A 562,181-nucleotide genomic window follows, 5' to 3' on the forward strand; every position below is an offset into this window, starting at 1 on the left:
AGTCCGTTACTGTGGGAAGGGGCCTTAATTTCTCTGCAAAACAAGGACAATTCCTACTTCAGAGTTGAGGATTAACTAACGCAAATAAAACCCTTGACACGTGATCAGCCGACAATAAGTGGAGCTATCAGTATTATCTTCTCGGCCTTACGACGGAAAGCCGGAGGCAACACCTAAGTTTTAGTCTTGGCGACCCCCCCAGACCAGCAAAACTTTAAGCCCTCAAACTGTCGTTCTGGAAGTTTTAATAGTGGTGAACCTGCTGACTCGCTATCCAGCCAAACCGCGTAGTAGGCTGACCCTTCGGATTGCCTCGTGGATATTTCACCGCACTTGAAGTCCAGCGCGAAGCTGCGGAAAGGATTTAAAACAGGACATCTGGGACTTAACAGCGTAAATATCCGGACCGCACAACACCCGGCAGGACTCAGAACCACACGCCGAAGGGCGTGACCTTAGGAGAACACGCCGGAGGGGCGTGGCTCTGCCCGCGAGGGCGCGCGCGCTCCGGGGTGGGTGCTTCTCGGCACGCACCAAGGGGCGGATCCCCCTCACGCGCTGCGTGGACTCCGGCTCCTACAGCTGGCCTCGTCACTTTGCGCATGTGTAACTTTTGGGGGGCGGGCGGGTCGTAGAACGCGGAATTTCTGGGAAAAGGGGGCGAATGGGATGGGGAGAGCCGAGAAATGCCTGCGGGAGGGCGGGACAGAAGGCGGAAGAGTTGAAATCAGCTGACCGGGTCTCGTGACAGCCTGGGCGGTGGCGACGCAGGCGTATTGGAGCACGGTCGCTGAAAGCCTGAGTGAAGATGGCGGCCTCCAGAGTGAGCCTCTGAGAGGCAGAGGGAGGAGGCGGAGGGGGCGGGGAGGCCGCGCCGCCGCGGCACCAGGAACCCGCGGCAGCGGAGCTACAGGGCCCCGACCGGGGAAAGGGGAAGTGGTGAGGCGGAGGAGGCTGGGGTGCACCTCATCTCACTCCGAACGCGGAGCCGGCGGCGGGAGGAGCTAGGGCTGGAGCCTCTCCAGCCTTCCGCGAAGGTAAACCGCTCTGGGCACCGGCCTCTGGGGGCTCTTTCTTACCCCCTTCTCACGCCACGGATACTTGAGGGGCCGAGGACAGGAAAAAGAGGGGTGGTGTCTTGGCCTTCAGCTGTTAAGGAAAGCAGATTACCCTCCCCCAAGGCTGCTGGTCGGGTTCCTCCCGTCGGATCCCCGGTGTCTAAGTGACAGTCTCCCAGGGTGCTGCCTTGTTCAACCCCACCCCTCTTTTTTGGCTTGTTTTTTCGTTTTCTACCCACCGTGGCCCCCCAGATCCGCTCTTTACAGCCTTACCCCCACACACCCCTGACTCCCCTCTGGACTCCGCCCTCGGGATTCCCTTCCAGCCCTCTAGTCTGAACACACTTTCTGCTGGATGCCGGCAACTCTCGTTTCCTGGGGTCAGCGACCCCCTTTTCCCCCCACGTCCGGTATAGACTTTTGGACTTTCTTTGCTTAGCTTTGTTTCGTTTTGTTAGGAGATGGGGAGCACCCGCGTTTTGTTTTTTTTTTCTCCAGTCTCTCCTTTTTCCAAAATCAAGTTTATCCTCTAAGGTTTTTCCTTTTCCTGCAGGGAAGCTTATTTTCAGTGGTCTTTTCCTTCACTGCCGTGGTTTTTGCCTTTGAATGTGGCCTTTGGATTAGGTGAAGTAGGACTGAAACGCTCAGTGAACTAGCAGTTGAACGCAAATTTGACTACCCTGAAGAGTGTCTTCCCTTAAACTGCGTTGTTGTAGGGTGTTCAGTTAACCACTCTTGTGTTGAGATTGTTTTATCAGTTGATGTCTTGAGATTGTATCCTTTATCAGTTGTTGGGGCGGGGGGACAGTAAAAAAATCTCCCCCTAATGTGGCCATGGTTTCCCAAAGTGATAATTTCCCTTCTCTGCTTTCCCTTTTACCCTGCCGTGATTCCCCTAAAAAAGGAGGGTCTCTCTGCCTGATGTTTTTACGTTCTCTATTAAGGACTTTACACTATATAGGGTTATTTTGAGCCTCTTGGAGTGTAATGTCTTCGGGGGAAAAAATTCAGAATATTTCTTCAGGATCTACCCTAGTGATTGTCTCACTGTATTTTTTTTTTTTTTTTTTTACTTTATAGGGCTGATGGATTTCTAGGTTTGAAAATACTGTCTGCAGAGTTTGAGGAAATTACAGTGGTTAGGTTTTGTAGTATATTATCAGTACTCTGAGTCTATAGGGATATGAAATAGGACTTGCCCTAAAAAAATTTATTTATTTATTTATGTATTTAGAAAACTGCTTGTCAGAAACTCCGTATCTGAAAACGACTTGATTCGTGTTTCTTTGGTTTCTGGAAAGTGCTTTAGTGTTTAAACTGAATGTAGTATATAACCTAAAACCTTGTTAACATTTTAAATGTAATATGAAACAGTATTTAAACAGCTGTATCTCAAACTTGGCTTTTGCTATTAATATTACAATGGGACATAAGTCCTGTTTAGAAAATGTTACACTGTATTTCTAGCTTGAAAACAGGAAATAGAACATATTAAGGGAGGAAAAGAGGAGTCAGAGGGTTATTAAGAGATAGGAATGTCAAGAACCTTAAACTTATAGTCCGGTTCATGGAAAATACCAGCATTTCTATTCCACTGGGAGGCAATGGATATTCCTCTTTTTCTAAAGTGGCAGTAGTAAATAGTCTATAAAATATATGAGCACTTTCAGTGCAAAAGTTATGGAATGATGGAAAGCAGGAGTTATTTGTAAGAATTTAACTTTACCCACAAATAAATTGAAGCTGGTTGCTAAGTTGGATGTAACAATGCTGGCTTTATTAAATTTGTAGAAAGGTTGATAGTTGAATCTGGTTCTCAATAGATACTAAATTACAGTTGAAAAGAAAAGGACCTGTTTTAACTTAATTTGGCTCAGTTCCTTAACCAGTTCTGTTTACACAGGTTTTTTTGAGATTTCCATTGCACTTTTCCCCTGCTTCTCTGATTGAGGTACTTAAAATGAGTAAATTAGATGCAAGACTGTGCAGATAAACTGTAACAAAAATTTGGTTGCTAATAGTTTTAGGCCTAAATGTTGACTGTAATGTCTAGCAGGGGTTAAAGGGGAGGTGTTTTGAAAGAAATCCTTTAAGATAGTGTTTCTCAATTTCATTAAACCTAATAAAGACTCCCTTTTTATTCCAAATAATTTTTAACACCTGCTTTATTGTCCCAAGATAGTTTTTAAATAATACAGCCACCTCTGGTTTTGGTCCTGGGATAAAAAGAAGCTTTGCTCTCACTGTTGCACCAGAAAAGAATGGGACTAACTTTAAATTCATGACTTTTTTTTTTTTTTTTTTGGAAATCTGTTAAAAAACTGAGGTCACAGAGCAGACTACTAGCCCAGAATTTAAGGAGACAGAGTAGATCTTCATTGGACACTGCTGGGTATTGGCAAGAAGCGTTGAGCTAGAAGAGCTGACAAATTGATGAAAGCTGAGTATACCTTTTTCCACGCTTTTTCTCCACAAACTCACTGGGCATTCCTAGAAAAGATTGGAAAGAACCTTGGGGAATGTCTGTTGTTGGTGCTGACTTAGAGGAGGAAAATAGCAGTTTTCAGGAGGGGCACAAAGCTCTGATTCTTTCTCTTTGCTTCTTTTATGGAGCAAAAACCTTAATCTGTGGAGGGAAGGATATCTCTGCTGGTGAGATATCTTGTTGGTGAGCATTCATTGAGCTGGGGGAAGACCAGAAAAGGGGAAAGAATCTTCTCAGGGAGGGGTACTGAGCTTAAAATTGCTGCCAGCATGAATAAGATCATACCCCTGAGATCCAGAGATCTAGTGTATGCCTAAGACTGAACCTTAATTGAACCACAAAGACTATCTCCAACCCCCTACCATCATAAGAAGTTTTGAGTAACAAGTAAATGCAGAGTATTATTAGGTGAGGAACTAGATTATGCAAAGAGTACAGCACAAAGGATCAAATAGACATTGCTTTAGTAAACTGTCCTCACCATGGGCACCAGCTATTCTGCACATTTGAAGCCTGTCGAACACTGAGAATAACCACAGCAACAGCACATCAAACCCAGCCTAACTTCTAAACAGGTCACAAACACTGCACTAAAGACCTAGCAAAGACAAGCCCATTTTCAGTTACCAAATTTATTTGCCTCAGTCTCTCTTGTTCTATACATGTTCAGCTTCCAACCAGAAATTATGAGGCATGCTAAATGGACAAATTTTTTTCTCAAGAGAAAGCAATTATCAGAAGTACACTTAGATTAACATAGATGCTATTATCTGATAGGCAGTGTAAAATGACTATAATGTTAAATGTTGAACAGAAAAGTGGACAGTGTGCAAGATGAGATGGGATGGGTGGTTTCACCTGATAGAAACTATAAGAAAGAATCAAAAGAAATACTAGAAGCATTAATACACAGTAAAGAAATGAAGAATGCTTTGGGGCTTATCAGAATTGACATAGCCAAGGAAGGAGTCTGTAAACTTACAGATGATAGAAGAAATTACCCAACTGAAACATGAAGTTAAAAAAAAACAACCACCCAAGAGCTTGGGGATAGTATCGAACATTTTAATGTATAATGACTGAAATCACAGAAGAAGAGAGAACAGAGCAGAAGAAATACTGAAATGTTTGAGGAAATAATAGAAAATTTTCCAAAATTAATGTCAGACATCAAACCACAGATCCGGAATCTTAGAGAACACCAAGAAAAATACCCATGCCCCCCAAAAACTTAAAATACTCCTTGACATCATATTTAAATTGATGTAAACAAAGGAGAAAGAAAATCTTGAAGGTAGCCCAAGAGAGACCTGTACAGAGAAACAAAGAGTTAAAATAGAGAGACCATGATGCAATCAAAAAGACAATTGAGTGACAACTTTACTGGAAGAAAAAAAGCAAAAATATTTTTCAACAATGAAGACAAAATACAGACATTCTGAAACAAAAGCCAAGAGGACTCAAAGTATAATCTTTCCATTTACATGATAGTTGCATTCCTAGAAAATTATACTCATATTAAACTCTGCAAAATGTACTTTGTGATTTATATTTAATACAGAATTAAAATTGGCATTAGTTATAAGTAGGTTTTTATGGATGTGAATGCCCACTTGGATATTTGAAAGTCAACTAAGGGTAGTTCTTCAACCCATAGGACTGTCTTATACATTGAGGGGTATCTAGCTCCATTCACTGAATCATAGTACCGTAGTTCCCCCATCCCCCTTTATTCACTTTTCACAGTTTGAATTACACAAGGTCAATAGCAGTCCAGAATCAGATGATCCTCCTGATGTCAGAAGGTCAGTAATAGCTAATGCTGTGTTACAGTGCCTGTGTCATTCCCCTCATGTAATCTCATCACATAGGTATTTTATCTCAAATCAGGAGGAGGCTGACAGTACAGTAAGATATTTTGAGGGACCATAGTCCCATAACTTATTGCAGCATGTTGTTATAATTGTTCTGTCTTATTATTAGTTATTGTTGTTAATCTGTTACTGTGCCTAACTTCTAAATTAAACTTTATTATAGGTAAATATGTATAAAGACATAGTCTATATAGGATTGGATACTATGTAGTTTCAGGCATCTACTAGGGGTCTTGGAACACATTTCCTATGGGTAAGGGGCAGGGGGACTACTGTAGTGTTTCTAATCATAGTGTCTCATGGGGCAGCATCCTGCCCCAACCATTACTGTAAAATTGTAGCCAGTAGTTTTCAATACATTTTTCTGCTTCAGCAGTTTTCACATGCTCAGCACATGCCAATCAGTAACATCTCTTGCAGTATGGAATGATTCCTAATTGTGGATACTCCTTTGAGAGTCAGTGACTTAGGGATATTTTTGTAGTAAGTAACTTAAGCGAGCATGGTTGTGATCATCTTTGCTAACTTAGACACAGTTACATTTGCAAAGTACAGTTAAGTATGGTTCACTAAGATGTTTATCAATAAAGATAAACATAATTTGCTAGTAGCTCTTTTCACATGCTCCTAACTTTATTCAACAGCCTGCATATTTGAGTTTTACTTGTACTTTTATGAACTGCTTATAAAGAAGAGTGATCTCTAAAACAACAAAGTTAATTCATTGGGATTTTATAGTTGAAGCATTATAAGTTGCCCTTAGAAGTGACCACACTGCCTAAGCAGTGTTCACATATTTAGCACATGGTCGTTGGTAATACCTCTGTGCAGTTGATGAGTAAAAATGTGATACATATTTTTTAAATTTATTTTGAGAGAGCGAGCATGAGTACGTATAGGCACCAGCAGGGGAGGGGATAGAGAGAGAAGGAGAGAATCCTAAGCAGGCTTTGCACTGTTAGCACGGAGCCTGATGTGGAGCTCACAATCATAGACCGTGAGATCATGACCTGAGCTGAAATCCAGAGTCGACTACCTAAAGAACTGAGCCACCCATGTACCCCAAAATTTGATATTTTGATGAACAGATCAAAAATAAAATCCCAAAGCAATCTAAAATAATTACTTATATGTTTTGATTTTGTCAAGAAAGTTGCCAGAACACAATGGAAGGATTGATAAGGTTATGAATATAGGAGATTCCCCCATTAGATTCCCTCCTATGTTATAATATTTACATTTTTTTACATGTTTTTCAGACATGTATTCCTTAGTCATCTAGTGCTAGGTTTTTCTTTCCCTCAAACTTCTACTTGAGATGCAGAATGTATTTTGGATGTTTATCAAATCTGAGAGTAGTTAAAGCCATTCCCTCGCCCCCAGCGTTAGATCTGCTGGGTTTAATTTTAAAAGTGGAATTTTCCTTTTTTTTTTTTTCTTTTTTTTTAGTTCACTGATAGATTTGGGAGTGTTCTGTAAAATGTGTAGAACTATGGGAGAGTTAGGAATAATAGGGAAATTTCAGAAAGAGCTAAAAAAAAGACCTAAATGTTGTTGCTATTTTGTGTTGGGTGAAAGGGAAATTACAGCAGCCTAAATGTGTCTTTTTTTTTTTTTAAGTTTGTATATTTATTTTGTGAGAGAGGGAGAGCACAAGCAGGAATGGGGCAGAGGGAATCCCAAGCAGGCTCTGCACTGTCAGTGCAGAGCCCAATGCAAGGCTCAATTTCACCAACCAAGAGATCATGACCTGAGCCACCCAGGTGCCCCAACTCCTTGTCTTTTAATAGTGTATTTGCATATTAGGATGCTTACTATTAAACTTTCTCTAAGATGTATTTGTAATATGCTTAGGTAATTAAACCCCTATTATGCATTTACTGTAGTGATAGAAAAAACAGCAACAAGTTAAACATGGCAATTGAAAGTCTCTTTTACCCATTAGGGTCTACTTAGTGTAACAGCAAGACTATTAAGTACCTGTTTGTGAGCTGAAGAAGAGCTTATTGAACTAGTATGTTTTGTTCTTGCAAAAGCCAGGTTAGCTTCAAAGATAGAAATTATGTCTAAAAATTTTCAAGAATGTGTACAAACTAAAAATCTGTAAATGATCAGTGACATTGATTTCACAGTATTTGCTTAAGTGGACATGTTTGCAGTTTTTAGGTGAATATTCAGGGCATTTTTAAGTTTTGGAAAGGAGAGTCATAATCATGTGTCTTTCTTGGAAAAAAACTTTTTTTGTTACAACAGATAGAGGTCTGTTTTGTGAAAAGTAAGAATTATTCGCTCAGATGAAATCAGCATACATGTGATTAAAATATAGACAGCAATTTTTTTCAATGTTTGATTTATATTGAATAGGAAAGGCCAACAAAATTAACTGCTGTAATATTTATGCTTGCCCTTCCCCTGATTAAGATAATATTAAAAGTGTTCTTTTAGATTTAGTGTTTGCTTTTGAGTTTCCCTTGCCCTTTTATTTCATGAGTATATGTCTGATTTCTAATTGGAAAGGAATGGGTTTTTTTAAAAATGGGTAGGTGGATCTTAGATTATTTTGGAAGTATTTAAAAGCTCGTTTTGATACATCAGTGCAAAGGTTTCAGTATTGTAACTTTGGGGCAATTATTTGGAGATCTGTTGGTCAGCTGAAATTTGATAATACCACTGGCTTTCTTTGCTAACCACATTTATCTCTGGAGTTAGTGGGTTCTTCAAGTTTAGAAAGCTGAGGTAGGATGTATTCAAACCTTATTTTGTGATCTGTTTAATAAAGATCCCTATACAGTAGGTATTATATAAGTTACATTTACTGCTTTGTTGTTTATTTACAAGGAAATGCTTTTACTTATACTTGTGTTCTGTATTAAAACATGAAGCTGAAAATTAAAGATTCAAGTTCATATCTGTTTTCCCCCATACACAGAACATTCTAAGACAATCTAGTTGTAGCTTTTTAATCTGGGTAAAAATTAATGTTCTGTTAACTATATTTTGTGTTTGCTTTGGCAGCACATCTACTAAAATTGGAATGTTAAACATTTTTACCTTTTTTTGAAACTGAACTAGCCACTCATATTTTGAATTCAGTTACAAATAAAACTAGGCCTTTAAGAAGCTAGTATTAAGGGGTTCTCTTTTTGGTTATTACTCAAGATTATTAGCTTTTGCCTTAGCAGTGGTTCTCCTTCCCCCTGCATTTTTAATAGGATATAGCTGTATGAGGAAATATTAAGTTGATAAATTAGTTCCTATCATGTGACTATATACCATATTTTCTGGTGTAGTGTTACAATGTAGCAGAAAAATATTTCTCTTATAGGAGAATTTGGTCAGAAAATAAAGGTAAATGCAGTTCCCCCCCCAAATAAATTTTTCATCTATAGCCAAGTTGAAAGAACTTTACATTACGTATTCATATACTTGTCTCCCAAGATTTTCACATTAACATTACTGTACTTTATCATATTTCTATCCATCTTATTTTTTAATGCATTTCAAACAAACTCGTGTTTTTAATTCATTACTTGAAAGCAGAGTTAATTCTTCATTTTACACACTCGAAGTGGAAAAATTAGTATCTTACCAGCTCTCTCCCAAGTTGTAATTGCGTAAAAATTACTCTGTTGGTCATGCAAAATGTGTGCTTTAAAGGCAGATAGCCTTTATTAAAGCCATTTCCTTAATTTATTCACTAGTGTATCAATAAGAATCCCCAACTTAACAATAGTTTGACCTAAAATTTTTCAACTTTATGATGGCGTGAAAGTGGTATACCTTCAGTTGAAATCATACTTTGAATTTTGGTACTTTCTTCAGGCTAGCACTATGTGGTAGCATAGTCTCATGATGCTGGGCAGTGGCAGTGAGCCACAGCTCCCAGTCAGCCACACAGTCACTGGGTGAACAACTGATACGCTTACAACCATTCTGTTCTTCATTTTCAGTATGGTATTCAATAAATTACATTGAGATATTCAACACTTAATATAAAATAGGTTTTGTATTAGATGATTTTGCCCAACTGTAGGCTAATACAAGTGTTCTGAGTACATGTAAGGTAGGCTAGGCTAAGCTATGATGTTCGGTAAGTTAGCTGTATTAAATGCATTTTCAGCAGATTATGGGCTTATCAGGATGTAACTCCATATGAAGTCAAGGCACAACTATTTTTCTGACTATACTCATACATGTCTGGCTAAGTGAAGGCTCTGTTTTTACTTAAGACTTGCACATAAACGTTTAATTTTGCTATGTGTGCAAATTCTTTTGCTTCTAGCTTGGCTGTAATCTGTCTGCTTGGGTGCTGTGGTATCCAGGCGGTTTAACCTGCTCTTTGTTCTTAGTATCAATTTGATGTAAGCTCCTGCTCAGTGTAGACTCTCAGATCCTGTGGTTTTGTGTCACAATTGTATCTTCTGAATGATCTTATTTTATTCATAAATGATCTTAAATGGATTGCCAGTTTTTGCTGCCAGTAATAAATTAGAGAATGTTAAGAACATTAAATGTTGTTGGAAAGCATGAAGCAAGGGAACTCATGAATAGGGTGAATCTAGCCAAAATGCCTGTGTTGTCCTGAATTTGACTTTTTAACCCCTGGAAGAACACTTCTTTCAAAATAACAAAATGCAAAGTTGCAAAAAAGCTCTGTTGGTGGTGTAATATTAAGATTTGGAATGAAAACAGGTGAAGCCAACTTGCAAACATTGGAGACGCTTCCAATGTGATTAAGTTACAAAGGAAATGGAAGCTTGTGTTTTCTCATCAAAAAAAGGGTAGGTCTTTAAGAATTTGAAGAGGGACGCTATTGCAGGAATGAAGGAGATGAAATTTAAGCAATAATTAGTTTGAACAATATATTATTGCTAACTTGAGTAGCATCTCAGCAACTGGCAGGGTAGCAAGTGCTGATGATGCAGCTGCTACCAAGATCTCATCTAACAATTTTTTACATGTTCTTAGTTGGATACCTCAATGCTATTTAGAGAATGTGCTTATAAGTGACTGTTACTGCTATTACCTGGTTGATGCTTGAGGGACTTGATATTAGAAATGTTGCAGATTATGGGGGGCTTGGGTGATTCAGTCAGTTAAGCATCTGGCTTTGGCTCAGGTCATGATCTCACCTTTGTGAGTTTGAGCCTGCATCTGGCTCTCTTCTCAGCACAGAGTCCACTTCTGATCTTGTGTCGCCCTCTCTCTGTCCCTCCCATGCACGCTCTGTCTCTCAAAAGTAAATAAACAAAAATTGTTGCAGATTTTCATGACTATTAATGGGAATTATGGTTGCTTATGAGTTTTTGCCTGTGAGCAATAATTTTAGAACCACTTTTAGAGCTTATTAAAGAATCTGTAAATATTAATGGAGAAATATGTAAATATTAAATGCAGCATAAATTATTTTTAGGGAGTGAAGTTCTTTTTTCCAAAAGTTTCTTAAATCATAGTTAACTTGTAAGTATCAAACATAAATTTATTTTTTTTTAAGTTTTTATTCATTTTGAGTGATGGTGGGGGGAGGGAAGGGGAGGGGTAGAGGAGAGAGGGACAGAGAATCCCAAACAGGCTCTGTAGGGAATCTGATGTGGGACTCGAACCCATGAACCCATGAGATCATGACCTGAGCTGAAATCAAGAGTTGGTTAAATGTCGGACTTTGGCTTGGGTCACGATTTCGTGGTTTGTGAGTTCGAGCCTCGCATTAGGCTCTCTGCTGTCAGTGTAGAGCCTGCTTTGGATCCTCTTGTCTCCCTCTCTGCCCTTCCCCTACGCGTGTGCGCTCTCTCTTTCTCTCTCTCTCTCTAAAAATAAATATTTAAAAAATAGTTTAAAAATAAAAATATTATGTTGGTTTCATCTAAAATTTCTAACCAGTGAAATTCCAAATACCTAAGTAGGAGGGGGTATTTATAATGTAATAAGTATCATTGACTTGCAAAATGGTAGTATTTTATAGGACTAAAGTTGCAATAAAGAAAAGCTAAATGTTACGTTATAGATGACTTAGTAATTTTTAAAAATTTCATCTATTGTGGGGTGCATGTCTCACTTAAGTGTTGACTTCAGCTCATGTCATGATCTTTTGGTTGGTGGGTTCGAGCCCATCCACCCCCCATCTGTGTCTCCCTCTCTCTCTGCCCCTCCCCTGCTCATACCCTGTCTCTCAAAAATAAATTTTTAAAAAAAGTTAAAAAAAAAATTCATCTATCATGATTATCTGGACCTGTCATATATTTTTTTCTTTTTTAAAAACCCTTTTAGGTAAGATAAATTGGAAGAGTAAAATAACAATGGATAATAAAATGACACCCTCATACTCCATCCAGATTAAGAAATATATATTCCTTAAAAAACAATTTTTTTTTTAAATTTGCGAACGAGAGCATGTGTGCACATGTGCAAATGGAGGAGGGACAGAAGAAGAGAGAGAATCTTATGCAGGCTCCAGGCTCAGTGCTGAGGCCCACAAAGGGCTCCATCCCATCTCCCTGGGATCATGACTTGAGCCAAAGTCAAGAGTCAGATGCTCAACTGACTGAGCCACCCAGGTGTCCCTGTTGCTGTAGTTAATTTTGAATGGGCGGGTGAATACTAATTGATTAAGACAGTAAAACACTGTACTTTTGAAAATAACAATTCCAACTGATATTTGTTGGTAATATACATTAAATAGTACAAGGATTGAAATTAATAGAGAAAAGACTTAGGATCAAGTAATTTAATAACACCTTAAGAGATACAGGACCCTGGAAGCCTGAAAGAGAATTCTAGAAAGATAAATATTTCATATCTAGTACAGTACAGTACTATTATTTAAAGTGCAGTAATAACTATTATGATTGCAGTTAATATTTTTGAGTGCTTATTCTGAGCCAACCATCACATTCTCCCCTTTATTTGAGTTATCTAATTTAGTCTGCACCAAAGCTCTTCATTAACGATGCTTTTCTCTCCCTTTCATAGATGAACCTTGATTCCCAGAAGTTAGGAAGCTTTTTTCAAAGTTATGCAGCCTGTAAATGGCAGTTACTACTAATATGTCTTTAGCTATAAGTAGTATTTTAAAAATTCACCACCCTTACTTACCTTGGTGATAGATTAAGTATTAAAACTAGTGTGTATACAGGGGTGCCTGGGTGGCTCAGTCTGTTAAACCTTCAGCTTTTTGGCTCAGGTCATGATCTTGCAGTTCGTCGACTCGAGTCCCCTCTCAGGCTCTGTGCTGGCAGCTCAGAGCCTGGAGCCTGCTTCTGATTCTGTGTCTCCCTTTCTTTCTGCCCCACCCCTGCTCATGCGTGCACAGTGCACACTCTATCTCTCTCAAAAATAAATATTAAAAAACATTAAAAAAGAAAACTAGTGTGTATATTAATGTAGCTTCTTGTGCTAGCCATTAGTTATGTTGATTGTGGTCTGGTATCTGTGCTACAGGGAAGTATTTGAAGTTTGTGTTACCAGATTAAATCATCACTTGAACACTGTACTCGGAAGACCCCAAGACTTGCACTCACTCATTTTCTAGTGGTTCTCTTGAAGGTGTTCCAAGTCTCACTTTGAATGATACATAATACAGAATTTCTTATCCTGTTTCTTCTGCATTTTCCTGATATTTGTGTATTGCCATTGTCTACTAATGAGTTATCTGTGTGTCTAGAAGTATCCTCATGGTCTGAAAGAGTGCTGTTTCCAGACCAGTTGCCTTCATTAGATGAAATGACTGTGTCACAAAGTGATTGAGGCTTTATGGAGAATATAAAATAGATTGACTTGAAAATTTGGAGATTAATATTATGCTGTTGGAAAGTAGGTCCTAGCCTCAGATCTCATTAATCTGGCTATGTTTTTTTTAATGTTTATTTATTTTAGAGAGAGAGAGAGAGAGAGCGTGAGTGGGGGAGGGCCAGAGAGAGGGAGACACAGAATCCGAAGCAGGCTCCAGACTCTGAGCTGTCAGCACAGAGCCCAACACGGGGCTCAAACCAAGAACCATGAGAATATGACCTGAGCTGAAGTCAGACGCCCAACCGGCTGAGCCACCCAGGTGCCCCTAATCTGGCTATTTTAAAAGTTCAGTGTTAAAGAATATTTTTGAGCTCCTTAACGACTATTGTGGAATCATATATTGGTAGCAGATTTCTGTCATCTTATGTTCGTCTTGAACCCTTTGTTAAAAAAGTGTTTTTAAAGCTTATCTATAGGCAGAAATTTTTGAAAGTTTATTTTTAGATGGTAGAGTATTTCAGCCTTGGAGCCTTCCTTTTTCTTTTGTTTATTTTGTCCTGTGTTGAGTATGGTAATTTGCTTTATTGTTTGAAATTGTGTGAAGATAATAATTGGAACTCGTTCTAAGTTAATCCTGGAATGTGCTGTCAAATGATAAATCTGTAATTACATGGTCAGAATGAATTTATTTTGATTTCCTAAACTTGAGGGAAGGTATTATTATTGAGGTTAAATACATGGAGTGTAGAGTTAAGCAGATTGAGTCCAAAGTCTGGCCTAACTACTTATTTACCAGCTGTGTGACCTTGGGGAAGTGATATAAATTCTCTAACTCAGTTTTCTTGTCAATAAAATGGGGATCATCCTACCTGTACCATGGTAGAGGACAAAATGAGGTAGATAAATGCATAGGGCCTGGCTCACTAAAGCATAAGGAATACACAGTAAACCCAGGTTTTGCATAATTTCAGGACGTGTTCTAAATCTTTTTTTTTTTTTTTTTAATTTTTTTTTCAACGTTTTTTATTTATTTTTGGGACAGAGAGAGACAGAGCATGAACGGGGGAGGGGCAGAGAGAGAGGGAGACACAGAATCGGAAACAGGCTCCAGGCTCCGAGCCATCAGCCCAGAGCCTGATGCGGGGCTCGAACTCACGGACCGCGAGATCGTGACCTGGCTGAAGTCGGACGCTTAACCGACTGCGCCACCCAGGCGCCCCCTAAATCTTTTTATTAGGGTCACCATGCCTCCCCAATTTCAGTATAATCTTTACTGAGGGCTCAGAAAAGCATTATCCTGATTTCCATTATGAGGCTATGCAGACACTAGTAATAAATAGCATTGAATTATTCCATTATTTCTGGGGTTGACTTGGCTACTTAGGTGAGTGTCTCCTCCCTCTCTTACCTCTCAGATATACCTCTGCCTATATATATTTAACATGGCTAAAGCAAGCTTTTTAGAGAGAAAGAGTAATTATCTTTTATAAAGGGCACTTCATTTTACTAGCCTTTTTTGGTGGTTGTTACTCAGGATTAAAGCAGTTATCACTTATTGCTTCCTAAAATATTAGAGATAATGGTCAGGTGTGCTGATTTTGGCCATAGGAACTTCTGACGTCCAGAGAGATGAGTACTTTTAAAATCTTACATTGTATTTTTCTGTCAGCATAGTTATCTACATCAGTATTTCTTCTGTCAGGTCAGGTGATCAGTAGTTTAAAATTTTCTTAAATTTTATCGTGGTAAGAACACTTAACATGAGATCTGTCCTCATAACAGATTTGTAAGTGTATGGTACATGTTAACTGTAGGCACCATGCTGTACAGCAGATCTCTAGAATTTAATCATCTCGCATAACTGAAACTTTATACCCATTGATCAGCACCTCCCCATTTCTCCCACACTCCATTTCCTGGTTGTGTCTAAGAATTTGACTAGTTTAGATAACTCATGATACTGCGTGGAGTCATGCAGTATTTGTCCTGCTGTGACTGACTTCACTTAGCATAATGTCCCCCAGAATTCACTCATGTCATATATTGCAGGATTTCCTTCTTTTTCAAGGCTGAATAATATCCCATTGTTTGTGTATGCCACATTTTCTTAATCCATTCACCTGTTGATAGACTTAAGGTTGTTTCCACATCTTGGCTTTTACAAGTAATGCTACAATGAACATGGGAGTGTTGGCTCTTCAAGATGCTAATTTTAATTTCAGTTCTTTTGGATAAATACCTGGAAGTTTGAATCATGGATCCTTTGGTAGTTCTATTTTTAATTTTTTAGAAACTTCCATACTATTTTTCATACTGCCTACACCATTTTACATTTCCACCAACAGTGTATAAAAGTTCAGTTTCTTTACATCCTTGCTAAAATTGTCTTTGGAGTTTGTTCTGATAATAGCCATTGTAACAGGTGTGAGTTGAAATCTCATACTTTTGAGTTGCATTTCTCGGATAGTGACATTGAACATCTTTTCATATACCTGTTGGCCATTTGTATATCTTCCAGTAGTTTACTTTTATATTAATATGTTAGGTCTTCTCTCCCTTTTTCCTTTCATCTATCCTAACCTAAGAACTCTCTGGATTGAGGTGACTACTTAGGTATCTCATCACTTTCATCACTATCAAGTTCATATGTCTCCAGAAAGTTGTAGATAAACCTTCTTGATGTAAACTTGTTTTAATTCCTCTCCTAAAAGATCTGTTTGAGTTACATATTCCCCCCAAGTCAGCAATACTTATGAAATCATTCTTAAGGTTTTTTTTGTTGCTTTTTTTTTTTTTTTTCTGGGTCATGCTCTGAGTTTTTTTTTGGGGGGGGGGCTGTCATTTTTTTTTTATTAAATTAAAAACTTTTATGTTTTTATTTATTTTTGAGAGACAGAGCACGAGTGGGGGAGGCACAGAGAGAGAGACATACACAGAATCCAAAGCAGGCTCTAGGCTCTAGGCTCTATCTAGGCCCCAAGCTGTCAGCACAGGCCCACGTGGGGCTCAAACTTCATGAGCCATGAGATTATGACTTCAGCCAAAGTTGGATGCTCAACTTACTGAGCCACCTAGGCACCCCTTTCATTAAAATTTTTTTAGTGTTTATTTTTGAGAGAGAAAGAAAGAATGAGTGGGGGAGGGGCAGAGAGTGAGGGAGACACAGAATCCGAAGCAGGCTCCAGGCTTCAGGCTCCAAGCTGTCAGCACAGAGCCCGATGCAAGGTTCGAATTCACAAATCATGAGATCTTGACTTGAGCCAAAGTTGGATGCTTAACCAACTGAGCCACCCAGGCATTGGGGGTTATCATTTTAAAGTCTATTATTTTTCTCTCACTTCCATTTTAAATTTAAAGTCCCTTAATCATATCAGTCACCCTTCACTCAAATACATTTTCTTTTGTCACTTTTCCTAAGGTAGGCCCTTGGTACAGAGTCTGACATTCAGATATCTTAACTTAGGACTCTAGGAATCCAAACTCCACTCTTTAATATCAGCCATCATCTTTTCTGTCTTCTTTTTTATTTCCTTATTCCAGTCTTCAGTCGTAGTGTATAAGGGAAAGAGAATATCTCTAGACCTGTATTTTTCACTATTTTGGTACTTTATCTGAGATCCTATCTGAATTTCTTTTCATCAGTATCATTTACTGCAAATGATTTAGAAGGCTGAGGAAATGTTTGCTGGTTTACTAAGTCTTCGTTGGCTGTTTCATCCCAGATACACGATGCAGGAAAAAACCAACAAAACACACCAACTGTCAGGACTATATTTAGCTGTCTCCATACACACTAGTAGGAAGATGTCAGTTGACTGTAATTTCCTCTCTGGTAACAGTAAAGGTTTCCCTAACCTTGCTGTTACTTGTGATTCTCTGATTCCTCAGAGCATGAGTTGATGCTTTTGCAGGTTTGGCAAAACTTTATTTAGGAGTACTTGTTAGAACATCAACTTGAAATGGATATCAGAGTTTCCCACTGGGTTGCTATATGTCATTCATTGACTCAAATACTTAATGAGAACCTGTTTTGTGTCAGGCACTCTTATAGGCTCTGAGGTTTTTTTATATATATATATACACACACATATATACACACACATATATAGACATACATATATACACACACACATATGTGTATGTGTGTATATGTGTGTGTGTATAATGAGCTTAACACACGAAAACGCTTCTGTCTGGATATGGTAGCAGGATTAAATAATAAATTTAATAAGTTGCATATTAGACTATTAAAGTTGCCATAGAGGAAAAATGAACAGGAATCAGAAGGATTTAAAGTGTGAAATGAGGAGAATGGTTATAATTTATAACAGGATGGTTAGGGTAGGCTTTATTACAGAATTGACATCTGGGGCGCCTGGGTGGCTCAGTCAGTTGAGCATCCAACTCTTGATTTCCATTCCGGTCATGATCCTCATGGTCATGAGATAGAGCCCTGTGCTGGGTGTGGAGCTTACTTGAGATTTTTCTCTCTGTCTCTCCCTTCCTCTCCTTCTGCCTCTGCCCTGCTTGCATGCAGGTGTGCACACCCTCTCTCTCTTTAAAAAAAAAAAAAAAGGCAAAACAAAACTGACATTAGCACACAGATTGGAAGGAGGTGTGAGCCATATAGGTATCTAGAGGCAGAGTGTCCTACATAGAACGTAGAGGACCTTGCCAGTTTGCTAATACAAAAGCAAGTAGTAGGAGTGAAGAAAGCAGTTTCAAAATAGAGGTGTCTTTTAAAATGTTTTTGCCCTGCAGGTATACGTACTCAAGAGAAATAACTGTTCACACAAATGTTCATAGCAGCATGATTCATAATAGTCAAAAAGTAGAAACAACACAACTGTCCATCATCTGATGAATAAACAAAATGTGGTATATCTCTACAATAGAAGGAAACTAATCCATGCCAGAATGTGGATGAACTTTGAAAATGTCATGCTAGATGAAAGAAGGCAGTCACAGAGACTGCATTTTGTATGGTTACATTTATATGAGATGTTTAAAATAGGCAAAGTCATAGTGACAAAAGGTAGATTAGTGGTTGCCAGGTGCTGGGAGTGAGTGGAAATGAGAAGTGACTGCTAACTGCTAACAGGGTTTCTTTTTGGGGTGATAAAAATGTTCTAAAAACAGCCTTGGTTGTAGAACTCTGAATATACTAAAAACCCCTGACTTGTACACTTAAAAAGGGTGAATTTTATGGTGTGTGAATTATATCTCAAAAAGCTATTGCAAAAATGTTTTTGAATGAAAACGGTTTTGTTAAAATTATGAAAATAATACTTGCTGATTAAAAAAAAAAAACACATTAGACCAGTGTATAAAGATATAAAGAGAGTTGAAGTGAACCATGATTCTAATGATTCAGTGTGCATTGACACTTTGGTATGTATCCAGTATTTTTAATTTGTTTAAAAATGTGTTTCTAATTAAAGGTAAGGAGAGATAGTCAAGTCACAAAAGATGAAATAAATGACCATATTCATTTTTTTAAAAGTTTATTTATTTATTTTGAGAGAGAGCAAGCAGAGGGGAGCAGAGAGAGAGGGAGGGAGAATCCTACAGGCTCCCCACTGTCAGCTCAGAGCCCGACATGGAGCTCAAACCCACAAACTGTGAGATCATGACCAGAGCCGAAATCAAGAGCCAGACGCTTAACTGACCAAGCCATCGAGGTGCCTGACCATGTTCATTTTTAACTTTTATGCAATATGAAGCAAATTATGTAGCATTTTCAAAATTTATCAGCCTTTCATTAGTTAACAATTCTACTGACTTATCCTGTACAATTAGCTAAATTTAAATTTTCTCATGAAATAAGTAGAGTCTGGATTTTATATACTTCTGGCTTATGGTCAATAAACTAATTTTTAAATATTGCATGTAACATGGTCCCTGTGCATATGGCTGGTAGGAAGCTATTACCGTGTGGTTTATCACACAAGTTTGAGAGTCCTGAACTGTTTGGTCTATGTAACTCTTCAGCCAGAGGAGTCCACACACCAAATTGCTATAAAAGTTTCTAAACCCTTAACTGTCAGTTTCTGTAATTGGCTTGATGTTTGCGGTTACACTTTGAGTAGCATTGTTATACTAAATTCATACAATGGAATAGCATGTAGACTTTAAAAATTTTAATTCCATAGAAGAAGGTTAATATTGTGTGAAAACAGGCTTAAGCAGTACAATTGACAATCACAATTTTGTTTAAAAAACCCTATTCTAATTAGAAGGGAGGCTAGGATGATTAGCTTTGGATGCTAGGATTTACTTTGTGAGCACTTTAGGTTTTTTTTTGTTTTTGTTTTTACTATGGACATGGATTACTTCTTTAATGAAAATGTTATTTTTAACTTAAATAGTATTTAGAGTGGGTCTCCTTTAAAGTGACAATGATAGCAGAATGGCTGGCACTTAGCTCAGCAAAAACTTTTTGGAATTGATTGGACACCTGGCACACATTTTTAGGTGCTTGTATTGTGCCAAGGCATTGTTTGGTAATGTGAGATTTAAAGATTCATGTACTTTAACATTTTTTATTAGATTCTCTATTCTTGGGATGTTGAGGGCAATTTTTGTCCTTAAGAAACCCAGTGTAGTGGAGGGGAGCAGACAGTCACAATATGGTGTGCTAAAGTGTGTGACAGAGAGGGGAACAGACCAGTACCTGTCCCTTTAAACCTTATAGACTTGTAGAATAAGTTGTGCCTTAAAATTAGTACCATATGGCAGGCTTTGACAGTTATGGTATGTGAGATTCAGGAAAAACTCGAGGGATAACCGTACTAAATTCAGCCATATTTTTATCTTCTAGGTTTCAGCACAAAATGAACATGATTAGGGAAAATAAGGATTTGGCATGTTTCTACACAACAAAACATTCATGGAGAGGAAAGTAAGTATTTCTTTTGGTTTTATTTTTCTGTGCATCTATGAAGTATCATTTTAAACATAACTTTCAATATCTTGAGTAGTACCACACAGCTCAGTTATGCCATTTAGTCCTTCTCTTCTGAAAAATATATGTGCATATTTTAAATGCAAATGCTACACTTAGAATACATTATTGTTCTTTTTTTCTCTTGACATATCTGGTTTTCTGCTTCTGTGTTGGGAAGAAATTGGTAAGAATTAAAAGTACCAGTTAAAAGGAAAACAGACCATCTATCTACCTCCTTAGATGCTGTCAGTTAATTATATGGTAGTGGCAGAGTATTAACTTCACAACTTTATAGCCTGTGTGTGATCGCTCTATTTTTGTGTCCATTTGACTGTCAAGAGAGAATATGCTAGTAGTGCTTTTTGTAACCTTTCTTTAGGCCTATAATGAATTTTGAAAATTGGATTTGATCTTACCTTTTCCTTGAGAGAGGCAGTGACATTTTTTAGTAGCTTGCCTGGTCAAACCAAGATGTTGATGTTTCTGTTTCTTTTTTGTGAAATGAGTGGTAATTCCTACCCCTCACATTGCTGTAAGGATTAAATGAAGTGACATGGAGGGTGTGAAGGTTTTAAAATTATGACTTAAATAAATTGAGTATTCAGTGAATGGCACCTGTTGACCATCACCAAAAAAGTTTCCTTTCTAGCCCTTTTAAGTAGTAATAAGTATAATGAGTGTCCCACACTGTGACGAATAGGTGACCACGTTATTTCAAATCAGGCCTCATAAAACGTGCCATGTCCACAAAGCCAATACCTTTAGTTCTTTTTCTGAACTTTTCATTTTTTAGGTAATAGTGTAGTAACTTAGAGTGGTGCAACATGTGATTCTGTAGTGTTTCTGGTTTGCATTAGCAAACTGACTAATTTTGAAAGATTAGAATGTTTAATTTTGTTTCCTTTTAGTAGTTCAATTGTAGGAACTCCTAAATTAGGGAGCATAACGGTTACACTTGTAGAATATCTGTCTTGAAATTTTCTCTTCATTTAATTTCATTGAGCAAAGGTAGAAAATTGAGATATCCAAGGTAGTGTGAGTCTCTTTAATTCTTTGAATTAGCCTTAAAAAAATTGTATATTGGGATGACTTTTATTTTTTCCTCAAGTGGTAGATTGCTCTGGTCATCATAATATAACTTCTATTTTTAATACAATTATACCATACTGATGTATTCTAAAGAACAAGCTTACTGTAATACTTCTTGCTTTGCTTGTCAGTAAATGTGATCATCTGGAAAAAACTTTTTTTGATGTTCTAGGAAAGTTGTGACTAAGTCTTAAGATATTTTTTTTCTTTTGTAATAATTTGGAGAACTGTTTATGTGTTGTCAGTACGTTTCCTTGCTTCCATCATTAACACCTTGAAACTTTGTTTTTATAACAGTTTTATTAAGATATAATTTACATAACATAAAATTCACCTTTTTAAAGTGTACCCATTCAGGGGTACCTGGGTGGCTCAGTCGGTTAAGCATCCAGTCATGATCTCATGGTTTGTGGGATATCTCTCCCCTTCTCTCCCTCTCCCTCAACCTCTGTCCCTCCCTCCCTCTGTCCCTCCGTCTGTGCTCTCTTGTGTGCTCTCTCATTCTCTCTCTCTCTCTCTCTCTCTCTCTCAAAAATAAATAATAAAAAAAAAGTGTACCACTCCACGGTTTTTAGTATATTTAATAGAGTTGTGAACCATCACCACTAACCATTTTTAGAACACTTTCATCACCTCCCCAAAAATCTTCTGTAATAGCAGTTGCTCCTCTTTTCCCATCTTTCCAGCATCTGGCAGCCACTAATCTACTTTCTGTCATAGGATTTGCTTATTTGGCATGTGTTGTATGAATAGCATCATAAATTATGTGGTCTTTTGTGATGGTCTTCTTTTACTTAGCATAATATTTTCTTTTGTTTTTCACTTAGCATAATATTTTCAAGGTTCATCCATATTGTAACTTGTGTGAGTAGTTCATTCCTTTTTTTTTGTGCCAATTGTATGGATTTATCACATTTTGTTTATCCATTCATCAATTGATGGACATTTGTTTCTACTTTTTTACTGTTATGAATAATGCTGCTATAAATGTTTATGTGTAACCTTATGGGTGAATGTGTACTTCCTGTTCTCTTGGGTACATACCTAGGAGTGGAATTGGTGTTGTATGGAGTTATATAAAGCTATATGGTAATTCTGTACTTAACTTTTTGAGGACCAGCCAAGCTTTTCCAAAGTGGCTGAAACATTTTACAATTTTATCAGTGTATAAGGAATCCAGTTTCTCCACTTCCTCACCGACATTCGTCATTGTCTTTTTTTTATTTTAGCAATCCTAATGGAGAACTGGTGTCTTGTTGTGGTTTTATTTTTTTAATTTACTTTTTAAGGTTTTTAATTTTTATTTTAGAGAGAGGAAAGCGTGTGTGCATGCATGCATGTGCACAAAGGAGGAGTAGAGGAGGGGGAAAGAGAAAATCTTAAGCAGGCTCCATGCTTAGCATGGAACCCGACACAGGGCTTGATCCCCTGACCCTAGGATCATGATCTGAGCCAAAATCAAGAGTCTCAGACGCTCAACCAGCTGAGCCACCCAGGTGCCCCTCTTGTTAGGGTTTTAATTTGCATTTCCCTGATGACTAAAGTATTGAATACCTTTTTTGCATGTTTGTTGGCCATTTGTATATCTTTCATAAGATGTCTTTTCAAATCATTTACCCATTTTAATTGGGTTATAAATGCTCATTATGTGTTCTGAGTACAAGTTGCTATCAGATACATGATTTGCAGGTATTTTCTCTCATTTTGTGGGTTGTCTTTTCACTTTCTTGATAGTCATCCACTGAAGCACAGGGTTTTGATTTTGATGAGATCCAGTTTATCTTTTTTCTTTTGCTGTTTGTGCTTTTGTTGTCCTAAGAAGCCATTATTTAACCCATGTCTCAAAGACATATCCTATATCCTAAGAATTTTATAGCATTGATTTTGGGTTAATTTTTGTATATAGTGTGAAAAAGGGATCCAACTTCATTCTTTTGCATGTAGATATCCAGTGGTCCCAGCATCATTTGTTGAAGAGATTATTCTTTCCTCATTGAATTGTTTTGGCACTCTTGTCAAAAATAATTGGCCATAAATGTAAAGGTTTATTTATGAATTGCCAATTTTGTTCCATTGATCTATATGCTTGTCCTTATGCCAACACTATACTGTCTTGATTACCGTGGCTTTGTATTAAGTTTTAAAACTAGGAAGTTTGAGGTCCCAACTTTTTTCACTTACAACATTTGGCTATTCTGGGTCTCTTGCATTTCCATATGAATTTTAGAGTCAGCTAGTCACTTTTACAAAAAAGGCAGCTGTAAGCAGTAAAGATGAATAAATATTTTTCTTTCTTAAGATATGCCTAAATTACCATCTTTACCTCTTATCATATTTCCCTTGTTCCCGTTTCATGTTACCTTTGTAATAGTTTTCATGTGTTTCATTTTGCAGCCACTACTCATGTTGTTACCACTTCAGGTCTGTTCACTCAGTATAGTCTCCCTGGCTAGCAAAGTAACCTTTTCTCCTACACTTGTCATTTTCCCACTTGGAAAGTACATAATTCTATGCTTGCTCTGGAAGGAGCAGGAAGAGGGAGTAGCTTTCAGGAGTAACAAGCACTTTCATGAAAGAGCAAAGTTTCCTTTTTGGCCTAAGCACATCATTTCCGATAGGAAGGAAGATGCATATGTTTCAGTTAAAGCAGAAGTGCGATTTCACTTTGGGAAACTTGAGGGTGATATTCAGAATATGGTTCTTTGTTTTTTCTGGATGGAAATCACAAGTAAACGTGGGCATTTACTTCTGGGTCACTTTGATATTTGCATATATTAATTGTAGCAAATGCTCTGAATTTAAGGGTGGCATTTTAGTATCTGAAAGGGATTTTAATACATTGGGATATATGGTAATCAGGCCATGAGATTAAATGGCAGATCCTTATGACATTCATATACAGTCAGTGCAGTGACTAGATACAGGAAATAGGAAAGGCGACTCAAAGTGAAGATTGCAAATTTCTGATACCTTATGTGTAGAAATTGGAATCCTAGAAAAGAAGAGGTACTCTTTAGCTGCCTGGTATTAACACACGTCACCAACTCTGATAATCCTAGAAATCTCGAGGGTTTTTTCCCTTGATTTATTGATCCTGGCTCTTGACGCTGCCAGTCTCTAAACGTCAGATGAGTTCATCCTGAACACTTTTTGTGTATTCTTCATATAATTCTTTGTGCTTAATATTAGTCTGGGATTTGAACATTTTTCACCCAGAAGTGCAAATAGGAATGTATCTGCTTTATAAGATTTTCATATTTTACACACAGTGTTGCATTAAAAGCTAGCTTCAAGGAGCAGAAGATAGTCTTTTTAACAAATGATGCTGTTCATGTGGACATGAACATGCAAAAAGGAGGCGGAGGGGAAGGATCTAAGTACACACTTTATACGTCTCACAAAAATTAACCCAAAATGTATCACTGACCTAAATGTGAAACACAGAACTCTTAGAAGATAACATGGGAGAAAATCTAGATGACTCTTGTGTTTGATGATGACTTTTTAGATACAGCACCAAAGATGTGACAATACATTCAAAAAAATGAGTTGATAAGCTGGGCTTCATTAAAATTAAAAGTTTCTGCTTTGTGAAAAACCCTGTCAAGAGAATGTGAAGACAAGCTGGGAGAAAATATTTGTAGAAGACATTTAAAAAAGGACTATTATCCAAAGTACACAAAGAATCCTTAAAATTCAACAATAAGAAAACAACCTAATTAAAAAAAATGAACCAAAGACTTAATAGGGATCTCACCAAAGAGATATACAGTTGGCAGATAAACATACGAAAAAATGCTTCATATCATAAGTCATCAGGGAAATGCAAATGTAGAGATACCACTATAAAACTATTGGATTGGCCAAAATCCAGAGCACTGAACACCAAATGCTGATGAGGATATGAAGCAAAGGGAACTCTCATCCAGTGCTGGTGGGAATGCAAAATGGTGCAGCCACTTTGGAAGATGGTTTGGTGGTTTCTTAAAAAACTCCAAATCCTCTTTGGGAGGTTCTCGGGCCACATGGGGAGAAGCGGTGCCACTGCTGGAAGGACATTTGGTAGAGGCTGTAAGGCCACCTGGGCCCAGCAGACCCCAGAGAACGGCCACATTCGCTGGTGCTGGAACAAGGTTGTTGGGGGTGAAACCAGATGTGTGTTGTGATTTTCATAATCCCTGAGACGCTGCTGCTACAGTCTTGTGAACTTTTTCTGGGGCGGGCTGGCACCCGGTGGTTGCTCAGTGAGACCCTTCACAGAGGGGTGGAGCGGGTCAAAGCCACAGTCCCTCAGAAGTGGGGGGCTGGGGAAGGCAGCTGCATCTGAGACAAAACTCGGGAGGGAGGTGCTGCCTGGGGCCTGGTCATGGACGGCGAGGAAACGGCGAGTGGACGGAAGCTGAAGACGAAGGATAGGTGCGTGATTGCTAATCGGGGAGAACAGAGTTCCGATACTAGAGACTGGGTATCTGGGTGACCCCATTTTCACCGCTCCTGAGCATGCATATACGCACCTACAAGTGCCACAACAATCCACCCCCATAGGCTAGCAGCGCTATCTAGTGGAGAATGGAGCCTTTACACTAAGCCCTGCCTAACTGAGCCAACCTCCCTCTTCAAGAGCACAAGTCTCACCACTTGCTTAACTTATGGATTATAAAGCGCTTCATAGTTTGACTTTTAGGGGAAAACGAAGTAATTTCAGTTGTATTTCAGTCTATTACCTGGTCCAACTATTCAATTTTCTTTCTTTCCTTTTTTTTTTTTTTTTTTGCTCTTTTTTGTTTTCTTTTTCTTGAATACAGAGAGAGAAAAACTTCATTTTTATTTTAAATTTTTATTAAAAATATTTTTAATTTTTTTCTTTATTTTTTACTTTTGTGTAAATGTTTTCAAATTGTTTTACTTCCATCATTTCATTTTCGTCTACTTCAGTGTATTCATTTTTTCAAATTTTCAGATGATTTCCTTTTTTTTTCTTTTTTCCCCCTTTTTTTCTCTAATCTGTCAAGCCACTTTCAACACCCAGACCAAAACACACCTAGGATCTAACATCATTTATTCGATTATTTTGTGTGTGTGTGTGTGTGTTTAATTTTTAAATTTTAATATTTTTTTAATTTTAATTTTTTTAATTTTAATATTTCCTACCTTATTAATTCCTTTTCTCCCTTCAAAATGACGAAACGAAGGAATTCATCCCAAAAGAACAGGAAGAAACGACAGCCAGGGACTTAACCAACACAGATACAAGCAAGATGTCTGAACCAGAATTTAGAATCACGATAATAAGAATACTAGCTGGAGTCGAAAATAGATTAGAATCTCTTTCTGTGGAGATAAAAGAAGTAAAAGCTAGTCAGGATGAAATAAAAAATGCTATAAGTGAGCTGCAATCTCAAATGGGTGCTGCGGCCACAAGGATGGCTGAGGCAGAACAGAGAATCAGCGATATAGAGGACAAACTTAGAATAATGAAGCAGAAAAAAAGAGGGAGATTAAGGCAAAAGAGCACGATTTAAGAATTTGAGAAATCAGTGACTCGTTAAAAAGAACATCAGAATTATAGGGGTCCCAGAAGAGTAAGAGAGAGAAATAGGGGTAGAACAGTTATGTGAACAAATCATAGCGGAAAGCTTTCCTAATCTGGGGAAAGACACAGACCTCAAAATCCAGGAAGCACAGAGGACTCCCATTAGATTCAACAAAAACCGACCATCAACAAGGCATATCACAAAATACTCAGGCAAGGAGAGAATCATGAAAGCAGCAAGGGAAATGAAGTCCTTAACCTACAAGGGAATACAGATCAGGTTTGCAGCAGACCTATCCACAGAAAGTTGGCAGGCCAGAAAAGAGTGGCAGGATATATTCAGTGTGTTGAATCAGAGAAATATGCAGCCAAGAATTCTTTATCCAGCAAGGCTGTCATTGAAAACAGAAGGAGAGATAAAAAGTTGCCCAGACAAACAAAAATTAAAGGAGTTTGTGACCACTAAACCAGCCCTGCAAGAAATTTGAAGGGGAACTCTCTGAGGGGAGAAAAGATGAATGAATGAATGAATGAATGAATACATGAATGAATATCAAAAGCAACAAAGATTAGAAAGGACCAGAGAACACCACCAGAAACTCCAACTCTACAAGCAACATGATGGCAATAAATTCATATCTTTCAGTACTCACTCTAAAGTCAGTGGAGTAAATGCTCCAAAAAACTCCGCATCCTCTTACCATATGATTCAGCAATCACACTCTGTAGTTATTTACTCAAAAGAGTTGAAAACATGTCCACACAAAAGCCTGCACACAGATGTTCCTAGCAATTTTATTCATAATTATCAGAAATTGGAAATAACCAAGATGTCCTTCGGTAAGTGAAAGGATGGATAAACTGTAGTATATGCAGACAATGAATATTACTCAGTGTGAAAATGAAATAAGCCATCAAGCCAGGAAAGACATGAAGAAACTTAAGTGAAAGAAGCCAGTCTGAAAAGGTTGTCTACTGTTTAATTCTAACTGTATGACATTGCAGTAAAGGCAGAATTTTGGAGACAGTAAAAAGATGAGTGGCTGTTAAGGTTTAGGGGGTAAGGAGGGATAAAAGGTGGAGCACAGGAGGTTTTTAGGGCCGTGAAACTACTCTATGATGCTGTAATGGTGGATACGTGTCATATACATTCATCAGACCCGTAGAATGTACAAACCAAGAGGGAACCCTAATGTAAACTGGACTTCGGTTGATAATGATGTTTCAGTGTAGGTTCAGCAATTGTAACAAATATACCTACTCCTGTGGGTGGAGGATGTTGATAACAAGGGAGGCTGTGCATGGGTAGGGACAGGAAGTATTTGGGAAATCTCTGTACATTCTGCTTAATCTTTCTGTGAACCTAAAACTGCTCTAAAAATTAAAGTATTTTAAAAAAATAGCTCTATCTGAAATGGAAAAAATACCTTGCATGATGAAACGGAAATCTTTACATTTCATGGGATGCTCTTTATTTCCTCTGAAAGAAATGCGATGGTTTCTTAGTTATTGGGATAGGTTTTGCAGAGACATTCCCTCTCGCTCTTTTCTGAGGAGTACAGCTTCTGATATGAATGAGCCATCTCATGTGAACTTAATCCTACAGGTGGAGTTTGACCAGAATCGGAGTATACTGGTAATATAGGCATAGGAATGATCACTTTGCCTGTTATTTTTGTTCTATGTATTATGAATTTAGCAGTCATGGTTACTGGAAACATAATGATACTAATTATAACTAATTCAGTGACTCTACTGGAGTTTTGAGCCCCTCCTCCCTGTTATTTTAACAGAATAATACCAATAAGAATAGCTAACATTGGGGCACCTGGGTGGCTTCATCGGTTAAATGTCTGAACTTGGCTCAGTTCATGATCTCTGTTTACGAGTTTGAGCCCTGCATTGGGCTCTGTGCTGACAGTTCAGAGCCTGGAGCCTGCTTCAGATTCTGGGTCTCCCCCTCTCTCTGCCCCTCCCCTGCTCATGCTGTATCTTTCTCTCTCTCAAGAATAAACGTTAAAATAGCTAATATTTATCAATTATAAATAGCAAGTGACAAGTACTCCACACGGATTATTTCTTTTACTTCTCATATTATGAGATAGGTATATATACTGTCCACATCTTTCAGATAGAGAAACTGAAGCTTAGGTTAAGCAGATTATCAGAGGATACATAGAAAGTGAATAATCCAGACAGTGTTCGAACTCAGGCAGTTGTGGCTCCAGAATTGGTGGGCTTTAACTGTTAAGCTGTAGTTCCTCCTTTAGCAGTGCTTAACATTGATCTCCTAACTCTTTGAGAAACATTGTATTTCAGTTATCCTTAGTTTCACTATTTGATGAACTAAAATTCTAATTCAATTAACTGGATTTTCAAGCTTTTAATAATAAAAGGAAAAACCCTATGTTCTGTGTGTGTCCTAATGGCTTCCTAGAAATTGGTAGCCAAAACTTATTTTAAAATGGTCGAAGGAACTAGGGTGTTCAGCTTAGGAAGAGGATTCAAAGTGAAAGTCTGGTTGGCACAAAAATTATTATACCTTTGTGAAGCTGAAAGACAGAACTTGGACCAGAGGGTGAAATTTGTGGGGAAGTCTATATTGGCTTAATTCTAAGGAACAATGGGCAGTATCTGCAGTACTGGAAAATAAATAGAATTACTTTTTTTTTTTTCCAACGTTTATTTATTTTTGGGACAGAGAGAGACAGAGCATGAACGGGCGAGGGGCAGAGAGAGAGGGAGACACAGAATCGGAAACAGGCTCCAGGCTCTGAGCCATCAGCCCAGAGCCCGACGCGGGGCTCGAACTCACGGACCGCGAGATCGTGACCTGGCTGAAGTCGGACGCTTAACCGACTGCGCCACCCAGGCGCCCCATTTTTCTTTTTTTTTTTTAAGTAGGCTCCATGCCCAGCGTGGAACACAATGCTGGGCTTGAACTCATGACCCTGAGATCAAGACCTGAGCTGAGATCAAGAGTCAGCCACTTAACAGACTGAGTCACACAGGCACCGCGAAATAGAATTACTTTTAAGGAAGGTTAGTTAGTTCCCTTGCACGAGTAATGAACAATTAAAACTAGCCAACTTTGCCCAGAGTACTGTAAATGTTCAAGCTGTATGTTATGGTGACTAGGCTCCAAAACATAAATCCTGTCTTCCAAATCTGATTAGATCTGTTTGGCTTATTTGAGGCACATTGCATAGGCTATCTACTGAAAGGATTGAAGATCTTAACTTTATTTATTTATGTTTGTTTGTTTATTTCTGAGACAGAGACAGAGAATGAGTGGGGGAGGGGCAGAGAGCGAGGTTCAAACCCACAAACCATGAGATCATGACCTGAGCTGAAGTTGGTCGCTCAGCTGACTGAGCCACGCAGGTGCCCTGAAGATCTTAACTTTAAAAGTAACACACAAAGGTTTTATGACCTTGAGAAATTTGACAACCATTATTTTATAGTAAACATAAGCTTTTTCTCTACTAAAACAAAGTACTGTTGAATTTTCTCTAGTTTGAGATAGTTGAATGATAATCAATTTTTGTGCAGAAGAGTATTATGATGGTGGCCAGTATTTTTGCAGTCTCTTTCTGTTGACACTATTGTATATGCCTAATTTTTACACAGTTTGCCTAAAATGCCTAAATTTTACACAAAAGTGATACATGCCAGTTAGGAGTATTCAAGTCTGGAATTAACTTTGAAACAATGACTGACAAGTATCTTAGCTCTTAACTACTTTGCAGTTCATTTCAGATGTCTGAATTAGTTAATAATACATAAAATATTGGGAGGAAAGTGGGTCTTTGAGGGGCTGACTCCCTCATTCACTGCCATGTCCTTGTACACAGCACTGATTTGTGCTCATTTAATATTTGGTCAGTCCATGTGAATACTTAATACAGTATCTGATCTAACAGGTTTTTTTGCTAAGAAAAAACTTGCCCTAAGGAAAAAATCATGTTATAAAAAGTTATTCAAAGAGGAAAACAATATTTATAAGGACTAGAATGTTTAAGAATGGAATAACATTTTAATCTGCAGGAATTAAGTAATACAGGAGTGTTTATTTTAATGTAAGTTAATATAAGTTTAGTCTGTTAAAAAAACCTGAACATCACCTGTCCAATCCAAAACCAGATTACATCCCTAACTTTTGCTTCGGTGGTCTTTCTTTGTTACAAATTATCTTTCTTATCTCCAGTCAGCACGGTCATTAGCACCTTTTTACTTGTTCTTATTTTTATCACCAACAGTTATGGGAGCAAAAAGAACCATAGATAAGGCAGTTGCCTCAAACATGTTTTTATTTATTTGAATAGCATCAGTTTCTTGATTCTAAATAACATTAGAGTTAATGGGTAATGTAAATTATATTTATTATTAAGCTGTCCTATTAGAATAAATGAGTTATGAAAACTTGAGGGGAAAAAATGCCTATTCCCTATAGACATTTAATCATGTGTATACCTTCACTTCCTGAATAAAATGGAAACAAGTGCAGTAAATAAAATCAATAATGAATATTAATTTCTCAATTGGGGGGAAAGATGTTTGCTTTCGCATTTCTTCATATACATATGGCATCTTTCATAAATTTCTCATACCTTTTATTTTAGTCTTTATTCCTTTTTTTATTTGATTTTATATAACTTTTTATAGGAGCTTTATAATAATTTTAAGGAATTAGCCAACAAATTCATCTTAAACCCATAAGAATAGCAAATTAAGTTATAATTTATAAATGGTATTTTTTGCAGATTGCAAATAAAATGGGAATATTTTCTTTCATAAAAATAAAGACCTTAGTCATTTCCTGATATCATAGTGATTATGAAATGAGTAAAACCTGGTGTGAAAGTAGTTGCTATTCTGTTTTAAAGGCAAGAGTAAATTAGGTCATAGATTTGAATGCATGTTTATGTATTATTAGATGGATTGGCCTATTTAGCTATTTGGTAAACACTGAGCATGTGCTGTATGCAGTCCTGGGTCTTATGTGAGAAGTTAGTTTCAAAGACAATGAAGACCTGTACCTCCCTGAACTTAGGGAATCTTTGTCTATTCTTCATGACTTAGGGTACTAATGACTTAGTAAAAGATAGGAAAAAAATCTTAAGTTTGCAAGTACTGTGACTAACATACCTACATGTGAGATCATTCAGATTTTAATTTCTAAATCTGGTATCAATGGAGGCTTTATAGGTAATCTTTGAAGGTTTAGGGCTGCTTATTAAGGTGTTTTTAATGACCTAGAAGTATTTGTTCTATACTTAAAGGAAGTGCAGCAGCCATTCTAGAGGACTGAAACAGGGGGAGTGCTCATGGAATAAGAGAAGGGGGAAGAGAGAAGAATGAAAGAGAAATCTGTTTCCTTGTAACTTTTTTCTTATGGAGGCTGTAGAGATCAGTATTTATCTGAAAGATAGCTCTGAGTTTGCTAGTCATAACAGTGCTTTGGGCCTAATGACACTTAACTCTAGGATCCTTTTGCTGAAGTATCTAGAATGTGCTCTCTGCCATATGGCAGTCACTAACCACCTGTGGCTGTTTAAATTTAATCACATATAAATGTAAAATTCATTTGCATTAGCCACATTTCAGGTGCTTAATAGCTACATGTGGCTCATGATTGCCTCATTAGACAGCGTAGATAAAGAACGTTTCCATTTTCTTGGAAAGTTCTTTCGCATGGCACTAATCTAGACAACAAAGTTAATGAGAAAGATGTCAAAAGGGGTTTGGTTGTGTGGAGGAAATTAGTACATGATTGAAAAGAATATCTTCCTAGCTGGTGTTGAATGTGACAACACGAGTTGACATTGGAAACATTTCAGGCATTTAATTCTTCTTTAATTCTTTCTTTTGCTCCCAAAGTAAAATAAAGAAATTCTGTAGTTTCACTTCAAGACTATAAAAATTGACATGTTTGGCTCTCAAGATGATTCTGAAAGTTAGAATTGTGAATTCACATTTCTATCATACATTTGATTTCATTGGGTAATCTTTTAAGGCAGATAGTGGTTTAATAAGATCTTATTTGTTCTTGTAAATTGTTAAAGCCTCTGAAGTTTTGAGACTTTTTCACTGTTTAGGTTAATCCTTATATACTTTGCCAATCTCTCAATCCTCACTCAGCTTTAGAAAGCAGCAAATGAATGTTTTTATATTAGGAGGTAGTCTCTCTTTGGATCATTTCCCACTCCCTTTTATTTTATTTTTTAAGTTTATTTATTTATTTTGAGAGAGAGGGAGAGAGAGCATGGGTGAGGGAGGGGCAGCAAGAGAGGGAGAGAGAGAATCCCAAGCAGGCTCCGCACTATTAGCACGGAGCCAGATGTGGAGCCCAAACTCAAGAATTGTGAGGTCATGACCTGAGGTGAAATCAAGAGTTGGACACTTAACTGACTGAGCCACCCAGGTGCCCATCCCACTCCATTTTAGACATGTGAAATTAGGGAAAAGATATTTGTAACATGGCAATACTTTGTAAATAAATACATGGTAAAGATCAATAAAATCTTTTTCTTTTTTTCCCAAATGGAAATAACTATCATTTTTATTATATAATATACTAATTAGAAAAAAAAAAACAGGCAATAGAAAAATTGTGAAAGCCCTCTCTATCTCAATGGAAATCCTTCTAGTGTTTTACTGTCCAGTCTGATAATGGCTGCTGTTTAAGGTATGTATGTCTTTTTACTGTATTAGTAGCTTAAAGCAGAAAACTGTGATCTCCATAAATATCAAAAAAGCATTTGATTGTATTTAACATCCATTTTTAGTAATTTAAAAATCTCTTAACTAAAATACTAATAGATAAAATATGACCGATCATATTAATAGATTTTTCTTACATTGAAATCTGTTTTCCTAACATGAACCTTCTTTGGTCATAGTATACTGCTATTTTAATATGTTACTTGATTCTTCTTTCTAATACTTGTTTATTTTTTTAATGTTTATTTTTGAGATCATGCGCATGAGCTGGGGAGGGGCAGAGAGAGAGGGAGACAGAGGATCTGAAGCAGGCTCTATGCTGACAGCAGAGAGCCGGATGCGAGAGGCTTGCACTCACAACCTGTGAGATCAATCATGACCTAAGCCGAAGTCGAGTGCTTCAACCAACTGAGCTACCCAGGCACCCCTATTGTTAATATTTATTTTAAAAATAGATTGGTGTATCTTTTTTTTTTTTTAATGTGTGTGTTGTCTTACCAGATTTTAGTATCCCTAAAAGAATTTAGAAACTGTCCTTAGTCTGTTTCCTGGAACAGTTTAAGAAGCATGGTATTTATCTGTTCCTTTAAAGCATTCACCTCCTTGTTGGAGCCATGGTTATTTTGTAGGTTGTAATTGTTTACAGCTATCTTAAACTCTTCTATATAGGGGTTGGTTTATTCATAATTTTCAAAGTTATCTGCATAGAGTTACACACATCTTTATGTCTTCTGTATGATTATGAATTCTTACATTCTTAATTTTGTTTTTTTAGACTAGCTAATGTTTTATGTATTTTATTTTTAACATTTTTATTTTTGGAGACAGAGTGCAAGCGGGGGAGGGCAGAGAGGGAGGGAGACACAGAATCTGAAGCAGGCTCCAGGCTCTGAATTGTCAGCACAGAGCCTGACGTGGGGCTTGAACCCACAAACGATGAGATAATGACCTGAGCTTAAGTTGGACGTCTAACCGACTGAGCCACCCAGGCGCCCCTGTATTTATTTTATTTTTAAAGAACTAATTCTTTATTTTTGAGTAAGTTTTTCTATTCAGGTTCTTTATCATTATGAATTCCTCTCTATCCTAAAGGATTATTGATATCCAAGTGATTTTTTTCCTTAGATATGGTACTTTAAGTGAAGGAAGTAAAGTGGGAAGTGAAACTTGGGGGCTTGTCTGTGTATAAGCTTCCTACTTCTATAGAGTTGCAACACTTAACTATAATAGGTAGTTGCTTAAATAGAAATTATTAAGATTCCAGAATATTGTTGTGACTGATCAGTTACAGGCCATAGCTTTTCCTTCCTTTGCGTCATGGTTTTGTTGAAAGGGTATTTTGAAAGAATTAGTAGTGTGCAGTGTTGTTGTTGTTTAATAAAATTTCCCATTTAGAATCTTGGTATCCTCGGGTGGTATCTTTTAAACTTCATGTATAGTAAGTCAACACAAGCTTGCTTGCATAGGTCATATTTCTCTACTTAAGGATCTCCCTGGTTCACGTAAACTGAGTCGTAGGTGGGTTTTTTTTTTTTTAATCTTTATTTTTGAGAGAGAGAGATGAAGTGCAAACAGGGGAGGGGCAGAGAGAGAGGGAGACACAGAATCTGAAGCAGGCTTCAGTCTCTGAGCTGTCAGCACAGAGCCCCCATATGTGGCTCGAACTCACAAACTGTGAGATCATGACCTGAGCCAAATTCACTCTAGTGACTGAGTCACCCAGGTACCCTGGTCGGTGGGTTTTAATACCAATAATACTTTCTTTTTTTGGTCATTTTGTTTTATACTAGGTTATTTAGGAGTTCCATTTTCAGTCCTGAGTAGATTTTATGTTTTTCTCATATGCTTCTTCACTCATTAATTCATCCAGTTCTGAGGATTACTGAGTTATCTTGACCAGCTAACCATCTTCTTGATAAAATTTGTTCAAGTTCTGGATTTTCTTCAAGAGTTCATTAATTTCAGTTATTTCTCCTGGTAGAGGAGAATAGAGCTCTAGCAGCTTTCGCACATTTCATCTTGCTTGTTTAGTTTTGTCCCAGCTTCAGACAGACTACAGTAAACATCTCCCTAAGTTTCCCATACAAAATTGTTGATTCCACTGTCCCAGTACCCTTTTCAGTTGTTACCCATTCATGTCTGTCTATGGACTTATGCATGGAGAGCAAAGCAGAGCCTGTGAACAGTATCCAGACGGCACCCACCCTCCCCGATAACACTTTAGAACATCAAAAAATGTGGGAATATAAAACTAAGCTCTATTTAGTTAGTATTAATTGTTAAATTTTTATGTTTATTGAAATATTCTTTTTGTGTTAGTATCATATTTTATTATAAAATGTTTCTTTTATTTAAGACTAAATTTAAGTACTTGTCTTTCTTTGTAGGTATAAGCGTGTCTTTTCAGTTGGAACCCATGCGATTACTACATATAATCCCAATACCTTAGAAGTAACAAATCAGGTAATCATGTTAGAAGCTGTTAGGCATGTTTTGAACTCCATTTGAATTTTAAAAGCCAGGATATGACCCATGATTTCCCTTTCTTGAAATCTGTACTTTAGGTTAGAAATGTCAACTTTGAAGGAGATTGATATGCTTATATAATGCTTGGTACTCAGTACCAAAAATAAATAAATAAAAGCGGGTGGTGAAGATTGTGTTTATTTCTAGGCTCTAAGGAGTATAACTTTTTGATATGTTACTTTTGATTGCCATCTCTTTTATGTGAAATTGGTACGTTCATTATAGTTCTAAAGGCGGTATTAATATTGTAATAAAGGTATACAGAAGTTGCAGTGCAGTAAATGGAAAATACTTGTCATGGAAGTAGGATTACTGTTTATAAAGGCAAGACTAGCTTGAATATGGATAAGTAAAAATATTTATAATCTAGTTTATTTTTAATTCTTAATTAGACATGTTTTACAGATTCCTTTTTGTTGTTTTAGCAGATCTGCAGGTAATCATAAAATTTTATTCCTCACTTCTTTTCACTTGTATGTATTTTAATTGCTTTGGATTAATGTTCAGTAATCATTAAAGTTGAAACACAGATGGGATTTTTTAATTGTTGTCCCTGATAACCGAAAACCTTAAAAAGAATTTGTGTTACAGAATTACTATAAGGTGTGACACCTTCTAGACCTCTGTGTTATTTTGTAATTTAATTGGTTATTGTGAAATTAAAGCAGGAAAAACAATATTGTATTTCACCATATTATAGCATCATTTGAGAGAATTTCTTTTTGTTAGTGGCCTTATGGAGACATTTGCAGCATCAGTCCCGTTGGGAAAGGACAAGGAACAGAATTCAATCTCACATTTCGTAAAGGCAGTGGAAAGAAGTCAGAAACTTTAAAATTTTCTACAGAGCACAGAACAGAACTTCTTACAGAAGCATTGGTAAGAACAGTTCCGTGTTAATAAGCTAAATTTCTCCTCTTTTTTTTTTTTTTTAAATTAAACAGTTACGTTACAGTACAGATATTAATGTTTTGAGTCTCTGTGACCACAGTGTTTTTTCTTATTGACTGTTAACTTGATTCTGTGAAACTCTCATTTTCTCTAATGGAAAGTCTGGAAAATCCAGATATGTTTGATAGTGTTTAGTCTTTTTAAGCACATATATAGAGCAAAGCAGTCGTGTGTTTCATCTATCTTGTTTTTCAGTGAAGTTCCTCACATTTTGTATTGAACAGCCTTAAACTATATCTTCAGTAACATTTTTTTAATATCAAGGTTATCAAGTTGGGGTTTTACATGTTTTGGATAGAAGGAACTGAACTGCAAATCTTCCTTACTAGTCTGTTGTCATAAGTTGTGATTATGTTTTCTCTTTCAGAGATTTAGAACTGATTTTTCAGAAGGAAAAATCACAGGAAGGGCAAGTATTTAGCATTTATTAATATCTATTTTTATTTGTTCTAATGTTGCCCATTATTATATAGAAATGCTTCTGTGGTCTGTGTGTTCCTTTTGTGGCAAAGCTGAAGGGAAAAAAGGAATCATCATTAAATGTTGTCTGGCACTATGTGATGGATGAATGTAGTTTACCAGGAAACTCAGATATGAGGAATTAGATTTATGACTTAATGCTTATGACAGGGAAAAAAGTCTTCAGGCAGAACTATGGAGCAATAAAAACAATGCTGTTACCACTCAGGTACTTTTTATTCAGTATTCTAAACAGCAATCGTAAGCAACACTGTGGATGATACCTGTTGGAACCTGCAGCAGTTGTTTTGTGTAGGATTTTTCTATTTCAGAAGCATTAAGGTTTTAAGAAGTTTGGGGTATATCAGAACTGTCTTATTATATGTGCCTGCACTGGATCTGGCTGCTAGTTAGGCTTTGCATGGTGCACTGACAGCTTTGGGGAAGTCATGGTTGCTTATTAGAATCTTCCTAACTTTCTCACGCATTCTGTAATCATGTTACAACAGCGTTTAAACTAAATTGGAGACTTCTGAGGGGGGAAAATGGGAGTCCGTGCTTTTTTTTCACTCCCTTGAAATACTGAATTTCTTTCCATGAGAAGGTATTGGATTTATAACGGGCAAGGGGGCAGAATGATGCCTAAACTGATAGCACTGTTCAGAACTCTGGCTCTTCTGGTAAAAGGCAGGAATTGAATTCTGAGAAGCTGGCAGCACCGTCTCCCTGCCTTTTAAGCCCTCATTCTTTCTGTGGATGTTCTGCTAGTTTTAGCCTCCCAGAAGCTTCACTGATCTCAAGTCAAGCAAGTGACTGCTCAGGAGCCATTTAAAATAGATTAATGGCTGTTGGCAAGCTGCTTGTTTCTTGTTCCTCATGAGCCACAGTCACATTTCTATAAATTACAATTTCTTTCATGTTGGCAGTTGAGTTTTCCATATTCCTCATCTGTTTGGAAAACTGCTTCCAAAAGCATACTTTAGATTTTGTTTATAAGTTTCCCTTTATATCAGTTAACTTCAGCAACTTAGTATGTTTCAGAACTTTGAGGTAGAAACAGTGTCTCTAAAGACAGTCCACTTAATTTTATATCAGGAATAAATGGTACCTTCTCCTCCCCCAGATTCTCTGCTGCTGAACACTCTTGCATAAATTGAATTTGACACTCAGGCCTCTTCAATTGAGATATACCTAAATTAGGTCTCTGAGTCTCTCTCAGCCTCTGCAATCCTGAGGGATAATGATGTGTTTCCATCAGCACATCTCATTATGGCCATTGATTATCACCTGGGAGGAATAGAGACTGTCCTGCAGAGTGGGTTGGGGCACATGAACAAGTATAGTTTGGAAAAGCACCACCATTTTCGTGGCTTCCCTTCTGGAGAGGAGTGGCACTGCTCCATCCTTTAGTTCAGAGTCAAGGTTCTAAGCATATTCTTGGGTTAATGCAGGCCCTTTGTTCTGCAGAATTCCTTTTATGGAACTATATAATGTGCATTATGTCATCGATCAGTAGTAGTGCTAAGGGGACTTGATGTCATATGATCCTGAGCCAAACTGAGGCTCATTGCTAGGTTCAGTGTTTGGGGTGTTGTAGAGGTGTTTATTAATGCCCTTCTCGCTTTTCTAAACACCTACAAGAGAATTTCTCTCATTTCAGTATTAGAAATAGTTGTACTGTTTTCTTTTTAAATTTTTTTTAATGTTTATTTATTTTTGAGAGAGAGACAGAGTGTGAGTGGGGGAGGGGCAGGTAGGGAGACAGAATCTGAAGCAGGTTCCAGGCTCCGAGCTGTCAGCACAGAGCCTGACACGGGGCTCGAACTCATGATCTGAGAGACCGTGACCTGAGCCGAAGTCAGATGCTTAGCTGACTAAGCCACCCAGGCACCCGAGAAATAGTTGTATTCTTGAGCATCCAATTTACTTTTACCTTCAGAGTCATGTAACTGACTGTGTGTTCCTCTTTATATTGTCGGGTAGAGAAGTGGGTGGGTGAGGGGAGATTCATTTCACATCTGACACTTGATTATTTTTATTTTCTCTTGCCTCATTTTGTCTTTATTTTGAATTATTTTCTCTTATATCATTTTGGTTAGCAGCCTCACTGAAGCCCTTTTTCTTTTTAAGAATAAAACTGGGTAGTAAATGGATGTTAACCATTCTAATCACTTTTTAAATTTTTTTGAAAAATGTTTATTTAGAGAGAGAGTACATGCACATGCTAGTGGGGGAGGGGCAGAGAGAGAGAGGGGGTTGGAGAGAATCCTAAGCAGGATCCCTGCTGTCAGTGCAGAGTGGAATTCAGGGCTTGATCTCTCAAACCTTGAGATGGCTTGAGCTGAAATCAGGAGTCGAACACTTAACTTCTGGACCCATCCAGGCACCCCTCTAATCATTGTGATAGTAGGTACTTTATAAAGGAATGTCATTATCTAAATGGAATTTTACTTACTAATGTGATCAGATTTATACCTTTGGTGTGATTAGAAAACTGTAAGGTCAGACTGAGGCTTCAGCATTTTTTGTGTGTATAGGAAGAAAATCTGTATTAGTGTACTGAACCAGCTCAGGTTGTTTACATTGAATACTGTAACTTCCCCAAAATGTGACTTAGCTTTTTTCCATATGTAAGTTGGATTAAAAGAATCCATCAACAAAAGTTGAAATCTTTTTTTCCCCGGCAAAAATTTCAGAGTATTCTTTTAGGATTTCCTTTTTTTAAAAAATAGATTTGCATAAGACTGACTTAAAATTGTTTCACAAAATATTGTAACCCGAACTTTTGTTAATTTAAAAAAAGGACATCGTTTCTTCAGTTTGAGTGAACATTCTTACTTAAATACAAATCTCCAAATAGTTAAAATTAATATGTTTAACAATTTGACTAGTAGGGGTTCCTGGGTGTCTGAGTCGGTTAAGTGTCCGACTCTTCTTTTCACCTCAGGTCATGATCTAACAGTTCATGGATCAAGCCCCAAGTAGGGCTCTGAGCTGAGTGTGGAGCCTACTTAAGATATATTCATTCATTCTCTCCCTCTCCCTCCCCCTCTCTCTCCCCCTCTCCCTCTTTCTCTCCCCCTCCCTCTCTGACGCCCCCTCCCCCACTCCTGCTCACACACTGGCTCTCACTCTCAGTAAACAAAACCGATTGGATAGTAGCTGTAAATAATTATAATATTTGGATTTCTGGTTGTTTTAGCAGTGACTGATAGATTAAATGTGATTTTATTTTATGGTAAGCTTAAATATGAACCTAAAAGTAATACTGTTTGTCTCTCTATAGAGGTATAACTGCTATAAGCACCACTGGAGTGATACAAGAAAACCTGTTGTTTTAGAAGTCACTCCTGGAGGCTTTGACCAAATTAATCCTGCAACCAACAAAGTCCTCTGTTCCTATGACTATAGAAATATTGAAGGCTTTGTAGATCTCTCCGATTATCAAGGGGGATTTTGTATACTTTATGGAGGATTTAGTAGATTGGTAAGTAGTATTTTTAAAAAGTCATTTAAAAAGAGACATAACCATTTGAAGGAAAGCGGGGTTTTTTTACACTTCTATTTCACATTTCACATTTGTCTTGTGGAAGGAAGTATGGTATTAAAGAGTACGTGCTTTGTTATCAAAGAGACCTGAGCTTGAATCTCAACGTGGAGCTCTCTAAAGTGACAAGAGTAATATGTATGTCATAGGTTTTTGTTTTAGGGTTCTATGAGATAATTTATGTGAAATGCTTAGCATAATATGTGTCTTAGTATTCAGTAAATGGGGGTTACAGTTGTTATTTTCATTATATCAGTGTCTTAACTGAAAGATTCTAAGCTTTCTTTGAAAAAGTAATTTAAGATCTTTTATTTTTATAGTCTTTCCTCCTTTCCCCAGCTGTTTGTAATCTGAAGTCTGAGTATTCATTGAAACTTCAAATTTGGAGTTCATTGCATGTTTTTATCTTGAAATTCTGAATTATATGTGAATTGTGAGGTATAGCAAAAGCCACTTAAGATGCTCAGACCATTTGTTAATTGGTAATAGAAGCTGAACTCTAAATAATGACCATCTTTTTTTATAAGAAACATTTTGCCTTCCTTAATGAAATCTCACCTCTTCAAGATGAGCACTGGAGAGTTTCCACAAGGAAAGGCTCAGTTGAGCTTACTCTCAAGTTTCCTTTCTCTTGAGAATTTTAATTTCTGTAGATATCTTAGTGGCCTGGGAACTGCTACTTTATGATTTAGTGTTCTATGGATAAATTATCCTTCTCTTGGTAGTAGAGCCAGGGCAAGCCTGGAACTTTTCGATAACACAAGAGGATAGGGTAGCAGAAGGGAATGATGATGGGGGAGGGGTGCTGAACTATTTGATTTACAAAATATGGAGTTAGAGGCCTTTTTCCGTCTTGGATTTCACCTTTGCCTTGGTGATGGGTACAATTCTGGTGTCCCTCCTCTAGGAACACATATCTAGACATTTTGTTACCTTTGAGTCTAGACCCAAAAGATCTAGGCCCAAAGAGAAAATTAGGTTCCTTCCCCACCCTAGAGCAGCCTAAAGCCTGTTGTTGAAGTGCCATCCAAAGGCTTATCTTATCTCTTCCATGGACAGTGGAAATTTGTAATGATTAACCCCTTGGTGGAAACCATACCTAATTACAGGAGTGCAGCCTTGCAGACCTTAACGGGACAACTATATCACAGTAATTCAACTAAGCCTTACAGTGCCTGAGGTAAACGTTAAGGATGAGAATTATCTGATACTCCTCAGTTACCAACAGTTTTTATTGCTTTCATGGCATCAAGTAGTTATAATTTTAATCATCCATTTTCTAAGCATACTGTGCCTTTTAAAAGATGCTAGCTAAAATGAGTCAATTCACTGCAAATATGATACCATGACAGATTCATTTAGCAAACCTTTATCTGGTACCTTCTGCATATACAGCAACTGTTATAAGCAGCTGGGAATAAAATCAGGTTTTAAGATTTTATTTGTTTGTTTATTTTAAGTAATCTCTGCACCCAGTGTGGGACTTGAACTCACAACCCCGAGATCAAGAGTTGCCCACTCAACCGACTGAGCCAACCAGGTGCCCCTAAAATCAGGTTTTAAAACGTGATCTCAATCAGTGTTACTCAGCCAGCAGGGGAGGTATTGGCATATGGACAGGACAGTTCTTATTATTGCATGGCACTCTCCTGCCCTGTCCTTTGCAGCCCGTTTAGCATTTTTGGCTTCCAGGACTCAAATGCAGATAGCAGTACCTTATCCTTACCTTTGTAAAGTACACTCTTGGAGGTTGATTTGTAATATCCATCAGCCAATGACTTGTAAACATAAACATTCCTCAAGGTGATCTTGCAAGAAAGCCCACTATATAAAAACATTAAATCAGAGCTACTTTCGTTGAAACTGGGAATCCTACCCACGTAGTACCCACTACCCCTACTGGACTTGGCTGGGGTCCCGGGGACCATTTTGGGAAGCCCCAGCATTCTGTTTTCCACATGATGATGGGAACCAGACCCTGAGAAGTTATGAAATAATTTCCATTCAGTTAGTTATTTGCAAGGTTCTATATCCCAGACTTTGGGATTTTAATTTAGTGGTTCAAATATAACACACTGCTTATTTACCTTTGATAAGATCCACTATCTTTTTTTTTCTTTAGAATTGCTACTTCAGTCTCTTTCTTGTGAATTGATTTAAAATGGTCACATTTTAGTTGTTTCAATCCTGATTTTTCAAATTTTAAAATCTGTGCAGCATTTATTTGCTTCAGAGCAAAGAGAAGAAATTATCAAAAGTGCAATAGATCATGCTGGCAACTACATAGGTATTTCATTGCGCATCAGAAAAGAACCTTTAGAATTTGAGCAGTATTTGAATCTTCGCTTTGGAAAATACAGCACTGATGAATCCATCACATCGTTAGCAGAGTTTATAGTCCAAAAAATATCACCTAGACATTCGGTAAGACTCTATATTAAAAATGATAATTTGTTCATCTGATTTTGACGTATTTTTTAATAACTTTTTAATATGTTTAAATTTTGTTTGAAGGAGCCTGTAAAACGAGTTCTAGCGCTTACAGAAACATGTTTAGTAGAACGTGATCCAGCGACATACAATATTGCAACTTTGAAGCCTTTAGGAGAAGTAAGTTTGACATTATTAGCTTTAATGAGGTTTATTCCTGTTGATAATATAGGATAATATTCTATTTTAGTAATTTTTCATGTCCCAACAAATGGAAAATAAGGAGAATCTATTTAATTCTTCACATTATTATATTTATTGTACTTAGAACAGTGACTGTTACAAAATTTGTTTTCCAAGTATACAACGAGTGAAACTTTTTATTCAGTAATGGTATGACAATTTGAGACTTTAAAGCAGCTCTTAAATTCTGATCCTGTAAACAATTTTTAAATACTGACTTTTGTAAGCTAAAAGGGTAGTCTATAGTTCTAAGGAAATGTCATAAAACTAAATATCATTTGTTGAACTTGTTTTTTGTTTTCACTAGGTATTTGCATTGGTTTGTGATTCAGAAAATCCACAACTTTTTACCATTGAATTTATAAAAGGGCAAATACGGAAATATTCTTCAACAGAGAGGTATTTTTTTTTAATTCATCCAGCTTTTAATATCCTAGTATGTGCAAGGCAAAATGTTCCATCAAAGGAAAAACAAAGTTATGATCTAGATCTTTAAAATCCTATAACTTAGGAAAGGCAGCATTATTTTGGTGCAGATTTAAAATGACCATTCACGATAAAGAAATTGTGGTTTATATACACAATGGAGTACTACGTGGCAATGAGAAAGAATGAAATATGGCCCTTTGTAGCAACGTGGATGGAACTGGAGAGTGTGATGCTAAGTGAAATAAGCCATACAGAGAAAGACGGATACCATATGTTTTCACTCTTATGTGGAGCCTGAGAAACTTAACAGAAACCCATGGGGGAGGAGAAGGAAAAAAAAAAAAAAGGTTAGAGTGGGAGAAAGCCAAAGCATAAGAGACTGTTAAAAACTGAGAACAAACTGAGGGTTGATGGGGGGTGGGAGGGAGGGGAGGGTGGGTGATGGGTATGGAGGAGGGCACCTTTTGGGATGAGCACTGGGTGTTGTATGGAAACCAATTTGACAATTTCATATATTGAAAAAAAATAATAAAAATAAAAAATAAAATAAAATGACCATTCACTGGGGTGCCTGGGTGGCTCAGTCGGTTAAGTGTCCGACTTTGGCTCAGGTCATGATCTCATGGTTCGTGAGTTCAAGCCCCATGTCGGGCTCTGTGCTGACAGCTCAGAGCCTGGAGCCTGTTTCAGATTCTCTGTCTCCCCCTCTCTCTGCCCCTCCCCCACTCATTCTCTGTCTCTCTTCATCTCTCAAAAATGAATAAATGTTAAAAAAATAAAGATCCCGTTTTCAGATTTCTAAAAAATAAAAATGGTGATTTGATTTTAAATGAAATGATGAAAATAAGGTGTGTTTCTGTAACTTATGCTTTTAAATAAAGCATTTTAAAATAGCACCTTTCACTTTTCATTGTTAACTTGTTTGAATAACAGCAGCAAGTTACTTTAGATATACTTTTAAGTTAGGTTTTTATAAGTTAGTTTCATTAGTCTAGTTACTAATTTTCCAGTGGAATGAGCCTGATTATTTTTATATCACTGTGACTTGACTGTTGATGTGAAAAGCTGTGAGATGCTATAGCTCATCAACTCCTGTGAGGTAAAGAACTTGAATGCTATCCTGTGAATGACTAGAACTCTCTTCATATACTAAGCCATTGTCATGGTATTGGCAGCTTTTACATTCCAGGCAGTTCTTCTGTGCTGTTTAAAAAGATTGAGACTGAATCTGTTTTTAAAGCATAGTTGAAATGGTTCTGGCACATTTTGCCACTGTTCAGAATGCAGCCTTATTGAAGTCCTGTCACTTCCTGTAGTATGACCAGTAACTCTTTCTTACCTTGGAAAGCTTTTGATCTAAGTTCAACAAAAATGACATTTTAAGCAAAAAGGTGGTATTTTTTCCTGTCCTGAATTCAAGGAAGAGAACTTCTGGGGGGGAAAAAAACTGCACATGTTCTAATCAGGGGAGGGATCTCAACAGTTACAGTTTGTCATGTGCTTTATGTACATACATTGTTTGATCTTGATCCCTAGGAAGAAGATGCCATTATTCCCAATCAAGTTTATATGCAAAAAGTAAAACAGTTTCTTTGTGACTTTGGATTAGGACAAGGTTTCTTTCTTTCTGTTATTTCTAAATGTTTATTTTGAGAGTGAGAGGGCGTAAGTGCAAGTGCATGCAAATGGGGGAGGGGCACAGAGAGATGAGAGAGAAAATCCCAACCAGGCTCCATGCTGTCAGCACAGAGCCCAATACAGGTCTCAGTCTTATGAATCATGAGATCATGACCTGAGCTGAAACCAAGAGTCTGATGCTTAACCAACTGAACCATCCAGGTGCTCTAGGAAAAGGTTTTTAGATATAGTTCCAAATACATAATTCATGAAAGTCTGATTAATTAGACTTTGTTAAAATTTAAAACTTTGACCCCATTAAGAAAAGGACAAGACAAGCCACAGACAGCAAGAATATATTTGGAAAACACATATAGGTAGTAAAAGACTTGCTTTTAGAATATATAAAGAACTCTTTTAACTCAATAGTAAAAAAATTAAAAACCCAAAAAATAAGTAGGCAAAATATCCAGATAGACATCTCACCAGGGAAAATATGTGAATGGTAAATAAACACATAAAAAGACCGTGATTCATTAAGGAAAAGTAAAACCACTACATATACAGTAAAATGGGTAATATCGAAAAAACTGGCAATGCCGATTGTTGGCAAGCATGTGGATTCTCCTACATTGCTGGTGGGAGAACATAAAGTCATAAACTTTTGAAAAATAGTTTGGCAGTTTCTTAAACATAAAGTTATCATATGACCCAATGATTCTATTCTTAGGTGTCTACCTCAAGAGAAATGAAAACATATGCCTGCATAAAAACTTGTATGTGAATGTTTACAATAACATTACTCCTAACAGCTAAGACTAGAAACAATTGATATATATATTACCTGGTGAATGAATAGGCAAACATGTTGAGTATCCACATGGTGAAAAACTATTCATCAATAGAAAGGACTGAACCTTAAAAATTTATGTAAAATAAGCAAGACACATAAGACTACATATTCTGTTTATTTGCATTTTTAAGAGACTATTTTTTAGAGCACTTTGAGGTTTATAGCAAAATTGAGCAGAAGGTACAGAGATTTCTCATATACTTCCTGGCAGAGCCTCCCCCATTACCAGCATCCCCTACCAGAAAGATACATACGTTAAAATTGACTAACCTACAATTGTATAATTGGAACAAATGTATAATGACATTTATCTACTGTTATAGTATCATACAGACTTTTCACCACCCTAAAAATGTCCACAGATCCTCTCTAGCAGTAAAAATACTTTGGATGAGGAAATTCTAATCCTAATGCTCCACTAATTTCATCTCTCCCTCCCTTCTAAATCTTGACAGCCACTCATCGTTTTACTGTGTCCAAAGTTTTGCTTTTTCCATAGTGTCATAGTTGGAATTGTGCAGTATGTAGTCTTTTCAGATTGGCTTCTTTCATTTTCTCCATGTCTTTTCATTCCTGGATAGCTCATTTCTTTTTAACACTTAATAATCCATTGTCTGGACATACCATGGTTTATTTATCCATTTGCTTACTGAAGGACCTCTTGTTGCTTCCATTAAAGCTGTTGTAAAAATCCGAGTGCTGGTTTTGTGTGAACGTAAGTTTTCATCCTTTGTGTAAATACTAAGGAGTATGATCACTGCGTCATAGGATAAGAAGATGTTGAGTTTTGTAAGAAACTGCCAAACTGTCTTTCAAAAGTGGCTGTGAATTTTATATTCCAATCAGCAGTGAATGAGAGTTCCTGTTGCTCCATATCCTCACCAGCATTTGGTATTGTCAGTGTTCAGTTTTGGCCATTCTAGTAAGTGCCTGGTGGTATCTCGCTGTTTGAGTTTGCATTTCCCTGATGACATATGTGTTGAGTATCTTTTCATATATTTATTTGCCATCTGTGTATTGTTTTTGGTGGGGTACGTGTCTGTTAAGGACTTTGGATCATTTTTTAATTGAGTTCTTGGTCTTATTGTTGACTTTTAAGAGGTCTTTGTATATTTTGGATAATGGACCTTTATCAGATAGGGCTTTTATAAATATTTTTTCCCAGCCTGTGGCTTTCCTTTTCATTCTCTTGATGAAGTTATTTGAAAAGTCAAAACTACAGAGATAGAAAATAAGGAGTTGCCTGATGCTGAGGAGTCTTTTGCAGATGGGTACATGAAAACTTTTTGGGGTGATGGAAGTATGCCACAGATGGATAGTTGCACAATTGAAAAAACTTGCTAAGATTTTATTTATTTATTTATTTATTTATTTATTTTTTTATTTTTTTTAATTTTTTTTTTTTTTCAACGTTTATTTATTTTTGGGACAGAGAGAGACAGAGCATGAACGGGGGAGGGGCAGAGAGAGGGAGACACAGAATCGGAAACAGGCTCCAGGCTCCGAGCTATCAGCCCAGAGCCTGACGCGGGGCTCGAACTCACGGACCGCGAGATCGTGACCTGGCTGAAGTCGGACGCTTAACCGACTGCGCCACCCAGGCGCCCCATATTTATTTATTTATTTTGAGAGAAAGGGCACAAGTGAGCAAGGGGCAGAGAAAGAGAATCCCACAAGGGACAGAGAGAGAGAGAAGTGGGGCTTGTGTTTTACTCAAAGCAGGACTCCTGTTTTACCCAAAGTGGGGCTTTACTCACTTAGAATGGGCTTGAGCTCACCTGATGCTGGTCTTGAACTCATGAACTGTGAGATCATGACCTGAGCCAAAGTCAGGTGCTTAACGACTGAGCCACCCAGGTGCCCTTTACTGAGAATTCTTAAACTGTACATTGTAATTGGGTGAATTTTTGATTTGTAAGTTGTATCTCAGTGAAACTGTTTTTAAAAATCTTAAAACAGAACAAAAATGTTACATTTACAGCGCTTTAGTAACTTGTACAAGGTATGTGACCGCAAAGTGCAGAGCTAGCACTGGCACTCTAGGCTCTTTCGTAAAGCCCCATTTCTTTCGTGCTTCTTCTTCTACTTGAGTGCCCTCCCTGAACAGGTTACCTGCTGAAGGGCCTATGCTGTGTTCTGAGTCAAAATTCCCCTTAATTATCAGTCCTAACATCTTTTTATTTTTTACCTTGCTTAGAGATTCCTTATTAGCAAGTTTGTTGGATGGAGTAAGAGCCTCTGGTAACAGAGATGTTTGTGTAAAAATGACACCAACTCATAAAGGTCAGCGATGGGGGTTACTCAGCATGCCTGTCGATGAGGAAGTAGAGAGCCTTCATCTCAGATTTTTGGCCACACCTCCGAGTAAGTATTGATTTAAGTGTAATTGCATTTCCATCCATCTGCTTAATAATTTAAAAGTTAAGAATGCAAACCTCTAAATCTTTTTGAACCTTTTCATCTTACAGATGGCAACTTTGCAGATGCTGTATTCAGGTTCAACGCTAATATTTCATATAGTGGAGTTCTGCATGCAGTAACACAGGATGTAAGATGAATTGTATTTTAATTTGTTCATAGTCACTAACTTTTGGTATGGAAACTTTTTTGAAACATTCTTCCTTTACCTAGGGTCTCTTCTCAGAAAACAAAGAAAAACTGATCAATAATGCCATAACAGCATTATTGTCTCAAGAGGGAGATGTTGTTGCTTCAAATGCAGAACTTGAGAGTCAGTTCCAGGCTGTGAGGAGGCTTGTAGCTTCCAAAGCTGGTTTTCTGGCCTTCACTCAGCTTCCAAAGTAAGTTGCTTTGAACTTCTTATAGAGTATACGGACAAGTCAAAATAGCAAATGATCAAGTTTGTGTCTTTATATCTGTCTAAACCTGAAACTTTTTCATATGATGATATGGGAGTTTTTAATCATGAGAAATTAAAAAGGAAAGGGGAGTGGTACTAAAGGGGGTGGATATTGTCCTCATACATACCTGTAATATTACTGACTCTTATTTTAGTGAATTTGAACAGGAAGTGAAATCCATTTTAGTTTTAATTAGTTAAAAAATCTTCCCCCCGCAAAGAACAAAACTTACGGGAGTGGATGTGTTCTGGAAGTGGAATTTAAAATAAGTACTTAGGGCACCTGGGTGGTTTAGCTGGTTAAGCATCCAACTCTTGATTTAGGCTCAGGCCTTGATCTGGTGGTTTGTAAGTTTAAGCCCTGCATTGGACTATGTGCTGACAGTGCAGAGCCTACTTGAGATTCTCTCTCTCCCTCTCTCTCTGCCCCTCCCCCGCTCACACTCTCTCTCAAAATAAATAAATAAACTTAAAGAAATAAATATATACTTGCTGGGGTGCCTGGGTGGCTCAGTTGGTTGAGCATCTGACTCTTGAGCTTGGCTCAGGTCATGATTTCATGGTTAGTGGGATCAATCCCTGCATCAGGCTCTGTGCTAACATCACGGAGCCTGCATGGGATACTCTCCCTGCCCCTTCCCCACTCTGTCTCTTTCTCTCTCAAAATATGTACTTGCTGAATGCAATAGAAACTTACAAAGACTTATTATGTCACATTTTAATGATAAAATAATGCTCTGATATTGCTATTATATGCTTGGGAGTTTTTTGTTGTTGTTCCACAAGGTTTCGGGAACGTCTAGGAGTGAAGGTAGTAAAAGCACTCAAGAGGAGCAACAATGGAGTAATCCATGCAGCTGTTGATATGCTCTGTGCCCTCATGTGTGTAAGTAGTATTTTTTAAAATCCGTCTACTTAATGTCATTTTACTGGTTTTTCTTAAGTTGATTGATGGTTTAAATTTCCACAAACCTAGATTTCCTAGATTGTTCTCATAGCCCTCTATTTATTCAAATAAATGTGATTTTTTTGTGTGGGTTGTGTGTGTGTGTGTGTGTGTGTGTGTGTGTGGTTTTTTTGTTTTGTTTTTTTTTTTTAGCATATCTTATAAACTGGCACTGTGCTATCTACTAGAAATAGAATTCCTTCCTTTCTTGAAATGGCTAACAGTCTAGTAAGGTAAGCTTGTATGTATAGTCTAAAGTAGTAGAGGTTACCTGATCCCTAAAAAGCAGCACTCAGTTTTGGTTTTGTGGTGAGGAAAACATAAAAGATTCTAGGCCAATCTTTCTGGAAGGTGTTACACTTGAACTCAATCTTAAAGGATAGACAGGTATTTTCCCTCTGTGAGCGGCTTTCCTGAGAAACGGGATAGCATATACAAAGGCATGTTTAGGATGAAGCACATAATTGAAATGGCTGGGTCATAAAGCATGTATGGAGGTGTGTGGAATTAGGAGTTAAAGTTAGAGATGTATTGCAGAGACAGTTATCAAAAAGCCTTTTATATCAAAGAAGCTAGATTTATATTCTTTAGTAAGGAACAACCTGAAAGGTTTTTCAGCAAGGGAGTATAACATTAGGTTTGGACCTCTGAAAGCTGATTGATGGTATGTGGAGACTGTATTAGAGGTAAGGTTAGAGGCAGACTAAATATGTAAGAAATAAGATGGAGTAGATTGGGGCTAAAGAAGGCACATTTGAAGGCTGAGCGCAAAGGTCTAACTTGGTGACGGTTTCTTTGGGAGGAGAAGCAATGAATTGTTCAGTGTAACTTGAAGTTCCTGATTAACTTCAATGTTGTATATAGCAGTGGGACTTTTATGTTTCATATAAAGTGCTGTAGGCAAGCTCAGTGGTATAGAATAAACCTAAGTAATCACTTACATAAAGTCTTACATTTATTCTCCAAAGTGAATTTTACTATCTTTACTACTCCGGATAACTCCATTAAAAGAGTTAGTGGGATACCTAGAAAATAAACTGTGGTAGTGTGAAACACCTTGAGCCTTCATTACATATTAGGTTTTGGCTGTGTATCTTACATGAATTATCTCATTTAAGCTTCATAGTAGTCCTGTGAGCTGAGTCCCATTAATCCTACTTGATGGCTGAGGAAAGGGAAACTTGGAGTTACAGCAATTAACCTTGCCTAAGGTCAGCTGTAGTCAGTAGCAAAGTTAGGATTGGATCTTTACTCCTAACCTCATGTTAGAATCCGTTTTCCATTCTCCTTTATTCCACCAGTCAAAGGGACAAAGAAGTATTTGCTGCTCTTTTAGTACCTGCTTTTAAATGCTGTTTAAAAATATAGGTAAATAAATGCTAAGTTTTACCATTTCAAATTTAAATTATAAAATTGGGGGAGAAGAAATGGATGTCATATGCCTTTAAGGAGGAGACCTGGACTTTTGAGAGAGTGCCTTATATAGTACTCGCTACAGATACTCGGATTCATTATCTGCACAGCCTCATCAGACCCTGGGGGAAATCATCACTTTTGCCTGTTTGTCTTATCACGAGTTTCCTTTCTGCCTTCAACCTTAAAGGCTATGGTTTTTAATTTTTTTTAGTATTTAATGAATACTCTCTGTAAATGACTTCCGTGTGATGCTGGCATATGGGGTTGCTCATGAATTATCACTGTTTTTAATCAATAGCCCATGCATGATGACTATGACTTAAGGCAAGAACAGCTGAACAAAGCTTCTCTTCTCTCTTCAAAGAAGTTTCTGGAAAACTTACTGGAGAAATTTAATTCCCATGTGGTAAGTTGTAATTAAATTTGTCTTAATGAGAAATACCATACCTTATTGAAAGGTGTTCCAGAAGTGCAGTTTGGACAGTTTTTTGTTTTTTTTTTAATTTTTTTTATTTTGAGAGAGAGGGAGAGAGAGTGCATGCATGGGAGTGGCAGAGAGGGAGAGAGAGAGAGGATCCCAAGCAGGGGGCTTGAACCCATGAACCGTGAGATCATGACCTGAGCCGAATCACGAGTCGTACGCTTAACTGATTCAGCCACCCAGGTGACCTGGACAGTTTTTATTTAATTGGAGCTCCCAGCTTTGGTCAGTTGGTCATACACAGTTTGGTCAGCTTGGTCACTCACTAATAGTAAAATACTCTGTTTTAGGACTGCATCCATTCATCCTAAAAGAGTAAGTTGGAAAGACTTTAGATTTTTGCAGTCATATTCCAGGGTTTTTTTGTTGTTCTTTAATAATGTCATTATGAAATAAGCTGCTCTTAAAAATTAGTGACATCCTTACTCTTCAGTCACTGGTAACAGTTTTGGAGATGGGCAGTCTGTAACATTTCGAAGGAACAAATTTTCAGAGTTTTATAAATTTTGTCAAAGATTACTTTTTATATGAATTCTATACATGTTAACCTTTATTATACGTGTTTGAGGAGTCTTGGTTATTCTGTTGAAATTTGACCAAGTTTTAATTATTTTCCTTTTGAAATATGGTAAGCAGTGGATTTATTGCATTAGTAAAACAAATACTCCTTAGTCAAACTTTAAACCTCATGTTGAGGAATACTTTTTTTTTTTTTTTTTTTAAATTTTTTTTTTTCAACGTTTATTTATTTTTGGGACAGAGAGAGACAGCATGAACGGGGGAGGGGCAGCGAGAGAGGGAGACACAGAATCTGAAACAGGCTTCAGGCTCTGAGCCATCAGCCCAGAGCCTGACGCGGGGCTCGAACTCCTGGACCGCGAGATCGTGACCTGGCTGAAGTCGGACGCTTAACCGACTGCGCCACCCAGGCGCCCCAGAGGAATACTTTTAACATATAGACTAGCAGAAGCATGTTACTGCTGTTTTGCTTGAAATTCTGCCCTAAGTCATGGTAATATGTTACTTGTTTCAGGATCATGGGACTGGTGCCCTAGTTATTAGTTCACTCTTGGACTTCCTTACTTTTGCCCTCTGTGCTCCATATAGTGAGACAACAGAAGGACAGCAGTTTGATATGCTCTTAGAGATGGTAGCATCCAATGGAAGAACCCTCTTCAAACTCTTTCAGGTGAGAGAGTTTGTTATCTTCTTTATCAGCTAACAGCTACTCTAAGAGAACCACTTAGAGTTTGGTTTTAAAATAATGGATGTGTGCTTCTGTAATCATGTTGATAAGCAAACACAGCCTAGTATGTTATCCTATTAAGGATATTTAAATTCTACAGATTTCTTGGTGTTTGATGTAGAGCTCTATCAATGGCTTTTGACCACTGTTTTGACCCTGTTGCCCATCTTCTCCATCTCAGGAGTGAGAAGTGCATTTTTTTTCTATGATAGGCCCAGAGTACCCTTTTCTTTATAAATTACCAAATGATAGGATGAGTTTTAGTAGAGCTGTTCATAAATAGCTGAAAACATTGTTATTTCATATAATATTACAGTATTACGTATATGTGATGTGTTTCTATATACTTATATTTTTATTTCATATTAATTTGTATAATGTCAGTGTGTATCATTACATTTGATATTTATTCAAATAAGTATAATTATTCAAATAAGTACCAGCTGTTTCCTGCTGATGCTTTGATTTTCTTTAAAGCTATGTTGTAAGGATACCTAAAATTTTTAACCAAACTGTGATCTGACTTTCAGATGTATCCTTTACTAATTTTATGACTTATACCTTGAATAAAATTGTATATCCTCCTTAAAAGCAACAGCTAGCCATGTTGGAATGAAATTCTTTCATTCTGTGATTCTTTTTTCTCCCCATGTTAAAGCATCCTTCCATGGCAATTATCAAGGGAGCTGGATTGGTTATGAAGGCAATAATAGAGGTGAGAACAGCTTGGAAATTTGAAACTTACTTGAATGTTGATTGGCTGTTTTCATTGAAGCTGACAAAATTACCTTTCAGCCTGTTATGGGAAACATGCACTTTTTCTGGGTAAGAAAAGTAATTTTAAATCTTTATTCAGAAGTTAGTTTTAAACTACAGAAACAATCCTCAATATTAAACTAAGAGTTTGAAAGTTCTGAGGTAAGTGGGTTTAGGGCAAATAAATCTTTCTTGTTCCTATATTATTTGTGTTGTGTGTGTTTAAGAGAATTAAAAGTTAGCATTCTTCCTCTCTTGCTCTTTTTTTGGGGGGGCATGGGAGATGATGGTATTGATGCTACTGAAATCTTTAGGTACTGAGGTTACATGGAAATCTGTTAATGGAGTTAGTTCATAGCAGAGTGGTGTTAAATAAGAATGGTAACAAAAATAAGTTCCTCAGGCTAAAGTGCATTTGTAAGTGAGCTCTAGAGATTAGTATATGTTATTGGACAGACACAAGATATTGTTTCCCCAAGATAATTTCTTTAGCTTTCTGTGTTTTTTAGTAAACAAAATCATGGCTATGAATATCAACTTGCATACTGATGTTTACAATAACATCAGTATAAGTGGCTTTGAATTCTTACTTTTTTGTCGTCATAGTAGTGGTTTGGATAAAATGTAAGAGTGCCCCTTTTATCAAAAACTCTCAGTGATTGTAACTCATAAATATAACATGTTGCTAGATAAAATACACATAATTAGTATACCTCTAAGTAGATGTTAAAAAATTCTATATAGGTGTTATACATCAAAGGTTGTTTTCATTTTTAGTGGGTATATAAAGGCTGATTTTCTTCCTCTAGTTAATGGGTTGTTTCCAAAGTAAGTATCTCTCACAGAGCTGACAATAGCCAAGGACGGTTAAGAACATGAGACCAAACAATCATCCACCAATATGTTGCCATTCATTCGGAAATACTTACTGAGGGCCATGTATAACCAAAATGTGGACTTAGGGCTTCAATATAAGCTACACATGTCCGTTTCATAGTCAGTGACTGGAGCTGGAGGTATCTATAACACCTTCTTTATTTACACTGAAATCCTGGCAAGTATCTTAAATTATTTTTTCTGATTGTAAAGCAATATATGATTTTTGAAGAAACATTGGAGTTAATAGAAAAAAATTCAAGGAACAAATAGTTTCTATTTTTATCATCCTGAGGTAACTACTCTTAGCATTTTGGTAAGTTTTCTCTCAGACTGTAGTATTCAGAATTATATGTGTACATATACAAACCATGTACTGTATATATTTGTATTGAAAGTGCTGTCAGAATGATACATGTACATATATATTCACACTATGTGAATATTTGTATACATACTACATACTCAGTTGTACTATATACTTGTACTTTTTTTCACTAACATTGTGAGCATTCATGCTTTTCAACAGATTGTCTTAAATATCACACTGCTTACTTAATTCATAGTTCTGTGATTACCTTTGGTCAATAGTCCTGTCCTGTCATACTCTGTTGCCAAAATGAGCCCATATAAGCAAAGTAAAATCTAAGAATAAAAAGAACTACCCCAATTATCAATCATTCTTTAAAAAAAAATAACTGTGTTCACCATGAAAATGTATGTATTGTTAATAATAAAAGCAAGCCTGGTTTGTAGACCAGGAATTGCTGATTTCCCTGAGTTGCATTTCCCTTTCATTGGCTGATAAATACTCAGAGAATGAACCTAACTTTAATATTAAATTAAGCAAAGCATAATTCATTGGATAAATGTACTTGTAAACATTTAAAACCTCACACCACAGTCAAATAATATTTTTTAAATTACTTGTATCACCTGTGTTGTTTTTGGGTAAAGTTGCATTTAAAATTTTTATTACATTGTATACTGTATAATTTTACTTAGAGATGTAAAATTAGTTTTATAAAATTAGGATAGCTTATTCTAGATTGCTGCTTTAGGGATCATCTTACCCTTTTTCCAAAGGAAGGTGACAAAGAAATTGCTACAAAAATGCAGGAGCTTGCCCTAAGTGAAGGTGCCTTACCTCGACACTTGCATACTGCGATGTTTACAATAAGCTCAGATCAGAGGATGCTTACAAATAGGTAGGTTAAATTTAATTTGCTGTAAATTAACTGCTGCTTAGAAAATGGATTCAGATATTACATAAAACAGACTGAATAAGTATTTGGATTACATGAATGATTCATTTTCTTTTGATTCACCTAGTTCTCCTTTTCCTTCCCTTCTAGAAAGATTGTGCCCAGATGATCATTGTCCCTGCCCCTGGATAACTTGGGAGGGACCCATAGTCAAGGGCCCATAGTCAAGGGAGTAGAATATGAAAAATAGTGCCTAGAAGCTTATGGAACTAGAACCACATATCCAGGCCTTTTCTCTTTGTATTTCCTTCTGGCCATGATGTCAATTTGTAAATATCTTTGGTTAGGTACTCTACTTTAAGAATAAAGAAAACAGTGGGGCTCCTGGGTGGCTCCTTCAGTTAGGTATCTGACTTTAGCTCAGGTCATGATCTCACGGTTCTCCTTTGTATTCTGTGTCTCCCTCTCTCTCTGCCCCTCCCCTGGCTCACAGTCTGTCTGTCTGTTTCTTTCTTTCTCTCTCTCTCTCTCTCTCTGTCAAAAATAAACATTAAAAAATGTTTTTTAAAGAAAACATTATCTAATCAGCCTAATGTAGGCCTATCCTAAATCTGTTGGAGTTAAACAGTTTCCACTTTGGCAAATTCTTTTTTTATAATAATCATTTAAATATAAGGAAGCATATAAACCTATTCATTTATTCCAGGCCATGTGAATTCCATCCCTTTTAATCTTTCTTTATGATTCCTGATGTGTGACTCTTCAGATAACCTTAGCATACTATATTATGACTCATGATTCATTAGTTTAAAAAAAGATGTTTTTGATTATGTTCTTTTTGACTTTTTAAATGATAGCATAAATTTTCACTTAGGTTTACTTTATGATACCATAAATTTCCCTTTTTTGTCACCTATATTCAGTTATTGGATGCTTTGATATGCTGCCTTGCCAGTAGTTTTCTGCTGTTGGTATTATAAGAAGCTGTCTGCATCCCTCAACTTACAAATGTTAGCCCCAAAAGTAGTCTTTTATGTTGCCTGAGAGGACAAAAAGATCTAAAAGAAAGATTATTTCCTTGGCATACTGCCTTTTTAGCGATGCTAGATACCATCTTTCATTAAAATAGACACTATTTGATGTCTTATTCTATTAAACCCCTGTGTTAATGTTTGCTTCTTGTGTTCCTCTTATTAATCAATTACATTCCCTACTGTGATCAGTTACACTAATGAAAAGCTATCAATTTATAATATAGGTACCACTTGTTATTTGCATTACTTTATTTTTTATTATATCTTTGCTATTATAAAATGTTATCCTGTTTATCCCTGATTAAAGCCTTCTTTAAGGAATCACTGATAATGATACCTACCCGATGCAAGTGAAGGAAAAAATAAGTGTAATTACTTCATTAGTAATTTCCAAATAGGCACAGAAATGAACAGGTTTGTTTGTTTTTTTTTAAGTTTATTTCTTTTTGAGAGAGCATGAACAGGGAAGGGGCAGAAAGAAAGGGAGAGAGAGAGAGAATCCCAAGCAGGCTCCACACTGTCAGCACAGAGCCTGACATGACTCGATCCCATGATCACAAGATCATGCGTGACCTGAGCTGAAACAAAATGTCAGACACTTAACTAACTGAGCCCACAGGTGCCCCAGAAATGAACGTTTTAGTGGTGTTCATTTCTTTTGGTAACGTAACAAAGTGCAGTTTGGGTTTTTAAGCTTTTTTCTTCTGGGAATGTAACCTATTATAAATATATATGTCTATAGGTTTGGTTATTTCACTCACAGGTTTCATGCCTATTCTTTTTTTTTTTTTTTTTTTTTTTAATTTTTTTTAACATTTATTTATTTTTGAGACAGAGAGAGACAGAGCATGAACAGGGGAGGGGCAGAGAGAGAGGGAGACACAGAATCTGAAACAGGCTGCAGGCTCTGAGCTGTCAGCACAGAGCCCGACGCGGGGCTCGAACTCACGGACCGTGAGATCATGACCTGAGCTGAAGTCGGACGCTTAACCGACCAAGCCACCCAGGCGCCCTTCATGCCTATTCTTGAAGCACATGGCAACTTGAATCCCTACGGAAGCACAGAAGGGTCAACAATGAAATATATTTTCTGCTTATGAGGAGCTTATTAGCCTAGGAGACAGATGTTATCACGAGGGTTAAGATTAATAAATGATTAAGTCATAAGTCAACATGGATCTTAGATTTCCACTTTGAACCAAAATATGTTTTTACCTCGAAGGTGGCATGATTAAGGGTGCCTGGGTGGCTCAGTCAGTTAAGTGTCTGACTTTGGCTCAGGTCCTGAGCTCACAGCTTGTGAGTTTGAGCCCCATGTCGGGCTCTGTGCTGATGACAAATCAGAGGCTGGAGCCTGCTTGGATTCTGTGTCTGTCCGTCTCTGCCCCTCCCCCACTTGCGCTCTGTGTCTCTCTCAAAAATAAACGTAAAAAAATTAAAGTGGCAAGAGTAGAATAATTTGCTCTAAGTGCTTTGAGTCTTTGTCTAGGCTCCAAAACTGAAAATATTTTCTATCCCTGACCTTGCTAAAAAGGTTATATTAGAAAATAGTTACTGACTTTTGCTCATGTTGAGATTTCCAAGGAATGCCAGAATGCTATATGATCACTGTTTTGAGACTGATTATACAAACTAATTGTATCATCCAGTCTAATTGCTTTATTTATTGTCCCTGTCTTTAAATGAGGTAAGAACCTACTTCATGTTCAGGTCCATTGAAAATCAGGGAGTTGATCAGGGAAGCATTTTGATTGGAGAAAATTCTAAAACATTAGCAACATTTTGAATTACTATCTGATTCACCTCTCCGCATTGAAGTACTAACTTTAAATATTAACGTCAGAATGATTTTTTTTCCTGTAGCCATATTGCTTATATGATATTTTGTTCTTAAAAATTCCTTTCTATTCTAGCTGAGATAAAGCAGCAAACCTTTCTCAACGTCTGCTTTTTTCAGACAGCTAAGTAGACATTTAGTGGGACTCTGGACAGCTGATAACGTAACTGCGACAAACCTGTTGAAACGCATTTTGGTAAGTCTGTTGAATGACCAAGAAGATTTATGCATTCTTGTCCAATAAAATTTAATTGAGTAAGTTTATTTATACTGTTAAAGGATTTTTTTAGTTTGTTTTTTATTTAAAAGATGTTTATTGTAGAAGTTGTCACATAATAAATGCTAACCTCAATAGCTTAAGTCATAGTATTTATTTGAGTTTGGAAGCTAAATTTTCTTCTGTGCGGTTGTTTTGCAAATGGATTTTATGTTTTGTTTTTGTTTACTTTTAGCCGCCAGGCTTGCTGGCATACTTGGACAGCTCAGATCCAGTTCCTGAGAAGGATGCTGATCGCATGCATGTTAGAGATAATGTGAAAATAGCAATGGTAAATATGATTGTCCTAAGTGTCTTTTCAGGTTGAAAAGAACACTCTTCTCTGAACCACAATAAAATTTTTAGAGATAAACTAAGAATTCACGGAATTGAATAATAGTACTCTTTTTGTATCATTAAAACCACTTTATTGAGGTAAAATTTACATCCCATAATATTCTCTTGTTATAAGTATACAATTCAGTAATTTTTTTTATATTTATAGAGTTGTAAAACTGTCACCGTAGTCTAATGTTACGAATAGTAGTAATCTTGTATGTTTTGTTTCCCTTCACTCAGCTTATTGCCACATTCAGGAATGGATTTTTTTTAAAGTTTCAAATGTATAATGTGATATTTTGCACGTAATATGTGATTGATAAATGTTGTTGGTGAAAGGGGCCAACAGTGAAAAAATTAACTTAGGTAGGACTTTTTTCTTACAAAAGCTATCTTTATTATTAAGGTTGGGCTATCTCTGAGAAAATTTACTTAAACATCTTTCAAGATACACTGTTGTAATAATGTCTTGTATGTGTTCTTTTCCTTTCCTCATCCCATTTTTCTATTTGCACCCATCTCCCATTCACATCCCACCACCCCTCACATAGGAATCATCTTGAAACTTAAGCAGAAAAGTTAAGATTTCTTGGACAAAAGTGTAATTTATTGTAGAAATTTTCACTTTGTTTCTTCACTGAGCCCCCAACATCCAGTATGTATTTTATCATGTAAAACAAATAGTGTGACTCAGCTTTACTTGGATTTTAAAAATAAGTTTACAAACAGGACTGTAATGGATTTTAACATTATTTTACAGGATCAGTATGGAAAATTTAATAAAGTTCCAGAATGGCAAAGACTAGCTGGGAAAGCTGCTAAGGAAGTTGAAAAATTTGCCAAAGAAAAAGTAGATCTTGTGTTGATGCACTGGAGGGATAGAATGGGCATTGCACAAAAAGAGGTAAAAATAAAATCTGCATCCAAACTTCTAGCACTTCTGTATATCCCAGGCTTACTTTCATTGTTCCTGTTCACAGAGATGGTAGTCCAGTATTTCTGATTGAACATACGAAGAAGTGTCACCTAGTTGATTCATATTTTTATATAAGTTTTTCTTAATTCATAGTTTTAAGAATCTGTGATTAGGTTTTTACTTAGGTATTTTATATTAAATTGAATGTAAAATTTCACTCTTAAGTTTTCTTCCATGATTTTCAGTTCCTATACTTCTTTATCCATATGTATCTCTTTTTCTTCCTTCTCTGAATTTTACTTTTATTTTAACTTAATTTATTTTTTGAGGGAGAGCACATGCGTGCAATTGTGTGAGGGACAGAGAGAGAGAATCCCAGGAGGGGCAGAGAAAGAAGGAGAGAAGTAGGGCTCATTTGTACCCAAAGTGGGGCTTGAGCTCACAAACTGTGAGATCATGACCTGAGCCAAAGTCAGATGCTTAACAACTGAGTGACCCAGGCACCCCTCTGAAATTTTATTTTATGGCTATAAAAGTAAAGGTGCTCTTCTTGTTTAGCATTTTTATTCAGAGCTAGCCAGACCAGTGTTTTGGTAATAAGTTTCACGAATATATATATATATATTCACATATAAATATATATATTTACTTATTTATTAAAAAACATTTTTTTAGGGGCACCTGGGTGGCGCAGTCGGTTAAGCCTCCGACTTCAGCCAGGTCACGATCTCGTGGTCTGTGAGTTCGAGCCCCACATCAGGCTCTGGGCTGATGGCTCAGAGCCTGGAGCCTGTTTCCGATTCTGTGTCTCCCTCTGTCTCTGCCCCTCCCCCGTTCATGCTCTGTCTCTCTCTGTCCCAAAAATAAATAAACGTTGAAAAAAAAATTAAAAAAAACAAAACATTTTTTTAAAGTTTATTTATTTTTGAGAGAGACTGATTTGAGAGAGACTGAGAGAGAGGGAGACACAGAATCTGAAGCAGGCTCCGGGCTCCAAACTGACAGCACACAGCCTGATGCAGAGCTCAAACCCACAAGCTGTGAGATCATGACCTGAGCCAAAGTCAGTTGCTCAACCGACTGAGCCACACAGGCACCCCATAAGTTTCATATTTTTAAATTAAACTTACTGTATGCACTTAAATTTCAATATTAGCTCCTCAAATCAGGTCAGGTCTGATTCTTCAGCATGTAGTATATATAATCAGTAGAACCTAATTTCAGTAATACACTCTTCTCTCTAGGATGTAATGTGCAGTGGTTAAGTCAACTATAAAAGTTGACTTGGTCTCACAGTTTTTGTTAACCACACTGAGATTCTTTGCTTTTGAGCATCTTTTCGCTTATGGTAGCTATTTCTTTATACAGAGAAAATAATATAAATATCTTGCTAAACAGGTTTCTTATGAATTTCCAGAACTTCCAAACATAAGGCATCAGGTGTAGCAGAACATAACAGTCTTGTGTGTCTATGTGAAAATGAGACCAAAATTCAGTTCTTTAGAGCTTGAGCATAAATGCGTTTGTGCTGATTTGTATGAGTGGCATATGCAATATAAAGAATCACTAGATAGGCTTTCTGAATGGCTACGATAGTGAAAATACTGAAGGTTGAACTGTTTAACCTACATCTGAGCCTAGTTTTATTTTGTTTTAAGTTTATTCATTTATTTTGGGCATGGGGGGAGAGACTGTGGAAAGGACAGAGAGAGGGAGAGAGAGAGAGAGACAATATGAATATCCTAAGCAGGCTCCACACTGTCAGTGCAGAGCCCCCTGTGGGGCTCAAACTCACAAACTGTGAGTGAAATCATGTGAAATCATGACCTGAGCTAAAATCAAGAATCAAATACTTAACTGACTGAGCCACCCAAGCACCCCTAGTTTTATCATTTATTAACCCCAAACATAAGTTACGGGTTTTCAGAACATTACTTTCCTCTTTCATAAAATCAGAATAACAGTATCTCCCTTCTCTGTTCTGTAGTGTTGCTTTGCTTTTTTATTATAACAAAGTAACAATAGAAACACTATACATATCTGGTCATGATAATATTGCTGTTACATTTGGAAAGTCAAAAATCTATAAATAGGGATATGAATGATTTTCAGTTAATAAAAAATTAGGAGCTGACTTCACGTAGTTAAGCCCATTTCTAAAATAATAGTTACTCAAGCTGTTGGATATAATTATCTAACTGAAAATAAGTTATTGGAATCAGCTTTCTTACGTAACATTTATCCAGCATAAGTTTTAGCACAAAGTTACTTTATTTTAGTTCTAAATGTGGATAGCATTTGTTATTTAAAAAAATTTTTTTTAACATTTATTTATTATTGAGAGACAGAGCATGAGCATGAGCATGGGAGGGTCAGAGAGAGGAGGAGACACAGAATCCGAAGCAGGCTCCAGACTCAGAGCTGTATGCACAGAGCCCACGCAGGGCTCGAACTCACGAGATCATGACCTGAGCTGAGGTCAGATGCTTAACCGACTGAGCCACCCAGGTGCCCTGAAGCATTTGTTATTTAAAGAGAACAATTCAGAAGGAAAATAATATATTTTTTAACATAAATAATGTTTTATTGGTCTATTGGTTTCATTTACGAGTGTTATCTGAAATGTTGAGCAAAAAATGATGCCCAGTATATATGCTGGTCAAGAAACTGTTTTGGTAGCAAATGGATTATTTTTGCCATGGTACTATTTTTAACATTAATTTCTTTAGAAAACAGTGAATAATCTTTGTGACTATTTTCTTTGTAGAAATATTAACACCCATATATGGAATGATCATGTGCTTTAGCTAGTCTGAAAACTAACCATTGTCAAGATTAACTGGCTAACCTTGAAATGAACTGCATTTCTTATATAATCAGAACGTTTAGTAAGTCAATTTCATTTGTAGCTAATGTTCTGTGTCCAATTAATAATCTTTGGCTAATGTATAAAATTTAATGTATAAAATTACTTCTATTTAAAATTTTTTTTTTTTTTTTTTTTTTAGTTGAGGAATTTGTTTAGCTAGTTAAGGGTTTTAGCCTAAGTTTCTGAGTCCATGAGCTCTGTTTATGGAGAGCTGGTTGTATTTTTTATGTATAGCATTTACGTTTTCACTACTCTAGACCCCCAGCTTTTTGTCCTGAGAGCAGGGGAAATTGAAGAAAGTGCTCCTTAATTCTCTAATTAGAGAAAGGTTTAATTCTCTAATTTAGAGAAAGGTTTATCAATAAACTAAATTTTTGAATTATTTATTGCTTTATTCAAGTCACTTTACGTGAGTTTTCATGAGAGTGCACAGAATTACAACTTTGTAGGAGACATTTCCTTATATAACCAATAGATTTTATTTTTCAAACAGCATTTACTTTTTAAAATTCATTACTCATTTAGCCTTTATTCTTTTTATGTCATCTGGTCTGTTTTCTTGCTTTATTTTAGGTAATTTGCCACTTTAATGAAGTTACAGACTTTCATGTTTTAATTTATAATACTTTCTACTTTTTGGTTCTGTCACATTAAGGACTAGAATTTTAACATCTGCCGTATCTACAGGTTTTACTTGGAGCAGAGATACCTAACTGCCAGCCCATATATAGACTTTAAGAAATCCTTGAAATCTTACCCTCCAGTTATAAACCTTATGTATGTCTTTCTCTGGAATAGGAGGCCATTGCTTTCTTTGAATTCTCAAATGGGTTTATGACTGCCTAAAATCTGAGTCACAGACTTAGAGAAGCAGGTGTCTTAAGGTGGAGGTAATTTGTATTGGTGACATCCTCATGGAATTTGTGTGATAGATACAGCTTAACTCACGCTCACTCTGTTATTTTTATTTTCTTTAAAACTTTTATTTTTTCCTTTTTACAATTAAATTCAGGACAGAAACAATATGGTGAGTTTAAGTCCCTGCTACATGTGTGAAATGCATTAAACTGCCTGGCATGTGGAGTTGTCTTTGAGATTCTTTGTCTAATAAATTAAATTCAAGTCTCACCTCACGTGTCTGAATGTAGATTCTTATTTCTTGTCTGTTAGCTATTTCAATTTTATACTTGCGCATTATGGCTTTGGTGGCAGTTTAATAACCTATAATCTTTTGCATTTATTATTTTCCCATGACTTGTGTATTAACTGCATGTAAATGTTTAAAACAAGTCACTGTTTTTGACTCATAAATTTTATCAGTCATCACTGTAAACTGTAACAGTTTGGTGTTGGAACAACTAGGCTACAATGGAAAATATTTCAACAACACTGTGGAAATACCTGCTAGCACAATAGTATTTTGTGAAATAATCTAATATTTTATCTTCATATTTTATAGATTTTGCTTCATTAACTTGTTTCTGCCAAAATTTGATGTAGGAAATGTCTCTCATCACTTAAAAAGTGATGATTTTCTGACTGAGCCTATTTGCTAGTCCCAGATTGAGCACTATGAAGTTTTTTGTTTTTGTTTTTGTTTTTCCAGAATATAAATCAAAAGCCAGTTGTTCTTCGAAAGAGAAGACAAAGAATAAAAATAGAAGCAAATTGGGATCTCTTCTATTACAGGTAAACTTAAAGCCTCTCTTCCAACAGATAAAGTTTGGCATTGCCATTAGAGGAATCATCATAGGTTTTTCATGCATGAAATTAGTACTTATGCGATGAGTACTTTTACAGCATTAAGTTAAAAAACTGTAACTGTTAAGATCGGTATGATTAATGATGCTTCCATAAAATTAATGTCTTTTATAGAGTGTTGGTTGTCTGAGGAGCTAAAGTCACTTTTAAAATTTTATTAAGGCTTTGAGGTAATCAGTTTAAGCATTACAACCTTTAAGCCTTGTTAGAAATGGGGTCTTAAAAGAGGTAGATGGATGAAAACATGAGACTTGAGGTAAATGGGTATCCAGCTTAGCTGGCCTTTTTATACTTGTCCAGCCTTTCTGATCTATTGACCCCTTCTCTCCATCCACTGCTCCTGCCTCCTGTTCCTCCACCCCAAACACACACAGATATATACACATTGAAAGACTTAGGAACATTTTGGGGATTTGCTAAACTTTTGGGGATAACTTACTGTACTTATTCTGGAAGCTGACATTGATTATACCTTGGCTAATAAAGGAAAATACTGTTTTGCTTTGGAAACTTCCCACATATACTTTTATATATAATATACTTCCCAAAATATACTTTTAAAGCATATAGTATAGATACAGTATATAGTATGGCCTTAAGAATATTGGTTTCTTCCTCAGGAATTCTTTTATGTTGTCTTCCCTAGAACTGTCTTGGAATTCTGACATTAGACTTTCTAGAAGGGTTGCAGAATGAAAGTGAAAAGGATATGATGCCCCTCTACCTCCAGTTCAGACCTGGGTCCAAGTTTATCACAAGTTAAATTATTCCAGGAACAAAAGGAAGATATTTTGTAAATACCAATCTGAGTTTGGCAGTTTAGTCATATTCTTCCTTAGGTAGTTTGTAACGTTCTTATCTAGAATGTTGCTCATCCTACACACTTCACACTCCATAGTTCAGAAATTCTTATCTCCAACGTGAAATTTGATTTTTGATTATAATTATTTTATGACTGGAATTTATACCAGTAATAAATACTGAAATTGAAATAACAGTTCCTTGGTTTGAAATCTACACAGATTTGTTTTACAGTTTAGGTTCATTTTTTTCCGCTAGCATTTTATTATGAAAGCTTGAAAAGATACAAAAAAGGTCAAAGAATTTTACAGTGTGTATCTGATACCTGTCACCAAGACTCTATATTGTACTGTACTTTACAGAGATTTTATTTTCTTCATTATACTTTTTGGAGTTTATTAATTCCACTGTTTTTTTTACTATAAAATGTAATAAGGGATATTTATAGATTTTTAAAAAGTTTATCGTTTACTACTATTTTCTGATTATATGCATAGGTTTGGTCAGGATCATGCCAAGTCAAACCTAATTTGGAATTTCAAAACACGAGAAGAACTGAGAGATAGTCTTGAATCTGAAATGAGAGCATTTAATATTGATAGAGAGCTTGGTAGTGCTAATGTGATCTCTTGGAACCACCATGAATTTGAGGTAAAGTTTAACTTTGTAATATTAATTTTTTTTTTAAAGCACATGTTATTTTTGGAGGTTTTTTTTTTTTTAAGATTTGTGGTTATATAACATTTTTTACCTTCTTAATTTTGTGGGGAAAATATGTTAAAGAAATGTTAAAATGTTAAAAGAAAATTTTAACATTTGCCTGAGACAAAAACTTAAAATTACTTACGTTAAGTAACTCAGCTTTGTGCCTGAAAACCGTGTAGAGGGTTAATGAATTGGATCCTATACTTTCCAGATCTGTTCTTTGCTTGTTTTTTTTCTCCTTAGATTTTTTTTTTCTCCATTAAAACATAGCCTGTTCTCCCTTTTTTCTTCTATTTGTACCTTGTTTAATTTTTTTGTGGTAGTTTTGTGAATGTGGCCATATTTTGCTTTTCTATTAAAATATTGATGTGAAGAACAACAAAACAAGATCAAGAAACATGTTGGTAAAAAAAAAAAAAGGTGGTGGTAGATAATCTTATTTGTGTGTATAATGTAAACTCTCATAACAGCTGTAAATATGAACCTACTCATGACCCCACAGGCTTTGATCTTGAATTCAACTGCATTTCCAAAATAAAACAATTTGTGCTCATTCTCTCCTCCTTGAAAAACTTCCTTTACTTGGTTTTGGGACCCTGTGTTCTCCTGGATTTTCTCCTCCTTCACGGTGCATTCCTCCTTCTTTGTTCATTTGTCTTATTTCCCCAACTGCTAAATTGTCCCAGAGGACCAGTGCTTGGACCTCTTACTTATATTCATTGTCTCAGTGATCTTCACCATTCTCGTGGCTTCCAGTATTTTTTATTTGCTGGTGGCTTCCATATTTTTAGCTCAGGTTTTCTTTTTCTTGACCTCATACTTTTATCTTTAGAAACAATTTTTTAATATTCTTGAGAGAGAGAGGGAGAGAGAGACCACAAGCCAGGGAGGAGCAGAGAGAGAGAGGGACACAGAATCAGAAGCAGGCTCCAGGCTCTGAACTGTCACACAGAGCCGGACGTGGAGCTCGAACCCACAAGCCGTGAGATCATGACCTGAGCCTAAGTTGGATGCTCTACCGACTGAGCCACCCAGACGCCCCAACCTCATACTTTTATCTTCTAATTGGATATCCAGTAAGCTTCTAGAGTATAGCTCTTAAACTGTGCTCTTATTCTTTCCCTAAACCTACTTTCCTTGTAGTCTTTTTGATCTTAGATAATGGCTCCTCCTTATTTTCTTTTTTAAAAAAAATTTTTTTTTTTCAACGTTTATTTATTTTTGGGACAGAGAGAGACAGAGCATGAACGGGAGAGGGGCAGAGAGAGAGGGAGACACAGAATCGGAAACAGGCTCCAGGCTCCGAGCCATCAGCCCAGAGCCTGACGCGGGGCTCGAACTCCCGGACCGCGAGATCGTGACCTGGCTGAAGTCGGACGCCTAACCGACTGCGCCACCCAGGCGCCCCGGCTCCTCCTTATTTTCTAGTCAAAACCCTTGAAGTCCTCTTTTCTCTTATACCCCAAACCTAATTTATCAGCAAATCCTATTCAGTGCATCCTCCAAATTGATCCAGAACCCAACCATTTTCTCTCTATGGGATTATATCAGTATATCTGCTTCCACTCTTGCCTCCCTGTAATGTTATCAACATAGCAGCATTATGATCTTGTTAAAATGTAAGTAGATCATGTCTCTCCTGTGCTCACCAGAGCCCTCTGGTGCTTCTGTCACTGTCATTTCCCATCTTACTTTGTCAAAGCCTGGGTCCTTGAAATGACTTACAGGATCTATGCACCCCCCGACCCGCAGCATTGTTTCTTTGTTCTCATGTTCTACTACTGAGCCTTTCACTTTTGCTCCAGCAACACTGACTTCCCTGGAAACACCAAATTCATGTTCTTGACTCAAGGTCTTTCTACTTGGTATTCCTGCTTAACTAAAATATTATTTTTCCTGGATAGCCTCAACTTGTTTTCTCCTTCAGGTCTTTTCCTGCATATCATCATCTGAATAAACCCTTCCTGGCCAGTCTGTTTAAACATGCAGCCCTCTTTGTACATGGATATCCCTCCCCCTGCCCCCCCCCCCGCATAAGCACACACACTGTCCTTTTTCCCTGCCTTATTTCACCATAGCACTGTCACCCAACTGTTAATTATACTTTACTTTTTAAAATATTTATTTATTTTGAGAGCATATATACATGTGCACAATGAGAGGGGCACAGAGAGAAGAGAGCGAATTCCAGGCAGGCTCTGGCACTGTTAGCAAGCCTGACAGGGGGCTTGATCTCACAAACCATGAGATCATGACCTGAGCCGAAACCAAGAGTCAGACACTTAACCGACTGAGCTACCCAGGTGCCCCCATATTTTACTTTTTTATCTGCTGCTTCTATAAGGACAGTAATTTTTATGTTTGTTTATTGCTGTATCCCTGACGACTAGAACAGTGCATGGCACACACAGTATTATATGCTTAATAGATAGAAGTCGAATGAATTGAATGCTCAGAATTTACAGAAAGTGAAATGTGTGTGTGTGCATGCATGATTTTATATAATTTATATTTTTAGAAATCAGTTATTTTCGGCTTTGGAAAAAGAATTTAATAATCTGGTCAAGGAATTCCTTTTTGTAATAGTCTGAGTACAAGGGTTATGGTGCTGCCTTAGCTCCTGATCATGGGCTCCTCCTTCATGTATCACCTCTTTTGTAATCTGGGGTAATTTGACATACAGAGAATGAGTAAATAAAAATATACAATAGGGTCGTCTGGGTGGCTCAGTCACTTGATTGTTTGGCTCTTGATTTCAGCTCAGGTTATGATTCCAGGGTCCTAGGATCAAGCCCCACTTTGGGCTCTGCACTGAGTATGGACCCTGCTTGGGATTCTCTCTCTCCCTTTCCTCTGTTCATATTCTCTCTCTCTCTCTCTCTCTCTCTCTCAAACAAAACAAAACAAAAATTACACCATAAAATGTAGTTGATATGTTGGGAGATGAGGGAAACCTGAGGTTCCTTGTGTGAATTGCACAAGCCGTGTATGATGCCGGATCATTTACTCTGTAGTTGGTCATGGCAAACTGAGAAGGGAATGAAGCAGATAATCTGTTAACAGTGTTTTGAGTTTTCCTTCCCTTAAACCTCATTAATACCATATAGTCCTGTGGAAGTTTTTATCAGCAAGTTTCATATTCATAAAATTGGTATGTAATTCCTGCTCTTTAACACTTAAATAAAATAGTAGGTCATATTTATCATAATTACCAGATATTTTAAGAAATGATGACTTTTTTTTTCTGTTAAAGGTGATCTTAACAAGAAAAGAAAAAAGCTCTGAACAGAATTTGAGAAATGATTATGTGGAAACTGTCAAAAACTTCCTGTAAACTAAAATAATCTAATTTGCATTTATTAATAAAGGTTAAATATGAGTGCCTCGCAGAGGAAATCAAAATAGGAGACTATTACCTGAGGTTACTATTGGAGGAAGATGAGAATGAAGAAAGTGGATCAATTAAGAGATCGTAAGCTACTCTTCATATCTTGTTGTATTTGTTTTCACTAGTAGTTTCATGGCTAATTCTATTGTGAACTTTTTTTTTTTAATCTAGGTATGAGTTTTTCAATGAGCTCTATCATCGTTTCCTTCTCACCCCAAAAGTAAACATGAAGTGTTTATGTTTACAAGCCCTTGCTATTGTTTATGGCAGATGTCATGAAGAAATAGGACCCTTTACAGATACGAGATATATCATTGGAATGTTAGAGAGGGTAAGGATATCATTTAAGGAAATTGCTGTGTGGTAGTGCATTTGGGGTACTTGTTACATTTTTAAAACTAAATTCTGTTTGATTACATTGTTACCATAACTTTCTGCATGAATTTTTGTGTAATTTACTTAATACTCACTTAAATATAAGTTAGATGAATAGGAAAATGACTAATAAATGGGTTAGTGTTTGTCCATGTCAGTGAAGTATGGATGAGCTGGACAGGTGTGTAAAAGAAATAGTGACTCTTAGATTTGTGTGTATATTTGGTTTTCCACTTTGGAGACAGTCTTAAATGATGCTAGCATACTAAATTTCTAAGTGTGAAGATAGTAAAACTTTTTAGAACTACAGTGGTAACCAAAAAAAGGGAACCTTGAGTTAGCACATTTTAGAAAGTTTGTCATTTGACACTTGAGTTTGGCTGGGGGAAAGAACATACTGATCCATTCATCTAGTGCAGCCCAAATTTGAGTGTTACCTACTTATTGCAGTATATACACTTTGCTCTTTCATTTGTGCTTCTGTTTCTTTTACATTTAACCATTTAAATTTCAGTGAACTGCCTTTGCACCATTTTACCAATTTTTATTTAAAAATTTTTAATGTTTATTCATTTTTTGAGAGAGAATGAGAGAGCATAAATTGGGGAGGGGCAGAGAGAGAGGGAGGCGCAGAATCTGAAATAGGCTCCAGGCTCTGAGCTGTCAGCACAGAGCCTGATGTGGGGCTCAAACCCATGAACTGTGAAATCATGACCTGAGTGGAAGTCAGACGTTTAGCCGCCCGCGTGCCCCTATTTCACCAATTTTTAAATGGTTTTTATAATCAGTGCTTGTTATAGTTACCTTATGTGTCAGTCATGCTTTGTACATTAAGAAACTGATTCTGGGTAAGGTTACAAAATGTACCTAGGAAATAACATAACCAGATGAAAAATCTTTCTTTGCTGTTATACCAGTTTGTACTATTGAATTCCAATTCACTGTTACTCCAGTGAACCTGAGTATTTGTGGCATACCATTTGTAATTTTTAGGTAGATATATTTTTCCTTCTTGTTTTGTGTTCATCATGATGTGATTTATGTGAAACATCATTAATCATTCTTTAGAATATTTACTTGAGAAGTATCATTTGGGCCAATTCTTTTTTTTTTTTTTTAGTTTACATCCAAACTAGTTAGCATATAGTGAAACAATGATTTCAGGAGTAGATTCCTTACTGCCCTTACCCATTTAGCCCATCCCCTCCCTCCCACAACCCCTCCAGTAACCCTCAGTTCTCCATATTTATGAGTGTCATATTTTGTACCCCTCCCTGTTTTTATATTATTTTTGTGTCCCCTCCCTTATGTTCATCTGTTTTGTCTCTTAAAGTCCTCACATGAGTGAAGTCATATACTTGTCTTTCTCTAATTTCACTTAGCGTAATACCCTTTAGTTCCATCCATGTAGTTGCAAATGGCAAGATTTCATTCTTTTTGATTGCCAAGTAATATCTATTGTATATATACCACATCTTCTTTATCCATTTATTCATTGATGGACATTTGGGCTCTTTCCATACTTTGGCTATTGTTGATTGTGCTGCTATAAACATTGGGGTGCATGTGTCCCTTCGAAACAGCACACCTGTATCCCGTGGATAAATGCCCCAGTAGTGCAATTGCTGGGTCGTAGGGTAGTTCTATTTTTAGTTTTTTGAGGAACCTCCATACTGTTTTCCAGAGTGGCTGCACCAGTTTGCATTCACATCATTTGGGCCAATTCTTTTATTTATTTCATTTTTATATACATTCTTAAAGCTATATATCTGTTTTTGACTTTTAAAATAAATGCCTTCCATGCTCGCTTCGGCAGCACATCTACTAAAATTGGAACGATACAGAGAAGATTAGCATGGCCCCTGTGCAAGGATGACACGCAAACTCGTGAAGTGTTCCATATTTTTTAAAAACTGAGAACAAACTGAGGGTTGATGGGGGGGAGGGAGGGGAGGGTGGGTGATGGGTATTGAGGAGGGCACCTTTTGGGATGAGCACTGGGTGTCGTATGGAAACTAATTTGACAATAAACTTCATATATTGAAAAAATAAAATAAATGCCTTCCTAGGGAAATTGGATAAGTTATATAAAATTGCAGAGAATGCAAGTCATTGATGAATTACAGTCTTCTCTCATTTTCTTGATGTTTAAAAGATCTTATTTTGGGGCACCTGGGTTGCTCAGTTAGCCAAAGCATCTTGATCTCAGCTTAGGCTTTGATCTCAGGATCATGATTTAAAGCCCTGCGTTGGGCTCCATGCTACGTGTAGAACCTACTTTAAAAAAAAAAAAAAAAAAGACACTATTTCTTATTGACTGTTGTTGATTTTGTCCAGTGATGATGATAATCTTCATTTGTGTTTCTCTCACTTCTGACTAAATTCTCATTTATTTCATTAGTGCACAGACAAACTTGAACGAGATCGGTTGATCCTCTTCCTTAACAAGTTGATCCTTAATAAGGTGCAGTATCTTTGCCTAAATAAGCAATTGTTTTCAAATAAATCACATAAGTATATAACAAAAAATAAATTATTACAGTTTGGGTTAATTATCCAGATGTGATTCTTTTCTTATTTTCTCCTTTTAGTTGAAAGGAGTGTGCTCTACCTGAGTGAAAATTTTTTGTCAGATATTCTCTGCACATTCTGTCCTACTCTTACAGATACTAAATAAATTAAGACTAATCAAATTCTGAATGAAGAATAATGAGGGATGAAATCATTATCCGATTATTCTTTAGGGACTCTTTAAGATTGGACTTTTAGTAAGACAAATGTTTGACATAAAATGGAAAGTTTCTAATTTATTCAGTGTATATTTTGATGATAATTAATTTGAAGACATAAACTGAAGACTCCGTTTAGCTCTTCACATTTTCTTTTTAAGACATTTTAATAGGCTCATACTGTTTCCAACAAGAATTTATAGTTGTAAATATAGCATCAGTTCACAATTATATGGTGTTGCAATGAAATCTGAGCAGATCTTTATATTTTAATTTGTTTAGTTTCAGTCTCATCTTTAGAAGATGATGCACGTTTTAAAATGAAGTATAATTAATAAGTCTTAAGGAAATTTAAATTGTATATTTCTAACTTATAAGAAATTACCAGTTTTGCCTTAAGTTTACAAAAACAAACTGGAACGTTAAAAGGTTTTTTAATATACCATATTTTATTTCCGATTATAATCTGTTTATTAACAAAAATAACCTAGGAAAATGCAGGATACTTGGAGAACCAGAGAGTTTATCGTGGGTGTTATTCCTGCTAGGCTTTATTTTTATTTTAATTTTCTCAGAATATGTTTAAGTAAAAATTCTTATGCGATCTCTTGGCTATTTTCACATTTATCTAAATTCATGTTCCTCGAATTCATGTTCCTTGAATACTAAGTAATATCAGTTGTAGGTCAGTCTTTCCAACGAGATTCTAAATATTTTCTTCTTTGGGAGTCTTGTAGGTAATAGTACCTATTTGGAAGAAACATTTTCAATTATGTAAAGGTGTCTTTGTCTTCCAGAGAAATGTTAAGGATCTCATGGATTCAAATGGAATTAGGATCCTTGTGGACTTGCTTACCCTTGCACATCTCCACGTAAGCCGAGCTACAGTACCACTGCAAGTATGTATGCTTATCTAGATTTTACAAGTTTAATGGTCTTTGAGTACAATTTAGGATCAAAAGAATCATAAAAATTTGGCATGAAAACATGTCAGTATACATGGCCATGAATATAGCCAATAATTAAGATATCCAATAATTATGATAGAACTAATGCCTAAGAGATTAGGTCACACACAAAAAGTTAAAATAACCATAAGAGCAGTCTAAAATGGACAGTGTTGATCCAGTTTTATTTTTCTTGTGTCTCTTGTCTTTTAAAGTAACGGTATTTCTAATGTGGCTTATTTTGAGGCAATGTGATCTTTAAGATTTAAACTGACTATCAGTTATGGAACTAGAACTTTTAGTTCTAGCCACTGAGAATATACTTTGTCTTTAGCAATCTGGAGCCCTTATTGAAACCAGCCAGTAAGAGGGTAGAGCTGCAAGTCTTTACTAAAAGGTCTTTTCTGACACCTAACTTGTACAAGAGACCTATACCTAGCTTGGTGATTTTTGTGGTGGTTTGTTTTTGTTTAATCTGGTTTGAGATATTCTTAGTTTTTGGCTGAATTGTGTACAAAAGTGCTATTTGATGAATATTTAGAATATGGCATTTTCTATTATCAGGGATAAATGCTAGTAATTGTAATGCATGTATAGCATTACAGTATACCAGGTACTATTCTTGTATACGTGATATATCAACTCTTAAAAAAAATTTTTAATGTTTATTTTTGAGAGAGCACGAGCAGGGGACAGGCAGAGAGAGAGGGAGACACAGAATTCAAAGCAGGCTCCAGGCTCTGAGCTGTCAGCACAGAGCCCGTTGCGGGGCTCGAACCCCCAGACCGTGAGATCATGACCTGATCCGAAGTTGGATGCTCAACCGACTGAGCCACCCAGGCGCCCCAATGATGTATCAACTCTTTAAATTCCATGACAGCCCTCCCATTTTACAGATGAAGAAATTGTGGGACAGAGAAGCCAAGTGTATTGTCCAAAGTCATGCATTAAGAAACAGAGCCAGAGTTAGAATCTAGAAGTCTTTGCTCTTGACCACTTTGCTGTGCCTCTCTATATGAATCAAACCAAAAGTTAATAGGGTAGTTAAAACCTTGTTTTAATAAAATACACTAACTACATAAAATTTTTCTCTTAGGTTCTCATAAACATTGACCTATAAAATTATAAGTATCTGTAGTGAGGGTAGTAAATTGAAAGTGTTTAATAGTATTAAAAATTTTTGGTATTTTAACTCTTTGATCTTGGATGCTTATTGAAACTTTTAGTTGGATGAGTTTTTTCCCTCAAAAGAATTTAAGGATTTTCAGCATTGTGGTTTAAGGTTAACGTGTTTATTTATATAGTTATTTGTAATATTCTTTGCTACTAAAATGTTATTGTACTAAGAATTTATTAATGACCATAGGGAATGTAAATGTCTTTGAATTTAACTTCGATTGCCAAGTGAATTTAGGAAATAGGAAACCATTTATTTCAAATGCATATTAATAAGGAAATAGCTTTTTTGAACTACTAGGTCAGACATTTGATTCTTAACTCTGAAAAAGTCATGTGAAAGGTGATTTTCTAAAGGAATGTAAACCCAGGAAATTAGTACTGTGTTACTTTTTATGATATCTGGCCCCTTAGATTTCTGCCTTGGAAAATAACTAAATCTTTTTAAAACTTAGAGCAATGTAATTGAAGCTGCTCCAGATATGAAAAGAGAGAGTGAAAAGGAATGGTACTTTGGCAATGCAGACAAAGAGAGGAGCGGCCCATATGGATTTCATGAGGTTTGTGTCTTAGAAGAACTTTTTGTGATGGTCTTAGTCTTTCTTATGCCCTGCTGCTTAGCAAACGTAGGGGTGTTGAAGATTGTTAAACTATGGTTTGAATTACTATCATTAGCTCCAACGGCTCTGCCATTCATTTTCCATATGAAGGATTAGATGGCTTGCAGTTCTAAAGAACCACACATACACATACACACAGACATGCAGACACAGTTGTGTCTTCAAACCTTACTGTTTATGGGCCCTTGTTATGGAGGTAGCATTCAGATTTTTAATGAATTTTAAAATAATAATAGTTGCTACCTTAATAGTTATAAGGTATTATATAATCTTACAAGTATTAATAAGCTTTTTAAACTGTAACACTTCTATTATGGAATGAACAGGTAAACTTTAATATGAAGTCTGAAATTATTGAAAGTTGCCTGTGCAATCCAGGTATAATTTCCATCTTAACGTTTGCTGATACTTGATCTTGCCCTCCCAGGCTCAGTTGGAATTTAGCCAAACATAGTTTTATAGAAGACCAAGCCTTTAGCTTGTTTATATCTTGATCATTTTACCATCTGCCTACTGTTTGCATTCTTTCCAATGTTCTTTATGCTCTGCAGGTTGGCCAACTGTATGGTAATTTTCCTACATCAGTAACCTAATTCAGGTTCCTGAAGGCTTGTCAACAAAAGTTTGTTACTGTTTTTTTGATTGTACACTTGCATGTAAATTCCCATAGTTCATGTATTTATCACAGAATACAAGACATTAGCAAACTTCATTTTGCTTCATTCATGTTTGTAATAATGGTGCCTTCCATTCATTTAGATGCAAGAATTGTGGACCAAAGGAATGTTAAATGCAAAAACCAGATGCTGGGCTCAAGGCATGGATGGATGGCGACCACTTCAGGCAATACCTCAGCTTAAGTGGTGTCTGTTAGCCAGTGGACAGGCTGTACTAAATGAAACTGACCTTGCTACCCTTATATTGAACATGTTGATCACAATGTGTGGATATTTTCCAAGCAGGTAAAATGTAATTGAACATTTCCATGGTTAAGAGGTACTCTGAAATATCTTGTTCTCTCCCAATGGGTGCTTCCTCAGTAACAACATGGGATTGGTCTGGTGATTTAGAGCAAAGATATTCCTTTTGTGACCTTGAGAGAATGCTGCTGAGTTTTGGAGCTTTTGAAACAGAAGAAATAACTTGCAAATTATATTGATAAAGTAGCTAGAAGGTAACTTTCTCTGGGAGACTTCTCTGAAGCTACCAAATTGAGGCTTACTAGCTACACTCTGGCAACAGTAACAATTGTCACATTCATAGGAAGCAGGCATGAACATTTGAAATAAATACACTGTAGTCCTAGACAGCGGTGAGTGCCACCAGCAGCTCTTCATCTGTCACGTTAGCCACTCCTGGTATAGAACTTGAGCCTAAGCCCACATCTTGCCCCAGGTCTTGTTCCACTTTATCAGTAAAGGTGAGAGTTTGTTATACAGTGATAATTATAACTGTTGCAGGGAATTTTTCTATCTTTATAAAATATTTGCATATGCATCATTTTGTTTATTACTGTACTAAAGATATTTTGTGATGGAAACTACAGAGGGACTATCAATTTTATAACACTTGAAGCTTTCATGGTTCCAATTCTCTTTAAAATTCAGATCACACTTGAAAGCGTACAATTAGCATTTAGAAAAAATGTAGCATTAAAATTAAAGCTATACGTGGAAAATACTGAGAGTAGTTAAACTAAAGTTTAAATTTATGTAACAACGTTTGATATGCCCTTTGGGGGGAAATATCCTCTGACAGTGTGTTGGACAACACCAAGTTTAATCAATTAAATAATAAATAAGAGTCTTTGGCTCTTCTAGGGTACTGTTTTTCAAGGAAATCTTATGGAAGGAAATGAAGTCATATTAAGCAGCCAAATAGATTTAAACCAAAATACCTAATCATGTTCCCAGCTGTATGAGAGCTTAGTCTTCATTAACAAAAAAGTAAGGTAACATGCTTCATGCCTAGTAGAATGTCCTATGCTCTGCACATACAAATTTTAATAGATATATTAAATGCCGACCTTAGAAAATATTTTCTAGGGATCAAGATAATGCCATCATTCGGCCTCTACCCAGAGTGAAAAGACTGCTATCAGACAGCGCTTGCCTACCCCATATCATTCAGGTGAGTTACCTTTATGTTATCAAATTAGAAACAGTATTTTAAGAATCATTCTCCCTTGTTCAATTTTATTATGAACCCTAGTCTTTTTTTTTTTTATTGTAGTCTATTCCATTTCCAAAAAGCCTCAACTTTGATTTACATTTAGTTTACTTCTAATTGAGTTGATATTCTGAATAAACTGTGGAAGATTGTGTATCCAAGAGCCTAAACATGGGAAGCCCCCAGACTCCAGAATTATTTTCAAAAGGTTTTCTTTATTCATTCTTTTTTTTTTTTTAATTTTTTTTTTTTTCAACGTTTATTTATTTTTGGGACAGAGAGAGACAGAGAATGAACGGGGGAGGGGCAGAGAGAGAGGGAGACACAGAATCGGAAACAGGCTCCAGGCTCTGAGCCATCAGCCCAGAGCCCGACGCGGGGCTCGAACTCCCGGACCGCGAGATCGTGACCTGGCTGAAGTCGGACGCTTAACCGACTGCGCCACCCAGGCGCCCCAAGTTTTCTTTATTCATTCTTAAAATCACACCATTGAAGTTAGGACTCTTGGGAAGCACACTAGTGGGCCAGAAATGGACATGTGCTGGGCTGTGTCTCAAGAAATAATCACAGCTGTCTTGCCAGTTTGCCTCAGTGTTTTGACTCTTTTCAGTTAAATGTTTCCATGGACAGCAGCTGATCCGGTACGTTCAGTTGGAATTATGCAGGATATACTAAAGTATCTTTTCTTCTTTTTTTTTCCCCCTCATTATTCTGCTGTTCTGGAATTAAGGTATCTCCAGATTAGCATTAAATCCAAATAAGTCAGGGGCGCCTGGGTGGCGCAGTCGGTTAAGCGTCCGACTTCAGCCAGGTCACGATCTCGCGGTCCGTGAGTTCGAGCCCCGCATCGGGCTCTGTGCTGACAGCTCAGAGCCTGGAGCCTGTTTCCGATTCTGTGTCTCCCTCTCTCTCTGCCCCTCCCCTGTTCATGCTCTGTCTCTCTCTGTCCCAAAAATAAATAAACGTTGAAAAAAAAAAAAAATTTAAATCCAAATAAGTCAGGTCCCAGAGATTTCAGGTCAGTGCTTCCCTCCTGTCTATGGAGTGTCCTATTGTTAAATCTCATTTTTTATATTAGTATATGTGCTGCTGAAGCGAGCACAATCATTTTTTATATTAACCACACATGATGTGACTTTAAAGTATATATATGCCAGTAACTTTGCTGTTTGTACATATCACTTAAACATTGATGTGAAATGGGAAAGGAGAATTACTTAGTTTGTATATTTTTACATTCATGGATAGGTAAGTAAGTGCCTATGCAAGTCACTGATAATGAAAAAGAGTTCTGAAATACAGTGCTAGTACCCTATTGACTACCCACCCCACCCCCCACTGACTTCTGTTACTTAAGCGTATATCAGCATTGCAAAATTTGTATGCTTTTCTGTTGTGGACCGTTCTGTTTCAGTGCTTACATCAAAGAACACTGCAGTTCTTTCTTGTAACCTGCCACCCACCCCAGCCTAGAGCACTGTGTGGCTGCTTATGTGAGGTAGAATGAAAAGAGGGATTTGCCTTCTCTTCTGGACATGTAGATAAAGGCCTAGAAAATCTACCTCTCCCAAGCATTATTTTCAAGAATCAGGGAGCTGGAAAGAAAGAAGTGAATGCGAACATTGTTGAATTTCAGGCCAGGAAAGAATGACTGGGAAAAAAAAAAAAGATGTGGTTGGCATAACATGAAGCTTTCGAGGGGAAGAGTCCGTTTAAATTAACTAAAAAATCTCTAGTAATAGCTGAACAATTAAAATGACTCAGGAGAAGAATTTAATTTTTAACTCTAACTGCTCTTAATAGTGTATATATTTTGTATATACTGAGTTCAAAAAATACTTTTAGAACATATTTTATTTTTCTTTAATTTCCTGTATTCTGGGAGACCTTACTCTTGCTAAACACAGGCAGCTATAGTAGTTTTCAGGAACACATTATCTACATCGGTTGGTACAGATTTCTGTACTTCGTTTGACTTTAAGAGCACACCGGTTTTACCTTTTGATACAGCTTTGGAATTTTTAGAGTGTGTCTAAGATACAGTGAGTGAATGTCCTAGGTTTTCTGGTATAGTCATAATTTCAAATATTCTGAGTTTTTGCCTGCTTATTCCCATATTTTAATTAAAATGATGTCAAGTCTTGAGCTACGACTGCTACTAACACTAGGGAAAATCCTGTTACTGTATCTGTTTTTCCTTTGTAAAATATCTCATAGTACTAAATACTACATCAAAATACCTTGAGGAACAGATAAGACACCAGAACACAGAGAAATCTAGTTTACTAAAAGGCAAGACATACACCAGTTTAGTCTCCTGAGTCTGGAACTTTGACCTCCTAGTGTGAGCTAGTATTTACTCTTGTTATTTTTTTGTACTAGTGGCATTTGACCCAACACTGGGGATTCTTTGGAAATGTTTATAGAAAAGTGAAGTGCCACTTGTGTTAAGATAAGACTTAGAAAATTTCTTGATCAAATGTTTATTCATAGCAACTCTATATGATTTTCAAAAGCCCAGACTCCTTTTGGTGGCCCCGGATATTCCCTTAAGTATTACTAGCTCAAATTTTTTTTTAGAGATCACGTCTCTTAGTACTTTCGGCCAGCAGTAAACGTACCACTAGTATTTGGTCACCCACGTTCCTTCTACTTGTACTTGTAGATTCATTTTTTAGTACTGTTAGTGTGCACTGATAGTTTTTCTCTGCTCCTTGAGTTCTCAAGTAGTCTCCAGGGAATTCTTCACATCCTGAAACTAACCCAAAGCATACCTACCTTTTTCTTTTTTATTTTGTCATTAACAAAGGCCACCTAAGAAGATTCCTGCATAAGAAACGTTTTTTTTTTTGTTTTTTTTATTTTTTATTTTTTTATTTTTATTTTTTTTAGAAATGGTTTTATCTGTAATCATGACAGCATAGTTTCAGGCATCTTTGGGTCTTTTCTGAATAAGTTTTGAACAGTTCTCAATATTTTACTATCTCTGCATTAAATGTTGTTAAATGAATTAATTTTCAAATCTGATGAGTCTGGTAGACAGTAGCTTACTAAATCCCACAGATTTTTATTTTGTAACTTATTACATATAAGAAAGTGTAACCTCAGCACATGAAGTACATAAGCGTGAAGTAAATGATGTTATTGCAAGTTTTTTTATAATCCAGTAACAAAAACATTTTATTTTTTTAGCTACTGCTGACCTTTGACCCTATACTTGTTGAGAAGGTTGCGATTTTGTTATACCATATCATGCAAGATAACCCACAGTTACCTCGTCTTTATCTTAGTGGAGTATTTTTCTTTATCATGATGTATACAGGTTCCAATGTGCTTCCTGTTGCTCGGTAAGAACTTTAATGGTAATCTATTTAAAATTATTTCAAATGTACATGGACAGCTGTTTAACTATATGTCTGAGAATTTGGAAATTAGAGTGGGGAAAATAATTATACCACTTTACCACATCTAACGTGAGAATTTATCACCATCTTTTATACAGTTTTAATATGTATTTAACATCACTATGTTCATATTGCACGTACAGTTTGACATTTTGCTTTTTTCTTCAAATTAGGTAATTTTTCGTATTATATATTCTTAATATGACCATCATTTAAAAATCTTTCTAATTCATTTAAGTTCTTGCCTTAATTAGAAATTAAACAATTTGGGAGTATGTATTTTTACAAGTTGCCTTTCATGGCTTTTATTTAAGTATAAAAAAATCTGATCTTTAGAAAACTAAGATTACTTAATTTAAATCAGTTCCTATGTCTGACAGGTAATTTCTTTTTCTAGATTTTTGAAGTATACACATACCAAACAGGCTTTCAAGTCTGAGGAGGTAAGCCAGATTAATTCATGTAACTTGACTCTGCATAAGCTGTTTGGCACTAAACTGTCCTGAGCTGTGTATGTTTATTAGATTATAAGCACTTGAGGGCAGGTACTGTTTTACTCCTCTTTCACATTCCTTGTGGTACCTTGTACAGATAAAGTCTAAGCTAATATTTTTTAATGAAAATAAATGTAGCCCATTAGAAATTGCAGATAGGAATTATAACATGACCCTGCTGTGAATATAACTTGTTCCCGTTGTGTAAAACCTGGATTAATAACTTCCATAAATACCTCAGTATATATCTGAATCTCACACTCAGCTAAAATTCAGTAAAGACTTCATCCTTCTTTTTGTTCAGATCCTTAGGTGGCAGAAGTGCCAATTTCTTTTTTGAAGCTATTTAATTCTTCAGGTGCTCTCAAGTATCCTTGCCATTTAACTGGGGAAGAAAAATAGGAATCCAAAAAAAGCTAAGGTTCATCCAGATAGCTTTGACAACCTGAAACTTTATACCTATATTTTACAGAGGTATTTATTATCAAAATATAACTGAAAGATGATTCAAATTTTGTTAGAGTTTTCACGGAGCATTGATTTTCAGATTTTATTGTGAGCAGAATAATAAACCGACAGCAGTCCACTGCTGAGGACACTAACCAAGGAATGTTACACGTCTTTGACAATGTGGTATAATGTCATGTTTTCTAGAGCATCCAGGGAGGGCCTGGAAAATAATAATATTAAAGTGATGCCCATGGCAGTATAATTTCTGCAGCTTTATACAAATAGAAAATGAGAATATAAAAAGAGTTTTAAAAAAATTAATGCGACCACCACAGTATAACATTAGGCATTTTTTGGCATTTCTTTTTTTCCCCTTTTTTTCTGTGCAGTTATGCATATGGAATCTTTTTTTCAAATTTTTATAACAAAAATGATATATCATTTCACCTAACAGTATTTTGAATAATTACAGCAAAACTGTGTTTGTAACAGAACTCTAGATGCAAAAACTAACCAAATAATGGTTTATTTTATTTTATTTTATTTTTAATGTTTATTTTTGAGACAGACTGAACACGAGCAGGGGAGGGGCAGAGATAGAGGGACACACAGAATATGAAGTAGGCTCCAGGCTCTGAACTGTCAGCATAGAGCTCGACATGGGGCTCAAACCCATGAACCTAAGCCAAAGTTAGATGCTTAACCAACTGAGCCACCCGGCGCCCCCCAAATAATGGTATTCTAAAGAACAAAACCACCAATTCTTTGTCCCAAAATTTAACGGATAGTGAATTTAGCAAAAAAGCCTGAAAGTATTTATCATCTAATTTGTCTTGGCACTACGTGGTAAAACCGTGTCTGGGTTTTTTCTTCTGTCTCTTTGTCAGATCCTAGAGGAATAAAACATTCTCACTTTGCCTAGAAGGAAAAAAGAAAAGTATTTATAGTCCTTAGGATTTTATTTCCATCAGGTAAAGAAATGAGTTTTAAAATTTAGTATGATAAAGTATGATCATTCTCCTGACTCCCATTTGCCAGCCAGAGAATATGAAGTTCTTAATACAGTTAATTATAATTACCATGAATAGATACTTTCCATCTAAATAGCCACACTTCCTGAGGACAGGCTTTTTAAGATGTTGATTTTCTGGACTTAACTTGTTTTTGAAAACAGAAGCAGTTCTAGGTGAAAACTGCAACCAACAATGTAACACAGGAAAATTGATATAAGTCTTGGTGGCATCTCTCCTTGTGCTGTCCTTTACTATTACATGTGGTCCAAGCAGATCATCCTAAATAATGTCGGCAGCCCCTGACATCTGACGAACTTAAGACTCTGCTGGAGGCCCAGATAGTGTTAATTCTACCTTGAACCTCATGCCAAAGCCAGTTAATACCAGACATCTTCCCCTTCACAGAACATAAAAGCAATTTGTTCTGGTTGTTTTCTTAAAATATTCCCTAACCCTCATTCATTTATTAGAAAATTGAAGGGTAACTTTAGTGTTTTTGTGTTTTGTTTTAAAGACAAAAGGACAAGATATTTTTCAGAGAAGTATACTTGGACACATCCTACCAGAAGCAATGGTTTGTTACTTAGAAAATTATGAGCCTGAAAAGTTTTCTGAGATTTTTCTGGGAGAATTTGATACTCCAGAAGCAATCTGGAGCAGTGAAATGAGGTAAATAGCCAACTGATTGTATTGTATTGTATACTCAGAATCCTTGCCTCTTGCCACCTGGTTTGACTTCTGTTAAAAGAACTGTTTTCACTAGTTACACAATCCAAGCTACAGTAATCATTGGTGCCAAATCAAGGGATGAGTTTGACGAGGCCATGAGCTTTTTTCTAATCTAACATGATTTGACAGAGTTACTGTTACCTTAATAGAGCTTTACATAAGGTTGATCCTATTACCACTGGTGATGCTTAAGTCAGTCTATGGAACTGGTAGAATTTTAGGCAGTGTATGTAAGGAATATATAGGGATAAAATCAAGACACGCCTCCTTGGTATTTGGAAACAGAGCTGTCCCCCCACTAAAGACTGTGCCCACATAGAATGGATCATACCAGAGATACCCCAATTCATTTTAGAATGAGGCCCTTAGCACATTTTGACCTTAATGTGGAAATTAGCTTTCCTAAAGAATGCCCTTGAGGAGGAAAAGCCTTGGAAAACAAGAGAAAGTAGAGGCACAGAAGCAGACGTCAGCATCCAGACAGACTGTGTCTAGAAAAAGACTGCACACTTCATAGGTCCAGTGTCAAGGCCACCACTATTGTGGAGAACCCCTCAGTCCTCTTAGTTGGATGGCGGTTGATCTGAGTCTGTTATTCCCTCCCTTGGCTGACTTCACACTCACAGTGCCACTTGCTGATTATCATTTGGCTTGTCAGGTAGGTTGACCCGTAGACTTGGCATGTGCTAGCCAACAATGTATTCTGTGTGACAAACATGCTTTTCATTGGGAACAAATGTATAGGAATATAAAGAAGTTTACAACACAACTTTTCTATGGAATATTTTTCTCCTGAGATTGGTTAATATAAGTCCCTGTCTAAAAGATATAGTTGTCTGTATACTAATCCGATCAAATTTCTGCTGAACTGAGGGCCAGACACCAGATTGTTAATTATAATAAATACTGTGTAGTGAGCTTCTTTGAGGTGCTAGTAAATTTAGTCCCCTGGTTATGCCCTCATGTGTTGCATGAAGTATGCAAATTCAATACCATTTGACCTTCTAATGACTGATTTTTGGAAGGACTGGGAATATCAGCCTTTTGCTCTATGCTTGTCCTTATAGATAAGTATTATAAATAAGTTTATATCCATTGAGACTTTTTACATAACAAGTATGGAATATTCTCAGTAACATTCTTATAAACACACATTTTAGGCCAATAATTGAGTTACTCTAAAGAAGATCCACGTAAATATTGTGCATGATTACCTGTCTTAACCTTTTTTTTTTTTTAATAAAATAATCCTTTCATAATGCTCGGAGAGTTTTCTAATTGTAGACGCCTCATGATAGAGAAGATTGCTGCCCATCTTGCTGATTTCACACCACGTCTTCAGAGTAACACAAGAGCACTTTATCAATATTGTCCCATCCCAGTAATCAACTATCCACAACTAGAAAATGAACTATTTTGTAATATTTATTACCTCAAACAACTTTGCGATACACTCCGGTTTCCAGATTGGCCCATTAAAGATCCGGTAAGTCAGTAGGTTAATTTGTGCCTTCTCAAACTGTAAAAATAGCTTCTAATCACTCTTGGGTATTTATTTCTTCTCTGATAAGGATAATAGCTTCCTTAAATGTTCCCTCTTATTTAAGGACTGTGTACCTCTGAGTGTAATGTAATATATTTGGATAAATCCCAAATATAGAAGCTTGTCTTTATAGCATATTGAGTAAGCTCGCAGATATTGGAATTAGGCAGTCTGGGATTGAGTCTCAGTTTGGCCATTAGTAGGTGTATTTAACATTGCTTGATTTCTCTAAGCCTCCGTTACAGTAACAGTACTACTACTACTAATAGCAACTATCTCATGTGGTTGGGAAGATTGAGAATTCATATGAAAAATAGCATGATTCCTGGCACACATAGGAGGCAGTAAATGGGACCTACTATTTTATATAGTAGCCTGTCCACAGTGCCCTTGGGAACCCTCCAACTTGAGCCCTTGGATATCTGCTGGAAGCCTGGAATAAAGTGGGCCTGGGTGCCCCTGTTGGTTTTTTGGTATAGCAGTGGTTATACCATTATCCTTATCATCAAAAGATTTCAGAACAGTTGCCGTCTTAGGCATTGCCTCTTTATTGTGACCAGATAAAGACCGCTATCTCTGCTACCTGTTATGGATTCAGCATGCAATAGAAAAGTATGGGCTTTTTAGTCAGACTTAGGTTTGAATCCAGTTCTACCACTTACTAAGTGGGAAACATGGTGCTATCTCAAAGAATCTGAATGGTTTCATGTATTAACGAAATTTTGTACAAGAATTAAGTCTGCTACAGTCTGTAAAGCATCTAGCTCCTTGGCATAAATGCATGCAGTAAATATTGGCTTTCTTCTTCTGACCTGCTACCCAGACTCTCTTGGTTTTACTTACTGTCTCTTAGATTTGTTTGAATGTCAGCTTACTGGTAATTACATTAGATCACTTTGAGAAGCATGTAACCATATACTGCTTTCTTTCCTACTGCAATGTATCCACTAATTTCAAAATTTTCGGTGCTTTCTGAACATTTCTTTAACAATTAAAAGTAAAGACAGAAATTGTCAGAGAATAAAAATACCACATAAGAAAAAGAGAGGAATGTAGCCCTGTAGCAGATACCCTGCTACTTATTTAGCAGTGACTTTGGTTATGTGTATTTCAGAAAACTGTAATAGTTGGATAGCCCAGAAATGTCAGTTTAAATACAGCACAAGAATTCTGTAATTTATAATTACATTCTGAAATCGTTTTACTTTCATAAAAGATATAAATTTTACTCCTCTGTCTTTAAGGTTAAGCTTCTAAAAGATACTCTTGATGCCTGGAAGAAGGAAGTTGAAAAGAAGCCTCCTACAATGTCAATAGATGATGCTTATGAAGTGCTTAATCTCCCTCAAGGACAGGGCCCGTGAGTTATTTTCAGTATTGTAATACTAAAAGTTTGCCTTGCCTTAGAATATTTTTTTTTAATTTTTTTTTTAACGTTTTATTTTATTTTTGAGACAGAGAGAGACAGAGTATGAACAGGGGAGGGGCAGAGAGAGAGGGAGACACAGAATCTGAAATGGGCTCCAGGCTCTGAGCTGTCAGCACAGAGCCCGACACGGGGCTCGAACTCACGGACCGTGAGATCATGACCTGAGCCGAAGTCGGATGCTTAACCGACTGAGCCACCCAGGCGCCCCTACTTGCCTTAGAATATTAATATCAAAGACTGAGTTATTAAACAACGGCTTTTACATTTTTTTTTTGCCTATTCTTTGATATGTATACACCTGTGGGAATAACCATATGGAACTGTATCCGTGTGATTATCATTTATTACAAATTTGTTAGAATTAACATTTTTCTGTCTTGCTGGTACAGGTTTTGCTCTCTATTAACTGAAATAATGTAAAACACCTGGCACTGTACCTGCCACATGGTCGTCACTCATATACTCACCTTCCCCCTTCCTCCTACTATTTGTGTTACATGTGAGGAATAGATTTGGTAGCAACATATCTAGGACGCTAAGATGTATAGGAAAGAGTGTGCATTTACTTCGTTAATATATAAGTGAAGTTTTTATAGTAGAATAGATAATATTAGAGAAAAGTGGTTTAAAAGACATTTTCTTAAGTCTGATTTTATACATTTTATACATTTTTGGCAAGGCTGATAGTCAATATTACTTAAAATTACAGAGTTTGAAGTGACAGTTTGAAAAATTGGAAACAAATTTTCTTAGTTCTTCAAATACAGTTTTGTGATTTGAAGTGAATGATAACCTTCCATAGGGAACATTGAGGTTTTATCTTTTGTATGTAAAGAATACTCTTCGGGCGTCTTGGTGGCTCAGTCAGTTGAATGTCCAGTTTCAGCTCAGGTTGTGATCTTGCGGTTCATGAGTTCAAGCCCCTCATTGGGCTCCCTGCTGTCAGCACAGAGCCCACTTTGGATCTTCTGCCTCTTCGTTCTCCCCCTCCACTTTTTGCGCACACGTGCTGTCCCTCTTCCTCTCTCCCCAAAATAAATAAACATTAAAAAAAAATTCTTACTTGAATCTTACTGGGTTTAATTTGATGCCTAATATGTGATCATATATAATAAAAGTAAGATTCTTACAGTATCATTTTAAATGATTATATAAATTTTTTTCTTGTACCTTACTCTGTTCATAAAATAATTTTGCTATTTAACAGGCATGATGAGAGCAAGATTAGAAAAGCTTACTTCAGACTTGCACAGAAGTACCACCCTGATAAGAATCCAGAAGGGAGGGTATGTACTACCTTTGGAATTAGGACTTTTGGGTTGACTTCCTTTTGCTCTATTAATGTTTTAGGTGGAGAAAAGGTATATTCACTCTCTGTGCTCGTGCCCGCCTCGTAATGCCCAGTGTATGTTACATTAACCTGTGGCCCATATGCCCCTGGTTTGTGCATGAATGGTCCTCCCTCAGTTTACCAGAAGGACTGCCCTTATAGTAGTAACTAGTGGATATTTTTTCCTGTCTAAGAATTAAGTCTAATGGGCAGTCACATGAATAATTGAATGTTAAGAATGTGGATGAATGTAATTAATTTGTAGGTGAAGTTATGGCCATCTGAATTGCTTTGGGGGATTTTTTTTTTCTAATGACATTCAACTTCATATTGTTCTAACTGAAAAAATAGAAAATTTGGATCAGACTTAAAAGTTACCTGGTGGTGGTATTCCCTGATCCTGCCTCTTCAGCTTCCTACTAAAATGCCAAGAAAGATTATATAAAAGATGAAATCACACAATATGACTTCTATAACTACGACTGATAGCTTATTGATAGAAACTTGGAGTAATTTCCACTGATTTCAAGGTTAACATTTTTTTAATTAAAGACAGACATTACTCCTGAATGGGAAGACTTGGTATTGAAAAGATACTGCTGGGATGCCTGGGTGGCTCAGTCGGTTGAGCATCTGACTTCAGCTCGGGTCATGATCTCACGGTTCATGGGTTCAAGCCTCCCATCAGGCTCTGTGCTGGCAGCTCGGAGCCTGAGCCTGCTTCTAATTCTGTGTCTACCTCTCTGGTTCCCCCTCCCCTGCTCACACTCTGTGTTTGTCTGTCTGTCTGTCTGTCTCTCTCTCTCTCTCTCTTGCTCTCAAAAATAAACAAACATTTAAAAAAAATTTTTTTTAAAAGAAAAGATACTGCTTTTATATGTTTAAGACATTTTAAATCAAAAGCCTGGGATGTTTTGAGAAATGTGTAGCAATTCAGATTCATCTGGGAGAGAAAACAGTCAAGGTAGGAAGAAATTTTTACATCAGTATTAAATTGCTAGACTTAATACCAGATGTTGAAATACTCTATAAAGCTATGGTAGTAAAACAATATGACACACAAGAATCAGCATGTAGATCAAGGAACATAATATGGTGTTGTAATTAAGACATGGATTTAGGAGTCAGACCTGGGTGTAAGTCTTAGCCCATCACCAGTTGACTTTGTGACCCTAGATGAGGATATAACTGTTCACACTTCATATGGACGTTTGGAGGATTAAATGAGATAATGTTTGTAATGCATATTTAGTACAATGCCTGCTGCAGTACTCCATAAACAGCTCTTACTATTTTTATAATAGCTCAGAAACTGTCTTTATGAGTTCAATATGATATATATGGTATAAACCAAGTGAAGAAAAATTTTTTAGTAATGGTATTAAGGTCAGTAAACAGCTATTTGGCGGCGGGGCGGGGCGGGTAGGTTTCACCTTGAGTGTACCAGCTAGATTACAATTGGAATGAATTCCTTAATGTAAAAAACAAAATAATAACTAAGAAGTTTTTGGTAAAATACAGACCAGCTGTTTGGTTTGAGATCTTCCACACTAAAAGTTAATTACGTTTGGTCATATACAGGATATGTTTGAAAAAGTAAATAAAGCATATGAATTTTTATGTACCAAATCAGCAAAAATAGTGGATGGGCCAGATCCAGAGAACATAATTTTAATTTTGAAAACACAGAGCATCCTCTTCAACCGTCATAAAGAAGGTAAGGCATGTGTTATTTTCAAATTCTAATTTACCTTCCAGCTGATATCTACCATGTTACTTGTTTCTACAGTATATTTTAATAGATTTAGAGTTATTATTGCATAAGATTCTTAGAATTGCATTTTAGAGTAAAAGAGCAGTTTTCTATTGGAAGGGCCAAAATGTTGTTTGTTTTTATACTTTCCACTTCTTACCTATGTTTTTTAGTATTTTGCATTTCCAGCAAGTTTTTGTTACTCCTTCTGGAAGGACGTTAGCTTTTTGTGCCTGTTCATAACTTTAAAAGCTTCTAAAGAATGGTCTGGTGTTTAAAACCAATAGAAACTTTTCATGTGATCATATACTTTTCTCATACTTCTCATTTCCTATGGTAGCTCTCAAAACCCTCTGATCCTATGGGATAGTTTGCAAACCATGATTGTAGAAGAAATAGGTATGATTTCATAGTACAAGGTTATTGGGAATTTCCAGCATGTTTGCAGTGCCATTTGCTGTTAACCATAACCAGAAACCCAGGAAAGTGAAAACTTTAAAGGCTTTGTTGGGGATGGGAAGTTAGTTTCAAGACTGCAGGTGTCCTTTGGCTTTGGAACTGAACTTGGCTTGAAGCCAAGAGTAAGAGACCCATTTGCTCTGTAGGATGATGTTGGGAGAGAAGGAAGAGAGGACAGTGGGGATTTGAGATAAGCAGGACTGTTGGGTAATTGAAGACAAGTGGGATTGCAGTTTTAGTATTACACGGGACAGCATGGGGATCTAGCAGTTTGAGAGCAGTGACTAATTGATTCACTTTTGCATATGAATTGAACAGAACACATTTGTAAAGCATTTAGTTATATGGCATTTACCACTAATCAAAATGACTTTAAACAAGTCTTTTTCAAACCATTGGTTACATTTTAATGGCTAATAACTATATTAGAGTCGCACTTGTGGCTCACCATTGGTTTATTATCAAGGTCATAATGTTTTTTCAGGCTGCACCTCCCACTTTTCCCAAAGGGGATTTATAAATAAGTTCTGGTGTGGGGTCCTGATCTGTCTGTGTTGTCTGCGGTCACATGAAAAGTTACAAAGATTCCGTGGACAATGCAGAAAGTAGATATTTTGCAAAGGATCAAAACCACTACATACTTAAGTTTAGTAAAGTTTAATCTACCAGAAAATAATCTTTTTGGGGGCAGAAAAATTTTAGAGAAATCAGCCAAACAAGTATGCTAGAAAAGGAAAGATCCAAGGGATTTATACTAGGTTTAATTTCTTTTTATGAACTAGAATTAGGAGACCTTTAAGATGTTAAATATTTTGTCATTTTTTTTAAGGGAACACAATTGAACATAGTGTCAGAATTAACTTAAAACCATGACAATCAATTTTTGTTTTGCTTACTGTTTTCCCAACACTAACTTTTGATTATTTCAGATTTACAGCCTTATAAATATGCAGGATACCCCATGCTAATTAGGACTATAACAATGGAAACTTCAGATGACCTCCTGTTCTCAAAAGAATCACCATTGTTGCCTGCTGCTACAGAGCTAGCTTTCCATACTGTCAACTGCTCGGCCCTCAATGCTGAAGAGCTCAGGAGGGAGAATGGAATTGAGGTAATATGGGATGACCTCTGTCCTTCTTTCTCTTCAAGCTAGTTGAGGCACATTGCATGACTTTTGGCAGTAGAGAATTCACCAAGTACAATTGATGGAATTTCTTACCTTAATTTATTCCACCAAATAACATGTTATATTCTCCATATTCTAGCATTAAAATTAAAGGTAGAAATGGAGCTTTATTTCATAATGTGAAATGGAAAGTATTTGATTCAAAATTGATAACCTTAACTGCTCACAAAATAGCTTATTGGGAATGTTAAAAAAAAACAAAAAACTTCTAGGGATCTTTTACTTGTTTAACAAATGTTAATTGAGCAAACATTTATTTACCAAGTATCTAACATTAAAAGGTCAATATTTTATTCCTACCAGAAAAGACTTTTCAGACTTCAAGTCAAAATGGGGGATTAATGGATAACTTCTTTCTCTTCAGGTGTTACAGGAGGCATTTAGTCGCTGTGTGGCTGTCTTGAATCGTTCTAGTAAACCAAGTGACATGTCAGTACAGGTGAGGCTAAAATGTGTGGTTCCAAGACAGTTACACTAGACCAGTAGTAATTGAAACTTGAACTTCTATGAGAATCACTTGGAGGGCTCATGAAAACGTGGGTGGCTGACCCCTACTTGGGCTGCTGCCCATAGTTTCTGATTCATTGGTTCTGGGGTAGAGGACTGAATATGCTTTTAACAAATTCTCAGGTGATACTGAGGCTATTGGTTTCTTTATCACACTTAAGTACTACACTAAATCACGTGGAATCTAGTGCTTGATTTTTTTTTCCTTAGAGAATAGTATGATGAACTCTTATATCCCCACCATCCACTTACAAACATTTGTCATTTTGCCATTCTTTTTTCACTTATCATCTGCTCCTTCCGTAATTTCCTTCTCTACCTCCCTCTCCCATCTCTAGTCATGTTTTTCCAGTTGTATTGAGAAGCAGTTGGCATACATCATTGTATTAATTTAAGGCATATTGCATGATGCTTTGATTTACATATACTATGAAATGATTACCACAGGTTCACCTAACATTTGTCATCTTAGATATAACAATCCATCACTATAGTTTTTGTTTTTTTGTTTTTTTCTGTTAAGGTTATAATTGAACTTATTGAGAGAAAAATCCATCAGGAATTCATTAAGATCATTGTAGAATGCATCTTTTTGTGTGGTCCTTTTTATGCTAGCAAATTTTAGAATATAAAACAAACAAGTACAGGGTGCCTGGGTGGTGGCTCAGTTGATTAAGCGTCTGACTTCGGCTCAGGTCATGATCTCGTGGTTGGTGGGTTTGAGCCCCATGTTGGGCTCTGTGCTGACAGCTCAGACCCCAGAGCCTGCTTCAGATTCTGTGTCCCCTTCTCTCTCAGCCCCTCCCCCATTCACATCTGATTCTCTCTCTCTCTCTCTCTCTCTCTCTCTCTCAAAAATAAATATAAACACTTAAATGAGTACAAGCTTTTTAGTTTCATACTTTATTTTGAAGTGTGGTAAATAAGTAGAATTGTTAGTTCTGCAATGTTAATAAGTTGGACAAAAATACCTTAACCGGAGGTTGGCAGACATCTTTTTATAAAGGGCCAGAGAGTAAATAAATATTTTTGTCAGGCTATTTACAGTCTCTCTTGCATGTGTGTGTGTGTTAACAACCTTTAAAAATGTAAAACTGGGGTGCCTGGGTGGCTCAGTCAGTTATGCATCCAGCTCTTGGTTTTGGTTCAGGTCATAATCTCATGGTTCATGAGTTCAAGCCCCATATCGGGCTCTGTGCCGACATGGCAGTGCAGAGCCTGATTGGGGGTTCTCTCTCTCCCCTCTTTATCTGCCCCTACCCCACTTATACTCTTTTTTTTTTTTTTTTTTTTAGAAAAAGTAAAAACCATTCTTAGCTCCCTGGCCATACAAAAATGAACCAGGGCCAATTTGGCCCATGCACTGCAGTAGCCATGGTTTGCCCACCCTGCATATAGAGGAAATCTTAGCCAGAATTACTAGTGATTCAGTAGAAATGTTCTTTTTAAATTTGGAGCATCATACATAGGATTAAGCATTATTCATGAATCTCTGCTGACTTGATTTCTGGTGTCTGAAGTAAGGAATGTGCATGTGAACCTTTTTCTGGTTTTTGTTTTTGCTCTGTTGTGTTGCATGCAGGTGTGTGGACACATAAGCAAATGCTACAGTGTGGCTGCTCAGTTTGAAGAATGCCGAGAGAAGATCACGGAAATGCCTGGCATCATCAAGGATCTCTGTCGGGTGCTATATTTTGGCAAGGTAGAGTTCATCTTTAATGCTTTCTAGATGCAGTAGGCAATGGGTGTTCTTGTCACATAGCCAGTCCCCAATTTACACATAAGCTGTTTTCCCAAAATTGTTTTTATGTGCATTATTTGGATCTCTAAAATCATTTTTCACAGAACCCTTGGTGTAAATGGAGGCTTTAGTTCCTATGGTGGCCCATAAGAAATAAGACTGAAGTGACATGTAAAGGGAAGTGGGTCTCATCTGAACATTGGAAGAGAGGCAGAGAAGAAATGAGAGACTAGAGTAAATGAATCTAATGCAAGTAAAGGACCATGTGAAACCTGTAACAATCAAGTCACTGGTGGGCAGGGCTTTGGGTTGCTGAGAAGTTAATATTTCCTCCAAATCCTGTACTGCTGAGGCAAATTAGCCTCAAACTGGGGTAGGTGGAGTAGGTGACTGGGAAGGAGAGAGAGCTTTCTTAGATAACTGGATGGAGTGAGTTCTGTTGGAATTGAATAGGATTGGGGTGCCGATCCTGGACTAAGTTATCTAGAGTTAATAAATCTGATGAAAATCTCTTAAGTATATTTACATGATGTCCTTCGAAGTGTTTAATGAGAATACAAACTCTGATATAAAGAAGGAGATCCATACACCTGCACTAAAGATATTTCTGATACAGTTAAGACCCTAGCATGTGAGTTGTAATGCCTTATGACTATTTTTAAAAATTAGAATACAAAAATGGAGAAAACTATATTTCCGAATCTTTGAGCACTAGCCTCAAAAACAATTCAGTGTCTTATCACAGGGTCACTTTTAATTTTAGACTTTAAAGGATATTGGATTCAGATTTAAATTGAATTGAAAATACAAGAGAGGTGAACATTTTGCGCAGTAAGATTGCTAGCTTGACGTACATTCATAACCAATTTCTCTTGGGAGCTTTTTTTTTTTTTTTTTAATTTCATTATTCTTAATCTCTCAGAGTATTCCACGGGTGGCCGCTCTTGGAGTAGAATGTGTCAGTTCCTTTGCTGTTGATTTCTGGCTACAGACACACCTATTTCAGGCTGGAATTTTGTGGCATCTGCTTGGTTATCTATTTAATTATGACTACACGCTAGAAGAGAGTGGCATTCAGAAAAGCGAAGAAACAAATCAGCAGGTAACCTTCACACTGCTTTACTCTTGAATTTAAACCCAAACCATAGGTTAATGCTGAATAATGTAAAGCAAAGGTCTAGCTATACAGAGCCCCAGACATGAACTGTTTTTCTGGATAACTAAATTTATAGCTCTTTAAGTCCCAGAACTTATTTTATCTTAACCATTTATGCTATGAGGATTCAAGGGGAGGGAATTTATAGTAGCATATACTGCACATAACTTAATATTTTCTATTACCTAGAATCATTTTTATGATTGCAAAATTATGGTTGTGTATCACAGAGAAATACAATGGTGCTGTTGGGGCTAGCTCCCTCAGGCACTTGAATACTTAACCTCATTTCCTTGAATATTTTTTCTGTCTCCTTTTTTAGTCACTCACCTTCATTACTCACGTTGTTAGTGTGTTCCTCTAGCAGGCAAGTCTGCCTGCCTCTACTGTACTCCCCACCCTACCCCCAAATGTACTTCTTCCAGTTATCTATAAGATGGTGTAATGGTTATAACTGAGTATGTATATTCTGATGTTCTTTTGTGTAAATGGAAGAGTACATTCTAATGCATGAACTCTCTGACATCAGTGTTGGGAACTTCCTTTCTGCGCCTTAAATACGGTCCATACAGTTTTGATTTTATAAAGGCACCGTGTTACCTATGTAAGATGACATACCTACTTCAATGTGTTAATATTTTTTGTAACAGGAAGTAGCCAACAGCCTTGCTAAATTGAGTGTCCGTGCTCTGAGTCGCCTTGGAGGATACCTGCCTGAAGAACAAGCGACCCCAGAAAATCCAACCATAAGAAAAAGTTTAGCTGGCATGCTGACACCCTATGTTGCTAGAAAACTTGCTGTAGTTAGTGCTACTGAGGTATGTGCTTCAGAGATAGCCTGGGTTTTGATGAATATTGCAAGGTCCTTTAAATAGGAGGGGAACACAGCAATGTTTATTGCTGTAGGAAACCTAAAAATTGAAACTGTTCACCTTTGTTCTCTCAGCCAGGAAATTCAGTTTATTGCGGATTGATGGTAACGGTTCTACAAGTCCACCCTTTCTGCAAGGGTAGATTAACTTCAGGTTTCTCTGCTCTGGAGCCCACCATAATTCTTCCCAACCTTGAGTCATGAAGAGACAGGACAAGGGCGTGAACTTGGAATGGTGTTTCACACTGGGCACAGAACTGGGAGTTAGGAGACCCAGAGTCTGGTTTTACAAGCTCTAACTTATTTACACTCAGAGTTGAAATCCTAAAAGCTAATACATACACATACATGGATTCATGACAAAAGTCAAGCATGACTTTGACAGCTCTCCCAACCTCTTTGGCCTCTTTGGCCTCTTTTGTGAGGATCATTGAGAAACAATCTAAGAATGTAGCATTAAAGAATTAAAGTATAAAAACCCACTGAGTAGGATACTATGAAACCTGAAAGGTATATTTAAAGACATTAAAACATGCTTAGGGGCACCTGGGTGGCTCAGCTGGTTGAGCGTCTGACTTCGGCTCTGGTCATGATCTCATTGTTTGTTAGTTCGTGCCCCACGTCAGGCTCTGTGCTGATAGCTTGGAGCCTGGAGCCTGCTTCGGATTCTGTGTCTCCTTCTCTCTCTACCCCTCCCCAACTTGTGCTCTGACTCTCTATGTGTCTCAAAAAATAAATAAATATAAAAAAAATTAAAAAAAAAAGATGTTTAAAGTATTTTAAGTGAAAAGGCTAAAAATCCCATTTTTGGTATTAAATGGGTGGATGTTAACTGTACTTCTCCCTGAATGGCTGAATTATAGTCTATTTTTATGTTTTCTCTGATGATCATCCAGTACTTTTGTAAGGGAAAAAGTCCTCAGTGTTCCAAATGTAAAGTATTCTTAGAATTTATTAAACATTTGTTTTTTAATTCAACCTGATTCTTTTTTTAGTGTAGACCATTGCTAGGTGCCCTCTGAGCAAGAGGGAAGAGCTTTAGATACTGCTCCCGATGTTTGTACTTTCTCTATGCAAAGTATACATGATGCATTTTGCTGATTGAAAACATTCTTTTCAGAAATGCTGACAGGTTGTTGATAAACTGTCGGGTGGGGTGGTGGGGGGAGAAAAGTAGCATTTCAGAATCTTGGCCTAAACTCCATGTGGATTTTTCAAAATGCTTATTTTAAACTGCCATTTCTCAAAGTTTTATAATTTTCCTAAGAATGTATTTTTTCAATCATTTTATTTAACTAGTAGTTATAACGTTTTAAAAACATGTTAGATGGCTTTGTATAAGAGGAAGGTTATAGCCTGCTACTCTCCTCCTAGTATAGAGCTCTGTAAATGTAGAATTAAGAAGTTTGTATTAGAGAGTCTCAAGTCTTTCTATAACACTGCTAATCGAGGAGAGCTAAATAAACAGTGGGAAAGCACACTGGATGGCTAAGCAGTCAGAAGCTGTGTCTTCAAAACTGCTTCATGCAGCCTTGAGTCCGGGTTTCGCCAAGGAAATCTAAAGTGACTCTCTGCTCCTCAGTTTTATTTCCCTTCATAGCAGTATGCTTCAGAAAGACAGATTTTGTTTTCTGATTTGTTTATGTAAAGGCAGTATGGTATGATTCTTTTTAAGCTTATGTTTACTGTTTACTAAATGTTTCAACACAACTATCTCATGTAATTTTCACCATAGCAGAGCAGATGTTACGATGTGAAGTCATACCGACTCCAATTTGTGTCCTAGTTTCCCCACTTAAGGCCTGTGTGACCTGGGACAAATCCCTGGATTACTCTCAGCTTTGATTTTTCTCAGTTGCAAAATGGATGATATCAGCAAACTTGTTAGAATTATTGAGGTCCATTGTATCTAAGGCACTTGTTACAGTGCTTGGCATGTGATCAGCAGTTTCAGTAAATGATAAGTTGAATTATTTTTTTCCAAATGTTACAAAATAGTAATATTCTGTGCCCTAGATTCTGAAGATGCTTAACAGCAACACAGAGAGCCCCTATTTGATATGGAACAATTCTACAAGAGCAGAACTACTTGAGTTTCTTGAATCCCAACAAGAAAACATGATTAAAAAAGTATGTTATTGTTTCATAAATTTTTTGGGTAACTTTTATAAATATTCTCTGGAAACATAACTTAGTACTGACAAAACAGAAACGTATTTATTGTGTCTCCATTTGGTGTTAATTAAGCCTATAGGTTTTTGCCATCTAATATGTGGTCCATGTAAGAACAGTGTTCTTGTATTTAATGATACATTTGTATTTGTGGTTGTTACTGTTTAGTTTACATGTAGCTGCTTCCCATTGTAACGAATTTTTCTACCTAAAAGCACTCTTCAGCCTCTTTTTTTAGTATATCAGAGTTGCTTTCTGGTATCAGAATTGAATGATTTCTCTTGTCTTGCCATCTTCTGGTGGAGAATCTGTTAAGCTATGAAAAAACAAACAAAAAACCCCAAAAGCTTGTACTGTGCCCAATAAGGATAAGGCTTGTATAATCCACATACTAGATCGTTGAGACTTGATGAGTTAGCAGACAGTTATGTTTGTGTGTTTAGAAGTTATTATGCAATAAACACCACTGTTATGTCCTGAACTATTTAACTCATTTCATGATAGTCACTCAGAACTCTACATAGATAGAAGTCTTGAAAATTGCAGAGCTGGGGAGAATAGATCTCACGTTTTTATACATCTCTCCTTTTACCAGAAGGGACATAATAGCATCTTCTCTTTGTTTAATACTTCACAATTTATTGTATACTTTTACATATGATTTCAGTCCAACTTAAATTCTGTGTAATTTCAACTTGAATCTTCATTGGGACTGTTTCTCTCCCATTCCTCTTTTCTGTCTTTTTCCTTTTCCTTAAGTGGAAACTCTTCTGTTTGGCAATCTCTGTAACAGTACCCTGTCTTTTTTTTTATTCAGAGACTCTGTTTTCCAGCACTTTCATTCAGCGTGTTACTTTTTAAAGGCCAGTCCAAATGTGTTCATTTCTGAGCTCCATCACTCTATAGCTGACTAGGCCAAATGTTTGCTGAGTGGAATGAGAAGAACCAAGTGTCGTATACTTGCTTTATAAACACTAGCTCTAAGACGCTTCATTGGCTGACTTCTGTGATCTTTTGAAATCTTAAAATGGGTTATAGTATTAATCTTTGAACTGAAAAATAACATAACTCCATGCCTATTTCAGAGTTCATATTATTATAAACATTAATATTGTATTGAGTGCTATGATTGGTTTCCTACCCTGTTTTTCCTCTAGAAAAGGAATGGATCTTTTAAGCTATTTATCTGTTATTAAATTGAATATGGTTAGATTTGTAAACCAGACAGTAATGATTTTGATTTACAACTAACAGCTTGTTTTCTTTTTTAAAAAGGGTGATTGTGACAAAACTTATGGATCAGAATTTGTCTATAGCGATCATGCCAAAGAACTTATTGTAGGGGAGATTTTTGTTAGGGTGTATAATGAAGTCCCTACTTTCCAACTAGAGGTAAGCTCTGTGCTTTTAGTTTCGTGTGATACCTTCAGTCATTTGTTATTGAAAGCTGCTAGTTTATTCACTTCTCGGTGTGGTATTCAGAAATAATAAATACCTGTCCCTTGCCTAATGCTTCATACTAACCTGGGTATGTGACGGGGTACCATTACAGGCCTCTTTATTTTGCATGTTGAAGAATTTGATTTTGTGGATTCATGAATAAGAAGTTATTCCTCGCCCAGCTATTTTTTATATTTTATGCATAATGCTTCCCAGCTGTGTCATGTGCATATGCCTTCAACTTACTAGTTTTGCCTGGAAGTGCAAGGTCATTTACACATTCACTCCATCATCCACCAGATAGAAGTACTTCTCTGGCCAATTATTAGAGGACAATAAGGAAATACCCGTGGAAAGCAAAGAGATTTTTTAGAAAATGAGGTCAAACCATGTCATTTCTTGTGGTGATCCCTAATCACTTTGAGAAGCAAGTGAGTGTCACAATGACAGCACAAGTTACGTTCTTGGAAAGTGACAAGGAGGATTTTGTGGTTGGTTGCCATGTAAGGAGGGAAGAAGGGAGACTGTTTTAAAGTTTGTGCTTGGAAAAAAAAGGAATTTACTAAACCATAATATATATTATTTATCATGATAATATATATAAATAGCTGTTAAGCAGAATTAGTTCATTTATTTGTGAAGTCTCTTTGAAAACTGTCCCTTGAATTGATACTCTAAGTATATATTTTTTAAAATATAAAAATATAACCAAACTATAGAAGTTACATATTGTACTATCAATTACTTTGATTTGTAAAGGGAAGAGATACTCTAATTCAGAATTGTTATACTAAGGTCCTAATGGGAGTATATTAGATCTCTAATGTATTAGGACAAAAGTTAAAGGACACTTTTTTTTTTTAAGTTTGTTTATTTTGAGAAAAGAGTGTGCACACTGCAAGCGGGAGAGGAGCAGAGAGGGATGGAGAGAGAATCCCAAGCAGGCTCCTTGCTATCATTGCGGAGCCTGATGCGGGGCTTGATCTCATGAATTTTAAGATCATGACCTGAGCTGAAATCAGGAGTCAGATGCTTAACTGCCTGAGCCACCCAGGTGCCCTGAAACACTTTCTAATGCAACTGGGTGTTGTCCCCACAACCCCCAATTCATAGATGTTCATGTGTATGTATAATTTAATCATTCCATAGGTTGAAGGTTTTGCCGGAGGGTGGGTGGGAGAAGGTGTTGCTCTGGAGTTTTTTAATGATTATTTCTGGGGGCACACATGTTTGTAAACATTTCTCCACTCAATTTAGGTTCCAAAAGCATTTGCCGCAAGTCTTTTGGATTATATAGGCTCCCAGGCCCAGTACCTCCACACATTCATGGCTATCACACATGCTGCAAAAGTGGAGTCAGAGCAACACGGAGACCGCTTGCCAAGAGTGGAAATGGCTTTGGAGGCTCTGAGAAATGTCATAAAATATAATCCAGGTGTGTGACTGTACCCTTGATCAGTAAGATCCTTAAAATAGAAGGGCCTTAAAAAATTCCCAATTTTATCGGAGAAACTCAAAGAAAATAGTATACTTGGTTATAACGTTTACTTGGTATAACATAACAAGAATTGAGCTCATATTTTTACCTATAAACAGTAGGATGGAAAGAGAGGTCAAGGCATCATGTTTAGAAGTATTCATATCTCTAAGAGAAAATAAGTCTTAATGAGTTGAAAAGGTAGAATAACTTTGATGGTGTAAAATTTCACATTGATGACATAAGTTGACATATAAGTGCTTAAATTAGATTTATTAATTAGGTGATCTAATTTGCCTTCTCTGCTACCTGACACATAGTTTTGAGAAACTGACTGAAGCTTTTGGTATATAAAAATTGAAATAAAAAAGTGAGAGTTTTCATTTTTAAATGACCTTAAGAGGACATTTCCAAAAATGTCTTGCCTGACTCCAGGGAGATGCATGCGTGAAAATCTGAAAGTATCAAAGTTTTCTAACTTTGATAACAGATATGGAATATAAAACCTAAAACAATACAGATTCAACGTAAGTTACTTGAAGACCCCAAATCCTTTTTATTAATTTTTATTAACTTTCAGGTACTCTTTTGCTCTTTTCAGTATATATTGTGATGATATAGTGATTTGAAAATGAATTTAAAAGCAACCTATGAATGGAATATTTTCAGACTCTTTTAATTCAAGGAGTCTTAGTGAATTTTCTTCTGAAGTCTCAAAAAATTACAGATTACACCATATGTGTTCTTACTACCATATAGTAAAAGGAAAAATACACTGAACAAAATTTTAATGTTTAATGTTTTCTGTTAACAACAAGATGGTAGTAAGTATATGGGGTTGGGGTTTGAGGTGGGTGAGAAATGAAAGAAATACTATTCAGTTTTATGTATTTTCGCAAGTAGTCCTTTGTATATGCATGCAGGTGTCTATGATGTAGTCCTCAACCAGCAGTTCCAATTCAGTCTAAAAACTAAAAGGCAAATGATGTCACATACTCCCAAAATATAATTAGGCAGAGGGGGTAGCTGTAAGATCTAGAGGTAAAGAGTAAAAATACCACCTTACACCCTTATTTTTAAACTTGTATTTGGAGTGTGTATTTGATACATTGTTTTTAGCCTGAGGGCTAGGGGTGTGGATGGAAATGAAAACAAAACAAACCTAAGAAATTCTGTCTTATTCTTTGCCTCTTAAGATTTACTTCTGTTTAGAGGAACTTCACTCACTTAATGATAGAAATGTTGAGGAAAGATGATCAGAGACTTAGAATTGCCAGTAAACAACAGTGTGTGTTGGTCTTCTGAAGGTCTGCCATTTAGAACATTGCTTAGAAATAAAAGATAAACATTTTTATTCTTATTCCCTAGGCTCTGAAAGTGAATGCATTGGGCACTTTAAGTTAATATTTTCTCTTCTCCGAGTCCATGGAGCTGGTCAAGTGCAGCAGTTGGCTTTAGAGGTAAAAGAATTTTATATTAAAGCATGTTGCCTTTCCTACCAGTACCGTATGTGGTTTAGGCCTTAATTAATCACCATCTGAATTTGGAAGTTTCCATGTGTGTTATGTTTTTATTTTTTCATTTTGCTTATTGAGCCAAGTAAATATGGTCTTAAAATTTGAATTAGCGTATTCATTTTGAAGAGCAAACTGCACAGTGTTACTCAAGGTGCTTCCCTGTGTGGTCATTGTCTGTCATGCATCAGAACTTGGGATGCATTGTATAGTGTCATGCAGTGTGGGTTAGGGATTGGGCTTTACTGGAGAAGCTTGGAAGACACAGATGACAAGAATAGGGGGTAGGGTTTCCTTGATCTCCCAGTGTCCCCAGAGACCAGGGCATATTGCTGGCTACACACTGTAGGTTTGTGTTCAGAGGACAGATTCCCCCCCCCCCCCCGCCCCTTCCCTTCAGTTGCTATCCCTTTTTGTGGATTAGTACAAAAGCAGCCTTTTCAGTGAGGGTTACAGACAGACAACTGGGGTGTTAACACTCTTTACAGGAGCTGGCTAGGAAAGCCAGTTGCCCAGAACCTATGAGCCTTGGAGGTCCAAGAGAACTTGGAAACCCCTCCTTTAGGAGATCAAAGCACTGGTCCCATGGGAAGCCTGGTGCAGCCTTTTCCTCTGGGAGAAGCAGGAAGTCCCTAGCTGTAGGGGGCTTATGGTCTAGGCAACCCAGAGTAAGCTCCCAGGATCATTTTGTAACACAACTTGTAAAGAACACTGCTGTAACAGGTTTATGAGCAGTTTCTAAATTATTTGTAAAACGTGTTCTTAGATTGCATTTTGGTTTAAAGATTTTTAATAAAATAATACAAGTTGAATTGGTCAAAAAATCTTAAGCATGTTCCTCTACTTAATTCCTCCATGTACCTTGTAACTTTTTAAATGAACATTATTAAATCTAAGATCTGTTGGTTGACCACATGGTTCAAGTGAAGCAAAATTGATCTTTACTATAAAAGTTAGACTTGAGAGTTCATCCTTTTTTTTTTTAATTTTTTTTAATGTTTATTTAGTGAGGATTGTTATCTTTCTAACCACTCCCCTCCCCAGTTTTGTGATTGGAAAACATTGCATGAACCAGTATAGCATCAAAGACTTCTTAATAACCTCAAGATTTTGAATTGGTGCTAAAATATTTCTTTTGTTCAATATTTATTTCTAAATAGGAAGCTAAAGTACATAATATATATACGAGCATTAACATTTTAAGTTATTTCTCAAAAGATCAAAGTAATAAAGACATTCTTTTAAAATCAAACTGTTAAAAAATATTTTGCGGGTTACCTGGGTGGCTCAGTCGGTTAAGGCTCCGACTTTTGATTTCAGCTCAGCTCAGGTCATTTTCTCAGTTTGTGAGTTCAAGCCCTGCATTGGGCTTTGCACTGACATTGCAGAGCCTGCTTGGGATTCATTCCCTCTCTCTCTCTCTCTCTCTCTCTCTCTCTCTGCCCCTCCCCTGCTTGTGCTCTCTCTCTCTTCTTCAAAATAAATAACCAGGAAAAGAAAATTAACTATTTTGTCCTCTAAACATTTTTTTCACTTTTGTGAAGCCTCAAATTTATTTAGGTCTGACTTCATTTGATTTAGGTCCAAAATTATTTCCCAAACTCTTAATATCCTGTTGATTTAATTTTCAGGTTGTGAATATAGTGACATCTAACCAAGATTGTGTCAACAATATTGCTGAATCAATGGTTTTGTCCAATTTATTGGCTCTTCTACATTCATTGCCATCAAGTATGTATATATATTCATGAATGGAATTTTGAAAACCACAGCATGGCCAACCTGTAGAGGGAGCAGTTACATAGATAATATAAAACTTCTGACAAAACACAGCCATGTTTACTTTGGAATCTCTTAAGTGGTATTTTTTATATTAAAGTTGTCTTCCTAACTATGTTATACATAAATAATAAAACTGTTTTGTATTTTCCATTTCGAAAGTTGGAAGCGAGAGAGGTCAAAAAGTAAAGAAAAATAACTGGGTTTTTCAGTTTTCTGAGGATGATATATATGTAAGTAATTGAGAATTGACGCATGGTTTATAAAGAAACATCATAGGTCTTGGATGACAGGAAAAAAGTGCTTAAGATGAACATTACCTTGTTTTCAGCTTAGAGTTCAGTCCTGCATTCCTGTATGAGATTAGTTTTTAAAAATATACCTATCTTATTTCTTCAACACAGCCTGCACTAATATAGGCTCCTCTTAAATTGTGCCGTTGTCTAACATTGTGTGTATTTGTGCTTGAATCAACCTTGAGACTGCTTTTCAAAGACCATTGCACTATGACTCCAACATCACCACTAACAGAACATTACTCAGTTCTTTGCCAGCCTCTTGGAACCCATGTCACTCTTGGCTCATACCTGTCTTCCTCTGTGAGAGCAAGAACCTGTCTCATTCATTTAATGGATGCCTTGGTATCTTGCACACTTTAGGTGTTTCTTTTATGTTCAGTGACTTGAATGGAGTCGAATTTCGATTGAATAATTTTGTTTTAATAAGTGACATTTGAAATAGTTCTCTAAAATGACAGCTTTTGAAAGTCATTTGTAGGTTATTTGTAGTCGGTTTTTCTTTTTTTTATTGCTTTTTGACTCTAGGGGCTATTAGATTTCACTCTCTAGAGTCAAATAGCAATGATAGACAGGTGCCCAAAGGGGCGTAAAGAGCTGGCAAGGAGGGTGGAGGCTGCAAAGGGTGAGGCTGACACTGAAGCAACAATAAAAGCTGGTCACTGGGCTGGGCTGTGTTCACATACAGGAGAACAAACATTCAGAAGGGGGTTCCTAAGAGAAGCAACAATACATCATTGAAAATGCACCCCTGTTTAAACATAGTTTCAAAGGAAAACAAGTCTTTGGAGGGGACAGAGGGAGGCTAAGTAAACATTTCATGTATTTAAAGTCCCTTAGTAAACAGTGGAAGACAGATAATTAAGTCCAAAATAGAAATGACAGCAGAGTAGGCTGAGATTTCTAGGTGTCAGCTACTTTAACTGTAAGATTAAATGAGATAAAAATATAAAATTACACTTTCAAACTATGAATTCTGTAACAGTCTTTATTCATTGTAATTTTACATTGTGTGAAGTCGCTGATTATTGTGGAGCTTTAAGTATGATACCCTCTGTAGAACACTTGGGTCAGTGCCTGGCACAGAATTGATGCCCAGTAAAGGTCAGCTAATGTGATGATAATGCATTCCTTGAAATGTCTCTTACCCTGCAGGTCGTCAGCTTGTTCTGGAAACTCTTTATGCTTTGACCTCAAGTACAAAAATAATCAAAGAAGCAATGGCAAAAGGTACTGTATGAGGGCTTTCTCATCTAGTCCTGCTCAGTGATGATGAAGCTTATTTTGAACTGTTATGTGTAGTCTGATAAACTAGAAGAATGCTTTGGAGGGCTTACAATTAAAAAAAAAAAATCAAACTGCATTAAGTTGAAATGAAGTTGAAAATGAATTCAACTAATCAGACAAGTCCTATTCTTTATAGTATAAATGCTAATCCTTTTTTTTTCCTTCATAGGAGCTTTGATTTACTTATTAGATATGTTCTGCAATTCAACACATCCACAGGTTCGAGCCCAAACAGCAGAACTTTTTGCTAAAATGACCGCAGACAAACTAATAGGTCCAAAGGTGAGCACAAAATGGGTCTTTAGAAAGAAATTGATTGTTAAATCTGTTACGTTGATACCGATTTCATGAAGTTTACCAAAGTATGACGTTGAAGATGAGGATATGATTTGATATGAAAGTTGGAGGATTGGCATACTTGGAATTGTTGCTCTGTATTACTACTTTGAGAAGAGTTACAGTTGGAGAAGTCTGAATTGGAAATGAGAAGTCTTAAGAGTGTGTTGGATTATGGTGATAAACTGTTTAACTTCCTTGAAGATAAGATAATTAAGTTAGACTTTGACACTGTCAGGATTGGTCTGTGTAGCAGTAGCTAGTGAAGGGGAGATGGTGATCTGTGTTCTTACCCACTCCACCACATCTGTGTTAGTAAGGATACACAGCCCTCGGGAAGTAAGTCCATACAGGCATGTGAGTGTAACAGCCTCTCCACTCTGCAGGGAGATCTTTTCATCCACAGTCTGGAGGTGACTAGATGATTTTTGGAATCATGGTCCAGTTTGTGGAGCAGGAACCTGTTAAAACAGTACTTCTAAATAGAATTTGTCCAGACATAGGTGTAGTCAGTCTTCTTCTATTATTAACTTAGTTTGAAAAGAAGTAGTGCTCACTGAAGCGTTGTCTGTGCCGGCCCATGAAGCAGCACCTCAGTGAAATGTGTCTTGAAATAAAGGCTCCTGAGCCCTCACTTCCGGAGTCTGATTTTGCATCAGTGAAGTAATCTGGATTTAGTGTGTGTGTGTGTGTGTGTGTGTGTGTGGTGTCTCCTCTCTAGATGTTGAGAATGTGTCACAGGGCCTGAAACAGCTTTACTTTGGGAATAAAGTTAATAGTCTGTCATCACAAGGGTTGATGAACTGAGGGGGATTACATTTGGATGTCTATTGAAAGGGCCCACAAAAGTATGAGTATTGATAGTTAATTTGTTTTGAGAGAGAAAGAGCATGCTCACGGGGGGAGGAGTGGAGGGAGAGAGAGAATCTTTTTTTAGTGTTTATTTACTTTTGAGAGAGGGCGCACAAGCAGGGGCAAGGAGGGGCAGAGAAAGAGGGAGACAGAGAATCCCAAGCAGGCTTCTTGCCATCAGCACAGAGCCCAATGTGGGGCTCAAACTCACAAACCAAACTGTGAGGTCATGACCTGAGCTGAAATCAAGAGTCGGACACTTAAATGACTGAGCCACCAAGGCACCCTCTTTTTAAATTAATTAATTAATTTTAAGATTTTATTTTTAAGTAATCTCTGTACCCAAGATGGGGCTTACCCTGAGATCAGTAGATGCATGCTCCACCTACTGAGCCAGCCAGGCGCCCCTAATACTTGAGCTTTCTTAAAGCTAGAGTTGTGTAGTACAGTGTTTTAGATAACATTTTAGGTGTTTAAAATAAATACTGAAGTTGACTTTGAGCTGTTCAGTATCTTTTGACCTTTGAAATACATGAGGGACAGGGGCTCCTGCGTGGCTTGATCCGTTGAACACCCAACTTTGGCTCAGGTCATGATCTCATAGTTCATGGGTTTGAGCCCTCACCTCTGTCTCTCTCAAAAATGAACAAACATTAAAAAAAAAAATTCAACTATATGAGGGACAAATTTTATCAAGTGAATATATTTATACTTAAACTTTTTTGTATGGGAACAATACAAGTAACAGCTCCTTAATTGAATGATTTGCAGGAAGATATTTTAGAACTGGGGTCAGTAAATTTTTTTCCCTTTTGGTTAGCAGCTTTATTGAGATAGAATTGATATACCATACAGTTCACCCATGTAAAGTGTACAATTCAATGGTTGTATTATATTTACAGATTGGGTAACCACAGTCAGTTTTCATTAACCCAGGAAGAAAACCTGTTGCCTTTAGCAGTCACTCTTCCTAGCACCTGGCAACTGCTAACTTACATTCTAGATTTGTCTATTCTGAGCATTTGCATCTCATGTAAATGAAATCTGACAATATGTGTTCTTCCGTGACTGGGTTCTATCACTTAGCATGTTTTCAAATTTATAACATTATTGCAAGTATCAGTACTTTATTGCCAAATAATATTCCATCGTATAGGTATACCACTTTGCTTTTCCATGTATCACTTGATAGACGTGAATTGTTCCTACCTTTTGGTTGTTCTGAATAAAGTGACTGTGAACATTTGTGTAGGAGTGTTCATGTGGGTATGTATTTTTATGTCTCTGAGAGTGGAATTTGTGGATCAAAGGGTAACATTTATTTAATTTTTCGATGAATTGTCAAACTGTTTTCCAAAATGGCTGCACCATTTTACATTCCCACCAGCAGTTATGAGGGTTCTCATTTCTCTACATCTTATCTAACATTTGTTTTTAGATACCTTTTTTGATTACAGCCATCCTAGTGGGTGTGAAATGGTATGTCATGATTTTGTTTTGCATTTCTCTGGTGACTAATGATGTTGAGTATCTTTTCATGTGCTTATTGGCTGTTTGTACATCTTTTTTAGAGAAATGTCTGTTGGTTCACATCTTTTGCTTATCCCTTAATTGGGTCATTTGTCTTTTTACTATTGAGTTATAATTGTTCTTTATATATTGTGGATGTAGTCCTTACCAGATATATGATATGCAAATATCCTCTCATTCCATGAATGTCATTCTGTTTTTCTTCATGGTGCCTTTTGTTGAAGTACAAAAGTTTTCAATTTTGGTAAAGTCCAGTCTCTCTCTTTTTTTTTAAGTGTATTTATTTTGAGAGAGAAGAGGGTGTGTGAGCAAGTGGGAAAAGAGCAGAGACAGAGGGAGAGAGAAGAGAATCTCAAGGAGGCTCCGCGCTGCCAGCACAGAGCCTGACACAGGGCTCAAACTCACAAACCATGAATGAGATCATGACCTGAATGGAAATCAGGACTCAGTTGCTTAACCAGCTGAGCCATCCATGTGCCCCCTGTAGCTTGTGCTTTTGATCTTATATCTAAGAAATCATTGCCTATTCCAAAGTTATAAATATTTATGGCTGTGTTTCCTCCTACTAGAGTTTTATAGTTTTAGTTCTTGGATTTATATCCTAGATCCATTTGAATTAATTTTTGTACATGGTGTGAGGTAGGGGTGGGACCAGTAAACTTTTCTATAAAGGACCACGTAAAAAATATTTTATCCTTTTTGGGTCATCCGATTTCTTTCACAAATACTCAGCTGTGCCCTTGTAACAGGAAAGCAGCCATAGATAGTAACTGTGTAAATGGCTGTGTCAGTGTTTCAGTAAACCTTTACATATAAAAACAGTGGCAGGCCAAATTTGGCTTTTGTGTGCCAACCCTAATTTGTGTGCCAAATAACTAAGTAACTTGGACATAACTTTGAAGGCTTATAGTCAAAGAATTTGCATTACGGAAATTGTTTTACTTACATGTTTAATATCAGTGAGTGGTTGCTTTCTAATTGAATTCTGTCATGATCAAGAAGAGTGAAATATGGCACAAAAACAGACACTCAGATCAATGGAACAGAATAGAGAACCCAGAAATGGACCCACAAACTTATGGCCAGTTAATCTTTGACAAAGCAGGAAAGAATATCCAATGCAATAAAGACAGTCTCTTCAGTCAATGGTGTTGGAAAAACTGCACAGTGACATGCAGAAGAATGAACCTGGACCACTTTTTTACACCATACACAAAAATAAACTCAAAATGCATGAAAGACCTAAACGTAAGACAGGAAGCCATCAAAATCCTCGAGGAGAAAGCAGGCAAAAACCTCTCTGACCTTGGCTGCAGCAGCTTCTTACTCAACACATCTCTGGAGGCAAGGGAAACCAAAGCAAAAATGAACTATTGGGACCTCATCAAAATAAAAATCTTCTGCACAGTGAAAGAAATAATCAGCAAAACTAAAAAGGCAACCAACGGAAGAAGAAGATATTTGCAAACAACATATCAGATAAAGGGTTAGTATCCAAAATCTATAAAGAACGTATCAAACTTAACACCCAAAAAACAGATAATCCAGTAAAGAAATGAGCAGAAGACATGAATAGACACTTTTCCAAAGAAGACATCCAGATGGCCAACAGACACATGAAACGATGCTCAATGTCACTCTTCATCAGGGAAATACAAACCAAAGCCACACTTACATACCACCTCACACTGGTCAGAGTGGCTAAAATGAACAAATCAGGAGACTATGTATGCTGGAGAGGATGTAGAGAAACGGGTACCCTCTTGCACTGCCGGTGGGATTGCAAACTGGTACAGCCACTCTGGAAAACAGCATGGAAGTTCTCAAAAAATTAAAAATAAAACTACTCTATGACCCAGCAATTGCACTACTAGGTATTTATCCAAGGGATACAGTTGTGCTGTTTTGAAGGAACTCATGCACTCCAGTATTTTATAGCAGCGCCATTGACAGTAGCCAAATTATTGAAAGAGCCCAGATGTCCAACGATGGATGAATAGATAAAGAAGGTGTGGTATGTATGTATAACGTGTGTGTGTGCGCGTATATATATATATATATATATATATGTGCACACACACACAATGGAGTATGACTCGGCAATCAAAAAGAATGAAATCTTGCCTTGCAACTATGTGGATGGAACTGGAGGGTATTATGCTAAGCGAAATTAGTCAGAGAAAGACAAATAGCGTATAACTTCACTCATATGAGGACTTTAAGGTACAAAACAGATGAACATAAGGGAAAGGAAGAAAAAGTCATATAAAAACGGGACAAAACATAAGAGACTCTTAAATGTAGAGAACAAACAGGGTTGCTGTAGGGATTGTGGGAGGGGGGGATGGGCTAAATGGGTAAGGGGCGTTAAGGAATCTACTCTGGAATAATTCTTACCATATGCTGACTAACTTGGTTGTAAATTATAAAAAAATAAATTATAGAAAGTAAAATAAATAAAAGACATTGAAGGACAATTAGTATCCTGCATTGCCAAGACATTTGGTTCTATAGATACTTCTTAAAATTTAGTAAGTTGAAAATCTACTTTTTATTTTTTTTTTAAAAATAAACTTATTCATTAAAAAAAAAAAAAGAAAAGTGAAATAATTCCTGGTGGATGTTCTCTAATATGTAACTGATAGTTTCCTTTAGTTCTTGGGTGCCTAGTAAGTTCAGAACTAAATTTGTAGTATAAATTTACTACACTGAATGTGTAGTATATCACTGTCAATTATAGAAAATTATTTTATTTCCTTTGTGGCTGGCTTTATATTAGTCTTCATTTAAATAAGTTTTTGACTCTCATGCCAGGGCCTGAGAATACAAGCAATGAATGAGACAGACCAGGTCAGGGAAACTTTCCAGAGGATGAGTTTGAGCACAGGCTTGAGTGATATAAAGGAGAGAAAACCAAGTGAAGACCTCAGCAGAAAACTTCCCAACCTTCCTTTTCCCTCTATTATAATGCCTCAGTGTAATTTTCAGTTTGTGTGTGTGTGTGTGTGTGTTTTGGATGTATTATTTTTACTGCTTTTTTTAACGTAATCACTACACCCAATGTGAGACTCGAACTTATGACCCTGAGATCAACAGGTGCATGCTCTACGAACTGAGCCAGCCAGGCACCCCTGTATTATTTTTAAAGCTGCATTTTAAGTCCTTTTCGGAAAAAAGGCACAGTATAATATAAAAACATAGTATATAGCAAAATAAATACACTAAAAAAGACTTGAAAGACACAAAGGCCACTTTGTGAGAAAAATGTGTTTGCAAAGGCAGGGAGCATGGGGCAGGGTTGGGGGGACAGGCCTGGAATACCAGAATAAGGGTATTCTGGGAAGAAGGAACAGTATGTACAAGGCATGATCCAGCAAGGTGTGCCCTAGACACTACATGCGTCAGCAGTATTGAATTTCTTCAGGTATCTCAAATGTGAGACCGAGATGAGTGAAACTGGATAGGTAAGTAGGAAGTCTTGTTAAAGTTACCCTTGCATAAACTAGGGTGGATCCCTTCTCCCACTCTAGAACTTTGGATAATAGTTACGGCTCAGATCAGCCACACCACAAAATACAACAGTTATCACATCCTAGAGAAATACAGAACACACCCGACACCAGTAGATCTCTTTTCTCTCTCAACTCCCCTGCTGTAGGTCCGCATTACGCTAATGAAATTTCTACCAAGCGTTTTCATGGATGCCATGAGAGACAACCCTGAAGCTGCTGTACATATTTTTGAAGGAACTCATGAAAATCCTGAGTTAATTTGGAATGATAGCTCCAGAGATAAAGTGTCTACAACAGTTAGAGAAATGATGCTAGAGTAAGTAACGCCTTCAGGTAAATCGCCAAAAAGGACAAATGTTTCCTATTTGTCCATCACCTCTCTAATATTTATTCTAACAATTGATGAATGTGCATTTTGTGACTGAAGTTTGATATTCTACCCTCTCACTTTTTTTTTTCCCCAAGGCACTTTAAAAATCAGCGAGATAACCCTGATGTAAATTGGAAGGTAAAATATACTTTTATTCAGAGGAAGGAATTCTACATTTTATTGTATTTTTAGTTTGCTGTTTGCTGTTGTTTTTTAATTCCTACTGCGTCAGTTTGATAACTGTTAGACACTTTGTCATTAAGACACTTAAGAATTCCCCTGGGAAGTCACGTTTTAAATTTAGGAATATTCACTTTTTAAGTAAGTAATCAAAGTACCTTTTTTGAAATTTATTAAGGGATTATATAAAAGTATATAATTTGATTATATTAATGACTATTTAATGGGATTTGCATTTTTTTGTGTCATGTGTGACTAAGGTGACTTGATTATGATTCTTTCTTTCTTTAAAGTTGCCTGAAGATTTTGCTGTGGTGTTTGGAGAAGCAGAGGGTGAACTTGCTGTTGGAGGAGTTTTCTTGAGAATCTTTATTGCACAGCCAGCGTGGGTTCTAAGAAAGCCTAGAGAATTCCTTATTGCACTATTAGAAAAATTAACTGAGCTCCTGGAGAAGAACAATCCTCATGTAAGCTTCAGCCATCAGCAAAACATTTCCAGTAGTTTGCTAAATATACTGATGGGGTTTCTGTTAAAACACCATCCTCATGGCCCATACATTAAGAACTGGTTACTTTTTTCAATACAGCAGCCAGGTTCAAATTCAGATATGCCCATTCATCTTATTTTTGGAGCATGTTCAAAAGTGAACATGGTTATTTCTGAACCAAAGTTGGAGATGTCTATATTGACAAATTGCTATCTCTGGCAAGTATAGAGGCTCTAAAAGAAAGTATCTGCAACTTCATCTCCAATGGTTATATTATAGTTTAAGGAAAAACACAAACATTCGGTGCTCCCCTAGAAGTGTGTCCTGCTAGTGTACTTCACTCAGCTTTCCATATGTGACCCTTGTGAAAGACATTGATAGGAGAGTGATAGGAGAGTGAACCTAGTATCTGTGTTCAAAGGCAGAGGCTACAAGGTAAGCAGGAGTGAGAAAGTACCCTTATACTATATAAGGTTTTGTTATTTAAACCTTTAGAGTAAAAATAATTGAGGTACGTGACTGTTGGCTGTATTAAACAGGCTGATTATGGAACAAGGTGATAAAGAGCCCAAGCTGTGTTATTAGATGGTCCTGGATCCCAGTACCAGCTTCACCACTGACTGGCTCTGTAACCTTGAACAGTACTTCGTGGTCTGCCTCATTTATGGAAGGATCATGACACCTGTCCCTAAGGCTGAGGTTTTAGTGAGTTTTGACATGGAGAGTACTTAGAATAATGTCTGGCACATGTCAAGTACCTAGAAATTACTAGTTACTATCATTAGCTTAGCACAACTTAAAAAAAAAGTATTATTATTTTGCCAAATATTTACGTACATAACTTTTCAGTCTCATTTTCTGTTTACTAGGATTTTTGCTACATAAATAGATTCCTAAAAAAAAAAATCTTCAAAAAGCAGAAACTTAGGGGAAAACACAGCATTTTCCTCCCCTATCACCTTGGCTTTGGGGCCCATCCCAATTTCCATGTTTGTTCCAGATGCTGTGGGTGTACACGTCTGATAAAATGGGATAAGTTACAGGTTTTTTGCAATCCACAATAGATAGGGGCACTTGTACCCCAATGTTCATAGCAGCACTCTCAACAATAGCCAAATTATGGAAAGAGCCTAAATGTCCATCAACTGATGAATGGATAAAGAAATTGTGGTATATATACACAATGGAATACTACGTGGCAATGAGAAAGAATGAAATATGGCCTTTTGTAGCAACGTGGATGGAACTGGAGAGTGTGATGCTAAGTGAAATAAGCCATACAGAGAAAGACAGATACCATATGGTTTCACTCTTATGTGGATCCTGAGAAACTTAACAGGAACCCATGGGGGAGGGGAAGGAAAAAAAAAAAAAAGAGGTTAGAGTGGGAGAGAGCCAAAGCATAAGAGACTCTTAAAAACTGAGAACAAACTGAGGGTTGATGGGGGGTGGGAGGGAGGGGAGGGTGGGTGATGGGTATTGAGGAGGGCACCTTTTGGGATGAGCACTGGGTGTTGTATGGAAACCAATTTGTCAATAAATTTCATATATATAAAAAAAAAAAAAAAAGAAAAAGAAAGTGCATTATGGCAGCCAAACCGGTTCAATAGGATTTTTTTTCAATAGAATTTTTAATAGAACTAGGATACCCATTTCATGACTTCTGCATTCTCATGAACTATTGATGTTCCCTGATACTGACATTTTTATAACACTGACTAAAACTTTCTGGTAATAACTTTTGGGAGATTCTCTCTTAAACCTGCAACAGAAATGAGATGTGACCTGGCCCAGTGAAAGACTGCTTAGATTAATTAAGAGATCACATTCTTGGGTCGCCTGGGTGGCTCAGTCAGTTAAGCATCTGACTTCAGCTCAGGTCATGATCTCACGGTTTGTGGGTTTGAGCCCTGTGTGGGGTTCTGTCCTGACAGCTCGGAGACTGGAGGTTGCTTTAGATTCTGTGTCTCCCTCTCTCTCTCTCTGCCCCTCTCCTGCACGCGCGCTCGCTCTCTCTCTCTCTCTCTCTCTCTCTCTCAAAAATAAATAAACAAAAAAAGATCACATTCTTAAAGTCCTTTGACTTTGAATTCATGCCTTTTTTCAAGATGGGAAGATAGTTGTTTTCTTAGGATTTGTGAATCAGTTTTAAAAAACCAGCACGTAGAACTTGTAGATCTCTAGGGTAGAACACCAAATAGTTTCCAAGGATGTTTAGGACTTAACTTTGTCAGTATTTTATAGTTTGTTTCTTTGTTTTATACCCTCTAGGGAGAAACTTTGGAAACTTTGACAATGGCAACAGTATGTCTCTTCAGTGCACAGCCTCAGCTGGCTGACCAGGTCCCACCATTGGGCCACCTCCCCAAAGTGATCCAGGCAATGAATCATAGGAACAATGCCATTCCTAAGAGTGCCATCCGCATTATCCATGCCCTGTCTGAAAATGAGGTAGTGATAAATCCAGTTAGTAGCTTATAAATTTGGAATTTATTTATGTTTCCTCTTTGTGATTAATATACATTGCAGTACACATCCGCTTCCTACCATGTGCCTTTCTGCATGTGAACCAGTGGTATTGTAGCAACTCTTAAACTAGTTTAAATGATGTAATTAACAGGAGACTGAATTTGAATTCATTATTAAACTTGAGCTGAATGTAGGTTTTTCATATATTTTATTATTGTATTTACTGTGTTTATTGTATTTACTTCTTTTTTCGGACACTTAGCTGTGTGTTCGAGCCATGGCATCTTTGGACACCATTGGCCCACTGATGAATGGGATGAAAAAACGACCAGATACTGTTGGTTTAGCCTGTGAAGCAATTAATCGAATGTTTCAGAAGGAGCAGAATGAATTAGTAGCACAAGTAAGTGACTTTCTAGATTCAGTACTATTTCAGGAAAACAAACATACCAGGCAAATAGATTTTCACTTGTTTAGCACTGATTTGGTTTCTCTGACATAGATTTGGTAAAGAGATCATTTGTGGGTTAATGCATGCATGATTTTATATTTTATATACAAACAGGCACATGCCTATATATATATGCATGCATGCCTACACACACACACACACACACACACACAGTGAGAAAGGTGGGCCAGCTGTCAGGAATCTTAACCAACTTCAGAGTACTTTTGTGATATTTAAGTTTTGAATTTTGGTTTTCTGCTAAGCATTTATTCTTAGCTTGCTTTGTCAAATTTGTTTCATTATCTTTGTAAAGATTCACTTTGTTTAGTGGTTCCTTGATTCTGAAGTCATGTTTAAGAACATGCCAAGATTTCTACTGTTTTTTTGTTTTTTTTTTTTTTTTTTTCTCAGAGACTACCCACCTAATGAAAATAAGACTTGGTGGGTACGAATGTAGTGTAGACAGACACTGAAGGAACAAAAACTATCACAAAAGTGATCTTCCTAAAATATAACTCTAACTGGGTTACTGTTCATTTTAAAAACCCTTCGTTGGTTTCCCATTACCACCAGATAACAAAGTGACAGCTGACACCCTTAGCCTCAGTACAAGGCCGTGCATTTTTGTATCTGGTCCTCCTATTCTCCCAGCCCCTTTTCCTCCCCCGTCTCCTATTCCCATCCCTCATTTAGGCAGTTCAGAAGTACTGGGTACATCTCAAGGAGGTATTTGGATGCCCTGAAGTTCAGACTTATAATTGGCTGGGGAGAGGAGTTGTATTAGAAACAGCTTGAGCTAGTGCTACCACTTGATGGCTCTGTGACCTCAGGCATGACTCACAAACTTCCATTCAGATTCTTCATCTGGGAAGTAAAATTCTAACTCCCTCACAGGGTTGTTAGGAGAACGGTATCTATAAAGGGAGGTATACTCACTAAATGTTAGTTACTTCCATCTCTTCCCTCTGAGTTTTAGCGTGGGTATTGAAAATTGTGCGATACCAGAATGTTAACTAGCCTTTTTAAGACTGACAGGAAATGTATGGTAAATGCAAAAGTTGATGTTTTAAAAAAATGTGAAAAAAATATTAAGATACTTTAAATTTTGTGCCCATTACTATAGTGTCATAGAAGAGACAGCCCAGTATAGTGGCTAAAAGCTCATGTTCTGCACTTTGTAGTTCCAGATAGAGATTGCATTGCTGCCTGTTACCTGTCAACAGGTTTCACCCTCTGTGCATTGATTTTTCCATCAGTAATAATAGTAGTGCCTATGTCATTACATGTTGTGATGTGTAATGACAACAACTAGATGTTTCTAGTCTGTAACATTTAGAACAGTTGATGGCATGAAATAAAATCTCCTTAAATAAGAGTGTCATTGGGGCACCTGGGTGGCTCAGTCGGTTGAGCATCTGACTTCGGCTCATGTCATGATCTCGCGTCTGTGAGTTCGAACCCCACGTCAGGTTCTGTGCTGACAGCTCAGAGCCTGGAGCCTGCTTGGGATTCTGAGTCTCCCTCTGTCTCTGCCCCTCCCCTCCTCATGCTCTGTCTCTCTCTCTCTGTCAAAAATAAATAAACATTAAAAAAAAAAGTTAAAAAAGAAAGTGTCATTATTATTAGATCTGTAAAAGAAATCTTCATCTATGTTAAAATGAAAGACAGGAGGTTGTCTTCCAGGTATGGTTCTGGGAGTGAAATTGTTTCTTCAGTGTATGGTTTACATTTTTTTCGGCATGTTTATGGTATGCTTTATATTTTCTTCTAGGCCCTGAAAGTAGATCTGGTCCCATACCTCTTAAAATTACTCGAAGGCATTGGTCTTGAAAATCTTGACAGCCCAGCAGCCACTAAAGCTCAGATTGTTAAAGCTCTCAAGGCCATGACTCGAAGCCTGCAGCATGGAGAACAGGTGAGTCTACACAGGGGTGACTTTGATTTGCTGGCTATGACAGGGTATTCTCCAAACCAAGGGTCTTGGCCATGGGTGATCTCTGCACCTCTCCTCATAGACTCAAGTAGTGACTTGGGGGGATTCTTTTTTTGAATGCTGATGGTATGTCATACATTTCAGGAAGAAAAATGCTGAAATTCTTAAGCATAGAAGAATATTCAATGAGCATTTAAAGCTGGTTAAGGTTAATGTTCAGTTCTAGCATGTGTTGCTGGATAGTGATAACCACATTTATTAACAATCCCATTATGCCATTTTGGAACATTGTTTTAGTTTTATCACCTTTATTTATTAACACTTAACAATGTGTGTCAGCTACATACGTATGCTGATTTCAAGACAGCCCAGTAATTCAATTTTCCTCTTTGGTTTTATTCTTGTTGCTTCTGAGGAGTTCCTCATTCATTGTTACTGTCCAGCATTATCTAATGCTCTCTTGCTCTGTGTTTATTTAATTAAGGTGAAATTTACACAACATAAAATTAACCATTTTAAAGTGAACGATTAATTTGTGTTTAGTATATTAACAATGTCGTGCAACCACCACCTTATCTGTTCCAAAACATTTTTATCACCCCAGAAGAAACCTCGGTACCCATTAATCAATTACTTCCCATTTGTCCCTTTCCTCAGCCTCTGGCAGCCACCACTTTGTTGTCTGTGAATTCACTTATTCTGAATATTTCATATAAATGGAATCATACAATACATGACCTTTTGTGTCTGGCTTCTGTCACTTAGCATGTTTTCGAGGTTCATCATGTTAGAGCATGTATCAGTGCTTCATTCCTTTTTATGGCTGAAGTATTCCTGTATGTATATGCCACAATTTATATATTCATTCAGTGATAGACACTTGGAGTGTTACTACCTACTCATGTTCGTTCATAGGTTTAAATTGACTTAAAGTTTTCTTTTAGTGATTCCATTGTCTTTGTGTAAAGTCTAACTAAAGAAACATTTTTATGCCATTGCCCATTCTATGAGTACCACCATTTGAACAATTTAATATTATTGAGATTTGAAGTATTGAGGATTATTGAGGATATTTGAAGCATTTGGGGGCTTTTCTGTGGGTGTTCTGAACTTGCCAAGCAGAGGTACTCTAGGCAGGCAGTTGTCTTATCCTCAACCTGCTTCAGGATTCCTCTTGATGAAATTAGGCAAGTAACCCTGACATCCATCTTCCGATTTCAAGGGGAGGAAACAGGTGTGATAGTTTCCAAACTAGCAGATCCCCCACCACCTTCACAAGTAATTACTTCCAGTAGTGATTCCAAGGTTACAACAGGGAGCCTCCTGGGCTTGTGTGGCCCCACATGTATCTTTAATGCCTGCCACCAAATTATCTGGCAGTGTCTTCCCCTGCTAGACTAGACTGTGAGCGCTTCAGAGACAGAGACCATCTCACATCTTTGTGTCCCATTATGCCTCCACATGAGGTACCCAGTCAATATTTGATCTGAATGTTGATATGTGAAAGCCTCTAAGTTGGAATTTCCTAAACTTTTTTAAATCTGTATCACACAAAAATGTCTTTGGTCTTAGTCCAGTATACTTTACCCACACGTTATTTGTACTTACATGTATATACATCAAATATGAGTGTTTACCCATTTTACATGTGAATTCTGATGCTTTTTATATTAACCTATTTCCTCAGGCATGCTGATTAAACCCTCTTCATCGATTTTGTAAACTTCTAATAGGTCACAACCCATAATTTTTTAAAATTTATTTTATTTTTTTAAAGTTTATTTTGAGAGGAGAGTGCACATGCACAAGTTGGGTAGGGGCAGAGAGAGAGGGAAGGAGAACTACAAGCGGGCTCCACAGTGTTAGCACAGAGCCCAGCGCAGAGCTCGAACTCAGAAACTGCAATATCATGACCCAAGCCAAAATCAAGGGTCAGTCGCTCAACCGACTAAGCCACCTAGGCGCCCCAAGACTGCTTTAAGTTTTAGCTTGAGTTTATAGCATCTTCTCCCTAGACCCCTTCCTTGGAAATAACTTCATGAGGTCATGCCACACTGTCAGCCAGTTGTTACTATCACAAGAAAATCTTTCTGCCCAAATAACAAGCCAGTAAATTATAAGTTCAAATAATAGTGTCCAATTTTAAAAGGAAGCCTGACTTAGAGCCTTCTTCGGATCTGGTTTCATGAGATGTCTCTGTCCCTGTGCCTGGCATAGAGCATTTAAGGAATGCTAGGTCTTGCTCCGTCTTTGGATCTTTCGTCGGCTGACTTTGCTTTTGTCTTGGTAGTTTGCTTTTTCTCTTTGGTTCTTCTTCCAACACCCAGTCCTCAGTAATGAGGCTAACTTAAATTCATTATGTTCAAAGAGTTTGTTTTACTTCCCTAGGTGAATGAAATCTTGTCTCGTTCTTCAGTCTGGAGTGCCTTCAAAGATCAGAAACACGATTTGTTTATTTCTGAGTCACAAACAGCAGGATACCTCACAGGTAATCCACACCTAATTGGTTACTCTGAAACATATGGCAGAAGCCACTTTCCTGTTGCCCTGATTAAACTGAAATAGCATTTACAGTGTCTTCCTAGGCTACTAGCCACCTGTCTTGGAGGTTCTGTGAGCATGTGGTGGACCTCTGGGGTTAGCCCTGGGCAAACGTCAACTGCTAATGTGTTGAATGTGTGCTGACTGAAACGTGAACTTTGCTCGGTTTTGACCCAATGAATTGATGGTGTCATAGGTTATATTTGGAGCATGACTGTTGAAATGTTTATCTTGAACGTGTAAAAAGATTAGAGAAATACCTATTCAGAAATATCAGTATTAGAAACATGATAGCAAATGATATTTTCCATTGCTGTCAAAATAACAGATTGGAACTCCAAATAGGTACATTCATCTGTGAAATATTTTTCTTCTAAGTTTCCAGTAATTAATCTGTAGTTTTATAAAACATATACAATTTGTCCTTTTGTAGGAAGAAGTATGTACCATAAAGGGAAAGGACATTTTAGTGTCTAGGGTTCAAAAGATAGTATGTTTTTGAAGCTCAGGACATGTGTCCATTTGACACACTAATTACATAATAATTTTCCAATATTTTCATATTGGCTTCTATTTAAAAAGAAAGTCTTACCATTCTTTTGGTATATCTGAAGATGAAATATAGTCTCTGGTATAAAAGTTTTCAGTTTGAAATTAACCTTAAGAATAACAGGTGGTTTTTGCCATCTGCCTGAGTATGGTATATATGTAAACAAAAATCAGCTCTGCATCCTCTTACCAGAGCTGATGTAGGTAAATTGAGAGAAAAAAATAGTACCCACTGGATTTTATGCCAGTGTAACTTTTTGAGTAATCCCGATTGCTGGTGTAGAAGTTTATAAATCATGAAGACTAAAGTTTGTACTTTAGTATAACTTTAAAACTAAAGTTCATAAATATTGAGTACTTAAAAATGGGGACTTCAGAGAATATTTTGCCTGGTTTTAATTTTAGTCTGTTGTGGCACTACTGCTTGCTTCCTCACTGTGACCATTTAATATTAATCCACTAAAATTTATAAGCAGAGCCCTAACATTTGTTTTTTTTTTTTTTTAACTCTTTTCATTTTTTTAAATTTACATCCAAATTAGCATACAGCAGAGCCCTAACATTTGTAAACACACGGTGCTTTGATTGCCCATCCCTGCATGTACATTAAGAGCAGTGTCCTACGGTTCCCTTCTAACTTTCCCATGTGCCTGTCCTGTGATTTCTATGGAAAGAAATACCTAGAAAATGGTCTTTGGCTATCTCGTATCTCTCTTTGAAATTTGAGGTGAAGCAGTAGCTTCTAAATAAGAGTATGTTCTATAATAGGCATACTAAAAACTTCTTTAGACTCGTTTTCCAGAAGTTGATGTAATGCCACCTTTTTGTGGCATTACGTTAATTACCTTGTGTAAGGATGTTGTGACTGGGAAATCTGCCTTATTTTTTTTCCAGCTAAGAATAGCTACTTACTTAAAAGTTTGGCCTTGAAGAATAGAAAGATGTAGATTATAAGCTTTTCTACAGGGACACCTTTCTAATTTGTTGTGTTCTGCATTGTGCTTAGTGTTCATTGACTTGATGCAATAGAAGACTTTAGATGGTCCTTGACTTAGTAATGGGATGTGGGTCACAAAGTCTGTGGTTAGAATACAGAAGAGATAGGGATTTATCTTTAGAGACTAATTTCCTTCAGAAATCTTTAGGTCCTCACCCCATCCATATTTGCTAATAACTATAGAAAAATGTACAGGGATTTGAAGGGTTCCTGTCTGTGCCTTTCCTTTTACTTGGATCCCTGGGGTGGCTTCTGAAGGAGTTGTGAGAAGCAGCTGTGATGAGCTGTAGGGGATGGAAGAGGGTTGGGGAAGAAGAAAAGCTGGGATTTACAAATTTCTTTACATCCTCCTTTGGGCCCACTCAGGGCAGCAGGTTCTGTACAAAGCTGGTCAAAGGGGAGATGGTATAAGTCCCAACTTGGACACATCCCGGTGTTGCTCTGGCTGTTCTGCAGGCCCCCCTGAAGCCTGTAGGCACGACTACGTGGGACAGTCTGGACTAGCCCTGAGATCTGTTGGCCCGGAAATTGTCTAGTTCTTAGCACATCAATCTGGGATGTTCTTTTGTTGAGATGTTAGTTGTTTGAGAAGATTTTCCCATCAGCTCTCCTTGTTTTGAAAGGACTGTTTAAAGAGAGCACTACCTGTTGAATTGTCTACTCATTGTTTAGGTTGTCAAATGTTTTCTTTTTTGTGTTTGAGCTGTTCCATTGATGCTTTGTATTGTGTGTCATGTGTTTGATAAAAGGTACAAGTTATTCTAATGGTAAAGTCACATTAGCGGAACTCCTTGGAATGTATACAATGTTGTATTGAGTTGGAACTTTAATTGATTAGGATTTACCCCACCCTGTGCTCAGCCTGGAGGAGATTCTAATTGTGCCCAATGTTCAAATGAAATAAGGTGCTGTGAAAACACACTTGACTAGCCATTTTTCTAAAATACCGATGGTAAGTTTGGCAAGTAGATTTTGTTTAGGAGATGGTGAAAGATAGAGGAAAGTTAATTACTCTTTCAAAGTAGGATAAGAATGACCAAAAATACGATAATTATTTTCTTTACCCTGGCTGCTGAGCAGATATCATTCAGTCACATCTCAGGATTGGGGTATGGATAAAATGTCCTAGGCGAGATTGCTGCTTGTGGATGAATTGAGAAGAGGCCACCTGGTTCCATAGGTTCTTTGGCCTGGCATACTTGTTTTGTTTTATGATAAAAACTTAACTGTCTAATGCAGTTTTACCTACAATGCAGACAAGCTATGTTTTCATTGACCTGGGCCTTAGTTACTTAGCTATTTGTTAGGTTCTAGAAGGGCATGTTGCTGAGAAGTTCAAGGCCCTGTAAAAACAATTTTAGCAGGGAAAATCCTCCAATTACCTCACCTAGAAAATCAGTATAGAGAAAGAAGGAACAAGAGGGAAAGGAAGAGAAGCAGGGCAAGGGAAACATGGTTGTAGGAGTGGGAATTGATGACGAAGAGCTTTGTGTACACACACACACACACACACACACACACACTTAATTGGAATATGGAGATGAACTTCATACACACACACACACCCCTGTATATATTTATATTAGAGGCATGTCACATAGTTAATTTGGCTTCCTAAGGTCATTAAAGGGGGGTGGGCGCAATTCTAAGGTCTCCCTTCATACAGGTCCATCAGTTCTCTATGAGTTAGGATTTTTTTTCCACCTTGTGTTGTTCTTTGTCCACCTGTCCCAAGACTATATGATGTGAGTGATGTTGGGAAAGATTCCCTGAGCTCATCAGTTTACTATAGGACACTGACGCTGAGGCAGAGCTTCCTGCTTTTGTTTTCCCTGCTGAGACTCTCACGTTCATTTTTAACAAAGCCCATGCTCTTTCCACTGCTCCATCGTTGCAGGCAATTCCATTTTGCGGGGTTCTTTGTTAATTTTCCGTCTTTTCTCATTCTCAAGTCTGGCAGCCTTGCACGTTATTGCCACGTGCCCCATTTCTGGCAGCTCCTGCTCTCTCCTCCCACTTTTCTCTGGAGAACACAACTGCTCTGTCCTCATCCTAACCAGACACCTTCTAAAAGAGAAGCCAGAGGTGTGAGAGAAAGAGCATTTCAGACTTATTTACAGAAATACCCAGGAATTTGTTTGTCTTTTCCTAAAGTGGCAAATGGTGGGGCTGGAATTTGGTCTATTGTGGATGATTCTTCTAAGCCTATCATGTCTCAATTTAATTTTAGCCCAGAAGTTCCCAAACTTTTCTCAGTTCACAATGCCTTTAATGTCTTAATGATTTTTTCATCTACCGCTAGGCCAAAAGAAATAACCTAATAGTTAAGTTGAAGTATTAGGTCCAAACAACTTGAAAGTGGCTATGTGGCATCCAGCAGATGTTGCTGTGTTCTCTCCGATGTAAAATATCTAGCAGCACCCCTGTGAGTTTGTCCCAAGGTGCCTCCGCACGCAGTTGAAGAACAATAGCCTTAGTCTGTTTTCTATATGTAGCATTCATATTTGGTCTCATCATCTCCTCATTTGATGTGGCCAAGATGAGTCCAACATTGGAAGTGCTTGGGAAATTTACCAGTCCAGGGTGTTTGGGGGGTTATTCTTACAGCTTCTGTCTTTGGTGAGACCCACTTAATCGATCTGTGGTAATCCTGCCGCAGCCTAGGGTTCAAAGGTTGATAGGTTGGTGGGAAGTGATGTTAACAGTGTGGTGCTGTAGCTCCCAACTGCCTTGTCAGAGGGGGTAGGTTGAGCCGGTGGTCTTCTGAGCTGTCTGTGGAAGGCCTGGCACCCTGCTTGGCAGAAGGCAGGATTGGTAGATGCAGGCCTTACAGTGCCTTAAAAAGGGAAGATCCTTTTTCCAACGTTTATAAGTTCAAGGTTCTGAGTGTGCGTGTTACAGCTCACATAGGTGGAACTGTCTCTGGCTGTATAATTACATATGAGATGCAGTGTTCACTCAGTGGTGTAAGCCATTTCACGTCCTGGATACAAGTGCTTGTAAGGTGAAACACAAGACCAATCTGAATTGTGCCCCATTTGTCCTACATTAGTCCCTGTTACGCCTCAGCCTTCATCAAACTGCTCTGCTGTTTGCATTTCCTTATAACTTCCCTTGCTGCTTATATTTCTTTTTTCCCCTCAGGTGTCTCTCCTTCCCTTCTAACTGGCAGCAGCCCCCTTCACCTCAGGAGCGGGCTTTAGATCCGCTCTGCCAGGCAGCTTGCTAACTTCTGTGTAGCTCTCTGAAGCAGGTAGAGAATCATTTTGCTAAATGCATGCCGCTCCCACTGCCTTTCTAGTTCTAACCCTTGATGTTCCTTAGCTGTTTGCCTTATTTCCTACGGTTTCAGCTAACAGTATTGCTCAGTTTGTGGTATTATGCTACAATGTCTCTTGCAAGTACTCTGTACAGTTTGTGCAGTGCTTCTGGGATGTAATGGTCTGTGCAATGTTTACGATAAACTGGAGGGCTAAAGCCATTATCTACAATGCTTGTAGGACACATCTTGATAAATGCTGGCATATGTAGCATTTCTATGCAGTAGAGACTCTTAGAATCAAGGAAGACCTATAAAATGAAAATATTGATATATTTTCCCATAGCATTCTTGTTTTGACCTGTGACAAATGTCCAGAGCCTTCCTTTTGTAGAGCTGTCAGTGTAGCAGCCCTTGTTCACTTGGTGTTACTAGCTATAACAGCATTTCTTTTTTTTTTTTTTTTTAACGTTTATTTACTTTTGAGACAGAGAGCATGAATGGGGGGAGGGTCAGAGAGACAGGGAGACACAGAATCGGAAGCAGGCTCCAGGCTCCGAGCTGTCAGCACAGAGCCCGACGCAGGGCTTGAACTAGTGAACCATGAGATCATGACCTGAGCCAAAGTCGGACACTTAACCGACTGAGCCACCCAGGTGCCCCTATAACAGCATTTCTTTGCACCAAATGAAAGTAGGTTAACTTGAATGTTGATAAAGGTTTTTCTTGGGCATTTTATCAAGTATGACTTTTGGATGGGCTTAGTATGGAGTTTCCTTCCTCTACTTGTTCTTTTTTTTTTTTTTTATTTTCCATTTGGCATAGCTATCCTTCAGTGCCCAGAATTTTTTGAAGCATTGAATTCCCAGAATTGAGAAGGGCCAATTTTCCATGTTTTCACACCAGTGTTGCTGTCCAGTATCAATTTTGAAATGATTTTTAACTTTGTCATATAGTAAAGACATACCTTGAAAATGGCACTGGGTAGTTGTCTGTTAAAGTGTGTGATCAGGTACTTGACTAGCTTCTGACCTTCTTATAAAGGTGTTTTCACACGACTCTGCTCTCTAGACGGTGTGTGTTTTCCTTTCTCTCTTGCAGGACCTGGAGTTGCTGGCTACCTTACTGCAGGGACATCCTCGTCAGTCATGTCCAACCTGCCGCCTCCCGTAGACCACGAGGCAGGCGACCTTGGCTATCAGAGTTGACACCTTTGTGAGAGACAGTAAATGCTGACAGGCCAGTGCCCAGTCCACATTCCTCCAGCTGATACGTTGAAACAAACTCTTACTGCCTTTCTCCTGGTTTCATGACAGTGTTATTCCTTTTTCTATAAATATATTTTTATTTAGGGAAAAAAGTCAGTGATTCTAATTGTATCACGTTGTAAGAAAGCACTCTGTGGATCAGCCTAAGTGGGTACACAAGTTTTTTTTCTTGATGTATGTAAGCACATTCTGTTCCTTTGTATCTGTTTACAAGACTGTGAATCAAAAAGACAAAACTTTCTTCCTAGTTTTTATAATGTTTTTTTTGAATTAGCGTGACTGTGGGGTTGAACTGCAATCTACAGAAATTGGACTAGGTCACTTGTCCCCGGAAGACAATGTTTCCCTCTCCTGCATCGAGTCCCTGTGGCTGTCCCCCTCCACCGTCCAACACTAGTAGGCTTCATCCTCGTGCCTGTTCCCCGGTATCCTCTCCCCAATCATTAACCTTCTGAGAGCTCACAGTACATGTCGGTATGTATAACTGACTTTACCAAATTGAATGAGAAAGGAGCTTGTGCAAAAAAATTTAAAAACGGATGTCAAGATGTTATGTAAGAGATTAGTGTAATTGTGAAATGTTCTATACAGTATCAAATATATAAAGCTTTCTATATTGAATGTACATTATACAGATCATTCATATGTGTACATAAAATTTTAAAAATAAAGGGAATTGACTGCTTTGTTAATGAGATATATTTGTTCTAATTTAATGTTTCCCTTTGAGGATCTCCTGCTTTTTTCTAAGACAGATCTAGTATTAGGAATAAACACAAACGCTCCCTCGCGTTCACAGCTCCTCATCCAGACAACTACGTTGACACATCTGATCATTCCCAATGCCCTTTGGTAATATTTCAGCCACATCTAAATTTCCAGAAAGTAGCATTTCATTTATTTTCTATTTAATAATTCAGGAATGGGTGAGGCTAGTATTACTCTAATGGGTGAGACACATTAATTTCAACGTTTTTTAAAGCGAGAGAAATTTAAAGTGAGAGCATATTTCAAATAATACAGATCTCAGCACATAGGTCTCCTAGTATGATCATAAACTACAAGAAAATGAAAACCTGTAAAGAATACAAACACTTCTTAAAGAATGACGAAATACCCACACCTCCACATTGCTTTTGAAAGCAAGAGCCAAGTTTATTCCATAGTTGATGTGTAACAGCAGAGTGTAATGGAGACTTACTCCCCCGATAAGTCTCTAATTCAGACTTTTGCATCATCTCTCAAAGGTTATAGAGTAATATACCCATGCACATATTTTAATATACAACTGTGGTTTTAGTTTCTAGGCAATACTTGTCATAAAAATATGTTCACTAAAAGAAATTGTAACAGCTAACTTAGGAGTATGTGGTATGGAAGAGCACAAATTAATATATTTCCTTTAAGTACTAGGAGAACATAAATATTGTGAGTATTTATGATATTTAAAGGGCTATTTAAATTAATTCACAATCACTGATAGTTAAGTAATAGCTCATTCTTACTGACCATTGGCTGTATGCCAAACATCCTGTAAACTCATACATACCTAGTCTCATTTAATTCTCAGAACAAACCTATGGGCTTGATACTGATAAAATCTTATCTTCCAGGTGAAGAACATGGGCTCAGAGAGGAAAAGCAACTTAGCAAAAGTCACACAACTAGTAAGTAACAGAGTAAGAAATCAAAACTACTTAGACCTGACACCAAAGTCTGTCCTGAGCCATGATCCTAACACAGCAGCAATCTGAAGCAGTATGTAACTAGGAAAACTGAGAGGTGGTTTTTTTTTTTTGTTTTGTTTTTAAACATTTTTTATTGTAAACCAAAACACAACTACAGAAAATCTCGCTGAACAAATTCGTCGTTAAAAAGCAAATCACCCTTGAAACTACCATCTATGTCAAGAACTTTGCCAGCCTCTCCAGAAGCCCCTTCATGTGCCCCCATCAAAATCACAGCCACTCCCTTCTTCTTGAAAGTGACCACTTTAAAAAACAAAACAAAAAAAAAGGACCACTTGTCTTATACTTCCTTGTGTTCCTTTGTAGTTTATCACCCAAGTGTACATTCCTAGGGTTTGGTCTTGCATTTTTCCTTCTGTTAATATATTTTTGAGTCTTTTTAAATCTTGTGGCTCCCTTTCCATCTGCCTTTTCCCTATAACTTTGTTGAAGGCCCTGAGGCCGTTGGTTGGTTTTCCCAGTCTTGAGGTTACTGATCACACATTCCTAGTGCAATTCAACTTATTCCTCTGCTCTTTGCATGTAGAGGCTTGATCAAACTCTGGTTCCATTCCTTTGGCAAGACTAGAGGGGGGCTTGGTTTTTTTTTGTTTTCTTAGAAGCACATCATGCCTGTAAGACATGTGATATTAACAATAAGGGAATCTCAGTGTGACTAGATCCATTCATATACTGGGAGTTATAAAATGCTGCTATTCCACTTAGTAACTGGAATGCTTTTATAAAGAAATGCTTTCTTGCAAAAAAAAAAAAAAAAAAAAGCAAATATGTTAAGTGGGACTACATCAAACCAAAGTTTCAACACAACAAAGAAAACATAAAAAGGCAACCTACTGAACGGTGGAAAATACCTGTAAATCATATATTCAATAAGGAGTTAATGTCCAAAATAATGTGGAGAACTCAGCAAAAAATCCGATTAAAAAATGGGCAGAGGGTCTATATAGACATGTCCAGACAAGACCTGTAGATGGCCAACTGGTACATTGAAAAGATGTTGAACATCACCAATCGTCAGGGAAATACAAATCAAAACCACCGTGAGCTATCACCTCACACCTGTCAGAATGTCTAGTATCAAAAGGGCAAGAAATAACAAATGTTGGAGAGGATGTGAAGAAAAGGAAAATCCTTGTGCACTGTTGATGGAAATGTAAATTGGTGCAGGCACTGTGGAAAACAGCAGAGAGCTTCCTCAAAAAATTAAAAATAGAACTAACATATGATCCAGCTATTCCACTCATGGGTATCTATCTGAAGGAAATGAAAACACTAATTGAAAAAGATACATGCACTGTGTTCTTTGCGGTGGTATTTACAATAGCTACAGTATGGAAACAACCTAAGTGTCCATCAGTGGATAAAGGGATAGAGGGGATGAGGTGTTTATATACAGTGGAATATTACTTAGGTGTAAGAAAAAAAAAATGAGATCTTGCGATTTATGACAACACAGATGGACCTTGAGGGTATTACCTTAAGTCATGGAAGTCAGACAAATACCCGAAGATTTCACTTATATGTGGAATCTAAAACAAATGAATAACACAAAACTCATAGACATGGAGCCCAGATTGGTGGTTATCAGAAGGGAAGGAGTATGGGTAGGCAAAATGGGTAAAGTGTTAATTGTATGATGATGGATGGTAACCAGATTTACTGTGGTAATCACTTTGTAGTTTCTACAAATACTGAATTAGTATGTTGTATAACTGAAACTAATCTAATGTAATATAACAATTTTACCTCAATAAAAGAACAAAAAAAAAATGCTTTCCTTTATGTGCTTTGTCACCCAGTGGCACACGTCATATGGGAAAGGCAGGATGAAGGCTTAATTCATTTCCTTTACTCATCAGCTTTCAAGATAATGAATCTCTTCCCTGTCATCTTCTGAAGGTGACCAATTTTGTTTGTTTTTTTTTACTAACACCATTATTGAAGCATTTTTTAGTATCATAGATTTAAACATATTTGCTGTTCTTCAATCCTTTGCTGTTATAGACATACCTTGTTTCATTGTACTTTGCTTTATTATGCTTCACAGATACGGCATATTTATTTATTTATTTATTTATTTATTTATTTTTTCCCCAAATTGAGCGTTTTGGCAACCCTGTGTCAAGAAACTCTTGGCACTATTTTTCCGATGTTGTTTGCTCACTTTATGTCTCTGTCACATTATGGTAATTATTGCAATATTTCAAACTTTATTATTATATTTCTTTGTAACTGTGATCACTGATCTTTGCTGTTACTATTGTAATTATTTTGGGGGAAACATGAACTCTTACTATGTAAGATGGCAAACTTAATAAAATGTGTGTGTTCTGGCTGCTCCACTGATTGGCTGTTCCCCAGTCGGTCCTGGGGCCTCCCAATTCCCTGAGACACAGCTTTATTAAAATTAGGCCAGTTAATAACCCACTGTGGCCTCTAAGTGTTCAGGTGAAAAGAATAGTCACATGTCTCTCACTTTCAGTTAGGAATTAGAAATGATTAAGCTTAGTGAGGAAGGCATGATGAAATCTGAGATGGGTGGAAAGTTAGACCTCTGGCACCACAGTTAGCCAAATTGTGACTGCAAAGGAAAATTCTTAAAGGAAATTAAAAGTGCTGCTCCAGTAAGTACATGAATGCTGAGAAAGAAACAACATTATTGCTGATATAGACAAAGTGTTAGTGGTCTTGATAGAAAATCAAACCAGCTGCAATAATCCCTTAAACCAAAGCCTAACCCAGAGCAAGACCCTAACTCTTCGACTCTGTGAGGGCTGAGAGGTGAGGAAAAGTTTGAAGCCAGCAAAGGTTGGTTCGTGAGGTTTAAGGAAGCGGCCGTCTCCATAAGAAGGTGAAGCAGCAGGTGCCGATGGAGCAGCTGCAGCCAGTGACCCAGAAGGTATGGCTGAGACCGCGAATGAAGGTGGCTGCACTAAGCAACAGATTTCGAATGTAGGCAAAACAGCCTTATGTTGGAAGACGAGGCCATCTAGGACTTTATAGACAGAAGTCAATGCCTGGCTTCAGAGCTCCAAAAGACAGGCTGACTCGGTTAGGGACCAGTGCAGCTGCTGACTTTTAAGTTGAAGCCAATGCTCTTTTACCATTTGGAAAGCCCTTAAGAATTACGATAAATCTACTCTGTGGTCTGTAAATGAAATAAGATCTGGATGGCAGCACATCTGTTTGCAAAATGGTTTACTGAATATTTTAAGCCCACTGTCGAGACCTCCTGCTCAGAAAAAAAGATTTCCTTCAAAGTATTACTGCTCATTGACAATGCATCTGTTCATCCAAGAGCTCTGGTGGAGATAGACAATGAGATTAATGTTTTCATGCCTGCTAACACAACATTCATTTTGCAGCCTGTGGGTCATGGAGTAATTTTGACTTTCAAGTCTGATTACTTAAGAAATATATTTATTTTGTGGGGAGCCTGGGTGGCTCAGTCAGTTAAGCTTTCGACTGTTGATTTGGGCTCAGGTTATGATATGCTTCATGGGATTGAGCCCCGCATTAGGCTCTGAGTTGACAGCGCGTAGCCTGGTTGGGATTCTCTCTCTCCCTCTCTCTCTTTGCCCCTCCCCTCCCCAGCCCACATTCTCTCTCTCTCTCTCTCTCTCTCTCTCTCTCTCTCTCTCTCTCTCAAAAAAAAAAATAAATTTTAAACAAAAGGAAATACATTTTTTAAGGCTCTAGCTGCCATAGATAGTGATTCCTCTGATGGATCTGGGAAAAGTAAATTAAAAACGTTCTGAAAAGGATTTACCATTCTAGATGCCATTAAGAACACTTACAATTCCTGGGGAAAGGTCAAAATCAACATCAGCAAGAGTGAAAGAAGTTGATTCCAGCACTCATGGATGACTGAGGGGTTCATGACTTTGGTGGGAGAAGTAACTGCTGATGTGGTAGAAAGAGCCAGAGAGCTAGAATTTGAAGTGAAACCCGAAGATGTGACTGACTTGTTGCATCTCATGATGAACTTGAATGGATGAGGACTTGCTTCTTAAGGATGAGTAAAGAAAGTGGTTTTGTTGAGATTAATCTGCTGGTGAAGATGCTGTGAACATTGTTCAAATGACAACAAAGGATTTAGAATATCTCATAAATTTAGTTGATGAAGCAGCAGCAATGTTTGAGAGCATTGACTATAATTTTGAGAGAAGTTCTACTACAGGTAAACTACCGTCAAACAACATCTCGTGCTGTAGAGAAATCGTTTGTGGAAGGAAGAGTCAACCAATGTGGCGAAGTTCATTGTTGTCCTTTTTTTTTTTTAATTGTTTTTACATTTATTTTTGAGAGAAAGAGAGACAGTGTGAGCAGGGGAGGGGCAGAGAGAAATGGAGACACAGAATCTGAAGCACGTTCCAGGCTCTGAGCTGTCAGCCCAGAGCCTAACATGGGGCTCAAACTTGTGAACCACAAGATCATGACCTGAGCTGAAATCGGCCGCTTAACCGACCAAGCCACCCAGGCACTCCCATTGTGTCTTATTTTAAGAGTTAGCACAGTCACCCCAGCCTTCAGCTATACCACCCCGATCAGTCAGCAGCCATCAACATTGAGGCATAGCCCCCCACCAGCGAAAAGAGTACAACTTGCTGAAAGCTCAGATAATGGTTAGTACTTTTCGGCAATGAGGTATTTCTTTTTTTTTATTTTTTTTAACGTTTTATATATATTTTTAGGAGACAGAGTGCAAGCAGGGGAGGGGCAGACACACACACACACACACACACACACACACACACACACACACACACACATCTGTAGCAGGCTCCAGGCTCCTAGTTGTCAGCACAGAGCCCGACGCGGGGCTCTGAACCCACGAAGGGCAGGATCATGACATGGGCCAAATTTGGACGCTTAACGGACTGAGCCACCCAGGTGCCCCAGCAATAAGATTTTTCTTAATTAAGGTATGTAAATTTATTTTTACATAATGCTGTTGCAAACTTGATATTACAGTTTATTATTATATATTACTATATATATGTTATATATACTATATATATTATATATAGTATAATGTAAACATAATTTTTATATACACTAGGAAACCAAAAAATTCATTTGACTCATTTTGTTGTGATGTTCACTTTATTGCAGTGCTCTGGGACTGAACCCCATAATATCTCCAAGGTATGCCTATATCTTTATTGAAGTTGTAAATGTCCTGACTTTGCCAGTGGAAGCTTCTTCAGCCTGGTTCCTTGAGTCCCCTTTTCTTTCGTTTTTTTCCCCCCTTAATGTGGTAGAGTACACATAACATAAAACTTATTATCTTAACCATTTTAAGTATACAGATAAGTATTATTAGATCTATTGATAATGTGCAATCGATGGTGGTAATAATCGTAAGTACCCAAGTCAGCAATTATAAATAACAATTTTTCTCATTCTATTTAGGATCAGGAATGGGGTAAAACAAACCACGATCCATCTCCAGAACTCTTATCACCTTCTAAAACTGGAAGTTTATACTCATTAACTGATAATTCCTCCTCCCCCCAGCCCCTGGCAACCACCATTCTACTTTCTGTCTCTGTGAGTTTGACTATTCTTTAAAAAAAATTTTTTTTAATGTTTATTTTTGAGAGGTGGGGGAGGGGCAGAAAGAGAGGGAGACACAGAATCAGAAGCAGGCTCCAGGCTCTGAGCTGTCAGCACAGAGCCGAACGCGGAGCACGAACCCACAGACCTCAAGATCATGACCTGAGCTGAAGTCAGACGCTTAACCGACTGAGCCGCCCAGATGCCCCGAGTTTGACTATTCTAAGTATCTCAAGTGGCATCATATAGTGTTTAAATTTTTGTGAATGGCTTATTTCATTTAGCATAGTATCTTTAAGATTTGTTCATGTAGCATATGTCAGAATTTCCTTCCTTTTTAAGAAGCTGAATAATAATCCCTTGTATGCACATGCCACATTTTCTTCATCTCTCTATCAATGGACGTTTAGGTTTCCATATTTTAGCTATTGCAAATAATGCCACCATGAACAACTTGATTTTAAAATGGGCAAAGTTCTTAAATAGACATTTCTCCAAGCAAGGCATAGAAATGGCCAATACATACACAAAAATGTGCTGAGTCACTAATCAGGGAAATACACAGGGAATGAGCCCTTTTAGTAAACCTGAGGATTATCACCAGGTGGCTGGAGAATCCCTTTCAGTCCAGAAATGCTGTGATTCCCTTTTCTGATCTTAAATTCCATTATATGATGGAATGTCCCTAAATACCTAGGCTTTACGAATAAATATTTTATTTATTTATTTATTTATTTATTTATTTATTTATTTATTTATTTATTTTTAGAAAGCATACATGCCCGTGTGGGATCGGTGGAATGGCAGAAGGAGAGACAGTCCCACGCAGTCTCCATGCTCAGCGTGGAGCCCAACACAGGGCTCAATCCCACAACTGCTCAGCGTGGAGCCCAACGCAGGGCTCAATCCCACGACCCAGGGATCATGATGTGAGCAGAAACCAAGAGCTGGAGGCTCAACAAACTGAGCCACCCAGGCACACTGGAAAAAAAATGCAGATAAAATCAGTCTATTTCTGGCAACCTATTGACTAGGAATTTAATGGCCTACTTGAGTTTTCAGGAACACATGGCCTCCTATATGGTATAAACACTTCAGGGCACCTGGCTGGCTCAGTGTCTAGAACATGTGACTCTTGTCTCAGGGTCATGAGTTCGAGCCCCACATTGGGTGCAGAAATTACTAAAAAAGTATATAGCACTTACCTTTGACCAGAGGAAGTGTGAGCACAGAATGCAAAGACTCCTTTGAGCTTGTTTACTTATCTATAAAATAATGTTGATAATTCTTAATCCATCCTTCACAGGGCTGTCGTGAGGACTGAAAATACGTCTGTGAAAAGACTCTGGGAACCTTGAGGCATATCGATGGTGGTAATAATCGTAAGTACCCAAGTCAGCAATTATAAATAACAATTTTTCTCATTCTATTTAGGATCAGGAATGGGGTAAAACAAATTCCAACGACTTTAAGGTCTACATAAAATCATTTGTAATTTTTTATTAGTTTTTGGAAGTAGTTCTGTTGCTAGGTAAGCCCTAACTAAAAAGCAGCTACCGTGGCTCCCATATCAGGGATGCTGTGCTACAGTCTTCAGTCGGCAAGATCATCGGTTTCCCACAGTAAGAATACATTTGTCCCTGAGCCGTGGCTCGTTTGCCAGCAGATGAGGTCCAAGAGGCCAGACCTAGAGAATGACTTAAAAATTTGCTTCCAAGTTGAGAAGAATGCCGGACAACAGAGTGGCATGAAGAGTTGTTTGTGAACTGAAATACTGACCATTTACACAGTCAAGCCAATCTCATTGTCATATTGATGAGAGACCATAAGGCAAGCTGAGGGCAAACTACAGGCTAGCACACCCCCGTCCCCCCAAAAGGGGGGAATATGTGTGACATTCCTCAGGTACTCTTGGCTGCCCAAGAACAAAGGAAAGGGAAAAACAGATGGTTAGCTGATAGAGATCAGAGTCCTACAGGACAGGAGTCTCCATCAGTTCACAAATATCTTAGTAAATTACAAGAAAAAGGCAATCTTATCAACAGCCTAATCTCCAAAAACTTACAGACTCAGCTTCCTGGAGCCCTAATATCACCCTCTCCTCCACAATGATGTAGGGAACAAAGGCAAGAAGGAAATGGCGGATAAAATTAAATTTCCTTATAACCTGCAGCCCATTGACAAATACTTGAGTCAAATACAGAGTCTGACATTTCTCCAGGAACTCCCTACTGGTCCTAATGTTAATGCCACACTAGAGGAAAAACAACCTTAGCTTGACAATAGCAAGGCCTCAGGTATCTTAAGAGTCCTTTTTAGCATATCAAAGTCATTCTAGAAGCCTGCCTTTTGTCTTTTACCCCCCCCCCCCCCCCCCCCCCCCCCCGCCAACTCCATTGGATATAACCAGGTACTCTTTACTACCCCAGTGCAGCTCTTTCTGCCCACGGGTCCTGTCCCTGTGCTTTAATAAAATCACCATTTTTGCACCAAAGACGCCTCAAGAATTCTTTCTTGGCCATCAGCTCTAAACCTCCCCCTCCCCCCTCACCAATCCAGAACCACATCAGGGCCATCTAGGCTGCAGTCCTGGCCCTCACTGTGTGATCTCTCATCCTTAACACTTCCCTTACAGTGCTGTTCTGTAGCTAAGAGATAATGGATGTAAACACCTGATATAGTGCCAGCCTCTTAGATGGGGTGGTGGTGTTGGGAGAAAACACCAGCTTGCAGACCCAATCTGCCCTAGTTAGATTTCTGACCCTGGGCATCAGTTTCCTCTCTAAATTGCCTGGGTTGGTCCGTCAGGAGATATTTCACTCTTAGGAATCTAATGAAAGGTAATATAAGCCCTCTTTACAAAAATGTACAAAAGGACATATTTTTTAAATATTAGAGAACTCAGTCCCACTCTAACCCCGGATAAAAAGCCCAGAGCTGGATAGCTTCTAAGAATTATGTATGATATTGTTTCTTACAAGTAACTGGGCTTATCATGACACAGACTGTCTTTGTCCTCTACTATGGAATCTGTCCTAGTCATCAGCGCTTTCCTATTACTAGTTTTTTACTACGTGTGTTTAATATGTTACTCAGCATTTAAAGCAAAAAAAACTTCACATCTGAAGTTGACCGTCCACTAACGTCCAGATTGAAGGAATAAAAGGTGAGGCCAGTTTACTGTGGGATCCAGGGCCCCATAAATACAGTAAGTAGGGGTGGCCAGTTTAAAAAGTTTGTTTCTCCGGGTGCCTGGGTGGCTCCGTTAGTTAAGGGTCCAACTTCATGTCATGATCTCACGGTTCGTGTGTTTGAACCCCAAGTCGGGCTCCGTACTGACAGCTCACAGCCCAGAGCTTGCTTCTGATTCTGTGTCTCCCTCTCTTTCTGCCCCTCCCCAACTCACACTCTGTCTCTCCCTCAAAAATAAATGAACACTAAAAATTTTTTTTAAAAAACACCGTATTTTAAAAAATAAAAAGTTTGTTTTTCCACCAAGCTTACCAAAGATGTGCACATTTTCATCATTTTTACAAAGCCCCAATTTAGGGAAATAATTTAGTAAGAGAAGAGAAAGTACCAGAATTGTTAATGGAAGTCTCAGTTCCTTATACAAATAAGAATCAATGTTTAAGCTTACATTTTTTTTTAACATTGAAAAGGTATATGGTTTGTCTAACAAGATTATGTGGTTACTGTGTGTGAAGAGTTTTCAGTTATTCTCCAGTCTGCGAGGAACGTTCGCCTCACTCCCTGGCCCTTGCCAAGTGGTGATGTCTGTGAGCAGGAAAAGAAGAACCCCATGCCCTCACTTTCTTTATTTCAGGGAAAATTTTATGAAAATGTGACCTGAGTCAGTGAAGGAATGAGTCATTTGTCTTTAAAAAGAAAAGTCATAAGCAAGTAATTCTGCAAATACCTACTTATGCATAAATTTGGAGAATTAGAGCTTAAACTCAAACCCCACTCTCACCCTTAAATATTTTGCAGGACTGAGAACAGCCCTCCATGTACATTTATCCAATTTCCAAGACAGGAAATGGGAGCGTCTTTCCTGGCTTTAAATGTGGGAGTTGTCCAGACAGACATCGTTGTCAACCCTGAAATGATCAAGATGAGTTCAGAATATTTATGTACCTCCTGTGTTTAGAGCAGGAAACGTTATCAGGTGCTACAGAGCTGTAGACACCACACCCTTCACTCTTAAGGGGCTCAGCTTGGTCAGACCTTAGATTAAGTGCCAATAAGTACATCCCCCAAGGCAGGATTTTAAGCAGGAGTGAGGCCAAAACAGGAAAGAAAAAGGTAATTTGGAGAAAACAGTGGAGAAAGAAGAGAACATTGGAAAAGAAAGCTATCATATTTAATACCCTTAGAGATAAACATTACATGCACAAAACAAAAGGAAGCCACTGTAAAAAACATTTTTTTCCCAGAGAAAAATCCTGTGTTACAAAACAACAACAACAACAACAACAACAACAAAAAACCAAAAACCCAAACAGCAGAAATGAGAAACAATGGAAGCCCCTGAGAGATAATGTTGCAGAAATTTCCTTAAGAAGCAGAATAAGCAGAAACAGATGGAAATAAAGGACACAAAGTTAAAGTAGGGGATGGCCAGTCCAGGAGGCCCATTATCAAAAAAAAAGAAAAAAAAAAAAAAAGATCCAGAAAGCAATAGTAGTTTTGAAAAGGAGATTTGTGTCCCACCAAAATTCCTATGATGAAATCCTAACCCCCAAAGTAATGGTATGAGGAGGTGGTGCCTTTGGAGAGGACAAGGTCTTGAAGGTGGTGACCTTATAAAGGGACCCCAGAGAGCTCCCTGGAGCTCTTTCTGCCACGTGAGAACACAGTGAGAAAGCAGCATCTGGAAACCAGAAGCAGGGTCCTCCCTCACTGCTGAATCTGCTGATCCCTTCATCTTAGACTTCCAGCTTCCAAAACTGAAAATTAAGCCACCCAGTTTATGGTATTTTGTTATAGAAGCTTGAGCTGAGTAAGGTGGGTGGAGGACAAAATAAAAAACTCAAAAGCATCCCCAGAAAGGAAGAGTGTGCCACTGAGTATCCAGTCTAACAGATGAAAATAAACCCTTACAAATGCACATCATTGTGAAATTTTATGATAGGAAACAAGTTCTTATAAACATCCAGGGTATTGCAGGAGAAGGAAAGAACATTTCTTAGAAAGGAGCAAGAATCAGAATAGCACTGGATTTCTCAATAACACTAAAAAAAGACAAAGGGGTGATGCCTTCAAAAATCTAAGGGAAAAGTGATTTTCTCACCTAGGATTCTAAAGCCAGCCAAACTCCCAGTTAAGTGAGGGGACATCATTTAGACATTATCAAACACACCAGCTCTCAGATTTACTTCCCAGGAAAGTTCTGTAAGAAGGTCCTAAAAGATGTTCTCCCCCAGAGTGGGATAACCAAGAAAGGAAAGGAGGGATTCTCTGAAAGGTCGTGAAAAGAGATGCTGAATCAAGACAAGAGCTGGCAGCTGACTTAGAGTACAACCAGCCAAGCCCAACCCAGCCCTGAGCAGGTCAGAGACTCTGGGAACAAATTCTTCAAGAAGATGAAGTCTCTGTGCTTGAACATACTGAGAGGAAGGAGATTGGAGGAGGTGAACAGCAGAAAAATCTCTGTGGTGCGACATGGTGAGGTAAGGTTCTGACTGGTACTTCCATAATGATGATACCAATATGAGTGTATTAGAGAATGAGAGAATGGATGTGTGTGAGAGTGTATGTATGTTTGGTGGGAAGAGAAGATGAAAGACAATTGAATCTTCTAAATTCAGAAGTCAATAGATGATGGCTAAAGCAAAAAAACAAGAAAATGAAGGAGTAGCAATATAACAGACTGTATACGAATAGTAGTGTTTTATCAAGGTCATGTTTCCCGAGTGTAATCATTATACAGATAAGTGCCACGATGTCTGCAACTAACTCAAACAGCGGAGAGAGAAGAAAGCAGGCGTGAATCTAGGTGCGGTATATGGATGTGCAACATGCTCCATAAATTTTCTCAAGATGTGAGATGTTTTCAAAAAACCTGGGACATCAGTATTAGTACAATTGCATTACTTAGAAGAAGATAGCTATGCTTATCAATTAAAAGTTTTTAAGGGGCGCCTGGGTGGCTCAGTCGGTTGAGTGTCCGACTGCGGCTCTGATCATGATCTTGTGGTTGACGAGTTGGAGCCCCGCATTGGGCTCTGTGCTGATGGCTCGGAGGCTGGAGCCTGCCTCAGGTTCTGTGTCTCCCTCTCTCTGTCTGCCTCCCTCCTACTCATGCTCTGTCTCTCTCTGTCTCAAAAATAAATAAACATCAAAAAAATTTTAAAAAAAGTTTTTAAGTGGTTGTGCATGGGATTAGGAGATGAGTGTATTGGAGCATGGGAAGGAGAGAGTGCTGTGCTTCATGACTAGCTTTGAATGGGGATTTCATTTTTTTTTTTTTTTAACGTTCGTTTATTTTTCAGAGAGAGAGAGAGTACAAACAAGGGAGAGGCAGATAGAATCCGAAGCAGGCTCCTCACTGTCAGCACAGAGCCTGATGCAGGGCTCGAACTCACAAACTTCGAGATCATGACCTGAGCTGAAGTTGGGCGCCTAACCAGCTGAGCCACCCAGGTGCCCCTGATTTGACTCTTTAACTCTGATATACACACCTTTTATTAAAACCTGAATTTTAGGGGTGACTGGGTGGCTCAATTGGTTGAATGTCTGATTCATGATTTCGGCTTAGGTCATGATCCTAGGGTCATGGGATCAAGGCCTACGTCAGGTTCTGCACTGGGTGTGAAGCCTGCTTAAGATTCTCTCCCTCTCTTCCCTTCCTTGGCTCATGTGCTCAAACTCTCTCTCCCAAATCAAAAAAACAAAAACAAAAAAGAAGGCCGAATTTAAAAATATCAATGCATATTAAGGGAAACTTTAAAATCAGCAAAACCAAAACTTTATAAAAGCAGCTTTTGTACATACAAACAATGGTAGAAAAAATACTGTCTGCCACAACAAAAAGAAACACTAAATATTTAGGCACAGCCTTAACAGGAGATGTGCTAGATTTACCTGATGTCTGTCTGACCCTCTACTGAAGCGCGTAAAGGAATTCTTGAACAGAAAGACACATCTTCTTCCTAGTAGGATGATTGATGAGTGTAGAAGTGTCACTTGTCCCTAAAGTAAACTTAATGCAGTCTCCAAGTCCCAACAAAATGATTTGATGGCCTATTTGTAAGAAAACTATAGAAATATGTGAAAGAAATGGCTAAGGACTTCCTCAACCAGATTTGAAAGCTACAGAAAATTAAAACTGTGAACAAAAGGCCAACTGAAACAGTCCTAGGAGGAAACCCCATATCTGTTGCACGGCTATAGCCTGTGGACAGCGAGATCTAGGGACAGAGTCTCAGCCTGGCCACTGCTGCCCAGAGACTGCTGAGTCTGAGCCCCTCTCCATCTGTCGCACCCACTCTGGACATGGCACATCCGGTCATGGATACAAATGACCTGCTGCAGAAGGCCATTCTGGCCGAGCAGGCCGAGCGATATGATGACCTGACAGCCGGCATGAAGTCTGTAGCCAAGGAGGAGAGGAATCTTCTCTCAGTTGAGAGAGGGCAGAGGGGGCTCGATCTCACAACCACGGGATCATGACCTGAGCCAAAACCAAGAGTTGGATACTCAACCGACTGAGCCACCCAGGTGCCCCAACTTTTTACTTTTTTTAATGTGGCACTAGAAAATTTTTAATCATGTGGCTTGAATTCTGTTTCTCTTCCCTCTTCCTTTTTGAGGATAGGCTGCGGGTGGAAGTGTAACCTGAGTTTGGCCAACCAGAGTCTCCCCTGTGCCCAAGCAAGCACAGCCAGGACAGAGGAAGGTCAGAGGAAGGGAAGCCACAGCTGGGGTGCTCCTCCAGATGTCTCAGTCTCCCAGGTCCACACCCACCGAATAGGTTCCCTTTTTGCTTGCATTAGCCAGTCTCTTTCTGGTGTTTACAGTCAAACACCCTAACGGACTTGATCAGGAAGCGGTCCCTGGTGTATCTTGTTACCACCGAAGTCACGCAATTGCTGGGCAGTTGAGTCTTTATCAAGCTCTGCAGGGGATTCTGATGCTTAGCTAGAGTTGAGAAGCTTAGCTTTAGGTCTTTTAAAAAGCATCTGTATGGCCAGGGAGCAACCATGAGCCTATGTTATCACAGTTCTGATTTAGAGGTTAAAGGAACTGTCTGGGATCCCTGCCCTCCTGCAGCTGGAAGAATTCCGTGCATTTAACAAGTATTCATTGAGGACCTGCTATGCATGCTCCAAGCATTGTCCTACACAATAAGGATAGAGCAGTGAGCAAAACAGACGAAAACCTCTCTCTGCTAAAGCATACTATTTAGTGGGGGAAGCAGGGACAATAAGCCAAATTAAAAAAAAAAAAAAAAAAAGAAAAGAAAGAAACATTATGTGGTGAAAGTTCTAAGAAGAAAACCCAACCAACCAGGGAAGGGGATAAGGAGTGTGTGTGTGTGTGTGTGTGTGTGTGTGTGTGTGTGTGTTGGAAGGGCTTAGAAATTTAGATGGGATGTGGTGCCAAGGTGGCTCAGTCCGTTGCATCCGACTCTTGACTTCGGCTCAGGTCATGATCTCACAGTTCTTGAGTTTGAGCCCTGTATCAGACTCTGTGCTGGCAGCATGGAGCCTGCTTGGGATTCTGTCTCCCTCTCTCTCTCTCTGCCCCTCCCCTGCTTGCTCTCTCCCTCTGTCAAAATAAATAAAAATGAACTTAAAAAAAAAAAAAAGAAATTTAGATGGGATGATCACAGAAGGAAAACGAAGAATGTCATGTTTTCAGGAAAAGAGCAAGCCTTGACAGTGTGGGCTGGGGAAGCGCTTTCTAGGTAAATAGAGAAGCAAGTGCAAAGACCTTGAGGTAGAACCTTGGGCTTGAAGATGACCTCGAGTTCCTGAATTGGGCTACTCCCAGCCTGTGAGGCTGAGGCTGCTCAAGATTTCTGGGTGCTGGAAGCCGCCACTGAGGAGAATGGGTGGGCAGGACTAGGTGGTCCCAAAGGATGAAAGGAGGGGAATGGTGGGGTCAGAGTTCTGTGCATGGAGTTGGAGAGACTGTGGCCTTAATGACTTTTTCTACCTTGTGTAACTTGGTGTGTCATTTCAGAATTTGCATTCACTCTTGTCAATTTAAGGAATCTAGAGAGAATTTGGAGAAGTAAGCAAGCTTCTATAGCAGATACTGCCTGTGGCCAGAGGGCTGCCCTACTACATATACCCAGAGTCCTCCTTGCTGAAGAGGGAATCTAAGAGTCTCACTGGAGGCACTATGCAGGAGCTAGGGTGGCTTTGATCCCTAACCAGGAGCACCTTATTTCCAATGTACCATCTAACTCTGGGCAGCATGTGGAGATGGGCAGTTGAGGTCCACACCTGTCTGTCTGTCCAAGTGGACTGGGCATATGTACCAAGGGACAGATAGCCTGCTAATAGTTGGGTTTTTTTCTTAATGCATGCAAATGATCAAAAATAAAACTAGAGTAGCCTAATTTCCCAGGAGTAGATGGAGAACTTTCCCTTCTACACCAGGAGGAAAGTTTTGAATGGGAGAAAACCCAGGAAGCCTCTTTTTCCACACTCTTTTCTCATGAGAGGACCCTATAATAAGAAACAAATATTTCTAACTTAAAAAAATCTAGGATACTGGAGAAACAGCAGAAGGCCAATGAGCCTGGTGTGGGGTAAGGGAAAAAATGGTAGCAACTGAAGTCAGAGGTAAGGGCTTGGGGGGGAAGAGGCATCTGCAGTCTCCATCTTCTCCCATTTAAAAAGTGAAACATGACTTTTCACCCAGGTGGTATCAGCCATCAGCCCAGTGGGTGAAAGGGTGCTTGCTGCTAAGGTACTGTCCTGAGAGAGAGGCAGAACTCTGGGATAATCACCCTTTATTTGGATAATCACCCTTTGTTTATTCAGGTAGTTTTGGTGAAGATAAGGTAGAGAAAAGTCCTTATTTCATGGAGCTTATGACAACCAGACACTTAGATTAGAATGTTTGTGGATTTTCTTCATGACAATGAGAAATACTGAAAAAAAGAGAAATAAAAATATTGTGGCAGGATCACAGACCCTAAATGCTCTTTGCCCTGAATTAAGTGAGGATACTTCCCAGAATCCTGTTTATCTGGAAACTTGGAAATTCTAGTGATCACCAACAGTGGTTTTATTTTTCTTAGGACTCCAGACTTCCCTTTGAACTGAGAGTTGGTCACAGCACTCTGGCTGATTAGATTGGATTAGAAAGCAGGAAAACTTAAAAAGTAAGTGTGTGCATTCCTTTGGATTGTCAAATACTCATCAAACATTATTTCATCGCCTGATTTGCCCAAACAGCTGTGCACCGCCCACTGCTGGGGCACCGATGTCCTCTCCAGCTACCCATAACCCATTCTGGGGCTGTGTTCATGGGCCGGAGCTTAAATTTCTGCTCTGATCTGTTTGCAGATCTATAAATAAATGTTTTGCCCTATCATCAGTTGCAAATCAGGGATCATCCGTGCTCATTCATTCATTCATTCATTCATACTTTTGAGTACTTAATGGAGGCCAGGCATGGTTCTAGGGACTGAGGGGAACCCCAGTGTATAAAATAGGTGAAATAAGTGACTATAGGAGGGGAAAACTGGGGTTACATGTGTGCGAGCATGTCATAAATAAGTAGACACGAAATATGTTAGGTGTTAGGTCCTGTGAGAAGAGAGCGGCAGAGAGGTGGAGAATGACAAAGCAGGTGCTGCTAACTTGTTTGCTAGGGTGACTTTTGAATAGGCATCTGGAAATCTCAGAGTAGAACTTTTCAGGCAGAGAAAACAGTAAGAATCAAGCGTCAGAGGTCTGGCAGGGGTTGCATGTTGGAATAGCAGATAGGAGGCCATGATGGAGGGAGGGAGCCTAGGGGATGAGTTCAAATGGTGTCAGGGAACGAGCTCAGATGAGACCTTGTAGGTCATGGCAAGGACTCTAGATTTTATTCTAAGTGAGATGCAAAGCCACTGAAAAATTTTGAGAGGGTCATGCTGGCTGCTGTGAGAACAAACTAGAAGCCCAATCAGGAGGCTACCACAGTAATTCAGGCAAAAGAAATGGTGGAAAAAGACATGCAACAAACACTGGCCCAGAGCGCTAATAGGAAGGAGCCTGCTGATTGGTCTGCACCCCCTGTATTCTGCTCCTTGCGGAGGGATCATCAAATGTCTGAGGAAGAGAGAGAGATAGTATGAGTGGGGGAGGGGCAGAGAGAGAGGGAGGCACAGAATCCAAAGCAGGATCCAGGCTCTGAGCTGTCAGCACAGAGCCAGACGTGGGGCTTGAACTCAAAAACTGTGAGATCATGCTCTGAACCCAAGTTGGACGTTTGACTGAGCCACCCAGGTGCCCCATAGCAGACATTTTCTTTTCTTTTTTTTTTTTTTTCCAGACATTTTCTTAAATACATTTCACTTTATAATATCCTTTAAGACCTTTACTAATTTGAATACCTTCAGAAGCCTGGGTAAAAAAATGCCTGCCTTCTGAACTTCTCAGAAACTGTTGTAGCTTAATTCACAAAAGGACGAAAAACGTGGTTGTTTTGTTTTGGCTTTTTTGCAAGCCCTATCAACCTATTAAAGTATCTACATGCCACTGTGGACTTTGCTGTTTTCACCCACTTTAGTTCTCTTGGACAGAAAGTGAGTATGGAAAGAGCTGGGGTGATGCAGACTTCGGGGAAGCCTCCGTAAGTAATCGCAGTTTGATGAAGAAATCTACTTGTTCACAGACTTTCTGCTGTATGTTTTGAAGGTAAAATATCAACACCAAAGAGATCCTTAACTGGCCACTCCCCTGGACAAGCACTGATACGCCTTCCGTGACCACTTTTGTATGGAGCCTCCTGGGAACTTCCCTGGCAGGCTGTCCCCGAGGTCCCTCCTCCCCGCGGCTGACCACATGCAGATCTTGGAGAGGTCATGACGTCCGGCACTGCCTGGTGAGCGCTCCTCCTTCCCTGCCATGTGGTTATTATGGAGGGCAACTTCTCATTTCGAACACCGAACACCGTGGATGGCAAAGCTGGCTGACTGCCCCTGGGCATACGGCCACAAGGCAACTCCCAGGGACAGCCTGAGGACGTCCTAGAAATGGCTCTGAGTTTCCATGCTGAGTCACCATGGCTGAGGCAAAGTATCCCTCGATCTTTTCATTCTTTGGAGACTGTAATTTTCCTTTTCAAAACAACCCTTACCATTCTTTATAATACTTTATCTAAATAAATGGTAGGGGAGAGACGTGAATATGGATCACATGGAGTGACTTGGCTTAGGGATGGTTGTGTTCATGACAGACATAAGTAAAAATAGATGAACTAAGTCAACCACCAATTGAGACCATTTTCTTCAAAGGCATAGGAAAAAATTATCACAAAATTGTAAGTATCAGACATAAACCTTTAATTTTTTTTAAGTGTATTTATTTTGAGAGAGTGAGAGCGCACGTGTGCACATGGGGCGGACGGAGAATCCCAAGCAGGCTCTGTCCGCACTGTCAGCACAGAGCCCACCACAGGGCTCGATCTCACAAACCCTGAGATCATGACCTGAGCCAAAATCAAAAGTCAGATGCTTAACTGACCGAGCCACCCAGGCACCCCAATCCTGATTTCTTCTAAGTGACATTTAAAACTAGAAATAAGATTCGATAGCTTGGGTTATTTTATCTCCTTCACATGAGGATATCTTATAAAATATTGTGGTTCAGAATATCCAAGTGCTTCTACATGGCTTTAGTGATGGTCACAATGAATGCTCAGAAGGCAAGGATTGAAGTTAATCCCCTGCACAGAAAGAAAAACTGAGGTGTAGAGAGGTTAAGGCTCAAAGGCAAATGTTTAGGAGGCCCATGTGACACACAAGAATCAGAGCCAGGTCTTTGTTAAATGCCTGCTCCCCACTCCAAGAAGGCATTTAAATAATCTCTGGACATCAATAAATGTTTGTGATGTGTATGCTCATATAACAGAGTTTTAAAGTTTTTAGAAATAAAAATACTTTCATTTGAAAATTTAAAATTTTACCAATATTCCAGTGGCATCAAAAGGTAACAAGAAACAGGTGAAATTGATTTTAATAACATTTTACTTCAGTCACAGGCATACCTTAGAGATACGGTGGGACTGGTTGCAGACCGCAATAAAGTGAATGTGACAATAAAGCAAGTCAAAGGAATTTTCTGGTTTCCCAGGGCATGTACACTATACTGTACTCCATTAAGTATGCAATGGCATTGTCTAAAAATCAGTGGACACACCTTTATTTAAAATATTTTAGGGGGGCACCTGAGTGGCTCAGTCGGTGGAGCACGTGACTCTTGATCTCAGGGATGTGAGTTCGAGCCTGACAATGGATGTAGGGATTACTGAAAAGCAAAATCTTTAAAAAAAAAATACTTAATTGCTAAAAAATGCTAACCATCATCTGAGCTTTCACCGAGTCACAATATTTTTGCTGGAGGAGATTCTTGCCTCTATGTTGGTGGCTGTTAACTGCTCGGGATGGGGATTGCTGAAGGTTGGGGTGGCTGGGAAATTCCTTAAAGTAAGACAACACAGTGAAATTTGCTGCATTTTTCTCATGAACTATTTCTCTGTAGTCTGTGATGCTATTTGGTAGCATTTTACCTGCGGAACTTCCTTTAGAATTGGAGTCAAATCTTTGAAATCCTGCTGCTGCTTTATCAACTAAGTTTATGTGATATTTTAAGTCTTTTTTTTTTTTTTTTTTTTTTTTTATCATTTCAAAAATCTTCCCCAGGAGTAGATTCCATCTCAAGAAACCACTTTCTTTGCTCATCCATAAGAAGTGAGTCCTCATCCAAATTTTATCATGAGATTGCAGTTCAATATAATAATAATGAAAACATCTGTAATATTGTGAGAATTACCAAAATGTGGCAGAGAGACAAAGTGAGCAAATGCTGTTGGAAAAATGGTGCCGACTGACTTGCTTGACCACAGGGCTGCCACAAACCTGCAAATTTAAGAAGTGTAAAAAGTGAAGCACGATTAAACAAGGTATGCCTTATATCTACATTTTATCATTTCAATATGTAATCACAACTTAAAAAGTATTAATGAGGGATTTTACCTTTTTTTTTTTCATAGTAAGTCTTTAAAATTTGGTATTTTACAGTGACTCTGTTTCCTACTTTGGATTCTAAATTTTCAACTAAAATACTTCCTCCGTGTTTAGATTTCATAAAATTTACATTTGAAAAAGTAAATTCACATACCCAAGTTATTATAGGCATACTTAAAAGTTTTCCAGTAACTAAGAATCAATAGTTAATTAAACTTTAAAAAACCTAAAGTTCCTCAGTGGCACTCAGCATAATTCAAGTGCTCAAGAGGTCCATGTGGCCAGGGCCGCTATATTGGGCAACACTGATTTAAAAAGCTGCAAGAATGTTTGCTTAGGATTTGATATTAACAGAATGGCATTCAGAGCAGACGGTTTTTAATCTCTCGAAACTAACTTACTTTCTTGTAGCTTCACCTATCCACTGTTCTCATCAACAGAATTAAAAATTTTGTTAATTACATTTTCTTATAATATGCCATGTTTTCTAGTAAGGTTTAAACTGCATTCAGATTTTATGTATAAATGTTTTCTGTTGAATTATGAAGAGGCTTATCTGCATTAAATGACTCCTGCAGCTCTCTCCAGTGCAAACACTGTAATACTAAAAGTGTTAACCCAATCCCTAAACCCAGTGTTAAAAAGGACACCAATATGTTTTTTACAGAACAGTGACTCCTTGGATATTTATCTAAATGGAATAATTTCTGAGAATCCAAAGGTGAAAATATCTTTATGCCTATGCAGTTTACTTCATTATCTCTTTACAAGCTGAATGTTTTAAAAATAAATGCTGAATGCTTAGGTGATAGACTGAATGATGGCAGCTATACAATTTCTTATTTAACTTAAACCCATGTGACCCTTAAAATGATAAGACCCACTGATCAAAACAGATGCTCAAATCTTTACTGAAAACGAGCAGTTAATCCTGTGCTCAAACTGGTGCAAAAACAGAATGAGGTGCAAATGCTGGTGCTCGAGAAGTCTGTCTGGAGGTGAGATGCCGCTGCCTCCTACACCTTGGACCTCATGTCTCTGGCCTGGTCCCGCAGCTCCAGTGCCGCGATCGAGGAGAGGTGGACTTCATCGGGCCCATCTGCTATGCGCAGAGCTCGTGTTAGGGCATACCTGGAAAAACAAAAAGTGCAGGGATGGCAGGAGTTATCAAAGAGAAACCTGCTACTTTAATGTCAGTCACTCTGATTCTAAGCCAGGACTATTCATTTTTGAAATCTTGCCAAGACGGTGATGAGAAAAAGCACAAAGAAAATCAAGGAAAGTAAGCCCAAGGGCTTGGAAATGCCATTTAAAGTTCTCGCACTGGGAAGAGGAATCTTAAGTGGCCCAGTGCAATGGCTTAATCTCAGTCTTGGTTTGCTTTAGGGTTCTAGAAGTTGCTAGACCTAAGAGATACCTCAGGTAAGCCACAGGCAGTGAAGTTAAATATGTACCACTTCTATATGTAGTACTATATATTTAGTTCTTTCTTATGGTTAAAGATTTCTGGGAAAAACTGGTGGGGCACCAGATTCTCCAGTGTGCGAGAGAAGGTGGCAGGGGGCTGTGAGGTGCAAGGCAATGGAGAGTGTTCCTCGGCTCCCAGCCACCAGAATCTGGACCTGAGATGGTCGCTGGCCTGAGGCATCCCTGCGGACGTGGCAAACAGACCTAAGGACATACTTACGCCCAGCTCTGGGCTCCCTTTGCCATCTGTGATCCTGTGTGATCCTACTGGTTTCAGGGTGAACCCCTATGCCATTTCCTCGCTAGTCCACGAGCCCCAATGTGCCCAGTGAAATAATTGTGATCCTAAGAGCAACCATTTATTGCACCTATATTACCTCATTTAGCTTTGAACTATACTTTTAGTGTCTGTATTTTCTTCTTAAACAGTGTCGGCAGCTATAGATTTCTAGTCCCATTCCAAGCCTGTCAGATGAAGACGATTACTAAGAGACATCTACTCACATGGTAGCCAGAGGGTAGTCCTGGGAAACACCTGCGCCTCCACACACTTGGATCGCCCGGTCAATAATTTTGCAGACGGCCCGAGGGGCAGCCACTTTAATCATTGCAATCTGCATAAGCAAGATATAAGAAGGTTTCTCTCTTCGACAATATACAATGTGGCAGAATTTTATATAATCTGTATTTTCTTTGTGAAATGAGACAAGGGAACTTTCCCACATTAATTCATCACTGAAACAGGATCTTTGTTGGCATCCATCAAAGAGATCCGTTGTAATGCCACTAATGGCCATATTGCAATCAATACATTCTGGAATGAGAGATCTTTTCCAAATCATATTTTATTATTTATAACTTGATTGTTTCCAAAAGGATTTAAGGCAGCTGATAAATCACATTCATCACCTTAGGGATCATAAAAAAGAATTCAAGGGGCACCTGCTTGGCTCAGAGCATGCAACTCTTAATCTCAGGGTTGTGAGTTCAAGCCCCATGTTGGGTGTGGAGCCTACTTAAAAAAAAAAATTAAAAAAAAAAAGAATTCAAGAGCCTTCACTAATGAGTTCTCTTTTACCAATTTTATTGGCTTTTAGAATTAAACGATCATGTTCTTACTCCATGTAAGCCAGAAACATAAAGCAGGGAATGAAAGGAGTCTCTTATGAAACATTCACTATGTGGTAGCAAAGTGCTACACATTCTATGTCATCTTTGCCATTCTTCGCTAAACCCTAGGCCACAGGCAGAAAGATCAGATACTTTGCCCAAGGCCACATGGCTAGCAGAAAGTGACATACTGCGTACAATTCCAAGTCTGTGTAGTCTAGCATTTCCCTCTTCCTTGTTGCATCTCAAGAATACTGAAGATATTCTGCACCCTGAAAATCATTCCCTAAAACAGGCAAATGAAAGGAAAACTAGCAAGTGACCTGTATCTATAATCTTGAAAACCAAAATCACATGGAAACTTCCAATATTCTGAGTGCCATCAGGGTACCACGAAACCTGAAATGCCCAGTGGGTGAAAGAAACTGAAGAAGCCTTGGCAGATGGTGGTCCAAGGGGCCTCACCTCCTTCTTAGCACCAGCGCTGCCGACAGTGTCAATGCTGTGGGCGGCTTTCAGGGTCAACAAACGTATCTTCTCAATGGCAATGCGGCTTTTAGCAATCCAGTGAGCCACAACCTCCTGCAGGGGGGAGCAAAGGGCAACAAAAAGGAGGAGTGGATAAGTTGTGAGTCCACATCCAATAGAACTTTGTAGTTTGGTAAAATACTCCAGGCTATTGACTGTTCCCAAGCCTTACTCTATTTTTATTTTACTTTTTTTTAAATTTTTTTTAAAATTTACATCTAAATTAGCATATAGTACAACAATGATTTCAGGAGTAGATTCCTTAATGCCTTTTACCCACTTAGCCCATCCCCTCCCACAACCTGTTTGTTCTTCATATTTAAGAGTCTCTTAGGTTTTGTCCCCTTCCCTGTTTTTATATTTTTGTTTCCCTTCCCTTATTTTTTAATGGAAGAGTTGACTTACTTGATATATACCAGGCAACCATATACTTGTGGAATGCTACAATTAAGATTGTTAGATTTTAGAAAGAAATTTTATTTGCTCAGAAAAATAATTTATTTTGGATATCTTGATGTCTAAAGTCAAGATGGCTGAATTGAGCAACCGTCTTATTGCTCAAACACTCCTCACTGGCCCTCCTGAATGCTAATCTCATAATCTCATTGAAACTTGGATAATGTCTGATGGTGGACCAGATTATAATCGAGATAATTCCCAGGACAATTTCAGTGTGGGGAAGGTGCAATAATAGTCCTTGGTTGTGTTGTTATTTAGTAACAATGACCTTTACCTTTGGTGAACAGTTCTATCAGTTGTACCCCACCTATAGATTGGTGTAGCCACAATCAAGATCTAGAACAATTCCATCTCCCCTTAAAGCCGATGCCCTTCTTTAGTCACACCCTCCCCAACCCCTAAACTCTCACAACCACTGATCAATTCTCAGTTATTATAGTTTTGGCTTTTTCAGAATGTCATACAAATGGAATCATGTAGCATGTATTCTTTAGAGACTGGCTACTTTCATTCCGCATAATGCTTTTGAGTGTCATTGACCAAGTTCTGTGTACCAACTGTTCATTCCTTTTTATGAATGAGTAGTATTCCATTGCAGGGATGTACCAGTTTGTTTAACCATTCACCTGCTGACGGATATTTGGGTGGTTTCTAGTTTTTGGTGATTATTAGCAGAGCTTCTATAACCATGTGCATACAGGTTTTTGTAAGACTATACTTTGCATTTTTTAAAGCAGATGTAGAGAATGGAATTATTAGATCATCTGGTAAATGCTTATAGGAAGCTGTCAGTTTTCCAGACCAGCTGTACCATTTTGCATTCCCACCAGCAGTTAATAATAGTTCCAACTGCTCTCAAAACCATCAGCACTTTTTTTTTTTTAACATTAGTCATTTTAACAGTGAGCAGAGCTCTTACATGGTAGTTTAAGTTTGCATTTCTCTATGACTAATAATGTGGATCACCTCTTGATGTGCTTGCCATCTATATATCTGCTTTGATGGCATGTCCATGTCATTTGCCCACTAAAATTGGATTGTTTTCTTACTGCTGTTTATTCTTTATTAAGTTCTTTATTAAGGATACAAGTCAGTTGTCAGATGGGCAGTTTGCAAATATCTTCTCCCAGTCTGTAGCATTTTCATTTTCTTAATAGTAACTTTTCAAAGGACAAATGTGATTAATTTAAATGATGTCCAATTTGTCAATTTTTTTCTCTTATGGTTGCTCTTTTGGTGCATGTCTAAAAACATTTTGCCTAATCCCAGGACACAAAGGTGTTTTTTTTTTTTTTTTTTAAATAGAAGTGTTCTAGTTTTACCTTTTACATTTAGATCGATAATATATTTAGAGTTAAATTTTATGTGAGGTATGAGCTTTAGGACAAGGTTCATTTTTTTTTTTTTTTTTTTGCCTATAAATGTTCAACCTTTCCAATACCATTTACTGTAAAGATTAACCTTTCCCCATGAACTACCTTTGCACCTATATAAAAAATCATTTGACCCATATTTTTATGAGATTATTTCTGAACTCAGTTCTGTTCCAAAGATCTATGTGTCTTTCCCCCTGCTAATACCACACAGTCATGGTTGTTGTAGTTTACAGTAAGTTTTTAGATCAGGTAGTGACCGTATTCCTCCAACTTTCTTCTTCTTTTTCAAATTGTTTTGGTTAGTTTAGTTTCTTTGCATTTTGTGTAATTTTTAGGACCAGTTGCTGATATCTACAAAAAAAGTCCTGCTGGGATTCAGATTAGGATTACATTAAATCTATAGATCAATCTGAAGACAGCTGACGTCTGTACTATTAGTTTAACAGTGCATGGACACAGTATTTCTCTATATTTAGGTTTCCTTTGATTTCTTTTATCAATTTTATAATTTTTAGCATTTGGATACTATATTTGTTTTTTAGATCTGTGTTTTAAAAGTCTATTGTAAATAGTATTTTTTGAATTTCAGTTTCTAGTTGTTCATTCCAGTTGTTCAAAAAATGGATTTTATGTGTTGATCTTATATCTCATGACTTTGCTCAACACAGTTCTAGGAAGGTTGTTTTGTTTGGTAGATCCCTCGGGATTTTCTAATAATCATGTTGTTTGTGAATATGGGCAGTTTTACCTCTTTGTTTCCCTTAACTATATGCTTTTTTTTTTTTTTTTTTTTGGACTCACTGCATTGGCTAGGACTTCCTCTATGATGATAAATATGAGTAGTGAGAGTAAACATCCTTGCTTTGTTCCCAATCTTGGGGGAAAAGCATTTAGTCTTCCATCATTAATTTTTCAGATGCTCTGCACTGGGCTGAATAAATTCCTTTCTATTCCTAGTTTGCTGAGAGTTTACATCATGAATACATGCTGAATTTTGTCAAGTGCTTTTCTGGATCAGTTGACATGATTATATGCTTTTTATTTTTCAGGCTAACATGGCAGATTACAATAATTTTTTTCTTAGGAATTACTGAGTATGAATCAGCCTTGCATTCCTGGGATAAACCTTACTTGGTTGTGGTATACTATTCTTTTTATATATTGCTGGACTTTATTTCCTAATAGGTTTTTGCATCTATATTAGTCTAGTTTGTTCTTATCTGGTTTTGGATTAGGGCAATTCTGGGCTCAAAATGAGTTGGCAAGTGTCCTCTTGCCAACTGGAAAAGACTGCAGAGAATTGGTGTTATTTCTTCTTTACCTGTTCAGTAGCATTTACCAGTGATACCATCTGGGCCTGATGATTTCTTATTTCAGCAGAGTTTAAACTATGAATTCAACTGCTTTACTAGTTGCAGAATACTATGGTTATCTATCTCACCTTCAGTGAGTTTCAGTAGTTTATGGCTTTTGAGAACTCAGTCAAGTTGTTTATGTGCTCTGCACACATGCCTCATTGTGTGGGTACACTCAGAAACACTACAGATAAATCAAAATGGAATTCTAAAAATGGTAACCTAATCTAAAGGAATCAGGAAAAAGAAAACAGAAATGAAAAACAGAACCAACACAAAACAAAAAAATTAAATGGCAGACTTAAGACAAAGACTGATAGAGTGGATTGAAAAACATGACCCACCTAAATGCCATCTAGAAGAAATTCACTTCAAATATAATGATATAAGCAAGATGAAAGCAAAAATAAGAATAAAAAATATATAGTATAGAAACAATCAAATGAAAGTAGAAACAGCTATATTAATATCATATGAAGCAGACTCTGAACAAAGAAAATCACCAAAGACATAGAGGGTTATTATACAATGATAAAAGGGCAAATTGTAAATGTATATGCATCAAACAGTGGAGCTGCTGAATATGTATATATAAAACAAAAACCTGATAGAAACCAAAGGAGCAGTAAACCAATCCACAATCCTTGTTGGAGACTTTAACACCCCTCTCTCAACTACTGAGAACAACTAGACAGAAAATCCGCAAGAATATACAGCAATTTAACAACACTACCAAGCAATGTTCCACCCAACAACAGAGTACACATTCTTTTCAAGTGTCCTCAAACATATAATAAGATAAACCATATCCTGAGCCATAAGACAAATCTCAACAAATCTGAAAGAAATGGAATAATACAGACTTTGTTTATAACCACAATGGGATCAAACTAGAAATTAACAGAGGAACAGGAAAATCTCCAAACGCTGGAAACTAAGTAACATACCTTTAAATAATTCATGTGTTAAAGAAGAGTCTCAAAGGAAATTGAAAAAGACACTGAGCTGAATTGACATGAAAACACAATATATCACAATCTGTGGGACACAGGTAAAGCAGCACTGAGGGAAATTTATAGCACTAAAAACATACATTAGAAAAGAGGAAAAGTCTCAAATTAATAATCCATGCTATGGCCTCAAGAACCAAAATAAAAGAGCAAAATAAATCCAAAGAAAGCAAAAGAAAGTATATAATAAAGAGCAGAAATCAGTAAAATTGAAAAAAAAGAGAAAAATCAATAAAACAAAGATCCTGTTAATGTTAAACCCTAATATAACAATTATATTGGATAGTTTTATGTATTAATAATATATTTTATATTCTTTGAAAAGATCATTAAGAGCAACAGGCCTCTAACAAGACTGACAAAGGAAAAAGTAGGCACAAATTACCAATGTCAGGAATGAAACGGGGGATATGTCACTAAAGACCCTGCAGACATCAATAGGGTAACGAGAATATTATGAACGTCTCTAAACAACAAACTTGACAGCTTAGATAAAATGGACCGCTTCTTCAAAAAACACAACCACCCACAATTCATTCAATATAAAACAGATAAGTTGAATAGCCCTATAACTATTAAGGAAATCAATCTTCAAAAAAGCTACCTCCCGGACCCAAATCTCCAGGCCCAATGGGTTCATTAGAGAACTCTTACCAAATGTTTAAAGATGAATTAACACCAATCGAGACAATCTCTTCCAGAAAGTAAAAGAGATGGGAAAACTTCCCACATCACTTTGTAAACACAGTATTATCCTAATATCAAAATCAGATAAAGACAGTACAAAAACAAAACAAAAAACTACTGACCAATATCCCTCATGACTCCACATTCAGAAATCCTTAACAAAACATTAGCAAGTAGAATTCAGCAATATATAAAAAAGAATTATACACCATGACAAAGTTGGGATTATTTCAAAGATGCAAAGCTGGTTCAGTATTTGAAAATCAATTAATGCACTCTACCATCTTAAAAAGGCTAAAGCAGAAAAATCACATGATCATATAAATCAATGCAGAAAAATCATTTCACAAAATTCCATTCATTCATGATAAAAGATAAAAATCCTCAGAAAACTAATTACAGAGGGGAACTCAATGAAGAATATCTAAAAAAAAAAAAAAACCTATGGCTTGGAGCGCCTGGATGGCTCAGTCGGTAAGCATCCCACTTTGGCTCAGGTCATGACGCGGTCCGTGGGTTAGAGCCCCGCGTCGGGCTCTGTGCTGCCACCTCGGAGCCTGGAGCCTGCTTCGGATTCTGTGTCTCCCTCTCTCTCTGACTCTCCCCTACTCGTGCTCTGTCTCTCTCTCTGTCAAAAATAAACATTAAAAAAACCTATAGCTAACATTATTACTTAATGTTCCCCTAAGATTGAGAACAAGGCAAGGATATACACTCTCTCCTTTCTTATTCAATAAAGTGTTAGAGGTTCTAGCCAGTGATATGAAGCCAGAAAAGGAAATAAAATATATACGTATCTGAAAGGAAGAATTAAAACTTTCTCGTACTTGGAGATGACACCATGGTCTACAAAAAAGCAAACAAAAAACCCACCCAATCTACAAAACTAATAAGTGAGTTTGGAAAGGTCACTGAATTTTAAGATAAACATACACAAATCAATTATATTTATATATACCATTAATGAACACATGGACACCAAAATTAAAAGCACAGTATCATTTATAATCACTCAAAAAACTAAAATACTTAGATGTAAATATAACAAAATGTATAGGATTTGTATGCTAAAAGCTACACGTAGATGATAGCAAGAATCAAAGAAAAGCTAAATAAAGTGGAGAGACATACTGTGTTCACAGATTAGAAGACACAACATAATAAAGATGTCATTTCTTCCTAAACTGATATATAGGTTTAACACAATTCCTATCAAAATCTCAGGAGGATTTTTTGAAGCCATAGACAAGATTATTCTAAGTTCATATGGAAAGGCAAAGGAACTAGAATTTTGAAGAGAATAAAGTGAGATGAATTAGCCATCCTGATTTTAAGATTAATTATGTATGGTAATCAAGACTGCATGGTATTGGCAGAGGGGCAGACATAGATAAAAGAATACACCAGAGAACCAGAAATAGACCCACACAAATATGCCTAATTTTTGAGAATGATGTAAAACAATTCCATTAAGGAAAGCTAGCCTTTTCAACAAATGGCGCTGAGCACGTGGACATCCATAGGCAAAGAAATAAACCTTGACCTAATTCTCATATACCTTATACAAAAATTAACTCAAAATAGATTGCAGACTCATAGAAAAAAATTATAGAAGAAAATCGTCAGGATCTAGGGCGAGGCAAAGTGTTCCTAGACTTGAGATTAAAAACACGATCCATAAAAGGAAAACTGACAAATTAGAGCTCATCAGAATGAAACAATTTTGGTCTATGAAAGACCCTGTTAAGGGGATGAAAAGATGAAAAGATAAGCTACAGAGACAGAGAAAATATTTGCAAGTCAATATTTAGCGATGGAATTAGCTAGAAAATATGAAGAACTCTCCAAATTCAGCAATTAAAAAGCAAAACACACACACACAAAATCCAGGAAGAGCATGAGCATAAGACATGAATCAACGAGGATAGAAGATGGAAAATAGTCACATGAAAGATGTTCAAACATGACTAGCCATTAGGAAAATATAAATTAAAACCACAATGAGTTATTACTATAAACCTATTGGATGGCTAAAAGAAAATTAAAAACAAAACAGTGACAACACCATATGCTGGTGGGGATGTGGAAAAACTGGATCATTACTACACAGCTGGTGAAAATGAAAAACAGTATAGTCACTCTGGAAAAGAGTTTGCTGGTTTCTTTAAAAACGAAACATGCTACTACCACATGACCCAGCATTCTTGGGCATTAATCCCAGAGAAAAAAAAGACTTATGTTCACACAAACACCTGTACATGAATGTTTATAGCTGCTCTAATTGTATCAGCCACAGATGGGAAACAACCCAGATGTGCCTCATCAGGTAAACAGCTAAACTGTGAGAATCCATACCAAAGAATACTACCCAGACATAAAAAGGAACCAACTATTGATACACATAACCTGGATGAATCTCCAAGAATTATTAGAGTGAAAAAAAACCAACCCCAAAAGTTTATATACTATATGATTCCATTCTTGAAATGACAGAATTATAAAAATGAATAAGAGATTAAAGTTTGTCGGGGTTAATGAGGAGGTGAGGATAAGAAATGAGGAAGTGGGTATGGCCATGAAAGGACAAGATGAGGGATCCTTATGGCAATGTAAATTTTTTTTTAAGTTATTTACAGAGAGCGCGCACAGAGGGGCAGAGAGAGAATCCCAAGAAGGATCCACACTGTCAGTACAGAGCTTGATGTGGGGCTTGAACTCATGAACTGTGAGATCATGGCCAGAGCCAAGATCAAGAGTTGGATTCTCAACCGACTAAGCCACGCAGGTGCCCCAATGATGGAAATGTTCTAGATCTGGACTATATCAATGACAATATCCTGGCTCTGACTTTGTAGTCTAGTTTGGCAAGATGTTACCATTGGGGGAAACTTAGGAAAGGGAATAAGGGATCTCTCTGTATTATTTCTTACATCTGTATGTGAATCTATGATGACCTCAAAATAAAAATTTTAATTAAAAAAAGTTGGTACTTGTTTCTTAATTGTCTTAGTAAGTTTTCTCCATTGGTAAAAACTTCGAAGAGAAGTGGGAGGTAAGTGGAGAATAGGGGGACCAAAACTTATCATAAATCCCACAAGCAAGCAAACATTGAGAATTCAGCACTGAAACTCAGTAGACAATAACAAATGCTTCTGGTTAACCGTATGGGTTTTTGTTGTTGTTCCCAATCCTAGTCATAGAACTGCTGTTTACAGTAGAGAACCATATTTGTCAAGTTTGACCAGCAGCCAATTACAGTACAATTATTTGAGCCACGTTAACCTTCCACAGTCATTTTTATGCTTGGTTATGTTTGTGCTAGTACATTTCTTAAACAGTGGCTATTTGATCAGTTTCCCTAAAACAGAGATGTTCAATATGGTAGCTGCTACTAACCACATGTGGCTATGAGCATTTGAAATATGCCTAGTCTGAATTGAGATGCATTACAAGTGTGAAATCTACAACCAATTTAGAAAAATGGGTATTTTTTTAAAAAGAAAGTAAAATATCTTATTAATAATACTTTTATATTTCATGTTGAAATGATAACATTTTGGATATAGTGAGTTAAATAAGATATATTACAAATATCAGTTTCTTCTGTTTCTTTTTACTTTTAAAAAATGTAGTTGATAGAAAATTTTAAATTACATTTGTGTGTCACCAGTATATTTCTATCGGATGACTCCCTAGAGGTTGAAACCAGGCTCTGCATTAACAATTTCAAACAAGGCCCAGGGGTAAGTGAGTATATTTTTGATGGCTGTAAAGCTGGGTGATTATAACTTCATGAACAGACTACAAATACATTTATTTCTTAGCTTTGGAATAAAGGAAAGTGTTCTCAGCTGGGTCTCTATAGACCCTAGATTTGCTTAAAAGCATTAAGTGGATAGAAACTGAGTGCTCTAAGGAGTTGTCAGATTTATTTACTAAAACAGAATTTTGATACAGAACTTTTTGCTTTAGTGCCTGGAATAATTTAGAAGGCAGCTGGAAAGAATCTCCAAATTCATGGAAATGGAATGTTACTTTCATAAATTGAAAAAAAATCTGGCTCAGATTTTTGTTTATGATATGCCTCCACATCTCTTTTGCTTCTGCCAGATTATTTTCTTTGTGCCAAGTGCAAGAAGTTTCCAGTGAAGGGAGGCATATTTTTGAAAAGCTGGGGCTTGTTCTGCTTGATACATTAACTTACAAAAAGCAGGAGGGAAATCTCCCTCTGATACAGTGTTAAAAACATCTCTCATGAAACTTAAGCAGAGTGCTTTTATGTGTTTAAGAGGTCTGTGGGGCAACCTCTCTGTGCCCGCCCTTCATCCTGCGCCGGGGTTTGGGTGGCAGTCTTGAAAAGAGAAAAGTGTATGTAGGAAGTGATATTGATGCCACGAGCAACTCTTTAGCTCATACACAGAGCAGCACGGAGTTGTATCCACAACCCCAAAAGTTCATACCTTACTTTCTCCTACAGTGTCCATCCAACAGCTGAACCCTTGCCCTCACCATATATTAAAAGGGTTCCCCACAGATTACTCCCAGGTGTGCACCATAAGATAGGCTGTATTTTCCCATAAAACTGTGTTACAACTAAATTACAGATATGCTGAATAATATCACAAAAAGCAAACATAGCCTACAGGAATTTAAAATAAAAAATATACTACGAAATTTTAAAAGATGCTCACAAATGTACTTGACAAGGGGACCAAAGTACTAAAACACACGTGTCCAGCAAACACAAACACAATTCTACCACCCCACTAAACCGTTAGCATCCTAAGTACTGAATATGTAAAAATAATTTTTCTTGCCTTAAAAGTTACAAGGGTTTTTGGGAGATGATTTGAATATCCCACTTCTCTTATAAAGTTTTCCAAGGAAGTTGGAATGACAGCTTCTTTTCCCTCTTGATAAATATTCTCTAATTCTGACTATACTGCTCACATGTAACTATATTGTTTACTCTGCTTTGTAAACAACAGACTTAGCAGTACATAATTTATAGTTGGGAATTCAAAAAATCATGAACATCCCACCAAATACTGATCCCATTTCTACTTGCAGTTTTCCAGTGACAGGGAACTCACTTCCTAGACTTCCTAGGAGTTCGGAATCTAGAAGTGGGGGCAAGGATGCTAAGGATAAGGGATATGGAGGAGAACAAAGAAAGGCAAAGAATGGCAGTCCATTCCATGTTTTGATCTCTCTCCTTTTACTGAGCTTTAGGTTATTTTCCTATATTTCCTCACTTACTCCCTCCAGAAAGCCAAAGAACAAGGCCAATCCTTCTTCTTTATGACAGCCTTCTCCACAGAGAAGTGTTAATGTACCAGGTTCTCTAGAGAGCAAGAATCTGAGAAAGTTGAAGGGATTGTCCATACTGTTTACACTGAGGTGTTGAAGCACTTTAGGAATTATTTAATCTTTCACAAAGCTAAAGATCTCCATCAGACTATATTTAAGTACAGACATAAATATACTTTATGGGGGAAAAACCCATCTTATTTATGTAGAGGAGATCTCTCTATGACCAAGTAATGCTATTTTGTTTCAAGGTCAGTAGCGCACGGGGCTACAATAAACTCAAGTAAGTAATCATCCTTACATGTGAAAACAGTTTCTTGTTAAAGGCCACCCTTTTTGTTGCCCGTTCACACATGATCTGCAAAGCACGTTCTGCCAGACCTACTATTCTCATACAGTGGTGGATTCTACCAGGTCCAAGGCGGCCTTGGGCGATTTCAAATCCCCTGCCTACACCTATAAGAAAGAAAGAAGAACACGAAAGTGACCACAGCTATTTACTTTGTTATTTAAATAAATGTTGAGAAAATGATGAACTGCCCTCAATGAAAATGGCATTCTGGTAGGAAAAAAGTCAGTTCTGTAATAATGTTCATTATTTGTAGAACTTTTTTTTGTGGGGAGAGGGGGACTAGAAAATCTTTTTTTTGTTTTTAATTTAAATCCAAGTTAGTTAACATATAGTGTAGTATTGGTTTCAGTAGAATTTAGTAGTTCGTCACTTACATATAACAGCCAGTGCTCATCCCAACAAGTGCCCTCCTTAACGCCCATCACCCATTTGGCCCATACTCCCACCCTTCTCCCTGCCAACAACTGTCAGTTTGTTTTCTGTATTTAAGAGTCTCTTATGGCTTGCCTCCCTGTTTTGTTGTTTTTTTTTAATTTTTCCTTCCTTTCCCCTATGTTCATTTGTTGTGTTTCTTAAATTCCACCTATGAGTGAAATCATATATTTGTCTTTCTTTGCCTTACTTCATTAGCATAATACACTCTAGTTCCATCCATGTTGTTGCAAATGTTGAGATTTCATTCTTTTTGATTGCTGAGTAATAATCCACTGTATATAGGTACAACATCTTCTTTACCCATTCATCAGTCGATGGACATTTGGGTTCTTTTCATAATTTGGCTATTGTTGATAGTGCTGCTATAAACATTGGGGTGCATGTGCCCCTCTGATCTCTATGTTTTTAAAACCACAATCATTAAACATTTTAATCCAATTTAAGAATGTCTCCTGAGTACCAACTATGCATATGCTATTTTATAAATGCTGTAATGGTTACAAAGGTAAATAAGACACAGTCCCTTCACTAGGAGTTTGGAATCTAGAAGCGGGGGCAAGGATGCTAAGGATAAGGGATATGGGGGAGAACAAAGAAAGGCAAAAGAAAGAGAGCTTGTATCCTCAGGACTTGGCAGGCAGCAGGGGTTTATTGAGTGGATGGGGTGAAGAAAACAAAAACCTTTCTGAAAGAGGTACCACTTGAGATGTTCTCTGAAGGTTGGGTAGGATTCCAATAAGCAAGAGGGTCAAGTCATTCCAGGTATTCAGTATGCAAAGTTATTTATGATTCTAATGTGTTTGTATGTAAGACTTAAATTCAGAAAGTACTGTGAGGTTTTCTTAAAACAAGTAGAGGCCTGAAGATCATATTTTAGGAAACAGTGTGTCGCTCTGAATTGTGTATTTTTTGTATTTAGCTAGGTTTTCAATTAATGTGATATATAAAACCATATCAAACACTTAAATAAAACATTATTCCATGTAAGAAAATCCACCAAATGGAAAAATGTTCTCTTACAAATGGGGTAAGAGGGAAAGGTATCTAAGAGGGAAAAATACCTAAATTAAGGTAGACTTCATATCTTTTCCAGATTTAGACCTGAAAATATTTTAGTACACAGTACTGGAGAGTCATTTTTCCAAAGTTATCTCACCTAATATTATATTGGTGGCAGGAACTCGTACTTGATTAAAATGGATCTCAAAATGTCCTCCATGTAAATAATCTATAAAATAGAAAATATAATTTTGAAGATCAAAATGGGTTGACCAAAAAATACTCGTATGTAATTAATAATTACTCAAAAGAAGTCCAAGTTAAAAGCCTCATATGTCACAGATATTCCTAGGTAGATCTTGAGCTCTGAACCCCTAGCACCCTAGAACCCAGAAAACTCAACTGTTCCACTTCGAAGAGATTTTAGAAATCATTTGATCCAGAGGTTTTCAAACTCATTCTCTGAAGTTGTAGAGTTACTAGAAGGGAAGGCATTTTCATACATCTAATCAGATCATTATTGTTTGATTATTGCTTCTTTTCTGAGACTTTTTTTATGTATGGCCTTCCACAGAAAATTATGCTTGGAAAAAAAAAAAAAAAAAGCTTCCAATAGTTCAAAAGTCGAAAGTGAGTAATGTGATTCAGGTTTCCTATTTTATCATTGTGTAAACCAATGCCCGGACATGCAAAGAGCCTGCTCAAAGGGACAGAACAGGCTCAGCACAGATTGGGCCTTGAGGTATGTGTTCTCCCAGTCCAGGCTTGTTCACTATGTGTTTGCCTCTGGGAAATGCTGGCATTTGACAGAGAATGGGAACACATTCACACTCTGGTCTACGTCACACCGCCCACCCTTCCTTACTGCCTCCCCAACCCCTGGTTCTGGAGATAATCTCATGCTAACTCCACACCCTTTTCCTGTCAGAATAGACATTAATAATCAACCTTCTCTACAATTGTTTCTTTTGGCCTTGGGCATGGGGAGTTGGAGAGGTGCTGGTGAATTTGTCTCACTGCAAATTCAAACACAGGCTCTGAAGTGGAGGTTATTTCCAGGCAACCTAAATTATAAATCCATTTTGGGGGGTCTTCAGGCTATTGCTCTGCAACCCAACAAATTCCCATTCACAATTTGCTCCAGTGAACTTGTTCATCACCTTCTTGCAAACGACACTTAATCTGTGGGTGCATCCTATGGAAGGTGATGCCAAATGTTCTCTAAAACTCTAAGTCTTTCATCTGCTACTTGAACATTTTTATTAGCCATATTCAACAATAAAGAGAAAGCCAGGGTCACCACAGAGCCTGAGGTTCAATAAACTTTTCCATAGCATTTATTACCTGCTAACTTGCTATAATTTACTTATTTACATGTTTGTAGTTATCACCTGTCTCTTTCCCCTATCATGTAAGCTCTATGAGGTCAAAGATCCTAACCTATTGTGTTCACTAATGTATTCTAAGCACCTAGAACAGTGGTCAGCCCTCAATAAATACTTGCTGAGTGAATTACCTGAGCAGCAAGGCAACAACGAACATGAGCTTGAGCTGGGTGGCCAGAAACAAAAGTATCCTTGCTTCTTAGAAATTCTACCCAAGCACAGAAGAATGGAAAAGTTTTGCATTCAAATCAATCAAAACTCATTGCTTATTTTTTAAAGTACATTTTAGGGGTGCCTGGGTGGCTCAGTTGGTTAAGCATCTGACTTTGGCTCTGGTCATGATCTCGCGGTTTGTGAGTTCAAGCCCCGCGTCGGGCTCCGTGCTGACAGCTCAGAGTCTGGAACCTGCTTCTGATTCTGTGTCTCCTCTCTCTGCCCCTCCCATGCTCATGCTCTGTCTTTCTCTGTCTCTCAGAAAAATGCCAAAAAATATTAAAAAAAAAAAAAGATTAAAAAAAAATGTTTATTTGTTTATTTTGTGAGGGTGAGGGGAGACAGGGAATCCCAAGCAGGCTCCACGCTGCCAGTGCAGAGCCCAATGCAGGACTTGAACCCACGAACTGTGAAATCATGACCTGAGATGAAAACAAGTCAGACGGTTAACTGACTGAGCCACCCAGGTGTTCCAGAACTCATTGCTTATTAATAGCCCTTGCAGTTTGATTGGTTAAGAAAGCTAAACTTGAAGATAAAAGTGAATTTCATTGTGGATTATGTAGATTTAATTTTTCTAAGTCTATTTCGTTAATCCATTTTGCTGGATGACAAAGGGATGAATAGCAGCCAGAGTTACTGTTCCTTGAATACAATCTACCCTTTCTCAAAAGTAAACAAAGTGAGGTCCAGTGCTGTATAAGCTTTCTTTATTTGCTCTATTCTGAGTTCCACTGACATTTATGTATGTATGTATGTGTGTGTATGTGTATACACACACACACACACACACACACACACACACACACACACACACATATATATTTCCCCCCCCCCCACCACTGGCATTTATATTAAGATAGTTGTCAGCACCAAAGGATTTCTAAGAACACATTTCCTATATTATAATGCTGTTACCTTCAGTGTTACTGCATATTCCTGTCTTCCTGCTAGCTAATGCATGCTTATCTTGGTTGAGTACTTACCCATATAGCCAAAAACTGACAAAGGCCTTATTATTTCTACTCCAGGTGTGTTGATAGGAACAAGAACCATGGTGTGTTGTTTGTATCTGGTTAAAGAAAAGCAGATGTTAGGAAAAGCTTGCTATGTGGAAAAATAAAACAGATGCTAGGTGGAGTTGCAATTGTCATTTTTTTTTTTTTTTTTTTTTTTTTTTGTTACCACGTAATCATGTAAGCAATGATGTCTGGAATGGGAATTGTGTAAAAGGCATACATCAGGCACAGTTGGATGCAGGCTGTATTTGGGAACAATAACAGTGATAAGTTGAAAATAAGTTAAAGTTATTTGATTGAGGCTTCTCGTTGCTCAGAGTGGAAACTAGGAACTGATATACAGTATCAAATGTTGCAAGACTATCGCCTTTGATCTAATCACTTAATTACTTACAGACAGTTCTGAAAATTTCTATAGGTCTCATAATCTGACCCAAACAGATTTGAGGATTCAGCAACACTTTTTAATACAAGAAATTCCACATTGAAGAATGCATAGAAACACTCCCTAAAATGTTCCTAGATATAATCTTACAGCAAAACAATTGTGAAACACAAATGTAACATTAATCTCATAATATGCTTTATATTATTATGATTTGTAATTCTAAATGGTGCATTTTAAGTAAATTATGTGGGTATAAAGAGTAGTTCTTATTGCCAAATAAATTTTTCAATCACAATTATTTTATTACCTGGCTGCAGAGGTATTTTTAGTTCTTCCCAAAACAATTGCAATTGTGCACTTTGGATTCCCAGCTCCTAAAATCAGGGAGAAAATAAGCAGAATACATGATAAAAAGAAATTTTTAGTCTGACATTTCACCCTAGAAGTTCTAATCCTTCCAAGTTTATCTTGCAAAAAAATAGGAAGAAAATCCTTGATTCATTAAAAAATGCTTATGTATAAAACTGTACATCACCCAAGAAAAATGATCAGGCAAAGCCAAGAATGGACTTCATTAATGAAAGCTGATGCACAAAAATAATCAGAAGTCAAAGCCCCGAAACGGCTGCAACCCTTAAGGACGACTGCCCCATTCATACTATCGTGGCCTGTTAGAAAGGTTGTGAAATTCTTCTAGTGTATCTCGTCCTGTTTAGATCTCATATTTTCTGACATATGGACAAGAAAAAAATTTTTTCAGTTTATTTATTTGGAGAGAGAGTGACAAAAAGTGAGGGTCAAAGAGAGGGAGGGAGAGCGAGAATCCCAAGCAGGCTCTGCCCTATTAGCCCCATGTAGGGCTCAGATTCATGAACTGTGAGATCATGACCTGAGCCAAAATCAAGAGTTGGAGTTACCCAGGCGACCCTGGACAAGAAAGTACTCAAACTCATATGATATTAACTACCCAACCAGTGGCTGAGAAAGATATCATTTCCCCAGGCATGAATTTGGGTGAAGGTTCATTGGTCTGAGGATCTCAGTACCTATCCAGACTACGCCATCTGGTCTAGATACACTAAGGAGAAGCTGAAGATGGTTTACCACATATATAAGGTTGTCCACATATATAAGGCTCTCATTCGACCATCAGTAGGCGTAGGTTCTCATGTTTTATTTATCAAAGGTTAGGAATTTGAAATATAAAGTTATTTTCATTTTATTATTATTTATTATTTTTTTGAGAGAGAGAGAGAGAGTGAGAGTGAGTGCACTAGTGTGGGTAAGGGGCAGAAGGAGAGAGCAATTTTTTTTGAGAGAGAGAGGGAGAGAGAGAGAGAGCACACAAACGGGGGAGTGGAGGAACGGTGCAAGAGGGAGAGAAAGAGAATCTTAAGCAGGCTCCATATTTAGCACAGAGCCCAATGCAAGGCTTGATCCCACAACCCTGGGATCATGACCTGAACTCAAGAGTCAGATGCTCAACTGACTGAGCCAGCCAGGTGCCCCAGAGAGACAGAGAGAATCTTGAGCAGGCTCCATGCTCAATCCCACGACCCCGGGATTATGACCTGAGCTGAAATCAAGAGTCAGATGCTTAACCAACTGAGCCATCCAGGTGCCCCTTTATTTTCTTGTAGTTTGTGATCATACTAGGAGATGTATGTGCTGAGATCTGTGTTATTTGAAATATGCATGAATATTGTTTAATTTATAAATTAGGCATAGTAAGAGATAAACAACTACAACTAACAATAAAATAGAACAATTAAAACAACGTACTATAACAAAAGTTTGTGAATGTTGTTGATTAGGCAAGAAGTAGGGACCAAGGCAAGCAGAGATAAAGAAACAGAAGGATTAAAGTCAAGAGTAAAGTTAGAGAAAAGGGGTTTACTTTAAACCCCAACACTCACATTTGAAATTTTAAAATTCCTTACAGTTGAGTATCTGGCTCTATAGAAGAAACAAATGAAATAGAATGTACAGTTATGGCTCTTGTGTTTTCATTCTATCTGAGGAGATACGAAATAAATAAAAAACCATACAGTGGAAACAATCTAAAATTTGCTAGAGTTCAGAATGGAAACTGAATTGGTAGCTTTTCTAAAACCAACTTGGAGAGATTCAAGATGGCATAAATTTATGTTTGTCCCCCATTGCTCCTGAGATTCCACTGAAATAAAAATATTAAAGTACAATGAAGGGATTACCATAACAGAAAAGGAAGTAGAGAAGGTGAGGGATAGAACTGGGGGTGTTGGTGGTGACCAACGGATGAGAGATTTCAATAAATATCTAGGAAAAAGATAAAGGCAAGTTGACCAATGAAATGGGCAGAGAAGTCAGTCCAGAAAATGATGTATGAAACTGTAAAGGGAGAGGGTTCTGGCCCCAGAGTCAGAAGGTATGACTGAGAAGCAAGGCTACAAAAGGGGAATAAGTTCAAGATTGGCAGATGTACCAGGTAGCACTTCTACAGGCACATATGTAACCTGAAAAACAGAAGTGTGTAGAATGTTACCAAAAAACTGGATAAAGTTATTCTGAGACTTGGAGGCTATAGCTTGAAAGCTAGCTTCCAATCAGCTGACTCTAAACTGAGTCCCAGCACTGCACCACCAAAAGTTTCCTTATGTAATTCCCACCCAGGAGAGGAACATGGCTGGAAAAAATCTCTGTGTTAATAAAGGGGAAAAACTCTACCACCTACGCTTCCTTTTCTCTTAAGTATGAACAGAAAACCAAAGATCTGTAGTATGTGAAGAGAGCCTGCCTGCAGCATTAAAGACAATGAATGCCTAAGATAAATAAACTGTAAATTTCACTATAGAGTAACAAAATAAAACAAGAGAGAACCTAAACAAAACAAAATGAGCCAAAGCAAACAACAAAAACTCTAGTTGATGTAATCAGACAGATTTGAATGTATTGCAGCCATAAAACCAGAAGAGGATGTTATGAAACAGGAACAACCAGAGAACAAAACAAAAACTCTTAGAGATTAACATATGGTGGCTAAAAACCTATAAAGTTTAACAGAAGCACTAAAAATCAAATCAAGTAAATTTCCCATGAGCAAAGGAAAAAGTCAGAGACTGAAAATAGGAGAGCAAAGATCAGAGACACTTAGAGCAAAAATATGGAGTCCTAACATCACAGTAAGACGCCAAATAAAGAGAAAACAGTCCCTCCCCCCCAAAAAAGGGAGAAAGATGAAGGGAAGAATTTATCAAAGAAACTTAAAGAAGAAAGTTTTCTAAAACTGAAAAAAAAAAAAACAACCCTTCAAATTAAAAGGACCACTGACTGGCAAGAAGAATCTATCTCTAGACACATGCTTGTGATGTTTCAAAACATCAACAATAAAGAGAAAATCCTAAAGGGTTTCAAAAAGAAAAAACAAGCAACCTCTAAAGGAATGAGGATTAGACTTGCATCAGATTTCTCATCAGCAACAAGAGATGCTACATAGAATGAAGAGTTCCATCTGTTGATTGATACTATTGATACCATAGTGTCAATCTCCGTTAAGGCAAAATAAATACCTATCCAGACACATAAGATCTCAGATAATTTGACTTATTATGCATTTTTTCCTCAAAAAGTTAAGAATGTACCTAAGCAAAGGAAGATATAGGATCCAAAAGATGGTAGATGCTAGAAAAGTAATCTATGGATATCCAGGATAATTGTACTGAAATATGCCCAGAAGATGTTCAGTCCAGATTGGAACAGGATTGAATGACGACTCTAAGAGAAAGGTCTCCAGAAAGGGGAAAACTCACTAGAATCACAGGTACAATTTAAAGGCACAAGTGTGTATGTGTAAAGGGGTATAGGTGGGAATATAATATGATACAAGTAAAAAATGCAGTGAAAGAAAAATGGCAATTAGAAACTCCAGGAAAATTGGGGAGCCTGGGCAGCTCAGTTGGTTAAACATCCAACTCTTGATCTCAGTTCAGGTCTTGATCTCAGGGTCATGAGTTCAAGCCCCACATTGGACTTCACACTGGGCATGAAGCCTACTTGAAAGAAAGGAAGGAAGGAAGGAAGGAAGGAAGGAAGGAAGGAAGGAAGGAAGGAAGAAAACTTCTATTTACATAGTCCTATAAGGCAAGTGCTCTTGTTGGTTTTCAATGTTTATAGTCATCCTGTGGTCAATCATGATATTGCAAGAAGGAACATAAATTTAGTAATCTTGAAAATGTAAAAATAGACGCTGTGGCTGACATAGGGTACAATACGGAAGGGAGGGATAAAAGGTAGAGACAGCAGTAAGAGTACTCATATTCTTATGTTATAAAACAGAGCTTGAAGAGATTCTGTCAGATGAGGATGTAGAGGAGAGATTTAGAAGTCATTTCAAGGCTTAAAAAGTAATCAAAAATGTAAAACAATAAAATAAATATCTAATTAGGAAAGGGCAGGGAGTTACAGTACAAAGAACCAAAAGTTTAAAATTCTAATCCCCTCTACTCTGTATTGTGAATCATACATGTAAAGTAAAATATATTTAAGGTTAAAATATAATTGTTTTATTACAGTTTTAAAAGAATTTTTAAAGTTTATTTATTTATTTTGAGAGAGAGAGAAAGCTCATGCATGAGCACAAGTGGGGCAGGGGCAGAGAGAGAGAATTCCAAGCAGGCTTTCAGGTGCTGTGTTACAGAGCCCAGTGTGGGCCTTGATCTCAGGAACTGTGAGATCATGACCTGAGCCAAAATGAGGAGTTAGTTGCTTAACCGACTAAGCCACCCAGGTGCCCCTAAAATATAATTGTTTTAAAACAATTTGGGTTCTTTCATATTTAATGGAATTTCCTTTTCAATCAATTCTCACAGGGCTCTCTTTAAAAGAAGGATGTTTCTTTCAACTGGCATCTGCCAAATTTTAATGAGAAAAGATCTCCCCATTCACATATTTCAAAATTAAGTTAAAAAAATCTCAGATGTTATACCTCTGATGGTGAGTCCACTTAACCCACTTATTTAATCATGTTTGAATTTCCAAACTGTGCATCACTGTTCTATAAGACTGTGTCCTTCTGATTTTTATAGGTGCTAATAGATAAAAAATGAATTCCACTAATCTGAGAACCTGAGAGAATCTGAAAAACATTAGGATGATTGTATACACACACACACACACACACACACACATATATATATATATACACACACACACACACACACATATATACACACACACACACACACACACACACACACACACACACACCCATAGTGTATTGTGGATCTTAACTGAAATTTCTTCTCGAAAATAGTGGACTGGGGAATTTTTTTACACTTGAGTGGTCTTGGCTGTGCAATAATATGCAATTGTGCTTTGATTCTTAGTTGGAAATTAGAGAAAAAATTTTTTTCCAGAGAGGCTCACTTTTCATTTTTCAAGTATTTTTTCTACTTTGAGTTTTTGAAGTTTTAGTTGTAGGAAGCCTTGCGGCCCACAGCCTGAAAGGGTCAGGCCACTTGCTTCATTTAGCACATATGATTTCCATGTGGACATACTTCAGAAAATCAGATTAGAGTATAATGGCACAATCTGGGGTTCATTTTCATTAGAGATCTTTTCTTTCTCTACTGGCTATCCTAGTAATCAAGGACATCTTGGATAAATCTTTTATCCAACCTTAGATGACCACAAGCTGAATCCTTCAAAAGCAAAATCTTTTCTACAATTCCCTCAAGCCTAGATGAAAGCCAGGGTCTTTTTCTAATATTCAGAATATATCTTTCTCTAATATTTCCCAATAGCATTTCTTGCCTTGCTCTATCATGAAAAATTGTTGCCATAACTTTATATACGTGCTTAATAGATTGCAGACATCAGGTAAATTTTGAAGAAACTCAAGAAACAAGGCAAATAATTCTTTGCTTCTGCTCATTCAATCTAATATGGAAAACAATTCAGATTCTAAAAAATAAAACTTCTAAACTGGCTCTTCTTTTGGGGTCATTAAGTAGAGGAAATAAGGGTGAATGCATAGTTTGTAAATTTTGAGATATTTTGATTTAACCTTGATGTTTCAGAAACTGGGAAAAACCCCTCACAAATATATCATCTCAACTCAGCTACATGCAGAATTTGGCAGGTGCAACAGCTGAAACATAACCTTCTTCTAAAAAGAGCTTTTGCTCTTTTCTTATTATTTTAATGAACAGGATACCAAATGTCGTAAATGAAATATATTAGAGGAAATCTGAATAGGCCAGAAAACATTGAAAAATATCTGTTGTGTCACAGCCCTTCATGAATGAAAACAGATGGCACAGATAAAATAATGTTGTTTTTAATTCAGACTCTGTGGTATTTCAAGATTGTTCAAGTGCCAGGATTAAGTCAGGCTGAAAATGACATCTCTCTGAAATTTGCTGGTGAGTTTTAATTTTTTGGGCGTTTACAAACCATATGGTTTATCAAACAAAATCAGTCTCTAACACAAAAAAAGGTGGCAGGTGGAGAAAAAACATGGCCATTAGGTATGGATGTGGTAACAATAAAGAAAATGATGTAAATAATATATAGCATGAAGCACAGTGAGCAGTCCACAGAGTCTCAAAGCTATTTCTTCTACCAACATTGAATTTCTGAGGTGAAATACTTAAACTTCAGTTGGTCTTAGCTTTAATACTAACACTTAGCTTTAATTCAAATTGGAACAAAAACTGTTACGAGTTCAATACCATTTTACAATGAAATTTCCATTTGTTAAAAAAAATGTTGATCATACAACCACATTTAAGAAAAAAAACCCCAATTTAATGTGTTCTCTTGGAGTGTGTGTTATTTTTAATGGGGGAAACACCCTTTGAAATTCACTTATTCCACCACTAGAAAGGTTTATACATAGTAATTATGCAATTATTGTTAAATGCTACACTACTGCTGTCATCATTACAGAATATGGCTGGATCAAAATCAATTTTAAATATATCAGAGTCGAAAATTCTTAAATTTTTTTTAGTGTTTACTTATTTTTGAGAGAGAGACAGACAGACAGACAGACAGAGTGTGAGCAGGGGAGGGGCAGGGAGAGAGGGAGACACAGAATATGAAGCAGACTCCAGGCTCTGAACTACCAGCACAGAGCCGGCTGTGGGGCTTGAACTCTGGAACCTTGAGATCATGACCTGAGCCAAAGTCAAATGCTTAACTGACTGAGCCCCCCAGGTGTCCTGAAAAATTTTAAACATTTAAATAATCAAGCCATAAAAAACTATAAGAAAAAATAACTTAATATTTATGAAATTGATGGATGGGAAAGAAATTTTAAAACTTAAAAATGACAAATGAAATAAAAAGAAAGATCAATTGATTTGTTTATATAAAACTATTGCACATTAAAAAACAAAATTAAAAAGCAAAATAAAACAATTGGGAGAAAATATTTCACACATGGCTGGCAAGAAGATGGGAAGAGTACCGAATCTGTTACAAGTCATTAGAAAGCAAAATGGTAGTCAACACATTCTACTGGCAAAGTTCTGTGGAAATAGACACATGCAATATTGATGGGTGTACAAGGTAATATCCCTAGGCATTACAATTTGGCAATATCCATCAAAATTACAGATTCAATTACTCTTTGTTCCATCAATCCAACTTCTGGGATTTGTCCTACAGATATAACTGTTCCTGAATGAAAAGACAGATGCACGAGATTATTCACTGCAGTAGTATTGTTTGTATTTGCAAAGAATTGGGACATAAACCAATATCCATCAATAGGAGACTATTGAAATATGCTGTGCTGTGTCCATATAATGGAACCCTCCCAAAAAAGAATAAGGAACCTTTCTATGCACTTATCTGAACGAACTCTCTGATTATCCTTTGGTTAGAAGAGCAAGAATGCTATCTTTTGTGTAAGAAAGAGACAATTATACATGGTTAATCATTCTTCACTTCTCCGATTAAATTTAGTTTCCCACATTATCTACAAAGATGCTTTTTGTAACATCATTTGTAATAGCAAAACACTAGAAATCTTCTGTAAGTCATATAATAGCTGAACGGAAAGGCAAATTATGATCCACACAACAAAATATTATTTAGTTATGAAAACAACAGAGTGAATTTGGAATAACATAAAAATGCTTCAGCAAAAATGCTAAGTAAAAAACTCATATACAATATGAACTTAAAGAGAAGTCATGAGATTATCTAAATGTTCAATAGATATCTCAATATCCATGATATTTTCAGTGATAATACAATATTTAGTTTAGTCAGATTGCTTTCCAAACATCTATTACAAATATCTGTAGTAAATACCGCTACAAGAGGAAGGCTGATAAATGGGTGTGGTGAGAGAGATTCTTCAGGAACAAGGGACATTGCTATGTTAAGGCAGGAAGGGTGAGAGACAATTTATGGCGAGCAGCCAGTTGGAATCATGAAGACTCTGTTCTTAGGGAAATGAGAAGTAGGAGACAAGTACAAAAGGGGGGGGGGGGCACTAAAAGAACATCAAGTTAGCACTTTGAAAAGTTGCTTATGGTAAGTGATACTTTTCCCTAATCTCCAAGCTACATGATTGCCCTTCATATTTTGTCAAGTCTTCCCCATCAACACTATCTCTTCTAATCTGTCTGGGGAGGAGGAAAATATAGGAAAAGGCCAGGCAACAAACTAGTTTCACCATATTTCATATGGTATATACTACCAGAAGAGGCTTGATTCTGAGATCCTTTATGCCCCAGGGCATGGGTATGTGTGTGAGTTAGCAAAACATGTTGTCCAAATTAGAAAGATGTAAAGATTAAGATTATAGTATTATAACTAATTTACAAGAAGGGAATCCTATTTATAAGAAAACATGTGATTATTGGGGGTGTAAAACAAAGGAAAAGGATAGATACATTTATTTATTTATTTATTTATTTATTTATTTATTTATTTTTACATATTTTTAACGTTTATTTACTTTTGAGACAGAGAGAGACAGACCATGAACGGGGGAGGGTCAGAGAGAGAGAGAGAGGGAGACACAGAATCTGAAACAGGCACCAGGCTCTGAGCCGTCAGCACAGAGCCTGACGCGGGGCTCGAACTCACGAGCCGTGAGATCATGACCTGAGCCAAAGTCGGACGCTTAACCCACTGAGCCACCCAGATGCCCCAGGATAGATACTTTTAAATATCTTTATAAAAGTACCAAGATTCTATAATAGATGACATAATGGAATAACAAAAATGTTATAAGAGATAGTATGATAAAGTGAAAATAGTCTAAGATTAAAGATTGGATCCAAAATTCCAGCTCCACTGGTAAACTTGTAAGTCTGTGGAGGGTAAGTGAAACTGATTCATTCATTCATTCATTCATTCATTCATGTATTTAATTATTACTCAGTAAACTGGTACCATAACTAAGGCACCCAACTAAATGTTGAGGATATAGCAGGATATGTGATTGTTATGGAAGATAAAAGATTTTACTAACAACAGAGTGAGAGAGTACTCTAGGAGTAAAGAGTACATACATCTAATCTGGGAGGGTTAAAGGAAGGTTTCCTGAATTAAGTAATGGTAAGTTCAGACCTGAATCTGATCCTAAATAGGAGTTAGGGAGCTAAAGTTAGGGAGTGGGAGGAGTAGTCTAGATAGGAGTAATAGCACAAGCAAAGGCCCACAATTCAGTATTGTATAGTAGTGGATCTACAAACTTTTTTTTTTAATGTTTATTTATTTTTGACAGAGAGAGAGACAGAGCATGAGCGGGGGAGGGGCAGAGAGAGAGGGAGACACACAATCTGAAGCAGGCTCCAGGCTCTGAGCTGTCAGCACAGAGCCCGACGCGGGGCTCGAACCCACAGACTGCGAGATCATGACCTGAGCCGAAGTCGGTTGTTCAACCGACTGAGCCACCCAGGTACCCCTAGTAGTGTACCTACAGATGGACTGAAGAGATTATATAATTGTTAATTATGCAGGCTGCAGTTATAAATGAGTCATTAAAGAAGTATAGCATCAAGGTAAAGTAAAATGGGATAAGAATCAGAAGGGAAAGTAGAATTATTTATTAATTCAAAATATCCCTGGGTACCTACTATGTGCCAGGCACTATCCTAGGCACTTGGGATGTATCAATGAACAAAGCAAATAAAAGTCCCTGCTCTGAGGAAGCTTATATTCTAATACAGGATGAGAAATAATAGTAAACATAAAACAAAATGATATAGTTCATTAGCAGAAGATAAGTGCTATGTTTAAGGTAGATTGGAATATAGGCAGGTGAGGGGTATTTTAAATAGAGTAATTAGGGACTGCCTCAGTGAGGAGGTGGTGATTGGACAAAGCCTTGAGAGATGAGGGAGTGAGCCTTGCAAATATTAAGAGGAAGCACATTCCAGGCAGACAGAAGAGTCAGTACAAAAGCCCCAAGAAGGAATGTGCCTGGTACATTCCAAAACAGCACAAGGAAGTTGGTGTGGCCGACCAAATAAGCAAAGGAGAAAGTAGTAGGAAATAGGACAGAAAAGCAATGAGGGATGGAGACAGACCTTGTGGGATTTTGTAAGCCAGTCTGAGAATTTAGGGGAGTGTTGCTTGTTCACTTCTTCCTGCTCCTATGTATTTAGATCAAGAACAAGAAGTAAGAGAGGAGGTTTGGAAAGATGGCAGAGTAGGAGGCCCCTCATCCCATGTCTAAAACTAGATATGAATCACATCCAAGTGCATAGACCAGACAGCTATTTGAAGACTGGCAGAACAAACTGACAACTAAATACAGAAAAGAAGTCACATCAAAGAGGTTAGGAAGAATAGAAAAGGTGGTTGGGAGGTGCCTGAAGGAAGGAGGGAGCTGTGGGTGCAAAGAGGGGAAAGCATCAGGGAGCCCACAAGGGGAAAAACAAATCCTATAACGTCTGGCCTTGAAAACCAGAGGGGCTGCATTCCATGAGTTTGTATAACCAGTGGGACCTGGAGCCTGGAGCCTGGAGCTTTAAAAATCAGCTGAGTCAGCACTGAGCAATCAGGGATGGGAGTGATAGCTGGGCTTCCACCCTTAAAGAGACAACAGCCCACAGAGAGGCAACATAGAAGTGACAGTTTACATAATGGGAGGAAGATCTGTTTATACTGATTCAGAGTGTACTGGGGGATTTCTCTGGGTACAAAAGAACTAGTAAGCGCCATTTTCCTCTCCCATCCCCCCAGCATAAACACAGAGCTACAGACACCTGCTACCTAACCTGCTAGCAGTGCACCCCACAGACAAGTTCTCCTAAAGACTTGCACACCCCAAGCCTGTTGTCTTCAGCCCTGGGCTCAGTGCAAGTTTTGTTAATGCCTCCACATTTCAGAGGATCCAGCCTAGGACTAGTGGCTTAGCGCAAATTTTGCTAACACCAATATCCTGCCCCCAAGCCCTTCTATAATATGCCCCCTCAGAACGAGCCTTCCTAGGTCTCACTAACATCACAGAGAGCAAGCACAGCCCACAACAGGCTGAGAGTCATGACTGAAAGGAAAAACAACTTGGACACAGTAGCAGAATGCAAGCTACACACACAGGAGACTCCCCGGAAGTGCCAGGTTCTTGTGAACAGGGGCCACTGCACTGCAGGGAACTATAGGACCTTTTCTTCATAAAGCCACTACTTTCACAGCCAAAGAAATAGCTGACTTTCCTCACACACAGAAGCAGATACAGAGAGGTTCACAAAATGAGGAGACAGACAAATATGTCCTAAATGAAAGAACAGGATAACAGCAGATCTAAATGAAACAGAAATAAGTAATGATATAAACAATTTAAAATCATGATCACAGGGTGCCTGGGTGGCTCAGTCATTAAGCACCTGACTTTGGCTCAGGTCATGATCTCACAGTTCATGAGTTTGAGTCCCACATTGGGTGAGCTTGAGCCCTGCACTGGGTGAGCTCGAGCCCCACATTGGGTGAGCTCGAGCCCCACTTCAGATGAGTATGAGCCCTGCTTTGGGTGAGCCCTGCTTTGGGTGAGCCCTGCTTCTCTCTCTCTCTGCTCCTCCTGGGACTCTCTCTCTCTCTCTCTCTCTGCCCCTTGCTCACTTGTACCCTCTCTCTCTCTCTCTCTCTCAAAAAAATAAATACATAAAAATAAAAATAAAAATAAATAAAGTAATGATCATGAAGATATTCACTGGACTTCAGAAAAGGGCAGATGATATCAGTGACACCCTTGACCAAGAGATAAAAACTAACATATAAGAGATGAAAAACTCAAAAAATGAAATTAAAAATACAATAGATGAAGTAAATAGTAGGCTACAGGAAGGAGAGGAATGTATCAGTGACCTGCAGGGTAGAGTCATGGAAAGCAATCAACCTGAACAGGTGAGAAACAAACAAATACTGCATAATGAGAATATACTTAGGGGAACTCAGTGACACCATCGAGCATAATAACATTCACAATATAGGGATCCCAGAAGTAGAAAGGAGAGAAAGGGGGGCAGAAAATGTATTAGCTAAAAACTTCCCAAATCTGGGAAGGGAAACACAGATCTAGATTCAAGAGGCACAGGAATCCCCAACAAATTCAACCCAAGGAGGTCCACACCAAGACACAGTAATTAAAATGGCAAAAAAGAAAAAAAGAAAAAAGAAAAAAAAAATAGTGATAAAGAGAAAACAAGAGAGTTACATAAAAAGGAAACCTTAATAGGCTATCAGTTGATTTTTTTAGCAGAAACCTTGCAGGCCAAAAGGAAGTGGCATGATGTATTCAAAATATTGAAAGGGAAAAATCTGCAGCCAAGAATACTCTATCCAGCAAGGCTACCATTCAGAATAGAAGGAGAGGTAGTTTCCCAGAAAAACAAAAGTTAAAAGAATTCATGACCACTAAACCAGTCCTATAAGAAGTGTTAAGGGGGACTCTGAGTGGAAAACAAAAACCATAAGCAAGAATTAAAAAATAGGAAGCACGAAAGCAAAAAAAAAAAAAAAAAAAAAATAAATATATATATATAGACATATATATATATGTCTAAAAACCACTCAAGAGAAACACAAAATAAAAGGATTTAAAATATGATACCAAATATCTGAAACATGGAAGGGAGAGGAATAAAGAATGAATTCAAATTAAGTGACTATCAGCTTAAATATAGACTTCTATATGCAGAAGATGTTATATATAAACCAAATGGTAACCACAATTCAAAAAGCAGTAATAGATACACAAAAAAAATATATAGTGTAAGCAATCCAAGTATATCACTAAAGAAAACCAACAAACCATGAGAGAAAGAGAAGATCAGAGAAAAACTTCAACCACAAAACAAGTAACAAAATAACAATAATATTTATCAATAATTATTTGAATGTAAATGGACTAAACACTCCAATAAAAAGACATAGGGTAACAGAGTGGATAAAGAAACAAGACCCATTTATGTGCTGTCTAGAAGAGACTTGTTTCAGATGTAAAGATAACTGCACATTGAAAGTGAGGGGCTAGAGAAACATTTATCATGCAAATGGAGGTCAAAAGAAAGCTAGAGTAGCAATACTTATATGAGACAAAATAGAGTTTAAAACAAAGTCTGTAAAAAGAGGTAAAGAAGGACAGTATACTAAAGTATACAAAGTATACGAAGAAGGACAATACTAAAGGGGACAATCCAACAAGAATATACAACAATTGTAAATATATATGCTCCCAACATGGAACACCCAAATAGATAAAAGTGTTAATAACACAAAGGAACTAATTGACAGTAATATAGTAACAGTAGGGGATTGTAACACCTGACTTACATCAATGGACAGATCATCCGAACAGAAAATAAACAAGGAAGCAGTGGCTCTGAATGACACACTGAACCAGATGGACATTCCATCCTTAAACAGCAGAATACACATTCTTTTCAAGTGTACGTGAACATTCTCCAGAACAGATAACATTTAGGCCACAAAACAAACCTGAACAAATTAAAAAATATCATAGTCATACCATGCGTCTTTCCGGACCACAACGCTATGAAACTAAAAGTCAACCCCAAGAAAAAATCTGGAAAGACCACAAATACATGGAGGTTAAATAACATGCTACTAAACAATGAATGTGGCAGCCAATAAATCAAAGAAGAAATCAAAAAGGACACGGAAACGAAGAAAAATGAAAACACAAGAGTACAAAACCTTTGGGATGCAGCAAAAAGAGGTAAATTAATAGCAATATAGGCCTACCTGAAGAAGAAAAATCTCAAGTAAACAAACTAACCTTACCACCTAGAGGAGCTAGAAAAAGAACAAACAAAACCTAAAACCAGCAAAAGGAAGGAAATAATAAATATTAGAGCAGAAATATATGATATAGAAACTAAAAAATAGAACAGAAGAATGAAACCAGGAACTAATTCTTTCAAAAGATCAACAAAATTGATAAACGTCTACTAGACTCATTAAAAAAAGAAAGAAAAGATGGGGCACCTGGATGGCTCAGTCGGTTAAACATCCGACTTTGGCTCAGGTCATGATTTCATGGTCCATGAGTTTGAGCCCTGCATTGGGCCCTATACTGACAGCTCAGAGCCTGGAGCCTGCTTTGGATTCTGTGTCTCCCTCTCTCTCTCTCTGTCCCTACCCTGCTTGTGCTCTGTCTCTCTCTGTCTCAAAAATAAATAAACATTAAAAATATTAAAAAAAAAAAAGAAAAGAAAAGAAAAAGTTCTCAAAATCACAAATGGAAGAGGAGAAATAACAAGAAACATCACAGAAATACAAACAACTATAAGAGAATATTATGAAAAATTATATGCAAACAAATTGGACAACCTAGAAGAAATGGACAAATTCTTAGAAACATATAACCAACCAAAACTGAGGCAGGAAGAAACAGAAAACTTGAACAGACTGATTACCAGCAAGGAGACTGAATCAGTCAAACAAAGCCCAATACCAGATGGCTTCAGAGGCAAATTCTTCCAAATGGTTAAAGAAGAGTTAATACCTATTCTACACAAACTATTCCAAAAAAAAGAAGAAGGAAAACTTCCAAATTCATTTTATGAGGCCAATATCACCCTGAAACCAAAGCCAAATAAAGATACCACAAAAAAAAAAAAAAAAAAAAAAAGAGAACTACAGGTCAATATCTCTGATAAATATAGATGCAAAAATCCTAAAGAAAATACTAGCAAACCAAATTCAACAACAGGTTAAAAAAAATCATTCACCATAATCAAGTGGGATTTATTCCCAGGATGCAAGGGTGGTTCAATATTCACAAAAAAATTGTGATACATCACATCAATAAGAGAAAGGATAAAAACCATATGATCATTTCAATAGATGCAGGAAAAGCATTTGACAAAAGTACAACATACATTCAAACAAAGTAGGTTTAGAGGGAACATATTTCAACATAATAAAGGTCATATATAAAAATCCCACAGCAAACATCATACTCAATGTGGAAAAACCTAGAGCTTTCCCCCTAAGGTCAGGAAAAAGACAAGGATGTCCATCCTTATCACTTTTATTCAGCATTTTACTGGAAGTGCTAGCCATAGCAATCAGACAACAAAAAGAAATAAAAGGCATCCAAATTGGTAAGGAAGAAGTAAAACTTTCACTATTTGCAGATGACGTGATATTACACACAGAAAACCCTTACAGCTTCCACCAAAACTGATAAATTAATTCAGTAAAGTTGCAGGATACAAAATTGATATGCAGAAGTCTGTTGCATTTCTATACACTAATAATGAAGTAGCAGAAAGAGAAATTAAGAAAACAATCCCATTTACAATTGCACCAAAAATAATAAGATACCTAGGAATAAACCTAACCAAAGAGGTAAAAGATCTGTACTCTGAAAACTATAGAATACTTATGAGAGAAATTGAAGAGGACACAAAGAAATGGAAAAATATTGCATGCGCATGGATTGAAGAACAAATATTGTTAAAATGTCTATACTACTCAAAGCAATCTACACATTCAATGCAATCCCTATCAAAATACCACCAGCATTTTTCACAGAACTCGAAAAAACAATCCTAAAATTTGTACAGAACTACAAAAGACCCTGAATAGCCAAAGCAATCTTGAAAAGAAAAAGCTAGAGGCATCACAATTCCAGATTTCAAGCTATATTACAAAGCTGTAGTCATCAAGACAGTACAGTACTGGCACAAAAACAGACACATAGATCAATGGAACAGACTAGAAAACCCCAAAATGGACCCACAACTATATGGTCAACTAATCTTCAACAAAGCAGGAAGAATATCCAATGGAAAAAAGACAGTCTCTTCAACAAATGATGTTGGGAAAGCTTGACAGCTATATGCAGAAGAATGAAACTGGACTACTTTCTTATACCATACACAAAAAGAAATTCAGAATGGATGAAAGACCTAAAATGTGAGACCTGAAACTATCAAAATCCTAGAAGAGAACACAGGCAGTAACTTCTTTGACTTTGGCCATACCAACTTCTTTCTAGATGTCTTCTGAGGCAAGGAAAACAAAAAGCAAATATGAACTATTGGGACTATTTCAAACTAAAAAGCTTTTACACAGTGAAGGAAACAATCAACAAAACTAAAAGGCAACCTATAGAACGGGAGAAGATATTTGCAAATAACATATCTGATAAAGGGTTAATATCCAAAATCTATAAAAAATTAATAAAACTCAACACCCAGGCACCTGGGTGGCTCAGTTGGTTGAGGATCCAACTCTTGATCTCAGCTAAGGTCTTGGTCTTAGGGTTGTGAGTTCAAGCTCCACGTTGGGCTGTGTGCTGGGTACAGAGCCTACTTAAAAAACAAAACAAGAAACCTCACACCCAAAAAACAAATAATCCAGTTAAAAATGGGCAGAAAACTTGAACAGAAATTTCTTCAAAGTAGACATACTGATGGCCAACAGACACATGAAAAATGTTTGTCATCACTTACCATCAGGGAAAAGCAAATGAAAACTACAATGAGATATCACCTCATACCTGTCAATGACTAAAAACACCACAAAAAACAACAGGTGCTGGTGAGGATGTGAAGAAAAAGGAACCCTCTTGCACTGTTGATGGGAATGCAAACTGATGGAGTTGCTATGGAAAATAGTATGGATGTTCCCAAAAAAGTTAAAAATAGAACTATCATACAGTCCAGCAACTGCACTTCTGGTTATTTACCCAAAGAATACAAAATCACTAATTCAAAGGGATACATGTACCTATGTGTTTATAACGGCATTATTTTTTTTTTAATTTTTTTTCTTAATGTTTTTATTTATTTTTGAGACAGAGAGAGACAGAGCATGAGCAGGGAAGGGGCAGAGAGAGAGACACACACACACAGAATTGGAAGCAGGCTCCAGGCTCTGAGCCATCAGTACAGAGCCCGATGCGGGGCTCGAACTCACAGACTGTGAGATCATGACCTGAGCTGAAGTCGGACGCTCAACCGACTGAGCCACCCAGGCGCCCCAATAGAGCGGCATTATTTATAATAGCCAAAATATGAAAGCAGCCCAAGTGTCCACTGATTGATGAATGGATAAAGAAGTCCTATATATGTATACAGTGGAATATTATTCAGCCATAAAAAAGAATGAAAGCTTGCCATTTGCAACAACATGGATGGAGCTAGAGAGTACAACAGTAAGTGAAATAAATCACTTGGAAAAAGACAAATACCATATGATTTCACTCAAATGTGGCATTTAAGAAATGAAACAAATGAGGGGCATCTGGGTGGCTCAGTTGGTTAAGCATCCAACTCTTGATCTTGGCTCAGGTCATGATCTCATAGTTTGTGAGTTTGAACCCCATGTGGGGTTCTGTACTGACAATGTGGAACCTGCTTGGGATTCCGTCTCCATCTCTCTCTACCCCTCTCTGGCTCATACACTCACTCTCTCAAATAAATAAACTTTAAATAATAATAATATGGGGCACCTGGGTGGCTCAGTTGTTGAGCGTCTGACTTCGGCTCAGGTCATGATCTTGCGGTTCGTGAGTTCAAACCCTGTGTCGGGCTCTGTGCTGACAGCTCAGAGCCTGGAGCCTGCTTCAGATTCTGTGTCCCCCTTTCTCTCTGCCCCACCCCTGCTTGTGCTCTGTCTCTCTCTTTCAAAAATGAATAAATATAAAAAAATTTTTGAAAATAATATAATAATTAAAAAAATGAGCAAAGAGAAAAAAAAAGAGAGGGAGAGGCAAATCAAGAAACGGAATCTTATGTTTGTGGGAATGCAAACTGGTGCAGCCACTCTGGAAAACAGTATGGAGGTTTCTCAAAAAATTAAAAACAGAATTACCCTGGGGCACCTGGGTGGCTCAATAGGTTAAGTGACTGATTTTGGCTCAGGTCATGATCTTGTGGTTTGTGGGTTTGAGCCCTGCATTGGGCTCTGTGCTAACAGCTCAGAGCATGGAGCCTGCTTAGAATTCTGTGTCTCCCTCTTTCTCTGCCCTTCCCCACTCATGCTCTGTCTCTCCCTGTCTCTCAAAAATAAACATTAAGAAAATAAATTAAACAGGGGCGCCTGGGTGGCGCAGTCGGTTAAGCGTCCGACTTCAGCCAGGTCACGATCTCGCGGTCCGTGAGTTCGAGCCCCGCGTCAGGCTCTGGGCTGACGGCTCAGAGCCTGGAGCCTGTTTCCGATTCTGTGTCTCCCTCTCTCTCTGCCCCTCCCCTGTTCATGCTCTGTCTCTCTCTGTCCCAAAAATAAATAAACGTTGAAAAAAAATGAAAAAAAAAAAAAAGAAAAAAAAAAAAAAAGAAAATAAATTAAACAAATAAAAAATAAAAGTATAATTACCCTATGACCCAGCAATTGCACTACTAGGAATTTATCCAACAGGAATTAGATACATGAGTACTGATTTGAAGGGGCACATGAACCCCAGTGTTTATAGCAGTGCTATCAACAACAGCCAAATTATGGAAAGTGCCCAAATGTCCATCAACTGATGAATTCATTAAGAAGATGTGGTATATACTTACAAAGGAATACTACTCAGCGATGAAAAAGAATGAAATCTTGCCATTTGCAACAACATGGATGGAACTGGAGGGTATTACACTGAGTGAAATACGTCAGAGAAAGATAGGTATCATATGATTTCACTCGTGTGAAATTTGAAAAACTTAACAGATGATCGTAGGGGAAGAGAAGGAAAAATAAGATAAAAACAGAGAAGGAGGCAAATCATAAGAGATTCTTAAATACAGAGAACTGAGAGGTGATGGGAGTAAGGGGGTGAGAAAAATGGGTGATGGGCATTAAGGAGGGCACTTGTTGGGATGAGCACTGGGTGTTATACGTAAGTGATGCATCACTGGATTCTACTCCTAAAGCCAAGACTACACTGTATGTTAACTAAATTGAGAATAAAAAAAAAAAAGAAAGAAACAGAATCTTAATTATAGAGAACAAAGTGATGGTTACTAGAGGGGAGATGGGAGGGTTGGGTCAAATAGGTGATGGGGATTAAGGATTGCAATTGTTATAAGCATCAGGTGATGTATGGAATTGATGAATCACTATACTGTACACCTGAAACTAATATAACACTATGTTAACTTTACTGGAAAAAATTTAAAAAATAAAACAAAAAACAAAATGCACCATACATTTTTGGAAGAAATCACACGAAATAGAATGGATATGAACGTTTATGTTCATGAGGGCAAAAACCTGCAGTAGTAACACAAACAGCAAGTTCACCTGCCTGTGAAGTATATTTCTATTCTCATGGAAAACAGATGACAAAATTACAAAACTGAAGAAGTGATCAAAGGGTATGCAACTAGGGGCATATGGGAAGATGCGGTTCAAGGGGCAAAAAGTTTCAGTTATGCAAGAGAAGTCAATTCTGGACATCCAAGGTACAATCATGTAACTATAGTTAACAATATTATATTGTATACTTGAAATTTGCTAAGAGGGGAGATCTTAAGTTTTTACCCATCACCCCCAAAAAAGTAACTATGTGAGGTGATGGACAATGTTAATTTCCTTGATTGGGGTCAATATTTTACAATGTATACATGTATCAAATTATCAACTTGTACACCTTAAATATAAACAATTTTTAATTGTCAACTATATCTAAAGTTGGAGGAAAAGTATGTGTAGCTGAAAAATTCTGGAAAAATAGTACTATTGAGATGTGTCAGGCAGTTTATTAATACATTTTCTTTTTTTAATGCTTATTTTATTGTAGAGAGAGAGAGAGAAAGAACATGCAGGGGATGGGCAGAGAGAGAGAGAGGGAGACAGAGGATCTAAAGCAGTCTCTATGAGAACAGCAGAGAGCCCAACACGGGACTGGAACTCAGGAACTGTAAGATCATAATCTGAGCTGAAGTTGGACACTTAACCGACTGAACCATCCAGGAGCCCTAAAATATTTTCTTGAGGATTTTTCTTTAAATTTTGGTGTTTGTTGGCCTCTTAAGTTTTATAGCTTGTTGTGATATATTTCTCATCAAAAAATATTTTTTTTAATGTTTATTTTTGAGAGAGAGCACAAGCAGGGGAGGGGCAGAGAGAAGGGGACAGAGGATCTGAAGCAGGCTCTGTGCAAACAGCAGAGAGCCGATTCTGAGCTCAAACTCATGAACTGCGAGATGGTGATCTGAGCCAAGGTTAGATGCTTGCACAAATGAGCCACCCAGGCGCCCTGCATCTCTCATTTTAAATAAATATTTATATTTGTACAAAAACAAAACAAAAAAACAAGAGGTAAGAGGAGGAGAAAAACCAGATAGTCTAGACAGGCAGGATAACATTAAGTGCAGTGTCTGTCAGCAAGAGACTAATGATCAGCCATGGTAAGAAGAGATGCCTCTTTCTGAATAAGTGTGCTAGAGCCTGCTCAGGAGAGCTTATAATCAATGCTCCCCTCTTAGCAACCTTGCCTTCAGTGACTTCACATTGATACCTTAAAATTGGCCAGGGTGGGAGTATTTACACATTGGAAAATGACAAACACCACAAATCCAGGCACTGTGTGCGTGTGTGTGTGCGCGCGCGGGCATCCCCGAGCTGGTTTAGCTGCATGCAAATGACTTTCTAAAAGAGTGGTGGATTACAAGGAGAAACTGGCAGTACTCTCAGACTTATACTGTGGGAAGATGAAGGAAAATGAAGGCCCAGTGACTTAGAGCCTCTTTTCTGTGAATTAACAAGAGACTTTGATCAACTGCTTGCAGAAAAATTGACATTCCTCTAAAAGGACTTCTGCAGGTGGAGACTGAGCCTATCTAGTCTTGCAGGAGAAAGGAAATAAAGGGAATTATTAATGCAAATGTAAGGAAAGTCAAGCTCAAATAGACCCCCAAGGGCTTAATCTGCATGCATTTCTTCTCTCATTTTCATTTGTTTGTTAGCATGGGAAAAACAATGTCCCCAGACAAAAGGATTTTGAAGGTTTGTATGCTGGTCTTTGAAGAAAAAGGTTACAAGAAGGCAAGAGAGTTTAAAGTCATGGGGAAAGACTTAACTCTGGCGTCAAGGACAAAAAAGAAATATAGCAAAGCTAAGAGTACTTTAATAGTTTAAGTAAAATATTAAATGATGTGGCATAAAAATATTAAGTTCTATAAATGCCTAGTTGCTACTCAGAATTTAGTCTGCAATAATTCAGTCTTCAAAAAGATAACTTTCTGAGGTAAAGTCATTTTTCTTTTCTAGACAAAATAACTTTTACAAGTTATTTCTCTAGATGCTACCTATGAGCGCTCATTAGCTGCCTTGACTCTCAGGGTGAATTCTTTCAGTTTGGCGATTGGTTCCTCAGCTGCAGACACGTTCTTGTTCCCTTCATCTAAGTGGAAACTTTGAAAATTATGTAGTTTTTGAAACAAGATGGAATTCTTTCAAGTTTGTATCTTAGGACACTTAAGAACTTGGATTTGACTTCCAGGATGGTTATACAAAAAGTAAAAGATCAAGTGCTCACAAGGTTAAATTTCAGGAAAGCCCTCTTGGATGCAAGACAAAGGCGGGGTGTAAAACGAAAACAAAAGTAGCTTGAGTTAAAGAGGTCATTTGATTTTAGTCTTCACTCAAGACTGCTCCTCTCTGCCCACTGAAACAGGTTGGTTTTTTCTTTTTCTCATTCTAACTTGGATAAGATTGTTTTTTAAAGCCCAAAGACTTTGTATATTTACCTATGTAGAGGGAGTCTTGATGCATAAAAGTCTGAACGTTTATATGTGCAAAAAAGAGCTATTTAAAAGCAGCTATACACTTTAATCTTAAAACTTAAATCTGAAAATAGCAGGGTGAAAATATTTTATTTCTGGTATTATTTTAATACCATTACTTGCCTATACAGCTTTGTTAATGAGAAAATAAGTTTTGCTCTACCTTTTTTTTCTACTTTGTTTTATAAATGCTATCTTTTTTTTTGTTCTGGTAATAATTATAAAGACATCTAAAATGTATTCCTATATATCTGCCAAAGGATCATGTCTGCAAATAATTTCCAGTCCTTGTTTTACTTACTCATATTTTTAATAAGATTCTTATTTAAAAATATATTTCCTTAATGTCTTGTATTATTTGGGCATGTTATTCCTTATCACCAGGTCCAAGATTTGTGATGAATGAGAAAGAAAGAACAAAGTGCATACTGTGTTAATAATTAACACATAAGAAAATGATGATCAGAATGGTCTTCCAGATTGTAACTTTTCAAATAACCTTAAGGATAAAACTAGTCATTTTAGATTGTTAGCACCTGGTTTTTACATAACGAAAGAAGTTCTTCTATGTGGCATATTTCCTTGGGGGGCCTTCTTTGCTTTACTATCCAAAAAGGCTTAGTAAGAATAAGAACATTCTTTTGAAAATGTACAAGTTGGCACACTGTTTTAAAAATAGTAGTTTCATTAATGATTCCATAAGAATGTTAGAGATTCTTCCAAGTACAAAAGCAATCAAAGGGAAACAGAACGGGTAAGGAAGGAGCAAAACAAAACTCAGCACTAAAATAAAAACACCGAAAGTAATTTTTATATACTTTTAAAAACTTGTGAATTCTGTGCAAGCTTATCTTACTTCTATAGGGTGTTAATAACCAATATAGTAAAATAACTAGTGATGAGACAAGAAGATTCCTGGCACATCATCTATCCATTCTAGAGTAATAGCTTTATACCTCTGCTGGTAAAACCTTCAGTTTAACAAATATTTACTGAGCACCTAGTGTGTGCCAGGCACTCTCCAAGGTATTAATTAGAAACATAAACCCAATAAGTCACACTCTTAGGGAACTTAAGCACAGAGGGAAAAGGTAGTCTAGGAAACCCATCTTTTCCAAAGGATGGGGTCCATTCTCTAAGAGTGAATGTAGGTATGTATGTAGATATAGCTATTGGATCAGGAAAGTCTTCTGGCAAGGCGAGATCCAGGTTAACTGAGGAGGAAGTGGCCCTTTAAGGGAAGAGCAGGAAAGAGTCTATCAGATAAAGGAACAGAATGAGTAATGATGAAGATATGTGCTGCAGCATGTGTATGCCAGCAAAGTGCTTCAAATGAGTACTATTACTGTCTACAGCGTAAGGCACATAGTAGAGAAATGTAGCAGGAACCATGGGTAGGACCACATTAGGGAGGGAGTCTTGGGCATAATGCTAAGGAGCTTGGATTCTATCTTTCAGGTGAAGAAATGTGTCTTTTAGGGGAGAGCTAAGCAGAAGAGTGACAGATTGACATTTTAGAGATAGAGCTCTGGTGGCAGTAAGAAAATTTTTTTTTTTAATTTATTATTCAGAGAAAATGTGTGTGCACATAAGCAGGGGAGGGGTAGATAAAAGGGGGGGTAGAGAGAGAGAATCCCAAGCAGACTCTGCCTGTCAGTGCGCAGCCTGACACGGCTCGAACTCACGAACGGTAGTATCATAACCTGAGCTGAAGTCAAGAGTTGGATGCTTAACTGACGGAGCCAGCCAGGCACCCCAGAAAAATATTTTATTTTTTTGATGTTTAATTTTTTGAACAATGTTCTGTCTTTTTTAATGTTTATTTATTTTTGAGAGAGAGAGACACACACAGACACAAAGTGTGAGCGGGGGGAGGGGCAGAGAGAGAGGGAGACACAGAATCCAAAGCAGACTCCGAAGCAGCTCTGTGCTGACAGCTCAGAGCCCAAGGTGGGGCTCAAACCCATGAATGGTGAGATCATGACCTGAGCCGAAGTCGGACACTCAACTGACTGAGCCACCTGGCTCCCTGAAAATAATTTTATTTTAGATGAACAATTTAATTTACTGACAATATACTGCATAAGAATCACAAAGTTGTATATGTAAAAAATAATAACATTGTTATTCCTTTTGCTGAAATCTAATTTTTCATATGTTAAAAACTACTTTGTGGGTACCTGACTGGCTCAGTTGGTAGAGGATGTGACTCTTGATCTTGGGGTTGTGGGTTCAAGCCCCATATTGGGTGTAGAGATTACTTAAAAAAGGTAAAACCTTAAAAAAAAACCCAACTATTTTTACATAAAAGTCATTACTTTCATTTAGGGTATAATGACTAAGAAAATTCCTCAGGGTATTAATTTTATCTTTCATGTTTAAATCCTAGCTCTTACACACAGACTTGTAAAACCAAAGGATGAAAAAATAACCTTGGGGATATATTCCTAAGTGGTTTCCATTAAAAGGTTTCAAATTTCAAAGAGTGGCAGATTCAGTCTCACCTATGTTATGGCAACAATCTATTCTCTAGTTTTTGTTGTTGTTTTTAGTATTTATTTATTTTTGAGAGAGAGAGAGAGAGAGAGAGAGTGAGTGTGTATGCATAAGTGGGGAGGGACAGAGAGAATCACAAGCAGGTTCCACAATCAGCATGGAGCCTGACTCCTGTGCCTGTGAGATCATAACTTGAGCCGAAATCAAGAGTCGGATGCTAACTGATAGAGCCACCCAGGTGCCCCAATAATCTATTCTTGAGTAAAAGAATATATGCTAGATCAAAAATTGTTTCCTTTTAAACAATATTAAAATGAATATTCTGTATTCCTTTTGACATTTAGATTGGAGCCATGGCTTTGGAACACAACCAGTCAACAGATTACTATTATGAGGAAAATGAAGTGAATGGCACTCATGACTATAGTCAGTATGAAGTGATCTGTATAAAAGAAGAAGTCAGAAAATTTGCAAAAGTCTTCCTGCCTGCCTTCTTCACAATAGCTTTCATCATTGGAATTGCAGGCAATTCCATAGTAGTGGCGATTTATGCCTATTACAAGAAACAGAGAACCAAAACAGATGTGTACATCCTGAATTTGGCAGTGGCAGATTTACTCCTTCTATTTACTCTGCCTTTTTGGGCAGTTAATGCAGTTCATGGGTGGGTTTTAGGGAGAATCATGTGCAAAGTCACTTCAGCCTTGTACACTGTCAATTTCGTCTCTGGAATGCAGTTTCTGGCTTGTATCAGCATAGACAGATATTGGGCAGTAACGAAAGCCCCAAGTCAATCAGGAGTGGGGAAACCATGCTGGCTTATCTGTTTCTTTGTCTGGATGGTTGCCATCTTGCTGAGTATACCACAGCTGGTTTTTTATACAGTAAATCACAAGGCTAGGTGCATTCCCATCTTTCCATATCACCTAGGAACATCAGTGAAAGCATCAATTCAAATGTTGGAAATCTGCATTGGATTTGTAATACCCTTTCTTATTATGGGAGTATGCTACTTTGTCACAGCAAGGACACTCATCAGGATGCCCAACATTAAAAAATCTCGACCCCTCAAAGTTCTGCTCACGGTGGTTATAGTTTTCATTGTCACTCAGCTGCCTTATAACATTGTCAGGTTCTGCCAAGTCATAGACATCATCTACTCCCTGATCACTGACTGTGACATGAGCAAACGCATGGATGTTGCCATCCAAATCACAGAGAGCATCGCACTCTTTCACAGCTGCCTCAACCCAGTCCTGTATGTTTTTATGGGAGCATCGTTTAAAAACTACATCATGAAAGTTGCCAAGAAATATGGGTCCTGGAGAAGACAAAGACAAAACGTGGACGAGATTCCTTTTGACTCAGAAGATCCTACAGAGCCAACCAGTACTTTTAGCATTTAAATGTAAAACTGTCTCTTGCTTTGATTCACATGAATGATGCTTCTCCCCAGAGAAAACATCTGCTTTATTCTGAAACTTAAATGTTAAACACTGTGGAGCCAACTTATAACAATCAAAAGGTGGGGGAGGATGGGAGAATGTAGCAGCCAGGAAGAAGAGGAAATGAAATCACAAGTGCACAAAACATGAACTTAACATTAACAATATAGGAAAATAGTATTAACAGATATTAATAATGAAAACACTATGCTATAAATTAGGCCATCTGAAACAGATTAATACAGAGGCTTATATAAAGGAGCATTTATAATTATTTTAAATGATCTAAATTTTAATAGAAGAATGACTTCACTGCATAATGTCAGTACTTGAATAACTATACAGCAAAATTTAATCCTTTTTTCCCATTTCGTAGTTTGTGATTTCGTAAGACCCCAGACAGAATAACAATTTAACAATAAAAAAATACATAAAAAGCTTTAATGGCCCTTTTAATACATCCCTGGTAAATTTTTTTCTTTTTCTTTTTATCCCTGCTAAATTTCTGAACACATAATTTGCTTCCATGATGTCAACTTTCTTTAATAATAACTTGGTTATCTTATTAGATTTACATGTATACTCTAGAAGAAATCTTTAGATAATCATATTTACCCAGGTTCCAACTTTATGACTTCCTAAAGGGCTCATCCATTTATGTGAGTCTATTACCGAGGGTTAAGAATACATTTTCTCATGTATTCTTGTAGATTCTTATTTTTTTGCTTAAGCACTTGTATTTTTAAGCAATGAAGAAACGTGACACAATAAATGATTTCTAATAACATGTACATCTTATCTCTTTAAATACAATTATTTATAAATTATATTTCATTTAATATATCCCTATTAAAATTTAATTTTGATAGAAATTACCATGATCACAAATAGTGTGCGTGGATATGAATTTTCTCTCATAAACCTTAAAAAATTGTGAATTGTAAAACTGAAAAAAAGACATGTTTTCTGCTCTTAAATATCACCGAATCAAGATATGTTATTTTAAAATTACTTTTCTTTTTAGCAAATATTTCTAAATTTCAATATGCTTTTAAAGGCAGAATTTAAGGAACTGTGATCACAAAACTAATAACTATGTATCACGTTATTCTAGCACAGCACCTGGCACAAAGGATGGATCTGAATACTCACCACTGCTCCACCATTTCTTGCCATTAATTACACAGCTATCTCCGTCTTGTTGGATGCTACATTCAATATTTGTGGCATCACTTGAAGCTACATCGGGCTCTATAAATAAGCAAAGGTTGAATTTATGGGCAGGCAGACATCATCTACTTACCAAAGAGACTTTGAATAAGGAAATGTGAACTCTTTGAGGATAGAGGCATGTTCCTTCCCTTCCCCCCATTCTACCCTGGACCTCCCATAACCTACACATAGCAGGTATTCAAAAAGTGTACATTGGAAGAATGAATTTCGAACACCGGGATCAGCAATCTGAATTGTGTTCTTGGCTCCCTCACTGGTACATGATTTGAGATAACTCATGGAATCCGTTCTCCAAACATCAAAACTAGAATAAAATGTTGTTCTTTATTTCCCACAGTGGAAATATACTAAATACTTACAAGTCAGATTTCCATATAATTTACTATTTTAGACAATTTCTAACTATGCCTTGAGAATTCCATCTCACCAATTTATTCTGCATGCTCAACACAATGTCTTCAGAAAGTTTTTCATGGGACACCCTTACACAACTGCTTTATTATATGGCATTTCAGAATGTAAAGGCTAGCCCTCAATCATAGTAATGTGCACTTGTTAATATCCTGCTTTTTAAAATGGGTCCTTCAGATATTTTGTGTATTCTATTTCTAAAACTAGAGACCCAGTTCCTTTAGACGGAGCGGTGTACTTGCTCTGTAACCTCCAATTAGTGCTTTGTAGAAAACACATCATACTACGGGTGTTCAATAAATGCCTCTTACTGATTTTAAATGAAGATCAGTTTTGCTATTATAAACATATGCAATATTATAGAAGAGTTTAAAATCTGGCCAGAATTATGGCCAGATGACATATAGTTTAATTCTAAACTCAACTATAGAAAGACTTTTTCCTTTGAAGAATTCGTTATTGCTGTTTCCTATGTACAAATGGTACCAAACCCTTTTTCATTAACATGCCCCTAATTTTACTTCCCTAATGAACATAATTTGAACAATGTGACTAGCATTGGTGAATGTTCTATTTTTCTAGGTTTATGGCAGGGTTAAATATTTTGTATCAACATAAAATTATCACAAATATGAGTATTTCATCATAAGGGCAAAAAAGATATCAAATATCCAGAGATAACAATTTTTGAAATGCTAGTCAAAAGATTATGAAGTTAAGTTTACTCTGCGCTAAATGGCTAAAGTAGACAGCCAGAAAACATCAGCTGTGGTATCCTCCCAAATGGGAGGGCAATTTTATTCTGCACATTTAAAAATCCAAAAATTTGAAACTGCACTCAAAACAATCATATTTACATTTCTAGCCATGGGTGAATTTGCCTGAAACACAGAGGCACCTCCCTCCTTTCTTCAGCTCATCCATAATAGCTCCAGGATAACTCTCTGCACAAGGGAAGAACCGTGATTTGCTTTTACCTGTCATACAGAAGCAGGACGTAATGTTTCCTTGAAGAAGAGGCTCAAGCCACTGCTGCTTCTGCTTTTCACTTCCATATAGGTGGAGCACCTCCATGTTCCCTGTGTCTATACATAAGAAAAAACATTTCTTTTACATTTAAAAATTTATCAATATGAAATCCAAACTTATGTTGACAATATACACATGTACCTTTTAAGTATTTGCTAACAAAAATATTTTGAAACATGAAATGTAAATATAATTTATAATGAAGATATTCCATAAATAGTTATTATAAGTATATGGCATTTGGTGCACATTTATTCAACTTGTGAATTACACACACTTGTCTGCTTCATCTCAATAAAGCATGGCTCTAATGAAGGCTGACTCAATTAGGACTAAGGGAAACAATTTACTGGCTTAATCTTTCCCGGCTCTCTTGCAAATATGCTCTGCTAGGGGTGATGGCTCCTGGAAAACAATTATCATTACATGTTCTATTGAGAATCCAGCACTGAGACTCCTGTTCCTCAAGCATACACTGTGCTTTCTACCTTTCATACATTTGCTTGTGCCAAGCCTTCTCTCAAGTACAAATCTACCCATCATTCCTAAGTAAATTCCTGCTTCTGAGCCACTTGCATTGTGAAGAATCTCTGATTACCCAGTCAGAAATATCTCCTTCCTCTGAACTCACAGAGTAATTGTCTCTACCTCTACCAATGCTCTTACTTCTGTGTGCCCCCTACCATCTAGAAAAGTACCAGGTCGAATCTCGAGAATGCTAAACACAGAATCCCTGATAGAAAGTGACGGCAGATAACTTCAAAGACCCTTTCCAACACATCAGAGGGTGTTGTTCAGTGACTGATACACTAGTATCATTCTCATATAAGAAAAAGAATACTTCATGTCTGCTATGGAGCAAAATGCTCTAGAGGCTTTCCTCTGATATTCACTCCTATCAAACTTCAAAAAATGTTATCTGAAACCCTTCCTTTGAAAACTGATTACTCAAAATTTTGAGGAAGCATTTTTCAATATCACCTCTTAAAATGACATTATGGATAGTCACTGAAATGCCTATGAAAACTGAGTTAAGCCTCTTAACATGTTAAGTCTCTTAAAATATGTTTGCACTCTGGTTAGACACTACTAACAGAGCCAAAGTTATACTAAAATGCACAAAATTCGTATAGATGAACAAATTCTTAAAATTTGTTAAAGCTTAAAAGCTTTTTGAATGAGGGAAAAAATGAGTCCTCAGTTATAATTAATGAAACTCATCATTTTCTTTGCTTATTTTAAATTGTTTCTTGTTATAGTTCAAATGAAGTAAATACTGAATTAGATCTTTCCAAAAATTATCAGTTTATTCTGAGAAGCTGGCAAAACAAAGTTATATTTTACAGGATGGGAAAAAGCCTAGATAAATGATTTCTACAAAAAAATCACCAGCCCCAAAATCAGCCCAAAGACCCCTAAATTTTCTAGTAAGAGCTTTAGAATTAAAAATTGCTATTTTCAGGGGCACCTGGGGTGCTCAGTCGGTTAATCGTCCAACTCTTGATTTCGGCTCAGGTCATGATCTCATAGTTTGTGAGTTCAAGCTCCATGTGGGGCTCTGCACTGATGGCACAGAGCCTGCTTGGGATTCTCTCTCTTTCCCTCTCTCTGCACCTCCCCCACTGGTGCTCTTTCTATCTCAAAATAAATCAATAAACATTTCTAAAAAATTCCTATTTTCAATATCCCAATATATAATACTGTATGATTTAATGAAGGGCAAAAAAACAAAAGACAAATTGGAAAGCTACATATGGTTCACATAAAGTTTTAGAACTATTTGAGAAGCTTGAGTAGAAATTCATCTTTTATACTTAAGAAAACTCCCAAAGTATTTAATTGACATCAGTTACATTCCCTTCTTCATCTGCTCTGGAAATGCTCCAAAACCCAATCCCCAAGGGCTTCATGAAGATAGCTCCACCACAAAGGGTAAATGCCTAGTGTTCTACTTACAGTTTTACACATCTTTGTTTGCTAAGGAGAGTTGCTGATCAAACTTTGGTCAAAGAAAATGTATTTTCCTGGCCAATTTAAAAATTTCAGCAGAACGGTGATGTCATTTAGATAATACAACTAATAGACTCATGAAACTTTAATACTAGAAATTTTAATGCTAGAAAAAAGACCTTCCAGTGAAAAGTGAGTTCACGGGTCAAATGAAGAAATAGTGGCAGAGCAGTGTCTACAGAGGAAGTCTTCTGTGGCATTATTTTTCATATTATGACCCATTAGTAGGTCATGAAATAAATTTAATGGAATATGGCTAACATTCTTTAAAAAATGAAATAGATCAAACTAGAATACATTAGATGAGACTCAGTGGAAAATATCTGAATATGTTGCATGCAATAAGGGAAACTATTATTTCACGAAACTCTTTTTCAGTCTTCCCCCCCGCCCCCCGCCTTGTACAATCCATCCATCCATGAATATACACATAAAACTACATAGGCTACATACTGGGTCACAATATGAAATATATTTCTTACTATGAGTAGCAATAAAAAAAGTTCTAAATAAAAGACTACCAGTAATCCTTCCATGAAATTATGCCCCCTTTGTAGCATAACATAATAGCTTCACACAAATGAGATGAAATCTTTAGAAATTCTAGGATAGATTTCTTGATTTTTACAATAGCCTCATTATTAGATTAAAATGTAGTGCAGCAGTAATTTGATAAACTGGTGTTTTGAAGAGGATTTCCTTCCACTTACCATGTCAGGGATAAGTTCAACCATCATCAGAAGTCCATGAACTATCTTAATAGTTGGAAATAAATGAGAGTTAAAGTCCAGGGTGCAAACACTGTGCTATGCAACCATATTGTGTTTTCTCTCAGACATCCAGTATTCTTCTTTTTGGTAGTTCCATCCTTCATTAACCCTTTTTGAGAGAGCTTTAGCACTAGGGCCATACAATAAGCACAATAGGCAGTATCAAGGTCTAACTTGTGCAGTGACAACATAGGATATCATACCATCATCCTTCTACAACAAGTGAAATGTTATTCCTTGACTAGTAGCAACAGAATAACTAAAGTAACTTGGGGGGAAAAAACAAAAGACATTTACAGGGTCTACCCTAGACCTACTGAATCAAATCTTCAGGAATGGAGCCTGCGAATTTGTTTTTTAAGTTCCTTAGCCAGTTCTTTGGCAAATTCAGGTTTAAAAACATCTTCTACAGACTACATTCTGGGTTTATATCTTCCATATTACCTTTTTAAAGAAAAACTGGCCTTCTTTCCTTATCCTTCCAATTTTTAATGGCATCCTTTGGAGGTATCCTTGACTCCCTCATATCCAATCAGGAAATCCTCTTTGCTCTTCCTTCAAAATATATTTAGAATCTTTCCACTTCTATTCCACTGATACCAGAACAAACAAATCCCCATCATCTCTAACTAGGATTATTACAAGAGACTCCCTGCTTCCTTCCTTCCCTCCTTTTGTTAATTCTCAACATAGTAGTCAAAGTGATTCTTTTAAAGCTGAAGTTAATCTTGTCACTCTTCTGCTCAAATCTCCCATGGCTTCCCATTTCACAGAAGGTAGAAGCCATTACCTACCCTATAATGCCCTTTCCTCTCTGCTATCTTCTCTTACTAGTCTCCCTACTACGCTGGCCTCCTTGGCTATACACCAATCACACCCTTGTCTTAGGGTCTTTGCATTTTCTGTTTCCTCTGCTATGAAAATTCTTCTCCCAGATATCAGCATGGCTAACTCTCTCATCTTCTTTAAGTCTTTATCGAATGTCATCTTCTCAGTAAGGCTGATCCTGACCATTCCATGTTAAATTGTAATTTGCATTTCTTGTTCCCTAGCATTCCAGCACTCCCCCCCACCCTAAGTTTTTTATTCCCAAAGCACTTTTCATCTTCAATCTTACTACATAATTTACTTATTATATTATTTATTTTTAATGTTTATTTATTTTTGAGACACACACACACACACACACACACACACACACACACACATACAGTGCAAGTGTGGGAGGGGCAGAGAGAGAGAGAGGGAGACACAGAATCTGAAGCAGGCTCCAGGCTCAAGCTGTTAGCACAGAGCCCAATGTGGGGCTCAAACTCAGAAACTGTGAGATCATGACCTAGGCTGAAGTCAGATGCTTAACTGACTGAGACACCCAGGTGCCCCTATTATTATTATTATTTTAATGTTTATTTATTTATTTTGAGAGAGACAGAGAGTGCAGGGGAGGGGCAAAAAGAAAGGAGAGAGAGAATCCCAAGCAGGCTCCGCACTGTCAGCTCAGACCCTGACAGGGCTCGATCCCATAAACCGTGAAACCATGACCTGAACCAAAATCAAGAGTTGGATGCCTAACTGACTGAGCCACCAAGTGCCCCTATATTTATTATTTATTTCTGTTTCCCTCCATTAGGATATCAGCTCCATGAGGGCAGGAATTTTTGTGTATTTTTTTCCTTGATATATCCCAAGGATCTAGAACACTAAGTAATTAGTGAATAGATGGAGAGACAGGCTAACCAAAAGAGTTAGAACTCCCTAGCCATTCCAACTAGCCATAGAAATATCCAATACCCAATCATGAAACTGCAATCCTTATACTGCAATCCCTTTGGTGGTGATCTCTATTCACTAATACTCTTCATGTAATGATATTTAACCAAAGAATAATCCAATGAGGACACTGGATCCATTTTTTAATATTTAAATCAAAGTAAGTGAAAAGTAAAACTACAGACAAGTTTATAAATCCATGATTTTGTGTAGAAAAACTTCCTGTCATAAAATAGACAAACTTCAAACACTCCTCAAAATATCTGAGAAAGTTTTGTTTTTAAATAATGCAGTAACCTGGTGCTTGGCAGTTAAAGACATCTGGAGCAAAAAAGCATTTTCCTGTTTCTTCAGCAATCAAGGCATAGTCCACCTGGCTGAGACCGCTTACAGCTGGCAAAAACAAGTTCCAGAGGCCTTCTGCTTTCGCCATTTCCTGTCAAGGTGATGAATACGCCAGTGTGATCATAATTTACCATGAACTAAAATAGTTTATTTTTAAAAGATATTGTTATTTATACTTTTTGCAATTTAAAAACACTTATGAAATTATTTATTTCATTTATCCTACAGTGTGTGAAACCGAATAGTTATTAAGTCATTATAAAACAACAATCAAAAGGCATTAAAGAAATGCCTTTTCCTCCAAGTTTCCCTAGATTTGGCTGAAAAACTAAATTTGCTTTCTTGGGTACTTCTTACTGAATCACAGAATTATGATTACAGAATCTTACAGAATTCTTACAGAATCTCCCACATTTGAGCATAATTATGCCACACATACTATTTTGCACAGTTCAGTTTCTCACATGTGTGGTGGTTAAGATTTAAAAACATCAAATTTAGATTGAGCCCAGGTGGGACAAATGTCTTGCTTGACTTCTGTCTCAATTGAGTGACAGATGGTAGTGAGTGGTGTTGATCATATTTTTTCTTTGAACAGCTCTAAGAGGCTGTCTCTGTCTTCATCACATACCATACACAAAACACTATGTAGCCTAATTTGCATACTACATATTCTATATTTTCTTTTTAAAACGTTATTGATGTATTTATTCACTGCATACAGAACAACAGCAAATAACAAACTGAGGTCTCAAAAAACAAACGAAAAACAGCTGCATTAAAAAAAAAAAAACAAAACCTGTATATAAATTTTCCATTATTAAAGGTTTTCTTATTTTCTTACCTTGAGTTTATCAATCACTAAAGGTTTTTTCCATCTGTCCACTGAATTTTCATTTTGAACATAGAACTCAATTACCTCCTTAAAGTAATAACAAGAAAAAAGTTCATTAGCTAAAGTTAATACAAAGTAAATAATGCCATAAGCTGCTAATATCCAAAGTAAACATATTTAGATGAAGAGTTTTTTAAAGCTGCTATTTGATCAGTAATATTTCTTTCTGAAGCCAGATATAGGAGTATAAAAAATTCTAGAGGTTTGCTGCTCACAAAATTATGCTGCCTCAATATTAGATGACAGCCTTACAAAATCTTGTACTAAGATTTGAATGTTCCAATTTTAGCAACACAGCACACTGGATGGTCACAAGAACCCCTCTTAAAGCAGAACAACTAAAAATGCCAGAGAAAATATTTAAAATAATTTAAAAAATACATGTAGTAATGAATAGCTGTGTCAGAAGAAAAATAAGGAAATTTCTCAAAGGTCAGAAATAAAGAAGCCTGAGTTTTCAAGTGTTGTTAAAGTACTTGTTTCAAGCCACCATTACCAAAAATTAGCAAAACCAATAGTTTAACAGACTCACACTCTCCAAAGACTACAAACTAATGATCAGATACAGAATATAAAGTATTTGTGTCCAATAGATTTCAGGAATAAAGGAAGGAATTAAAAGTATGACAAGGGTTATCAGAATAAGCCAAATTTGAAAAAGAACCAAAAAAAAAAAAAAAAGAAAAGAAAAGAAAAGAAAAGAAAAGAACCAAATGCAACTTGGGAAAAGAAAAACCATGGTAATTAAAAATTCAATGGCAGTTGTTCTCAAACACCATTGGTATCAGAATCACTTGGGGCACTTGGTGAAAAGACAAGAATCCATGACCTATTTTACTTCAATGAGCCTAGGGCTTCTGTATTCTTTACTAGCTTTGGCAATTCTGACACTCTCCAACTTTTGAGAGAACCACTGTTCTATGGATGGTTGAAAAGTAGATTAGATATAGCAGAAAAAAAATAATTTGGAAGAAAAAGCATGAAGAAATTACTCCTTTCTATGAATGAGGCACAGAAATTCAATAGAAGGAAAATATGAATGAGTAAGAGATATGATGGAAATAGAGAAATGTTCTCACATCAGTCTAACTAGGGCCCAAGATCAAGAGTATAACAAGAGGGGATACTGGAAAAATTTACTTCTGAGTTTTTAGAACTGATCAAAGATACCAATCTTCAAATTCAGAAAACAAAGTAAAGCCAAAGCACAAACTATACAACGCCAAAGAAAAATAAAAGCTCTTAAGAGGAGAAAGAGGAGGGGAGGACAGATCACTGATAAACAAGTAAGACTGAGAACTGACTTCCCAGAGCAACAAATGAAGCCATAAATCAGTGGGACAACGCCTTCATTTGCTGAGAGAAAGTAACTGGCAACCTAGAATTCTATATCCAATAAAACAATCTTTCAAGAATTAGGACAAAATAAAGGCATTAGAAATAAAGAAACAGAGAGACAAGGAATCTGAATGATTAGTTCCCTCTCCTGAGCAAAAAAAAAAAAAAAAAAAAAAAAAAAGGAATAAAAAGAACTATCAAATAAAAGGTTACTAGCAGATTCTCATTAAAGAAAGTTGATTGTTAAAGAAACATCTGAGTTGCAAGAAGACACAGTAAATAAAGTGATAAATATATGGGTAAATCTAAATTAAAAGCTAGCTATGTATGGGGCACCTGCGTGGCTCAGTTGGTTAAGTGTCCTACTCTTGGTCTTGGCTCAGGTCATGGTCTCTCAGTTTCATGGGTTCGAGCCCACGTCAGGCTCTGTGCTGATGGTGCTGCAGATCCTGCCTGGGATTCTCTCTCCCTCTCCCTCTGCCCCTCCCCGACTCATGCTGTCTCTATCTCTCTCAAAATAAATAAGTAAACTTTAAAAAAGTTTTAAAAAACTAGCTACATAAAACAGTAACAATAATCTCTAATTTGTGCAACTAAAAGAATCAAGATGAACTAAAATACGGTCTATGATGGCATTCTCCAATATTTGCTATTATTCATCTCTGTACTTATTTTTTTTACACTTAGGCTAGTACAATTACTAGATTAAAGGCTATGAATATTGTCACAAGCCCACATTACAAAATCATTTTCTAAAATTGTTCTATCACTTTACAGTCATATAATATTCAGAAATTTTTTTTTTATTTTTTTAACATTTATTTATTTTTGAGACAGGGAGAGACAGAGCGTGAACGGGGGAGGGTCAGAGAGAGAGGAAGACACAGAATCTGAAACAGGCTCCAGGCTCTGAGCAGTCAGCAGAGAGCCCAACGTGGGGCTCGAACTCACGGACTGCAAGATCATGACCTGAGCCGAAGTCAGACGCTTAACCAACTGAGCCACCCAGGCGCCCCCAGAAATGTTCTTTTTATTAAAGCATGGCAGTCCAGGGTACTGATGTATTTAGTACAAGAAGACAAAGGACAGCTCTTTCAAAGCCAATAGGATAAACAGCATTTGTCATTTGTGTCAGGAAGTCAGTTAAATTGGAGATTTCCTGTTTAGGGTTGTTTATTATTTCCATCCCTCGTATTGCCGTGGAAATAGTCAATGTTACTGTGTTTGATAAGAAATATATTATGCAATACGTTTACAAATTCCTCATCTCTGACTACAGTTTGTGAGAAGTTATGATACTACAGTTTATGATACTACAGTTCTGAGAAGTTAAAATATGCCAATGTTTATATAATTATTTAAAAACTTGTGTGATTTAAAAATTCCTTTTCTAAAGTCTATCCATTCAAGAGATCTGCAAAATCTATTTGTGGTATGGCAGGAGTCAGAATTAAAATATCTCATCAGAATGAAGTTCTCTTTAGTTCTTAGAGTATGAAAAACAGAAGGAAGCAGAAAATAAGTTTGGTGCCTGATCAATTCTCCCCGAATAACACCTTTAACATCTAACTTCCTCATTCACTGATTGAGATGCGGCTTTGAAGTATGTTGGTTCAGAATCTTAAATCTGAGCCTACAAATAATTTTCCATATAATATGCTTTTCACTTTAAACTTAAGTCTATTAGAAAGAAGCAACAATAGTTCTTTACCAGTACATTATTACACTGAGTAGGAAAATATGGCTAATGTTATCATTACGTTAAAAGTGTGTTCTCAAGAACATGTTGCTAGTTCCTGTTTTACATGCTATTTTTCAGGACTCCTTATCCATATTAATTAGGAAGAACTGCCTTTTAACATTTTCATAAGTAATGGGTTCTTATGTTCTCACTTTAAGATATCCAAGGAATTTCCATGGTCATTTGAATAGTTTAAATGAAGCTTATTTTTTCCCCATTATAAAAATTTGGAAAAATATGTAAAAGTATTATGAAAAATTCATTAAGAGTCTTACTAAAGATGAGATGTGTATTGCTAAAAAACTGGTGCATTATGTGACATAATCTTGCTTTCTAGACATTTTTTTTCTAGACATGATTTTTAATTTTTACAAACTTAGTTATAATAATATTGGATAGAATTTTATAGACTTTTCTCCCTCCCATTTTGAGAAAGCTAATTACTTTTCTCCAGATATCATTTCAAATGTCAATGTTCACAGACAGGGATTAGTATTGTTCAGAATCATTCTACAGGATAAAACATTTTTACAGATGTCAGTTTAAGATTTTTTTTCAAAGATTTTATTTTCAAGCAATCTCTACACCCAACATGGGACTCAAACCCACAACTCTGAAATCAAGAGTCACATGCTCCACTGACTGTGTCAACCAGGCATCCCAGTTTAAGATTTTTAATGGAAGAAAAAGTTCACATTATTATGTGTGGATGTATTCTAGATCTGAACAATCTGCAACGAAAAAATGATTGTTGCTTTCCTTGCCACACAAAATATTGACAATCTTCCCTTTAAAGCTATAGACTGCTTTTTACTTATAAGAAAGCATTTTCTTTTACATTGAAAATTCTTTGTAAATATTTTCATAGCTGCATGCTATTAAGTTCAGCAGATGTATCACAAGCCAATTTGTGATACTTCTTTTCTGTGCTGCATGTTTCCTTTGATTCCCATTCACATCTATAAATGAAAGAGCAAGGCTACTTGGTTTCTTCTGCCAATTGTGGCCTCTCTTTCGAATAATCAGCTGGTTCCAAGCACAAGCATGTCAACAAATATGCTTCATTTTAGGGTGAGTAGATAGGAATCAGGCAAACTGACAGGCAAGCTGGGGGTCTACACCATACCCCCACTAAAAAAAGAAAGAAAAAAGCCAAAAATGGAGGACTCTAGAGGACCAACCCTCATGTTGAAGCCCTGGCTTCTTTGAAACGGATAATTTGTTGTTGCTGTTATTGTCTTTTTCATTTCCTTCCTTTCTTTCTTTCTTTTTAGTTTTTCTTTCTTCTTTCTTTTTCTCTTTCTTTCTTTCTTGTCTTTCTTTTCAGTTTGTCCTCTCTTTCTTCCTTCCTCCTTCCCTCCTCTTCCTTCCTCCCTCCATCCCTCTTTTCCTTCCTTCATTCCTCCCTTCCCCTCTTTCTTTCTTTCTTTCTTTCTTTCTTTCTTTCTTTCTTTCTTTCTTTCTTTCTTTCGAGTTCTAAATGTATTACTCATAGCTTAAATGTTCTCTGACTCATTTTCAAGCCAGAGTAATACATGAGTCAGTGTACATGTACATGAGTTGTTGGTACAGTATCTGGCAGAGGAGTAAGTTCTTAATGCATATTAACTAGTGTTGTTACTGTTGATTCACTGTTTGTCTTCCTCTTGCATTTGACTGTGAAGTTATCAACTTTGCTTAATATTGTCATGCTTAATAAGATTTAATATCACCATGTCCCCACCATCTAGCACAGTGATCAGCATACAGAGGTGCTCAGTGTTTGTCAAATGTTTGAAGTAAGTTTTTTGCTGAAGGTAGAATTTAGACAAAGTCTGAATCAAAACCCATGCTCTAACTCTAAGATCCAGGTTTTCCACACTGTTCCACATTGGCTTCCTTCTCTCTTTGATTTAGGCAACTTGCTGAATTTCTCTGGCCTCAATTTCCTCATTTTGTTTTTTGTTTTGTCTTTTTTTAAATTGGAGTATAGTTAGCACGCAGTATTACATTAGCTTTTGATGTACAACATAGTGATTTGACATTTATACACATTATGAAATGATCACCATGATAAGTCTAAGCTGATCATTTACTTTTTTAAAGTACTCTTACAGCCTTTCATTTGAAGCAAATGCCACTACTATTCAGGAGTGTTAGAGACCTAACCCCATGGCCCACTTGCAGGTTAATTAGTCAAACAACTTGATTTCTCTTTTCCTTCTCACTCTTGCTCTCCATACCAGCCAATCACAGGAGACTCCATTAGAAATTAAAAAAAAAAAAAAGAAAAAAGTTACCGCCTGTGCTACAGCCTTCTCTTATTTCAAAATGATTTTAAGATGTGGCTTTTTCTGTTAAAGGTTATTCTTTGGTATGATCCATTCTGCTTTCCAAATCCAATTTCCATTCTCTTTTCAAAACCTTTAGTCCTCTGATGTGTCCCATTTCTGTTTTTGAGCTTTTAGCAATTTATGCTATTTCTTTAAACAAATTTCTTTATTGTTAATGGGATTTTATTTGAGGGAAAGGAGATAAATGCTGAATTCAGACTGCCATTTTGAACCAAAAGTGTTGCATTTCCTTTTTAACACCCAAAAGTTCAGAATTTTAGAACTCAAAATTGTATATGTACTAATTAGTTCATAAAGTTTCCAAAGTGATATCTTAATCACTGAACACATGTAAGAGGTGACTATTTTAGAAAGAACTTCCTCATATTTAAGTAGTATTTTCTTTAAAAAACAAAAGACAAAAAATAAAAACTATACCCTACTTGGTCAGCAAAATTAATCTCATGCCAGATCTTTACTAACAATGTAATTCAAGCAACAATATTTATGTAATTCAAGCAACAATAGTAACTGCCTTATAAACACATATCAACTCAATATTTTTATTGAAAGAATTTTGGGCTTTTTCAGTTTCCTATTTGATTTTGTCAGTCCAGCTCTAGACTTCTCAGAATCATGGAAAATTAAAATGAGAATTTATTGTATATCTACTCATATCTATTCACATCACAGATGAAAAGACTGAGGTACTGAGAATTAAAGTTATTTGCCCATGACCATCTAACTTGTAGAAGGAATGGACTAGAATCAAACCATTATAATTTCTACACCAGTGTTCAACTCACACACATACCTGGCCCCACCCGCCTTATCTATTTTCATAATAGCTTTTATCTTTTCTTCACAGCATTTATCTTCCTTATTTAATGTCTTTCTTTTGTGCTAAAGTGTAAGCTCTGTGGAAGCATTAGCTCTGTCTTGTTCTTTCTTTTTCTTTCAATAGTTCTCCAGATGCCTAACCCATTATTAGGGTACCTAATACTTACATGTTAACTAAATGACTGAATGTACCATGTTACTTCTCTACCCTCAGTGAACTTACGGTTATTTACTTAACACCTTAAAATAGTAACTTATGGGGAGAGAGGTAGTATATCTGTGAATAGATTGAAATGATATGCAAAATTTTCTGGTTATGTCCATCTTATTTACTCTGCAGTTTTCTTAATTCTCAAAGGAGTCTATAAAGATAAAAAAAAAGCCTTAGGCAAAGGCCCTAAAGTAATGTTTTACTCTAATATATTTAGGATCTCAACTTTACAACAGTTAATTCCCTTTGACTGAATTTTAATTCCAATCATTTATCTGTAGCATTCCCTTGATATATTTTAGAAGCTTATCAGCTTCTGCAGTAGCTCAGTGCTAAGGGGAAGAGTGGAATGAGGTAAGGATAGGATAGGATACCATGGTACTCCTAGAAACAGAGATAACAGACGTCTTTCATCAACAGTCCTTGAGCACAAATACATTCTATTTGTTTGTATGGTACTTACTTTTTCAGCTGGAAGGATGTGTTGTTTCATGAAATGCTTCATCCTAATAAGAACTTCCTGGCCTGTCTTACTCTGTACAAAAAACTGCTGGGAAGTATCAATCTGTGGTGGCGTAGTACCAAAAGTCCTTTATTAAAAAAAAGTTAAGGTGTCCAAAATAATTATTCTATACTTCTGAATATAATGTGAAGACTTCCTCAACTCCCCCAAAATATACCTCAGGAATAGCCATATTTTGTAATTTCTTAAGTTTTTCATATTATGGAATGAATGCAGAATCCCTTTACTTTGAACATTAAACGCTAATGCTGAAAGCACTACTTGGTAAAACATAAGCCTGGCCTGACCTTAATCAGTGGTAGTTTTGAATCTTTATTAAAGCCACTTATCACAATCTCTAAAAAAAAGCAAGTGAAGAAATTGAACAAATTTAGTAATTATTCTTAGTATATTCCTCACAAGTACAACTTTTGGCTGTCATTATAAACAAGAACTTTAAAGATCTTTATGAAGAGCAACACAGTCAGCTATTATGTTGAGGAGAACACAAATATCCATCTATAAATGAATTGTAAGACATAACTGTCCTAATGTTATGCCATGGGAACTTACGGCTTGGACAGAATTTCCAGGGACACCATCATCCACGCACTCAGTAAGTACTATAGATCACAGCACTTAGATGGGAGTGTATGGTTGGCAAGTGAATTAGATGCCTTGAAAAGTGCTCCACTGATGGAGATATGGATTTCAGAGACACTTATGACGTGACTGAATAAAATTTCATGAAATATGATGGAAAAGAGCAATACTGCTAAAGTTAATAAATCATCTTTTATGTTACTTTATTTTATTTTTCAGAGACAGTGTGTGAGTGGGGGAGAGGGGCTGGGGAGAATCCTAAGCAGGCTTCACACAGTGTAGAGCCCCACACGGAGCTCAATCCCATGACCCTGGGATCATGACCTGAACCAAAATCAAGAGTCGGATGCTCAAACAACTGAGCCACCCAGGTGTCCCTGTAATATGTAATTTTAAATAGGTATATGTAAGTAACTTATTATTGAAATGAAACATTTGAGAGTTTTATCTCTTTAAAAGTTTATATACTCAAGTTGGCAAAAAAAAATTACTTTTAATCATGAATATGGATTATAATTTTTTTTTATATTGAAGTCTTTTTATTTTCAGGCATATAAGAGAGTTACCAAAAAACTACTGTGATTGGCAGCAGCAATCCTGGTGTAATCAATAAAAACAGTCCCTATCCCAAAGTTTACATATATCTAATAAAGGCTCTAATTTGAGGTATCCAAGGAATTCATTTTGCTTACCGTTTTGAGAGTTGTAATCCAGTTTCTGCCAGAGGTTGCACAATCTTGGCAAACATAAAGCTATTCTCAGATGCATTATTTCCCTGAAGATATCTACGATATACTCCCTATAAATAAATTAACATAGAGCAATTAAGATTCATTAAAAACTGTTCTTCAGCTATTCAGTCTTTCCAGTTTCCCAGCTATGTGAGTCCCTAAACTCACAAGGTATCAAAATGTAAATCAGATCACCAATTCTACTTATTTACACGCAAGGATAATTATACCTTCTTAAATTAAAGAGTTATACATGCATAATTTGGTTGACACACTCTTATCCTAACAGAATTATAACTGGAAATGAAATCAAACTTGAAAATGAGTTCAGAAGCTAACAAAGATACCAAATTGGCAAATTATATCACCTCTAAAGATCACTATTTTCCCTTCATACTGGAGGAAAATCTACAGACACAAAAATAAAGTTAAAAAAACAAACAAACAAAACAACTATTAAACTAAAGAGAAGGCAATGACATGATCTCTAAGAAAATTTTCCCTCATTTTTTTTGGACTCCTAGATTACTTAACTGTCTCCTTGACCAGTGTTAGTTGAATTCTAATTAGTTTTTCTTTCTTCTCCATGTTCTTTTTTTTAAAGTTCATTTATTTTTAAATTTTTTTTTTTCAACGTTTATTTATTTTTGGGACAGAGAGAGACAGAGCATGAACAGGGGAGGGGCAGAGAGAGAGGGAGACACAGAATCAGAAACAGGCTCCAGGCTCTGAGCCATCAGCCCAGAGCCTGATGTGGGGCTCGAACTCACGGACTGCGAGATTGTGACCTGGCTGAAGTCGGACGCCCAACCGACTGCGCCACCCAGGTGCCCCTAAAGTTCATTTATTTTTAGAGAGAGAGAGACAGAGCACACATGCAGGGGAGAGGCAGAGAGAGAGAGAGAGAGAGAGAGAGAATCCCAAGCAGGCTCTGCTGTCAATGCAGAGCTCAACATGGGGTTTGAACTCAGGAACCAGGAGATCATGACCTGAATCGAAACCAAGAGTGGGACGCTTAACCAACTGAGCCACCCAGGTGCCTCTCTTCTCCATCCTCTATGCTTTCAACATAGCACACTCTCCTCTCCCTTGCTTCTTCCACCCAAACACAATCAACTGAATCTCCTTAGTTTTATTTCTTCACGTAATTCTTTATGCAATAATATACCCTAACAGTTTTTCCATCATTTCCAATTTCATATTTATAGTTAGAATAGAATGTTTATGATCATCTCTAAGGTTACCACATATAATGTATGACATACATATTAATTTCAACATAACCCACGTCAAACTTTTGTTTGAAAAGAAAATCTATTTTAAATTCAAAGCCTATTCGTGGAAGCTGACAAATATAAAAAACATACCATAATCCCTATTTTGAGAAACCCATCCAATCAACGTAATTAACATGATTCTAAAACACAGGATGAAATGTAATACAACTATATCCTGGAAGACATTTCAGTTGTTCATGGATAGCATGGACTCTGGAGACAAGGGGAAAAAAACCTTAATTCTTTTCCCATTCTTTTTTGTTTCTGAAATCTCTTATTTACTTATTCCACCAAGCCCTAGCCCTTTGCCACTGATAAAGCATCTCAGTTTCTTAAATAAACACCCGAGATTCAAAGCACATGGAAACTAAATCAGTATAAATACGAATACATTTCAGATGAAGCCATAATATAAAAAACTAAACGTATGCTCAATTTCCTCTCAAAATTAATCACATAAATATGACCTTGTTAGAAAATGGAAAATTTTACTCATCTAATCTCTCAAAAACACATATTAAGAGGCAACTATATTCTAGGTACTATGCGAGGCTTTGGGACATGCAAAAATTATTTCTTTCTTTATCATGGCCCTTGTTAATAAATGGTTTTATATTTGAAGCAAACATCATTAAAAATTTTAGCTCTTTCTTAAAATGGATATTCAGGTAATACTGAATCTTCACATGGCTTTCTCTTTTTCTCTTTATGTCTTTCTCCCCTCCCCTCCCCCAAAAGTGATAACACATTTTGCTACTTGGTTTTTTCCCTTCCAAGTTCCTATTCTGTAAATTCTGGATTCATATTCAACCATATCTGGTATTTGTCATTATCAAAAGCAAAATGATCTAAGGACAAAGAATATAAAACTCCTGAAGACCAGAAAATATTGTGAACATTACATTAATAAATAAAAGTGAAACACAGGTTAAAAATAGTTTTACCTGTGCTATGCTAGCCATTTTAAAATATGCCAGGGCAATAAAGAAATTCCAGTTAGGAAGAATAGAATTAATTCCTCTGCAGCGGCAATATATTGAAATCATTTCTTCCATTGATGGTATCCCTATAAAAATAGCACATACTGTAAAATTTAATGAAAGATATCATGATGAATATTTCAAACTGTAATAAAATTGCATATGCATATAAAACTGAATATAATAACCATTAATCCGAATAACAAACATGTTCTGAATGTTGACTTCTAAAAAGAATGATGTATATAAAAAAGCTGTATTGTATCATAAATTGCTAAAAGTGAAATGCTATGTTCAGAAAAATCAAGAACAAAATGATTTAGAAACATTTCAAGAAAGTAATTAAAAGTTCTTAACTAAAATTGCTATATAATCTTACCTTTTAATTATGAAGAATAATAAATATAATTTTATATTAATAGCAATTTAGGCAACGTGATGGTTTCATACCTATGTTTTCTTGAAAATAAGAACTTTGATTTAGCATTGGAACTGTCCTTGGCCAAAAGTAGAACACGGAGAGATGAGCTAAGTCTGACAAAGGATGACCAATGGTTGAAAGCTCCCAATCCAGTACAGCTATAACTCGAGACTGCAATTAAAAATGAAAAGGTTTTAACATATTTATTTTTAAAAAAAAAATTTTTTTTTCAACGTTTTTTTATTTTATTTTTGGGACAGAGAGAGACAGAGAGGGGCAGAGAGACAGGGAGACACAGAATCGGAAACAGGCTCCAGGCCCTGAGCCATCAGCCCAGAGCCCGACGCGGGGCTCGAACTCACGGACCGCGAGATCGTGACCTGGCTGAAGTCGGACGCTTAACCGACTGCGCCACCCAGGCGCCCCAAGGTTTTAACATATTTAATACAAAACTAAAACAAGGAAATAAATGAAATCCTGTTTTTCATCAAAAGCAAATCTGAGGCCATAGTTTGCAGTCTTCACCTACAATGGCACATTGCATTTATCAAATAACTCATTAGCCTTGATCATGTAGAGCCAAGTCCTCTGGCTCCATTATTGGCCCTCAGTTCTCCTACATTTTACTTTATTTTTTTTTTTTATATATATGAAATTTATTGACAAATTGGTTTCCATACAATACCCAGTGCTCATCCCAAAAGGTGCCCTCCTCAATACCCATCACTTACCCTCCCCTCCCTCCCACCCCCCATCAACCCTCAGTTTGTTCTCAGTTTTTAAGAGTCTCTTATGCTTTGGCTCTCTCCCACTCTAACCTCTTTTTTTTTTTTTTTTTCCTTCCCCTCCCCCATGGGTTCCTGTTAAGTTTCTCAGGATCCACATAAGAGTGAAACCATATGGTATCTGTCTTTCTCTGTATGGCTTATTTCACTTAGCATTACACTCTCCAGTTCCATCCACGTTGCTACAAAAGGCCATATTTCATTTTTTCTCATTGCCACATAGTACTCCATTGTGTATATATACCACAATTTCTTTATCCATTCATCAGTTGATGGACATTTAGGCTCTTTCCATAATTTGGCTATTGTTGAGAGTGCTGCTATGAACATTGGGGTACAAGTGCCCCTATGCATCAGTACTCCTGTATCCCTTGGATAAATTCCTAGCAGTGCTATTGCTGGGTCATAGGGTAGGTCTATTTTTAATTTTCTGAGGAACCTCCACACTGCTTTCCAGAGTGGCTGCACCAATTTGCATTCCCACCAACAGTGCAAGAGGGTTCCCGTTTCTCCACATCCTCGCCAGCATCTATAGTCTCCTGATTTGTTCATTTTGGCCACTCTGACTGGCGTGAGGTGATACCTGAGTGTCGTTTTGATTTGTATTTCCCTGATAAGGAGCGACGCTGAACATCTTTTCATGTGTCTGTTGGCCATCTGGATGTCTTCTTTAGAGAAGTGTCTATTCATGTTTTCTGCCCATTTCTTCACTGGGTTATTTGTTTTTCGGGTGTGGAGTTTGATGAGCTCTTTATAGATTTTAGATACTAGCCCTTTGTCCGATATGTCATTTGCAAATATCTTTTCCCATTCCGTTGGTTGCCTTTTCGTTTTGTTGGTTGTTTCCTTTGCTGTGCAGAAGCTTTTTATCTTCATAAGGTCCCAGTAATTCACTTTTGCTTTTAATTCCCTTGCCTTTGGGGATGTGTCGAGTAAGAGATTGCTACGGCTGAGGTCAGAGAGGTCTTTTCCTGCTTTCTCCTCTAAGGTTTTGATGGTTTCCTGTCTCACATTTAGGTCCTTTATCCATTTTGAGTTTATTTTTGTAAATGGTGTGAGAAAGTGGTCTAGTTTCAACCTTCTGCATGTTGCTGTCCAGTTCTCCCAGCACCATTTGTTAAAGAGGCTGTCTTTTTTCCATTGGATGTTCTTTCCTGCTTTGTCAAAGATGAGTTGGCCGTACGTTTGTGGGTCTAGTTCTGGGGTTTCTATTCTATTCCATTGGTCTGTGTGTCTGTTTTTGTGCCATACATTTTACTTTATATACCCTTACTATCTCTACTAATGAGTGGAGGCAAAAGCAGTTGAAATTGCTCAACTGGGAGTTAACTACAGTGAAGAAGAAACTGTAGTAATTACTGGGGTGTCTGAGTGGCTCAGTCAGTTAAGAGTCTGACTTGGGCTCAGGTCATCATCTCGCAGTTTGCGAGTTCGAGCCCCACGTCGGGCTCTGGACTGACAGCTCAGAGCCTGGAGCCTGATTCAGATTCTGTGTCTCTGCCCCTCCCCCACCTACACTCTTTCAAAAATAAACAAACATCAAAAAATTTTTTCTTAAAGAAACTGTAATAATTACTTATAATTCAAGCATCTATGCCAAGTCATGTATAGTTAAAGAGTTTGCTCTGGTGAAAAATCTTTCTGCACAGCAAACATTACACTCTTAGGGCAACAGTAATTTTTAAAATGAGTTATTTCATGTTGTAGATACAAAAATATAATTGTTTAAAAGATGTTATTTGTTTTATGTAGCTAAAATTCACAATTATATGGCAGTATCATAAAATAGTCATGTAATTTGGAACCAATAAAACAGAAAACTTTCCTCATTCTGCTTTGTAACACAGGCTATTTGGGGTGCTTGGGTGGCTCAGTCAGTTAAGTGTCTGACTCTTGGTTTCAGTTCAGATCATGATCTCACGATTTCATGAGTTCAAACTCCATGTCGGGCTCTGTGCTGACAGTGTGGATCCTGCTTGTGATTTTGTCTCCTGCTCTCTGCCCCTACCCCACTTGTGTTGTCTCTGTCTCCCTCAAAATAAACGAACTTAATAAAAAAATAGGCTATTCAACTGTAAATATAAGAGAAAAAGCAATTTGCAGAATATGTAGAATGTATATAGTTTATCCTATTTTTGTTTAAATAAAAAGGTTATAAACCAATACCCAAAGTTGAAAGGATATACAACAAACTAATGGCAATGGCTGTGGTTATTTCAAGGTATGGAGGCAGGAGGAAAGGAATGGGGGTATAGAGGGGGGAACCTCCACTGGAGGTTTCTGTACAGAGGAGTGACATGATACAGTTCATATTTTAGGAGGGTCACTCTGGCTGCTATAGACTATAGAGGGGCCAGTGAGGAGGCTACACCAATCATCTAGACAAGATTATCTAAGCCAGATAAAACAGCAGGCTCAGCTAGGCAATGCAGGTTACTGGGTTCCATGCCTTTATATGACTTTGTATGTGCTTGTACTCCCCCTGCCCCTCTGGCACACTCATATTGTAACTTTGTGGGAGGGCACAAATTTTGGAATAAGACAGACCTATATTCAAATCATACCTCCACCACTGAATGACTGTGTGACTCTGAACCATCTAGTTAACCTCTCTGAGCCTCAAATTTTCTCAGCCATAATATACCTCTTGCATAGACTTAGTGGGCAGATTAAATGAGGGCAAGTAGCATGTGGTGTTTGTTTACCAGTTCCTAGCAAAGTAACTGTCACATAATAGGTGGCCAATATTCAATAAGTACAGAGCCTGGCATATAGTGGGCATTCAAAAAATTTCTATTATAACTAAAGGAAAAATTGATTACCCCCTCCTCCATGATTTGACTTAATAAGACCTTTTATTGTTGTGGTTATAGTGTATTGTAAATTACTATATGAGCTAGATTTGTTAAGAAAACAAAAAAAAGGATTGGGTGCATTTTTCTCTATATTAATTTATTTGTTTCTATGCTCTTACCATCCAGGGAAAGGAGATGAGATACTTGCTTATGCTGTAAATGTTTACCTTTTTTTCAATGAAGCCTGGGAATCTTCTCTGTAGTTAAATTTATCTAAAACATTTTTAGGTTATTTACACAAAGCTATAAAACAATGGCTAGTAAGAAACGTTGATGGTTCATCAAACTTTATAAATTAGTGTAAAGCAGCAATAGTTTATGAGAACACCATCTACACCTGTTTGTGTACAGAGCTGTAACAAACTCAGTCTAAGTCCTAGTGGTTAAAATGAACATTTACTAGTTCATCTTCCTGCTAACAAACTTACTAATAAAATGACTTCTGACAGTTTTTCTGAAACCTCAGCACAACAAATTCCTTTTCATTTTGCTGATTATCCTCTACACTGAGTTTTATTTTTCCAAGTGTGCTTTCTGTACTACTGGATTTTATTAAAATGTGTGTGTGTGTGTGTGTGTGTGTGTGTGTATTACCTTTTCAAAACAAAAGAAACACATGCGATCCAACATTACACACAGGAGATGAAGAAGGCAGGGAAGAAGATGTTAATAGAATTTTAAATAAAAAGATGAAACTAGAGGTAAGGTTATTTTGTTAGTGTGGACAGTTAAACATCGCTTCAAGTTTTCAATGGGCAAAATAAAGTGTGAAGCATGACCAGTCAAAATGTTTACAGCATATACAGATTAAAAATAAATCAGCTGCTTCAGAGTGACCACTTTTCTTGGCAATGAAGCTTAAGAAAAATCTGACCCATCAACCTGCATGAAACAGATATTTGTTGGGGCTCCTGGGTGGCTTGGTCTGTTAAGTGACTGATTCTTGATTTTGGCTCAGGTCATGATCTCATGGTTTTTGAGTTCGAGCCCCAAACTGGACTCTATGCTGGCAGTGCAGAGCCAGCTTGGAATTCTCTCCCTCTCAACCTCTGCCCCTCCCCAACTCACATGTGCACTGTCTCTCAAAATATATAAATAAACTTAAAAAAAGAGAAAGACTGTATAGAGTGCTAAAATGTCTTCAACAATGTAAAGAGGACTTCAAGGAGCCTGTGATCCCCAGAAAGCAGCTTGTGCCAGAAAGTGACTACAAGGACAAAAATGAACTAAGCAGAAGGCAAGACAATACACTGAGAGTGGGAATCTAAATGAGAAAAGCAACTTCATAGTTTGCAAAGAACAGAAAAGATCTGAAAAAAAAAAAAACAAAACGTGTATAAAAGTCAGAGATTTTATGAAAAGATGAGGTTACAGCCTAGATGAAATTAAGCAACATACATATGTCCCAGATTCTGTTAACGTGATTCATGACTTTATTCTGAAGCAAAAATAAAATGATGCAAGATTAGGGTTAGAGACTATTATAAAGTCAAGAGGTGAGAAGAATCTGGAAGATTAAAAAAATATAAGGTCAGGAAACTTTATAACTCTTATATTACTTGTAAATATCCACAGTCAAAGAATTAATTCAATTGATAATAAAGAAAATAGTTTTTGAAATAACTGATCCATGCCCACATGGGCCAGGCAGGATAAGAAGTCAAATAGAGTCATAAGGGGTTCATGGATTCTGAAGAGCGAGCAATCAAATTTGTAGCATCTTGGGGAGGTATAAAGAAATAAGAGGGGTGCCTGGGTGGCTCAGTCAGTTCAGTGTCTGACTCTGGATTTGGGCTCAGCTCACGATCCCAGGGTCATGTCAAGCATGAAGCCTGCTTAAGATTCTCTCTCTCCCTCTGTCCCTCTCCCCACTCGTGTGCTTTCTCTCTCTTTTAAAGAAAGAGAGAGAGAGAGAGAGAGAGAGAGATAGGCAGGCAGAAGCACCTGGGTAGCTCAGTCGGTTAAGCATGTGACTTCAGCTCATGATCTCACAGTTTTGAGTTCAAGCCCCACATTGGGCTCTGTGCTGACAGCTCAGAGCTTGGAGCCTACAGATTCTGTGTTTCCCCCTCTCCTTTGCTTGTGCTCTGTCTCTCAAAAATAAATAAATGTTAAAAAAAAATTAAAGATTAAAAACGAGAGAGAAATAGAGGGTAAAGAGGGTGTGGTCAAAGACAAGGGGTTTCAATTTCTTTTTTACTTTTAATTTTTTTTTTAATCTTTACTTTTGAGTGAGAGAGAGAGAGAGAGAGAGACAGACAGACAGACAGACAGAGTGTGAATGGGAGAGGGGCAGAGAGAGAGGGAGACACAGAATCCGAAGCAGGCTCCAGGCTCTGAGCTGTCAGCACAGAGCCCGACGCGGGGCTCGAACTCACGGACCACGAGATCATGACCTGAGCTGAAGTCAGACGCCCAACAGACTGCGCCACCCAGGCAACCCAAGGGGTTTCAATTTCTATACCAATGAAGTTGACAACTTCCAATAGGGGGGAAAAGCAGTATGATGTAGAAAAAATTATACAACATTGCAAGTCTATAGGCCTGAGTTCAAAACCTGGCTTTACTACCACTGAGCACTTACTAAAGAGTATTTTTAAAATATCTGTAATGTAAAGGGGTTGAAAAAAACCCAAATGCCACATCTTTTCTAGCAATAAAATTAAATTTTATAACTATGCCTCTCCTCAACTACACTAACATTTAAGAGATAACGGAGAAAATTAAAAAGAAAAAGCCATTAAATACAAGTTTTGTTTGCATATCAAATCTTTTTTCTTCATAAATTAATATATAGAAGGCTTTAAGATAGAGGACTTCAGAAGAAGTTATCTGTTAATGTTATCTGAAATATATCTGACTACTAATTAATGAATACGGATGAAAAGGTTTATCTGGTTTTAGTTAAATATACTTGTTTTTCAAGTTGAAATGCACACTAAACTCCTTAAACATTTCTCTGCCAAATAGGTAAGATCTTGTTTAAAAAATTAACAAGGGGGCACCTGGGTGGCTTAGGTGGTTGAACATCTGACTCTTGATTTCAGCTCAGGTCATGATCCCAGGGTAGTGGGATTAAGCCCTGTGTTGGGCTCTGCATTGAGTGTGGAGCCTGCTTAGGATACTCTCTACTCCCTCTGCATCTTTCCCCTGCTTGCACTCTTTCTCTCTCTCTAAAAAAAAAAAAAAAAAAAAAAATTAACAGTATTTTTCAGGAAAACTGGATTTCTCTTAAACATTGCAGTAAGTATGTTGTACTACTGAAATACTCGCTCAAACATGCTTCAAATACTTTACATATAAGTAAATGGAAAATAGGGATTGCAAAACTGAGTAATAAGCTTTGGTTTTGCCATACCCTTTTTAGTAATCCTTTACTGGCTTACCACACACATTCCTGGAAGGTTTATCATTTAGATTTGTTTTTGTCTTCTTTCTTATGTTTTCTGATGACAAAAATAAAACATGCTATTCTTTGGAAAAAACACAAAATGATAAAACCTCAAACCTTACATATTACAGAAAAGTACAACTTATAAGTCTCCTATACTTTGATCCCTTACAACCACTGCTTAAGTTTTAGTACATATTATGAAATACTTACTTTTACCTTACTAGTTTTATGAAGAATAGAGCTTGATAGGCAATTTTAGAAAAGTAAAATAGAGAAATAGAGGAAAAAAATGGAAAAGAAAAAAGAATTGAAACAAGTTGAGCACAGCTATGCCAGGTACTAGCTACTTGCTCCAAACTGATTATTTCATTTTAGCTTCCCAGCAACCCTGAAATTTTGGTATTTCTTTATCCAACTTAAAAGGCACACAATGTCAATTCCCTGGCTTTGAAATTTACTACAGTTGTGTGAGATCCATTTGGGAAATTTGGATGACAGGTATACAAGACCCCTCTGTACTCATTTTACAACTTCTTGTGAGTCCATAATTATTTTAAAATAAAAAATTAAGCGAGTGGTTCAAATAGTAGTATAGGAAAACCTTGAACTCAACTCTTCCACAAACACCATATCTTCAGCTCCATATAGAACAACTGTCTCTGAAAAAGACCTGAAAACTAGCTGAACAGCTCCACCACAATAAAGGATAAAAAGGCTACATCAAGGGCACCTGGCTGGCTCAGTCAGTGAAGCATGCAACTCTTGATCTTGGGGTTGTGAGTTTGAGCCCCATGTTGGGTGTGGAGATAACTTAAAAATAAAATATTAAAAAAGGGGGGGGGTACATCAAGATGGGTAGGAGAGGTAGAGATGTAGTCTCACCAAAACCCCACACTCCAGTGTGGCAACCCACAAGCAGGAGGGATCCCACAAATATGGACTATATCCCTGAGGAGTGTGGGGTTCAAGCCCCATATGAGGTATTCCCATCCTTGTGAACTGCACCAGGGAGATGAGCCTCCAAAATGTCTGGCTTTGAAAACCAAAACACCAGAAGAACCAAAAGCCTCCAGGAAATGGAGACTCCACTCTTAAAGGGCTCATGCACAGACTTACCCATCTTGGATCCCAGCACAAAAGCAGCAGGTTGGAAAGAACTTAGATCATATATGAAAAGATTTACTGGCTAATCTTAAATCATCTGTGGGAGAGGCAGGGGTCTATTCGAACTCTCTCTGGGGATAAAGATGATGGCAGGTGCCATTTTTGCATTCTCTATCTTGCTAGTGCTGCTTGCCCTGGCCCTGTGCTACCAAATGGCTCTGCCTCACTGACCTCAGCAAATAGGCTACCCAGCTGGGTGCTCCCTTGAGGCCTCACCCCAGTAAATCCAATGGATGGTACTGTCCTGACCCAACCCTCCCTATGGCCCCACCAAAGCTGGCAGGTGTATGCTGTCCACAGAAGGGATACCTCTTGAGTGCCTGGCTCTGGTGGCCAGGGGGTTTGCATTTCTGGGCCCCATGGTGGCTGAAATGATCAGAGAGACAGTCCTTGGCAGGCTACCACCCTCAGGGGACTGCACAGAGAGCAGATTGAAATACATTCTACCTTCCTGTGACCTCTCCTTTAAGACTCGGAGAGATAGCTGTTGTGCTTAATACATAGAAACAAAGAGAGAATCAAGCAAAATGAGGTAAAGGGAATAGGTTCCAAACAAAAGAACAAGATAAAACTCCAGAAAAAATCTTAATGAAATGGAGATAAATAATTTACCTGATAAAGAGTTCAAAGTAATGGTCATAAAGATGCTTACCGATTTCAGAAGAGTAGATGAACACAGCAAGAGCTTCAACAAAGAGATTGAAAATATAAGGAAGTACCGAACAGAAATTAGAAAGCTGAAGAATGCAGCTACGGAACTGAAAGATACACAAGAGGGGTTCAACAACAGACTAGATGAAGCTGAAGAAAGGATCAGTGACCTAGAAAATGGGGGAGTGAAACTCACCAAAATCTAACAGCAAAAAGAAAAAAAATTTAAACAGTGACAATAGTTTAAGGGACCTATGAAACATCAAGTGGAATGACATTTGTGTTATAGGGGCCCAAGAGAAGAGAGAGAGAGAAAGGAACAGAAAACTTATTTGAAGAAATAATGACTGAAAATCTCCCTAACTTAGGGAAGGAAACAGAGTTGCAGATGCAGGAGTCCAGGACCAGACAGCTTTACTGGTGAATTCTATCCAACTTTTACTAAGATTTAATATCTATCCTTCTCAAACTCTTCCAAAAAACTGAAGAGAATGGAATGCTTCCAAACTCATTTTATAAGCCAGCATTACCTCGATACCAAAGAGAGGCAAGACACCAGAAAAACAAGAAAATTACAGGCCAATATCCCCGATGAACATAGATGCAAAGATCTTCAACAAAATATTAGCAAACAAATTCAACAATACATTGAAAAGATCATACAACATGATGAAGTGGAATTTATTCCAGAGATGCAAGGATGTTTCAACATGTGCAAATAAATCAATGTTACATACCACATTAAGAAAATGAAGGCTAACAATCATGTGATCACCTAAGTAGATGTGGAAAAAAACATTTGACAAAATTCAATATCCATTTATGATAAAAACTCTCAACAAAGCTATTATAGTGAATGTACCTCAACCTAAAAAGGCCCACATATGATAAGCCCACAGCAAACATACTCAATGGTAAAAAGCTGAAAACTTTTCCTCTAACAATCAGGAACAAGACATGAATGCCCACTCTTGATACTTTCATTTAACATAGTATTGGAAGTCCAGAGCAATTACGTGAGAAACCGAAATTAAAATGCATCTAAATTGGAAAGGAAGAAGGGAAACTGTCACCATTTGTGGACAATATGATTCTACACATAGCAAATTCTACAAGACTCCACCAAAAAAAAGTATTACGATAAACAAATTCAGTAAAGTTGCTGGATACATAATCAACATACAACACTGTTGTGTTTTTATGCTGTAACCACAAACTATCAGAAAGAGAAATTAAGAAAACAGTTCCACTTACAACTGCACCAAAAAGAATAAAATACCTAGGACTAAGTTTAACCAAGCAGGTAAAAGATCTGTATAATGAAAACTATACAACACTGATGAAAGAAACTGAAGAACACACAAACGGAAAGATATCCCATGCTCATAGATTGAAGAATATTATTAAAATATCCATATTATCCAAAGCAATCTATAGATTCAGTGCAATTCCTATCAAAATTCCAGTAGAATTTTCCACAGAAAAAGAACAAAGAATCTTAAAATTTGTATGGAAGCACATGAGATCCCATATAGCCAAAGCCACCTTGAGAAAGAATAAAGCTGGAAGCATCATGCTTCCTGATTTCAATTACAATGCTATAATAATCAAAACAGTATTGGCACAAAATAGACATAAAGATAAATCAAACAGAATAAAGAGCCCAGGAAAAACCCCACCCACATATGGTCAATTAATTTGTGACAAAGGAGGCAAGAATATACAATGGGGAAAAGACAGTCTCTTTAATAAATGGTATTGGGGAAAATTGGACAGCCACATGCAAAAGAATGAAACTGAACCTCTATCTTTCACCATACATAAATTAAATCAAACTGGATTAAAGACTTGAATATAAGACCAGAAACCACAAAATTCCTAGAAGAAAACATAGGCAGTAGGCTACTTGACGTTGCTCTTGGCAGTATATATATACATATATGTATACATATATGTAACTGATTCCAGGCAAAGGCAACAAATGCAAAAATAAACAAATGGAACTACATCAGACTAAAAACCTCTACACAGCTCTACAAACCTCTACAAACCTCCTTTATTGAAAGGAAACTCAATAAACTAAATAAAATAAAATTGAAAGGAAACTCAATAAAATAAAAAGGCAACCTCCTGAATGAGACATCTGCAAGTCATATATTCATAAGGGGTTAATAGCCAAAATAGATAAAGAACTCATATAATTCAATAACAAAAAAACAATCTGATTAAATGACAGGCAGAAGATCTAAATAGACACTTTTCCAAAGAAGGCATACAGATGGCCAACAGTCACATGAAAAAAATGCTCAACAACACTAATCATCAGGGAAATACAAATCAAAACCACAATGAGATATCATCTCTCACCTGTCGTAATGGCTATATTCAAAAAGATGGGAAATAGCAAGTGCTAGTGAGGATATGGAGAAAAGGCAACCTTTGTGCATCACTGGTGGGAATGCAGATCGATGCAGCCACTATGAAAAACAGTATGAAATTTCCTTAAAAGAAAAGAGAACTACCACATGATCCAGCAACTCTACTTCTGTATATTTATATGAAGAAAATGTAGACGTTAATTAGAAAAGATATATGCACCCCTACGTTCACTGCAGTATTATTCACAATAGCAAAGATAGTAAAACAACTAAAGCATCCATTGGTGAATGGAAAAAGATGTGAGATACACACACACACACACACACACACATTGGAATGCTATTCAGCCATAAAAAAGAATGAAAGCTTGCCATTTGTGACAACATGAATGGACTTTGAGGGTATAATGCTAAGTGAAGTGAGTTAGACAAAGGAAGACAAATACCATATGATTTCACTTATATGTGGAATCTAAAGTAACAAAACCAACGAACAAGCAAAACAAATATAACCAAACTCATACATAACATGTAGAGAGCAGACTCATAGTTGCCAGAGGTAAGAAGGTATATGGTGTGGGTGAAATGGGAGAAGGGGCTAAGAGGTACAAACTTCCCCATAAAATAAGTAAGTCATGAGGATACAATGTACTAGAGTCTAGAGTCAACAACATTATATTGTATATTATGTGACTACATATGGTGAAGGGAGAAACAATACTTATTGTGGTGACTGTTTCATAGTATATGCAAGTATCAAATCATTATATTGTACACCTAAACTAATATAATGTTAAATATCAATTAGGCATCAATAAAAACAAATTAAAATAAAAACTGAAGCACAAAGAGAGGTTAAATTATTTGCTTTAAGGTCACACTGTCAGAGAATAAAAATTAAGCAGAAACATAGGATATAGAAATAGTGATTAATTAAAATCAATTCTTTCAACTTAGATTGATTCAGAAACATAAACACCTGCTTCATAAATGCTACAGTCATTGCTTTAAAGGAGGTAATAGAGTAGCATGTCCCCATTTATTGAGCATCCATATAGACTCTAGAGACGAAGATAAAAAAAAATTAAGACATAATCCTTATCCTCAAAGAAAAAAATAAAAAGCCTTCAATCATAGTGTTAGGAATATATACAGGTGAGCACATACATACACATATTCAGCTCGCTATAGTCCAAGGATTGATTTTCTGATTTGTGGAGTGCCTTCACAAAAAAAGCATATCTAATATTTTCCCATTTACTTATGAAATCTAAAAAAGCGAGGTGGAGGGGTGCCAGGCTGGCTCAGTGGCTAAAGCATGCAACTCTTGATCTTGGGATCATGAGTTCAAGCCCCACACTGGGGGTAGAGTTCACTTAAGAAAATAAATAAGAAGGGCATTAAAAAATAAGTAAATAAAAATAAAAAATGAGGTGGAAAAGATAAACTATTAAGCTATTTCACAGCTTTCAATGCAGGCACAGTGTATCTTTCCCTCTGACTGCTCTTACAGTTCATTTTGTAGGACATACTTTAGCACTTGGATATATATTGTTCTCTGCTGTTATATATTTTTCTCTACAGTTGTGTTTCGACCTCATTAAGAGCTGTACTGCGTTTCCAACTCCATCTTTCAGAGCAAATAGTTGGTAATAAATAAATGCTAGTTGACTTGTACTCTGCCAACCATATGTTACTTCCATAAAAAATTAGCTACAATATTTAAATAGGAGGCAGAAATTGATTAAATTTAACTAATAAATATGAGATTATTGGGTATAAAGTAGAAGAAATTTTACTAGATACCATATAACTCTAATAAAAGATACATGTCACAAATTGGTATTGCAGAGAAATAGCTTCATGCTGTGCCTCTAGAAGTTGTTTCTTTTTTAAAAAATAGTTGGAAGAACTACTGAATATTCTGCTTATCTAAATGAAGTTGACACCTGTTTGACAACTTTAATCCTATAAGAAGTGGTTTTCAAGAATATTGTCAAAACGTCAATACTACCCAAAGCTATCTACACATTCAACGCAATCCCAATCAAAATTGCACCAGCATTCTTCTCGAAGCTAGAACAAGCAATCCTAAAATTCACATGGAACCACAAAAGGCCCCAAATAGCCAAAGTAATTTTGAAGAAGAAGACCAAAGCAGGAGGAATCACAATCCCAGACTTTAGCCTCTACTACAAAGCTGTCATCATCAAGACAGCATGGTATTGGCACAAAAACAGACACATAGACCAATGGAATAGAATAGAAACCCCAGAACTAGACCCACAAACGTATGGCCAACTCATCTTTGACAAAGCAGGAAAGAATATCCAATGGAAAAAAGACAGTCTCTTTAACAAATGGTGCTGGGAGAACTGGACAGTAACATGCAGAAGGTTGAAACTAGACCACTTTCTGACACCATTCACAAAAATAAACTCAAAATGGATAAAGGACCTGAATGTGAGACAGGAAACCATCAAAACCCTAGAGGAGAAAACAGGAAAAGACCTCTCTGACCTCAGCCGTAGCAATTTCTTACTTGACACATCCCCAAAGGCAAGGGAATTAAAAGCAAAAATGAACTATTGGGACCTCATGAAGATAAAAAGCTTCTGCACAGCAAAGGACACAATCAACAAAACTAAAAGGCAACCAACGGAATGGGAAAAGATATTTGCAAATGACATATCGGACAAAGGGCTGGTATCCAAAATCTATAAAGAGCTCACCAAACTCCACACCCAAAAAACAAATAATCCAGTGAAGAAATGGGCAGAAAACATGAATAGACACTTCTTTAAAGAAGACATCCGGATGGCCAACAGGCACATGAAAAGATGCTCAATGTCGCTCCTCATCAGGGAAATACAAATCAAAACCACACTCAGATATCACCTCACGCCAGTCAGAGTGGCCAAAATGAACAAATCAGGAGACTATAGATGCTGGCGAGGATGTGGAGAAACGGGAACCCTCTTGCACTGTTGGTGGGAATGCAAATTGGTGCAGCCGCTCTGGAAAGCAGTGTGGAGGTTCCTCAGAAAATTAAAAATAGACCTACCCTATGACCCTGCAGTAGCACTGCTAGGAATTTACCCAAGGGATACATCAGCATACGGGCACTTGTACCCCAATGTTTATAGCAGCACTCTCAACAATAGCCAAATGATGCAAAGAGCCTAAATGTCCATCAACTGATGAATGGATAAAGAAATTGTGGTTTATATACACAATGGAGTACTACGTGGCCATGAGAAAGAATGAAATATGGCCTTTTGTAGCAACGTGGATGGAACTGGAGAGTGTGATGCTAAGTGAAATAAGCCATACAGAGAAAGACGGATACCATATGTGTTCACGCTTATGTGGATCCTGAGAAACTTAACAGGAACCCATGGGGAGGGGAAGGAAAAAAAAAAAAAGAGGTTAGAGTGGGAGAGAGCCAAAGCATAAGAGACTCTTAAAAACTGAGAACAAACTGAGGGTTGATGGGGGGTGGGAGGGAGGGGAGGGTGGGTGATGGGTATTGAGGAGGGCACCTTTTGGGATGAGCACTGGGTGTTGTATGGAAACCAATTTTGACAATAAATTTCATATATTTAAAAAAAAAAAGAAGAAGTGGTTTTCTAATAGGAGATTAAAAATTAAAAGGGAGTAACCATTTAGTACTTAGTGTTTTTGCCATTATTTTCAGCGTATTATGATTAATCCTAAATTTAAACATCTTGGTAGATGACACAAAATTCAAGAGATCTAGGTCTGAATTTTTCCTTCCTTGCTTAAGCAATGAGTAGAAAAGTACATGGTTACAGAACCCATAGAAAACCCTGACTTATTCAAAGATAGGCTCTTAAAATATTAGACACTTCTATGGTACAGATCAAATACAGGCCTGATCCTGCTAGGTTTAAGGGTATAAGCTTTAAAATTTTTTGTAGGTTATGGGACACCTGGGTGGCTCAGTTGGTTAAGAAACCAACTTGGGCTCAGGTCATAATCTCACGGTTCGTGGGTTTGAGCCCCACGTCAGGCTCTGTGCTCACAGCTCAGAGCCTGGAACCTGCTTCGGAATCTGTGTCTCCCTCTCTCTCTGCCCCTCCCCCACTCACTCCCTGTCTCCCTTTCTCTTTCTCAAATATAAATAAACGTTAAAAAATTTTTTTAAAATTTTTTCCAAGTTATTAATTAGCATTCTTTAATTTTCCTAATCTATATTTAACAAAGTTATTTCAGAATTCATCAGTGCCATTAACAAAAGTCTACGCATACACATTTATAATTACATACACATAATTTTAATATCAAAATTTACTTTCCTATGTTTTCTGTCTTGCTGGTGAATGTGCTCATGTCTTTATGCTATATTTGAATTCTTACTTGATACACTACTACTTTGAATTATGACAGCAATGTAATTTACAATGCTATTTTTCTCCTGTCCTCTTCCTGTATGGAAAGAACATGAAATCCAGAAGCTTAGCACGCGAATTCAGAGCAGTTCTTACTGCCCTAAAACATCTCAGCATCCGAGAAAATTAATGAACCCAGAAAAAACTCTTTTTAACAAGTAGGATTCAGGAAACTATAAATCTTTCACATTAATGTCAGAATTAATATCTTGTCCAATGGCATACAGGTAATGAGGAGGACTGAGATGGTTTCCTCGCTCCCACCATATTCCTCCAATCCCAGACTTCACAGTCTCTGCTCAGTGGAGGGAGATTATAGTTTTTACTTGTTTGAAACTTTTATAAAGATGACACTGTGTACATTTTACACAGAGCAAGGTCACGTTAAGCTCATATAATTCTTTCAAACCGTCAAAAGAGGCGTTTGGAATTCTGTCCTCTCTGAGCTTATAATAGTCACATTAAAAATTCTTCATGAGATAAGAAAAGGGAACTGAAGGTGAACCAAAAGAGCAAGAATATGGGTAAGCTAAATACTTGTTGTAGATGAAAAACTTTTCTGAAGAAAACAGTGACATGCATGTAAGTTCCCAAATCCTCTTTAAGCAGTAAGTCAGATACCCTGAGGATTGCACTTGGCCTTAAAAGTAGGCAGTTACCTATGCCATAAAATCTGTAGGACTCATTCCTGAAACTTTTGAGTGGTGAAGACAGTACCAAAGAGGAAGAGTGAGGTTGGGTTGGGTTGGCCTCCATTGGAGCTCTGAAGGGAATATCTAGCTAGTACTTGTGTCCCAAGTCAAAAGTGCTAAGACCTAATTAATTTATTATAAATACAGCTTAAATACCTCTGTAGGGTGGAAAACTATGTTATCTGGTTTGTAGTCTCCATGAATCAAATTTTCTTCATTGTCATTATCTGGCAAGTTTTTCATTAGCCAGTGAAATAGCTGGTTCATGGCAAGGATGTCCTGATGAGCTACAGCTTTATATTGCTCTATCCAGGTTGATACCTAAAGATATATAAATAAGAAAAATTGTAAAGTTGAACATAGAACTTAGGTTCTAAATTTAAACAAAATTCAATCATATCAAATTTGGTTTCATTCCTCAATGCTCCAGACAAATCCCTCTAAGTGACGTTCACATGAACCTAAAACATTTAAATCTCTCTTCCATCTAGTTCCCTTTTACTAACTTAGATTTTTATCAGGAAAAAAAATACTGGCACAGGGATCAAGAAATGTGGGTTCTAGCCTCTATTCTGCAACTATTTTGTGAAAGAATAAAAGAATGTACACAAACACATATATACACAAATAAAAGGTATAGCAGATTTCTGGAAGGGTCACAAGAAACAAGTAATCTCTGAAAAAGGAAATACGGGGGCTGGGAGAAGAAGGGAGACTTTTACTTTTCATTTTAATACTTTTTCTTATTACCTACAGAATCTTCTAAATATATTTCAGGTATAAGGAGTGCAAAGACTTTTTATTGTTCTTAGAATCAAATACAAACAAATCAAATTATACTCAAAGTCCTCCATCAATTGAAACCATATTATTCATCAGCTCATAGTTCTCTCTCCATTGCCCAAGGTATCTCTGGTCAACTTAGTGCAGTAAAGACCTTCATCTGTGGAATCATACAGACTCAAGTATAAATAATGCCTAAGCCACTTATTCACGTATTATTTGATACGCAGTAGCCTTAGATTCCTCATGTGCAAAATGAGGGTAATAATACCTATGTCTTAGGATTATTACGAAGATTTTAAAAGCAACCTACCTACCATGGGGCCTGGCATAGTGTGAGTACTCTCTAAATCTTATTCCCTTCTCTCTTCCCTTAGCCCCCCTCAAAAAGACAGACAGACAGACAGACATAGGCAAATAGTCCCATACACATCTGATCTTGCTGTCTCTTTGGTTTGAAATGCTCACCATCTCTTCCCTATCACTCTAGATTTTCTCTTTACTTAAATACACAGTGCAAGACAGATCTCTCCCACAAACCTTTCCCCACCCAAGTAAGGGCACACTGATATGCACCCTCTAAATAGAACAGCTCTCATGATGGGTACCAAACAATTTACTACTAGATTATATACTCCTTTATTCTATTTTCAAGTTTCACATAAATGAGATTCATGTATAGGTCTCTCAAAAAAAATGTTCCTTTAGGGGAAGAACTTATTTCTATTTTCTTGATATTTAACAGTGTACTAAGGAAGTATTAAACACACACAATCGTGCTTAATAAATGTTAACTTCAAAAGGAAAACTGTATAGAAAACATATTGATAAATTAAGTGAAGAGGCAGAAAAGCTTTAAATTTGCATCCATGTACATGTTGTTAGTTACAGAAGCTTAGGCTGAACAAACCTGATCTAAAAATATAAAATTATTTTCTGCTAACAAAAAGCCAATAGAAAGGTTGATATTAAAAGTTATACCCAAGTTTCGGGAAAGTATAATGGGTTTTTATTTTGACTAATCAAGGATATTATTTCCAAGAACTTGAGAAAAGGAGCTCTTCATGTGGACGCATTACCTGTCTTTTGCAGTACCCAGCACCTCTACCATATCCTTCCAGCTGCAACGACTGTACATTCAAGGAATGTAACCGAGCCAAGGTTTCTATCATGGCCACATATATGGCTGAGCGTTCTGCTGGGCTAACTCCAGGAATTGTAAAATCACGAAAGATTCGACCCTATAGAAACAATTACAATAGATAATTTAAAACAAAATACATTTTTTCACTCCAATTACTTGTAGTGTCATAATCCCCCATTGTCCACACAAAAAAAAGTCAGGATAACAGTTTTCCAACAAAAACAATTCTTTGTAGAATATGCTAGAAAAACATTCACTTAGGAAACATGTTTAATAGATTATGTATGCCAAAGGGAATATACAACGATATTCCAAAATGAACTTAATGGACAAAACTACTCTCAAGTTACAGTTTACAAAATAATTTTTTTTAAACACTTTGAATTTATTGTTCTTAAGGGATTGATATTCTCTTTGGAGTAGTATTTTTCTGTCCACCATCTGGAGGGTTTGGTTATTGCCACTACATATAGCTCTTTATTGCCATCTAGAGGAAAATTTGAGAATAAGTCAACACCTGCTAATTACTAAATTTGTTCCTAGTCTATTTCATCCCTCCTACACTGCCTGTGCTCAAATTCAAATGAAAGTTTAAGCCCTTGCAAAGCAAATTACCTAAAATGTTAACTAATAAACTATTATTTATTAACATCTAATTTTCACGATTAAAAATAAAAGCAACAATAAAGATTAAGTGTTAATTTACCTGCACATGTTCCATCATGTAAAATTCTGTTCCAATGATAGAAGCATCACTGCAGTACAGTAAAGGCTTGGGAACGGGGAATCCAATTGAAAACAAAGCTTTCTGGACTTCAAATTCTCTATCAATCTAAATAGGATGATGGATTATTAAAAATCAGAAACACAGAAATTTAAGTTAAAAAAAATTTTTTTGATGTTTATTTTTGAGAGAGAAAGACAGAATATGAGCAGGGGAGGGGCTGAGAGAGATAGAGAGGGAGACACAGAATCCAAAGTAGGCTCCAGGCTCTGAGCTGTCAGCACAGAGCCTAATGTGGGGCTCAAACCCACGAACTGCAAGATCATGACCTGAGCTGAAGTCAGAGGCTCAACTGACTGAGCCACCCAGGTGCCCCAATTTAAGTTTTAATTAATTTTTTTTTAAGTAATCTTTACGCCCAGTGTGGGGCTTGAACTCCTGACCCTAAGATAAAGAGTCATGTGCTCTTCCAACTGAGCCAGCCAGGTACCCTAGAAACACAGAAATTTAATAACGATTTGTGACCTTACATTAATGCTAGAAATCAATTTTATTTAGAAAATTTTTAAATATTAGGCTGCCTGGGTGGCTCAGTCAGTGGCTTCGTCAGTTTGGGTCATGATCTCACATTTCGTGGATTTAAGCCCTGCATTGGGCTCTGCTGACAGCTCAGAGCCTGGAGCTTGCTTCAGATTCTGTGTCTCCCTTTCTCTCTGCCCCTCTCCTGCTTGCACTATGTCTCTCTCTCTCTCTCTCTCTCAAAAATAAATATGTAAATTTTTTTTAAATTTTTAATGTTTATTATTTATTTTTGAGAGGGACAGAGAGAGAGAGAGAGACAGAGAGAGAAACAGACAGAGTACGAGTAGGGGAGAGGCAGAGAGAGAGGGAGACATAGAATCCGAAGCAGGCTCCAGGCTCTGAGCTGTTAGCCCAGAGCCTGACATGGGGCTTGAACTTACAGACCGTGAAATCATGACCTGAGCCAAAGTCAGACGCTTAACCAACTGAGCCACCCAGGCACCCCTACAAATCAATTTTAAAACAGTATCAACAAATGACCTGGGGGGTAATATTTTCCTTAAAAGTAGTCATGTAGTCATAGCAATTATTACAATTATAAATTAGGCCAGCACTAAAAAAAAAAAAAAAAAAGAAAGAAAGAAATTTAATTAGGCTAAAGGATAGCACATGAATGGGGCTTCATCCTGGCTCTGCTCATATGAAGGCAACAGTTCCTGACCACAATATTTCACAAATTTCATAATATTTCACAAAGAGATGTTCTCAGCAATTCACGGCTCACTGGCTCGCTCTCGTTTACTCTTTCTCTCTTTTTCTGTCTCTCAAGGGGGCTCAGGCAAGTCTCTATTCTAAGGCTCTGAGCACAGTCAGCTACATGGTGCTGGGGGAGGCCAGTGAGTGTTGGTAGAAGGGAAAAGCACTAGCTTTTCTGGAGATCTAAAGAGGTATTTGTTTCTAAAGCAGAGGATGGGAATCCTTCCTGGTATCCAAGGCTGCCATGGAGTTCAAGATAACCATGGGGAAAGGAGGCAAAGACACGTAAGCTAACACTGAAACAGGAACCCAAATATGATAAAAGGGTCTCCTCAACCAGGACAGATATATGAGCCTATCACTCAGGACCTCAGGACATGGCTCACAGCAGAGCTGTGATGCTGACTCATCTGGCCCCAGACTCAGCGGTGACTGATGACTTCTAAGGAGGAGAAACCACGCAGCTCACTTTGACAGCTGTAATAAAGCAGCAGTTGATAAAGATTAACTAGAGCAGGGACATGACTAAACAATGACCAAGGTGAGAGAAGCCAGCAGAGCCATAGGCTGTGACAGAAGTGTTTGTAAGCACCCTGGTGCTGGAATGATGACCTGAGCTTAAGTCCAATGCTTAGCCAACTGAACCACCCAGGTACCCCTCCTCAAGTCCTTTTTAAAAACAAAAAGGGATACAATTCAAGTGAAATTTTCATCTGATAAATAAAATACATTATTATTTAATAACATGAGATGACTTTTAAAGCAATTTAGGGGCGCCTGGGTAACTCGTTGGGTTAAATGTCAGACTTCGCCTCAGGTCACGATCTCACAGTTCATGAGTTTGAAGCCCACACTGGGCTCTGTGCTGACAGCTTGGGCCTTGCTTCGGATTCTCTTTTTCCCTCTCTCTCTGCCCTTCCCCCACTTGTGAGTGCTTTCTCTCAAAAATAAACATTTTAAAAAATAAAAAATAAAAGCAATTTAAAATGTTTTTTTTGTGTGTGTGCATAAAAAGCATTTATTTGTCAACAAAGAATTCTTGCATTTGTAGAGGTGTCTGTATGGCTCAGTTGGTTGAGTGTCCAACCCCTGATTTCGGCTTAGGTCATGATCCCAGGGTCATGGGATCGAACCCGGTGTTGGACTCCACACCAAGTGTGGAGCCTGCTTGGGATTCTCTCTCTCTTTCTCTCTCTCTCCCTCTCTCCCCCGATTCCCGCTCCTCTCCCCTGCTCATGTACTCTAAAATTAAAAAAAAAGGGGGGGTTCCTGGGTGGCAGTTGAATGTCTGATTCTCGATTTTGGCTCAGGTCATGATCTCACATTTCATGAGTTTGAGCCCTGCGTCGGGTTCCATGCCATCAGCCAGGAACCTGCTTGGGATTCTCTCTCTCCTTCTCCCTCTGCCTCTCCCCTGCTCTCTTTCTAAAATAAGTAAACTTAAAAAAGAATTATTGCATTTGTACACCATACCTTATGTGCTTTAGGAAGAAGTGATCCAGATGGTTTTTTTCTGAGTACATATGCTTGATAGCCCTTCTGGAGATAAAAGGTTGGATTGGACTGTCCTGATCTGGGTAAGAGTAGAGAAAAGGCCTATTACAAAGATATATTTTCCTTCCCCAAATGCTACCAAGATGTCAAAAGAAGCACAAAATGAAAATAAATAAATTTCAGTGCTGGGAAATCAACAGAGGTGCTACCAGCAGCTCAAAACACTAGTTTTTGGATGATATAAAGCAGATGATAACACAGTGGCAGCTGGAGAATCTGTAATCCACATAGGTAGAAGAGAGGACCTCACTCCCTGCCTGTAAATCATGAATTTTATCAGTAGTACCCCTAGAATAATGCCTAGATCTAAGTAAATGAAGGCTGGGAAAAGAGATTGTATGTGATCAGTCAGAAAATTAATTAAAGGATGCTGGAATAGGTGGGTAAATGGCCCCTCATCTGCTGTTAGAGATATAACCCCCAGATGCTTCACCAAGGCTAGCACCTAAGTATAGCTCTCCACAATGAGAATTCTGGTAAGAGAGAAGTGTCTGGACCAGGGTGAACATCTGGGCCAGGGAGATACAACAGTGCCCCAAGGAACTCATAGATACCAGGGCATTGGCTTTCCCTGAAAGGAGAGCAAAAATTCTCACATGGACTAAAAATATCCTCCAGATATCAAAACTATTCAATTTACACCTTCATTCACAATATAGCAGTTTAGAATTACCCAGCTTTTGAAGATTCCAAAAGCATGAAAGAGAGGCCTTAAACAAATAATTAAAAGAATCAGTCTCTGAGGTAACAGGTAATAGGAAGTGAAAAAAAAATCTTTGAAGTTTCTCCCTAGGCCTTTAGCTTCTATCTGCAAAGGACAAAACTAGTCCAGATTGAATGCAGTAGCAGCTCCATTGTCTACATCTTTCTTCTACAAGCCAGACCCATCCTTCCCAGGAATCATATCTAAGAACACTGATTTTGGCACCATCTAAACCTGTGTGGGTGCCTTTTAACATGGAAAAATAGAGATCATTGCCAGTGGTCAAGAATGGGATCACCTCAAGCTATGTTGATTATTGGGACATGGGAAAATTTATTTGTGATGCTACAAAGAGTCAAGTTGCAATGAAACTTACAACATTTTTTTTAATGCCAAAAGTCTGATTGATGCATTTTTTGATGATGCAATCATATATGAAGTACCAGCCTTTCAAGATAGTAAATGACGTAAGTGAAATATAAAGAAAAAACAAGGGGCGCCTGGGTGGCGCAGTCGGTTAAGCGTCCGACTTCAGCCAGGTCACGATCTCGCGGTCCGTGAGTTCGAGCCCCGCGTCAGGCTCTGGGCTGATGGCTCGGAGCCTGGAGCCTGTTTCCGATTCTGTGTCTCCCTCTCTCTCTGCCCCTCCCCCGTTCATGCTCTGTCTCTCTCTGTCCCAAAAATAAATAAATGTTGGAAAAAAAAAAAAAAAGAAAAAACAAAAAGCTTTTTATTGAAGATAGAGTTACCATATGACCCAGCAATTCCACTCCTAGGTATAGATCTAAGGGAACCGAAAACACATTTGTATAAAACCTTGTCCGTGAATGTTCATAGCAGCACTATTCACAACAGCCCCAAAATGGAAATAACCCAAATGTCCATTAATAGACAGATGTATAAACAGAATGTAACACAGCCATATAATGGACTGTTAGCCATAGAAGGAATAAAGTTCAGACACATGCTGCAACAAGAATGGGCTTTGAAAACATGACGCTAAGTGAAAAAAAGCCAGTTACAAAAGACCATGTATTGTATGATTCCACTTCTTTGAAATGTCCAGAGTATGTAAATCCATAGGGACAGAAAGTGGATTAGTGGCTGCTAAGGGATGGGAGGAGGGCAGAATTGGTAGGTAAGGATTTCTTTCTAGGTTGATGGAAATGTTCTGGAAATAGAGGTGCTGGTGACAAAACATTGTGAATATACTAAAACCCACTAAGTTGTATATTTAAAAATAGTTCAAATTTTAAATATTATGTAAGATAAATTTTGTCTCAAAAAAATCCCAGTGACACTATACTTCAACAGAAAAATAAATTAAAAAATACATATTTCTGTTAAAATCTCACCAAATTAAAATCTTCTCCTCTGTGTACATATATACCATGGTTCCTAAAAAGAACCCCCAAAAATGCAGAAGCCCACCTTGGGAAGATCATCACCAACACTGTGCACATAGTAATGGCTAACTTTAATCACTCTAAACATCAGGTTGCCATATAATCCAGAAAACACTGATGGTACCAATATGATAAGAATCATCAATAAGCCAATAGCCATAGCTATTGTTTAGGAGTTGGACAAGATATTTGGTGCCGAAAGAAATGTGTTGCTATAACCAAAGAGGTGGTATTTTTGATTTGCCAAATCTTAGTTAACAAAGATGGAATCTTCGTATTTAAGTATGCAGTTAGGGAAATTCACTCGGCTGGAGAAGACTTTGATTAGACAATCAGTCTCACAAAACCTAATTGACTACCCTCTGCACTAGTTCACTTGGAAACATACAAAGTCAGGGGTGTCTGGGTGGCTGTCGTTAAGTGGCTGACTCTTGATATTAGCTCAGGTCATGATCACATGGTTTGTGAGCTTGAGCCCTGCATAAGGGCTCAATGCTGACAGCACAGAGCTTGCTTGGGATTCTCTCTCCCTCTCTCTCTGTCCCTCTTTCCCCCTCAAAATAAATAAATAAACTTAAAAAAAAGAAGAAGAAGAGGAAGCATATGAAGTCAGGAAATGCAGTTTTGCAGCAGGGCAACATCAGATGAACTTCTACAGCAGGGGCATCACAGTAATCCATGCAGCATTCTAGGATCTACTCTGTGACCCCTGTGTCCCTTTGGTGATGGCTCAGGTTCTAAGAAATGGGACCACATAGGTTCCACCCTGGCTTAGAAGCCTCATGTTCCACAGGAGCTATTGTCTCTAGTAACATTCTTCTGGACACAGCTCCCAGCTTCCTGGCAAGGGACATGAGCAGGTACAAGAACTTGGTACACTTAGGGAAGCCCAAAGTACCCCACCAGATACTTAGAGTTCATTTCCAGGACTTCTAGTTTAGATTACAGTTTATCAATTACATATTATTTTTACCGGAAGTAATGTTGCCTAGAAACACAGCTGACATGCCACCTTTAAGGAGTTACTAGAGTAACAAAGCTAGAAAGTTAACTTAATTTGTCCATAGAGAAGGAGAAAAGGTTCTTTAAGCCTTTCTTCACATCTTGCTAGATAAGTCTCAGGCCCACAAGGTCATCCTACTGGGTGGTTTCAGCTGCATCTCCAAGCTTCAGAAACTTAGAAATATCTATAGGATTTTCTTTCAAAAGCAAGAAATTAGAAAAAAGCATCAATCCTGACAAGGGTGTTACTTATGTTTGCAGCTATGTAGGCAGCCATCTTGTCTCTTGTCCAGGGATAAATCTGAAACTATTCAAAATTCACTGCTCTTTGATATCATTCCATCTCCTTTGGTATTGAAACCACTGGTGGAGTAATGACTGTTCTGATTACGTGCAATACCACAGATCATACCAAATGGACTTTGACCTTCACTATCTACTCTGACAATCAGTTTAGTGTGTTCATTCAGATTCATGAAATTGAGCAATGATACAGGATAACAAGTAGTTTGGAAAATTTGAACTAATAAACATCCCTCCTGCACACTTTAGAGTTGTACAATTGAACTTTTTTTCATTAATTTTTTAAATGATTATTTTTGAGAAAGACACAGCACGAGCAGGGGAGGGGCAGAGAGAGAGGGTGACACAGACTCTGAAGCAGGCTCCAGGCTCTGAGCTGTCAGCACAGAGCCCAATACGGGGCTCAAACCCACAAGCCATGAGATCATGACCTGAGCTGAAGTCAGACATTCAAATCGACTAAGCCACCCAGGTGCCCCTAAAGTAACTATTGATGTTGATGCTAACAGCATTTTAAATTTTTTTTTTTCAACGTTTATTTATTTTTTTGGGACAGAGAGAGACGGAGCATGAATGGGGGAAGGGCAGAGAGAGAGGGAGACACAGAATCGGAAACAGGCTCCAGGCTCTGAGCCATCAGCCCAGAGCCTGACGCGGGGCTCGAACTCACGGACCGCGAGATCGTGACCTGGCTGAAGTCGGACGCTTAACTGACTGCGCCACCCAGTCGCCCCAGATGCTAACAGCATTTTAAATGTATTTGCTCTAAATAAGAGATCAAGAAAATTAAAGATTAAAAGACCACTGTCATGGTGTTTGAGCATGGAAAACATTGAGTATCCAGTACAAGAGGCTTAGAAGTACAAAGCTAGAGATTAGAAGCAGAGAGGCAAAATATCCCCTAAGGACATGCTCTGATCCTATATTTTCAACAGTAAGGCCATGGTGGAAGATGAGACACATCAAAGCAGAATCAAAGATGAAGTCAAACAGAAGATGCCTGTTGTGGAACCATGAATGCAGAAATAGACCAAGCTGACCAAAACAACATAACACATTCCACAGAGTTATGAAGTCTGAAAGATCCTAATTTGTAGAGAGATCAGTGACAGTTTTTAAAAATCATATTTGAGCTATTACTAGACATTTTGAATACTTGAATACACACAGGGGAAGAGAATACAGGTTCATTCTATTCATATGAGAAATAAATGGAAAGTGCTATTCATTTTAGAGAACAAAGTTTGTTTTTTTTGTTTGTTTGTTTGTTTGTTTGTTTGTTTTTGAGAGAGAGAGAGGGTGGGAGAGGAAGAAAGAGAATCTTAAGCAGGCTCCAAGCCCAGCATGGAAAAATGACATGGGGCTTGATCTCACAACAGTGAGATCATGACCTGAGCCAAAATCAAGAGTTGGACACTTAACTAGCTGAGCCATCCAGGCACCCTGAACAAAGTTATTTTTAAATTGGCATCATTTGTTGGGGGGGGGGGGGTTGGAGCCCAGAGCACTTAGTATAAGACTGCCCCTCTGTAGTCCCAAACACTTCACTTTTCTTATTTCCCATCACTTATATCACTACTGTCATGAACCCCCCAGGACTGGTCTCATCATGTTTTGTTTTTTTGTTTTTAAGTAAGCTCTATGCCCAATGTGGGGCTTTAACCCACCATTATGAGATCAACAGTCTCATGCTCTACTGACTGAGCTAGACAGATGCCCCTTATGCTCTTTATCCTTGTTTAGGTCATCAACAAAAGTCCCAGATTCCCATATCACCACTTACCTACTATACTCTAATTCCCATAAGGCTCTGCACAGGCCCTGTTTTGTCTTCTTCTCCCACCCTCCCCTCCCCCAACTCTTGATATCTTTTCTCTTTGCCCCTGGAACTGTCTTTCAGCATAATCACAAACAGCTTCACTCTCTGAATGGACACTTCACCTTCTTGCTGTGACTAAAGCTTGAATGTTCCATGAGGCCCCTGTTTCCTTTGCAGGCTTATTACACAGTAGATTCCACCCCCCTCCCCCACATCACCTATCCTGTAGGCCTGGAGATGGAGTCTACGTCCCTCTTGATACTCATCGCCACTTGCAAACTTTTTTGCCCTCCCTCCTGCCTAAACCCTTCAATCCAGCTTTGAATCTCATGTTATGAGACTACTGCACTCTACCCTTTCTTGTTGCAACCAACTGCTCTTAAATCACTCCCCCTCATTGCCTATTGATTCACTATTGCTCTTATTTACACTACTCCTATCTTCATTAATAATTTCAAAATCTACTCAGATGTTCATTCTAACACTCAGGACTGTGTCAGCTCCTTGAATTCTTCTACTCCGGTGATATTTTCCATTATACTACTTCAGTCACCTACTCTAGGGGACACATCTTACACACCAATTCAAGCACTGCATAATCCATCCTCGTTAAGCATTTCTATCTCTGACCATTATCTTTTCACTCACTCCTGCTGGTTGGTACCTTGATTCCAACAATCCTTCAATCCTGGAAACTACCATTCATTAATCATACTATCTTTTAGCATCCTTCAGCTTCTCTTCCCCTACATCCTTCCTTCACTCGTTTAAATTTGATGGTAAATTACATAACCACCCTCTTGAATGCATCTTTAATATACTTATTAAACCCCTCTCCAGATTATTTGCTTGGCTTCCCCCATTCTGTTTTTTTCCCCCTTAATGTTTATTTATTCTGAGAGGGAGCGTAAATGCACAGGGTGGGTGGGGAGAAGGAGGGGCAGAGAGAGAGGAGAGATAAAATCCCAAGCAAATTCCTGCTAAGCGTGAAACATGAAACTGGTGGGGCTGGTTCTCAGGAAGATCATTGACCTGAGCCAAAATCAAAAGTCAGTTGCATAACCAACTGAGCCACCCAGGCAACTGCCGCCCCCATACTCCACCCATTCTAGTTTAAGTCCAACTCTTTGCCTATACTCATATAGCTGAACCCAGCTGGAGAAAGAAACATGGTCAGTATCACATGCTGTGGGAGATGCAGGAGAGAAGTATCAAAGGAAAAGACTTCAAAAGGGAAGGGCTGGAGAAGGTATAAGGCCTTAGCATGTTTACACAGCTGAACACAGCTGGCTGTGCTGTGGCTTGTAAGGATTGCCTAGAGCCATTAACGTTGTCCAGGGTCAGATCCTCCTTCACACCTGACCCTTCCTAGTGTTATAGAAACCAATTAACCTCAAATTCAACCTTGAAAAGCTAAACCATTAGATTGATGAACACACTTGCTTAGCTGACTTTATGCACATAGTCTTCCGCAATTATCCTAATAAAAAGAAGCTTCATTCTGGAGTCAGGGCCTCATTCCGACTCGAGTATGAGGACCTTCACTTAACTGCACTTTGCGGACTCATCTTTTGCGACTCCAGCCATACTCCCTGCAACAATATGCAATATCATATGCCTCTGGCACTTATCACTGGCATTTGTATTCCATGACTAGTGATTTATGTGAAAATAAAAATAGTGGTAAAGGAGATGGATCAGAGAGTTTTGTGGTATAGAATTAAAAGGTACATCCCAATAGATACTGGAGGCTGAAGTAAGTGTAATAAAAAACAGCTTAGGTTCACAGCCTAGAAGCCTTGTGTTGTAAACAGTGTTTAAGACCTTTCACCTACTATTATGCAATTTAATTATTAAAAGGAGCAAGTACTTATTGCAGATCAGGAAACTAATTCTCAGGGAGTTTATATAACATTTACATTCCCAGTCATTAAGTGGCAGATAGAATTTCCTGGAAGCCAGCACTGTTTCTATAGTTCTGCCTTTATCACAATACTACTTTTAGAATAAATTTTTTTAAAATTTGTTTATTATAAAACAGACCAGAGCCAGATTCATGGTGGAGAACAGTATTGTCAGGAGCGTCATCCAGTTCCATTCCCTCACTTCAAAAAGAACTAAAGCCCAAAGTAGTGCTGTGATTTGCTAAGTGTAAGATCTAGGATTAGAATTCAGGCCCACCAGCTGGTGCCATTAACTCAACCTTCGAGAACATTGCCAATTACAACGGAACTGCACCTGCTTCTCAGAAAAAAAAAAAAAAAAAAGATCTAACGGTCACATAACAGAAGTTGAGAGAAAACCTCTTTATATTATCCCACAAAGCTTCCAACCTTAATTGCCTCAGTGAATCTTCCAGTTACAGGATTGCATCCTTCAACAAAGATTCCTTCTCATAGCTGGACTCACGAATGTTGTGGTGCTTCCATTATTGTCCTCGAATTGGAAATACCCAGGATGAAATGCAGGGGACCACTGACGTCAGCCCCCACCTACAGAGCGAGTCAGTGCAGGAAAAGAAGCGGGGACCAGGGAAATTGCGAACCCACCGTGGGCCAAAGAAAGAAAAGCACACTGTACAGATTTGTTTCCGCTGGAGGAGAAGGCCGGCGTCGATACCTGTATTGAGCAACGGTCAGGTGGGCCTCTGGCTCGGCCCCAAAGCCAGGCAAGTGCTGGTTTAGATAGGCCTCCAGGGACCCGGTGTCGAACTTGTGCTGGGGCAGCACTTCGGTGGTCTCGGGCTCGAGGGAGGCACCGCCCTCCATGACTGCCTCTGCCGGCCGCCTAGATGCAGAATCCACAGGCCTTCCGCGCTGAGACCTCTGGCCTGAGGAATGCTACTCCACGGCTTGGGGGCGAGGTCCCAACGCGACGGGGCGGGAGTGGCCCCGACGCGACGGGGCGGAGGTGGCCCCGCCTCTCCTGCCAATCACACACATCCCTGGGCAACCGTGGTTGAACAATATTGGTCCCTGAATCTGGTCATTCAGGCTTTAGTCGGGTTGTGGGAGATGACCTCCATGTGCTCGCATTTAACAATTTCAGTCAGCCTCGCAGTTGGAGGCCGCTATTCTGAAGAAGGCAAAGCCACGTTAATCGCTCCTAATATGAAGAGGCCTCTTCTACCTCCAAATTTCACGAACCGACAGGCGGAAAAGACCTACTGGGTCCGGTTCAGAAATGGGCCCGTCGAGACCTTGGGCCCAGGAATAAAAGATCCTGGGTGTTTCTCCTAACCGCCCGGCTGGAAAGGCACCATCAGAGGCCGCCGGCTCCGGTCGCTAAGAACTCTGGCCCTGGTGAGGCCGGGTCTTTTAGGACCGGGCGAAGAAGGAAGCAAAGAGGAGCGGGTTTTTTTCTGAGGGGGAGCGGTGACAGCAACGCACCGGAAGCGGTACAGCGGCCGGACCCCGGGAGCGGCTGCGACGTGTTGTTCGTGAGGCGGTGGGAACACTTCCCCAGGGTTCTGGGCTAGGAAGGCCGCGGCTAGGTGCCTTTTCGCTTACCCCTCGCGGGGCCAGCAGGCCTAGCAGCGTGGGGCGGAGGCGACGGCGAAGGCCGGGGCTGGGAACGTTGGCGGCCGGCGTCCCAGCCATGGCCGAGTCTGTGGAGCGGCTGCAGCAGCGGGTGGAGGAGCTGGAGCGGGAACTGGCACAGGAGAGGAGTCGGCGGGCCTTGGGGGGCGGCGACGGAGGCGGCGGCCGGGTCCGCATCGAGAAGATGAGCCCGGAGGTGGTGGACTCCAATCCTTACAGGTGATCTGCGTTGCGGGTGGGAGGCCGGCGAGGGGGCGAGGTCAAGGGCTCCGGGTGGTCAGGAGTGAGGCGCTCCCTTCCTGTGCAGCTCACACCGCCGCCCACCTTCCTCTTCTTGAGTCCTGTTCCCAAACGCCCGGGGCCAAGTCTCAGTACTACTCGGTATTCTTAAGAAACAAAACCCGAGCGAATCAGCCATATGGTGCTGCTCGCGGGCCGGCTGAGGACACGCGGCCAGTTTCCTAACGCCCCTCCCTCTGTTTTTAGTCTGCCTCGTTGTGCATAAAACTGATAGTAATAACTTTCAGAAGATATTAAATATAAAACCCGCTAAGCATAGACTTCGAGTTTCATAAAGGCTTCTCAAAATTTCAAAATTGGGGGCGTGGTGGGAAAGCACAATTAGCTTTAGTTTTAAAGCTGTTTGACTTTACCAATACTGTCAGCTGGCTCGATACAGTGCGGGGATTAAGAGGAAGGTCTCTAGAACCAGATTGATTCGATTCAAATCCCAACTCTTAGTAGCTGAGCAACCATGGGAAATATGTGTTTAGTAGGGACGAATGGTACGAGTGAAATGTTCAAATAATACCTAAAACTGAAAATCCAGAAGTAACAACGTTAGCATGCTATTTAGAGATGTGTTAGTAACAGTTGAAAATGAGGAAGGAGAGGAAAAGGGACGTGGGGGCCAGGAGCTTGCAGAATTTTAGCAAGCCTGGTAGAAGTATTTGACTCTTTAAAGTGTAAACGAATGGGAATTTTAGGTATATGGGTTTAAATACACACACACACACACACACACACACACACACACATATATTGAACTCAAGATAACAGAGCAGACTAACTAGGTAAAGTACCTCTTAGAGTCCTTGGCATACAGTAGGTGCTTACTAAAAGTAGACGTCATCCGTTTTGGGCAGATAGAACTGATGTTAAACATTAATCTGAGTGTTAAATGTTAAATACATATGCTAAGAAAGCATGGGAAAATGTTGAAATTTTACTTTGACCTGCCTCATCTAGACACTTAACATTTAAGTCAATTGTTTTTGACCTTGGCTGCCCATTAGAACATCTGAGGTGCATTTTTAAAATATCTTGTTGCACAGGCTACACTTGGAAGGATCTTCAGGCGTGGGTGTTTTTAAAGTTTCCCAGGTGATTTAGTCTCACCTGGTAAAGGCAGGCTGAAAGATTTCTTTTAAAGCATTAGTAGTGATTGAGTTTGTGTTTTTCTGGGATGATGTATGTTTATATCACATATTAAAAGATTGTAATTTAAAACATTTTTTTGTTTTAAGCCGCCTGATGGCATTGAAACGAATGGGGATTGTAAATGACTATGAGGTATGATAAACCTTTCCAAGTTTTTGAAGATGATTTCAGTAAATGAAAATAATTTCTGACATTTTTGATGAAAAGTTAACCAACAAATGTATAATTTTGCATTTCACAGAAAATCCGTACCTTTGCTATAGCAATAGTAGGTGTTGGTGGAGTTGGTAGTGTGACTGCTGAAATGCTGACAAGATGTGGCATTGGTAAGGTAAAAACATTTCTCTCCTTGTCATGTAGGGAACTACTCACTTATGGAGTGAATCAGGTACAAATTAGGAATTTTTTCCTCATTACTAATGGTTTATTGATTTGTGGTGTATTTATTCGGATTGTTCTTTCTACCCAAAGGAGTTAAGACGTAACCATATCCAGGGGCACCTGGGTGGCTCAGTCGGTTAAGTGTCTGACTCTTGATTTCAGTTCAGGTCATGATCTCACAGTTTGTGGGTTTGAGCTCCACATTGGGATCCTCTCTGACGATGTGGAGCCTGCCTGGGATTCTCTCTCTCTCTTTCTCTGTCTCTCTGCCCCTCCCCTGCTCACTCTCTCTCTCCTCTCTCTCAAAAAAAAGAATAGATAAACTTTAAAAAAAAGACATAATACCACCCAAATGGAAGGTGATATTAATGCTGATAAAACAAGGAATATCTAAATTGTCTTCAGGAATTTTTTGTTTGGGGTAATAGATTACAATTTGGACTTAAGTGTTTTAAATATAGAGCTTTGAGAAGAAGGCAGTTAATAACGTGTGAAACAAAAACATGTAACATAATTTTTTTTAAGGTTATTTATTTTGAGAGAGAGAGCACGTGTGACCATCTGAACAGGGGAAAGGCAGGGAGAGAGAGGGGGACAGAGAGAATCCCAAGTAAGCCCCACACTGTCAGCACAGAGCTTCATGTGGGGCTCGATCCTAAAAACCATGAGATCATGACCTGTGGGGCTCGATCCTAAAAACCATGAGATCATGACCTGAGCTGAAATTAAGAGTTGCACGCTCAACTGACTGAGCCACCCAGGTCCTCCTAACAAATTTTATTTATTTATTTTTGAGAGAGAGAGACAGTGTGTGAGTGGGTGACGGGCAGAGAGAGAAGGAGACACAGAATCCGAAGCAGGCTCCAGACTCTGAGCTGTCAGCACAGAACCCAGTAAGAGGCTTGAACTCACCAAGCATGAGATCATGACCTGAGACGAAGTTGGATGCTCAACCAACTGAGCCACCCAGGCGCCCCTAACAAATATTTTTTAAACATGCTTTATACAAGATGAACTAGAAAGCATGTACCTTTCTTACTTTTTTTCCCCTAAGAATAGTAGCCTTTTATTAACTTATTCAGAAATACTTTTAAACCTTTTAGTTGACAGGGTTGTATTAGTTTCAGGTGTACAACATAGTAATCCAACAGTTTTATACATTACTGATTGCTTATCATAAGTATAGTCACCAGCTGTCACCATACAATGTTATTCCAATATTATTAACTATATTCTCTATGCTGTACTTTTCAACTCCAGGTCTTATTTTTACCCAAAGAAAAATAATTTGAAAAGATATATGTACCCCTGTGTTTACAGCAGCCTTATTTACAATAGTCAAGATATGGAAGCAGCCAGCCCAAGTGTCCCTAGATAGATGAATGGATAAAGAAGATGTAGGGTCTGTGAGTGTAAAATGGAATGTTAGCCTTATGAAATCTTGCCATTTATGACAACATTGATGGACCTAGAGGGTATTATGCTAAGTGAAATAATTCAGAGGAAGACAAATACTATATGATTTCACTTCTACGTGTAATCTAATAAACAAACAAAGTCTGTTAAATACAGAGAACTGGTGGTTGCCAGAGGGGAAGTGGGTTGGGAGGATGGGTGAGATAGGTGAGGAGGATTAAGATAGAAAAACTTCTAGTTATAAAATAAATACCTCTCTTACTCTTGAAATTGAACTGGAAAATGCTCTAGGTTGTTTTTTGTATGTATGTTTGTTTTGTTTTAATTTAAGATTTTATTTTTAAGTAATGTCTACACGCAACATGGGGCTAGAACTCACAACCCGGAAATTAGGAGTTCCACAGTTTACCGACTGAGCCAGCTAGGTATCCCTTTAGATTTTTTTAACCTGTACATTTTTTTTTAACTTATACTTTCTTTTTTTTACTTTTTTCCTAAAATTGATGTAGGTTGTAGGTAGGAAAAAGAGGTAATCTTATACTAGAAATTAGTATACCTACCGATTTCAGATTTATAAAGCCAAAGTCCATGATGTTACATTCCTAGTGGTTGAATACCAAAACTTTCCACAATTAATTTTCACCCCTTTGTCATTTTGGTAAAGCAAATATTTTCCCCACGAAGTTTATCAGTGCTTTTTAATATGTTGGTCCATCCCATACCCCAAATTATTTTTTTAAAGTTTATGTATGCATTTAAATTTATTTGAGAGAGAAAAAGAGAGGGAGTATTCGAGTGAGGAGGGGGAGGGGCAGAGAGAGAGGGGGAGAGAGAGAATCACAAGCAAGCTTTGAGTAGTCAGGTGCAGAGCAGAGCTGAGGTGGGGCTGGATCTCAAGAACCATAAGACTGTGAACTTGAGCCAAAATCAAGAGTCAGATGCTTACCTGATAGGGCCACCTAGGTGCCCCCCCCCCGCCATGCCCCAAATTCTTAAAGTAGTTTCAAAGTTGGCATTCATTTATCAATATAGAAAAGGCAATACAAAAATACTGAAAATGTTTATTAACCTTTTAAAGCTTTTCAAGAGGTTTACAAAAGCCAGCCACCAATTGCTTAGAACTGACATAAGAACCCTGGCTGATTGACCTAGGATAATAGATATCCTAGAAATTGAGTTTCTCAGGTTTGAGTGTGCATCAGAATCACTTGGAAGGCTTCTTAAAACATAGATTGCCAGACCCTACCCTGGTGGTTTTGATTCTTTAGGTTTCGATTGGAATTTCAAACAAATTCCCAGGTGATTCTGATGTTCCTAGTGGGGGTAGGGGAAGGACAGACTTTAAGAACTGCTAGATCCTTGGCACATCTGGGTGGCTCAGTTAGCATTTGACTCTTGATTTTGGCTCAAGTCATGATCTCACAGTTTGTGAGATTGAGCCCTGAGTTGGGCTCTGTGTGCTGACAGCACAGAGCCTGCTTGGGATTCTGTCTCTCCCCCGCCGCCCACCCCTCTGCCCCTCCCTGGCTCCCTGGCTCATGCTGTGCTCTCTCTCTCTTGTAATAAACAAACTTAAAAAAAAAAAAAAAAAAGAACTGCTAGATCCTTGCTACTCAGTCTGATGTCCAAATTAGTAGCATCAGCAGCCAAGAATCCTTTATCCAGCAAGTCTGTCATTTAGAATAGAAGGAGAGATAAAGGTCTTCCCAAACAAACAAAAACTGAAGGAATTTGTCACCATTAAACCAGCCCTACAAGAGATCCTAAGGGGGACCCTGTGAGACAAAGTACCAGAGACATCACTACAAGCATAAAACATACAGACATCACAATGACTCTAAACCCGTATCTTTCTATAATAACACTGAATGTAAATGGATTAAATGCGCCAACCAAAAGACATAGGGTATCAGAATGGATAAAAAAACAAGACCCATCTATTTGCTGTCTACAAGAGACTCATTTTAGACCTGAGGACACCTTTAAATTGAGAGTGAGGGGATGGAGAACTATTTATCATGCTACTGGAAGCCAAAAGAAAGCTGGAGTAGCCATACTTATATCAGACAAACTAGACTTTAAATTAAAGGCTGTAACAAGAGATGAAGAAGGGCATTATATAATAATTACAGGGTCTATCCATCAGGAAGAGCTAACAATTATAAATGTCTATGCGCCGAATACCGGAGCCCCCAAATATATAAAACAATTACTCATAAACATAAGCAACCTTATTGATAAGAATGTGGTCATTGCAGGGGACTTTAACACCCCACTTACAGAAATGGATAGATCATCTAGACACACGGTCAATAAAGAAACAAGGGCCCTGAATGATACATTGGATCAGATGGACTTGACAGATATATTTAGAAGTCTGCATCCCAAAGCAACAGAATATACTTTCTTCTCGAGTGCACATGGAACATTCTCCAAGATAGATCATATACTGGGTCACAAAACAGCCCTTCATAAGTTTACAAGAATTGAAATTATACCATGCATACTTTCAGACCACAATGCTATGAAGCTTGAAATCAACCACAGGAAAAAGTCTGGAAAACCTCCAAAAGCATGGAGGTTAAAGAACACCCTACTAACGAATGAGTGGGTCAACCAGGCAATTAGAGAAGAAATTAAAAAATATATGGAAACAAACGAAAATGAAAATACAACAATCCAAACGCTTTGGGACGCAGCGAAGGCAGTCCTGAGAGGAAAATACATTGCAATCCAGGCCTATCTCAAGAAACAAGAAAAATCCCAAATAGAAAATCTAACAGCACACCTAAAGGAAATAGAAGCAGAACAGCAAAGGCAGCCTAAACCCAGCAGACGAAGAGAAATAATAAAGATCAGAGCAGAAATAAACAATATAGAATCTAAAAAAACTGTAGAGCAGATCAACGAAACCAAGAGTTGGTTTTTTGAAAAAATAAACAAAATTGACAAACCTCTAGCCAGGCTTCTCAAAAAGAAAAGGGAGATGACCCAAATAGATAAAATCATGAATGAAAATGGAATGATTACAACCAATCCCTCAGAGATACAAACAATTATCAGGGAATACTATGAAAAATTATATGCCAACAAATTGGACAACCTGGAAGAAATGGACAAATTCCTAAACACCCACACTCTTCCAAAACTCAATCAGGAGGAAGTAGAAAGTTTGAACAGACCCATAACCAGCGAAGAAATTGAATCAGTCATCAAAAATCTCCCAACAAATAAGAGTCCAGGACCAGATGGCTTCCCAGGGGAGTTCTACCAGACGTTTAAAGCACAGATAATACCTATCCTTCTCAAGCTATTCCAAGAAATAGAAGGGGAAGGAAAACTTCCAGACTCATTCTATGAAGCCAGTATTACTTTGATTCCTAAACCAGACAGAGACCCAGTAAAAAAAGAGAACTACAGGCCAATATCCCTGATGAATATGGATGCAAAAATTCTCAATAAGATACTAGCAAATCGAATTCAACGGCATATAAAAGAATTATTCACCATGACCAAGTGGGATTCATTCCTGGGATGCAGGGCTGGTTCAACATTCGCAAATCAATCAACGTGATACATCACATTAACAAAAAAAAAGAAAAGAACCATATGATCCTGTCAATCGATGCAGAAAAGGCCTTTGACAAAATCCACCACCCTTTCTTAATAAAAACCCTTGAGAAAGTCGGGATAGAAGGAACATACTTAAAGATCATAAAAGCCATTTATGAAAAGCCCACAGCTAACATCATCCTCAATGGGGAAAAACTGAGAGCTTTTTCCCTGAGATCAGGAACACGACAGGGATGCCCACTCTCACCGCTGTTGTTTAACATAGTGCTGGAAGTTCTAGCATCAGCAATCAGACAACAAAAGGAAATCAAAGGCATCAAAATCGGCAAAGATGAAGTCAAGCTTTCGCTTTTTGCAGATGACATGATATTATACATGGAAAATCCGATAGACTCCACCAAAAGTCTGCTAGAACTGATACATGAATTCAGCAAAGTTGCAGGATACAAAATCAATGTACAGAAATCAGTTGCATTCTTATACACTAACAATGAAGCAACAGAAAAATAAAGAAACTGATCCCATTCACAATTGCACCAAGAAGCATAAAATACCTAGGAATAAATCTAACCAAAGATGTAAAAGATCTGTATGCTGAAAACTATAGAAAACTTATGAAGGTAATTGAAGAAGATTTAAAGAAATGGAAAGACATTCCCTGCTCATGGATTGGAGGAATAAATATTGTCAAAATGTCAATACTACCCAAAGCTATCTACACATTCAATGCAATCCCAATCAAAATGGCATCAGCATTCTTCTCGAGATTAGAACAAGCAATCCTAAAATTCATATGGAACCACAAAAGGCCCCAAATAGCCAAAGGAATTTTGAAGAAGAAGACCAAAGCAGGAGGCATCACAATCCCAGACTTTAGCCTCTTCTACAAAGCTGTCATCATCAAGACAGCATGGTATTGGCACAAAAACAGACACATAGACCAATGGAATAGAATAGAAACCCCAGAACTAGACCCACAAACGTATGGCCAACTCATCTTTGACAAAGCAGGAAAGAACATCCAATGGAAAAAAGACAACCTCTTTAACAAATGGTGCTGGGAGAACTGGACAGCAACATGCAGAAGGTTGAAACTAGACCACTTTCTCACACCATTTACAAAAATAAACTCAAAATGGATAAAGGACCTAAATGTGAGACAGGAAACCATCAAAACCTTAGAGGAGAAAGCAGGAAAAGACCTCTCTGACCTCAGCCGTAGCAATCTCTTACTCGACACATCCCCAAAGGCAAGGGAATTAAAAGCAAAAGTGAATTACTGGGACCTTATGAAGATAAAAAGCTTCTGCACAGCAAAGGAAACAACCAACAAAACTAAAAGGCAACCAACGGAATGGGAAAAGATATTTGCAAATGACATATTGGACAAAGGGCTAGTATCCAAAATCTATAAAGAGCTCACCAAACTCCACACCCGAAAAACAAATAACCCAGTGAAGAAATGGGCAGAAAACATGAATAGACACTTCTCTAAAGAAGACATCCGGATGGCCAACAGGCACATGAAAAGATGCTCAATGTCACTCCTCATCAGGGAAATACAAATCAAAACCACACTCAGATATCACCTCACGCCAGTCAGAGTGGCCAAAATGAACAAATCAGGAGACTATAGATGCTGGCGAGGATGTGGAGAAAAGGGAACCCTCTTGCACTGTTGGTGGGAATGCAAACTGGTGCAGCCGCTCTGGAAAGCAGTGTGGAGGTTCCTCAGAAAATTAAAAATAGACCTACCCTATGACCCAGCAATAGCACTGCTAGGAATTTATCCAAGGGTACAGGAGTACTGATGCATAGGGGCACTTGTACCCCAATGTTTATAACAGCACTGTCAACAATAGCCAAATGATGGAAAGAGCCTAAATGTCCATCAACTGATGAATGGATAAAGAAATTGTGGTTTATGTACACAATGGAATACTACGTGGCAATGAGAAAAAATGAAATATGGCCTTTTGTAGCAACGTGGATGGAACTGGAGAGTGTGATGCTAAGTGAAATAAGCCATACAGAGAAAGACAGATACCATATGGTTTCACTCTTATGTGGATCCTGAGAAACTTAACAGAAACCCATGGGGGAGGGGAAGGAAAAAAAAAAAAAAGAGGTTAGAGTGGGAGAGAGCCAAAGCATAAGAGACTCTTAAAAACTGAGAACAAACTGAGGGTTGATGGGGGGTGGGAGGGAGGGGAGGGTGGGTGATGGGGAGGGCACCTTTTGGGATGAGCACTGGGTGTTGTATGGAAACCAATTTGACAATAAATTTCATATATTAAAAAAAAAAAATTAGTAGCATCAGCATCACCTGGGAGTTTGTTAGAAAAGAAGACTTCCAGAGCCTTCCAGATGTGATGAATCAGAATCTGTTATTTTAACAAATCTCCAGATGATCCACATGCATGTTAAAGTTGGGACAGTGCTCCTGTATTTCTGACGAGCTCCAGGTGCTGCTGATGCTGCTTGCACAGGCCACGTTTTGAGTAGCCAGGATCTAGAACAGTAGTTATCAAATATTGCTGTAATTGGAATCCCCTGGGAAGTTCAAAATTTTGACGTTCAAACTGGAATAGAATCAGAATTTCTGGGGATGGGACCCAGACATCAGTATTTTTTATTTTTTTTTTTTAATTTTTTTTTCAACGTTTATTTATTTTTGGGACAGAGAGAGGCAGAGCATGAACGGGGGAGGGGCAGAGAGAGAGGGAGACACAGAATCGGAAACAGGCTCCAGGCTCTGAGCCATCAGCCCAGAGCCCGACGCGGGGCTCGAACTCACGGACCGCGAGATCGTGACCTGGCTGAAGTCGGACGCTTAACCGACTGCACCACCCAGGCGCCCCGACATCAGTATTTTTTAAATGATGTCAGTGTACACTCAAGTTTGTAAGTTAAGGATGTACGTACATAAGTTTCAGAACTCTTTTTTCAGTGTGTAGTAAAACAGATAAACAAGAAGCTAATTTGTGGGGTTAAGTAGGGAAGTGGAGAATTGGAGACTTAGAGCCCACTTCTCACCCCTGAAAGTTTCTGGAATACTTTGTGGTGCCTTGGACCATCAGATCTAGATTAGCTGCTTTATTGAAGATACAGGCCTAAAATGTGAGTGACTTATCCATGATAAGAGCTTATTAGTGACAGAGCTACAACTCACACCTCCTAACTCCAAATTTGGGATTTCCTGCACCTTATAAACCAGCTACAAGGCTGAAGAGTAAAATTTAATACTTGGCCTGACCGAATAAATATTGTTGAATGAGTTAAAATAAACTTTATTTTGGAGACTCTTAAGTCGGGTCAGAAAATTACCACAGGGGACAGAGGTGTTATATTTTCTAGCAAGATACTACGGGTTACCTAGATGTTCTGCGGGATGAGTTAATTTTGTTGTTAATAAGATCCCCCCCTTCTTTTTTTTTTTTTTTTTTTTGTAATTTTAGCCATGCATAGGACAGTTGCACCACAAGCCACAGTCCCCCTTAGCCACTGCTGTAGCCCTTGCATCTATGCTTGCCCTGCCCTTCTCCCCATTTTTGTTTTTGTTATTAAATTTAGGATGCTGAATAGGGGCACTTGTACCCCAATGTTCATAGCAGCACTCTCAACAATAGCCAAATTATGGAAAGAGCCTAAATGTCCATCAACTGATGAATGGATAAAGAAATTGTGGTATATATACACAATGGAGTACTATGTGGCAATGAGAAAAAATGAAATATGGCCCTTTGTAGCAACGTGGATGGAACTGGAGAGTGTAATGCTAAGTGAAATAAGCCATACAGAGAAAGACAGATACCATATGGTTTCACTCTTATGTGGATCCTGAGAAACTTAACAGGAACCCATGGGGGAGGGGAAGGAAAAAAAAAAAAAAAGAGGTTAGAGTGGGAGAGAGCCAAAGCATAAGAGACTGTTAAAAACTGAGAACAAACTGAGGGTTGATGGGGGGTGGGAGGGAGGGGAGGGTGGGTGATGGGTATTGAGGAGGGCACCTTTTGGGATGAGCACTGGGTGTTGTATGGAAACCAATTTGTCAATAAATTTCATAAAAAAAAAAAAATTTAGGATGCTGAGAATTGTATTAAGAAGTCACAGGATTTTAGATTAAGAAAGGGTCCTTAGAAATCTTTGGGTGCAACCTGTTCTTACTGATAGGAAATGGGATCTTTAAAAAGGTGTGTGTGTGTGTGTGTGTGTGTGTTTGTATGTATGTATGTGAAATGTTGTCATGCCTAAATATACTTTGGAGTAATGTTTTAGCTGTGGGTATGTATGGTGTCATAGTCACAAAAGGAGTCATGTTATACTATAGTTTTAAGTTATGGCATTTGTTTTTACCTTATTTTATTTTATTTTATTTTATTTTATTTTTTTAATGTTTTATTTATTTTTGACAGAGCATGAGCAGGGGAGGGGCAGAGAAAGAGGGAGATACAGAATCCAAAGCAGGCTCCAGGCCCTAAGCTGTCAGCGCAGAGCCCGACATTGGGCTCTAACTCACAGACTGCGAGATCATGACCTGAGCCAAAGTCAGACACTCAACCGACTGAGCCACCCAGGCGCCTGTTTTTATCTTATTTTAAAATTTCATTCATCGAATGTGTTCTTGGCCTTTAGTAAACAATTGGAGTGAAATGGAATAAACATTAATTTCTCAGTGGATCATTTGGAGAGGCAGTAAATGTTAGGGTGCAGATGCTGGATTGAGAATGCCTGAATTTGAATTGCACTTCTGCATATATTAGCTGAATGAGGTTTTTGAACATGTGCTGTAGTTGTTTCATTTATAAAGGAGAATTAAAGTCCCCATATACTTAAGTCATGGGAGCATTAAATGAGTTAATATATGGCACCTAGTATTTTAGGGTTAGCTGGTATTATTTCTGTTAAACCCATCAAATGTAAAGTCCACTAATTTATTCTTTGTTATTTGTAGTTTATTTCTTGGTATGTTTTTCATCAAAATACCACTATTTTCATTTTAGTTGCTACTCTTTGACTATGACAAGGTGGAACTGGCCAATATGAATAGACTTTTCTTCCAACCTCATCAAGCAGGATTAAGTAAAGTTCAAGCAGCAGAATATACTTTGAGGTAAATGGAATAGTGATTAAAGACATCTTTAGTGACATCTTAGTTTGCATATTTTGTATAAGTTAACCTAATGCATGAATTTTTCTTTACAGAAATGCGGGTTTCACATCAATTCTCTTACCTCTTGATATTGTGTTGGCAACCTTTTTCAGATAGGGCTAGATAGTAAATATTTTAGGCTTTGAGGGCCCACTATGAAACTGCCCTCAAGTCATGTAGTTGTAGTGTGATAGCTGCTATAGGCAATACAAAAATGAATGAACATGGCTGTGCTCCAATAAAACTTTGTTTATGGACTCTTAAGTTTAAATTCCGTATAATTTTAGCATGTTATGAAATATTGTTCTGTTCTTTTTCTCCTGCCACCATTTAAAAATGTAAAAACCGTTCTTAGCTTGCAGACCTCGGAAAAACAAAAACAGGTGGCAGGTCATACTTGGCCCCAGGGCCATACTTTGCCAATCCTTATTCTAGGAAGTTTCTTTGAAATAAGGAACAAAGAAGTTCTGTCAGGCTAGGCTATAGCTCACCTAGGTGTTAAAGGCTTAATTCCCAGCACATAGATGGTGGGAACATTTCTGTAATCCTGCAGTCAACATGTTTTGAATGTAGTCTTCTCCTTGGGGTGGGGCACAAGAGGTAGAAGAGGACTTTAGATTTTCTTTGAATAGCTTGAATTCCATTTTTCTTACCTCTGTTGCATGATCTTTAGCTTTTTCAGTTCTTTTTCCTGTTTTCTCTTAATATTCCTACTAGTAGTTTTTATAATCATTCCCTTTTTCCCTCTTAGGAACATTAATCCAGATGTTCTTTTTGAAGTACACAACTACAATATAACCACAGTAGAAAACTTTCAACATTTCATGGATAGAATAAGGTAAAATTTTACTATGAATATTTTGCACAGTGTCCAGCTCAGTTAAACAAGTATTATTAGAAAACCACTGATGTTGGGGCACCTGAGAGGCTCAGTTAATTAAGCATCTGACTTTGGCTCAGGTCATGATCTCATGGTTCATAAGTTCGAGCCCCATGTGGGGTTCTGTGCTGACAGCTCAGAGCCTGGAGCCTCTTTCAGATTCTGTGTCTTGCTCTCTCTTTGCCCCTCCCCTGCTTGGGTTCTGTCTTTCAAAAATAAGTAAACATTAAAAAAAAGTTTTTTAATAAAAAAAATCTGATGTTTAATTCAGCGAGTTGGTAGATTTGATATATATTTTTGTTTTTAAAGTAGTTAATTTTTATGTGTTAGTAACTCAGTAAAAAGTAAATACTGTCCAAAGACAATAGTAACAACAATCAAAAACCAAAAATCAAAAACTCTGTTGTTATGGTGTTATAACAAGGGATCCTCAACTATAAGTTCTGTGTTCTAGATTATATTTCTATGTGAAGGTGGTTTTCTCCAGATTGTAACAACACTGAGATACTGAATTGTATTCAATTTTTATTACATTTACATTTGGAGTGAAAAAGGAATAAAAGTCTATGAAAGCTGATGGGGAAATGGTAACTTTTGTGAACAGACTTTATACTTCTTGTGTCTTCTGTGAGAAGCACTGTAGTATCATGATGTTATATACGTATTAGTTACTCAATACATACTGGATCTTTAACATTAAATACTATGCCTTAACTGTACTCAAACATTTACTGAAAGCATAAATGTATGACTAAACAAATTAGAGGGTATTTTGTGTCCTGATTTCTTTTTCCTCCCCAAATAAAATTTATTTTCTTTACCTAGTAATGGTGGATTAGAAGAGGGAAAACCCGTTGACCTAGTTCTTAGCTGTGTGGACAATTTTGAAGCTCGAATGACAATAAATACAGTGAGTATTCCTATTGTATAAGATGTTATACTCATTCATCTGTTTTCTTGTATAGTTCTGTATTTAAACCCTTTTATAATGTGTTTCATTAATTTTTAATGTTCTCTTAGCCTACTTTTAAAATTTATTCTAGTATGCCTAGGTGGCTCAGTTGGTTGAGTGTCCACTCTCGATTTCAGCTCAGGTCATGATCTCGCGGTGTATGAGTTTGAGCCCCACGTCAGACTCCATGCCGACAGTGAAGTCTGCTTAGCATCCTCTGCCCCTCCTTTGCTCGTCCTCTCTCTCTCTCTCTGAAAATAAAATAGACATTTAAAAAAGTTTTATTCTAATAGTTGTGGGGCCTCTCTAGCTTTGCTGGTGTGGCTTATGTTTCAGTATCCTATTCTTTATTATGCCAATAGAGGAAACTATAAATAGTAGATACTTCTGATGTACAATTTTTAAAATAAATGACTATCTTAAAATGTGTTATTCTATGTTAGCATTGGTTTTAATATTTTACTTTATTTTTTAAGATATAAATGTGTATACATTGCTTACAAACCTTGTTTCTCAGAAATAAAACAATTCTTTGGAATTACTGTGGTTTCAGCTTTTCAGAAGGTATTTTGCAGTTTTTTGTTGCTGAAATTATTTTAGAAAAATGAATTTTTACAATCAGAAATACAATAAACAATCACTCAATTTAATTAAATATTTATTGGCTGTTTACTTGAATGCTGTCAGTTTACTTTTTAAAAAAATGTTTAAAAAATTTAGAGTGGAGGTGGGGTGGGCAAAGGGGTGGGGGAGAGAGAGAGAGAGAGAGAGAGAGAAAGAGAGAGAGAGAGAAAGAGAGAGAATATCTTAAGAAGGCTCCATTCAGTGCTCAGCATGAAGCCTGAGATGGAGCTCAATCCCACGACCCTGGAATCATGACCTGAACTGAAACCAAGAGTTGGATGCTCAACCCACTGAAGAATCAAGGTGTCCCCAGTTTACTTTTTAAATAGAGAATGGCAGTTGCCAAGGAATTCCATTATTGATAACTTTCCTCTTTTGAAAATTTAAAACACCCTTTGGTAATCATTTAGTTAAGCTCCAGTTTTTCATGAAATAACTTTTGATAAATTAATTCTTGCTTTTTTTGTTGTTTTCATCTGTTTCTACTAAGGCTTGTAATGAACTTGGACAAACATGGATGGAGTCTGGGGTCAGTGAAAATGCAGTTTCAGGGCATATACAGCTCATAATTCCTGGAGAATCTGCTTGTTTTGCGGTATGCATGATTCATTTTGGCTTATTAACTAAAGTATTGAAAATGTACTTTGTATTGAAAACGTATTATAATTCAAGGAATAAAAACTTTGAACGTGATGGAATACTATTTTGAACCTGCTTACTTTTTCCCTTTCATTTTGAAATATATTTTCTTTCTTTTTCATGTAGTGTGCTCCCCCACTTGTGGTTGCTGCAAATATTGATGAAAAGACTCTGAAACGAGAAGGTGTTTGTGCAGCCAGTCTTCCTACCACTATGGGAGTGGTTGCTGGGATCTTGGTACAAAATGTGTTGAAGTGAGTGAGGGCGAATTTTTCTGAATAGTTTTGTTTGCTTTTGATAGAAATATATTTCATAAAGCATTTCAAATATTGGAATTACCATGTAAGTATATAGTTTCTTAAAACCCAGCATATGGTTTTTATATATGTATAATACATATATATACTTTGAATTTACATATATTAGTATATCTAATTTAAATATAAACATACATATTAATAATATACATACATGTGTGTTACTCTGTGCATTTAGAATAGCTCTTGTTAAATGGTACTGTAGTACTGGTGTGTTTGTTTATGAAATATTAACCAAATGATTTAAATCTCTGCAGGTTTGACCAAAGAACATAAACACATTACTTAACTCTTACTAAAAATAATATGAATGTGATTAAACATTAAAAGGATAATACCTCTGCTCTCTGAAAAAAAAGATATTCACAACCACACCATCTAAACTATAGTGAAAAAGGACAAAGGTTTCTTTGCAGCTAAAATGAATGTAAAAGAGTTTTATTAATGTCAATTCACATTTTATTAAAAGGAGAAAGCCTTTAGGTGTTCCTTTCCTCAGACCATTTTTTTCTCACTTTACAACTTTAATAAGCTTAGTTATGTTTCCATGCCTTCCGGTATAAGAACAAATTGCAACATGATACAGGGAGGTATCCTGATATCAGAAGTGTCAGCTACCAGCAGAGAAATTGCAAAAAGCATACCTAAGAACTTCCAAGGCAACTGTCGAGGGCTATTTTATGTAAGAGCAATAGCTTGTACAAACTTCAGTAGGCCCTATCCAAACAAAATATTTTATAGTATGCTCCAAAAAAAAAAAAAAAAAAATCATAGCTACAAACTATTTTCTTAAGGATGTGTCCTATTTAGCAAGCCCCCTATGGATGGACATTTAAGCTACTTACAGATTTTTTTGCTGCTATTAACAATGCTGCAAATAGCACCTTACATATATCTCTAAGTTAGGTTTTTGTAGATATGAATTTTTAGAAGTGGAATTTCTGAGTTTATGCAATATTTATTTTGACAGATACTACTAAATTTCTCCTTCAGAAGGATTGTGTATTTCTATCACAGGGTAGGAATACCTGCTTTGCCCATACCAGTTCATAACATTGGGTGTTATCAAACGTTTTAATCTTTGTCAGTATGATAGGTAAAAAACGGGTATTTCATTTTAATTTTCAGTTACTTATGAAAAGGGGTGAGCACTTACATTTTTCTGTGAATTGTCTGCTTCATATCATTGGCTCAATTTTTGTCTTGTACACAGTGCAAATGTGTTTCCTTTTGTTGTTTATATTTTGTATGTGATTTTTCCTCTCTTTATAAGCTTCTAAAAGGAATCAGAACTGTTAGGGAACACAAGGGAACTTTAAGGCATATTGGAAATGTTCTATATTTTGATCTGGTAGTAATTACATGGGTAAAGACTTTTGGAAAGTTTCATTGAGCTGTACATTTAAGATTGTTAACCTTATAGTAAGTTATATATAAAAACTTTTAAAAAGTAGTTAGATGTAGTACCAGTCTCAGGGATTCTTCTCCACATTTTAATCTGACAACAGTACTTAAAATACTGTTGCTTATCACAAAAACCATTAAGTACTTAAAGATCAATTTTTAAAAATTCAGTTCTTTTATGGTTTGTTTCTTTATCTAAGTGTACTTTGATTTGCTTTTCTAGGTTTTTGTTAAATTTTGGTACTGTTAGTTTTTACCTTGGATATAATGCAATGCAGGACTTTTTCCCTACTATGTCCATGAAGCCAAATCCTCAGTGTGATGACAGAAATTGCAGGAAGCAGCAGGAAGAATACAAGGTATACATCACTTGGTCAGAATGTATGAGAGGTCATACTGTTTGGACAGTATTTTAGAACAATTACTTAGATTTGAAAAATAAGATAAATGGATTCTGGATTTTTATTTATTGTATCTCCAGGGGGTAAATGTTAGTAAGAAATTAAATTCACTATGCTACCAAAGAGAAAAAATTTGTTTCAAGTCCTTTTTTACTTTGGTAAAATAAAAAGCCTGTCTGAATTTTTGATTAATGCTTCAGAGGCCTGAGAATGAGTAAGAATACTTTGATACTGTTTGATTTCTACAGAAAAAGGTAGCAGCACTGCCCAAACCAGAGGTTGTTCAAGAAGAGGAAGAGATAATACATGAAGACAATGAGTGGGGTAGGAATTCTTTCATAAATTGAAATGGCAGCATGAAACATAATCTCTTATGGGAGAAAATATAATTAAATTATACAAACTTTGAATAATTACTGCTTATTAAATTTCCTTGAAAACTACTATAATATCACATTTAACTCTATAGGTATTGAGTTGGTGTCTGAGGTTTCAGAAGAGGAACTGAAGAATTCTTCAGGTCCAGTTCCTGACTTACCTGAAGGAATTACAGTGGCATATACAATTCCTGAAAAGGTACACCTAAAAGCTGATTTACCATAAGTGTCAGATAAGAGAAAATGTCTACTTACCTTCTTTCTCTTCATCCTAGTTTATAATGCCAATACAGTATTTCCTAATTTGGATATTTTATGCTATAGCAGTTAAGATGTATGAGAGAGGTATTCAGTGTTAATGTGGAAATATACAGTACATTTTCACCTGTTTGAAACATAGACCTAAAATAGTGATATTGACTCATTAATGGAGCAAGTAGGTTTTAATTAAATGAAGATATCATTTTTTATATTGAGAATTTTAGCCATAATGCCATTTAAAAATACCACTTCAGTAGAGATCTTAAGAATACTGAAATTACTGCCTTGTAAATCAAAATATTGGTGGGGAAAGTAAAAGACTTTGTCTCTCCTAAAAATTAGAAGGTATATTTATTAAAGAAAGTTTACTTTATAAACTAGTTGAACATAGTAAACTTAGTGATTATATATTCCTAAGCATCAAGAATTTTAGACGGTTATTTTTTCGCTATGTTTCCCTCATTTGATAGCAAGAAGATTCTGTAGCTGAAGTAACTGTGGAAGATTCTGGCGAAAGCTTGGAAGACCTCATGGCCAAGATGAAGAATATGTAGACAATGGACTGACCTACATTTTATTTCCTGAGTTTAAGCAAATGTCCTTGCAATTAAAAAAAAATCACTTAAAAACTTACAAAGCTTAGGGCAACATTAATTGATACATAATCTTCACAGAATTGTTACACTTTTTGAAAGTACTGTATCATTTATCACTTTCCCTTCAACTAAATCAATAACTCTCCTAAAACTTCTGTTTCATTCCTGTTAAGAAAACTTGAAAACTTAGCCACTGAAATGTTTTGGCCTTTGGAGAGGGATGGGAAGGATGGACCAATAATATGCTATGTTTCTTTTCTTTCCAGTAATTCTTTGTGGTGTGTTGTCTGAGGCCATGGATAATAAAGTAGTATGTGGTTCTCAAATGTAGACAGGGCAGGGGGTACCACCTATTGGTTAGAGCTAGCAGGCCTCCACTCATTGTGTTTAGAATCACTCTCTACAAGAAAACTACTACCATTAACTTGGCCAACAGTGAATTTAAAATAATTAGCCTATAAAATAAAAATATCCTCTCAAATGTTACCTGATGAAATACAAGCTGAAATGTAGTCATTGGAAAAGTTTGTAAACCTGTAAGTTATATATTAAAAACAAGACAAAGGCAAATAAAAGGAAACTTTCTTCACGGATAAACAGATAAAAGGTACTTTCAGGAAGTACAAGTTATTATATTTCTGCACTGACCAAGGAAAAGGAATCATAGCATCTGTGGAACATATATATCTGGAGTCACTGTACTTTATTTTGAGCAGCAAGGAATGAATTTAAGCTAAGATCCTCTAGATTATACCCATTGTATGGGCTACCTTCGGAATACTTCATTTAAATTTGATTCTCTAGATAATTAGTTATCCTGTATTGTGGGCATGAGAGAGACATAAAAAACCTCTGTAATGACTGATGTGTACTTATTCAGTGGGAGAGAATCAGTTACCCTGATTATGATCACTAAGTTATAAATTGATAAACTGGTTTTCTTTGGAGTTGCATACAAATAATGAAAGTTTAGAGAGCCTTGGATAAATAAATTCCCAATGGTTTGGAGACCAAAAAAAAAAAAATATATATATATATATATGCGCATGTGTAACCATTATCAGTAGGATGTTACTATGCTATGCTAACCTATTTTGATGATTTTTTGTTTTGAAGATAGTAATATCTAAATTGTATTTCTAGGGAAGAACATTAGTACAAAATGAAAAATGCAGTATTCCCTTGTAAAATAAAGTTCTAAAAACTGATTTCAGAAACCCCCAAATATCAAATATGTTCAATATATTTGTTTTGAGATTCTAGAATCATATAGTAATTCTTATGTTTAGAGTGAAGTTTGGAAAGTAGGGGGATAGTTCTTCTAGCTTTGAAACTTATTTATGTTGCCTTGGTAGGTCATTTGCATTTCAAAAAAAATCAGTGAATTCATGTGTAAAATAGTTTTTTTCTAGTTACTCAAGATGTTTTGAATTTCAAAAAAGAAAAGTCTTTCTAAAATAATCCCATTCCTTTGGAACCTCTGGTACACTGATTTGGGAAGGCTTTGCTTATAATTTAAAAATGGTATAGTTTGATAGAGTATAATAGCAAGAACATACTTTTATTCTGCTCTTAACATAGGATTTCATACTGCTGGTGTTTTATACTGCATCAAATCTTAGATCTAAGTTATAATTCTTTAATATATTCCATTAAAAAATAGTTACTGGATTACTTTACCAGAAAAAAATCTGGTAACAGGTACCTTTTGCTATGTGGAGTGCTCTTTTGATAATCTGTTTGCCATGAAAACTTACAGGAGCTGATAATGAGAAATTAATCAACACTGAGTTTTACATTACTAAATAAAACCAGTGTTTGATCAGATTTCTAAAAACGACTGTTTCTAGAAACGTGAAAGAAGGAAACACACTTCCAAAATTGCCTTAGCACAAGGGCTTTAAATTATAGTAAAAGAATTATATTCAGCTATCTTCCCCATTGTTAATGGGGAGCTAATTTATGTACTACTTGTATGTTTTATTTAGTAAAAAAAAATATGTATTATGGTTTCCTCACATAAAAATACTCCTTGAATACCTACAGACACAACACAAAAAGGTGGTAACCATTTAAGAATATTAAGATTTAACCTTCCCCAATCACATTTTTTCCATATTTTTTTCTGTAAAGTATTAATGAAAACTATAACCACCATTATTTGGTTCCTACCAATTCAGATGTATAATTGAGTTGTTTCAAAGCTACCTTTTTCATTGTGAAGGTGTATATCAATGTAAACATAATAGTTCTATTTGAGAACCTCAAATAGATGTCTGTTTCAGCAAATTTTTATCTTAAGTAGGCATTTTACATAGAAACATTTGAATTGGCAGTACAAGAAGTAGTAAGATCAAAATACAGCTTTCAAAAGTATATTTAAACTGAAATCTCTTGAAATATATGGAGTCCTCAAGCCCCAATTGTAATTAGTGAATTTTTACCACAAGTCACTTTTAATAAATTATGTTTCCACTTAAGGTTTTCAAGTCCAAATTATGTAGGAACAAAGAATAAATGCATATCATTCTTTTGCTGGTTTTTACTTTTTTCATGGTTCTTCTAGAATATTAATCTCAGATTATTTCCAAAAGCAGTTTAAAAAAATTTTTTTAATGTTTATTCATTTTTGAGAGAGACCGCGAGTAGGGGAGGGGCAGAGAGCAGGGACACACAGAATCTGAAGCAGGCCCCAATATGGGGCTTGAACCCACAAACCTTGAGATCATGACATGAGCTGAAGTCAGACACTTAGCCAACTGAGCCACTCAGGTATCCCACAAAGTAGTTTTTTTAAGGCATTAAACTTAATATTACTACTTATAATGTTTTAAATTACTAGCTATTAGATAATTACATTTTATTTTTTTATAGATTAAAAAAAATTTAATTTTGAGAGAGAGAGAGAAAGAGCAGGGAAAGGCAGAGAGAGAATCCCAAGCAGGCTCCATACTCCCAGCACAGAGCCTGACACAGGGCTTGAGACCATGAACCATGAGACCATGACCTGAGTAGAAATCAGGAGTCTGACACTTAACCAACTGAGCCATCCAGGTGCCCCAAGATAATCAAATTTTAAACTCTAACAGCTTAATTCTGAAATGAGTGTATGGTAATTTGTGAATTTAATTAAGATGTGTTATGGTCGTGTTTTATCTTTTTTCCTTTTGAACTTCTCACAAAAGGGGGAGAAGGAGGCTCATTATAAGATCCTGCCCAATTTCTTCTAAATCACAGCTATGGTGACTTAGAATCAGACCATTGCTTGTCAAACTTAGGTGCATATGAATCACCTGGGGATCTAGCCAAACTGCAGATTTTGATTCAGTAGGTCTGAGGAGAACCTCTAGAGTCTTAATTTTTCATCAGCTCCCAGCTAGTACTGATGATTCTGGTTCATGGACCATCCTGTGCATAGCCAAGCCTTACAGAACATTAACCAAAACCTTATAAAGTCACCAAAACTCAATTTGGTATAAAATGGAGTGGTAAAAAGAAAACTTGAAATTGTACTTTTATTTTTAAATTTCCCTTAAAAAAAAAAAGTTTGAGAGAGAGAGAGAGAGAGAGCCCTCTGTGCATAGGAGGGGCAGGGAGAAAGAGAATCCCAAGCAGGCTCTGCAATGTCAGTGCATGGACCCATTGTGGGGCTTGAACTCATGAACTGAGAAGATCATGACCTAAGCTGAAATCAAGAGTCAGACACTCAACCAACTGAGCCACCCAGGTGCCCTGCACTTTTATTTTAAAACAGTGAAGTATAGCTATTACATCTTTCACCTTTATAATTAATATGCTGGAATCTTACAAGTATTAAAATTAAAGATTTTATTATATATAAATACATAAATGGTTTTAACCAAAATGTGGCAACATTTATAAAACCTGTAAAATATTTCATTTTTCAATACAGAACAGACTAATCTGAGTTTGAGATAAATGAGATCAATTTAGGCCATTTAAGAAAGAAGAGACTGTCATGTCTCTATCTTGGGGAAGGTCAAGGAATGGTAAGAGCTTGACTTGTTACTGCATTAATGGCTTCAGATTATGCAGGTACATGTAACACAGCAGAACAATGTAGACTAGGCCTGGCCCAGTCTGCTCATGGAAAAGGTAGAATTTTTAAAAAGGTAGCAGAGACAACTGTTACCAGTTCATTTTACAGAAGATAATTCAAACCTTTCATAAACATTGTCCCTTTATTCTTTGAAACTTCTTCGAGGTAGAGAATCAGGCCAGGCTACTGCTGAAAAGCATGACCAGGAATGGTGAGGCCAGAGCAGCTCTGAGAGATGAAAGAATTATGGAATTGAACTCCTTGTCTTTACTGCTCTTCCAGCTCTTGTTGAACAGACCAGTCCACTCTTCATGATCAATTCTTCATATCATTTTAGGATTCTAAGGTGTCCACATCCATTGGTCCCATACGATAGGAAAGTCAGTTATTTTAAACAGCATACACTGACACAATCATGACTGAAACCTCAATGTAGTCCAATGCAATTTCATGCAAATATCAAATTACACAAAGTAAAAATAAATTAACATTTTTTTAATGTTTTAAATTCTAATGTTCCAAATGTTTCTTAATTATTTTGTCCAAAAGTGCATTTGCAATGAATTGTAATTGCCATTACCTTGGTCCCTGATGAAGGAAAACATTAGGAGAATGGGTTGTTTTTAAGCTAAATGTGTCTCCACTTGATGAATGTCGGGAAGGAGCTTTTCCACCCAAAAGTGATGTTTCTGCTTCTTTTATTTCCATCGCCCTTTTGTATAGTTCAGCAGCTTTTTCAAAATCCCCTTCTTCATAGCTTTGTGAGAAAAAATTGTTGAAATGAGAATATAACCTCTTAACAACTTGAAATGACCTTACAGGATACAGAATAACAAGCTGTGAATAATTCCTTTCTCCCTTCTATTTCCAGTGCATGCGCTCAGGCTGACTAGTAAAACAATACCCAAACTCTCCTTTCTATCTGAACTGCTAAAGTATATCTCAGTGCCTCATATAGACACCAGAGAGACCATGTTGTAATGGATGCAGTGAAATTGCTAAGGGAAGTCTCCGCATCTTGAGATACACAAACACAGAAAAAGCAAAATCAACATGCACTTAATGGTAAATTAGTTTTGAGGACAGCAAATTGCCCATATTACCCCCAGAGCTTGTTAGCTGCAAATGTAAACCATCTTTCACTACTTACCTGATACATTCGTCTACAACAGAGATTATGCAGCCTTCATTTCACTTCTGGATACTACTTTACTTTAGTATCTTGAAGTAAATCAACCCCAAACAGCCCCTTTACCCCCTTGAGTCCAAGGAAAAACAATCACCAAATATTCTGTTTTGTTCTATGATGACTCAAAGCTGTTCTAAAATGGAGTTTGGCTGTTATCAGGAAGCTGAAAAAATTCTTACCTAAGCACAGCTAAATTTTTTAATGTTTCTCCAACTCGAGGATGCATCCGACCCAGGCTGTCTTCATAAATCTTTAATGCTCTTTCATATAATGGCAAGGCTTCGATATGTTTTTTCTTATTAAAAAAAAGTAACAACACTCACTTGAACACATGGAATTGCTGAACTTACTATTAACATATTCTAGACTAAGCTGATATACTTGGGTAAGCACCTCTAAAAAGGTTAATAACCTCCCACAGGATGTGGATAGAAAAGATTTATTAAACATAATGGTAGAAGCAGTATACTAGAAAGTCAGAAACCTAAGTTTTAGACCTGTCTTGGTGACCATTGACCTGAATCCAAAAATATAAGCAAAAACCTATTTATTGCCCTGTGGGTACAACACCAGCTTTTCACCTATCATAGACAAATGCCACAGCTTAAAGACAATATTAGATATAGAGATGTACAGAATCTCCAGAATTTAAAAACCAAGCTTATGCAATGAACTAAGCACTCAGTAGGTGTTTTACGCTAAGAGGAAGGGACTGTTTTACAAATATAACTTCAATAATTTCCCAAGTACTAAAGAAAGCATTAGTAATCTTTTTTTTTTTAAGTTTATTTATTTTGGCAGAGAGTGCATGAGTGGGAGAGGGGACAGAGAGAGAGGGAGAGAGAGAATCCCTAGCAGGCTTCTCACTGTAAGCGCAGAGCCCAATGTGGGGCTTGAACTCACAAACTGTGAGATTATGACCTGAGTTGAAATCAAGAGTCAGATGTTTAATCAACTGAGCCACCTAGGCGTCCCTAAAGGAAGCATTAGCAATCTTAAATTTCCTTTAATTACTGCTACTGTGTCACAGCTAATTCATATTTATCTATATTTCATACCTTAAAACCATTCATAAAGAGTTAATATGTAGGAACTTACCATTTGGCTATAGAGAACAGCTAAGTTCACCAGGGCAGTAGCTACACTAGGGTGCTTTGGGCCAAAAGATTTCTGTCGAATTTCAACAGCTAGCTCATACAGAGGTACAGCTTTGTCAAGTTTCCCCTAAAAAACAAAAGTGAAATCTAACAAAAATATTAAAACAATAAATACTATCTGATCAGAGCTTTTTCCATAAATAAAATTTTCTATTAAGTAATTTTGAGGGAAAAAAAAATTTCAGAAGCATTTTCTCCCACTTTAATGGTTAAGTTCATAGATAGATAACTGAAATCTAATGAAGTAAAGCCACACTGAATATAAAAACATTTTCTCTGATAATTCAAAAAGCCCTTTTAGAAAGATCACCCATTACCACTAAGTTCCTGGTGACGTAAAAATACCGGGAAAATATGTTTGCTACTGTATATAATTTAGATTTGGCATCAAAATAAAATCTCATTTTCCACCAACTCCCTTCCAGGTTTTCCTAATTGTTTCTTTTTCACTTGAAAGTTGCGCAGAAATAGCAATAATGCATCATCGTTCTTACTAAATCATCAACTTCAGTGCCAGGTTGACCAGCAAGGGTCCCACAAGGTCTAAAGACCTTGTATACACAGCTCTATACCTGCACTAAATAAAGTGAAAGTGGACCTCTTTGGCTTTTTTTTTTTTTGGGGGGGGGGGTGGGGAACAGCTACAAAAACTCCAAGTATCTCAGGCTAGATTCCTATGGCAAAAAATGGTTACATTTCATTGCAGGCAAAGAAAAGAAACAGTGAAATTTAAATGGTCACTTAATCACCTACAAAGATTCCTCCTTCACCTCTGACAACTGGGTGATTTGTTATGTTTATGGCTGCTTAACACAGGAAACTTAATCATGGTTGAATTTTAGAACTTCTGAAATGTAAGTTCCATCCAATTAGAATGCTGATAAATGCATTTGTATTTGGAATGTATTTTAACAAAACAGACTGGTATCTTAATTTAGTTAAGTCTGATATAATATTTTTTAATGTTTTACTCAGCTATTTGTTAAAAAAATTAATCATGATTGAAAAGCTCAGAGAAAATAATCTATCCATCAGGAGACAAATTATTTTGCTGCCAGTAATTATGGCTTAATTGGTATGTTATAAAACACATGTAAGCATGTCAAGGATTACTTACCATTTTCTTATATAAGATTGCAAGGTGCTTCACTGTATAGGCCAAAGAAGGGTGATCAGGAGCTAATGCTCGTCTCCGAATGTCTAAAGCTCTTTCGTAAAGCTCTTCTGCTTTATCATACTGTTTCTTTTCATTGCACAGAGCTGCCAGATTATTTAAAGACTGGGCACAGTCTGGGTGATCTGGTCCTAGAACTCGCTCTCTCATTTCTAAGGACCGCTTCAGAAACTGGTCGGCTGTTCTATGAATAAAACCCCAAAATGGTTTAAATAACGTATTTGCTAGAAGTAAGAATCCTTAACCCTAAGTCAGGTGGAGAACTGAAGCATTTTAATTATTAAATCCAAGATAGTTAATAAAAAGCATTCGGTTAAAGTCCTCTCCCCCTCTTTCCTACCCCTCATCCCTTCCTGCGCTTTTCCAAAAATTAAAAATTATTTCCTGATAGTGTGAGGGCCTTAAGTATCTGGAATGATTGCCTCAGTTCTCCACCTGACTTCTAAAAAACAAACCCATAAATATTTTCCAGGACAAACTTCTGATACCTTTAAAACTATTAGACCTAACTCAAAAGATTTTGGTATTCATTCTTCCTTCCTTTGATGTTAGTACTAAATAATTTTTAATTCAAGAACCCCTTGTGAAGGAGACTAAGGATTTGTTATACTTTCCCCATATCCAAAGTATCAAATTTGTTACAGTTTTCTGAAATCCAAGTTAGTCCAAAAACACTTCTTTTTTCAGAGTGTAAATATTAATGCCTTTTTGAGTCCTTTAAGTACAAATAAACTGAAGACCAAAACTAGCAGCCATCTATATTCTATTCTTTAATATCCCTTGGTGCCAGTTTCTTTTGTGAAGTCTCACATACAATACTGACACAAAACACTTCATAAACATAAAACATACTAGGGATGCTACAGATACTCTTTTTAGTAACTTTTTAGTTACTAAAGAAACAAAGTGACAGAAACAGTAGAGACTATGCCATGGTCTTTGTTAAGTGTGGCTATGTTCAGAACATACTGTACATGAAATCTGGCATGGTTTCTATCAATTTATTCTAGCTTGACTTGATAGAAACATAAACCAGCTTTTCATCTAAGAGAAAAAACGGACACTTGTTTTCATAATTAACATCATGGTACTCACTCCAGGTTATTCTGAAGATAGTAGAGAACTCCCAGTTCATTGAGGGTCCGAGCATTGTCAGGGGTGTCCTTACCTAACGTGAGCTCTTCTAACTGTAGGGCTCGTCTACGTAAAAGGGCGAATCCATACTGAAATAAACACAAATTGATAATCATTACTAGGTAAGTGCAGTCTTTGATTCTGAAACACTATACTGGAGTCCTAAGAAATCCTGGCTCCTTTCGTTCCCTTTAAAGTAGATTACAATTATTTTAAGTATCACACTGAATTAATCCAATGATTATTGAAAATGCACATACTTCCACATGGCATCACATTTTTAAATTAATTAAAAGTACCATTTTGTGAAAGTGATGATGACGTATTTTAGCAAAGTGAACTGAGCCCCAAGTGCTTCAAAAAGGTCAGGACACAAAGTTAACCTGCAGATATTTACCAATCCCACTGCTAAACACTTAAACATCAGGTACTTAAACCGTATATACCACTTGCAAGTAGTAAACAAATAAATCCTGGAAATCAAATGCACAGTATAGTGAATACAGACAATAATCCTGTATTATAATCATCAAACTTGCTAAGAGATTAGATCTTAATTATTCCCACCACAAAAAAGAAATGATAATTACATGATAGGATAGAGGTGCTATCACTACAAAAGCAATAATATTACAATATATAATGTATCAAATTAACATGTACAACCTTAAATTTACAGTGTTATATGTCAAAAATATTTAATTAAAAATGTACATAGCATTTGAAGTTAAAATAAACAGGCTATAGATTTTATCAGCAGCTTAGAAAAATGAAAATATTTTTTTGTGTGTGTGCTCAAGGGTAAGAATTTCTATGCATTTGCATTTAGCATAATATATTAAAAATATCTTTTTTTTCCTTTAAAGAAGCAGCTTTTAAGTCCATCTTCCAAAGTCTAACTTTCAAATGAACTTTATAGTTACACTTTTAAATAAAGTAAAAAAAAATTATTTTCAATGTTTATTGAGATATAATTGCCATAAAACATTGTGTGAGTTTAAGGTATACAACATGATGATATGAAATATGTATATACTTCAATATACTGTAATATATAGTTCCACTTTTTTTAAATGTTACTTTTCTTTTTTTTTTTTTTTTTTGAGAGAGAGAGCACAAGCAGGGGAGGGGCAGAGATAGAGGGGGACAGAAGATCTGAAGAGGGCTCTGCATTGACCAATGTGGAGGCTTGAACTCATGAACTGTGAGATCGTGACCTGAACCGAAGTCAGACACGCAACAGACTGAGCCACCCAGGTGCCCCTAGTTCCACTTTTTAAAAGCCTGCTAAGTTGTACTTTCCAGTAATTCTAATACTTACGCAGGTATTATACATATAAGGAAAATGTTAATTAGTACTTTTATAGAAGTCACTTTAATATCTAAAGTTCTTAAATAGGTGAGGTGTATGCATCTATATTATGATATTCAGACATGCTCTTTTCTTCTGCTTCAAAGCACAACACAAAAGAAATCTCTCATTACCGAGTTGCCTTTTCTCCTTGTAGCTTTCTGACGAATTTTAAAGGATTTTTTCCTAAAATGTTCAGCTTGTTCATATCTTAAAAAAAAAAAATAAAGTCAAACAAAAGAAACACATGTCCAATTTATCATATTTCAGGCAAATGAAAGCATTCCTTACCTAGTGTAAAGTTTTTGTTTTGTTTTTGTCTCTTAAATATAGCATAATTTCTAAAGATGACAGTCACACAGAATTAAAAATCTTTAACAAAAAACTTCATAAAACATAATCTAACAAAACAAACCTAGCTCTCCAAGTAGCTGACATTTAATAGATTTTTAACGGACTTAACTCACTTCAAATCTCTAAAGGATGACCTAACTAAGTGAAAATCTAAAATTTTAGTTTGTTCTACCACCTTCCTCTGTACGTGCTAATTTCTGGTCAAATATAAATGTGAAATTCACAAAAAAATTGTGTGAAACAATACTTCTAGAAATTAAAAGAAAAAATTCCAATATGTATCATTTACGATGGTGCAAAGAAAATGATTTCTGATAGAGGAAACGATGACATTCAGTGGGTGCCTAATAGATATGAGACTTTTTATTACACCAGGGACTGGTAAACTTTTTCTGTAAAGGGCTAGATAGTAAATATTTTAGGTTTTATGGGCCATGTGGTCTGTTACAAATATAAAAATCTGTTAGTGAATCATGGAAGCAGCCGTGTGGAAGTTTATGGAAGCAGTCACATAAAATGTGCCTATGTTCCAATACAACCTTATTTACAAAACAAGGGGCCTTTTGGATTTGGCCTGTGGGCAATCGTTTGCTGCCCTGTGTTAGTAATGCACTTAATATTACAAAGCCAGTCAATGAATGGGCCCAGATTGAAACCCGACTATACAACTCCAAAGTCCATGCTCTAGCCTGCACGCATCTTCAAATAGAGATGAATCTTGTGGTGCTAGTTTTCTGTTTACGACACAAACACCCAAGACTGAGAATAATATTTGAACATGGTGGACTGAAAAGAATATAGGATAAGGAAAAGTACATAGCCACAAAACAAAGCTTAACACGTAAGTACATCAAGAACTGTGACTCCCCATCATAAAACTAGAGTATTACTCATTTAAATCTTACTTATTTTGTTTCTGGTACAAAGTTGCAAGTGCCTCAAGTTCACGAGCAATATGTGGATGCTCCGCGCCATAAGCATTTTCTGCGATTTCTAATGCTTGTTTATACAACTGTTCTGCATTGCCAAACTTCTTCCACTGCACGTACACACTCGCTAGTTGGTGGAGGGACTGAGCCACTCTTGGGTGATCTGGATCTAAAGCTGTTTCTCGAATTTCTAGAGACCTCTGCAAAGGCACCACAGCCTAGGAAAAAAAAGGGTTCAAGGCCAGGTAAAGTGAGTGAAATACCGTTAAGAGCTGCGATGTGATCAGCACAACAAATGAAAGCTGCACTAACTCCTAGGGAGGAGAGAAGAGCACACAGGAAAAACCCACACAGTCTGTGATTCCTTGCTGAGCATACCTGACTAAGGAGGCCTAGATCCCTGAGAAATCGCCCCAGGGTTTCATAAAGATCCGCCAGGCAAATCATGTTCTCCTCGCCTTCCCAGTTTTTCTCGTGCTGCTTCAATGAATCAAAGTACTCTGCTGCCATTGCGCTTTTGTCTTTGCCAACAAACTGCCAATAACTCAGCAATTCAGCAAAGTGTCCTCTGTTTCAACAAAAACAGTAACTTAATGAAAATCAAACATTAAAACCCACTGTTGAGTGAAAGTGCCAGAATTCATATAAGCTACTGACGCTTTATTAGTAGGCAAGTGTAGTAGAGAGAGAGGGAAAACTGTAGACTCCAACCTGCTGAGTCCACCGCTTCCTAGCTGTGTGGTCTTGAGCAGGTTGTCTGACCTCTTATACTCTGTCATCCTTATCTGCAGAAAGGGGTCACTGACACTACCTGCCTAAGGTGTTACTATAAGCAGATTATAGCACACAGCAAGTACTCCATAGTGCCGGCTGTTATCATTACTATCATTATGGTTACTCACCAGTGGAAATCTACCAGAATCCTTTCTAGACATTTCGTGATATGCAGTCAACTGCTAAATTCACCCAGATCATTATTTTAAATGATGGAAATTAGAACAAAAGAAACTAATGAAACACAGGCAACTGTCAGAATAGAAATACAAAAGTAAGCGTATTCATCTGGAGATGACATTAGTAGGATGGGAGAGCTGGCAAACTACAGAGTAAATCTGATTTCAAAGGAATCATGATTTCAAAGGTTGAAATGGAGATCAGAAATAATTTAGGAGGTATAACAAAGAAATTTGAAAAGTTCACTTAGGAGCAAAACAAATTATGTAGCTATGTTAAGAGAAATGTCTGAGTTTCTAGGTAAGACAGTAATGTAAACTCCCATGAGGCTTAGAGGTCAGAAGCTTGACCGTGAAAAGGTGGTGTGGCCACTGGCAAATTCAAACATAACCAGAAGAGACAATACAATTTCTGAAAAGGGGTAATCCTTTCTTTAAATTTAACACCAGTCGGATTTTGTGGCGAGCCGGCCCAGAATCTGGTTTCAGGGCTATACTTTGAGATACCTGAGGGCCATGAAAGGCAGATGTCATGAACCACCTCCATGGGTGGTTTGGATTTAAACCTGCTTAAATGCAAGGGTAAGATAGAAAGGTATCTCAAGATCATTTCAGTTCTGATTTTTTAAAAACCGCAATATTCATTTTTACTTTACCACTTGGGAAAAGATCTCGTGGCAATTTGCAAATTGTCTTAAAATTTCTCCCAGTTTTTTTAAATTTCAGGCACCACTGAATCTGGACTTGTTTTTATAGGGGTTTTTTTCATTATTATTTTTAATTGTGCTATGTTTTATCCCTAGCACTTGGGGATACAATAAGTACTTGTTAGGTTAATGTAATGTGCTTATCAGCAGAGCTCAGCCCATAATACACACAGCCTTCTTTCTGCTCATCTAAATTCTACAGCAGAATCCAATTTCATCCATCTTTCCAGGCCCGCTCAGATGTTCCTCTTTGCCAGCTGCTTTCTTCTCTAAATCCCACTTTTATTACAGCATTATCTTTTTTTTGTAATTTATTTATTTTTCAAGGCATAGCTGATAAACAACTATTAATTTCAGGTGTACAGCTACTGATTTGAAATATGTATATACAGAGTTCCCCCTATCCCCAGTTTCACTTTCGGCAGTTTCAGTTACCAGTGATCAACCACAGTCCAGAAGTAGATGATCCTCCTTCTGACATATCATCAGGAGGTCAATAGTAGCCTAAGGCTACATCACAAGCCTACTCTATTCACCTCACTTCATCTCATATCATGTGGGCATTGTATCATCTCACATCATCACAAGAAGGGTCAGTCAGTCCAGGAAGATATTTTGAGAGAGAGAGAGGGACCACATTCACATAACTTTTAGTATAGTATAGTAGTATAGTATAGTATAACTGTTATAATTGTTCTATTTTATTATTAGTTATTGCTGTTAATATCTTACTATGCCTAACTTATAAATTAAACTTAATTAAAATTAAAATTAACCATAGGTATGTATGTGCAGGAAAAAAACATAATATATATAGGGCTTGGTACTATCTGTGACTTCAGGCATCCACTGGGGGTCTTGGAACATATCCCCCATGGAAAGGGGGTATTGCAAAATGATCACCACAATAAGTCTAATTAACATCTGTCCCTATTGCATGGTTACAGAATTTCTTTTCTTGTCATGAGAACTTTTAAGACCTACTTCTTTAGCAACTTTTATTTATTTATTTTTTTTATTTTTATTTTTTTTAATTACAAAGTATAATCTTATATATATTTTTTTTATATATGAAATTTATTGACAAATTGGTTTCCATACAACACCCAGTGCTCATCCCAAAAGGTGCCCTCCTCAATACCCATCACCCACCCTCCCCTCCCTCCCACCCCCCATCAACCCTCAGTTTGTTCTCAGTTTTTTAACAGTCTCTTATGCTTTGGCTCTCTCCCACTCTAACGTCCTTTTTTTTTTTTTTTTTTTTTTTCCTTCCCCTCCACCATGGGTTCCTGTTAAGTTTCTCAGGATCCACATAAGAGTGAAACCATATGGTATCTGTCTTTCTCTGTATGGCTTATTTCACTTAGCATCACACTCTCCAGTTCCATCCACGTTGCTACAAAAGGCCATATTTCATTTTTTCTCATTGCCACGTAGTATTCCATTGTGTATATAAACCACAATTTCTTTATCCATTCATCAGTTGATGGACATTTAGGCTCTTTCCATAATTTGGCTATTGTTGAGAGTGCTCTTTAGCAACTTTTAAAGATGCAGTATAGTATTATTAACTATATAGTCGTCATGCTGTACATTACCTCCCCATGACTTAGTTATTTAATAACTGAAAGTCTGTGCCTTTTGACTCCTTTCACCCACTTTAACCCCTTCCCTACCCTCTGCCTCTGGCAACCACCAATTTCTTCTTTGTATCAAGGGCATGTTTGGGTTTTTTTTTTTTTTTTTTTTTGTAGATTCCAGATATAAGTGAGATCACACAGTATTTGTCTTTCTGACTTCTTTCATTTAGCAAGATGCCCTAAAGATCTGTCAGTGTTGTTGCAGATGGCAAGATTTCATTCTTTTTTATGGCTGAGTAACATTCCATTGTATGTATGTATATGAATGCACACACACACACACACACACACACACACACATTTTCTTTATCCATTCATCTATCAATGGACACTTAGGTTGTTTCCATATCTTGGCTATTGTAAATAATGTTGCAATGGTGCACATATCTTTTCAAATTGTTGTTTTTGTTTTCTTCAGATATATACCCAGAAATGAAATTGCTAGATCATATCACAGTTCTATTTTTAATTTTTTGAGGAACCTCATACTGTTTTCCACAGTGGCTGCATCATTTTACATTCCCACCAACAGTGCACCAGGGTTCCCTTTTCTCTATATCCTCGCCAGCATTTGTTATCTTTTGTCTTCGTGATAACAGTCATTCTATAGGTGTGAGGTGATAGCTCAGTGTGGTTTTAATTTGAATTCACCCAATGATTACTGATGTTGAGCATCTTTTCATATGCCCGTTGGCTACATGTATCTCTTTTTTTGAAAAATGTCTATTCAGATCCTCTGCCCATGTTTTAATCAGATTCTTGTTGTTATTGAGTTGTACGAGTTCTTAAATATTTTGAATGTTAATTCCTTTGCATATGTATGATTTGCAAATATTTTCTCTCATTCAGTAGGTTGCCTTTTCATTTTGTTTATGATTTCCTTTGCGGTGCAGAAGCTTTTTTAGTTTGATTTAGTTCCACTGGTTTATTTTGTTTTTGATGCTTTTGCTTTTTATGTCAGATTCAAGAAATCACCACCAAGACTGGCGTCAAGCAGTTACATACTATGTTTTCTAGGAGTTTTATGGCTTAAGGTCTTAAAGCTAAATTAAAAATGCCATTTTTCTTTGTTACACCGATCAATTGTTTAAATCTGTTTTTCTGGGGAAAGATGTTCTACAAATAAGTTTCTTACCTTTTATAAAGGTTTTGAGACACAAAGAGATTGAGAAGGCAATCATGTAACTTCTGTTTACTTCCCTGCTGCTGAAAAAGCCAAGGGAGTTCATCTGCACTTCTCCAAGTCACTCGGTCCCGACTGTTAGAAGGGAAGAGACAACACCCAATAATACCTTCCAACAATGATATTGCCTCAAAAGGCAAATGGTGAAGGAATAAAAATGTATTCTCTGACTCTTTAAGTGTAATTAAAAAAAATTTTTTTGTTTTGTTTTTAGTTTGAGAGAGAGAAAGAGAGAGAGAGAGAACATGTGAGCAGGAGAGAGGCAGAGGGAGAGAGAGAGAATCTTAAGCAGGCTCCATGCTCAGCACAGAGCCTGACATGGGGCCAGATCCCATGACTCTGCGACTGTGACCTGAGCCAAAATTGAGTTGGACACTCAACTGCCTGAGCCACCCAGGTGCCCCTAAATATAATCTAATACTGAGAAAATTATGTCAAAATCAGAAACTCTGTCAATGTAACTAAGAAAATAAATAAAGTGATATTAGGACCATCAATCAAACTCTCAAGGTATTTTCTTAAAATTGAACTATTTAAAAAACTCTCAATCAACCCAAATATACACACATGGATATACACAGACACACATTTTTAAACTACTAAACTGGAATAAAATGATAATAATAAAATAACCCTACACTGATTTCATGTAAATCAATTTAAATCTTTAGCATAATATTAAAAGACTGACTTACATAATAATCTTTATAGTTCTTTTGACATTACCAGAATAGGGAGAATATTTAATGTTTTTTGTAATAATTTAAAAAAATTTTTTTTTATTTCAGAGAGAGAGAGAGAGTGAGTGAACATGAATGGGGGAGAAGGGGCAGAGGGAAAGAGAGAGGATCACAAGCAGGCTCCCTGCTCAGTGTGGAGTACAACGCAGGGCTTGATCCCATGAACTGTGAGATCATGACCTGAGCCAAAATCAAAAGCCAGACATTCAATCAACTGAGCCAACTTATTATTACCTTTTAATAATTAAATTTTTATACATTAAGTTATAAGCTTAGGAAGAGAAATAAAGACACAAAGATAAAATGTGTTACAGAAGAACTATATGGATATTTATAATACCTTAACTGCATGGTAAAATAGTTGATTAGCTTTTGCCTGTATGAAGAAATAATGGTGGGATCTTCCATGTATTCCAGTCTCACTGTTTCCCAAGCCTGGAAAAAAAATAAAAAATACTGTAGTCTATTTTCTGTTAGTCACTGAATATCTAAAAATTAATTTATAAATAGGAATTTATAATTATTTCAATTTTATAGTTGTATAATACAGATGACATAAAAATATTTTAAAATTCAGCATACATTTATGTGATAAACTGACATGAGAATAAAAATCTCCTGGAGGCACCTTAAACACAATTTAATTCAAATTTCTAGTTAGTGCAGAAATGTGGAGTGAAAAAGTACTAAAAAGGAATTTATTTAAGCAATACACAATAAAAGAGAAAGATGAGCCTATGAGATCACAAACATTTCACACCTACAAATACAATGCAGCATGCTCATATGAAAGACTTAACTTGCATTTGTATACACATAAATCAACCATGGCATTGCAGATGATAACAATTATACTAGTCAGTATTTCCTAAACATTCACTACTATGTGCTAGACATCATGTCTAGGACCTCATTAGGGTCAAGGACCATCTCAACAAATTCTCTTCACATACCCTGTAGTAAGCTGGAAAAATCTACCCACAGCTTACCGAATTTACCCAAGGTTACACAGCTGTTAAACTGTGAAGAGCTGGATTGTGAACTGAGGCATACTGACTTACTGAGTCCAAGCTCCTGAAGCGTAAATAATTACACTAGCAATCAACGGAACATAAAATTGAAAAAAAATATATTTTTTCTCTTTTGGAAAGAAACTACTTTGTAAAGTACTGTAGTTCCTCTTTATCCCCAGGTTCACTTTCTGCAATTTCAGTTACCCATGGCCAAATGGGGTTTAAAAGCAGACACCCTTCTGATATTATGGTCAGAAGGTCAGTAGTAGCCCAACGTTAGGTCCCAGTGCCTATGCCATTCACCTCACTCCATCTCATCATGTAGACATTTTATAATCTCAAGAAGGGTGAGTGCAGTATAATAAGACATTTTGAGAGAGAAAGAGACAACATTCCCATAATTTTTAGTACAGTACATTGTTATAATTGTTTTGTTTTATTATTAGTTATTGTTGTTAATCTCATACTGTCCCTAAATTATAAATTAAACTTTATCATGGGTAGGCACGTGTAAGGGAAAAAACATAGTTTATATAAGGCTCCGTACTATCCTGGTTTTAGGCATTCTCTGGGGTTCTTGGAATGTGTCTCCTACAGATAAGGGGGGGCTGTTGTAATAGCCATTTCATAAAGGTACTTTGTAAGAATAATATTAGCCAATTTTTACACTTAACCTAAAATCATTGCAAAAGCAATTTTGTAATGCCAAATTTAAAATTTCAACTTTGTCTTATAATGGAAACACTTAAAATAGCATGGGATGTTGACATTTATAGTTAAAAAATCTTATTACAATAACATCTACCTGTAGATGCTGAAACTTGAGCAAGCCACAACCATAAGTCAACAAGCACATTTTGTGTAAACTGTGAATGAGGGAGGTCAAGACAGCCCAGGACAGCTCAGGGTAGAGTTCCATCAATTCTGATTCACTCACACCATTGTGACTAACATTTATGAGGCAGAGAATCTAGGTAGAGAAGTGAATTAACAATGATCATAAGCCACCTCTGTAAGTAACAAAAAGCCATTAAAAGGTTATTAACTTCTTATTCAAACTTATTGTTCAAATGATTTAATAAAGAAACAGATTTCTTAGAATAAAACATACTTTCCAAAAGCCATTAATCAAGAATAAGATAGTGTATATAGTAAATCTAGCATGCCAAAAATAACACACAGAAAAAAGTTTGAGGACAATTAAAGCCTCAGGAAACAGATTAAAACTAATGACAAAGTTCCAATTTTGGGACAATGGTAGAAGAAAATAGTTCTTTTACTATAGATGCCTGTTAATAGAAGACAACATATAACAAAACATCTCTAAAAGTACAGCTGAACCTACGAAAAAGAAATCCCCCAGGTGCCAGAAGTGAATAGGAAAGAACATCAGAGGGCTAAGGGCTGGAGCTGCTGTCCCTGGGGGATGTGGGGATCCAGGACAGGCAACCTTCGCAGTAACTCAAATGCTTGGGTTTTCACACCCACAGTGGGGATGGAAGGTGAGCCCTTAAACCCAGTAAGGGGAGGAGTTGGAACTAGAAAGCTTGCCAGCACCAGGGATCCAAGAGCTGTACCCTCAGTGAAGGGGTGCATGAGAAAACATCATCCCACAGACCAACCATATATGAAAGCTTACTTTAAAGCTCTAATAGTTAAGACACCATGGTATTGGCAAGGAATGAGGAAAACTGGAACAGAAGAGCTCAGAAAACAAAGTCATGTTAATTTGTGAGTGTGATATCCAAATTAGCAGAAAAGATGTACTCTTCAGAAAAATGAGGGGCGCCTGGATGGCTCAGTCAGTTAAGCGTCCAAGTTCAGCTCAGGTCATGATTTCGCAGTCTGAGAGTTCGAGCCCCTCGTGGGGCTCTGTGCTGACAGCTTGGAGCCTGGAGCCTGCTTTGGATTCTGTGTCTCCCTCTCTCTCTGTCCCTCCCCCACCCATGCTCTGCCTCTCTCTTTCAAAAATAAACATTAAAAAAAAAAAATGAAAAGTTAGCTAACCATATGATAAAAGATTAAAAAGTAGATTCCTTCCTCACACAATAAACAAAAATAAATCCTCAAGATAAGGACTTACACAGGAAGAACAACACTGTAAAATATTTTAAAGGGAAAAAAAATACACAGGAGAACATTTTTATGATAACAAGTTTTTTTTGACAATAAAAGATTTTTAAAATAAGATATAACAGGCATAGGCCATAAAATAAACTGTTGATAAATCTGACTTCATCAAAATAAAACTTTGTACAATGAATGATACCAAAAAGTTAAGACAAGAAACAAATAGGAAGAAGAATTAATTTACAAACTCTGCAAAAAAGAGGATTTGTATTTAGCGACTCAATTAAAACTCAAGTAAAAAGGCTTGGATCAGCAAACCACATAAAAGGAGACAGGAATCACTAATAAACATGAACAGATGAAAAATCTCAATGATCATGAGGAAAATGCAAGTTTCTTGAGATACCACTTCTGGCCACAAGCACACTATGGTAGCCAGCATTCCTGTAGATGCTTGAAACATATTTAAGCACACATTTAAAAATAATTACTATTTACTTCAATTCACACATAAATGCAAACTTCTATGAGTTTATTACCCTTTACCTGTTTCATGAGTTCTTTATCCATATCATTTGCCAGGGACTCCTGGATAGATCGCAGAGCAAGTCTGTATAATGAAATAGTATCTTGACACTGGAAACACTGATGAAGGATTTTATCTAAATTGCCTGCTCTCCCAGCACTGTTGGAATTGAGAATAGGTTTAATTTCTTACAGACAGCCAACATCTGTGAAAAATCTAGGGTAGATAAAAACAACGTGGTCTCTATTTTTTATACTTCAACTGATTAACAGAAATTCAATAAAACATGATATAGGAAAATGGTAGTTTTATGGGGCTGCCAGCATCATCAAGTTTATTTTAGTATACAGTTTAACTCGATGCAGTAAACATGTGCTGGGGACTTACTATATGTCAAGCAATTACTGCACATTATGGAACACAGAAATGAGTAAGACAGGCTACCTACATACAGGAAGCAGGAAAAGAATTATAAGTAAGTGTTATTAGTTAGCGATGCAAATTAAATTTGTTTAGAGCCAGGATTCAGAAAATATCAGGCTAAGAAAATCGGAAAATAGGGTGGTTTTAAAATATTACACAGGGGCGCCTGGGTGGCGCAGTCGGTTAAACGTCCGACTTCAGCCAGGTCACGATCTCGCGGTCCGTGAGTTCGAGCCCCGCGTCAGGCTCTGGGCTGATGGCTCAGAGCCTGGAGCCTGTTTCCGATTCTGTGTCTCCCTCTCTCTCTGCCCCTCCCCCGTTCATGCTCTGTCTCTCTCTGTCCCAAAAATAAATAAACGTTGAAAAAAAAATAAAATAAAATAAATAAAAAAAAATAAAAAAAAATAAAAAATAAAATATTACACAATATTTACCAATAGTTTCTTTTTTCAATATGAAGATATAGAGAGAGAAGAAGAAAAAAAAGGTCTAGAGTATAATTAGACCTTCTAAAGGTCTAATTTGAGATTTCTTTCTAAGTCAGCATGAAGCCATTTGAGATTTCTAAGTCAGCATGACTGTACATAAACTTTGCTTAAACCAAAAGCCTGATTTATGGCTCACAAAATATTCATTGTACCTTGCCTTATAAACAAGTAGCCTAAAGGAAAGCCATCTTGTCCTTAAGATGTCAATCAATGCTCCTACACTCTGCATTCTGACATTAAAACTCATGATTCCTGCCTATGTTAATCCATAATTTTTTGAGCTTTCACAATATGCAAAAACAGTATATAACCCTGTAAAAACTGTTCATTCTTCAGAGCACTTTCTTTCCTGTGAAGATCATGTTTCCTAGGGAAGGTGTCCTACTGCGGGCTCGAATAAAACTCTCTTCGGGCACCTAGGTGGCTCAGTTGGTTAAGTGCCGGGCTCTTGATTTCGGCTCAGGTTATGACTCATGGTTCGTGAGTGGTTCATGAGTTCGAGCCCCACATCAGGTTCTGTGCTCAGAGCGAGGAGCCTGCTTTGGATCCTCTATCTCTCTCTCTCTGTCCCTCCCCAACTTGTTCTCTCTCTCTCAAAAATAAATAAATGTTAAACTTTAAGAGATTCTAAAAGGTTTGTTCATCTTGTGTCAACACTCTTAAAATAGCTAAATTCAATAAATGTTATGAAATGTGTGGAAAGGGACTCACACTCTTGAACCATACTTCTGCAAGCTGTTGATGTCCACAGTGGCCAGATGGACTGCCAAAACTGAAAACAGTGGGAATATCACGGGCAATTCAAAATTTTAGAAGATGTTTTCGTTTCCAATTTGGTGCTCAAGATGGGAATGTGGAATTAAGAGACATGAGTACTAGGGGCACCTGGGTGGCTCAGTTAAGCATCTGACTTTGGCTCAGGTCATGATCTCATGGTGTGTGAGTTCGAGCCCCACACTGGGCTCCTTGTGGAGCATGGAGCCTCCTTGCGAACCTCTCTCTCTCACCCTCTCTCGCTGCCCCTCTCCCACCCATGCTTTCTCTCTCTCAAATAAACATTAAAAAAAAGAGAGAGACAAGAGTACTAGATTCAGTGTCTCGAATATGAATTATACTGGGATTACCATCTATTGTGATGATCATCAGAACCATATTCATCTTTTTTACCTCTGGTTGTGAAGAGTCGAAGTAAGTTGAGACTGTACTGAAGAAGAAATGTAGTTACACTTTGTAAGGCTTACCTAAAGGGAAATGACTAATGGATATCATGGATATCTGTTTTTAAAAATTTTTTTTTAATGTTTATTTAAGTTTGAGAGATAGAGACAGAGACAGAGACAGAGACAGAGACAGAGAGAGAGAGAGAGAGAGAGAGAGAGAGAGAGAGAAACAGAGCATGAGCCGGGGAAGGGCAGAGAGAGGGAGTCACAGAACCCAAAGCAGGCTCCAGGCTCTGAGCTGTCAGCACAAAGCCTGACACGGGGCCTGAACTCATGAGCTGTGAGATCATGACCTGAGCCAAAGTCGGACGCATAACTGACTGAGCCACCCAGGTGCTTCAACTAATGAATATCTGATATAGAAGAATCCATTTTAGGATGAAAGGTTTATCAGGATTTTAGAACACAGACAATGAAAAATTCCTACATACCTACCTACTAATATTTAAGGATACCTGAAATAACATTTGTTTGCCTCAGTTGCCTGTCATTTTCCCAAAGCTAGGGGCCTCAAGCAAGTGACAAGAAACACTCATGGACCCCAAATAAGAGCAAAGATGGCCTTCTGTGGCAACCCCCAGTAGGGATATGGTAAGCGTGATGAAAATTAGGCAACTATATCCAACAAGTTATTATAATTCATGGGCTATCATCAATCTGCAGTCGCGAGTCACATTCTCACAGGGTGTTAGTGTCACTGTTAGAATCAACAGAATCTGATATGAGTGGCACAAGAGATTGTCGCAGTGATCAGCTCTCGGTTTCCCAAGACAAGGAAGCAGTCTGCGGCAAACACAAGACATGCAGTTCATGTAAGCTCGCCACCACTTACCGCGCCATCACTTTGCCGAAAAGGGTGACATAAAGGGCATTGCAGGTTGTAGCAGAACGACAGTGTCGCTCTAGCTTCTTCTCCTGTACCAGTTTACCAAAACACAAAACAGACAAACAAAAACAAAACCACCCTGGAATTAAGCGGTCTTTACTATGGAGCCATCAACAAATATCCCTGGCAGAAATGACATGGCTCCTGCCATCAGTGGCATCATTGCCATATGGTGGGGGACCGCAGATGCGGTTGGAATGCATATGTTCTTCTGCCTTTAAAAACACCTGGTTAATAAAGTAAAACTGAAGCCCCAAAAGGTTTTTATTGATCCTTCTATATTTGTTAGTTTAAGAGCAAATGCATTTAACAATTATTAGACTCCAATTTCTCTTAACACAATAGAGAGTTCCTACGTTGAATTTTAAGTCTCATATAAGGTGTCTTATAGGACAGTCGATAGAGAGTAAAAGTGCAGTAAAATTAAAAACACTTACCTGCTCTTTACTCAATTTAATGTCCATAGAGTGGCATTCTGCAATTATAATAGATTTTGCATCTTTTGGATTTAGAGGATCAAGATGAAGTGTAGGCCACAACCTTTTATTTAAAGGAAAAAAAAATGAAATTCTTTTCTAATACAACTAAAGCTGTAATCTACCCAAACACAAGTCAAAATCCATTACAAGAATTAATTTTTTTAATTTATTTTTATTTTTATTTTATTTTTTAGAAGATTGATTTTAACTTTTTTTTTTTGTTAACGTTTATTTATTTTTTTTTGAGACAGGGAGAGACAGCATGAACGGGGGAGGGTCAGAGAGAGAGGAAGACACAGAATCTGAAACAGGCTCCAGGCTCTGAGCTGTCAGCACAGAGCCCGACGTGGGGCTCGAACTCACGGACCGCGAGATCATGACCTGAGCCGAAGTCAGATGCTTAACCGACTGAGCCACCCAGGCGCCCAAGAGTTAATTTTTTATATTGCCTTTGTAATACCAGCAAAACTAATCTCAGTTAATCTAATTCTTTTCTAACATGCGTATCATTAGTTTCAGCAATTAATCCCAACAAAGACTTCTATTTTTTAATTATTATTATTGTTTTCATGTTTATTTTTGAGAGAGAGAGAAGAGAGGCAGAGCGCAAGCAGAGGAGGTACAGAGAGAGAGGGAGACACAGAATCCAAAGCAGGCTCCAGGCTCTGAGCTGTGAGTATGGAGCCCGATGTGGGGCTCGAGCTCATGAACCATGAGATAATGACCCGAGCTGAAGTCGGACGCTTAACCGACTGAACCACCCAGGCGACCCCAACAAGACTTTTAAATAGTGTATACATTAGGCAGCAAAGTGGCAGAACATTTCCAGCTCTATGTTCTATACTATTAATAAAACTAAACATAGGTATTGTATTCGTGCCTATGAAGATAGTACAAGATAGCGTTTGTCCACAAATTACTCGTAATCCGATTGGAATTTAATCATCCTGCAACATGCATTCTCAATGCAACATGCATTCTCAATTTTCTCATCTGTAAATTTAACTGCCTGCTTGGAGCTACACCTGGCAACTCAAATCAACCATGTCCAAAAATGAAACTTCTAACCTTTCCTCCACAAACCTTCCCATCCTTTTTGTTCCCCATTTCAGTTCACAGAGCCACAATTTACTTAATTTCCCAAGTCAGAAACTTGGGGGCCATTCAGCTTTCCCCTCCTTGACATCCCAGATCTAGCCTCCTACCAAATCCTATAGATTGTATCTTTCTCTTGAATTCATCCACTTCTCCCTATCCTCACTGCCACTTATATGAAAAACATAAAAACACAAACACGTATCTTTTAAAACCTTTCCTTGTTTGTACTTAAAACACTTCAGTAATCTGAAAGAGCTAAAGTTAGGTCATACCTCCATGCTGGAGGGCATGTTTCCACATTCACTGAAACAATTACTCTTACATTCACTGGCAGTGGATCTATCAGCCATTTCATGTGTTTTTCCACTTGCTTAAAATATAAAAACAAAATTCATTCTATTAATTCAAAATATTTCAAAACAACCCAATAATAGCTCCCCAAGTAAAATGAAATTCTCATTACATCTTTCATTATTATCGAGGATAAAATCTTTTTTTTTTTGGATGATTTATCTCAGAATATTAAAAGACAAGTGGCAAAATACTATTATTACTGACACAAGTTCTGGACACTTAAGGAAATGTCCAGGCCCTAAAAGTATGTCAAAACAAACAAATTTGTTAATTGGTGAATTCAATTGGTCTTTCCCAATAAAATACTAGTGTCTACTGGCATACAGAACATTGTTTATCCACATGCTTCCTCCCTAGAAATTAAGCAGAAATAACAGAACCAACATCAACATTTTCTTCTCATAAACATATTTAAATGCCTGCTATAGCCATTACTGATATTTTTGTTTCTTTCTGAGAGTATCATTAGGTTACAAAGTGAAAACAGTACCTGAACTTGATCTATAGAATCAATAATGATGATAATACTGCCTTGATGACGGGCAGAGAGTTTTTCTAGCCAACGTGGAAATTCTTCTAGAAGCTTAGCAGGATCCAGTGTCAGAGCAGATACTGACCAAGAGTGCTGCATCAACTACAAGATGAAAACACATACAAATTAAAGTAGTTGCACGTTATCACAGTTGGTGGGAAATTTCCATCCCTACTTTTTAAACCAAACTTGAGTAACCAAGAGGACCCAACTGCATCAAGTACTATTTTTAACTTTCTACAAATCCAAAACAAATGGGTAATATTGAAAATTGAAAATTATTGGGTACTTGGCCCCAACGATTTCTGATCCTAAATAAAAATTCTGATAGTTCTGTGGGGCGCCTGGGTGGCTCAGTCAGTTGAGTATCATCTCCTGATTTCGGCTCAGGTTATGGCCTTATGCTTCTGTTCACGAGATCAAGCTGCATGTCAGGCTCTGGGCTGATAGCATGGAGCCTGCCTGGGTTTCTCTTTCTCCCTCTCTCTCTCAAAATAAATAAATAAACATCAAAAAAATTCTGGTAATTCCAAATCATGCCATATTATACCTTTAGAGTTAGCCGTTTAATAATCAATGAAGGCTCTGAGCTGGTTGACATGGGCCTTCCCACAAAATGAGAAAGAATTAGCGTGTTAGGGGAATTCTTCTGTTGCAACTGAATCCTGAAAGAAAAAGACCTTTTATAAGACTGATAAAACTCATATGTTATCAATACAAAAAAGAATTCACAATGCATTAAACATCAAATGCTACCTAGCTCTCAGCAATAACCTATCAGCACTTTTGAATAAACATGGGAGATTTCCATCTTTATTCCACTTTTAGATTGTTTTAAATAAACCTTTAAAAATTATAGGTTCATTTTAATTAAAAATTGATATTAAATAATGGAAACCAACATAGTGTACACTTGAAATTCAAGTATTAGTGAAATGAGCATTAACCTTTAACTAAAAATATATTAGAGGAAAAAAGGAAGTTTCTTTGCTAGGTAGAAAAATATTATTTTCTAAAAAAATTTTATTTTCCACTAAATGAAAGGGCAGTAAAAAGGAAACACATGCTAATTCTTCAATGTAAATCATAATTATGAAAGCAAATATTCTAATTGTTTTTAACTAATAGGAACTAAAATGAAAGTAAAAAAGAGTTCATCAAGCGTCTATAACCCTTAGTCCCTAATTTGAAGAATGACTTTACATTCATAATACAAGTCATCCTTTGTTTTTTTTTTTAACGTTTATTTATTTTTGGGACAGAGAGAGACAGAGCATGAACGGGGGAGGGGCAGAGAGAGAGGGAGACACAGAATCGGAAGCAGGCTCCGGGCTCTGAGCCATCAGCCCAGAGCCCGACGCGGGGCTCGAACTCACGGACCGAAAGATCATGACCTGAGCTGAAGTCGGACGCTTAACCGACTGAGCCACCCAGGCGCCCCAAGTCATCCTTTATTTTGATGTACTTTATGACTTATTTCACTCTAAACAGTCTGTCTTTGTCTTATTTCAAATATTAAAATCCCAATGAAACTTTTAAGATGAAGCTGATAACTGAAAACAAAGGCACATCCCCTGTAGAATTCACCTAATTCTATTCCACACTGACCACTCCCTCACACAGCACGTGCTTGGCTGTGACCCACATAATTAATATAAACAATCACAAATGCTCAAATTTCCAATTCCTTTCTCATTCTGTATTCTAACATCCAAATTGTACACACTTCGGGGCATGAACCTATGATTTTATACGTTTTTGCTTTTTTTAATGTTTAGTACAGACCATGCAGGAAGGCACGCAGGCAATAATACATTTTGTTGAATGAGTTCAGTAATTCGAATGATGACAATGGTAACAATGTAATTGGACTGCATCATACCACTTTGATAAAAGAAGGGACTTTCCAGAACCTGGTCCTCCAGATACAAGAAGGGGTGGAATTGGTGCTGGTGCCGCCACTAGATCATTAAGCCGTTGGTAATACTAGAAACAAAAATGAATTTAAATTGCAAGGAAGCATACACCTCTTATAAATACTAGAGTCAACTTCTGATCATCCTCTGAAATCATTAGAGAAAAGCTGCATGAGAAAATGAAATCTACTTTTAGTCAACAGCATCCTCATAATTGCTTATTTTTATGGCTGCTTAAATATGCCCAAAATAGTAAACTAAGAATGAGTCCCAATTTTTTCTACACATAGTGCTGCTATAAATTAACGGATGAGAGACAACGCTTAAGATCCCCATTGGGTTTTACAACATTCAGATTTTGCAGAATGCTGCAGGAAGGCCAATGTTTTATCCTGTATTCCCTAAACCACAGAAAGTATCACAGAAGGCTTTGAGGGCGTCAGCAGGCATCCTCAGTCTGCTGGTCAGAAGAACACCATCCTACACACCCCCACAGTTTCCAGGGATTTCTGAAAATGGGTCTGAACAAGAACAGTTTTGCGTGGGCCCTTTATCTGAGTCTCCCAACCTGCCACGGAGAATCAGGTTAGGACAGACTGCCTACCTGAGATCTTTCTGAAATTAAGTGAGCTCTCGGCAAAGTCCAAGAACCCATCTATCTCAGGCTTTCCCCAGACACTAAAAAGTTGTTCAGAGATAAAAAGGCCACACTCAGAAAACCAAAATACCTCAGTATTTACTGGGGACTTGGCAAAGTTATCTTGGGGGTTGAGATGTTATTAAATGTACCAGTGGTCTAAATGACAGCAGATAAGGAATTAAAAGAATTTGTAATAAGTAGCTTGTGGTTAGCTTTAGGGAAGCAGAAATTTCTAACAACTACAATAAGTTACTATTTGGTATAGTTTTTCAATCAATTTTTGTTTGCCATATTATGCACACAGAATATATTCCCCAGGAACTCAAATTATTCTGATAGCAATGGTGCGTCTCAAAAAGCAAAAGACTTCATTGATTTAGAACCCTGTAAATCCTAACAACGTAGTTCATGTTCCCACAGAAAGCCCATTTATAAAACCATAGTTCCCAAGTTCAGACTACTTGCCATAGAAGAAAGAGCATAGGATTAGGAGCCAGAAGATCTAGGTTCAAATCCCAGATCTGCAGTCTACTCCATGTGTGCTCTCTTAGGCAAACTGGAACACGAACTTTAGGTTCTTCAATTATGAAATAATGATAGCAATACCTCTCTTACAAAATAGCATATTTTATATGCTATATAGTTACATTCATCATGTGCCAGGTACTGTGCCAAGTGGTCGATGTGCTTTACCTGGCTGAGTCCTCTCAACAACCCTGTCAGGTAGGTAAACTACTAAATCTCATTTTACAGACAAGGAAGTCAAAGGTCAGAGCTTAGTAATGATCACAATCCAGAGTTAGGAAATGGTGGAACCAGGACATAAACACAGACAGTCTCAATTATAAAATTTCCATGCAAATCCTGCTGATAGTGACAGCTAGGATAATATTCTTTAAAACATTCATTCTTACATTAATTTTTAAATATTATTAATTTTTTTCAATTTGGACATAGATTGTGTACTTCAAGTTCCATTAATTTGTTTAGATATCTGAGGATGCTAATGAACTGATCAGCCTATTGCATTAACTACTGTGCTGTTTCCTGAATGTTTGACATTTTGATTCCTCCAAGCCTTGGAAGAATAGAGAGCCTTACGAGTTTTATCAAGTTTCTTAGCTATCCTAAGCTTGGTTTGGTGAACTTCAGATGGTAGCATAAAGAACATGTAGTTGATAAGTCCTCATCTGTAACTAAAAATGTTTGATGTTCATAAATATAGTTGAACCTCACTTTTCTTTCATATGATACAAAGTTAAGCATATGCCTCAATATGGATAATCAAGCCGTGAGGACAAACACTAACAATTATCCTTGACTATATTTAGGTAAAACCACAATCATAATAGAGTCTTAAGTGGTGACTGATCTTTGTTGGAACAATACTCCAAATGCTCACTTTGTCAAATCCCAATTCGTGGGCTGAATTTGAAGCCTGTTGGAAAGTTTCCATTTGTTCTTGTTCATCATGTATGTCCCACAGAACATCACCAAAATCATCTTCTTCTGGAATAGAATCTTCACTGCCCAAATCCTTAGTCTCCATGTCTGTGTTCTCAAAGCCCAGGATGTCCTGAACACCAAGAGCAAGCACACGAAAGTGAATAAAGAACTTAAACATCTTGTAGCAGTGTTAGCACACAGGCCTAAGGTGGCCTTCACTTACTGAGGGGGACAAGTCCAAACCTATGGTCTTCGTATACTACAAACAAGAATAAATATAAAACCATAAAAAAACATGTTTAAAAATAAAGAAATATTAAAATGATAAACACAAAGATCTTTCTCTTTTATTAAAAATAGAAGGGCATTTGGGGCCCCCAACTGGCTCAGTCAGTAGAGCATGTGACTCTTGATTCTGGGGTCATGGGTTCAAGCCCCACACTGGGTGCAGAGCTTACATTAAAAAATAACTGGACACCTGGATGGCTCAGTCAAGTGGGCCTCTGACTCTTGACTTCAGCTCAGGTCATGATCTTAGGGTTGTGGGATTGAGCCCTGTGTCAGGCTCCAGACTGAGTGTGGAGGCTTCTTAAGATTCTCTTTCTCCCTCTGTCCCTCCCTCCTCCACCCTGGTAGTGCATGCTCTCTACAAAAAAAAAAAAAAAAAAGCAGAGCATTTGACTCCTCAGGGATCTATTTTTCTGAAAAATGTTACATAATATTCATTTATATCTATCTGGAAAACAATTTTAAAAATTGTGATAATGCTTAAAAATATGCTGCTTTACATTTTTGTAAGAATTTAATTCCTAAGATTGGGTTTCTTGATATCAAATATTTGTGTTGTGATTTATAGTCTTTATATCACTGAAAATATGTTGTTCCTCAAACAGTAAAGATGGCAAATATGTCCACTTTCCTTTGCTGCCATTTATTCTGCTAAATTAATTTTATTTAACTGTGGTCCTAAAATTCACAAGATTGTTGAGAAGGTAAAAATTGATGTTAATTTTTATACTAAAGAACACTGTACAAAATGTGTTGCCAGAAGTCATATCATTATATTCTCGAGCTCATTCTTTTTCTCTGATAACAAATCTCCATACTTTTAATACAAATTAATTAGAAAAAGTAATCTAATCCCTAACTTCCCAAATAGAATCCCAGGTACCCTGCAGGGGTGTCCGCAGGTATGGGCAACTGCGGGCTAAACGTGGTACTTCTTTCTATTGCGCCCATTTTACTTTAAGGGTGTGGGTTCTTTAAGGGTTCTTTTTCTTCTTATTATCATTACTAGCATTGCATTTATTTATTTATTTATTTTTAATGTTTATTTATTTTTGAGAGAGAGAGAGCATGAGCAGGGGAGGAGCAGAGAGAGACGGAGACATAGAACCTGAAGCAGTCTCTAGACTGAGCTGTCAGCACAGAGCCCGACGTGGGGTTCGAACTCATGAACTGAGAGATCATGACCTGAGCTGAAGTCGGACACTTAACCAACTGAGCCACCCAGGTGCCCCTCATTACTAGCATTTTAGAGGATATATAATTTAAAATAATTTTTTATATTAAAAATAAACACAGGTATAACATTAAGCAGAATATAGAACTCACATAAATTTACAAGATAATACTTGAGATATCACAGACACTTTCAGCCCGAGACACTTACTATGATCCATGACCTCAGACTCTTAGAGATATGATTTCACCCCTCTGTGTTGTAGGGATAATGTAGTGGATAAATTTGAAAAATGTTTTTCTAATTTATAAAAGTTCAAGGTGCACACAAAACCTTGAATAAGATAAACATCTTCCCTCAAATACTTATACTTTTTACATGGCACTTTTGCAATCTACTTTACACTTATCAGGTATTGAGGCATCCAATAGCTTTGTGAAACAAATGACAGATAAAGATACATGGTACTTGGGGCGCCTGGGTGGCTCAGTCGATTAAGCATCTGACTCTTGGTTTTGGCTCAGGTCATGATCTCGCAGTTCGTGGGTTTGAGCTCTACATTGCGCTCTGTACTGGCAGTGCAGAGCCTGCTTGGGATTCTCTCTCTCTGCCCCTCCCCTGCTCATGTGCTCTCTCTATCAAAATAAATAAATAAACTTAAAACAATAATTAAAAAAAATACATAGTACTAGTAATACGATGACAATACCACAGGATAGACAACCACCAGAAACAGTGACACTTTCCCAGGTATTATTTTCTCCCCCCCCCCAACCCCCAGGTATTATTTTCAAAAACACAAATAAGTTGTTTTCATTGGAAGACCCAACTTTATGGAAAACAGTCTTAGAAAGAAAAATTTTTTTTAACTAGGCTCTACACCCAACATGGGACTCCAACCCACAATTCTGAGATCAAGAGTTGCATGCTCTTCTGAGCAAGCCAGCCAGGCGCTCCTTAGAATATTTTAGATGAAATTTTACAAGGAATGCATATTTTTACCTGTTTAATAATCTTTTCCACATAAATATAAATTTTATATACTCCTTCTGTAGGATCTCCAGAGTGATCAATGATCTGGAAAAAAGAAAAAAGTTCAACAACAACATGAAAAAAACAATAACAGGAGGAGGTGGTGATGGTAAATATTTCTATAGAAGTTATATGTCAGGGATTATCCTAAGTACTTTACATATTAGTTCATCTGTCCCACAACAATCCAATGAGAGAGACACTATTACATTGTTTTTTCAAGAACAGAATTTAGCAATTCATCACTCACATAACACAGTGCTCATTGCAACCTCATTACCCCTCACCCCTTTAGCCCTTTCCCCCACCCAACACCCTGCCAGCAACTCTCAAATTGTTCTCTGTACTTCAGAATCTCTTATGGTTTGTTTCCCTGTTTTTATATTATTTTTGCTACCCTTCCCTTATGTTCATCTGTTTTGTATCTTAAATTCCACATATGAGTGAAATCATAGGGTATTTTGTCTTTCTCTGACGGACTTATTTTGCTTAGCATAATACACTCTAGCTCCATCCACATTGTTGCAAACAGATGCAAGATTTAATTTTTTGATCATGGAGTAATATCCCATTATATATATACATATATACCACATCTTCTTTATCCATTCATCAGTTGATGGACATTTGGGCTATTGTCAGTAGTGCTGCTATAAATACTGGGGTGCATGTACCCCTTCAAATCAGCACTCCTGTATCCTCCAGATAAGGTATTTACCTACTAGTGTGCAATTGCTGGGTCATAGGGTAGTTTCTATTTTTAATTTTTTGAGGAACCTCCTTACTGTTTTCCAGAGTGGTTGCACCAGTTTGTGCAAAAGGGTTCCTTTTTCTCTACATCCTTGCTTTAGCTATTAGGGGGTCTTTTCTGGTTCCATACAAATTTTAGGATTGTTTGTTCTAGCTCTGCAAAGAACGCTTGTTATTTTGATAGGAATTGCATCGAATATGTAGATTGCTTTGGGTAGTATTGACATTTTAACAATATTTGTTCTTCCAATCCACGAGCACGGAATGTTTTTCCATTTTGTGTGTGTGTGTGTCTTCTTTAATTTCTTTCACAAACTTTCTATAGTTTTCAATGTATAGATTTTTCACCCTTTGGTTAGGTTTATTCCTAGGTATTTTATGGTTTTGGTGCAATTGTAAATGGGATTGATTCCTAGGTTTCTCTTTCTGCTGCTTCATTATTGGTGTATAGAAATGCAACCATGGGGCACCTGGGTGGCTCCGTCGGCTGAGCGTCTGACTTCAGCTCAGGTCATGATCTCATGGTTCGTGGGTTCAAGGTTGGCATCAGGCTGCTGATGTTAGCACAAAGCCCGCTTCAGATCCTCTGTGGCCCTCTCCCTCTGCCCCTCCCCCACTTGTGCTGTCTCTCCCAAAATAAATAAATAAACTTAAAAAAAAGAAATGCAACCAATTTCTGCACAGTGATTTTATATCCTGCATCTTTGCTAAATTCGTGTATCAATTCTACCAGGTTTTTTGTGGAGTCTTTTGGGTTTTCCACATAGGGTATCACTGTCTGCAAAGAGTGAAAGTTTGACTTCCTCCTTGCTGATTTGGATGCCTTTTATTTCTTTGTGTTGTCTGACTGCTGAGGCTAGGACCTCCAACACTATGTTGAATATCAGTGGTGAGAGTGGACATCCTCAGATCAATTTCCTAGGTGTTCAAAAGGGTTTGGTGCTGATCTAGCTGCAATTCAGGGATAAGACAAACTCAGGGTCTCCATGGTGGTCCACTATCTTCAGACCCAATTACTTTTAATTTTTTTTTTTAAGAGAAAGTGTGTGCCCAAGAGGGGGAGGGGCAAAGAGGGAGGGACAGAATCTCAAGCAGGCTCCATGCTTAGGGCAGAGCCCTACATGGAGCTCAATCATGTGAGATCATGACCTGAGCTGAAATCAAGACTTGGACACTTAACTGACTGAGCCACCAGGTGGTATTGTTAATACCTCAATTTCACAGAAGAGGAAACAGAGGCAAGTTATGCAAACTGTTGGAGGTCACACAAGGGGATTTATTGTGAACAATGGGAACAGTGTTGCAATAAAACAAAAAATACACTTTTTTCACTTACTTATCCAAATTCTGTCTTATATACATCCATACCACTCAATATATATGACCTTCAAAATACATCAAAATCAATTTTTATAATAAGACTATAATTCTATAAAACAAAAAAGCAAAATGGTATTCTGCTATGTAAAACAGTAGTCTTCTGAGTTTTCTGAAAGAAGAATGCCCTACCTATAAAGAACATGTGTGTTGCTAGTAAATGATTATTGGATAAAATTAGAGTAGGGCAATGGTTTTACAAAGCACATCAAGTGAACCAGAATGGAAGTTTATCCTATGTTTCCATTTATAATCATGGTAAACAGATCTTATTTTACTCCTATTTTATAAAATAAATTCATCCCTCTAGTGTATTAATTTTAAAAATCAATTTACAAATAGAATAGAGATCTGAAAGAAAAGTCAGTATCTTTCCTCTTAGGATCTAGTGGACTAAGCTCATACTAATGTAATTAAAGCAAATAATGAAATGGTTCTGGAGATTATAACAAAATACACTATTTTGTGTTGGGCTCTTTAATATTACATTGGGCTCAAGCTTTTTCAATACTAAATGATGTAAAAAAAATGCTTGTGTTCACATTCGATCTTATTTCTTGAATGGGCACAGAGAAAAACAATGTCAAAATCCAAGTTGTTTTCAACTATATTCTTTTTTTTTTTAAGACTTTATTTTTAAGTAATCTTTATACCCATTGTGGGGCTTGAATTCACAACCCTGAGATCAAGAGTTGCATGCTCTACTGACTGAGCCTGCCAGGTGCCCCTCAACTGTATTCTTAACACAACTGTAAGAATTTTTAAGTTATCTCAGTGTGCAGTAAGGCAAAGCCTGTAATCTCTATTCTAAATATTATCCCACCATGCATCTAAGAATGGTCAAATCTCTCATACTCTTATTCACTGTTTTGCTTTTCCCAATGCCCTTAGAAGAGGTTGCTATGAAAAGGCTCTTTCTTACACTGATCCTTGGTCAACGGTAGACAAAAGGACTCTGCACTTGGGGAGAAAAGCACAGGAAAAAATCTGATTTTTCCACTCATAGATCATACCCTTTGTAGCTGTGTATTGCTATTTATCCCTTTCTTTTTCTCATAGTCGACAACTAAGTCTATTGGCTCTACTGTCAAAATTTACCGATTCCTGTTTCTCATCACTTCCTGTACCTCCACCCTGGTCCAAGCCACCAGCATCTTTCACCTGGTGACTGCAAGAGCTCTCCAACTCTGCCTTCCTCCACTACACGGCAGCCCAAGAACATCCTTGTCAGAATCGTATTTCTTCTGCTGCTGCTTAAAGTCTTCCAATGACTCCAGTAAAAACCCCCAGATTAAAAAAAAAAAAAATCTCACTCGCAGTAAAAAAAACAAGGTTTCTATAGTGATCTCCAAGGTTCTTTACCCTTAGCTCCCAGTCACCTGTCCTATTAATCTCCCCTTACTCACTCCCACCTCATGGCCTTTGCTCTAACACTTCCCTTGGGCAACCAGGTTCTTAAAAAAATAACCTTCTGAATTTTACCTTGGCTTTGTTGGTCTTGTTCAGGTTAGAAACTTGATCAATCAATTGCTGGATGGAGTTGGAAATGACTTTCCCATCCTCTAAGCGATGATAAATTAATCGTGGTTTGCCTTCAGGGTTTTTCAGAAAAGCTTCTTCGCAGTCTTCCAACAAAAGGCTAGATTGGAAATCAGTATTTCTTGTCCTACACTGCACTATGGCAGCAAACAATCAACCTAAGTGTCAATAATGGCAGTTTAAAGCAATGACAAGGGGCCAGAAGAAGCCCAGGGACAGAACAAGTGCACCTTTCCAAAAATGGATGTTTTATAGCTCTGTTCCAGCTTAGCCAGAAAATATAATGCATTCATTAGCAGACAGAACAAGTACAATAAATTCTGCATTAAATTGAATCTCAAAGCATACATAACTTTAATTTTTCAAATCTAACAACAACAACAAAAAAACCTCTCAAAAAATACTGTAAACATGGCTCAAAATAATGGACCAGACTCATGAGACTTTGCAAATAAATGGAAACCTAATTCCACTTAGAAATAAATAATTTCCAAATTAAAATACAATTATTATGAAACCCAGTGCTTCAAGATTTTTCTCTTCTCTAGTCTGTTAGCCTTTCTCATCCAATGAACAACCTGAATCTTTATACCCAAGATATAGTATGAGAAAGATCCAGAGGCAGATGGGGGAGGTCAGATGGCTAGTAAAATCTTAGTTGAAGTACAGGGTTAAAAAAAAAAATTCTAACTTTGCTACAGGGTACCATAATGACAGTTTTTATTATTCCTATTTAAATTCTAGAAAAATATTAAAATAACCTACCAGTGTTTTCTACATGGCAAGGAAAATTACAACCAATTCCCCTTTCTAAAAAGCATTAATTGAAAGATCGTCTAGAGAAGCAAATTAGTGTGTGTATGCAAGGGAGAGCTATTACATGATTCAAAATTTACATAATATATTAAAATACTAGCCCCAATACAAAACAGAGTAATGTTCTATCATACGTCTCTGTGCCAATCCAATCAAACCAAACCAAGGAATTTTTCCTTGTTCAAATCATTCTGACCATGTTCTATATAATTTTTGGATTTTGGTTCTTTTGTTATTACTTTGGGAGAAAAGTCTGTGGTACATGTGAATACTAAAGAATGGGCCACCGTTCAGGCACATGTTGCTATTTCAAAATCACTCCCTACAAAATTGACACGTGGGGCTCACATGAAATGATATGACATCTGGGATTTACTTCAAATTCTTTGGTGCGAGGGAAGAATATGGGGCTACTGGGTACTGCTCAGGGGACATGATTCTAGAGTCATCTTTTGAGAAGAATGGGGGAATCATCATGAGAGGTGAAGGAACAACCTGAGAAAAATAAAAGTTCTATGAACCCTTGTTTACGGTGTGAAGCCTACAATTACTGCCATATTTCTTGACAGCCATGAAATAAACATTAAGGAAATAAAATAATCAGCAGATGGAATATGAAAAATTAAAGCAAAATAAAGGCAAAGCATAGGTGAAGAAATGATTAAATTTTAGAAATTAAAATTCTTATTCTTTAAGAATAAAGTTTTTAAAATGTAAAATAAATAAAATTTTAGTTAAAGAAGATAAGCTGAAATCTGCCAAGCAAAGTAATAAAACATGAAAGAAATGAAGGATAAAGGGTAAAAGATGAAGAGTAAAAGATTAAGAGGGATTTAATATGAGAAAGATAGAAATAAATGTTAAAAATGTAAAAATAATGTGCAATATTTTATTAACTAAACATGGATAAAAGGTAAAGAAAAAACAAGATGGTTTAAAGGATTAGAGAATAAGAGAAAAACAACAAATGACATATTACCACCTGAGATAAAATACTACCCAGATATTAAATAATAAAACAGAATATATCCTTAATAAATACAAAAAAATAACAGGAAAAGAAAAGGGGCAAGGGAGGAAAAGAACCCCAACTAAAAGGGAATCAAGTGGAAAGAATCCTTAAAACTTGTTTGGGTGGAGGCTCATTGACCAAGTGGTTCCTTGGCCACTGGGCAGTCTTAAGGAGCAATGATGGATCACACTGCAGGGTCTCTGGTAAAGCCTAGGGCTCCACATACTTCTGCACACAGTTGAGGTCAGAGTTGGTCCTCAATAAAAGGAAAAATGCTCTGGAAGGGTTAAATCCAATCAGACAGCAAATGTAGAAGAAAACCTCTTATTAAATATATTTTGTCTTCTATCTATGTATCTAGTTGGTTAAAAAAAAAATCCTTATTTGCAGACTAACTCATTGGTGTTAATTATATTCACATTATAAGAAAATTGCTCACTTTACTGGAATTAAGTAGTAAGCTCCTCAGAGAATTAAAAACTTGATTTAACATCTATATAAGTGTTCAAGTAGCTCTCAATTTGTATCTGAAGAAAGAAAATAATGAAAGTTAATGCAGATTATTGAAATCAGGAGTTGCCAACTTGTTCTATTAGGGCCAGTGAGTATACATTTTAGGCTTCATGAGCTACACAGTCTTTGTTGTAACCGCAGTACTTAACTCTGCTCTTGTAGTATGAAAGCAGCTGTAAAAATACATAAATAAATGAATATAACTATGTTCCAATAAAATTTTATTTATAAAAGCAGGTGGCTGACTGGATTTGGCCTGAAGGCCATAGTTAGCTACCCCTGAGTAAAATGATCTTTGCATTAATGATGCCAACATTAGGACCTGTTAATGCAAACAGTGTAAAGTTCTTAATTCTTTGTTTCTGTATGAAAAGCCAAAACATTTATTGAATTTTGTGGATTGTTTTTGATTATAAGGATGCAATTAGAACTTACCTTTGAAGTTCATTTGGCAATCTCAATTCTTTTATTTATTTATTTATTTATTTAAAATGTTATTTTTTATTTTATTTTTTTTTTTTTTTAATTTTTTTTTTTTTCCAACGTTTATTTATTTTTGGGACAGAGAGAGACAGAGCATGAACGGGGGAGGGGCAGAGAGAGAGGGAGACACAGAATCGGAAACAGGCTCCAGGCTCCGAGCCATCAGCCCAGAGCCTGACGCGGGGCTCGAACTCCCGGACCGCGAGATCGTGACCTGGCTGAAGTCGGACGCTTAACCGACTGCGCCACCCAGGCGCCCCTAAAATGTTATTTTTTAAAATTTACATCCAAATTAGTTAGCATATAGTGAAACAATGATTTCAGGAGTAGATTCCTTAATGCCCCTTACCCATTTAGCCCATCCCCCTCCCTCAATCCCGCCAGCAACCCTTAGTTTGTTCTCCATATTTATGAGTCTCTTCTGTTTTGTCCCCCTCCTTTTTTTTATATTATTTTTGTTTCCCTTCCCTTATGTTCATCTGTTTTGTCTCTTAAAGTCCTCATATGAGTGAAGTCATATGATTTCTGTCTTTCTCTGACTGACTAATTTCACTTAGCATCATACCCTCCAGTTCCATCCAAGTAGTTGTAAATGGTAAGATTTCATTCTTTTTGTGGCAGTCTCAATTCTATACAACTCCTACACTTGATCTTAGTCAAAAGGCCAAGAAGTGATCAATTCTATACAACTCCTGTAATAAAGGACAGAATTTTCAGCTTACCTTGGTAAGGTTAAATGAATGAATAAAATAACTAATGAACTCTTCTCAATTTCCCATTTTCTAACAGCAAGGTATTGATTTTCAAGATCTATTGGAAAATATACAGCGTGGAAAAAATATCCCATTGTCTCACACATTCTTTTAAGTTTAGGTGAATAGTCCTAAAAAGAAATTAAAACAAAACAAAACACAAGAAATTAAAACATAATAAAAGCACAGCTTATATAACTAAAGATCTAGTCAGCTTCATACTACTTAAAATAAAAAAGCATGCTTTAGAACAGGTTATGTTGAAGATTTTTTTAATTTAAAACTTAAAAGTATAATATTTTAAAGAAAATCTTTAAGAGAAAAGGCAAGTTTCCCTTAAAACAAAAATATATAAGCTTAGTAACTTGGCTGTTTCCTAGCTCAGAAAATAATTTATTTCATAATAAAACCTAAAACAATGGAAGAAAAATATTGGGATAATTTCCTTTGGTATTTATTTTTGTTATTATTATTATTATTATTATTATTATAAATGATTTCTGCTTTATTGTTATAAAGAGTAGAAAACCCAAATCCATGAATCTATATTGTAAAAAGTGTCCACCATGATATATTAGAACATTAAAGCAAACAGATATAAATAAAAAAATTATGTTGGTCTATAACAAATGAAGTTACTAAGTAATGATAAGCATTATTATGCAATAAATGAGTAATTCCCTCAACATCAGTTTGGTAATAACCTATATTCAGTTAGTGAGTAGAAACTTTGGTTTTCAAAATATTTTATCTCTCAACCCAAGTTGAACAATATCAAAAAGCAAAGCTAAATAAATTCATTAATCAACAATCTTTTAATCAATAATGTTAATATAGCAGGTATAGCATGTGACATGCAGATTTATTTAAAATTCAGTTAGAACAGTAATAGGCAAACTTTTTCTGTAAACGGCAAGTACTCTTACAAGTTAGTAATAGCTTAATGACTTGATATTTTAGCAGAGGTCCTTGGGGTCCATTTAGTCTCTCGTGATTTATTCCGCCATTGTAGTATGAAGCAGACATAGACAGTGTGTAAATGAATAAGCTGTGTTCAGCTTAGTAGTGTGTAAATGAACACTAGCTGTGTTCCAGTAAAACCTTATTTATAGACAATAAAATGTGAATTTAATATAATTTTCACATGTCATAAAACATTCATCTTTTCATTTTTTTTCCAACCATGTGAAAAGGTAAAAAGCAATTTTAGCTTTCGGTCCTATAAAGACAGGCTGCAGGCCAGATCTGGCCCACAGGCTGGAGTATGCCTGCCCTCTCCCTCAGGTTAACCCCAATGACTGCCTTGAAAAATTAAAAACCATGATAAAGATTAAATTTTGTTATAACCTGAAACAGATTCAAGGCTAGGGCTGGCAGATATTACCTAAAGCAGGCGCTATCAACAAGGGTCTTAAACGCTGTGCACAATGTACAATAAAGCATTCATAAGAATTAAGTTCCAAAGCCTTTATTTGAATACACTGATAAAACTGAGCAAGATTTTCTCTTAAAAAAAGCCCAAATTCTTCTTGCTCTTTAAGACATATAATCTGATAGGTAGTAAACTGCTTGGTTTAGATGTAGTAGTGTCATAAATAGGACACAATATTAACTTGTATTTTAAATCAGTGAATAAAGAATTTATAAATATCCTCACCTTAAGGAAAAGATCCACTTCAGGCTGGGTTTCATCTGTATAAATGAGGTAACATCTGACAGTGTTACTCCACAGAGAATGTGAAAACAATGGAGTAACTTGTAATAAACTAGCTACAGCAACATCCCAGTCATCTAAAAATAAAATTTATCATGAGTTCATGAAAAAAAATCATCAAAAAACATTTGACAACATGTTTAAAAGTCTTTTAAAAGTCTGCAAAAACACAACAGGCAACATAGAATGCAATCTGATCTTACTCGTTAATAATGACACACCTTCTGGAATAATATATTAGAAGGCAAACAGTTCTTTAACCTCAAATTCTATCCTTGGGCATAAAGTAATCAATGTCACCCAGGGTCCTTGCTGAGGTACCAGTGGTTCCAGTCAATATCATGAACCTATGTTACTTGAGCTGTTTAATTAGTTTGCAACTGTAGGAGGGCCTACATTTGCAGGCTGGCCTATACTTTTACCTACTTATTATTCTTGAGGTATATTAAGTCAAAAAGAAACTTTAAGAATGGCATAAAATGAAATGCTATTTAGTGAAAAAGAACATTTTAAGACATATTTGGCTAATTCAAAAGGCATAATTAAACACTTTTCATTTTGCTGATAATCTTATAGTTTAAGAAAAAAAAATAGAGCTACTTATAACATCTCAGATCTGCACTGGCATTGAAATTCTGAACAGATCTCAGAGCTGTTTTGGACACCAAATTATATAAAAATAATGAAAATATTCTTCTGACTAAGGATACTACATTGCATAACTTTGTACTCTATTCTGCAGCCTTCTCTAACCTTTAAAAGCATCAAAAACACAGAGGGAAAGACTAAAAACTACTGTTTCTCAGTTAATCTATATTACACTCTCAATGATCAACTGAAACCCCTGAGAATTCAGACCAGAAGCGAAGTTTTTAGAACCTGATTTGTCAGTCTGGCCAGGGAACACCATCTGATCCTGATGTGAATTACAGAACTTACTTAGCCCTGCTCAGTGACAGCACCGGTAAGTACATGCTGGTTTGACAGTGGAAGACACCCAGAATAAAAATCTCATGCCTGGTTGATGGTTGTTTTCCCAGCACACAAGATTACAGCATAGGAACAGTCATTACCATTAGCCAAAGTAATTGGCAAATGGCTTGTGTTACCTCTGTTGACATTTGCAAAGGGTCCTTCCACATCTATAGAACTATGGGCAAACTCAGGACCCCTGAAGGACTGCTGAAGCTGGATCATACTCCCTATGGAAGGTTCACTTCCCAAAGCTCCTCCAGTCCAGTATTCACACTGGGTTCCAGCAGCTATAAATGCAAGAGATTTTATCTTGTGAAAACCAAATTACTGAATGTTCAAAAACTTATCACATGTACTACACAGGATTTCTAATTAAAAAAAAACAACAACTATAATATTATATACAACAAATACCCAAATATTCAATCTTTAATGATTTTGAAAGTACTTTGTTACCAACTTTTGGCAACTTCTAAGGTGCTGGTTAGCATAATTCTGGTTGTCATCTCAAACTCAAAGAGGGGACTAAAGAGAGAAAGATGAAAAGAAATAAACGATATAGTAACCAAAGGAACTGTAACAACTGTGAGAAGTTAAAAATATCCCCATACAAAAATTCTAAACAAGATTTCTAACCATATAGTTAAGGCATCAGTGTAAAATTTGAAGGAAAGAATTTAAAAGGAAGACTATTACTAGCACACCTGTAATTATCATTGGTAATTCATTAGGATGTAAGCTAAGGATGTAAAGAGTGCCCCCTCTTTAAACTTCCAGAGAAATAAAATTAATGTCTGAATCAGTTGGTGCTTATGAACACAGCATCTTTGACTAAATATGCATACACTAGTATTTGGACTCAATATCTGGCAAAAATGAGATCATTATTTGTAGGTCTTTGAATGTGAAATGAATGATGTTCCCTCAGTATCCTTTCTTTATGTTCAAATCAAAATATGAAGAAAGACCTAGGAGGAAATACTAACTTGTTCTTATTAACTTGCCAAGGTAATTACGATATAATAGTTTTGAAACACTGCACATTTTAAAACATGTCAACACTGAAATAACCACTAAGACTAATGTGGGGTCAACAAGAGGATCCTCTTAGTCACTCAAAGCCATTAAGAATCACTTCATTTTTTTCCCCTTCAAAAGTTAGTAATAAAAATCCCAGAATGCTGGTCAGATTCCAATGGCTCTAAAATGTAAACTAAGAGGGAATTGTCAAGTTGCCATATTTCACTCCCAAATCAGTTTGTAAGAATAAAATGCAGGTTCCTGTAAATGAGAGAGTGACTACATTTTTCTACTGCATTTACCAATAGAATATTTTTCATTTTTCAGTATCAGCCACAGTTTATTATTATTTTCTTAGAACATGGTAGACCCTTGCCTTCTATGGCTCCAAGCTTTATTTCTAGAAAAACATATTTTATATGTTTAATTATAGAATATAAACTTTTTGAATAGCTTACGGGACTGTCCTGGAAACCATTTAGTGGAATATCATGCAGATATTCTAATGGATGGTTGCAAAGAATTTATCATTATGTGGAAAAATAATGTAACAGAGACTACCAACTATCCTCCAATATCCATTCTCCCCTTCTTCCTTTAGTAACAGAATTTCCAACTTTACATGGATACATGACTCTCCTACTAATGATTATACTCTTAAATCTTCCTGAGTGTAGTGCTGGCCAATGCGGTATCAGATTGTGCTTGCTTTCTTTCTTCTTTCTTTCTTTCTTTCTTTCTTTCTTTCTTTCTTTCTTTCTTTTTCTTTCTTCCTTCCTTCCTTCCTTCCTTCCTTTTTTTTTTTAAGTTTATTTCTTTACTTTGAGAGAGAATTCCAAGCAGGCTCCACACTACCAGCACTGCTGCTAGATGCAGGGCTCGAACCCACAAACCAGGAGATCAAGACTGGGCCCAAATCAGGAATTGGACGCTTAACCAACTGAGCCACCCAGGGGCCCCTTTCAGATTGTGCTTTCAAGGAGAGGAATGAATTCCCTTCCCTCTTCCCCCAGCCAAAATGGCGATATCATGGTGAGACCTGAAGGAGCTGAGACCAGAGAGAAAAAAATCTATGGGGTGAGGTTGGCAATGCAAGTCAGAAGAAAACATGGCTCTTAACAATGTCATGGACTTCATGGAAAATTGCTGTCATAACACCTGAGAAAGAGGCAGAAAGTGCAATTCTATTTATAACAGCAACCACTCACAACTAAAAGGATTCAACGTTGGCTCTACAATATCATTACACCTATAGTGAAAACTTAAAATATTATAAATAGGAAGTAAATTTACCAGTAACATCTGTACAGTTGTCATCTGAATCAGACTCTCCAGGATCAAATACTTGGATTCCCTGAGCCTGGAGCCTCTGAAGTTTACTTTCCAACTCTCGCTTAGCCCTCAGTAAGTCCTGAATTTCATTCTCCTTGGTCTCCCTAAAAATCTTTAAAAGACAGATGTTAATTTTGAAACCTCTCCCATAATCAAAAGGTTGTGTCATCAACTCTTAACCAAAAAATCTTTCACTCATGAAACCAATATTCAGTTCGGTCCTGACCTGTAGGATGAATAACTAAAGTAACTCTACTGTTTTGTAACTGGAACCCACTGGAATTTGGGCAGGAGGCCTGTCTGTGCCGTGGGGCTGTTTTCTGCACTGCTGACGTTTAGCAAATTTGTCTCCCTCCCACTAGATGCCAGTAATGCCCTGCCATACAAAACATCCCCAAATATTTCCAAATGCCTTACCCCCATATGGAAAGACTTTCTTTTCCCCAAATCCCTATTGCAGTGCTCACTTTTTTATTTTTTCCTTGAAATGATCTCACGTTTACTAGGTCCATCTCAAAAATGTAAAAAGTTCTCTACTCTAGTTCTTAGAACCTTCAGGACTACATCTACTTATTCATGCAGCATTATAGAAACTTTTAAAATATGTTGTTATTCTGCATCACTCTGCAGGTAAAAACATAAGGCATTTACCTTGAATTGCCTTTTCACTTTATCTCTGTCATGTTCAAATGTTGCTGCTCTCTCCATTGCTTGGTATTTTGCTTCTAAAGCACTTTCCTTTTCCCGAAGTATCTTCTGATACGTTTTTTGAAGCGCCTGAAATAACTGACCTTGTTATTTCTAACAAAAATAATATTCCTCTCAAATTTTTCAATATCTTACATATATATTACATGCATACCTTAGAACTGTACCAATCTACTTACTATTTTACCAGTTATCAAGGACTACATATTGCCATTTTATTCAAACACATAATGAATCATGAAAAAAAATGCAAACATGCTTAACTATAATAAATGAAGACACTTCAATGTTAAGCTTTTAATGGAAATTAGTACTGTGAATTGAAATTGAAATACTGTGTCAAACTCTTAATTTTCCCTATGGCACAGTTTTCCCATCTGTAAAAGAACAAAAAGTATATGGGGCGCCTGGGTGGCTCAGTCGGTTGGGCGTCCGACCTCAGCTCAGGTCACGATCTCGCGGTCCGTGAGTTCGAGCCCCGCGTCAGGCTCTGGGCTGATGGCTCAGAGCCCGGAGTCTGTTTCCGATTCTGTGTCTCCCTCTCTCTCTGCCCCTCCCCCGTTCATGCTCTGTCTCTCTCTGTCTCAAAAATAAATAAAACGTTAAAAAAAAATTAAAAAAAAAAGTATATAGTTTGTAAGTCTTAACTTGAAGGATAATTAATTCTGTGTGACCATGCACTTCCTGGCTCCATGTCTTTCTCATTTTGCTATCCCCAGAGCCCCCTTGGTGCCTGTCACATTGAAGGCCCCCAGTAAGTGTATGACTGAATGGGTTAAATAAATATGGAAGAGGTTTTTTTTTAATGCCTAGATATATGAGAAAGGAATCAAAAAGGCTGCATAAAAAAATGGGTGGGTTAGTTAAGGAATCAGTTTAGACCTCAAGATAATACTAAAATGCATAGTGAATTCTACTCAACTTTCAGAACTACTACATATGGTAACAGTAGGAACCTGAGACTGGCATTTGTCAGCCCTTACTGCACTCTGCCCTGGTTGGTCCAGCCTTCTTTTCTACCCCCCATCTCACAGCCATTTCCAATGTGCAGCGTCCATTAGACAATAGCTTCGATGCATGAAATCAGGTATCTGAAATGCGTTAAGTCCATTTTATACAATGCAAGAGCATTAAGACTGCCCAGTAGGAAAACTGGGCAGTCAACAGATAGACTGGTAAGTAATTCTTCCCAGATAACAGTCTAATTTTACAACAGCTACTAGGAAAGGTGCCTAGTCTAGAAGGAAGGAGGATTTTTTTTTTAATGTTTGTTTATGTTTGGGGGCGGCGAGGAAGAGAGAGAGGCAGAGGTAGACACAGAATCTGAAAACAGGCTCCAGGCTCTGAGCTGTCAGCATTGAGCTGGATGCCAGGCTGGAACTCATGAACCTTGAGAACACGACCAAAGCCAAAGTTGGCTGCTTACCCAACTGAGCCACCCAGGTGCCCCTGAAGAAGGCTCTTCTCAGAAAAATCAGTGTGAGGTATTTATTCAATTCCTACTGTGATGAGCCCAGAAACACTTGGGCTGTCTAGAAGTCTCTTCCATAGTTAAAAAAAAAAAAAAAAAAAAGAGTAAAACCACAACCCTCAGAGAGGCCTAAAACAGATGACACAAAGTCTGACAACTTTGCTCACAGAAAAGCAACCTCTTGCTTTACATACCATTTTAATGAGTCAAAACACATCTACTAGAGGGAGACCATGCAATAATTGTTTTTCTGAGTAAATTAGTCAAGTGCATTAAGAGCATTTGACTACACCTAGGGAATGTTTTCAATCAAAGCAGTTAGGATGGTGAAAATCAGGTTTCCAGAAAAATTCACTTCAAGATCATTAAAACTCAAGAGCTCCACACGAAGAAACTGAGAGATATATTTAAGGGGGCGGGGAGTGCAGTTAAAAACTCCTAGGGAATTTGATGAGTTGGCTTCAACAGATGTCACCAAAATCTTTTGTGTGTCTGTGAGCCCTGGGTTAACCTACTTCCCTGGAGCCCCCTGCAGATTGGCATTTGCTGCTTCAGGACACTTTCAGGCTAATTGTTTCAAGGTGTCTGAATGAATGAACCAGAAATAGAAAAGGGGCGGATTACTTAAGGAAATCAGTTTAGACCCCAAGAGAATGTGTCTCTCAAATTAAAATGCAGAGCGGTTCCTAGCCAACTTTCAAAACTACTTGGTTTAGAGAGGGGGCAGGATGGACGAAGGACGGAGTTAGGCGTCCAAAGCCCAGCCTGGCAGGGCGCGGGCGGGGCGGGGTGTGTGTGTGTGGGGGGGGGAACGTCCCGACTGCCCCCGCCGCGCACGCGGGCCGGGCGTTACCTGCAGCTCCGCCCGCAGCCGCTTGTTCTCCGTGTCCAGCTTGGCCTCGCGGCGGCCCATAGACAACAACTCCTGATTTTTGCTGACCCGGAAGATCTCGTATTCCTTCTTCAGCCGCTCGTACTCGGCCGCCGCGTACTCCAGCTCCGGCACGGACGAGCCGGTAGACTTGAAGCTAGCTCCCAGCAGCCCGCCGCCGCCCGCTCCACGGGGCAGCGACCCGGGCCCGGCCCCTGCCGCCGCTGCTGCAGCGCCGCGGCGGAACGAGCTGCGCAGCAGGCGGGCCTTGGGCTTCACCTCCACCGGGATCTCGCAGGCCTCGCCGCCGCCCGCCCCATACGTGTCCTCTATCACTTCCCCGCCAGCGGGGCTCACAAGCGACGAGGCGGTCCCCATTACGCCTGAGGCCGCCCCTACCAGCCAGCGGGGTACCAGAAGGGGGCGGGACGCGGCAAAAGAGACGGGGCGGGGCAGCAAGAAGGGGCAGGTCAGGGCGAAGGGGCGGGGCGAACGGGATGGGGCGTGGCAGCAGGACGGGGAGGGGCGGAGCGCAAGGCGTGCGGGGCGGGCGGTGTGATACGGGTGGGGAGGGGCAGCAGGACGGGGCGGGGCAGAGCTCAAGGCGGGCGGGGCGGGATGGATGGGGCGTGGCAGGAGGGCGGGGCGGGGCAGAAAGAAAGATGGACGGCCGCGCGTGCGGGACCTATCGGGGGATACGGACCAGCGCGTGCATGGCTCCTCTCAGCAGGGTCTTCTCGGTCCCGGGCCCCCTGACGAGGGCGTGCCTCACAGCTGGCAGGGTCCCGGGTTGCTCTACCTTAGCGGCTGCTGTTCCTGTTCTGCCGCCGTGGGAGACCCAGCACTCCTCTCCAAAGGCAGTTGGGAAATCTGAGAAACGTACTGAGCGCCTGCTGTGTACCTGTCACTCTGTGTTTCACGGTATGCAAGTAGTTGGAATGGCCAGCAAGACATAGTACCACACAAGAAAAAGCTTTTAGACTTTACAGCCTGAGACCACCAGGGACAATCTTTAGACAAGGTGAGGTTTTTTGACTTTTTGTACGGATTTTAGAGACTGCACATCAAAGGAGCTGTGGGGCATATCACCAAATAAAGGGAAAGATAAGAGTATTACGGTATTTGGGGCAAGGGTGGGCTCTAGGTGATATGAAAATTTTCAGAAGATGGGGGAACTGTTTTAAATAAAGTCAGGGAAGGGGTAAGGTTGACGTCTTTTACCCTATCTTGGGTTCTTGCCCCTGCGCCTGCTAACTCGGGCTTCTAACCTCTCCAGGTTGGGAGGCCTGGGAGAGAGGACAAGAAAGTATTTGACTGACACTCCTGTGAACTGTATGTTGGTACTCTTTGGACTTGGTAAACTGTTAAAAGTTGGCCTTTTTTCCTCACGGGTACTTTTGTTAGGTTTTTCAAAGACCCCTCTCCCCCTCATAATTAAAAACCTTGACCCAGGCTGGTGTGGCTCTATTCAAGCTGTTGCCCACTCTTTCCCCAGCTGGAATCCAGTGATACATTAAACATCCTCTCTGCTGATGTTTGTTCAGATCCAAGATAATCCACTGGTTCACTTGACCCAGAGGCCCACATCTGATCCACAGGTGTTACAGGTCAGGTTTCCTGGGAAGCTGACTCTGAGATGGAGACAGCTATTAGGGAGTGTCCTTGGGATCAACACCTATGGAAAGTAAGGGAAAGAAGCACGTTTGCACAGCAGCAGAAGTTGAGCTTTGCTGCATCTCAGTGGAGGCCTCAGTCAGTCCTCAGAGAGTTCTGATGCTGGAATGGCCCTGTAGAGTGGTCCTAAATTGGGGTGCAGGGCTGGGACTTTATACCCTCATACCAGCCAGTCATCAGCAAGCTCTCTCCAGCCAAAGCAATCCCCATGGAGAGTCATAGTTGAGGGCTCTCTGCAGGTATCACTTCCAGTGGCTGGAGGAACAAGTCTTTCAGTCATCACAACATCTACCACAGTAGGAAACACAATCTTTTCCCTGAAGAACTCTGGGAGTGCAAGCCAATTCTCCACCAAAGTAGCTGGTCATCCTTTCTCTTACCCTTTAGATTTTCATCAGGAGGGAATCAGACACCAGGCCATTACGGTTCTTCAAACTCCAGGAGACACATATTAAGTCTTCAGGTTGTCTCCTGAGATTAAGGGAATCATTACTACCATCCCAGTACCTCAGGAACTCTCTCCCTTTTAAAGTCCCTTCTGATCTCTAATTTCCAATCCTTGTACCCTCAATGTGGATCCGTGCTTTAAGGATCATTCACTAGGTTTCTGACCACCTCCTCTGAAAAATTCTGCATCTTAATCTTGCACCTTCTTTGGAATGTAGCTCAGTTGAAGACTTCCATTATTATTCTTGCATATAAAATAAAAAGCCATCACCCATCCCCTTTAAACCAGTAACAAACAAACTGCAGTAAACTTCCCACAGCTTGTGGAGTGAATTCAGATTCTGCATCCTGGTACTGAGTGCCTGAAGCAATGAGTCTCTCCTTTCTTCACTTCTCATCTATCCAGTAACATCCCTCTACCCACGTTACTCTATCCTAGTCGGGCTAATTTTCTTCTCCTCAAGCCAATAGGGTTTCTGTTTCCTTTCAGTACTGTCTGCCAAGTTCCATCTCTTTCAACATCTACCTTCTTTCCCTCAGAAACTTGCCCTGGATAATTATACCTTTTGAGTTGATCATATCAGTAGTTTCAACTCCGTAATCCTTGCCCCCCATGTGCAAAGTGCTACACTTAACTTTTCCTGACCTTGTTCTTCATTCATTGTGTCTATCAATCTTGGTCTTTCAGTAGTTGTTTTTGTTATTGTTGGTATGCCATTTGTTGCTTAGATTCATCCCAGCAACCCTTATTGAGCTCCTGCTGGAAACATAATGTAGCACAAATGACTGATGACCCAAAGAGATGTTAAATGTGGCTGAGTTCTCAAAGAGCATGCGAGTTGTCTCTGCCTTCCTTGATAACCTTTAAATAGTTTCGGCAGATGCCCCAAAACACAAATCCAAGTTTGCTGAGATCATGGAGACTTTTCCTTTCCCCATATAGTAATTACTAGCTGCCTTTCTCATCAAGGACATTGTGTATACTGCATGCATACTGACCTTGGATAACTGTTGGTTAATGCCTAAGCCACCTAACTGGGTGAGCCCAGAGGTGATCAGATCTAGAGTACTAGCAGGTACTCAGCATAATAGCGTGGTTGGTTTTCAACATATTTCTTAATTGTAAAACATCACAGAATTTAGTCTAATGTTAAGTCTAATTTTCAACATCATAATTTGTTTTTCTTCTTTATGCTGAATTTAACCTACATACCTCAGTTTGAATTTTGAAAGGATAACTTTGGGGGTGCCTGGGTGGCTCAGTCGGTTAAGCATCCGACTTTGTCTGAGGTCATGATCTCACTGTTCATGAGTTTGAAGCCCATGTCAGGGAGCCTAGAGCCTACTTTGGATTCTGTGTCCCTTCTCTCTCCTCCTCTCCCCCTGCTTGCTCTCTCTCCCTCTCCAAAATATATAAACATTAAAAAAATTTTAAAAATAATTTAAGAAAGTATAACTTTGAATACAGATGTATGGTGAGGAATAAAGTCTCCGGCAAACAGCTTATGACTAATGAAAGATGGCTACAAATTTTTTAATTACTCCTTTTATTGTAAAGTGAAGTTTATGAGGACAGGCTATATAATTTGTGGGACCCAGTGTAAAATGAAAACGTGTTGCCCTTTGTTCAAAAATTGTAAAGAATCTCAAGATGGCAACAAAGCATTAAACCACAAGCACAGAGCCCTTTTGTGTTGAGCACTTGGGGTTCTTCATGGGTTGCACAACCATGACTCCCACCTGTTTATGACTCCTCCCCTTGAATCTGGTTGGGCTCTGTGACTGCTTTAACCAGTAGACTACGGCAGATATGACACTGTGCGAGTTTCTGAGTCTGGGACTTGCGAGAATGGCAGCTTCCACTTCCTGTGTCGTGGAACAGTCTGTCTGGGAGACTTCAGCCACTATGTAAGGAAACCTACTACCTCACATGGGACTGCCAGACTGGAAAGGTTATGTGTGGACATTCCAGGCAACAATCATGGGAAGTGAAACCATCTTGGACTCTCTGGACCAGACTATTTGCTAGTTGGATACTACTAAGTGACTTTAGTTAACACCACGGGGAGAACAGAAGAATCACTCAGATGATCTCTACCCAAATTCCTAATCCAACAAAATCATGAGATATAATAAAATTATTGTTAGTTTAAGCCACTGAATTTGAGGTAATTTCTTCTCACATCTGGGAGAAAGATTTCCCCGCATTTGGTGAAAGTAGCTTGTAAAATTAATGCTACCACCTTTTTAAAAATGTGATTTGTAGAATAAATAGCATTTGTGGTGGTGACTGTGTATTTGGTTCCAGACTATGAATCTCAGAATCATTTGGGACACCTGTTAAAAATTAAGATCCACTGAATTTTAATTTCTGAGACTGGAGCTTGCAAATTTGCAGGTTTCATTAGCTCCCAGGTGATACTTATGTAGTTTAAGCTCTCAGAACCAGTGAAATTGCATAAAAATTGTGGCTAGGGATGACCTAATTCCTTGCTACTCAAAGTGTGATCTACGGACAGGAGCATCAGCATCACCTTACAGCTTGTTAGGAGTCCGAGGCTCTGGTACCGTCACAGATGTACTGAATCACATGCAGAGTAAGAAGATCTTCAGGTGATTTGTATATACCTTAAAATTTGAGAAGCTACTATAGAACAATGTTTTTAATGTTGGTTGCACATCACCATCACTTGGAGAACTTAAAAAAAAAAAAAATACTGCTGCCTGGGTCTCTCCCCAGAACAATTAGATCAAAATCTCCAGAGGTGGGGATCTGGCCATCATTATTTTTTTTTTTTTAATTTTTTTTTTCAACGTTTATTTATTTTTGGGACAGAGAGAGACAGAGCATGAACGGGGGAGGGGCAGAGAGAGAGGGAGACACAGAATCGGAAACAGGCTCCAGGCTCTGAGCCATCATCAGCCCAGAGCCCGATGCGGGGCTCGAACTCACGGACCGCGAGATCGTGACCTGGCTGAAGTCGGACGCTTAACCGACTGCGCCACCCAGGCGCCCCCATCATTATTTTTTAAAAGCTCCTCAGAGGATTTTAATCAGCAGTCAAGGGGGAATACCAATGGCTTCATCCTCTGCTGTCTCATTATTTCCAACATGTGTGCAATCCACCTTGGTAACCGTCTTGGCATATGTTTGCATACATCTAGCTTCCTATTGAAGGTTTCTTTCCTTTAATCTCAGTTCATCATAGTGAGTGCACATGCGATTTTGACCATATTGTTATTATTGTGCTTCACTTTTAGAAATAGACATGGCATCACAAGTGGTCACTATATCCCCCCAAAAATCTGATTGGAAATGCTGCATGGGGTAATAGTGCTTGGAGAGCAAGCAACTTTACAGAAGGAAGGGATTCTAATTCTCATTAAAACTGCCAATGTTCTCCCAGGCCATTTAGTCCTGCTCCATTATACCATTCATAATCAGAATCAGGAATTCTGATTCCTGAAGTCCCTTGCTACAAAGTCTATATGTATGACTCGGATTTCAAGAATTAGTAAACAATGGGCAACATCTAATCTGATTAAGCATCTGTGATTTAACATTTCTACCATTAGGGGGCAGTATAACTCAGGAAAAATTAATTTGGCTGGTAATTTGTATATACAAAAAAGAATCCTCATATGAAGATAACATTTTATTTTTTTGAAGATGCCATTTTAAAGAATTTAGTCCAAGTGTTGTTATCAGTAGTGATCATCTACATTGCCTTACTTAGTTCCCATCACAATAACACTTGTCTGGAAATTAGTCCTGAAACAGACAAGAGCATAGTTTGGCAAAGTTTTTTTCTGTAAAGGACCAGATAGTAAATATTTAACTCTCTGTGGGCCATTTGACCCCTGTCTCAATTACTCAACTCTGCCATTATAGCATGAAAAAAGCCATACACAGACATCAATGAATGGGCATGTCTGCATTCCAATTCCACTTGGTTTACAAAAACAGATGGCAGGGCATATTTGGCTTGAGGGCTGTAGTTTGCTGACCCCTGAACTACAGGGGCAATTTTCAAACCTGGAAAATTTTCAGAAGTACCTGGGGAGCTTGTTAAAAATGTAGAGTCTTGAACCCCACATCAAATCTACTGAATCAAAATATCTGTGGACCAGGCCCTGGCATCTAAATTTTTTTAAGTCCCCATGTGACCCTGCAACAAATATGAATTTAGTAACCATTAGGCCAAAATAAAGTTAACTGCCCTTTTTGGGAATTGTAAGGTCCTCCTTGGCATTTTATGATATTTTTAGTATCTGAATACATTGTAAAAGATATATATGTGGAGTTTAGGGTTAGATTATCCTATGGGTGCTATCAAAGTGCACCAGTGAAGGCCTCATTTCTGTGTAAATGTTTGTATTGTGTGCATGGTTTGGGGTTGTTTTGTACCACAGCACATTTTAGCCCATCCTGACTGGTAGAGGGGCATACGGAATTAGTTTGAACAGGGAAGGGGAGGAGACTGAAGAAAATGGAAAAAGGAGAAAGAAGAGTTTAGTGAGATGGTGGAATGTTGTGCGGGATCTCTCCAAAATGTCCTAAATCTTCAATAAATCTACAAAATTTACAAAAAAGGTGGCTGTGATTGAATTTTTGATTTTTTTTTTTTTTTTTAAGAAATTGGGGAAGGAGAGGAGTTTAATGCCTGGATGAGTACAAAGGTGAAACAAAGGCAACACAGATGTAGTGGGCAGGGAAGTTGGGTAAGAATATTTTATGTATGGAGTATCCATTCTTCATGATGTGTGTTCTCTGAAGATAGGGTTGCCCTGGGCTTTTTACCTTGGATTAAATAAATATATGGGTATGTAGAAAGACATGCTCTAAAAAGAGTTGCAATGGGTTTTCTTAAGAATATGATAGCAAATATATTTACTAGTGGTCCTAAAACAGATCGCACATTTTGGACACTTATTTAACAAATAAAGCGATTCTGTTTTTCCAGAGCAGAAGCAGCCTCGGAGGTGCAGGAAGCCATTTATTTCTTGCTTGCTGAAAAATGTCCCTTTGTTTCTCAAGTTCAGCATTTTTCTTCCCCCCTCCTTCTACTCACATTCAGCTGTGAAGTTGAATATAACCTTTTTTGTTCTTTTGAAGTTGAATATAACCTTAATTTTTTTTTAAATTGAGCCACCCATTTCAAATCTGGCAGCCAATGTCCACTTTAGGTTGTCATTAGTGACTGTCACTTCTTACCCACACCCATGACCCACATGGCAGGAAGCAGGCAAGGAGCCAGATTTAATCAGCTCCCACAAAGGAGAAATGAAGTGTTTTCTCTACTGTATAAATGTAAATGTGAAAAAGGATGTGCCTTTTCTGACTTAAGTCAGGCACTGAGGAGAGTCAGCTGAGATCGGTAGTTGTAAGAAGAAATTTTTGTTTCTTCACAAGTAATATGTGAATAAAAACAGCAGGTTTTAACTTTCAGAATTTAAAATATATAAGAGTTTATCTTTTAGATATGATTTATTCATGGTTATGAAATTTTACTAACTCTTATAAAACTGATGGGAGTTATTTGAGTTATTGCCTCAATCTGTAAGTGAGTTGTATTCCAATGATTAATTTAATAATCTGATATTTAGTATTTGAAGCATATTTTCTCAAGAAACAATGTTAGATAAGATGGTTATTGTTTCATCTCAGCACACAGAATACTATTAATGGTAAGTGCAGAATAAAAATAATTCAGATGCCATTGTAACATGTCATCTATAGAGCCATGCTTTCAGCATATTAACTCAGATTATCTAGGAACACATCCATCTTTGGGTTGTAAAATCTTAGATATCACCTCTGCTCATATTTGTGGCCTGTTGGTCTCCATGAAAAGATAACTACAGAAGGCAATAATAGAGTAGAGTGGAAATAAATGAAATAGAATGGAAAAACAATAGAAAAGATCAACAAAATGAATGGCCGGCTGGTTTTTGAAAAGATAAACAGCATTGACAAAATTTTAGCTAGACTTGAGAAAAAAGGAAGATTCAAAGAAAACAGAGAAAAAGCTCCTTGACATTGGTCTTGGCAGTGATTTTTTTGGATATGACACCAAAATCACAAGCAACAAAATAAAAAATGAACAAGTGGGATTACATTAAATGAAAATGCTTCTGTACAGCAAGAACAAAACAAAACAAAACCAACAAAATGAAAAGGGAAATAGGCACCTGAGTGACTCAGTCAGTTAAGCATCTGACTCTTGATTTCGGCTCAGGTCATGATCTCATAGTTTGTAAGATTGAGCCCTGCGTTGGGCTCTATGAGCATAGTGTGGAGCTTGCTTAGGATTCTCTGTCTCTGTCTGTCTGTCTGTCTCTCTCTCTCTCTGCTCCTCCCCTCACTTGCATGTGCTCTGTTTCTCTCAAAATAAATTAACACCCTAGGGAATGAGAGAAAATATTTACAAATTGTATATCTGATAAGGGGTTAGTATCCAGAATATATAAAGAACTACATATACATGGAACTTAGACAACTCAATATTAAAAGCATCAAATAATCTAATTTTTAAATGGGCAAAGGACCTGAATAGGTAATTTTCCAAAGACATACAAATGGTCAACAGGTACACAAAAAAGTATTCAATACCACTAATCATAGAGAAATGTAAATCAAGACCACAATGAGATACCACCTCACACTTGTTAAAATAGCTATTATCATAAAGACAAGAGGTAATAGGTGTTGGCAAGGGTAGGGAGAAAAGGGAAACCTTTTGCCCCACTGTTGGTGGCATTATGGAAAATGGTATGGAGTTTCCTCAAAAAATTAATAGAAGTACCAGCAATCCCACTTGTGGGTATACACCTGCAAGAAATGAAGTCACCATCTCAAAGAGGTAATCTGCACCTTGTGTTCATTGCAGTGTTATTCGTAATAGCCACAACATGGAAACAACCTAAATGGATGGATGCTGGTGGATGAATGAATAAAGAAACTGTGGTATACATACCCTGTGGAATATTATGCAGCCTTAAAAGGAAGTCCTGCCATTTGTGACAACACAGATGAACCCTGAGGGCATTATACTAAGAGAAATAACCTAGACGAAGAAAGACAAATACTGCATGATCTCACTTATATGCAGAATCTAAAAAAGTCAAATTGATAGAAGCAGAGAGTAGAATAGTGGTTACCAGGGGTAGGGAGGTAGAGGAAATGGGGAGATGTTGGTCAAAGGGGACAAACTTTGTTATAACATGAGTAAGTTCTGGGGATCTGATGCACAGCATGTACAGCCCTGTGACTATGGTTAAGAATATTGTATACTTGAAATTTTCTAAGAGAATAGATCTTAAATGTTCTTACCACACACACAGAAATGGTAACTATATGAGGTGATGGGTGTGTATATACTAACCTTCTTGTGGTAGTCGTTTCACTATATATATATATATATATATATATATATATATATATATATATATCATATCATCACATTGTACACCTTAAACTTACACAATGTTATTTGTCAGTTATATCTCAATAAATCTGGAAAAAAAGATTCCTCTATATACTCATCCACATAGCTAGAGGAAAAAGAAAAAAGATGATTTCTAAGTGTCAGAAGGATAAAAATTTGGAGAAACTGCAACTCTGTGCACTGAGAATATAAATTAACATAAACACTTTGGAAAATTGTTCATAGTATCTCTTTTTTTTTTTTTTTTTTTTTTTTTTTTTTTTTTTTTAAACGTTTATTTATTTTTGGGACAGAGAGAGACAGAGCATGAACGGGGGAGGGGCAGAGAGAGAGGGAGACACAGAATCGGAAACAGGCTCCAGGCTCTGAGCCATCAGCCCAGAGCCTGACGCGGGGCTCGAACTCCCGGACCGCGAGATCGTGACCTGGCTGAAGTCGGACGCTTAACCGACTGCGCCACCCAGGCGCCCCCATAGTATCTCTTAAAGCTGCATATCCTACCTATCCTAGTCCTAGGCATAATCCTTACACAAATGCATGAAAGCCACATACGAGAATGTGAAGAGTACTATTACTCTTCTACCCAAGTTCCCATCAACAGTAAAATGGACAAATATATGGTGGTATATGGTCACAGACAAATACTACACAATAATGAAATGAATAAATTATGTCAACAGGTAGTAACATGGTTACATTTCCCAAATATTGGACAAAAGAAGCAGACACAAAGGAGATAATGTTTCATGATGCCATTTATAGTATGTTCCAAAGCAGGCAAAAGTAACTGATGATGGGAGGGTACAGTAGCTTCCTTTGGCGAGAGAGAGAGAGAGAGAGAGAGAGAGAGAGAGAGAGAGAGAGAGAGAGAGAGAGAGAGAAAGAGAGACTGGGGGCTTCTTGGGTACTGGTTGTGTTCTATCTTTGATCTCTTCTTTGATCTGGAAGGCAATAACATGAGTTATTCACTTTATAAAAATTAGCCAAGATTTACACTTAAGATTGGTGTACTTTTCTGTATGTCTTATTTATTTTAATAAAGAAAATTCACTCTTAAAAAGAAAAAAAGAGGACACCTATAGCCACAGGTCAAAGTGGGCACATCCCACTGGTCTGAAACATGCTCCAGCAGGGAGGGGATCTGGAAGAGGGGAAAGGGAACAAGTTGTTATATAGTTTCCATTGTTTAGATTCTAGCAAGATCTTGTGCAAATTATTTGACTTCTCGCACTTCTGTTTCCTCATTTGAAAATGAAGATGATATGGGGTGCCTGGGTGGTCAGTCGGTTAAGCATCCGACTTAGGCTCTGGTCATGATCTCGCGGTCTGTGGGTTTGAGCCCCATGTCAGGCTCTGTGCTGACAGCGCAGAACCCGGAGCCTGCTTTGAATTCTGTGTCTCCCTCTCTCTCTGCCCCTCCCCTGCTTGTGCTGTGTCTTCCTTGCTCTCAAAAGTAAATAAACATAATTTTTTTTTTTTGAAAATGAAGATGATAGAAATTCACCTCATAGCAGCTGTGGACAGCCAAATGAGTAGTCTAGAAGTATTGGAATTCATTATATTTTGTTCCTCAGGGAATCCAGAAACACACTGCCTAATTTAGCTTAATTCTCTTCTTTAAGTAGCTTAGTAGGGTCACGCAAAGGAAGTTTGACAAGCCTGACAGATATATTCATTCTCTGAAGCCTACTTGGATTGACAGACCAAGACTCGGCCTCTCTGTGACAGAGAAAGCACTGGCGTATCTGCATCCTTATGCACACATCACCACTGTCCTAAAAACAGTATCTCTCGACTGCTTTTGTGGCTGTTCCATTTTGAGCCAATCAAATTATTCCAAGAAGATGGTCTGTTAGATTCTGAGGTCAAGAAGCAGGAAAAGTCAGACTTCTTTTTAGCAGCATCTGAGATGTCTTCCATATATCAGTTTTTAAGATGGCAACAGATTCACAAATCAAATTGAACCAAATCAAACCAAAATCCACAAAACACACTCCCCTGAGGATGGCAGAAAGCATTGTTTTTCATGGAGGAAGAAACATAACCAGAAGAGAATACAATTTTTGTCTTGACACATCATTATTTGGTAGCACAAAATTACAGACTATAGCAAATAGGGAATAGCTTGCCTAATCACTTTTTATTACCTGTAATTAATGTTTTCTGCACTCCTATTGGACTCACGGAGTCTCCACAAAACTGTCTTTGGCTTTTCTTCCAGTGTATTTAGGTTTTGAGTGGCCCCATCCTCAGCTACAAGGTCAGCTGCATTCTGTGTACAAATGACATTTAAATCCACCCTTTCACTCTTGAACTCCTCTCTGTCCATTTTTGTATTACCTTTTGTCAAGTGTACTTCCGCTGGATGCTTATTTGCAATTCAAATCTACCTGGGGAAAGCCCATCTTCTAATCTTTTCCAGCAAAGGGTAGCAGCCACAGTCTTTTTTCTTACACCATTTAATCTTCAAATCAGGCAATTAAGTAACATTTGTGACCTACCAATAAGGTCTCACCACTTTCACAAAGCCAGTTATGCAAATTTACATGATTCTCAGTCGCTAGGAAGTTTCCAGAGATTCAGGTTCACTGCCCTTGCCTTATCCTACGCGTTCTATGGGTTAACTTTTATCCTTGGTGGTTATCCATAATTTCCCTTTATTTTTTTATACCTTTTTTTAAATGACTTAACTTTATTTTTTATTTTTTAAAATTTACATCCAAATTAGTTAGCATATAGTGAAGCAATGATTTCAGGAGTAGATTCCTTAATGCCCCTTACCCATTTAGCCCATCCCCCCTCCCACAACCCCTCCAGCAATCCTCAGTTTGTTCTCCATATTTATGAGTCTCTTTTATTTTGTCCCCTCCCTGTTTTTATATTATTTTTATTTCCCTTCCCTTATGTTCATCTGTTTTGTCTCTTAAAGTCCTCATATGAGAGAAGTCATATGATTTTTGTCTTTCTCTGACTAATTTTACTTAGCATCATACCCTTCAGTGCCATCCATGTAGTTGCAAATAGCAAGATTTCATTCTTTTTGATTGCCGAGCAATATTCCATTATATATATATATATATATATATACACACACACACACACACACACACACACACACACACACACCACATTTTCTTTATCCAGTCATCCATTGATGGAAATTTGGGCTCCTTCCATACTTTGGCTATTGTTGATAGTGCTACTATAAACATGGGGGTGCATGTGTCCATTCAAAATAGCACACCTGTATCCCTTGGATAAATGCCTAGTACTGCAATTGCTGGGTCATAATTTCCCTTTAGAGAAGTTTAAAAATACCACATAAGAAGAAACTTCAGATTCACTTAAAATCCATTCTTGTCTTTCTCCATTATATACTATTCATTACTTAGGATTATTCACTTTTTCATTAGAGGATTTTAGATTTTTATGCTATCTTTTTCATCTTTGTGGTTTTCGAGCCACAATAATATTGCCCAGAATAATGGAGCTATGTTTTCACCATAGTACACGCTCCAGCATTAGTCTTTTCCAGTTAATCCCTGAGACTTTCCAAAGCTTTGGCTTAGTGGAAGGAATAATAGGAAGTAATGAGCCATGCCAGGGTTTGAATCCCAGCTCTGCCATTTTCTAGCAGTGTGACTTTTGACAAGTTACTTTACCTCTCTGAACCTTTTTTCTGTTAGTCTTTTTTTTTTCCTTAATAATAAAATGAAATTGCTTCATAGACTGGCTATAAGAATTAAATTTGGTTTCACAGTGGTGACCGAGCTTTATCTAGCACGTTCCCTTTCTCAGTCAGTGGTAGCTCCTTTCTCCTTCACCTCTGCACCCCCTTGCATCTGGGAACTAAATGAACCAATTTCCTAAAAGAATTAAAGGGCTGAAGTTCAGACAGAAGTAGGTTCTGACATTATATGCATTGTTAATAAAAAAAACCAAACATGTAATTGTCACTTCCGAAAAATTCATTTATAGAGAAACCTCAGCTATGGGGAATACCACACAAACAACATAAATGCAAAAGGAGGAAAGTGGTGTCTCCAAAGTCCTTAAGCTTTGCATGGCCAACATTCACTTGACTCACAGGAAAGCATCTAAGGTCTCTATGAAGATCCTATGTATTATTATGTTGGATATTCATTTCCAATTTTATTTTATTTTACATTTATTTATTTATTATTAATTATTTTTTTATTACATCCAAGTTAGTTAGCATATAGTGCAATGATGATTTCAGGAGTAGATTCTAGTGATTTATCCCCTATGTATAACTCCCAGTATTCATCCCAACAAGTGTCTTCCTTAATGCCCCTTACCCATTTAGCCCATCCCCCCTCCCAGAACCCCTCCAGCAACACTGTTTGTTTCTATATTTAAAGAGTCTCTTATGTTTTGTCCCCATCCCTGTTTTTATATTATTTTTGCTTCCCTTCCCTTATGTTCATCTGTTTTTATCTTAAATTCTACATATGATGCAGTCATATGATATTTGTCTTTCTCTGACTAATTTCACTTAACATGATATCCTCTGGTTCCATCCACGTTGTTGCAAATGGCAAAAGATTTCATTCTTTTTGATTGCCAATTAATACTCCACAGTGTGTGTATGTGTATATATACACATTGGCTATTATCGATAGCACTGCTATAAATATTGGGGTGCATGTGCCCCTTCGAAACACCACATCTGTATCCCTTGGATAAATACCTAGTAGTGCAATTGCTGGGTCGTAGGGTAGTTCTATTTTTACCTTTTTGAGGAACCTCCATACTGTTTTCCAAAGTGGCTTCACCAGTTTGCATTCCCATCAGCAGTGCAAAAGAGATCCTCTTTCTCTGCATCTTCACACACATCTGTTGTTGCCCGAGTTGTCAATTTTAGCCATTCTGACAGGGTGGTATCTCATTGTGGTTTTGATTTGTATTTCCCTGATGATGAATGATGTTGAGCATTTTTTCCAGTGTCTGTTAGCCATCTGGATGTCTTCTTTGGAAAAGTGTCTATTCATGTCTTCTTCCCATTTCTTCACTGGATTCTTTGTTTTTTTATCTTGATGAGGTCCCAATACTTTGCTTTTGCTATTGTTTCCCTTGACTCTGGAGATGTGTTGAGTAAGTTGCTGCAGCCAAGGTCAAAGAGGTTTTTGCCTGCTTTCTCCTCGAGGATTTTGATAGTTTCCTGTCTTACATTTAGGCCTTTCATCCATTTTGAGTTTATTTTTGTGTATGGTGTAAGAAAGTGGTCCAGGTTCATTCTTCTGCATGTCACTGTCCAGTTTTCCCAACACCACTTGCTGAAGAGACTGTCTTTATTCCACTGGATATTCTTTCCTGCTTTGCCAAAGACTAGTTGGCCATATGTTTGTGGGTTCATTCCTGGGTTCTGTATTCTGTTCCATTGATCTATGTGTCTGTTTTTGTGCCAGTCCCATACTGTCTTGATGATTACAGCTTTGTAATACAGCTTGAAGTCTGGAATTGTGATGCCTCCTGCTTTGGTTTTCTTTTTCAGGATTGCTTTGGCTATTTGGATCATTTCTGGTTCCATACATGTTTTAGAATTTTATGTTATAGCTCTGTGAAGAACACTGGTGTTTGTTGGGATGAGCACTGGGTGTTGTATGGAAACCAATTTGACGAAAATTTCATATTAAAAAAAAAGAACACGTGTTATTTTGATAGGAATTGCATTGAATATGTAGATTGCTTTGGGTAGTATTGACATTTTAACAATATTTGTTCTTCCAATCCATGAGCATGGGATGTTTTTCCATTTTTTTGGTGTGTCTTCTTTAATTTCTTTCATAAGCTTTCTATAGTATTCAATGTATAGGTTTTTCAGCTCTTTGGTTAGGTTTATTCCTAGGTACTTTATGGTTTGATGCAATTGTAAATGGGATTGATTCCTTGATTTCTCTTTCTGCTGCTTCATTATTGGTGTATAGAAATGCAACTGATTTCTGTACATTGGTTTTATCTCTGAGACTTTGCTGAATTCGTGGATCAGTTCTAGCAGGTTTTTGGTGGAGTCTTTGGGTTTTCCACATAGAATATCATGTCATCTGCGAAGAGTGAAAGTTTGACTTCCTCCTTACTGATTTGGATGCCTTTTATTTCTTTGTGTTGTCTGGATGCTGAGGTTAGAACTTCCAACACTATGTCGAATGACAGTGGTGAGAGTGGACATTCCTGTCATGTTCCTGACCTTAAGGGGAAAGCTCAGTTTTCCCCAAATGAATATGATATTAGCGCTGGGTCGTTCATATATGGCTTTTATGATCTTGAGGTATGATCTTATATCCCTACTTTCTTAGGGTTTTTATCAAGAAAGAATGCTGTATTTTGTCAAATGCTCTCTCTGCATTTATTGAGAGGATCATGTGATTCTTGTCCTTTCTTTTATTGATGTGATGTGTCACATTGATTGTTTTGCAGATATTGAACCAGCCCTGCATCTCAGGTATAAATCCCACTTGGTTGTGGTGAATAGTTCTTTTAATGTATTATTGGATCCAGCTTGCTAGTATCTTGTTGAGAATTTTTGCATCCTTGTTAATCAGGAAAATTGGTCTGTCGTTCTTTTTAGTGGGGTCTTTGTCTGGTTTTAGAATCAAGGTAATGCTGGCCTTGTAGAATGAGTTTGGAAGTTTTCCTTCCATTTCTATTTTTTGGAACAGCTTCAAAAGAATAGGTGTTAACTCTTCCTTAAATGTTTGGTAGAATTCCCCTGGAAAGCCATCCAGACCTGGACTCTTGTTTGTTGGGAGATTTTTGATTACTGATTCAATTTCTTTACTGGTTATGGGTCTGTTCAAATATTCTATTTCTTCCTGTTTCAGTTTTGGTAGTTTATGTTTCTATGAATTTGTCCATTTCTTCCAGATTGCTCAATTTATTGGCATATAATTGCTTGTAATATTCTCTTACTATTGTTTGTATTTCTGCAGTGTTGGTTGCGATCTCTCCTCATTCATTCTTGATGTTATTTATTGGGTCCTTTCCTTTTTCTTTTTGATAAATCTGGCTAGAGGTTTATCAGTTTTGTTAATTCTTTCCAAGAAACATCTGGTTTCATTGGTCTGTTCTACTGTTTTTTTTTTAAATTTATTTATTTCAATAGCATTGATTTCTGCTCTAATCTTTATTATTTCCCATCTTCTGCTGGTTTGGGTTTTATTTGCTGTTCTTTTTCCAGATCTTTAAGGTGTAAGGTTAGGTTGTATATTTGAGACTTTCCTTACTTCTTTAAGAAGTCCCGGATTGCTATATACTTCCCTTTTATGACTGCCTTTGCTGTATCCCAGAAGTTTTGGGCTGTCGTGTTTTCATTTTCATTGGCTTCCATGTGCTTTCTAGTTTCCTCTTGAATTTCTTGGTTAACCCATTCATTCTTTAGTAGGATGTTCTTTAGACTCCAATTATTCATGGTCTTTCCCAAATTTTTCTTGTGGTTGATTTTAAGTTTCATAGTGTTGTTGTCTGAAAATATGCAAGGTATGATCTCATTCTTTTTGTACTTGTTGAGGGCTACTTTGTGTCCCAGTATGTGATCTATCCTGGAGAACATTCCATGTGCGCTCAAGAAGAATGTGTATTCTGCTGCTTTAGGATGAAATGTTCTGAATATATCTGCTAAGTCCATTTGGTCCAGTGTGTCACTCAAAGCCATTGTTTCCTTGTCTATTTTATACTTAGATTATCTGTCTATTGCTTTGAGTAGAGTATTGAAGTCCCCTACTACTATGGTATTATTATCAATGAGTTTCTTTATGTCTGTGATTAATTGATGCTTCCACATTGAGGGTATAAATATTTATAATTGTTAGCTCTTTTGATGGATAGACCCCATGACTATGATATAATACCCTTCTTCATTTCTTATTACAGTCTTTATTTTAAAATGTAGTTATCTGATAGAAGTATGGCTACATCAGCTTTCTTTTGGTGACCATTAGCATGATAGATGGTTCTCCATCCCCTTACTTTTAATCTGTAGGTGTAATTAGGTAAAAAATGGGTGTCTTGTAAGCAGCATAGAGATGGGTCTTGTTTTCTTATCCATTCTGATACACTACGTCTTTTGATTGGAGTGTTTAGTCCATTGACATTTAGAGTGAGTACTGAATGATACGAAGTTCGTGCCATTGTGTTACCTATGGAGTTGCAGTTTCTGGTGATGTTCTCTGGTCCTTTCCAGTCTTTGTTGCTTTTGGTCTTTTTGTTTTGTTTTGTTTCATGTTTTCTCCACTCAAAGAGCCCCCCTTAAAATTTCTTGGAGGGCTGGTTTAGTGGTCACAAACTCCTTTAATTTTTTTTGTCTGGGAAACTCTTTATATCTCCTTCTATTTTGAATGACAGCCTTGCTGGATAAAGAATTCTTGGCTGCATATTTTTCCAATTCAGCACATTGAATATATCCTGCCACTCTTTTCTGGCCTGCCATGTTTCTGTGGCTACGTCTGTTGTGAACCTGATATGTCTTCCCTTGTAGGTTAAGGACTTTTTTTTTCCCTTGCTGCTTTCATAATTCTTGCCTTCTCTGTGTATTTGGTGAATTTGCCTATGATAGGCCTTGTTGATGGTCAGTTTTTGTTGAATCTAATGGAAGTTCTCTGTGATTGGATTTTGATGTCTGTGGCCTTCCCCAGATTTCAAAAGTTTTCTGCTATAATTTGTTCATATAAACCTTCTCCTTTTTCTCTCTTTTCATCTTCTGGGACTTCTATGATATGGATGTTATTACTTTTTAATAAGTCACTGAATTCTCTAAGTCTTGTATCATGCTCTTTTGCCTTTGTTTCCCTCTTTTTTTCTGATTCATTCAAAAGGTATTAAAAAATTTAAAAATTAGAAAAAAAGTATATAATAAAATAGAATAAAATGAAATAAAGAAAGTGAAATAGAATAAAAAATTTACAAAACCACATAGTAAAAAATTTTTAAAAATTAAAAACAAAATAAAAATTGAAAATAAAAGTTTTTCTTTCTGTATCTAAGAAAAAGAAAAGAAAGGATGAAAAAAAAAGAAAAAACAATTTAAAGACTGAAGAAAAAAAAACCGAATATAGGAACCAGCAAACAGAATGAAACCTGAATGAAGTTACATCCAGTTTCCCTTAGAACTCAAACTATGAAGCACTCTATAGCCCATACACTGAGCAGGCAGAGAGACTTGTGCTGGTCTAGCAGATGTGCTTGGAGGGCACATATGGGTGGGGCTTGGTATAATGGCTCAGTTCTCCACTAGGTGGCGCCGCTTGGCTTACTGAGGTGGATCAGTGTGACAATAATGCGTGTGTGTGTGTGTGTGTGTGTGTGTGTGCGCGCGCGCATGCATGTGCAGGAGAGGTGGAAATGGCTTTACCCAGCTTCCTGGTCTCTGGCACTGGAACTTTGCACTCTCACCGACCCACAATCAAGCACCCCTCCTTTGTCTCAGGCTTCTGTCTACTCCCCGCCTCTACCCTGTCTGTGTCCATGCCATCAGCCTGCCAGGCGACACCTTGCTCCGGAGTTTTTTCTCAGATGGGTCTGCATTACAAAATTCCTCACTTCAGAGAACCCTGTGGCTTGGACCCACACCAACCCTCTAGTATAGGGTCTCATTGAGCAGTGGCTGGGTACCAGCTTGCCCCAGAAAACGTTCTTGCGATTGCACAGTGGCAGAGGTTCAGAGATTATGGCACATCGCAACACACAGATGGTGCCATGTTTCACGGCAATCTGGAGTCTTTGTCCCAATACCAGCAAATATGGCTCCTCTCTGGGGTCTGCTGGGACCTTTGCCTGTGGGAAGGCTGTATGGCCTCTACCAAATACTCTCCAAGCAGGGGAACCACTTCTTCCCTTGTGGCACATGGATGCCACAGACCCCGCTGGCTGCCTCTGGTGGTTCACCCTACTTCCTCACCAGAGCACTGCCAGGCACTGAGCTCCAGAACTTCCAACTCTGTCCTCCCCTGTTTATAGAATCCTAATGGTATTGAAACCCTCTCTTTTCTCCCTGTCAGTGGTTTTGGGGAACAGATTTCTTGTTTAGTCCCTTGTGAGTGTTTTCACTCTTTCTCTTTCTCTCCAGCTATTTTCGAGGGAGTGCTTTTCCTTTTATTCTCCCAGTGTGCCACACTGTCCCCCCACTTTCTCTGTCCTCTCTCTGCAAAAACAGCTCCCTACCCTCCACCTCCCAGTTCACCTCTCTGCACTGCATACCTGCCAAGTTCTGTGGCCCAAATTATGCAGATTGTTGTGTTAATCCTCTGATCCATTTCTCAGGTGTGCAAAATGGTGCTGATCTAGCTGCATTTCAGGGATAAGACAAACTGAGAACTTCTGTGCTGCTCTGCCAACTTGTGTAACCACCAGCCCCCCTCCTACAACTGTCAAGTTTTTTTTAAAGCGTTTATTTTAGCACTCCTGTAGTCCCTGAGAGCATTGCAGGATAGTATAATAGTCAATGTCCATAATGGTTCCTTAATTGTCATTAAAAGCATATATTATGTTGTTTTTTGTTAGTTTAAATATATTGGTAAGTATGTAATAAATTTTTTAAAATTTCGATGCTAAGTAGTTAATATGTTTTCTTAAAAAAGATGTTGGTGGCCCTTCATCAAGAAATTTCAATTATCTTGAAATTTTTTTTGGGGGCGCCTGGGTGGCGCAGTCGGTTGGGCGTCCGACTTCAGCCAGGTCACGATCTTGCGGTCCGTGAGTTCGAGCCCCGTGTCGGGCTCTGGGCTGATGGCTCAGAGCCTGGAGCCTGTTTCCGATTCTGTGTCTCCCTCTCTCTGCCCCTCCCCCGTTCATGCTCTGTCTCTCTCTGTCCCAAAAATAAATAAACGTTGAAAAAAAAAAAAAGAAATTTTTTTCATGTTATAATAATACCAACATTTTAGGGGTACCTGGATGGCTCAGCTGGTTAAGACTCTGACTTCAGCTCAGGTCATGATCTCATGGTCCATGGGTTCGAGCCCTGCATCAGGCTCTGTGCTGACAGCTCAGAGCCTGGAACCTGCTTCAGATTCTGTGTCTCCCTCTCTCTCTGCCCCTCCCCTGATCACACTCTGTATTTCTCTCTCTCAAAAATAAATAAAACATTAAAAAAATATGAGCCAAAGCATAAGAGACTCTTAAAAACTGAGAACAAACTGAGGGTTGATGGGGGGTGGGAGGGAGGGGAGGGTGGGTGATGGGTATTGAAAAGGACATCTTTTGGGATGAGCACTGGGTGTTGTATGGAAACCAATTTGACAATAAATTTCATATATTAAAAAAACATTAAAAATAATATCAACATTTAATTTTATTATTTTTTTCTTCTTTTTAACTAACATTTTTAAATTTATTTTAAAAAATGTTTTTATTTTTTTTTTATAAATTCACTATTTAAAAAAAATGTTTATTTATTTTGAGAGAGAGAGTGTGAGAGGAGGGAGGGACAGAGAGAGAGGAAGAAAGACAATCCAAGAGAGAGAATCCCAAGACAGAATCCTGATATGGGCAGGATCTCCGAACCATGAGATCATGACCTGAGATGAGACCAAGAGCTGGATACTCAGCTGACTGAGCCATCCAGGTGCCCCTTTTGTTTATTTATTTTGAGAGAGAGAGCAGGAGAAAGAGAATGAATGGGGGAGGAGCAGAGAAAAAGGGAGAGAGAGAATTCCAAGCAGGCTCTGCACTGTCAAAGCAGATCCCCATGTGGGGCTCGAACCTGTGAACTGTGAGATCATGACCTGAGTCCAAATCAAGAGTCAAATGCTTGAATGACTGAACTGTTCACCCAGCCTCCCCATTAACCAACATTTTATTTTAAATAACTGTATTCATGTAATACAAGGAATACACAATCTGAGAGTTCTACTGAATCTGTTTCCTGCTCCAATCTCTCTGAAACTATTTTTTGGTAAGATTTTCATTCTTTGGTCAGTGGAAAGATTTGAACATTATTTGTTTACATAGGCAAAAATCATAGACCCTTATTTTATGATTTTTGGGGATGTTTGTGAGGAATTTCTTAAGATGCCTCCCTATTTAGATTGGACTAGTGTCTGGGTAGCTTGGAGAAATATTCAGGAGATAAGTCTCTTACAAAAATGACAAATTTTCTGAGATTTTTTTTTCCCATATCAAAGTATTCTCTTTGTGATTCTAGATCAGTGGTTTATTATAAAAGTATATAACTCAGGAATAGCGAGGTGATAGAGATGCAAAAGGCAAGGTATGTGGGAAACAATGCAGTTTCCATGCCTTTGCTAGGCACACCACTCTCCCGAAATCTCCATGCGTTCACCAACTCCGAAGCTCCCGATTATCTTGAAATTTTATACGTGGAGTGTCTGTGATGTCAGTTAACTTCTATTCGTGTGTGTGTGTGCGCGTGCGCGTGCATACAAACATATAATTCTCTGTATAATATTTTGTTATAATATATTCATGTAAAGGCATCTCCTCTGAACTCTAGTTTAGGAGATGCAATTTCTAAGAGTATAAAAATTTTTAATTCTGTTATGGTTTCACAGAACATTGCTGCAGTAAGGTCTCAAGGGACAAAACCACATCTATCAAATACTGTTTCCTTAGATTATGAACAAACATCCTTTGAGTAAATTAGATCCTTCTTCAATAAAATTTCAGGTTCCCATCATCTCCTAAAAAGTGATTTTTGTCACTCTTCCCTCTACATTAAATTATACTGAATATTTCAGCTTCTTAGAGTGAATTGGCTTCCCCAGAACTACCTGTGTTTTTGAAATTTCTTTTCGTAGAAGTAATTTCTATACATTATTGAACTCTATCACAAAGTTTCTATCCTGGGTAATTTTTCTTTAGCAACTTCATAGACTTAAACATAATAGATTCAAATGCCACGTATAAATTGACAATATTTTTTGTCAATACTCATGACTTAATTAAAAAATTTTTCCTCTTAGTTTTCTTTTTTCATCAAAATAAACCAAAGACCTATATCCAGCAGATGCTGGAGTTCTACTTCTATTTAAAAGGGGAAATATATACCTATCTTACCTTTATTTGCATTAATCAGGTACTGTATTTTAAACTTATTCCATCTCTCCATATGAGCTTGTTAGATGTATATTTATGTATTAATCTTTTAGTGGTTTCTCTAAACATTTCAACATGTATTGTTGGTTTATTAAAGTTTATCATGAATTAGAACTTTGAGCACTTCTCAGATAATGCAAGTATTTGAAAACATAAACTTCATTTACTCTCCTTCAACTTTTGTGTTTTTGATATGCATTTTATTTATATATATATTTAAAATCCTCTGAATTATTTTTATATAGTGGATATTTATTCATATATTTTTTTAATGTTTATTTATTTTTTGAGAGAGAGATAGAGAGACAGAGTACAAGTGGGGAGGGGCAGAGATAGAGGAGACACAGAATCTGAAGCACGCTCCAGGCTCTGAGCTGTCAACACAGAGCCTGACGCAGGGCTCAAACTTACATACAGTGAGGTCATGACCTGAGCTGAAGTCCGATGCTTAACCCACTGAGCCACCCAGGCACCCCGATATTTATTCATATTTATGCCACATTTACCCTTTCTGTTGCTCTTCATCCCTTGCTACATTCTCTGCTTCCATCTGGGGTCATTTTTATTCTCTTGAAAAACTCCCTTTAGTGTTTTCTTTTAGGGAAGGTCTGCTGGTGACAGATTTCTCCATTTTTGTTTGTCTTAAGACATCTTTATTTCATTCTCTTTTTTGAAGGATATTTTTATTGCATTATATTTTTATATAGTTTATTGAGTATACTGTATTTATTGGATGATAGGCTGGAAGCTTTTTCTTTCAGCATCTTAAATTTTGTTTCTTTCCATTGATTTCTACTTTCATTGCATATGTTTGGTAGTCAAATATAAGACTCATTACTGAGCCTTTGAAGATAATGCCTACCCTGTGTCTGCCCCACATGGCTGATTTTTTATTTTCTCTTTATTTTTCACTTTCAGCAGTTTGGCTGTGGTTTTTTTTGCACACTGCTTGGGATTTTAGAGTTTCTTGAGCCTAAATCTTGATGGTGATCAGTTTTATAAATTACCAGCCAGTCATTCTTTGATTCAAATATTGTTTTAAACAAATCAAATGTTGTTTGTTTGTTTGTTTCCAAATCTCTTTCTCTCTCTCTTTTTATTCTGGTTCTTTGATTAAGTATATATTTGACCTTTTGACCTTATCTTATATGTCTTTTATCTGTTTTCTGCATTTTCCATTAAAACATTTTTTTTAACATTTATTTATTGTTGAGAGACAGAGAGAGACAGAGTGTGAGCAGGGAAGGGGCAGAGAGAAAGGGAGACACAGAATCTGAAGCAAGTTCCAGGCTCTGGGCTGTCAACACAGAGCCCGACGTGGGGCTCAAACTCATGAACTGTGAGATTATGACCTGAGCTGAAGTCAGACACTTAACCGACTGAGCCACCCAGGCACCCCATTTTTTAAAAAAAAATTTTAATGTTTATTTATTTTTGAGAGACAGAGAGCACGAGCGGGGAAGGGGCAGAGAGAGAGGGAGACACAGAATCTGAAGCAGGCTCCAGGCTCTGAGCTGTCAGTACAGAGCCCGATGTGGGGCTTGAACCCACGAGAACTGTGAGATCATGACCTGAGCCGAAGTCAGATGCTTAACCGACTGAGCCACCCAGGCACCCCTGCATTTTCCATTTTTTTAAATGCTCCCTGTTCTTCATTCTGGATATTTTATACTGAACACTTTTACTGATCTTCACAAATACTGAATTTAATCTGCCTTTAGAATCATCTATTGTCATGTTTATTCATTTAGTTGTTTTTGCTTATTTCTACTAGAATCTTAACTCCTTCAGGTAGAGTCCAGTCCTTTTATAAAAGTCTCCATAATGTCATCTATTTTCTTGAACCTATTAGTCTTCTAGAAAACCCACTAGACCAAAAGAGTTTGGTAGGAAATAAATCTGCTGAAGGATGACTGCTGTCCTGGCCTATTAAATCTCATTTCTACAAGAGGGAACACTAAACACAAGATAGAAAGGTTAAAAAGCAATGAGAATTATATATAACAAAAGAGAGGATGAGCTGCATTTATGACACAAAATGGTTATAGAATTTAAATACTGAATAACACTTTAGTGATAATGTCAGCAAAACCCACCATAGTGTCTAATGTCTCACACCTAATGAACACTCAGTAAGTCTATCTAATGAATGTATTCTCTGGATGAGTAAATCAAGCCCAGATGACCTGCCCAGGAACCATTATGCAAGCATGGCTAAAATGGAGCTCAGTTCAGCAGAATGTCACAGAATCATCATCTCTATAAAGTATCTTCCATTGACATATATTCCTTTGTTTACTAGACTTTTTATTATACAAATTTAAAACATATGTACAGTAAATGGAATATTTATATATGCAAAGTAATGAATCCCATGAAAATATCATCAAAGTTCAAAATTGTTCAACATTCTAATTATTATTTTGTGTAATTATTATTTCATTGGATTACCTACTCACCAACCCTCAATTTACAATTTTTTTCACAAAATTTTTGAGGTAGAATTTACAAACGTTGAAAAGAAAAATCTAACTGTACAATGTTGGCAAGTAGATCCGCTCATGTAACTGTACTGTTATGGACTGAATTGTGTTTCCTTAAGATTCAGTTTGAAGCCCTAACCCCCAATGTAACTGTATTTGGAGACGGGGCCCATGAGGAGATAGTAAAGGTTAAGTGAGAGCATCAGGCTGGGGCCTTAATCTGACAGGGTGTCCTTATACAGTAAGAGGAAGAGACACAGAGATGTCTCTTTGCACACAAAAAGGAAGGGCCGTATGAGCACACAGCCAGATGGTAGCCACCTATAAGCCAAGAGAAGAGGCTTCAGAATGAGACCTAACTGGCAAGCACCTTGATCTTGGACTTCAGCTCCCAGAACTGTGAGAAATACATTTTTGTTGTTTAAGCCTCCCAATGTATGGTATTTTCTCATGACAGCCCTAGCAGACCAACACATACCCTAGAATGACAGAGAACATTCTTATCTACCCAGAAAATTTCCTCATCTTTCTTTCCAGACTATCCCTGATGCTCTTCTTCCTACTGTTGAGACAACCACTATTTTGATTTTTTAAAATTTTAATTTAATTTAATTTTTTTTATTTTGGAGAGAGAAAATGCAAGCAGGGGAGAGCAGCAGAGGGAGAGATAATCTTAAGCAGGCTCCTTAGTATGGAGCCCGATGTAGGGCTCATTCCCATGACCCCGGGATCATGACTTGAGCCGAAATCAAGAGTTGGACACTCAACTGACTAAGTCAGGCAGGCGCCCCAGCGGTTTTATTTTTTTTTTTAAACTTATTTATTTTTGAGAGAGACAGAGACAGTGTGAGTGGGAGAGGGGCAGAGAGAAGTGACAAAGGATCCCAAGAGAATCCCATGAGATCATCACCTGAGCTGAAACCAAGAATTGGATGCTTAACCAACTGAACCACCAAGTGCCCTTGATTTTTTTAACCTTATATTTATTTTGTCTGCTTAAGAAATTCATGTAAATGAAATAATTCAGAATGTTGTCTTTTGGGGGTTTTTTGCTCAATATTATGTCTGTGAGACTCATCGGTGTTGTGTGAATATGTAGTTCATTCCTTCTCATTGTTCAGTAGGATTTGATTGCATGAATATAGCACAGTTTATCTGTTCTCATGATGATGGACATTTGAGTTGATTCCCATTTTTGGCTATTGTGAATAGAGCTGCTATGTGCATTCTTATACAAGCCTTTTTATGGACATAAGTTTTGATTTTTCTCAGATAAATGCTTAGGCATGGAATCGCTGAGTTAAAGAGTAAGTGTGTGTTTCACTTCATAAGAAACTGCCAAACCTTTTCCCAAAGTGGTTGTTACCATTTTATGTTCCTACTAGGGATGCTTAAGAGTCTGGTTGCCCTCCATCTTTGTCAGCATTTGGTGTTTTCAGTCTTTTTAATTTTAGCCATTCTCGTGTATATGTAGTGGTATCTCATTGGGATTTTGGTTTACACATCCCTAATGATTAATAATGTGGAACACTTTTCTCATATACTCATTGGCCATTTGTATATTTTCCTTTGTGAAGTATCTTCTGTATATTTGCCTTTTTTAATCATTTACTATTATTATTTTGTTGTTGTCATAATTCATTATATGTTCTAGATATAAGTTCTTTGTCAATGATAGGATTTATAGTTATTTGCCTATTTGTTTTCTTAATATTATCTTTTGATGAGCACAAGTTTTAAATTTTGATGAAGTCTTGGGGCGCCTGGGTGGCGCAGTCGGTTAAGCGTCCGACTTCAGCCAGGTCACGATCTCACGGTCCGTGGGTTCGAGCCCCGCGTCGGGCTCTGGGCTGATGGCTCAGAGCCTGGAGCCTGTTTCCGATTCTGTGTCTCCCTCTCTCTCTGCCCCTCCCCCATTCATGCTGTGTCTCTCTCTGTCCCAAAAATAAATAAACGTTGAAAAAAAAATTTAAAAAAAAAAATAAATTTTGATGAAGTCTAATTCATCAACATTTTCTTCAGTAGATATCACCTTTTGCATTCTGCCTAAGAAATCTTTGTCCACTCTCAGTTTGTGAAAATATTCTCCTATGTTTCTTGGAAAGGTTTATGGTTTTATTTTTATGTTGTGGTGTATGATCTATCTTTTTTTAGGTCTTATTTATTTATTTATTTATATTTTAGTTAATATACAGTGCAATATTGGTTTCAGGAGTAGAATTCAGTGACTCATCACTTACAAACAGCACCCACGTCACAACAAGTGCTCTCCTTACTACCCATCACCCATCTAGCCCCTCTGCCATTCACCTCCCTCCATCAACTCTCAGTTTGTTCTCTATTGTTAAGAGTCTCTTGTGGTTTGTTTCCCTTTATTAACACACTTGAGGTCACACTGTATATTTACGTTTTAACTTGTCCCCCTCCTTGTATTTCATCAACTTTTCATAGATCATTCAAAATACTTTATGAATAATGTTAGGGGCTATATAATTTTCTGTATTGTGGGTGTTCCATAATTTATTTAACTACTTATGTTTGAACATTTAGGTTGTTCTCTTTTTTTCTGTTATAAATAATATTTGTAATGGAAAAGGTAGGCTTTTTGCATATCTATGTGCATTTTGGTAATCTTTCTTTGCGTGCATTCCTAGAAGGGGAATTACTGGGCCCAGCAGTACAGAATATCTTTAAGACTCTTAATGCATATTATATTCCCAAAATGCTTTCTGGGAAAGAATGTGACAACTTAAATCCCCTCCGACAGCATATGAGGATAGCTATCTCACCATAGCCTCTCATGGAGTACTGTAAATCTTTTCCTTTGACATGTTAAGGAAGATAGTGTCAATTTGTGTTTTTTTATTAATGAGTTTGAATGTTTTTTTTTTTAATTTTAAGTTTCCTTATTTTAATTCCAGTATAGTTAACGTGCAGTGTTATGTTAATTTCAGGTGTACAATATAGTGATTTGTCAATTCTATACATTACTCAGTGCTCATCGTGATAGGTTTACTCTTAAAACGAGTTTGAGCATTGAGTAGGGGGATGGGCTAAATGGGTGATGGGCATTAAGGAGGGCACTTGTTGGGATGAGCACTGGGTGTTACAAGTAAGTGATGAATCACTAAATTCTACTCCTGAAACCATTATTACACTACATGTTAACTAACTTGGATTTAAATTTTAAAAAACCCAGTAAAAAATAGATTAGACTTGTTTTCCTTAATTTTGAATACTCAATTCATATTCTATGCTCACTTATTTATGATTTATCTATACAGCCTCTACCTTTATTTTCTATCAGTTTGTAACAGAAATGTATGTATTAAACCTGTTAATCTTTTGTTTTATTTTACTGTATGCTCATATTATTGTCAGTTTTTACTTGAGAATTTTGCTTATGATTTTTGATATTGTTAGTGATTCTAGCCAAAATTATTGCCAGTACTATAAAGATATTTAGGAATATACCAATTAAAAAATTTCAGGGGCACCTGGGTGGCTCAGTTGTTGGGTGTCCGACTTAGTCTCAGGTCATGGTCTTGTGGTTCATTAGTTCAAGCCCCACGTCAGGCTCTGTGCTGACAGCTCCTGCTTCAGATTCTGTGTGTGTGTGTGTGTGTGTGTGTGTGTGTGTGTGTCTGCCCCACCCCTGCATGTACTTTGTGTCTCTCTCTCCTTCTCTAAAATAAATAAACATTAAAATTTTTTTTTTTTAATTTCAGAGGCGGGGGAAGGTAGTAGGAGTGAGCTAAGCATAGTGGCTTTCACTGGGATGGCAAAGTAAGGACTTTCATATTTGACACATTCAGAGATTACTAGGTATACATGAATAGGTCCCATGTTTATCTTCTGCTTGTTTCCCCATGTATAAAATACAGCTAACACTACATACCTTATGAATTAATACTAAAAATTTATGTGAGTTCTGGATGATTGCACAGGATAATTAAATGCAAAGTATTACGCCTATAAGCTATTTTAGCTTGCATATTGTGTGCTAAGTAGAGACCCATTTTCTTTTTTTCATATATTTGTAGGAGATAAAAATGTCATAAAAATGCATGTATCATTTCACTTTTATGACAAAAGTAAATTTATTATATTTAAGATAAACAGCTCCCTAAAAGGAAAGATGTGTCGTTGGTAGAAGATTCAATTACCATTATATGTAATACCCTAGGAAAATTGAGGAAGAAAGAAAAGTCTTAATGAAGAGAATGCATTCTAAAGACATGGTTTGCATCAGACACAGCTCTGCTTTCTGATGTCTTACCATGTGCAGCTACTCCCCTTGTTAGGTAATACCAGAATTCACTGATATTCATTATGGATTCAAACCATCTTATTTATATCCAATTGCCTCCTTTATATTATGTAATTATAGTCTCATGGAGTTACAGACCTGGAAGATTGGAAGACTATCTTGTCTAGTTTTATTGTTGTAAGAACTGAGGACTAAGGAGTTTTAGTATTTTCTCAAGAACTAGTATTTCCTAAAAACTAAAGCTAGAGCCTAGATGAGACCTAAGATCTTTTGCTTCTACTCTGGAGTTTTCCATAACTCTATATTGAGTAAAGGAAGTTAGTAAGTAAATTTTTAAGTTTTTTTTTTTTTAAATGTGTTTATTTTGAGAGACACAGAGACAGTGCAAGTTGGGGAGGAGCAGAGAAGAGAGGTTGAGAGAGAATCCCAAGTGGGCCCCACACTGCCAATGCAGAGCCTGACATGGGGCTTGAACCCACAAAGCTGTGAGATCATGACCTGAGCCAAAACCCAGATCCGGTGCTCAACCAACTGAGCCATCCAGGTGTTCCAGTAAGTAAATTTTTAAAAGTACAGCTACCTCAGGGGCGCCTGGGTGGCGCAGTCGGTTAAGTGTCCGACTTCAGCCAGGTCACGATCTCGCGCTCCGTGAGTTCGAGCCCCGCGTCAGGCTCTGGGCTGATGGCTCGGAGCCTGGAGCCTGTTTCCGATTCTGTGTCTCCCTCTCTCTCTGCCCCTCCCCCGTTCATGCTCTGTCTCTCTCTGTCCCAAAAATAAATAAAAAACGTTAGAAAAAAAAAATTAAAAGTACAGCTACCTCAAAATGAAAAAATAGGGCATTGAAAAATTTGTACTTTTTAGCTTAAGATTCACTTGTCCAAGAGCCACTTGTTTTCTCGTTCTAAAGCAATGATTTTATTATGTTCTAATATAATAGGAAAGAAACTACCAAACTCAACATGTAGAAGATAATGTGTTTAAAAAGAGATGCAAAGGGGTGCCTGGCTGGCTCAGTTGGTAAGAACATGGGGCTCTTGATCTTGGGGTTGTGAGTTCAAGCCCCATGGTAGGGTGTAGAGCCTACTTAAAGAAAGAGGTGCAAATTATGACTTTCAGACAGTTTGCCCTTTGCTTATAGAATGGATTCTGCTTTATAAGGCTCACTCCCAGATGTCAGAAAGCAAATTTTTTGGAAGTATTTTCCATTTGCTGCTTAAGAAAAATGTCTACCTCTGAAAACCTCTTTTAAATTTACTTCAGAGGAAAAAATATCTGCTGCGAAGACTCTTCAACTTATTTGTGAAAAATGAATTGTCATTTCATTTTAGAACAAGGTAAACAAAGCCATAAAAAGCATTGCTCAGAACTGTCAGAGATGCATACGGCTTTTAAATCAGAAGGAAAGCTCAATGCTGTGCTTTAAACCAGTGCTTTGTTGTGGCAAACTAAGTAGTTGAAATGATGAATTAAAAAAAAAAACATTCTAGTGTTACAGTGATAAACATGCTATCTACACTCTTGTTAACTACTGCAGAGCATGACAAATGGAACTGATCCCCTGACCTTTGCAGAATGAACTCCTTTCTGTAGGCTATGCGGAAAGCTTGTTATTATCTAGATTTATTTTAAGTTAGATGGACTGTTGTTTGGACAAAATGTAGTTCTAGTAGTTATCAGTAAAAAACGGACCCAACTAGATGCTATTAATTTAGTTACTTCCCTTGCAAACATATTTCATGTGCACATGAGTATCTATATGGACATCCTGGAAGACAAGGGAGTCTGAAGCTTTTTGAGAATATTTCTGAAAATTAATCAGAAAGTAAGATATTGAATACAGGATTTTTTTTTAATGTCTATTTTTGAGCGAGACAGAGACAGAATGCGAGTAGGTTAGGGGCAGAGAGAGCAGGAGACACAGAATCTGAAGCAGGCTCCAGGCTCCGAGCTGTCAGCACAGAGCCTGTTTTGGGGCCCGAGCTCACAGAACTGTGAGATCATGACCTGAGCCGAAGTCAGATGCTCAACCGACTGAGACACCCAGGAGCCGCAATACAGGATTTTTTAAAGTTTGTTTGTTTGTTTGTTTATTGCCCTAGCAGAGGACGGGCGGAGACAAAGGGAGAGAGAGAATCCGAAGCAGGTTCCCTGCTGTCAGCACAGAGCCTCAGGTGGGGCTCAAACCTATGAACTGAGGACAGAACCTGACCTGAACTGAAATCAAGAGTTGGATGCTTAACTGACTGAGCCACCCAGGTGCCCCTTGAATACAGGATTTAAAAAATGTTTATATATTTATTTTGAGAGGGGGCGGGGAGGGGCAGAGTGAGAGAGAATCCCAAGCAGGGTCTGTGCCTTCAGTGCTGAACCAACACGGGCTCGATCTTACAAACCATGAGATCATGACCTGAGCCAAAACCAAGAGTCAGACACTTAACCAACTGAGCCACCCAGGGGCCCAATTGTTTTTTTGAAGATGGGATTTTTGATGTACAGTCAATATATTTAACTTGGTGGGCCCAGCTCAGCAAAGTTGCCCATTTTTTCCTGTCACACTCTTCTACAGAACATTAAAGTATTTTAATTAGATGTTCCCAGAGTAAACTTCAGTTCCTATACTTGGAGTCACTTATTCTGTTTTACTGAATTAAGTGTCTATTGTGTGTGTTTTGAAAACTTGAACCAGTGACTGTACCAATGATTTGGTGTAGGCTTTTTAAGTGTAAGCCCATTTCAGAAGTGAATAAGCTTGGCTGTGGAGGAAGAGTATTGAGCTTCTTAGCAGGTTGCAAGGGCTGATGGTAAAGTGCTGGACCTCTAGAATTCAGTTTCTGGTGCCAGGTTCAGAGCTCTCTGAACCTATGCTAAGAAAGAGTTCCATCTGTAGAAGCACTGGGCAAAGGTAAAACTTGGTGTTTTCATTTTGTCACATTTTTCTTAATGAAAATGGAAATAGAGATGTTGTTAAATAACTACATTTACCAAACAGTTCTTTTTTTGGGGATTTAACTCAGCAGGGAATCTATTATAGTTTCCCCTTTCTAGGTCAAAAAGAAATATTCCAACAGCGCTCAGGAGATTTTGAAGTATGCATCACAACTCCCAAAAGGAATTATAAAATCAGAAGTGGGATTGCTTAACTAATGATTAGAGTGAAGAAATGCTGCTCCTATTCTAACAAGCTTTGGTATTAACTTGATATGTGTCTCACTTAGGTCGGTAGAGTCGGTGCTGCAGAATTAGTTTTTGGCAATATGCTCTATGATGCTTAAAGGAAAGATTGGTGTTGACTGTGTCGAGAGCAGCATCAAGGGTCTTGCTGGCATAGAGCCGTAGGGTGGAATGAGGGCACATATGCTCTGTGGGGATAAAGATGGTCCCTGACAAATATTGAAATAATGTGACTGCTACATGGTAATTACTTTGCAATTTTTGCCTCTGAATGGAGCTTCTTGTTAAACAAGAAAAGATAAAATATCCAAACATGAAACTGCTTAAGAATTTAACTAAAACTCCAGTGAGAAATAGAAACACAAGCAGGATGACAATGATTATTCAGAGTGGTGACTGTCACCCAGTTTCCTGATGATTATGTCTATTCATGTTGAAGTTCATGTTGAAGGAGATTTCATGCTGAAGGAGATTTGTGCTCCTTGAAATACAGCAACCAGGAAAGACCACTCCATTGGATCCAGCTCTAATCATTTCTAGAACATTAATCACAGACCAAGTCAAACATTTATTCACAGCAAACTATTAATTGATATTTTCTACAGGATTACTTTTTTGAGCTTTTTAATTATATATATATATATATATATATATATATATATATACACACATACACACACACATACATACATATATGTATGAAATAAATAGAAATCTTTATTTGGGATAGAAAGGATGATATATTAGTCAACATCTCATTTGTTCTACAGTTATTTCCTTCTTTGAGTCCGTGTTTTAGGTCACCATGCATATGTGGGTATGGTAAAGCCAAACCCTCAACTCACGTTAAATTCAATCAATAATTAACAGTTTAGTTTTTTCCTGTAGTAATTGTTCCATTTAAGACTAATGCTTTATTTAACCAAGGTTAGTATTATTACCCTTAATGGATATGTATGATATTGAGCAATTTGTTTAACCCTATTAAGCTTTAGAATTTTTTCAGTTATAAAAGGGATGATAAAATAGTAACAGAAATATAGTCGGTCTCACAAAGTTGTACTGGGTGGTAGGAGATAGTATCCATGAAGTGTTAAACACAGGACTGGCACATAATAAACATTCAATAAATGAATTATATTGGTATTATTAATGATGTAGTAAAACTGAGGATGTATGTGTGTGTGTGTTTGTGCATGCGTGTGTGCACACATTTGAGTGTATGTGTGTTTTGCCTACAAAAACTTGTTTGTCTATTTTTCCTTAGGTTTGGTGCTTTAAAACAAAACCTTTTGGAATTTCTAAAAACACATAAGGAACAGACTTCACTGAACAAACATTGTCTTTAGAATTACAGTAGTATGGAAGCATATTATGAATATTTAGCATGGATTATTTGAAAATAACAATGTGAGAACTTCTATTAAAAATTTTGGTTTGGGGGTACCTGGGTGGCTCAGTCTGTTAAGCATCCAACTTTGGCTCACATCATTATCTCATGGCTCATGAGTTTGAGCCCCACGTTGGGCTTTGTGCTGACAGCTTGGAGCCTGAAGCCTGCTTTGGATTCTGTCTCCCTCTCCCTCTGTTCCTCCCCTGTTTGTGCTCTCTCTCTCTCTCTCAGATATAAATAAAAAAATTTTTTAAATAAAAAAAGCCCTGCTCCAAAACATGAATAGAGGTCAACTAAAGCAACTAGAATATATGACTCTATACCTGTTCTATTTTTAATGAGTTCTTAATATGGAAACCTTTGAAGGAGAGTTTCTTCTCCAACAGAAAATATGTATAGATATTACATTGGATTTAAAAATTATTTTTCTGTAGTGCCTGGCTAGCTTAGGTGGTGGAGCATGTGACTCTTGATCTTGGGGTTGTAAGTTCAAGCCCCACTTTGGGTATAGAGATTACTTAAGAATAAAATCTTAAAAAAGAATAAAAATTCTCTTTTCTAAAACGTTCTTCTATATTATCGCATTAGTAAGGTCTTCAAAAATACCTTTTTAAAAAAATTTCTAGCCTCAAATGATAAACACCATTTAAAAAATATTCCTTTTAGGGGCGCCTGGGTGGCTCAGCCAGGTAAGCGGCCAACTTTGGCTCAGGTCATGATCTCGTGGTCTGTGAGTTCGAGCCCCGTGTCAGGCTCTGTGCTGACAGCTCAGAGCCTGGAGCCTGCTTTGGATTCTGTGTCTTCCTCTCTCTCTCTGCCGCTCCCCGCCTCAAGCTCTGTCTCTGTCTTAAAAATAAATAAATGTTAAAAAAATTTTTTTTTAAATTCCTTTTATTGCGGTATAATTGACCTATATAACATTATATTAGTTTCAGATGTAGTTTCAGATACAATGTAATGATTCAAAATTTGCATATTTTGTGACATGATCACCACAATAAGTCTAGTTAACATCCATCATCATCCATAGTTATGGATTTTTTTCTTGTGTTGAAAAATTTTAAGATTTATTCTCTTAGGAACTTTCAAGTATGTAATAAATACAGTTTTTATTTGTTGTTTGTTTCAAGTTTTATTTAAATTTGAGTGAGTTAACATATAATGTGATATTAATTTCAGGACTAGAATTTAGTGATTCATCACTTACATATAACACCCAGTGCTCATCCCACCAAGTGCCCTCCTTAATGCCCATCACCCAGGTAGCCCATCCCCCCACCCACCACCCTTCCAGCAACCCTCTGTTTGTTCGTTCTCTATAGTTAAGAGTCTCTTTTACGGTTTCTCTCTCTCTCTCTCTTTTTTTTTTCCCCTATGTTCATCTGTTTTGCTTCTTAAATTCCACATATGAATGAAATCATATAGTATTTTTCTCTGGCTGACTTATTTTGTATTATGTTACATATATAGAGAGCATAATACACTCTAGCTCGATCCACGTCATTACAAATGGTAACATTTCATTATTTTTTATAACTAGTATTCCATTATATATAGATAGATATAGATATAGGTATAGGTATAGATATAGATATAGATATAGATATAGATACACACACACACCCACACACACACACCCCACATCTTCTTTATACATTCATCAGTTGATGGACATTTGGGCTCCTTCCATAATTTGACAATTGGTGATAATGCTGCTATAAACATTGGGGTGCATGTGCCCATTTGAATCAGTGCTTTTGTATCCTTTGGGTAATGCCTAGTAGTGCAATTGCTGGGTAGTTCTATTTTTTTTTTATTATTTTTTTTTTCAACGTTTATTTATTTTTGGGACAGAGAGAGACAGAGCATGAACGGGGGAGGGGCAGAGAGAGAGGGAGACACAGAATCGGAAACAGGCTCCAGGCTCCGAGCCATCAGCCCAGAGCCTGACGCGGGGCTCGAACTCAAGGACCGCGAGATCGTGACCTGGCTGAAGTCGGACGCTTAACCGACTGCGCCACCCAGGCGCCCCTTTTCTTTTTTAAGATTGCTTTGGCTGTTTGGGGTCTTTTGTGGTTCCATACATATTTTAGGATTGTTTGTTTTAGCTCTGTGAAAAATGCTGGTGTAATTTTGATGGGGATTGCATTGAATGTGTAGATTGCTTTTGGTAGTAGAGACAATACTTGTTCTTCTGATCCATGAGCATAGATAGAATGGTTTTCCATTTCTTTGTGTCATTTCAATTCCTTTCATATGTCTTCTCTAGTGTTCAGAGTACAGATCTTTTACCTGTTTGATAAGGTTTATTCCTAGGTATTTTATGGTTTTGGTGCAATTGTGAATGGGATCAATTCCTTGATTTCTTTTTCTGCTGCTTCATTATTGGTGTAGTCACCATGCTGTACATTATATCTTCATGACTTATTCATTTTAAAACTGGAAGTTTGTACCATTTGACAACCATCACCCATTTCCCACACCCTACCTGTGGCAACCACCAGTCTGTTCTCTGTATCTATGAACTTGGTTTTGTATTTAGGTTCAGCATAGAAGTAAGATCATACAGTGTGTGTCTTTCTTTGACTTACTTCACATAGCATAGTGCCTTCAAGTTGCATCCATGTTGTTGCAAATGGCAAGATTTCATTCTTGTCTTTACAACCGCATAATATTCCTGTGTGTGTATATCACGTTTTCTTTATCCATTCATCTTTCTTTCTATATATATAATTCTATATACATATTCTATATATATATATATTCTATGTAGTCTGTATATATTCTATATATATAATATATATTTTAATTCTATATATATTATATATATTATTTTAATTCCATAGTTTTTAGTGTATAGATTTTTCATCTCTTTGGTTAGATTTATTCCTAGGTATTTTATGGGTTTGGGTGCAATTGAAAATGGGATCGATTCCTTGATTTTTCTTTCTGTTGCTTTATTGTTAGTGTATAGAAATGCAACCGATTTCTGTGCCTTGATTTTATAACCTGAGACTTTGCTGAATTCATGGGTCAGTTCTAGTAGCTTTTTGGTGGAAAGTTTTGGGTTTTCCATATACAGTATCATGTCATCTGCGAAGAGTGAAAGTTTGACCTCCTTCTGGCCGATTTGGATACCTTTTTATTTCTTTGTGTTGTCTGATTGCTGAGGCTAAGACTTCCAATACTATGTTGAATAACAGTGGCAAGAGTGGGTATCTTTGTCTTGTTCCTGACCTTAGGGGGAAAGCTCTCAGTTTTTCCCCATTGAGGATGATATTAGTGTTGGGTCTTTCATACATGGCTTTTATGATATAGAGGTATGATCCTTCTATCCCTACTTTCCTGAGAGTTTTTATTAGGAAAGGATGCTGTATTTCATCAAATGCTTTCTCTGCATCTATTGAGAGGATCATGTGGTTCTTGTCCTTACTTTTATTCATGTGATGAATCACATTGATTGTTTTGCAGATATTGAACCAGCCCTGCATCTCAGGTATAAATCCCACTTGGTTGTGGTGAGTAATTTTTTTAATGTATTGTTGGATCCGGTTGGCTAATACCTTGTTGAGGATTTTTACATCCATGTTCATCAGGAAAATTGGTTTATAGTTTTCCTTTTTAGTAGAGTCTTTGTCTGGTTTTGGAATCAAGGTAATGCTGGCTTCATAGAAAGAGTTAATAGGTGTTAATTCTTCCTTAAATGTTTGGTAGAATTCCCCTGGAAAGCCATCTGGCCCTGGACTCTTGTGTTTGGGGGAGATTTTTGATTACTAATTCGATTTCTTTATGGGTTATGAGTCTGTTCAAATTTTCTATTTCTTTCTGTTTTAGTTTTGGTAGTTTATATGTTTCTAGGAATTTGTCCTTTTCTTCCAGATAGCCCAATTTATTGGCATATAATTGCTCATAATATTCTCTTATTACTATTTGTATTTCTGCTGTGTTGGTTGTGATCTCTCCTCTTTCACTCTTGATTTTATTTATTTGGGTCCTTTCCTTTTTCTTTTTGATCAAACTGGCTAGTGGTTTATCAATTTTGTTAATTCTTTCAAAGAACCAGCTTCTGGTTTCATTGATCTGTTCTACTGTTTTTTTTTGTTGTTGTTTGTTTGTTTCAATAGTATTGATTTCTGCTCTAATTGTTATTATTTCCTGTCTGCTGCTGGTATTGGGTTTTATTTGCTGTTCTTTTTCCAGCTCTTTAAGGTGTAAGGTTAGGTTGTGTATCTGAGACCTTTCTTCCTTCTTTAGGAAGGCCTGGATTGCTGTATACTTTCCTCTTATGACTGCTTTTGCTGTGTCCCAGAGGTTTTGGGCTGTGGTATTATCATTTTCATTGGCTTCCATGAATTTTTAAATTTCCTTTTTAACTTCTGGGTTAGGCCATTCATTCTTTAGTAGGTGTTCTTTAGTCTCCAAGTATTTACCTCTCCAAATTTTTTCTTGTGGTTAATTTCAAGTTTCATAGCGTTGTGGTCTGAAAATATGCACTGTAAGATCTCCATCTTTTTGTACTTGTTGAGGTCTGATTTGTGTCCCAGTATGTGATATTCTGGAGAACATTCCATGTGCACTGGAGAAGAATGCATATTCTGCTGCTTTAGGATGAAATGTTCTGAATATACCTGTTAAGTCCATCTGCTCCATCGTGTCATTCAAAGCCACTGCTCCATTGTGTCATTCAAAGCCACTGTTACCTTGTTGATTTTCTGTTTAGATGATTGTCCACTGTTGTAAATGGGGTGTTGAAGTCCCCTACTATTATGGTGTTATTTTTTTTTTTTTAAATTTTTTTTTTTTCAACGTTTATTTATTTTTGGGACAGAGAGAGACAGAGCATGAACGGGGGAGGGGCAGAGAGAGAGGGAGACACAGAATCGGAAACAGGCTCCAGGCTCCGAGCCATCAGCCCAGAGCCCGACGCGGGGCTCGAACTCCCGGACCGCGAGATCGTGACCTGGCTGAAGTCGGACGCTTAACCGACTGCGCCACCCAGGCGCCCCTATGGTGTTATTATCAATGAGTTTCTTTGTTTGTGATTAATTGATTTATATATTTGGGTGCTTTCACATTTGGAGTGTAAATGTTTACAATTTTTAGGTCTTCTTGGTGGATAGACCCCTTAATTATGATATAATGCCCTTCTTCATGTCTTGTCTTTATTTTAATGTCTAGATTATCTGATATAAGTATGGCTACTCCAGCTTTCTTTTCTCAATGATTAGCATGATAGATGATTCTCCATCCCCTTATTTTCAATCTGAAGGTGTCTTTAGGTCTAAAGTGGGTCTCTTATAACAGCATATAGATGGATCTTGTTTTCTTATCCCTTCTGTTACCCTATGTCTTTTGATTGGACCATTTAGTCCATTGATGTTTAGAGTGAGTACGAAAAGATAAGAATTTATTGTAGAATTGGATTTTCTGGTAGCATCATTGCTAGTCTTTGTTGCTTTTGGTCTTTTTTTTTTTTTTCCATCTTTTCTCCCCTCAGAGAATCCCCCTTAAAATTTCATGCAGGGCTAGTTTAGTGGTCACAAACTCCTTTAATTTTTTTTTTTTTTTTTGGTCTGGGAAACTTTTTTTTTAAATACATGAAATTTATTGTCAATTTGGTTTCCATACAATACCCAGTGCTCATCCCAAAAGGTGCCCTCCTCAATACCCATCACCCACCCTCCCCTCCCTCCCACCCCCCATCAACCCTCAGTTTGTTCTCAGTTTTTAAGAGTCTCTTATGCTTTGGCTCTCTGCCACTCTAACCTCTTTTTTTTTTTTTCCTTCCCCTCCCCCATGGGTTCCTGTTAAGTTTCTCAGGATCCACATAAGAGTGAAACCATATGGTATCTGTCTTTCTCTGTATGGCTTATTTCACTTAGCATAACACTCTCCAGTTCCATCCACATTGCTACAAAGGGCCATATTTCATTCTTTCTCATTGCCGTGTAGTACTCCATTGTGTATATAAACCACAATTTCTTTATCCATTCATCAGTTGATGAACATTTAGGCTCTTTCCATCATTTGGCTATTGTTGAGAGTGCTGCTATAAACATTGGGGTACAAGTGCCCCTATGCATCAGTACTCCTGTATCCCTTGGGTAAATTCCTAGCAGTGCTACTGCTGGGTCATAGGGTAGGTCTATTTTTAATTTTTTGAGGAACCTCCACACTGTTTTCCAGAGTGGCTCCACCAGTTTGCATTCCCACCAACAGGGCAAGAGGGTTCCCGTTTCTCCACATCCTCGCCAGCATCTATAGTCTCCTGATTTGTTCATTTTGGCAACTCTGACTGGCGTGAGGTGATATCTGAGTGTGGTTTTGATTTGTATTTCCCTGATGAGGAGTGACGTTGAGCATCTTTTTATGTGCCTGTTGGCCATCCGAATGTCTTCTTTAGAGAAGTGTCTATTCATGTTTTCTGCCCATTTCTTCACTGGATTATTTGTTTTTTGGGTGTGGAGTTTGGTGAGCTCTTTATAGATTTTGGATACTAGCCCTTTGTCCTATATGTCATTTGCAAATATCTTTTTGTCTGGGAAACTCTTAATCTCTCCTTCTATTTTGAATGATAGCCTTGGTGGATAAAGAATTCTTGGCTGCATTTTTTTCCGATTCAGCACATTGAATGTATCCTGCCACTCCTTTCCAGCCTGCCATGTTTCTGTGGATAGGTCTGATGCAAACCTGATCTGTCTTCCCTTGTAGCTTAAGGACTTTTGTTCTTTTGCTGCTTTCATGATTCTCTCATTGCCTGAGTATTTTGTGATATGCCTTGTTGATGGTTGATTTTGTTGAATCTAATGGGAGTCCTCTGTGCTTCCTAGATTTTGATGTTTGTGTCTTTTCCCAGGTTAGGAAAGTTTTCCACTATGATTTGCTCATATAACCCTTCTACCCCTATTTCTCTCTCTTCATCTTCTGGGACCCCCTATGATTCTGATGTTGTTATTTTTAATGAGTCACTGATTTTTCTAATTCTTAAATTGTGCTCTTTTGCGTTAATCTCCCTCTTTTTTTCTTTTTTTCTTTTTGCTTCATTATTCTCCATAAATTAATCCTGTATACTGCTGATTTGCTGCTCTGCCTCATCCCTCCTTGCCACCATATCATCCATTTGAGATTGCAGTTCAGTTATAGCATTTTTTGTTTCATCCTGACTAGCTTTTACTTCTTTTATCTCCTCAGAAAGAGATTCTAATCTATTTTCGACCCTAGCTAGTATTCTTATTATCGTGATTCTAAATTCTATCTACTATTGTAGATAATGCTGCTATAAATATTGTGCTGCATGAATCCCTTTAAATTAGTGTTTTTGTATTCTTTGGGTAAATACCTAGTAGTACAATTGCTGGATCGTTGAGCAGTTCTATTTTTAACTTTTTGAGGAACATCCATGCTGTTTTCCATATTGGCTGCACCAATTTACATTTCTTTTTTGTTTTTAATTTTTACATGTTTATTCATTTTTGAGAGACAGAGAGATTGAGAGAGAGAGAGAGAGAGACAGAGCATGAGTGGGAGAGGGGCAGAGAGAAAGGGAGACACAGAAACCAAAGCAGGCTTAGGGTCTCAGCTATCAGCACAGAGCCCAATACGGGGCTTGAACTTACAAATTGTGAGATTATGACCTAAACCAAAGTCAGACACTTAACTGACTGAGCCACCCAGGTGCCCCACCAATTTACATTTCTAAATACAGTGCACAAGAGTTCCCTTTTCTCCACATATTCTCTGACACTGTCATTTCTTTTCTTTTTGATACTAGCCATTCTAACAGGTTTAAGGTGATATCTTGTTGTGGTTTTGATTTGCATTTCCCAGATTATTAGTGATGTTGAGCATGTCTTCATGTACCTCTTAGCCATATGTATGTCTTCTCTGGAAAAGTGTCTATTCAGATCCTCTGCCTGTTTTTTAATCAAATTGTTTTTTTGCTATTGAGTTGTATGAGTTTTTAAAAAATATTTTTATATATTTTATTGACCCCTATTCAGATATGTGATTCACAAATATAATCTCTCATTCAGTAGATTGCCTTTTCAGTTTGTTGATGATTTCCTTTGCTGTGCAGAAACTTTTCAGTTTCATGAAGTCCCACTTGTTTATTTTTGTTTTTGTTGCCTATGCTTCTGGTGTGAAATAAAAAAAAAAAAAAACATCACCAATAACAATGTCAAGGAGCTTACCACGTATTTTTTTCTGGGAGCTTTTTGTTAAAAAATTTTTTTTTAATGTTTATTTATTTTTGAGAGAGAGAGAGACAGAGTGTGAGCAGAGGAGGGGCAGAGAGAGAGAGAGAGACACAGAATCTAAGCAGGGTCCAGGCTCCTGAGCTGTCAGCACAGAGCCCGACGTGGGGCTCGAACCCAAGAACTGTGAGATCATGACCTGAGTTGAAGTCGGACACTTAACCTACTGAGCCACCCAGGCACCCCTCTGGGAGCTTTTTGATTTTGGGTCTTATATTCAAGTAATTAATCTACTTTGAATTAATTTTTGTGAATGGTGTAAGACAGTGATCTAGTTTCATTCTTTTGCATGTAGCCATCCAGTTTTCCCCATGCTGTTTTAAAAAAATGTTTATTTATTTTGAGTAAGAGAGAACATGTGCATGAGTGAGAAAGGGGCAGAGAGAGAGGGAGAGAGAGAATCCTAAGTAGGCTCCACGCTCAGTATGAAGCCTAATGTGGGGCTTGATCTCACTGTCATGAGATCATGACCTGAGCTGAAACTGAGAGTCAGATGCTTAACTGACTATGCCACAGTGTGCTCCTCCTCACATTATTTATCAAAAAGACTGTCCTTTCCCCATTGCATATTCTTGGCCCTTTGTCATAAATTAGTTGACCATGTATGCATGAGTTTATATCTGGGTTCTTTATTCTGTTTCATTGATCTATGTGAATGTTTTAATGTCAATACCATACTGTTTTGATTACTATAGATTTGTAATATAGTTTGAAATCAAGAAGTGTGATGCCTTTGTTCTGGATTTGCTCTTTTTTCCTCAAGCTTACTTTGGATATTTAGGATATTTTGTTGGTTCCATACATATTTTAGAATTTGTGAAATTGCCATTGTGAAAATGTGAAAAATGCCATTGGAATTTTGATAAGAATTGCATTCACTCTGTAGCTTGCTTTGGGTCATATGGACATATTGACAATATTAATTATTTCAGTCTATGGGCATGAGATATTTTTCCATTTTTGTCTTTATTTTAATTTCATTTATCCATGTCTTATAGTTTTCAGTTTACTGGTCTTTCACCTCCTTGGTTAAATTTATTCTTAGGTTTTTTATTCTTTCTGATACCATTTTAAATGGGATTGCTTTCTTAATTTCTGTTTCTGATAGTTTGTTATTAGTGTATAGAAATGCAACAGATTTCTGTATATTTATTTGTATCTTGCAGCTTTACTGAATTCATTTATTAGTTCTACTAGTTTTTTGGTGGATTCTTTAGGGTTTTATATATATAGTATCATGTCATATGCAGATAGTAACACTTTTACTTCTTTTCCAATTTGGATGCCTTTTATTTCCTTTTCTTGCTAGGACTTCCAGTACTATGTTGAATAAAACTGACAAGAATGGACATACTTATCTTGTTTCTGATCTTAGAGGTAAAACTTCCAGCTTTTGAGTAGATGTTAGCTGTGAGCCTTTCATATATGGTCTTTATTATGTTGAGGTATGTTCCCTTTATACTCACTTTATGGATATATTTTATAAAGAATGAATGTTGAATTTTGTCAGATGCTTTTTCTGCTTATATGGAGATGATTATATAATTTTTTATCTTTCATGTTGTTTATTATGTGTATCACATTGATTGATTTGTGGATGTTGAACCATCCTTGCATCTCTGAAATAAATCCCACTTGATTATGACATATGATCCTTTTAAAGTTTTCTTGAATTCAGTTGGCTAATATTTTTGTGAAGATTTTTGCATCTGTACTCACCAGAGATACTGGCCTGTAATTTACCTTTCTTGTGGTGTCTTTGTCTCGTTTTGATGTCAAGGTAATGCCTCATAAAATGAGTTTGGAAGTTTTCTCTCCTCTTTTTTGAAAGAATTTGAAAAGGATTGGTGTTCATTATTCTTTGAATGTTTGATAGAATTTACCAGTGAAGCTGTCTGGTTCTGGACTTTGGTTTGTAGGGAATTTTTAAATTACTGATACCATCTCCTTACTAGTTTGGTCTATTCTGCTTTTCTGTTTATTGTGGTTCAGTCTTTTTTTTTTTTTTTTTTTGGTTCAGTCTTGGAAGGTTGTATGTCTCTAGGAATTTACCCATTTCTTCTAGATTGTCCAATTTGTTGGCATATAGATGTTTGTAGTAGTCTCTCATGATCCTTTGTATTGCTGTGGCATCAGTTGGAAATTCCCCTTTAATTTCTGATTTTGTTTATTTCAGCTCTCTCTATTTCTTGGTGAGTCTAGCTAAAGGTTTGTAAATTTATCTTTTCAAAAAACCAGGTCTTGATTTTATTGATCTTTTCTATTGTCCTTTTAGTATATATTTAATTTATTTCTGCCCTGGTCTTTGTTAGTTCCTACCTTCTACTAACTTTGGGCATTGTTCTTTTTCTAGTTATTTTAGGTGTAAAGTTAGGTTGTTTGAGATTTTTCTTGTTTCTTGAGGTACATCAGATCACTATGAACTTTCCTCCTAGAACTGCTTTTTCTGTGTCCCATAAGTCTAGCATGTTGTATTTCCCTTCTTGTTTGTCTCAAGGTATTCTTTGCTTTCACTTTTGATTTCTTCATTGACCCACTGGTTGTTTGATAATAGCATGTTGTTTAGTCCACACATATTTGTGAATTTTCCTGTTTTCTTCTGGAAATTGTTTTCTAGTTTCATACCCATGTTGTCATAAAAGATGCTTGAAGTGAGTCTTTTTAAATTTGTTAAGATTTATTTTGTAGCCTAACATAGGATCTGTTCTGGATAATGTTCCATGTGGACTTGAGAAGAATGTGCATTCTGCTGTTTTTGGATGGAATGTTCTGTATATATTTGTTAAGTCCATCTGGTCTAATGTGTCATTTAAAGCTGATGTTTTCATGGCACCTGGACGGTTCAGTTGGTTGAGCATTGGACTTCAGCTCAGGTCATGGATCTCACAGTTCATGAATTTGAGCCCAGAACTAGCTCTCTTCTGTCAGCACAGAGCCTGCTTTGGATCCTCTGTCTCCTTCTCTCTGCCTCTCCCCTGCTTGCACTCTCTCAAAAATAAAGAAAAAAACATTAAAAAAAAAGGCTGATGATTTCTGATTGACTTTTGTCAGTATGATCTATCCATTCATGTGCATGGGGTATTAAAGCCCCTTACTACTGTATTGCTATTTCTCCCTTTAGTTCTATTAATATTTCCTTTGTGCATTTAGGTGTTTCTAATGGGTGGTGCACAGATATTTACAAATGTTGGATTGACCCCTTTACCATTATGTGATACCCTTCTTTGTCTCCTTATTACACTCTTTGTTTCAAAATCTATTTGTCTGCTGTAATTATAGCTACCCCAGCTTTTGTTTTGGTTTCCTTTTGCATGTAATATCTTTCCCCATCACTTCACGTTCAGTCTGTGTGTCCTTACATCTGAAGTGAGTCTCTTATAGGCTGCATATAGATGGGTCTTTTTTTAAAATCATTTCAGCCACTTTATGTCTTTAGATTGGAGAATGGAGTCCATTTACATTAAAGTAGTTATTGATAGGTGTATGCTTACTGCCATTTTGTTAATTGTTTTCTAGCTATTTTTATAGTTTCTCTCTGTGCCTTTCTTTTTTTTCTTACTCCTTTTATAGTTTGATGATTTTCTTTAGTGTTATGCTTTTATTTCTTTCTCTTTAACTTTTGTGTATTTACTGTAGGTTTTTGCTTTGTGGTTACCAAGTGGCTCATATATAGCAACTTATTTATAGACAGTCTATCTTCGGTTGATAACAACTTAAGTTTGATCCATTCTAAAGCTCACCATTTTTACTCCCTCCACCATGCTTTGTTTTTGATGGCACATTTTATACATTTTTATCTTGTGTATCCCTTAACTAATTATTGTAATCATAGTTATTTTTAGTACTTTTGTCTTTTAACCTTCCTACTAGCTTTATAAGTGACCTGAGACCTCAGAGATCTCAGGAAAAGTTTAGAGTCAGCCCTTAGATGTGTGTTTAATTAAAAGCTGCCCTTCATGCTGCAGCTATGATGATGAGCCAATTGGCTTCTTTCACAGAAAAATTGAGCTCCTTAGTCTGTTGTCTCTTACTCAGCCCTGGGCAGGTAGCTGTTTATGAGTGCCTTCCTCATTGGTTACAATTCTGTGTGACCCATGAGTATAAGCCCCATGGGGCCCAGAAATGTAAGCCCCCTGTCCTCCAGAGCCAGGCAATCAAGAGATAGCCCCTGTGTGGCAGCTGCAAAAGCTGGGTCACCAGATGTAAACCCCAGGGACCAGTTGTGTATATCTGGAAGATACTGGCACTCTGAAGTGTGGCAGAAGGAGAGTGCAAATATGGCATCTACCTAAAAAATTGGGGGTGGGGAGGAAAGGAAAAAAAAAGAAAAAGGGGAAAAGGAAATTTTTAAAAAAAGCTGATGACCCTTGGCTTTACCAAGGCAGAGGAAGAGGACATATGGTATCGGTCCACCAGATGGAGCATAAAGGTGGCCCCTGAAGGAAAGGTATAAAAAAAGATGGTGCCTGTTAGCTTTAGCAAGGCAGAGGGAGAACATGAAAATAGTGCCCACTGGCCTCTGATCTTGGAGAGTATCCTATCAGGCCCCTGCCCAGTGCTTTAAAGTTAGGAAATGAATCTTTCACATAAAGTCTGGGCACTTTTCAAAGGGCTGCTTCTGTGTGGGGCCTTGGGGTGGGTGAGTCTGCATGTGGGCTCTGTAAGAGACATTCCTCAGTTCACCACAGTCCTGTGGGTCTTAAGGACACAAGCCTTGTTGGTCTTCAAAGCCAGATGTTTGGAGGCTCATCTTTCAGGTGTCAGTCTTAAAAGTTGGGGTACCTGGGGGCACCTGGGTGGCTCAGTCAGTTAAGCATCTGACTTTGGCCCAGGTCATGATCTCATAGTTCTCGTGGGTTCGAGCCCTGCATTGGGCTCTGTGCTGACAGCTTGGCGCCTGGAGCCTGCTTCCGATTCTGTGTCTCCCTCCCTATCTCTCAAAAAATAAATAAATGTAAAAATAAAAAAAAAATTTTAAAGTTGGGGAACCTGATGTGGGGTACAAACCCTTTCCTCTTCAGGTTTTGAGTTCCCTTTGGGTTGTGGGGGCAGGGTTTATGGCGATTGTGTCTCGGCTTCTACCTGCGCTTCAATGTGGTTTTCATCTCATTTGCTCAATATGAAAGGGCAATTCACAGTTTCTAGAGGGTTTTTTTTGGAGGAATTTTTTTCTGTAGATAGCTGTAAATTTGGGGTGTCAATGGGAAGAGGTGAGTTTAGGATCTGGCTAAGTCACCATCTTGAATCAGAACCTTGATGAATAGGGGCACCTGTTTGCCTCAATTGGTTAAGCATCCAGTTTGGCTCAGGTCATGGTATCATGGTTTGTGAGTGTGCAGAGCCCACTTTGGATCCTCTGTCTCCCTCTCTCTGCCCCTTCCCAACTAGTGCTCTCTTTCTCAAAAATAAATAAACTTAAAAAAAAAGAACCTTGATAAACATTATTATGAAAATATTTTTCCATTGTCCTAGGTTTAACAATTTTTATACTCTACACATTTCAAAAATGACCTTCATTAAAGTTGCACTTACATTACAGGTAAAAAAAAATTCTTTTTTTTTTTTTTAATTTACATCCAAGTTAGTTATCATATAGTGCAATAATGATTGCAGGAGTAGAATCCAGTGATTCATCCCTTATGTATAACACACAGTACTCATCCAAACAAGTGTCTTCCTTAATGCCCTTTGCCCATTTAGCCCATCTGCCAGCCACAACCCCTCCAGCAACCCTCAGTTTGTTCTCTGTATTTAAGAGTCTCTCATGTTTTGTATCCCTCCCTGTTTTTATGTTATTTTTGCTTCCCTTCCCTTATGTTCATCTGTTTTGTATCTTAAATTCCATGAGTGAAGTCATATATTTATCTTTCTCTAACTAATTTTGCTTAGCATAATACATTCTAGTTCCATCCACATCGTTGCAAATGGCAAGATTGCATTCATTTTTTTATTAAAAACATTTTATTAACGTTTATTCATTTTTGAGACACACACCGTGAGTGGGGGATGGGCAGAGAGAGAGGGGAAGACACAGAATCTGAAGCAGGCTCTAGGCTCTAAGGTGTCATCACAGAGCCTGATGTGGGATTCGAACCCACAAACCCTGAGGTCATGACCTGAGCCAAAGTTGGACACTCAACTGACTGAGCCGCCCAGGCACCCTGGCAAGATTTCATTCTTTTTGATTGCTGAGTAATACTCCACTGTGTGTGCATGCGTGTGTGTGTGTGTGTGTGAATACATCACATCTTTATCCATTCAACTTTTGATAGACATTTGGGCTCTTTCCATACTTTGGCTATTGTCAGTAGTGCTGCTATAAACATTGGGGTGCAAAATTCTTTATTTTATCAACAAGATTTAAAGATGCTAGCTTGGCAGTGACCAAAGCCTTGTCTCTTGATGGAATTATAACAAGGACCTCACCCTCCTACAGTCAAATCTTCATTCATCAAGGGGTTTTGGGCTAGGGGAGCAAGTTGTAACAAAATACGCTTTGTTTTAGAATTATTCTTGGTCACACATAAAGGAGACCAGAAACAGGAAGATAGATACTCAGATGGTCTCTGGGTCTTTTTGGCTTCCATTTATGTGTCATTCATTCATTTAGGTTTTAAGCAATACGTGGCCTATTTGCTATTTGCTGGGAGCTTGAGGTCCAGTGGTGACAAAAACAGTCTCTCACTGGATACTCTGGGCATTTGGAGTCTAGGGAGAATACTAGTAGTAATAATACAAATTGTGTGAGTCAATGTAAAATTGTAGGCATGAGAAGAGTTACATGAGAAGGACTCCTGATATAATGAGAACCTAGACAAGGGAGACTTAACCTGGCCAGGGAAGTCAGGAAAGCTTTCTTGGGGAGAAGCCATTTGAGCTGAAGCCTGAAAGGATGAGATGGAATTCCAAGATGGAAAGGCCTTTTGGTAAGATGGAATTTAGTGAGTGTGAAAGGCTTGAGAGAAGGAAGCAGTGGCTCAATTGTTGAGGAACAATGTGTAACTAGAAAAGCCTGGAGAAGTGGGCAGAAGCCAGAGCATTGCAGGCTTTATAGACTGTGTTGAAGGGTTTCCCTCTTTTTTTAAACAGATTAAAAAAATTTGTTTAATGTTTGTTTATTTTTGAGAGAAAGAGACAGAGTGTGAGTGGAGGAGGGGCAGAGAGAGAGAGGGAGACACAGAATCTGAAGCAGGCTTCAGGCTGTGAGCTCTCAGCACAGAGCCTGACATGGGGCTCCAACCCACGAGCTGTGAGATCATGACCTGAGATGAAGTTGGACATTGAACTGACTGAGACACCCAGATGCCCTGAATAGATTTTTTAAAGTTTATTTTGAGAGAGAGAGCATGCAAACAGGGGAGGGGCAGAGAGAGAGGGAGAAAGATAATCCCAAGCAGGCTTCATGCTGTCAGTGCAGAGCCCAATGTGGGGCTTGATCCCATGAACTGTGAGATCATGACCTGAGCTGAAATCAAGAGTCAGACAATTAACTGACTGAGCCACCCAGGAGCCCTGAAGAGTTTCCCTCTTTATCCCCAAAGTAATGAGAAGCCTTTAGAGGGTTTTGACTAAGTGGTATGACATGATCAGATTTGCATTTTGAAAAGATGCCCATTCTGGCTGTGGGTACAGAATGGATTATAGGGGACAAAAGTGGTTCAGGGGATATTCTTTAGAAGGCTACTTATAAATGCACACACATAGAAATGATAGTGGCTTGAACTACATCATGGAGGACATGGAGAGGAGTGGCCATGTTTAAGAAGACTTGGATGTGGAGGGTGGGAGAGAGGGAGGCCTAGCTTTCTGAATTAGAAGACTGTAGAGCTGGGCATGCCACTTGCTGAGTTAGGGAGCAATAAAAGGTGAAAGACCTGTTTTTCAGGAAATGATCATGAGGTTTTTGTGTTTGTTATGCTGAGTTTGAACTTTATCTGAGGGTGCTGAGAAGGGCTCTCAAGTAAGCTTTTGGGTATTGGTGTCTACCCAGGGCTTCCCCCCATAGGTTACCACTATGTCGGGGGCACATTTTAATTCCCTTAACAAACTTTAGTAGGAACCTGCCTTGGGTTTAGACCCTAGACCTGCATTCTCTGGCCCTGGCCTCCTCGAAGAAGTTGCACTGGTCTGTGAAGCCTGTTACAATAGGCCTTCCTCCCCACACAGAACTATCTTGAGCCTCAGCCAGGTAGCATAGTATCTTCTTTCCTCTGCCTTGAGCTACAGGTGGAAGTGACTCCTGGAAGTAGTTTCTTCATCTCAAGTCCATTTCTTTCCATTGTGTCGGAACTGTACTCACCAGCAGGTTATTAGGTGTGGTTCTATTTATCTATTCACCTGTGAATATGAACCTCTTTGAGGGGACTTTAGTGGTGAGCCCTATTCCAAGGGGTCTATCAGTTCTGCTTGCTTCCCAGCTGCGTCTAGCACAAACTTTTTGTCTCGTTCTGTTTTAGCTGGAACAACTTGTTAAAACCCATGGCAAATTCCTGTTTCTTGTCAGGAATTTCTATAGTTTTCAGTTTATGGGTAGAACAAAGAATATTGATAGGTCTTGAGCTTGCTTACTTTACATAGTTCTGTTTGATAACTTGGCACCCAGGTAACTACCTTAAAGAGAATTCTAGAATCCTGTAACTTCAACTTTAGATAGAAAAATACTTGACAAATATAATAATAATTACAGATCATTCCTTCCCAAAAGAGCAGGATCATTTTCAGTATATAAATGTCTATTTTTAATGATTGATTGATTTACTGATTCACTTATTTAACAAAGATTTCCTGGGCCTGTTCTCAGAGTTTGAATTAGATGGAAGAATTCCTTGTACATCTTTTATTTAGGAATTGACTAAAGAAATCTCTGGTGTCCAATTAACACAGGGAAAATAAATTGTTCAGATGCTCTCGGTGGCAATAGAGTTAATTAATTTTGACCTGATTTTTCAAAAACTTAATTCTCAAAAATCCCCCACGAAAGACAAAAAACACTTATTCATTTGCCAAAAGCGCCTTACTGATTTATTTCTCAACATCCCACTCCTGGTCATTAAAAATGCTGACTGAAATGTTTAAAAACCTGTAAGCTTCATTCACAATTCTGTGTGAATCTACTTTGTCATAAGATTTTTATTTTTATCTACCTTAAGTTTAGGCTGCAGAGATAAGTTGGCTTACTGTGTCAACTTTTAATTATCATAGATATAAGTTTCCTTGACATATAATATAATTTATCTGCATTTTATCTCAAATTTACCTGCAATAAGAAAATGAGATACTTCTTGGTGTTTTCCAAATATCACTGGGAATTATATAAGAGATGAAGAGCATGGTTTTTCTGTTTGCTGTATGAGGAAACTGAGTCACAGAGCAGTTAAATACTATTAAAGATCATCCAATATCTATGGCTGAAGAAAATAATAAATTATCTGGTAGGAAATAAAATGTTTCAAATGGATACAACTACCTCTAGTCAACCTCCATGAACTCTTTCATGATGACTCATTCCATTAATACTTTTTCCTCATTTTGAGTCCCCTTCACATATTAAAAATCATGGTCATTCTTATATTGTTAATTTTTGTTCAAATGTTTATAATTATTTAAAATTGCTTTTCATCTATGTGTGGTTTTGATCATAGATTGTGGCTGCTAGAGGAGGGGGCAAACTTTTATTTATTTAATTTTAAATCTCCTTAGAATATAGGGTACAAAGATCAGTGTATAATCAGAGGTCAGTAGATTTTAGTTGATTGTAGCTCTGTTTTTTCTATCTTGTATTGTTTTGACTGAAAAGTTTCTGGAGTTTCTGACAAGACTCTGCTGATTGGTGGTCACGAAAGTAACCCATAACCAGAGAGGTTCCCTGTTTGAATCTTACACTCTGTCATATCTATGGGCAGATGCTATGAAGAGAAGAAAACTATTTAGGCTGAGCATTTGAAAAGCCTATTATGTAAAGGTTTTGCCAGTGTGTCAGAACTTTGTCCATCTGTTTGTTTACTCCTTAAAAAGCACAGACTGGGAATTTTGAGTACTGGGTCAAATTTCCTCCAGCTATGAGAATATGTATAGAAACATTTTCTAATGTTTCCTAAACATTTTCTAATGAGCGATACAAATACTTCTCACCCAACTAATAGGCATGTTAGTCCATAAACTTACAAAGATAATTGAATGTTGAGAAATTCCAGTAGTATAACTGAAAAAAAAATCCAAAGCCTTGATTTAAAAAAATTCTTGCCATCATGGGAATTTTCTATTTTTATTTCTGCAAGTAAGTATTTCAGTTTATGTTCCAGTTTATGAGCAGTCAGATGTTGAAATATTAGACCCAAGTCAAGGTCAAACATCTCAGACAAAGAATAACATTTCTCTAAAGTACAATACTTCTGAGTAGTTGGAGTGCATATTTCATGAGCAGAACTCATTGATCTGATTCTATCATAATCACAAAACTCAGGCTTCTTTTGAAATGATAGTGATAATGCGCTCTAACAAGTATGGAGCCATCTGTGATCCACATTTTTAGACATTACCTCATTTGGCCTTCATAATGGCTCTATTAGTTGGGTAGAGGAGTCATTATGATTATTAATATGCACATTTGAAAATGAGGATCTCAAAGCCATGGTCAAACCAGTTATCATCCAAGGTACAAGCTGGTATATAGTGGTGGGGAGAGGCATTTAATTAAGTGCTTATCATGTAGTAGAATGACCAACAGACCAACAGACATTAAATTTTTATATAGAGTATATAGGTTAAGAACATGGTAGAGAGTATATAGGTTAAGAACATGGGTTCTGGTTTCAAATCTTGGTTTTATCACTTACTAATCCTATGACATTGGGTAAATATAAACTTTCTCAGAAAATAATCTTAAAAGTGGAGAAAACACTATCACCTGTTTCCTAGAAAATTAAATCAGTTAAGGGATCTAAGCTCTTATCTTATTATCTGGCATACACAAAAAACTCAATAAATAAAACTCTTAGCATTAATCCAACTAAACCACACACACACACACACGCCACACACACACACACACACACACACACACACACACACACGACACACACATTACCACCAACAACCCTATGAATGGAACAACATTTATATATTCTTTCTTCATAATCACTCTTTGGATGATCTCATCCAGTTTTATGACTCTGAATACTATTAATTCATTGATGACTTCCAAATGTATCTGCGCTTCTTCTCTGAACTTGTACATACAACTGCCAACTTGAGATCTTCTGGATGTCTAAGAGCATCTAAAATGTAAAGTACCCCAAAGTGAGCTCATCCAGTATCTCCTGCAATTTTCTCCATCTTGGGTAATGGTTAACTCCATTCTTCCAATTGCTCAGGCCACAAATCTTAGTGTCCTTCTTAACTTCTCCTAACATTCCTTATGTCTCTTTTATACTACACACTGGGTCCAGAAATAAATTATGTTGCTTCTACCTTCAAAATACACCCAGAATATTATCACTTTTCACTACTCCCTACTTATCACTATATAACATATGAGGCATTATACTATTTCATCTTGTTTAGTGTCTGCTTTCCCTGTTAGAAGGAAAGCTTCATGAGGGTAAAGAATTTTTTCACTTTATGTATAAACTCACTGTGCTTAAAACAGTCCCTGGCACATAACAGGTACTCAACAAATTATTTGATGAATGAATGAATGAATGAATGAATGAATACTTATTTTATACACGAAGAAACTGAGCTTCACAGAAGCTGATTAACTTACCCAAGGACAGGAGTGGGTAAGTAATGGCACCTAGGTTTATGTGGCTCTAAAACCCACATTTACAAGTACTACACATTTTGTCAGGGTTAACTTCTAGATATTGGTGATAACCTAGATGTGTCTTCAGGTACATGTTAATTAGTGATGTCTTAGCTTGTTCTTGGGAAATAAAGATTTCTTATAATAAAATCAGCCAATGTTTTAAAAAATTTGTTTTTGTTTTTGGTTTTTTTTTTTTGAGAGAGAGAGAGAGAGAGAGAGAGAGAGAGAGAGAGAGAGAATCCCAAGCAGGCTCTGTAGTCAGTGCAGAGCCTGATACAGGGCTTGAACTCACAAACCATGAGATCATGACATGAGCCGAAATTGAGTCAGATGCTTAACGGATTGAGCTACCCAGGTGCCCTGCAGGCAGTGCTTTAAAAAAATGCTTTTCAAGGGTAAGTGCTTGCTGGCCTGAGCACAGAGAGGGAAGGAAGGCTTGGGAGGACGGGAGGAGGGACTTTTGGTCTGCCTACTTGGCTTTTCCCTTCCTGGGCTGAGTCCTCAGATTCCTGAAAGCACTCCTTGCTCAGGCTGGGGAGGTGTCCCTTGTTTTCCTCACCCTCTTTCTCTTTCCCTCCTGTTTCTTTCCATCATGTCTTTTCACTCATCCCCTTCTCCCTTCATACCTTTCCTTCTCTTTTGAACTCTGTCTCTATCCTTATTCCTTATTTTGTGAGACTCCCCCTCACTCTCTCGTGAATGTCAGTACTGTCTACTAGGGCACAAAATTTAAAATTCATTACACAAAATGTAAACCCTGGCCCCTGAAACCCTGAAATTTCACATAAGTAAATTATCTTAAATTAGTATTAAATAACCTTGGGTTAGGCAAAGATTTTGTAAAGATACAAATAGCAATTATCATCAAAGCTATGGTTGATAAATTAGACTTCATTAAAATAAGAAAAATTATATTCATCAAAAACACTGAAAAGTGAGAATGCAAGCCACAGACAAGAAGGAGATATTTCAAAAGGTTTATATTCAGCACATGTAAAAAATCCTACAAATCAATAATAAAAAGACAATGTAATTAAAAATGGAAAAAACCTTGAACAGATACTTCACCAAAGAGTATATTCAAATGACCATTAAGTGTATGAAAAGTTCCCAACATAATTTTTCATCAGGGAAATATAAATTAAAACCAAAATGAGATCACACAGCACATCTCCCAGAATGACTAAAATTAAAAAGACCTTCAATACTAAGTATTGATGAGGATATGAAGTAATTGGAATTGTCATACATTGGTGGTAGGTATGTAAATAGATAAAACCACTGTGAAAAGCTAAACATGGCCTTTATGTGGGCCCATAATTCCATTATTGGGTCAAGAAAAATGCGATTATATGTTCACCAAAGTCATGGGCAAGAATGTCCATAGTAGCTGTAAGAAAAGAAACCTGGGAACAACTCTTATGTCCATCAACAAGGGAATGGATAATAAATGCGGTGTATTTATACAATGCAATGTACACAATTTATACAATGCAATGGCACTACAATAAAAAGAATGGACTCCAATCCTGCAGAACACCATGAGTGAATCTCATAGAAAGTTGTTGAGCAAGAGAAGCCAGACACAAAAGGATGCATATACACTTTATAATTCCCTTTATATGATGTCCCAAAACAAGCAAAACTAATCAATGGAGACAGAAGTCAGAATAGTGATGATCGGCACTTGTGTGCTGGATTGCCAAGATGTCGTTCCCCAAGTACCAGCCATCGCGCCTGGCCACCCTATCCTCCACCCTCGACCCAGCCGAATACAGCATATCTCTGGAAGGCACAAGCCAAGCGTTTGACCACAAGAACCCGACTTAAACGGGAGTACCTGCTTCAATACAATGACCCCAGCCGCTGAGGGCTCATCGAAGATCCTGCCTTGAATCGTGGGACCTATGCAAGATCAGCAAATATCTATCCGAATTACAGACCTACTCCCAAGACCTTATTCTTAGGAGCTCTGTTTGGAATTGGGCCCCTCTTCTTCTGGTATTATGTTTTCAAAACTGACAGAGATAGGAAAGAAAAACTGATCCAGGAAAGAAAATTGGATTGAACATTTAACATTTCATATTAAGTCTGGCAATGATGACTTTATGTATTATTGTTTAAATAAATCTTCTATTAATCATTAAAAAAAAGAATAGTAATGATCTCTGCAGGAGTCTGCTGACTAGGAAGGGGCACCTTCTAAGTATTAAAAATGTTCTAAATCTTAATCTGGATTGTGTTGCACAGGTGCATATGAATATAAGCAATGATCAATATGTATATTTATGATTTGTGCACTTTTTGTATGTTACACCTAAATTTAAAAGTAACATCTTTCCTCCTAGGTATTTACCACAGAGAGATTTATACATAAATATTCATAGTGGCTTTAGTCATGATAACCCCAAACTGGAAATTACCCAAATGTTAATCAACATTTGAATGAATGAACAAACTATAGTCCATTCATACAACCGGCTTTTTTCAGCAATAAAAAGAATTGAATGACTGATAAATACAACAACATGGATAAATCTCAAAATCATTACATTGAGTGAAAGAAGCCAGAGAAAAAAGACTACATATTATATGATTACATTGATATAAACTCCTAGAAAATGAAAATGAATTTATAGCAACAGAAGTAAATTGGTTGGTTGATTGTCTGAGTAGAGGGAGGGACTGACTGAAAAGGGAGACGGGGAAAACTTGGGTAGGGGAAGGAAATGTTCTGTATCTTGAAGTGCCAATGGTTTCCAGACGCATACATGTCTCAAAATGCAAATTGTACCTCTTGAAGGGATGCAGTTCATTTTCCATAAATTATACTTCAGTAAAGGGGTGAAAAATAATATATATCAAATTAAGCATACTCATTGGCTTGGACTTGACTGAAAAGGTGTAGAGGGCACTGGTTACATAAACTTCAGTTTTCTTCCTAGGACCCTTACATCCCCACTAAAGTTAAAGCTAACATAAGCAGGATATGTGTAAGCGAGAGGGACACTCCTACCCACTTTGCCATATGGAGACAAATGGAAGACATGAATGGGCAGTGGAGAGCAAGAATGTATGGTAGATGATAGACATCATACTAGGTATTTGAGCTGAGGGAATTTAAAGGATTGTTAGCTACATAATTGAAAAGAGCAAAAAGAGTATACAGAGATATCAGAGAGGTAGCAATTGCAGGATGCAGCTACCACCCCTAGGTTTGAGGGAAGAGATAGAAGAGGTTAGAATTATTAAAACTTGGAAACTCAGAAAATGGTCCTGGAGTCTGGGACTCAGAGCTTTGAGGAGGAGCTGGCTGTTGCAGGGGTTTCTGAGGCTGGTTTTACAAGCATCTGTGAAACTAAAAACTGGATTTAGCTGCTACTCTAGGAGGACCCTGCTAATGTTGAGGTGAAGAGGCGTTTCTGGTGTGACGCTTTTAGGAACAGGAAGTAAACAGGAGAAAGCATATCCCTTCTCTCTCCATCAGCCTTGCAGTCTTCCTCTAGTGTCCCTGGTGGCAATGCCTAGCAATGAGCAGCTGGAAAAACCAAAATGTGGTTTGCAGATTGCAAGCTCTAGCATCATAAGCACGGTGAAGAAGGGGGTGGGGAGCACTTTGAGGTTGAAATTTGGTCTCAAACTATTTTGTGTTTAAATCTTGATTTTGTCCCCCACTTGTTGTGTGACCTTGGGCAAGTTAGTTAACCTCTCTGAGCCTCAGCTCTACATCAGTAAAATCAAGGTAATACTCCCTTCTTTTTTTAATTTAAAAACATTTTTTACATGTTTTTATTTATTTTTGAGACAGAGAGAGGCAGAGCATGAGCAGGGGAGGGGCAGGGAGAGAGGGAGACACAGAATCTGAAACAGGCTCCAGGCTCTGTCAGCACAGAGCCCGACTCGGGGCTTGAACTCACAGGGTGTGAGATCATGACCTGAGCTGAAGTCGGATGCTTAACTGACAGAGCCACCCAGGTGCCCCAAGGTGATACTCCCTTCTAACCTTGTAGTAGTGAGCCTTCAATAAATGGACCCCAATATTTAATTTCTTTGTTTAGGTGGCACTTTTTCCCTCTTCACACTATTCCCTAAATCACTGCCACCATCATGACCCAATTACCTGGTCCTTGAGATGGCTCTGCTCAGAGGTGCCTCACTAGCTCCATGCCCTCCAGTTTGCTCAAGAGAAGCCTCCTAATAGAGAATCAGAGAACTAAGGTGTGGCAGGGTTAGATTGTGGTCCATGAGGTAGCACTTGGATTTCAGTCCTGAGGAGGAGAAAATTAATCAGCTGGCCTACAAGTATTTCTCTCCTGCTACCAGGAGGACACTTTTGGGAGACAAAGAAAGCAAGTGATCTGATGTAATCTCCTGATAAACATGCTGATAATTGGTCTCCTGGTAAATAAATTGAGATTGACTAGGAGGAGAGTATCCACATATGGAATGCTTTAAGCAGGAATGACCCTGGATTAGGATTGCTTATGGTAAACTAATTTAGAGTCTATGGATTGGCATGGCTCCTTGGTGGATTTCATGTCAGTCACATAATGATCTGGGTATAAAATGGAGATGATTCATAACCTAAAATCTCCTTGCTGTGTGAGGTAATCCACAAATCTCTTTGGAGGCCCTATTATTGCTCTGGGCTAGAGAGTAAATGTCTGATGCAGGACAAAAGAATCTGGGCAGCTACCATCCATGTCCTGGACCTCTCCTGGCTTTGCCCATGCTCTTAATTACATGTATCCTTAAAATTACTACTGAAGCTTGATGCTGAGTAACAGAGAAGCTCAAACTAACCCAGAGTGTTGTTGGTATGGTCCAGCCATGCTTTTCCAGTGAGCAAAGTATTATTGAGACCTAAATACAGGAGGGCTCTAGAGGCTCTAAAGGGTATGTATCAGATACTTTGGATTTTTAATTCACTAAATAAAATTCATGTTCTGGAATCTAATCTTATGTGTTTCTCTGGCTATTGTAATTTTCCTTTCTCTAAAGGAATAGAGGTAAAATAAGCACTAAACTTCCTTTAGAAAATAAGGGTTCTAGGGCACCTGGGTGGCTCAGTCAGTGAAGCATCTGGCTCGATTTCATCTCAGGTCATGATCTCACAGCTTCGTGGGTTCGAGCCCTGTGTGGGGCTCTGCAATGGTAGTAAGGAGCCTGCTTGGGATTCTCTCTCCCCCTCTCTCTCTGCCCCTCCCACACTCGTGCTGTCTCTGTCTCTCTCCAAAAATAAATTAATAAACTTAAAAAAAAAGAAGAAAATAAGGGTTCTGGTCTTAGTTCTGCCACAAATGGACTCTGTGGCCTTGGTGGAACCCTCACTTTCCTCATCTGCACAATAAGGGGGTAGCAATCATACTTGCTTCTCACAGAGTTTCCATGAGACTCAAACAAAAGATGTAGGAAAAATGCTAAATAAGCCGTATAAAAGTACAAAGTCATATTTCTTCTAGAGGTGTCATCCTTTCTATCTACAGCTTCACATTCATATGTAATGTCTACACGAATTAAAGAAGCAACTCCATCTCTTCCAGTAATTATATTAATACTTGCTTGAATATATAGGTAAAAATCTAAATTCTCTTACTATACTGATACTTATAGATTTCCAATTTATCTGTTTTCTACAAAATGTTTTATTGACATATTTTGTAAAAAGCAAAACACATAGATATTAAGTACACAGTTCAACGAATTTTGACAAGTGGATACACCTGTGTAATCCATACTTCCATCAAGACGTAGAAAATTTCTAGCATGCCAGAAAAATCCCATGAGGCTTCTTCTAGTCTATCACACCCTTCAGAGGCAGCTATTGTTCTGATTTCTACTGAAGTATGTTCATTTCGCCTGTTGTAGAACTTCATACTTTCTTGTGCTTGGCTTCTTCCATTCAGCATAATGTTTTTGAAATTTAGCTGTATATTATGGCAGATGTAAGTAGCACATTATTTTATTGTTTTCTGCATAGAATTCCATTGTATAAATATGCCACAATTTATTTATATTCCTATTAATGGCCATTTGAATTGTTTCTAGATTTTGGCTGTTAAGAATAAGGCTAAGGAAAGTCTTATACAAGACCTTGAGCAGACACGTTTTCACTTCTTTTGGGCAAATACCTCAGAGTGACATTGCTGGTCACAGTACAGATGCATGTGTAACTTTTTAAGAAACTGCCGAATAATTTCCCAAAGTGTATGAGAATTATAGTTTTTCCATATCCTTGTTGCCATTTGGTGTTGTCAGACTTTTTTTCAGGACAGCCATGGGTGTGTCATGGTATCTTTAGTTTGTTTTTTTTCTTCTTCCAAGTTTTCTTGGAATCTTAAACTGCTATCTGTGGAACTGCCCTGGGGTATGCTCATGAAGCTGTATGCAAAAATTTATGCCCACTTACATTTTCATGAGAATAAGATCTATACTTTCCAGCTTCTTAAAGTAGCCCTTCATTCCCTCAAAATGCTAACAATCATAGAAAAAGCAGTTTCTAAAGATGTGATTTTTAAAATCAGTCTGATAGCCTAAGCCATAATTAACTAGCAGCAATCAACTATTTATATTCCTACATCTTAAAGATTTTGTTTTACTGCAACATGCAGTTAAACATAACACAAATTCTTACTAGCTCTTAATGTCTTAAAATACCATTTGGCCCAGATTTCTAAAATATCCTCTTGTATACACAGTCCTTTCTATAATGAAAATCATGTTCTCTGGTCCTGTGCTATTAGAAAAGGACATTTGCAGTCCTGATTTGATTAAGGAAAAATTAGTCATGGAGACTTATACAAGGAATGTCTTTTGGTCTACCTTGAACTTGAGGAAATAGAACAGGTAGGAAATAATCGCCTATTCAGCATGCTCTGTAAGGCCCAATTTATGTTTGTAACTAGCCTCATCATTGCAGGTTTTTGGGAGCTTGCTTCCTAGATTGTTATGTTCATATGTATAATTTAGCAAAAGTTTTCAAAGCACCATTTGTATGTGTCTGTGACTTAAAAAGCTAGTGAGCTTCAGAAGAGATAAAGTTTCCTTTATACAAACCCCTCACATTCACTTTGAGAATTCACACTGAATGAATGAATGAATGAATGAATTCAAGGACTAAAGAAAGAATTGAGAAATTTTGCTCATTCTCTGGATATCCTGTTTGTGCCCAATTCAAAGCATGTCATTAGTTTGTGGTGGTCATTTCCAATATGATAATGATGATAATAATAATAATAATAATAATAATAATAATAATAAAAAGAGCAGCTTCTAGCATTCATCTTGGTAAATGCTTTTTGTTAGGCATTTGGGTTTGAACAAAAGTAACAAAGAAGTGTGGAGGCTTCTGGGTGACTCATTCGGTTAAGCATCCAACTTCAGCTCAGGTGATGATCTCACAGCTTGTGAGTTCCAGCCTCGCATCGGGCTCTGTGCTGAGAGCTCAGAGCCTGGAGCCTACTTCAGATTCTGTGTCTCCCTCTCTCTCTCTGCCCCTCCCCCACTTGTACTCTGTCTCTCTCTCTCAAAAATAAATAAACATTAAAAAAAATTTTTAAGGTAACATAGAATCGTGTGTTGGCCAATCTACACTGCATCCAAACTTCTTGAATATTAAAATAATGAATGAGATACAGTAGGATGGCACTCCATTCCAGACTACCATAGTCATAAATGCATTAGTTTAGTATCTCGTTGATTGTCATCTGTTATGACTGGGGGAGAAATGGAGAAGGAGAGGAGGTTCTGATATGCTTTTACTTTTTTTAACAAGTTTATTGAGATATTATTCATATATCATACAACCCACTCATTTAAAGTGCACAACTCATTGTTTTCAGTTTATTCATGGAGCTGTGCAAACATCACCACAATCAATTTCAGAACATTTGCATTATCCGCAAAGAAGCTGTTTCCCCTTTAACAGTCCCTACTGCCCCCCCATCCCACCCCCATGCTCCCATTTCCCTTCAGTCTTTCCAGCTCTAGGTATCTATGAATCCATTTTCTCTTTTCATGGATTTTTATGGATATGCCTATGCTGAACATTTCAAATGAAAGAAATCATACACTATGTAGTCTTTTGTGACTATCTTCTTTCAATTAGTTTAATGTTTTGAGGTTCATCCATATTATAACATGTATTCATACTTAATTGCTTTTTATTGTTGAAGAATATTCCAGTATGTGGACATACCACACTTTATCCATTCATCATTGGTAAATGTTTGGGTTGTTTCTACTTCTTTGGCTATTATGCATAATGCTGTGATGATTTGTGAACATCTGTACATAGCTTTTTGCATAGACCTATGTTTTCAATTCTCTTGGTATATATCTAAGAGTAGAATTGTTGGGTCACACGGGAAGTCGATGTTTAACATTTTGAAGAACCACCAAACTGTTTTTCAAAACAGCTGCGCTATTTTGCATTCCCACCAGCAGTGTATCAGGTTCTGATTTCTCTACCTTTTCACCAACACTTGTTATTATCATTTTTATTATAGTCATTCTAATGGTGTGAAGTAGTATCATTGTGGTTTTGAGTTGCATTTGACTGATGGCATCTTTTTGTGTGCTTATTTGCCATGTGTATATCTTCTTTAGAGGAATATCTATTCAGATCCTTTGCTTACTTTTTGATTGGGTTATATTCTAATTATTGAGTTATAATACAGTCTTGATATGCTTTTGAGTAATAGAATGAAATGGAAAAAGTGGTAATATGGGTATTTCCAAAATGATAACAATATACATATTGACTGAGATGCTTTGAATCACAGAACTTAAAGAGGTAGAAGTCATTGTAAAGATCCACAAGGAAAGGACCTCCTTTTATAGATGAGGAAACAAATCATTTTGAATATTCAGTGATTTCTTAAGAAGCTATAGCCAAGAGGTAAAAGAACAGAAACTCAAACCCAAGTGTTTTTATGCAGAATTTGCTACTCTGGCTGATGGACTGTATTGCTTGGAAATGCAAAAAGATGCTCTGTGCTGCCAAGAATTCTTAGATCTTTGCCTCTTGTTCTTTAAAGACAAATGCAACATTTATATTTATTGCTATGGATCATACAAGGTTTCTTTTTAGGGTAAGACTAATGGATAATAAGTTAGAGCAGTGCTCTCAGATTTGAGCATGCAGAATCTCCTGGGGGAGCTTGTAAAACACAGTTGTGTCCAGCATATATAATACATAATGTCATGTAAATATATATATATTGTTAATGGCACTTGTGCATCGTGTACAGTGATATATATATATATATATATATATCACTGTACACGATGCACAAGTGCCATTAACAAAGGCTGAAAAATGTATAGCACTTATTACATGACCCCAAATAAACATCTATTGAGTGGAAATTAGAAACACAGTTTTATTTTTTGTTTTTTTTTTTAATTTTTTTTTTCAACGTTTATTTATTTTTGGGACAGAGAGAGACAGAGCATGAACGGGGGAGGGGCAGAGAGAGGGAGACACAGAATCGGAAACAGGCTCCAGGCTCTGAGCCGTCAGCCCAGAGCCCGACGCGGGGCTCGAACTCACGGACCGCGAGATCGTGACCTGGCTGAAGTCAGACGCTTAACCGACTGCGCCACCCAGGCGCCCCAGAAACACAGTTTAATGTATAATCTTACAACCATGGCTCTGAAACAAGCACGTATCAGAATCACCTGGAGGGTTTATTAATACACAGGTTGTTGGACTACTTCCAAAGGTTCTCATTTAGTAGATCTGAGGAGGGATCCAATAATTTGCATTTCTAACAAGTTCCCAAGTGATGCTGATGTCTGCTGGTTCCGGAACCACACTAGAGGCAAGAGAACATTTCAGTGCCTGGGAAAAGGATAATATGGTGGAGGAAAGGCCTAAATTATAATATAATGCCATATACAAATGAAAATTTTTTCCAGATAGACTTAATCCTTATCCTTAACTTTTTTTAGTGTACAACTTGGAATACCTAACTTGCTCTTTCTCTTGTGGCTTGAATGGAGAAAATAACAAAAATGTCCATTTTTTAAATTTCCTTAAACGTACATTGCAGAACTTCATACTGTCCAGATAGTTTGTATTCTGTGTGTGTGTGTGTGTGTGTGTAACTGTAGTTATTCACAGTTACAGGAAACTTCTTTTAAGGTTATAGTTATAGGAAACTTATTTTAAGGTCAAAGAAGTTAAATAACTTATAAAAGATTACTATTGAACATTAGGTTTATATATGTGCTTATATACATGTGTGCTTATATATAAGTACACATATATATAAAGGAAAATATTTGACAAGGATATTTGGTTTCACTTGTTACATAGAGTGGCTGTTTCTTCTAAAACAAGGCAGCAAGAAGATGATCACTCTGATCACTCAGCTAGAAAGCCGATCAGATTTCTCTGGAAGAGCTAAGTCATGGCCAGGGTGCTTAGAGTATATAGTGCTGATCCTTGCATACCATAAGTCCTCTGGAAATATTTGTTGAATGGATGAATCCTATATATTTTTTGTTAATTTTTCAAAATGTTTATTTATGAGAGAGAGAGACAGAGTGCAAGCAGGGAAGAGGCGGAGAGAGAGGGAGACACAGAATCCGAAGCAGGCTCCAGGCTCTGAGCTGTCAGCACAGAGCCTGATGCGGGGCTCAAACCCATGAACTGTGAGATCATGACCTGAGCTGAAGTCGGAGGCTCAACTGACTGAGCCACCCAGGTGCACCAGGATAAATGCTATATCTGCCATGGGTTTTACTTAGCCTCAGTCATGTAACTGTCAAATTGAAAAACATGGCTGATAAATTGTAGCTATACTTTTCAGACTTTCATATTAAAGTGAGAGGCTTATGAATTTCATTAAGGCTTTCTGAGTTTTTTGTATATCTTTTTCCCCTGGGAGTTCTGAATCAATATCCATCCTTAACCTTAGGTGATCAAATATATTTAAAAATGAATGCCACACATCTGACACAAATTATGCTCAATTTGTGTCACTCAATTATTCCTGAATTCTATGATAATTCTATGATGAAGCATTTGGAAGTTACCTAACGAATTCACCTAGATAGAATATGTTTTAAGTTTTTACCATACTTAGTGTTTTGGTTGAATCTACTTAAGATGTAAGGAAATTTTTGTGGATAACCTTAGAAGAAGTGTTAATCATAAAAAATAATAATAGAACCAAGGTTGAATTATCTACATAAAATATGGAAAATTCTCATGATCTCAAGACACCAAGGCTATATATCCAGAACCAGCTATAAATTATTTTCCTTTATAAATTTTGTAAAATGGTAAAACATATAGATACCCAACCAGCTGACTGCCTATTGGGGCAAGTGCAGTGGAAGAGTGCATGGGCTTTGGTTTCAGAGCTATATTCACATTCTGGCTTTTGTTACTTCCAGGTTGGTTGACTGTAGCAGATGCTGTCATGTGTTGCTCGGATCTCTATTCGGTACTGAAGAATTTATTTTCCTCAGCTGCTGCTAGTGCTGTAGATTGTGTCCAACTGGTTTTCATGGGCGTGTAAAATCCTGGCCCACACATCCCAACTTAGGACAACTCTTAATGGCCATTACAGCTCTAGAACTCCCTATGGGATTAGCTGAGGCCTCCCTGAGACTCTATTGAAGCCCAGCGCTGCTTTCTTCCCTTCTCCTCCAGGTATGGATCTTCAGAATACAAATTCTCTGAACACAAATCTTCATCTCAGAGTCTGCTTTCTGGGGACCAAGGTGCAACAGTGATCTTTTATAAGTTATTCAACTTCTTTGACCCTAAAAGAAGTTTCCTATAACAATGCCTATCTCATTTAGGGTTGTTATCAGAACTAAATTAGATAATGTGTTTAAATGACTTTAGCACAGTGTCAGACACAGGATAGATACCCAATCTGTTACATTCCTTTCTCTTCTTCAGCTAGTTTTCTTTCCTGTTGGCTGTTAAGTCAGTTTTTCCTTGACTATTCACCTTGTGCAACCATAGATAAGTTGGAGAATATGAGATGTGAGAGAGTGTGAAAACTTTCACTTGGTTTGCCCAACCTCAGGCAAAACAGTCTCATTCTGGGACTAATTACAAAGAAATATGGTGTACAAAATATATACCACATAGCGTACCAGGCTATGGTTCCCAATGGCTACTTCTGCACTAGTTTTCTCTGACTGCCAAGAAAATGGATGATAAGCATTTTTTAAGTCAATGGTATCACGTTTGATATTTATGTATTTATTTGATATACCACATTTTAAATTTTTAAAAAATTTTAATTCTAGTATAGTTAGCATACAGTGTAGCATTAATTTCAGGTGTACAATATGGAGATTTATCAATTCCTTACATCACCCAGTGCTCATCATAACAAATGCATTCCTTTATGTTTGTTACTAACTGTTTCATGTACTTAGGTGCTCTCATATTGGGTACATATATATTTACAATTGTTATATCCCCTGTTATGTTGTCCCCTTCATTATTATATAGTGTCAATCTTTGTCTCTTTTTACAGACTTTGTTTTAAAATCCATTTTGTCCAATATAAATATTGCCACTCTGGCTTCCTTTTGACATCCATAAGCATGATAAACATTTCTCCATCCCTTCACTTTCAATCTGCAGATGTCTTTAGGTCTGAAATGACTTCCTTGTAGGCAGAATATAGATGGCATTTTTTTGTTTTGTTTTGTTTTGTTTTGTTTTGTTTTGTTTTGTTTTATCCACTCTGTCACACTATGTCTTTTGACTGGAGCATTTAGTCCATTTGCATTCAAAGTAATTATTGATATAAATGTATTTATTGCCATTTTGTTACTTATTTTGTAGTTGTTTTTATAGTTTTTCTCTGATCCTTCCTTCTCTTTCTTTCTTTTATTGTTTGCTGGTTTTCTTTAGTGATATACTCAGATTCCTTACTCTTTATTTTTTGCATATCTGTTACTGTTTTTTTTGATTTGTGGTTATCATTCAGTTTATATATACTATCTTCTGCTTATAGCAGTCATTAGTAAGCTGATGGTTGCCTAATTTTGAACTCATTCTTTCCTCCTCTCCCCTCCACATTTTGGTAACATATTTTAAATCTTTTTATTTTGTGCTTCTCTTGACTGATTTTTATAGATACATCTTTTTTGTGTGTGTACTTCTTGGTTTTTGTTTTTTTTACTCTTATTTGTGGTTTTTGTTTCTACTCACAGAGTCCCCCTTAACACTGCTTGTAGGGCTGGGTTAGTGGTCATGAATTCTTTTAACTTTTGTTTATCTGGGAAACTCTTTACCTCTCCTTCTATTCTGAATGATAGCCTTGCTGGACAGAGTATTCTTGGCTGCAGATTTTTCCCTTTCTGCACTTTGAATACATCATGCCAACCCCTTCTGGCCTACAAGGTTTCTGCTGAAAAATTAGCTCATAGCCTTATGGGGTTTCCTTTGTATGTAATGGTCTTCTTTTCTCTTGCAACTTTTAAACAAATTTTTTTAACGTTTACTTATTTTTGAGAAGAGAGAGACAGAGCATGAGTGGGGGAGGAGAGAGAAAGAGGGAGACACAGAATCTGAAACAGGCTCCAGGCTCTGAGCTGTCAGCACAGAGCCCAACATGGGGCTCGAACTCATGGACTGCGAGATCATGACCTGAGCCGAAGTCGGATGCTTAACCGACTGAGCCACCCAGGCACCCCTCTCTTGCAAACTTTAAAATTCTTTCTTTATCACTATTTATTTATTTATTTATTTATTTATTTATTTGCCATTTTAATTACTTTGTGTCTTGGTGTGGATCTCCTTGGGTTGAATTTGTTTGGAGATTTCTGTGCCTCCTGAATCTGGATCTGTGTTTCCCCTCCCAGATTCAGGAAGTTTTTAGCTATTATTTCTTTAAATACATTTTATGGCCTCCTTACTCTCTTTTCTACTTCTGGGGTCCCTATAATGTGACTGTTATTATGCTTGATAGTGTTACTGAATCTCTAAGTCTATTCTCATTATGTAGTATTTGTTTATTTCCCAGCTGTTCAGTTTGATTGCTTTCCATTGCTCTGTCCTCCAGATCACTGATACATTCCTCTGCTTCCCGTAGCCTACTATTTATTTCATATATTGTATTCTTAGTTTCATTTATTGAGTTTTTCATCTCTGATGTATTAGTTTTTATCTCTTGATATAGATTAGTTTTTATCTCTTGATGTCCTCCACACTTTTCTGAAGTCTAGTGAGTGTCTTTATGATCCTTACTTTAAATTCTCTATCAGGCCCATTACTTGTTTCTGTTTCACTTAGATCTCCTACTGTGATTTTTCTCCTGTTCTTTCATTTGGAACATATTCCTCTATCTCCCCATTTTGTGTATCACTCTGTGTCTATTTCTCTGTATTAGGAAAGTCAGCTACATCTTCTGCTCTTGGCTTTATGAAGAAGAGGTCTTATAGTGACCTACAGTGCAGTGCCCACTGTTTACCAGAACCTGGCACTTCAGGGGAGTCTCCTATGTGTGTTGTTTGTATCTTGCTGTTGTGTCTGAATCACTTTTTCTTTCAGTCCAGATGTCTGCCTTGACTCTACCTGTTGTGAGCTGTGCTTGGTCTCTGTGGTGTTAATGAGACCCTCACAGGTCAGCTTTAAAGGGGCATGACTGCAGGAGGGTTCAGAGATGGGGCAATGGTGTTAGCAAAATTTGTACTAAGCCACTAGTCCTAGATTGGATCCCCCAAGCATGGTAACCCCCCAGGGGTGAGTCATGGAGTGGCTGTGTGGTGCAGTGTCTGTGCCTATGGTGGCTGGGCAGGGCCATGTGCTGAGTTAAGAAAATTTGGTCTGTGCCCAGAACTGAGGCCAGCAGACTTAGAGTGGTCTAGTCCTCATGAGAACTCCTGAGTGGGGTGCACTGCTAGTGGGTTAGGTAGTAAGTGTCTGTGCAGCACCACCCCCACAGGTGGATCTATGCTGGGGGGCAGGGGAGGAAAATGATGCTTGCCAGTTTTTTGCTCCCAGAGAAATCCCCCAACATGCTCAGAAATTTGTGTAAATAGATCTCACTCCTATTTGCCCCAGGCATTTTGTAAACTGTCACTTCTATGTTGCCTCTCAGTGGGTTGTTGTTACTTTAAGGGCAGTAACCCAGCTATCACTTACTCTCCAGCTTGCCTGTGCTGAGTCAGCTAACTTTTAAAGTTCCAGGCTCCAAGTCCCCACTGCTTATACAGACTCACAAAATTCAGCCTCTCTGGTTTTCAAGGCCAGACATTTTGGGGATCCATCTTCCCAGTTTGGGCTTCCTGATACTTTCCCCTCTCTACACCTGCAGCTCCCTCCCTCCTGCGAGGAGCTCCCAACCACCATTTCTGCCCTTCCTATGCTCTTAGATGTGGCTTCTTGTCTACATTTAGTTGTGGAGTTTGTTCTGACAATCTTTGGGTTCCTTTCTAGTTTACTTACATGGATGTGAGTGATATCTAGTTGTAAACATAGGATGGGGGAAGCTTAGGATCCTCCTACTCTGCCATCTTCACAAGTTCCTCATGTGTTTGATTTAAATAGTCAACTTGAGAGAACCTGAGCATGCTTTGAGAGTCTTTTTAAAAGAGTTTTACTCCTTTCTCCTCAAAAATATCAAACAGTAAGAATATACTGAAGTGCTTCAGCATGTAACCAATTGGGTCATATGGTATGTAAAGCCAACAGTGTCATATATATGATATAGTACTACTCATTAAAAATGGAAAGTCTGCAATCCACATGTTGCTAAAGGGGTTTAACCCAGATAAGGGCTCTTGGAGTGATTATCTATTTTGATAAACATTTATTAAGAATATTTCTAGGGGCGCCTGGGTGGCGCAGTCGGTTGAGCGTCCGACTTCAGCCAGGTCACGATCTCGCGGTCCGTGGGTTCGAGCCCCGCGTCAGGCTCTGGGCTGATGGCTCAGAGCCTGGAGCCTGTTTCCGATTCTGTGTCTCCGTCTCTCTCTGCCCCTCCCCCGTTCATGCTCTGTCTCTCTCTGTCCCAAAAATAAATTAAAAAAAAACGTTGAAAAAAAAAAAAAATTTAAAAAGAATATTTCTATGTTAGGCTTGGAAGCTGTGGAGGTGAATAAGACATAATTCTCTGCCTTAAAAAAAAACCCTCATCTTTTAGTCCTTGGAGGTGCTGGCTGTGTGGAATTCTTTATTAGTGGTAAGGGGGACCAGAAATAAAATGTCAGGGGGTGGCTAGGTGGCTCAGTAGGTTAAATGTCTGACTCTTGATTTTGGCTCAAGTCATGATCTCATGGTTCATGAGTTCGAGTCCCATGTTGGGCTATGCACTGTCAGTGCAGAGCCTGGTATTCTTTCTCTCCCTCTCTGTCCCTCCCCCATTCGCGCGTGTTCTCTCTCTCTCAAAATAAATAAATAGAACTTTTTAAAAATAAAAAAAAGAAATAAGATGCTAGGTGATTTTTTTTTACCATAATAGCAATCTATGTAATTTTTGTGATTATATATGTAATCTATGTGAGAGTGTAGCTAATATAAAGTGTTCATTCTATCCTTCTTCCTTTTAATAATAAACAACTTCCCCCACAATTTTAACTGGGTGTATGTCCATCTAAATAGAAATGACATTTCCCAGCCTCCTTTGCTGTTGGATGTGGCCACATGACTGCATTCTGGCTGATGGTATATAAACAATAGTGATGTGTATGGTTTTTGGGTCACAGATTAAAAGGAAGCTTTCTTAAAAGCAAGCACTCTGCCACCACTATCTTTCCTCCACACCACTGGCTGGGAGATGACCCATTCAAAAATGGAATCCATATTTTGAGCATGCAGGGGTACCTATGAGCCACTGCTTCTGGAATATTATATAAGAAAACTATTTTTATCTTATTTAAGCCCCTATATTTCATGGTTTCTTTGTTATAGCAATTTGGTCTATACCCTGACTATGACATGTATTATTTTATTTAATCCTTATAATACTTACTATGTGAGGTATTTGTTAGTATCCACATCTATAGAAGAAACAGATTCAGAGATTAATTCACCCAAGCAAGTAGAAAAACTGGAATTCAAGTCTAATTCTTCTCTCCACATGGATTCTGTTACAGGAGAAAACTAAAACATTTTTAGTATAGAAAATGAAGGGCCATGGAGACATGACCTAAAGTTCATAAAATCAAGTAAGAATAGTCTGAACTGGTAATACTTATCAAACCTTGCCTTTAAGAACTGGGGGCTTCTTTGAAGATTGAAACCAGAAGAATTGAAGTTAACATAAAGAGGAATTGTTCTATTTTGAAAAGAAAGTCAACTAAGGTTGACTGCCCCAAGAAGAAGTAAAACTGAAAATATAAACTAGCGGAAGGTAGTTTAGGTTGTTCATTCATGGTAGACTCAGGTTAGGGTTTTGTATGTATTTGGGTACATCCTTAACTTGTGATTTTAAGTTTTAAAGAACAACTCTGTCTTCCTACCAAGTTCCCCTTAGGGCCTCGCTCTGCCAGAAATCTCAGATGGACTGGCTGGCACAGCGTGCCATTCCTTAAATTGTCATGCTGGTGCTAGCACAGCACACCAAGCTGTGAGCAGCTTTGCTGCCAACAACTTCAACGAGGAAGAAGCAGACCATATGCTAAGATGTGACCTCTGTAAATGTCCTTAAATTCATAGTGATGAACAAGCAGGTGCTTAATAACCACATTTTAAAATTATGTCACAATTTTGGGTTTTGGAAGAGCATCAATCCATCCCATATTCACAATGAGAAGACTGTAGATTATCTTTTAGTTGGTTGCTCTTGGATGTTTCCTTTTGTGAGGACCTTCAGAATAAATGTGTGAGATAAGTTAGTTTTTTGTCTTTGAGAGAGGCCACCTTCCCTTAAGTGTGGCCTCAAGTGGTCTGTCTCATTTCCCTTTCTTCCAACAAGTGTGTTTTGATGCAAATTACATATCCACTCCACCCCTGTCCTTCTCTTCTTTACTCTGCTTCTTTCTATTTATGCTAAAGGAAAGAATGTCCCTCCTTTCAAACATCAAAACTGAGGCCCGTTTCCTTCCTTCTTTTGTTGGGATATTTTTCTGTCAACTGTCCCTCTTAATTGACCCTTCAACTTTTCCATCTGGTGATCCTTGTCTTTTCTTAACGTGCGCGCGCGCACGCACACACACACACACACACACACACACACACACACCTTGTGGTGGTTTTGAATGTGTTGACTTGGCTAGGATGAGTAACATTCCCCAGAATTCCCTTTCTTGTATATATCTAGTTAGGGTGGGCCATAGGGAGATTCTTGTGGGAGATTTGGAGGGTAGAAGTGAAGCAGCAGTCATGTTTTAGCTCACACACGTTGTCATTTATCTAGTGACTCACCCAGTGGCTGTGAGGCAGCAGACCGGTCTGCAATTGTTCTACCTTCCCCTGTACCTTCCTTCTGCACTCTGATTCCTGGGCCAGGTGTATGTACGGAGCTCATGAGGAAGGCTCCAGCTTTTGCAGGACACCCACACTACTAGGACCAGAGGCAATGAGAACCGACACAGGTTTCTGTCCAGACTTGCAGGGCTCTAGCTCATGTTTGTTGATGCCAGACTGCTCTTGATCTATTCCTGTTTATATCCACCTTCCCTCTGTTTACCCTATGGATTGTGTGTGTGTGTGTGTGTGTGTGTGTGTGTACATGTGCATCTCCTAGTAGTTGAATCTCACTGATACTCATCTCTTGACATTTTTAATCTAACACCCTTCAAATTATATGCTACCCACATTATTCCTTTCTTTCATCTTGATATTCTCCAGAATGTAGTTTAAAGTTTTTTAAGTTTATTTGTTTATCTTGAGAGAGAGAGCACAAGCAGGATAGGAGCAAAGAGAGAAGAGAGGAGAGAGAGGAGAGAGAGAATCCCAAGCAGGCTCTGTGCTCTCAGCATAGAGCCCGATGTGGGCTTGAACCCATGAGCCATGAGAGATCATAACCTGAGCCAAAGGCAGACACTTAACTGACTGAGTCACCCAGGAGCCCCCAAAATGTAGTGTATATTCAGTATCTAACTACAACATTTAAGTATTTCTCAAAGTGACTAACTGCATGAGAATGCTTTTTAAAATGCAGATCCTGGGGCGTCTGGGTGGCTCAGTTGGTTAAGCATCCAACTCTTGATTTTTGCTCAGGTCATGATCTTATGGTTATTGAGTTTAAGTTCCACATCAGGCTCTGCACTGAGCATGGACCCTGCTTGGCATTCTCTCTCTCTCTCTCTCTCTCTCTCTCTCTCTCTCTCCCTCTCTCTCTCTCTCTCTCTCTGCATCTCCCCCACTCTCTCAAATATATACATACATACATACATACATACATAAATACAAAAATTAAAAATATAAATAAAATGCAGATCCCTAGACCTGTACCTCCAGCTGGGTTGAATCAGAATTTCTGGGAGTAGAGCCTTGGAATATACATTTTGAACAAGCTCTCATCAGACTGTGATGTATATTAAGTATGAGAAACACTGGTTGACCCCTTGTAAGTGAGAAACATTGGTTGACCATTTTTCCCTCACCTTTTTCCCTCTTATGCATCTTCTACATTCCACTTGAAACTTCTCTCTTAAAAGGCCTTTCTTGTTTGTCTAATCCAAATAGTTTTTTTCTGGCTTTGGTCCTCTGGAGCAATTGACATTACTGAAAACCCTTTTCTTCTGTTGTGTATGTCCTTATAGGCGTATATACTGTTGGCTCTACCCTAAAAAATTTCTGGCCTGTTCTAGTTACTGGGCACCTGCAACTCTAACCTAATTTTCCTCCTTAACTCCCATTCCTTTTTTGTTTCCTTAGCTAGCATTTCCCAATGTCATGTAATAGCTCAATTCAACTGGGAAATGTATTGAACAATTACTGTGTGCCCTGTACTGTACTGGGCTCTGAGAGTATAGATGCGAGTAAAATTCAATCCTTACACTTACAGAGCTCACAGTCTAGTGGTCCGAGAAACTATAGATTACTAATTAAAATTCAGGGTAATAAGTGCTTCCAGGGGTGAATAGTGGGTGGTAAGACAGAAGGAAGAGGCCAGGGCAGTATGTTTAGAGGAAGACTTAAATAGTCATCACTCCAGGCAAGTACAGAATTGAGTGAGGATGTCCAGCAAAAAGAAGAGTCTGGTGAAAAGGTAGAAGGTGTGAAGGATCAAGGTGCACTCTGGGATATGTAAATAATTTGTTTTGCCATATGAGGAAATGGCAAACATGAGACTGAACAAGTAAGCTTTATACACCTTGTTAAGGAGTTTGTCTTTATTCTAAAATGGCATTAGGGAGTTTTAAGCAGCAGAGGAAAATGGGTGACAGATTTGTGTTTTGGAAATACTACTGTGGTAGTGGTGATAAAGGTGGTGATCCTAAAGATATGGGAACCAGTTAAGAGGCTCTTGCAAAATCTAGGTGAGGAATGGTGAGTCCCTGTACCATGTCTGGTTGAAAATGAAGAGTTATCCTTGAGTTGGGGTTGACAGAGGTCATTGTCTGCTTAGAGGATTGGGGGACTTAAAGATAGAGAAGCCTAGGATGTTATGTAAATTTCTGTATGAAGTGAATAGGTTATGTGCATTTATCTGAGATAAGGATGTAAGGAGGAAAGCCAGGTTGGAGTGGGGTGGCAGGACAGGGGATAAGAATGAAGAGTTCAGTTCTGGGTCTATTCAAGTGGAGATGTTTAGAAAACAGATGAACATAGGGATAAGCAGTCTTGCTCAGGGGGTCCTGGGCCTTGCCAACCTCATTGATGCCCTTCTTTTAGGACACCCCAACCATGGGCACTTGACTGGGCTTTTATATAGAGGAATAACAGCCCAACAAATTAAAACAACCTAACAATTGGACCCATTTATTAGCCCTACCCTCCTAAAAACTCTGTTACTCAACATCTCTTTCCTTCCTCTTCCCTATTCTCCCCAGCAACACTGAAGGGGAATTTATGGGAGGTTGAATAATGACCCTTCAAAGATATCCATGTCCTGATCCCAGAAACCTGTGAATACGCTACCTTATGTGGCAAAAGGGAATTTGCTAATGTGATTAAATTAAAGATTTAGAGATGGAGAGATTATCCTGCATTATCTGAGTGGGCCAATATAATCAGCAAGGGTCCTTACAAGAGAGAGGGATGAGGGGCAGAATCAGAAGAGATGTGATGAGGAAAACAGTGGTTGAGATGACTGCAGGGCCATAAGCCAAGCAATGCAAATGGCATCCTGCAGCTGGAAGAGACAAGGGAATAGATTCTCCACTAGAGCCTCCAAAAGGAACTCTACCTGCTACACCTTTAAAAAAAATGTTTTAATGTTTATTTATTTTTGAAGGAGAGAGAGACAGAGTGTGAGTGGGGGAGGGGCAAAGAGAGAGGGAGACACAGAATCTGAAGCAGGCTCCAGGCTCTGAGCTGTCAGCACAGAGTCTTACGCAGGGCTTGAACTCACAAACCGTGAGCTCATGACCTGAGCCAAAGTCGGACACTTAACAGACTGAGCCACCCAGGCGCCCTGACACCTTGACTTCAGGCCAGTGGGAGACTGAATTTGGACCTTGGATCTCTAGAACAAAAAGATAATACATGTGGGTTGTTTTAAGCCACCAAATTTATAGCAGTCTGTTATAGTAGCAATAGTAAACTAACACAGAGTATAGCAAGAATTGAAGCTGGAGGGCAATACAATGGCCTTAGATGTTAGCACAACTACAACCTCAAACCTGCCTCATAGTGCTAGGTTACAACCTCCTAAAAGGCCCCAGTGCCCAAGTTTATTATTTCTTGGTTAGATAGCAGTAACTAATGCAATGATTCCCCAAGAAATTATACTTTATTGTTATCTCTTTTGCTAATCCAGTGGTTTCCAGACAGTGTGCACTTGGAGGTGATTGGTAGGCCCCACCCTCAAAGTTTGTGATTCAGTAGGTCTCATGTAGGGCCTTTCTGGTAAGCTCTCAGATGATTCTGTTGGTCTGGGGACCACAACTTTGAGAACTACTATAATGTGTGTGTTTGTGTGTGCGTGTGCGTGTGTGTGTGTGTGTGTGTGTGTGTGTGTGTATACATCATATACATGCATATATATACACATATATATATACATATATATACACACATATATATATACATATATATATACACACACACATATATATATATGTATATATATATACATCAATGTCCTTTTTCTCACTCTAGGAGTTGCTGTATGGAGTCCTGTCTCTTTTTTTTTTTTATTAGATTATCAATTCTCTTAGGTTTTATTCTTCTTTATATCCTTAGAGTTTAGCAATGTGCTTGACTAAGTAGACATTTCATAAATGACTGTTGATTCCCTGTGTAGTCCTGTCCTACTTCTGTTCTCTTAAAGTTAAGGACCCAACTCCTTTCAGCAAAAGATTCTATTGCACAAAGCGTTCTTTGAGATGCAGAATTTTTTACAACCCCAGCAAATTTCATTGAGATATAAGCAGTTGCACACTATTTCCAATAAATAGTGCATGGTCCACGGTCTTTTTTTTTTTTTATAATCCTGGAAGACTAAGTTAATTATATTTTGGTTGTTGGCAGCTTCTCAATAAGAGATCTGTCAAATGTAATACTATCACAAGCCATTTGGTGACATAAGAGCAAAATTATGTAAGAAGAATAAACATTTTCCCCCACCGGGGACAGGAAAGGGGGTGAGAAGACAGCCACATTAGTGGTTTAAAATGCTCTTTCTTATGAGAGCTTTCAGGAAAAACAGTGTTGGTTTATACCAGTTAACACTGGGTTTCCAGAGATTATGCAGTTTTGTTTCAGTGCAGCCTTTCCCTAACAGCTCAAAGCTTGACTCTGCCCCAGAACCATTTTCTAGCCTGATGTGACTCCCCAGTTGAGTTCTGCAGAGAAGAGGCTCTCAAAGCAGGTTTTTAATCTTTCATATGTGTTTATAATTTTTGTGTTAACGTGTCTAGAGACCCTCATGTACCAGAGTCTTCGAATATTCTTTCTAGTTAGTTGGCTTGAAAAATATAACTGGCTATTAGAATATGAATGTGATATCCTATAAAATCATAAAATATAATTACAGTTTTCCTTTGTTATGTAATCATAGTGATTTATTTTTTAGAATAAGGCTGCATGGTTGTAAGGCATATGCTTATACATGATTGACCAGAGAGTACCCACCTGACTTTGCCTCCACTGAACCCAAATACATCTTCAGAATCCTCCTCAACACATTTTCTTATATGGGTAGGAGTGTGGACTCTGGAGTTAGAGCTGGGTTTGAATATACACTACTGTAGTTACTAGAGATAAGGCCTTGCTTGGTCAAGGCACTAATCTCTAAGCCTTAGTGTTAGTAAACAGAAGTAATAATAGTACTTCCCTCACAGAGCCCTAATGAGCTTAAATGAGAAAATGCATACACATTCCTTAGCACAGGGCCTGGCACAAAAAGCTTCATAATATTAGCTATTCTTCTCTCTATTATCAAAAGCTATTAAGAATGGGCAAAGGATGGAATTATTTGAGTGCCACCCGTCCCCCATGGTGTTCAGATCATATCTGGGCAGAGTCTTTATTTGTTAGGTTTCAAAGTTGCTTAACTAACCAGGCTCTATCCCTTTTGGCATGACAACACATTTTAGTGGACACCCTGTTACCTACCCAATTGGGGTACAGCTGTTTGACTCTAAGCCCAGTTTTCCCCGCAGCCTCTCATCTCCTTCAAGCCATCCTGCTCAAATGTTGGTTCAGACTTAGGGGAAGCTGCTACTACTGTTGTTCATCACATCCTCTCAATCCTTAGAGGGCTCAGACTAGAACTGAGTCTCCTACAACTTACCCCCTGCTCCTGTCTCTCACTAGAGTTTAAAGATATTGAATGCACTTCCCAAGCATATCTTAAACCCATCCATTTCTCTCCATATGCATGCTGCTACTTTTCTAACTCAACACATCATTATCTCTTGCCTGAATTTCTGAAATAGCCTCCTACATGGGCTTTCTCCTTCCATTTTGCCTCCTTCCCATCCCATCTCCATGTTGGTCAGTTTGATACTTTAAAACTGCAATGCTGACCATGATCCCTGCTTAAAATTCTTCTTCCTAGGTTCTTATAATAAAATATAAAATCAAGAGCCAGGCCTACATGGCCCTTTATAAATTTGGCTCAGCTTATTTCCCCATCCCCATCTCCTACACTTCTCTTCCTCTCTGTCTACATCACAGCTAGACTGACATCTTTCAGATCCTCAATGAGCCAACCTCTTTCCTTTCCCAGGGCCTTTGCACATTCCATTCCTTTTGCCTGAATGATATTCCCCCCAACTTCTAATCTGCTCGACTCTGGTTTTCCTGATAGGTTTCAGTTCAGGGGTTCCTTCTTCAGAGAGTCTTTATTCATTCCCACTCCTTAATATGAGTTCTATTCCCACCTGATATTTTTGCCAGACTATTTGTATTTTTTCTCCATAGAGCTTAGCACAATTTGTAATTCTACACATAACTTTTGTTTAGTATTTCTCACCCCTTCTATATTGTGTGATGTTTGTGTGTTTAGTCTCCCAGCCCAAGAAAAAATCTTATTTATTTATTTATTTATGAGAGAGAGAGAGAGAGAGCGCGCGCGCGCATGTGTGGGGGGGGGAGAGGTAGAAGGAGAGAGAGAGAGAGAGAGAGAGAGAGAGAGAGGGAGAATCTTAAACAGGCTCATGCTCAGCATGGAGCCTGAGGTGGGGCTTGATCCCACAACCCTAGGGTCATGACCTGAGCCAAAATCAGGAGTCAGACAATCGACTGAGCTACTCAGGGGCCCCTAGCTCAGTAAATCTTTTTTTTTTTTTTTTCCTAGCTCAGTAAATCTTAAGCAGGTTCTGGTTAGCCTCACAAATGTAAAAGTAGGACCTTTCCCTCTCTTACTGGCATACTGCCATGGTAGGTTGTAAGGGCCTCACCCTCCTTTGGGGGTGGGTGCTTACTGTATCCTGGTATTTTGCAATGGGGTGCCTGTCATGGAGTGAGCTGGACAAGGAGTGAACTAAGTCCAGGGAGAAGAATGTATTGCTTGAGCTGGAAAGCTGCTTGAAATATTAGAAGAGTAGAACAAACTTTCTGTAACCAACTGCAACATTTTTGTGACTCAGTGCAGTAAAAATTAACTTCTGCTCACACAAGAACCTAGTGCGGATGTTTCTGATCAGAGTGGCTACCTTAGGTGGCTCTCTTCCAAACAGGGACCCAAGGACCCAGGCTCCTTTTATCTTTTGGCTCTGCCATTTCCTAAGGCCTTGGAGTCCATCATTTATATTTGACAGAACAGGAGAGAGGGATCATGGAGGGTTGCATTGGAAATATTTATAAACAGGATAGGAAGTGGTATATATCACTTCCCCCCACATCCTTTTGGCCAGAACTCACTGGTTTGTGATATGGTTTCATCTAACTGCAAGGGAGGCTGGGAAATAGAGCCTAACTATATGCCCAAGAAGAAAAGGCAAGCATGGAGTTTGGATGGCTGGAGAAAGGATGGCTGATATGGGCCCAGGTGTGGGTGATAGGTGGTGTTGGCAAATGCATCCTTGACTACCATCTAGTTCCTGGGTGTCCACAAATTCTCCTCACTGTGGCCCTTGACTGACATAGTTCTCATCCATGACCCTTCAGATCTGATTGTCCTTCCTATCCCCACTGGCCTCTATGGAAATTCCCTTGCTTTCCATGTTTCTTTCTCCTTTCAGCTCAGAGAAATCTTTTGTCACTTAGTCGGGTATCTGTGGGAGGTGAAGCTCATGCTAACATATACTCTATGCCTAGTATCACTTTTATTCCTGTAAGTACAGGAAGTCTCTCCTTTTTTCTCTGTCTTCTACTTATTACATCTCTTCCCTGAGACAATAATCAGAGCCTAGCTACTTAAGTGGGAACAGGGAGAGAAAAAAGTAATTATTGAGAGAAAATAACATTGGTTAGTATTTCAAAAACATTGTCCTACAACATACATAAGTTCAATGAAGGTAGACACTGTGTCTGTATGTATACCACAATATCTCCAGAATCTAGCAAAGGGACTCAATAAATATTTACTGAATAAACAAATGCATGAATAAGTACCTGAATGTTGTAAGAAGCAGCGTTCCTCACAGATAAACTCCTACATCTTGATTCTTCCATACCTTTCCAGGCTTCTCAAAAGGGAGTGAGTGGTGCTTTTTGGCCCCCACAGGGAGACCAGAGAGAAAGCTGTAGTGACAGTGCTGTGCACTCTGCAAGTTTGACATATTGTCTTATACTTTTATACACACACACACACACACACACACACACACACACACACACATTCCCATATATACTTAGAATGAAAAATAATAATAAATAAAAGTAATACAAGAAAACAGGACAGGAAACAATAATAAAGGGAAGAGGAATAAAAACACCCAGTGCCTGACACATAGGAACCCTATAAATGTTTATTGAATGAGAGAAAAGAAGAAATGCCCAGCTTTCCCCATTCAGGGACTGAAATGGGCAGTTTATGGACATGCATTGAATTCCAATATTCTTTCCTTACAAATTTACTGAAGAGAGCTATGCTTGTAGTCTGGTCATAATGTCACTCTTGTTCCTTAGTAACAGACCAGGTTTGTTTTTATAGCTGATCTGACTCAAGGACTGTGTGAATGCTATCAAATGCTAGAGGAGAGCTAACTCTCATGGCAGGGGACAGCAGGACCAGGAGGAAATGAGATGGTTCCCATCCAACACTGATAAGGAAAATGATGTGGTTTGAGATGGATTCTTTATCACGGGTTCCTCTGCTGATGTTTTTGAAGAGGGAAGAATTCAATGAAAACCTTTTTTCCTTTTTTTTTTTTTTTTTTTGAAACTTCTCATTAACATTTGTGGCAAACACTATAGGTTGGCACTACCAGCTCTCATATCAAACCCCTTCTTTCTGGCCTATTATATGAGCTGGAAAAAAAACACACCATTCCCAAACTCCATTGCAGCCAAAGAGGCTATCTGATATAATTCTGGATCATGGGACATAAGTGACCCCCCTTCTCTCCCTTCTTTTCTACTTTGAATGGACAAGATGGCAGCAGCCGTAGTTACCATTTGTGACTATGAGGGAGAGGTCAAGAGATGTTGGCCTTCACATTACTGAGCCACTGAACCAATGGCAGCAGACATCTGTCTTTAGACTTTCTCTGTTGTGGGGAAAAATGAATTCCTCTTTGTCCAAAGTCCTGAAATGAAGGATTCTGTCACTTGCAGCCCAAAGTATGTTACTGACAGCTCCTCTTTCTTTTCTTTTCTTTTTTTTTCCAGATAGAAGTAAATAAACCAGCTCTATTTAATAAATATGAAAAAAATTCCACAAAATATTAAAATAAGATTTTAAAATACAGAATTGCAGAATAGGTGAAACAATTAGGAAAAGAACAAAGTTGGAGGACTCACACTGCCTGATATTAAGAGTTACTCTGAAAGGTAAGAATTTATAAAGTCTTTATAAATCAAGACAGTGTGTTATTGGCAAAAGGATAGACACATAGATCAATGGAACACAATACAGCATCCAAAAAAGATGGACTTGCAAAATATTCATCACTTCAGAGCATTTCCTAACAGAGACAATATTCAACAATTCCTATTACCTCTTCTACTTAGAGTTTCAAGTCAGCTCAATTCCGGTTACTTAGCCTAAGACAAATTGTAATCATAATAAATATGTTTAAGACTAAATTCTACATTAGCCTTTCCTTGACTAGGATACACTTCTCCAATCAGGTCTTCTTGATATTCCCCTCTGATCTCCCTGAAGTCTTAGGAAAATTCCTTTGGCCTTCATGTAAGCCAGTCCAGGCACTGTCCATATACCACCTCTAGTCTGGAACAGGTACAAGGATTGTTCTTTCTGGTGTTCATGCTTTCCTTTTCCTGCCTTTACTAATTTTCTTTTCCAGACACATCATCCATCTATCTCCCTCCTTCAGTTGTCCTTTGGTTCCACAATTTCCTTCCTTCTTATTTATTTCCCTAAACTGTGAATCAGCTGAAGCCTCCAGTAAGTTATCCTTTTCATGAGGTCTGTTCCTTCAACACAAACAGAGGCCTTATCCGTTATCTATCTGGAGCACTCTTTCCCCACATGTTGGCATGCCCAACCATGTCTGGACATTAAGGTGAATATCTTCTCAAGAAAGCCTTCCTGACTGTCTACTTCTCCACCCTGCATCATTTCACCCAGTTTTTCAATTCTCTTCAAAGCTTTATCAGCCTCTAGCTATCTTGTTCATTAGTTTATTTGCTTTATTACTTTCCATTGGTAGTATTTCTATACATTATAATAAAGTAGCAGAAAGACAAATTAAGAAAATAATCCCATTTACAATTGTACCAAATAGAGTAAAATACCTAGGAATATACTTAACCAAAGAGGTGAAATATCTATTCTCTGAAAACTATAAAACACTGATGAAAGAAATTGAAGATGACACAAACAAATGGAAAGATATTTCATACTCATGGACTGGAAGAATTAATATTGTTAAAATATCCTTATTATCCAAAGCAATCTAAAGATTCAATGCAATCTCTATCAAAACAGCAACAGGATTTTTCACAACACTAGAAGAAATACTAAAATTTGTATGGAATCACAAAAGACCCCTGATAGCCAAAACAATCTTGAGAAAGAGAAAAAAAAGCTGGAGATATCACAATTCCAGATTTCAAGATATACTACAAAGCTGTAGTAATCAAAACAGTATGGTACTGGCACAAAAATAGACACATAGATCAATACAACAGAATAGAGAGCCCAGAAATAAACTCAGGCTTACGTGGCCAATTAATCTATGATGAATGAGGCAAGAATATGCAATGATGCAATGAGGAAAATAAATGGTGCTGGGAAAACTGGAGAGCTACATGCAAAAGAATAAAACTGAACCACTTTCTTACACCATACATAAAAATAAACTCAAAAGGATTAAAGACCTAAATGTGAGACCCCAAACCATAAAAATCCCAGAAGAGAACACAGGTAGTAATGTCTCTAACATCAGCCATAGAAACATTTTTCTAGATATGTCTCCTAAGTCAAGGGAAACAAAAGCAAAAATAAACTATTGGGATGACATCAAACTAAAAACCTTCTGCACAGCGAAGGAAACCATCAATAAAACAAAAAGGCAACCTACTAAATGAGAGAAGATATTTACAAATGATATTAATTTCCATCTCCCTTTATCTAAAGCTCCATTAAAGCAAGGACTTTATCTGCTAAAAGATGACATTTGTCTTTGGTTTATAATAAATGAGTTAACCTGAGGGGAAAGTCTGTAAGTACAGTGTTCTTGTTTCCTTAGAATAGTCCAGGTTATTTCCATGTCTTATTTACAGCGTTCTCTTTCATTCTCAAATGTGTGCCTGATAGATGGTGAGAATACTTTTCTCTAAGTTTCATTTCTTTGGTGGTAAGCACTAAGAATTCTAACTTTATGTGATCAGTTTATATTAGCGGACATGGCTGTCATTTAGCTTATTTACTCCACCTCTATTCCCTGCTTTAAATCAAGTCTGTATTAAGGCTGAGGGATTCACTGTATCAGAGAGGTATGTTTATAAAGAACACTGATCAGTTCAAAGGGGTACATGCACCCTGATGTTTATAGCAGAATTATCAACAATAACTTTATTACTATTTTTTATTTCACTTTTAGTTAGCATACAGTGCAATATTGGTTTCGGGAGTAGAATTCAGTGACTCCTCATTTACATACAACACCCAGTGCTTATCACAAGTGCCCTCCTTAGTAGCCATCACCCATCTAGCCCATCCCCCACATACCTCCCTCCATCAACCCTCAGTTTGTTTTCTATTGTTAAGAGTCTCTTGTGGTTTGTTTCCCTCTCTTCTTCCCCCCTCCCCGCCCCATAAATTCATCTGTTTTGTTTCTTAGATTCCACATATGAGTGAAATCATTTGATATTTGTCTTTCTCTAATTAACTTATTTCACTTAGCTTAATACATTCTAGCTTCATCCATGTCATTGCAAATGGCAAGATTTCATTCTTTTTGATGGCTGGATAACATTTCATTGTATATATACATCTTCTTTATCCAGTCATCAATCGATGGACATTTGGGCTCTCCTCATAAGTTTGACTATTGTTGATAATGCTGCTATAAACATCAGGGTGCATTTACCCCTTTGAACTGATCAGTGCTGTTTATAACCATACCTCTCTGATACAGTGAATACCTCAGCCTCAATACAGATTTGATTTAAAGCAGGGAATAGAGGTGGGGTAAACAAACTATAAATGACAGCTATGTCAGCTAATATAAAATTATTTCTTTACTACAAAGATATATTTGACCACTTTTAGTAAATTCAGAACATTCAGCATATGCAAGGCTGATAATTTATTTAACTGATCCCTTATTAATGAGCATTTCAATTTTTTCCCAATTTTTTCTTTATTAACAGCGTTGTGACATTGAACATTCTTATGTATTTAGCTTTGTATACATGTGCAAAATTTCATCAGGATAAATTCCTACATGTAAAATTGCTGGTTCAAACAGTCTGCAAATTTACAATGCTGATAGTTATTGTCTAGGGCCATTTTAAATAGGAAATTAATATAACAATCACTTCCCTAAAGTAAGCTTGCATTTCAGTTGCAATTTCAGAGTAACACACTTGTATTTTACACACATACAAATCTTCTCTCTCTAATGAAAAATTTTTAGATATCCAAACTATATAATTATGTTTTGCTTTCCCAGCTTTCAATTTAATGATTTCTAATGAATGCAATGGAGTGAATTCATGTATTATTAGCAGCGATATGCCTTCTTTGTTAATTTTAGGCTATTTAATGGTCACAGATGGATCTCTAGTTTACACATCTCTCCTTTTTGTAGATAAGAGTCCCAGTGTCTACAAACTTAAGGATATAGTTAGTTGTACACAAAACTCTGAATTAAAGTCAGTCTTTGGGTTTTGTTTTGAATCACAGCATACTGGAGCCATGAGGGATCTTATAGATCTGTAATTGGCATGGCCTAATTTATAGTTTGGGATGTAGATAAGGCACCACTCAGGTGGGCTCCCAAAGTTGAACATGTGAACCCTCATATGGCCAGTGAACAGGAAATACCATGTCCTTCCCATATGCCAGAGCCATCATGATCACTTCCACTTCTGCTTCTGGAGTCTCAGTAGAGATGTCCCCTCAAGGCCAGGGGTCTCCACTACCCCCACGAAAGACTGGTGGCTCCCAAGGAACCGCTAGTGCAGACTTTTGCTTGGATCACTGCTCTTCCTTCAGAGGCCAGAGAGAAGATTCCCAGACCTCAGGAGTAAGTTCCATCTGGGGTGGACTCTAGGCAAACCTGGTCTGGATGCCCATTCCTATAGTTCCTCATGTTCCCTCACACAGCCACTTGTCCAGTACTCAAGACTGCTACCTGATTCCTGGGATGGGTCCAGTCCTTGTGGGTACTGATTTACAGCCTCCTTTTTGAATTCCTAAGTCTGTGCAGAGGCTGGGCTGGCAGTCCTACTTTTTTCTCCTTGATGGTGAGTTTATCTGATGGGTCTTGTGGTCATTCTCTGACTTTGAGCCTTGCTCAGGGCAACCTCCAGTCCACTCCAACTAGTTTTAATTTCTGAAACAAAGTGTTGGGGTCCTGATGCCTTCCCACCCTCATCCTCAAGAGTATCTTGGGCTCCAACTGTAATCTTCAGGCTGCAGATCTCAATACTTTCTCTTTCCCTCACACACAGATATTAAATTCTATTTTATCCATCCATCCCACTGGAGATCATGTAAGTGCAGCCCTCTCATGTTAAAAATGAGGAAACTGAGGCACAGGGGAGTAACTTACCCGGGTCATACACCTGGTCACTATAGACCAGAGATAAGGACCTTGCTTTCTAAATCATAACTCAGGGCTCTGTTATTTCCTTTGAGATGTTTCTCTTTTGTGGTTTTTCTCTGGTGAGTTTTGAAATCCTAAGCCATTTACTCTCTAGCATTCTTGGCCACATTCCACACCACCCAGCTGAAATATACTTAGACATGCTGCATACCTTTTTATTTACCTAGTAGTGATTTCCAGAGTCAAAACCAAAACGGTCATTAAAATCAGCTGCTCTTTCAGAAAACCCGCATTATTATTCCCCTTCATTAGGGTAGAATAATCAAGGGCTAGTGCAGAGCACATTCATTGCCCCAGAATGTGCTTTGCTGCTTCTCTGTGATCCAGTGACTCTAGAAAATACTTACGCTGCAGCCCAGCCTTTGGCACATGTTTCCTTTCATCATCTCCTCTGGACTCTTCATTAGGTCAACCTTTTGGGGTGTTTTCAGTTCTGTCTCATCCTAAACAAACATTTGTCACTTGATGGACAGCTTAGGGAAGCAACTGGAAAGCAATTAGAAAGGTAAGAAATCATTCTGACAAGCAATCTCAATCCACCAAGTCATGGTTCGTATCTTCTGGTGTTGGAATCCTCATCTACGGCCTGGAATTCCAGACACAGTCTCATTCCTCAGGCTGATGGCTAGCTTTGGGTGGGGGTGTAGAGTTTGAGAGTGTCCAGGTCATGGGGGGGTGGGAAAGGAAGGGTAGTAGGAGTGTTTATATTTAGAAGTTCTTCTCCTGAGGAATTTTATTTCAGTCTTAATGGAATTTAAACCCTCTCCTTTCCCCTTCCTCTCTTTTTAGTTTAGTCCCTGCAGCTATTTCCAATTTTCCACTTTTTCTCCAGCTGCTTTTGGGGTGGGGTGCTTTTCCCCGTATGCTCCTCCCCTCCCCAGTCTCCATCCTCTCTCTGCCTGCAAAAGGGGTTCCCTACCTTTCGGGGCTTCTTGCTCCCCAAGTTCAGCTCTTCGTGTTGCGTACCTGCTGAATTCTGTGGTTCAGGTTGTGCAGATTGTTGTGTTAATCCTCCAATCAGTTTTCTAGGTATGTAGAATGGCTTAGTGTTGGTCTGGCTGTATTTCATGGACGTGAGACACACAAAAAGCTTCCATGCTGTTCTGCCATCTTGGCTCCTCCAGGAATTTTATTTCAAAAAGTCTGGAGATTGTCGGAATATGAGTAGTTAACCTGCCTAACATTGGATCAGACTGCCAGCAAGCATTGTGTCAGAATGCCATTCTACAAAGACAGCTTCCAGAACTTCCTGAAAAGTACCTTTTAAGAAATCATGTTTCTATCTTGATTTATCTTTATTAGTTGACATGCAGAGAAGACTTAATTCTCTAGGTTTGTACCCATAATTTTACTTAACGTGGAAATCCCACTTTCTGTTTTCCATATTGGCTCATCTCTCTCTAAGAGAGAGGTTCTCAGCCCTGGCAGCACATTGAATCAGCTGGGGAACTTTTAGAAATTGCCAGTTCCCTGGAAACACCCCAGAGCAATGAGGTCCCACTGGGGGGGGGGTGGGACCTAGGCGTCAGTACATTTTAGAAGTCTCAGATGATTCTGTTGTGGAGTTTAGGTGCCTAGAAATTACTACCTACAGGCAACAATTTGCCTGAATGCTGAACTCTAAGCTTTGTGGGGGTAAAAACTGGTTTGTTTACCCTCTCTCATCCCTGACACCTGTAATACCTCCTGACCCATGAGTAGTAAGTATTTACTGATGGAAGGAATTCATGCTTATTTTGAACTTCATGAAGATGTAGATAAAGCAATGCTCTCCCTTTGGGGTGCCTGGGTGGCTCAGTCGGTTAAGCGTCCGGTTATGATCTCGCAGTTCATGTGCTCAAACCCCACATTGGGCTCTGTGCTGACAGTTTAGAGCCTGGATCCTGCTTCAGATTCTGTGTCTCCCTTTCGCTCTGCCCCTCCCTGCTGCTCTCTCTCTCTCTCTTTCTCACAAAAATAAATAAACATTAAAAAGAAGAAGAAGAAGAAATGCTCTCCCTTTTACCTAGGGATAATGTTGCACATCTATAGTCATGGCACTAGATTCATATTAGAAGCTTCTATGTACCCTGATTCTTAAATTACAGGATCATGAAAGGTTTATGGTCCGGGGGGAGAGCTCTGGTTTGCCAGGGCTATGGGGACAACTAGGGGCATCAGGACCGTGGCTGTTTACCAACTGGAATGAAAGTAGTTTAATATTTTAACATAGATCCTCTTGTACTCATGTATAAACAGGCCACAGTGGTTTGGTTTTGGTCCTTATGTTGCCAGGGGTTTCCTAGTCCCAAAAGCTGTATGTGGTCTGGTGCTGTCCATTCTCTGACTTGTCATTGTCCTCTTCCTTTTCCTTGCACTCCAACCACAGTGGCTTTCTCTGTGTTCCTTGAACACTGTCAAATGCCTTCTTGCCTGAGGGTCTTTGCACTTGCTGCTCAGTCTGCTGGAACATTTTCCCAATGGGAGGAGCTGCCAAGTCACGTTGCAAAGGGCATAGAAACAAACATGGGAATGACAGCAGCCAGTTTGGCAAACAGTCTACCACATGGCGCCTTTAGGGAAAATATTCACTCTCTTAGATAAAATGCTCAGCACCTCAGATTTCTCTTCTCTCTCTCTCTGTCTCTTTTTCTCTATGAGTGCTCGCAAACATTCTATTTTGGCTGCCAGAATCTGAATATTAACTATTTTTCTTTATGTTTCTGCAATAAATCTAATTGTCTTTCCTCTCATTTCTACTCCATACTCCCTACCCACCTCCTTCTCCAGATAAATGCTTTATAGTGGCTAAGGAGATGCTTCATATGAAAATAGAAAGGAGAAATACACATTTAATGGCTTAAAATATTATTCCAGTTACAGTAGTTACTCACAATGGTCTCAGGCAATGGGCTGAGTACTTCCTACACATTGTCTCATTTGATCTTCACAAGAGCTCATCTTACACATAAGGAAACTGAGACCTTGAGTGGTTGGAGAAACATTTACTAGGTAAATGGTGAAGCAGGATTTGACCTGAGGACTGCCTGACTCCATTGCCCATGCTCTTCGTCCTTATACTCTCTTGTGTTTCTCTCTGTCAGATCATCATCTGTAATGTCCCCTTTATAAAGCTCTAAAATTCCTATGTGTTTAAAGCTTGTTTACTGCTCTAAGAAGTATGCACTAAGAGCATACTGCCTGGCTAAAATTTAAAAGACAGCAAAAAGAAGCGTGACACAGAGAGTGATTGCCATTACAACGGCAAACAAATCACAGAAGAATAATAGGAAAGCCTCCATACAGAAGGCTTTTATTAATTCACGGAAGTGGCAGTGATATTTCACCATGAAGCACAAGTTAGCAAGAATGGGCCACCAGGCTGAATTATATTTGAATATCTTATCTTCATGTTGGACACATGAGCAAGGGTACATATTATATGCATGATTATTTTTCTTTGGGTTAAGGCATGTTGTTGATGCAATAAATTTCTCTTGGGGCATAGTATCCCATTTAGGCTTCTCACAAAACCATGGCTTCCTAGTCCTAAATTCAACATTGTTGAAAAAGATGTTTCTTCACAGAACCTATCATTTCTACTTAATCCTAAATTATTAATACTTTAAATTTATTCCTAAGGAGTTGCTATTTTACTTTCTAACTATTCAAGGGGGAGATTTGAGTGGAAAAAATGTTAGCATTTATTTATTTTTTTCTTGTACCATGATGTTAAAAAATAACGACAAAATGTGGTCCCTGGACCAGCAACATACAGATTACCTAGGAAACCTGTTTGAAATACAAATTCTTGGGACTCACCCTAGACCATATGTGGTCTCCTAGAAGCTATGTAGTTTCAATTTTTGTATTTAGGTTTATAGTTCATCTCATATTATATTTTTCCATATACTTATCCAGTTGTCCGAGCATCACTTATTTAAAAGACTTTTGTCCAAAATCAATTGACTCTAAATGTGTGGTCTATTTCTGGTCTCTTTAATTTGTTCCATTAATCTATTTATCCTTTACCAATACCGCACCGTCTTGATTACTGTACTTTTATAATAAGTCTTGAAATCATGTGGGGTGAGTGTCTGACATAGTTCTTTTTTCTCCATTTCCTTAGGTCATCTTTAATTTCTCTCAGCAATGTTTTGTGGGTTTTGGTGCATAGGACTTGCATGTCTTTTGTTAAATTTATTCCTATTTTACATGCATATATAAACCATCACTACCATCCATCTCCAGAACTCTTTTCATCTTCCCAAGCCGAGGTTCTGTACCCATTGAACACTAAATCCCCTATTCTTCCCTCCCCCTTCCCCCCAGCAACCATCATTCTACTCTCTGTTTCTATGAACTTGACTACTCCAGGTGCTCCATATAAGTGGAATCATATAGTATCTGTCCTTCTGTGACTGGCTTATTTCACTTTACATAATGTTTTCAAGGTTCATCCATGTTGTAGCAGGTGTCAGAATTTTCTTTCTTTTTTAAGACTGAATAATATTCTATTGTATGTATTTTCCATATTTTGTTTATTCATCCATCTATGGATTCTTGGGCTGATTCTACTTTTTGGCTATTATGAATAATGCTGCTATGAATATGAGTGTACAAATATCTGTTTGAATTCCTGCTTTCAATGCTTTTTAGTATATACTTAAAATGGTATCTTTAAGACTCTTTTTTCCAAATGTTTAATGACAAAATATAGAAATACACTAATATAACACTGTATGTTAACTATAGTGGAATTAAAAATAAAAAATAAAATGAATTAAAAATTTAAAAATTTAAAAAACAAAATATAAAAATAATTGATTTCTTATAAAGAGCTCACCAAACTCCACACCTGAAAAACAAATAACCCAGTGAAGAAATGGGCAGGAAACATGAATAGACACTTCTCTAAAGAAGACATCCGGATGGCCAACAAGCACATGAAAAGATGCTCAACGTCGCTCCTCATCAGGGAAATACAAATCAAAACCACACTCAGATATCACCTCATGCCAGTCAGAGTGGCCAAAATGAACAAATCAGGAGACTATAGATGCTGGAGAGGATGTGGAGAAACGGGAACCCTCTTGCACTGTTGGTGGGAATGCAAACTGGTGCAGCCACTCTGGAAAACAGTGTGAAGGTTCCTCAAAAAATTAAAAATAGACCTACCCTATGACCCAGCAATAGCACTGCTAGTAATTTACCCAAGGGATACAGGAGTACTGATGCATAGGGGCACTTGTACCCCAATGTTTATAGCAGCACTCTCAACAATAGCCAAATAATGGAAAGAGCCTAAATGTCCATCAACTGATGAATGGATAAAGAAATTGTGGTTTATATACACATTGGAGTACTATATGGCAATGAGAAAGAATGAAATACGGCCCTTTGTAGCAACATGGATGGAACTGGAGAGTGTGATGCTAAGTGAAATAAGCCATACAGAGAAAGACAGATACCATATGGTTTCACTCTTATGTGGATCCTGAGAAACTTACCAGAAGACCATGGGGGAGGGGAAGGAAAAAAAAAAAGAGGTTAGAGTGGAAGAGAGCCAAAGCATAAGAGACTCTTAAAAACTGAGAACAAACTGAGGGTTGATGGGGGGTGGGAGGGAGGGGAGGGTGGGTGATGGGTATTGAGGAGGGCACCTTTTGGGATGAGCACTGGGTGTTGTATGGAAACCAATTTGACAATAAACTTCATATATTGAAAATAAATAAATAAATAAAATTCTACCCTTAGAAAGGAGGCATTATGGAATCAATGGCACAAGTTGGTGAATAGAAGAGGTATCTTTTAGTCGAGCTGAGGTTGCTAACTGAGTCAGAAATATTAGCAGGGCTATGTGTCGTATTCAAAATATAAGCAAATCACTCACAGGTATCTTCAGTGTTCTCAGTGCTAGCAACTTTTAAAAAACTCAAATGAAAAATATATTAAAACAAACAAACAAAAGAAATAATTGATTTCTGTATATTGATATTGTATCCTGTGCCTTTGAGAAATTCAATGATTAATTCTACCAGTTGTTTAGTAGATCCTTTAAATTTTATGCATATAGTCTTGTTGAGTGTGAATAAAGATAATTTTACTTCTTCCTTCCAAACTTTATGCCTTTTACCTGTTTTTCTTGTTTTAGTGCATGGCTAACACCTTATGGACAATGTTTAGGAAAAGTAATGACAGCAGATATCCTTGCCTTGCTCCCAATCTTAGGGTGAAAGTGTTTAGTATTTCACCATTAGGGAAAACATTAGTTGCATGTTTTTTCTTAGTACCTTTAATCAGATGGAGGGATCTCTTCTATTCCTGCTTTGATGAGAGTTTAAAAAAACACTTTATAAAGGTATAGTCGATATACAAAAAATTGCATATGTTTAATGTATAAGGATACCTTGTTTTTTTGCACTTTGCTTTATTGTGCTTCACAGATACTGAATTTTTTATAAATCGAAGGTTCATGGTAATCATGTGTCAAGCAAGTCTATCAGTGTCATTTATCCAAAAGCATTTGCGCATTTTGTGTTTTTTTGTGTGTCCCATTTTGGTAATTCTCAGAATATTTCAAACTTTTTCCCTATTATTGTATTAGTATGGTAATCTGTAATTAGTGGTTACAACTCACTGAAAGTTCAGATGATGGTTAGCATTTTTTAGCAATATTCTTTAATTGAGGTACATACATTGTTTTTTTAGACATAATGTTCCTGCACATTTAACAGACTATAGTATAGTGTAAATAGAAATTTTATATGCACTGGGATACCAAAAAACCCACTTGACTCACTTTATTGTGATATTTGCTTTATTGCAGTGGTCTGGAACTCAACCTATCATATCTCTATGGAATACCCATATACAATTTGATGAGTCTGACATACACCTTTGAAACAACAATCAAGGTAATAAACATAACCATAATCTCCAAAAGTTATCATATGTGTACACTGAATTTTGCCAAATGCCTTTTCTGTGTTTATTGAAAAATTCCCCAGCAAGGGGCAATAAATTTTATGATCCGATTCCTAAGGAAGGTGGAAGTCCCAAATGCTTTGTGCATTTTACTGCCTGAACAAAATTAAGATTTATAAACTAATAAAGAAGAGAGAGAATGGGTGTTGTAGTGGCAATCAACAGTAATGTTCATAACACACCTTATGACTCAATTTTAGAATTTTGTGTAAGTTATACTGCAACTAAATTAATAGAATAACTTGCTATATTTGACATATTGTTTCACCCATCTACCCTGCTCATGCAGTCAAACTTGTCTTTCTAAAATACAGATCTGACTATTTTACAACTTTGCTCAAAAAACTTGCTGGCTCCCTAACTACAGAACAAGTTCCATAGCATGGCATCCAATGCCTTTCTGGATTGGGTTCCATGTTGTCTTTTTAGTAGTATCTTTCAGTGCCTTGTCACCCAACATTTGCTCTTCCTCTGACATGCTGTGCATTCCTGTGTCTATCATTGCTGGTAATGCCTTTGCCCTCCTTATGTACTCCACAATCCACTCATCTCTCAAGACCCAAGCTCAAATGCTGCCTCTTCCATGAGTATACTGTGGAATATTCTTCCACAGTATTTCCAGTTGCTATAGATCTCTATTATCTCTGTGCTCCTATTGTACTGGTAATGCTCTCTTGTTGGATATAGTGGAAAATTTGTTTGGATTATGTTTTCCTCAGCTGTGTGGCCCCACATTGCTTCATATAGGGATGGCAGATGTTACAGAAGCCACAAGTCCCCATTTGTGAGCCCATGGAAGGTATTACTAAATGATTACAGCATGATTTTCCACCAAGCCTAAATGGACTTAAAGGCACCTCAGAACATTATTAATTTATTATTAATGAATGATCTAGGCAGTTATTGGATTAAATTCATTGGATTAAATGAGAACTGCATTAAATGAAAACTATCTTTAATTAAATTTATGGCCTCGTTCATAACAAAAGCCTAATTCTTTGGTTAGTTGAAGTGAATTTCACTGCATAGACCCCAGGGGTGGTTTCCACCAGGGACTAAGTTTATTTGGGAGACAGTAGGAAAATAGAGGATTATAGCATATTATAGAACCATAGCATTATAGCATGTGGAGGAACTGGCCACATGGAAGGAATCTGTTAGTAAGAGTGACAAGCTCTTGCTGAAGGGAGGCCAGGCTGTCAGACCGATTTCATTTTCTTCTCAAGAAACTCACCAGGAGACCCTGTTATTTTCTTGGTTTACAATCTGAGAATCAGATAAAGCTCTGTATCAACTGTGTGTAAGGTCATACCCTGGGAATCTCATGGGCCAAGGGGAGGAGTGAGAGTGTTTCCAAATGCCACAATCCATTTCATTACTGTGGGGCAAACTTCTATCAGACATGGCCTTAAGTTCCCCCCTGGGACTAGCAGGTGTCTACAGCAAATAGAATCCTTTAAACCATGCAGACATCAGTCTGACTAATGTTCAAAAGTCAGTTTGGGAAATGACAATCATTTGGGGTTTCTTTGAAGAGAAGAGTTTTGACTCTTTGTCAAGTTCTTGGAAACCATACGAAGGCTATACTGTCCAAGCTCATGACCATTAGCCACATTAAAAAAATTTTTTTTTAATGTTTATTTATTTTTGAGAGACAGAGAGAGACAAAACATGAGCAGGGGAGGGGCAAAGAGAGAAGGAGACACAGAATCCGAAGCAGGCTCCAGGCTCTGAGCTGTCAGCATAGAGACCAACAAGGGGCTCGAACTCATGAACCATGAGATCATGACCTGTGTTGAAGTTGATGCTCAACCGACGGAGCCACCCAGGCGCCCCTTCCACATTTTTGTTTTAATTAAAAAAAATTTTTAAGTTCATTTAGAGACAGAGAGAGAGACAGAGAGAGAGAGCGAGCGAGCATGGGTGCATGTGTGCATGAGCAGGGGAGGGGCAGAGAGAGGGGAAGAGAATCCCAAGCAGGCTCCATGCTGTCAATGTGGAGCCCAACACAGGGCTCTATCCCACTAATGGTGAAATCATGACCTGAGCTGAAATCAAGAATCAGACACTTAACCAACTGGGCCACGCAGGCACTCCACATTTTGTTTTTAAATTTAAGTTTGTTAAATTTAAATAAAATTAAAACTTTAGTTCCTCAGTCACACTAGCCACATTTTAAGTGCTCAACTAACCACATGTGGCTTGTGGCTACCACATCAGACAGATTTCCATCATTTCAGAGTGTTCTAGTGGACAGCACTCATATAAGGCCTCCTGTAAAAAAAACTTGAACTCCTTTGCACTGTAGTTTCTGCAGAAAGTTTTGCTTTGCAAGGACCAATTATATTTTTTGGTATTTCTATTATTTATATCATGTAACTATTTTATTTATGTTTATTTCACCTAAATAAGTGCTTTTCTCTTTCAAGGCCTTTCTGTTTAATGTTTCATTTGAGAAAAATATCACGGAACTATTTATTCCCCATAGTTGGAGGCCTGTTTGGTAAGCAAGATTCTATTATTTATCTTCCATTATTTCTTTATGGTGGTTAATATCTTCCCTGATCCCTATGAGTTCCTTTTTGTAAACCTCTGCTTGCTAAGTCGGCTATGTCTCGCATGGTTGTTTGAATTTAAATTACCTGCCATTTTGCCTTACTAAGGGAGATGTAGTGAATTCAGTCATTAAAGTAAGGGTCTGTTGGGAAATAATGTGCCATAAGGCTTCTATCTATTCTGACATTTTTATTCTTGCCTCCTCTCCCACATTAAATAAAAGCTATTGTATATAGGGAGATGCATTAAAAATAGGCCACACAATACAATGTGGATAAAGCTTTCACATTGGTTTTAAATGGGGTTCATTTGAAATGACTTTAATCTTGGTTATGGTGGCTATTCAATATAGCATTCTGTTACAACTCAAAGCTTTGTGTTTATTTTATTTATTCCTATGAAGATAAGAATAAATGTTTTTAATACTTTTAAGTAAGGTGAAATATAAATAAACAGAAATAAAATGCATTGTGGCATAGGAGATAAAATCTAATCTCTATTTCTACTTCTATGGTTCTATAGATTATCATCTTTCCTTGCAGTTTCCTACTAAGGCACTTCTTTGAATAAGGTCTGGATTGGCTACTTAGTATTCACATATTTTCTTTATCCACATGATGCAGAGGCTAAAAACCTGGTTTATATTTGGACAAAATAAACCCAAGCTTTCCCTTTCTGGTTCCATCGTTGTCACCACCACCCCTCTTCAGAGGCCCCTGTAGAGGGATGGTGTATAATACAGATGGCTTTGAATCCCAGCTCCACCCTTCCTGGCTATGTAGTGGACCACAAAAGTTACTTAATATTGTGTACTTTGTCTTCTTCGTCTTGAAGATGAGTTAGATTTCCAAACCTACATTATTGGATCTTCCAGAGATTTAATTAAAACCCTTAAAAGAGTGCCATTATTTTTCACTTGGGTTTCAAGTCTAAGAATCATTTTTCTGTGATTTTAAACTTTTAAAATTGAAATGTAATTACTATGGTCTGAATGGTTGTGTCCCCTCAAAATTCACATGTTGAAATCCTAGCACCCAATGTAGTGGTGTTAGGCAGTAAGGCCTTTGGGAGGTGATTAAGTCATGAAGGGTTTACCTGCATGAGTGAGATTAATGCCCATATAAAAGAGACCCAGAGAGAGTTCCCTTGTTCCTTCCACCACATGAGACACAGCAGTTTGCAGCCCACAAGAACCCGACCATGCTGGCAGCCTGAGCATGAAGAACTATGGGAAGTAAATTTCTGTTGTTTATAAATTATCTGATCAGTGGTATTTTGCAGCTAACACAACATTTTACGTATAGTGAAATGCACTGATCTTAAGTATACAGTTTGATGAATTTTGATAAATGCATATAGCATATAACCCACTATCAAGATATAAGAGATTTCTATCTCCCTATTAAGTCCCCTTAGTGCTTTCCCAATCAGTCCCTGCTCCTTCCCAACACATACACACACACACACACACACACACACACACACACACACGCACGCATACACAGCAATCACTATTGATTTTATTGACAGAGCTTATTTTTGTCAGTTCTAGAATTCATCTGAATGTAATCATAGAGTATGTATTCTTTTATATCAGGCTTTTCTCATTTTCTGTAGTAAATTATTTATCTGATATTTATCTCTAGCATTATATTTTTATAATATTTAATTAATAATTATGTATAAGGTCACAGATCACATATGGGAAAAATTGGAATTTCTTTAAAATTGAAATATAAACAAAAAGCAAATGACCTAAAACATAGCTTATTTTTTGATATGCTATTGTGTTTGTGTGTTTTTATTTTTATGATAATGTCTTTAGTTTGCCTTAGTTTATTTCTCATGCAAGTTTTTTTAAAGAATTAATTCACATAAAGTATACTTATCATGCTATGAAAAAATTACTATTATGTAATTCCAGAATATTTTAATCACTCTCAAAAGAAATCCCATACCCACTAGCAATTGTTCTCCACTCCCTCCCACTCAGCTCCTAGGAGTCACTAATTTACTTTTTGTTTCTATAGATTTGTCTCTTCTGGACATTTCATATAAATGGAATGCTAAAGTATGTGGGCTTTTGTGTCTGGCAATTTTCACTTAGCATGATATTTTCAAGGTTACCCATTGTGTAGTACATATTAGTAGAGCTGACCCTTGAACAACACTGGGATTAGGGGCACCAACCCCCTGTGCAGTTGAAAATCTATGTATAACTTTTGACTCCTCACAAACTTAACTGCTAGTAGCCTACTGTTGACTAGATGCCTATTGATAACAAAAATAGTTGATTAACACATATTTTGTATATTATAGCATTATATACTGTATTCTTTTTTAAAATATTTTTTAATGTTTATTCATATTTTGAAAGACAGAGACAGAGCATGAGTCGGGGAGGGCAGAGAGAGTGAGGGAGATACAGAATCTGAAGCAGGCTCCAGGCTCTGAGCTGTTAGCACAGAGAGCCCAACACAGGGCTTAAACTCATGAACTGTGAGATCATGACCTGAGCTGAAGTCAGCCACTCAACTGACTAAGCCACCCAGGCACCCCTATACTGTATTCTTACAATAAAGTAAGCTTGTGGAAAGAGTTATTAAGAAAAACATAAGGAAGAAAAAATATACTTACAGTACTGTGCTGTATTTATTGGGAAAAAATCCACTATAAGAGAACCTGCACAGTTCAAACCTGTGTTGTTGAAAGGTCAACTGTACTTTATTCCTTTTTATACACGAATAATATTGCACTGTATGGATATTGCCACATTTTGCTTATTCAGTCATCAGTTGGTAGAAATTTTGACTTTTGCTACTTTTTGGCTATTTTGAATGTTGCTTGTGCTTATCAAGATGATGAAGATACATAGATCAATAGAACAGAATAGAGAGCCCAGAAATAAACCCACACTCATAAGGTCAATTAATCTATGACCAAGGAGAAAAGAATATGCAATGGGGGAAAAACAGTCTCTTCAACAAATGGTGTTGGGAAAACTGGACAGCTACATGCAAAAGAATGAACCTGGACCACTTTCTTATGCCACACACAAACATAAACTCAAAAGGGATTAAAGACCTGTATGTGAGACCTGAAACCATAAAACTCTTAAAAGAAAACCCAGGCAGAAATTCTTGGTCATTGGCCATAAGGATATTTTTTATGGACCTGTCTCCCCAAGCAAGGGAAACCAAAAGCAAAAATAAAACATTGGGACTACATCAAACTAAAAAGCTTTTGTTTTTTTTTTTGTTTTGTTTTTTGTTTTTCCACGTTTTTTATTTATTTTTGGGACAGAGAGAGACAGAGCATGAACGGGGTAGGGGCACAGAGAGAGGGAGACACAGAATCGGAAACAGGCTCCAGGCTCTGAGCCATCAGCCCAGAGCCTGACGCGGGGCTCGAACTCACGGACCGCGAGATCGTGACCTGGCTGAAGTCGGACGCTTAACCGACTGCGCCACCCAGGCGCCCCAAACTAAAAAGCTTTTGTACAGCAAAGGAAACCATCAACAAAATGAAAAGGCAACCTACTGAATGGGAGAAGATATTTGCAAATGACGTATCCAATAAGGGGTTAATATCCAAAATACATAAAGAACTGATACAATTCAACATCAGAGAAACACAAATCATCTGATTAAAAAGGTGGCAGAGAACCTGAATAGACATTTTTCCAAAGAAGACATCCAGATGGCCAGCAGACACATGAAATGATGCTCAACATCACTAATCATCACGGAAATGCAAATCAAAACCACAATGAGATATCACTTCACACCAGTTAAAATGGCTAGTATCAAAAAGACAAGAAATTACAAGCATTCACAAGGGTGTGGAGAAAAAGGAACCTTCATGCACTGTTGGTGGGAATGTAAATTGGTATAGCCACTGTGGAAAAGAGTGTGGGGGGTCCTCAAAAAATTAAAAATAGAACTACCGTATGACCCAGCTATTCCACTTCTGGGTATTTACCCAAAGAAAACAAAGATAGTAACTCAAAAAGATGTATGCACCTTCATGTACACTGCAGCCTTATATGCAATAGGCAAGAGATGGAAACAACTTAAGTGTCAACTGACAGATGAGTGGATAAAGAAGCTGTATATATTATATATTTATTATATATTTCATTATATATATATATATATATATATATATAATGAAATATTACTCAGCTATAAATAAGAATGAAATCTTGTCATTCAGGACAATATTGGTGGACCTAGAGAGTATTGTGCTAAGTGAAATAAGTCAGACAGAGGAAGACAGATACCATATGATTTCACTTATATATGGAAACTAAAAAACATAATGATAAAAAAAACAAATGAACCAGAAACAGACTCATAAATACAGAGGAAAAATTGGTGGTTGCCAGAGGGGAGAGGAATGAAGGGATAGGTGAAATAGGTAAAGGGGTTTAAGAGATACAAACTTCCAGTAATAAAATAAGTAAGCTTATGAGGATGAAAAATACAGCACAGGGAATATAGACAATAAATATTGGAATAACTTTATATGGTGACAGATGGTACACTTATTGTGGTGAGCCTTTTGTAATGCATATAATTGTTGAATCACTATATGGCATACCTGAAAGTAATATAATATTGTACATCAACTAGACTTCAATTAAAAAAAACATAAATAAATGGAAAAAAATCCACAGGGTGTATAGGAAGAGTAAAAAAATAAAAGATGTCATTTGAAGAGGAAAAAGAATAGTCTTTTCAACAAATAGTGTCAGGAAAACTGGGTTTTCACACACAAAATAATGGAGTTGGATTCTTTCCTCAAACAATATGTAAAAATTAACTTGAAATGGATCACAGGCCTAAATCTATTTGCTAAAATTGTAAAACTGCCAAGAACACAGGAGTATATCTTCTTGATCCTGGGCTAAACTGCAATTACAAGTTTTTAGTATTTATTTACCCCTTTATAATGTATAGAACATTGTTTCTATGTTATTTTATATAATCTTCATTGCATCCCTTATAAAAAATAGGTGATATTATTTTTATTTTATAGATAAAGAAACCCAAACTCAAAATGGTTAAGTAACTCACCCAGAATCATCCAAATAGTTAGTGGACTTTAAAACAGGGCCTCTGGCACAAAAGCTTGCACTCTTCATGGAGCAATGCCATTCACCCTGGGGTAGAAGCAAGAGTGACCCAAGACCCTGAAGTCTTGCTGCTCTTATGGCTCCCAAGCTGGCCAGGCAGACATGTGCATCCTCCAAAGCTCTCCTCGTGAGTTCTGCCTTCAGCACAGGTGGTGCTTGGCTGTGAATTGGCTGTGATCCAATGGTTCCCCTCTTTGTTCTTTCATTCACCAATAGGTGTATGTTATTCTGGCCATTTGTGTGGCTGCTATATACCAGAACCTATTCTGGGCACTAGAAATTTAACAATATGCAAAATAGACAAACAATTTCCTGCTGTAATGTAACTTACATTCTAAATGGGAAGATGGACAATAAGTGAATGAACAAACCTGCTTGTTTACTTATTTAATGTTGGGAGCAATATGTTCTTTAAAGAAAAAGGGAAGAGGGAAGAGGAAAGAGGAACCTTGGGATATGGGGTCGGGGGGTTGTTGTTCTAAACAGAGTGGGGAGGAAAGGGCTTGTTGGCGAGGTGAAGGAGGTGGGGAGTGGGCCACCCAGTTATGTCATTGAGGATGTTCCTGGCAAAGGGAAGAACAAGTCCACAAGCAGGAGGGCGTTTGGCATTTTCTGGGAACAGCCAGCAAGCCGTGGGCCTGAGCAGAGTGATCCGGGAGGAGGAGAGCAGGAGAGATAAAGGGGCCAACCTTGGCAGGACTTATTTGCCATTTAAAAATTTTTGGCTTTAATTATGGAAAGAGCCTAAATGTCCATCAACTGATGAATGGATAAAGAAATTGTGGTATATATACACAATGGAATACTATGTGGCAATGAGAAAAAATGAAATATGGCCTTTTGAACGTTTATTCATTTTTTTTTCCACGTTTTTTATTTATTTTTGGGACAGAGAGAGACAGAGCATGAACGGGGTAGGGGCACAGAGAGAGGGAGACACAGAATCGGAAACAGGCTCCAGGCTCTGAGCCATCAGCCCAGAGCCTGATGCGGGGCTCGAGCTCACGGACCGCGAGATCGTGACCTGGCTGAAGTCGGACGCTTAACCGACTGCGCCACCCAGGCGCCCCGAAATATGGCCTTTTGTAGCAACGTGGATGGAACTGGAGAGTGTAATGCTAAGTGAAATAAGCCATTCAGAGAAAGACAGATACCATATGGTTTCACTCTTATGTGGATCCTGAGAGACTTAACGGGAACCCATGGGGAAGGGGAAGGAAAAAAAAAAAAAAAGAGGTTAGAGTGGGAGAGAGCCAAAGCATAAGAGACTGTTAAAAACTGAGAACAAACTGAGGGTTGATGGGGGGTGGGAGGGAGGGGAGAGTGGGTGATGGGTATTGAAGAGGGCACCTTTTGGGATGAGCACTGGGTGTTGTATGGAAACCAATTTGTCAATAAATTTCATATATAAAAAAAAATAAATAAAAAAAAACAAAAAAAAAATAAAAATTTTTGGCTTTTACTGTGAGTGAAATGCAAAGCCATTAGAGGATTCTGGGCAGAGGAAGCCCACGGTTTGTCTTATATCCCTAAGGGATGTTGTTTTGCAAACTCCTCAGGAGCTTCCTGGGTATAATCAGAAAGTGCCCCCACCTTGCCACATACAAAGAGGACAGAGAGAGACCCAAGAAAGAGCAGGCCACTCCAGATTGGTAGGTGGCAGGCTTAATAAGCAAGGTAACTTACATACAGGGCAGCTGCAAGACATTAGTAGGTCTCAGTAGATCTCTGTACCCATCTGCCACATCGTAAAAGTTTATATAGAGGGTTTATTTAACTGGATTCAGTCATGTATGACATCCAGATGGTCTCAACACCACATCACTAACTCAAGGCTGTGTCCTTAAGGGCAGCTCTTGGCAGCAGAGAAGGTGAGTGGAATGCACATTCCAAGAACAGGGGAGAGGATAAGGAGCCTCCAAATGCTGCGGCCCAACTCATGGGTCAACTGGTAGTCACATCCTCTCCATGACCTCTTCCAACAAAAGTCATTCTGACTTCTGGGGTGAGAAGACCCGTAGGAAGACCAGGAAGACAAGTATGGAAGCAGGGAGACCAGTGAAGAGGCTGTTGCAACAATCCAGGTGAGAGATGATGTGGTGATTGAGGTTATGAGAAGTGGTTAGATTCTGGATATGATTTGAAGCTGGAGCCAATAGGATTAACTGACGAATGGGCCGTGGTTTGCGATAGTGAGGTCAAGGTGATGTCAGGGCCTTTGTCCTGAGCCAGTGAAAGAGAGAATTTCTATCACGTAGGGCGGAGAAGTCAGGAAGGTGAACAGGTTTGGGAAGGAACATCAGGAGTCTGTTTTTTGGAGCACTTGTGTTTGAAATGCCTGTTAGTCATCAGGTAGAGATGGTAGGTAGCAGATCTAGACCCAGATATGAGTCTAGAGTGTAGGGACAAGTTTGGGTTGAAGATACAGATTTAGAAATTATGAGAAAAGAGGCTCAAAGCTAGAGGCTAGATGAGTACATTGAGAATGTGAGAGCGTAGACAGAAAAGAGAAGTTCCATAAGAGTCTTTTTGGAACTGATGAAAATGTGAGTTAAAATAAAAGCTATCTCTCAATTACAGAAAGGTTATTGGAGAGGTCTTTGTCCTCTATTACTATTTAATAGTTCCATGACACTTCTCACTTATTCCTCACCCATTCTTTTCCTTACTAAAGAGATTCTCATTAATTTTATCTTTAGGATGAAAACCAGCCCTGCAGGCAACTTTTTCTGGGTCCCCTCAGATTAATGGGCACTGAAGTTACTATTGAGACTGCTCTCCACTCTTTTCAACTCTTTGTAAATTAAGAGGAAGCCAAGTAGGCATAAAAACAAATATATTGTCTGTGAGTTTGAGGTCCTTATCAATGTGAGGAACAGAGTTTTAGTTCAAAAAAGTCTTGTTTTTCTCTAAGAAGTAAAGATAAGAAATATTCCAACCATTTTTTGCTGTAATCTGTGACCTTGAGAACTGAATCCATCTTACAGAGAAACAAAATCCTATTTTGCTGAAATGTGGATAGGCAGAAATAACCCTTCCTCTACTTTAGATATTACTATCTAGCCTTTAGGTTGTTTGAAAAAGGCACTCTGAGAGTAACCTAAAGATGAAATGAGAGATAAAATACCTGGAAAGATTTTGTTCCAGTTACTATGGCTGCATTAAGATTTGCAGTTATGGCATAACAATTTACCATAAAATTTAGTGGAATAAAACAAATTTATTATACTTTTGAGTTCTGTGGTTAATGAATTTGGATGGGGTAGAGCAGGGATTACCTGTCCTGCTCCATGATTCCTGGGACATCAAATGGAAGAAGGGAAGTTTGGAGCAGGAATCATCTGAAGGGTTACGCACTCAACTAGCAGTTGCTAGTAGGTGCTTTTGGGGTCACAGTTCCTTTTCACATGGGTTTCTCTAGGCAATCTGTCAACATGTGCTAGTTGGAGCTTATTTGTAGCAATGTGGCCGGGTTCCCAGGGTGAGTATCCTGAAAGAGAGCCAGGTGGACACTGTCCCCTTTGTCTGACTTAACCTCAGAAGTCACACAGCATCACTTCTGCCACACTTTATTGGTAGGGGAGTCTCAAGCTCACCCAGGTTCAGTGGAAGGGATATAGGCCCTGCCTCTCAGTGAGGAGTGTCAATCACATTGTAAGAGGTGCATATGGGATTAGATATAAATTGATGCACCCATCTTTGGGAAAATACAATCTGCCAAAGATTTAGTGACTACTAGGAGCATAAGCCATTAAATTCAAAGAGTTTTTTTTCTTGTAGAGAAGTAGAGAGGAGCTAAGCACTCTGAGAAGAGGCAGGAGATTATGGTAAGAACTTTCACTGCCAATTTTAGAAATGTTTTATTTCTTTTTTTTTTCTTCCTTCCTTGTAGACCATGAAACTGTTGCTTTGGGAAAAGGTCTGCCTATATCTGTATCTCAGGTTCAGAGTCTCATTAGGACAGTATTTGTGCCATTTGCTGGATGACAAGCTTCTCAAAAGGACACAGGGAAGCGACATATAGTGGAGTTGTAAGCAATTACTGAAGGCCCTTGGGAGTTTGCAGGCATCACCCATGGGAGATTAGAGAGAACTTTGCTGTGAGGCTGTTCCCCTCACTTAATAAGAGACCAGTAAATTCTCTAACCTGCCCTGTGCTTAACTTCCACCAACTTCCCTCCAGACATGTGCAAAGAGAATCAGGGTAAATCATACCCTTTACCTCTGTAGATTTAGATCTGGGAGGAAAACTCTTCTCTCCCCGCATACAAAGTCAGCACTATGTACTCATTTTTAGAAGACACTGATGGTGAGGTGCAGGTTAGAGAATACACCAAAAAAGATTTACAACCTGTCTTATTCACAAAGATAAAGACTGAGGGGGGAAAATATTGAAATCCTTGGTGTTATGAAAGCTCAGATAAAGTAAATGCAAATATGTGGACCAAATTTGGGGAGTTATTTGGGATGTTTCCATATTCCCAAGCAGTACATATGCTAAAGGTGCAAACATCAGAGCGATACTTTCTGGCTTTGTCCATATACAGTCCAATCAGAAGAAGTTCTAGGCTTCCTATCTGCTGTCCTGAGTAAGGTGACACAGAACAGAAAGATAGCTTTTTAAAAAATAGAAAACACTTAGTTCACAAAATTTTAGAATTGATCTCAAATTTTAATGCAGTTTAAATGGACCAGATTTTTTTTTTTTTTGCAATTTTCAAAATATCTACAGCCAAGGCTGAACTTTATTGATTGGTTCTATTTTAATTGGCCTTTTACTATTGGAATCTTAGAAAATTGGACCATGAAGTTCCTACAAATGTGGTTTGTTTGACTGGCTTCTGCAGAAGCATAGACATCCAAGGGAATGATGGGTGCTGTAAGAGCATTGTGGGGTCAAGGTTGGCTTGGTGAAGACTGAGAAGTGTTTGGCAGTCAGGGGAAAGTGAGGGAACCAAGAATATAGGAGTTAGTTCCCCTAAAAATGGGTAATTTCATGGAAGCACTGTGGAAAGTATTTGGAAGGAAGGTAGTAGTGGGAGGTTGAGGTGGGGATGAAGAATCCCAGACCAGTTCTAAGATAAGTTTGGGAAAGAAAAAATGACCTAAGTGGGTGGGAAACTTACATTTTGAGTAACTCAGACTTTGAGGAAGAATAATACTTTATGTAGTAGAGTAACTCTCTGCCTTATGTGGTAGACACATCTCTACTACGTAAAGTATTATTCTTCCTTCTACACTCTCCGCTCCCCTCAATCTTTTCTTTCCCTTTCATGGAGGGTATGACCTGCCTTTTCTGTCTGGTGGGAATGACCTTTAAGTCACTTCCTCTCTTGTTCATCTGTAGATATCTTTGTTTTAAGTGGCCGTGCCTCCTTCCTCAAGCATTAAGCTTAGCCTTAATGATGAACATGATTCATGGGAGAATAAAACAAAGAATCAGGCTCACATTTTCCAGATAATCACATTAGCATTAGTACTTTATAGTACTTTCTCTCTGGAAATTCTGCCTATTGCCTGATATTATTGGCATTTGCTGATTTACTTGGTGGCAAGTGTGTGGTGAGCACTTTGAGGGATGTGGATGGTCCTGGTGTCAACCCTGTGGTTCAAGTTGGTGGGTTGACCCAGGAAGCTCCTTCCACTCTGGAACACTGTGTGTAAAATATTTGTCTGCAACAAAATAAACTCAGAGTATAACTTCCAATTCCCATAGAAACCCAATTGGAAATATAATTTTTTCTTTTAAGTCTTCCAGCTGCCCTATTATCCTAAACCCCATAGCCTAATTTCCTTTAGAGTCTTATTGACAGAGTAATGGCTTATTTCAAGACTGCCAAGGATCAAATGAATAAATGCAAAGACTTTAATTTTTTTTAACTTGTTTTTTGGCCACGTGGTTGGTCTTGAGGCCTTGCATGAATTCTGTCTTAAAAGAAATTATCATTTTTGTACAGAGTATCTGGTTTAATTTTGTACCTCTCTTATGGGGATGGCCACACAAATATGACGTCCATGGATCATTTTAAGCCAAACCCCAGGGAGGCTTGATGCTTTTAAGCCTTGAGAATTGTTTGACCTGGAGACTTTTAGTTGTTCTTTATGAAAAATAATGATTACTCAAGAGCTTTTAATTCTTTTTTTAGTTTGCTGCTGAATATTTTTAGCCATGGTGATCTTATATTTGTTGAGCTCATGATACTCTGTCTTTCTTTCATCTCCCTACCGAACAGTCAGATCATACTTCAGGATATTTGTCTCTGGTGGCAGAGACATTACAGAGGAAACTGACTTCCCACCGTTAGTTAACACAGCGATGATGGGAGGTTGTTCATAAGCAGATGTGTGGCATTTTTGACAAAAGATGCATTCTTGAATGCTGCCTTGAAAGTGAATCTCTTTGTTTAAAATCCCATGACCTTATCTATATGATTGGATAGCTTTTGTGCATTACTTAAAAAATATGTCAGATACACCTCTTACTTCAGCTACTTCTGTGGCAGCTAGTTCCTGCAGACTTTAATCTGATTTATGCAGGGGCAATTAGACTGAGACTTCCTATGGGCTCATGCCATGACGATGTACCTCTAGTTTCTTCCCCTATTGCTTCCCTGATATCACATCACAGGATAATGCCCTGTACTTATAGATATGCAACCCAGAAATTCAGGGGGAGTAAACTCTTACTTGAATTGCCCTTGACCAATGGGGGAGAGGAGCAGATGGATAAATGCTTCCTCTTTTGTCCCCAGGGTAGATACTCTGAGAAACAATTCATAAGCCTCCTTGGAAGGTTCTGGTAGATCAAATGCTATCTGCTCATAGGAATGACCAACTCAATAACACATTTTTGTGTTGGCTTTGCCTTCTTCCTATTTTGCTTTTCCTGTCCTGTAGTCTTACTCCCTATAAATCATATTCCAAAATAACCTACCTGCAAGGAAATTTGCCTCAGATTTTGTTTTGGGGGGAGCCAAGCCTAAGATAGTATTCTTCTTTCTATTTTATTTTATTAAAAATTTTTTTTATTATGCTTCTTTATTTTTGAGAGGCAGAGAGAGACAGAGCGTGAGTGGGAGAGGGGCAGAGAGAGAGGGAGACACAGAATCTGAAGTAGGCTCCAGGCTCCGAGCTGTCAGCACAGAGCCCAATCCCAGGCGCCCCTCTTCTTTTTAAAACAATGTTTTCTCTTGTTTCTTTTTTTTTTAATTTTTTTTTTCGACGTTTATTTATTTTTGGGACAGAGAGAGACAGAGCATGAACGGGGGAGGGGCAGAGAGAGAGGGAGACACAGAATCGGAAACAGGCTCCAGGCTCTGAGCCACCAGCCCAGAGCCCGACGCGGGGCTCGAACTCACCGACCGCGAGATCGTGACCTGAGCCGAAGTCGGACGCTTAACCGACTGCACCACCCAGGCGCCCTCTTGTTTCTTATCTTTTCTCATTAAAGCCTACCAACAGAGAGGTGAACGTACAGAGAAGAGTTTGTGAGTTTGGTGAATATATGGATATATACCTGTATATGTTGGCGTGTCCAACTGTATTCCATAACCATCTGTAGTAATTATTTGGAAACCCACATAAAAAGACAGACAGATGGATTATTAAAATATCATTTATATTTGATATTAAGATGCATCCATTCCTTCATTTACTGATAGTCAAAATGCATCTTTACCTTTTCTATTCCTGGCTTCAAGTTCCTTCCTACTTGATACTTTATAACATAGCCTTCTGTAGGATAATGGTGGGGAAGAAATCTTGGAGAATCTACAAAGCAGATAAACTGACTTAACTGTAAAAGTTAAACTGGAATTATCTGCTGCTTTGGATAATTCACTTTTTATTTCCAATTGTTAATATGAATAATTAAGGATTGATTGAATTGATAATGATGATATAATATGATTTGCTTTTTTTTAATATGAAATTTATTGTCAAATTGGTTTCTATACAACACCCAGTGCTCATCCCAACAGGTGCCCTCCTATGATTTCCTTTTTAAAAAAAAATATTTATTTTTGAGAGACAGAGAGAGAGAGAGCAAGAGGGAGTGAGCACACTAGCAGGGGAGGGGAACAGAGAGAGGGAGAGAATCCAAAGCAGGCTCTGCACTATCAGTGCAAAGCCTGATGTGGGACTCAGACTCACGAACAGCGAGATCATGACCTGAACTGAAGTCAGATGCTCACCTAACTAAGCCACCCATCCCTAATATGATTTCCTTTTACTTGAGACTGGAAACCGGTCTAATTAGTGGTTCTTAGAGGATATATTGTCAATATGGCCTTCAGGAGAATGGTTCATATAATTTAGAGGATTAAAAGAGAAAAGGGTTAGAGGAAGACCTTGTTAGGTGAAGCTGGGATCCCTCTCAATTCTAGAGCCTCATGATCATGGAGGGGGAATCCTAATGACCATTTCCATAATCAATGTCTTGAAAAGGAATTTGTCCCCCTACTGTGATATTGTGATTTACAATAAATACATATTTGGCCTTTATTCCTGGCACAGAGCTCTTAAGACCCTTGGAATTTCCTAAATGAAGAGAAGTTGTCTTATGTTAATAACATGACATTTGGAAAGTGTCTATGTAACCTAAGGATGGGAGCTGGTTGCCAGGGGAACCAACCTTGTGATTAGAGAGTTTGAACTCTTAGTCCCACTAACCTTCCACCTCCACCCCTATTTCCAAGGAGGGGTGAGGGACTGGAGATTGAGTTTGGTCACCAGTGGCCATGATTTAATCAACCATGCCTATGTAACAAAACCTCCATTAATCCCCAAAAGGATGGGGTTTGGAGAGCTTCCAAGCTGGTGAGCACATGGAGGTGTTAGGTGAGTGGTATATCCAGAGAGAGCACAGAAGCACTGTGCTGTCCCTTCCCATGTACCTTGCCCTATATATTCTTCTTCAGGCTCTTCATTTGTATCCTTATACAAATTACCAGTTGTAATAAACTGGTAAACATAAGTAAATGTGTCTCTTAATTCTGTGAACTGAGCTATCAAATCACTTGAACCTAAGGGGTTGGTGGGTCAGAAGCACAGGTAAAAACCTGGACTTGCAATTGGTGTCTGAAATTGTGGGAGGAGATGTAATTCTGTGGGACCTAAGCCCTTGACCTGTGGGAACTGACGCTGCCTGGTGTTAAACTGATTTAACTAAATTTAACTAATTTAACTAAATTGAGTTAAACTGTAGGACACCCAGTCAATGTCTGTTGAGTATTAGAGAATTGCTTGGTGGTGCTGGGAAAACAACAACAACAACAACAACAACAACAACAACAACAACATATATTGGTCCTGCCTAGGAAGATACAATCCCATCAAAATCTAGAAGAAATAGACATGCTGTAAGAGGACTTGAGAGGAACAGATCTCTAAAATCTTGTGACCTACCAGACATGCTGAAATTGGGGTTCTGTCACTTGATAGCATGTTCCAAATGATTTTTATCTTATTATTGCTCCTTTCTGAGCAACCAGTAGATACCATGTAATTCTGGTTTCTTTATCTTTTTTTCAGGAGAGGCAAAATTTAGACAAAATCTTTTCTTGTCATTGTATTATGTGGTAATTAGTCATCTCTTCAATCTTCTGTTTGACTTTGATCATTTTGTTTCTTTTTGTGAATCATAAGCAACCATGATTGCTCACATGTTCTTTTTGAGATCTTTCAATAATATGCCAGTTGGATAAGGAATTATAGAAGTTGATTGTATTAATTAGGGCTATTTTGGTAGCAAATGACAGAAAGTCAAGTTACAGTAGTTGAAACAATGATGCTGTGGTATCCATAGATCTCAAGGGCAGAAGTGGAGCTGGGATGCCAGTCTTGGGCAGACCTCTCTCTTCACCATTTGCCTATTTATGTCTTTATTTGTCTACCTCATTTTTCTCTTTCTTATTTTTTCAACTGGCTTGCTTTGCCTTGGATTAGAAGAATACATGGTTATTGACAGGACCTACCTGAGCTTTCTATTTATAGTTTCAGTCGCCTAGAAAGAAATGGGCTCTCCTCATTTTCAGCTACCAAATCCCTAGCCAAAAATTCTGAGTGGCCCAGCTTGGATCAAATGCTCAGTCTGGAACCAATCTGCTGGACAGATTCTTGGAGGTGATTGGCCCAGGTATCTTACCCTAGACCAACTAACTGTGGCCAGGGCACATTTTGTACAAGATGATTGGTCCAGAGGTTATCATGTTGATAGAGCAGGGAAAAAGAGAAGAAAGAGGCTATTTCCAGAAGATAGTAAAGGAGGGGTAGAGGTGGCTGTATGTAGTTAGAGCAATAATTATTCATGATGTTGACATGAAAGAATTTGACCCTGTATAGTCAATATGGTAAATTTAACCTAAAGTATTACATCTCTTTTGGTGCTGGGAATATAAAATATAAGAGTGTTTTAAAAATATGTAGTTCCCAATTATGACATGGATAAAGATGATGTAACAAATCAGTATAAATATAAAGTCTTATAAAATATGTAAATACTGGAATGTTGATGGAATATTGGAATGCGATAAAAACGGCATAGCAGATCGCTATAATTTGGCTTAATTCTCCAAGCTACTGAAATGCTCTTTCAATTAAATGTGTATTTAGTTTTATTGGTTGTTATTAATTGTGCAAATAAGAAGTGATTAAACAATCTAGCTCTGGAGGTATTTTGCTTGGTTCCATATTTTTCTTTGCCACGTACTAGTTCCGTGGCCTTGGAAAACTTATTTAATCTCCCTATGCCTCAGGTTATTTATCTGTAAAGTAGGAGTAATAATCATGGCCTTTTCATAGGTCATTATGAGTACAAAATTAGTTAATACACGCACGGTGCTTAGAACAATGCCTGGTGTGTAGTCAGCATTCAAGAAATGTTAGCTATTACTATTAGAATACTCTTTGAGCATTGCTTTTTCTTCAAGATTATAAATGAATGGTACAAATGGACTTTCTTGGATACTTTTTTGATTTTCATTGAAATGATCACTTAAAATGGGCTCCTTGCAAAACTTTCATGAGCTCCATCTCACAGAAAAATACAAAGAAGAGATTACTGGTCATGCTTCAAGGACCTGAGGCATATTCTGCCATAGGTATTCATTAAGACCTTTTGAAAATGTTCCATTTCATAGATGTTCCAGCACCCTCTCCTTCCAGGCACATGGTAGAATTTTATTTTCCATCTATGGGAATTTAAGTGTGGCCATGTAATTTGCTCCGGCAATGATTTGTAATCTTTCTGTGTAAAAACTTTAACCAACTGAGTCACCCAGGTGTCCTAAATGTTTATCTGTTTTTGAGAGAGAGAGAAGGGGGGGGGGCAGAGGAGCTGAGAGAGAGGGAAACAGAGGACCCAAAGCAGTGAACTCACGAACCATGAGATCATGACCTGAGCCAGTCAGATGCTTAACCGACTGCTGGGTAGACACTTTAAGAATCGGGATATGTTTTGCTGCATTCTATTTTCTTTCTACCATGAAAACTGGCAACGTCTAAGACAAGGGCTTCTCCGTTAGCCTGAATCCCTGATTGACAACTCACAATGGATATATGGTATGGACGACAAAAGAAATTTTTGTTGTTTTAAACAACTGAGATTTCACTGTTTTTGATTCCAGTAGTACTGAAGTCCTTTAAATAAGGCCTCTGATAAGGAGGGTATCTTCAGTCATCAGGTCTGGCTGGGCTGGTTCTTCTTTGACTATGTTTCATTCAGGAATGAACATCTGCCTAATTAGGACATCAATTTCAAAAAAAAAAATCACCTTACTAAGAACAAACATTTTAATGCAGGAACAAACACCGTATTTTTTACAATGATGCAGTTATTATTTAAAACTCTGGCATCAGTTGAAAATTTATATTAAAGTAATAAATTTCTAACCCAGCCTCTCAGAAGCAGAACTCATTTTTAAGACTGTCATTCTGCTTGCCTGATAAGGCCCATCCACCCATCATTCCAACACTTCCAACTACTAGTATTGATAAACTGTCTTTCATTGCTCTAATTTTAGTGATCCATTTCATCTATCTTTTTCTTTTTCTAATTTATGACACTTGATTTTCTCTGCCCAGAAATTCTTTCAAATTAAGTCAAATTAAATTTATTATTTTTTATCCATCTTATCCATCCAACATAAGCATACACATAAGTTTAGGGGCTCCTGGGTGGCTCAGTTGGTTGAGTGTCCAACTCCCGATTTCTGCTCAGGTCATGATTTCACAGTTCATGGGATCGAGCCCCATGTCGGGCTCTGTGCTGACAGCATGATGTCTGCTTGGGATTCTCTCTCTTCCTCTCCATCTGCCCCTTCCCTGTTCACACTCTCTTGCTTTCTCTAAATATATAAAATTAAAGAAAACAACATAGGTTTATTTAGCCCTTAACAAATGTTTCCTGCCATTCCTAGACCAGGAATATGTATATAGCTGGGTTAAGGACCAGTTTCAAACCTGTGGAGATATAGTTTTACTGAGGTCAGAATTTTGCCATATCAATTCTTCCATATCCCACTGGCCAACAAAATCTCTTTAATGCTTTTTCCTCAGGAATTGTCTCTTGAACCCGCTCACTCTTTTGCACCTGTTGAGTAGTACAACAGTTCAGATTTCCTCATCCCTTGCTCATAATTTAAACTCCTAGCTGGTCTTCCTGATAGTGTTCTCTCATCTATCATCAGAATTACCATTTAGGAACCAAATTCTAGAAGCTCATTATCTGCCCAGGGGTAAAGTGAGTACTTTAGCATTTAGGGTCCCTCTTCCACTGTGTTCCTTACCCCACCTGGAGTACCCATAGTTCTCCAAAGACACATTTTCACCATTCACTGAAAATGTCATAGCGTTTCATGTCCTGGGGCTCTGCCCATATGCTCATCTACGGGGGCATCAAATATCCCTGGTATGACAATTTTTCTTTCAATTTTACTCTGAGTTTAAGGATGGTGAACTGTCAGAAAATATCTTCTTTTGCTATGTATTCCTTTATTTCTTATAATAATTTAGTGCAGTTTACAGAACAATAGCACATATACATTTAGTCCCCAGGTGTCATTTGGCCTCCGATGCCATGTCTGGGGAACTGGGTATTGGTACTAATTCCACTAACTGTGGGATCCAGAGCAGGACATTTAATTTCCTGGGAAGCAACTTCCTAGTTTTTAAAGTAAGTGATTGGACAGAAAGCTTTTCAATGGAGGAGCAATTGACACTGAGGCAGGACAATTCTTCCATGCATGAGACTGTTTTCACATTGCAGGACACTTAAAATCTCTGGCCTCTGACTAGAAGCAACTGCTAGTCTTTACGAAAACCCAGAATATCTCCAAATATTTCCGAGTATTCTGGCTTTGGAACACTGTGCTTTCAATTCTAGAATTCTGGGACCCTTGTAATTTTTTTGACAGTTAAATATATGGCAAACGCCTCTTTATCTGAGAAAACCCAGATAACCAGTTTTAGTTTTGTATGTGTTGAGGGAGTGGAAATTATATATTCTGACTGTATTTTTGTATTTTTAGAAGAATACAAATGATAGGCAAATAACTTGTGTCAATTCTGAAATGTTGCATGCAAGGCATATCTTTGGGTTCAGATTAAACCCAATGTCTGATCCCTCTGCAGTTTCAGAATGGTAGCCATTAGCCACATGTGGCTATTTAAATTTAAATTCAAAATAAGTAAAATTTACAGTTCAGTATCTCAGTTGTAGTAACCACATTTTGCTACACATGTGGCTGTACCTATCCAACAGGATAAGTGCGGAGGTACAGGGCACTTCCTTCAACACAGAGAGTTCTGACAGAAAATTGTTAACAGTCCTAGTATAAGTAGCAATAGCTGATTCAGTCTTTGTCATGCAAAATTTTATTTTATTCAGTTCATTTTTAATACTGAGAATGTCATTATATGTTAGTTATTTTGCAATCCAGACATGAAGATCTTTCCTCCACCCATTAAAGAAGGCTGAAAGTTCATTGTAAACTATGCATTCAGGAATTAAGATATTTAAATTTTGTGTAGAGGATCAGAATCTGAAAGAACTGGCCATCTAGGGGTGCCTGGGTGGCTCAGTCGGTTGAGCGAATGACTTCGGCTCAGGTCACGATCTCGCCGTCCGTCAGTTCGAGCCCCGCGTCGGGCTCTGTGCTGACAGCTCAGAGCCTGGAGCCTGTTTCAGATTCTGTGTCTCCCTCTCTCTGACCCTCCCCCGTTCATGCTCTGTCTCTCTCTGTCTCAAAAATAAATAAACGTTACAAAAAATTTAAAAAAAAAACTGACCATGTAGGTTTTTTTTTCATTTTCAATTTTTTAAAAGTTTTTATTTAAATTCCAGTTAGTTAACATACAGTGTTATATTAGTTTCAGGTGTACAATAAAATGATCCAACACTTCTGTATGTCACCCAGTGCTCATCACGACAAGTGCACTCCTTAATCCCCAACACCTGTATCACCCATCCCCCACCCTCCTTCTGGTAACCAGCAGTTTGTTCTCTATGGTTAAGGCTCTGTTTCTTGGTTTGCCTCTCTCTCTCTCCTTTTCCCCCATGCTCATTTGTTTTGTTTCTTAAATTCCACTTATATGGAAGCCTCGTAAGACCTACTTCTCTGTTTCCAAGGGCCCTGCAAACATAGACATTTCCACAGACACCTCTTCCTCCTTATACATGTTTAGAGTCATTAAAGACAAAAAACATCACTTGGATTTGGTATGAGTCTTTTGATTGTGAGAGTCCACTTGGTGAAGAAGGCTTGCTTACTGCCTAATGTCAGGATTAAAGAGTTTATGTCTGGAGGGGCCTCTCTTTCTTGTTTTTTTTCCCTCCTGGAGCCTCACATGTCTGCATCCTGTCCCAGGAGGCAGGACTAGGGCTTGAAATCGCAAGGTGGATGAGGCAAGTGTAAGATCACAGGTAGGTTGAGGTGTCCCTCATGACCACACGGTTATGTTTTAATTAGTGGAGCTTTTCTCATCTGCATGACTGTATTTCAATTGCCCAGGCGAGAGCCTTGCTTCTTAGATGAAGGCTCACAGAGTCCCTTGGAGACCCAAGAAAGATTTATGGCTGCTTATCCAAAGGCTCCAGATGGTTTCCTGTTACCACAACTTTAACTCAACTCACAGTTATCAGTAAGAGATCTTTAGTAAGAGGCCAATATGATCGTCAGGTCCTTTTACCAACTTCTAACTGTGAGAATTCATTCTTCTTTAGAAAGCCCTTTTAAATGGGTAAGTAATCTCTTGTCTTTGGCAGTATTCATAGCCCACATTGATGGAATGCTTACATTGTACCAGACGGTGAGCTAAGATTTTTACATATATATTTCACTTATTCCTCCCAACTGGATGAGGAGTGTTTTATTATTAGCCCTGGTCTCAGAGATATTAAGTAACCTACTGAAGGTCACACAGACGTAGGGCTGAGATTTGAACATAGGCAATCTGACACTAGAGTATGTGTGCGTATGCACACACACACACACACACACAATTCTATTAAATGCTTGATATGCTTTTCTACTCCACCTTCTTCATGATCTGATGAGGTATAAAAGGGCACAAAATAAAGGGAAAAAATAGACTCCAATGCCAGAGAAGTTAAGTTTCCAAGCTCCTAAACAGACATTGTTGTCCTTAGACAAGACTATGCCTGTAACACGTCCTGACAGCTCTGCAGAGGGAATGGACACAAATGGGAGAGAGGACCGAGCTAGAAGCAAAGCAGAAATCTGCTACTGGTTAGACTACTCTTTTGGTCAAGGGTAGCAGAGATTCAGGTAACCTCAGAAAGGGGACAGTTATTCTAAAGCTACATTTGGGGCAAAGGTGCATGAGCAAAAGTGTCTATTCATGTATTCTGCAATAACGTGGATGGAACTAGAGTGTATTATGCTGAGTGAAATAAGTCAGTCGGAGAAAGACAAATATATGATTTCACACATATGCGGAATTTAAGAAACAAAACAGATGAACACAGGGGAAGGGAAGGAAAAATAACATAAGATAAAACAGAGAGGGAGACCAACAATAAGGGAATTTTAAATACAGAGAACAAACTGAGGGTTGCTGGAGGGGAGGGGGGTGGGGGGATGGGCTAAATGTGTGATGGGCATTAAGGACACTTGTTGGGATGAGCACTGGGTGTTATATGTAAGTGGTGAATCACTAAATTCTAATCCTGAAACCAATACATGTTAACTAACATGAATTTAAACTAAAAAAAAAAAAAAAGGTCGATGGAGACTGTCATGGAAATCTACCTCATGGGTTTGGTCTTCTGGAGCCAGGAGGTGGAGAGGGACTGGGATCTGAGGCAGTTTGAGGTGTTTCAGGATCCACCTTTGGACCCCTCCACTATCAGGATCAGCTTCTCTAGTGCATGCAGCACTCTCCGTGGTGCCCACATCTGCCTGGCAGCAGCAACTGCCTTCTTCTTCCCCTATTTCTAGTTCCAGTAATGAGAGAGGAAATCTGATTGGCTTAGCAAATATTCATCATGTCTGTTTGGGCAGAACCCCCAACCCCCAGCAGGACTTGCCTTACGTAGATAATTTGGTGTCTTCTGTCAGCTGCCCACCCAGGCCCAATCAGCCAGGCTGGAGGCGTGGCACAGGGTGAGAATGGCTGGGGCAAAATAAATGGAAAATCTTGGTCATCTGGACCAGACCTTCTGCAGAGCTGTTTTTCTCAGAAGCAGCTGGGGATTCAGAGACACTGGCATTAGTGTATCTTTTACAGAGAAAAAAGTACTGCTTTTTTTTTTTTTTTTTGCATAGCTAGATTAAAGTTCACTCCTGTCTAGTTGGTGTTTACATTTGGGATGGTGATTTTTCAGTTTTCTCCAAGTTGTATAATTCCACACCTAATCAACGCAAAGTACTCATTCCCTCCCCACCCCCTTGCAAATTAGATGTAGGTAAAATTCCTATGCTGCAATTTTTTCCTTTTAACCTGGAAACTTCCAAGACTCGAAGTCACCCTGAAATATGATATGCCTGTTTCTGAAGGTCCCGTGTGGGATTTGGGTTGAGGTTTTCAGGCCTTAATTTTTATTCTTTATTATCTTCCCTGCCACCTAATCATTCTCACATAAATTCTGGGAGTTACTAGTGTTTTCTGCTTGCATATATCCTACTTAGTGTTTCTCAGCTATGGCTACATAGTGCACTCACTCAGGGAACTTTAAAAACTACCGCAGCCTGTGTCATACCCACAGAAATTGTGATTTGTTTTGTGAAGGCCTGGGAATTTTTGAAAAGCTCCCCAGGTGATGTTAATGTAGAACAAGGGCCCATGACCACAGTTCTCAAAGTAGGGTCCCTGACCAGCAGCAATTAGAAGCATCTGGAAACTTATCAGAAATGCAAACTTTGGGGTCTTATCTCAGATCTGCTGATTTAGAAACTTTGGGGGTAGGGCTCAGCAGTCTGTTTTATCAAGCCCCCCTCGTGATTCTGATTCAGGCTCAAGTTTCAGAACCACTGATCTACATGGAGCTGTTTAATTTATTTTACCTCTTCATAGACCCATATCTCAAGCCTTTGAACTAAGCCTTTTGGAGGTGGCCTCTTGAATCAGATTTATCACACAGCTTTACTGACTTCCTAAGAGCTGCGTTGAGCTGACTTATGGCTTGGCAGAAGGTTAATTGTTTGATATTTTGGTAATCCTGAGCTCATTTGTCTTTGATTATTAATTACCAAAATAAAATAGCTCCATCTAGTCCTCTCAGTGGGCTCTTTTTGTTATTTTTTTAATGTGATTGTTACCCTAATTGTTTCAGACAATCATTTTTCTCCTCACGCCTGTTCCATGACATGATAAATTGACCAGATATTAAGTGGCTGCTTAGTGTATCTTCAACTGCCATTATATGATTTTTCAGTTTTTTTTCTTTTTGAGAGACAAGACCTAAAAATTGTTTACCAAGATTTTTGATGCTAAATGTTTTTATAAACACGTGAATTATAATATACTTGCCATAAAAGCAAACACATATTGTATAGGATATCATGTAGGATCTAAAGTTTCAGGATGCAATGCAATGTTATTGTATTGTCATTGTCTTTATATGTCCCCCACTGAATACAGGGCTTCTAGGGGGTGCATATCTTATTCTTAACTGTCTGGCAGAGTGGCTGATGTGTAATAAACACTGAGCACATGTTTGGTGAATGACTAAAAGAAATGAATGAATGATGGCATCATCCAACACTAGCTGGTCATATCCAGGTATCATGTTTATTTTGTCTGGAGCCACACTGTAGAAGGCTCATTGTTGTCATAAACTGAAGGTGGAAAGTCATACTGAGAACATGAGAATCATTTGGGTTATGGAAGTGTGTCTGGGGAGAGGAAAGGGGAATATTGCATGGGTTTGGAGTAGTTCCCTTGGGGAATGGAACTGATTTTCCCTTCCCCTGTGAAGCTGGGGAAGGCTCAATACTGTCCTGTCAGCAAATGGAGTGGAAAGCATAGCTTGGCATGAGAGAGTACCATTATTATAATAAATGAGAAGGAATCAAAATATGATGAATGTGAATGCCCTTCTTTTTTAAATGTTTATTTATTTATTTTGTGTGTGTGAGAAAGAGAAAGAGAGAGAGAGAGAGAGAGCGAGCCTGAGAAACTGAGAGCCTGAGCCAGGAAGGGGCAGAAAGAGAGGGAGAGAGAGAATCCCAAGCAGGCTCCTTGCTGACAGTGTGGAGTCTGACCTGGGGCTCAAACTCTCCAACCTTAAGATCATGACCTGAGCTGAAATCAAGAGTCAAATGCTTAACTGACTGAGCCACCCAGATGCCCCAAGGGAAGGCCCTTCTTATCCCTGGGGGCTGAGATGTGTATGGTGGGTGGGGTCGGGGAGAGCTGTGGGAGTGGCTACCCATTAGGAGCATATTCCTCAAAAGTAGCATCCTGACAATAGGTTTTTTAAAGTTCAATGTTTAAGACAATGATGAAAAGGCATGGAGCAGATGAATTATAAAGTTCTTGGGATGCCTGGGTGTCTCAGTTAGTTGAGCATCTGACTTCAGCTCAGGTCATGATCTCACAGTTTGTGAGTTTGAGCCCTGCGTCGGGCTCTGTGCTGACAGCTCGGAGCCTAGAGCCTGCTTCAGATTCTGTGTCTCCCTCTGTCTGCCCCTCCACTGCTTGCACTCTGTCTCTCACATTGTCTCAAAAATAAACATTTTTTTAAAAATTTAAAGAAAGTTCTCAAAAAATAGTACCAGGTTAGCCCCCCAAGTCAGACCCTGGCTTTACCTGTAGAAAGAGAAGGGGTGACTGTGGAGCTAAGAAGCTGTCTCAAAACAGAAGGGTCACCTCTTGAGGCAGCCCATTTTCCCCATCAGGCTAAACCAGCCTGACACTATACTGGCGGAGAGGGATGGAACACCTGATTGTGGGATGAACAGGATGGTCCTGCTGGAGATTCAGTCCTCACAGAACATTGAGAGTCCACAAAGCAGTGGCAATTAATAAGAAATGTTAAGGATATGAAGGTCTTAGAATAGAACAGAGCTTACTTTCTCTGGAACCTAGAACTGGGCACATTTGTCAGGGTGGTATGGTGAAGGGCATACCTTGACCTGAGAGAAACAAAGAGAACCATTTCTGCCCATTTTTTACTTGGGAACACAATAATGTTTTTCATTGATGAAAGATTTGGATTTGAGGTTTCCTGATCACTCTAGTTTATTTTTCCATTACCTTCCTCCTCCTTGGTATTTCCCCTACCAGCCCCTAAACCATTTATTTCTGTTCCATTTCCCTCACGATCCAAGTTCAGCTCTGTTCAGTGCAACGGATGCCTTCCATTTCTGACTCACTTGCACCGGGATATGGCAGGGAGCAACAATCTATCACTATATGAAAATATGGTTTGCCCCATACTCGGGCTCCCAGCACACACAAATATTTTATTAACAGTCCAAAATGAAGACTTTCTGGTTATTATGAACATAAACAGGACCAATGACCTTTACAAGCCTCCTTTCAGTTCCTTCGCTGGGCATGGTAGCTCCTGCCTCAGGGACCTTTCTGTTCCCCTCTCTGGAATATTCTTATGCTCCCTTTTTACCAAGCTAATGCCCACTTATCCTTCAGATTTCAGTTCAAATATAGTATTTGTAATATTAGAAAAAATGACAATACTAATATTTCAGTATTTGTTTCAAGTTTCAACATCATCATCATCATCATTTTTTTTTTTTTTTTTTTTTTTCAAAAAGTGTCAGCATAGCATAGTGGTTAAGGGCATGGACTCTGGAGATAGGTTGCCTGGTTTTGAATCAGCTCTTCCATTTACAACTGTGTCATCTTGGTCAAGTGTTTTCATCTCTCTGAGCTTCTGTCTCCCCACCTGTAAGTGGGGATAATACTAGTATACCCATGCCATAGGGTTGCTGTAAATATCAAATGAGTAATATTTATTAAAAATGGATTAATAAAAACCAGAAAATTAATATTTAATACATTTACATGTAAACACATTCAAGCCTATTATAAAAAGGAAATGACAATATTACTTTATGAAAATACTAGGCATATTTTTCTGTTATAAAAATATAATTGCTAGAAATAAAATATAAAAATAATTGATGCTACATAAAATGACTAAAACTTGAGTAATAAGGAAACATTTATTATGAAATAATTTTTGATCTTTTGAAAAACTATAGTGTTAAAAAATGACAATCATGTCATTATTGAAACTCCAGAGCATTGGTTTTGCAGAATTGTCTGGCTGTTGGAAGCTCTGGTCCACGAATTCAAGGAGAGATTTTAAACTCTAACATTTTCTTTCCTTACTTCCCTACCTTCAGATAATACCATCTCTTAATTGATAAGTGGAGAAGTTATTTTTGAACACTTTCCCCCATAGGAACTACAGAATTCCACAAAATCTTTTATTTTTACTTTTTATCTTTCATTTTTTAAAGTTTTTTTTAAAGTTATTATATATAAAGTTTCATTTTTAAAAGTTATTTTGAGAGAGAGAGAAAGAGAGAGAGAAAGTAAGTGCACATGAGCTGGGGAGGGACAGAGAGAGAGAGGGAGAGACAGAATTCCAAACAGGCATTGTGCTGTCAGCTCAGAGCCCAACATGGGGCTTGATCTCACAGAACAGTGAGATCATGACCTGAGCTGAAATCAAAAATTGGACGCTTACCTGACTGAGCCACCCAGGTGTCCCTCTCTCTCTCTCTCTCTCTCTCTTTTTTTTTTTTTTTTTTTTGAATGATACTCAGAAAGTTTTTATTTCAAAGGGAGCATTTGTGGTTCATTTTTTGTCAGGCTTAGATTTCTTATTGTATAGGTGAAGGTTCTAACTCAGTGTTATCTGTAGCTGTGGAAACTGTTACCTTCCTGTTCCACTTTTTCAAGAAAGTCTCTTTCCACGGTTACTTTCCTTTGTTTCTTATCCTGGAGGAATAAAAGAACACTTTCCAAATGATTGCAACTTGGATTCAAAATTTTAATGCAGAATACAACTCTGGGTATTTCTCAAGACATGATTCTGGCTTTAGTTTTTTTCAAGATGCCAGTGTAACATTATACCAACAAAATATGAGTATTTTTTACTTAAAGATTTTGAGATATGCTGGATTCCAGAATGACAAAAACAGATTTTGCAATCAACACTCAAATGTCATTTACGTAAAGAATCCCCTTTTCTTACTCCTCAAACTGGATTAAAGCTCTATGCTGTAACAGAGGTCTGCAAACTATGGCCTCGGGTAGCTAAATCCAGCCAGCCTCCTGTTTTTGTAAATAAAGCTTTACTGAGCACAGCTATGCCTATTCATTTATATATACGGTATATAACAGTATATATATAATGGTATATGACAGCTTTTGCAATACGATGGCAGGGTTGTAGCTGCAAAAGACACTGTACAACCCACAAGTTTAAAATATTTACTCTTTGATCATTTACAGAAAAAGTTTGCCAATTATTACGTCCCTATACCTGTCCTTCAAAACCCAAATACAGGGGTGCCCGAGTGGCTCAGTCGGTTAAGCGCCTAACTCTAGATTTCCGCTCCGGGCATGATCTCATGGCTCATGAGTTTGAGCCTTGCATCAGGCTCTGTGCTGACAGTATGGAGCCTGTTTGGGATTCTCTCTCTCCTTCTCTCTCTCCCTCTCTCTCTCTCTCTCTCTCTGCCCCCCCACTTGCACACATACACTCTCTCTCTCTCTCTCAAAATAAATAAATAAACTAAAAAAATACAATTTGTAATGATATATCTTGTGATTATTTTATTAATGTTAATCTCTCACCTATTCTTTAAGCTCTATGAGGGCAAAACCCATGTTTATTATCCTCACTATTACATCCCCAGAACATAGGCTAGTGTGGCACATAGTAGTTGCTCAATAAATGCTTGGTAATTAAATAATTAGATTATATAAGATCACAGTTTGGGAGCAAATATTGCCTCTGGGGTAAATGTACATTTCTGTTGAAGCTTGTAGAAACATAGTGGTGAAGAGTTAATGGGATAATACACAAAGTATGCAGTATAATGTGTAGAACGTAGAATGTGCCGAATAGATGACAGCTCTTATTATATAAAATCCTCCAGATTGCCTTTTTAAGATCCTGGAGATACTTTGTCAAATAAATGCACAAAAACTTTAGAAAGTGCATTCATTCCAGGGCACATGTTTATTATGTATTTACTCCATGCCTGGTGAAGCCACTTTCCTTATTTCATGGCTTCTGAGGTTTACCACCCTGCCCATTTTTTTTTTTTTTATTTTTTTATAGGCCCTGGCTAATGAAATGTGTTCTAGAAAAGAGGATCAGTGGAGAAGTTATCAGCCTTACCAAAGAACATGTCAGTTCTTCATTTGTTTGCTTGTTGACCAGGGCTGTGCATTGCAATCACCTAGGGAACTGTTAAAAATAATGATGTTTGGGCTCCATTCCCAGAGGGTCTGGTTTCACTGGTCTAGGGTAGTGAGTGCTTTTAAAGCTTCCCGGGTCATTCTAATATGCAGCCAGTGGTAAGACTGTCAGTTTTATCAGTTAAAAGGTGTTCAATGAATATTTGTTCAGAGAGATTGAATACACAAGCAGACAATGGCGAGACCATAAATGACAAAAGAATTCTGACTCACAACCTCTGCAGTAACTGACCTACAAGGATCGGGACTTAGTAACTGCTAGCTTCCCCATTTTTGTACCTCCCCCATCTTCCAACTCAAGACCAACTAGGGAAAATCAAACACATTTCCCAAACAAATCAGATAGGATGCAACGCTTCTAGCTAGCCTGCTGCTAGCATTCCCATACTAACAGTCTCCAATCAGGACATACCTGGAGCCTTCCTTTTTATTTTCTCACCATTAAGCTTTCCTATTCTCCTGCTTGTGTTTGTGTCTGCCCAATGCGAGTGATGGTGGCTAACTCCCTTGCTATACCAGACTCTGAATAATTAGCTTCTATTCTCATTTGGGTGGTCTTCACTTATTTCCACAGTGCTGTTATTATTGTTACTGTTACTAGTGTTGCACAGATAAGTAACATACTTTGGCTTCTCTCACAACCAGGAAAATCATCTAACAGAATCCCCCTGGGATTGGCGTAAAAACTGGAATGAATATGAGGATTCAAGGGTGTCTCAGGCAATTGAAAGACAGGGTCCAGTTGGGTCTCAGGAACCCAGGAAGGGAAGGCTATTGGGAATCAGGAAGCTTCCCCATTCTGTCTCTCATCCCCATTTTTCTCTGGGCATCTGCTTAATTATTTCTTCTTGGTTTAGACCACCTATTTTCCAGCCCACATGGCAGAATAACCACTACTGGCAACCTTTAGGTTTGTATCTCCTCAATTAGAGACAGAAGAGCTAGGCCATCTGGAATCTCTTATTCTACATCCACATCCCAAGGAAGAATCTCAACGGCCCATCTTGGGGAGGTTCATTTTTCTGCTGCCGTCTATTGTGACCATGTGAAATGCTAGAGAAGATCAGTTCCTACAATAAACACGGAGGGTGCCTGAGGGGGACAGTTTAGCAATACAACTTTAATAATAAAAAAAGACAGCTTTATTTAAATTCTAGGCTTGTACTAAACCCTTTGTTCTGCTGTTTTGTTTTTATTTTTGTTTAGCTCCCTAGTGATTTCCAGCCTCATCTGGTGATGCTTCCCTTGTATAACTTGCACTCTCAGGCGTCCTGGGGTTATTTAACATTGTAAGGAAGATTGTCCTTGAGACTATGGTGCCTCAGAAAACCTTATGTGTGCCTCTCTACCTTATAAGCTTACCTTCCCATAGAAGTGTGCCAGCTATGTCCATGCCCCCACCATCTCCCGGTGTCCTTTATTTTATCTTATTTAAAAAATTTTTTTTAATGTTTATTTATTTTTGAGACAGAGAGAGACAGAGTATGAACGGGGGAGGGTCAGAGAGAGAGGGAGACACAGAATCTCAAACAGGCTCCAGGCTCTGAGCTGTCAGCACAGAGCCTGATGCAGGGCTCGAACTCATGGACCGTGAGATCATGACCTGAGCTGAAGTCGGACGCTTAACCGACTGAGCCACCCAGGTGCCCCTCCCAGTGTCCTTTAGAAGTATATTTCACCTGTTACTTGAAGAGGGGAGTTGATGCCCTAGCAACTGCTAGGATCCATGCTAACATTTTAGGGGGCTTTATGTCCTTGGATCTTCTTACCCAGCAGACCTAGGGTTGGAACAGCTGTTTGGAGTCGCCCCCCCCCACCCCCCCACCAAACCTCTCCCTGCACCTGTTCCGCTTTCCAAAGTGATTCTGTTCTCCCTCACTTGCTCATCACTCCACCAACCCACAGGGATGCAGAGTCAGCAGGAAGGTACTAGGGATCGAGTAAGAGAATTTCTGGAAGTGGAATGAGCTCAGAGTCATCCACTCCTAATCAACTCAGGCACTAAAAAAATTCTGGGCAACACAAGTAGGCAATTAAGCATAAGTGTATGCCATTTGCTTTGTAGGTGAATATAAATTGCAGAGACTAGAGTTTTGAGACACTGTGCTCAAGCCAAAACTAGGGCATACTGTACTTCTTCCATCAAATCATATACCATAAGTACAGAGGAGCCCATAGGATTAAGCCCAGAATTGATACGTTCAAAGGAAGCTTGGAGAAAAGTGCTGTTTCAAACATTCCTGCCACTGTAACCACAGAGCATTGCACTGAGGTTTGATATCAAAGATTTGCTGAGGACCTGACACATTTACCATTATGCAAATAACATATTCTTACTTTTCCCAGCCGTGAAGTTCAATTAATGTTTTATGTGAAGTCAAATAGCCTGCGACTCCTTAAAGTTCTAGTTTTAAACAAGCAGTGGTATTGTCAGCCGGCTTTGATGTCTGCTTATCTCTAAGCAAGGAGAGCAGGAACAAAGATATCTGGGCATTTTACACTGGTTATGTAATTGCAGAGTTCACAGTCTCTTTGCCCTTTTCAAGGTCTTGGGGACTGTCTGATCTGACTTTCCCCAAGCCAGATAGCTGAGGACAGCCTCTGAAAGATCATCTCTCTCTTTCATTCCCCTCTCCCCAGAATATTTTACGTGAGTTTGCACTTCATCTGATCCTTCACCAGAAAGGATTTAATAGGCCCTTAGAGCTGGAGGACACTGTAACCCAGATGAGAGGGACTGAGTTTCCATTCCCCTGCTTACTCACAGAGGTGGGAGCAAGACACCTAGGTGCTTTTGAGGCTTGATTTTTTCACCAGTCAAATGGGAATAATGTGCAAAGCAATGTCTTATCAAATGGTGATCAAAACAGATCCTGGGGTGCCTGGGTGGCTCAGTCGGTTGGGCTTCTGACTTCGGCTCAGTGTGAGTTCCAGCCCCGCGTCAGGCTCTGTGCTGATGGCTCGGAGCCAGGAGCCTGCTTCAGATTCTGTATCTCCCTCTCTCTCTGCCCCTCCCCTGCTCATGCTCTGTCTCTGTCTCAAAAAAAAAAAAAAAAAAAAAAAAAAACCAAAAAACAAAACAGATCCTGATGTGGAAGTCCGAAAATCACTTGCTGAGCACTTACTGTATGCCATGTAATCTACAAGGGCCTGGAGATGCAGTGATGGAGCAAAGATAGACGTAGTCACTTTTCATATGGGTTTACTTGAATCTTTTGGAAAGTCAGGTATTCATGGGTTCTTGGCCTTTTGGCTAAGATCGGGTGTGGAAAGTTAGATATTCAGTTTTAGAAGGCACATGAACAAAAGTAAACTTTAAGTGTGACAGATGCCCCAGGGTTGGAGGTATGTGGTGCTGTGAGAGGCTGTGTTAGGGGCATCTGTTCTAGATCGAAGGTCAGAGAAGCCTTCCCATGGAGTGGCAATGGAGCTACAGTCTGAAGGGACAATAGGAAGTCACTAGGGGAAGAGGTAGAGGAGAGCATTCCAGGCAGGGAGAATGGCATGTACAAAGGTCCCATAAAGAAGAGACTGTATGTCTCTGGTATGCAAGGGACTGAAAGATCATGCAGAAGGACCCCTGGCACCTTGCCCTACCACTATTATAATTGAGGGTACACGTTGCATATGGAGGGGAGAATAAAAACAACTTCGCATCCTTAAATGACCTTAAAAAAATCAGAAAAACCACATGTAATCCTATTTTTCAAAATGAATAAAACTTTGAGCCATGTTTCGAAAGTTAAAAACAACTTTATCTCTGACTTTTGTAACTTTGATGTCTTCATTTATAATAATAGTTGAAGATATGATTATCGAGTGAGGAACTTCTGGCTTTTGAGCAATGAAAATAATAAACGGATTTGTAACTTTATAACATTTTTATTTACATACCTACATTTTCCTTTATTCAGGGTGCCCCACTCCTCAGAAGGTTGGACTCTTGGAAACAGTGTAAGGCTCATTTCCTAGGGCTTGAATCTCCCTCTAAGTTCTCTCTTGATGGTGCTAGTGTGACTGGAATGACTCCAAGTGACTCTAGAGGGAGGTAGTTGGGGCCAGCTCACAGAGTCCTGCAGGTTATGCTTAGAAGTCTTGTCTTTACCTTGAGATCAAGGAGGAAGCCCCTGGGGTCACGGGGACATGATCTCTTACACTTTGAGATCATCTCTGCTTGCAGAGTGAAGAGTGCATCAGAGATGTAAGACAGAGTAAGTGCAAGTGTGTGAGAAAATAGGTTCTACTTACATAAATGGGTTAGAAAAAAGCTTAGGGCGGAAAGCCCCCTCCACAAGGCAAAAACGCCTGGGGTTAACTTGCGAGATGCTATAATGGGATCACAAGTAACTTGTTATATCACCTGCAGGAAATTAGCTTCCATCTCGCGCCAATATACTATTGTGCTTTGATCACAAACTCCACTTGCTCCCCAGACCCTTTGCTTCTTACACCTACAAGTTAATGATTACTATCTGATTGTTTTCTCCACGTTCACCTGTGTAAGATCTTGTTTTCTTCATGTTCACCACGTGGGTAAAAATCTGTTTTCCTCACGTTCACCACGTGGGTAAGATCTTGTGAGCTCAATAAATAAGTGACACTTGGCCTGTTGGGGGCTCTCATTTCCTCCTGGATGCTATGTTTCATATTTGCTTCTGTGTCCGCTCTCTTGCTGGCCAAGAGGGAACTCCAGACTCAAAGTCTGTGACACAAGTAGGCAAGTTAGGAGACACTGTAGTAACAGAGTTGAGAGAAGATGGAAGTTTGTTCTGGGGTGGTGACAGTGGTGGTGGAATGGAGAGGAGAAGGGAATTGAAAGATATTTAGGTGGTAAAATGAACAGCACTTGATTCTGGCCTGGGAACCAGTTGTGTGGTGAAGCCATGCCCGGAACAGGGAAGCTACTGGAAGATGGGCAGGCCTGGGGTCTTAGAGGGTACGTACACAGGTCAAGTTTGATCCTGGTTTTCCAGGAATTGAAGAATTCCTCAGATGATGGTACAGTTACACTCCATTCAAACGTGGTGCTTTAAACCCAGCATTCCCAAAGCTCATTGTGTAATCCTTTAAACCCCCCTGCTAAAATGCGCAGAATTCATTCCTTTGTCAAAACCACTATTGTACCTCCTTGGAGAACTTATTTAAATGTATCTATACTCAGGAACCCAGACAGAGGAAGCATTAAGCCAGAATCTTCTTCTTTTAATAACCTCTGTGTTTACATGGTATCTTTTAAATTCACAAGATGCTTTACCACAGTGCTACTCAAAGTGTGGTCTCCAGAAGGCAGCATCACTTGGGAGCTTGTTAGAACTGCAGATACCCAGACCTTCTGAATCCAACTTGTATTGCGAGTGTTAGTAGGGGGAGGTCTGCAGTCTGTGTTTTGGCAAGCTCTGGGGGTGCATCTGCCGCATACTTAAGTTTGAGAAGCCCTGCTTATCATATAATTTCTCTTCCATGCTTAACAGCAACTATGGAAGGTAGATATTATCATCCTTTTTTTGCTAAAGAAGAACCAAGACTCTGACAGGTTAAATGACCTGCTGAAACATACAGATGGTGGTGGCAAAGGTTGAAATCCAGTCCACGGATCTCCTAAGTCTACAGTTAGTGCCTTCATAGTCTTCTTACTTGAAATGAGTGCCAGGACCTTAAGGGAACAGATGAATAAGCTTTAATGGGGACAGAGGGTGGGTTTGGAAGAGATGGAAGGATATCCTACTTCACACCAAACAATAAAACATCAGATTATATTCTTCTGCCTAGGGAGGGCCTCCTAAATTGGAGCAGGGGTGTGCTGGAGCTTGCTGGTACCAGTCATGAGAGGACATAATGCACATCTCTTCCAAGTTCCGTGTTCATTAGTGACATGCTGGTAGGTTAAAATAGACCACAATGGGAATATTTACACCACAGAAAATGGCAAAGGCTGCAAATCAGGGCTTTTCACTAATACTCCCAAGGGCAGATTGTTACATACTTTACCAGCACACCCCTGGGGGAGAGTTAAAAGATCTCAAATACAATGTATCATAAAGTAGGGAAGGAGTTACTAGAGAAATGGGGCAGGGTCACTGTGATCAAGACAAGATGTTGCCAATTATAATGAGCCAGGTGTTTCTTCTATGGATTAAGATAAGTGGGAACAAATAAATGTATCTTAAATCTTCTGCTTTTAGCTGAGCTAACCTAGTCAAGATGGGACAGACTTACTAAATACAGTTAGTTTTGAGACAAAATAACAAACATTTTAAAACCGTGGTCCCTAGTATCTTTTAAACATGGAAAGCAACATGGACAGGATTTTCATTAACACTTCTTCAGCCTTTCCCCGTCATCAGCTTGAAGTCGCTTATAAGAACTATTGAACAAAATGATAAGAGGTGCCATTAACAAGACCTACAGAATCTGGAAAGAAATGAGTTTTTCCCAAGATCAGGCTTCTGTTATATTTCAGTTAGAGTTTAAATTGAATAAAATTGTATGCATTTTTCTAAAAACCCAAGAAAGAGAAACTCTATATTGACCTATAGATTCACGCTGGGAGGATGATTTAAAATGGAACTTATCTTAGCTAAAATCTGAATATATCTTGGTTTAGGAACCAAGAATGAAAAACTATGATGTTGGGTTTTTAACTCAGAATGTCATAAAACTTGGCTATTGAAACCAGTGATAGGAATCACCTACATCCCCCTAGTCCATGTAGGTCTCAATCTGGGTTTCACATTAGAATCACTGGGTGGGGGAGGGCGCCTGTGTAGCTCAGGTGCTTAAGTGTCTGACTCTTGATTTTGGCTCAAGTCATGATCTCACGGTCATGAGATCGAGACCCTAGTTGGGCTCCATGCTGAGTGTGAAGCTTGGGACACTCTCCCCCTCTGACCCTCTCCCCCACTCACACACACTCTCTTAAAAAAAAAAAAAACTTTGGGGCAGCTTTAAAAAGAGTTGATTCCCAGGCTTCACCCCAGACCAGTTAAATCAGAGTCTGGGAGTGAGACCCAGGCCTCATTTTAAAGCACCTCAGATGGTTCCAATGTACGTCTAAGGGTAGGAACCCCAGTCCTGGAACAATGATAGAAACCACCCTCCTATTTTACAGATGAGAGGCTAAAAGCCCAAATTGCTTCACTGACTGTTCCAGAGCCACTCACCTAGGTGCTCGCTGGTTCATCATCAGTTGGGTTAACAACTGTGGAACAGTTAGTATTGGCTCAGTCCTGGGGTGGATGCCATGGAGTTTGGGAAGACCAGTGCAATAGACTGTGGAGCTCCGTGCTTCTAACTCCCTCCCACTGGCATTTTCATCCTGGTGAAGTCATTTTAAATCAGTAGTGCCTTCGGGTCTTCATTTCACCGCAAAAATCCTTTCCCACCCCAGGTTTTTCCAATGCTCTATTTAATATTACTGTACTAGCACTCTGTAATTTGTTTGCCTGGCATACATTACAGTTTGTAATGATATATTCATTTGTGAGATTATTACTGTAGGCTCCCCCACCAGTCTGTCAGCTCCATGAGGGCAGGGATTGAGTCTGGGTTTTGTTCACTATTCATTTATTTAGTCAACCAGTATTTTCTGAGTGCCTACTCTGGGTTGGGCTCTGTTCCAAGAACTAGAATATTGCCTGAAACATAGTAGTCACCTCATGGATGTTTCTGTCAGTTACAAAAAGGCCAAAGGAAACAATGTATGGGAGCATAAAGAGGCCACCCTTTACCTTACAGTGTGGTTCTCAAAGTGGTTCCCAGACAAGCTATTTCAGCATCACCTGGGAACTTGTTAGAGGTGAAAATTCTTGGGCCCCGCTCCTGACCTATGGAATCAGAAACTCTGGGTTGGGGGATGGGTGGGCAGCAGCCTGGACCAACAAGCACCCCAGGTGACTCTGCTGGATGTAAAGGTTTGAGACCCTCCTCACTGAAGAAGCTGGAGGAACTGGGAGCTGATGATATGCTTCAGGTTTTGCTTTCGCGTCAGTTCACAAATGCCATCTTTGGCCCTCCCACCGGCTACCTCTGCCTATCCCTCTTTAAGGCCCCCCACCTGCCCCAGAAAATCTGAAAGTTCAAAGTGACCATCAGATTTTGATCCTCAAGGACAGCTCTTCCATCAAGCTATGGCCCACACCTTCAGGAAGGTGAGAATGCACGGTGGACACAGTTAAAAGAGATGGTTTCATGAAGCACTTTTTTTTCTTGGATAGGGCAGAGAGAGAGGGAGAGAGAGTCCCAAGCAGATTCTGCACTGTCAGCCACCCAGGCATCCCCCATGAGGCACTCTTAACAAGATTTTGAGAATTTCCTTTTTTAAATGAGTTGGCTGTGTTAGGAGTTAAACATACACAGCCTTACAAATCAGAGACAGGACTGTTGATTGGTTACAAAGTTTGATATCACCCAAAACAGAAGAGACTCTTACATATGGAGAGCAAACAGAGGGTTGCTGGAGGGGTTGTGGGAGGGGGGATGGGCTCAATGGGTAAGGGGCACTAAGGAATCGACTCCTGAAATCATTGTTGCACTAGATGCTAACGAATTTGGATGTAAATTTAAAAAAAAATAAAAAATAAAACAAGTTAAAATTTAAAAAGTATATATAAACAAATAAATAAATAAGTGTGATACCACCTTGTCCTGTGGTACCTGTTGCCAACTGCGGCCGCCAGCAACCCCTATTTCTGTTTGTTTCTCCCTTGCTCAGATGGCACAAGAATTTCTGAAGAAAGTCGCCAAGCCTTGCTGTTTGGTCCACTCTCAAGTCACACCAGCTTTAACAAGGCCTTCCCCGGTGCTGCTGCTCGTCCTTTCTGTCCTCTCATTCCCACTCCTCGACATCCACTTTCCACTTCCTCCTGCCAGCCCCTCTCTGACCTCCTTCACCCTCAGCTCCTACCCTGCCACTCCTCTTAGAAGGTTAAGGAGTCCATGGGGTGCCCAGGTGGCTCAGTCGGTTAAGCTCCAACTCTTGATTTCGGCTTAGGTCATGATCTCATGGTTTGTGGGTTCATGCTGACAAGGTGGAGCCTGCTTGGGATTCTCTCTCCCTCACTCTGCCCTTCTCCCATGCTCTATTTCTCTCTCTCAAAATAAATAAACTTAAAAAAAAAAATGTCAGAAAGTCCAGCACAATCCTTCTCAGCTTCCTTGTCTCATTCTTGTCTTTCTGCATCTTGTTTCTTCTTTCCTCATTTATCATTTCGTCTATAAAGGATTTACTGGGAACCTTCTATGTGCTAGGCACAGTGCAGCCTGTAATCCTGTTCTCACTGTGCATTCAGGGAAAGCTGATTAAAAAAATATGCAAGCAAGCAAATATATACAGTATACCAATATATGAGACAGGATAGTTATAAATTGCAACAGGAGCCAGGAGGGAAATTAACCAGGTCCAAAGAGAGAAACAGAAAGAGGAAGAGGTGATCTGTTTCTTTCCAGGGCTTTCTTCCCTCTGCACATTGTGATTCCTGCCTGGTTTGCTTCCCTGATCTAATTACTATCCTTTCTCTCTCTTACTTCCAATCCTTTCCTTCTGCCTACAAATAGAATTGACTCACTCCCACTGTAAAACATATCTTCATGATTCTAAGATTGTTTTACAATTGGGTGTTTGTTTCCGCCTCTCTACTGAAACTGGACCTTCCATTAAACTGATATAGACTTAAAGTCTAAATCCCGTGGCCATTGCTTAGTATTCTTGACTTGCTTATGAGACTGGGTCTCTTTTGATCTAAACCCATTCCTTCCCCGATTTCTGTGAAGTGGAACCAACCTTGTTCTCGAAACTTTCCAAATGTGCATCTCTTCTTGTCTTTCTCTTCTACATCTTCACACTCCCCTCCTTTGTGACATTTTTTATTTTCCCCAGGCAGAAGTGACCAGGCCCTTCTCTGCTGTCTCACAGTTCTGTCCTTAACAAGTGGCTGCACTCACTGCCCTTCTGGAGCATTTTCCTTTTCCTTTCTGGGCCTACAATATGTCCAAGGGCAAGAACTGTGAATTCAGCCTTCTGATCCCACCCCAGGGCTTTGCCATGGAGGCATTCAATAAGTATTTAGAAGGGATTGCTGTTAGCAATGGTATTTGGTAGATATCCTTAAGTAACCTCTCAAGAGATTTCTTAATTAACTTGATGTATTTGTGCATTTCATGGATATTAGGACCTGCAAGCTGGGAATTTGATATTTCAACTGGGGGAGAACTGGATTCTAAAACTAAAAGCCAGGGCCATCTGTAGTCCTGGTGCCTATGAACAGGACCTCAGTAAAGGCTGCCATAGCAACACACAGCGTTGCTTTGTTTTAGTCAGCATAAATTAACCTTTTAAAACATATGACTGGAAAGGGTTATGTTATTTTTGTAAAGTGTATAATTACATTTTTGCTTTGAGATATCCTTCCCCCCCGCCCCACATCCCCACTATTATGACTCTGGTGGCTCATTATGACTGTGCTCCTCTGATATTTTCGCCTCCCAATGAACAGAAGCAACTTGTTGGATCACATCTGGCATGTTAATAGATGTACCTTTGCACAGTAAAATGCTAAATGATGTGCTGTGGATGCATGGGTGTTGTCAGGCTTTGCAGGGGGAGAGAACTTGATGTTCAGAAAGTGTTTATGGCAGTGAGACTAATGAGTGGCCTCTTAGGGCTTGTTTGATTCAGCCAGACTGAGAGTAAGATGATAGGGCCCTCCAGGTGACACAGAGTATGGACTGGGGCAGTTAACAGGAATATGGATCTTACGTGTAGATGAACCAAACTGCCAGCCCCAGGTTCGTTCATAATCTTTGAACTCTACTGAGTTTTACTTGAGTATATGAAGACCCAACCACAAATCAGTAAGAACTAGACAGAGAAAAGCATTTCTACTGATTTTTTTTTAAACACGCTTCAAAATGCTGCTTTTTTCCCCCAAGTCCTATTCACAAATCCTGTTCTTCTCTCTAATCAATATGATGACAAGTGGATGGAATAATGGGGCATAAATGGATAACACCTTATGAGTAAAAACCAACCTTCAAACATTGTCCAAAAAGGTTTTTTTAAAAACATATCTTTTGATATTTCAAAATAGGCCACAATTAGACCTTAACAATCCCAAACTCTCATGTTATGTATCAGATGTAGGAAAAGAAATATTCGTCCCTTTTCCCATGATTATCCATGTGTAGAGGTGTCTATTATTTGGAGGCCTGTTTGTTTAACATAGTCATCCAAATTCTGTGAGCTGAGAGGGGCAGAGTTACAGGAAAGCCTTCAAATATTTGGTTATGCATGATCAATCATTCTGCCTGGGAGCAAATGGACAAAGTATGGCACATTTGAATTTTTCTGAGGTCATTTTCTAATTTTATGCTAATATTAGATGCCAATGTGATTAATAATATAACCTATCAGTTTTAGCCACTTGATAATTATTCTCACTAGGCTCACATATAACACCATTTTTCCCCATGAGAAACCCAAATTATTTTATAAATTTTCACTTGCTAAATAAACAACAATTCTCACACTCTGAGAGCAAGACAAGTGCAACTGCATTTCAATGAGTCTAGAAAAGGAGATGCTCTTTCTTATTTAATATTTTTAGTTCCACCTGTTCTTCTCAGATACATTTTTACTTTACTCTTTGATAGTTTCCTTTGCTGAATCCCCTTTCCCACCCAATTCTTTTGAATCTGTAATTGAAAGTGCTTTCTGTAGCTCTCCAAGCAGCTTTAAACCGAAGACTCTTGTGTTTTACCATCCAAAGCAGTAGAATCTACCACTTCCTGCCTCTACCACCAAGCTCCTGTTTCGTGAACTTCAATAGATTGCAAAGACCTCAAAGGCAGGGATAGAGGCTGATCCACATTTGTATGCTGGGGTTGAGCTCAATGCTTGGCAGTTGGAGATCCTCATTAAGTGCCGTTTGAACAACAACAACAACAAGAAATGCGTGGGTGACCATTCCATTCTAGACCACTTCATTAGAAATTTATGAGGTCCATGTAGGAGATGTAAGAATGGGAAACTATTTAACACAACGCCTCACCCCACTCCCCTTTGGTAACCATCAGTTCTCTATAATTCAGAGACTGTTTCTTGATTTCGCTCTTTTTTTCCTTTTGCCCATTTGTTTTGTTTCTTAAATTCCACATATGAGTGAAATCATATGGTATTTGTTTTTTTCTGAGTGACTTATTTTGCTTAGCATTATACCTTCTAGTTCCATCCATGTGGTTGCAAATGGAAAGATTTCATTCTTTTTTATGGCTAAATAATATTCATATCTATCTATCTATCTATCTATCTATATCTCACATCTTCTTATTCATTCATCAATCAATGGATGCTTGTGCTGCTTCCATATCTTGACTATTGTAAATAATGCTGCTATAAACATAGGAGTTAATTAAAGTTCTTGTATTCTTTGGGTAAATAACCAGTAGTGTGATTGCTGAATTGTAAGATAGTTCTATTTTTAACTTTTGAGGAACCTCCATACTGTCTTCCACAGTGGCTGCACCAGCTTGCATTTCCACCAACAGTGCACATGGGTTCCTTTTTCTATGCATCCTCACCAACAGCTGTTGTTTCTTGTGTTGATTTTAGCCATTTGGACAGGTGTGACGTGATAGCTCATGTAATTTTGATTTGCATTTCCCTGTCAGTAACTGATGATGAACACCTCTTCCTGTTTCTGTTGGCTAGGTTGTTCCAAATTCTGAAGGTTCTTAGTCTTTGGGAGAAAGAAGAGAACTCAGATACACCAATGGGTTGGCAAAACAAAGCAGTTAACACAATTGAGCATTCTTTTCTGTGTAGGGATATTTATATACTCATTTTCACTTAATCTTTATAGCCCAGCAAGTTTAACATCATCCTTATTTTGAAGTGAGAAATAGAAGCTCAAATGTATTAAATATTCAGGGAAGCTTTGATGAGAACTGTAGTATTTCTTGTGAACTCACCACCAAAGTGCTAAAGTCTGGTGTAACATCTTTGGTCAGTTTTTCTTTCCCTTAAAACCATTAAGTACTGTAATGAGCATCTGTGTGAGTGTGTGAGTGTGTACATGTATACATGTGTATATGTGCTAAGTGTGAAGCTGTATAACTTTAATTTTTTAAAAAATTGTCATGCAATAAAATTGTCTTTTCTTTTAGTGTACAATCCTTTTTTAAAAAATATTTATTTATTTTGGGCAGAGCACAAATGGGGGAGGGGCAGAGAGAAGGAGACAGGATCCAAAGCAGGCTCTGAGCTGGCAGGCTGACAGCAGCGAGCCTGATGTGGGGCTTGAACTCATGAACGGCGAGATCATGATCTGAGCCAAAGTCAGAAGCTCTGCCAGCTGAGGCACCCTGGTGGCCCTCTTTTGGTGTACAATTCTATGAATTGTGTGTGTGTGTGTGTGTGCTATTGTATTATTTTTAAATGAAGTGAATTTGATATACAATGTTAGTTTCAAGTATACAACATATTGATTAGACAATTCTATACATTACTCAGTACTCACCACAATAAATGTAGTTACCATGTGTCCCCACACAATGTTATTACAAGATCATTGACTATATTCCCTATGCTGTACTTTTCATCTCCATGACTTATTTATTTTATAATTGGAAGTTTTTATTTCTTAGTTTCCTTTACCTATTTTGCCCATCCCCCCCATTCCCCTTTCCTCTTCTAACCACATTTGTCCTCTGTATTTATTATTGTTTTAAGTTTATTTATTTATTTCAAGAGGGGGTAGAGGCAGAGAGAGAGAGAGAATCCCAAGCAGGATCTGTGCTGTGAGTGCAGAGTCTGATGTGGGGCTTGATCCCATGAACTTGTAAGATCATGACCTGGGATGAAATTGAGGGCCAGCATTTAACCAACTGAGCCACCCGAGGGCCTCTGTTCTCTGTATCAACGAGTCTGTTTCTGTTTTTGCTTGTTTGTTCATTTGTGTTTTAGAGTCCATGTGTAAGTGAAATCATATGGTATTTGTCTTTCCCAGTTTTTTGAATTTTTACATATGTATGGTTTTGTGTTCTCTCCACCATAATCAGGCACAGAACAGTTTCATCACCCCAAAGAGCTCCCTTGTGCTGTCACCTTGTAGTCATACTCTCCCCCCAGTCTCTATCTCCTAGTGACCCCTGGTCTGTTCTCCATGACTGTAATTTTACCTTCTCAGTAATGTCCTATAAATGGATTTCTTTGGTACCTAAACTTTTGAAATTGGCTTTGTTTACTCATTATGATGCCTTTAAGATTCATCCAAGTTGTATATACCAAAGTTCATTCCTATTTATTGATGAATGGGATTCCGTTGTATGGATGTACCACAGTTTGTTTAATTCATTTGTCAATTTGTAGTGGATAACCTTCCCAAAGATGTCCACATCCTAATCCCCAGAACCTGTGTTGTGGCATGTTATAATACATTATCTTCCAAGGCAAGAAGGAAATTAAGATCGTTAATCATCTGAACTGGCTGCTGATGACTTCAAAAATGGAAGGGACCATGAGCCAAAGAATGCAAGCAGCCTCTAGAAGCTGAAAAAGGCAAAAAAAAAAAAAAAAAAAAAAGGATTCTTCTCTAGAACCTCCAGCTAGGAATGCAGCCTATCAGAAACCTTGATTTTAGCTCAGTGAGACCTGTTTCAGATTTCTCATTTCCAGAAAGCTAGAACATGCCCCCAATGCAGGACTTGATCTCCAGAACTGTGAGATCACAATCTGAGCTAAAATCAAGAGTTGGACACTTAATTGACTGAACCATCCAGGCGCCCCATGGGTAATGGTTTTAATTTGCATTTCCCTAATAGCTAACAATGTTGAACATCTTTTTATGTGTCTGTCTGTTAACTTGACATCCTTTTTAGTGAAGTGTCTAAGTCTTTAGTCCATTTTCAAGATTGGGTTATTTATTTTATTGTTGAGTTTTGAGAGTTCCATTTTCTTTTCTTTTCTTTTCTTTTCTTTCTTTCTTTCTTTCTTTCTTTCTTTCTTTCTTTCTTTCTTTCAATTCAAGTTAGTTAACATACAATATAGTATTGGTTTCAGGAGTAGAACTCAGTCATTCATCATTTACATATAATACCCAGTGCTCATCCCAACAAGTGCCCTCCTTAATGCCCATCACCCAATTAATCCATCTCCTTACCCACCTCCCCAGCAACCTTCAGTTTGTTCTCTATTTAAGAATTTCTTATGGTTTGCCTCCCTCTCTGTTTTTATTTTATTTTTCCTTCCCTTCCCCTATGCTCATCTGTTTTGTTTCTTAAATTCTACATATGAGCAAGAGTTTTATTTTCTGTGTACAAGTCCTTTGTTGCACATGGGTCTGTTTGTGGGAGCCTACTTCTGACCTCTCTATTCTGTTCCATTGATCTCTCTGTCTATTCCTTTGTCAATATTACACTGTTGGTTAATGGAGCTTTCTAGTAAGTCTTTAAAGTGGATAATGTGATTCATCCAGTTTACTCTTCTTTATCAATATATTTTCTAGCTATGCCTTTTGCCTTTCCATATAAAATTTAAAACCTGTTTGTATATATCAACAAAAAATCCTGCTAGGATTTTGATTGGGATTAGTTAAGTCTATAGATAATTTTGGGGAAGTTGATTATCTTTACTGTCTCCACTTATTTGATCTTCTTTAAGTTTTTTTTTATCAGCTTTTTAGTTTTCAGCATATAGACCCTGTACATGTCTCATTATATTTCTATTTCTTGAGTTATTATAAATAGTGTTGTTTTTTAAATTTCAGTTTCTAATTATACCTTGTTAGTATATAGAAATGCAATTGATTTTTTTTCATGTGTCGACTTTGCATACTGCAACCTTGCTAAATCTACAATTAGTTTTAGAGGCTTTTTATGGATTTCTTGAGATTTTCTATATAGACAATCATGTCTGAAAATAGAGTTCTATTTCTTCCTTTCTAATTTCTGTGCCCTTTCTTTCTTCTTCTTCTTCTTCTTCTTCTTCTTCTTCTTCTTCTTCTTCTTCTTCTTCTTCTTCTTTTTTCTTATTGCACTGGCAAGGATTTCCTACACAATGTTTAACAGAAATGGTGAGAGTGAATATCCTTGCCTTGATTCCAATATTGGGGGAAAACATTCTGTGAACCACCATTAAGTATAATGTTAATTGTAGGGTTTTTAGATGCCCTCCAACCAGGTTCAGGAAGTGGCCCTTCTATTCCTAGTTTATGGCATTGTTTACATGAATGGATATTTTATCAAGTGTTTTTTATTTTTTTTGTACCTGTTTGAAATAATCATGTAGTTTTTCTTTTTTATATTCCTAATAGGGTAGATTACATCAATGGGTTGGTTTTCAAATATTGAAGCAGTCCTGCATTTCCAAAATAAACTGTGTTTGGTCTTGAAATAGTATTCTTTTTATATATTAACTGGTTTCTATTTGCTAATGTTTTACTGGAGATTTTTGTCTTTATGTTCAAAGGGGATGCTGATTTACAGTTGTCTATCTCTCTCTCTCATTCTCCCTTGTAGTATCTTTATCTGGTTTTGGTATCAGTAATGCAGGCCGCACAAAATGTATTGGAAAGGATTTCTCTCTTCTATTTTCTGGATGATTTTATGTAGAATTGCCATTATGCTTTTGTAAAATGTTTGATAGAATTTACCAGTGAAACCATCTGGGTCTACAGATTTATTTTTCCAAAGGCTTAAAAAAATTTTTTTTAAATTTATCATACACTAGAGGTGCCTGGGTGGCTCAGTCAGTTAAGCATCCGGCTCTTGATTTCAGCTCAGGTCATGATTTCATGATTTGTGAGTTCAAACCCTACATCAGGCTCTGTGCTGGCAGTGGCCCCCTCACTCTGCCCCTCCCCTGCCCACTCTTGCTCTCTCTCTAAAAATAAACTTAAAAAAATAAAAATAAATAAAAATTTATCATGTAGTAGAATTGATTTATTTTCTTTTGATATACAGTTCTGTGATCTTTAAAAAAAAACTATGGATTTGCTCTTTTAAAGAATATTTATAATGCAAATTCAATTTATTTATTTCACAGTTATTTAGTAGTTATAGGGCTTTTCTGACTGTTTATTTAAGCTTGGTTAATTTCATGTAAGTTGTTGAACTTTTGTTGTTAGTGTTCCCTTATGATCCTTCTAATGTCTATGGGGTCTATAATGATATTCCTTCTTTCATTGTGGAATTTTCTTAGTTTCCTTAATTCAAGAATATTCTTACTTTTATTTCTGAAGTATGTTTTCACTGGATATAGAGTGCTGTGTTGACACATCTTGTCTTTGGGTACTTGACAACTATTGTGCCTCTTTCTCCCAAATTCCAAGACTTCTGCTGAAAAATCTGTCTTTTGAGTCATTGCTCCCCTACACATAATGTGTCAATACATTTAGGTATTTCCTTTGTTGTTAGCTTTTAACATTCTTATTTTTATGTGTCTATATGTGGATTTCCTCTTTCTTTCTTTCTTTCTTTCTTTCTTTCTTTCTTTCTTTCTTTCTTTCTTTCTTTCTTTCCCTATTTGGGGTTTTCTTAGCTCCTGGAAAGTTTTATAACTTTTCACAATCTCAGGAAATATTCACCATTTCTTTAAGTATTTTTTTCAGCACTATGCTCTTTTTCTTCTTCTTGTGGGACTCCAATGACACCATTAGTAGATATTTCCTTTTTTCTTTATTTTTGTCTCACAAATCCCCAAGGCTCAGTTGAAGCTTCTCAATATATTTTCTCTTTGTTGTACAGATAGAATGATTCTTACTGATCTATCTTCAAGACCACTGACTCTCTCCTCTGCCATTCCGCTCTGGTATCGAGTCCATCCCATGAGATTTTTGTTACCGTATGTTTTTGGTTCTATATTGCCCACTTGTTCTATTTCTGTTTTGTTGCTGTTGTTGATACTTTCTATTTTGTTTTGAGAGTGTTCACAATTTCTTGTTGAAACTTTTAAATAATATCTTAAGGACTGTCCAATAATTCCAACATCTGTGTCATTTTGGCATTGATGATCCCATGTATGTTGATGGTTTTGATGTTCTTTGCATGCTAAGTAATTTGGAATTATATTCTAGAAACTTTCAATATTATAAGACTCTGGGTCTTGATTACATCCTATGGACTGTATTGAGATTTTTGTCTCAGTAGACCCTTGACCTCCTTAGGTTCAGTCTACAAGTTCCAATCCACTTTCTGTGGCCTGCCATTGCAGCAACACCTTAGTTTTCAAAACATTTATAGTTTCCTTTGGGTCTACATTGTGCGGGTGTGTCACTCAATGGTCACTTTAAATCTAGGTGAGAACCCCTCTATTAACTTGGTTCTCAAAATCTTTGCCAATATGCCAATGAAGACCAGGTCCAGAATACACAGGTCAGGGTGAGCTCAGGAGTTCCCACACAGATGTATGGGGTTGCTTTCTGAGCTTCTTCCTGTCCACTATCTCCCAGATACTTCCTGGTTCCAGAGAGCTCCACTTTTCAGTCCTTTGTTCAGAAAGTGTCCTTCTCTGATTATGCTGCTCTGTTGAAAGGATGGAGAAAGGGGGAAGTGGAAGTCATTGGGATTTAGTCTGTACTCTTGAAGCTGCAGTTCCACTGAATTGAAAAGAAGTTTCCTCTCCTTCTTTCTTCTGTAGATTTCCTTTATTTCCATGCACCTGGCACTGCATTGCCTCGGGTTGTCTGGGACCTGGGGTAAGAGAGAACAGAAGGAGAGAAAATGACTGAGGAATTTACCCTATTATCTCTGAGCTTTAGGAGATCTCTTTTCTGTTCCTTGCCCTCACATTAGAGGGATTCTCTTGGATCTTTCTCTATTTGCATCACAGTGCTCACTTTGTGTTTCAGGTAGCATTGAGTTCAAGATAGAGGATACCTGAGAGGGAAAATGGTAAACTCACCACCAGTTTGGTATTATTTTGACTCTAGTATTCTTCCTCCATCTGCCTACTGCTACTTACTTTTCAGAGACTTTGAATACCTATACAATGCAATCTAAGTTTTATCATTGCATTCCATGGGAGAGAAAGATTGGCTTGTGTTTACTCCATCTTCCCTGGAATCAGAACTCAGTGCATGTATTTTTTTTGTCACCCAAAATATTTTTCCCCGTGGTAGCAGCCCTTTGGTTTCCTTTTAGGCAACAATCTCCTTCCCACTTTTAGCCCAGATGCTTCCAGAGGAGTTGGTCCCATTAATAACTCAGGGTACAACAAGTGATTCAGGCCTAAAACAATTCACTCAATGCATTCTTGTGGCCAAATTGATTGATTTAGTATTGGACATAGATCCACTCAGAGCCAAGGAGATGGGGCAAGATTTCTGCTGGAGTTTAAACAAACAGCACTAGTTCTTTCCCTTCTAGACTTAAATTTGGAAACTTTTAGTACCAGGAGCTTCTGGTAGCTATATTGCATCCATAGAGGAGAGGGTTCCCAGAAATGTCACCAACACCAAGGGTGCAGAGCAGAGGGAGAGAGAAAAACCACACCCTGGTATTGCCATTTGAGCCTTGGGTCAAATTTTATCTGAAACCAGTTACATTTCTCCTTGAACCATCCTGTAATTGGAGTCAACATATTCCCTCCTATTGCTCACTGCACAATGAGTTGAGTTTTCTGACATTTGCAGTGGACATCATTCTGCATTTCCTCACATATTAAAAACCACTGATTAGTTATAACATATTTCTTTTTAAAGCATTTGCCTTTACCTTTTCCTTATGGACCTAGGCAATCTTGTTATCCATATGTCCATTTAATGTGATGAAATGGCAACAAACCCAGATTCCTCTGGAAACCTTCCTGTGACTGTGAACAGGTGTTAGGTACTGTCAAATGCCAAGAGCTCACAAAAAGAGATTTCAGTGTGTGTGTGTGTGTGTGTGTGTGTGTGTGTGTGTGTGTGAGAGAGAGAGAGAGAGAGAGAGAGAGAGAGAGAGAGAGATGAGATGGAAGGTGGGGAGAGGCTGAAATGGAGATAAGTGTATAAAGTTGCAGTAAGACACTACAAGCTTTGGTTAAGCGGTATCCATTTGAGGTAGCCCAGAGAACTTTATAATTTTTCTCTCATGAAGGTAAGCCTCGTGGTATCAGCAAAATCTCCCAATATGCTGCCAAACTTGACTGATCTCTCTCATCTCTATGCTAGAGTTCAAGGGATGTTGGACCCTCTTGCAAAGGGGGTGGCCTGGTATTGGTAGCAAAGTGCTTAGATGACTCAACCAATCACTTAAAAAACTGGAATTTGAGGGAAAAAAAACCCACATGACAACACTTGCCTCTGAATCCAGATCTGCCTGACTCCAAAGCGATTTATTTATCCTTGAGGCTATATGATCACTTAAAGCACGACCACTTAGAAGCACACAGCTGAGAAAAACTTCCTGCTCACCAGCCAGGAAACAACAACAAAAGAGTATTCATCTCCTTTTATGTTACAAATTATTGCATCGACATCCTGGAGATCATAGTCTCTTCCATAGTGGCCATAGAGACCATAGTAGATTAAATATTCCTGATATTCTTTGCTATTCCTTCCATTAAAAGGTGGAGTGTAATTCTCACCTCCTTTTAGTATTGGCTGACCTTAGGGACTTGCTTGACCAATAGAATGCAACAGAAATGATCTTCTGGGACTTTGGGGACTAGGTCATAACAAGCCTTCCAGTATCTGCCTGAGTCTCTCTCTCTTTTTTTAAATTTATATTTATGTATGTACGTATGTATGTATGTATGTATGTATTTAATGAGAGAGAGAGAGAGTGCACATGAGCTGGGGAGAGGGGCAGAGGCAGAGAGAATCCCAAGCAGGCTACATGCTCAGCATGGAGCCTGACCTGGGGCTCGATCCCACAACCCTGGGATCATGGCCTGAGCTGAAATCAAGAGTCGGACGCTCAACTGACTGAGCTACCCATGTGCCCCCCAAGTCTCTTGAAACACACTCTCTTAGAGCCCTGAGCTGCCATGTAAGAAGCCCAACCAATTACACTGAGACTGTCATGCTGAAGAAGCCAATGTAGATGCTCCTGCTAATAATCCCCACTGGACTCAGGCAACAAGACACCAGAAATATGAGTGAAACCATCTTGGCCATTTCTTTGTTATTCTGTGAGATATCCAAACATAGGAATTTTCTCACAGATTGAAGGATCTGTCACATCCAAGTGTCCTGGGTGACCTCAGCCATTCTCTGTCCAAGGTATTAGGCTTGTTTGCCATTTGCAGAAACCCCCTACACTGCTCCTTTCTACTCCCACGGAAGCTCTTTCTAGTGGTTGTGCCACCCTTGCTCCCATTTCACCTAACTCACAGCACCAGCAACCAACATTCCCCTCTGGGATAGCCCCAGCTTCATTCTCTTCAATAAAAACTGTTTGCTTCCCATCAGTGTTGGGGTGCAGGTGGTGTCCTGTGGTAAGAAGAGTTTGGACTTCATGGAAACTACAATGGTTTGGTGGAGTGGGGACAGGGGAAAAGAGTTGTTTTGTTCTCCCCTGATGAGTCCATTAGAAGAAGGCAAAGCAAAACCAAACAAACATAAGATGCCAGTTAGATTTTTCTCTAATTTGTAATCACTTCTTGGGATAAGCACCTCTTCATGGTCTCCAGGTCCTGGCAGTGTTGAGAACTGAATGATATGCCAAAGAAAATGGGACACAAGCTCTCTGAAAATGGCCCGTCTTGTTGGAGAAATGGGCTTCGTATACAAAGCAGCATCTTTCACCATGGAAGTTTTTCTTCCAGGTGAAGGCACTGTTAGACCCTTACAAAAATGTATAATTTTGTTGGGGCAACGAGACATGCACCCGAGACAATAAAAAAGCAGTACCCTTCAGTGGGTGTATGATTAAATGCTAAAAAGGTGTGGGAGAGACAGCTATGTATGCCCTGGACTGTAGGAAGGCTATTTGAAAACCATCTCAGAAAGGGAATACAGTTTCTACAGCTGTTCTCAAGTTGCCACTTTGCCCAGATGACCTCTTCATGACCTGGAGACAATCTGCCTGTGAGAATTTGAGTGTATGTTTTTCACTGAGTAATGGGACAGGCACTCCCACATTCTGAGAGGACAGACCAACAGCTCACAAAGTGGAAAGCATCTATGCATGATTCTTGGCTTGGCTTGGTTTCATCTATTAAATATATGGTTTTCTTTCATCCCAGCAAATCCTCTGAAGTGCCTATAAGCCACAGGGTGAAAAAGTGCCAGGGGTCCTGCAAGGAGGAGAATATCTTGGTCCCTTTTGAGAGGTAGTATAATGAATGGTTGCATATGTCGGCTCTGGATTTGGACACCTTGAGTTTGCATCTCTGTTCCTCCACTTATTAGCTATGTGATCTTGGGGCAAGTGAATTAATATCTCTTCTTCTGGAAAAAAAAGTGCATAAAAATTCCTCCTTCACAAGATTTCCTGAGGATTATATTAGTTAATATATAAAAATACACTTAGAATGGTGCCTAGCACATTGTAATTGCTCAGTAAATGCCAACTATTAGTATTCTGGCGTTTCCTCTTTGAGGGTACCTCTAAAGAACAAGCAGTCTGTGATAGGTTTGCAGGCTAGGCTCTAATAAACGAAATACTAACGAATAGATGTGGTAGCCTTTGGAAGCTTAAAGGAGGCAGTATTAAGACATGTTGAAAATAATGTTGCCTTACCTGGCAAGTATGAAGCATGTGGAATTCACTATCCCAGGAAGTTATATAAGCCAAAAATGTAAATAGAATCAAGGAGAGGTGAAATAAAACTCTGAGTGGTAGGACATTAAAGTTAGGATGTGCTGAACTTCTGAGGCACAGAAAGCACCTGCTGTTTCCATAGCATTCCCCATGGCGCCACGATTACAGAGGGCTAGCTGGATTAAACAAGGGCCAGGCCTCACAGAACATCTGTGTAGGTAGAGCTTGAGGAGGGTTAGTGCTTTGATGGCTGAACCTTTCCAGAGCTCACAGCTGGAAGCTCCACACCTGCCTGCCCAGAGAGGGTACTCACAAAGTTTTGTCAAGTAGCAGAGATCTCCAAACTCTGGGACCCATCCTGGCCCCCAAGACGGAGAAAGGAGCCTTGTCTCAGGAGTTTGGGTCATTGTGGCACTGTTTTTGATTGTCTATACTGCAGCTATCTTGTCTTCTTTCTTGCTGACATGACCTTCAGTGTGTTCAGATATCAGAGCACAGTATATCAAGTTCCAGGGCCTGCTTTATGATTGGTCTAGACAATTGTTGTCACCCCACTCCGCTTTGCAGTGATTGGTTTACTTGTGGTCACATGATCTGGTTCTGGCCAAGTGATAGAGGGATTTAATTGAGAAGCTTTTGGAAAAGATTTTTCTCCAAGATTAAAAAAAAGTCTGCAAGTTTCATTCCGTCCTACTTTCAACACCATTATGTGAAGGTGTGATTTGTGGGGCTACAACATTCTTCTTGCAGTCATGAGGGAAACTGAAAAGATGTTCAGCCAGAACTCTGACATTGGTGAGTGACTCAGACAACCTTTGGACAGTGTACTTCCAGACTCTGTGTGAAATTACTAATTACCCCTATTGTATAAGCCACTTTTATTTGGATATTCCATTACTTGCAGATAAAAGCATCCTAACTGGTATAACTACTGTGTATGTTTTGTTCACCATCAACTAGTGCAGTGCTTGGCATATGGCTAGGAGCTCAATAAGTTTATTAAACGAATGAAGGACAGCACTGTTCAGTCTTGCTGCTAAGTCTACTCTGTCCTGGTTCTGGTGCTGAGGGCCTAGGAGGTTACCTGAGCCCTTGCCTAAGTAACCTGCCTGCAGTGGCAGCCGCTTGTCCACTGAGCCTTTTCTTGCTCCTGTCAGCTCTTTTGGGCTTGGAGTTATGCCCATGGTCAGTAGTGGCTCCTATCTCTCCCTGAGACCAACTTGCCTCCAGATTGTGAAAAGATGGCCTGCTTTCATATCTTCTGTTACTGAGTTCCCATTAGAGAAGATCTATGTGTTACCTTCTGCTGAACTGCCCAGCCACAGACTGCTGCCTAGCTTGTTAGATTTTGTCATGTTTTTTGTCTGTTCCTATATCTTGGAGACTATTTTACCTGCCTCCTTGGAACACACCCCTACCCCTAGCCCACCCCCACTATCACCACTGTCTCTTGTTTCTTGTCCAGAAGTGGCAGGTGTGGCCTGTTTTCATCACCCAGACCCCAACCCCAGCCTTTTGATCTTGTGTGGTCTGTTCTATCACAGACTTCCCAAATTCTGGAGAGTGTTCCTCTTGGTATACTCAGAAGCCATTTCTGTCATCATTGGACAGAGTTTGGTCAGATGCTATTGAACAATGACAACAATTTCTTCCTCTGCAGGCTAGGAAGCTTCACCTGTGATTGTGTAATATCAAGTAGAAGCTGAGCTAGAAGAAGAATAAAATTATCCTCTGCTCATTGTTCAATTCTAGAATTAAAGAAAGTGTCCCAGGCTTTTTGAAAGCCCCATACAAGGACATTTCAACCTCACTCTTTATAATATCAAAGAAAGTAAGCTTATTTTCAATCTTACTAAAATTCGTGAGAATTAGGAATATGGGATTGTTTTGTAAATTTTAAAATTACATGACCTGACAAAAGTGAAACCTACCCAAATGCCCATCACCAATAGAATGGTAGTTCACCTGTCGTATATGTTCCGAACACTAGTTCAATGAGAAAGAATGATCTACAGCCATGTGGATGAATTTCAAAATGTTATTTTGATTTAAAGAGGCCAGACACATATATACTATATTTGTTTAAAGTTCCAAAACAGGTAAACCAAATTTGTGTTATTAAAAGTCAGGATAGTGGTTACCCTTATGAGACTGGAAGGCTGTGACCAGAAGGAAGCACAGGGGGGCTTTTGAGATTCTGGTCATGTTCTACTTTTTGTTCTGGGATCTGGGTGCATGGATGTGTTTAGTTTGCAAAAATTCAACAAGCTATACACTTAGGATATGAGTACTTCTCATTGAAAAGTTCAAACATATTTATATGGCATGGAAACAAGGCGTGGATCAGAAAGCAAGCAAAGATTCACAGAATTCTAGTGGCAAAAATAAAGCCCCCCATTTCACGGAGGGGAAGACTGAGTACTCTGGAAGTCCAGTGAATCATCAAAGATCCTATCAATGAGCCAATGGTCAAATCAGACATTGTGTCCACATCTGATTCCAGCCCAGAGCTCTCTCATTGAGTGGGCATAAAGGCACTTAGATTGTGACCAGAAATATAGTGATATTTCCTTCTGTGCATCTTCATTTTTGTTAGATTTGCTTGTGAATCAGGGTTGGGGGGATATGGTCCCAACCCTGGCACATTTATTACTAGCAGATACCTTTGTTGCTTAGCTGAGGTCTGCAGAGAGTAGCACAGATGAACAGGGCTGGCAGTCACACAGGACCCCAATCTCAGAAGGGCTCCAGCCTTGATTTAATGCTCTGTTGTTTCCATCTTGAAATCCTTACTAATTTTCAAACAAGGCACCTGGCGTTTTCGTGTTGTACTGGTTCCCACAAATTATGTAGCTAGTCCTGCAGATAAATGTTGCTTTGTGTAACACAGAGGATATGAAAGTCAAGTATTTGTAATCAAGACCTATTTTAAGTGATCTAGGGAAATTTGTTATTTAAAGATAAATCCTATACAGCAACAAATCAGTTTTGTACAAAGAATAATACCCCAATATATGTATTTTATTGCTAAATTTCTATGCCACCAGTCAACTTAAAACACATGGAAAGTGAAATAATAAATAAGAATCTTGGAATCATCTAATTTAAGAGCTGGAAAGAGATCTTTAAAATAATCCATCCCTCTTATTTAGCAGATGGAGAAAATGAGGCTTAAAGAAGGGAGTGATTTGCGAAGGAATTGAGTCAACTATGTAGGTGGAAGTCAATCAAAATTGATCTGCATAGTGCAGTATTTGAAGACTCAGTGATATTTGGAAATTTCTGGCAAAGTTTCTGGAGCATTTCTTTTTCCATCTCAGAAAAAGCCTCTTAGCCAGGCCAAAACATTAAACTTTGCTTTGTGCAGAATCATTTGCTGGATGGAAAGCATACAGGGAAATTGATTACATGTGGTATAAAATAATTACCTTAATGTAGCATCTGCCATATACAATGTTCACTTGGAAACAGAAATGTCTGTCCGAATGGCTCTGCCTCAAACAGTTTGTCAGCATCAGCTTGACCCAACTCCGTGTCTGCCACATGCAGATACCAGCATCCAATAAAGATCCTGGCATCTCCCAAAACCCTAGGCTTACATCTTAACCCGCCTCTGTTTGGCTTCACTGAACAGATTTGGGTCATGGCTTTGTTCTGCTTTAGATCAATGACATTTCTGAATCCAGAGGAAACATGAATGAATTAAACCTTTTAAGTAGCTGCTATGGGCCAGAAGTTTGCTAGGTGACAGGATAGAACATGCCTGTGTTCTGGGGGAGTCCACAGCCTGGTTAGGGAAGCAGGCACAATTACAACTCAAGGTAGTGAGTGCTACAGTGCAGATACACAAAGGGTAATGGGGTAGTGGGGCTACCTGGGGGAGCCTGGCAGCAAAGTGGGGAGCAAAGCAGTGCTGAGTCTTAAAGGATGAGTAGAAGTTAGCCTGCTGAGAGCCCAGGAGGGGGATGACATATCATATGGGGCAAAGAGCTCCAGGAAAGAGTATGAACAAAGCCAGTGAATGGTTTTAAACAGAGAAGTAGTTAATGCTTCAGAAAGAGTATTGTGACAGCAGCAGGGACAATGGATATTGGGTGCTGAAGGGCAAGAAGTCAGGCAGTGGTCCAGATAAGCAAAGATGAGAGTCTGAGATATAAGTGCCCCTCACTCCATCTCAGAAAAGGTGTCTGGAAACAGTAGACGGTGAAGTTATCAGGATCTGGTCATCTATGCATGTAGAAGATAGGAGATAAGAAAAAGAGCCCTTTTGTATCACCAAGATGGTGCAGGCATAGTGGTGCCATCACCTATCCTAGGCCTTCAAAGGAGGAATTAAAGCAAAAGATGGTCCATTTTTGGAGACGCTGAGTTTGAAGTAACTGTGGAACATCTAGATGGCTAACTTTCACCGCTTACAGTAGGAACATTTGAAACTTTTCTTGAAGTTGTCTAAATATGTATTTTTGATCATTAGACAAATGAGCTCAAATCTCTTATGTGCATATAATATGCAATATTATGCATCTTTATTTCAAGAGGACACATCATTAGGCATTCATTTTTATGCCATGTCTAGAGAGAAGAGAGTAGGGAGGTTAAAATACTGCAATTTTATTGCTAAAAGGAGCCACAGGAATCACATTCCACATGAAGCATTTGGAGCTCAGTGAGACTAAGTGTCTCTCCCAAGGTCTCCTAGCTAAGTGTCAGAGTTGGGATTCCAGCCTGGTGCTCTATCCCCAGCCCCGTGCAACTCACCTGTCTAAAGTTTGCCACCATGTTTCCCACACCAACCTCCCATTTTAAGGGAGAGCTTTGAAAAACTATCTTCTTCCAGCCTCTACATCTGCCTGCCACCTAATTACGGTTTTATTTCTTCCTTTCAACTCTGGTCCAAACTTTATCCTTGTATTCTCTCCCCTGTCTAGCTCTAATGTTTCTAAGAGGAGTGGCTTGGAGAAAGTCATCATGACCTTGTAGTTGATTCTGAGGTTTCCAGTGAAGTGGGAAGCCTGCTGAACACCATCAGTGACGGCAGCCCAGTTGCCTTCATTTGCGCTAAGGGCAAACAGGGTCTTGAATAGTTAGAGACCCAGGAGAAGGCAAAGCAGGAAACTTTGGATCAGCTTTTCCTTCCGAAAGGTCCTCATTGAGAGAAACAGTATTATCAGAATCAAGCAGGTGTTAGATCCACTGGGAAGACTTTTGAATTAATACTATAGAATTGTTTTTTTTTTTTAACTTTTTTGACGTTTATTTATTTTTGGGACAGAGAGAGACAGAGCATGAACGGGGGAGGGGCAGAGAGAGAGGGAGACACAGAATCGGAAACAGGCTCCAGGCTCTGAGCCATCAGCCCAGAGCCTGACGCGGGGCTCGAACTCACGGACCGCGAGATCGTAACCTGGCTGAAGTTGGACGCTTAACCGACTGCGCCACCCAGGCGCCCTATAGAATTGTTTTTTAATAATTCTGCCTGGCCTTTCAAATCATACTTCACCCTAAATTCTAAGAAGGCAAATTATTATATGTCACTGTCAAGCCTTCATTTTACATAAAATTGATGGTTATTGGGAGCCCCTTATAGCATCACTGTGCACAGCAGAGTTGTGTCTGAATTATAGAAATCAGCACGGAATGTTTCTTTCTAAAATGATTATAGATTTATGGTAGAGCATTTGCCTGGTGGAACAAATGACTCTGTCCCTAGACCTTTGTTGTTTTCTCCATCCTTTCTTCTGGTGGAGAGGGGAACTTTAAGCATAAAGTAATGTCAAAGTTAGTCTGTGAGAAGTCATCAATATGGGTAAGAGGGAGTCAGCATTGTCTGTCTTATTGTAGCTCCATTCTAAAGAATTTAAAGCTGTGGGAAAGATTTGTCAGCCTAACAACCATGGAGACTGAAGTAGGTGCCCTAGCCAGGGGCAGGGGAAAATGAAGCAGGAGGGAACGAGAGCTTGAACACCCATGTGAGCGACTTCAGTACAAAAGGGGAACTATAAACGCATTTTGACATCCTCTGTGCTCTGAACAAGATTCACCTTGAGTAAAACTGGGCTTGTTTTGGTGAAGGACTATGTCTACACATCTCACTGTGCAATGCAATAGTATTCTAGTTGCTTATGACGTGCTACTAAGGGCTGATCTATGGAGATAGGGAGCCCTTGGTCAGGAATGCCTAGTAATAATGAACAGTATACACTATCATTCACTTACCATCTACTATGTGCTGAATATCTTCCTAAGTGAGTAGCTTGACCAAAATCTCATAGCCAGGGCAGTGGTGTCCAGACCAGAACCCATATCACAGGGCTGCCATGTCTGAGCTCCTTCTATTGTACTATCTTGCCCAGTGTTTATAATCTAGTATGGAGGTATGTGTGCACATGGAGACAGAAGAGCTGCCAAGACTCCAAAGAATGAATCTTAGGTGGTAGAATGTTAGGAATGTGAAAAGACTGGGACTTGATCCAAGTTTCTGAAAATAGTGCCAGCTAGGAAGGCTGCTCTGCCCAGGTTAAGGATATGCTGTGGAATGTGGTTATTGGGAAGTTTCAAGATGACAAATGGTGAAGAGCCTGGCACACAGTGTGATTAATAAATGAATTATATGAGCTCTAGAGGGCCTCTTACACTGCATATTTGAAGCCCTTCTCTACTGCCCCACCTCATGAAAGCCACTAAACACAATACTTATCACCATTTGATAGACTATGGAGAACTCATCTTCTTTGAGAATCTGGGGGGTGCCCTGGGTTTGGAGACCCCAAGGGCATATTTGTGGCTGTTTCTGCCAGGCTCAAGGCATTCACCAGGTAGGTCTTGGACAACCTTGCTCAGTCCTAAGTTTCTATTTTTCATTAGTGACGTTCTCAAACAGGGCTGGGGCAGGAAGCTTGCTTCCAGAAGCAATTTACCAATCCCAGACCACAGAGGTGGCAGGGACCTGTTCTGGCTGCCTGCCTCTGACTCTGCTTCCTGCCCAGGCATTAAAACCTCTTCCTTTCAAGTGTATCTAAAACTTATATCCTGAGGGCTTCATAGCTTCAACTCCCACCTACTGCACTATCTTAAAGTCTTCTTTACTTCTGGTTCCTGGGAATTCCCTTTCTTGTTTGCATGCATATTAAAGAGAAATCTTGTTAAGAATCCTCAATTCAGGGGTGCCTGTGTGACTCAGTCAGTTAAGCGTCCAACTTCTGCTCAGGTCATGATCTCACAGTTTGTGAGTTCAAGCCCCGCATCGGGCTCTGTGCTGACAGCACAGGGCCTGGAGCCCACTTCGAGTTCTGTGTCTCTCCCTCTCTCTCTGCCCCTCCCCTGCCCCTGCTCATACACACACACACTCTCTCTCTCTTTCTCAAATATAAATAAACATAAAAAAAAAGAATCCTTAATTCAGGCCCTTCACTGAATGGAAGCTTAGGCAACAAATCCTGGACTTGTTTGAATCTAGACTTCCCTAAATCAGAGACAGGAAAAGAAAGAATTTACCCTCTGCCCCAGGGCCAAGTTCTTTCAATTTTTAATGGGGAGACCTGCTGAACTCATACCTGAACGAGGTGACATTGGCTATTCCCAGGTAATCAACAAAACCAGCTTTGTTTCAGACCACTTTTGGTCATCTTTGTTTCTTACTAACACATATCTTTTCTGTTTACTTGGAGCAGAATTTGGGGTACAGTTTGTTTACACATCTGCTAAGTTGGCCATCTTGTCTACAAGTCTAGGTTACACTGTAGCATTTACAATGTTGGCTCACATTGTAATACTCCACAAAGGCCCTCAAGGTCAGGGAAATACAGCCACAAGTAACTGAACAAAGAGTGCCCAAAGCGTCTTTTCTGAGGTAGAAAAAGGCTCTCAGCTGCCCTGGCCAAGGGCACAACTTGCTCTTCAACCCAAAGTCACAGAGGCAGAGGGCCACTTTCTGTGTAGTCAGGAATTTGGGTTCCCCCATCAGCAACCATATGCATTTGGGAACATTCATCAGCTAGAGAACTCGCTGAGCTGGAAAAAGACTTTTCACAGGACAGCTCAAAATACTTTTTTTAAACTTATGGAAAACTGGTAGTGACTTTCTTAATATGCCAGCTGCTGACAAACATTTTTGTTTAAAGATATACCAGGTGGAAAATCAAATGGTTCAAGGAATATTTCAGTGGATAAGCGTTGGCCATTCCAGGTGTCATTTGAAAGAAAAGTTACCTTCAGTAGAAGGGATCGAGGTGGGCACCGACAGTGAATGCTACAATATACATTCCATGTAGGCTTTTCTTTTTAGGAAATTCAGCAGTCCCCTTAAAAGGGTGTGCAGCTGATATCTACATTAGTTTCTTAGTCTTGAAAAATGCTCTGTCTATGAAATACGCATTGAGGCAGAGCAGGTTCCTCTACCCAGCTTGTGCCCTTAATTTGGCCCTGATAGATAGCACCCTTCTTTATGGAATTGTGTTTTCATTAGAATAATAATAATGCAACATAGCACATACATATGTATTGTTCTTCCTCAAAGTAAAACTTGTGTAAAGTCTTATGTACCCCTAACATTTGTGGGGTCCAATGAAAGAGCACCAATGGAGGCCTACATGCCATATATGAAAGTATTTAAAAGGTACAAATCAAGCTCACAAACTGTTAAGTAAGTTGTATCTCTCTACATTGACATATATGCATTCATAACATCCTGAAAGGCCAAATTTGAGTTTATAATTTTCATATTTCTTTAAGTTCCATGCTGGAATGAGATGGCCAGTAGAGAGTATACCCACCCCCCCAACCTATGGTCCACCTCCCTTCCTCTGCCCATACCTAGTCTAGTCTGTTCTGTGGGGGACCTTGTGCACTAATGTATTAGTTTAATTGGGCTTCCATAACAAAATGCCACAGGCTGGGGAGGGGGCGTGGCTAAATAACAGAAATTTATTTTCTCACAGTTCTAGAGGCTGGAAGTCCCAGATCGAGGTACCAGCTAGTTTGGTTTGTGGTTTGCAGATGGCTGTCTTCTTGCTGCATCCACATATGGCCTTTCCTCTTTGGCACATGGGCAGTGGGAACTCTCTTGTCTCTTCTTATTCTTCTAAGAACACCCTACCCTTATGACCTCATTTAATTTTTACTACCTCTAAAGGCCCTCAATTCAAATATAGTCACATTAGAGGTTAAGGCTTTAATATATGAATTTGAGGGGGATACAACTCAGCTCATAACAACACGCTTATAGACATTCCAGCCTGGACATCCAAGCTGTATCTACATAGCTTGCCAACAATAAGTTTTTAGCCACCCATTAGGCCTTAAGGTGCTCATATCCGCAACATGGTCTACTCTTAGAAAGATTAACCCAGAAAAAAAGACTGTAGCCTGGGAAATGGGAAACTCTTGGACATAAATTTTTGAGGTCCCAGAACTTGACCTGGATGAGTCCCATGCAGTGATGGAAACACTATGTTTGGGCTGTCCAATATGGTAGTCACTAGCCACTTGTGGCTACTGAGTATTCAAAATGTGATTACTATGACTGAGGAACTGAACTTCAAATTTTATTTAACCTTAATTTCAATTTCAATTAAAACCACATTTGACTCATGGCTATCATTCTATTCAGTGCAGATCTAGAAGTTGGGGAGCAGGCTCTATGTAATTATATCCTCTGGCCCCACAGACTCCTTGTCCTATGGGTATGTAGCAGATTGTATTTTCCAAATATGGCCAAACTCTTTACCAGGAGTTGGGGTCTGTGTTCTCCCTAGGCAGGCAATTGTGACTGCCTAGACCCAGGAAGTATGGTAGAGGTGATAATATGTGACTTCTAAAGTTAGGTCATAAGGGGCACCTGGGTGGCTCAGTCGGTTAAGCATCTGACTTTGGTTCAGGTCATAATCTCGGAGTTTGTGAGTTCGAGCCCCGCATTAGGCTCTGTGCTGACAGCTCAGAGCCTGGAGCCTGCTTTGGATTCTGTGTCTCCCTCTTTCTCTTCCCCTCCTCTGTTCATGCTCTGTCTCTCTCTGTCTCAAAAATAAATAAAACATTAAAAAATATTTAAAGTTAGGTCATAAAAATGGCACAGCTTCTGGCCCACTGTCACTTGTGCTCATGTTTTCTCTCTCTCTCTCTCTTTTTCTCACTCACATGCACACACACACATACATACACACATGCACACACTTTCTCTCAGAACTTTTTGCTTTTAAAACTACGGGAATAAACAAAGAGCAGCCAAATGAGAACAAGCAAAGCCTACTTAATTCAGAGCTTAAGTAGTAAGGGAGTCAGCTACCATGACTTGTGTTTTGCAGAGATCCAAAGGCAGGTAGAGGAGTGGAAAGGTATAAAGTGGAGAAAAGGGAGGCTTCAGGTGTGCCCTGATTAGAGGCTCTTGCCATGGGGAAGCTGTAGGCAGGCTAACTGGAAGTGGAGCATGGTACATGATTGGTTAGGGAAGCATATTTGTTTTTCTCAGTTGGTCCTATGTTGGAAATGGAGGCAAAGATTAAGGAAGCTATCAGTTATTGATCAAGCCCTGGTCATAGTTATTGCTATGGAGGTTGTGGTTAACTTCCTGGGGTGGTTGCTTCAAGTTGTGGGTCAGAATTCTGTTTTCATATTTGACCTAGCCATTGTCCATTTGTATATTCAGTCTCTTAGAACCCAGCTACCATCCTGTGAGAAAGCTTCCCATGTGGAGGGGAACTAAGGTCTTAGAGCAGCCAAAACCAACTTGCTAACTCTGTGAATGAATCACCTTGGAAGTATATCCCCTAGTCTAAGCCAAGCCTTCAAATGACTGTAGTCCCAGCTGACATCTGACAACTTCATGAGAAACCTTGAACCAGAACCACCCAGGTTAGCTACTCCCAATCTCGAAACCCACAGAAACCATGAAAGACTAAAAATGATTGTCATGTTAACCCACTGAATATTGTAGTGATTTTCTATGCAGTATTATATAACTCATGAAGGAGAAGAATGCAATAGAAAAGGAGCCAGAACCCTCAAAGGTGTGGGGCCCAGGATGGAGGTTTCTATTGCCTGGATCTAAGGGCAGTACTGATGAAAGGATTTTGTTTGTTTTAGTACCTAGGTATTTCCTAGGGAGGATGGGCTTATTTATACAAAAGAGGAACTTGGAGGACTCATTCGGGGTTTTGAGATTAGGAAATTGTCTTACAATAGCTATAACAAAAGAGCCTTTTGTCTGGAGTGCACAAACTAAAATGTAATGAGACCATTTATTTGCTTGATTGTGTAAACATACAAAAATGTACACATTTTGGAATAGTCACAGTGGAAGGAGATCTGCTTAAGCCAATGATGCCGTTTGTCACTTCAAAAATGCCAGTGAATTTTGAAGAAGAAGACCAAAGCAGGAGGCATCACAATCCCAGACTTTAGCCTCTACTACAAAGCTGTCATCATCAAGACAGCATGGTATTGGCACAAAAACAGACACACAGACCAATGGAATAGAATAGAAACCCCAGAACTAGACCCACAAACGTATGGCCAACTCATCTTTGACAAAGCAGGAAAGAACATCCAATGGAAAAAAGACAGCCTCTTTAACAAATGGTGCTGGGAGAACTGGACAGCAACATGCAGAAGGTTGAAACTAGACCACTTTCTCACACCATTGACAAAAATAAACTCAAAATGGATAAAGGACCTAAATGTGAGACAGGAAACCATCAGAACCTTAGAGGAGAAAGCAGGAAAAGACCTCTCTGACCTCAGCCGTAGCAATCTCTTACTCAACACATCCCCAAAGGCAAGGGAATTAAAAGCAAAAGTGAATTACTGGGACCTTATGAAGATCAAAAGCTTCTGCACAGCAAAGGAAACAACCAACAAAACTAAAAGGCAACCAACGGAATGGGAAAAGATATTTGCAAATGACATATCGGACAAAGGGCTAGTATCTAAAATCTATAAAGAGCTCACCAAACTCCACACCCGAAAAACAAATAACCCAGTGAAGAAATGGGCAGAAAACATGAATAGACACTTCTCTAAAGAAGACATCCAGATGGCCAACAGGCACATGAAAAGATGTTCAGCGTCGCTCCTTATCAGGGAAATACAAATCAAAACCACACTCAGGTATCACCTCACGCCAGTCAGAGTGGCCAAAATGAACAAATCAGGAGACTATAGATGCTGGAGAGGATGTGGAGAAGCGGGAACCCTCTTGCACTGTTGGTGGGAATGCAAATTGGTGCAGCCGCTCTGGAAAGCAGTGTGGAGGTTCCTCAGAAAATTAAAAATAGACCTACCCTATGACCCAGCAATAGCACTGCTAGGAATTTATCCAAGGGATACAGGAGTACTGATGCATAGGGGCACTTGTACCCCAATGTTCATAGCAGCACTCTCAACAATAGCCAAATTATGGAAAGAGCCTAAATGTCCATCAACTGATGAATGGATAAAGAAATTGTGGTATATATACACAATGGAATACTACGTGGCAATGAGAAAAAATGAAATATGGCCTTTTGTAGCAACGTGGATGGAACTGGAGAGTGTAATGCTAAGTGAAATAAGCCATACAGAGAAAGACAGATACCATATGGTTTCACTCTTATGTGGATCCTGAGAAACTTAACAGGAACCCATGGGGGAGGGGAAGGAAAAAAAAAAAAAAAAGAGGTTAGAGTGGGAGAGAGCCAAAGCATAAGAGACTCTTAAAAACTGAGAACAAACTGAGGGTTGATGGGGGGTGGGAAGGAGGGGAGGGTGGGTGATGGGTATTGAGGAGGGCACCTTTTGGGATGAGCACTGGGTGTTGTATGGAAACCAATATGTCAATAAATTTCATATATATAAAAAAAAATAAAAAATAAATAAAGTAAAAAGGTAGAAAAAAAAATGCCAGTGAAACTTCTCTTTCAGAATTGCCCACAAAGCTGGATTATGAGCTTCCTGTGAAACCAGACTCATCACTCAAGCTAAGACTTGGTTTGTGACCCCAGACAACATTTCCCAGCTTGATCACCCAACCTACTCAGCAGACTCTGCTCTGAATGGCTTAGAACTCTTTCCAAAACTTACATCCTCCCTCTGAGGATACATGTCAGAGTTATCTTTCTAAAACACATCGCAGATCATGTGCTTCAGTGGCTCTTGGTTGCATGAGAATTAAGCCCCAGCTTCGCAGCCAGATTTTCAAAACTTTCTATAATATGCAACCCCACCTTGCTTTCTAGGTCTATCTTCCCAGAACACAGGATGCCCTCTCCACTTACAGATGACAGGTGCATTTACTGAGCCCTTATTATGTGCCCCATACTGTGCGGAGAGCTTTATATCTCATCTCATTTTCTCTTTATATGATTATGTAGAGTAAATGTTATCTCTATAGTACAGATAATAAAACAGTGATCACTAACACTTTGTATAGTGATTACAATGTGCTAAGCCATCGTCCAGTAGAAATATAATGTGAACCATCTATGTAATTTAAAATTTTCTAATTATTACATTAAAAAGCAAAAAAGAAACAAGTGAAATTTATTTCAATAAAATGTTTTATCAATGGGCTTTTAGTCAATAAAAACTTATTAATGATATATTTCATATTCTTTTTTTTCCCCTTTTTGGTAGTAAGTCTTTCAAATCTACTGTGTATTTTACACCTACATCACATTTCAATTTGGAAACTAAATTTTCATTGGAAATATTTGACCTGTATTTAGATTTCATAAAAGGTACAGCGGAAAAATTAGATTGACATACCCAAGTTGTTCCAAATATACTTAAAAGATTTCCAGTACCTGAATCGAGTGCCTAAAATCCTTTCCTTTTCTATTCTCATCCATGATGATAAAAACTGCTTCAATTAAAAATTTTTAATTTCAATCTCAATCAATTTAAATAAAATAAAAAATCTAGTTTTCCAGTGCACTAGTCATATACCAAGTGGTTGATGGCCACATGTGGCGAGATACTACTATGTTTGGAACTACAACTCTAAGCACTTTACTGATTATCAACCTAAATGTAGGAAGTAGGTGCTATTATCTACTGTTATCAACCTAAATGTAGGAAGTAGGTGCTATTATTATCTTCACTTTACAGGTAAGGAAACAGAGACACAGAGAGGTAGTAACTTGGACTAGTACACACACTAATAAGCTGAAGCTGAGAATGGTTGGTTTGCTCAATGCAATTTAGCTAACAAAGGTTGGAGTTAGGATTTGAACTCAGGATTGTTTATGTCCAAAGCCTAAGTTTTTATCCACTGTGTTGTCTGCTCTACACCCTTACTTTCTCACTATTCCCCTTAAATGCTTACTTCCCTGTTTCTGGTCTTTGATCAGACTCTTCCCTCTGTCCTTAATGCCTCGCAAGGTCCATTTTGAGTGTCATTTATTCATCTGGACAGACATTTGGTCACATTTTCAGCAAATATTGGCAGGCGTTTTTCAAATATCTTTCATGTAGGATAGAGCAGTGATCAAGAAAGATATAGCCCCTGCCAGTCACAGAGCTTATAGTCTAGAACAATGCTTCACAAACTTTGGTCTCAGAACCCTGTAGCACTCTAAAAACTGAAGGCCACAAAGGACTTCTGATTATGTGGGTAAAAGCTGTCAATGTTTAGTGTATTAGACAGTAAAACTAGGAAACTATAGACATATTTATAAATTCATTTAAAAATAATAATATGAGGTCAGGTGGGAAGGTGATCGAGTAGGAGGACCCTAAGCTTGCCTTGTCCCATGGATACAACTAGATAACACTCTTATCAGTGTAAATAACCCAGAAAGCATCCAAAGGCTGGCAGATAAGCTCCACAACTAAAGGTAGAGAGGAGGCCACATTGAAGAAAGTAGGAAGGGGGAAGACAAGGTCTGGGAACAAAGTAGACTATGGCTGTCTATGGTGGGGAAAGAGCTAATGGTGCAGAGAAGGGTGGAAAACAGACTTGCACACTGGGAAACCCTTGAACAGGGAGAATGAATCCCCATACCATTTGCCTTTGAAAGCAAGAGGGGCTGAATTTCATGAGTTCTTACAATCATCAAGACTTAAAGCCTGGAATTTTAAATACCACTGGGCACCACTCTGGGAGAGCCTGGAGGGCATGAGGAAGCAGAGTCCCCACCCCTAAAGAAATAGGACAGCAAACATCTTGTGCAGATACAGCCTAGAACCAGAAGTCTGAAAAATGCTGGGGGGCATACAGGAGGCAGAATGATTTGCTTATCTTAGAGCATGCCCTGAGAGACAGGGATCATGGGGACCTCAGAAACAAAGGAGCTCGAAGGTGCTGTTTCCCTCCCATACCCACCAGCATCAATAATGGCCACCTGTGGGAACCAGTGTGTCACTCCTTACCTAATTTGCTCATAGCACGACCCACCCCCTGCCCCGGCCCCCCACCACTTCCCAGTCATGCTCGCCTTACTCCAGCTCTGTGGACCCGAGAAGACCAGCACAAACCCTGAAAACACCACAAGTCCTGACCCATGTTTTTTTCAGGACCTCAGTTCTGGTGGCAGGTGTCTTTACAGAAGTTGACCACTGAACACCTTGTTAAAATGTGCCCCATGCCTGCTGGGGAGCAAACACTACCCACAACTTGTTGCAAAGAGAGTCTCTGTAGACAGCTGGATTGAAGGAAAGAGAGGTCAAGACTCAACAGCGGAGCACATGCAACACATAGAGGAGACACTTCCTGAAGCACCAGGCTCTGGGGAACAAGAGACACTGCACTGCAGGGCACTACAGGACTTCTTCTTGACAAGGCTATTATTGTGTTTTTTTAAATTTTTTTTAACGTTTATTTATTTTTGAGACAGGGAGAGACAGAGCATGAACAGGGGAGGGTCAGAGAGAGGGAGACACAGAATCTGAAGCAGGCTCCAGGCTCTGAGCTGTCAGCACAGAGCCCGACGTGGGGCTAGAACTCACGGACCGCAAGATCATGACCTGAGCTGAAGTCGGCCGCCTAACCGACTGAGCCACCCAGGTGCCCCTACAAGGCTATTATTGTTAAGAGCAAGAAAAGTAGCTGACTTTCCTAACACACTGAAACAGACAAAGAAAGTCAGACAAAATGAGGAGACAGGGAAATATCTTTCAAATGAAAGAACAGGACCAAACTATAACAAGAGACCAAAGCCAAATGGAAATAATATGCCCGATAGAGAATTTGAAGTAATGATCATAAAGATACTCACTGGATTTGAGAAAAGAGTAGAGGACATCAGAGATAAGAAAGAACCAGTCAGAGATAAAGAACACAATAAATGAAATTAAGAATGCACTTGGAGTAAATAGCAGGTTAGATGAAGCAGAGGAATTAATTAATGGCCTTGAAGACAGAGTAATGGAAAGTAACCAAGCTGAGTAAAGGAAAGGAAAGAAAATTATGCAAACTGAGAATAGTCTTAGGAAATTCAGTGACTCCATCAAGCATAACATTTGAATTTTACGGATCCCAGAAAAAGGAAAGAGAAAAGGTGGCAGAAAATTTACTTGAAGAAGTAATAGCTGAAAACTTCCCTCATATGTGGAAGAAAACAGATATCCAGATACAGGAGGTACAGAGACCCTGCCCACCACCATCAAAATTCAACTCAAGGAGGTTTACACCAAGACACATAATAATTAAAAGGGTGAGAAGTAGCCATAAAGAAAAAAAAATTTTAAAGCAGCAAGAAAAAAGAAGATAGTTACATTCATTGATACCCATAAGGCTATCAATAGATTTTCAGCAGAAACTTTGCAGGCCAGAAGGGAGTATGGCATGATCTTTTCAAAGTACTGAAAGGGACAAATGTGCAGCCAACAATACTCTATCTAGCAAGGCTATCATTCAGAATAGATGGAGAGATAGTTTCTCAAACAAAAACTAAAGGAGTTCATGACCACTAAAGTAGTCCTACAAGAAATATTAAAGAGAGCTCTTTGAGTGGAAAGGAAATATCATAAATGAGAGTATGAAAAGTAAAAAACACAAAAGCAGTAAATATATATATTTCTGTAAAAGTCAGTCAAGAGATTGATAACGTAAAAGGGTGTAAAATATGACACCATATACCTAAAATGTGAGGAGGAGAGGAGTAGAGGGTTTAAATTTAAGTGACTATCAATTTAAGATAGACTGCTATATGCAGAAGATGTTATATAAAACTTAATGGTAGCCACAAATTAAAAACCAGTAATAGATATGCAAAAAATAAACAGAAAGGTATCCAAGTATGTCACTAAAGAAAGCCAACAAACCATGAAAGAACAAGAGAAGAAAGGATCAGATAAAATCTACAGAAATAACCACAAAACAAGTAATAAAATAAAATGGCAATGAAGACATATCTATCAATAATTACTCTGAATGTAAATGGACTAAATTCTCCAATCAAAAGACATAGGGTGAAGGAGTGGATAAAAACAAAAAAACAAAAAAACAAAAAAAACAAGACCCATCTGTATTCTGCCTATAAGAGACTCATTTTAAACTGAAAGACACCTGCAGATTGAAACTGAGGGGTTTGAGAAAAATTTATCGTGCCAATAGATGACAAAAGAAACCTGGGGTAGCAATACTTATATCAGACAAATAGACTTTAAAACATATAGTAAGAGACAAAGAAGAACATTATGTAATAATAAAGGGGACAATACAACAAGAGGATATAAGAACTGTAAATATTTTGCACCCAACATGGAAACACCCAAGTACAGAAAACAGTTAATGAAATACATAATGGAAATAAATTATAATAATATAATAATAGTCAGGGACTTTAACACCCCACTGACATCAATGGAAAGATTGATGTCATCTAAACAGAAAATCAACAAGGAAACTGGCTTTTAATGATACACTGGATCTAACACTGGATTTAACAGACATATTTATAACATTCATCCTAAAACAGCAGAATAAACATTCTTTTCAAGTGCACACAGAACATATTAGGTCACAAAACAAGTCTCCAGAAATTCAAAAAGATCGAAGTCATACCATGCATCTTTTTCTTTTTTTAAGTTTTTATTTAAATTACAGTTAGTTAACACATAGTGTAAAATTAGTTTCAGGTGTACACTTTAGTGATTCAATACTTACATACAACACCTAGTGATCATCACAACAAGTGCCCTCCTTAATCCCCATTCCCTATTTAACCCATCTCTCCACCTACTTCCCCTCTGGCAACCATCAGATTGTTCTCTATAGTTAAGAGTCTATTCCTTGGTTTACGTCTCTTTCCCCCACCCATGATCATTTGCTTTATTTCTTAAATTCCACATATGAGTGAAATTATATGGTATTTGTCTTTCTCTGATTAACTTATTTTGCTTAGCATTTTACTCTCTAGCTCCATCCACAACACTGCAAGATTTCATTCTTTTTGATTATTGAGTTATATTCCACTGTGTATTTATACCACATTTTCTTTTTTCTCTCTCAAGTTAGTTAACATACAGTGTAGTCTTGGCTTCAAGGCATAGAACCCAGTGATCCATTGCTTACATATGACACCCAGTGCTCATTCTGAAGAGTACCCTCCTTAATGCCCATCACCCATTTAACCCAGCCCAATCAACCCTCAGTTTGCTCTCTGTATTTAAGAGTCTCTTATGGTTTGCCTTTCTCTCTGTAATTTATTTTTGCTTCCCTTCCACTATGGCCTTCTGTTACGTTTCTCAAATTCCACATATGAGTGAAATCATATGATATGTGTTTTTCTCTGACTGAGTTATTTTGCTTAGCATAATACTCTCCAGTTTCATCCATGTTGTTACAAATGGCAAGGTTTCATTCTTTTTGATAACTGAGTAATATTCCATTGTATATATAACACATCTTCTTAATCCATTCGTCAGTTGATGAACATTTAGGCTCTTTCTGAACTTTGACTATTGTTGATAGCACTGCTATAAACGTTGGGGTGCAGTTGCCCCTTCAAATCAGCATTTTTATATCTTTTGGATAAATTCCTAGTAGTGCAATTGCTGGGTTATAGGGTAGTTCTATTTTTAATTTTTTGAGGAAGCTGCACACTGTTTTCCAGAGTGGCTGCAGTAGTTTGCATTCCCACCAACAGTGCAAGAGGATTCCCCTTTCTCCACATTCTTGCTAATATCTGTTGTTTCCTGAGTTGTTAATTTTAGCTATTCTGACCAGAGTAAGGTGGTATCTCATTATTATACCACATCTTCTTTCTCCATTCATCAATTGATGGGCATTTGGGCTCTTTCCATAATTTGGCTATTGCTGGCAATGTTGTTATAAACATTTGGGATGCATGCATCCCTTTGAATTAATACTTCTGTATTTTTTTGGGTAAATGCCTAGTAGTGTGATTACTGGATCATAGGGTAGTTCTATTTTTAACTTTTTGAGGAACTCCATACTGTTTTCCAGAGTGGTTGTGCCAGTATGCATTCCCACCAACAGTGTAAGAGGGTACCCCTTTCCCGCATCTTCATCTGTTGTTTCTTGTGTTGTTTTGGCCATTCTGACAGATGTGAGGTAATATCTCATTGTAGTAGCAATCATACTACTGGGTATTTACCCCCCACCCAAAAAAAAAACATACAAGAACACCAGTTCAAAGGGATACGTGCACCCCTATCTTTATAGTGGCATTATTTACAATAGTCAAAATGGAAGCAGCCCCAAGTGTCCACTGATAGATGAATGGATAAAGAAGGTGTGAAATCTTGCCATTTGTAACAACATGAAGAGGATTAGATAGTATAATGCTAAGTGAAATAGTCAGAGAAAGACAAATACTATATGATCTCACTCATATGTGGAGAATAAGAAACAAAAGAAATGAGCAAAGGAAACAAAAGACATCGAAGAAATAGACTCTTAACTATAGAGAACAAACTGATGGTTACCAGAGGGGAGATGTGGGGGGAAATGGGTGAAATAGATGTTGGGGATTAATGAGTTTACTTATCATGGTGAAAAAATCAAATCAAATAAAAATAACATAATGAACCTGTTTTATATAAACATAAATAATGTATTACTATGAAAAGATAGCTATCTTTTCCAAAAACAAGAATATTAATGAGTAGCATTGTTTTCTAATTTTGCTACTGTCCTTAATGTCTTTATAAAAGACAGCTGGACTCTCATCTATGCTTCTGTCTTTAGTCTGTTGCAATATGTTGTTTTGGTTGAAGTATATATGGAAAATCTGGCCTCACCCAGATATGCAATTGGAAAAGAGAGGAATATCTTAAACATCTTTTCAGATAATTGTGAAAAGTCTTCTTTGCTACTATACCCAAATTAAGCTAGTGGTAATTTCTTAAAGGTTAGCTGCAATATAGGATCTAAGACCATATCAATGGTAATATAGGAAATAAAGCTCTCATATACTAAAATTAGTCTATCTTGCACTTTCAGTGAGTCTTACATAGGATTTTGTAATAACATGCATTGTTTATTTGGAAAACATTGATTTACTGAGTTATACTACATTTTCAAATGTTGACACATTTCACTATACAATCTATAAAAACCACATTCATTAATATCAGCACTGATCATGTAAGAAAAGTCCTTAAGCATTGAGAGGCTGTCAAACTTGTGGTGACAAATATAATTTTTCCAGAATTCTGATTTTTATTTAAATGCTTGAATTTTACCTCTTACACCACATGCTGTGAATTGTTTTTCTTGTAGAAGACTCACTTCGTTCATTTTATGAGAAAATGTCTGCCAAATACTCAGGTCTAAGAGTTTAACTTCCTGTTGTTTTTTCTTAAAAAAATTTTTTTAATCTTTATTTTTGAGAGAGAGACAGAGTGTGAGTAGGGGAGGGGCACAGAGAGAGGGAGACACAGAATCTGAAGCAGGCTCCAGGCTCTGAGCTGTCAGCACAGAGCCCGACAAGGGGCTTGAACTCATGAACCGTGAGATCACGACCTGAGCCGAAGTCGGACGCCCAACTGACTGCGCCACCCAGGCACCCCACTGCCTATTGTTTTTTCAGGTAAAAATGGTGCTCCATTTGTGTAGCTCAGCTCACAGTCCAGTCACTGAAGTGCTTGTTCTTGAGATGACCATTGTACTTCATTGTGCGGCAGAAGTGCTTTATGCATATTTTCCATTTTGTCATGCTCAAGGGTCCTGATTTAATAAAAGTAATCATTTTTACTGCTTAATTAAGGACATTCTCAAGTAAAACTAGCATTCTTTTTCTTTGAGTGGATGGGTAAAGAATACAATGACCGATGCTACCATTTGTTGCCACTGTCTTGATTCATCCTAAGGCACAAGCAGCTTCCCACTATTGCTTTTGTACATCAGTACAAATGTCAATACATTGAAAAAGGTAAATAACATCTTAGAGTATTATGAAAATAGCTTTGACCTTGCAAACCCCATAAAACGGTCCCAGGATCGTGGGGGTCTGAGGACCACACTTTGAAAGCCCATGGTCTAGAAGGAAAGATAATTATACAGGTACATGGGTGAGCTGGTCTACCCCAAGGGCTTAAGGAAGGATTCGTGGCTATTTAAGGTTCAACCAGAAATATATATGCCAAAGGGGTGCCTGGGTGGCTCAGTCAGTTGAATGTGTGACTTCGGCTCAGGTCGTGATTGGTGAGTTGGAGCCCTGCATCAGGCCTGTGCTGACAGCTCAGGGCCTGGAGCCTGCTTCAGATTCAGGGTCTCCCTTTCTCTCTGCTACTCTCCCATTCATGCTCTGTCTCTCTCAGAAATAAATAAACATTAAAAAAATTTTTAAAGAGAGAAATATATATGCCAGTAATCCAGGTGAATGGGGAAGGAGCTCCAAGAAACTACAAGAGGTTCGTTGACTAGAACTTGAAAGATCACAGGGAGAGCAGTCAGTGATGAGGCCAGAGAGATGGGCCTGTGAACAGCCTTGCAAATGCATTGAGGACATCACATCACTTCTGATTAGTCCTAAAAATGTTTAACTAGAGTCTAATCATGTGGAGACAACCAGAAAAATCTAATTTAAGATACATTCTGCCGAACAACCTGCCTGGACTCTTAAAAAAATGTCAAGATATTGAAAGACAGAAGAAGGCTTAATTAAAGGAGACTGGAGACACAGCAACTAAAAGCATTATGTAATCTTTGGGTCCTGGATCAAAAATAAATAACCCAATAACAACAACTATAAAGGACATTACTGAGACAATTAGAGAGATTTGAATACAGACTGTATGTTATGTACTAATATTGTATCAAGGTTAAATTTTCTGAATGGGAGCACTGTATTATCGTTATATAGGAGAATGTCTTTGTTCTTAGGGTATTTAAGGGTGAAGTGTTATGATGTCTGTGATTAATTCAATTCTCAAATGATTCATCAAAAGCTAATTATATGTATATACAGAAAGAAAGAGAAAGAGATAAGACTAATGTAGCAGAATGTTAATAATTGATTAATTTAAGTGCAGGGTGTATGGGCATTCATTTTACTATTCTTGCAAGTTTTCAGTAGATTTGGAAATTTTTCAAAACATTGGAATATAAGGAGCTTGGGCTTTATCCTCAAATCAGTGGAATCCATGAGAAGATGTTTTTTTTCTTCCAAGCTTTTATTTAAATTCCAGTTACTTAACATACAGTGTAATATTAGTTTCAGGTGTAGGATTTAGGGATTCATCACTTACACATGACACCCAGTGCTCATCACAAAGTGCTCTCCTTAATACCCATCACCCATTTAACCCATCCTCACATCTACCTCCCCTCCAGCAACTCTCCGTTTGTTGTCTATAGTTAAGAGTCTGTTTCCTGGTTTGCTTGTCTCTTTTCCCCTCCATGTTCATCTGTTATGTTTCTTAAATTCCACATATGAATGAAATCATATGGTATTTGTCTTTCTCTGACCGACTTATTTTGCTTAGCATGATACTCTCTAGCTCTATCCATGTCATAATAAATGGCAAGATTTTATTCTTTTTTATGGTTGAGTAATATTCCATTGTGTGTGTGTGTGTGTGTGTGTGTGTGTGTGTGTGTAAAAGTAACATAATTAGGACTCTTAGATTATAAGGAATCAAAACCCAATTTGAACAGGAAACTTACTGATTCATATGATCAAATATGAGGGGTGATGCTGGTCTCCAGATTTCAGAATTCAGATCGCCTCAGGCCCTACCACCCTGCTTCTAAACCTTTTTCTCCTTGTTTGTCTGTAACACTGGCCTCATTCTTGGCAACTGCAGGCAGGATTTCTCTGCCAGGAAATATGGCCTCAGACAAGTGAGAGTTTATTTTCTCACTGCCTCAGAATCCCTTGCCCCCACCTGTTTGAAGTTGACTAATCCCAAGGGAAGCATTATTATTGGTCCTAATGGGCACCATACGTTCACCCCTTTGACCAACCACTGAAGCCATTGATATGAACAATGATAATTCGTTCCCCTGATCCTGCACTTGCCCTAATGTGCATCACTTCCTCCTCTGAGAAGCAGACAGTCAAGACAGGATTTCCAAGAGATTCTTTGAAGGAAATGCTGGTAAACGATAAACTGGAGGGGCATAGGAGTAGGCCAGGAGAGCCTTCAGACTGTGATGCAAGCCTGAATCCCATCGAAGAAGAAAGGGAAGGAAAGATGAAGTAATAGGAAGAGTGTCAGTCCGCAGCATGCTTCTAAGAAAGTCCCTATCAAGCTAATACACAGTTTCTAAGAAAAGATTTCCCATTGGAAAAGTACTACATCAGGCAGAAATATCCTAACTCTAGACCCCATTATGCTCAGTAAGGGCTGAGAGCAGCATGGGGGAAGTGTGATCTTGTTATGAACCCAACAGTGGAACCCAAGGTGTAGCAGCCAGAGCCTATCAGTCACCTAGGTCCTGCCTCCCCAGCAGGTTCTTCAGAAGGAGGTCTGCATTGTATGCTTCAAGGTTACCACACCCTGTTGGTCAGAAAGGGAATGGGGGCAATGGAGGAAGAGGTGCTGGGCAGAAATAGGGTTACAACAGTAGCTGTTACACTATTTTTCTCTGCGAGGGAAAGAATCTTGCCTTTTCCTGGACTTTCAGTCCCCAGTTGTTTGCATGTCTATGTCCTTACACAGTAATGCGTAATAATTAAATTTAGATTCTGGAGATGATTACAAAAGAAAAGGTGTAAAATAGATTTTATGTAATAACAGTGTGATCTGACTCAGTCTAGCTGGAGTGATTCCTTGGAGGATAAAAACATGCATGTGATGTATAAAGTCTAGTGTTTAAAATTTTTTTTTGCTTGTCTTAGTCTAACTTCCTGTCATCCTAAATTAAGTTTTCTACTTAAACGACAGGATGCTTGTGAGGGTCCTTGTTTCTTATTTGATAGTGATGTCAGGTAGTGGCAGAACTAGAGAGAGAAGCTAGGTTTCCTCTGTGTTCAACCCTGGTTCCTTGCCGCAGTCACCTTGCACAGATAACCAGGCTGGAACACACAAGGGCTGGATTGTCACCCAAAGATGTATGGGATGTTGAGATGAGAGACCTGAGTTTGGTTTGGAACAGAACTGTTAAAAATGAAGTGGGACAGTACAGCTACAGTAGAAAAGAGTATGGTGGTTCCTCAAAAAGTTAAACAGAGTTGCTTTATGATCCAGCAGTTCCACTTCTAGATACATACCCGAAGGGATTGAAAGCAGGGACTCAAACAGATATCTGTATACCTGTGTTCAGAGCTGCATTATTTATAATAGCCAAAAGATGGAAACAGTTTAAGTGGCCATTGACTGATGAATGGATAAAGAAAATGTGGAATATACATGCAATGGAATATTATTCAGCCTTAAAAAGGAAAGAAATTCTGACATCAGCTGCCACATGCATGAATCTTGAGAACCTTCTGCTAAGTGAAATAAGCCAGTCACAAAAGGATAAGTACTGTTTATGATTACATTAAAATTTTTTTTGAGTTTATTTTTTTGAAAGAGAGAGAGAGAGAGACTGTGAGAAGGAGAGGGGCAGAGGGAGAGGGAGGGAAAGATAAGCAGTCTCCATGCTTGGTGCAGAGCTCCACACAGGACTCAAACTCACGAACCACAAGATCATGAACTGAGCCAAAATCAAGAGTTGGACACTTAACTGACTGAGCCACCCAGGCATCCCTATGACTACATTTATATGAGGTACCTAGAATAGTCAAATTCATAGAGACAGAAAGTAGAACACTGTTGCCAGAGATCAGGGGGAGGGGAAAATTTGAAAAAAATGAAATGGGAACCATCTTGGAAAACTATCTGACAGTATCAACTAAGGACGAATTGATTGATTGATTGATTGATTGATTTTCAGTATATGAAGTTTATTGTCAGATTGGTTTCCATACAACACCCAGTGCTCATCCCAAAAGGTGCCTTCCTCAATGCCCATCACCCACCCTCCCCCCTCCCTTCCACCCCCCATCAACCCTCAGGTTGTTCTCAGTTTTTAAGAGTCTCTTATGCTTTGGCTCTCTTCCACTCTAACCTCTTTTTTTTTTTTTTAACTAAGGACGAATTTAAATATATTCTAGAACCCAGCAATCCCAGTCATTAGTACACGCCCAAGATAACTGAGTGCATCTGTCCACCAAGAGACAGGTGTAGGAATATATATAACAGCACTAGTTACATGACCAGAAACATTCACATGTCCACCTGTAGGAAGATGGGCAAATAAATTGTGGCCTATTTATATGGTAGAATACTATACAGAAGTGGAAATGAACAAACTACTGCCACACACAACATGAATGAATCTCACAAACATTAGGTTGAGCAAAAGTGATTCCATTATGAAAAGAAGAAACTAAATTTTGGTGTTAAGTCAGAATGTTCCTCCCCCACTTTTGGGGAGGTGGGGAAGGAATGATGGAGGGAGCCTGAGGCTGGCTCCTGCGGTGTTGGTAGTGATCTATTTTTTTATTTAAATAGTGGTCACATCCATGTGCTCAACTTACAGAATTTCATTCATTGTTACACATATCATTTGAGCACTTTTATGCATGTATGCCTCAATTTCTGAAAGCTTATTAAAATAATGGATCAGGAGTAATTCGGATTTTAAAGTAACCATAGAGTTTGAGGGGCGCCTGGGTGGCACAGTCGGTTAAGCGTCCGACTTCAGCCAGGTCATGATCTCGCGGTCCGGGAGTTCGAGCCCCGCGTCAGGCTCTGGGCTGATGGCTCAGAGCCTGGAGCCTGTTTCCGATTCTGTGTCTCCCTCTCTCTCTGCCCCTCCCCCGTTCATGCTCTGTCTCTCTCTGTCCCAAAAATAAATAAACGTTGAAAAAAAAAAATTTAAAGTAACCATAGAGTTTGAAATTAGTACTCAGAATTGATATATGGTAGATAATTTAGGGCCCATATGTGGGAAGATGGAGACCTTTTCTGCATAAAGCAGGTATCCATGTTTGTGTGACTATGTAGGAGTTAGTGGCAGACCATTACATTTTAAAAATGTACTTTAGGTTAGACTCTTTCAGGTGTTTTCACTACAATGAGCTCCTCATAACAACCCTGAGAGCAATTGCCACCATAGGCAATTTCCAGGTGAGAAAACGAGCACTCAGAAAATCCAGTGATTTACTACGGTCTCTCATCTACTAAGCAATGGATTCAGGACTGAAGCCCAGGTAGACTGACCCCAAAGCTTGTGTGGTGTTATCCTCCCCATTCTGCCTCTAAGTATCTTTTGGTATCTGCCAACTTCCCCTCACACACATGATTTTGTGCCTGAGTAATGTGGTCCTTGTTATATTATCTATACATTTCTACTGTAGAGAAAGAATTCTGCAATTTTTCTTAGAGCTTGCTTTCTTTACCAATTAGATGTAACTTTTTTATTGTTTTAATTTTTAATTCAGTGCTTTATTAGAATTCTAATACATTAAGAATTGTTTTTACTTAGGTGTTTACATCATAAAAGCAGAATAAAAGAAATGGAGAAATTAAGAAGTCATCCATAATCTTGTCATCTTAATCCAATTACTGTTTAAATTATTGTATACCTTCTTATAGATCTGTTCCTGTTTTTTGTTTTCCCCACTTTTTCCACTTAATACATATCTTAAAGTCTTTAAATATTTTTTAATGTTTATTTTTTGAGAGAGAGAGAGAGAGAGAGAGAGAGAGAGAGAGAGAGAGAGCAAATCAAATGGGGGAGGGGCAGATAGAGAGGGAGACACAGAATCCAAAGTAGGCTCCAGGCTCTGAGCTGTCAGCACAGAGCCCTGCTTGGGGTTTGAAATCACAAACTGCGAGATCATGACCTAAGCCAAAGTTGGCTTAACTGACTGAGCCACCCAGGTGCCCCTATCTTAAAGTCTTTAATGCTACATATTTAGAAAAGACTTTTGTGTGTGTTGAGAGGGTAAAACATTATATTTAAAACATTTCAAACTGAAAAAAACGTAAAGAAAAATAAAAATTATCTTAATTGCACAACTGAGCAAGAATCAGTACTAACAATTTACTGTGTTTCTTCCCAGGGCTTTTTTTTTTGTCCTGTGAGTATATATTATTCATCTAGAAATTGGAATCACACTTATGAAATTGTATCCTGCTTTTTTTTCTCACTTGTATTCTTCCAGGCCACCAAATACTCTTTGAAATCATACTTATAATGTCCACATCACAGCTATTGAATAAAAATATATTAAAAGAAAATTTCCCTTCATCACTTTTTCATTTTTGATGTTTTTTCCTAGTCTATACATATATAAATATAATTTTGGACATAATTTCAAAGATTGTAAGCTTCTTAGGGGCAGGAGACACTTGGAACAAGTACAGAATCTTGTGAATCAAAATGATATCTCACCAAAGGTGTTATCCAGAGTGGCGGATAGCCCAGTGAATGTTTTGGATTGTGGTATTTATTATTTCTGGATGAAAGATTCAATGGAAACTGGTATCTTAATATTTACTTATAAAGGTAAGAGAATCTTCGCGTATCAAGGCAAATAGTCTTTGGCTAATGATAGCAAGTAATCACATGTATTTGAATATACTCCAAGTATCTTTAGCTTTGCATATGTACCCACTGCCCTACTTGCCATAAATTTGTTCACCACCAGGTTTCTCTGTGGCATTCCCATAGTGCCCCTTCTCCGTGCTGTGGTCATGGTGTTGGCGTAGTTGCTGGGCTGTCACAGGCGATAGCAGAGTTCTCTAGTACCTGGCCTTGCTCCCTCCACTGTAACTGCTTTAAGGTTCCTCCAGGCTCTTGGTCAAGACCAGAGAGATGAGGAGTTCCCTCTCCTTTCCATTCCAAGGACTGTCAAATTTCCTCCCTTGAGCTTTCCTTTATTCCAGGACTATTAACAGGAGAAACAACTATTCACTTTAGGGAAAATCCTTGCCTCTCTTACTAGGGGCATATTTTATTTTTGTTGCCCCCCAAAAGCAAAACAACAAATTAGTTCAATTTTGGCCTGGCTCCCATAATCTGATTCATCCTTTCTTATCCAGGATTTTCGGAGTGACAGATGCCCCATAAACGTAAATAGGTCAACTTAACTCACCTAAAATTAAAAAACAAAAAATGTGTTGGCACAAAGAGCCACTGCTCACATTCCAGTCAGCTTCAGGCTGCTTATTTGGGAATACCGAGAAATAGAGAGAGACAAAAATTGTAAAATCAGGTTCCTGCATGGTGTCAAATAACAACCGTTTTGCCCTTCTCCACTTCTTTAAATTCACTATAATGAGAGATGCCCTCTGACTTGAAAGCAAAGGTTCAGTTAAAATAACTGGCTATACAATGTTGCTTTCCAAACAGGTATGTTCACCAAAGGATTATGAGGATTAGTGTTTAGCTTCCAGGCTATTTTAGTCCTGAATGATGCAGACATTTCTCATAAACATGAAGACCCTGGTCGGGGATATGTGTTGTGCATTCAGTTACACCTTTAGCAAAGTATGGGCGTTCTATATGTTGTGAGTATAGCAGTTAAATGTGTTGCAATCTAAAACTGCATCCTGTTAATGGCACCAGTGGAAGTAAATAAATACACTGCTACTTCATTAAATTTAAATATTATTTATGATCCTGTAGGTATAAATAAGGTTATTGTTAGAATTGTGTTCCCCTGTGGTTATATCTTTCTGTAAAAGTCACCCAGCATCTCATGCCTTCTAAGATCATCCTGCACTAGCTATGTATGCCCGAGAATAAAGAAATTATAATTATGGGAATGAAACCTGTTGGGAATGGAGGGAACTCTGTGTTTGTCTTCAACTACCCATGGTATTTTTTTATTTCTTCTCCTAGTTCTCCCCTCTTCTTGGGACTCTCCTCATTCGCAATATTTATAAGACCCTGGGATCCATTATTTCCTTGGTGCAGACTAGAATTATGTGCTCTGCAAATATCTGCGCAGCAGGGGAGGAGGGAGAACTGGAGGAAAACATGAGGAATGTTAATAAACAGTCTGATGGAGGTAAAATAAAAGTGTTCCACAGACATTAACATAGTAATACAATGAAGAAGCCTGTTCAATAGTGTTTAAAAGTCATGGAGCCTAATGTAATTTAAAAGAGATTAGGACTATTGCCAAATGGCCACATGTTTATAATATATGTATCCTCAAATGAAAAAGAATAAATGGTTTAGCTTTTTCTGGGTCAAATATAATTTCTGATTAGCTTCCTGCTGAGTTCTCCAACAGATCAGAAAAGAAGCCCAGTAAATTCGGAGTTTGGTTGAGTTTAAAGATTCATTTATACTTACAGATGTTGTGTTATTTCTCTTTTCTGATATCAAATAGAAACTATTTCCATAGTGAAATAGTTGGACTGAAACTAATGGTGTAAGTAACGATGAGGTTATAGCAATGAAGTTGCCCTTGTTAAGGAGCCAAAACAGCCCATACTTTTAAGGAAATTTTCACATTCATGAGTCTTTCCTAACATCCTCAAGTAGACTTGGCCATTCTCTATTTATGTAGCAAAGTATATTACTATGACTCTATCATAAATGTTTCATAATGCATATCAATTACTTATCATTCCCTACAATTTATTGCAGGCTCTACTCTGTGCCAAACATTGGGAATATGAGGTTGAAGAGGGTACACGCCCAGTCCTCAAGGGAAGACAAACATAACAACATGTCAAATGGGACTTTCCCTATTGCCTTAATATTATGCCTATATATTCTAGGGAGGGCATGGGATGTCTCCACAGGAATTGCTAAGAGATAGCAAAGTTAATTCTTTGACTCTTAGCCCCTCATTTAAATTCATCCTATAAAAGAGAGGCCTAGATAGTTGGGTTTTTTAAAGAACTTATTGGAAGGTAATTTATAGTAGTTGAGAACTTTTAGGTAATTCTCCTCTGTTCCCTATCAGGGAGAAAAGGGACATCCTTCCTGGCTCTTTTTTTAAGACAAGTTGGAGTTGTAGGGCACCAGGAGTACAAGAAATATGTCTCTTATACTTTAATAGGCATAGAGACTGATCTACATCTTACTTGGAAGCTGGTGGAGGAAACAGCTATGACCCTAAGAAAGAGAGATGGTTATAAAAGGAATGGCCCATACTTCCAGATTTTGTTGGGACAAGGGTACAGAAATTTACTGGTGGACCAAGCAGATTCTGCAGAAGGGCTGCCAAGCTGGAGCCATCCTGAAAAGGTCCAGTGTGAGAGGGATGAACCTCAGGCTTCCCTCACCCTAAAGGTATTCTGCTGGAGGGTAGAATCTGAGGAGTGAAGAGGTTTGCAAACCAGTGAATGTCTAGTCAGTGAGATCATATCTATGAAAATCACTCAAGAATCTACCAATGTGTGTCATGAAAGAGTCAACCTTTGGGTGAGAACATTTAACAGCCAAATGAGAGCTACAGGCAGTATTAGTTAAATAAATGGATCTTTGTCTCTTTTCTTCTATCCCTATCCCTGACCCCATTCTTGGAGGCACCATAAGTAGAATCAGAGAATTGGATGAAAGATGGAAATGCTGATATTGAATTGGACTGCATTTCTTAATATCTTAAAATAAGACTGTCCTTTAACACCTGAAGATATCAGAAGTGATGAGATATACCCTAGATGTTACCAGGAGGAAGGAAAGGGATATTTGCCAGTGTTTGAAAGCATTGGTGGGAGAAAACAAAGACAAATTCAACTCATTAAATAAATCAGTCAAGTAAACGGAGAATTATAAGGGAATGACACAAGGCTTGTTATACAGATGCATGTGGCCTGTCATGGGAAAAACATGGAGGCACCTGGTTGAGTTTTAGGGGAGCAGGGAATGATTCCTAGAATCAGTGAGTTTACATAGCAAGTAGTAGTTGGCCAGGGAAAGTTAAAGATTGGAGGGGAAGTTCAGCTGGGCAAAATGATGGGCAGGTGCAAATTTCTAGAGGCAAGACAAACAATGACCTGTTTTGAAAATTACAATTCAGTGTGTTTTGAGTTTAGATTCTGATCATGGAGCAGTGCAATGTCATGAAATATATACCATAATAAGGAGGTTGAATGTAATTCTGGGGTCTATGGGAATCCATGAGGTAGCACATTTAAGCAGGGAAATAGTCTCATGAAAGCCTACTCTAGATGCTGTGTTCTGAGACATGTGGAGTCAGGGCAGACCTGTTAAGGAGCACTAACAGTAATCAAAGTGAGGGATGCTGGTAGTTGGAACTAGAACTAAGGTAATGGCAGTGAGAGTGGAGAGAAGGTGACAGATACCAGAGCTCTTCAGGAAGTATCATCTAAATACTTGGCGACCAACTGAATGACAGGTTAAGTAGAAGGAACATGTTTCCATGTTTACAGCCAGATTCATTCAGTCATTCAATAATTTCTTTTTCAGCTCTTCCAAAATACCAAGCACAGTTAGGAGTGTTGGGGTACAGGTTTTGTAGTAATTGGCAAAGTAATTGGATTGCAAAGGAAATGGAAAGGGTGAGTATAGACAGCTCTCTTTTAATAATTTGATGGTTGTGGCAAGGGAAAGAGTGGGAGGGTAGTAAGTAGAGAGAGAGATGAAAAGTTGGGAACAGATTTTCTTTTTTAATGTGTGTTGAAATGCTGCTGGAAAGAGACTGGTAACAAAGTTGGAAAGTGACATCCTGGGAGAGGTGGGATGGGAAGGGAGAACACAGGTGAGGAATTGGAGGAATTGGAGGAAGGTGAGGAAGGACCATTGGGATCAGATGTGAGAGGAAAAGATGGGCACAGATGTAGGCTAGCTTGTAGGGAGAAACTGAGCAGATGGATGAAGTTTCCCTTATCTGCTGAGAGTGAGGGCAGGAAGAGTGAATGAATACAGGGGCTCATGAAATGACCCATGAACAAAACCTATCCTTTTGTGAAAATTATGCTAATTGAATCTGAATAAATAAATATCATGATAAACTGAATAAGGAAGCAAAAACAATAGAAATCACACAAATTTTCAATGAATTATCAAAAAGTATTCAGTTTACTAATAATTAAATAAATAGTAGTAGAAACTGAAACAACTGTGAGATATGATTCCTCTTTATCAGGCTGCTAAAGGTTTAAAAGATAATGCTCAGTGTTCATGGAGATTTGGGGGAATCTTACTGATAGGACTATAAAGGGAAGTTCCATTTGGAGAGAAATTTGGGAAAATGTGTGATAATTAAAATATGTTTCCTTTGACCTAAGGACACTACCTCTAAAAATTTATTCTAAGGAATTAATAAGAGCATATACAGACATATGTGCAAAGATGTTTGTTTATTCAAGCATTGTTTTTATTATTAAAAACAGAAGCAAATGAAATGTATAACAATATGGATACTCAAATATTTATTATATGTTGTACTTATCATAACATAGCCATACAATGGAATGTTATGAGTCACTAAAAATAATGATAGAGATCTATAGTTTTGATATGAAAAGACCACTATGGTATATTAAGTGGAAAACTGGTTAAAATGAAATAGCTTATTTTCTCAGAGTTGTAAAAATATATATGCATAGAAAAACACAGAGTAATTCTTTCTTGGAGAAAACATTTCCAATGGTTTTATTTTCTTCAATAAATTTTCTGGTATTGACTGACTTTTTTTTCACAGTTTACATAATTTTTTTGCCACTCCTCCCCCCTACAATTTACATATATTATTGTTTTTGAAACAGTAAAGCTAATGCCAGTTTTGTTCTACAAAAAGTAAAAGTAAAAAGAAAGTGCCAATTAGAGAAATTTTTTAGTCATACTACTGCTTTGGGGTGAAATGACACAAAATGACAGTTTAACACACATCTTTCCACTCTCTCCTACCTGTTATATGCTATAAAATGTGTTTCCTACTCTGTTAACTTACAGATTGAGGATCTGGCCTGGTGAGTTTTGTGGATTTTTATCATTTTGGTCTCTGGTTAGGCCTCAGCTTCTTGGAAGGTAAAGTCAAATTAAATCAGAGAAATTGTCAAACCCAGCTAAAACCCCATTTAAAACTGCCTGGTGGTGTAGGGGAAGGCCATCATGTTTGACCTGCTGATGACGTGACTCATCTTACCACCAAAGGTGGCAGAGGAATCAACTGTTGTTTATAAGCTGTGCTTTTGTCAGCCACACAAGAGTCTTCATTTGGAGTTGGGAATGTGTCACTGATAAGGCATAGATTATGATGCCTGCCCTCTCATTTTACAAACCCAGTTTGAGTTTGCTGCTGACAAAAACTGCACCAATAGAGTCATAGTTTTCAATCACAGGCATTGGTCTCCTTTGGATGTGAGTGGTGGAATGCCAGTATGGCCAATGCATACTTGAGATGGAAAGTAGTTCTTTTCATGAGTCTGTCTCCAATAGGTATCAAAAAAAAAAATAGGTTAGTCCCATGTGGTCCACTTGTCAGAATAAACAGTCAAATCATTAGCTACAATCCATGTGAACACAGTATTAACAAATGTACATAGGAGGCTCAGATTTACAGAAAGACAAACGTGAGGATGCTGGTTTGGGGTTGAGTTTTTTTTTTTTTAATTTTTTTTTTCAACGTTTTTTATTTATTTTTGGGACAGAGAGAGACAGAGCATGAACGGGGGAGGGGCAGAGAGAGAGGGAGACACAGAATCGGAAACAGGCTCCAGGCTCTGAGCCATCAGCCCAGAGCCTGACGCGGGGCTCGAACTCACGGACCGCGAGATCGTGACCTGGCTGAAGTCGGACGCTTAACCGACTGCGCCACCCAGGCGCCCCTGGGGTTGAGTTTTAATGGCCATGATGGATATTTACTGATGAACCATGCAATCTAAGAGCTGAAAGCAGTCTTAGAAATTCTCTAAGTCCTCATTTTATCATTAAGGAAGATGGTCTTTATGACATCAAATATAATAGGGGTAATAGCAATACATCAGTAACAGATTGCAAAAAAAAAAAAACATGCTTTTGGTGTTGTAATTTTATATAACAAATAACTAATATACTATTTCATTAATGTGGTATCTTGGTTGAGCATAAGATTTTGCTGGCTTACTTTTCTACAAATTCATTTGTTAGGTCATCAAAATTTACACTATTAGGAACTTCATTTGCAATCAATATAATTCAAAGTGACATCAGTAGCTTTTGGGAAATGCAAAATTGCAAATAATTTTTGATAATTTTTCATTTTGAGGAAGATATTTTTGTTGAGGAACAATTTTTCTGGAGCAATTTTTCTAAAAATATTTAACTCTATAGAAATCAGTTTCATCTAAGTCTGAATTTAATCTTAAATGTAAAGTTATACAATGGCATTTTAATATTTTCTTTGACATTTTCTGTAACTTGCAGAAACTGAAGATGGATGGCTTCATGATTTGTGTATGATTCAAAATACTTGCTTATGCATATTATTGCTGTATATTCATTTATAAAGAAAAAATAATTTAAAAAGTGTTTCCTCATTAACAAGAGGAAATTAACATGAGCTCATTTGAAGCTTCGTATAAAAACAGTTTTCTTTTCCATTGAATAAAACAATTTTTAAATTTAATTTCTATTTCTAAGCCTATAGATATTTGTTCTTAATATTACAACAGGTTTCAATACCAAAGAATCTAACTTATTTGAAGCCAAATAACTCCCTGATATGCCATATTGCGATGCCTAGTCTATGTGCTTTTATTTTGTAATAATTTACTGACAAATTTTACTGTCCATGTGCCACAGTTCCTGTCCTGATGTGTAAGCTAGAGAACTAACATGTGTGCAGATGATGTAAGAATGGGGTCTGGATAGAGACAGGCGAGTTGATCTCTCATTGCAGTCGTGGTGCTACTCCATGCAAAGGCCCTCCTCTCTCCTGGGGTTACCTACTGCCTCTATTATTTCTGCCATTACTGCTAACATTCTGGGTCTGATCACGTCCCTTGACTCTGGCCTCCTCTTTGGGGTCCCATGGCAGCCTAGACCGATGTGGGTATGTGTTCAGGTGCTACATAGCCAGGCTAACTGGTCTGTGCTCTCACTGCTTGCTATTTGCTATGCTTGTGGACCTGAGCTCATGCCTACACACAAGATACCTACTATATCTCCTCTGCTCATATACACTTTCCATTGTCCCATCGGATTTCACCTATAAAACACAAGCTCACAAATCAAATGGCAGAGCATTGAGCCAAGCATGGGACCATTTCAAAGAGATGCACCCTCTGAAAATGTTGCATGCAAAAGTTGCATGCCCACGAAGCTGGCCCTGTCCACAAAAAGAATGGTCCAATTCAAAATGTCAATAGTATCAAGGTTGAGAACCTTGCTTTAGATTAGTTTTGTGTGGTTTAGATTTCATGTAAATAGAATCAAACTGTACTTTCAGAGTCATTCTTTATATTCAATTTACATTTCTTGATGTATAATTTATTTTTATTTTTTTTAAGTTTTTTTAATGTTTGTTGCGACCAGCGCAACAAACACCGAGACCAGGGTCCTGAGGGTAGGGGAATGTAAGAAAAAAAGGAGAGAAGAGAAGCCAGTTTGGGAACAGGAGGGTCCCTGTGCTGATGGCCCAAGTGACGGCTTTATTGTTGTTGTACACAATCTTTTATATCAAGACTCTTATGGGTCAGGCCATTCTAAGAATAAACAGGTTTCACATAATCGCTGCCAACCAAAACATTTAGTTCTGTGTTCTTTGTGAATTTTCTAAACGGGTCACAACAAGACCTTGTTGATAAGATTGCTAGCAAAACACAATTCCCATGTTTGTTTCTATCTGACTCAGGGTAGAAAAAGGGAGGTAGCATTACTGCCAACACCTGCAGACCACAGGCTTCAGGAATTAACTTTCTCAGCCTTGACAAGGCTTTCGTATGCCCTTGAAAGTGGGGGAATGGGAGGGGGAACCACCGGGTTGGCTGAGTCAACAGGGAACCGTTGCTCGACCCGGTCTCAGCCTGGCACCGGGGCCCGGCCTCCCACAATGTTTATTTATTTTTTGAGAGAGAGAGAGTCAGAGTGCGAGCAGGGAGGGACAGAGAGAGAGGGAGACACAGAATCGGAAGCAGGCTCCAGGTTCTCAGGTGTCAGCACAGAGCTCAACACGGGGCTTGAACTCACAAACTGAGAGATCATGACCTGGGCTGAAGTCAGATGCTTAACTGACGGAGCCACCCAGGGCCCCCCTTTTTTTTTAAGTTTTTTTTTAATGTTTATTTCTTGACGTATAATTTAATATGCAAATAAAATCCATCCATTTGAGTGCACAGATCTATGACTTTTGATAAATGCATAGAACTGAGTAACCAATACCACCACAGTCAAGACGTGGAACAGTTCCCTCACCACCCACCCCAAGTTTCTCTCATATGAGATTAGAGTTGACAGGATAGAGATATACTGTTTGAGAAAGATGAATTCAGATTAATGCAAGAATCCTTGGCATGGTATGGAAAGGACTTGATTTGGGAACTTAAGGAAAAAGAAGATGCCTAAACTGGTGAACTCTGGCCTGCAGCAGGGGGTCTGTTAATGGTATGGGGAAACTTATGAGGAGTTTGTCAGGGAAGTTTTTAAAATTTAGGACCATTGTGTATTTTTAATATTCTGGCCATCTAGGGGTCTTGAGTTTTCTGAAATACTTCCTTTTCATTCAGATTCAAATTGGGATTGCTTAATATACTTCTATTACCTTTGAAATTACTTCCTTCTGTGTAACTAGAACAAAATGTATAACTAGAACTAGCTATACATAGCTATACAGACAGAACACTCACACACACACACACACACACACACACACACACACACACACAAAATCTACGTGCTATAGCCTGAGGCAGATGGGAAAACCTTATCAGAGAGGAGGTTTGTCATGGGTGACTTGTTTGCTTCAACCTGGGGCCATTTCTCAGGGTGTTACAGATTTGTTGTCTTGATTAGAAATGCTCACAAGTACATAGATTGGGTGTTTGAAAAGAAGATCTCACACAATCTAGCTGAGAGAAAGAAACAAGAGAAAGATCATAACTCCACAATACAAGAAAAATAAGTCAATGTAGGGAATGCATTTGGGGCAGCAGCTTCAACACTTGATTGCCTGAAATGTCAGGTGGCAAAAGCCAGCCACAAATGCCTAGACCAATTTTTTTCTATTATTCTACTGTAGAGGCCAACTGAATGGGCTCCAAATTTTACACAGCTGATCCTGAGAATTCTGGATGCCCAGGCAGCATAACTGGAGTGGGTCAACACATTTTATAGCAGTTCTCTGCAAATTCCCAGAATTGAATATACCCAAGAAAATATAGGCTTGGTGTCTATATGTACACACAAACCCATACTCCCACTCTATTATTTTACATAGGCATTCTCTAGACTTTTATAGGTTTTTTACGAGGTGGTATGTGAATAAAAATTAAATATGCATGTGCTTTTGTTATATGGGCCCTAAACTTGATTAAATAATCAAGCCTTTGCTTACTGAGCCATGATGTTGTCCTTCTGTTTTTCTGGTCTATATGCTTAGATTTTGGGTTGCCAACCGGTAAGAGGCATTTTCAATCTAGAGAATGTTTACTTCTAGATATGGAGGGATTATCATGAGGGAGATAATTGCAGAAAACAAGAAGACAATGGGACTTGAGGCTTATGAAGGCAGAAAAAGGATGCATCTAGAGGCAGAATGAATGGTGGATAAATGTTTGTGGGTGATGGCAGGCATAGGCAAATAATATCAGAAATACTTCTTGGATGTGACCTTGTAAAAGAATGGAGATAGAATATATATTAATTTGACATTCAACCTCAAGTGGTCTATATATTTCTTCTAGGGCATACATATATGTATGCACTATAGCTTATAATTTGATTTTTGAAAGTCATTGAGATACAACCCCCCCTTTCCCTTTATAATCCATGAATAACATGGGCTGTGAATCATGCTTGGGGGCTCTTAGAATAACTTCACAAAGTAATGACATGTCAACTTTAACTTGAGTTTTTATAGCAGATTTTATGGAGAGGAAAAAAATAACTATTTATTAAACTGACAGTGACTAGAATTATCATTGTCTGTGTTTCTTGAAATGCAAACACTGCCACCACCTTAACACATGTACATTTTGTCTATGAGTCTTTTGTCTTGACGTTATAAAGATTGTTCATCTTTATAACTTATTCTTGGGACACCTGGGTGGCTCAGTTGGCCAAGTATCTGACTCTTGATTTGGCTCAGGTCATGATCCCAGGGTCATGGGATTGAGACACACATTGGGCTCGTGCTGAGTATGGAGCCTGCTTGGGATTCTCTCTCCCCCTCTCCCTTTGCTTTCTCTCTTTCAAAAAAAAAAAATATATATATATATATTTCTTATTCTGGTTCAGGTAAACCCAGGAGGTGTGGTGTGTCATTAGCCTGAACATGATCTCAGTCTAGGGCCACTGGACAAAAGGCCAAAGTAGGATTTATCACATGGTCTTGTTCATTCTTGAATATTCTGTTAAGCATACATATATGTTCTGTTAAGTATATATATATATATATATATATATATATATATATATATATATATATACACACATATACATATACACAGAGAGAGAGTGGAAAGAAAATTGAAAAAGAGGGGAGGAAGAAACTGATATTTAAAGTTTTTTTATTATTTATTTATTTTTGAGAGAGAGACAGAGACAGAGCATAAGTGCGAAAGGAGCAGAGAGAGGGGGAGACACAGAATCAGAAACAGACTCCAGGCTCTGAGCTGTCAGTACAGAGCCCAACGTGGGGCTTGAACTCATGAACTGCAGGATCATGACCTGAGCTGAAGTTGGACACTCAGCCGACTGAACCACCCAGGTTCCCCAGAAACTGATACTTAAAAAACACTTATGTTTGGTCAGTGCAACAAAAGTTGTTCTCAGAGTCAGTGTAGTGATGTCCACCTATACTGGATGGATTGCCGTGAATGGGAGAAAAGCATGAGATTGTCCCTGTGTGTCTAGAAAGTTAGAAACCACCTAAAATATCAATCACAGTTATCTAGCAGTCATCTTAAGGTGATAAAATATGAACATATTGGATATTTTGGAGCAGAAATTACTTCCATTGTAAACTCTGTTTTAGAGAGATATAGGATGGGCAGAAAGCATTTTAAAAAGGATAGTAGGAGAAAAATCTTGTCAGAGCATGTGGAAACACCATCCAAGAAGTAGAGCCTAGCAAATAACAAAGCTTTGTTTAAAAGAGGAGAGGAGTTCTTGGCTCATTTTCTTGGAGTTATGCTGCTTCCAGAACCAGGTTATGCCCACAGAGAGTTTGGTAAACATGAAGATGTGCCACCCAGCTCCTTCAGGGTCTGCCTTTACTTCCGAGAACTTCCAGCCCAAGGTTTTGACACTCATAGGGCAGAAAGCTACTCCTACAGTTAGGCTGGAAGGGCCAAGGGAGTAGGTGGTATTATCAGAGCCCAGAGGCCAGGGTTATCTGGAAGAAGCCAGAACCACAGTGAGACCTGTCTAGCATGAACTACAGCAATGAAGGAGACCCAGATGCAGGAGGAAGCTTCTGAGACAGAAAGTGGGGAAAATACTTTGGCTTCTCCCTTCCTTCTACCTTCCAGACTCCCACCAGCACTTCTCATTAACCAAAGCCAGCTGACTAAGAGCCTGGAGACTGAAGCCTACCAAGTCAGCCTGAGTGCCACACAAAGTTCAGGGCCATCATTATCAGGATGTATTTCAGTCAACTCCCATGAAAAACCCCAAACTGACACAGATGGTTCCCAACTGAAGATGGTTCCACTTATGATTCTATCTTCTTTGGAAACGCTGGACAGTGGCAGCGAGCTGCAACTTCCAGGCAGCCACGTGATCATGAGGGTGAACAACAGATACACGTACAACCATTCTGTTTTTTCACTTTCAGTACAGTATTCAATAAATTAAATAAGATGTTCAACACTTTATTATCAAATAGGCTTTGTGTTAGTTAATTTTGTCCAACTGTAGTCTAGTGCAGGAACCTTTAAGACAGGCTAGGCTAAGCTATGATGTTTCGTAGGCTGGGTGTATTAAATGCATTGTCAATCTCTGACATTTTCTCTTTTTTTTCCAGAATTCTTTTTTGTTTGTTTGTTTATAATTTACATCCAAGTTAGTCAGCATACAGTGCAATAATGTTTTCAGGAGTAGATTCCAGTGATTCACCCCCTATGTAGAACACCCAGTGTTCATCCCAACAAGTGTCCTCCTCACTGCCCCTTATCCATTTAGCCCATCCCCCCCAGGAACCCTCAGTTTGCTCTCTGCATTCGAGAGTCTCCCATGTTTTGTCCTTCTCTCTGGTTTTATATTCTTCCTGCTTCCCTTCCCTTATGTTCACCTGTTTTGTATCTCAAATTCCTCATATGAGTGAAGTCATATAATATTTGTCTTTCTCTGACTTTTTTGCTTAGCCTAATGCCCTCTAGTTCCATCCATGTTGTTGCAAATTGATTGCCGAGTGATACTCCATTGTATATATATACCACATCTTCTAATCCATTCATCTGTCAACGGACATTTGGGCTCTTTCCTTACTTTGGCTATTGTTGATAGCACTGTTATACACATTGGGATGCATGTTCCCCTTCAAAACAGCTCACCTGTATCCCTTAGATATACACCTAGTAGGGCAATTGCTGGGTTGTAGGCTATTTCTATCTTTAACTTTTTGTGGAAACTCTATACCGTTTTCCAGAGTGGCTGCATCAGCTTGCATTCCCACCAACAATGCAAAAGAGATCCTCTTTCTCTGCATCCTCACCAACATCTGTTGTTGCCTGAGTTGTTAATGTTAACCATTCTGACTGGTGTGAGGTGGTATCTCATTGTGGTTTTAATTTATATTTCCCTGATGATGAGTGATGTTGAGCATTTTTTCATGTGTCTGTTAGCCATCTGGATATCTTCTTTGGAGAAGTGTCTGTTCATGTCTTTTGCCCCATTTCTTCACTGGATTCTTTGTTTTTTGGGTGTTGAGTTTGGTAAGTTCTTTATAGATTTTGGATACTAACGCTTTATCTGATATGCCATTTGCAAATATCTTCTCCCATTCTGTTGGTTGCCTTTTAGTTTTGCTGATCATTTCCTTTTCTCTGCAGAGGCTTTTACCTTGATGAGGTCCCAACAGTTCATTTTTGCTTTTATTTCCCTTGCCTCTGGAGACGTGTTGAGTAAGAAGTTGCTCTGGCTGAGGTCAAAGAGGTTTTTGCCTGCTTTGTCCTCTAGGATTTTGATGGCATCCTGTCTTATGTTTAGGTCTTTCATCCATTTTGAGTTTATTTTTGTGTATGGTGTAAGAAAGTGGTCCAGGTTCATTCTTCTGCATGTCGCTGTCCAGTTTTCCCAGCACCACTTGCTCAAGAGACTGTCTTTATTCCATTGGATATTCTTTCCTGCTCTGTGAAAGATTAGTTGGCCATACCTTTGTGGGTCCATTTCTGGGTTCTCTATTCTGTTCCATTGATCTGAGTGTATGTTTTTGTGCCAGTACCATACTGTCTTGATGATTACAGTTTGTAACACAGCTTAAAGTCTGGGATTGTGATGCCTCCAGCTTTGGTTTTCTTTTTCAGGATTGCTTTGGCTACTTAGGGTCTTTTCTGGCTCCATACAAATTTTAGGATTATTTGTTCTATCTCTGTGAAGAATGATGGTGTTATTTTGGTAGGTATTGCATTGAATATGTATATTGCTTTGGAGTGACATTTTCCACTTACCATTAGTTTATCAGGATGTAACCCCATTGTAAGTTGAGGAAGGTCTATATAGCCATTTGGGGGACCATCAGGAGCAGGCAGCCTATATTCCTTAGATAATAATATCTACCATGAATTGTACCCTTGTTGGAATGATAATTATATGAACCAACCACTGTGCCAGACACTGTTTATATTCTTTATTCTAAAGCAGATCTGGGGCACTTGGGTGATTCAGTCTGTTAAGCATTGGACTGTTGATTTCAGCTCAGGTCTTGATCTTGTAGTCATGCGATTGAGTCCCATGTTGGGCTCCACACTGACACCATGAAGCCTGCTTGGGATTCTCTCTCTCCTCTCTCTACCCGTCCCCGACTCAGTAAATACATATACGTATATGTATATGTATATGTATATGTATATGTATATGTATATGTATATGTATATATGTATATGTATATGTATATATAAGCAGATCTAAATATCCAATGTAAATTCACTTAACTCCAGGGAATTAACATTAACAGAGACTAACTTGAAATCACATCCATTCAAGACTTTTCATAAACCACATGATAAAAGCTGAATTTAACCTATTCTCTTAATAATTCCAAACTGAACATCCATATGCCATGTGAATAAGGCAGAAAACCTACTTAATTGAATTCTAGGGAATGGAGAATGAACAACTAGTTGTCAAACCCTGAAGGAGTGCATTTGTTTACTGTATTTTATAGGGAAAGAACAATTAAAGCTGGAAAGTTTCTGAATAAACAGTCAATATGCTAATAGTATGTTTTTAAAAATGTCAATTACCTTCCACAAATCCCTCCAGAAAATGAAATGAATTGGTTTCCAATATTCATTGTTGTTGTTTTACCTCTAATGCATGTTTCCTTTGTGTTTTCATGAAAAGAGGCTGTCTCACTGTAGGGTAGGTGTTACTTATTTTTGTAAATATGCAACAGAAGAATTATGCCTTTTATGGAAAAAATATTTTTAGCAGGACTTTCAAAGCATCTTGCTTATGATGTTTCTCTGGTATGTCAGTGCAATAACTACATAGTTTTAAAAATCGTTAAAGCCATAAATTTTCCATTTCATTCTTGCTTATGGAAAATTACAAAGGAAAACAGATCCTTTTAAAAGAAAAGTAGCAATTTTTGATTTGTGGACAAAACAATTAGAATAAATAATTTAACAATATGGGGATTTAACATGTGTCCTAAAGGAAACTGGGTTCAAATACCAACTTTGTTTGATTCAAAGATGTCTTTTAAAGTGTAAATAATTGAAGGGTACTATGGCACAACATCCTTACTCAACTGAGAATAAAATAAACATGATTTGTTGCTGGTAATTTATGAGAAGTGATAGGATTTAGCTTGGACACAATAACAAGAACGACCTAATAGCCAACCCAGCCAAAATGGTAGCAATTTAGTTTAGTATACCTGAAACATTCCAATAGTTGGTGACCTCCAAATGCCTGATTTCCAGTTTTGCCAAAAGAAAGTCTGAGAAGAATTTAGTTAAAGTTTCAGAGATTTAGATTCCTTCCAGCTTCTAGAGGTAGGATTATGGAAACAGGGAGCAAATAAAGGCTGACTCTACAATGCTTAGGATTAGGGCCTTTCTTAAAGGTTGTGGAGATGCTTGTACTGAAAATAAAATTTAGAAAAGATTGCATGTCTGGAAAATCTCTTAGACTAAATTCAGACTCCAGAGTAAAAAAAATCCAATAGTTTATCAAGTCAGTCACAAAGATCCTTTTTCCAAAGTAATAGACTGTAAGAGATGAGTTTCAAGACAATAAAAATGCTGAGACACATCCCAGTTCCTCTCTCCTGTCTCTTTACAACATTGTTGTCATTCGTTTCACTTATCCATATGTTATAATCACTCAATACATTGTTGCTATTTTTACTTCAGTTGTCTATTAGATCAACCGTGAATTTAAAAAAAACAATGCTATTTTACCTTTATTTATTCCTTCTCTGATGTTTGTCCTTTCTTTATGTGGATCCAAATTCCTGATTATCATTTTTCTTTCCAAAGAACATCTTTTGACATTTCTTACAAAGCACATGATCTGACAATGAATTTCTTTCATTTTCATTTGACTGAGACAGTCTCTATTTTTTCTTTGCTTTTGAAGGATAATATCACAGAATATAGAATTCTGGGTGGGTGATATTTTCTTTCAACACATTAAATATTCTACTCTACTCTCTTCTTGCTTGCATGGTTTCTGACAAAAAGTCCACTGTAATTCTTATCCTTGTTCCTTTATAGTTAAGGTGTTTCGCCTCGCTTTGGCTTCTTTAAACACTTCTGGCTTCCTGCAGTTTGAATATGATATGCATAGTAAGAGTGTCTTTGGTTTTTATTCTGCATAGCGTTCTCTGAGCTTTCTGGATTTGAGGTTTGGTGTCTGTCATTAATTTTGGCCAATTTCCAGTCATTTATCACTTTAAATATTTATTCTGCTCCATTTTCTGCTTTTTCTCCTTCCCATTTCCAATTATACATATGTTTCATCTTTTGAAATTGTCCCACAGTTCTTGGATATCATGTTCGATTCTTTTCATATATTTTTTTTTCTCTTTCCATTTCAGTCCGGAAAGTTTCTTTTGCCATATCTTCACATTTAAAGATTCTTGGCTGTATCCAGTCTGCTGATGAACCTATGGAAGGCTTTCCTTATTTCTGTGTTTCTTCTTTCTAGCATATCCTTTTGATTCTTTCTTAGAGTTTCTATCTCTTTGTTTACATTACCCATCTGTTCTTGCAAGTTGTCTGCTTTTTACTAGAACCCTTAACATATTACTCAGTTATTTTTATCTTATTTTATGTAAATCCCCTGCTTTATTTTTTAAATTTAATTCCAGTATAGTTAATATACAGTGTTATATTAGTTTCAGGTGTACAATGTAGTGATTCAATAATTCTATTCAATACTCAGGGTTCATCATGATAAGTGTACTTTTTCAATGTTTATTTATTTTTGAGAGAGAGAGAGAGAGAGAGAGAGAGAGAGAGAATGAGCAGGAGAAGGGCAGAAAGAGGAGACACAAAATCCGAAGGAGGCTCCAGGCTCTGAGCTGTCAGCACAGAGCCTGACACGGGGCTCAAACTCACAAACTGTGAGATCATGACCTGAGCTGAAGTCGGATGCTTAATCCACTGAGCCACCCAGGTGCTCCATGACAGGTGTACTTTTAATCCCCTTCAACCTGTTCTACCCATCCTCGCAGAACCTCCCCTCTAGCAACAATCTGTTCTCTATAGTTAAGAGTCTGTTTTCTAGTTTGTCTCTTTTTTCTTTTCCATTTGTTAAATTCCACATATGAGTGAATTCATATGGTATTTGTCTTTTTCTGACTTATTTCACTTAGCATAATACTCTCTAGCTCCATCCATGTCGTTGCAAATGGCAAGATTTCATTCTTTTTATGGTTGAATATTTGTGTGTGTGTGTGTGTGTGTGTGTGTAGTTGTAATATATATATATATATATATATATATATATATATATATATATATATTTTTTTTTTTTTTTTTTATCCAGTCATCTATTGATAGACATTTTGGCTGCTTCCATAATTTGACTATTGTAAATGATGCTGTAATAAACATAGGGTTGCATGTTTCTTTTTGAATTAGTGTTTTCATATTCTTGGGTAAATACCCAGTAGTAACATTTCTGGGTCATAGGGTAGTTCTATTTTTAATTTTTTGAGGAATCTCCATACTGTTTTCCACAGTGGGTGCACCAGTTTGCAGTCCCACCAACAATGCACAAGGATTCCTTTTTTTCCATATCCTTGTCAACACCTGTTGTTTCTTGTGTTGTTAATTTTAACCATTCTGACTGGTAAGATATGTCATGGTGGTTTTGATTTGTATTTCCCTGATACGAGTGATGTTGGGCATCTTTTCATGAGTTTGTTGGCCATCTGGATATCTTCTTTGGAGAAATGTCTGTTTATGTCTTCTGACCATTTTTTTTTAAACTGGATTATTTGGTTTTAGGTGTTGAATTTTATAAGTTATTTGTATATTTTGGATACTAATTCTTTATCAGACATGTCATTTGCAATTATCTTGTTCCATTCAGCAGGTTGCCTTTTGGTTTTGCTGATTGTTTCCTTTGCTGTGCAGAAGGTTTTATTTTAATGTAGTCCCAATAGTTTATTTTTGCTTTTGTTTCCCTTGCCTCAAGAGACATATCTAGAAAAATGTTGCTATAGGCGTTGTCAGAAAAATTACTACCTGTGCTTTTTTCCCCAAGATCTTTATGGTTTGAGGTCTCACATTTAGGTCTTTAATTCATTTTGAGTTTATTTTTGTGTATAGTGTAAGAAAGTGGTCCAGTTTCATTCTTTTGCATGTGGGTGTCTAGTTTTGCCAACACTATTTATTGAAGAGACTGTCTTTATCCCATTGTTCACTCTTGCATCCATTGTTGAAGATTAATTAATCATATAATCATGGAATTATTTCTAGGGTTTCTATTCTGTTCTATTGATCGGTAATGTCTGTGTTTGTGCCAGACCCATACTGTTTTGATTACCAGAGCTTTGTAGTATATCTTGAAATATGGAATTGTGACACCTCCAACTTTATTTTTCTTTCTCAAGATTTCTTTGGCTATTTGGAGTCTTTTATGGTTCCGTACAAATTTTAGTATTATTTGTTGTAGTCTTGTGAAGAATGCTGTTGGTTTTTTGATAGGGATTGCATTAAATCTTTGGGTGGTATGGACATTTTAACAATATTTATTCTTCCAACCCAAGACCATCATTTCTATTGTTTTTATAACATATTCACTATCTTTCATGTATGTTTTTATAACAATGGTTTTATTTCTAGAAATTCTGTTTTACCCACTTTCAAATTGACCTCTTATTTTTATTTTTATGTTGTATGACTACATTGAAATTTTTTATTTCATTTAAGAGGTAATGATCTATCCTGTCAATCGATGCAGAAAAGGCCTTTGACAAAATCCAGCACCCTTTCTTAATAAAAACGCTTGAGAAAGTCGGGATAGAAGGAACATACTTAAAGATCATAAAAGCCATTTATGAAAAGCCCACAGCTAACATCATCCTCAACGGGGAAAAACTGAGAGCTTTTTCCCTGAGATCAGGAACACGACAGGGATGCCCACTCTCACCGCTGTTGTTTAACATAGTGCTGGAAGTTCTAGCATCAGCAATCAGACAACAAAAGGAAATCAAAGGCATCAAAATTGGCAAAGATGAAGTTAAGCTTTCGCTTTTTGCAGATGACATGATATTATACATGGAAAATCCGATAGACTCCACCAAAAGTCTGCTAGAACTGATACATGAATTCAGCAAAGTTGCAGGATACAAAAGCAATGTACAAAAATCAGTTGCATTCTTATACACTAACAATGAAGCAACAGAAAGACAAATAAAGAAAATGATCCCATTCACAATTGCACCAAGAAGCATAAAATACCTAGGAATAAATCTAACCAAAGATGTAAAGGATCTGTATGCTGAAAACTATAGAAAGCTTATGAAGGTAATTGAAGAAGATTTAAAGAAATGGAAAGACATTCCCTGCTCATGGATTGGAAAAATAAATATTGTCAAAATGTCAATACTACCCAAAGCTATCTACACATTCAATGCAATCCCAATCAAAATTGCACCAGCATTCTTCTCGAAATTAGAACAGGCAATCCTAAAATTCATATGGAACCACAAAAGGCCCCGAATAGCCAAAGGAATTTTGAAGAAGAAGACCAAAGCAGGAGGCATCACAATCCCAGACTTTAGCCTCTACTACAAAGCTGTCATCATCAAGACAGCATGGTATTGGCACAAAAACAGACACACAGACCAATGGAATAGAATAGAAACCCCAGAACTAGACCCACAAACGTATGGCCAACTCATCTTTGACAAAGCAGGAAAGAACATCCAATGGAAAAAAGACAGCCTCTTTAACAAATGGTGCTGGGAGAACTGGACAGCAACATGCAGAAGGTTGAAACTAGACCACTTTCTCACACCATTGACAAAAATAAACTCAAAATGGATAAAGGACCTAAATGTGAGACAGGAAACCATCAGAACCTTAGAGGAGAAAGCAGGAAAAGACCTCTCTGACCTCAGCCGTAGCAATCTCTTACTCGACACATCCCCAAAGGCAAGGGAATTAAAAGCAAAAGTGAATTACTGGGACCTTATGAAGATCAAAAGCTTCTGCACAGCAAAGGAAACAACCAACAAAACTAAAAGGCAACCAACGGAATGGGAAAAGATATTTGCAAATGACATATCGGACAAAGGGCTAGTATCTAAAATCTATAAAGAGCTCACCAAACTCCACACCCGAAAAACAAATAACCCAGTGAAGAAATGGGCAGAAAACATGAATAGACACTTCTCTAAAGAAGACATCCAGATGGCCAACAGGCACATGAAAAGATGTTCAGCGTCGCTCCTTATCAGGGAAATACAAATCAAAACCACACTCAGGTATCACCTCACGCCAGTCAGAGTGGCCAAAATGAACAAATCAGGAGACTATAGATGCTGGCGAGGATGTGGAGAAGCGGGAACCCTCTTGCACTGTTGGTGGGAATGCAAATTGGTGCAGCCGCTCTGGAAAGCAGTGTGGAGGTTCCTCAGAAAATTAAAAATAGACCTACCCTATGACCCAGCAATAGCACTGCTAGGAATTTATCCAAGGGATACAGGAGTACTGATGCATAGGGGCACTTGTACCCCAATGTTCATAGCAGCACTCTCAACAATAGCCAAATTATGGAAAGAGCCTAAATGTCCATCAACTGATGAATGGATAAAGAAATTGTGGTATATATACACAATGGAATACTACGTGGCAATGAGAAAAAATGAAATATGGCCCTTTGTAGCAACGTGGATGGAACTGGAGAGTGTAATGCTAAGTGAAATAAGCCATACAGAGAAAGACAGATACCATATGGTTTCACTCTTATGTGGATCCTGAGAAACTTAACAGGAACCCATGGGGGAGGGGAAGGAAAAAAAAAAAAAGAGGTTAGAGTGGGAGAGAGCCAAAGCATAAGAGACTGTTAAAAACTGAGAACAAACTGAGGGTTGATGGGGGGTGGGAAGGAGGGGAGGGTGGGTGATGGGTATTGAGGAGGGCACCTTTTGGGATGAGCACTGGGTGTTGTATGGAAACCAATTTGTCAATAAATTCCATACAAAAAAAAAAGAAAACAACAACAAAAATTGTTTGTGATGAAGAGAATTCGGATGCTAAATAAAAAACCTTAAAGAACCATAAAAAAAAAAAAAGAGGTAATGATCTGCCATGATCTCTATCCTATAGATCCACCATATCTGTATCATAGTAGAAGCCACAGAATTCACAACCTAAGCACTTAAACAATAGAATCTAAAAGAGATTGTGAAAAAACTATACTTGAAATAAATGAGAGAATTCTCATTTCAAGCATATTTTCTCACTGTTCTCTATTTCAAGCATAGTTTTTTTAAAAAAAAAATGGTTTTGCATTTATTTATGCTTAAGAAAAACAAATGCTTCACTGGTCCCAGAAGATACTTTACATTAGTTTCTCCACTTGGGATTCTTATACTCCATGATGAGTATACATTTAAGTTTCCTAGCCATTATTTAGCATAAACTTGCAGTTTTGACTGTTCGAACAAAGCAATAATTTTACTCAGAAATTCAGGTAGGCAGCAAGTTTTCCTGGGCTCAGGTGGAGGTTGTTTATAGATCCCCTTGCATGGAGATCTATATGCAGTTCTGTCTCTCCACCTCAGCCATGCCCCTGTCACATCTGACTCAAGTGTGTGCTACAATACAGCTTTTAGACATTGGGACCTATATTTAGGTCTCATACCCCTCTGTTTCTAGAAATTGTGGGACTAACTGTATTCTGAGCTTTGCTTTCTCTTAAAAATTGTTTTGTACAAGCAGACATGCCAGCTCAGTTGAGCCTCAGCTGACAGCACATGATGCAAAAGGACCCACACATAAGTGATGGGGGTTGCTTTTAAAAAAAAAATTGTGTTTATTTATTTTTGACAGAGAGAGAGAGAGAGAGAGAGAGAGAGAGAGAGAGAGAGAGCATGAGCAGGGGAGGGGCAGAGAGAGAGGGAGACACAGAATCCGAAATGGGCTCCAGACTCTGAGCTGTCAGCACAGAGCCCGACGCGGGACTGGAACTCACAGACCGCAAGATCATGACCTGAGCGGAAGTCGGAAGTTCAACCGACGGAGCCACCCAGGCACCCCAGGGGTTGCTTTTTTTTTTAAGCTTTGGTTGCTATATAGTAATAGATAACCAAATTACTCCTGTCATCTCCAAGCTGTCTGTAAGGTCTAGTTAAAGGTTACCATCAGGTTACTATTATCACTGGCAAGATTTGAGAGAAGAGGATTGCCCCCCCTCCCTTCATTTACAGGTAGGTAGTAGGGGGGAGCAGCTGGAGGGACACCCCTACCAACAGCACTGTGACCCATAAAGGAATGTACAGAGGTATGTGTAGGAGGGAGAACAGCATTTCACATTCAGTAATGATCAATATAAATCCCTGAAGATTCCCAAAAGTAGCTCTGGAGGGTAATCTGGCAAAGACTCGGTTATACCATCAGATGAGTTGAGGACCTGAGTCATAGTGATTGGTGCTTAAAAATATGAACTCACAGCCTAGTGGAGACTCAGGAAAAGGAATACCACCTGGAAGGTAGTGCTGAGTCATAAAGTGAGACATAGTGGGGCCAAGGGCATTAATTTCAAGAATGTGTGTGTGTGTGTGTGTGTGTGTGTGTGTGTGTGTGTTTAGTTTTAGAAAGAACAGTCAAGACCCACTCTCAAAACTGCAGGCAAAAGAAACTAGGTTCACACATATCTATTACATTTGGCAACGAGATTTATCTACCGCATGAATTGTTGGACTAGATAGATAAGATCCCTTTCTCCCCAGAAATTATTTGATTCTAATGCTTCCATGTATCACTGTCTTTTTGATTCATGTCATAGAGCTCTTCTGTATTTTATACTATTCTCTGACTGTGGGGAAATAAGAATTTGACTGTCTATGTTCTGAAAACAGTGTAAGCCCACTTGCTTTTATCAGCTTGATATTCTTGATCCTAAGCAGGTAACATATTAGTATATATGTTTCTACATTCACTTCCCATCAGCCCTTTCAAAGGGTCTAATATGTAAGTAAATAGATTATTCCCCAATAGAACCTAATTTTTGCATATTAGTAGTAGTGGGGGTTTTTGAACAAGGAATCCGAGCATGACAGATTAATTCTGTGGTGATGACTAACACTTGTCTAGCATTGCATGAGCCAGTCACTGCTCGTAAGTACTTTATAAATATTAGGCAATTTAATCCTTACAGCACACCAAGGGAAAGATGCTGTATTTATCCCCATTTTACCAATGAGAAGACTGATGAGCCAGAGGTTAATTTGCATGGCCAAAGTTCAAGCATTTCAAACATCGATGTTATTGCAGATTGGGTTCTTCAGAAAGCTGATCTAGAGTGGAGTTTGGTGTACAGAAAGCTTAATAAGTACTCTCAGGACAAACAGCTGTAGAATGGAAGAGAAGAAAGTATCACTGAGCAGAAAGAGAACTTGAAAAAATGCCCTGTTAGCAAGAGCCTTTGTCAAGATCATGGGGATCTCTGAAGCTGAAGTGACCCTTCAGAGTGGTTCCAAGTGGGGTGAGGGGACCATGACTTCCACACTGACCAGTCATCGATGAAGGCTGCCCTTGGAAAAGGGGGCATGACCATGGTGAAGCAGCTCTCCAGACAAGGGCATTTTCCAGAGAAGGGCAGCATCCACCGCCACTAGGAAGATAATTGCTCAGCCCTAAAGGAGGAACAGAAAAGCACATCCAGCAACTACTCCATATGTATTTATGAATCATTCAAGGATCTTAAGATGCAGCTTCTGATTCAGTGGGTCTCGGCTGGAGCTGGGAGCCTGCATTTCTAACAAGCTCCCAGGTGACGCCAGTGCTGCTGGTTTGTGACAGCAGGATCCTGGTCATGCTGCATCGATGGTGCAAAGTTAAGAATAGAACCTAAGCTGTCTGGTTATGAGACTGTGGTCTTACAACGCTGCTGCACTGCTGCTTAAAGAAATCCCCTACTACTTTTTAATTCCAAAGATCTAACTTGATCTAGCATGCCAGACTGACTAGCTTTAAAGCATTTTCAAGTCTCCTGGCCTACATCTTCGGGGGACATGCTGTCCCAAGCATTTGTTTATTGCTGCAGTCTATCATTGCTGGCTTTCTTTTTTTTTTTTTTTTTTTAATTTTTTTTTCAACGTTTTTATTTTATTTTTGGGACAGAGAGAGACAGAGCATGAACGGGGGAGGGGCAGAGAGAGAGGGAGACACAGAATCGGAAACAGGCTCCAGGCTCCGAGCCATCAGCCCAGAGCCTGACGCGGGGCTCGAACTCACGGACCGCGAGATCGTGACCTGGCTGAAGTCGGACGCTTAACCGACTCCGCCACCCAGGCGCCCCATTTGCTGGCTTTCTTAGTGATGGTTCCATCCAGGGTGTTCTTTTCTTGGCTGGCCTGACAGGTTTTGTTTCTTCTGACAATTAAGCAAGTGTATCAAACATGAGAATGACCTTAGCTACTTGGTATTCATAATTTGTGGCACACATTGGCTATTATTATTTTATCAGGAAATTACCATTTTTCTATCTAAAGAGTTTATTATATTCTAAGGTATGATTTTATTGTGTGTTAAAGCCACTTTTCCCCCAAAGGAGTCTATCTTTAATTTCATTAATGAGAGCCAGTAAGAGAATTGGATTTGACATCCAGGTTCATTTATACTCATTTTTTTTAGAAGCACCTCTATTCTATAAAGTCAAACCTATCCTAAGAATTTTCCAGGTCACAATATTCTGTTAATTACATGATGATACTTTTCTCACTATGTACTCCCCACAAGCACAGAAGGAAGAAAATAAAACACCATGCAATTTTATAATGTCCACACAAAGGACAAACGTGAGAATCAGTAACGTGTGTTAGCCCTTACCTTGTTTGAAATTCTTATAAAAAGCAGTGATCTAATTATTTTACTTTTCATCATTAAAATTTTTTTTAATGTTTATTTATTTTTGAGACGGAGAGAGACAGAGCATGAACAGGGAAGGGTCAGAGAGAGAGGGAGACACAGAATCCGAAAAAGGCTCCAGGCTCTGAGCTGTCAGCACAGAGCCCAACTCAGGGCTCAAACTCACAGACTGCAAGACCATTACCTGAGCCAAAGTCAGACACTTAACCAACTAAGCCACCCAGACACCCCTACTTTTTATCATTTTAAAAGAAGTATCCTATTGTGTGTGTGTGTGTAAAATCCTACATAGAGATTAGGCAGGAGTGACATGGAAAAGAGAAGTGATCTTTTTTTTTTATGTTTATCTATTTTTGAGAGAGAAAGAGAGAAAGAAGCTGGGGAGGGCAGAGAGAGAGAGAGAGAATCCCAAGCAGACTCCACCCTATCAGCACAGAGCCCAACATGGGGCTCCATATCACGAACTGTGAGATCATGACCTGAGCTGAAATCAAGAATTGGATGCTTGGAGCACCTGGGGTGGTTCAGTCAGTTAAGCCTCTAATCTCGCAGTTTGTGAGTTCAAGCCCCATGTCAGGCTCTGTGCTGACAGCTCGGAGCCTGGAGCCTGCGTTGGATTCTTTGTTTCCCTCTCTCTCTCTCTGCCCTTCCCCTCCCTGTACTCTGTCTCTCTCTCTCTCTCAGAAATAAATAAACATTAAAAAAAATTAAAAAAAAAGAGTTTGATGCTCAACCGACTGAGCCACCCAGGCCTTCCAGAAGTGATCTTAAAATGTTTATTGGGTTGTAAGAAAGAAAATCTTGAACTGGGCAACATTCTGGTTAAGAAATCTCTTCTAGCTCAGTTTGTTCCCTAGGCAACAAAGTCTGTGTTTAAAAAGAAAAAAAAAAAGATAGCACTTAGAGTAGTTAAGGTTTTATAGCCATTCTTCATTCAGGAGATACATGAGGAAACATCATTTATTCAAATATTACAGTTAATAATAGTATAATAATTTGGGTCAGCATATAGAGTAGCTGTGTTCCTACAGTGATGATTCTGAAAAGTGTGGTTCCTGGACCAGCAGCATCAGCATCACCTGGGAATTCATCAGAAATATGAATTCTCTGTCCCCATCTTAGATCTGCTGAATCAGAAACTGGGGGTAGGGAGGGGGGAGGACAGTGATCTGTTTCCCAAGTCTTCCAAGTGATTCTGAAGCCCAGAGAAGTTTGAGAACCACTGTGGTTATGAAAGAATTTTAATCTGTTTAGGACCACTTCTGTTCCAGAATTTTTTTTTTCCTACACATCTATATGGACACACATCTTTGAAACATTAGTTTGAAGGAACTCTTACTAAAATAGTTGTAGTAGAAACAAATTTCTTACTCCAGAGGAATGGATTAGAATTGTTTCTAAAGTTCCTTTTAATGCCTTTTGTTATGCAAGTTGCACGGGCAGCCTCAGCAGTGAAAATGCTACCATTGAATTTAATTTCAAGCAGTATCTGGAAGAGCAGTCAGCAGCAGGAGATATCTTGCAGAAGGAAAAGGACGTCTTTATTCTTTAAATCAAATGGGAAATGACTCCCATTGGATTGTTGAAAGCAGCCTTCCTATTGAGGTGGAGCAGTAGTTGGCCAGGCTCACTCCTCTCTTCCTGCTGCTTGGAGAGAAGGTCAGGGAAGATAAGAGCGGTGAACAGGAGGGGAAATACTGTATTTTGTTCCTGGCTTTTCTTCCTTTCACTAGTTGATACTGGGGAGATAGCTGTGAGATCAGTAACCACTGGTTGAGAAGAAAAGACTAGACCCTCATTTTCAAAACCATAGAAGAGATAACCTAGGGTATTCACAGCCAATACCTAAGAGAGGAGTTGGAAAGTCCCGAGAGCATACTTATCTAAAATCTTGCAGCCCTAGAAATAATGGAGTAGAAGTTAGTCAGTTATAAAAAGGGAAAAAATTGAATAACATCCAGAGAGAATAGCAAAAAGCTGGCTTTAGCTTTAATTTAAATATTAAGACTTAATGTGGCAAGACTATATGGAGTTTTTTAAATCTTGTTTTTTCAACTAACATTTATTGAGTGTCCACTAAGCCAGGTGCTGTATTAAGCGCCGAAATACAAAATCTACACTTGATCTTAGTCAGAAGGCCGAGAAGTGATTGAAATACAAAATCTATATTTGAGTATCTTAATTAAATATAGTGTTTTACAAGTCGTTTTCTGTATTTGTTCAAGCATACATTTAAAACTACAACAAACAGGGAAATTACTGCTCTACTACTCAGTAATGGCTTATAGCTACTACCATTTATGTGTTTCCAAAATATGATCTCATTTAATTCTGACAATTCTCTGAGGTTTGCACCATTTAATGTTCATTTTGTATGAGAAAAAGACTGTTTTCTACAAGTTTAGTCGAGTTCATCCATCAAGTAAATTGTGGAGGCAAAATTTGACCCCTGATCTGATTCCAAACCTTGCTCCTTTGTTTTCTTTAAAAAAAATTTATTTACTTAAGTTCAAGTTAGTTAACATACAGTGTGGTATTGGTTTCAGGAGTAGAACCCAGTGATTCATCACTTACATATGACACCAAGTGTTCATTTGAATAAATGCCCTCCTTAATGCCTATCACCCATTAGCCCACCCCTCACCAGCAACTCCTCTCCAGCAACCCTCAGTTTGTACTCTGTATTTATCCAAGGGGCACATGCACCTCAATGTTTATAGCAGTGCTATCAACAATAGCCAACTTATGGATAAAGCCCAAATGTCCATCGACTGATGAATGGATAAAGATGTGGTATATATACATAATGGAATACAGCTCAGCAATCAAAAAGAATGAAATCTTGCCACTTGTCACAACATGGATGGAAATGGAATGTATTATGCTAAGTGAAATAAGTCAGGCAGAGAAAGACAGATACCATATGATTTCACTCATATGTGGAATTTGAGAAACACAAGAGATGAACATAGGGGAAGGGAAGGAAAAATAAGATAAAAACAGAAAGGAAGGCAAGCCATAAGAGACTCTTAAATACAGAGAACAAATCTTGCTCTAATTTCTATACTCATTGGCCTCAATTACTCATCACCACAGAAGACTGGTGGTTGACCATGCAACCATCATATACACTGCCCCCTTGTAGTCTTGTTTTCTAATTGCAAGTCTAGTTCTTTAATGGGGTGAATGTGTCTTTTAAAAATTGACTGTATATGTTTCATATATTCAGAAATCAAGGTCAGTTAAGAAAAAGAAGAAGAATAATAGACCAAAATACATTTTTTAAATTGAGGCAAATCACCCACTGTAAGTGTACATTTCAATGATTTTTTAAAAAATAAATTGACCAAGCTTTGCAACCATGATTATAAATGAGCTTTAAAACATTTCTAATACCCCAGTAAGATCCCTCATGCCTCTTTACTTTTAATTCTCATCTCTACCCACCTCACCCAGGCAACCAATAACATCTGCTTTCATTCTCTTGTAGTTTGCCTTTTCTGGAAATTTCATATAACTGGAACCATACAACATGTGGTCTTTTATTTCTGGTGTCTTCAATTTAACAATGTTTTTGAGATTTATCCATGTTGTAGCATGAATCAGTAGTCCATTACTTTTAATTGTTGAGTGGTATTCCATTGTGTGAATATACCACATTTTATTTATTCATTCACTGGCTGATTGATGTTTAAGTTGTTTTCAATATTTGTCTATTATTAATAATTTTGCTAAGAACATTCATGTACAGGTAAGTCTTTGTGTGGATATATGCTTTTATTTCTCTTAGGAAGATGCTGAAGAGTAGAATTGCTGGGTCATATGGTAAATTTAGAGTTAATTTTTAAGAAACTGCCAAACTGTTTTTTAATGTGGCTCAACAATTTCATATTCCCACTAGCAATATATGAAGGTTCAGTTTCTTCACGTCTTCACCAACATTTGATATTGTCTGTCTTTTTTTTTTATTATTATAGGCATTCTCAAGGGTATGAAGTTCTATGTGCTATTTGCATTTTCCTAATCACTAATGATGTTGAGCATCTTTTCATGTGCTTAACTGCCATTAGTAAATCTTCTTTGATAAAATGTCTTTCCAAATAACTTACCCATTTTTTTAGAAAATTAGGTTGTATTCTTATTATTGAGGTATAAGAGTTCTTTGTATATTCTATACCTATGTAAATTATTCAGGCCTAAATCTCTGGCTCAATATGTTTTAGAAAGACAGTGACAATACCCCAATCTCTATACATCTCAAAGACATTGAAGCCACACCATACAATTTCTATGTTGATAAGATTAATATATCTGCAAACACCCTATCTTTTCTGTGAGGTTTTATTCCTCACAGCTGGAATCAGTAAATACAACCTACCTTTTAAAAGAAGACTGTTATCACAATGTGGTGGTTTTAAAACATGGCATCAAATTCTTTGCTGTTCCTCTCCTCAAGAGATGGAGTCTTTCTCTTCTGCCCTTGATTCTATGCTGGCTTGTAAGTGCTTTGATGAATAGAGTATAGTAGAAGTGATGCTTTGCGACTTCCAAGCTTAGATTGTAAAAGGGCAAGCATATTCTGCCTTGTTTGTTGGAATACTTGCTCTTAAAGCCCTGAGCTGCCATGTAAAATGTCCATCTATTCTGAGGCTGCTATGCTGTGAGGAAACCCAAGCCATAGGGAGAGGTCGTGTGTAGACATTTTAATCAGCAGCTCCAACCAAGGCTATAAAGTAAAGAAGCTGCCAGATGACTCCACCCTCCAGTCATTTTCCCAGCTGAGACCCAAGACTTCATGGAGCATGGAAAAGAGATAAGTCATTCCTATTGAAGCCACGTCTGAATTCCTTATCCACAAAATCTATGACTATGACAGCATGGTTGTTATTTCATGCCACTACATAGAAGCTTATTGTTCATTCAGCACTCTTGTGACTATAAGGGGCAGAAGCCCCCACAAGATTATTCAAATAACATGAAGTTTATAATAAGGATCTTCTCATGGATTTTGAAGGACTGTAGAAAACCATTAGAAACTAAAGTGTCACTCCCCACTTCTCAGGGACATCTCCTGTTCTCATGTGCACACCTGCTCCATTCCCCCTTTTATGGCAGACAGAATTCTTTGGTGTACTTGTCAATCTGTATATGACCCATGGCTTCCCCACCTTGGCCCCTAGCTACATCATCACTTTCCAGCTTTATGTCCCACTGCCAACTGACAGTCTTTTAGGTCAAATTCTCAAGTGGAAGAACCTAATTAGTCTAGCTTATTTGTTTGAACTGAGCCATTCAAGCTATAGATGAGCCAGTATTGGCTACTTTGGGATAAGTTATGCACTCCTAGTGATGGGACATGGGTCCAGGGCATATAGGGTAAAAAGATGATCTTTTAGGAACGGTGGGCAAGGAAGGAACCATGAAACTTATGTATTTCTCTAATAGTAACTATATAATATGATGAAGACTATGGGGAAATGTAAACAATATACTATAAAAAGGCAAAAGGAGAGTGATTAATTCTGCTGGAGAAGTCAGCAAGCCATCCCAGAGTTGGTAGCATTTGAACTTCATCTTAAAAGAAGTAGGACTTAACTAATTTTTCAGGCAAAGGCAATGACTCAGGTCACGGCACAGACACACTGACATATGGAGATAGCAAGCATTTTCATGAGATTATGTTGCCAGAGAGCTTGGAGACATGAGGCCAGAACATTAGGATGATATACCTGGAATGCCCCTTTTCATTGTAATCTGACTAGAGGAGGCATAAACTTTGAGTCAATCAATGTGACAGGTTATGCAAGATTTAGATTTATTCTCTAGGTTTGTAGTTCTGAAATTTGAGTGTACATCAGCATAACCTGGAGCCTTTTTTTTAATATATAATTAAGTAGGCACCATGCCCAATGTGGGGCCCGAACTCCTGACCCTGAGATCAAGAGTCACATGCTCTACCAACTAAGCCAACCAGGCACCCCAACCTGGAGTCCTTTTAAGAAAACAGATTGCCAGACCCCATCTGAGTTTCTGATTTAGTAGGTCTGAGGCAGCTCATGACAATTAGCATTTCTGACAGTTTCCCAGGTGATGCTGAATAATGCTCCAAGGACCACACTTTGAGAACCACTGGTCCCTGCAGGTGGCTTTTAGAACTCATCCTAATTTAGGGCCAGGACTTAGAACCCACAAACTGCTGTCTGATTCTGATGTAGACTCACATATCTGAAGGACTGGATTTTCCCTCTACTTATACATCAGCAGTTAGCCTGGTCTAGGTTGATGAATGGCCAGGCTGTATGAATGTTTCACAACAGCAATAAATGGTTGCCATAGAGATTCTGTCTTATTATAGGGATGTATTTGTACAAGATTTGGAATTAGAGTTGAAAATGGAGTCTATCACTTGATAATCAAAATGAGTAATTGCAATGGTCTCTTCTGATCTGACTGCATTGGTGAGGACTTATGAGCAGATATCATGATCAACACTGAGAATACAGAAATGTCACTGCCTCTTTTTCTCTATCACAGAAGAGTGCTTGTTCCTTCTTAGTACTCACTGCATTTTGTAATTATTGAATGTTTTTGTTTGCTTATTTATTTCCTGGCTCTAGTACTTGATTATAAGCACCACAAAGACTGGGATCTAGTGTGCCTTGTTTGTAATTTTGTTCCCAGCCCTACCGTGATTAAATAAATGAATGAATGATAAGAAGGATACACCTTGCTCTCAAAGAGCTAATAGTCTGTTGACATGTGATTACATTACAACATAATAAGTGATTTAATAGCTGAATGTTGAAAAAGCTATGGAATACGGAAGAGGGAGAAAGTAACTCTGTCCGAGGAGAGTAAGAGAAAGTATTACTGGTAAGAGGATATTTTAGATGAGGGCTTGCAGGATAAGAAGGAGTTTAGAACATAGACAAGGATGTTGTGAGTTGAAATTGAAGACAAAGAAAATATCACATGTGAAAGCATAGCTATGTGATGGTATGTGGCATGTGGGAGTAGTTGATATGATGGGGCAAAAGGGATGATAGAAGGAGATGAGATAGGAGATGGAAAAGCATTCTAGGACAAGAGTGTAAAGGTTCTGGGATGCTATGACATGAGCTTGAATCTCTCCTCACATTTTTGGGGAGCCATTAGAAGCATGAGAGTGATGTCATTAGATTGCAGGAAGATGTCCCTGATGGAGGCAGCAGGGGTGTCTAATGGGTCTAAAAGACAAGTTAAAAGAGTATTGCAGTCATTAAGGCAAGGAATGATGATGTCCTGGGCCAAATCATAACCATGGGAGTCAGAAGGGTGGGAGAGATTTGGGTGGTATTTAGAAAGCAAAATCAATGAATGAGTCCTGGTAACATAATAGAATATTATGGATTTGTGTGAAGATTTATTCCAGATGACACTTATTGTGTTCCACCTAAGTATTTATTAAATACTGTTCAAATTATTCTATAGGCATTAATTCATTTAATCTTAGCAGCCCTGTGAAGTAGGTACTATTGTTAGCCCAATTTTACAGATGGGGAAATCTAGGTACCAAGATGTCAAGTAACTTGCTCAACATGACACAGTTAAGTGCTGGGAGCCAGGATTTGAACCCAGAAAGTCTGGCTCAAGGTCCATGCTACTAAACACTAAAGGAGTAATCTTACCATTGCCTTGGCTCCAGGGACAAGGTATCTGGGAGCAATTGCCAAGTGCATAAATGGAGTAAATGCAGTTCTTGGAAATTTTGATATTGTCCTTCCTTTGTCTTTTAAATGCTAACAAAATACTCTTGCGTTTCCAATATTAATGATTTCAATGACTTTCTGAATGGAATCAACTGGGGCTGGAAAGAGAGACCATTGGTTCTGAACAGATGTCAAAGGGCAGATTTAGAGCCTAATGAATGGCGGTGGATGGGTTCAACAGAAAGGACTCTGAGGAAAGACCTGGTCATCCTTGTGATGGATGGGGCTTCTGATAATGACTACATCCTGTAAAGACCAACTTCTTTGCTTGCCAGAACCCTAGCAAGCATGTACAGTGAATTGTTGTTTTTCTGTAATTCTTAGGAAATGCTTCTTACGTAACCTGTAATATAGCTTATGCACTTTGATATACCTAGAAGTTAAACCAGATGGACATGGACCTTTCAAATCTACATGCCATTGGAAGGGAACTTTCTAAGGAATAACCAAAAATGACTTTTCCAGTCTCTCATCTATATATTCCCCCTTAATATCTGGCCTAATTCTCTAACCAAGAGCAGAGGATGTGGGCCTGGCCCAGTATGTTAGAAGGAAAACCACCAGGAAGTACAATAGTTAAGGTAAATGGTTCTAAGACTCATTTGGGTGATGGCAAGCAAGTAATTATTAGAGAAATGTTAATGTCCTTACTGTGTTCCTTTAGTGTACTGTCCCACTGATAGAATTTGAACCTTCATGCATTCTCTGTTTTTTGGTGTTGGCAAAATTTTAAAATTACTCTGTGGGTAGAAATTTTATTCTAGCACTTCCAAGAACTACTAATAGGATCTCTGCTTGTGTTGGGTAATTTAAAATGGAAATCCCTAATTATATAAAAGTAAATGCATTTGTTCAAAATCATAGTTTCTTAACAGACTGAGGGTTGATGGGGAGCAGGGGAGAGGGGAAAATGGGTGATGGGCCTTGAGGAGGGCACTTGTTGGGATGAGCACTGGGTGTTGTATGTAAGCAATGAATCATGGGAATCTACCCCCAAAACCAAGAGCACACTGTATGTACTGTATGTTAGCCAATTTGACAATAAATTATATTAAAAAATTATAGTTTGTTAATAAGATTAAATCAAAGTTTGGCAAAGTATGATTTGATGTGCCATTCAGCATCAACTACAATGTTCTCTCTATAGCTTGGAATCATTTTAGTCTCAGTTATGTTGGAGAAGGCTGACTTGACTTTGTAAAGCCTAATTTACTGGTATCACTGACATGGGATGAAAAAAGTATTTTACTCATATATTTCTAATGCCTATTATTTTTCATGCTCAATGTAATTGAGAAAGGACTACATTTTTCCCCATAAAAGTTGTTTTGTATTGTGATAGAGGGCTATTGCCTTGGTATCCATTTTTTTCTATGTGGATGTCAAGGGCAATACACGACGTTAAAAAAGGAAAAATGAACATTAATTTTTGAAATTGTGATAAAAAACACATCTCAACCATGTTTTTTTTTAAATTTTTGTTTATTTCTGAGAGAGAGAGAGAGCACATACAAGCGGGGGAAAGGCAGAGAGAAAGGGAGACAGAGGATCTGAAGCAGGCTCCAGGCTCTGAGCTGTCAGCACAGAGCCCAATGTGGGGCTCAAACTCATGAACTGTGAGATCATGACCTGAGTCGATGTCAGATGCTTAACTGACTGAGCCACGCAGGTGCCCCCATCTCAACCATGTTGAAGTGTAGTTCAGTAGTATTAAGTACATTTACATTGTTGTGCAACTATCACCACCATCCACCTCCAGAACTTCAATTTTCTCATTTATAAACAATAACCTGTCATATATGTTATTACCCATCCATTTATATTAAAAGGGTTCTCAGAGGAGAATGTAAGTCCCCAGCCTCACTAAATTAAAACACCTAACTTTCCCTATTCTAGCTTGCTGGCACAGAGTAGGCAGCTTGTAAATTTGAATGAATAAAGAAATGAAGAAATTCCCATCAACATCTCCATCCCTTCTCTACTGGGAAAGTGTGGATGGTGCCCACAGTCGATTCTATTTGGTGCTAATGAAGGGCTCCTTAGTGTTTAGATGTCACAGTGCTCTGGTATAGCCATCAGTTGTAAGTGGCAGAGTTTGTAGGACATTCAACTTGGGGTCTCATGTTAATAATGGTCTTGGGAATTTGTTTATGTACTCCCCATGGTTGGTAGCCCATAGAAATAGAAATATCAGAAATGTGAAGAGACTACATCTCTTCTCTGGCTGGCTGGGTTTTTTTCTACTTTTAGCCAGATATAGATTAGCTTCATTTGTCAGTAAATCTGAGTTTTAAAATTGGCCTTCTGTATTCTCTTGGGTAATCGCTTAGCCTACCCTCTTCCAGATGAGTGAAGACGTAAGAATTCAATGAGAGTAATAATCATTATACCATATTTTGAGTACTCACTGTGAGCCAGGCTCCGTGATGTGTCTTACGTGTATTATTTCAAATAATCCCCCAAATCACTCTCCAAGATAAGGGTGAAGTTTCCGTTTACAACTGCCAAGTGTCTGTCTGTGCTCCATATGCCATCTGACTTAATCCTTAAAGCCACTTTGTTACATGCTTCATTTCACTAATGAAGAGACTGAGGTTCAAAGAGGTTAGAAACCCTTGATGGTTATTTAACTGTTAAGTGACAAAGCTGGGATTCAAATTCAGGCCTGTCTGACTCCAAAGTCTGTGTTATTTCTCTCAATCCTCTTTAAATTTCTCCTTTGAGTCATCTGAATTCAAATCCTACTTGTACTGCTGATCTTTTGCAGCCTTGGTTTTTTGTTCTGTTTTGTTTTGTTTTTTAATGTTTTTACATATTTTGGCTTTTTCTTGCCATCCATATCATGAAGATGGTGTTCTGAGTTCTGAGTCATTGGGAGAGGGATTGGATAGATAATTTGCTTCTAGGAGAAATAGTCTGTCAAGGCTTGTGGCTATTTTAAAAAACTGTAATTACAAAAGGCTTCACATCAAGACCAGGTACTGGCCAAATGGCCTTGAACATATAAATCGACCTTCATTAACACCATCTGAGAAGAGATGGGAAGGCTGACAGTAAGGAAGACTAATACCTCAAACTCTCCCTGAAGTGTTCTTTCATCTTAAATGAACAAAAGGAGAGCAGATGTGATAGAACCATGGTTGTTTTATCACATTAAAAGAATCAATATTAATTTTTAGTAACTGGTTTTGCAAGTCTTTGTATTTGAGGTTTTAATAGACTTTACCAAAAATAATTCCATAATCCTGTCACTTTCTTGCTTTTTCCCCCCTCGTTACAAAAGTAGTGCATTTTTATTGCAGAAAAGTTGTAAAACATAGAAGAGCAAAAGAAGAAAATGAAATATGCCCCTTTGTTGACCTCCTTTCTTGATGTCAGGAGAAACGACCCCTTGACTCGCCATTCCATTACAGAATGTACCGCACGTTAGCTTTCTCCCTCTGGTTTGGTGTAACAAATAGATTTCCAAATATTCAAGCCAAGAATGAATTCATGTTACATAAAAGACCGAATATACTTGTTAATATCCTTGTCTTAAGAAAGCTGAGACCTCCTGATAGTTTGCAACCATTTTGTTTGTGATTCTTTTTTCTCTATATATCTTTTTTTTAAAGCATTTTTAAGAAATATTTATCTTTGAAAGAGAGAGAGACAGAGTGAGAGTGGGGAGGGGCAGAGAGAAAGGGAGATACAGAATCTGAAGCAGGCTCCAGACTCTGAGCTGTCAGCCCAGAGCCCCATGTGGGGCTTGAACTCACGAACTGTAAGATCACAACCTGAGCCAAAGTCAGACATTAACCCACTGAACCACCCAGGCATCCCTGTTTCTCTATATATCTTAAGGATAATTGATCACAGAAAAAATTAGTAAACCTTTTGTTGAAATTTTATTTGTATTCATTTTTTCATTTTTCATTCTTTTTTTAGAGAGAGAGAGGGAGAGAACACAAATGGGAGAGAAAGGTAGGGGGAGAGAGAGAGAAAATCCCAAGCAGGCTCCATGCTCAGCATGGAGCCAGACATGGAGATTGATCAATCCCACCACCCCTGGCATCATGACGCAAGCAGAAATCAAGAGTTGGACGCCCAACCAAGTGAGCCATCCAGGTGCCCCTGTATTCATTTTTAAAAGTTGATTTTGAAATTACATTGAACTTCATAGCCTGAAATGTGTCTATTACTAGTTTGTTTGCAAAATACACATTTTCTCCCTAGCAGAATTGAGCTACTTCTGTGGCACGCTTCCAATTATTTACAGGTTGAAAATGCTACATTTTGGGGAAGATGAGATGGCATACATGAAAGCATTGGACACAGTCTTGCACCTACTAGGTGTTTGGTGCATACTGAGTGCTGATAATACTCACGTAGCATTCAAATGCAACCCAGGCGGCTGGGGAACTTTCTTTTGTGCTGTGGCTGAAAAGACTTAAGTGGAACTCAGAGCTCACCTGTCCCTCTGTGCAGTGCATGTTCTTTGAACTGGTGCTGCTTTGCAGGGCTCCTCGGGGCAGAAAACACATGTCTTTTTTAACAGTAGATTAAGAGGGAGTGCTTTAATAAGGACAGACTATTAAACTGTAAGGATTGTTCAAGAAGTAAATTTATAAGAATAATTTTCAGTGTATTTGCTCACACGCTCCTGTCTGCCTGAAGGCCTTTTATGAATTTTCAGGTGGCTCCAATTGGATATTCCATAGCACTGTAATTCCAACAGGTGAAAATAAAAAGTAGAATTTATCTCTGTTCACTGCTGTATCCCCAGAGCTTAAAACAGTGCCTAGCATGGTGGGCGCACAATAACTTATCCTACCCCTCTCTTCATTTTCTTTCTTAATGGACTTACCACCAGGGTCATCTTTGACTTCATCTCTTCCTTCACACCTTAGTCTGTCTGAACTGCTATAACAAAATACATAGACTGGGTGGCTAATAAGTAGCAAATTTATTTCTCACAGTTCTGGAGGCTGGGAAGTTCAAGATTAAGGCACTGGCAAATGTAGTACCTCGTGAAAGCCTGCTTCCTGGTTTGATAGACAATCATCTTTTTGCTGATGGTGGGAAGGGCAAGGAAACTCTCTGGGGTCTTTTATAAGAGCACTAATCCCATCATGAGTGCATCACCTTCATGAGCTAATCACTGCACAAAAGTCCCACTCCAAATACCATCACATTGGGGATTAGATTTCAACATAGAAATTGGGTAAGGGCATAAACATTCAGTCTGTGGCAATCCCCATATCCAAGTTGTCACTGTATCTATCAGTCCTGCCTACAGTATGTCTGGACAATCACTCCCTCATCTCTATTCTCACTGCCTGAGAATAAATATGCTCACCTGGTTGACATAATGTGGACTTTCTTCTCAGAATTGGGAAGGTGGAGATGTCCAGGAAAGAGTGGAAAGGATTAAAGATAGGGAATCCCTACAAGCCAGAGCCCTTTGTTCACTGGTGTCTCCTGCATAATGCAATGGAGACCATGGTTGCCAGAGATTTCATGAAACCTTCAAGGACACACTATCTTGATCACCTCTCCTCAAAGTACCATAGAATTCCAGTTCCATGGGGTAGAATAGGTTTAATTAATTAATTAATTAATTAATTAAAAAATTTATTGATTTCTTTTTGAGAGAAACAGAGAACACAAGTGAGGGAGGGGTGGTGAGAGAGAAGGAATCCTAAGCAGGCTCTGAACTGTCAGTCCAGAGTCCCATACAGGGCTCAAACCCACGAAATGTGAGATCATGACCTGAGCTAAAATCAAGAGCTCGATGCTTAACTAACTGAACCACACAGGCACCCCCCTTATAGTTTTTAATTTGCTTATATTCGATTGTGAAATTGTAAGCAGCAGTGACAGTACACATATTTTCCAAACTTACTTGGAAAATACAGTCGCCTTTCTCTAGACTCAGTTGAGCAGGCTTGGAATGAAGAGAGCATGGCCTAGGAGCATTGCAAGAGAACAGAGATTACACAGATCAGCCTGAATGCAGAAGTGGGACTGAACTGGTCAGGTCATGAGAAGTTTCATTGATTATATCATAATTTTCTCATAATCAATGCTATTAAACCACAAACAATATTTTATTCTATATGTTAGGGTTCACCAGAGAAACAGAACCAATAAGATATATCTACGTATCTATGCTTCTCTATACAGATCTAGGGATTTATCGTGAGGAATTGACTCATGTGATTATGGAAGCTGAGATGTTCTATGATCTCCTGTCTGCAGGCTGGAGACCCAGGGGAGCTGGTAGTATAATTCAGTCTGAGTCCAGCAGCCTGAGAATCAGTGGAGACAATGATGTATATACCAGTTCAGGGCCGGGAGGAGATAAGATTAGATGTTCCAGCTTTATCAGTGAGGCAGGGAAAAGGTACAAATTCTTCCTTCCTCTGCCTTTTGTTCCATTCAGGCCCTCAATGGATGGGATGACACCCAACCACATAAGGGAGGGCAGTCTCTGCTTTACTGAATCTACCACTTCAAGTGCTAATCTCATCCTGAAACACACTCACAGATGCGCCAGAAACAATGTTCAGGGTGCGCACCTGTTGCCCACTCAAGCTGACATGGAAAATTAGCCATCATACTCTACAAAGAATTTATGTAGAGAAGTGACAAGAAGGTACTGTTGATATTCATGTAACAATTATTTTTCATTGCCTAAACATATCTTAGAAGTCCTGTAAAATTACTTTATGGACAACCTTTGTGGAATATAAATATTTACATTTCAAATAAATGTTATTACCCAACAGTATTCCACTTCTAGGGTGTTAGATGTGAGATTTGATGTTTTCCATTTTAAGAATATAAATTAAAAGACTTTAAATATATATATATATGTGTATATATATATATATACACATATATATATACTTTAAATAAATTAAGAAACTTTAAAAACATTTCTTACTTTACAGAAAAAATTTCTTCAGTCAAAAAAATCCCTCGTGATTTCATGAATGATTAATTTTGGAGAAGAGGGTAGGAGAGCAACTTTAAGAGTCAACTGAAGATGAGTGAGAAATTAAGATAAAACATTGCTAGGTGATGACAATGAGGGAGAATTGATTCAATTATTTATTTTATTAGGCACAACTTTTCAGGAAAAACATCTGTTCTGTAAAAAGGATGACACATGTTTCCCAGGTGTTAAACAGCAATAACTAGAAGTACATGGTCCCTTCAAAAGTTCCTCGCAGTAGTTTTGTACTGTGTCAACTTGACTAAGCTAGAGTTTCATTTCTCCAAATTCCCTATTCTGTATGGCTTTGGGTTAGGGTTGGCCATAAGAGGAATTTTTGAAGACGCAGAAGGTAGAAATGAAGCAGCAAGGTCAGTGTAGGTCACCGAGTACCCCTGCAGCTTCCCACACCTATGCTATCTGCTGCCCAGCCTTGTTGGCGCTGGGCCACAGTCAGTTCTGCACCAGCTCTCCTCCTTCCGTGCCTCTGGGTCCCAGGCCAGGTGTGTGTGTGCAGCAAGGGAGCAAAGGGCAGCAGCATTTTCTGCAGATCCCTGTGTCATCAGGTTGGAGGTGGTGAGAGACAGATGTAGCTTTCGTTTGTCCTTCTCTTCTGCTTCCCATCCAGTTTTTTTCCCTACTATTAGCCCTGCTGACTTGCGGAAACTTCAGGTCTACCATCCAAGGCAGAGGCCACAAGACTTCCAAGGACTTCTTACTAGATCCCACAGTTGGCGTAAATCCAAATTCCTGCAGTGAATCCCTTATTCTGCATCATTAACAGTGGATCCACTTTCCTGATTGGACACTGACTGACACATTTCTGTGTAACATTGTACCTAGAACCTTTTTATAGGATTCACCTTACTGGATCATCCTACTTAGGGGCAAATTACCAGTTTATTGCCCTCATAGGAAGTCAGTTCCAGAGGTGAGGTCATGTTTAAATCAGTATCAAACAGTTGTAGCTAAGAGTATTGTCTGAAATGTCGGGGGGGTCCAGGTTTAAACCCAAGATTGGCTACTTCCTGGCCATACTTGGGCCTGCTCCTTAACCCCCCTGAGACTTAGTTCTCTCATTTGTAAAATAGACACAATAACACCTATCTCACATGGTTGTTATAAGATTTGAACGAACCCAAACTACATTAAGCACTTATCCTTGTAGGGGGCACAAAGTAAATGAATAAATCTCAACTATCGAAACAAAAACACATCAGTGTAATCATTTTTCCAGAAAAGATTAGAGAGAGCTCTTTCATCGGTTAATGATTTAGAAACATTAGCCAAATCTTCCGCTAATATGTACTTAAAAGAAATCCTTATATCCCTAGAATAACATCAGGTCAGGTAACTTTACCTCAGTCTCCATTATCATTTAAGAACCTGTCTATGAAGAAACTCTGTGGAGAGATAGGTGGGGGGGAGTGCACAGAGCAGAGGAGGCAAAGTGCTAAAGAAGCTGTTTTCAGTTGGTAACAAATATGGTTGATGAAATGGAACCCAAACCAATAGAGATGTGCAGCTGCCATTGCCCACACATCTGCTTCTGCTGTCACGTGACAGATGAGGCTGGAAACCACACTTCATGAAAGATGAATGCCTCTGAGCTATTTGATTTGTGAAGCTTGACAGAGAAAGCTTTCCACATGCTTGCATGGGTGTTTTTTTTTTTCTTTTTTTCTTTCTTTCTTTTCTTCTTGCTCTTGTTTTGTGGAATGCTGTCTGCCCTTACCCAAGTTGCTGATGGCTTATTAGAGGCACAAAGAGGAGATCTCTCCCAGTGGGGTACACTGACCTAACCCTCAGAGGGTTCTCAGCAGTGCTGGGAGAAAGATGTCCCATTACAATGCCTTACCCTGGCATGTGGTTGAAGGGCATTTGTGGTTCTGGAGAATACCTACAGGTACCATTGTCCTTCAGAGACAGGAGGCTGAGTAGGTTTTTGTTTTTTGTTTTTTGTTTCCCAGACAAAGGAAGAGGAGGGGATTTCAGGCCAAGTTTAGGCTTTGGTACAAACTAATTAAAAAGTAAGGGAGAGAGGATGGAATCCTAATCAATGTGACTATAAGGGATTCACCCTTTTTAATCGTGTCCCAATGTGTCTGGTTCTCTAGGAGAAAATTGTATTTCAGAGTTTAAATATCATGAAATTTCATCAAATGCTCGTGTGAATTTTTATGGATGAAGGAAGTCATTTTTAATAGTATATTTTAATGATGGAATTAAATAATGGCTTTGACTCCAAAATTCAATAGCCTTAGGTTATCATAAGAAAGATGATAAAATATTCATTTCTTTGTAATTAGTCTGAGTTAGAGGTAAAATGAGAAAAAGGTCTGTAGTTTTGAAGTGCTGGCTTAAGAAGAATGCTTTCTACAAAAGTGGAAGAGTCAATGGCACTGTGTTTATAAAGACTATAAGGTCATGAAACATGGCTACTTCACCTATCTGCTGTCCAAGTTTCAATTTGCCTACAAGCAGATAACACCAATTAGTACACACACTGTCGGATCACATATTTTCTTACTATCTCATGTTTATTGTAGTTTTCACTCAGCCTGCAATTCAAAGGAGAAATTTTTTTATCCTTCCCCCTCCTGCAATAATTATGGGGAGTGTAAGATTATGACTTCGCTGTTTACATCTACTTTATATCCATAAAGGTAAAGTTGTTTGTTATTTTTTGAGTCACAAACCCCTTTGAGAATTTAATAAAAAATACGCATCTCTTCTCTAGGTAAAAACTCCCACACATTTGCAGACCCACACTAAATTTGCATATAATACCCAGGGGTTCATGAACTCCCCAGGGAACTTCTTTGGACTCCAACATGAGAGCAACAGATTGTAAAATTGGATGGCTATTTCCATGTTGGAGTGGATATGGGGAGTGGAGTCAAGATTCAAGATGAGGGAGGAATCAAATGACTCCTTGTTTTTTTTTTAAGATTTAAATATTCACAGGTTGTTTTTAAAATGAATTTCCAGAACACTAAACATACCCATATCCAAATATAATTTTAAATGGATCACTTCTTGGTACCTTATCTCTGGAGGACAAATTGGTGATATGCATCAGTAGCCTTAACAGTGTTCATAGATTCTGACATAGTCATTCCAATTTAATAAATCTATCCTAAGGAAATATTCAGAGATGTAGACAAAGATCTATGTCCAAGACAGTTTATCACGGTATTATTTATGATAGCAAGAATTTGGAAACAACTTAGATGTTTAGGGGAAAAAAGGTGATAGGTTAATTAAGTCAATCATATCCGTGCAATAAATTACACCTAGCAAAAATCAGGTTTTAATAAGAATGGCATGGGGGCGCCTGGGTGGCTCAGTCGGTTGGGCGGCCGACTTCGGCTCAGGTCACGATCTCACACTCCGTGAGTTCGAGCCCCGCGTCGGGCTCTGTGCTGACCGCTCAGAGCCTGGAGCCTGTTTCAGATTCTGTGTCTCCCTCTCTCTCTGACCCTCCCCCGTTCATGCTCTGTCTCTCTCTGTCTCAAAAATAAATAAACGTTAAAAAAAATTAAAAAAAAAAAAAAGAATGGCATGGAAAACTACTTAATATCTAATGTCTAGTTAAAGTGAACAGAAAGTATTTATATAATCTAGGTTATGGAATTAAAAATTAATGGGAGTGGGTTTTAAAAGCCTTATGTAGGGGGCACCTGGGTAGCTCAGTTGGTTAAGTGTCTGACTATTGATTTTGGCTCAGATCATGATCTCGTGGTTCTTGAGATCAAGCCCCCCATCAGTCTCTGCACAGACAGCACAGAGCCTGCTTGGGATTCTGTCTGCCCCACCCCCACCCATGAGCACTCTCTTTCTCTCAAATTAAATAAATAAACATTTTTAAAAAGCCTTATATATATAAATAGTGGGATTATAGATTATTTAAAATTTATCTTCTTGGGGCACCTGTGCAGCTCAGTTGGTTAAGTGTCAGATTCTTTATCTCAGCTCAGGTCTTGATTTCAGGATGGTGATTTCAGGCTCTGCATTGGGCTCTTTGCTAGGCAGAGATCATACATACATACATACATACATACATAAAAATTTTCTTCCCTATAAATCTGTATTTTCCAAGTATTTTTTTATAATGAATTGGTTTATTTTATTAATTGAATAAACCAAAATTTATTGTATGCTTATTATATGTTAGATTCTATGCTGTACCTATGCTAAGTAATATTTATCATTAAGAAAAAACAAAGGAAACCCACGGTTTCATCTATAACAGTCACCAGACACCTGAAATTTCTCTTGACTGGTTCCTGTGTATGTTTTATTTTCCCCTTATGATGTAACCTCCTGTAGAGTAGAGGATTTCATTGAACCCACATTTACTAAGTATTTCTTTGTATTGGATACTTCTCTAGACACTTAACTTGTCCAGCACTTTTTAAAGTCCTCAGCATTATTCAGAGTCCTATAGAGTGCTTTATAAATGCCTGTTGAATTAAATTCTAATGCCAAAGAGAAATACGTTTGGGCTTTGTTATCAGCCAAGTGAAATCAATCTCTTGATAATTTTGAGACAGCAGTATCTTACCTCTATGAAAGAGTTTCTTCTTTTTTTAATATGGAGCTAATATGACCTGCCTCCACGTGCTAATGAGGAAATTAAAGGAAATATTGCACATAAAGGTCTGTCATAGTATCAAGCAAGTAGTTGACCTCACTCTTTCTTTTCCATTCCCTTATCTATATATTGAACTTAGTGATAGTCAACCATTTTTTAATCTACAAAATGGCAGTGTCATATATTTCTATCTCATAATTGTGATAACTATGATATATAGTAGCACCCTAAATGAATTATATAGGGAAGGTATAACTCTAGATTGAAACAGAAAGGGAGGGCTGGATATAATTATGGTGAAATAATTCAATGAAATTCTGAGAACTAAAAATATTGCCTAATTTTAAAATAAGGATAGCATTTGTACCAGCCATGTTTTAAAAACAAAAAACAATAAAATTTGGGACACCACATGTACAAAGCCTTCTTAACTAAGACTGGAAAACCAGAAATGCTATTAGAAAAGTCAGACCTACTTGAACACATAAAACTTTTAGAAATCATATTAAAGTACTATAAATAATAATGATTGATTGATTGGCTGTGTTTCATCCCTGGAATATGAAGTCTAGCGGAAAGGGATTTTTGTCTATTTTGTTCACTAATGAACCTTTAGTACGTGTAACAATGTCTGGCACATAGTAGGTGTCATTACAAAAAATACTATAAAAGAGTCAATCAATAAATAATAGATGTGAGGCAAATATTTGCAATAAGAGAACAAAGGTTTAATATTTCTAATGCAAAGGAGTTCCAAAAAATTAACAAGAAGGGGACATGAAACTCATAGGAAACTAGGAGGCTTCAATATCCAAGGAATATATGAAAATATTCTCAAACTAGTACATAGCATAACCACTTCAGGCTGGCAAAAGTTGAAAGGACTGACAACCTCCTTTGCTGATAGGAATGTGGGGCCAAGGGGATTACCATACATGGTGAGGAGGTGAATTGCCTCAGCTATGGTTGAGATGCAACCTGATGCTATCTGTTAAAATTTAAAATGCATGTACACTTTAACTCACAAAAGCTTCTACACTTCTGGGCATCTGTTCCACGGAAGGGAAAGCACAAGCATATAGCATATGTGCAAGGACACTGATTGCAGCATTATTTTAGAGACACAACAGAGAAAAAAGTAGAAGCAATGTGATTGTCCATCAATAGGGGAATGGTTGAGTAAATCATGACACATTGCAACATAAAATGTTATGCAGCCATTACAAAGAGTGTTATTGTTGAGAAAAAGCAAGGTCTGAAAATATATGTATGTTCCAATTTTTGCAAAACACTGACAAAACCTTTCTGTGTATATGTGTGTTATGAATATGTATGTGCATTTTGTGTAGTCATTTACTTATGAATACATGAGCATGTCGAGTAACATGAAAGCATGTGCAGTAGGTTTTAACATGGATTACTTTGTGTCTATGAGGAGATAGTGCAGATTGAGAGAGGAGTATATGTGAAGAGAAAAGCTAAACCAAAACAAAAATTGCGTTTAAAAAACCACTAGGTATTATATGATCACACATATTGAATTTATGTAAAATTATATGTGACTGTTTATATGTATAAATATTTAAAAAGAAAATAACAAACAGAATAAGGGAAGTGAGATTTACTGAGCCCATGGCCATTTCAATGCAGCCGACGTGTCTTGGTGCGGCCGTAAAGAATACAGTAATACGACATTGGAAATGGAAAATAATATAAGGCAGGACTGCCAAGCCCATTATGAGGGGGGATGGAGAGGGATACACTTTTGCCACCAGATAAATCAAAGTGAGTTAAGTAAGCCCAAAGAACCAGCTCCTGCAGACCGTAAAAAAGTCAACAGGGAATTACTAGTAGAAAAGTATGAAAATAGAAAATAGTAAAAACCATACCTTTGAAGCATATTTGTTAGGGGTCTGATCCAAGACTCTAGTTAAACTCCACAGCAGAGAGAAGCCCTGAAGAGAAGCAGAAGACTTGAACTATGTCTCACACTGGCTGATTTCTAAGGTACATTCATGCTCCAAAAGTCCATAACTGTAGAATGCAATGGGGATGAGCTAACATGTAGGATTCATACAATCATGGAATTTTGGAACTCGATGGGCCTTGGAGGATTGTCTAGTCCTGGGCCCAAAGGTTGTTTTTTGTGGTTGCTGTTTGAGATTTTATTTTTAAGTAATGTCTGCACTCAATGCGGGGCTCAAATTCATAACCGTGAGATCAAAAGTTGCATGTTCTACCAAATGAGCCAGCCAGGCACCCCTGAAGGTTTTTTTTAATTTACATTTTTTATTGCAGTAAAATGTATATAATATAAAATTTGTCATTCTAATCATTTAAAAAAACTTTTTAACATTTATCTATTATTGAGAGACAGAAAGAGAGAGCATGAGCATGGGAGGGACAGAGAGAAGAGGAGACACAGAATCTGAAGCAGGCTCCAGGCTCTGAGCTGTCAGCACAGAGCCCGATGCAGAGCTCGAACTCACAAACTGCGAGATCATGACCTAAGCTGAAGTTTGGTGCTTAACCGACTGAGCCACCCAGGCGCCCCCCACCCCCATTCTAATCATTTTTAAGTGTATGGTTCAATGGCATTAAGTGTATTCACATTGTTGTGCTAAGCCTTTTTTTTTTTTTAATGGGCCCATTGGGGGAAACTGGACAAAAGTATACAGTACTTCTCTGTATTATCTTTCCAACTTCCTGTACATTTATACTTATTTCAAAATTTAAAGGTTTTATTTTTTCTATTCAGCCTTCTTTCCAGCTCCTGGCAATCACCATTCTACCTTCTGTCTCTATGAGTTGGACTACTAAAGGGATCTCATATAAGTAGAATCATACCATTGTTTGTCCTTTTGTGTGAAGCTTATTTCACTGAGCATAATGTCTTCAGAGTTCACCTCTGTTGTAGCATGTATCAGAATTTTCTCCCTCTTTTTAAAAAACTTGAAGTGTAGTTGACTCACATTAGCCTCAGGCATACAATTTAGTGATGTGACAGCTCTATCCATTCTGCTATGCTCACCACGAGTATAACTGCTGTCACCGTACCACACTACTACAATACCGTTGCCTATATTCTCTATGCATTCTATTGTTGTTGTTTGTTTTTGTTTTAATGGCATGCCCATGTGAGCTTCAGTAGCTTCCTTGCAAGTGTCAGGCAGTGGGGGCAAAACTCCAGAGGTAGCTTCTCCTGCCCACCTTCACTCAGATCAGTGGCACCTTGTCTCTTTCAGTATTGTTCTTCTTCATGAAATTTCTGAAATTTCTTTTATTTTTAAAAATTTTTGTAAGTTTATTTATTTTGAGAGACAGAGAGTGCACGCATGAGGGTGGAGGGGCAGAGACAGGGGAGGGGGTGGGAAGGGAGAGGATCCTAAGCAGGCTCCCCATCATCAGCCCAGAGCCAGACGTGGGGCTTGAACTCATGAACCCTGAAATCATGACCTGAGCCTGAACCAAGAGTCAGATTCTTAACTGAATGAGCCCTCCAGGCACCCTGAGATTTCTGAAATTTCATCTTAAAAAACAGTCCCACTAGGGGTGCCTGGGTGGCTCAGACAGTTAAGCATCTGACTTCAGCTCAGGTCATGATCTCGCAGTTCATGAGTTCGAGCCCTGCATCGGGCTCTATACCAACAGCTCAGAGCCTGGAGCCTGCTTCGGATTCTATGTCTCTCTCTCTCAATTGGCCCTTCCCCCCACTGGTGCTCTGTCTCTCTCTCTCTCTCAAAAATAAATAAACATTAAAATAATTTTTTAAAATTAAAGAAAACAGTCCTACTACAAAAAAATAGGTTTGAAAACTGACTCCCCTTTTTTATTTTACCGATAAGAGAGCTGAATTTAGTTTTTCCGAGGTTACTAGGCCAATAAATGGCAGAACTAGGACACAAATTCAGATCTGTTGACTCGCGGTCTGGTCTTCCCTACACTTTACCAGATTGTCTCCATTCAAATACAGAGATTTTTGTTTCTCTTCCTGGCTCTTACACCATATATTATAACCTAAAATGAACACCATCATACAGCGACACAGGTAATGTGTGTAGTATAGACATGGAAGAAAGCATGGTTGAAAACAAATCTAGAGACTCGTAAACCTAGAATTTCAAATTCCAATGTCTTGCAAGTTTGTAACCTTGACCTGATAGGTGTATATGCATATGTCTTAGTCTCTTGAAAGAATAAGCAATGAAAGGTAACAAATCTGACCTGAGTCTCAGAGAAACTTAAAAGAAAAATACATTCTGGCTTTTCAGTTCATTTGGCATATGTTTAATGCATGTCTAGTAAGTGTTAGGAAGTATGACAGACACAGGATGCAATGATGAGCCATACAGAACATGCCTTTGCTCTCATGAGCTCACTGGCTAGAAGTTTGAAATACACAGCTATTAATCCAATAATTAAACCAATGAATAGATATTCCAACTGAGTTTGAGGAGAGGAAGGGATGAACATGTATAACAGAAAATGACCTAAAAATGGTCAGAGAAAACTTCCCTGTAGAAGTCATGTTTGAAATGAATCCACAGGAGAAATAACAGTTAACTAGATGTGTTTGTGGAAAGCTATTTGTAAATAAAATCATAGTTTGATTTTTCTTTAGGGAGGCTTTATTGAAAAGATAACTATTGTAGAGGAGAGTGTTGTTTAGGTTCAACGAATATGTGCCCTTCTGAGTGCCACACTCGCACACTCAACCACAGCAGACTTCACAAATCAATTACAGCCCCCTTTTCTGGTAAATCCCCATTCAACTTCTTACCAGAGATCCAGGCAGTCATTGCCAATCAATCACATTTGGGGCTTGAAATGAAGTGTATTTGCCATCTTGGGTATAGTGAAAAAAGATCTCTGGTCTCAAATGTAGCAGTTCTTAGTTGTAACTACATGATTTTAATGATACAAGGGGACTGGCCAACATTTGGGCATTTTACCTCAGTCCCTTTAATGATTAATTTTATGTGTCACCTAGATTGTGCTAAGGGATGCCCATATAACTAGTAAAATATTATTTCTGGGTATGTCTGAGTATTTGTATTTGAGTCTGTAGACTGAGTAAAGAAGATAACCTTCATCAATGCATGTGGACATCATCCAAAACACCTAAAGCCTGAATAGAGCAAAAAGGCAGAGGAAGGTTGAATTTGTTCTCCCTGCTTGAGCTGAGACATCTGTCTCTTCTCCTGCCCTTGAACATAAGTGCTCCTGGCTCTCAGACTCAGACTGATATTACACCATCAGTCCCCCAATTCTCAGGGGTTTGTACTCAAATTGAATTACATCACCAGATTTCTTGGTTCTCTGACTTGCAGATACCAGACTGTGGGCCTTCTAAGCTTCCATAATCACATGAGCCAATCCTTGTAAAATACACACACACACACACACACACACACACACACACACACACACATATACACACACAGTTGGTTCTATTTCTTTAAAGAACCATAACTAATACAGGCCCCAAAGAAGACAACAAGTACTGCCTCCCCATCCTATAAACTATATGAGACAGTCTATAAGTTAAGGGAGGCCTCTTTGAGTTCCAACCCTCAATCTACGGATAGAAAAGTTAGCCAGAAAATATGTCCTTGGGCAGTACCAGAATTTGTCAATTTGCCTGGGGATTACAAAAATATTTTGCTGGGACTTGCAAAACTTAAACTAAAAAGAATGTGAGTATCAAAGGCATGAAATTTCAAGCCAGAAGGGGTGATATTAAAATTTTGCAAAGATGTTAAATGCACATAACTTAAGATCTGTGGGCACTCCCTGTTCTTCAGGTCACAGAGCCATGGCAATGTTCTCTGAACAATAAAGAACTGATTATGCTACAAACTCTGGTTGAGTAGGAAAATGGATGCTTGCAAGAACTTCTGTTTATTTTGGGCTTGAAATTAAAATGCATATTAATACATTTTTATAGTTTTTCTCCTAACCCCTACTTTCTATATGTGTTCCTGCCAACTGAAGTTTTTCCAATCATGATACTCCAGAAGCTGGCAAAGGATTACTGGATTTCAGAAGTTTTTTTCCTTTTAAAAACTTTTTATCTCGACACATGGTAATATCTTTAACACTGGCTGTCATACTGTTGGAAAAAATGTTTTGCATATCCCGTGCTCTGTTTAGAGCCACTCTGGTACCCTGCCATGTGTCATCAGCACAGTCCTAATGAGCAGGACCATGGGCTCTAGAGTGAACTGGTCCTCACTTTGTCTAGTGGAAGAGACAGACACTTGATTCGGGATGAAATCTTCTTGCTTTTCACTTCTGTAATCTTATGATGGATAATTGGCATTATGCTAATAATAATGATTGTCTTTAGTATTTGATTATGTAACTTACCTGGCTACACATTCTTTGACTACAGTCTTTCATATCAATGCCAAATTGTATGAGAGCTACAGAGGAGATTTCAATTTAAGAAGCGGAAAGGATGCTAATCTTAATTCCACTATGTAAGTGTGTTGGCAAATGAATCTGAATGACGCAAGTAACTCTGGATGTTGGCACCATTTCATTTACTCCAAAGAAAGATGAACGTTGTATCTTCTGTTTAACTATTGTCATTTTCATCTTCCTTTCCTCCTTCAGGCTCTCAGTTGAGAGGTTTTAGAGGGGCAGACAGGCAAAAGTTAGATAGTAGTGCTCATCAGTGTTTAGGATGTGAACATAGTATCCCTTCGGATGTGTGTAGCAAGAGTGCCAACCACACAGAGGCAAAGCAGAGCCACTCCTGTGGCCTAAACTCTTAGGAAGCGGTGTTTGCACATCTGTGTAGGGGGTGGGGGTGGGGGTGTCGGGATTTCTCTATGGTCTGATGGCTCCTGCTCCCTGATCCACCTGTCAGATGTTTGTCACTTTGTTGTTACTCCCCTACACTTTTCCCTTCTTTTTTGGTTCATTGTTATTTCCTTCTGGTGACTGTGGATCAAACTTTAGGAAAGCAAAACATGCACTCCCACGGTGTTCTCAGCTCCCTGAGGTAAAGTGTTGGAATGCAAGACTATTGCAGTTGAAACCCCAGACAGCCATGCACCTGCAAGGTGCAGCCCTCCGGAGTCCCCACAGACATCTTTTTATAAACTCCACCCCCTTCCTTCATATTTTAAGTTTGGAATATATATAGGTACCTGGGAAGGAGCAGCCACAGCCCATAGTTCCCCGGGTTCTACAGGAATCTGTTTTGCCCTCCTGCTGGGAGTACATGGTATCTCCAGGATAGTTTCTTTGGGTGGTTGGTAGGATTTGAGAATTTTAAAATCAATGATTTTAGAAAGTACAGCTTTAACCAAAATACAAAATGGTTTTAGTTTTTGAGTAATTTAGATAATATGCTGTTCTAATAGCCTATGATGTTCTAACAGCTTCTTGCTTCCAGATCTATTTATAAAACCAGCTGTATGACTTGAGGACACATTGCTTCCCTCTCTGAGCCTCAGACTCTACTATAAAATGAGAGACTTGAACCACATCAGTGGGTTTCACTCATGAGCTACCTTGGGGGGTCAAAGGAAGCTTATACAACTCCACTATCCACCTAAGCAGCTCAGTTTTGTTTGTTTTATGTGTTGATACTCCATGTAAGATTTAAATTGGGAGAGAGAGAGAGGAAGAAGAGGGAGGAGGAGAAGGAGAAGAAGAAGGGGAGGGGGAGGGAAGGAGGAAGAGAAGGAAAAAGAAGAAAGAGAGCATTCTGTGGTTTAAGGTTGTTTGAGAAAACAATTGAACTACATGATTCTAAATATTTTTCCAGATCATTTTTTTGATTCTAAGAACCTAGATTCATCCATGAGATGTAGGGGACTTGCAATGCTTGATTATTCAATTACAAAATTGCATATGTTAGCAAAGAGCTATGACAAAAGGCGAGAATGTAGCTTATAAAGGGTGTCTGTCTTATAGTTTGTTACAAATTGGTAGGGGACTTGCAATGCTTGATTATTCAATTACAAAATTGCATATGTTAGCAAAGAGCTATGACAAAAGGCGAGAATGTAGCTTATAAAGGGTGTCTGTCTTATAGTTTGTTACAAATTGGTAAGGAGTCTGAGGTTAAATTAATAACTTGTCTTGTAGGGCTTTCTCTATATCCTTTAACTTTAGCTTTCTTCTCTGTCACTTTCTTGAGCCCCTAACCCTAACCCAAAGATTTCAGAGGAAATATGAAGGAACTCCAGCCACATTAGGTCCTAAACCAGCAGGTGGAGGTACAAGGGTACCCAGGCTCTGAGAGGTGGTTTAGCTGAGAATCACTTGAAAGGGTGAAATCCCTCAAGACTCCTTCCCGCAAGCCTCTTTCCTAAAGTCTCCTTGCAATCTTGGATGACCCTCTAAATCCCCACACCCTGCCCTGCAGCGCATGCTGAGGTGTGGTACTCCGGCCCAAAACCCAGTCACTGAATCATTACCAGACCCCTTACCTGACCCACACCTCCTGCCTTGTTCCTAGTCTTCCAACTCACCTGCCATCAACATTTCTATTTTCCTTCCCCATTATTCCTTTATCTTGCCCTAAAATGCTTTGCATGTTTTTGTGTCTCTCCCTTTACCTCTAATTATTACTATTTCTCTCTATCACAGAGAATGCAAAAGTGGACCTTTTCCCAACTTGACCCAACATTCAGGAACCCTCTGCCCATTTGCTAAGTGCATGAGTACTGTCGCATCTCAGTTCATATGAGCCTCACTGATGGGACTTGACAAATGTCTCCATGTCAGTATCCAGGCTGCCAATGATTTGGACCCAATTTATATCACAAACTGCATATAAATTAAAAGATCGATTGACAGGGATCCATGTCTTCAATTAACTTTGTAAAATTTTTATTTAACTAGTTAAGTTTGTGTGGCTTATGGGGTGATCAGTTTGCAATGTATACAAACGTCATATCACTATGTTGTCCACTTGAAACTAATATACGATGGTATGTTAATTATACTTCAATAAAAAAAGATGGCAAAATGTAAAGTGGAAAAAAAGGTAATAATTAAATGATATTATCTACCTCAGAGGAGTTTTGTGAGAATGAAGTGAAATAACGCATTTAATACACCAAACACAATACCTAACACACTGCAGGTGGCCAATAAATAGTAGTAACCATTATTATTTAGATTGTTGATTTTGCAGGAGATCCTATCCATTGCCTGCTCCAAATTCATTGTTTCCTTCATTCTTGCTGGCAGTGTTTCCATTTTATTCCTCTCTCTACTCCCAGAATGCCAAAGATAGAATTGCGTATAAAGAGAAAAAGCGTTCATGATAAGGAGAGATTTCTACCTTCTTGACACCCATTTCCCCTTTATCATCTCTGATCTCCTGGGTTGTCCTTTCTGCAGAGCTAAGCAGGCAGGTCTGGGCCCAAGCCCGCTAGATGCAAGTCTTCTGAAAGCTACTTGGTTACAGATGGGATATATACTCTGAGATTTCACAGAAAAGAGTTGTTGCTTTATAATATTTAAGGAAAAGGAAGCCACATCTATAAACCAATAAGAAAAAATCCAACTTGTTAGTGGACTGATTTATAGGAATCTCTCCATTGTATTAATAAAACCATTGTTTTTAAAACTTCATGTTACCATCCAATCAGTACTTTGTGAAATTAATAGTAGGTCCAACAAGCAATTTTACAATATAATAAAATTGAACAGAAGATATTAGGTGTGGTTACACATAATAAAAATTATTGTTGTGTGAAAAGTTTGATGCAGTTAAATATATACAAAAATATGTGTACATGTATAACGATGCAAAGTTAAATGTATTTCTTACTGTGGGTGGTGGGCAAAACATTTGAAAATTACTGATTGGTAACAATTGTACCTGGAAATCAACTTGGGACCATGTATGGGCCTCCTCTTGGTCTTGGAAAAGTATCTGAAATGTCTGGGTAAATGTCCCCTTCTTAGAGAACTTACTGCTGCATGGGAGCCAGGGTGAGTCTTTGGAATCATGAGTGAAGTCCTCTATATCTTCCAGTGAAATCCTCCCTATGACTTTGGTGACTTAAGGACTGGACAGAGGCCTCTCCCTCATGTGGGTAAATAGAGTAATTGGGGAAATAGCCAACCCTCCTTTAAAGATGAATAAGCCCACATGTATCTTCTTTCATTTCTATAAATGTGACTGTGCTCTGAGTTTGCCTTCTCATGGTCTCAGAAGGGCCATCTGTTCTCCATCTTTCTCTAACCTGGACCATGTTACAGCTTCACTGGAAGATGATGACTTCAAGGAAACTCCTCTCATGTACGCTAATGGCTGGTATGGCTAAATTTGGTGAAAGAAAACCCAAGTAATTGTAAATATCTGACATATCTCTGCCGTGAGAGAAGTTCCACTACCTCATAGCTAGCTTATACTGTCTCTTCAACCATCAGTCCTACACCCCCCCCCCTTTTTTTTCTACGCCTTCATCCTTCCTTGTCTTCATAGACAGGCTAAAAATATATGTGTGCTTAAATTCATATATATAACTTCTGACCTAGGTACACTGATTACCCATCCCAGGTCCAATGGAGTCCACTGCCAAGTCCCTAATGGCATTCGGTCTCTGAAGATGATTTCCATCTGCCAATTCCAGGAAGCATATGGGAGTCTTCACAGCCTCCATACAGTAAACATTTAGAATATTTTATATGCCACAAAATCTAACATAGGTTTTACTTTGACTATTAGGTTTATCTATTTTCAGAACTTTACTGTTCAAGCTGCTCCAGTATTAAATCTTTTGGACCCAAACCATTGAATTCTGAGATATATACTAAGAATAGACTGATGCTTGCCATAAATGAAGGCAGACTGTAAAGCTTATAGCCTTCTGCAGCTATATTCAAAAATTCCTGCCTACTTTAGTTTTTGTGAATGTGTCTCAATAGAAGAAATGGCCAGGGACACCTGGCTGGCTCAACTGGCAGGACATGTGACTCTTGATCTCAGGTTGTGAGTTTGAACCCTATGTTGGGTGTAGAGATTATGTTAAACTTTTTAAAAATATTTTTAAAAATAGAAGAAATGGAGACCAAGCCACATACTGATCCAGACCACCAGGGAAAAATTCAGGAAACAACCAACAGGATGACTGTTATGGTTAATTGCTATAGGTGGTAAGACTTGATTTGCAGATCTTTGCAGGCAGCACCTACATAGGCTAGGATACATTTTAGATGCTTAATAATTGAGAATTGTTGGTATTTTTATTTACTTTTGTTATTCTCATCACCTCTGACCAGCCATACTTCATATATATACTTCTTACTATAAGAGGGAATTATGAGCATGAATGGTTCAGTACAAAATCTCATCCATTTAAGGAATAAATAGCTTGCTCAATCTGTGTGTTGTACTATTGGGTCATCGATGCCATCATTTTTAACTTTACAGGGTATATTACCTCAAGAAGGAATGGTGTTGTAAACAGGGCTCAGACATGTAAGCCCTTCCAGGTCCACCTTTGCCCCCAAAGTCCTGAGTGAGTTGGATTTTCTGGGGTACATTCAGGAAACTTACTGTGCCAGAGCACAGGCATGTATCTAAGTGAACTGATTGCATTTCAGCAGCTTCCCCTGGAGCCAAGTCTTCTCACAACTTTTTCAATAAAATATTCCGGCAACAGTCTTATTTCTCTCCTTCCCACATACTTATACTTCTTAAAAGAATGATTTCTACATTTACAACTTCTAGTTATTCAGCTCCTGTGTTAGTTAGGGCACAGGTTAGGTAAGCCACTGTGACAAAGAGATCCAAAAATACAGTGGCTTATATAATTTAGAACTTCTTTCTTGTCATGTAACATTCCAGAAGTAGGTAGTCCAGCTTACTATAAAGTAGCTGAGGTCCATTCCAGAGTGCAGGCTCCTTTTATCCTGTGGATCCACCATGCCTTAGGGGGATTGTCTTCATTTGAGTGATGACCCCAGGGATTTGATCTGTACAGCCATTAACTGAAATGGGAAGGTGGCAGAAGGAGCAGGTTTAGGGGACAGAGATGAGCTTGCTGTTAGTCATGTTAAGTTTATATGTCCAGTGGACTATACCTAGGTAGTTGGATAAACAGATTGGGAGTTCAGAGAAGAGGTCCATGCTGGAGACATGACTTGAGCAATCATCAGTCAGGTATCTTGACAAAATTAACGAAGGAATGAGTATGTATAAAAAAAAAAGAGGCAAGGAGTCAGGACTGATCCCTGGGTCACTCAAAAATGTGGAGGTTGGGGAACATGAGGAGAATGAACCAGAGAATGAAAAGGGGCAAACAGTAAGATAGAAGAAAATCAACTTCTCAAAGCCAAGAGAAGAGTGTGTGTCAAGGGGGAGGGGACAATCAACTTGTCAGATGCTGCTTACAGCAGTCAAGTCAGGGGAGATACGAAGACTAGATTTAGCTTCAAGTGGCAAACAACATATCTGCAGAGTGGAGGTGAGACTGAGTGGCAAGATGGACTCTTGTTTTATTGATTCATTTGTTTTTTCATTTGTTTACTCAAGAGATACTGAATCTATACAATGCATCCTACGTTCACAACAAATGCCTTTAGGTAGATAATCGAAACAGGTTATTCATAAATTAAGCCACGTGTCTTAGATTCAATCCTGTAAACAGTGCTGTTTCTCTCCAAAGGCCCCCTCTATTCTTTCCTCACAACAAATTCCCCCCATTTACTAGACACACCAGCTGTCTCAGTGACCCGCCTGTGGCAAAAACAGTCACCCTGTGAAAGGATAACCCTAAAGATGAGATACAACAGTCAGAGAAGACACAGATGATTAATGAAATCAGGCTGAGTGTGGAATAGGGAAAATGCACAAAACTCTGGAAGTAACTAGGCCACAATTAAAGTCCTCTCCAGTTTCACAGGTCAGAGATCGCCAAGAGGATTTCATTGCATTGAGTGCGCACAAGTATTCACTCCTGGTGATTCGCTTTGATGAAGTGGAACAATGACATAAATTAGTCAAATCAGCTTTGAAATCACTACACATGCTCATGTTTGTTTAAATGTTTGTTAAAATGAGCTCACTTATCTGAACACATTTCAGCATGGAGGGTGGGCCTGCAGCCAGGAGGGCCCCAGGGATATGTGACAACGCAGGACGTTAAAACCCACCAGGGAAAATCCACAAGGCAAAATCTAAAGAAGGGGGTGTACTCATCTAACTGGTATTAGACAGGCTTCTCTGAAGCAAACAGGTCACTGACTAAGGGGGCAGAAGCCTCTGGTTCTGGTAAAAGCTGTCATTATATGTGTGACCTTGGGTACATGGGGTTTCCTTTCTGGACCTCCTGCAGTTAAATGAAGGAGTTGGACGAGATGACCTTTGAGATCTCTTACACCTCTTGCATTTCAAAACTAAAATCTCCCAAATGTGAAAAAAAGGTTCACTTTGTTGATAATTAGAAGGTGCCTTTTTAGTTACACTGTTAGTTTTGACCTGGATGCATGCATTACTAAAGGTGTCAATGATTTTATCCTTGTAAGAAGCCACATGCATACACAACTTCACAGATGTGGAGGCCTAATAGTTTGGGGGGGAGGTATTTGCTGCCTTTAACGTACATGCTCAGAAGGATTTGTCTCCAATATGCTTGGTCAGGGCAAGACAATGGAATGGCTATTGCTAGGAAATGAAGCATTCTGTTACTGAGGAAAAAAAAATGACAGCAGATGTGCGGGATCGGCTCTGTGGCACAGATCTGACAGTGATGACACTCCTAATGTGTGCAAGCTTGCAGCATCCTTTCTCTCTCTGACTTCTCACACTACCTTCCAAGTTAATTCTTGGCATGCTTTGTGGATGAATGTTGTTGGACTTCTGTGCTGGGCTCCACGTCCCTTTTCTGAATTGCATACAACGTGGTGCAATTGTTGTTTTGTAAAAAAGTTTATTAGTAGATTGGGGCACCTGGGTGGCTCAGTCAGTTAAATGTCCAACCTCAGGTCATGATCTCGTGGTCTGTGAGTTCAAGCCCCACGTCAGGCTCTGTGCTGACAGCTCATAGCCTGAAGCCTGCTTTGGATTCTGTGTCTCCCTCTTCTCTCTGCCCCTCCCCTGCTCACACTCTATCTCTCTCTCTCAAAAGTAAATAAACATTAAAAATTTTTTTTAAGTTTATTAGTAGAATTCACACAAAGCCACTCTAGCACAATATTCTATTGTGGAAACTGAGAGCCTATGGAAGATATGAACTTGAAAAGTAAATTAGGAGATACATCTATATATCTATATAATAAATTAGGAGATATATATTTTAGTAATATATATTAGATATGATTATTAGTAACAAATATATTAGGCCACATTTGCTGTCCAAAAGGGAGTGGAGAAATGACCATATGATGGCATGGATCTCAGGCCCCCTGCAGGGAATTTTCTCCTACATTCTCAAAGACAGGGATTGATGCCCCCAAATTCATACCTCGACAAGTGGTAAAACTGGGATTTGAATCTTGATTTTTTTAACTTTCTCATAAATTCAAGAGCACAACTATAAGACTCAGTTATAATTTTTAGGCCACTGCACCCTTTGACACCATTCGAACTTCGGATAGAACCAGGATCAAGGTGAGCTCAGCCTCTGGACTCGCTGATAATTAAGTGAATTAAATCAGTTAAATGAGCTGATAAATGGTCTTCTTTGCGCAAGCTACTTTGACAGTGGTTTCTGTCACTTGTAAATAAATTTTCATAAAGATGTACGAGCTTCTCAATTCTGGAAACAAGTGTATATGCCTATAAAGGAGTGATAATTGCATGTACTAATGGTAACCTACGTGCCAAGTGCTTTGCTAAAGACTTTGCTTATGTATTCATTTACTCTCAAAACAATGAGGGAGATGTTTTCATTGCCCTAATTTTCCAGTTGAAGAGACTGAGGTGTTAATTATACTTCTCAGATCATGTATCTAGTAAGATTCAGAGCCGAGGGGCGCCTGGGTGGCGCAGTCGGTTAAGCGTCCGACTTCAGCCAGGTCACGATCTCGCGGTCCGTGAGTTCGAGCCCCGCGTCAGGCTCTGGGCTGATGGCTCAGAGCCTGGAGCCTGCTTCCGATTCTGTGTCTCCCTCTCTCTCTGCCCCTCCCCCGTTCATGCTCTGTCTCTCTCTGTCCCAAAAATAAATAAACGTTGAAAAAAAAAATTTAAAAAAAAAAGATTCAGAGCCGAGATTCAAACCCTGGTAGTCAGACGCCACAGAGCCCACTCAAAGTCACCCCCGTATGGGTGTGCACACGTGTATCTTAACTGTCGTGTGAAAAATAGGCTTCTGGGGAAGAAACTGAAGCTTCTAGTTTGTCAGTCATTTTCTGCAGAGCAGACTCTGATCTCAGGATGTGCAGCCACACAGTATTCTGAGGACTTCTTCCAGGGAGAGATCAATGAGTTGGGACTAAGTCACTAGACCAGTGACCACAGCAAGGATCATTTGGACAGTGGTGGATCATAACATCTGGTCATTGAACAGGAAGTTTGAAGGAATGAGAGAGGGATTTCTGGAAGCAGAATTTAGCCCAGGGAAGACAAAAAGGGTTAGACTGACAGGAGGGTGAGTCAGGCCTCTATGCTCCCCTACCCTTTCCTCCATGTGCACCTATAACCTAAGCAGTATTTAATTTTATACCTTTTCGATATTTATAAACCTTTTTCATCTTTGAAAATAAAATACATAAAAACATATTGTCTGATTTTAATGTTTTGTTTTGTTTCTCATGAGATTGTTCCTATATTGGCAATTAGGCAACTGGCCATTTAAAATTTTTTCTCTTGTGAATTTTTTAGTAGCAAATATATCAGGCCATGTTCTTTCATGATACATGACAGAAACCCAACAAACTTGGAGATTTCTTGGATTTTATAAGTGGGAAGCCTAGGGGCACATGTGCTTTTAAACAAGTCTAGATCCAGGACCTGAAACAAATAATCATGAAATCATTCATTCTCTCTCTGTCTCTGTCTCTGTCCCTGTCCCTGTCTCTCTCTCCCCTTGCCACCCTACCCCAGTGATCTATCTTCTTAGCCAGGCTCTCTCCCACGTAGCAGCAAAGATGGCTGTAAGCTTACATTGTCCTCCAGCTAGTGATTCCAGAAAAAAAAAAAAAAAAGGAGAGAGTTTCTTTTATTTTTTAGCATATTAACAGCTTATAGCATCTGCAAAAGATTGACTCATTGGGAACATGATAACTCCTGACAAATCAGTGTGCCTGAGAGGGATGATGTGATCTAGTTCATCACATGCCAATTCTTGAAGTAGGGAAGGTAGTACCATGCTATACAGTTCCATCATGTAGTAACGGGTATTTTCCCAAAGCAAAATTAGGCAAAAGAGAGAACAAAACAAAAGATGACCACTTTTTAAATGCTCTTTCCATTTAAAAGTGAAGTGTTCAGCTTTTTATTGATCTGGAAGCACTCTTTATATATTAAGAACATTAGCTTTTGATCTGTACTATATGAATCATATGCTTGTCACTTGTCTTTCACTTTGTTTATGGTATATTTTTCCCTTTACAGTAATTTAAAAATGCAAGCCCCCACACAGTTCAGTGAGCTTCCTCAAGCAACTTGAGGAGATCCTCCCCTATGTCTCCAGGCCACTCACCACCTTGCTCTACACACCTGAAGAGCGAAATGTGCTAAAGCATTATTTCTCTGTCTCCTCAAGGAGACTTTCAGGCATCAGTTTCCCCATCTGTAAAGTGGGTAACAATAGAACTACAAAAGTATACAGTTATATAGCAGGAGGTCCTTATTTCTAGGATATGTATGCTGAAGTCTCAGGATGTCCATGGTTTATTTTCCAGTGGTTTATCTTAAAAAATTAAAGAATGAGAGAGAGGTGGGTAGGGTAAATAGTATAAACAGTTAATAATGTTGAATCTAGGGAGTGGGTAAGTGGATGTTCATTGTACTGATTTTCTACTTTTCTTTATTGGAAAATTTTCCTAATTAAAAAGTTACAAAAGAGAGTGTGAAGGAGCACTGGACAGTCGTGGAGCACATGAGTTCTTTGCCATGCCTGCCCTCCTCCTTATCAGTTCCACTGACGGTCTGTCCCAGTAGCCAGGTCTGGGTTTGGGTTCTATGTGCAACACTGTGGGATACACAATACAGTCATCACCCCCACTACCACCATTGCTGCTGAAGGAGGATTTGGGGTGAGGGTGGGGTGTTGGTGTCATGGAAGGGCTGTGAACCTCAGGGAAGCCTTACTTCCAGCTAATCCTTAGAAAGCTGTGTGAGACAGTGGCTGTGCTACCTGAAGACCTGGCCTGGACTTTGACATCTACAGCTTCTTGTGGGAGCAAGAGGCACATTTTTCACAGGACTCATATTTTGCTCAGAATATTTAGGTCAAATAAAAGCCATTTTTTATTAAAAGGGGGGAAAAAACCTGCCCCAGAGCATGCTAACATTGATTCAGAAAAAAATGTGAACTCTTTGACAGGCTTAGCTCTGTTCAAAAGGAATATGAAAAACTGGAGTCACCTTTGAAGAATTCTAGCCTAGAGAAAAAGTCTGGAAGAGAAAGAGTCTGGAAGAGAAAGAGTCAGAAGGCTGGAGTCTGGAGGAAACTAGAAAATTTAAGGAGAAATTAACTTCCTGAGAATAGAACTTGAATGAAGAAAGGTCTCAATGCACAGAACAAGAGAAGTTGGCAGCTAAAATTATAAGAACGATCCATTCACTAGAAGATGAATTAAAAGTCATCACATCACAAGCAGCTTTTCCAATAGAGCACGAGGGCAAGAGTCAACCCCCACGTGGTCCCTCACCAACAGGTGGACCGTCATTTTGAAAACAGAGCTTCCTCTGCCCTTCATTCAGGTCTCACCTTTGCTACCAGACTATATATACCCATCTCTTCCTCCAGTCTGAAGTATTATTCCTCACTGCTGGTGAGCCCAAGGGAGCAATTTCCACAAAAATGACCTTTTTCTCCTTCCTCTCTGTCTCTCCTTCTTCCTCTAGATTCCCTGCTACTAACACCTTCATGTCCTGAAAATAAAGAGGATTCATTCTAGATTAACTCAAACCTCAAGCAAACCAAATATTCCAGAACCATACTGAGAACTTGAAAACCATACTGAAAACATTGGGGCCTCCTTTTGTCTCTTTTTAAAGAAATAGTTTTGGAATTATTTACCTTTTATTATTGGTTTGAGAAACTACTGCTACTTATTTTTTTGCTCAAATTGAAGCTTGATGGAAGAGTTGTTCTCAATATTTTCAAGATAATATTTACAACCAACTTATGAGTAATATTTCCATTTATTTTATCCTTTAGTTAGCATAAGCACTGTATTTTAATTATAATAACTATTATCTCAATAATAATAGGAATAATATGTGTATAGTTCAGATACGGGAGTTGTTTTAAATCGCAAAAAGCAGTTTTTGTTTGCCCAGAGGGGTCTTGATTACAGTTATAAAGCAAATGTAAAAGTCAATTTTTATCTAAATAAATGGTGATTAGTGATTTGGTCTTGAAGAGATATCTGCATTCCCATATTCACTGCAGCATTGTTCACAATAGACAAGATATGGAAACAATATAAATGTCTTTCAATGGATGAATAGTTAAAATGTGGTGTGTATATGTGTGTGTGTATGTGTGTGTGTACACACACATACACACACACACACACACACACACACGAATATTATTCAGCTCCAATAAAAGAAGGAAGTCCTGCCTTTTGCAATAACCTGGATGAACCTGGAGAACAGTATACTGAGTGAAATAAACCAGTCACAGAAGGACAAATACTGCATGCTTCCACTTATATAAGGTATATAAAAGAGTCAAACTCATAGAAACAGAAAGTGGAAAGGTGGTTGTGAGGAGCTCGGGGAAAGTGAAAATTGGGAGTTGTTGTTCGATGGGTGTACAGTTACAGTTACATTCGATGAATAAATTCTAGAGATTTGCTGTACGACATTGTGCCTAAAGTTAACAACACTGGACTATACGCTTAAAAAGTTATTAAGAGGGTAGATCTCATGGTGAGTGTACTTGCCACAATTAAATAGATACCTAAATAAGTAGTGATTGGTTGGTTGAAAAGGATTTTATGTGATCAAATCTATCAAACATTAATGACTGTTTTGACTTTTCTTCCGTACTTAGAAAGTTCTTTCCTACCTCTACATCATAAAATCTTGTAAATTGTGTTCTGGAGTATTTATAATTTTATTTTTCAATCCACATCAAAGTCATTTTTGTTAGTTAAGGTAGCACTAACTCTGGTAGCAGATAACCCCCTATCTCAGTAGTTCAACACACTAAGAGTGTATTTCTTACCAACATTGTAGTCCAGTGCAGGTGTTAGCTGGGCAGCCTTCTGCATGGACCCACAAGGACTCGGGTCTCTTCTACCTTGAGTCTACACCCTCCCTTAGGTCAACAGAGTTTTCTCCAAGGACCTCAAGGGAAGAACATGGCAGAATGTTTATGGAGAGTTTACATGGGCCAGTCCTAGAAGAAGCACACATCGCTTCTGTGTGCATTCCACTGGTGTCCACGGACACAGCAAACTGCAAGGGAATCTGGGAATTTCGATGTGGTAAGGAGGGAAAGAAAGCAGACTCTGGGGAACACAAAGAAGTCTGTGTCACAGTTTTGCACAATTTTGTCGTAAGATGAGAAATAGAGATCCTTAGTATTTGAAATGTTCGGGTCATGTTGAATAAATCATTCCCACTTCCTTCATTACCCTTATCTTCAATTTGCTTTAGCTATTCAGCTTTACCTTTTACTCTAGATCTTAGATTATTTGGCATTTTTGTATTGTTTTGTTTTATTTTTCATATAGTGGGAAGTATGACTATCACTTGGCTTCTGTCTATGTGGTGACCTCAGTTTTCCCAGCATCATCTATCTAAATAATATAAATAAATTATAATTTAAAATTTTCAGTTAGGGGTGCCTGGGTGGCTCAGGCAGTTAAGCGGCTGACACTTGATTTTGGCTCAGGTCACGGTCTTGCAGTTTGTGAGTTTGGGCCCTGCGTCGGGCTCTCCCCTCACAATGTGGAGCCTGTTTCAGGCTCCCTCTCTCTGCCCCTCCCTTGCTTGCGCTCTCGAGCGCTCTCTCTCTCTCTCTCTCTAAAATAAATGTTAAAAATTTTTTTTAAATAAAAAAATAAAAATTTTAGTTAAAAAATGAGATGCCATCACCTATCGTGTTCCCACATGTATAAGGTCTCTCTGTGCTCTTCCAGTGGTCAATTTGTCTGTTTTTTTGTTGTTGTTTATTACCACACTGTTCTTATTATAATAACCCTTGTTACTGCAATAACATTATGTCTACCATGGCCTGGTCTGGGGAAAGCTGCTAGCACTCCATGTCATTTCATCATTGTTTTTGGATTAAAAAATGTCTAAACTGAGGCTTCAGTTATGATATCATTCCATTAACAGCAGCAGCACTGGGACAGGTGAGATCTGACCATGTGGTTTGCAGGCTATACACTGAGCATACAGCATCTGAGGGAAAAGGTGGTTGTTCTTGTTGAATCACCACCATGATAGCCAGGAGGAGGGTTTGCTTAAGCCAAGGAACCAAGATAACATCGCCCTTGTCACTTTGTGGCGTCCAGAATTCTCAGCAAAATTTCCTTCACAATCTGACTCCAGCCTATTTTTCTAGTCTCACAGTCAGAGACAGCCTTGTGTTCATTTTCTCCAGTCCCTCATTTGACCCTTGGGAAAGCCAAGCACTGCAATCATTGACCCCAGATTATTTGGCAAGTTCTGGGAAAAGCCAGGACCACAACCAAAATCTCCCCTACTTTGTAAGTATACTGTGCTTCCCACCACCATCAACACAGTTCTTGCATGGGAAGCTTGTCTCTCCATGTCTCAACTCCCTGTTTCTGAATACTTGAGAAATACTGCATCTTATCATAGATACTGAGACCAGAGAGTGAGGTCTATTCTTCTTTTCCTTCTTCTCTGAATGATTCCTGATTCTAGGAAAGAGGTGAGTGAACACATGCAAATTTCACTCAGCCTACTTCTTTACTGGGTTGTAGAGATGAAGTTGATGGCCCGCTAGCTGAACATGTAAAATCTCCAAGTCTTTACACCAAAAAACCAAAAAAAAAAAAAAAATGTAAGGAAAGCTCTCATTATCACATTAGTGAATATCAAGTACTTACTCCTTTTTTTTAAAGTGTATTTATTTATTTTAAGGGTGAGGGAGGGGCAAAGCAAGAGGGAGAATCAAAGAGGCCCCACGCTGCCAGCACAGAGTCCAAAGCGGGGCCCGGTCCCATGACCATGAGATCATGACCTGAGCTGAAATCAAGAGTCAGACACTCAACTTACTTAGCCCCCCAAATACCCCAAATATTTAATTCTTTTATCCTCCATCTTATCAGCATACTTCTATGTATGTCCTGGGAAAGTGGCTACAGAAGTAAAATTTATTCTACTCAGGAACTACATGAATGACATTCCAGTTGAGAACATGGCATCCTCTGTGGAACAGCATTCGTGCATAACCATGAATAGTCTGGAACTCCTAGGGATGAGCAAGTTGGGGCTATGAGGTTTATGTGATATCACCACCCTCATTACTCTTAGAAATTATAGAGAAGTTCCTGTCTAATCATTTGAAAAAAAGAGATACACATTGAGCACTAAGAAATACACTGTCCATATATATATTCTCTCTGAGATGTCAGGTAGCCCTAGATAAAATCTAAATCTCACCCCAGGTGTTAGATGGATAAGGATAAGAATCCAGGCATGAGAAATGGAAGCAGAGAGGCAGTGACATGTCCAAAGCCAGGTAAAAATTGAATTTCTGAATTCTTTTACGCTCTGGGGTTATTTTCATTAAGGCCAGAAGCTTCACACATTTATGTCTCCTTTTCAGAAAAGTAAAGTCTGCTTGGGGGGAAAATGTACTCGGGATGAGAGTTCCCACACTGCTCCTAACCCCAGCATATAATTCTTGAGACAGTAGTTAGCCTTTTCAGGTGGAGAAAGGAAATTATTTGGGACTAGTAACCATTGCTGACATTCAAGTGCTATTCCTTGCAGAGACTTACATGTAGAATCTTTGAACCAAGGGGCCTTAAAACTCCTACCTGACAATCTGCTGGGTTGTGGTCTGTAAAAGCTTTGACCTGTCTGGGGAAGATGCAGAGGAGAAGCGACACAGAGGCACATGTGGGTCGGCAATCTGAGGCTTTGCAGAGGCATGAATCGTCAGCATCTGAAGCTATTTTTAGGAATTTCAGCCTTGTAACTATATGATAGCCATCTCTAGGTCTGTGCATATTCCTTGGGTGTGAATGAAAAGTCTAAAATGAAATCCATTTTATTTAGTATTCACTGCTTTTCTGATGCTGCTGCTACAAAAAAAAAAAAGTTACTCAGATTCATTTTTAATAATTCCCTTGAAAGAAAGGTCAAGGGAGTTTCCTGGGCAGTTCCTTGAGAGCTGACTTGGGGACTAATTTATCTGCCTCAGATGGTGCCAAGAACGTAGAGGCTGCTCTATCAAGTTTTGTGGACTGAATAGTTGTCCCCATTCCAGAATATCTGTAACAGGAATTTGAGGCCCCATCTGTCAGAAGTGGTTTGGATGCCATTCAACAGAAAGACAATTTAACTCAAGGGTCAGACACCATAGCCTTTTTTCCCTCTCCTCTACCAACCAGCACCTCTAATTCTGAGAAATGTCACAGAATAGTGGAGAGATCATGAACTTCTAAGTCAGAAAATTAGAGTTTGAATCTTAAAATTGCCACCCATTATCTGTGGGGGCTTGGGAGAATTACCTAATTTTTCTTAACTTCCCTTTGTCATTATAAAATAAAATTGCTGGGAGAATGAAGTGACAGAAAGTGCAGTGTGTAGGTGGTAGGGGCTTCATAAATTATATTTTCTCCTTGCTCTCCAGCCCAAATTTAAGAAGTGCTGAAGGACAATGTCAGAGGTGGAGGTCAATATAAGCAGTGGAATAAACAAAACCCAGCTGGTATAATTTACACATCAATTCATTCAATCATTCATTCAGTCAATACACATTGATTGAATGTTGAAGTGTGTTGAAAGATGGGAATTCAGCTCAGGCTGGGTCTGCACTCTGATACCCCACCCCAGCCCCACCCAGACCTGGGGAAAGTGAAGGACAGATGCCTTTCAGCAGTGCAGAAAGTCAAGCTCAAAATTTTTTTATTATTTTTTTCTTTTTTTTTTTTCTTTTTTTTTTTTAATTTTTTTTTTCAACGCTTATTTATTTTTGGGACAGAGAGAGACAGAGCATGAACGGGGGAGGGGCAGAGAGAGAGGGAGACACAGAATCGGAAACGGGCTCCAGGCTCTGAGCCATCAGCCCAGAGCCTGACGCGGGGCTCGAACTCACGGACCGCGAGATCATGACCTGGCTGAAGTCAGACGCTTAACCGACTGCGCCACCCAGGCGCCCCTTTATTATTTTTTTCTAATGTTTATTTATTTTTGAGAGAGAGAGAGTGAGCAGGGGAGGGGCAGAGAGAGAGGGAGACACAGAATCCGAAGCTGGCTCCAGGCTCTGAGCTGTCAGCACAGAGCCCAACGCGGGGCGTGAACACACAAACTGAGATCATGACCTGAGCCAAAGTCGGACACTTAACCAACTGAGCTACTCAGGTGCCCGTAGCACAAAACTTTAAGTGCTGAGCAGATTCAAGACCAAAATAGGACTGAGGTCCTGAGGCCATCCGGGCTCCTCTGTCTCCTGGCGATGACGTAGGACCACCGTTTTGCTGACTGACACACTTAGGGTTGCTAAAATGAAAGCAGCTTAATATGCCCTGGCTTATTGACTGCCCTGTGGAAAGGCTGGGACTTCCTTCTCTTTCCCACTTCTCTTTCCAAAAGCTTTTGAGGGCAGATAAGATGACCTGAGACTGAAGATGGAAGACCTACTGGGTCTACATGAAATATGTTTGTTTTCTTTGGCAGGCTGGGCCTCGGTGAGGGGAGTGCTTTTGCCTGTGACACGGCAAATGTTTACTTTGAGTGAACTCCCAGAAAAAAGTGTGCTTGCCCTTTACTCTGGAATCCGTAATTTATAGCATTCCTTAAGCTGTCTGTTATTAGAGTCATAATTTTTATTTTAGGCAAATTAAAATGTAAGTAGAAGTAAATAATATCGTGAATTGTTTATAAAGTGAAAGCTTCTGAGATAAGGATAGCAGGATTCTTTGAATGCTTACTTATCTACTCATTGTTTTTGTTAAATATTTGCCTTTATCCTCAATATAACTATATGAGGTAGGTATGGCAATCTTTATTTTGCATGTAAGTAAAACTTGGATTTGAGAGGTAAATACTTTGTGCAAGGTCACACAGCTACTAAACAGCGAAACCAGGTCTGTCTGATTGTGAGGTTCACAATCTGCACAGTGTATCAGCTCTGTATCATGTGAATAAAACATGTGTGATATATGTGATATGATTCATAACACAAGTATGTACAAAGTGCCACAGAAATTCCACCATAGAAACAGATCATTCTCCCAGGAAAGCCATACAATGCTTCACAAGACGACGATCTCATTTTAGAGGCAAGAAAATGAAGCAATGAAATTCAGAGAGGCTGTGACTTGCCCAAGGTGGCAAAGTGGCAGAATTAAAATGCAACCAAATGCCTAAGCAGTGCTTTTCCTGCGAAGAGAACATGCTGTCTCATTAAGCCCAAAGTTTTGGAGCTCCATAGCAGGTAAAATGATGTATGTAAAAGGTAACCCGAAAGTTTGAAAGTCAAGACAGCTACTAACATATGATGTGACTGGGGGCAGGTTCACTCACAGCCAGAGTTTCCATGGTTTCAGAATAGGGATGTTCCTGTCTACCTTGTGGGAGGGGATGTGGAAGTCCCATAAGGTGGTGTCTTAGAATCAGACCCTGAAACAAACCCTGACATTGGAATGCATGTGAAGGGACTGTTGTTGGTCAAAACTAGTAGAGAAGTGGGACATTGAGACAGGTAGGGAAAGGAAGACAAGTTGCATCTTACAGGGAGTAAGTCCAAGTCAATCCCACAGAGTTTTTATAGAGGAGAGCATAGGTAACAACACAGAGAGGGAGTGAGGGAGCTGGGGGAATTTACACCCCTACAGTTTTACATTCCCACACCTGTGAGTCATTAGGTTAAAGCCTGCTCCTCCCCACCCCCAATGTAAATTCCCCAGCACTTCCAGCTCCTCCTGTGGCTGGAAAAGTGGGCCCTGGCAGCCTGAAGGCAGCCCTCCAACGAAAGGATGCAGTTTTAGGGAGTAAAAGCTACACCAGAGGCCAGTGTGCAAGAAAACAAAAAAGGAACTGGAGGGTATACGAGCAAAGCTACAGGTAGTATAGATAAACCACACAACACGGGTGTGTCCTTGGTAGCCCCCTTAATAAATAGCAACAATTCTCTCCTTTTCTCTCTCTGCCCCTCCCCTGCTCATGCTCTATCTGTCTCTGTCTCTCAAAAATAAATAAATGTTAAAAAAAAATTAAAAAAAACAAATAGCAACAATTCTTTATTTAATGATGTTGTTATTGGTGAATAGTGTAAAATATTTTGTATTCCCCTAAATTGTGGAGGGGAAGCCACTGATAGGTGAGGTAAAATACAGTTTCCCTCATATCCGGAGCTCCTTCTAGCTCTGCTAAAGTCCCGTAGGCCCCATCATCTCTGAATCATCTGCTTCACATCACTGTTTTGATGAAAAGGAAGGCCACTTTTCACTTTTCCAAGCCAGGGGTGAAAGAACAACTTTGCCCTTCTTCATCTCCTACACCAGCCCCCTCTGCTTGTCAGTGGATTGTGTGTCCACAGGCTGGCATGACTGGGGCCCAAGCTGCTTCTGCAGTTTGATCATCACCCTTTAGATGTGCGGGGCGGGGGACTGGCTCCTGCATCTGATCTCTTACTGGAATCACTGGGATCCTCTCTGATGGCACTTGCTGCCCACCATTATTTTTTTTCATCAGTCTTTCAGTAACATAAAGGCAGCATGTTTAAACAATCTCAGTGCCCCTTCCTCTTTGAAATACCTTCAGAGTCTTGGCCCAAGCTCACTTGGCAGAGAAATTCCCTTAGTACAACTGTGGGTGGTGCTTCTCAGCCTTAGTCAGTATAAATCTAAGTTCTCCTTGTCCCATGGGCTTCATAAATGATGGTGTTATGGGCTGAATTGTGTCCCCACCCAAAATATATGTTGAAATTCTAACTCCTAATAGTGTGGCTTTATTTGGAAATACAGCCTTTGCAGAGGTAATCAAGTTAAAATGAGTTCATTAGGGTGGCCCCTAGTCCAATATAATTGGTGTCCTTATGAAAAGGGAAAATTTGGACACAGAGACAGACATGCACAATGGGAAGATGGTGTGGAGATGCACAGGGAAGCTCTGAGGTGATGATGAGGCAGAGATTGGGGTGAGGTATTTACAAGCCAAGAAACTCCAGGGATTGCTGAGGACCACCTGAGGCCGGGAAGAGGACAAGAAGAATTCCCCCCTAGAGCTGTCAGAGAGAGTCTGGCTAAGCCGAAGCCTGGGACTCACATTTTTAGCCTCCAGACGTGTGAGAGAATTGACCTCTGTTGTTTAAAACACTCAGTTTGTGGAATTTTGTCACAGCAGCCTTAGCAAAGCAATACAACTGGGATCTGAAGGATCTTTGCAAGATGCTTCCCAAGCTCTTCAGGCCTTCACTTCCTCATCTGGAATACATGGAGGATGGATTTAACAGCTGTGGCAGATTGTATTTTCCAAGACGTCCACAAGAATACTGCTCATCCTACATGCTTTTCTACAATTGACCATAAAGACATTCATTAAAACCAGGCCCTCCCCTGCCTTAAATATGGGTGAGCTTGTGAGTCAATTGTGTCCAATACAAGGATACAGAAGCAGCACTGCATGGCTCCTGAGCCACCATGTAGGAAGCCTGACTATCCTGAGGCTTCCCTGCTGGGAGGAAGCCCAGGCCATTGGGGGAGGTCACAGGTAAGTTTCAGGGTCAACAGCCCCGGCTGAGGTCCCAACATACAGTCAGCATCAACATCAATTAGACATTTAAGTAAGGATGTGCCCAGGTTATTGCGTTCTCACCCGTAACGTCTCCTCCACTCACAGTCTTCCCAGGTGAGACTCCAGACATCCTCAAGCACAGAAAAGCCGTATCCACTGTGTCCTTTCTAAATTTCTGACCCGCAGCACCCATGAACATAACAAAATCGTTGTTTTATGCCACTAAGTCTGGGGATAATTTGTTAAGCAGGAATAACAATAGGACCACCAACTCTCCAAGGTCTCTGCCAGATCTTACTGCTTAGAGTCTGAGAACAGGTCAGGAGTATTCTGAGTAGAGCATGAAGAGACAGACTCTGGGAGGACCAGGTCCGCCTGTGAAGAGTGTCCTGCTCTTCACCTGTCATCTTGCCAGAGTTGAGGAACCAATACCAAAATAAGTGCATGTTTTCAGGACACCTCCAATGAAATCATACAGCATTTCCACAAAGTTCATGTGAACCTGCTTCCCACAAGCATTTATGAGTATTTCACCTCCAATTCCATTTAATCCACAAATCTGCAGTGGACTTCCATTACGGTTGTGTGCCCCCTGTGCTCACTTCAGTCTTCCTCCTAATTACTGCCATTTTACTCATTTGAGACCCAATTCATTCATTCAACAAAGTTACTATATGTCAGCTATGTATAACTATTGTGCGAGCCTTTGGGGGTCATCGAGAAGGTATACAGAAATGATACAGTCACTGATCTCGCTCCTAAAGGAATTTATATTTGAATCAGAGAACTCACATTGCAGGTAGAAGGTGATATGTGCCATACAAGAAAGAAGACAAAGTGCTGAGTGTTGTGCAGAGAAGAAGTGACTCCCTGGTGTGATGGGCCAGTTATTAAATGATTGCTCTCTCAGCTTTAAACCCACCCTCCTGTATTCTTGATGCTGAGGCCGGGACTCTCAAACTGCCTGTCTGCTTTTCCAGCTGCTCTTTCTTAGGCTCTGCCAATAGGGGGCACTAGAAGAAGACTGGAGGGCTGAGGGGAAAAGGATTTGCTTCATCTGCTTGCTTTCTGTTGCTGTGAGCATCACTCCAGCAATGCTGCTTTGCCCTAGCAGCAGCACTTTGACAATGGCAGTTCATTCCTGGGGTGGCAGCTGAATCCAGTTTGCAGTCTGTCTAATAGAACAGAACCAGCCTTACTGTCCCCTCTCAGAGGCACCAGAACTACTTAGCCAGCTTGTGCCCACTCCTCAGGAGTCTGGATCCCAGCCTCACAGGACCTCTTCTAAGTCTCTAGACCTTAACAATTCCTGCCTCTTCCCTTCATTCCCTCAGCCCCAGGGTTAGCTGCCTTCTGCAACTGTCACCTTCTCAAGAGCTTAGAATTTCCTTTTCACTCTTTCAGTGACCTAATTAACAATTCTTTATATTACATTCTCTCCATTCAAAAAAAACAGGTGTATGATGTTGGGTGAAGTTGGGAAACTGGGACCCTGTGCACTGTTGGTGAGCATGTAAAGTGGTGCCGCCACGAAGCAAAATGGTATGGTGGTTCTTCAAAAAATTTTAAAATAGAATTACCGTATGATCCAGCAATTCCACTTCTGGGTATATATCCAAAAGAATTGAAAACAGGGTCTCAAAGGGATCTTTGTGCACCCATGTCCACAGCAGCATGATTCACAATAGCCAAGAGCTAGAGCAACCCAAGTGTCCACCAGCAGATGAATGGACAAACAAAATGTGGTGTATACACACAATGGGATAGTATTCAGCCTTAAAGAGGAAACAAATTCTGACACTTTCAACATTCTGAATGAACCTTGGGAAACTTATACTATGAAATAAGTCATTCACCAAAGGACAAATACCACGTGATTCCACTTATATGAGGTATCTAGAATGGTCAAACTCGTAGAAACAGAAAGTAGAATGGTGTTTCCAGGGGCCAGGGGGAGAGAAAAATGGGAGTTGTTGTTTAATGGGTATAGATTTCAGCTTTGCAAGAGGAAAAATTTATAGAGATTGGTTGTACAGCAATGTGAATATACTTACTGCCAAACTGTATACTTAAAAATGGCTAAGATGGTAAATTTTATGTTATGTGCATTTTACCACAATTAAAAAAAAGCTGGTATGATTTCTGTCTCCCAAGTGGACGCTGAATCATGTGACAATTAGAAAAACTTTTGTACTAGTCATGGGGTAGGTGCAGGGAGGGAGTGAATAAGTAAAGGACGAACAGCTTAGATCCCAGTGGCTTCACACAATAAAAGTTCATTGTTTGAATCTGTCACAGTTCAGTGTGGCCAGCAGGGTGGCTCTGCTCCTTGGGGCATGCAAGGACTCAGGTTTCTTCTTCCATCATGTGAGCTCAGCATCTTCAACGTGATCTCTAAGGTCACCACAGAAGGAAAAGGGTTTATAGCTAAAGTTGTCATGCAAATATCACATTTCCCAAATTTTCGATTGGCCAGAATTCAGTCACATGACTCAAATGTAGCCATAAGGAAAGCTGGAAAGTTAGTTTTCCAGAGAGCATAGGAGGGAAATTAATTGAGTAAATTGTTGCTACCACAGCTTTACAGAGGGAATGGTACTTGGGCTGAGCCTTGAAAATGAGTCTGTCCTGACTTCATCTCGTGTATTTATTGCCTTCAGCAAAGGGCCTGGCATACAAGACTTTCTTGATAAGTGTTTATTAGATGGATAGATGGATGGATAAATAAAAATGTAGCTTCATATGACTACTGAACCACAAAAGAACTAGAACCAATCTATTTTATTTATAGCAGAACTATTGTCTGATGTCATCCTTTGGGCCCTGAGATCATAAGACAATGCTGGTTGCCATCACTCAGTAGATTTTTCTTTCAGCGGGAGACACAGACTCAGAGAAGTTGGTGAGTAGCTTGCTTCCATGGCTCAGTGATGGAGGATGGGCCAAGAATCATGATCCCAAACTGGAACATAGTCTGGTAGATGATCTTGAGTCCACACATGAAGTGCTCCTCCATCAGTGTGAATCGTGGTCCCTCCCAATTTCTGACACAAGTGCTGGGTATGTGGAGAGTAAATTGCGTCTATCTTGAGACATGCCTCACTTGTCTCATTGAGCCTGTGGAAACCAGCCCATATATGAAGGCATTTGTTCTTTTCTCTTTTTGGCTCGTTTGAGGAGATATTAATAAAAATAAAGCCAGTAAAAGCAAAATGATCGTAATTAATGCTAATAAAGGGAAAAAACAGATTGCTGAATGCATCTGTTCAATCTGGCTTCTTGAGTATTTGGCAGGGGTTTCATCACTGGTAAGTGGGAGATAGTGAATTCAGGGCCATTACCCATTCCTAATATACTTACATATGGATAATGATGGCACAGTTACTGTCCCTAGAACTTGGACACCTGCCCAGTAGGTTTTGTGCAACAATATAATCAACTGTAATCTGGGTGAGAAGATTGTTCTTAATATTCTGCACTGAAAGTGTTCCTGCTTGGAGTCTGTGTTGTCATTATCTACTGCTATGTAACAAACTTGATAAACTTAGTGACTTAAACAACAAACAATTTGTTGTGTTCATAGATTCTGTGGGTCAGAAATTCAGAAAGGCCCAATGGAAATATTTATCTCTTCTCCATAATGTCAGAGGCCTCAGCTGAGAAGACTTAAATGACTCAGGAGAATCATGTAGGAGATTCTTCACTTTCTCTGGTGCCTGGCCTGGGATCACTCAAAGGCTAGGCTCAGCTGGGACTATCAACTGGGGTACCTATGCTTAGCCTCTCCATGTTGCTTAGATTTCTTACAGTAAAATAGCTGGGTTCCAAAAAGGAAGAGGCATTTGAAAAGACCAAGAAGAAAACATGTGGCCTTTATGACTTAGCCTCAGAGGTCACCAAACATCACTTCCAGTACTGTAAAGATCAAAATAGTCATAAGCCCATCAAGGAGAGGAGACATAGACTCTCAAGACGGGTGAGGTATTAAAGGATTTGGGGCTGTTATTTTTTTTTTATTTTTTTATTTTTCAACGTTTATTTATTTTTGGGACAGAGAGAGACAGAGCATGAACGGGGGAGGGGCAGAGAGAGAGGGAGACACAGAATCGGAAACAGGCTCCAGGCTCTGAGCCATCAGCCCAGAGCCTGACGCGGGGCTCAAACTCCCGGACCGCGAGATCGTGACCTGGCTGAAGTCGGACGCTTAACCGACTGCGCCACCCAGGCGCCCCGGGGCTGTTATTTTTTAAAAACCACCACATGTAGACTCACTTTTGTGTGTGTGTTAACCAAATTCTTTTGGTCCTAACCTTAAAACATATCTTGAATGCAACCACTTCTTACCACCTCCATTGTCATCACACTGGTTCCAAGATTTCCCCCCCAAATTATCACAATAGCCTGTTACGAATCCTTTCCTCTACTTCATCTCCCTAAAGACTGTTTTCAACAGTTACCCGAGTGATCCTATTAACCATTAGTCATATCATGGCATTCCTTGACCCAAATCCTCAATGGCTCCCCATTGTTCTAAGAGTAGAATAAATTTTTTTTGGTGGCACATATGGGTCCCTGTTACCTCTCTACCCTCCTCTCCTGCTACTCTCTCCCTTGATCCTTCTGCTCCAGCCACACTAGCCTCTTTGCTGCTCCTTGAACACACTAAGCACAATCCCATCTCAGGGTCTTTGTACTAGGTATTTCCTCTGCCTAGAACGTTTTTCCCTCAGATATATGCATGGTTTATTCCTTCACCGCCTTCACGAATCAATTTATATATCATCTCAGTGAAACCTTTGCTTACCTACTTCAAAAGAACACTTCAGCTCACCTTACCCTCCAACATTCACTTCCCTACTGTTTTCTCATAACACCAAACACACAATGTATTTTATTATTTGTCTTATCTCTTGATGTCTTCCCCATTAGAATGTAAGCTGCATGAGGACAAGGATTTTCTCCGTTTTATTGACTGTTGTATCTCTAGGGCATGGAACAATACTTGTCACACAATCAATATTCAATGCATGTTTGTTAAGCAAGTGAGGAAATTAATGAGAAGATGAATGAACGCGAGAAAAATATAAGTTCTGTCAACTTGGGCTCAAAAACTGTTCTGATATGATAAAATGTTTCAAAGAGACCCATAAAGGAAAAGGGTTTGACTCTATTGAGTAAGCATGGGTGGTCTGCTTTCTTTTCATAGGGACAATGTCCCAGCTTAACATGTTAGTTGGGTTTTCACCTCTTCCTTAGGTATATGTAGCTGTGTAGCAAAAAGAGGAAAAGATCCCAGCTCTCTTTACCTAGCTGTGTGATCAAAGATTACCCACTTAGTCATCCTGAGCCATAGTTTTCTCTTCTATAAATTGAGAGAAATTGTATTTGAACCAGATGATCTATCTGTAAGATCTCTCCAGCCTTGACATTTAATTCTTTGTTTTTGCTCACCAGATCATTCTCCACTGAATTCTAGGAGAAATCTAAGGGCAACATCTCATGACCTGGCAATAAAGAGGATGAATCAGAAAGAAAGAGGAAGTAAGCCAAGGTATCAGTGTAACCCTGAGCAAAATAAAATATGCACTGCACTGGAATGTTTTATGAAGGGAACCATATTGGACATGAAATTCTGGCATTTGGTGGAATCAGAATATTGCTCACCCTTTGTGGGCAGTGCTTGAGTAATACCTGGGGGGGAACATCAGGGAACTTCTAGGGTATTAGAAATGTTACTTGTTTATTTCAGTTGTGGTTGTATAGGAGGGTTTTGTGAAATTCTGTCCATCTCTCATCTCACTTGCGATTTGTATATTTTTCTCTATATATGTTACATTTCAATTTAAAAGTTCACCAAAAAACTCCAACCGAGAATGATAGATAGGTAGATAATAGATAGATAGATAGATACATATAGAGAGATGATAGATAGATAGATAGATAGATAGATAGATAGATAGATAGATATGGCCTTTTCAACAGACAATTATTAAGGAGAATTTAGACATTTTACATAACTAATGACCTGGATAAAAACAAAAGATTTAAAAAGATGATTTACATGGTAAGAATTGGCAGGGGGAGTTCTCAGCTTCATTCCTGAGGAAAAATTATGATGATGAACCTCAAAGTGGTTGAAATTTATACAAGGTAGCTCTTAAACATGGATTCTTCTCTTCTCAATTGTCCTAAGCCTCTCTGAACTCTCTGGTCCATGCGGAGGGTTGGACTTGGGATGCTTCTGGAATTCCCAATAAACCCTTGGACCTATTCTGGTTCTAATCATTCATAGCACCATCTCCACTGTAGTCTTGGGGGTGCTTTCACACAGTCTATTTCTGTAGCTTTTCTGATCTATCAAAAGCTTTTAGGGACTCTAAAAGGCCATTTTGAAAGCAAGGGAGGAAGATGTACAAATGGCCCAGGAGAAAGGCTGCATGCCTTTCAGAAGTCCCATGAGTCAAAAAGTACAGCGAGTCTTTTGAAACTATTGTGCAGGCAGGATTTGGGGACTAAGAGCGAGGTATTTGAAGAAGGTGGTTAGATTTCCCACTGTGAGACACTCTGGAAAAAATAGACATTTTAAGCTCAGGGCTGACATCTTACACCTCATCTATTATCCCTAGCAGAGAGAAATCCCTTTTACAAAGTTCCCAGGTACAGAAGCTTATTGTAGCAGTTCCCCCACACCTTTTTTTATTATGAAACTTGGGGTAGTAGAGTGTGCTGATTATATTGATAATCAAACACTAGTTGGTCTGCTTTATGGAGAGATCTGTTCTTTCGTACTCAAACTCATTCATGTTATCTGGTAAGATGCTTCATCCTTCTCATAGTTCATCTTTGGTACTGCTGCCTTTAAGATTTATATTGGTTCGATATTATGCCAGTTGTCTGTGGCTTTGTGACAGACCATTCCAAAACAACCATTTATTTTGCTTTTGAGTCTAAAATTTGGGCAAAGCTTGGCAGGGATGGCTCATCAGCTGGGACAACTTGACTGGAAGCTGGATGCTACACTTTCAAGATGGCCCACTCACATGACAGGCAAGTTGATGCTGGTTGTCTGGTGGGAATTCAACCAGGGCTAGAAGTCACAGAACTCTGTTCCATTCCACACGGCCTCTTAACAAGCTTCTTGGGCTTCAGTCTTGGGTGTCCAAGACAGAGTGTCCTAAAAGGACAAGATAGAAGGACATACGATGTAGCTTTGGAAGTCAGGATGTCACTTCTGCCATACACTGTGGTTGAGTTAGTCAAAAGACCCACTCAGATTCAAAAGGAGAAGACATAGACCCCATCTTTTGATGAAGGAATGATAAAGTCCTAAAAGACAAGAGAATGTGGGAGGGGAGATATTGTTGTGGCCATCTTTGGAAAATACGATGTGCCACGTATGTTGAAATAGTTGATAACTGAGAGGAGTGACAATGAAACAAATGTGTGTGTATAGATATGTGGGAAATGTACATGTGGAAGAGAGCCTTTGGTTCCCTTTCCACATACATTCATGAGAGAATTTCAGTGCCAGTCATCAGAAGGAGGAAGTATTAAAGGACTACTTTTTTTTAAAGTTATTTATTTATTTTTGAGAGAGAGAGAGAGCATGCAGGGGAGGGGTAGAGAAAGAGGATCTTAGGCAGGCTCTGCACTGTCAGTGAGGAACTGGACACGGGGCTGGACATCTGGACATCTCACAAACTGTGAGATCGTGACCCAAGCCAAAATCAAGAGTTGGATGCTTAACCAACTGAGCCACCCAGGCGTCCCTAAAGGA

General features: G+C 38.2%; 5 protein-coding genes, 1 non-coding gene and 1 pseudogene across 9 annotated transcripts; 5 read left to right on the plus strand and 2 right to left on the minus strand.

The window, feature by feature from the left end:
* The first annotated feature begins 698 nt into the window (after positions 1–698).
* DNAJC13 (DnaJ heat shock protein family (Hsp40) member C13) lies at positions 699–138,925 on the plus strand. Its single transcript, XM_030330402.1, has 61 exons — positions 699–1,037; positions 19,966–20,046; positions 35,824–35,899; positions 36,692–36,841; positions 37,281–37,322; positions 40,659–40,859; positions 43,137–43,343; positions 43,434–43,529; positions 43,900–43,991; positions 48,689–48,855; positions 48,960–49,039; positions 49,123–49,292; positions 50,138–50,237; positions 52,012–52,119; positions 53,228–53,383; positions 54,099–54,155; positions 56,159–56,280; positions 59,269–59,344; positions 59,601–59,696; positions 60,504–60,647; positions 64,541–64,555; positions 65,135–65,217; positions 66,588–66,741; positions 70,164–70,267; positions 70,355–70,514; positions 72,960–73,022; positions 74,085–74,186; positions 75,866–75,970; positions 76,790–76,992; positions 78,076–78,160; positions 81,392–81,546; positions 82,001–82,046; positions 84,075–84,229; positions 85,574–85,775; positions 87,077–87,192; positions 88,469–88,547; positions 90,173–90,308; positions 91,733–91,917; positions 92,357–92,431; positions 94,082–94,201; positions 95,163–95,342; positions 96,047–96,214; positions 98,284–98,397; positions 99,715–99,831; positions 101,137–101,314; positions 102,725–102,816; positions 104,502–104,601; positions 106,101–106,175; positions 106,402–106,514; positions 112,609–112,778; positions 112,928–112,970; positions 113,306–113,479; positions 115,772–115,951; positions 116,232–116,372; positions 118,192–118,335; positions 120,742–120,841; positions 126,801–128,634; positions 130,515–130,614; positions 133,831–133,863; positions 135,581–135,656; positions 138,265–138,925. Exons 2-57 carry the CDS (start codon positions 19,979–19,981, stop codon positions 126,905–126,907), a joined length of 6,747 nt encoding a protein of 2,248 aa, XP_030186262.1. The 5' UTR covers positions 699–1,037; positions 19,966–19,978; the 3' UTR covers positions 126,908–128,634; positions 130,515–130,614; positions 133,831–133,863; positions 135,581–135,656; positions 138,265–138,925.
* Positions 72,359–72,465, plus strand: LOC115524288. The gene has a single exon (XR_003972001.1). It is a non-coding gene; the product is annotated as a U6 spliceosomal RNA (small nuclear RNA).
* Positions 138,926–148,478: 9,553 nt separating the features above from the next.
* Positions 148,479–242,306, minus strand: ACAD11 (acyl-CoA dehydrogenase family member 11). Its single transcript, XM_030328936.2, has 20 exons — positions 241,781–242,306; positions 233,848–233,947; positions 231,079–231,204; positions 230,308–230,469; positions 228,602–228,766; positions 212,144–212,285; positions 211,658–211,779; positions 209,398–209,504; positions 208,064–208,190; positions 201,108–201,185; positions 200,216–200,354; positions 195,317–195,424; positions 193,848–193,946; positions 166,869–166,935; positions 166,141–166,226; positions 163,714–163,785; positions 162,072–162,226; positions 151,511–151,627; positions 150,440–150,549; positions 148,479–149,599 (listed from the first exon to the last, which is right to left on the minus strand). Exons 1-20 carry the CDS (start codon positions 241,927–241,929, stop codon positions 149,485–149,487), a joined length of 2,346 nt encoding a protein of 781 aa, XP_030184796.1. The 5' UTR covers positions 241,930–242,306; the 3' UTR covers positions 148,479–149,484.
* Positions 188,294–193,486, plus strand: ACKR4 (atypical chemokine receptor 4). Its single transcript, XM_030328940.1, has 2 exons — positions 188,294–188,645; positions 191,595–193,486. Exon 2 carries the CDS (start codon positions 191,604–191,606, stop codon positions 192,654–192,656), a length of 1,053 nt encoding a protein of 350 aa, XP_030184800.1. The 5' UTR covers positions 188,294–188,645; positions 191,595–191,603; the 3' UTR covers positions 192,657–193,486.
* Positions 242,307–242,339: 33 nt separating the features above from the next.
* Positions 242,340–263,646, plus strand: UBA5 (ubiquitin like modifier activating enzyme 5). 3 transcript variants are annotated; one of them, XM_030328937.1, is made up of 12 exons: positions 242,340–242,919; positions 244,227–244,272; positions 244,382–244,471; positions 254,514–254,623; positions 255,414–255,500; positions 256,368–256,452; positions 257,609–257,713; positions 257,884–258,011; positions 259,702–259,837; positions 260,128–260,203; positions 260,349–260,455; positions 260,988–263,646. In XM_030328937.1, exons 1-12 carry the CDS (start codon positions 242,759–242,761, stop codon positions 261,069–261,071), a joined length of 1,215 nt encoding a protein of 404 aa, XP_030184797.1. In that variant the 5' UTR covers positions 242,340–242,758; the 3' UTR covers positions 261,072–263,646. The 3 variants fall into 3 exon arrangements, with proteins under 3 accessions (XP_030184797.1, XP_030184799.1, XP_030184798.1); XM_030328939.1 differs by lacking the exons at positions 244,227–244,272; positions 244,382–244,471 and having other exon boundaries at positions 242,697–242,919; XM_030328938.1 differs by lacking the exons at positions 242,340–242,919; positions 244,227–244,272 and having other exon boundaries at positions 244,382–244,466.
* Positions 263,647–264,926: 1,280 nt separating this feature from the next.
* On the minus strand, positions 264,927–309,020 carry NPHP3 (nephrocystin 3). Of its 2 annotated transcripts, XM_030329485.1 has the most exons (27): positions 308,585–309,019; positions 306,204–306,329; positions 305,514–305,664; positions 303,335–303,487; positions 302,169–302,302; positions 300,482–300,642; positions 296,879–297,035; positions 293,240–293,314; positions 290,732–290,905; positions 288,656–288,759; positions 287,324–287,438; positions 286,732–286,875; positions 286,160–286,257; positions 284,748–284,850; positions 284,257–284,339; positions 281,314–281,452; positions 279,503–279,667; positions 278,025–278,119; positions 276,897–277,019; positions 272,840–273,029; positions 272,438–272,679; positions 271,313–271,388; positions 269,789–269,916; positions 268,637–268,877; positions 267,461–267,586; positions 266,542–266,657; positions 264,927–265,930 (listed from the first exon to the last, which is right to left on the minus strand). In XM_030329485.1, exons 1-27 carry the CDS (start codon positions 308,978–308,980, stop codon positions 265,750–265,752), a joined length of 3,996 nt encoding a protein of 1,331 aa, XP_030185345.1. In that variant the 5' UTR covers positions 308,981–309,019; the 3' UTR covers positions 264,927–265,749. The 2 variants fall into 2 exon arrangements, with proteins under 2 accessions (XP_030185345.1, XP_030185346.1); XM_030329486.1 differs by lacking the exons at positions 264,927–265,930; positions 266,542–266,657 and having other exon boundaries at positions 267,477–267,606; positions 308,585–309,020.
* Positions 309,021–364,321: 55,301 nt separating this feature from the next.
* On the plus strand, positions 364,322–364,761 carry LOC115523440 (annotated as a pseudogene).
* Positions 364,762–562,181: the final 197,420 nt, after the last annotated feature.

Source organism: Lynx canadensis, chromosome C2 (genome assembly GCF_007474595.2).
Source record: "Lynx canadensis isolate LIC74 chromosome C2, mLynCan4.pri.v2, whole genome shotgun sequence".
In the NCBI taxonomy this organism is placed as follows: domain Eukaryota; kingdom Metazoa; phylum Chordata; class Mammalia; order Carnivora; family Felidae; genus Lynx; species Lynx canadensis.

What these genes read in the sequence shown, in the direction of transcription:
- DNAJC13 (XM_030330402.1), top strand. Translation starts at nt 19,979, where the DNA reads ATGAACATGATTAGGGAAAATAAGGATTTGGCATGTTTCTACACAACA. An exon ending in AGAAATTTAATTCCCATGTG is followed by an intron (nt 52,120 to 53,227) that starts GTAAGTTGTAAT and finishes TACTTGTTTCAG; the next exon opens with GATCATGGGACTGGTGCCCT. An exon ending in TCCCTACTTTCCAACTAGAG is followed by an intron (nt 99,832 to 101,136) that starts GTAAGCTCTGTG and finishes CACTCAATTTAG; the next exon opens with GTTCCAAAAGCATTTGCCGC.
- ACKR4 (XM_030328940.1), top strand. Translation starts at nt 191,604, where the DNA reads ATGGCTTTGGAACACAACCAGTCAACAGATTACTATTATGAGGAAAAT.
- ACAD11 (XM_030328936.2), bottom strand. Translation starts at nt 241,929, where the DNA reads ATGGAGGGCGGTGCCTCCCTCGAGCCCGAGACCACCGAAGTGCTGCCC. An exon ending in GTCCTGCTTCTGTATGACAG is followed by an intron (nt 193,947 to 195,316) that starts GTAAAAGCAAAT and finishes GCTTATTTATAG; the next exon opens with AGCCCGATGTAGCTTCAAGT. An exon ending in CAAGAAATGGTGGAGCAGTG is followed by an intron (nt 166,936 to 193,847) that starts GTGAGTATTCAG and finishes CCCTGATTTTAG; the next exon opens with GAGCTGGGAATCCAAAGTGC.
- UBA5 (XM_030328937.1), top strand. Translation starts at nt 242,759, where the DNA reads ATGGCCGAGTCTGTGGAGCGGCTGCAGCAGCGGGTGGAGGAGCTGGAG. An exon ending in GTGGACTCCAATCCTTACAG is followed by an intron (nt 242,920 to 244,226) that starts GTGATCTGCGTT and finishes TTTTGTTTTAAG; the next exon opens with CCGCCTGATGGCATTGAAAC. An exon ending in TTGGTACAAAATGTGTTGAA is followed by an intron (nt 258,012 to 259,701) that starts GTGAGTGAGGGC and finishes TTGCTTTTCTAG; the next exon opens with GTTTTTGTTAAATTTTGGTA.
- NPHP3 (XM_030329485.1), bottom strand. Translation starts at nt 308,980, where the DNA reads ATGGGGACCGCCTCGTCGCTTGTGAGCCCCGCTGGCGGGGAAGTGATA. An exon ending in ATTCATTTAACCTTACCAAG is followed by an intron (nt 297,036 to 300,481) that starts GTAAGCTGAAAA and finishes TTTCCAATCTAG; the next exon opens with CCTTTTGTTGGAAGACTGCG. An exon ending in ACAAGACCAACAAAGCCAAG is followed by an intron (nt 293,315 to 296,878) that starts GTAAAATTCAGA and finishes TCTTTTTTCCAG; the next exon opens with ATCATTGATCACTCTGGAGA.